The sequence below is a fragment of the Lissotriton vulgaris genome, chromosome 3_1 (assembly GCF_964263255.1).
Source record: "Lissotriton vulgaris chromosome 3_1, aLisVul1.2, whole genome shotgun sequence".
NCBI lineage: Eukaryota > Metazoa > Chordata > Amphibia > Caudata > Salamandridae > Lissotriton > Lissotriton vulgaris.
This window is the reverse complement of record NC_141689.1, coordinates 358,808,002-359,384,717: the sequence shown is the minus strand read 5'-3', so window position 1 is coordinate 359,384,717 and position 576,716 is coordinate 358,808,002.

Below are 576,716 nucleotides of genomic sequence, written 5' to 3'. Positions count from 1 at the left end.
CCAAAAACCACAATCTATTTAGATAAAATCACCTCTGCTAAAGTCCACACCTTCTGTGTCGTAGTGCAGTACCAAAAAAGTTTCTCACAGGTTTCAACTGACAAACATCCCATCCAGACACATAATGGGGCTCTACAACAACTTCCCCTATACAAAAAGATGAAGAGAGGCAGGCATCCATTAACCGCGGACCATGACTGGTTGCGATGGATATTAAACAGGTACCATACAAAAAATTTCCGCAATTGGCTCTAGAAGTCTCTTCTGAAAAACCACTGATTGATATATTTAGCTATTCCCCAATGTCTACTTTGTGAATAAGCATGGGTAAAATCAGGCCCCTAGGAATCCCTTTTAAATTGTGCTTCTTCATGAACGTTGTGGAATAAAAGTAACTGGAGTTGCAGGATTCTGAATGAGGCATGCTGTTATATATAGGGCTCCCAGTTATATGGTATTTATTTTTCTAACATTTCCATCTGTATTCATCCATATTTATTTTTTGGCCATCTTATTGGTATTTATCCATATTTATATGGTGTTTTGAGGATAAACAGAGTCATAAAACTGTATAGTTTCATGTTTATTTAACTGATAAACATGCACTCCTACTTTGATGCCTGCTGCGTTTTAGCAAATTAAGCAGCCAAATAAAGCAAAACATAACACCCACATGTAAATATAGCATTATATACAAATATGTGTTGACTAATGCCTGTATTTAAGGAAATCTCATCCTGTTTTTTAACTTCCCATGCTTTCTATCTGCTCAGCTTTTGGCCTGCAATTTATGAAGGACAGCATGGAAAATCACTCACAAGAAACACAATTTTTTGTATTTTTTCAGCTTTTAAAAATAAATACAGGCCGAAAGTACATTGTTTTCTGTCTCTATTTATCTGTAAAAATGGAAATCTGGGAGGCTTAGTTATATACTACTGTGCCCCATGGTCTGCATACCAGAACATTCACCCAAATGCTGGTAAAAAGGACCATTTTCTTTCTTCCTTGACAAATGTTCCCTTTTATCATATTGCAAATAAACAAAGATCCTAAACAGAGAACAATGGACACACACGTCACTTGTTCTTCCTTCCATCGCCAAATGAACTCAAAAACCACATTTGTATTAGTGTCGGTGGTTTTGGGGGATGAGAAAAACCACAGCAACATACAGAAGGCTTGATAGAAATTCTGCCTTTGCAACATGAATTTTAACGGTCATAGTGAGTGGCCTCAGACCCCAAAGTGTAATTTTTTGCTTGACCTTGGACATGCTTTTTGACCAGTTCTGCAAACCACCACTATCCCTAAAAACCAGAACAAGAACTTTGATGCAATTTTGCACCACTTTAAGGCCCAATCTATCTTGTCTTCCTTCCAGTTAATATACAAACACTCACTCTTTGCCAGGTTAATTCGTGACAAGGATGCAAACTAAAACATTCTGCAATACCACAAAACCTGCTGAACTGAAATGTTGTCTGAACAAAAAAAGGATATACCAGCCACATAAGCAGAATTGTGACAGAACATCCATTTTTTCCTGGGACGGGAATCACTTTCTTTTTAATCAGCTTATCAGCCCTCAGAGTAGAAATAAACGGTTTGATGGCCAAACTGAACAGGAAGGGGGTACAAATATCACCTCTGCCTTAATGTCAGGTAATGTGGCATTGACCAACCTTGCTGAACAATTTGATTACAATAAAGTTAACCATGGTCTGATTATTGGACCAAAATTCATGTGCTGTAAAACCTTGAAAACATAAAAGAGTAGTTCAACCTATCAAAGGCCCTTTTCTGGCCCAAGTTTAATAAACACTGAGATTAACTATCGTCTTTCACATATGATAGCAAATCTCTAACTTTGGCAGAAATTGTGTGCCCTGGTACTCCACATGTTTGTTCTGATTCTATGACTATGGAAACGGCAGTCCTCAATTGAAGGAACAACGTTTTAGCAATATATTTTAAAGTCTACATTAGGAAGACTAATTATGCCAGCTTTTAACATAATTTCTGTCACCTTACTTTTATAGATACACTTTATGAATACCCTGTCAGGGAATTTGGGAGCAATACTTCCCCCATTGAATTTGTAAATACTTTAAGTAAATTAGAACCTAGTGCATTCTAGAAGGTAGCATAGAATTCTACATCAGCTGTCAGAACCAGGGGCTCTCCCCTTTAGAATGCTTTCCATAGCTCTTTCTATGTTTTCAATTAGAAAATCCCTTTCAAGATCTCCTTTATCTTCTTCAGACAAGAACAACTGCAAATGTTGCAAGGAATAATTCACAGTCAAAATGTCTGATTCTTTAGGGCTACATAGGTCTTTATTTAAGCTATGCACACATTTTTTGATACATCCAGTAGTGGTAAGCTTGTTACCCTGTGAGTCCAACATGGCATCTATAATTCTCCCATCAGCTTTCACTTTCAGAAAGAAGAATCAAGAGCAGGTCTCATTTTCACGAATTGACCCCTACTGGGGAGAATCAACCCTTTTGTAAAATCATAGTAAAATGGGAATATTCTCTGCTTGCACAATATTATATCAGCTTGTACATGAAATCCATACACTAAGAGGCTAGAGAATTGTGGTGCTGGATTTGTAAATGGTTTATTCTGCAGCTTCTTTCTCTAGCCACCCTGATTCCTCATATAAGAATAAAGATTGCCAAATCTGGTAATGATACATCAACTTTCCAAAGGTAGCCTTGTTTTTGAGTAAATTAATATTTAGTTTCCAAAGTCCTTTAACTTTAAGAGGTATCTCAGCTGTGGACAGTGCACACCAACTTTAATGAGGTTGTGGTCTGAAAAGAATACTGAAGTGAATGTCGATGAAACTATCTTTTCTGATGGACTAGCAAATATAAAATCCATGTGGAACTTTGTGGTAGAACTGGGTCCAAGTGCATCCTGGATCATTAGGGTAACACTTTGTAAGCATCCTGTTAATGAGAGTGAGCAATGATATCCAACAGTGATTTGGAACTACTGTCAATGTATACTGTAGAACAAGACATCTATCTTTAGCATCCAGTAAATAGTTAAAATCCCCTCCCAAAAAAACATTCCTGTTGCATAAAAGGAGTTGTGGTAGTAAGCTCAAAAAGTTGTTCCTGCATGATAAGAAGGTAGGGCAATGATATTAATGAGGCGAATTTAATGTCCAACCCATATTCCATCCACACATAGCAGTCTCCCTTTAACCACAAGTTGTACCTTTTAAATAGAAACGTCTGAACTGCAAAAACAAATGCCTAATCCTGCATCAGAATTGCAGCCTAACTGGACTGAAGTTCCACATTTGCTGCAATTATCTGTCACTTGAAAGGTCTGAGATAGCACATTAATGTAAACAAATTAAATCAAAGTTGTGTACTTTCAAAAAAGTAAAAACTGCTCAACATTTACCATCATTGCCCAAACACATAACATTAATACTTCATGAGAGAAGCAGCAAGAAACATTCCAATAAAATAGACTGCCATGAGATTACTTCCAGTCCAATTTCCTATTTCTTTACTTGGTTTTTCTCTTTATCACAGGGTGAAAAGCATCTTCCTTTTTTCCCTCCAGAAATGTACCTCTATCATCTTGTGCACACAAGTCTCTAGAGACATTGGTCTCAAAACTAAGTTTCTTCAGTGTGTTCACCCTCTTTCTCCTTCCTTTTAATGAGGTTGAAATGTCCATAGTTGCTTCAACCTCTTCTTCAATGATATTGTCATCTTTGCCCCATTCAATAACCATGCCAGACAGTGTCAGAGAAAGAGGACTGTTTCAGTGCTTTACAGGCATGGTCTATCTCAGTACAAGAGTCTTTTGAGAAAACTGTAGACGCATTTTCCTGATTATCAATGGCATTTGCAGAATCAGATTAACTGTTTATTTTGATTGTTGGCTTAACACCTTCTGTGCCGAGGACGTAATAGTTACGTCCTTGGCACAGCAGCACCACTGCAGAGGACGTAATCATTATGTCCTCAGCACAGCAGTAAGAAATCCCTATGCTGTGAAAAGGAGAGGGATTTCTTTTTTTTTCTTTGAGCCTCGGGAACTGGGAAGAGCTTCCCCAGCTGCCTGAGGTTTTCTTTTGTTTCGCTGTAGTGATGATCGGCACACATGGCGCACCGATGTCATTACACTGAAACCGAAACTGAAATGAGCCGACCAGCTCTTTCAGTTTCATTGCCTGTGTGCTCCTGTTAATTGTTGTATTAAACCAGTGATTGCAAGAGAGAATGGGATCGCATTGAAGTGGGAGAGAGTCAATACTGTGAAGTTTGTGGGTAACATTGTCTCCAAACGAGTATTAGAAATAATGACATGTCTAGACCCAATAACTAATGATGGCATAATTATAGCATTTGAGCAAATCCTATTGGAAATTAAAAATAATTTAATATGATCCATACGTAATGGGCACGATAAGGGCCCTGCTTGGTTTGATGATGATTGTGCCCAATCACTTAAGAACCTCCATACGGCCTTAAAATCAAATTCTGGTTAAGTACTTACGCCAGCTATACAGGAAAGCAAGGCTATCAAGGCTAAAAACTTTAAAAGAGGACTGGTGGGAAAAAATTGCAACGGGCCGCCTTATTAAACAGCTCACAGTCCTTTTGATTGCTGATTAATGCACCTTTTCTGAGAGATGGGCTATCTCAGCCCCCCTGAGCACGTAGGCAAATGGGTGAGGTATCTTTGAAAAGGGGAGAATCTCCCCTTTCCCATGGTACCGTTTCCTAGTGGATCTCTGCTTGGGGATCACTGCAGGAGGGTGATCCCCAAGGAGGGATCCACCTACTAGACACCAGGGAGGGGGGAGCGGCCCCTTGGGCAATAGCATTTGCTACTCCCATTAAATTTAGGAAAAACATCAGTCTTCTGCCTTCCCTGGGAGACAAATGAGGGCAGTAGCCCCCAATCTTCCACCACGGGGGGCAGAAAGGACACTAGACACCAGGGATTTTTTTATGCGCACATTTTGGGGTGGGGTCTTTCCTAAATGGCCATTATAATGCCACCACCCCACCAAAATATTTGAATAGTCTTTCTGCCCCCAGGGGAACAGATGGGTGCTGTAGCCCCCAATTTGCCCCCTGGCGGCATAAAAGCACACTAGATACCAGGGATTTGTTTTAATGCGCCGATTTAGGAAGGGTGAGGGCATTATAATGGTCAATTACGGCAGCTCCCACCCCTCCAAAATATTGGCACACTCACTTGGGTTAGTGTCAAATGCAATAAGTTTTGGGCCATTTTCTGTTGCAGACACTAGGCCTACCCACACAAGTGAGGTACCATTTTTATTGGCAAACTTGGGGGAAAGCTGGGTAAGTGGAAGTTTATGGCTCCCCACAGATTCCAGAACTTTCCATCCCAGAAATATGAGGAAATTTAGTTTTTTTGACAAAGTTCGAGGTTTGCAAGGGATTCTGGGTAACAGCACCTGGTGAGAGCCACACAAGTCACCTCACCCTGGATTCCTCTGGGTGTCTACTTTTAAAAAATGTACAAGTCTGCTAGGTTTCCCTAGGTGCCGGCTGAGCTAGGGACCAAAATCCACAGCTAGGCACATTGCAAACAAAGGGGCAGTTTTCACTGGTAAAATGTGATATGTCCCCATTGTGTTTTGGGATGTTTCCTGTTGCGGGCGCTAAGCCTACCCACACAAGTGAGGTACCATTTTTATCAAGAAACTTGGGGGAATGCTAGGTGGGTGGAAGTTTGTGGCTTCCCACATATTCCAGAACTTTGCATCACAGACATGTGAGGAAAATATGTTTTTTGATAAATTTTGAGGTTTGTAAGGATTTCTAGTTAACAGAACCTAGTGAGAGCCACACAAGTCACCCCATCCTGGATTTCCCTGGGTGTCTAGTTTAAAAAATGTACAGGTTTGCTAGGTTTCTCTAGCTGAGCCAGGGCCCAATATCCACAGCTATGCACATTGCAAAAAAAAATCAGTTTTCACCGGACAAATTTGATGTGTCCCCGTTGTGTTTTGCGTTGTTTCCTGTTGCGGGCACTAAGCTCACCCACACAAGTGAGGTTCCATTTTTATCGGGAGTCTTAAGAAAACACAAAATAGTAGTAGTATTTCTGCCATCCAAAAGTAAGATAACGGGTAAAAAAGAAGTCAATTTAAACACTACCCTTTAATTCACATTCTGATATGGATCCCCACAAATTCAGAGATGCACAACTAAACACCATGTCTTGTTTCAATTTCAGAAATAAATAGTTTTCCTTGAAAGCAATTTTTCATTCTTTATATTTTACCAAATTAATTACTGTATACCCGGTACACAATGAAAAAACATTGTAATGGTGCAACTCAGTTATTGGCTCTGGGTATCTCTGATTCTTGGTGAACCTACATGTGGAAAAAGGGTAGGGCTATGACCTTTTTCAAGATTTGCCCGGCGCTAACCGCCTTTGTACCATTCAAATTACCAAGCAATGAGGCAGGCGCCGGAGACCAGAAGGCAGGAAACAGAAGTTTTATTCCGACGGAGCAGAACACATCAGATCAGACAACAAGGTATTGTCTCGAGGTGCTCTAACAGCCTCTCTGAGGCCTGGCCTCTTATACACTGGTTTATGGCATGTGACCTTTCTTTATTACAATCAGGACATTGTGAAGTAAGGAAAAAGACATCCCCGTAATCCTCGTGTCAATCCCACCCTCATATACTTCCACAATAGAGGTCCTCGACCTGCTGATAAGAGGAGGGGGTCATCACGCAGCTGAGTATTCTGCCGAGTCTCAGAATGTGTGCGCCTGATCATATCCCAGGGGGTGGGGAGGTCTTGATCAATAGAGGGTCCTTTGAAGAAGATCTACTTCATACAATAAGGGGCAGCAAATGGTATCTCCCGGCTTAGGCGATGGCCTCGGACATGTGTGGACAGTCGGACTCGGGGGAAGGGGTCATCAAAGGAGTGGTATTCATGCCGCGTGGACAATCGAGCGCGGAGGAAAGGTTTATCAACAGAGGGGCATTCATGGGAGGAGAGGAGATGCTAGTCAGGCGCAGGCGTGACTCCCAAGGACAGGGTCATGCAGAAGGGTTATGCTCATGAGAGGGAGGGAGGGGGAGCCAGGGTGCGCGGAGGATGCCTGCTGGGTCAGAGGGGCGCGCTGGCGATCGATCGTGAACAGGGAGACCATGATACCTAAAATGGCTGCCGTGCACGCTGTACGTGGGTGACAAGCTGGCGCAGATGATGTTTAGCTCGCAAACTAAAATTCCACAGTCCTCCCTTTTAACATGTCTCGCCAACTTGTCAGTTCGGATTTATCCCCATAAGGCCATGTATTTCTACTTCGTAGAGGGGACTCATGTGCTCAGTTCGGAAGTCCAAAGTCTTTGGGCACATACAGTTAGAAACGAGGCTGTACAAGGAGGGTAGACATTGAATACCCAAGCAACACCCACATAAGATCACAACAGGTATCAGTATGAAGGAAAATAACTTCCAACCCCAGTCCTTCAAAGTGTCCCAGAACCAGCTCCCAAGCGACCATCCTTCTTGTTCTTGATGAACCTCCGAGGAAAGTCTGTGGAGGTGCTCAATTGCCTTATAGACTGAAGGCAAGTTGTCTGGCACGTAGGTGCAGCAGCTAGATCCGATGATGCGGCATGCTCCTCCGCGGTCGGCTAGGACCACGTCTAGGACAAGGCGGTTTTGGAGGGTCACAAGGCGGACCGCCTGAAGCTCTGCCGTGTTGTTGGCGAGGATGCCAGCCGTGATGTTGATCGTTGTTTCCACTGCCTGGGTCAGGTGTCGGATAGCGCGGCTGTTTGCCATTGGCCCCCACAGAGGAACAAGTCCTTTTGCGGCATCCAGGAACTGTGCTCCAGTGGAGTCGGCTTGTTCAATGTCATTTGCACGCCTCTGCCGGTGATGGTTGGCAGGGGCTACATACGTGGGGGGAAGAACGAAGGCAATGTAACAGATACCCTTCCAACCTTTCGGGAGCCAGGTGTATGCTTTGGTGCCACACACAAAGTACATGTTTGGAGAAGCAACAAAGGAAGGGGGGTCGGCTGAGTCCAATGTTCTGATGATTCGGCAGGAACTGCGACCCACCGGCTGTGTTCCCTGGCCTTCGAGACACACAAGACCTGTGGCATTGATAACAGACAGAGCCACAGTCAGAGTGGCGGTGGTTTGTTTTTGCAGATGAGAGAAGGTGGATCTAGCTGGATTGTGGAGTACCTGTACTTCAACACGTTCTTTGGCTGGAATGTCTTTAAGGAAGGTGGCGTCTGTGAGCGCAGGACACAGGGGAGCAGAGGTCTTTCCCGTTTTGTTCAGCCAGAACCCAGAGTAGAAGTGCGACACTGTCTGGCTGGAAGTGGCGTTGTCCTTGTGGCTCTCTTGCATGAGGATCAACCAGGCGAGGCAGGAGCCGTGAACTGAGAAAGGAGAAGGGATGAAGGGGATGGAGTGTCCAGTGGCATGCGGGAGCAACCCGCAGATCCAGCAGTTCGTAGCATTTGCAGCAAGGTTGTGTTGGTGCAACAGTTGCACGAAGGAATTGTTCCAGAATTCCCTGCGCCTTTCTCGCAGCTGAGGCGACAGAGAGATTAGGTGATGCTCTTTCAGGGGTGTTGGTTGTGCAGTAGGTAGCAATGCCTCATGAGCCGGTGTGCTTTCCTCCAGAATCCAGAAGGAGGTCATGAGGAGGAGGCAGAAGAGGAAGACAATAAAGAGGGCGATTGTCTTTGATTTGTGCAAATTGTCAGTCTTTGGGTTTCTATAGTGGGTATTTCCTGTTGCTTCCATCATCTTCTTATCTGGCGCTTCCATCATCTTCTTATCTGGCGCTTCCATCACCTTCAAGGGGCTCGGTAGCGGGCAGAACCACAGACTTCGTTTAGCTCCTCTCCCGGCAACCCTTGGTTGTGCTTAGGTCACCGTTCTGAGATTCAACTTAGTCCGAGGCCTACTTAGCCGAAGCTCCCTCCTTTCGACGCAAGAAATACCCTTCTCTGGATGGCACAGTGGGATCAGAGAATTTTGCAAGTTCGAGTGCCTCAGTATCGGGATAACAGTTCAATGTCGGTCGGTCTTTGTTCAGGAGCTCTTCTTGGGTGTTGACGTTTTCTGTCGTGGCCATGTTTGCAGAGACCTTCCGGCAGTGATGTGCGTGCAGCCAGTGCCTCTTCCCCTCCACTCGAAGCGCCGTCCGTGTGGTAATCAGCACTTGCCAGGGGCCCGTCCACCGGGGTTCCAGACTCTTGGTCCGTTGGAAATTTCGTATTAGAACGAAATCTCCCGGTTGGATGTCGTGGCCGGGGCCCCTGGAAGCATCGGGGATGGCCTGCTGCACCTGTTGATGAATGACAGACAACGTTTTAGTTAACTTGCACAAATAATCAGACAGTAGGACGTCCGGGACGTCATGAATGGAGGTTGGTTTGGGAGCAGTCCAGAGGTTCATCGGTCGCCCGAATACAACCTCGTAGGGGGTCAAATGGTGTTTGGTGGGAGTGGAGCGCATCGATAACAATGCCAGTGGGAGGGCATCCGGCCATTTAAGTCCAGTGGTGGCCACTATTTTTGACAATTTCAGCTTCAGTGTGGCATTATGGCGTTCCACCAGGCCGGCGGATTGGGGGTGGAAGACCGCATGAAACCTTTGCTTCACCCCCATCCCCTTTAAGATTAATTGGATAACCTCAGCTATGAAGTGGGGGCCATTGTCGCTCCATAAAATTCGACAAAGGCGAGGGAAGAATTCTTTCAGTAGTACTTTGGCAGTAGTCATGGCAGTGTTGTCACGGGTTGGATAGGCCTCTACCCATTTGCTGAAGGCACATACGATGACTAGTACATACTTCAAGCTTTGGCATCTCTCTAGTTGGATGTAGTCCATCTGAAGGACCTCAAAGGGGTGATTGGGGGTCCCAAACCCTCCCCGGGGTACCACAGTTCCTTTCCCGGGGTTGTGTTGCAGACAGATAAGGCACTGCTGGACTAGGCGTCTGGCTGAGTCGGGGATTTTATCATTGTGCCAGACTTTGGAAATGAGTTCGATCATGGGTGCAGATCCTATGTGTGCGGGGGAATGAGCCATTGTCAGTATGGGGATCAGGTATGAGTCAGGCAGCAACCATTTGTTTGCATCTTTTGTTCGCCAGCAGCCCTCATCATCCTTCAAACCCACCCCTGCCCATTTAATCAGTTCGTGAGGGGTGCTGGCCGACTGGATGTCTCTGATCATTTCCCTTGTGTCAGTCCATTTCTCTGCTTTTGACCTGGTCACATACATGCGTGTCATCGTCCTATTCTCAGCTGTGGTTCGTGCAGTGATGTCGGCCAGTGCATTCCCTTGTCCGACTAAGTCTGTCACCCTTTTGTGTGCCTGGCATTTGATCACCGCTAATCGTTTGGGGAGGAGAACTGCTTCAATCAGGGCGGAGACTAGATCCCCGTGGAGGATAGGGGTGCCGTGGGACGTCAGGAATCCCCTCTCCCTCCACAGGAGCCCAAAATGGTGAACCACCCCGAAGGCATACTGGCTGTCTGTATATACGTTCGTAGTGGTCCCCGTGGCTATGATGCATGCTCGTGTGAGGCAGATCGTTCTGCTGCCTGGGCAGATCGTTGTGTGATGCAGGCTGTCTCAACTGCATAGGCAACTGAAGTGGTGCCATCTGGGAGTTTGATGCATGAGCCGTCTACCCATAATTCTCCATCGGGGTCAGTGAAAGCAGTATCTCGGAGGTCAACTCTACTCCTAGTTTGTTCGTCCGTGAGGGTCACACAGTCGTGTATGGGAGGAACGTCGGGGTCATTTTCAGGCAGGGGCAACAATGTGGCAGGATTCAAAGTCGTGCATCTCTTTAGTGTGATGTGGGGTGCAAGTAGCGTCAGTTCGTACCCTGTCAGTCGTGCGCTAGTCAGATGTTGAGTCTTGGTTTGGTTCAGAAGGGTGTCGACAGCATGGGGTACTAGCACAGTGAGGGAGTTGGAAAGTACGATTCCCTCGCTCTGACGGATAGAGACAGCAGCGGCAGCTACTGCTCGAAGGCAGGCAGGCAAAGCTCTGGCTACAGGATCAAGAGTGGCGGAGAAGTAGGCGCAAGGGCGCTGCTTAGGACCAATTGATTGAGTCAGGACAGACAATGCACACCCCTCCCTTTCGTGGGTGAAGAGGGAGAAGGGTTTGGAGTAATCCTGGGTTCCTAGGACGGGTGCTGAACAGAGTGCATTTCGTAATTCACAAAAGGATGTTTGACACTCAGGGGTCCAAGGGAGCGGGGAGGGGACATCTTTGGCCAACAGGGCAAGTAGGGGCTTTACAATGAGGCTGAAATTAGGTAACCACTGTCTGCAAAAAGAGGTTAGGCCAACCAAAGAGCGGACTTGCTTTTGTGTTTTTGGGACGGGGGTGTCTAGGATGGTTTGGATTCGGTCGGGCGTGAGTTTCCTCCCTTCTTTGGACAGGAGATGGCCTAGGTATGTCACTTGTGGCTGGCAGAACTGTAATTTCTTTTTGGAAACTTTATGGCCATTCTCTGCAAGAAAGTGTAGGAGTTGGATAGTGGCTGTGATTGCAAGTGGGGTGGTGTCGGCCGCCAAAAGGATATCATCGACATATTGGATCAACACCACTCCATCTGGTAGCTGGAAAGCATCCAGCTGTCTTTTGAGGGCCTGGCTGTAAATGCTGGTACTTTCAGTGTACCCCTGGGGAGCTCTACAAAATCGATACGAGCGGGATTTTAAAGTGAAGCCGAAGAGATAACGGCTGTCTGGATGGATGGGGATAGAGAAAAATGCATTCTTAAGGTCGATAACAGTGAAGGTGGTGGCAGTGGACGGGATGAGGGTCAGAATGGTGGTGATATCGGAGACTACAGGGTATTGCGGTACAACCACTTTGTTAATTTCTCGCAGGTCGATGATGAAGCTGTATGCTTTCTCCTCTCCTTCGCCTTGCTTCTTAACAATAGGTAGGATTGGGCTGTTGCAGACGTTGCTAACCACCTCTTCAACCACTCCTGCATCTACCAGAGACTGAATGATCGCTACCAGTGCCTTCTCGCCCTCTGGGGATATCCGATATTGTGGGAGTTTCGGGAGCATAGCGTCCTGTCTTACAGTTATATGAATAGGGTCAATCATCATTCGTCCCACATCAGAGTCATTTTTGGCCCACAGGTACGGAGGCAGGGTGTCAAGCAAGGACAGGTCAGTGTCAGTTATGGAGCACATGTGTTGTGAGGGGCAGGATCTGGGCATGCCTGGGTTGTCGTACAGGATGACTCGGATTCCATCTGGGGAACACCTAATGGTAGCTCGAAAATGTTTCAGTAAGTCAATGCCCATAATGGCGTCGGGGAGTTGGAGGAGAGCAGAAATGTTGTGTCAGTGGTGTTGTTTTCTAGGTCAAAGGTGATAGGCACGGACAGGGGATTAGTGGAGGGCGTTCCATCGAAACCTATCAACGTAATGTGTGAGCCAGACAAGGGTGCCCTTGGAATCAGTCGTTTTGATAACACACTACGTGTCGCCCCAGTGTCTACCAAAAATGGAGACTCTGTACCCAGGACCTTAGCGGTGACATAAGGACCTTGCTGGTCAACACAGAGCTCGAAAGGATCCCTCCCTTGCCCCTGGCAGTTCTATGCAAAATCAGGGGCATTCTCACCATCGGATAGTTGATATTGGTTCTGTCGGGGGCGGTCAAATGTGTTCGATCTCCCTGATCTGTCATTGTTGGTGTCGTTTGTGTGCCCTCGCCCTTGTCCTCTGTTTCTCTGACCACCTGCCACATCCTTGGGGTCCCTATTTCTATTCATCTCTAGCAGAACCGGACACTCGGATTTCCAGTGGCCGAATCCTTTGCAGAAGGCGCATTGGTCATTGCTAATGTCTCTACGTCCAGTGTATGGTGTTGGGGAGTGATCTTTAGGAGGTAGATTTCTGGGGGTGGTCGATTGGTAGTTCCCTCTTTGGGGTTCCCGTCCTGCCGCTATACCTTGTATCTGGGCTATCATTACCCTTTCTTTTAAATCTTTCTTCTTTTTCTCGGACGCCCTATCATTCTCATTCTTTTGGTGCTCGTAATACTGAGCCATCTGAAGGATAGCTGCGGGTTTGGAGGCCCCCCAACTACTCTCACTCGTCTGCAGTTTTTGGGAGACCTCTTGTGATAGGCCCTTTACATAATTTTGTACGAACAGGTGCTGTCCGGTTGCGGTGGTCATGTCTTGGCCACTGTAGTCGGAGAACACTGTCTCGAATCGGGAGAAGTATTCTGACACATCTTCCTGGGGTTTCTGTCGACAGGCCGTGACTATCGACCAGTCTACCTTTCTTTCTGGGATCAGTGTCTTTAACTTCTGAACTAGTTTGTCTGGGAGTTCCAGTATGTCCTTTACTGGTTTCCTTCCTGGCTCTCGCTGTCTATCTAGTTTACCGAGTTGGTCCCACATATGTCCAAACAGATCCGTGTGGTCAGCCTTCCGGATTTGCTTCCACACGTCAGCTGGCAGGCATAACCCGAAGAACAAGTCAATGTCCGCTAAAGTCATTATCGTCGAACCCAAGGCTGTGCCTAATTCGGTATAGAATGCTGTCGGGTTCTTTCTCAAATCGGGCAGAGTTTGTTTAAAGGTTAGGATATCTTGTCGGTCCCATGGTTGGTAAACCCAATTATACACAACTCTCCCTTTTGCATCTGCGTGATTAATATCGTCGCTTGTTCCCAGGCCACGTGGCGGGATCCAGTAAGGGGCCGCCTCTCTGATGGGCATCATTGTATTGGCTACTTCTACTGAGGTCGTTTCAGGGACTGTAACCTTGGCTTCTGGTTTTTGTTCCGTGAGGTGGCAGAGGACCTCAAGCATCTGCATGAAGAGATCCGTCGCCTCACATTCAGTCCCATCTCCGACATCAATCTTCCTATACAGTGTGGTCAGTTTGGCGGGGCCCTTACTTTGATACCTATCTTCATATGCGTTCAGGGTGTGGTAGCCAAATCGCAAAATGAAATGCCGTCTGTGGCTATCGGCATGCGAGTTATACATGCTCATAGTGTACTCTTCGCTCTCCCTTCGTTCCACTAGTGTCTTTGCTATTTTGTCAATCCCATCCCGTTCATCTTTGCTCAACCTATTTGATCTGGCTGGTGGGTGCTCGCTAGCCTCGGGGGCATCTGTTGGTGCTGCTAATGTGGCTGGTGCGGAGGCCGTGAGGGCTGGTGCACTAGCACTAAGGTCACTTTCGCTCGCACTCGAGGCTTGCAAGCTTTGTTGGCAGGGGGCATATGGAGGGGGCATGTAGATGATTGGGGGACCTAGCAGTAACTCATCGTTCGCCCGTTGTTTGGAGGGCAATTCAGGGTAGAGCGCAGAGGGGGTCCTAACAGGACATTGACCTGTCGACCCTGATTCTTGGTTTTGTGTAGCTTCCTTTCTTTCTTTTATTTCTTCTTCTAGTTGCTTAGCGGCTAGGTGGGCTGCCTTTCGTAATTCTTTCCCTATTTTTGCTTCTTCTCTTTTCTTTCGTTGTTCCGTTTCTTTGCGCCACATGCCTATACTATCGAGCATAGTGGGCGTGGTCTTATTTTTCTGGAGCGCTATTTCCAATGTTTTTATTTTGTTTTCATCAAAGGAACCTATCAGTGGCCACTGACTTTCAGGGTTCTTCTTTGTATATTTATGCCATAGCTTAGTATAAGCTATAGCGACTAGTCCATGCTTAGTGAACATGTCCTTATTAGGGGTGCCTTCCAGTGGAGCCGGATGGTTCATCTCTAATAAGCGGTCCGGGCTGTACAGGCTACCAATCAGTGGGGAGAAGATAGGCATGACGGGTTACAACGGGGACAAAGGTCTGCACTACCTATCTTATCACGGCGGGCAAAGACTAGACAGAATATTTCTATTCTCCGTTGTTTGCCGGCGGTGAATACCTCAAAAGAACCAATACCGAACAATCAGTGTTCGGTCAATCAAACAATCAGTGGGGAGAATAAGTGGGTACGAAAAGTTTGCGTTACCCACTCTTTCTCTACCTGCAAAGAGAGACCTTGTTCTTCCCTGTTTGCAGACATAGAATCTCCAGACATTAATCCACGAACGACAGTTCGGGAAAACAGTGGGGGAGGAAGATAGGCACGACGGATTACAATGGGGACAAAAGTCTGCATTACCTATCCTTCACTGCTTGCAAAGAGAGAGCCTGTTGTTTTCTCCGTTTGCAGACGGTGAATCTCCAGAGGGTTCAACAAAGCGTAATACTAGTATTATCCAAACCAAACAATCATTTCTCAGTTTGTCGTGTCTACACAACCTTACCCGGACCGCATGGACGGTTTCCTGTCTTCTGAATCCAGCGCCCGATCGTCCTCTCTTCTTCGTGATGTTCGTGGCACTCCTGATGGTTCCCAGTCAGGACCGTAGATCACTCGAGAGAGGTCTGTTCAGAACTAGTGAAGGTCGGATGATCGGCTGTCAGACGAGGGTCTATCGGACACGAGCTCTCCCGATCGTTGCAGTCGTTCACTCTGTCGTTGGGACCTCTCCCACTGGATCCACGTGTCGCTGATGGGCCCCACGCTTTGGGACGCCAATTGTGGAAAAAGGGTAGGGCTATGACCTTTTTCAAGATTTGCCCGGCGCTAACCGCCTTTGTACCATTCAAATTACCAAGCAATGAGGCAGGCACCGGAGACCAGAAGGCAGGAAACAGAAGTTTTATTCCAACGGAGCAGAACACATCAGATCAGACAACAAGGTATCGTCTTGAGGTGCTCTAACAGCCTCTCTGAGGCCTGGCCTCTTATACACTGGTTTATGGCATGTGACCTTTCTTTATTACAATCAGAACATTGTGAAGTAAGGAAAAAGACATCCCCATAATCCTCGTGTCAATCCCACCCTCATATACTTCCACAATAGAGGTCCTCGACCTGCTGATAAGAGGAGGGGGTCATCACGCAGCTGAGTATTTTGCCGAGTCTCAGAATGTGTGCGCCTGATCATATCCCAGGGGGTGGGGAGGTCTTGATCAATAGAGGGTCCTTTGAAGAAGATCTACTTCATACAATAAGGGGCAGTAAATGGTATCTCCCGGCTTAGGCGATGGCCTCGGACATGTGTGGACAGTCAGACTCGGGGGAAGGGGTCATCAAAGGAGTGGTATTCATGCCGCGTGGACAATCGAGCGCGGAGGAAAGGTTTATCAACAGAGGGGCATTCATGGGAGGAGAGGAGATGCTGGTCAGGCGCAGGCGTGACTCCCAAGGACAGGGTCATGCAGAAGGGTTATGCTCATGAGAGGGAGGGAGGGGGAGCCAGGGTGCGCGGAGGATGCCTGCTGGGTCAGAGGGGCGCGCTGGCGATCGATCGTGGACAGGGAGACCATGATACCTAAAATGGCTGCCGTGCACGCTGTACGTGGGTGACAAGCTGGCGCAGATGATGTTTAGCTCGCAAACTAAAATTCCACATACAAGCCTCATATAAGCCAGAAGGGTCCCGCAGACATAACGATATACAGCTTTCAAAAATCCACCTTAGGTAGGAGAAGTTATAGGTGAAATTGTAGGCACAAATTGCTGTTTTTTTTCAACTAAATTTCAATATTCTTTTATTTCAACTGTTACTTTCCCTAGGAAAACCTTAAAGGATCTACAAAAATGATCATTTTCTGAATTCAGACAGGTCTACTTTTAAGAAATGTATAGCTTTCCGGGATCCATTATTGGTTTCTCACCAATTTCCACCACTAACTGGAAGGAGGTTGAAAGCACAAAAAATAGGAAAAATAGGCTATTTACCAGTAAAATGCCAAAACTGTGTAGAAAATGTTGGGTTTCTGACAAATGTTTCTCTGTTTCTGAAACTGGGAAAATTCTGATTTCAGCACGAAATACCCTTCATTGGTACCATTTCCAGGGAAAGAAATCCTTCTGCAGCACTTTTTCCCCATTTTTCCCCAAAAAACCGAACTGCCTCAAATAGTAAAAATAGGGTGTGGCACCAGGGGGCGGGGGATGGGGGAAGGCCTAGCAGCAAAAAGGCGAAGTAGAAAATATATTTGAAGTAGCACACAAACTGCCATCCTTAGTGTATTTTAGCTACAGTTCATAATGTGGGTCAAGTTGCATTTTGGATGTTTCATTGGCTGGACCTGTGCTTGAAAATAGGGAGGAGCCTTCAGCATTGATTACTTCATGTGTTTCAGCTGACCATAGCTGGTGTTTTTCAACACTCTCCCTAGTGGCCTTGGAAAGTGTTTGCTATGATTGGACAGGCATATCCAAATCAGATGTGGGAGTCGTGATTGTTTGATCAGGAGCACGTGGTGAAGCTCCCTCACAGGATTCCACACTCTCTCCAGCATCATTAACAAACACTTTCTTGCTTTCTCCCCACAAAGGGAGTTTATTTTTCTGAGGTTCTTGTTCCAGAGTAATATCCACCTTTCTATCAGAGAGTGATAAACCATTTTGAAAATCAAATCGCTCCTCTTCCAAACCAAGTCTGATTAATTCTTCCTCTTTCACCTAAACATCTTACTTTGACCTCCCTCTACTTTGGTAGAAGGGAAAGGTTCCTCCATCTGTCTAGCTTTAATTTTAAAGGCATAGGAAGAGGGGCAGTTTTCGAACTCAAGTTCAGTTGAGCCACAAAGGTTGCACATTTTCTCAGCCATACAGTCCTCTGCTTTATGGTCAGTATTTCTACACTTTGTGCAGAAAGGTGCAGTACAATCTCTAACCAAATGGTCCTCCAAATTACATTTTCTATATGTTTTTGGGTCTCTGTATCTTTTTGCCTGATCCTCATGGAAGACAGTACTTTCGGCTCCTCCTAGTCTAATAGCATTTGGTATATGCCTTAGTGCCTCAGTGGCTGGAGCTCTTTTTAAAGTCACTACGGCTTTAAAATAGGCAGTCTTTACTCCATCAGCATCTTTCACTCTGGTGCATGTTAAACAGTGCACAACTGATTTAGCCAGGTGATTATGTCAGTGCTCTAAGCATATCCATTAAATATGGAGACATTCACCCATCTCTTCTAAGGCTGAGTTAAGGCAATTATGGCAAAAAATGTCAGAGGTGCAGAACCTTTCTATTTTTAAAGCACTTGAAGCACTGTTAAAACAGAGCAAATGTGGTGAAAATCACATGAAGGACTTCACCTGAGGATAACCAAACAGGTACACAGGTGTAGAAATACTGCATAGGTCACCATATCAATGGTTACTAGAATGCAGTGATGCCACAACAGGTAGTTAATTTGATCTGGTCTGAATCCAAGTCCCTTTGGAGCAACCAACTGGCTGAACATCAATCCATCCATCTTGACGTCTTCATTGGCCGAGAACCTCACTGCATTTTGGTGCACTCGAGTAAACTCTGTCCTCATTGAAACCCCTTCTGGAAGGATCTCCTGATCTCATGCTGAGGAGAAAAGCTGCAACTGCTGAAACAGCTGGAATCTCCTCCTTGGGTACCTAGGAGAGCCCAGCCATGTGAAAAGGTGTAGGCCCTGCCAGGTAAGTGCATCAGTTGGACCCAATTTTATGCAAACCAGTTATGAGCCTGCTCCATTGGAAACAGCCCAGCCCAATCTGAAAAAGCCAGTTCCTCCCTGAGCCGGAACACAAGCAACTCAGAACAGGTTTCGCCCTTGATTTGTGTATAGCCGGGTCCAAGCTCAAGTGAAATGCTGTGCAAAATAATAATGGATTGGGATGCAGCCTGAGCAATTACCAGCGGCTGAGAATAATTCAAGCAATCCATCCATCACTTTATCTCATAGTTTAGTGTGTCGCCCTAAGTGGGACGAGTATTCCCAGACCTGGGTCCCAGGTACACTGTGTCACTGGAACCAAGCTGTACATGGCTAAGGGGACCATAGCTAGGGTGAAACTGGTCCTGAGTTGCTTGTGTTCTGGTTCAGGGAAACCTAGCTTGGCAGTTCGGGCTGGATTGGTCAATTGGGGCAGGGTTAAGACTGATTTGCATAAAGCTGGGTCCAAACTAAGGTGATATGGTGTGCAAAATAACAATAGATTGGGATGCGCCCTCGAATAATTACCAGTGGGTGAGATCAATTCAAGCATTCCATCAATCGCTTTATTGCATACTAAGTGGGACAAGCATACCCAGACTTGGATCCCTTGCATACTGTGCCACTGGAATCAAGCTGTACCCAGTTAATGAGCCCATAACTAGGTTGAAACCAGTCCTGGGTTGCTTTTGTTCCGTTTTAGGGAGGACCTGGCTTGGCAGTTCAGGCTTGACTGTTCTGATTGGGGAAGGGTCAAGCCTGATTTGCACATAGCTTGGTCCCACCTGAGGTGACATGGTGACATGGCACAAAGCAGCACACATAGAAATTACAAATCGCCATTTAAGATTATTTATGTGTAGGAAGGGTCACCTTTCCTCACATAAATGGAAACCTTCCTGCACATAAACAATCATTCCCCACAATGTAGGCACTATTTCACTATTGTGCAAGGGTGCCTGCATTGGCACTAGGCAGCTGAAATTAGCACCATGGCAGGGGGAAACGCAAGGCTGTACCCTATTGTTGTAAATACAGTGCAGCCCTGCGTTTCCAAAGTGGTGGAGCATGGCGTTAAGCCAAGAAGGCAAACACACGCTCCGCCATTTCCCTTGTACATATATGCCCCTTGGACTCTGTCTGCTGTGAGTTTTACCTTCCAATAGGTGCCACCCCAGTCCTGGACCCTTGGAAATTAGCCTGAAGGTGTTTTGCCAGCCCAACTGTGGTCCAAGCAGAACTAGCCTAGCGCATTGCATCGCCTAGCAGCCCTGCATCTGAACCGTCGCAATGTGACTCGTCCCCGATACAGGAGCACGCAGCTCTTTGGAACCACCACTGCACAACACATTCTCGATGCAGGACCTTGCATCACAGCCCGCAGTTACTTACAATCGCTGCTGCTCAAAGCATCCATGATGCAGGATCTCACATCGAAGCACACAGCCCAATGTAACCACCGATGCGTGACGCATCCTCCATGAGGGATCTCGCAACGCCATGCAACCAGAATTTAAGGTACTTTGTTCAGTGGGCCTTAGTGGGTTCCCATATCCGACCTGTGCTCTATTACAGTCATCTTGAATTTGTGATTTTGTCCTCGTCCAGTGCGACCTGATAACCACAGTGGCAACTAATTTATTAAATTCTACTCCATTTTTTCGAAATTGCTATGGGATTCTTTCTTGTGTTGTACTTCGCTTTACAAATGTTTGATATGCTGCATACATACTTGCCTCTAAGTTAAGCCTGACTGCTTTTGTGCCAAGCTGCTAGAGGGTTAAGCCCTGGTTAATTTACTGACTGTTTGTGGTTCACCCTAACATGGATTGTGTCTGTTGTTTGAGAAGGGATTACACCTACTTCAACCAACAACCGAATATCTCACATTAAGGTACTGAAACTCCTCATATTAGTGTTCTGCAGGTCAATTTGCGGTTTGCTTGTGTCTTCACCCTGACAGTAATTGTCGTTAGTGTTTGAGAAGGGTTTCACTCCCCCAACCAGTGCTCCATAAGAGACAGTTGGTGGTGACCTTTGACCTGGTGCTTTACTTTTTCCTGCTTAGAAATAAACTCATCTTATCATTTTGCGAAAATAGAATTTTTGCATTGGTGTTTCTTCGGTCATGATGTGATGTGTGGTTTTATAATTATATAGCATATTTTCAATTTACACATTTCTACTTCATATATTTCCACTCTCCTAATTCTCTATTCAAACTTTAGATTAATTCATTCTCCAGGGATATTACAACACAGTTCTAGGATACTCAGCTCCATGTTTCCTTAGGAAATTCCCAGATACCTTTTTTAGAAGCTGTGTATTAATGTAATTAATTTTTGAATTTGTAAATTGCATTGATGTTATATTTTGTTTGTATGGTAGGTTGTATTATACACAGCTCTTTTTACGGATTAAGGCTATAATGAGTTAACATGTCTTAAATTGTTCTTATTGGGGACATCGGGGCAAAAGGAATGTGTCTAGAATGTAAAATGTAGAATCCTTTGAGATAAAGGGGAATACCCAGGAGGAGATGGCAGATTCAATAGTTGACAATTGCTATGGACCCAAAGGCCTGGAATTTTATTATTTCATGCTTTGAAATAAACTCATCCTATCTTTACCATTGTGTCAGAAAATGTCATATTGTGCTTGTTTGAAGAATTAATGAAATAAGGTCCTCATACACCAAAGCTCCATGAGACTAGACCTAAAAGTGGACATTACTATTACAGAACGTATGATTGTGTGGAATTTTTTGTTGTCCTGCTTTTACTAACAGCTAGAACTGGCGAGTAGGGTGATCAGGAAGCAGGAAGCAGTTTTGCAGCAGCAGTGTAGGGGCAAAGGGCCAGAGCAGAGCCTTACAGGGCAGAGGGCTGCATGGTGCTGTTGCTGCTGTCAGGACTGCTGCACCTTCTGCCCTTCTCCAGCCCCTCCTTTAACTAATCTTTCTGATATATATTTTACTCCTAGCTCCGCAAGGACAGTATCATCAGGTCCCCCTGCAGAGCTGTAGATTCAGTAGCAGCTGCCCATAAGTGGGTGTTTTGGGTAGATGGTCTTCTATTTGTAGGCACCCAAAGACAAAGGGCTGCTGTTGTGACAGTGATCGCTACAGAACTTCTAGAGATAATGTCACCCCACCTGTTCCTCTTCATCTCTTACACTTACAGTCTGGGCTAAAATAAAATTAACTTTTGGATTTTCTAAGAGTGGGCCAGGACAAACCCAGGAGCAAGCACAGTCTGAACCGGTAGGGGTGCAACAAAAGGCTGCAGCCAGTACTGCTTCACCACCTAGATTAGCCACCTCACTGTATGTTTAGAGACACACTGATTTCTGGACTTTTCTCCTACAAATATTTGTCATGAGATGAGGTAGACAAATTAAGTTAGTACAGCGAACCAAGAATATGATATACACAGAAAGCCGAGGACTGGAAACAGTAATCATGGTACCAAGGAGTGAGGCCACTGATGGTCCAGTGTGCATGCAGCAACCATTCAGATTGGCTGCATTGAATGCTGCAACTAAACAAGCATCTGCAATGCCGTAGGTCTCACATTTGCATGAGTTTAAGCAATTGGGTTTGTAAATAACAATGCTTTTTGTTTTGATAATTAACACATGACAAAAAGGCATTGTCATTTACATTGCCAATAGCTCAAACTCTTGTAAATGCTGGACCTATTTTATTTCAAAGAAGAGGCCGCCATTATCCTGGGATGCTTGGAAAGTGAAAGTGCGCATGCCGCGAAGAATGTTGCAAGAAAGCATGTCGTGCCTGAAGTAGGAGAAACTCATTAAAGAAAATAGTGTGCACAAGACATTCCCTGCAACAACAGAAGTAAAAGGGCCAGTCCTCGTGGGGGGTTACAAATGAAGACAAGGCGGTACTAAGGAGGGACTAACAAACCTTTTAACGAATCAGAAGCCAGCAGTTACAAAGGACAATGACGCAAGCCAATAAAAAATATGAGCGGAGAGTGGGCGGAGCTTCTAGTCCAAACTTGAATACTGCATGCATCGCAGAGCAGCGCATGGGCTGCCCAGGCTTGAGCTAAAAAGGCATGCGCAGTGCAGACATCAAAATCAAATGTAAAACAGTGAAATACGCTTGTGGGCCGGACTGGCTACCGGGCGTTTAGGCATGCTGCCGAGCTAGGGGCTGATTTCGTTTATGGGGACCTGTGTGTGCTGAATGAAATTCGTTCCGCTTTGTTTATTTCGAAGCACTCGCAGGTCTCCGTCAACGAAATTAGCCCCCACTGAAGTGACATCAGCCCCCAGCTCATCAGCATGCCAAAACGCCCAGTAGCCAGTCCAGAACTGCTTTGTAGGCCGGGCAAAAAGGTGAAAGTCCACATTAAACACTCAATTGTTTAAGGGGCTGACACAGTACAAATAATGACTGATTAGGGTTGATGCTAAAGCCTTCTCCGTTCATGTTCCTTCCAAATGTTGCTGGATATCACCAGACCTAAAAAACAGTGCCGCCAATATTTTTCAGCATGCCCAAAGTTCTCTTCCTAGAAACCATGGGGCATATTTACAGGGACTTCATCACCGCTTTTTTTGGTTAAAAAGCCAAACAAGCAGAGATAAAACCAGCGCCTAATTTACAAGAGGGTGCTAACAAGCATAATCACATGTTAGCACCCTTTTTTCCCAAAGCCTCCCTTTGCATCTCCAATGAGATGCAAAGTGGGCGTTTCTGGGTGTACCCCAGATGGACTACCTTGCAAATATCACTGATGTTTACATTGCGATATTTACAAGGCACCCCATATGATTTTAGCACACATAAGATTTTTGCGAAAATGGCCGTTTTTGCCAAAATCTAACGTCTGCTAAAATACTGATTTAGCTATCCCTAACATAGGGGGTGGATTATGCTGATACGAGCATGTGGGTCGTATCAGCAAGGTTATCGCCCTTTTACAGGAAACATCGCTGGAAAACCAGTAATGGTCCATGCAAAAGGGAGATAACCTCGCTATCTCTGGAATTTTTATTGCCCTGGACTAACGCGTTGTTAATTATGCGCTACCAGGGCGATAAATACCAGAGATAGCTGCGATAATTAAATTATCGCTAAGCACGGCCAGCGATGATTATCGCTGGCCGTTGTTAATATGCCCCTTAGTCAATAGCATTTTGCCTACCGAGAGCTTCGTGATAAATATAACTACTTAATCACTGATAATAAACGGGTATGCTTACTCAAACGTTGTTAAAGTCAACATTACAGTATATAAGAGTCGTAAACAATAAGAAAGATAATAATTCTACCAGATTTAGATTTAGACTTACCAGATGAGATACCAATTTTTAGCCAAAACAAAAAAGCGTAATTTTAATCATCATCATAGAACAAAAGATAAATATCAACTTAGCATGTGTGATTTCTCATGTGTAGCCTATAAAGTGGAGAACTCCGGTGGAGAATATTATGTGAAGCATTCAGTCTGCAGCTAAGAAGAGTGTGGTGAAACAGGTCAGTGGCATCTAGCGACCAGAAAAGTTACTTGCTAGTTAAGTATTATTCTAAAAATATCGTAAAATAGATAACTGTTACTTGTCACAAGGCTTACCATGGTGTCTGAAAACCTATAACGCAACTAAAAAAAGCAAAACTCTTAACTGTAAACAAATTACTTTTTGTGGCAGACACAATTTTTTAAATCATTTGGCATTTATGTTTTTGACTTCCTTGGCTTATTAGTGGTCTTTGGTTGTATGAGCTCAGAAAGTACTGAATCTATTAAACAAGTGTGTAAATAAGTATTGACGGATATGTGTTGCTTGTAAACAAGTACAGCCTACATTCTCAAAGCACTTCCAACTGTGAACAATGCTGCAAAATTTGCATTTTTGCTTTTAGCTATAAAGGTAACGTGTAGACGGCTACATAATCACAAGCAAATATGGGTTCCCGATGGGACAGCGAGGATATTTTCATTGTCTTGGGCTGATTCAAATAGAAATGCTTTGTGAATGAGCAAGAGTTACTCAACAGGGAGGGAATCACCTCCTAAATATAACTTCGACGTTATATGAGGACAATGACAGGATTCCCTACCGCCCTTTATTACACAATCGTGATGAGCAAACTTTACTGAGGCACCTTACTCACCTGAGTAGGTAAACAAACGTCTTACACTCCTGTATGCTCGGTATCGCTTCCCTGGGTTGAGACAACAGCACTTTATTGACTTAGATGCTCCATTGGACTCAGTAAACAGCATGCACGTCTGCACTCAATTAATTGCCCCATTGGGCTAAGCCAGTACCACTGTGTGGCATTTATTGCACCGCAGCCCTGTGTATACATCAATGTCCACCCAGTACCAAGCATGTCTCTATAGCCTTCATTGCAGAGTGGTTTGGGACATACTATTAGTAATATCAGGCTATACCTAAAACAATATTTGGGAAGAATACACTGTGTAATTTAAAGCACATTGTGCTAGGAACATTAGTCAAAGAGGACTTTTACAGAAGGTTCCTTTTATGAATCTCTGGGAAGCTTGTGGCAAATCATAGGTTATAAAGCACTTCCAAACAGTACAATTGGCCAATGCAGGAAAGAAGTTAAATACAGCTCTATTTATTATTTTATTTTATGCATTTGTATATAGCGCAGCCTTTACCCGAAGGTGTCAGATCGCTGTACAATATAACCAGTTACGTTACATGAGAGAAATGTTACAAAAGAGAACGTTACAAAAATAAACAGGAGATTAGAAGGGGTAGGATAAAACCATAGACGGCAAGAACACAATATCAAACACATCAAGCAAGGGTGGGGACTGTACAAGAAAATATTCAAAATTTACAATGATGAACAAACTTCCTAGAGAGGTCTGAGAATGTAGGTATAAGTTCTGAAAGTGCCTTTGGAAGAGAAGAGATTTGAGGTCAGCTTTGAAGATCTGGATAGAGGTGGTAGAACGGAGCAATGGAGGAAGCGAGTTCCAGATTCTCACCGCATTACCTGAGAACGATTGAGCCATCAAACTTTCCCTTTTGAAGAAGAGGGGCTCAAGCAGAAACTTTTCCGCATTCCGAGAAGGTCGCGAGCCTCCAGATATTTTCAGGTAATGAGGGGAGGAAGTGAGCAAGGCTTTGTGGGTGAAGCAAGCAGTTTTGTAAATAGATCTTGCCTCAATGAGAAGCCATCGAAGAGAAGCCATGATCGGAGTGATGTGGTCACTTCCCTTGAACCCTGAAATAAAGCGGGCTGCTGAATAGAGGACGGATTTGATGGGGAGAGGTGAGATTTGGAGATCTCAATCAAAGTTTACTTTCAAGTTTATTAATCATGATCCTGTTAATTAAAACCTTTACATGATCAAAAAGAACGAGCTACAGGTATAAAAATGGATAAAAACACAAGTGCATCAATAAAAACACTTTTAAAGGATGACTGCAAATTCTGTGTGCTATCAAGATCGAACCAATGGTGTAATATCAAAACGAGCACACCAATGCCCAATAGATCCTTTCAAAAGACACAAAATGATGGCCGGAATGCAGAATAAATCAGACGTTCACCCCTGGTTAAGAGATCTGGGTGGAATCCATCATTCTTTTTCTCACCATGCCGCCCAGTTTAGACCCAGCCGCATGCAGATCAGTCTTGACTCTGCACCTCATGGGAACAGATGAAACTGCACTGCCATGCCAGGTTCTCCCTGGACCAGAAAAGAGAATCCTGGGAACAGTTTCGGGGTATCACCCGTCATCAGCCCCTTGAATCCAGTGGCAAAGTGAGTTTGGGACCCCTATCTGGGCATACCCAGCATACTTAGGGTGAGAAGGTAAAAGACACACAAATGATGGATGGAATCCAAAACAAATCAGACATCTACCCTCAGTCAAGAGATCTGGGTTGAATACATTGTTCTTTTGCTCAGCATGCCACCCCAGTTTAGACTAACTCATTTAGAAACAAGCATCCTGGAACCTGTTTCATGGTATCTCCCCACATCAGCCAGGCTAGCTTGAATCATGTGGCACAGTGAGCTAGGGGCTACTTCTGGACATACCAAACAAAAGTTGAAGCAAGGTACAAGGTGGAGTCGCTCCGGATTTAATCCGGACCTGTCAGGCCTGAGTACTGTGCTGAGGGGGCCCCCTTGAGCTCGGGGCCCCCACACTGAGGGGGCTGCAGGGGCTAGGGGAACCTGTGTAATGCCCCTGACCAGACAGGCAGGGCTGGACTGATCCCATGAGGTGCAGGGTCAACACTGATTTGAATATGGATGGGCTTGAACTGGGGTGGTATGGTGAGCAAAATAACAATGGATTTAACGCAGATCTCTATAGTGGGTGTGAGTGGTTGAAAAGTTTCAGCACTCTGTCCATCATCTTGTTGTGCTTGCAATAGATAATTTCAGAATTGACCTAAGTGGTGCTAAACATGTGAGATAAGAGTGGCAGTGCATGCAAGTGCAGACAGCAGATGTAAATGCAAATAGCAGAAGACTAAGCCAGCAAGGTCAGGGAAGAAGCTAGTAAGTTACCTCTACACAGTCTGTCGTCGACATACTGCTGAGCAAATTTGATGTGTTCCCTCTCCTCTCATGAATAAGAGAATCCTTTTGGATCCTGGAAGCTAAAAGGCATAATTTAGCTTCTAGTTTATGGCCAGGGTGTTCATGGAAGAAATTAACTATGCAAACAAGTTACTTCACATAAGGTTTACATTGAGGATCCTCTGCTTTGCATAGTCTTGGATAAGTTTTGATCCAACTCTGCCTGCACCAAGTTAGATGCAGAATCTATTGGATTCATGCTGCTCTAAATTTCCTTAGTCCTGAAGAAGACCCATTGTGATGTGTTGTATGTACACACGTTCCGTTGAGGGTCGAAACGTCAATGATGAGAATAGGTGTTCCACCTCAATGTCTTACATACCTACACCTAAGGAATAAGGATATGTTTGAACAATTTTTCCAGTGATGAACGGGTGCCTAACTGAGTCATTTATTTTGTTTATTGAATCATGTCAAGTATCCTATCTATTGGATTGTTTCTCATGTAATGCACCTTTTGTATGGCACTTATATATAGGTATGTTTATAATAGTACTTTGGCAAATGACTTATGTGTTTCTTCACAATATATGAATGTTAATATACCGTGCATGACAGTTTTTGTGTCAGCTTCATTATTTCAACATAGATAATGCACCATTAATTGGCATTTCCTAGTATATTAGGATACACTTCATTTTCCGGAAGAAATTGCGCATTTCTCTACAGAACCTACTGTTGTTGCATACAATGAAGCTTCCGCTATAGGCAGTACCCGATGAAGAGGCAATGGGCTAGAGTTCTTGCTTCCTGCAGTTTTGGTGGAGGACTGATTGATGAAATAGTCCACTTTAAGAAGATATTTAGCAAAGCATGCCATAATTTGTGAAGTCTTCCCCTTCATGCAGAATAAAATTACTTGGCAACAGGATCAGATGCCGTTAATGTTAAAGATGTTTCTGAAATACATTTTGCGCCACGGTAGTAACACTGAACATATGCAGATTATATACAGAAAGTCTTCATGAGGATATGAACAGAGCCAGAACCCGTATTCCTCTAAGGGTTTGAGCCATGTTGGAATGGCATCTAGGGAGGGAAGGAACCCACATCTGGCTTGGAGGACTTTTATTTTTAGGTGCTTTCTTAAGTGGGCGGCCATGTAACACTGCGCAGTGGGAGCCTTGTATATGTTGATGGTTAGCCATGCATGGTAAATTTTACTTTATGATTGTGCTAGGACAGCTACTTAATGTGTTTGTTTAGTGCTTGTTTGAATGCCTGATATGGTAAACCTTTACCCAAAGTTGTTCCGGCGGCAGGTGTTTGACTATTGCTGCTATTTTTATTGACCAGGTATTTGGATTTGGGGACGTGTTTGATACAATTTCTTGCCATAGTAAGGCTCTTAATAAATTTGGTAGGGCCTGCTTCAGATGGAAGACATATTTGAGGAATGATCCCTCACGTAGCAGTTCTTGATCCTGAAGGTCAAATTCCAGTCGGATTTGTGCCAGAGAGGTACTTTGAGTCAGTCGGAAAATCAGGCGAAAGACTTTGCTGTGTGTGACATTCAGAAAACTTTCAAGCTTGCCAGGAATGATTTGTAGGACATAAATGAGCACTGGCATGTACTTTGTCTTGATCGCAGTTATCAGTGGCTGCTGCCAAGTAGGGCTTTGTAACCTGGCGGCTGGGGTTTGATTGGTTGCGAGTTGTAATGCCGTCCTTGCATTAGGAGTATTTAAATGTTAGTGATGGGACCAGCTGTCCGGCAGCCAAGCACCAAGTATTTATAGTTTCGACTTCTGCCCACTGGGCTTCTTCCGCAGTGCCACAGGTTTCCTTTATTAATTGTTTGCCAAATATAACGACCTTTATTTTCTCAAGATTGATCATCCACTCATTGATCGAGAATTATTGGTGGAGGGAGTTTAAAGGTTTTGCAGGACTATATCAGAGAGATTCAGTACAACGTTATCTTCCGCATATAATAGGGCCGTTATTTAATTGTTGGCCATACTTTGGGGTGTTGGAGTTGGTGGAATCCTAATGAGAGCTAGAATCCACCAGGTATAAATTAAATAAAGTCAGCGCCAACATACAGCCCTGTTTGATTCCTCCACCTATCCGAATTTTGGATGTTGGATTGTTGCTACCCAATGTGTCCATGGCCCAATTTTTAGAGTATAGGAGCTGGATTCATTTTAGCAAGTTTGGCAGGATATTCCATTCTGTCAACTTGCTGCACAGTCAATGTCTGTCGACCAAGTCGAATGCTTTAGGAACATCAACAAAACAGGGATAAACAGCTAGCTTTTTCCTTGTACATTTTTCAGTTCGAATGGACAGGGCTGCCAGATTAGTAGTGCTTGATGTTGGGCAAAAACCTATTTGGTTGTAAGGCATTAATAAGGGGGAGATCTTATAAAGAGGTGTGCAATGCAATGCGGCCTCCATGCGGCTGCACCGCGTTGCGCAACAGGAAGGGAGCAGGAGAGCGCCTTATCTTTAGAGATATGTCTGTCTCCTCCCCTTTCTCTTGTGCCAGCGCTGATTTCAGCTGCCATGCGCCATGCACACACCCTAACGCTGCAGTGCTAGGGTGTGTGCATGAGTGTAGCATAGATTTTGTACAGGAAGGATACCCTTCCTTTACCAAATACCATGGTAGGCACGATGCAAAGCTTTTCCCACTTTGCATATGTGCTGCACAGTGTAGCACGCATGGAAAGTCAGAAAAGCACTGAGAAATTAAAGCATTTCTCCTGTTAGCGCGTCCTTTGAAGGGGCGTTAACTTCTGGCGCAAAACCATGTTTACAAATATTTGGAAATATGGTTTTGTGTCAAAAGGCATGGGTGTTTGCATGAGAACACCCATGTACCACCTATGTAACGCCCCCCTCAGCACAAAGTAATGCAAAGCTGTGTTACTTAAAGGATGCTTTCCAAAGCGCTGGAAAGAAAATAGCACACACATAAACTTGCGCTAGTTAGCGTCACTTTTGTGACGATAAACCAGCGCAAAAGTTTTGAAAATCTCCAACTAAATTTGACTTTGTTGCCCAAGGTTCCAAGTCCTCGAGCAGGATCTCAATCAAAGAATTTATGAGAGATACAAATAGCCCTTTGAGTATTTTGGGATAGACACATTGGTTCAAAACAGGGCCACGTTTAAATACAGCTGTATAATGTATTTTGGGGAAAGAGAGGGTTCTGTCCCCAAGGATGCTGTGAAGAATTCAAGGCACGTGTTGCCATCTAGGCAAAAGACAGAAGGGAATTTGGGGCATTCTGCTTTTAGACAGTTGTTAAACTACATGGTTCATATGTAGTTTAGAGACCCACCCCGTCATGTTAGTAAGAACACTTTACTACCAAATCTTTGGTGGGTTAGGGCCAACACTTGTCATGATCGATACCACTATGTTTCAGAAAAGCTTCATACTATTGGGAGTATGACTATACCTCACAGGTATACTGTACTTTAAAATAGGAGGAATGACAGTTCTCAAAAGGCCGTGTTGTTTATTGGGACAGCACAGTTCGAATCCCTGTCATAACCTTTGTTGAGTCAAATATTTGGTTGGGAGGCCAATCCCACCTTTTCACTTTATAGGTTAACCCACTTCCTATATAGCAACCCAGGACAATGAAGGGAACGTAGGAGAGGGGCAAAAGGAGGTGGGGATGACAAAGAAAGTGAGACAACCCTCTTGTAAGAAGGATTGATAGTATACTTGGACTGAACTCTTAGGACTGCAGGAGGCACTACGATTCACGTACACACCCAAATCATCTGTGAAAACACAGAGGGAGAGGTGGCAGGTATTTCATCAGACTGAAAGGAAAACAGACATACCAAAATGGATACAGATGTAAAGTCTTACCCGGTGACCTCCGGATTCTTACTGTATCGATGCCACAGGCAAAATGGGAAACTTGCCAGGGAACAGAAGGCAGGCAAACACGAGACTGGGTATGCTGAGTATTGCTGGATTTCCAAAACACGACCACAGCAGCATATACAAAGGTACAACAAATACTGGAGAGAACACGGAAGAAAACACCAGAGCACAATCATTGAGGACAAGGTACCTGGAAGGGAATGCAGGAAGGAAAAACAACTAACATGTGGAAATGCAAACAGGTGCAAACTAATGTGAAAGCGAGCCAGGCGTAACAAATGATGTTATCAACGACTCGCACTCTGTTCAGTCTTTATAGGGCTCTACCTATTCTGCCCTGCAAGTACATCAGAATTGTATCTGTTGTAGAGTGACTGGTGCAACGTACAATGCAGAGTGACCCAGAACGTACTGTCCTGCATGACTATAGTCTTGATTGGCCTGTCCTCTATGTCCTCCAGGTGTGAAGCGTCTGGTGCCTTTTCTGCCTTTTCAAATCTCTTTATCTCAGAGATTTGAAATGCTGTGATACCTTTATATGGAATCTTAATATGTTTCACGGCTGTGCCATGCATTAAATTAACAGCACTGATATTTTGTAAGACGCCTGCTTTGCACTTATAGGGAGAGTACAGTGTTTTTCTCTCAATGTCTGCCATACTTGTATTGGGAATATGAATAAATCTCGCAGGTATGCTGTGCTTTAAAAATGACAGCGCTTGCACTTCTCGGGAGGACTGCTATGTTTCTATTAGAGTAGTGTAACTATTCCGGAGAAGGGATGCCATACATGTATTGGGAAGCATCAACACAGCACAGCATGCATATTGTATGGCCAAAAACAAGGGTAGGGTTGCAAAAAGAAATTCAACAGTAACAGTACATCGAACGTGGGTGCTCAGTGTGTCCTCACTGAACCCGTCTATGAGGAGCAGGGGGATAGGCAGACTGAGAGAGAGTTTCAACTGCAGCTGGCCAAATTGAACTTTGAGTTGCCCAAGGAGGAGTCTGCTGCCAAGATGACCTTAGAGGAGAGGAGATTGGCCCTGGAGAAGAGATTGGCAGAGGAAAAAAAGAGTCCTGAATAATCCTATTGCCTCTTGAAGCAAGTCTTAAAGAGCTGAACCTAACAGCTAAACAGCACACATAGTCCACCAACAATGGTGGCAGCGACAACACAAATCCAATGGAGACAGAAAGATCCATATTCCTAAAGACCTGGTGCCTAGTTACATGGTGGGGGATGAGTTTGATAAGTAATTTTCAGTCTATGAGGTAACTATGCATGTGCATAGTGTCCCTGAGAAGGATTGAGGAGCTATCCTACGGAAGCACATCCCCCGGTTGGGAGAGATACCCTACTTACCCTAGCTGCTTCGTCGACAAGACCGTCGTAGAGTTTCACGTCAATGAGAACATCAATGATCTGTCCGCCAATGAGCGACTTTTCTCCATTAATGATATTGTAGATAGATGTTTCAGAGATGAAGCTGTCAACGACACCAGCGACAACAAGGGAACCTTGTACGTCTATGCTGCCTCTGAAGACAGAAATGTTTTCGCTGTGAAGACAACCATCGACAACATGAACTACGGTGCCATCGAAGAGACCAACTGAATTTGCATTAAGACCAGACCAAACATCCCCAAATAAAGAGTCTTCTTTACCGCCAGTTCATCTTCTGGAACTCACAGATATGGAGGAGAATGATGAGGGTTTTTCGACACTGCAAGTAGTCCTTCCCACCTTTGTAGCAAATGTCGAGACATGGATGAGAAGGGTAATCAGGTATCCGGTTATCTCCAAGGAGTTTTTTCATTCAGACGAAAGGGACAAGCTAATTTGAGGTCTTACAAAAACTTCAAGGAAGAATATCCATACAAAGAGACATGCAAAGAACATCAGTTTACAGAGCCTATGGTGCACGTCCCGGTTGCTTTCATTATGGATCTCGGGCATGTGCTGCAAGACTACTACAAGAGATTTCCAGAAAAATAGACACACCTCAGTGTAGAACTCATGCACCTGCACCCCCAGTGCATACATCTCCATGGAAACCTCTTGTATCTCCCCAAAAGAAAAGTCTTGCTATTCAACAAACTATTCCCTCCCAATCGCATCTGCTAGACACTATCACTATTCATGATGATTACATAAATGGAGATGATGACAATAATGGTCCTGAAAAATGGGAGATAGTACAGGATTGATCAGCTGCAAAAGGGGATGAATCGGATGATTATGTTGCACCCACCAGATTCATATCCTCCCACACTCCCTGTGAATAATTCTCCACCTGATGACATTGGGAGCTTCAATGCTCCTCTTGACAGAGCATGTAAATTCTTTGATTTATCATTACCAGTTCTACAAACAGAATGTTTTTATATGACTTTGAAGAAACAGCTAGAAAGTCAGTAAAATCTATCCCAATATTAGATTATATATGAACAGAGTGTCTCAAAGTTATAAAAAAGCCAGCAACTGTGGCAGCAGTGATCCCACAATTAGATAGGAAATACAAAGTGTGCTTAATTGGCAACCCTAAGGCAGAATCTCTGCTTATGCAAGCCTCTCAAAGGCGTTCCAAGAATCCTACCTCACCATGCCAAAGAAAATGTTGGACAATATAGAGGAACTTTGCTCTGCCATGGCAGGCATGACCATAAGAACATCAAATGGCTTAGCAATTTTGGGCCGACATGATCGCCTAATGTGGTCAGACCTGGGGTTATTCATTAATTCCCTACCAGAAGACATACAAAAGAAGGCAAAATCTAAACTCCAAGGGGGAGAGAAAACATCTTCAGAGATGTTGTGCCCTTGACAATGTTCAGAAACATTGCTGAGTCGCAGTACTGAGACGTCATGTCTGGCTTAAAGCAATCTCTTTCAGACAGGAGGTACAAGGACAGATTTTACATATGCCTTTGATGGAGATGCCCTTTTTAGGAAACATGTGGATTAGGCTCTCCAGTCAATTAAAACTGACCGAGAGACGGCAAGAATGTTGTGGGGGCTTCATCAGCGTAGATTTCAGCTATTTTATGGAGGGAGAGGTCTGTATTCTTTCAGATGTAGTTTTCAATCCACCAGGTTGCAGCCGCACACTCAGAGCCAACAAGGATATCAGCAGCAGTCTTCACAACAATATAGACCTACAACAGATGCTGCCTATTCCTGACAGGCTCCCAGATGAAAGTCATTGAGGCTAGAAAGAGGGTACGATGCTTCCGCTGGACAGTGACAGTCCATTGACATTGGTCACCGCTTTGCCTACAGCATCAGAAAAAAGGCAGAAGCCTCTAAAACATTTATAAAAATTAGGGTTCTATCTCAACAGATCGTTGGGTGTAATATACTACCCAGCATGGACAAATTTGGAGTTTTCTTTGAAACCTCAGTGAAAATTACCACCTTTGAACCACGGTCAGTAGTATAGCAGATGTGGGAATCATCATGCCACAACTGCTCACAATATGCCAAACAGTATCACTATTTTGTCAGGGGCAGTAGTCCACTGTGGAGATTAACACTCCAGCTAACCCTAAACTCTAAAAAGATTTACATGTTCATTGACCTTCTAAGCTACCTTAAGATGGTGAGGCAGGCTTTCTGGGCAACTCACCTTTTTCATCTCTCTGCTGAGGTGTCTGATCTTCCTCATTTCCAGAGAAAAGTAAATATTCTTTTAGGTGTTACTTCTCTATCACTAAGGTGCACGCAAAAGGACGAAAAATACTGCTTAATGATAAAATATCCTTGAGAGCAGGAAGAGAGTAATTTGTCTGGGGATTACTAAGTGTCAGGTCCCCAGTTGTTGGGTACTTTGGGCCAGATGTAGGTAATTCCGATTTACCAACTCTTAAATACCGATTCATACCGATTCGGTATTTAAGAGTCTGTAAATTGGAAGTAGGCAGACGTAGGTAATTCTTATTTTAGAATGACCAAATCGGTATGATTCGGTATTTACCGTTTCGGTAAATACCGAATCGGTATTGCCCATTGATTCCTATGGGCCTTGAAGCCCATAGGAATCAATGGGAAATACCGAATCGGTATTTCCCGAATCGGTAAATACCGAATCCTGCCAGGGTGCAGGGGGTGTCACTTTGACACCCTCTAGCACCCCAAGTACAGGCTTGTGTGACATGTGGCACACAGACATGCCCTAAGGGCATGTCTGTGTGTCACATGGCACAGATGTGCATGTACACCTGAATTCGGTATTTTACCACGCAATTGTATTGGGTGGTAAAATACCGAATTCTGAAGGCCTGTAGCACTGTAAACAGTGCAACCTACATCTGGGATTTACCGAATTGGTAAAATTTCCAAATCAGTATTTTACAGAATCAGTAAATTTACCGATTCAGTAAATTTACCGATTCTGTAAAATAGTGGCCCCTACATCTCAAAAACCAATTACCGGTTGCTAACGGCCGAAATCGGCCGTTACCGACCGGTAATTGGCGACCTACATCTGGCCCTTTATGTTGATATTGTTGCAGTGGAAGCTCTTTTTGTTTTTCAGTTACTGGGCCCATACAGTTCTTTTACTAACTTAGTCACTTACTCAGATTCTATACTTTACCCACTGAGGCATTGGCCCATAGGTACGCATGTCTTCATCGTAGTGAGGAGTGAGAAATAAGGGTGTTGAACTGTTGGCCACCCAATGAGCACCAATTATTTGTAATCAACTCACAAATTAGAGATCAGATTCAGGTACACTACTCTCAGAACCATGCTATAGAATAAGAGTATGGCAATTGAAAGACCCACCCTTCTAAAGAAGTTCAATCTAGAATTATACATACCAGAATGGGAACATGGCGACAGGTTAGTCTGCCCTGCGAGCTCCTCTCCACTTCCCGGCACCAATTGAAAAGGATTCCTGGGCTTAGCGGAATATTTGGCATGTTATTCTACTCACGGAAGGTGGCGGTTCATTAAGGGCTGCCTGGTTTTTCCTTCTGTGCCTTTTTGATGACTTGTTTCCCCCGCTTTCTGTCTGGCGGCTCGTTCTTGGCCATGTTTCTTGCTGCTTCAGGCCTTCCTCGGCTGTGATCTGCTGGCGGGGCGGCGTTTGAGCGGTTCCCAATTGCTGGGCTGGTCGGCTTGTGGACTGGCCCTGAATGCGGGACTGGATCCGGCTCGGCTGAGCAGGAGCTCCGCAAGTTGTTACGGCGGAGGGCGGATGTTTCAGGCAGTGTTCGGGATCTGTGTTGACAGGCGCGCAGCTGCAAGGATCTCGCTGCGTGGAACTCCAGGTAGGATCAGTGTATTCAGTGTATACAAAAAGACATCCATTAGTGGCTACGCGAACAAGGATAAGGCAGAGTTTGGATTTAATAAAACGAGGGAGAGTTTTGTACTGGAAAAATCACCCGTTGATTCACAAAACTCACAAGGGCATAGAATAGCTTTCCAACCGTTATTTCCTACCAGTAACTACCAGTTCCCGCAGATTAAATTTAGCGGGTGTCCTAGTTTGCTTCATCCTATGACCCCCAGATGTGCTAAAAATTCAAATAAAGGAAATTGTAATGCGATCTCCCCCTCAAACAAGCCCCCAAAGAGAAAAAGGAAAGTAAAACCAAAGATACCAGCCCTGGAACCTCCCCAATCAGATAAAAGGGGTTCCTCTGACAACTCAACCCCGCTTAAGTCCCCTGAGCCATTGGAGAGCCTGAATTTACAAGTGGTAGCAGAAGAGAAAGCCATAACCTCAGTGCATAGATATAACTTGCGTAGTAAAATGTTCAATCCGTCGGAGTATTTGGACCCATCTTCTACTATCACTACCTTTGTCCCTACTTCAGGGAACCTCCCTATTAAGAAACCAAGCAAGAACTCAAAGGGGATCCAGCAAGTCATCTCGTCAACACGACAATTGAAAGAAACTGCAATACTCAAGATTACGCCATCCTTAAGATCTTATTTTAAAGAACAGCAAAAAACACAATAAATCGCGGCAGCCTCAGTTATCTATATGTAAGGGCAAGGGGAAGACATCCCCAACTTAGACACTAAAGTTATCAGTGGTGAAAATGGACACAATGAAAACTATTCCGGTTCCCGGTGAGGCGGGATACGCTAACATTACAACTGCTAATAGGTTTGAGGTATTAGGTGAAAATGGCTTGGAATCTGTCTCTGGCTCTAACTCCACCTCAGCCTCATTAGTAATACCCTCCGTTTCAATTATTTCTGAACAGCAAAACCTGGCACATATGTCAGATGCCTTATCTTCGGAAAATCGGTGTAAGTTCGCTATCTCAGAGACGAATCTGGCTAAAATACAAGAGTCATGTGAATCTTTAGAAGCCAAAATGTCTGCAATTACCGAAAGAATATGCGTAATGGAAGCCTCAATAGAAGCCTTGAATAAACAAGTTGAGCCCCTCTGTACTGAGACTCAGGCATTAAAAAAGGGAGAAAAGTACTCAGGCATTAAAAAAGGGATAAAAAGACATTCTAGATAAACTGGAGACCCTAGAAAATAATGCCAGACGCTACAACATTAAAATTCTGAATATCCCAGAGAGTTCAGAGGGGGAGGACATCAAAAACAATATCATAAATGTGTTAAAAAGAGTTCATCCCCACTGTGGATCTTAGGGAACTGAAATCAGATATCCAGAGAATTCACAGAGACCCTTTTTCCAAAAATCCAAACAGAAAAAATCCTTGGCGAATTTTGGTTAACTTCATAAATTATGCTCTAAAAGAGCGTGTATTACCGGTTTGTCTTAAAAGCTGGCAGGTTTACGAAAGGGTACTGGGTACTTCGGATAAGGTCAGATCTTTCAAGAATTACGCAGGACAGACAGCGGTAACTGGGGAATTCATGCCGATTCCAAGATCAATGGGCGCTTCAGTACAGCTGAGGGTTCCTGCCCTACTTAGGCTGATGTGGAAAAACAACTAACTTTAGAGACCCTAAGGAGTTAGGGACATTTATTGGTCAAATTAAAGCTCAGGGATAATCTTGCATGGAAGTTTGCTATAAACATTGGTTTGCCGGGTGAGTGGGTAGTCAATATACATCACACCCAAGGTGGTTCAGGAGGGATCCCTGGGGAGGGGGAGTGGGGACACACGAGAAGAAAGTTATGTTGGTTTTTCACTGGGTGGGGAGCAAAATAGGGGGAAAAAAGTACTCATATATATATTTTTTTTTGTTAAGGAAGTTGTTAACCAGAAAGGATTAACCTGTAATCAGGGTGCGCTCTCCTGGACAAGAGATAAGGCGCTTTGGTCTGGCTTAAATGACTGAAGTCACTCCAAGCAGAATTTGTACATGGAATATTAATGGCCACAGAGTAGCGAGTAGACGAAGGAGGATTTTTCAATACCTAAGTCAAGCTGATTTTGATATTATGATTCTACAATAAACTCACCTCACAATCGAGGAATGGGAGGTGGCTGTCGCTGAGCAAAGATGGATTGACTGTTCGCCTCATACCATGCAGCCCTATTGTACTAAAGGTGTGGGTATTATTGTTAAAAAATCAGCCAAAGCAATCTAGGGTTCCGCCAATATAGACAATAAGGGGCTTTGGATTATGACGGACATTAAAATACAAAATGAGACAGTGGTTCTGGTGGGATACTACCATGGACGATGAGTCAACTCTCAGAACGGTATACAACCACTTACTTGAAACTAATTTTCTGATCATTATGGGTGGTGATTTTAATACTTTACTGAACCCCTCTCTTGACAGGTCCTAGGGGGGGAGAATAGTACCTACGAAAATGAGCTCCGTGATTAAAGTTCTTATGGATGACCTGAATCTTGTAGATATTTGGAGAGTAAAAAATAGGACTTTAACTGTCTCACAGAATTTTACCTTTCATAACAAAAAACACAGTCATCATTCTAAAATCGATTACTTTTTGATAGATTCTAGACTGCTAAATAATGTTAGTGCAGTATCTCACATCCCAGAACACTTATCAGATCACTTAGCGGTCCAGATAGACTTAAAACTTTTTAGTCAACCGGAAACAAAAAGATGTATATTCGATAAAACCCTTCTTAAAGATGTTTAAGTAGTTGAACAGTTAAAGATGGACACATTGTTCTTCTTTCAAGTGAACGATCTTTCAGCTCCAATGGAGGTAATATGGGATGCTGTTAAATGTGACATCATTGGCGTGCGTCTCCCTTCCATTTTTTACTGATTGCCTCCTCTGTTTTTCATATGTTTTGATGGGTACATGCTTTGGGCACTGTGCCACTGCTATTCAGTGCTGCAGTGCAAGTACTCCCTATGTTAACCCCTTCGATGCTCATGACGAGCTCAGCTCATCATGCAGCACAGTGCTCCTGTGCTCATGACCAGCTGAGCTCGTCATGACCACACCCGTTTTTATTGCTGTCCAGCACAGCAGGAGAATATCTCAAGCAGGGATGAAGTTAAACTGATGTATTGATTAGTGAATCCATGATTGGGTTATTTGATTTACTTGTCAGACCCTATTACAGTGCACCATATGTGCCCAGGGCTTGTAAATCAAATGCTGCTGGTGGGCTTGCAGCACTGGTTGTGCCACCCACAGAAGCAGTTTGTAAAGTGTGTCTCAGGCCTGCCATTGCAGAGCCTATGTGCAGTCTAGTACTGCCATCTGGACTTGGCCAGTGCACCCACTTGCCAGTCTGTAAACCGTCCCTTTTCTTCATATCAGACACCCCTATGGGTCCAAGGGCAGGGTGCATTGTAAGTATACGGTAGGACATGCCCTGGTGTGTGTAGCGGATCACTGAAAGAATATTGATGACACAAATATAGACTTACCAAAATATCGAGTAAAAAATATAGAATGCAAAAATATCGACTCCCTATCTCCAAACAGGTAAGTACAAAAATATTGAATCAAAAATATTGTTGTAAAAAATATAGTTAGTCAAAATATGGAATTTTTCAAATGTCTTAAAAGTAATTGAAAATTAATGAAATAATAAATATAATTAACTTAAACATACTTAAAAGACGTAAATAACCTTAAAATTAATAAATAATTATTGTAACTTAAAAACTTTTTAAAAATGTTTTAATACATGTATATATGTATATATATATATATATATATATATATACATATTAATAATAAAAAATATGCAATATTTTTACTGTAGGATAGCGAAAGAGTTACATTTACTATTACCACTCCAGTTAGTGCAACAGTAGACTAAACATTGGATAGCGTAGCAGTAAAAATTACTATTCCCACTCCAGTGAGTGCAACAGTAGGGAAAGCGTTGGATAGCAGTAGAGTAAAAATTACTATTCCCACTCCAGAGAGTGCAACAGTAGGGAAAGTGTTGGATAGCGTAGGGGTAAAAATGACTATTCCCACTCCAGTGAGTGCAACAGTAGGGAAAGCGTTGGATAGCGTAGGGGTAAAAATTACTTTTCCCACTCCAGAGAGTGCAACAGTAGGGAAAGCATTGGATAGCATAGGCAGAAAATGTACTATTCCCATTCCAGTGAGTGCAACAGTGGTGAAAGCATGGGATAGCGTAGAGGTAAAAATTACTATTCCCACTCCAGGGAGTGCAACAGTAGGGAAAGTGTTGGATAACATAGAGGTAAAAATTACTATTCCCTCTCCAGTGAGTGTAACAGTAGGGAAAGCATTGGATAGTGTAGGGGTAAAAATTACTATTCCCACTCCAGAGAGTGCAACAGTAGGGAAAGCATTGGATAGCGTATGGGTAAAAATTACTATTCCCACTCCAGAGAATGCAACAGTAGGGAAAGCACTGGATAGCGTAGGCATAAAATTTGCTATTCCCACTCCAGAGAGTGCAACAGTAGGGAAAGTAAATACTTCATATATGAATAAAATTAAATTAAATATTAATACCAATTACAAATTATTTAAAAGTAATTAACAATTTTATATAATATAATAAATAATCAATTCAAAATACAAATAAAAATTAATTATTAAATTATCTATTACTACAAAATATTTCCCAATTAGCAATTAATTAATTAACAATTAAAAAATAATTAAAAATTGCAACAAAATAAAACCAATAAATAAATTAAAATATTTAATTAATTCCAATTAAATTACTTCCCACCCAAGTTCAAGTTCAAGTTTTATTTTATTTGTTTTGGTACTCTACTGAGGACCACAAATTTTGTACGGTAAAATTCAGTTACAAATACTTTTAAAATTTCATGTTAATACAAAGCTAAAAGAGGTTTTAAGAATTTATAAAAATTATAACAAACTAATTCATCTGGGGGAATTTTACATACTGTGATCAAGTCCTTTACGGTAGTGATACAGCAGTTGGTGTATATTGGATCCAGATGTTTTGTCCTAGCTGCCACTACTTTTGGGTTAGGGCATGTGAATAAAAGATGTTCTACATCCTGCTCCCCTCCGTAGCAGAGGTTACATAATGAAGATCCATTTAGGTGCCATCTTGATGTTATGGTGAGCACTGGTAAGATGCCGAGCCGTAACAGGATGATTGTTCACCTAGCGCCATGCGAAAGATTAAAGTCTATGTATTGTTGCACTTGCTTAGGAGCAATTGTTTCCGCAAAGCTTTTATACAGAGTCAATTTGGCGCAGTGTGAAAAGTCAAGATCGTAACTGAGTCTAGGGGTAAAACATTTTTTCAAAGTTTCAGTTGTGATGGAGTCCACGTAAGCAACAGGTTAACATTGATCTCAGCTAGTTTAAATGCAGTGGACATGTTGCTGAAGAATACTTGTTTCGAAGCATCACGGTCAAAGGTCTCGACTTTAAGTAGTGAACGGAGAGTTCCATCTTTTGCATGCAGCGGGTTATATGCCCACCTGATGACGTTTTGCGATGGCTCTTGAATAAGAACTCGTGATTGAGAATTAGAGGCGAAGAGCTTGCACCGGAGTGGATTGTGGGACCTTCAGAATTTTCCTCAGTATCTTCCCTTCTTTTTGGTCCAGGAATGACCACTGTTTTATAGGAATGTATTCCAGTGCAAATGATAAAACTGGAGGTATCTTAGAACTATATACTTTGAGAAGGGATGAAAAATGTCTGTTACCTGAAGCCATGTATAGTCTTTGAAGGGCTCCGCCATGCACCTCGGATTTCCTAGTCAGGTTGTTAACCTGCGAATTGTTTTTTAATGTCTTAGTGAAAATCCTGCCCAAGTAAGTGTATTCCTCAGTCCCTTCTATTATTCCAGCACCGAGTCTCCAACAAAATTTGGTACTTCTTTTTCTTCCTGAAAAGGAAACTATTTTAGTGTTTGTGAGATTTGGAATTAAGAAGTTTTCCTGAGTGTATTTGTTCAAAGTGTCTAAACGTCTTTGCAGACCAAAGGGCGTGAGATCTAACACTACAATATCGTCTGCGTATAAGAGGGCGTGAACATTTTGGGCAGCGATCTTTGGAGGCAGACTTGGCACTTGTTGCAGGTGCTGAGGCAAATCACTAAGGTATAGTGAAAATAAAGGGGCTAGGAGACACCCCTGCTTGAGGCCATTTGCTGTTGGAATTATGTTGGTCAGGCCCTTTTCACACCTCATTTGCACTTGACACCACGTGTGCGAATGTAGTGCAATTATGATTTGCAATAATTGTTCGGGAATTCTTAGCTTCCTCAGTTTTTTCCAGAGAGATGGTCTGTCTACTCGATCAAATGCAGTAGAAAAATCGATGAATGCTGCGTATACCGGTTGGGATTTTCCTACTACGTATTTGTCGAGGATTGTTTGTAATATCGCGATGTTATCAATAACCGAGTGCTTTGGCCTGAAGCCGGCCTGATATAAGGGGATTAGATCCTGAGAAAATGCCCAATTTTTGAGTTGATCCAGCACTTCAGCGGCGAAGATTTTCCCCGTGGCATCTAATAATGCTATTTGGCGATAATTACCAGCCTGATGTCTTGATCCTTTTTTAAAAATCGGTATTATGATACTCCCCTTCCAGGATTTTGGCACTGTTCCTGTTTTAAAGATGAAGTTAAAAAGGGGAGAGAGCAGCTTACTCCAGCCCTTAGGGTCTGCCTGTAGGACCTTGATTGGTATTTGGTCTGGGCCGGAGGCTCCTGTGGATCTCGCCTTTTGGATGCGCATTTCTATAGAGAACGGAGAGGCGGATCCGATCGGAGCGTTGTTTCCTTCGCTATCGCTCCCAGTGTTTTCAGCCTCTTCATTGATCATATTTACTCTGTACAAAGCTGTCAAGTAGATTTCCCATTCTTGAGGTGGAACTGGGATGGAGTGCAGAGCCTTTTTTGTTCCGGTTTCCTTTGCAATTAATGACCAGTACGATCGTTGGTTGCACTGTTTTGCCGCAATTTGTAAGTCGACACAGTTTTTGTCCTGCATTATTCTTTTTAAACGACGCTTTTCACGCTTGAGTTGATTTTTCAGTTTGTTAATTTCTACCTGCCTTGGAATTGAACAGTCCACATATTGAGCTCTAATAAGTTTGTGTAGTCTTTTTGCAGTTGCTGAATTCGAGGTTTTATTTTTGTCTTTATTCATTACTGGTACAGCTTGTTGCAATTTGTTTTGAAAGACTTGCTTTAGATTGTCGATAATGGATTCAAAGTTTGTTATTAGGTCAGCGGAGTATTCTATGGATAGAAGATGGTTTGTGCCAATTAAGGTAGTTATTTTGTCTAACATAGTTGAGTTCCAGTAGATCCGCCTTTGGTTTATTTTTGCCTCTACTGTGCTATGTTTGTACATAATTTGACTAGGTAAGCAGGTGCTTATTTTCCATTGCGTATGTAATAGCAGGATTGCATGGTCACTCTCATCAGTGAAGTAGGTGCGAAGATGTGAGGCGGACTCAAATGACTCCATGCTACAGATCATATAATCTAGGATTGAAGGGGTACTATTTCCCCGTCTTGTGTGGGATGCAGGGATGTCACCTTCCACGTTCCCGTTCAATATAATTCCATTTAGTATTGGAAGTGACGCTAATAGCATTTTCCCCCTTTTGTCAGCCCTGCTTCTGGTCGGGAATGTCGGCACCGGTATTTCTAGAGCTTCGTCTTTATACCAGTTCGCCCAGTTGGAGATTTTGGTGTTTGATATTTTACCGTTGAAATCACCCATGATCAGGTATGGCAGATAAGATTGGGCTTCGATTATTTGCAGAATGGCGTCAAAGGTTTCCTCAAATTGAACATCATTCTTTGGTCCGGGGGGAACGTATACATTGAAGATTAATAGACATTTTTGAGGGTCTGAGGAGTAAGTCTCCAACCTAATCTTTATACACTGGAATTGCTTAGAATTGGTAACAACAATCTCTTGGGCCCAGAGAAACTCATCCCTTAGTAGGATTGCTATCCCTCCCTTAGCGTGACCCCGTTTGGGTTCCTGCGCAGGGGTATCGTAAACAAAATAACCGTCCTGGTTAAAAGTTTTTATTGACCAGGTTTCCTGTAATGCCAATATATCCGGCCGATTTTTTGTGGCTTCTGTCATTTTATCTGTAGTTTTCCCTGCCATGTTCCAAGATGTTATCGAAAGGCCATTGCTAAACGGATTGAGTCGTGTACTTCGCATTTTTCGTACCATTCAGCGACTCAGAAATCCATAGCCATGACTGGAGCGTTTTTGCTGCCTCCTTTGCTTCTGTGTCGTGGCTCCAAACTTCTCTTTCTCCGTTCTTTACTGAAATCCTTAGGTTTTGATTTGAATTTGAGTTTGTTACTGAGTCGGCTCTGCTATAGGTAGTTTTGTTTTGAGTAGGGAGGTTTTCCCTTGGGGGCCCTTTGAACCATTTTTTCGGATTGTTGACAGTGGTTTCCTGTGTTGGGATCAAATCGTAGCCACATTTATGTAAGGTCTCCTGTTCTCTTAGGATGATCCCTGGTAACACAGGTGACCGAAATACTACCACCGCTGTTTTGGTATTTTCTTTATCTGGGAAAATTACTAAATCAATCTCTTTTCTTGTTAGAGTTTGTAACGGAGTAATACGTTGAAGAAGATTGACTATTCTACCTCGATTTAGTGGGGCACTATCTGTGGGAAAGAGCTCTGTTATTTGTAAATGTTTTGACAATGTTTCTTCCCCGTGTGGGGCGTTTTTGTCGTAGTCTTCTGGCCCTTTAAAGCGCTCCCTTGACCCTGAAATTGTTGGATTGAAGTGAAATTCTTCGGCTCTTGGATTTAAAGTGGTGTTTTGTTGAAGAATTTTATTGTCTGCATTTACTGCCATGTTTCGATTTATTCACTTTGTGGGAGTCAGTATTTTCTTACTTTCTTCTTGCTCAAGCTGGGATGCAGGGGGGATTATTGCTTTCTGGAATTTGAGCCTACGCGCTTTCTTCTTTTTGATTCTTCGTTGCGGCTTTCCTCTTTTTTTCCCAGCTCCTTCTTGGTTCTTCTTGATTTTTTGTGTGTCCCTCGCTTGTTCGACGTCGAGAATGATATTAGCCTTCTTTCCTTGATCAGTCACCGAATTGAACGTTGTTAGTTTATTTTTGGTGTTTGTGAAAATAGGATATTGGTTGTGGACTTTATTTGTATCTTCGCTGAAGAGTTTCTTTAGGGAATATATAGTTGGCTCCTGGTGGTTATTCTGAGTTCCCTTGTGTGATGATCCTTTCGTTTGAGTACCGATGTCCCTTTTTCCCTGGTCTTGCAGCGTGTTGATGATATTGTTATTACTTGTTGCCTCTTGAATGGTAACTGGGGTTTCTTGTATTTTTGTGGACTCGATGTGGTCTTTTTTTCTTTTTTCTTCTACTAGGAATTTTAGTATTCCTATTTGGACATCCAGAGTTTAATCTGAATTCTCCAGAATGTGGCCTAAGAGTGAGAGAACAGACTCTAAGATTTCTTGCAAGGTAAGAAGTGACTTAGACACAGGAGTGTTGTAATTGGTTAAGCTGGGAGATTTTATACATGTAAAGGTCTGGTGAGTAATCAAGGTCAACCGAGGATTTTTGTAGTGCACTAGTGAGTATCTCCTCTGGCCTTATTTGTGATTCGAGCTTCTTATCGTCCTCCTTGACAATTGTTTCTAAACGTGAGTTGTTACAATCAGTACTGCGTTGGATGTTTGATGGACTGGGGGTAATTAGGCCAGATAAGTCAGATTCCAGGGGGGATTCCTCTATAATAGGTGGGCTGGTTTTTTGTTCACGGTCATAATCAGGGTGTGTTAGATTTTGTTTGCCTGATTGATCCTGTGAAACTCCTGATGTGTTTTCTCCACCCTCCTTCAACTCAGGTTTTATTCCTTCGTTTTGCAGTTGACTTTCTATTTGCTCATTGGTGGTGAGTGTAGAAAAATAATTAGTTATTGCGGGAGTCCTTGTGATCCGTCCATTTTTCACCGCTTTATTGGAGGACTTCCTAATTGCCTCTTCAGTTCCCATTCGTTTCATAAAAATGGTTTGCGACCTTAATTTCTTGAAAGCCGTTTCCTTAACCTGGGGCGGCAGTTGTTCCGCCTTCCCGGAGGGGTAGTTATTTTGGGCTACCCCGCGTGTTACCTGGCTAGTTGTCGGTTGTGAAGAGGCGCCAAGATCCCTCTAGGCGCAAGGCAAATGGCTGGGTGGACACTCTTCGGGGGCGCGGGGCGCTTTGAGGGGGGTCACTGGGGTGGGGAAAGGCAGCACTGACCGATCAAATCACCACCACCCCCTTCCCCGAAACCCAGGCGCCCCTCTCACCGTCCCGCTGCCAGAGGCCTCCACTCAAGCTGGCCATCTCCTTCCTCTGAGTCCACCAGTTCCCGGGCTCCTCACTGACACCTCTGGCCACCTCAGTGCTGGTGCGCCACTGGCACTTCAGAGCGCCACTCTGATCCTCTCCTCCCACTCCGGTCTGCCTCAGTACGTTCTCCGATCTCCTCCGCTCCGCCGGTCGACGGCAGGCCTTCAGCTGCAGAGACCGATGTTCGCCACTCGGGCCACCGCCATGCTCTGGTCGGCGGTCCGTCTCTCTGGTTCTGCTCTCCGGCGCCCTCTTGCTGCAAAATTCTTGTTGCTGTTCATTGAAACCTTAGATGCCGGTTCTGTAGTTGGCTCGCCGAGGGAAATTGTAGGCTGAATGGAGCTGGATGGAGCTCCTGGTGCTGCCTCAGCGGTGTTGTTTTTGCAGCACTCCGCACAGCGCTCACACCCGCAGGCAGCTCCTCACAGGTAGGGGGCCTGAGGCAGATCAGGTCGGGTCACACTCGACTGCCCTCGGCAAAACAAACAGCATGAGCTGCTGTCCTCTCCTGCCACGGCGCTCCACTCAGGGGATAGTGCAGCCAGACAGGCAGGCAGGCAGGCGGACGAGCAGGCAAGCAGGATACCCGCAGCCGCCGCTGCCGCTACTGGTTTGGTGAAACTTCGCTGCCTTCCACGGCAAGGTCCGCAAAACGGAACGAGACACAGTCACAGTCTAGGCGCGGCTGGTGCGCGACTGGGGTGGCCCTGCAAACTGTGACCCGATGCCAGCGCCGGTGGTACCGAAAGTATAGGAACGGTACGGAAGCAGCAGCACCGGAGCAGCGACGGTGTTTCCCCCGTTGGTGTGACGTGTCTGGCTCGGCGTTCTCGCAGCTCTCTGGTGCTCTCTAGTCTTCCCACCCTATTCCCCTACAAACCCACAACCCCCAATAGAAAATAAATTAATAACATTAACATAATTATAAATTAATCAATTACTTAAAATAAATTACCAATTATATTTTATTTGATTACCAATAATTCAAAATAAATACCAATAAATAAATTAAAAAATTTAATTAATTATAATTAAATTACTTCCCACCCTATTCCCCTATCAACTCCCAACCCGCTACATGAAATACATTAATACAATTAACATAATTATCAATTAATCAATTAATTACAATTAATTACCAATTACATTTTAGTTAATTACCAATGATATTTTAATTATTTGCCAATTAATACTTAATTAGCCATTAATTCAAAATAAATACCAATACGTAAATTAACATATTTAATTATTTATAATTAAATTACTTCCCATCCTATTCGCCTATAAACCCACAACCGGCTACAGAATTATATTACGCAAAAATGAAATACCATAAAATGAATTAATTAAAATAAATGATAAAATAAATATACACTTTTCACACATATATTACCATAAAAAACACTTTAAAAAATTGGATATTATTAAATAATTAATATTAACTTACTTACCTCAAATTCGATATTTTTCTTGTCTATATTCTGTCCATTAAATATTTTTGTCGTCTATATTCTGTCCATTCCATATTTTTGTTGTCTATATTCTGTCCATTCGATATTTTGTCGATTCTATATTTTGAATTCGATATTACTTCTATTCTATTGGATAGCTTTGTAGTCTATATTCTGTCCATTCGATATTGTGTCCATTCTATATTTTTTATTCGATATTAATGTAAATCGATATTAAAACTCGATATTTTGAGTGTATACCGTGTGTAGCATGTCCTAATTGTGAATTACAGCCGTTTTCGTTGTTCACTTTTGCAAGGCTACCTGTTTTTTATGGGCCAGAATGGGCAGTTAGATTATTACATTTTATAATCCTAACTGACTCAGGGAACATGGTAGAAATTCGAATCTACTATGCCTGAATTCAGAATGATAAAATACATATTTTAGTGAAGTTGGTTTTAACATTCTGAGTTTCAAAATACCTCTTTTAGCAAGTCGGTATTTTCTTGTCTAACTATCCAAGCCTGCCTTTGCTAGGTTGTGTATTCCTTGTCTGGAGTTTGAATGACAGGGTTGGGGGAGTCCAGGAGACAGAATGAGTCAGCCCAGTGGTGAATAGGGAGATCTTCATCTGGATGGGACGGAGGAGTTGCACCTGGGACCTGAATAGGGCTGGATCTTCCCACCACAATGCTGGCTCCCCCCCTGGGGTGCGGCTGATGTCTCTGCCCTGCACTGTGAAAGAAGAGAAGGAATCATGTCAACAAAGTGCTCCAGGGCTGTGCTTTCCCTCCACAATGCTGGCTCCACCTCCTGTGGGGTATATCATGCTGCTGCCCTGCACTGTGAAAGGAAAGAAGGAACCATGTCAACAGAGTGCTCCAGTACTGGTTTGGACAGAGAACAAAGAGAAAACTAGTATAAATATTGGGACCCAGACCCAAGAACTTTAGATCACTTCTGGGAACAAGATGCACCTTTTGCCAATGAGAAGAACCAAGGAAGCTGCAGGAATTTGGACTGCCCCTCTGCCATTGTGCTGTTTGCTGGGTTGGCCTGCAGTGGTTTCTTCATTGACTTAGGAAAGGAGAAAGAACTTTCATCATCTTACAGAATATTTCTCCAAGGGCTTGAACTTGTGCTTGCCTCCTGCTGAAGTCTTAGGGACAAAAGATTTCACCACCAGCTCCCCTCTGAATTTCCTTTCTGGGAGTACTATCTGCAGAAGCCTGCATGTCGCTGGGAGCTGTCGCAGCACCAAAGTACAGAGTCGTTGCAAGACTGCCAGGGCGTGTACGCATCGTCGCATCAAGGGCGCCACCTTCTCGCATCGCACCAGGATTGTCGCATCGCATCGAGGCGCCATCTTGTGCATCACAACCGGGCCGCAGGCCGAGAACCTATGCATCACCCCTGCACCGGTAAGGATCACGACGCATCCCTTACTCTGTGCAAGCATTGAGGCGCGACACATCATCTCCCCGGAGCACAGAACCAACGCATGCACTTTGTGAGCCTTTTGTTTGTTTTGGGTTACGTGTCCAGGTACTTTTGTGAGAACTGTGTCGCATTTATCACCAACTTGAAACTAAGTAACTTCTACCATCTTTAAGTCACTCTTAAGTACAGTGTTGTGGATTTTTCATTTGTGGCTTGAGTTCAGTCTATATAAAGAATACTTATTTTTATAAAAACCTGTGTGGTGTCCGTCTGTAGTGTTTTCACTGTATTACTGTGTATATTCACAAATGCTTAACACACTGCCTCTGGGATAAGCCTGTCTGCTCGTGCCAAGCTACCAAGAGGGTGAACAGGGGTGATCTAGGAGTGTAATCCCCTTATCCTGACTTAGAAGCAAGGGTCCCTATTTGGACAAAGGTGTATACCATTGCCAACTAGAGACCCCCAGTTCTAACAGATGCCTATAAGGCATTTATCAGAGGTAGAATCATTAGTATCTCAGCTAAAATTAACAAGGAAGTTAAAGAAAGATTTAGATTATTGGGAGCTGAAATCCTTAGAGCCTAGCCTAATCAAGGAGCCAATAACAATAATGTAGAATTGAGGGAGGAAAGTTCTGAAGTACTAGCGAAGCGGCAAAATATGTCAGACTATCTCGACAGTATCACTAGAAGAAGATGGAAATTTAGTAAACTCGCGAATTATGAATATGGAGAAGGGTGTGGGAAACTCCTGGCTTGGAAATCTCAAATCAATCAAACCAGAAACTTAATTAAGGAGATCTGTAATACAGAAAGATGGGAGGTAATCTCAGATAGGGCCAATATGGAAAAAGCGCTTGAATTATTCTTTCAAGGACTGTATACTGAAATCCTAGTGGTCCCAGACTCCCAAATAAAGAATGATCTGGATAAAGCTTCCTTATAGCCTCTATCTGGAGACCAGGCACAATAGTCAAATAGGAAGCTCACCCTACTTGAAATAAAAAGTACAATAACCAATCTAAAAAGAGGAAGTGCCACAAGTTTAGATGCCATCTCCAACGAGTTGTCCAATGCTCTTAATGAGACACTTGCCCCCGTTAAGGAGAAATTATTTGATAGCATTTTCTCTAACAATTCTCCAATCCCAACTCCTTTTTATTTTATTTTATTTGCAAAGTTTTATATAGCCCTGGCTAGACCCAGAGGTATCAGAGCGCTTTACATGAATATCAGAGAGTTACAGGTTACATAATTACATAGACAAGTATAGAAATAGGAGGGAAATAAAACATTACACAATAATGTGAGTTATTAGTGCCTACACATGTCTTATGGAGGGTGAAAAGGTAGAGGGGGAATGATAAACGGGTAAGGAAAGCAGGTAGGAAAACACAACGGGGAGGCTAGGAAAACAATGTCCGATGTCCGGCTCGGTAGGTGCCGGCCGAGGTGTGAACCAGAGCCAAACTCCTCCATAGCTGCATAGGACAGCTCCACCGGGCATCAGCCAAGGTTGCTTGGGTACCGCAGAAAGTATAGACAGTTAGGGTTTCCGCCCACGGGGCATCGTCAAAGTTCCATCAAGAGCACCGGTCACGGTGTCGCTGGTAAACGCCATCTGCCTAATCCTCCAGCTCACCCCCAGGTCAAGTGAGGGGAGATGGCAGGGACAGTTCCACAGTCCGCAGATCATCCCCATTCCCAACTGCAGTGTTGAGTGTTGGGAATTTAAGCAGGATCCCAGTGGTAGGGGGACCAGGCTAATTTTGGGCCTCATCAGGTGGAGCTCCAGCTTCGAGCTGTTAATTCAACGCCATCTAGATTGCTCCTACCTTGCACAGCCCACTGCTGGGTGCTATCAATGTTTGATGGCCTATGTGGGAGGCACTGATCCCCTCCTTCATTACATCACTCCTGCTGCATTGTGGAGTTTGTTGCCGCTGGGGCTCTTTAATACAGCACTGCAGCCTAACCCTTTTCAATTATACGATCTTCGGCAGCATGTAGGCCGCCATTTTGGGGTCAGGCAGGGCCAGGCATGGATCTGTTTTGCCGCCGTTACAAGCTTGAGGCTGGCTGACCTGTCTCGAAATTGCTCCCGCTGCACCTTGCTCATATCATGTCTATGCAGCGCGTCCCCTCCTCACCGGTTGTACGGTTTGCGCCCTCCCTGGGACCAACACAATGAAGTTCTGTAAAAGTGATTTGTTGATTGGAGAATGCTGCATAAACAGAATCGATAAAGCAACATTTGAGGAAACATAACAAAAGTCCATTACACCAGGATGTATAATAATGCAGCCTAAGGAGAAAGGCAATTTAATGCATAATAAAGTTAGCATTTCTTATTTCTTATTTAGTAAAATAAGCTCATAATTATGTTCAAGCATAACAAAATAAATCAAGCATATCATATATGGAAATATTTGTAACATTGTCAGTGATTATGCCACAAAGGTATTCAACTCAAATTATGGCCTACTATCAAAATTTTAAAAGTACCTACATGTAAACTATTCTTGAAAATTATTAAAATAAAATTGTATTAAGAAATATATGAGCCTAATAATGTCTATCACTTATGCTGAAACTTTTAGTCATATACCACATTGCATAAATCTTTTGCACCACTTTTCATTTTTTTATGGTGTATTACACTGAAGGCAATAGAGATGCTAAGTTTCATCATTAATTTTTCATAACATGTTAGTTAAAATATAAGGTAATCAGTTAATAAACATGTCAAATTCATTGTTTTATTAATCCTCTTATTTCTATATATCTAAGCACACTTTTATGGTGCTGGTACTTCAACCTTTCTCAATTTCAGTGGTGTTTTTCTACACATGTGCAAAATGCACATTAGAATTTTGTGTAAAGAATAATCAACTTTTATGCTGTAACAATATGAAAACCGAGCCAAGTACCCATAGTAAGTTGCACGCACTGAGCAGTAGTGAGAAGTTTATTTTTTCCTTAGTTCAACGGCACTTTCGTCCCTATCCCTGCTATCTCACCTTGGGTCCTGGGCGGCTGACTCCTGTCTATCAGGAGAAGGCACAAAGACTCAACTGTGTGAACACTGTCAAAGCTTGGCTCTTCCCTGGCTGAATTAATAAAAGGCCACCTATTTTCAGTTAGACACTATTCATCTCCAGGGACCCTCAGCCGTGATGTACTGAGAGACTGAAATTCAAAGCCATTCAAGCAGAGAGTAATTTTTACTGTTCGAGGCCCGGCTGAAGAAGAAGGCGATAGGTGCCAGGAGTAGACCTAAATGGAGGCCTTCCGAGTAAACACAGCTGACAAGGAAAAGAAAGAAAGAAAATGGAGCCTCGCCATAGCCTCTCAGTGTGTTATTCTCTGGTCCTTTCGGGCATGCGCAGAATTTATACAAATGTTTTAATCTATCATACGATAAGTGACACTTGGCAGGAGAGAAGCCTTTTACCCAAATCTTATAGGAAGAGTTACATGTCAATGTAACCCTCCACGAAATGCCATGAACTTGATGGTCAGCACCCAAACAATGGCTAACTATGAAAACGTATTAAGAGATAAGAACCTATGGGGGGCTGCCACAATGCTCTCTGTCTCCAGACTTATTCTTATAATATTTTTTAAAGTATTCAGGACATGAGGTCTCCCAGGAATTGAAAGATGTTTGCAGCGAGACCTCAGAAGCGAAACTCCCATCTGGAAATAAACATTTGGTTTTGTGTAGAAGTCATTGCCATGCAAATTACCATAAAGAAACTGGCTGACAGATCAAGTTTATCCATGGCTCTGTGCTAATCAGCCATTGATGATCATGGGTTAACTATGATTTTCACCATGGGTATGACTATGTTAAGCACTTCAAAATAAAGACCATAAAACAGGCTGATATCTGTGGGCAAACAAATGTGTGCACAAGCTAGTTTTTTGTTACTGTGTCAAGGGGAAGCAGTGAAAACTGCACCACAGCTGTTGACAGATGACACAATGAAGTAGCTGTCGGTATTTTGCACCTGCCGGATCCTGGACCGGTTTGACAGCATCACTGCTTCCAAGCTGTAAAAACGACCATGATTGAATAGCGCAAAAAAGCAAATATCCGGACAAGACAGAGATTACCACTCAAGAGACACCAACGCCCTCAGCGTTAAAGGAAAATGAATGTGTAACACACACCAGGGAATTCTCCTCAATCTCGGAGCCATTTAACTCTTCGAGTATACTTAAAGGGCACGTCACTATGACTCATCACTGTTCACTCATTCATTAGAGTGATGAATTAAGCTTGAATTAATGTAATATCTGCGAGTATTCGAGTTCTCCGAAAGTAAGTGAGTAAGAGGTTGTTCTTGGCATTAATTCAAACATTCCTACTGTCTTCCTATAAAGGGATAACTCACCCTGCAGTTCTATTTTGTAGCAAAAAGAACCATTGCATAAAATGCATTCTGATCAGTAGAGAATGTTTTCTTGAACTTTAGCAACATGTTGTCCTGTTGATAATCATAAGCTGAGATTGTTTGATGTAATGCAGATCAAGCTTGCATCAAACAAGAAATAAATATCTAAGCAAACCCAAAAAGTGGTATTTCATGAGTAGGCTTTGCCCTTCCCAAGCTAAAACATTTGCTGTATTGCGTTATTTATTTTAATTGGTTATTAGTTTTCATTTAGAGCCACTGTGTGTCCTTGCAGTCCCTGCCGAGTACAAGCCATGTGCAAGAGTAGTGTTGTTTAGTTCCTATACATTTATATAGGATCTGCGCATTTAGACAACATAGACTGAAGGATTGGTGTCCGGACTGATTCTAGACACTCCTATCGAGTATGTTAGCCAGGGACGTTTTAAGGCATAATCAAAGTGGGCTCTGGCCGATAGCCCCAGCTTTACAGGTGGGCCCTGATAGAGCCAGCTCAGTTCTGGAGAGTCTTGCCTGATGACCTTAAATCGTTTTTAAACATTTTGTTACAAACAGCGTTTTTTTATCTTTTACTTTTTAATGTGTGAGTGTCTAATACAGACATTTTGCAGACAAAATGTTTTTATGTTTCATGCAACATCCATTAAAAAAGTTTCTTTTAGATCAATATAGGACATCCCATATGAGAAATGGGAGGGTGAGACACAGATTATTTGCAGAAATTTTAGTGAGCTGCTGCCTTGGTACAGCACTGAAAACACACATCACTATCCCTGATTATCAGATATACACACATTTAGAATCTGACCAAAAAGGGCTTGAAAGAGCTGAAACTGATTCATAAAATCAAAGCTGTTCCATACAGGGGCCCCCAAAATACATTTGGCCCAGGGCCCCTAAAATCCTTAAAACAGCCTGTTTACCAGCTAGCTCATAGTGCCACTAGAAACCCCTCTTACCATGGAAAGAATAGTTCTTGGCAACTATCGAACATGACAACCCTGATCCCTCAGGATCGTGGAAACAGTGTGCTATTTTTCGCTCAGTCATACGTGCTCACTTTGTCTCAGAGAGATACACAGAATAAATGTCGAGGAAGTTTTTCAATAAGCATTTATTGAACTAGCGTTATTCTAGTGTACAATAGGTGTGCTGCAACACCCATTAGACAGAAACAGATATAAATGATTAAAAGAACTAACAGAGTAAAAGGATAGTAGATTTCTACCATCGTGCTAAAACAATGAATACAGGTAAGTATATAAAATACATGACATTAGTAAATGCGTACTCCTACGATGCAACCCTAACCAGATGTACCTAAGTGTATCTAGCACGTATGTGGGTGTAAAGCCAAGAATCCCTCTAGGATAAAGTCAACCTCTTTGCCTGCATTGAGAGACCCCGTCTTGGTCTCGAGATGGACAGCCCGCAAGGGATGTCAGACCACTGCGAGCTCGAGTGTCTGGTTGCAGGAACCTCAGCATCTCATGTCAGTGTGTCGGCATGGAAGTCCTTTTCTTCTCTGACTATCTCAGCAAGACATGGTGTAAATATACCCAAAGTGGTACCCTCAGGGGATATACCTTGCTGTGTCATATCTGGCTAGGATGACAGAAGGACTGACCCTTATGTATAGTCATCATGCAGGAGATGGTGTCCTGTTGTGATTTCAAGAATCGTCATGCATAATGAATGATGCTAGATATCAGAGAAACAGAGAAAACCCCATGTCATTTCGGCATTACTGTAACTAGGTAAAAGGCCAGTCCCAAGAACCAGTGTGTAGTGTAATAGCAGGGGAAATATAGGTGAAAGGTTGGGTTGCTACCTGAGCCTATATAGGGAAACTGTATGGAACATAACACCCACTCCTCATCCGACAGGGCGACATATGAAAAATACTACATGTACTTCCAGTAGCGGCCTGTGGTGAGAGTGCTGTTGGGCACTGATGTGTGGCGGGGGAGGGGCAGAGTGGGGGGTAGTAAACTATGGATTACGGCCAAATAGAGGTAAGTAAACATATAAATAAATTAAATGAATTTCATTACGCGCGCTGCATCGGATTTGGTGAGCAGTTTGTTCGTACTAGTGCCTGTATCTCAGCCGAGGACCTTGCAACCTAGAGATCATATGTTTTTCTGGCGGAGGTTAATGGTACGGTTTGCTGTAAAAGCATGGTGAGCAGTTTGTTCGTACTAGTGCCTGTATCTCAGCCGAGGACCTTGCAACCTAGAGATCATAAGTTTTCCGGACGGAGGTTAAGAGCACGGTTTGCTGTAAAATCATGGCTTTCATTCGGCTCAGAGTATGAAACCATATAAGGGAAACATTCAATGAAGGCCAAAAAGCCACCTCCCTTATTGTGTGGGTCGGTGGATACAATACTTGCATACAGCAAGTAACCCTGGGGCTTACAGTGACAAGATATGCGATGCCCGGGTGCATCCCACAACAACCTTGATCATTCAGGATCAAGTAACTCCCATTTGAAAGTAACTTGAACACCGGATTAATCACTGCAGCCTGGGATCCTTTAAAGTGACAGAATAAGTTTCCAACAGAACTGTTACAGGCCCGGTGAAGCATAATATCCTCGCATATGAGAGATCCACTCAAAGCATTCTCACAGTTAGTACCGCTTAGAAACACTATGAGGACCTCACTCCTGCATCGAAATCTGTATGGCAATTCCCAAGATTCCATGATGAATTCCCTACCCATCACTTCAAATCTGCCTGCCTGTTGTTGGTCTAGGCAATACTGAAACTGGAAAGTTGTGACCGGTAGTGTTATATGGCCATCGATTAACCATTCTGTGGATGTTGATTCTGCCACAGTAAAAAGTAATTGATCCTGTTTTTCCAATAGGCAGCATTGTATATTTTGCTCCTCTTTGTGCCATCAGTATCTGCTTCTCAGTTAGATTGTATGCCGAGAATAGGGTTGTACTGATGATAAATCGCCAAGGCACATAACCGGCGAGCTATGATTGCAGCGTCCAGCGTAGTAACATAATAGAACGTAGTTGAGATTGTTCGTGTTGTAGTATGGGCAACTCCTGTTCTAGTATATCTATAGCAGAAGATACAATGTTGCCCAGTGAATAAATCCTGGATGGTAACATAGTCATTCCATTATGAACTACAGCTAACACCTTTTCTAGATTAATTATATCTATTTCACAAAGTCTCTCTGCAGCTTCTTGTTGAGAGATCCTCCAGATTTCATTATAGACAGCATATAAGAAACATTTCTGACATGGTTTTCGAGGACCTAGTAAAAAATCCCTTAGATCCACCTCATCTGAAAGTAAGGATAAGTGCTGTTTCACCTGGGACAGTGTCCAGGTTTTTAGCGAATCGAGGCACAACTTCCCAACACTGTATGATGTCACTACCCCCGAAGTTGTCTTTGTACATAAAGTTGGTCCGGCCTATGGATACTAAACCCTTCGATTGTACCCCTAAATCTTGATTGACATCTATTTGTATCTGTGGGCCAAACTAACCATCCCTTCCAACTGGGGTCTGAAGTATTCTACTGCATGATGTCATCTATTGTATCCCCTCCACATGATGTAAAATTGATGTAAGAGGTGTGGGAATCCGAGGTGTGTTCAAATCCTTGTACTTGGCTAGTCCAAGATAGGAAGTCTGTTGCACTGTGCCATTGCTGTGAGATGAGGTACACTCTAGATAGTGCTTCTGTTCCCTGAATTTGCCAATCCTTTGAACCCCAGACTGATTTTATGTATATTGTGTCCTTTCATAAGTCAAAACCCTGTTCAGGCAGTTGGGAAGTAAAGGATGCAGAATAGATCTGTTTGGTGTTAGTCAGCATATTTTTCTTTGCAGGTGTAGGTGCAACCCTATAGTAATATGAGATCGGGTCAGAAGTGTTAAACCCTGAAAAAGAAGAAAACCTTTGTGTAAATGTTTTTGAACTACATTTTGGTGGTGTTGTTCAATGTTCCTATTGGTGATATGTGAGAATATTTCGTGGGATACTCAATTTGTGTAAAAAGTGATGACCATAATGTTGATAACAGTACATAGTGTCATAGTCTGGTGTCTCATCTAACATTTCAGTGCTTGAAAATGCAGTGGATTGTTCTAAATCCGACAAGATATTATTTACAGTTTCAAAATCCCAACAATCGGAAAATGTAATGGAGGTAATGATATCATTTAGAGAAATTTTAAATAAATGTGGAATTTTCAAAAGTTCAGTAGGCAAAATACATCATAATCAACCTTATCCCAAACTATACCATCAGGAATTGGAACAGCTGTAATGTTCACCGAGTACAGGTCTCGTTGTTCACGATAAGATGACGTATGAGGTTTCTGGATCAAGTTCACTTGTGAAATGGCAGAGAATATGGGAGATATTTTCAGTTTATGAGTAAGCAAAACACAGTTACTCGGCCAATCCAGAACAGAAAAAAATAATATTCCAGATATGATCCAAGGAGCCAAGGTGATTCTAAATAAGTCTATTTCAGAAAAATGTAGAAATCACAATTGTGTTGCTTACGGGAAACTGGAGCTGGCATTGTCTCAGGTTCACTGGGCTCAAGAGAGAAGGTATCAAAACCGATGAAGTAGCCAGATGCAGGTCGATCTATCTCTGGTAGCTCAGCAGGTTTTAATGAACCGGCAGGTATCGCTTATTGAGGCATATTGATGTAGACTTTGGTGGTAGACCGAATTGAAATTTGTCTTTCACTTGTATTTTGAAGATCTGTTTCAAGAGGAACGAGTTCCATTTCATTGTTGGAAATTCTATAATTTTGTATCGGTGACAAATGTAATGAGTCTTTCTGTCTGAAATCCTGTATGGTAGCAAGAAGACAGCATCGGTTACACAGGAGCCTACGAGGCTGACTATTCAGTATCGGCCACATAGTGTGGTTTGATCAGATCAATGGAGGCAAATCTCTTTTCTTTTTTCCTGCAAGAGGCGTAAGCTGTACTGTTCTTGTTCCTTCGACAGCCAGGACAGGTACAGGCTTTCTGATGGCCCAAATTCTATCTTGTCCTCGGTTCTTTCCTCTGACCAGATTCCCGACTTTAGGGGTCCAGACAGGTCTTGCCATGACTGATTTGACCAGCCCAGTGGCAGGAGTTTTACTTGCACATTGCTTAGAAGTGCCTGGGATTCATTCAGATCCTGTAAAAAAGCCAAATGTTTATTGATATCAAATGGGTTTAATCTGCCACTGTGCTTTCATAATTGAAATCAGGTACCCAATTCTCATCCCAAGTAGGACCTCATAAGGAGTGACACCCCCCTAGACCACTTATTGGCATGTTATTAAGGACTGGTTGGACCCCGTATAAGTGATTGACCGAACTACCACCCAAACCTAATACTATTGCTGTTAAAGATTACTATAAGTCCTGTTTTTTCCTCTCCACGACCAAATTTCCCCCAATATGGTACGGAGAGGAGTACCGCAATGCTATATTCAAACTTTCCATGGCTTCTGTGTAAGCCCTAGAGCTAAGCACGGGGTCACAGTCAAAATGTAATGTGCCAACTGCGTATGTCCCTATAAAAACTCTCAAATCTAGAGCATGAATCCACTACCACCAAGATGTAATTGTAAGCTCCATCTGAGTGTAAGTGGCCTCAGGGGTCCAAATAGACACATGCGAGTGGTCTGTCTGACATTAGTAAAGGTGTCTGTGCTGGACTTGCCACAATGGAACTGGCAGATGTCGCAATTTAAGACAAATTCTTTGCCCATTTAGTTAACCCAGGCCATCAATAGTGCTGTTTCAATAATGGAACCACCCTGGTAATCCTTGTGTGTGCAGAACCTAGACCCTCATGTGCAGCTAGAATTAAACTGAGTCACATTGGACTAGGATGACGGAAGGAATGACCCTTATGCATAGTTATGCAGGAGATGGAGTCCTGCTGTGTCCTGCTGTGATTCCAAGAATCCTCATGCATAATGAATGAGGCTAGTTTTCAGAGAAAACCCCATGCCATTTCAGCATTACTGTAACAAGGTAAAAGGTCAGTCCCAAGAACCGTTATGCAGTGTAATGGCTGGTGAAATATAGGTGAAAGGTTGGTTTGCTACCTGAGCCTATATTGGGCACCAGTATGAAACATAACAGTAGTTGGAGTGTAAATAGATGCAATAAAGTATCCCCTACTGCCTTGTCCAGTATTCTGCAGCCTTACTTTCCTCAAAGCATGTTTCCCGTACAAAGCCCTTACAAGGAGTTTTCGGGCACAAAGAAGGTGTGTTCTGTTCTCAGTCTAGTTCTGTTAAAATGAGTGTGTAGACTTTGTGATTTGTGGTTCACGGTTCTCTTCAGAACACATAGGCCATAAAAGACAGGATGTGCTGTTGTTTACCTGTATTTCATAGATACAAGCTAGGCCTAACCATTAGCCATGTGTGAAGTTTGCTTTTAATTCTCTCCTGCAGTTGAAATGGTTTGTTTCTGATTTCAAGGGTACAGACAGATATTTGGAAGACTATGTGGTAAAACCCCTGGATGCATTGTGTGTGTGTGTGTGTGTATGTGTGTACGTGTGTGTGTGTGTATATGAACAAAGGTTTTTGCATTTTAAGAATGAAAATTACCAAATTTGTCCCAATGGAATATCTATCTATCCAGGACCGCTTTAGCACAGGCTTTCCTCCATAGATCACTCTCAGTGCAATAGTCAGGCTATAGAAATGTTATAATCGCTACCGTCAGAGGCAGCGTTAGGATGCCGTGACCGGTTTACCTGCACCGGGCGCTGAGTTCAAGGGTGGTGTTTTGAATTAAGCTATGAACTTAAAAGTACCTGCTGCAGAGTTCCTTGAGTTCCTTGAGTGTCCAGCAGTTTTCAGGCAACAATTAAAATGTTAAGATAACTCTGGTGATTAACGTTCCTGCTGGAGAGAGACTGGAGTTTTATCTTGAGGCAGTTGTAAATCATCATAAAGTAGCAAAAGCGTTTATTATGTCTGCTGCAAAGAACGTGTAGCATAGAGATCATAGAACTGGACAGGACAGTGGGTTACTGCTTTTGTCACAAAGCTCCTTTGGCTACTTGCAGTTCATAAGTTACACTCCTAGTATAGCACAGTGACTAATGGTGTGCCATTTAGGAGCATGCAAACTGCATAGTATAGGTTAGAATATTATGCTTATACCCATTCTTTCATTATCCTAATGTTGTTAAAAAGAGTTTGGGTAGAAATGCATTCATATTAGTAAAGCCAACCCTACACTGTGGTATGTTTTATATCCTGAGTTTGTGCTTCTCTAAAGCAAACACTCTTAAAATATACTGCTTACCAGTAAGGCTGTGAACCCTACACCTTGTAATCCTCATTGGTTTATGTAACATTTCCTATAGACTAATTTACACACCTATGATTCCCTGTCTCTGTATGGTGTGTGTGTAAGATGTAAAGTGCTCTGACAACCTTTTCCTTGTATGAGTATCACTATAAAACAAATGAAATTCATGAAAGAGACGGGCTATGGAGAGATGAGGGGCACCGTTACAGGGTGCTAGTGATGAAATCCATGGAGAAGGAGGTCATTGGGGGTTGTCACATTTTATTTTAGCTTTGGGCAACACTGGCACTAAAGCCAGCCCTGACTATGGTAACCAAGTTCAACAAACACGTTGAGAAGCAATTTTGTTGCCTTGGTGATATAATACCCCTTCTGTGCACACATTGAATCTTCTCAGTTGAATAGGATGGCAAGTCATACCAAACGATTTGCCATAGTAAACCTAGCACAGGCTAGTAGCCCTCATCAGAATATTCCAGTGCTGGGCGTTCAAGTAGAAAATTATATTTTTGCAAGTTTGCAAAGTTCTTTGCTTTTCCCAACCATGTAAGAAATCTGTTTTTGTATGGACAGTTGTTAATTGAAATAAATCACATAGGGCATGATTAAAGGAAGCTGCCCAGTACTGGCAAATCCTAATGGGAAATGTATGTTACCAGGCAGTAACACCATGCCAGTACCATGCAATTGTAAGTTGAACACCATAGAATAGGAAATGATCATGTGTAACCATATTTGCTGGTTTTAAAACCACACAGAGTTCCCAAGTATGTGAGGTTTGATGTAAATATATACCACCTGCTCTGAGCAGGTGGTAAATGTATGACATGGCTCTTGTGTGGGGTGAGAATGGATCCAAAGATGTGTGGGCTGAAGGGAAAGGGCAGACAGCAGTACCCCCCATTAGAGCAGAGGAGCTCTGCCCCGTCATCACCCACACATAAAACGATAATAAAACAGGTTAGTATTTAGTATTGTTTTATTTTAAGCTCCCGGGCCTGCCTTCAAGGTAGTGCACTCCCTTATCTCCACATGAGGGTTTGGCTGGCCGTCTTAAGCCAGCCAAACCCTCATACACAGTGAAGCTTTCTCCAGTCCCAGCTGCATTATGGGGCTGGATAAAGCAGGCACAGGCCCAGTTTTCCTGGGAGTGCAACGTCCCAGGGCTCAGGCCAATCCTGGTGCTGCTTTCGTGCAGAGTTGGAAAAGCGCGATGCAGTGGACGGCAGCAGCGATCAAATATATTTTTTTAACGTATAGTTTTTACCCCAGTCCCCCCTCTCCAGCTCCCTTTTCCTGCCCGCCCCACCACTTTTGCAAGGGACAGGCCACTACTGGGGGAAGATAAAGTCTGCCAGGAACAGCAGTGAATGCTTCCCCCCTGCTAAAAAAAAAATCCGAGGGTAAGGATTGGCTGCTGAAGAAGCCCAAGCCTCATGCAATTTTACCAGGAAGAATTATTACCTGGTAAAATCTGGTTCATTGCTCCATTAGTCGGGATACCAAGTGCAGTAACACTTGCCCACTCATGATCATGTGAAGCAGAATTATATGCACCCCATGATGCAAGCCATCTGTTGCATACATTGCAGGGAATATTGATCCCTTTGTGACTCTGAACTTTCAAGGTCATGTCTGCAAGTAATAGGGACCTAGTTTTTCTTTCATAAGGAACTGCATCCAATCTTTGGATTTCCACTTGCACCGAATCATCCCCGCAAGAACCCCAATCATGGGACTAAAATGGCTGATGAATTGAAAATAACTTTAGATGCCTTTAATTAATCGTTGATCACATCTGAAAAATTGAAAGGGCTATGACAGGAAGCTTGTTTGAGAACAATGTGCGGCAAACAACCTTTTAGTGTCATTGCTAAATTCGTCTCCCAAATATATTTATATATAAATCTCTCTTTTTGCCTGGACTCCATTTTAAACCAGTTTGCACATGATGCCTCCACATTCATTGGTGGAGTGCAGAGCATGTCAGTGGTCAGTATTGTTCAGGTTTCAAATGGAGATGAGTGATTAATAGTGAAAGCACGAATTAGGAATAACAATAAGTAATATGGTTCACCATTTCAATTACCATCACTTACAGGGCTAAGCCCCGTACCCACACCGGTCTCTTCTTCTTGAGCCTATGGATCTTAATCATTGTATTATGATTCAAAGAACTATTTTGGCATCACAAACGCATTTATTTCAAATACAATTCCCAGTTCAGTTAACGATGAGAGTTTTGGATAGGTTTTAAAAGATTTATTCTCAGCAAGAGATTAGTAATTGTCTTTTTATTCTTTTTCTTTATACTCATTAGCCAACAAATCTTTAGTAAGTTTACAGAAATCTCATAAAAGTGTTTGCTTAGAATAAAATAGACAATATAATGCATCAAGCGCATTCCATAAAACTCTATTCTAAAGTTCAGACCAGAATTTTAGAGTTAATAGAACCCATGAAGAGTTCAAGTTCAAAGGAAAGGGTAAGATTGGAAGGAGCATAAAGGTCAAAGCCAAATTTTAAGCAGCAGAATTCCCCATAAAGAGTAGTCTATGAAGTTCAGCTGAGTCTCAATAAATTGAGTAAGTGATCATATAGTCACAGTAGGAATCTGTAAAATAAAGCCTCAAATTGAAGTAGGGTGAACAGAAGCAGCTGTAGCCACAACCATCAAAAGGTAGGTTGCCTTCCTCACGGAGACCTGGATGAACGCCTCTTCAGCTCCCGACATCGCCATCGCTATCCCAGAGGGCTACAAGATCGTCCGGAGGGACCGAAACGCCAACCAGATGGGAGGAGGCATCGCCATCATCCACAGGAACACCATCCGCCTCACGACCAGCACCGACAACACCCTGACCAGCGCCGAACACCTGCATTTCCAGATCCACACCAACCCGAACACCACCCTCAGAGGCACCCTGATCTACCGACCCCCTGGACCACGCACGCAATTCAGCGACGACATCGCCGACTTCGTCAGCCCGCATGCCCTCACCTCCGCTGACTACATCCTCCTGGGAGACCTCAACTTCCATCTGGAGAACAACAACGACCACAACACCAGCACCCTGCTCGACAACCTCGCCAACCTGGGACTCAAGCAACTGGTGTCCACCCCCACCCACCTCGCCGGACACACACTCGACGCCGTCTTCTCATCCAGCACAGACATCGACTTCAGCCACGCCACAGAGCTTCAATGGACGGACCACAGCTGCGTCCACTTCACCTTCAAGAGAACATCGACCCACCAACACCAGCAACACACCGCCCGCAGAAGCTGGAACAAGATCACAGCAGACCAGCTCGCCACCTCCCTGAGCCAACACCCTCCTGCCAGCTCAGCGAACCCCAGCCAGGCCGCCGATAACATCACGAAGTGGATCAGCAACTGCGCGGACGAACTCGCCCCGCTGAGGACCCCGCCTAGCAGACCCGGCAGCAAGAAGGCCCCATGGTTCACCGACGAACTCAAGAGCTCCAAGAAGAACTGCCGAGCCCTCGAGAAAGTCTGGAAAAGGGATCCGACACCGGACAACAGGACCTCCTACAAACTTGCCACCCGGAAACACCACCAGCTGATCCGCGCCGCCAAGAGAACAGCATTCAAGGACCGGTTGGACAACAACGCACACAACAGCAAGGAACTCTTCAACATCGTGAAAGAGCTTTCCAACCCCAACGCGGGAAACAACGACATCACCCCATCGCAAGACCTCTGCAACTCCCTGGCTTCATACTTCCACAACAAGATCGCGGACATACACAGCAGTTTCAACAACCAACCAACGCACACCACGACCGACCAGCCAGCCCCCCCCACCACCACCCTCCACGCCTGGACCCCGATCAGCACAGAAGACACCATCCGCACGATGAACTCAATCCACTCCGGATCACCAACCGACCCCTGCCCCCACCACATCTTCAACAAGGCCGACGCTGTCATCGCACCCCACCTGCGAGACATCATCAACACATCCTTCGACACCGCCATCTTCCCCGAGAGCTGGAAACACGCCGAACTCAGCGCTCTACTCAAGAAACCAACAGCGGACCCCACCGACCTCAAGAATTACCGCCCCATCTCGCTTCTCCCGTTTCCAGCCAAAGTCATCGAGAAGACCGTCAACAAGCAGATGGCCGCCTTCCTCGAGACGAACGGATCCCTCGACCCCTCACAGTCCGGCTTCCGAGCCAAACACAGCACCGAGACCGCCCTCATCGCCGCCACCGATGACATCCGAGCCCTGATGGACAATGGAGAAACAGCGGCCCTCATCCTCCTAGACCTCTCCGCGGCATTCGACACGGTCTGCCACCGCACCCTAATACGGCGCCTCAGCAACATCGGAATCCAGGACAAGGCGCTGGAATGGATCATCTCCTTCCTCGACGGAAGAACACAGCGAGTCCGCCTACCACCATACAAGTCAGAGGCCTCCGAAGTCATCTGCGGCGTCCCCCAAGGATCATCCCTGAGCCCCACCCTCTTCAACGTCTACATGAGCCCCCTCGCGGCCATCGTACGCAAACACCACCTCAGCATCATCTCCTACGCCGACGACACCCAGCTGATCCTCTCCCTGACCAACAACCCCGCCGCCGCCAGAGCCAACCTACACGAAGGGATGAAAGAGGTAGCCGAGTGGATGACGACCAGCCGCCTGAAACTGAACTCGGACAAGACGGAGGTCCTCATCCTGGGATCCTCTCCCTCCGCCTGGGACGACTCCTGGTGGCCTCCCGCCCTGGGCACCGCACCCAAACCGACAGACCATGCACGTAACCTGGGCTTCATCCTGGACTCCTCCCTCTCCATGACCAGGCAAGTCAACAGCGTCTCCTCGGCGTGCTTCAACATCCTACGCATGCTACGGAAGATCTTCTGGTGGATCCCCACAGAGACCAGGAAGACCGTCACCCAGGCCCTCGTCACCAGCCGACTGGACTACGGCAACGCCCTCTACGCCGGGACCACCGCCAAGCTCCAGAAGAGACTCCAGCGGATCCAAAACGCCTCAGCCAGACTCATCCTCGACATCCCACGATCCAGCCACATCTCCGGACATCTGAGAGACCTTCACTGGCTCCCCATCAACAAGAGAATCACCTTCCGCCTCCTCACCCACGCACACAAAGCCCTACACGACCAAGGCCCGAGCTACCTCAACAGCCGAGTCAACTTCTACGCTCCCAAACGCCACCTCCGATCAGCCAACCACGCCCTCGCCGCCGTCCCCCGCATCCGAAGAGCAACTACAGGAGGAAGGTCCTTCTCCTACCTGGCCGCCAAGACCTGGAACTCCCTCCCGTCCGACCTGCGCCTGACCCAAGACCACCTCTCCTTCAGGAAGAAGCTGAAGACCTGGCTGTTCGAGCAGTAGCGGCACCCCCCCCCCCCCCAGCGCCTTGAGACCCTACGGGTAGGTAGCGCGCTCTACAAGTGTCACTGATTGATTGATTGATTGATAGGTAAGGAGTGGAGAGAAAGCATTGGGGTAAGAGCATGGAAAAAAAGGCATCAGAAAAAGTCATTGATTCGAAGTAGGAACACACACTAATATAAACGGGCATGAACACATGTTGCAGTCATTGTATCTGGCGGCTTCCTCTCTGCACCAATCAAAAGGCAGCTCTCCTCTGTGACCAGGTTCTCTTCTTTCACATGCAGATCGTAAAGCCTTATCACAAGTTAGTTATGGACTTTCTTACATAGTTAAGTTCTGGAAATTTGAACCTCAGTTCCCATAGGCATCGATCACAGGTTGGCATTCTAAAATAATTGTATCACTGCATACACAATGAACTATGGTAAAGATAAGAAACATTTTCTTACCAAACATACTGTTTAGTAATCCATTTTGTTAAAACGAAAAATAAATATTGTTTTGAATGAGCAACTGTTCTATTCCTGCTTTATGTGAAATAGGGTGAGAATCGGAAGTTTAATCATTTTAAACAATAAGTCACTTAGTAAAATAAATCATTTGATTAAACCAGAATATTGTGCAGTTATGAAGACCATTTCTGAGCACACCACATTAAGACCAGACTTCTAAATTATTTGTGCACAATTCAGCAATATTAGGTTTAGTTCGAGTTAAAGGAAGCTTGCTTCTTAGTAGTTCTATGTCTTATACACAGTTCTATGACTGCCTATTGCAGTTTGCACATTTTAAATGTGTGTCATTTCAGATTTGAATTGTACATTGATCATTTCACATTTTTAACAGCTAATATAAATAATTAGCATTTTAATTAGTCAGTAGTAAGTAGCCCCCTTATATCACTTGAAAGAAGATAAGCTCAGTAGCCGGCCCCTAGTAAAATAGTGTCCATTTGGGCTTGCCAGTCACTAGTAATTACTCAAGACCACATTCCAGTACATATGTTTGCGCACTGCTCCACTCCAGACAAGAACCATCCTGATGCAAATCAGTCTTAGTCCAGATTACCAGTGACTGAGAATGATTCAAGCATTCTACTCATCACTTTTTTGTTTTTTTGATTGAGACATCTTATGTGTGATGGGTATGCCCAGAGGTTGATACTGTGTTCTTTGTGTGACTCACTGATGATACTGGGAAGGCTGAAATTGGGTTGTTTGTGTTCATGTCTGAAGGGGACCTGGCCTAGAAGGTTGGGCTGGACTAACATGCATAGGGCTGGTCTCAGAGTACAGTGGTATAGTTGGCAAAAAAACAATGGGCTGGAATGCAACCCAGAGTAATTACAAATAACTGAGATTAATTAAGGTATTTCATCTATCACTTGTTTGTTCTTATATTGTGACCATAAGTCAAAGGGAAAGACTACCCACACTGCAATATTATAGATCAAGGGTTTCTGCCCTCTTTCAAACTTATATCAAAATACTAGATTTGCAAGCAGCTACACATGTTTATTCGTGAATCACCATAAACCTTTCTTCTTTTTTGACGAGACCTATCAACCGTTTTGCTGCTTCAACTAGGGTGAACAACATTGTTGGACTCTCAGATTCAAGAGGAACCAAACCGAGGCTCAGAGGCCAAACAGCACCAGCTCTTTCCATAGTTCAGGAAGCTCCCTCCTCCTACCCAAAATCAGAGCACTCATATGAGGAAATAACAGGACACTACAGAACTTAGATTGATCTTCTTTTGGTTTGTGGCCAATAACAGGATTAAGTGGGCATTTTCGGGCCTTAGCCATTTAGTGCATGTGGGTCACATGACTGAATGTAGCTGACAATTGAGCTTTGTGTATTCCTCCGAAACAGCCACACACAATAGAGAGCTTAGGTGTGCCTGGCTAGGCCATTATTGGCACGATTGGAGGGAGGAGCTGGGCACTGCCTCACTTACACTTGAATAGTCTGTGTCCTGCCTCTGCACAAAGGGCTGCAAAAGCCCTGTAGTTAGTCTGGAGCCAGTACAGGGGAGGCAGGATGCCTGGTTATTTCAAATGGAAACCACTAGAAGCTGCTCCCCCACTTCAAAGGTACAACTGATATAGCTACTGGACCTCTGGCAGCACCACTTCAGTGCACTATTGGACCTGTGGATACTCTGCCAAAAAAAAGGACTGCTGAGCTGCTGAAGGATTGCCATTCTCCTAGACAGCTGTCCTGTTGGACAACTGCCTTGCTGAGCTGCTGCCTTGCTGTTCTGACCTGCTTCCATTTTGCTAGTGTGAGAAGGACTGGACCTGAATCCTTTGGACCCAGAACACCAGAATGACTCCAAGGGCTTTTTGGCTGGGTTCCTGACTTGAGACACAAGGACAGAAGGCTACAACAACCTCACAGCACCTGGACTCTACCATCAGTAAATCCACCCTGCCAAGTGGTGCCACCCCAGTCCTGGACCCCTGAAAGTGGGCCTCAGATGCTGAGCCAGCCTCTGTGGAACCAGTAAAACGGACTCATCGCCTCTGCTGCGTGGATCAGAACTGCACAAAGTTCCACATTATATTGCAGCCTTTCAACATATTGCATATTGCAACATTTCAACATATTGCATATTGCAGATTCACAATGTTTACTTGGTGAAGGCCTTCCCATCCCTCATCGGCGGCAGCCTCAACAATGACACCGGACTCATTCATGCAGCCTCATAGCTCCACGGACCTGACGTATCACTTTGACTCAGTGGCACATCCTTGACTTCAAATCGCAAGCCTTAGTCGATGGTATCATTGATGATCACACAGCAGGACCTCGCACTGGAGCCTCTCCAGATCTCATAACCAATGCATTTCTACGGCTGCACGACGCATCTTGAACGCAGATCCTGGCAAAGCTTCACAAGCCAGGATTTAAGGTACTCTGTTTAGTGGGCGTAACTGGGTCCCTGTAGCTGGCCTGTGCTCTATCAGGGTAGGCCTGAACTTGTGACTGTGTCCTGGTCCATCACAACCAGATATCCGCAGGTGGCGTTTAACGTTGATTGCCTCTATTTTCACTAAAATCACTCAAACTGGATATCTCTGGTTGTACTAGTTGGATCTTTGTCATTTCGGTCTTTTTTTGTTCATTAAAACTGATTCTATTGTTTCTACTTCTGTTGTGAGATCCTTTTGTGGTGTGTTTTCACTGTGTTAGTTTGAAGTGTTGCACACATACTTTACACGTTGCCACTGAGTTAAGCCTGACTGCTGTGTGTCAATCTATCTCAGTGTTGGGCAGAGGTTAATTTAGGATTTACTGGTGACTTCACCCTGAAACGAATTGTGGTAGCTGCTTGAGTAAGGTTTCACCCCCGTCAACCAGTAACCCAATTTCCTCCAAATAGTTTTCTCACCACTTTGAGCATGACCTTCATGACTGGTCATCTATTTCTCCTGCACTGATGTCTTTGATTTGAGTGAATCTATTATCCTCTAAAACAGACCAAGCCTACTCTCCATTTTGTCTGGTTCCTTATGGAGCATCACTGATGAGGCCATGAGAACCTTTATCCATTTCATCAACACAGACATATCACTTTCACTGGAATACTCACTCTCCTGCACATGTGAGCGAGGGTCCCCATAGGGCAGAACAAAGTCTATCTGCTCGTTGGACTTTTTGACATATCATGGTCGGCTCACGCTCTCTATGCTGTGGAAAACAACGGATCTCTTCCTGGGCCATCCTCGATTTTATGGTTGAATATGCCTTCTATTCTTGCATGGTGATTGATGATAGGCTCCTTTAGGCGTGCACCTGCTTAATCCCATGTGCCAGTGTCATACTCGAATATTGCCTGAAATAATTTGCATGTCCTAAATATCTACTACATAAATGTTCCCCTATTGCAGAGTAAAAGGAAATCTTTATCCAATGTGAAGATATTTTTGTTAACAATATTTAGGACATGCTATTTATGTCAGATGATATGTCTCTATGCAATATTCTAAAATACAAGCCCATTGTTTGTAGTGAAAGACTCCACTGGGCCGCCACTTGAGAGTGCTTGCTTCTCTTTGTCATTTGAATTGCCAGTTTGCTATTTCTGTACTTTTGTTTCAGAGAAGAACAGTAATCATCATTCCTTGTTGGGTCACCACTATCAATGATTTATGCCCTGTACAGATGCTCCCTTGCACTATCCCCTCTCATGGAAGCAGAGCCAGGCTAGAATCAACATACCCAGCATCTTGGCATCTGCTGAGGTTTAGCTGGAAACTCAACTCTGCTACTGTGCAGTTTACTGGTGTCTTCCACCAGAGCTTCTCCAGCCACGTATCACCTTAACGAACGGGAAGCAGCTTAGGTAAACACCAAAGCACAGCAGATCTCAAAGAGGTGAGAGTATCCGCAAATGCAGTTCTTTACATGTAAACATAAGAATCAGTGTGAAAGTTGCAGGAGGGTGGGGGTGTTTGGGAAGTAGAAATAGAGCATTTGTTTTCTTATGATGCAACGTTGCTCTAGGCAGGTGTGAAGAGGTAATTTATCTCTATCTGAAACTTCAAGACGTTTGAGTCTCAGATGCACAGGTAGGGAGACTCTCAAAGTGAAGACAGGAAGGCTTATTGCTAATCCTTACACATTTATCTAGTTTTATAGATAAAGGTGTGGCCAATACCAAGATAAATCATAAAGGGGCAGATTTATGTTAACTGGCGCATCCCGAGGGATGCGCCAGTTAACGTGTGCCACAGTGCGCCACAGCTACGCCACCCATGGTGCGCCGCATTTATAATGCGGCGCACCATGGTGCAAAAACGGCACAGATGCGTGACGCATCTGTGCCGGAAATGTGGAGCATTGCTGGAGTTGCGTCGCAAGCGCGATGCAGCTCCAGCAAGGCTCGGGGGTGCCCCATTCTACTAATGCTGCATCAAGACCTACGCCTGCTTCAAGCAGGCGCAGGATTTTGACGCAGCATTGCCCTGAAAGTGACTGAGTGAAATCTCATAGATTTCACTCAGCCACTTTCAGGAGGCGTTCCTGCGCAGGAACGCCCCCCCCCCCTGCGCAGGAACACCTCCTTATGGCGCAGGGCTTTACAACATGACGCATCTCCTAGATGCGTCACGTTGTAAATAGGGCACATTGTTTGCGCCGCAGTTGCGTCAAATAAAGTGACGCAATTGCGGCGCAAAGAGGCGCAACGGCCTCATAAATCTGCCCCAAAGGGCTTAAAACTGGGATCAAATTTGAAATCTGTGCAGTGCCTACATTGAAGGAGAGATGTGTTTTGCTTAGGGCAGGCCACATATAAGGAGTGTCTTATAGTACTGGATTCACTGTATCTCAGATGAGGATTTGACTTCAATGAGAGCTCTGTGTTGGCCTGAATGGAGTATTCCAGTCTTTATTTTACAGCTGCAAGGATCAAGTTGATTCAGTGAGGTAACTGCTGAGTAGTAGGATCTTTTGTTTTATTAGACATCTGAGGGATACGTTTTTGATGCCTGAATTGCCTTGGGGAAGCAAGTTCTTTCTCAAGCAGAACCTCCAGATTGTGGAATCGATGGACTGTTTCAAGTAGAGCCCCATTGGAGACTGGGCAGCGGGGGAATTAAGGATTGGGCACTTTAAGGAAATAATAAGGATCTCTTTTTTCAATACATAAAGACAGACTTCAAATCAAGTCTTCTTGTTAGGTTAAGACTTTGAGATAGCTTTAGTTCTCCCACCACCAGAATGTTGATTTTCACATATGTTACATACATACAGAGAGGGGCTTTTGGTCAGTGAAATTCAATCTATGGGGTGTTCCTTATCTGAATCTGGCCCCTGTCAAACGTTGGACGAAGGATATTCTTCTCTTAAATGCTATGTGTTTAGAACATGGGATGAGAGCCCTTAATGGAAGAACAAAGGGAGACAAGGAAGGTGTGTGTACATATGATAATGGTCATAACAGAAGTAGGATAGACTACGTTATTTGTAGTCTTAATCTCTGGCAGGGGGTTTGTGACATGGAAGTCAAGGGCAGGATAGAAAGTGATCACAACCCCCTTTGCGTGACCCACACCTGGTGGAAGCCCACACAGTCAAATTTACATGTAAGTGATGGGTTGCTCCCAGACATGGCAAATAATATGCGTAGATTAAAATGGCCTTCTGTGTTGGCGAATGTAGCATCCATGGATTTTATTGGGTCTGAAGTGGATAAAGCAATTGTTTCCATGGAATTAGCTAGCCCCACACGCCCAGGAGCTGGGGCAATTACTGAAATACATAACAACCTTTTCTCCCTCTTAAAACCCCATTTTATGAGAGCATGCAAGGGAAACCGTATAATATCCACCAAACCAGCTGGGTGGTTTAACCAACAGTGTAGGGTAGCCAGATTAACACTGGGTAACGCTATTAGAAGCAGGGATAGGGCAGCAATTATAGCAGCTAGAAAGCAATATAATACTAGCATCTCTTTGGCCAAAAAAGCATGGGATGAGAAGTATTGGGAGGAATTAAAGGAGGCCTCTGGAGCAAAGGATTCCAGGCTCTTTTGGAAGATAGTGAAGTGGGGCAGAGGTGGTATCCCAAAAAAAACAGACAACAACATCGCAGAATCCGCCTGGGTGAACTATTTCAGGCCCCAATATGCTGAGATAAAAGACTGGGTTGGTGGGGATGCAATTTCGGTTGTATTTCCCAAAGATAATTTGTTTACTGCCAAGGAAGTCGAACTTGTAATCAGTTCCGTACAAGGGGGCAGGGCCCCCGGATTAGACGGGATACCTTCAGATGTTTTCAAGAACGATAAAAATAGGTGGGTCCGGTATGTGTTCTTACTAGGGAATGCAATCGCAAAAGGTGCGCTAGTCCCAGAACAGTGGAAGGGAGCTATTATTATAACTGTACACAAAAAAGGAGATCGATCCCTCCCAGCCAATTATAGGCCCATAAGTTTGATTGCCACTATCCAAAAAGTAATTGGAAAGATGGTGGTAAACAAGCTTATGGATTGGGTGGATGAAAATGATTCCCTTTCCCCCTTTCAGGCAGGTTTCCGGAGGGCCACTAGTACCATCGACCAGGTGTTCCGCTTTACCATGCTGCGGTGGGGGACAGTACTTCTTGGCGGGGGCAGCCTGTATGTCGCTTTTGTCGACTTGCGGGCTGCCTTCGACTTAGTCCCAAGGGGCAAGCTCTGGGCAGTTTTAAGTAAGATAGGCATTCCAGCGAAATTGCTTACTTTAATTATGAGGTTGCACGAAAGCAATTTTGCCAAAGTACAGTGGGGGACAAATGGTCAATCCTCCATCGACTTCCCTGTGGAGCGAGGGGTTCGCCAAGGTTGTGCAATGGCACCCTTGCTCTTTACATTATATATCAATGGGATAGTTGGTAGGATGTTGGACGCTAGTGTGGATGCACCTTCGTTAGCGGGCACCAGGGTTCCAATCCTGATGTTCGCTGACGACACGTTAATAATGTCCAAGACCCCAGCCGGGTTACAGCGAGCCCTGAACATTTTTGATGACTTTTGCCAGGAGCATGGCCTGGAAGTAAACATAGGCAAGACTAAGTTGATGGCCTTCTCCCGAAGATGTAAACCTCGCCCTAGGATACACATGAATAATATTGGGCTTGAGGTGGTAGGGGAGTTTAATTACCTGGGGTAACAATTGCAAATAATTATGGTTGGTCACACCACATAGAAAAGGTGATTTTGAAACATCAGCAAATATCGGGGGCCTTGCGTGTGGAGCACAATAGATCTAAAACAAAAGCCATAAAACCTGTCTTCGCTGTATATGATGCTAAGGCAATAGGGTCGGCCCTATATGGGGCGGAACTGTGGGGTTTTGACAAATTCTCTTCCCTACAGATAGCAGAGAACAGGTTTCTTAGGGGAATTACAGGACTGCCCCCAAGTACCCCATTAATCTCTCTTAGTCTTGACTTGGGGAGAAGATCGGTTAGTGACCGAGCCAGATTGCGTCCCATTTTATACTGGAGAAGACTCTGGTCCACCCCTGAAATTAGGCATTACGCGGAAGGTTTCCTGGCAATAATCAAAACTGATACCTTCCATAAAATATCTTGGTTGAAAAACCTAAGGGTAATGCTAGGTGAACTAGGTCTTTCCAATCTCTGGGACAATCCAGGGGGGGTAGTATTCCCAAGTAAAGATACACTTAAAACGTTGTACTGGGAGTGGATAGACGGCAGGCTTTGGAGGGGGGTTAAATCGGACTCAATGGGTGGTCGTTTTCTGGAAAGTAAAATGTGTCCTGTAATAGAACAATATTGGGACAGTATTACTGTCACTATGGACAGGAAGTTGTTCTTTCAATTAAGATCTGGTTCCCTCCCTTTGAGATATTTAACAGGCAGATGGAAGGGTTTGAATTCTATGTGCTGCCCAGTGTGCGGCGCTATCAACGAAAGCGTAGGACACTTCCTATTTGCTTGTAATGCCTAGGCTTCCCCAAGAAGGGTATGGTTAACCCTTGTCTGCAAGAATCTTGGGACATCTAGTGCAGTTGAGGCTCAGAGAATTATCTGTACTACTTCTGAGGAGCCTATTGTCATGGGAACAGCTAAGTACTTGGGCTGGGCTTGGTCCATTAGGCGGAGAGCTCTTTCTCTTAATGCTTCTTGATCAATGTTTTTAGCCTGTATGTATTTTTCCTTTTACAACGATTAAGCTGCACAACTGTTTTTATATGTACTGTAAGAAATGTTTTGACCAAGTGTTATGTTTTTATATGCATGTTGTGCTTTTATGAATATATAACTCGAATAAAGCTTTTCTACAGGAAATAATAAGGATCTCTTTTTTCAATACATAAAGACAGACTTCAAATCAAGTCTTCTTGTTAGGTTAAGACTTTGAGATAGCTTTAGTTCTCCCACCACCAGAATGTTGATTTTCACATATGTTACATACATACAGAGAGGGGCTTTTGGTCAGTGGAAATCACTGGAAAGTTACATTTTCATTCAGATTTTGCTACATACTGAATGGTCACTTTACGCATTGGCTTCTTTCATTTTAAGTGACTGCACAAAGGCTGTTCGCACCCGTCTATACATAGTTCCTTCCTCTTCAATGGCAAAGCTGGTTCCAGGGTCAGACTGTGAACGAAAATCAGCCCAGGAACCAAAATAAAAGTGGACCCCGCTAGTGAATTAGTTAGCTAAACAAGTGACCTATGTTGCCAAATAGGGGCAGTTTTTAACTTGAAAAGCCTTGCAGTATATGTGTTTCGCAAGGTATAGAGGACTGATTTGAGCTTGCTGCAGGCAAGTCAGAAGTAAAAACCGTCCCAGCAGACCATAAAACAAACCGCAAACAGCCACATAAGCGGCTCATGCACTGACCTGTCAGAGCAGCCCACCTGACACTGCCTGATTGCCCTATAAGCCAGTCCGAATCTAGGGGCATATTATCAAGGGGGCTTATCTCCGCTTTTTTGGCTTTAAAAGCCAAGAAAGCGGAGATAAAATTATCTCCCTATTACCTAGCTGTCGCTAACACCAGTTAGCGACAGCTAGTAGGAGATAGTGACCATCTTGGGCCCCACTTTGCATGTCAGTGATATTTATCACTAATGACATGCAAAGTGGGCGTGCCAAGATGTTAGCGACTGAAAACAGTCGCTAACATCGCTATCTCCTATTACCAACTTTTGGAGATATTCGCGCTAAGCGCGAATATCTCCAAAAGCTAACACCTGCCCTGAGCAGTTCTTAGCCATGTTATCCAATGGGAGGTGGATAACCTGGCTAAGAGCATTAGCTCGGAAATGCATGAATATCGCTGACTTTTCAGCGAGTCAGCGATATTCATGCATTGCGGCGATTTTTATATTGCATTTGCGATAAACCTTGGTAATACCAAGGTTTATTTGCGGTAAAAATCGCTGCAGCTCAGCGGTAAATATTTGTCTCTAACCAAGCAATAGCGATAATTATCTTGGTAATATGCCCCCTAGCTTGTTTCAAAGTTGCTCTATTTTATTCTTTTTATATTTTGTTTAAATACCTGCTATTTATTTTGCCTTCCCTTTGGGTGCCTAATTAGATGGTGATGTGTTTTCTGTCACCTTTTCAAAGTTGCTCTAACAAAGTGTTCCAGTAACACTGTAATATTGTAGCTGCCTGCAATTTGAGTGCTTGGTTTCGTGGTGGTGATTTAGTTTTAGCTCCGTAACTCCTTAAACATAATAATAAAAGGCATAGCACAACTAAAACGCTTGTTATTTTAAAACGTTTTTCAATATAAACATTTATATTATATGCATATGGCAGCCACATTATGTATCTGCATATTTTTTATTTTATTATGGGATATATTTTGAACATGAACCATTACAACAGGGAAGGCTAAACCTACCAGCTTTGCCAATGCTTGTTCCTATATTAAGACAGTTATGGACACACTGGTGCCTCCGCGAATTACAAAGAGTGCCCTGCTTCTGGCACACATTTTAATTGGCACTCTTTTGAAGCTTTGTTTGACGTATTTATAACAGGTTACTAGAGCCGTATTTAATCTAAATTCATCCATTTACAAAATGCAAATGAAACCATAGTTCCAAAGGAGTCTTGAGGTGTCAGGCCTGTGTCCATCGAACCTTCCTCCTTCTTGAACAGGATGACTTGAAATTAAGAAGCGCACTAACAACCGAGCTGTTCCTGAAGGCAGTTCAACACAGCACATTCTGACAGGTTTCAAATATTCCGTCAGGCTCCACGTCCGGCTTCTGAGACCTATGAAATGCACATTGATGCCTCTGTGGAAGCACTGCTGACCACTCCCAGCCCTTCCACCCCGACACCCCTGACGTATTCTGTTTTCCAACTTGATAGATCGCCAAAGTGGTATCTAAAGATTTACAAAAACTTCAATATAAATAATTAAATTGTGAAGTTTTTTCACTCACTATCATGGCACTCATTAGTAAATGATTGAATTTATTCCTAGAGCACACTATTGCAATTCGGCTTCATGGCACTAGTGATGAGGGTGCACTGCACCAAAATAAACACAGAGAGATAACCAAGCTAAGAAACAAATGTGCCTTAAGAGCCCTTCTGAAACCAAAAGGATTTTCAATAGTCTGGAAAACAGTGGGATTTTATGCCAGTGTTGGTGCCGAGATACCCAAAGCTGCAGCCACCGGCTTGTTTTAATTCAGGGAGGAGAAGAAGCAAGTGATGCTCAGAACGGGGAACTCTCCCGGGTGGAGGGCATGGAGTGATCACCCAGATAGGGCGTGTCCTAGTGAACACCTTGCCCATCAGCAGAGAGGTTCTCCATGTGTGCTCCTCTATTCGACTGAGATACAACCTGCTGCTGCCCTATGTGGGACTCTCAGGTACTTGACTATGAAAGCTTATCTTGCCAGTCCTATAGACAGGCTGTTGAAGCAATCCATCGTGGAAAGAACATAACATAACAGGTTTAAAGCGCACGTTCGCCCCAGCAACGGGGCATCTTGGCGCTGAAATAACAGATGCATATTGTTACCCAACTCAATGGTACTCATTTTATCGACCTCAAATGGTTGAAACTTGTGACCATGAGGTCGAGCACAGCCCCCTGCAGTGGATGCATTAGTCCACTGAGCCACCAGACCCAGCACCAGGTTTGTGTTGTCTTCAGGAAGGAAGGAGGCACTTTTTTTTCAGCAGTCACAACACCTGGACTCAGCAGCTGCTTCATGCTTCAATCTGCACATTCAGAAAATGTTCCTGATATATGCAATTCCCGGAGATGCCACTTTCCATTGCGGTGTGGAAGGCATCTCCACCTTGGCTAGTCCTAGACGCCTGTCCTGGCCCTCACTTTATTAGGAAACTGCAGCGCATCAATTTATGCATGGTCAGCAAATACTCCTTCACGTGCAGGACAGAGCTGGGGACCTGATTGGGACGTGAATGACTGCACATAACAATCATGAAATATGTCGAAACAATCAAATGATCTAATTAACTTAGTCAATAGACTGCATAGGAGACAGTGAAGACAGTGCACATCCCTGTGGGACTCCAAGCCCTTTCCAAGCATAGTGGATCTCTATATGTTAAAGTTACAAAGGCTTCTATCAGACAGCTATTTATTTCTCTCAAGATGTTTGTGCCACTTGTTAGCACTGTCTGACACTATTGGCAGCGCCTAGATTATTGATTTGCATAGGGATTGAGATAAGTCCCCACCCGCTCTAAAAGGTGCCAGCAATGAGGGCAGTGATGCCAATTCACATATTAGGATCTGCATTTTGCATTTTTGCAGATGCAAAGGTTGATCTCATGAGTATGTGTCCTGCAGGCTTTACAGAAGTTTGGACACGATGTCTATGATCGACAGGACCCTGTGGACGGATTGCAACTCAGGAGCATAGGACAAGCACAGTACAAACAGAAGCTGGTGGTAGGAATAGAGAAGTTTAAGATCTTAGTCTATTTTATCAAACCTCTACCCAGATTAAAACGACCTTTTCAATGCCTAGAAGCAGAAGCAATTTCTGAGGTTTACAAAATTGTTCACTAGGAGACCTCCCAGTGAACCACTTGTGTCAACTCAGTCCACCGTAGGAAAGTATACATCAAATCAGTCCTTCATGAAGCAATAAGTGGGTGCAGTTTTCAGAAAAGTAAATGCAAAGATCACACAATGTACAAATGTTAAGATTTTCATAGCATAAGTACTGCCTCGTCATAATATGAGTTATCCAGTGTTGTTCCCCTACATCCCTTAGAGCAAAATATTGATCCTTCTTGACAATCTCCTTTGTATTAGACTTATTGAAAAAGCAGCTCCTATACAGCGACATTACCATCTGTGAAATCACTAACATTTAAGAGAGTGACCCGTAGGGCCACAGAGTACGTATGTATGCATGTATTTTGTATTTATTCAGCATGAACATAACCGGAAAGGAACTTTACAGGGTCCAAGGTAAAATTATTGGGGGTAGAACCTGGCTTCTAGAACCGAAGGTGAACTGTTCCTGCCTCATTAAGCATTGTTCATTGAAAAGTTGTGTCTTCAGCCCTTTCTAAATTGGAGTAGAGAGGGGAACTTTCTTATTAATATGGGGGTTATGTTCCAGATCCTGAATGCAAAGATGGAGAAGGCCTGTTGTCTTGTTTTTAGGTCTCTCCTACTAGACAGCAAATGGGCTTTCCGTTGCAAGATGTATTGTGAGCTTACAATGGGCTTAGAGCCTGCGCTTTCAATTTGTTGCCTTGTGTGGGCTTTACTTCCCCTACTTGTGTTTGTCCCTTCACTGGAGCATGGACACAATACTTCTGTTCTTTCAATGCTTACTTTTCAGGAGCTACATTTTTTTAAAAAGCACTCCATGGGATTCATGTGTTTTCCGAATCTCTCCTTTGTGTACCCACCTTCCCTGCTTTCTGTGTTGCTCTCTGTCTCCTGTGTGCTTCTCTCTCTCTTCCCTCGTCTGGTTGTGCTTCTCCCCATGGCATTTTTGCCTCTGTTCCTCTCTCCCCAGCTCCATGTGGCACTCTCTCTCTCACACATTTTCTTTTCTTCCCCATCCCATGCACTCCATGCTGCTCTCTCTGTCTCTTTGTTGTTAGTTTCCCTCATGCCCTCCGTGTTAGCTCTCTCCACCCACAGCCTCAGTGTTGCTTCTGTGTCGCTGCCACCACCCGATGCTGCTATCATCACCCTGTGTTGCTTCTGTCCCCCACCGCTTCCGCCCCTATTGATTCCTCATCTACCTTGGGGAAAAAAAACACCTCTGAACATTTTTTCCTTTTTATTTGCCTTTGAATTCAGATCAGCAAAGAAAAAGAAAAAAAAAGGTGGCTGCATCATAGGAATTTTTAATTACTTAGTCAAGCTTCACAGCATCAGGGTTGCAGTACAGCATGGCTAAACATAACATTTACAAAGCCAATAGGCCCCAAAGGTGAGACCTTTTGACTTTGCCAAAATTGGTTACTTTTTTGCGCTTCTTTGTTTCTAGTGTTGAAGTATCATGGCTGTGGGTGAGCAGAAAGTAATCCGAGATGGTGAACTTGTCAGCTAGTTAGGCAGGGGTGCCTATCGTCATGATTTGTAGATGATCTTTCATCTAAAGTTCTGAACATAGTTGGTGAGACATTTAGAAAGATTAAAATGTGGGTTATGAATGGCTGAGCCTTTGGGAATCCAAAAGAGAGTTTCAACCTTTGAGCACTGATCATAAGTACTCTCAGAAAGTTATTTGAGTAATATCCACGGAGAGTCTCCCTAATGGTAAACTGAAAAGTTTGTGAGTGGTGTTTGATGCCATTATGAGGACAGGCATCTGAATAATTGCAATCATATAATAATTCAGCTACCACCTTAAGCTGTTCAGAAGATCATGATCCTTTCCTGAGTACCTACATGAAGCTAAAATTGCAAGAGCAATAATATGTGCTAATCAAGAACGTCAAGCACTAGCATCAGTAATTTGCAAGTACCCCAGAATCTGATATCCTTGGCCATGGCTAGTATTTCACACAAAAAGCCACTTTACCTCAACTTTAGGTAGAATGGACTGGCTGACATTTAACTTTATGGTTAGTTTCAAAGAGTTAACTTTGGACCCTTAAGGGACTTTTGGGCTGGGCCCCAAAGTACTGTAACAACAAGCTGAAGACCCACAATCTCGGAAGAACATTAAAATGAAGCATAAAGATTATCTGACTACACCAAACATACCATATCAGACCGGCTTTCTATAGAATGAAATATCAAGCCCTTCCTTTCTGCACGATTGGAGTAGAGGTACATAGAAATCATATGACATCTTTAAAGGACTGGGTTAAGTCTTGCCCAGAGGACAGGCGTTCCGATAGAAAAAATCTCAGAAGACTCCCTTTAAATTCACAGCAAATAGCATTCCCTTTTGGGCAATGGGGAGGTTGAATTGTTGCATACCAAATCCCTCAAAACATTACTATCAAATTCACCTTTTAATGGGAAAAGAGGTGAGTAAAAAAGATTGAGTTTAAAACACATAATGAATCCCATGTAGTTTCTTCCAGATTAAACATTTAGCCTCACTAGAGAAAAAGATGTGTTAGGGATGAAGGTGAAAAAATGTATTTTTTAAATTTGTTGGTTTACCCATCATCAAAAACACTAAAATAAGAAATAAGTTGTATGCCACAGATATAAAATGGTGAACATTCTCCAAACTTGCAGTCATTAATCAAAGAGCTAAAAATATTATTAATTTGATAATAACACATCTAGTTGCGTACCACCGAAATGCACTTCTATAAAGCATGAGCTTCTTGTAGGTAGAATACAGGTAAAAAAGAATAGTAGTTGAAATTGTTCCTGCAGTCTGAAAGATTAAATTGAATACCTGAAGAAAAGTAATGAATTGCTTGCTGTTGGCACGGAGAAGTCATGTGGATGGTAATGGGCTTGTACCCCTGCCCTGACCACCCGCCTGTATTGTTGTCTGGATCCCTAATGCTGATTCTTCTTGTCGTAGGTGAACATGGATCATTCTTGTGTGCCATAATATAGGCCTGTCTCGTGGATTGTGGTCTCGTTGAACAGGGAGGGTGGGCACCCAAAGCACTGCCCTCATAGTGGATTACTACCTTCAACAGAAGTTAAGCAGCACAAGCTCGATGGTGGCAGCATACCATGTAGTGATCAATAAGAATGAACAGGACCTTTTCATCCTGTGTCACTGGAGTGAGGCCTATGGGTTCTGCTACTGTGCGATTAGCTCGCCTTTTGGCCCACATCAGTTAGATGTGAAGTGCTGTGCAGTGCAGTAGTGGTCTCTCTGCAATGGTTGTATGTGTTCCTAGGAAGTATACAGTACAGGGATAGAGCAGTGCTGTGCAGTGTGTGCATGATGAGTGTGTGTAATCGGTGCATGTGTAGCTGCGAGGAGTGTAGCACATGAAAGATGTAGTGCTATGCAGTGTGTGAATGGTGAGTGCATATACTGGGTGTATGTGTACCTGCAAGGAGTACAGTGCACAAAGAGCGTAATGCTGGGTCGAGTGCCCATGTGTGTGCTGGCTGGAGGTGTGCCTGCAAGTGGCACAATACAGAAAGGCTACAGTACAGAGCTGTGCACAAGGAGTGAATATGTGTGCCTGGGGGGGCACAGTACATGGAGGTAACAGTGCTGGACATTGTGTGTGCTGTATACATACACTTAGTGCAAGTATGCCTGTAATGCTACATTTCATGGAGCACCCTGGGTTGATGAAGAAATGAGGAGGTAGAGAATCCCCCAGACAGATGTGTGTATTGCTGCATTCCTGTGAGCTGGGTAGGACATAGTGGAGAAGGGAAAGAGAGACATTTCAGTTTCTTTCAGTGAGAGATCATAAGAAAGAGGTAAGGACACTTCCAAGGAATGATATGGGGCTGAAAAGGGAATCATGAAGAATGGAGCTGGGGGCCAGAGATCAATATTTTGATGAACATATTACTATGCTCACATCCAGGTGTGAACTCTAGTCACTCCCACGTCCTGTGTTGTGTGACTATCACCTTTAGAGTGTATCCTGTTGTGACATTCGATAGGAAAAGGGAGAGGAGAAGTATGCCCTGCAAAAGAAACAGAACCCCAACACAAAACCTCAAAGACCCAGACCCACATTTGGTGTCTCTAAATGCAGTATAAGAAGGGGAGGTTGAGACCTCAAAAACTGTCACCTGCCAAGCAGCCAGATGGGCTGAGGGTTGAGGGGAAGCTCTGTTAGATTTCTGCCTGAGACCAGGATTGGGTTCCAAGGCCTGCTAGCCTCCCTGCTGAGAGTGGGAAAATCAGAAATACCGGCAATTGAGCCGGAGCACCAGCACCTACCTGCCTGCTTGCCAAGACCCTTGTACCCTGTGAGAAAGAGGAGAGTGTTGCGGGGTGCTAGGTCCAGTGGAGAGCCCTGGCGAGTGGAATTCTGGTATGAGGTTTGAGGATAAGGCTGATGCACTGATCGGGTGGTTGCCCTTGTGCAGGACTGAGTCGGATACCCCAATAAGCCAGGAGAGGACTGCCATAAAAATAGCCAAGGAAAAAGATTGCCTGGTGGTGAGATTAGAAGCCTGTGTGGCACCTTTGTGGAGCCACATGAGTCAGGAGGGGCCACCATGGAAAAGACTGCCATGGAAATCAGAGCCAAAGCTTTGGAAACCATAGTGGTGACCCTGTATCCCAGGAGTGACCAACATGGGAAGGACTGTCGCATGGTAAGGGCTAAAGCCCTGGCATGGCAGTGGTGCAGCAACCCAGTATGCCAGGAGGGGCTGCAAGGAATAACTGCCATGTAGATCATATAGGAACCTGTGCAGTGAGTAGCAGTAACCCATAGGCCACCAGGAGCTGCAACTGACCCAACCCTGTGGACCGAATGAGGATGCTGTGGGAATATTGACACCTCAGAGGGATCAAGATCAGGGATATCAGAAACACCCTTTCTCCTTTCGAAGTTTGAAAACCTACCCCACATGAGGAGCGTGGAAACACATCTGATCGTTGCTGGAGCATTACCATGTAAGCGAAGGCTAGCGCCAGCGTGCTGCCACTAAGGCTGCATGCTGTTCTCTCATCTGAGCATGATCAGAACTGGTGAGAGGGTGAGCGGATGGGGCACTCTCTAAGACGCTGCACACTTCCTCCCTGCTGGAGCGAGTTAGATTTGTTACAGGCCGCCTGGGCCCTGGGGTCTTGCTGCTGCATGCGCTGCTGTGCTGAGACACTTTTGAATGTATTCAAAGAGTCAAAGTGGACTCTTGAGATAAGGTCTGCCACTGAACCTTCTCTGGATGTGACCACTGGTGAATGGGGAATAATCCCAAATCACATTGCGAGGAACGGGTGGGACAGGGACTTGCTAGTGAGGCACTAGAGCCCCGATCTCAGAGAGGAAATATTTTATTGTCTGTAAATGCCATGAACTTCCTTTCAAATAAATAGAATGAGAAATAAAATATTTATTTTGGGGGTAAACCTAAGTATTTGGTTGTACATTGATTAATTGCTGCTGCTGCATGCTTTCTTACTTATGAGCAGTGTTCACTCATTTGTATCCAGTCCTCCACCCGGAGCGAGCCTTAGACCCTGAGACTCGATAGTGGGTCAGACCCTGGGACATCATGATTAAAAGGCCTTAAACCCAGTGGTTGGGCCCAGTAACCCCTGTATGCCCCATGGCCCTTCCGAAAGGGGTTCTAATACTTGCTTTAAAACAACACGAAATAAGCCAGCAAGCAGGTCTGAGGTCTTGCATGTCAAAGATTATTACTTTAGTTTAGCATGTTGGCGGCTGCTATTAAAGTACAGGAACGCAGTTTTAATGTCTCAATGTATGGACCCAAATAGCTCAGTGGTAAAACGAAAAAAATGGATATTTGCTTTTAAACCCCTTGACATCTTATTTGAATGCATTGAGGATTTTGATAAATGCTTAAAATAGGTCCTTTCATTTAAATGTTTCATTGTAGAATAATGGTTGTGTCTCTTCATAAAGCCCTAAAGGGAAGATAGAGGCTTGTAACTAAGTTTTGAGAACCTTTTATTTTGATAGACAATGCATGCACAACTCAGTACCAGAGCACATTTAAAGAAAAATAATTGCAGTTCACCAGTATGAAGTTTTAGTACCTCAGCAACACCTAGGGACCATGAGGAGTGGTAAATAAATGGTAAAAGTGAATTTTGCATCGGACAAGTGTGCTTAGTGGTGATTAAGCGCAAGTAAAAGCTGCCCTTTTTTTATCTTCAACAATGAACCCAGTAGAAAAGATGGGCATTCTGGGTAATCCCCAACTATAAAATATTACACATTTTAATAGGCGATTTCTCCTAGACATGGGTCTAAACCTACTTTAATGAGCAAATACAAATTTCCTAGCTATCATAATGGAAAGTTTCAATTCTGTCAAGGACAGAGAGGCAAGGATTAGGCTTTTTCTCCCTTCACTTTTATTACCAGCAGCCTTTAAACATCAGGGATTTAAACCATGAACTACATTTCCCATAAATACTTAGGAAAGAAAATATACAAAGTTTGTCCAATCAGTAAACAGTGCCGTTATCACAGCAGCCCCAGGGACTCTCTATCCCCCTCTTTTTTCCTGTGAATACGGCCGCCTTATGGAGGTGTGTGGCCAAGCCGCCGACAGAAATGGCTGCAAGGCGTTGAAGTTCCGCCAGCCGACCGACGACACAAGCATCTAACCCCACATCCTGTACAGCTACGATGGCGGTACAGACGTTGATGTTCCCCTGAGGCGGTGCTGCATAGTTTGCGATGCCTCCGGGACTACATGTCGGCGCTGTCGAGGCCGGCACCTGTGGAGCAAACACAGAGAAAATGGCGGCCTGAGCGATTGTTGCACCGGGCCGAAGCTCCTGCAGACATCAGAGCAGCCTCTTTCCTGGATCCGGGCCTTACATTGCCGGGTTCCAGTCTGGTGTGTCTCTGCTCCCCTCCGCTCTGATATCGAGCGCAAATGTTTGGGCCTAGGCGGGGCCTGCCTGGCTCCCGTGTGAGTTAGGCACCGCACTGCCTCCTGGCCTGTGACCCCCCTTGAGATTGGGGAGCTGTGGCGGAATACATAGCGGCTGCACAAGCAGCATAGTGGGGGAAAGAGTTTGCGGCTGCCTGTTGCCTCCGGTCCACCTGTGCAGCCCCCTACACTTTGCGGCCCGGCCTACTGTGTGCTCCACTACCCTGTCGGCACGTGTAAATTGAACCTGATGACCTCCCCCACCAACCTCTGCAGGCGACGCTGCATTGCTCCTAGCGGCCACCCACGTAGTGGGGTACTTTTCCAGCTGGTGACCTCTGACCACCTTGAGTTGCCGGTCCCTGGCCCACAGCTGCACTGCGCCACGAGATCCTGGACCCTTGGTGCCTTTCCCTCGGACCACAGACCGCTGGCCAGATTGGCTTATTCACTATCGCCCTCTAGCCTCTGCACTGCCTCGGGCCTACCGCCATATTCCAGAACAATGCTGGGGGCCCGGTTCTGCAGCGTGGTTGATTGGGATACTGCTGACACTATACTGGCTGCTGTGTGGTACTGTGGGTTCAGTATAGTTGCAGCAGCTCGATGGCGTGCTCTTAGCCTTGACTCCAGTGGCGCTCCCTGCAACATTCTAAGGCATCTCCGGTGAGCCGCATGGATACCATATACTCTCAAGCGGCATGGGTGGCAAGGACCGAAACAAATAACACTCCCGTTTGAGAAACTTGGGGAGCCCGGAAGAAGGCCCCGACATGGCGAAGCGCAGCCCAAGAAAGGATCGTGACACTTCCACCGCCCCCCCTCCAGCAGCGTGGCTTCAGGAGATGAGAGCTGACTTTTGGACACCAGATGGCCGTTTCGACTCCCTTGCCAAAACTCTCGAAGCGATGGGCACCAAGATCCAGGTGCATGATAGGGACGTGGCGAATGCACGGATCTCCAACATAGAAGATGGCAAGAGATTAGACAGAATGGAGCGCATACTGAAAGACATGGCTGTAAAGAATGAGGACCTCGAAGCGTGCAGCCGGCGCAATAATGTTCTTATCCTCGGGGTACCGGAGTCAACCGCCACGGGTCGCCTGGACCTCTTTGTAGAAACCCTACTGTCGGACCTGTTTGAAAGAGACTCTTTCACACCTGGTTTTGTGGTAGAGTGGGCCCACGGCACCGTGGGACAATGACCTGCCCCCTCGTCCTCTTATTGCCCGTATCATGAACTTCCAGGTTTGCGACACAGCCCTTCGCCTGGCAAGAGAGAGAGGAGACTCTATCTGGCAGGATTCTGAAATCGCACTTTATCCAGGCTTCACTGTTATGGTGCAGGAATCCAGGTGCAAGTTTACAGGAGTGAAGGCCATGCTTCGAAATCTTGGTCTCAAATACAGCATGCTATATTCCGCACTGCTCAGGGTGGAGGTTGGGGGCCAGGTACGCATTTTTGACAATCCGACCAAGGTCCAAGAATTCTGTTGCACCTATAAGCGCAACAATGATCAGTCGCACAAAAAAAGAGGTGGCCCATCTCCTCCTCATAGTGGGTCCATTGCAAGTTTGGAACTCTTCTCAGGCTCCGGTGTTAGGTGACATTGATGTTCTACTGCCCTTTATTGTTATTAGTCTGTGTTTATATTATGGGTTTATATTATGGCATGGTTCAATATATAATTCACAGTTGGTCGCCTGACGTGGCATTGCCACCCCCCTTGGCGGATACCCTGGGTTTGATCTGGTTTGTCCTTATGTACCTCTTTGAAGTAGCGCTGCCCCAATGTAAAGCAAATTGGTACTCTGTTTTTTGTTTGCAGGTTGGGGTATACCTTACCTTTATTGCAGTAAGGCTGGGTGGTGCGAGGGTGGTACGGGAATGTTACAATGCCTTCATTATTGATTATCTTCATTGTTGTTTCTTGCTTTGGTCCACTGCATCAAAAATGGAACTCAATCTAGTTAGACTCCTCAAAGCTCACGGATGATGCAGCCGGGTTCGATTAATGGTCCCTCCATTTTGTCTCTGCTGTCCTGGAATGTCTGAGGTCTCAATAACAACCATAAAAGACGGCAGGTGGTGCATTACTTGGTCAGGCATAATATAGACATTGCCTTCCTGCAAGAAACACACTTACCGGTTCCAGACACTGCACACTTTGCTTCGAGCTGGGGTGCCCACAGCAGGTACTTCGCTAATTTTAGTAATTATGAGAGAGGAACAGCAGTTCTCATACACAAGAGGATCCCCTTTAGCTGCCAGTTAGTTGTCAATGATAAGGAGGGCCCGTATACTATTGTCACAGGGCCTATGATGGGTCATAGGGTCACATTGCTTTGTGTCTACACCCCTAACACTGATTCCCCAGAATGTTTCCATACACTGCACGCACAACTCTCCAAATAAGAACCCAGTTTGATTATAATGGTTGAGGATCTCAATCTCCTTCTCAATCCCGATTTGGACAGTAACTCCGCCTCACCAGATACAAAGCCTTGAGCACGGCGTGCTCTGCTTGAACTATGCAACCAGTTTTCAATGATAGACATATGGCACAGGCGCAACACTACTCTTACCAATTTCACACATTATTCAGGACAACACTACACATGGACCAGGATCGATCTCTAGTTCCTCTCCCCTGATGTGTCCTCCTGGTATCAGACGTTGAATACACTACCTAGAACGTATTCCAGAAAATCCCCGGTCCAACTTTGTCTCCATGTCCCGCGGCCTGAGGGGTTTGAGAGGCAGTGGCGCTTTCCTAGTCGCGCCCTCCTAGACAACCTTTTCTGTCATGAGATCAGAGAGGCCATAGAAGACTACTTCACTATTAACACCGGCTCGGTGGACGTCTGAGCTGTACTGTGGGAGGGGTTCAAAGCCTACATCCGTGGTGTATGCATCTCCAAACATGCAGGGGTGCTTAAAGCTCTACACACAACACTGACAAGGCTAGAGGGTGATCTTGTGGCTCTGGACAACGAGTCTCAACATGCCCCCACATCCACCTCGCAGGGAAGGAGGCTTGCCCTCCTTGTAAACTACAGAGACACAGTGGAGCGCGTGGTCCTCTACTCGGGCAAATATCAAACTGCCCATTTTTATGGAGAAGGAGACCGCACAGGCAATACGCAAGCTCAAACTCTCAGGCCACACTACAGCAAAGCATGCATAACCGAGAACCGCACCGCAGACAGTATTCTACTCACGTCTCCCATTGATATCCGGGATGAATTCTGGGCATACTACACAACGTTATATATGCATCTAGGCTGGGGTGTGATCCTACCGCACAAGAGGTGTATCTCTCGGAGATTGCCCTAGTATACCTAGAAAAAGATATGCAGGACTTCCTGGTGAAACCTATCACTGAGAACGAGGTACGTGGAGCTATCAAGGTGCTCCATGGCTCCTCAGCCTCAGGCCTCGACGGATTTACCAGGGAGTTTTAGAAGGCCTTCTCGGACCTCCTGGCATTAAAATTGATTGAAGTATATGCCGAGGCCCTGGAAAAACAGATTATTCCTCTTACATTAAGTGAATCGGTTATCATTCTCCTTCCTAAGGCCGGTATTGACCCCTCCCTCTGTGGTTCCTACAGGCCACTTTCGCAATTAAATGTCGATTATAAAATTCTTGCAGAAATTGTTGCTCATAGCCTTTCGTAATTAATGGAATTCATCATCTCCCCAGCACAATCTGGTTTTGTCCCGCATCGTTCGACCTCCTTAAATTTACATACCTTGTTTGCGGTACTTTATAGAATAAACCCCGAGGTTCCTGCAGTGGCAATTCTTCTTGACACTGAAAAAGCCTTTGATACACTTGAGTGGATCTTCTGTGTATCCATCATTCTTCGCATGGGCATGCCAACAGGCTTTATAGCCTCTATCGGCCTATTATATAGACGACCAACTGCAAGGCTTCGCATAAACAGAACCCTCTGTGACTCCTTCTCGCTAACCCGCGCACACGCTAGGGATGTCCTTTATCGTCCCTTCTGTTCATTCATGCCATTGATCCTATAATATGGTACTTCCAAGAGCGACATCTATACAGTTTAAAACGGGCCCCCTTTTGGTTGCCTTATATGCTGACAATACTATCCTCTATGTCCTGGAGCTGCACCTGAACCTAGACCCGCTCCTCCTGTGGAAAAAGGTAGGGCTATGACCTCTTTCAAGATGTGCCCGGCGTTAACCGCCCTTGTACCATTCAAATTACCAAGCAATGAGGCAGACGCCGGAGACCAGAAGGCAGGAAACAGAAGTTTTATTACGACGGAGCAGAACACATCAGATCGGACAACAAGGTATCGTCTCGAGGTGCTCTAACAGCCTCTCGGAGGCCTGGCCTCTTATACACTGGTTTATGGCATGTGACCTTTCTTTATTACAATCAGAGCATTGTGAACAACAAGGAAAGACACATCCCCGTAATCCTCGTGTCAATCCCACCCCCATATACCTTCACAATAGAGGTCCTCAACCTGCTGATAAGAGGAGGGGGTCATCACGCAGCTGAGTGTTTCGCCAAGTCTTAGGATGTGTGCGCCTGATCATATCCCAGGGGGTGGGGAGGCCCTGATCAACAGTGTGTCCTTTGAAGAGGGGCGGTTCCATACAATGAGGGGCAGTAAACGGTATCTCCCGGCTTAGGCAATGGCCTCGGACCTGTGTGGACAGTCGGACACGGGGTGAGGGGTCATCAAAGGAGTGGTATTCATGCCGCGTGGACAATCCAGTGCGGAGGGAAGGTTTATCAACAGAGGGGCATTCATGGGAGGAGAGGAGGTGCTGGTCAGGCGCTGGCGTGACTCCCAGGGACAGGGCCATGCGGAAGGGTCATGCTCATGAGAGGGAGGGAGGGGGAGCCAGGGTGCGCGGAGGATGCTTGCTGGGTCAGAGGGGCGCGCTGGCAACCGATCGTGGACAGGGAGACCATGATACCTAAAATGGTTGTCGTGCACGTTGTACATAGGTGACAAGCTGGCGCAGATGATGTTCAGTTCGTAAACTAAAATTCCACAGTCCTCCCTTTTAACATGTTTCGCCAACTTGTCAGTTCGGATTTATCCCCATAAGGTCACGTATTTCTACTTCATAGAGGGGACTCATGTGCTCATTTCGGAAGTCCAAAGTCTTTGGGCACACACAGTTAGAAACGAAACTGCACAAGGAGGGTAGACATTGAACACCCAAGCAACACCCACATAATATCACAACAGGTATCAGTATGAAGGAAAACAACTTCCAACCCCATCCCTTCAAATTGTCCCAAAACCAACTTCCAAGCGACCATCCTTCTTGTTCTTGGTGAACCTCTGAGGAAAGTCTGTGGAGGTGTTCAATGGCTTTGTAGACTGAAGGCGAGTTGTCAGGCACGTATGTGCAGCAGCTGGATCCGATGATGCGGCATGCTCCTCCTCGGTCGGCTAGGACCACGTCTAAGACAAGGCGGTTTTGAAGGGTCACAAGACGGACCGCCTGAAGCTCCGCCGTGTTGTTGGCGAGGATGCCAGCCGTGATGTTGATCGTTGTTTCTACTGCCTGGGTCAGGTGTCGGATAGCGCGGCTGTTTGCCATTGGGCCCCACAGAGGAACAAGTCCCTTTGCTGCATCTAGGAACTGTGCTCCGGTGGAGTCGGCTTGTCCAATGTCATCTGCACGCCTCTGCCGGTGATGGTTGGCAGGGGCTACATATGTGGGTGGAAGAACGAAGGCGATGTAACAGGCGCCCTTCCAACCTCTCGGGAGCCAGGTGTAAGCTTTGGTGCCACACACAAAGTACATATTCGGAGAAGCAACAAAGGAAGGGGGGTCAACTGAGTCCAATGTTCTGGTGATTCGGCAGGCACTGTGACCCACCAGCTGCGTTCCATGGCCTTCGAGACACACAAGACCTGTGACATTGATAACAGACAGGGCCACAGTCAGAGTAGCGGTAGTTTGTTTTTGCAGATGAGAGAAGGTGGTCCTGGCGGGATTGTGGAGCACCTGTACTTCGACTCGTTCTTTGGCTGGAATGTCTTTAAGGAAGGTGGCGCCCGTGAGAGCAGGACACAGGGCAGCAGAGGTCTTTTCGGTTTTGTTCAGCCAGAACCCAGAGTAGAAGTGTGACACTGTCTGGCTGGAGGTGGCATTATCCTTGTGGCTCTCTTGCATGAGGATCAACCAGGCGAGGCAGGAGCCGTGAACTGAGAAAGGAGAAGGGATAAAGGGGATGGAGTGTCCAGTGGCATGCGGGAGCAACCCGCAGATCCAGCAGTTCGTAGCATTTGCAGCAAGGTTGTGTTGGTGCAACAGCTGCACGAAGGAATTGTTCCAGAATTCCCTGCGCCTCTCTCGGAGCTGAGGTGACAGAGAGATTAGGTGATGCTCTTTCAGGGGTGTTGGCTGTGCAGTAGGTAGCAATGCCTCATGAGCCGGCGTGCTTTCCTCCAGAATCCAGAAGGAGGTCATGAGGAGGAGGCAGAAGAGGAAGACAATGAAGAGTGCGATTGTCTTTGATTTGTGCAAATTGTCAGTCTTTGGATTTCTATACTGGGTATTTCCTGTTGCTTCTATCATCTTCTTATCTGGCGCTTCCATCATCTTCTTATCTGGCGCTTCCATCACCTTCAAGGGGCTCGGTAGTGGGCAGAACCACAGACTTCGTTTAGCTTCTCTCCCGGTAACACTTGATTGCAGTGGCGTAACGAAACTTGAGGGGGCCCCCCTGCAAAGCACAATGAGGGCCCCCCCCCCAGCGACCCGGCTCACCACCTACCACTTTGCCCCACCGACAAAAATAAGCAGTCACCTAAAGCCGTATAATCAGCACTTTTCTGTGCATACTTCGAACCGCAAATGTAAATAGAAAGGACTTTAATTGTGTTCTAGGGCTGCCTCAATGATAAGATCCATGACTGATAATTAAAGGGAACAAAGACAGAAAAGTCACATTACAAATTAATACATACTTTTTTAGTTATAACCCTATTTAATGCCAAGATGAGGTCTTTCCAGGCTCTTTAAACACATGGCTGGCATTTTTCTTATGGCAACCCTACTTTATATTCCTTTTCATGAAATGCATTCTCACACTACAGCAGTAAATGTACATTTCAAATACAAGGAATAGGCAGAGTGGGGGCCCAGGGGGTACTGGAACAGAAAAAAACCTAAGCCTCTGTAACCAGTTTACAAAGGTATGTAAATATGCAAATGGTCTCTGGCCTCGAGGCAGTTGCCTTCAATAACCCTTGTTTCTGGGCCTAAAAGCTCAGGTCAACTGCACCCACAGCATGCAGCACGCACCATTTAATTTATGAAGTAGGACTGTTATGAGACAACTCACTGGTACCACCAACGCCGGCGAGAGAGTGTAGTGCTGCCTGTTTGTACTACAGCGCTGTTGGGGCCCCTGGAGGCTGGAAAACGGGGGCTGCTGGGGGCATAGCTGCCAAGATTTTAGATTGCTATGTGTGACATTTTCATATCTTCAGTGTAATTATGAGTGATATTTCCACAAATATGAGTGACACTTTTTCACAAGCAAAATCAGGGGATGAAGACGAGGAAAACACAAATAGCAGAAATGACACCCATCTGAGCAATGAGAAACTCTTAACTTAGCTGCTGCACAGCACTTGAAATGGAAGGTCATTAACGAAGTGCCCTTCACGACTAGGCCACCCTAACAGGATGTGTGAGGCCCCAACAAACTATTACCCTGAAGCAAGTGGTCCACGGCCCAGTTGGCACGCCGCTACATGCCCAGCACCGGCGTAGCCAGCGGCCGAGATGAATAGCCTTCATAGCTGCCAAGGTTTCAGATCGCCATGTGTGACATTTTCCAACTTCCAGTGTAATTATGAGTGACATTCAACGACCACGAGTGACATTTCTTGCGAGCAAAATAAAGCAACAAGTGTATGAAAAGAAATATTAGGAATGACACTTGAGCAATGAGAAGCTTTAAAGAGATCTTGAAACTGCCACAAAAACACCTGGAATGGATTGTCACTATTAGACTCTCCTCGAAAAGGCCTCTATACACTTGCACAATCTCTACACATCCTAAATTTTACACCTGCTCCACTGCACCTGCTTGCACTACTATGGATAAATCACAATGCCTGGCCATGCTTGACTCTATACACTTTACCATAGGGCTGACAATTACATCCAAACTCTTCCTTCTCATAGGTAAATACCAAATTACACCTCTCCAAAGAGACATCACTCTAACCAGTTAGATGTCCCTTTTGCCCTGGCTACTTACCCACTGATGGGAAATGTTGGATGCTACACTGCATGTGTCTCAATGCTGCGCAGTGCTTGACTCTTTGGCCCTGCTGGTGTCACACAGGTAGGCAGGTTCCAAGCCTCTTTCTCTGGACTGAGGGGGTGGCTCAGATGGTGCTGCAGTCAATGGTGAGCTGAGTCTGTTAAACTTGTTAGCTATGTCTTTTAATCCCCAGACACAAGCCTGTGCCCCCACTGCCCTCCAAACACAGGTGGAGGGCAGATGAGCTGTTAAACGTGGGCCTGCCCAAGCTGCAGAGATTTCTGCCTGCCTGGGGGCCATGGCTGCTGATCCAGGGGGCCAGTCCAGAGGAACCAAATTTACTGATGATCTGGCAGAGGACTTGACTATTCTCTTCTGCTTTTCAATCTTCTGCTGGTGTTAGGGGCCTACAGATGTGCACGGACAGGCCCAGCTCTGTGACAGCTTCAGTCAGGGGGAGCGAGGCCGCGGCGGATCCAGGCCTTCTCAGCAGCGGTTTTCGCCTCCGAGAGGCGCAAGGATTCCTGCAGACCACTGGACAGGTCCGGCTTTACCGCTGGTGGCGCCCAGTACGGTAATGTTAGTTCGCACCCCGCCCTCCCCCATGACCACCTCCACCATGGGTATCTCTCACTAGCACCCTTTAACAGTGACCAAGTCTCCCTAACTACTCTCTCTCAGATGCACTGAATTAGTTATACAGCGCCACTCATACCAGTAAAGGATGTCAGAGCTTTTAGCATCACACACACATTACACAGAGACAATCAAACATAGGTTTGTAAACCAGCTTATAGGAAATGTTGCATAAGCCAAAGGACTAAAAGTGTAGGAGTCACGTGTCATCCATACTGGTAGGCCGTATAATTTAGGAGTGCTTGGTGTAGAGAAACTAAAACTCTAGAGTCGAAAAAGAAACAGCATAGTTGGGAGTTTTCTTTAATAAAAATAACCCTTTTTGTAACATTAATCTATGTTCTAAAGCATACTTTGCAGTGTGTATGCAGCTCTATGATGAAAGTTATTACCTCATTGTTCTATATTAGGACTTTAAGTTATCAATCGCAAGGAACAAAAGGATGTCGCTTCTAAAAGCTGTAACCTGTTGATCTATTAAAATTATATGCACTCTGTAATGTACATTGTACACGTTTTTTGCAGCAGGCATGTTAACCCTCAGCACTACCTTTACATAAGTCAAAACATCAACTATACAAAACTCCAATCTCCAGTTCTGCCAAGTACCACGCTTTGGGAGTTAGACTAACGCATTTAAGTGTGGTGATCCGCATGGAGAAACTCCAAGGAGATCTTAAAACTTCTAAAAAGCACCAGAAATGGTCTCTCTGTCCACATGGGTCCCGGCCCAACAGGAAGGATGTGTGAGAGCCCAACATGAACAAGTTACACACTGAGGCATCTCAGCTGCCTAAGTGTCCCACAGTCTCAGCTGACTGCACAGCACACAGACTGTGAAGGATGAGGAAGAAGAAGAGAAACAACAGGAGCAGGGAGAGGAGAGAGAGACCGAGGGAGACAATGGGGGTAGGGAGAGTGGTGAGAGGGGAAGAGGTAGACTAAAGGAGGAGAGATATGAGAGAGGGAAAGAGACAGGAAAAAGAAGGGGCGTATGTGAGATTTGAGGAAAGAGAAGGACAAAAGCAGAAATGAAAGGGTAAAAGAGAGGGAGTAACCAGGGGCCTCATTTATGAGGCTGTGCGTCACTTTTACGCCGCCGGTGCGTCACTTTTTGTGACGCACCAGTGGCGTAAAAAATGCGCCTTGTTGCGCTATATTTACAAAGTGACACATCTAGGTAGATGCGTCACTTTGTAAACCCCTGCGCCACATTATACCTGCGCCAGGTATAATGTATGCAAGGGGGGCGTATTGACGCAAGGAAGGGTCGTAAAAGTGACGCAGTGAAATCTATGAGATTTCACTGCGCCACTTTTAGGACACCGTTGCGTCAAAATCTTGCGCCTGCCTCACAGCAGGCGTAAGACTGATGCAGGGCCTTTCACCTGGAGCTTGCCCCATGTGAAAGGACGCATTGCTGGAGTTGCGTCACTTTTGTGACACACTCCAGCAATGCGTCACTTTTGCGCTTACAGATACGTCAGAAATACTGACGTATCTGTAACTCCTTGCGACATGATACGTCGTACATTAAATATGACGCATCAGGAATATCGCAAAGAGTGCGCACTGAGAAGTGACGCATCGCTGCTTTAACGCAGCGATGCGTCATTTCTCATAAATGAGGCCCCAGGAGAGGGTGTGGCAGGTAAGTAGGAATAGAAGAAAAAGGAGGATTTTTGATAGGGAGGAAGAAAAGGAGGATGAAGAGGCTTTGAGAAAGACGAAAGAACTGAGACAGAAAAGAGGTTAGAAGATAGATGGAATAGGGTAACGAGAGGAAGATATCCAAAAAGAAGTAAGAAATGTGAGACAAGAAGGAGGAAATGAGAGGTACTAAAGCAAAGTGACTGGGAGAAAAGAAGAAAGGCAGGAGAGACAAGAGGAAGAAGATCGAAGGTAGGAAGGATCAAGAGAAGGAGATGAAGGAAGAGGGAAAACGAGAAAAAGGGAAAGTGAGAGTGAAGGTAGGAGGAAGGGGTGATAATGAGAAAAGGAGGATGGGAATTAAAAAACTGAAGAGGAAGGAGATAACGGGACAAAGTTAAGGATGGAGAGAGAGATGGTATCAAGAGTTACCTGACTTGTAACTACAATAGAAGGAAGGATACTGTCTTAGTACACTTTCGGACAGCAGCTTAGGGGCCTGGTTTAGAAGTAGGCTGCAATCAAGTATTCATAAATTTCTGGGGAAGTGCGAAGTATACAATACAATCCACTGGTGATATATTTTCACCATAGGTTGTCAGGTTTTCCTCAGACTGCCCCTCTAGCCAGGTGTGATGTCAAGCCCAGCTGCTCTCAGCTTCCTTGTGCTCTGGTCCTGTTTGTGACAACACATAGCAGAATGAAATGCAATAGGGAAGGCTCCCATTTTCATCCTGAGTACACTCTGTATGTGGTTCACGGGGCACAAGTTGTTGTACCTGGGAGCTCTGAAATGCCAGTGCATGGGTCATCTTTGTCTAACAGTTTCAGGGTATCAGCCCTGCAAAGTGCTACGCATCCTTAGTCTAACACTTTTAGGTCGTTTTTTGCATAAGTGCAAGCATTAGAGTTTGCCATGCAAATCGCCTGATGAGTGGTACTTGGCAGGACTGCAACAAACTAGTGCACCAGGTTTCACTGCGCCTGAGACAACAGATTGCTGGATCCCACTAACTCACACCAGTACAGCAGGGTTACCCCATAGGTTGTAGAGGGATAACAACATTGTTATTGGACAGCAGAACTGTCTTCCAGTTTACAGAACTCTTTCAGGCTGACACCTTGCACTTCAAAGCCCTTCCTCGTGCATGCAAGTCTCTTAGGACACGGCATGGTATGTACATGTCCTTGTTTGAGTAGGTTTTTGTAGCGCTGTACAGAAGGGCGCGCTTCTAAGCACCTGCTGGATGTCCGTCAGAGCAGAGTGCAACAAACAAGATGCAGATTCCCTGCTTTTGAGTCCATTCGCAATCGGTTTAGGTGGCTGCATGTCCTGCTGTCTGTCTGTGGGGGCATAGGAGACACTTAAATTCGGGAAGGGGGGATCGTCAGGGGGAGGGCATGGTAATCTCCAAAAGCTAGTACCGCTGAAGTACAAATAACTGACATGTTAAAGGCCATATAAACACGTGAGAAGACAAAAAGCTGCATAGTTTGCAAAACAAATTGTGAAAAAGGGAAAAAAAATATGCAAAATAGTCATAATATACAATTAAGCCTTCTAGCACAGGGAAGGGCACCAATCAATTCACTCTGGGAACAAGGCCGAAAATAACATAAAACAAAGTGAGATTCATAAATTGAATGTCGACTTTTCAAATTAAGAAAAACCCTGACATTATCGTCCACCCACGTTTCCTTGCTACTCCCTTTACGGCTGAAATCCACTAGTTTGCTCTTGGACGCAACAGATCACTGCCAGGCCATTACTACAATCCGTTCTGTGACACAAGCAGCACCCAGCCACCGACTGCAGGCAGCTCTGAAGTCAAAGCACAGAAGGGTGGTTTAGCTAAGCAGGCCTGTTAGACGTAGGAGGCATCTTTGAAAACCCAGATAAGGGATGTTTCACAGGGTTAGATTAAGTGCATTTTCGACAGGAACGTTTGAAAGGCTACCACACAACGGTAAATTTAAAAGGCAGGGGTGACAAATCCAAGGGGGAAACACTCCCATTCAGCAAATCGTACAAAGAAAAATATTTGACTTAAGCAGTTTGGGACTGCATGCGCACTGAGAGCGTCGTAAACAGCGGGGCATCCAGTAAACATGCTAGGCACAATAAACAATGTCTGCAGTGGGTGACGCCTTCCCCTCGATACCAAGAACAATGGCACCAGGAACGTCCCTCCCTGGGCATGCACTGCACAGCTCAGCGTACAAGGGCAGCGTAAAGTACCAGACCAGCACTCACCGTGGGTGGAGGCCCAGGCTGCATGTGTCCTACTCGGTAAAACCTGCCATCTCGGAGACTCACTTCCTTGCATGCTGCATCGGGACACAGCTATCTCTCTCCAGGTGGGTAGAATATTAGTTACAAGAGTTAACTTGGCAGTTTTGTTAGGCCCGGTAATTGCCGGCGGAAAGGAAAGCGGCAGCAGGTGCTATAAAAACAATACAAACTGTATACAGGGAGCTCCCAGCAAGCCAGCACCCAGTGTGGTGGCACTGGTCGCACCGCCCTAGAGCCGGCCCTGGCTGCCACCGGACGAGGTTACTACTCCGATGGGATGAGGGGGTGCTGCTTTAATTACGCCGGAGGGAGATTGGAAGCAGAGGCCGCAGGTGCTTCGGCCCCTTCCAAAGATCTCCTAGCATAGACTGACTCCTCCTTCTTCTGGGCTCACCTCGAGGTGTCCGGAGTTTAATATACTCACATTACATGCGGAAGAGCCTCAGAGGGGCCCGGACGTGCGCACCAAAAATGCCTTTACTTAATGAAGAGGCTGCCTGGCCTTGGGCGGCGTGTGCGGCTGCGCAGCATTTCATTCATGATTCGAAGTCTTAAAGAGTCCTGCTGGCTGGCTCCAATGAGGGGCCCCCTGGAGAGTGAGGCCCCCCCGCACTGCGGGGGCTGCGTGGGCCTGTGTTACGCCCCTGCTTGATTGTGCTTAGATCACCGTTCTGAGATTCAACTTAGTCCGTGGCCTACTTAGCCGAAACTCCCTCCTTTCGACGCAGGAAATACCCTTCTCTGGATGGCACAGTGGGATCAGAGAATTTTGCAAGTTCGAGTGCCTCAGTATCGGGATAACAGTCCAATATCGGTCGGTCTTTGCTCAGGAGCTCTTCTTGGGTGCTGACGTTTTCTGTCGTGGCCAGGTTCGCAGAGACCTTCCGGCAATGATGCGCGTGCAGCCAGTGCCTCTTCCCCTCCACTCGAAGCGCCGTCCGTGTGGTAATCAGCACTTGCCAGGGGCCCGTCCACCGAGGTTCCAGACTCTTGGTCCACTGGAAATTTCGTATTAGGACGAAATCTCCCGGCTGGATGTCGTGGCCGGGGCCCCTGGAAGCGTCGGGGATGGCCTGCTGCACCTGTTGATGAATGACAGACAACGTTTTAGTTAACTTACACAAATAATCAGATAGTAGGACGTCTGGGACGTCATGAATGGAGGTCGGTTTGGGAGCAGTCCAGAGATTCATCGGTCGCCCAAACACGACCTCGTAGGGGGTCAAGTGGTGTTTGGTGGGAGTGGAGCGCATTGATAACAAGGCCAGTGGGAGGGCATCCGGCCAGTTAAGTCCAGTGGTGGCCACTATTTTTGACAATTTTAACTTCAGCGTGGCATTATGGCGTTCCACCAGACCAGCGGATTGGGGGTGGAAGACCGCATGAAACCTTTGCTTCACCCCCAACCCCTTTAGGATTAGTTGGATAACCTCAGCTATGAAGTGGGGGCCATTGTCGCTCCATAAAATTCGACAAAGGCCATAGCGAGGGAAGAATTCTTTCAGTAGTACTTTGGCAGTAGTCATGGCAGTGTTGTCACGGGTTGGATAAGCTTCTACCCATTTGCTGAAGGCACATACAATGACTAGTACGTACTTCAAGCCCTGGCATCTCTCTAGTTGGATGTAGTCCATCTGAAGGACCTCAAAGGGGTGATTGGGGGTCCCAAACCCTCCCCGGGGTACCACAGTTCCTTTCCCGGGGTTGTGTTGCAGACAGATAAGGCATTGCTGAACTAGGCGTCTGGCTGAGTCGGGGATTTTGTCGTTGTGCCAGACTTTGGAAATGAGTTCGATCATGGGTGCAGATCCTATGTGTGCGGGGGAATGTGCCATCGTCAGTATGGGGATCAGATATGAGTCGGGCAGCAACCACTTGTTTGCATCCTTCGTTCGCCAGCAGCCCTCTTCATCCTTCAAACCCACCCTTGCCAACCAACCAACGCACACCATGACCGAACAACCACCCCCCACCACCACCCTCCACGCCTGGACCCCGATCAGCACCGAAGACACCATCCGCACGATGAACTCCATCCACTCCGGATCACCGACCGACCCCTGCCCTCACCACGTCTTCAACAAGGCCGACGCTGTCATCGCACCCCACCTGCGAGACATCATCAACACATCCTTCGACACCACCATCTTCCCTGACAGCTGGAAACACGCCGAACTCAGCGCCCTACTCAAGAAACCAACAGCGGACCCCACCGACCTCAAGAACTACCGCCCCATCCCGCTCCTCCCGTTTCCAGCCAAAGTCATCGAGAAGACCGTCAACAAGCAGATGGCCGCCTTCCTCGAGACGAACGGATCCCTCAACCCCTCACAGTCCGGCTTCCGAGCCAATCACAGCACCGAGACCGCCCTCATCGCCGCCACCGACGACATCCGAGCCCTGATGGACAATGGAGAAACAGCGGCCCTCATCCTCCTAGACCTCTCCGCGGCTTTCGACACGGTCTGCCACCGCACCCTAGTACGGCGCCTCAGCAACATCGGAATCCAGGACAAGGCGCTGGAATGGATCATCTCCTTCCTCGACGGAAGAACACCGAGAGTCCGCCTACCACCGTACAAGTCAGAGGCCTCCGAAGTCATCTGCGGCGTCCCTCAAGGATCATCTCTGAGCCCCACCCTCTTCAACGTCTACATGAGCCCCCTCGCGGCCATCGTACGCAAACACAACCTCAGCATAATCTCCTACGCCGACGACACCCAGCTGATCCTCTCCCTGACCAACGACCCCACCGCCGCCAGAGCCAACCTGCACGAAGGGATGAAAGAGGTAGCCGAGTGGATGACGACCAGCCGCCTAAAACTGAACTCGGACAAGACGGGGGTCCTCATCCTGGGCCCCTCACCCTCCGCCTGGGACGACTCCTGGTGGCCTCCCGCCCTGGGCACCGCACCCAAACCAACAGACCATGCACGCAACCTGGGCTTCATCCTGGACTCCTCCCTTTCCATGACCAGGCAAGTCAACAACGTCTCCTCGGCGTGCTTCAACATCCTACGCATGCTACGGAAGATCTTCTGGTGGATCCCCACCGAGACCAGGAAGACCGTCACCCAGGCCCTCGTCACCAGCCGACTGGACTACGGCAACGCCCTCTACGCCGGTACCACCGCCAAGCTCCAGAAGAGACTCCAGCGGATCCAGAACGCCTCAGCCAGACTCATCCTCGACATCCCACGAACCAGTCACATCTCCGGACATCTGAGAGACCTTCACTGGCTCCCCGTCAGCAAAAGAATCACCTTCCGCCTCCTCACCCACGCACACAAAGCCCTACACGACCAAGGCCCGAGCTACCTCAACAGCCGAGTCAACTTCTACGCTCCCAAACGCCACCTCCGATCAGCCAACCACGCCCTCGCCGCCGTCCCCCGCATCCGAAGAGCGACTACAGGAGGAAGGTCCTTCTCCTACCTGGCTGCCAAGACCTGGAACTCCCTCCCTCCCGACCTGCGCCTGACCCAAGACCACCTCTCCTTCAGGAAGAAGCTGAAGACCTGGCTGTTCGAGCAGTAGCGGCACCCCCCCCCCCCAGCGCCTTGAGACCCTACGGGTATGTAGCGCGCTTTACAAGTATCATTGATTGATTGATTGATTGATTGATTAGTCAGCTCGTGAGGGGTGCTGGCCGACTGTATGTCTCTGATCATTACCCTTGTGTCACTCCATTTTTCTGCTTGTGACCTGGTCACATACATGCGTGTCACCGTCCTATTCTCAGCTGTGGTTCGTGCAGTGATGTCGGCCAATGCATTCCCTTGTCCGACTAAGTCTGTCACCCTTTTGTGTGCCTGACATTTGATCACCGCTAATCGTTTGGGGAGGAGAACTGCTTCAATCAGAGCGGAGACTAAATCTCCGTGGAGGATTGGGGTGCCGTGGGACGTCAGGAATCCCCTCTCCCTCCACAGGAGTCCAAAATGGTGGACCACCCCGAAGGCATACTGGCTGTCTGTGTATATATTCGCGGTGGTCCCCGTGGCTATGATGCATGCTCGTGTGAGGGCTATCAGCTCTGCTGCCTGGGCTGATCGTTGTGTGATGCAGGCTGTCTCAACTACTGTTCGGGCTGTTGTGACTGCATAGGCAGCTGAAGTGGTGCCATCTGGGAGTTTGATGCATGAGCCGTCTACCCATAGCTCTCCATCGGGATCAGTGAAAGCAATATCTCGGAGGTCAACTCTACTCCTAGTTTGTTCGTCCGTGAGGGTCACACAGTCGTGGATGGGAGGAACGTCGGGGTCATTTTCAGGCAGGGGCAACAATGTGGCAGGATTCAAAGTTGTGCATCTCTTTAGTGTGATGTGGGGTGCAAGTAGCGTCAGTTCGTACCCTGTCAGTCGTGCGCTAGTCAGGTGTTGAGTCTTGGTTTGGTTCAGGAGGGTGTCGACAGCATGGGGTACTAGTATGGTCAGAGAGTTTGAAAGTACGATTCCTTCGCTCTGGCGGATAGAGACGGCAGCGGCAGCTACCGCTCGAAGGCAGGCAGGCAAAGCTCTGGCTACAGGATCAAGAGTGGCGGAGAAGTAGGCACAAGGGCGCTGCTTAGGACCAATTGATTGTGTTAGGACAGACAATGCACACCCCTCCCTTTCGTGGGTGAAGAGGGAGAAGGGTTTGGAGTAATCCGGGGTTCCTAGGACAGGCGCTGAACAGAGAGCATCTCGCAATTCCTTAAAGGAGGCTTGACACTCAGTGGTCCAAGGAAGCGGGGAGGGGACATCTTTGGTCAGCAGGGCAAGTAATGGTTTCACAATGAGGCTGTAATTAGGCAACCACTGTCTGCAAAAAGAGGTTAGGCCAACCAAAGAGCGGACCTGCTTTTGTGTTTTTGGGATGGGGGTGTCTAGGATGGTTTGGATTCGGTCGGGTGTAAGTTTCCTCCCTTCTTTGGACAGAAGATGGCCTAGGTAAGTCACTTGTGGCTGGCAGAACTGTAACTTCTTTTTGGAGACTTTATGGCCATTTTCTGCAAGAAAGTGTAGGAGTTGGACGGTGGCTGTTGTTGCAAGCGGGGTGGTGTCGGCCGCCAAAAGGATATCATCGACATATTGGATCAACACCACTCCATCTGGTAGCTGGAAGGCATCCAGCTGTCTTTTGAGGGCCTGGCTGTAAATGCTGGGACTTTCAGTATACCCCTGGGGAGCTCTACAAAATCGGTACGAGCGGGATTTTAAGGTGAAGCCGAAGAGATAACGGCTGTCTGGATGGATGGGGATAGAGAAAAACGCATTCTTAAGGTCGATAACAGTGAAGGTGGTGGCAGTGGACGGGATGAGGGTCAGAATGGTGGTGATATCGGAGACTACAGGGTATTGGGGTACAACCACTTTGTTAATCTCTCGTAAGTCGATGATGAAGCGGTACGCTTTCTCATCTCCTTCACCTTGCTTCTTAACAATAGGTAGGATTGGGCTGTTGCAGACGTTGCTAACCACCTCTTCAACCACTCCTGCATCTACCAGAGACTGAATGATCGCTACCAGTGCCTTCTCACCCTCTGGGGATATCCGATATTGCGGGAGTTTCGGGAGCATAGCGTCCTGTCGTACAGTTATGTGAATAGGATCAATCATCATTCGCCCCACATCAGAGTCATTTTTGGCCCATAGGTACGGAGGCAGGGTGTCAAGCAAGGACATGTCAGCGTCAGTTATGGAGCACATGTGTCGTGGGGTACGGGATCTGGGCATGTCTGGGTTGTCGTACAGGATGACTCGTATTCCATCTGGGGAACACCTAATGGTAGCTCGAAAATGTTTCAGTAAGTCAATGCCCATAATGGCGTCAGGGGAGTTGGAGGAGAGCAGAAATGTCGCGTCAGTGATGTTGTTCTCTAGGTCAAAGGAAATAGGTACGGACAGGGGGTTAGTGGAGGGCGTTCCATCGAAACCTATCGACGTTATTTGTGAGCCAGACAAGGGTGCCCTTGGAATCAGTCGTTTTGATAACACACTACGTGTCGCCCCAGTGTCTACCAAGAATGGAGACTCTGTACCCAGGACCTTAGCGGTGACATAAGGACCTTGCTGGTCAACACAGAGCTCGACTGGATCCCTCCCTTGCCCCTGGCAGTCCTATGCAAAGTCGGGGGCATTTTCACCTTCGGACAGCTGATATTGGTTCTGTCGGGGACGGTCAAATGTGTTCAGTCTCCCTGATCTGTCATTGTTGGTGTCGTTGGTGTGCCCTCGTCCTCTATTTCTCGGACCACCTGCCACATCCCTGGAGTCCCTATTCCTATTCATCTCTAGCATAACCGGACACTGGTATTTCCAATGGCCGAACCCTTTGCAGAAGGCGCATTGGTCATTGCTAATGTCTCTACGTCCAGTGTGGGGTGTGGGAGTGTGATCTTTAGGAGGTAGATCTCTGGGGGTGGCTGATTGGTAGTTCCCCCTTTGATGTTCCCGTCCTACCGTTATACCTTGTATCTGGGCTATCATTACCCTTTCTTTTAAATCTTTCTTCTTTTTCTCGGACGCCCTATCATTCTCATTCTTTTGGTGCTCGTAATACTGAGCCATCTGAAGGATAGCTGCGGGTTTGGAGGCCCCCCAACTACTCTCACTCGTCTGCAGCTTTTGGGAGACCTCTTGTGTTAGGCCTTTTATGTAATTTTGTACAAACAGGTGCTGTCCGGTTGCGGTGGTCATGTCTTGGCCACTGTAGTCGGAGAACACTGTCTCGAACCGGGAGAAGTATTCTGACACATCTTCCTGGGGTTTCTGTCGACAGGCCGTGACTATCGACCAGTCTACCTTTCTTTCTGGGATCAGTGTCTTTAATTTCTGAACTATTTTGTCTGGGAGTTCTAGTATGTCTTTTACTGGTTTCCTTCCAGGTTCTCGTTGTCTATCTAATTTACCGAGTTGGTCCCAGGTATGTCCAAACAGATCCGTGTGGTCAGCCTTCCGGATTTGCTTCCACACGTCAGCTGGCAGGCATAACCCGAAGAACAAGTCAATGTCCGCTAAAGTCATTATCGTCGAACCCAAGGCTGTGCCTAATTCGGTATAGAATGCTGTCGGGTTCTTTCTTAAATCGGGCAGAGTTTGTTTAAAGGTTAGGATATCTTGTCGGTCCCATGGTTGGTAAACCCAATTGTACACAACCCTCCCTTTTGCATCTGCATGATTAATATCATCGCTTGTTCCCTGGCCACGTGGCGGGATCCAGTAAGGGGCCGCCTCTCTGATGGGCATCATAGTATTGGCTACTTCTACTGAGGTCGTTTCAGGGACTGTAACCTTGGCTTCTGGTTTTTGTTCCGTGAGGTGGCGGAGGACCTCAAGCATCTGCGTGAAGAGCTCCGTCGCCTCACATTCAGTCCCATCTCCAACATCAATCTTCCTATACAGCGTTGTTAGTTTAGCGGGGCCCTTACTTTGGTACCTATCTTCATATGCGTTCAGGGTGTGGTAGCTGAATCGCAAAATGAAATGCCGTCTGTGGCTGTCGGCATGTGAATTATATATGCTCATTGTATATTCTTCGCTCTCCCGTCGTTCTACTAATGTCTTTGCTATTTTGTCGATCCCATCCCGCTCATCTTTGCTCAACCTATTTGACCTGGCTGGTGGTTGCTGGCTAGCCTCGGGATTGTCTGACGACGTTGCTAATGCGGCTGGTGCGGAGGCCGTGAAGGCCGGTGCACTAGCGCTAAGGTCGTTCTCGTTTGCATTCAGGGCCTGCGAGTGTTGTTGGCTGGGGGCATACGGAGGGGGCATGTAGATGATTGGGGGACCCAGTAGTAACTCATCGTTCGCCCGCTGTTTGGAGGGCAATTCAGGGTAGAGTGCAGAGGGGGTCCTAACAGGACATTGGCCTGTCGACCCTGATTCTTGGTTTCGCATAGTTTCCTTTCTTTCTTTTATTTCTTCTTCTAGTTGCTTTGCGGCTAGGTGGGCTGCCTTTCGTAATTCTTTCCCTATTTTTACCTCTTCTCTTTTCTTTCGTTGTTCCGTTTCTTTGCGCCACATGCCGATACTATCGAGCATGGTGGGCGTAGTCTTATTTTTCTGTAGCGCTATTTCTAATGATTTTATTTTATGATCGTCAAAGGAACCTATCAGTGGCCACTGACTTTCAGGGTTCTTCTTTGTATATTTATGCCATAACTTAGTATAAGCTATAGCGACTAGTCCATGCTTAGTGAACATGTCCTTATTAGGGGTGCCCTCCAGTGGAGCTGGATGATTCATCTCTAATAAGCGGTCCGGGCTGTACAGGCTACCAACCAGTGGGGAGAAGATAGGCATGACGGATTACAATGGGGACAAAGGTCTGCACTATCTATCTTATCGCGGCGGACAAAGACTAGACAGAATATTTCTATTCTACGTTGTTTGGAGGCCGTGAATACCTCAAAAGAACCAATACCGAACAATCGGTCAATCAAACAATCAGTGGGGAGAATAAGTGGGCACGAAAAGTTATTGTTACCCACTCTTTCTCTACCTGCAAAGAGAGACCTTGTTCTTCCCTGTTTGCAGACAAAGAATCTCCAGACAATAATCCACGAACGACAGTTCGGGAAACAGTGGGGGAGGAAGATAGGCACGACGGATTACAATGGGGACAAAAGTCTGCGTTACCTATCCTTCACTGCTTGCAAAGAGAGAGCCTGTTATTTTCTCCGTTTGCAGACGGTGAATCTCCAGAGGGTTTCAACAAAGCGTAATACTAGTATTATCCAAACAAAAACAATCTTTTCTCAATTCATCGTGTTTACACGACCTTACCCGGACCGCATGGACGGTTTCCTGTCCTCTGGATCCAGCGCCCGATCGTCCTCTCTCCTTCGTGATGCCCGTGGCACTCCTGATGGTTCCCAGTCAGGACCATAGATCACTCGAGAGAGGTCTGTTCAGAACTAGTGAAGGTCGGATGATCGGCTGTCAGACGAGGGTCTATCGGACACGAGCTCTCCCGATCGTTGCAGTCGTTCACTCTGTCGTCGGGACCTCTCCCACTGGATCCACGTGTCGCTGATGGGCCCCACGCTTTGGGACGCCAATTGTGGAAAAAGGTAGGGCTATGACCTCTTTCAAGATGTGCCCGGCGTTAACCGCCCTTGTACCATTCAAATTACCAAGCAATGAGGCAGGCGCCGGAGACCAGAAGGCAGGAAACAGAAGTTTTATTCCGACGGAGCAGAACACATCAGATCGGACAACAAGGTATCGTCTCGAGGTGCTCTAACAGCCTCTCGGAGGCCTGGCCTCTTATACACTGGTTTATGGCATGTGACCTTTCTTTATTACAATCAGAGCATTGTGAACAACAAGGAAAGACACATCCCCGTAATCCTCGTGTCAATCCCACCCCCATATACCTTCACAATAGAGGTCCTCAACCTACTGATAAGAGGAGGGGGTCATCACGCAGCTGAGTGTTTCGCCAAGTCTTAGGATGTGTGCGCCTGATCATATCCCAGGGGGTGGGGAGGCCCTGATCAACAGTGTGTCCTTTGAAGAGGGGCGGTTCCATACAATGAGGGGCAGTAAACGGTATCTCCCGGCTTAGGCAATGGCCTCGGACCTGTGTGGACAGTCGGACACGGGTGAGGGGTTATCAAAGGAGTGGTATTCATGCAGCGTGGACAATCCAGTGCGGAGGGAAGGTTTATCAACAGAGGGGCATTCATGGGAGGAGAGGAGGTGCTGGTCAGGCGCTGGCGTGACTCCCAGGGACAGGGCCATGCGGAAGGGTCATGCTCATGAGAGGGAGGGAGGGGGAGCCAGGGTGCGCGGAGGATGCTTGCTGGGTCAGAGGGGCGCGCTTGCAACCGATCGTGGACAGGGAGACCATGATACCTAAAATGGTTGTCGTGCACGTTGTACATAGGTGACAAGCTGGCGCAGATGATGTTCAGTTCGTAAACTAAAATTCCACACTCTGGGAGATTCTTCGCTTTGGGCAGCACTCTGGATTGGGCATTAATTGGCACAAATGAATTATTTTTCCCTAAACCACTAGCACGTCCCCTTGGGCTTGTGAATTTCCCTTGGAATGGTGCTTGGACTCAATCAAATATCTGGGTATCCATATACACTTAGACCCGGTCTAGATTGTCCGACTTAATTATGGACAAGCAGTAGCAAAGTTGGAGACTCAAGTGGAGAAGTGGCTGTGTCTCCCACTGTCCATTGCAGGCAGAATCGCCATAATTAAGATGATGGTCCTTCCTACATTTCTATATCTTTTTAATATTATCCCCATTCCCCTCAAGCATAGCTTTTTTTCATCACTACGATCCCATCTCATCTGACTGGTCTGGGGTGGCAAACAGCCATGTGTTAGATGGAAGATACTCACTTTACCGTATGATAGGGGTGGTTTTGGGCTACCGGATTTCTGCTTATACCATTTAGTGGCGCAGTGTAGTTTCGCCATTGCTTGGTACCACCCAGATGCCAGGATTCCATTTCTGCACCTGAGGCCAACTTTTTCCTCCCTGAACGGCTTGCTGTCATCTTGCCCAAGGGCGAACCTAGGGATACTGTAGACATTCAGATGGTTTCAACCACTAGCTGGGTATGGAGCAGGCTCTATCGCTACACTGGAACTTTGGTTTTATATTCGTCAGCTGTTCCCCTTCCTAATTGCCCCTGGCTCCCCATTTCAGTGAGAGAAAATTGTGCAACGCACTTTGACTAAGTTTAACATTTTAACGATAGGTGACTTGTACCCAGGCGGCCACATCTTCTCGGCCACTGAGGAAGCTCGCTTTCAAGAGGCCACGTTCATGGAAAAATTCGTTCTCAAATGACTATACTCAGCGCTGCGAGCCACGCTCAATGGCTTTCTGTTAGAACCTGACTCATTCGCTCCACTGTCCCTCATTATTGAGAACGAGAGCGGAGTGCACATTGTATCCAAACTCTACAAACTTTGCATTGCGCAACTCCCTATCATGGATGACAAGCTTTGTACGTAATAGGAGATTGATTTGGGTCATCTGATCACAGACGACCAGTTGGCCTTCTGCTGTAGAGCCACAAAGGACGTCTCATTGAATAGTTGCCATACATTACTACACTACAAGTTTCTGCGAAGAATTTACATGATGCCGGCCAAGATGCATAAAATTGACCCCAGTAGACCGCATACATGCCAGAAATGCGGCAGCCAGCATGCTGATTTTGCCCACCTGACCTGGACTTTCCCCTGTCTACTCCCCTACTGGGAGCTAGTACACTCAACATTAGGGGACATTCTTGGGCATATCCTTGTTCCTATTCCTGAAGTGGCGCTCCTGGGTTACACTGTGAATTTTCCTAAAGCAGTCCAGAAAATTGCATCCTTTAGCCTCCTGTTGGCAAAGCGAGAGATCGCATTACGCTGGGGCAGTAGGGTTTCTCCCACATCACAAGGCTGGTTGAACAGATTAGCCCACTGCAGCACAAATAGCGAGATATACTCCAGCACGTTACCTAGAACAGCACGCCCCAAGGATATCTGGGGCCATATCAGATATACATTGACACCCTTCGCAACTCCACCACTTCTCAGTCCAGTTCGGGTATAGTACCCACAGGTATAGGATAGATCAACTGATTCACACACACATTAGTCATATCAGATATCATCTTGCACAGCAGGATCTACCACTTCCGCTCACACACCACTACAGTATATTTATGCTTCTTTGGGATCGAGGCACCACTTGCTCTGCAGACACCTCCTGCTTCATCGATAGACTTGGAGGGATCCTTCAGGCACATGATTAGCCAATCTCATGCTTTCAATATATATGTTCTATAATCATTGTCTCGAGACCGGGTAGTGCCTACTGTTTTCTTCTATATTAATGTAATGTTTACATGATGACAATGTTTCTGTGTTACAGTGACCAATAACAACTATAAAGGATATGTTGAATCTGATAATCATAAAAATAAAGTTTAAAAATAAAATAAAGAATAGAGCCGCCTTGTAAGACGAACCTCAATCCTGCTTAGCATTGTCCACTTCTATAAAAGAAGGAATAAGTATGAGATTCCCACTTCCCAATGAATTTCAACATTCAGTTTGGCATCAATCATCCAACCAGTTGAGACAATAGGGGAAAACTTGCATTAAACCAGACAAAAGAAATCATCATATACTTGAAACATAGATCACAATTGAATTTGTGCAGTATATACCATAATCAATTGTAGTACCAAAACTTCTGATTGTAACTGGTGGGTTAATAACCAGGCTCCAGTATTGGGTGGGCTAATCCTCGCCTCCGTGTACTTAATAGATTTGAAACTTTCCATTAAAATAGCTAGGACTTTTTTCATTCTATGTCAGGACCCGGAGGCAAGGATTAAGCTAGTTTAAAGCTTTCTCATCACCATGGAAGCCAGATTGGAGATAGGTCTAAAATAAAATGTCTTAAAAGTGGACCAATCCACTGCATTGAGAATATCTTCCATTCTAGTCCCTAAGGAAAAAGCCTTAGATGCCATGACACCTCACAGAGAATGAGCACTGAATTTTGAAGTATCGATTCCTGCATCACCCATCGAACCCATCTGGCATTCGTGGGAGCAGAAACCGCTTTATGAGGCTTAGTAAGTGCGATCAGCAATTGTCTCTCCCCATGAGGATGGATATCCTCTGTAACAGTTTCATTATGCTTTTATGGGTCTAACGACGCACAACTTTGGAACATCAGGAAGTGCTGGGTAAGATACAATTCTTGAATTGCTCTTTGTCCTTCAAGCAATATGGAAAGATTTCCCTTCCGGAGTAAATACTCTACCTGTTAATCCAGAGCTCGAACATTCGAGACCCTTCAACAGGAAATTAAACACAGTACAGTGGCCAACTTTGCTGACAACTATTTCCTCAACAGGTATTTATTTGATGGACATGACTTGAAAAGATTTAGAACATTGTTCACATCCCATAAACTAGAACATCTTGGTTCACGGGAAATCAATAAGCGACTACCCCTCATAAGCTTGCATACCAGGGATTGTCCTCCGACTGGATGCCCATCAATCGGGTTATGGTCCGCTGAACTAGCTGGTCTAAAGGTATTGATGGAGCTATAAGCCAAACCATCAGAGGCTAAGGTCACTAAGAAATTCAGGATATGGACAAATGGCGACCCCAGGGGATCCACCTGATGTTGGGAGACACCAACGCAGTTTCCTTGTCTAGGCAGACTGGTACCGTTTATTCTGTCCAGGCTTTAACAAGCAAGGAGGAAGCGTTCTTGAAATGCCCAGGATTTTTCAACCCTTTCTTTAATCCTTCATGCCATGAGATATAGGGAACCTGCCAGAACCAGGTGGTGAGTGTTGCCCTGGGAATCCCAGAGGAGATCCGGAAACTGGAGTGGAGCGATCAAAGAATCTCAAGAATGTTCCATTAGAGCTGGAAACAATACTTGTGATTTCCAAATTGGGGTAAGAATCCAGCAGATCCGGCTGCTGCCTCCACACCTGCTGCTTCCACACAGACGCATGATCATCGCTAATGGTGGTAAGGCACACCCTGCCTCTGTGATCCAATCTTGGAGAAATGTGTCTATTGCCCCTGCATTTGGATCTGGATCTGGCCTCCAACTGTAATATCTGTCCAGCTGAAAGTCCAGCTGAGAAGCAAACAGATCAATGGAGAATGATGCCCAACTGTCCTGAATCTTTTGAAACACCTGCAGGTGTAACTTCCACCAGCTGACATCCTTCCAATGTCTGGAGTGCCAATCTGCCATTTAATTGGCTTTCCCCGGGAGATGCTCCTCTGACACCGAGGTCGGATGAGTCATACAGAAAGTCCATAGAGTGCAAGATAGATCCGAAAGGGCCTACTACTTTGTCCCGCTGAGGTGGTTGATGTAGCGAACTGCCACCACATTGTCCATTTTGAGAAGAACTGAGCATTGCGCTTTGTCCTTAGTCCAGTATTTGATTGCAAATTTCCCCATCATTAGTTCCATGTAGTTTATATGTAGGTCTCGTTCCTCGGAGGCCCAGTTTCCTCCTGTGACAAATCCTCCACATCAAGCTCTCCAGCCCGAACCACTGGCATCTGATTCTATCACCAGGTCCGGTTGAGAGCCAAAGATCGCCCGACCATTCTAGGCCTCCAAGTGGGATACCCTCCATTGAAACTCCTCTTTTGCCTTCCCTGAAAGCAGGATTGACAGAGAATAAGTCAGGCCCCATTGCAGGTGAGATATCTTTAGACATTGGAGTGCCCGGTAAAGGATGCATCCTGGAAATATGGCCTGGATAGAGGATGAGAGTAATCCCACTATCTGTGCCAGGTGATGCAGTGAAACTTGTCATTTAGACAGTGTCTTCCTGAGTTTGTATTTTATATTGGTCAACTTGCGAAATGGAAGATTGAGGGTAGCCTTCAAAGAGTCCATGAGGAACCCCAGAAATTGCATGCTTTGTGTCGGGATAAGGGAATATTTCCCTTCGATGACAAAAAAGGCCAGCCCCTCTAACAGGTCGATGGTCATCTGTAAATGCGCCCTCAACTGTATGGAGCATTGAGTCATGAGCAGGATATTGTCTAAGTAGACAATTAACATCACATCTCGGGCTCTGAGGTACTACACCACTGGTCTCATTACCTTGGTGAAACACCAAGGAGCATAAGACAGACCCAAGGGAAGGGAGGTGAATTCAAATATTTGCAACATCCATAGGAATTGTAAAAAACGTCTGTGGGAGGAAAAATGGGGATCGATAGGTATACCATCAATCTGAAACTTGCAAAAGATCCCTGAGAAGATGGATACCTTCCATCTTGAAATGGTGGTATGCCAACCACTTGTTGAACTCTCTGAGTTTTATCGCCGGCCTTTGCCCCTGTCTTGCTTCTCCACCAAAAAAAGATTGCTTAGAATGCCCCCGGAGTGCAGGGAACTTGCGCAGATTGCCCCCATTTCCAAGAGGTGGGTAACTTCTGTGTCGACCAATCTAGTCTGCTGCGAAGAGAAAGTCAGAGGAGCCGGCGGGCATGGTTGTGAGGGAACTCCATAGAATTCTATCTGGAACCCCCAGACAGTTTGGAGGACCTGAACATCTGATGACAGGGCCTCCCAGTTTCTGCAAACTGCGCCAAGTGACCCCCAACTTCAAAGCCCTCGGAATTCTGTACTCTCACCTTGTGAGCCGGAGTAATTTCTGCCACACCGACAATAGGGGTAGGACCTTGTCGGGTAGAAGTTGCCAAATCTGGATGCCTCCAGCCATTGTCTCTGACTGGATTCTGTCTTGGCTTGAAGAAAGACACAGTCGGTCAAGTGTCCGCTGCCATGATCAGCAACCTGAAAAACATGAGGTGTATAAATACACTTAATGAATGTTTGGGCCTTGTCTAAAGAACTGAAAATGTTCACAAACCTACTTAGGTCTTTACTAAATGGGTCCCCAAATAGGTTCCCTTGGGTCACAGGCCTCATCTCTCCTGTACCTATTTCCCCTAACGTCGGGTCGCCCTTGATTATGAGCATTCTCTGTCTTTCTGTCGAGATCACGTGATTAGCATTCCCTAAGAAAATGGTGGCCTACTGGACCCAACTGGACAGTGCCTTTGGGAAGATCAAGGATCCTGATGCCTTAGTGTCCTCTACCATATCCAACATTTTGGCAAAAGGGCCTGCTATGTCAAGGAGTTTGTCCTGGCAGGAACACCAGGACCAGTTATGCCTTTTTTGGGGTCACAATTCAATTTCACGAGGAAGGTGGCCATCTTGGTGACTACCTCTGGCATGAGAGCTACCTTGTCTTCTAGATTCGGTCGAGGACACTCAGCACTTAGACAACTCCTCACCTCCTGGTCTAGGGGCTTACGCAGCCTGGCTGCCATGTAAGCAGCCACTATGGAGGCCAGACACCACTCCACAGAACGCGGATGAAGCAACTCATCCATGTCTCTCATATCTGAATCAGGGGGTAACTGCTCCCCAGGCTCATTGGGCAATGGGGAAGGAGATTGCCGCCACAGACTACAGGAATTGCCATCCCCCTCCGAGGTGTTGGGGGCATTGTCCCCATCCCCAGTATCTGAAGGCGTGGGGGAGGAGGGTGAAGTGAACAAAAGCATTGAGGTCAACCCTGACACGTTTGTGTCTTTACCATAAGGGCCCTGGAGGTACATCGCTTATGATGCCACTCTAAATATGAAGTCATTTATGGACCAGCGAAGAAAGAGGGCCATAAAGAGTCCCCGGGACAGATGTGATAACGGCACTGTTTACTAATTGGATTAACTTTGTCTATTTTCTTTCCCAAGTGCTTATGGGAAATGTAGTTTATTGTTTAAATCCCTGATGTTTAAAGGCTGCTGGGAATAAAGGTAAAGAGAGAAAAAGCCTTATCCTCACCTCCAGGTCCTGACAGAACTATTTTAAGCATAATTAGTTTAAGTGGTAAAAGAGTAACAATATGGTGAAAAAATATATCCACTACATACCTGTCATATAATTTACAGATTAAAACATCATATTTTTTCTGGAGTCCTCTGTTTGCTAGTTTTCTAGAAAAACAACCTATTTGTAAAAGACATGGAATTCTTAAGTAGATGGCATCAGGGTCTTCAGAGATTGTGAGCTTGTCAGTCATATACCAATAGGTGCCAGTTGTGAAGGCTTTGTCGATGCAGCAGTTGGTTTTGAACGCTCTTGAAGCCTGGCAAGGGCAGCCACTGAAGTTCCATGGGGCGGTGGGTGATATGATTTTAATTTCATGGGGCTTTAGAGAGGTGTGCTGCTGCTTGTAGGACAGGGTAGGACTAGAACAAAATAGTGTCCGCCATTAGTGAATCAGATAGTTGAGAAAGTGGCCCCCATTTGGAAATCGAAACAGTTTTAATCTTGTAAAGACAGCTATATAGCTGTTTTGTAAGGTTTGGGAGACTTCATGAATTTGAGCTTGCCGCAGGCAATATGTATTTTAATATAGGGAAAATCAACAGTAAGCAAAAAGCTCAGCAGACCATAAAATAGGCCCACAAACAGCAAAAAAAGCACCCCGCACATTGACCTTTCAGACCAACTTGTCGGGCACTGCCTCATTGCTCTATAGGCCAGGCCGACCCTGTACTTGGATACCCTTAATGAAGGGGATGCAGTGTCAAGCCTGGAAGGCCATGGACCAGGGTATCATCATCATCCAGATGTAATAGTGTAAGAAGTTAACCAGTAACTTTTCTTTAGTAGTTTGTTTGTAACACTTACCTACGACTGTTTTTTTTATTATCCGTGAGCTGAACAAATTATTACACATTGGGTTGTGTGAACATAGTAGAGGTAGAAGTAACTAAGGGCCAGATGTAAGACCATTGAAAATTGTGACAGGCAAATTGCAAGTTGCAATTTGCGAGTCGCAATTTCCAAAGTACAACAGTGTCTGAGACACGGTTTGCGATTCCCAATGGGTAGCAAATTGCATGCCTCATGCATATTAATGTCGCAATTTGTGCCCCCATTGTGAATGTCTGGCACTCCCACGGATGGTGGCCTGCTGTGGTCAGCAGACCTCTATGTCTAGGACTTCTGTTAAATATAGCAGTTTTTTTTAAATGCAGCCCGTTTTCTTTCTTAAGGAGGGTGGTAAACTGCAAGTGATTTGCAACGACAATTGTGGTCACAAAACATTCTTACATAGGTGTTGGACTCGCTATTAGGAAGGGACGCCCTTGGAACACCCCTTCCTAATAGCGAGTCGCAACCCTATTTTGTGAGTCGCTATTTAATAAGTGACTCGCAGAATAGAGTTAGTACATGGGCCACAGTGTTTTTGCATGCGCAAACGGGTCTAAAACCCTTTTGCGCACGCAAAAAAACGCTGTACATTTGGCCCAGTCACTTTTAATACACCAGGTCAAACTTGTACACGATTTTGCACCATAAAAGAGCAGCCTGCGTGGGTGCTTTGTTTAGAATCTGGATATACAATTAAATCGCATTCTCATTACATTACAAGTTGTTTAATTGTTGGCATGTCAGGCCTGGAGCAGCCACAACACAATGTTCATTCTTGAGTTGGAAGCATCTCCTGCAAACACCCCACTGCAAATGCTTAAGCAGAGTGCAAGGGCAGAGATAACATTCATAAGCAGGCTGAAAGAGAGTGGATGTGCATCCTGTCCTGGAAGATGTAAAGCTGTGAAAGATAAACAGGAGGTGGTGACTTCTGGGCACAGGCTCCACTCATAGCTACATTCTGAAGTGCTCATGACTCAAAGAAGCTTTCTGACACTGCACTGTAGGTGTAGGGATTCTGGGAAATGTAAACCACTGAACTAATGGCTCTGCTTAGAATCACCTTACCATAGGTGGCTGTTCAAGGTGCTTGTTTTTCCAGTGGGATACCAGCTGCGCTGGGCATTGTGAATCTGAGTAAAAACCTCCCCGCCAGAGAGGTTTTAAATAATCATTGAATAAACTACCTCCTAATAAGTATTACAGTGTCTCAAATCACACAAATTAACAATCACTCTGATGGCTTTCTATGTTTTCCATGAACCTGGATTTTTACAGACGAAGAGTTCTGGTTACTGTCATGTTCCAGTTCTTTTCTTATAAAGGTTGCGCTAGCATCCATCTTTTGGAAAGTTTTGGAAGATGTTTAATTTTTTAAAAGCATCTAATACCCACTGTGAACTGCCAACCAATATATTTATAATGCAAAGAAAAACTGTCATCCTATATTTTGAATTTTTTAATTTTATTATTTTGTTTCCCTTACTCTTATCCTCTCTCCTTGTCACTCTTTTGTTTTTTTAATATACCTTTCTGGCAAGGGCTTGTAGCCAAAAGCCCAAGGAAATCAAATCCTATTACATTTATAACGTTTTTCAAAGCATGTACCAGGCCCGGGGGTGTGAGAGTTTTTTACATAAGTTATGCAAGTTGCAAAAACAAATTTACGCAAATGAACAAATAGTGATAATCGATGTCCAAAAGAAGGAAAATAATTTGTCCAGAGTGTAATGTGCATGATTGGAATCTGCATAGTTTGATTAATAGAACAGATATTTTGCCAAATGCTTGCTGAAAGAGTATGAAATATTCAGGTAGGAACCGAGGTACATAGTTTTTGGGCATTCCCTGACAATGAGGACGAGGTGGTTTTTATGGAAATATTTACAATAGAATGGCGGAGCACGGTGTTAAGCTAAAATTGCTAAAGCTGCACTCCGCCATTCTAAAAATGCAGGGATGTGCCGTATCTACAATGATACGGGACACCCCTGTATTTTTCCTAGCACTGGCGCTAAATTCAGCTGCCTAGCGCCTACGCAGGCCCCCTTTGCACCATGGTGCAAGGGTTCCTGCGTTGTGGGAATGATTGTTTATTTGCAGGAAGGTGTCCCTTCTTACACAATCACTTATGGCGATTTGTTACTCCTGCATAGTGCAGCCAATAGAGAAATTGGAAATTGTCATTGTTTTTATATTTAACAAAACAAAGTATTCGGTGCACCACCTTATGAACAATGTCTTTTAAAACATTTAAAAGACACAACCTGTACAACATAACCAAAAACTATTACAATATGACAGGACTAGCTATACATATATATATTGTTGGAAAAAGTACTTCACAAAAACTTTATTCCATGTAAACATTCAGTGTAAACAATCCAACGTATAACATTGACCCACCAAGACAAAACTTAAAAAATGAAAAGAAACTCAAATATATTAAGAATTCGGATCCAATTTCATGTGAATACCATATGGTTTGAGACACTGTAATACTCCCCATTTGAGAAACTAAATTAATACAGAGTTTAAAGGGGAGTTTAGAGTGCCCCCAAACAGATGAACAATGCTTCAAGGGTAAAGAGGAAAAAGAGCGAGAGGATACGCCTTAGAAAGGAAGAAGCCTATACACCAAAGAACAGTAAAAATAGAGAGCATAGCAAGCAATAGCAGCAGCACAGATGAAGACCCTATGGATATGGCTGCAGAGTAGACAGCTTGATCACCCTGTCTACTCTACAGCCATATCTATATGCTGATTATTCCATTTCATCACAGATATATTGAAGCCATATGTTAGAAGAGCCCCGTGCATGGTGGGTAGTAGTAATTTGCCCCTCATTTGGAGCTCTTGTTATCCCTTAGGGTCTTCATCTGGAATGCCTCATGGGTAGCAAGTTGCAACCCACCTCATTAATACTCATGAGGTAGGTCTATTGCGACCCCATTAGGTACCGCTATTTTGTACAGTAGGAATTTTTGATTAAATTCGAGAATAACTGCTTTAATGGTTCTGGATAAATAATATTAGTTGCTAGGGACAGGAACTCTGCGAGGGTTAGCAAAAAGGCTGTCCCTAAAGATTTTTCTGCCATAGGAGAACATTCTTCAATGCCCCACATATACAGGCAAAAGAAAGTTGATTTTTCATAAACATTGTACCCTTAAATAGCACCATTAGCATTAGGTACATACAAACTTGATAGCAAGAAAAAATGTGCGAAAGAAATAAGATAAAGGAAAATTAAGAAAGATGAAGGGAACAAACAAAGCATAGAAGGAATGACAGAGTTAAAGGAAGGTGAGAAAGAGGAACAGAGGGATGATAGTAGGGGGAGAGGGAGGTTGAAAGAAGGAGAGGTAGGACAAAGTGAAGGAAAGGAGTACAGTAAGAAAGAAAAGAAGAATGAAGGTGCAGAAGGAAGGACAGAAATAATGAGGAGGGGGAGAGAAAGAAAGAAATGAAAAACATTTTAGTGAAGACCAGGATTTTTTCTAAAAACATTCGATGCACTTTTATATTTTGAATATTGATTAAAAGGAGTCAGTGATATATATCATCTATCTCTGACGTTTCCTTTCTTGCTTCATCCTATTAGAGCGGTGCTCTACCTACCTGAGCCGCAGCCAGGTGAGGCGTAGTATCATCCTCCTACCCAATATGTAAGCGGACGGAAGGCTCTCGTATGGGCCTTAGGTGTACATTTATTGACACATATGGTGTAAATTGCTTTTATACCTATCATTGGATGTATCTCATATTTTTCAGACACCAATGTTTGTTTTTGCTTCCTTGTTTTTTGTTTGTCTGACATTACTACTCTATCACCCTGGACATCATCTCTTACCCTGGTCATCATCCAGTACCTAGGAGGACTTATACATAGCTGAGACGTCCAGGTGACATTATTGTAACGCAAATTTTGTTTTTCACTTACTTTTATCAAAGCAGTAGTGATGTTTTGTCCTGAGTAAAGCAGCGGACACATTGCTGGGTCCATATACTGCAGAAACATGTTGACCTACATAATCTAAATAGTAGCTATTTGTTTAATCTACTATGTTCCCGCACTGGTTTTAACTATTGGAAGTCTGAGAGGTACCTAATAAATATCTTTTCCTCTCTACTCTTCAATTTTATATACTCCACTTAGTTCACACAGTCACTTGTTTTGCGCACTGCTTCTCAGTTATCAGAACACGGTCACTTCTTACACACCCTCAAAACACTGGGGCATCCACTTCCAATACAATGAGTGGCTGCAGGTATACTCTCCTTGGTGTGAGGAGTCCCAGAAGATGACAAGGGCGGCACCGGACGATAACTGATGGGCACTTTCACATCTTGGAAGTATCTTGTCGTGCTTGAGTCACATTTTATGATTTATTGCAAGAGTTGCCAGTGAGTTCCATGTCAGACATTGAATAGCAGGTAGATTGCTTAGACCCACAGTTACATTCTGTTTTTCACTATTGTCTTCAAAAATATGATGAACTCCAAAATCAAATTGCAACAAAGAATAGAAGCTGAGTCCAATACTCTTTTCATTAGAGAAGAAAAGAAAAGTTTCTTTCCCTGCTCTGCTCTGCATGGAAACCCTACCTATTTCCCCGAGTCTATCCCAAAGGTGTCAGCATGTGTTGACTTCCTAAGAAGTTCTCTCGTCAAAATGTGTCTGATAGCTTAGAGCTATGGAGCTCGTTTTAGGAAGCTCCTTCTCCTCCGAAAAAAAGCAGAAAATAAGCAGAAGTCTCTGGAAACTGTCCCTGTGCATCATACAAAAAGGCAATGTTCAACCCACAATACGTAATAAGCTAAACCTTTCCATTTGCAGCATTCTTCAGTAGGTTTACACAGAAGCTCTAATTAAATATTTTTTTCTTCAAGTGGCCTTAGTTTTCAGATAGGCCAGACACGAAAGGCGTCCTCCCTTTTTGCCTTCTAGCCATCTTCAAAGACATTCGGACTATCTCCCTAAATCTAAGAATAACAAGGTTGAATTCCTTCACCTGCAGTAGGATGAGAACATATTGTCTTCGAACACAAAAATAAATCATTGAATTATAATTCTTGAGCAAGCCAAGAAGAAACTCAAAATAACTTGCAGTTTGGGCCTACAATTCAGGCAATTTAAACTAGACACGAATTACATTGCACGAGTAATATTTCATCCTGCAAATTATACATACAGGAATTAAAGGGTTCTTTAATACACACAAAGTCCTACTTAAATGTGCACACTACATTTCGATGATAATATAACTTTGAATAATTGCATCTTAATAATCGTGAAACACTGCAAACGATAAAAAGACATGTGAGTGCATTTAAACCACGAGTATAGTGCACCCATACAATTTAGAGTACTGTAAGCGCTCTATCAGTTCCCCCCTCTTATGACTAGTGTCATAACACCAATATTCTACCCTCTCACAGTTTTCTCCTTGTAGAAAAGACCAACCTAAACAGAAGTTGTAGCTTGCCGTCCCTGTCTAAATCTTTCTAACCCTTTAAGGTGCTGATAATGACTGTGCTGCAGTTGTTCCAATAGTCGTTCTCGTTTTTTCAAAGAATTTTCTTTGTGATGTGCTCTTTGCCATTCATAAGCCTAGATGACTCCCAATAGTACTATTATAAAAATGACAGCTATTATGATAGGTTTTAAGATGCATCCCATTATTCCTTGTTCCAGGCTTCCAAACCAGCTTCCACCCTTTCCGAAACCCTTACCAATTTGTTCCCAAAGTCCGCCTGCAGCCAGATCATGCAAATCTTGGTGTATCTTTCAAATGTTACTAATGTACTTCCTTATATCCCATGTATTGTCAGGAATACAAGTACAGCACTGTTGAACTTTTAATAATGTACAGACTCTTCTGGCTTTTGCTAATAACGCATCTAAGGCAAGACGATTTTGAAGAACCATAGCCCTTATAGAAACCATCTCCCCATCTACAAGTAATAAGATTTTAACCGTATTCACAGAGAGCTTATCCACTGCGTTGCCAATTTTCTAAGTTTCACATCATTCAAAATCACACCCAATCTAGGTATCATGTCACCAAACACATCCCCAACAAATTCTTTCACACTTTCATCAAGTTTTCCTCTGTGAGAACTTTTCCCTTCCAAAGGCCATAAATCATCCACATGGAAGATTTTAGGAAATACTACAGCCAATTAACACATACCATACCAATTCTTGGGCAATTTCACATAAGCACTTTTTCCTCACACAGAATTCACATTTGGCACTATGGTTAATTTATCCAAGAGCGCTTTCCTTATTGATCCCTCAATTAAGAAAATGTGTTCACAATCACTCTCACCCACAAATATCTTGTCATAATATGTTGAAGGGTGTCCAATGAATAGTTTCCCTCTTTGCTGGAAATCTAAAGCTATTGGACCAGAACTTCCCTTTGCTTTATGATCTAATTCTTCTTGGGCCCATGGAATAACTTTATGCTTTGGATCTGCTCTAAATAAAGTCAGCCTATGACGATCTTCAATCTGATCTACAAACGTCTTCTCAATTTCAGATAACATACAGGTCAGATTGTGTCTATGGGCATAAGATGTATCTAAAGTAATAGTAGGCACAAAGTACGTTGACATCCTCTCTACTTCCTTAAAGTAATCATATTTATTCATGTACTTAGAACTGGAACTTCTGAGAGTACCACATCATAATTGAAGAAGTAGTACTCAAAATGTGCCTCACTATAAAACATGCTCAACAACACACTACATGTGATGCCATACGTCAAATGATGGTATCGAATACCTTCTTCTACTGATGCTGGCAGTTGCATACACACATAGCAGTCTTTCACTTCCATTGCATCGACATTCTCACACAACAAACGAGCATATGCATTCAACGTGAAATCACCTTTTGACAGATCTACATGTAACATCCGACTAGTTTCCATGATCATATCTCTATCTTTTGCAGATGCACCCTCTTCTACATGTGAAGCAGGTGGGGTAGATGTCGCCTGTTCCCCTTTCTTTTCAGCATCGTGAGACCAAACAAAAGATGTTACAATCACCACTGTTATGACAATAAGCACCACAACAATAAGGGTATCAATTATGCACTTCTGCTTGCTTCCTGAGCTTCCAGACTCCATTGTGAACCACTGTTGGATTTCTTGAGACACAAACAAAATCAATAAAGTCTTTTTCCCTCTTTCTTTGTCTTATCCTGTCATTTACAATTAGTTTTTATTTACCGTTTTCCATTGGTAATGCAATTGTCAGTCCAATAATACTAATCTATTAAAGAGATCTAGTCAGCCCTAGCCCTTAATGCTTCTATTGAAAGTCCCTAATTTACATCTTCTTCCACTGGGGCCTAGGTTATCTACTTTCTAAAGCTAATAATTTCTTCTTTCACAGTTCAAGCTTCATCGTTAATGATATTAGATCTAAGCATAGCAAGAACAAGCTGTATAATTTCTGCACAAATCTCTACCATTTCCTGTGCAGTGAGCTGTCAACCAAAGGTAGGGAAAGCAACCTGGTTAAGGATCAGAAATGGTAAACCACTGAGCCTTGGTGGATCAGGAACTGTCAGAGTCAGAATTCCAAAAGCATCAACTCCAGGGACCAGCAACTGAAAATCAATTGCCAGAGTGCTCTCTCTGTGACTCACTATACCGGTCCCTAGCCTCCCGGATCTCCCAGGTCTCGGCATCTGCAGCCAGGTACGTCCGCTCCGGAGATGCATACTTTTGAGACGGTACTCTCTCTCTTCTGAATTGTCTTTGACCTTCCGGTCTCTCTTCTGCTCCACTTTGATCTGATTTAGACGTTTCAGGAATCAGAGCGAGATTCTTCTCAGGTGCAAGCCTTATATTCAGCCTCTCTTTTCTTGCTGGCCAAATATCTGTTTTGGCACCTGCTCTCCTCTCTTCCTCTCGATCTGATGCTTCTGCACCAGGCTGTTCACTCTGATCAGGTTCAAATTTGACTTCTGCGATCTATTTCAGAGTCTGAACTCAGCTCTGGAGAAGCTTGATCTCTTCTTCCTTGCTAAATTGATTGTCCAGCCTCATCAGGAGTTTGTACTACTTGACTCTTTCCTTCCTCTCCTATTGCATTTTCAGTTGCACTTCTCAGAACAAGGGGAGTCCTTCCTAACACAGGGTCTGGAACTCAACTGGCATGCGAAGCGTGGATCCAGTTTGGCAATCTTCCATACTTCACCGCGGTATTTGTGACCAAAATCCCCTGGTAATATCCTCGCCAGCGAGCATCAAGGCAGTTCTTCCTCACGTGCTCTTGAACAAGCACCCAGTCACCAGGGTTAAGGTCATGCAGCAGGTTTTTGGAGGTGGATGCAGTCGCAACCTCTACCTAGTGGGACACAGAATTAACCACATTAGCCAATCCCCTACAATAATCCAGAACCAAATTGTCTGTGATGTTTATCAATGCGGTCGCTGGCATGGTAGGCAATCCCATAGCTCTTCTCATCTATATCTCATGGGGAGAAAGCCCTGTCCTTCTATCAGGAGTTCTACGTAGACTCATCAATAACAATGGCAAAGCATCTGGCCATTTCAAAGAAGTTGACGAACAAACCTTTGATACCCTCATCTTGATCGTGACATTTATCTGCTCCACAAGACAAGATGCCTCAGGCCTGTAGCTACAGTGCAATCTCTGATCAACTTTCAAAGCTGTACACAACAATTTCATGAGTTCGTTATGGAAGTGTGTGCCTGCAGTCAGTCCGGATGTTTCATGGCGACTGACAGAGGCCTCAGTCCTGTACAGATTCCATAATTGAAGCAAGGTATGTGCAAGGGAATAGATTGAAGATGCAGGGAGGTTGCTCGGGTAAGCCTAGTATATCTGTAAGTAGTAATATTCCCGCATTATGATTCTTTAGATCCTAGCCGAGGACTGCCGCCATATTTATACTTACAAGCCCTGCGCCTATTGAGCAAGGCCGTCAACCAGGAGAAACTGTGTGGGGGTGATGCTAATAAAACACAGGTACATCCCATACTACTTTGTTATGGTGTACTCATATTGTTAACTACTAGGCAGCATGTAAATTGTAGGCCATTCAAAAAAAGCAACAATATATTTATCTGTGTGTTCACAGATTTTAGTCGAGGTGTGTCCCTAATTCGCACAGGCGAGTCAAGCATTCTCTACACACAAGCGGGAATCGAATGCAAAACCCGCCAGGAACTATGTGAACTACAACTTGCAGAGTACCAGAGGAATTTTTGGGGGCTAAAATTAAACATTTACCGGTAATTTCTTGGACGCTTTCTCCAATGACAAATGGCCTGGGCTAGATATAAGGATGGCCTTTTTGACGCCTGTTTTGTCTACTGAATAAAGGGGCAAAAAATGTCAAAAGAGAAATTATGGGCAACCTGTAGGAGCATTTGATATTTACCGCTTAATAAAGAAAGGGAAGGTTATTGACACTATTCTAATTGGGATAAGGAGTGAAACCAGGGAATGGGAGGGCCTCCGTCACTTCCCGTTATACACAATAACTAAAAATGGTTAAAGAATGGTTTAATGAAATCAGTGGCAAAAATGGTAGCCTGATAGCCTCACCTCATTTTACGGTAATGATATAATATACCTCTAAAATGAACTTAATATGGAATATAGGAAACACCCCCATTATGATTATTGAAGGACAAAAGGGTATAAACATGCACTGAGAACATGTGGGTTTCTCTCTTTTTAGATAATGAGTTACAAGGAACGTGGTTAAGCTTATAGGGTTTTTGGCGCCTCAAGGTTGATTCGCACTAATAGTCTATTGTTTGAAGGGTTTAAGTTAATGGTGCTCAAAGGTGTGGGGAACCACTAACCTCCACAAAGCGAAAGCCAAGCTCTCAAAACATAAATTTTTCTCCCAAGCACACGTTTAAATAATAACAAGGTTTCCCTATAAATTTCGAGCATATACAATAATGTCAAAACAAAATATGCACAATTTCTTTTGATTTTCTTTGTATATGCTTTATTGTGTTGTTTTCAGCCACATCCAACACGTGTTTCGTCGCAATCGGGCGTGATACAGCGACTTCCTCAAGGCTAGTTGTCCAAGTGTTACACTTTTCAACGCGGTGATAATTCCGACCCACAAAGGGGTTCTAAGGAGTATCACAATCATTCAGAAATGAACACGGTGGTTTGATGCTCCGGATTTGTTTTGCTGTACTCTGCTTCTAACAAGATAACAAGAATTTGTATGGTGAAAATTTGGATTGGAAAGTGAATGGAACTTCATTTCTGAATAATCGTGATACTCCTTAGAACCCCTTTGTGGATCGGAATTATCACCAAATTGAAAAGTGTAACTCTTGGACAATCTAGCCTTGAGGAAGTCGCGGGATAATGCCCCGATTGCGACGAAACACGTGTTGGCTGTGGCTGAAAACAACACAATAAAGCATGAACAAAGAAAATCAAAAGAAATTGTGCATATTTTGTTTTGACATTATTGTATATGCTCGTCAATAATAGGGAAACCTTGTTATAATTTAAATGTGTGCTTGGGAAAAAAAATGTATTGTCTCTTTTTAGAGCATACTGAAAAGGCTCAGATTTTAAGAACCGGACATCATATAGAGATTATGATTAGCACCCAGTAATCGTGTGACCCGATACTGAGACTTGCCCCTGCCAAAAGGTAACAATGGTGATAATTATGTATTCATATTTAACAAAAAACAATATTTATTTCATGGAGAAAGTGTAGATAATATGATGATCTCTTTATACAGGTATCGATGAGCTAGAGAAGTCATTGGCATTATTTTCTCTGAGCCCCTGTTGGCATTGTTTTCTGGAGACTGCAGTGTGCCCAGAAACAATAGGTACACAAAAATATATATTACTGTGTTACATGCATATACTCTAGAATATGTCATATGTAGGGGCACCCTTTAGCATGTGGAAAGATATGTAATATGAATTCTAAATACACCCCTGCCACCCCTGTTACTTGTTTTATGTATATATAAAAACTAAGACATGGGTGATGTATAGGGTGATCCTTAACACTAACCATATGTATACTAAGATTCTAATAGAATATCAAACCACTTTCAGCTAGGAAGTATGATGATTTGTGTGGCACTTGAATAAATGTGGTTGTATGTGTTGTACCTATCCCTATCACTAGTTGGGTTCTGTTGTGGACGGAGGGTTGTTTTATCAAAAAGAATTATAAGTATGTTATGCAAAATGTTCTGGTAACAGATATTTATTGTAATAGTCATGTTTTTCAGATGTGTACTATGAGTGGGACTTTTATATAAACTTTCCTGAAGAAGGTGTTGGCCATAAATTAGCGCCCACCGAAATGTGTTGATGCTAGTAAAAGAAATCTCCATAAAATCTGTGGTGACAATTGTCCTAAAATTAAGCATTGTCTCAAATTACTTACAGCTGCTACAATTGATCTATGTATGATTTATTGGTTTTCTTCAGAAATAGGAATTAGTCTTTCCTTTTTATGTCCCCATACTTTCTTGTATCTTAATGTGTTTTTATGTGCTTTTTAAACAAAGATTATATTGTGCTGTAGACCACAGGGTCTTAAGACTATTATCTAGCCAGGATTGGAAATGTCAGGTATATGGACTGTGTAATTGCTGATGAGAGCTGGCTTGAGCATTTCAAAAATATCTACGATACAGAGAATGGGGCCTTATCTCCCCCTGACACTGTTATGGTCCGAAACACTATGCCCATCAAGTTTAACACTTCTGAGGTGGAAAGGGCAATAAAAGCCACATGTAAACATAAGGCCCCAGGCCCAGATGGGTCCCTGCAGACTTGTATATCCTGTACCCACAATTTTGGTCTAAAATTTTAACTAATGTTTTTAACGCAATACCCACCACAGGTTTTCCGTCCTCCTGGTCATCCTCCATCATTGTTCCCATTTTTAAGAAGGGGAATAGAGGGGACCCCGCTTGCTATAGGCCGATCTCCCTGCTGGACTCTGCCGTCAAGATTCTGGGCAGAGTCATCTTACAGAGACTGGGAGATTGGCTTGAGGGGTGTGGGGTCCTCTCTAATCTCCAGTATGGTTTTAGAGCTCACAGGGGGACCATGGACCAATGCCTAAATTTGCATTTTATTATTAGTAAATACACAGTGGTGAAGGAGGGACTTTTATATTTGGGTTTCATGGATCTATCTACTGCATTTGATTTAGTTAATCGTTCAAAACTTTGGTTTATTTTGCGGGATATGGGTCTAGATGCCACCTTGGTTAATTTTTTGAGTGATATCCATCAGAACCTGTCGGCTTCCGTCAGGGTAACAAGGGATGGCATGTGTACTTAGCAATTCAGCTCGGGAAGAGGGGTCAGACAAGGCTGTATTCTGGCCCCTCTTCTATTTACTATCTACATCAACGCCCTAGGCAAATCCCTGGACCTGGCCACCCTGGACGTTCCGCTGATGGGCGGATCGGGCATCCCGGTCCTCCTGTACGCGGACGATGCCGTTCTACTTGCACGTAGAGGCATGGGGCTGCAGAGATTGTTAGATCACTTTGGTACTTTTATGGAAGCTCTGGACCTACAAACTTAATACCTCAAAATCCCATGTAATGGTGACCGGAGCACGCAAAAGGAACATGAAGGTTAAAACCTTCACATGTAACGGTTCAGAAATTTCAAAGGTGCCTTTTTTTTGTTACTTGGGAGTTGTATTTGATGAGAGGGGGAACTGGGGTCCCCAGTTGAACCTTAAGAACAACGTGGTTTCAAGATCTACCACAGCTTTCTTGAACTTCTCAAAGAGACTGGGAGCAAGACCCATGGAGGCTATGATTAGGATCTATAAGTCAAAGTGTATGGCAATTGCCTCATATGGGTCCGACATCTGGGGCTATGTGCCAGCACCCGGGATCCAAATCGTAGAAAATAAGTTCATCAGATCACTTTTGTCACTCCCTCAATCATCCCCCACATTTGCCATTCACTATGAAGTGGGCCTGGGGTATGCTTCTGACCATCTGAAAATGGCCCCGCTAATACGTTGGGTCAAAACCTGGTTGAACGAGGAGATTACGTTAAACCACCTGATACTCAAGGACTGTGTGGCCCTAGACAAAGCGGATAGAATACCCTGGCTCTCGTATGTTAGAGCGGCATGCGATAGGCTAGGGCGTCCGGAAATGTATCTATCACCACAGTGCCTAAGGAAGGAGGATGTGGGGTGGATCAAGCATAACTTTCGCAATTTGTTGGAGTCAGAGAGGGAGGAGGTTGAACTTAGGAAACCCACAGTGAGATCAATCTATGGTCTAGCCATCTCCCCAGTCATGGAACCGTACTTGAAGTACGTGACCAAGCCATACCATTGCTTCCTTCTGGTTAGATTCAGGTTTAATCTCATTCACCTCACGCTGGGCATTTATCCCAAATGGGGGACTCAAGAAGACACCCCACCATGTACCTGTGATAGTTTTACCCCACAGGATACGCTCCACCTAGTGATATTCTCTGAGTATTACTCGGTGGCCCGTAAAAATGTTTTAAATCCAATCCTGAGGGAATTAAAATTTGTTCAGGTGGGGCCTACCCTCCTACACCTGCAAATGCTTGATTCCGTCCAGGGCACCTACAGTGTAGCCAGTTTTTTGGTAGCGGCAGCTCACCTAAACAAAAAGAGATTCCCCTAGCTGAATTCATTTGTAGGGTGAAATCGCCCAAACCAAACCTATTTATTTAATAATACTGTGTACTGTGTACTGTGGACGGTCTCAAATGCGGTTGGCTTATGGGCTTATGATACCCATTTTATTCTGTTTTGTATCAAGATTTTATTATCTCACTCTGTAAATATTGAATTGTAAGCATGTGCATAATTACTATAATTTTAACATGTGTAACTATGAATTTTGCACTGTTTTTATGGTTTTTATTAACCAAAATAAAGAAATCTTGAGGTACTATGTATGCATTTTGATAAGTATGTTTTTTACTTATGAATAAATTGGTATCTTTTTTTAGATTTGTATTCTCTTTGATTCATCTCTTTTGATTGCATCCCTTGTGTCCACTACAATCCTGCGGTTGAGAGGTGATTTGTATATGAATGGTGTGACAAGTGTATAATTTCCAAAGGGGTTTCTTTTATGACCTTGGTCTTCTGTGGTACCCCTCCCTTTGGATGGCGGGTCCCTCTCTCTTATTCTGAGATATCAGTACAGTCCTTGTGACTGGAGCGCTTATTTTCTTGTCTAAATTAGTTGGGTTGAGCTATCGCCACCCATGGATCAATTTAGAACATTTGGATTTAGTGAAGATAAACTAAACAGAATTATTAACACCAAAAATAGAAATAAAATTACTATGTTCTCTGGGAAAGGCGAGAACTGGGGTAAATTGGTAAACCTCAAAAAGAAACATATTCGCACGAGGCTCATGCAGACTTTCTAATTGAGTATGTAAAATCAGGGACAATCCCTTTAGGACGACAAGTCCGGAATGAGTCGGGTTTATTCATAGAGAATAGAAAGTTCCTTGAGACCTGGACATTGATCAGTAATAGATGCAGCCGAGACTGGATGCTCCTCATCATTGAAACTGCCCATGAACTAATTGTGATTGAGAAGGAAGCTATTGATAAATTAGAGCTCGAACTCATAAACTGTCCAGCCCTTGACGAAACGAAGAAAAAGCTTGAGGATGTTAACAGGGATGTAGAAGGGTATAGAGACTATCTCTTAAATAAGAAAACTAAGAAACTTAGGGAGGATATGGAGAGGTTTCTCAAGAGAAGGCCTATCCATTCCTGAGTGAGAACTATTACCAACAGAAAAAGGAGATATATTGGGAAAACCCGTCCAACAGACAAATTTATAATAGAGGAGGAAGAAAACAGATTACCTTTTCAGAGAATACAGGGTCGAGCAGCGAGGATGAAAATAAGAGGGAAGAACCCGGGAACAGAAGTATTCTGAGGGACCATGGGCCTTTTTTAGATGCTAACCCAAGGAGATCCCAACAGTACAATGGGTACTCGGGGAGGGGCCAACTGAACAGGGGTCCCCCTCAACATCAGAAATACACATGCACGAGAAGTCAGCGCTACTGGCGACCGACAAGCATCAGTAGTAAATTTGTCCAACAGATCGTTTAGCGATATGGAAATAAGTATACTGAGTAGGGGTTTCAGTTTTGTTCCTTCCACCTCCGTTGATAAATTTCAGTTAGAGAAAGACCTGCGGTCTTTTATTCGTAAGGTGAGATTGAGGAGATTTTTTAAAGACCGTGAATCTAGGGTAAATACCAATGTGTCAGGTCTGAAGCCCAAATCATCATTCACCCCCTCTCTAGCGAGGGTTGGGAGATATATAGCCATATTTGAAAGAGCGGTGGAGAGTGACATTCACAATGTTTTGAGTAAGACTGGCAGACATACCACTCATAATATAAGCAGAGAAGAAAGGCTTGCTTTAAACTCCCTTAAAGCAGACAGCAGCCTAACAATAAAGCCTGCTGATAAAGGAGGTGGTGTGGTGGTTTTTAATACCTCGGATTATGAACATAGGATGCTCAAGATGCTTAATGTAAAGGAACATTATGTGCGCACTAATGCTAATAATTTGCTCTTAGTGTCTAGGGAATGCCTTAACCTTCTCACACAGGCTAAAGAAAACCTTTGGATCTGTGAAGACAAATTTAATTTTCTTAACAATCTAGAACCTAGGACCCCTGCAATATATGGTCTCCTGAAGATCCACAAAAATTACACTGACCCACCATTGAGACCAATAGTCAGTAGTATTGACTCTCTCCTGGAACCCATTAGTAAATATGTGGATCATTTTCTACGTCCCATTGTGTGTGGCCTTAAATCTTATGTAAGGGACTCTGCCCACATTATTTCCCTTATTGAAGGGAGAATGTTCTGTGGGGAGACTCAGTGTCTGGTCACCCTGGACATTAAGTCTCTCTACACGAACATACCACGGGACGATACTGTGACTGTATACCGGGATGTTCTTGAGGGTCATGATCTTGGCGACGTCAATAGCGAATTCATTGTAAGGTGTGTTGAACTGATTCTCAAAAACAACATTTTCCTATTCAAGGATAACTACTACAAACAGCTCAAGGGGACCAGCATGGGGTACTTGTGCCCCCAGTCTGGCATGTTTGTATGTAGGACAATTTGAAGACAGACACATCTACAATGAGGTAGCTCCTTTCTTTGAAAATGTAACTGGCTGGTACCGTTACATTGACACCATTCTGTTCATTTGGGAAGGAGCTACTGAAGATTTAGATGAATTCTTAAATTGGCTGAATCTTGGCGATCCTAATCTGAAATTCACTTCTTGTTACAGTAAAACCAAAGTAGATTGTCTTGGCATTTCTATCAAGGCTGTGAATGGAGCGTTAGAGGTGGAGCTGTATACGAAGCCAATGGCGAAGAACACACTTCTCCATTTTTCAAGCTTCCACCTCAAGTATCAAAGGGATAGCATTCCCTTTAGCCAATTCCTCTGGTAGAGGAGGAATTGCTCTGATTTAAAAGACTGCTACAAACATGCAGAAGAGTTAAAGCACAAGTTTAGAGATAGAGGTTACCCAAAGAAACTCCTGTCATACTCGCTCAAGCGAACAAGATTCTATGACCGTGAAGCTTTGGTCAACAAGCCAGCATGCAAAGAAGAACCACCCAATGAGGTGGTTTTTGTTAGTAAATTCTCTAATATTAGCAACCAAATCAAGAATATAATCAATAGAAATTGGCACATTTTAAACCACAATGAGGAGGTAAAATTAGAGAAACCTCTATATGCATTCAAAAAGAATTAAAATCTGAGAGATCTGTTAGTGCATACGTACCGTGAGAATAATCATGAAACACAAAGAACAATGTCTAATAGCCCTGCAATAGGAAATGTCAGATGTTGGACATGTAACATATGCCCACAATGCATAGAGGCCAAAGAGATCAGCCACAATGGATGTCTTGTTAAATCAAGAACGCTAAATAATTGCAGAAGTAAACATGCCATCTATCTCCTACTGTGCCCATGTGGCAAGGACTATGTGGGGGAGACTGGTAGGGAGGTACGCATTAGATTTCATGAACTTAGACCTACCATCAAGACCAAAAAACTGACCTCACCTCTTGTGCCCCATTTTTTTGGAGTATGCCATGGGGAGAATGATTTCCGGTGGTATATTCTGGAAAAGGTTAAAGTAGGTAAGCGAGGAGGAAATATCCAATCTAACCGAAAGGCACGAGAACAGTGGTATATTTCCCATCTAAACACTGTACGTAATGGGCTAAATTCTAGGGAAGAGTGGGAGCGCCTAATAGGAGCAATATAGAGCAAAAATGTGTAGCTGTCCTGTATTTTAGTGAGCCGGCTAATTGGTAAATTTACTATACAATTAGGCGGAGTAGATTAATACCAGCTCTCTCCGTTTTGCAGATTTCACCATAACAATTTCTTCTGCATTAGGCATCACTAGGCCTTAATGTTTAAGTGGGGTAATCCCTTATTGTTTATATTCATCAATATTCAGTAGCCTTGGAAAAGTTGGGGGGTGGGGATAAAAATTGCACGACATAGAAACATATGTGTCAAATAATATATCCTTCTTGGAAGTTATATATCACTCTCTGGTTTAAAATGTAAACAATATGTTGGCCTACAGTACTTGTTATCTGTTTTGATGAAGGTATTTATCTTGAGCGCATATACGTTAAATTAATGCTCGAGGTGATAAGTGAATTACAAATTATTTAGCAACATACTTTAATATTGCACACATAACTGCGTCCTTTACGCTTTTAAATGTGAATTCCAACGCACATTGAAAATTAATATAATACTTCCTGCTTCTCTAATACACACCCAAGATGGTGGATGCTTTTAGCCGCGGCACCCTGCTTGGAAGTTCGATTGAACCGGAAATTGTAATGTGGTTATGGAAGGCAAAGGGCGTGGGGAGCATACTTAACTCTGCCTGCAGTCGGTCCAGATGTTTCATGCCGACTGACAGAGGCCTCTGTCCCATACGGATTGCATAATTGAAGCAAGGTGTGTGCAAGGGAATAGCGTAAAGACGCAGGGAGATTGATCGTGTAAGCCTAGTATATCTGTAAGTAGTAACATTCCCGCATTATGCTTCTTTAGATCCTAGCCGAGGACTGCCGCCCTATATATATTTACTAGTCCTTCACCTATTGAGCACGGGCGTCAACCGGGAGAAACTGTGTGGGGGTGACGTAAATAAAGCACAGGTACGTCCCATACTACTTTGTTAGGGTGTACTCATATTGTTAACTACTAGGCAGCATGTAAATTGTAGGCCATGCAAAATAAGCAACAATATATTTATCTGTATGTTCACAGATTTTAGTCGAGGAGTGCCCCTAATTCGCACAGGCGAGTCAAGCATTCTCTACACACAAACGGGAATCGAATGCAAACCCCGTCAGGAACTATGTGAACTACAACTTGCAGAGTACCAGAGGAATGTTTGGGGGCTAAAGTTAAACATTTACAGGTAATTTCTTGGACGCTTTCTCCTAAAGACATATGGCCTGGGCTAGATATAGGGATGGCCTTTTTGACGCCTGTTTTGTCTACTGAATAAAGGGGCAAAAAATGTCAAAAGAGAAATTATGGGAAACCTGTAGGAGCATTTGATGTTTACCGCTTAATAAAGAAAGGGAAGGTTATTGACCCTATTCTAATTGGGATAAGGAGTGAAACCAGGGAATGGGAGGGCATCCGTCCCTTCCCGATATACACAATAACTAAAAATGGTTAAATAAATGGATTAATGAAATCATGGGCAAAAATGGTAGCCTGATAGCCTCACCTCATTTTACAGTAATGATATAATATACCTCTAAAATGAATTTAATATGGAATATAGGAAACACCCGCATTATGATTATTGAAGGATAAAAGGGTATAAACATACACTGAGGATATGTGGGTTTTTGTCTCTTTTTAGAGCATATTGAAAAGGTTCAGATTTTAAGAACCGGACATCATATAGAGATTGTGATTAGCACCCAGTAATCGTTTGACCCGATAGTGATACTTGGCCCTGCCAAAAGGTAACAATGGTGATAATTATGTATACATATTTAACAAAAAACTATATTTATTTCGTGGAGAAAGTGTAGATAATATACTGATCCCTTTGTACAGGTATCAATGAGCTAGAGAAGTCATTGGCATTATTTCCTCTGAGCCCCTGTTGGCATTGCTTTCTGGAGACTGCAGTGTGCCAAGAAACAATAGGTACACAAAAATATATATTACTGTGTTTGATGCATATACTCTAGAATATGCCATTTGTAAGGGCACCCTTTAGCATGTGGAAAGATATGTAATATGAATTCTAAATACACTCCTGCCACCCCTGGGACTTGTTTTATGTATATATAAAAACTAAGCCTATGTATACTAAGATACTAATAGAATATCAAATCGCTTTCAGCTAGGAAGTATGCTGATTTGTGTGGCACTTGAATAAATGTCATTGTATGTGTTGTACCATTCCCTATTGGTTTTTTCTCGTGGATGGAGGGTTGTTTTATCGAAAAGAATTATAGGTATGTTATGCAAAATGTTCTAGTAACAGATATTTATTGTAATGTTCATGTTTTTCAGATGTGTACTATGATAGGGACTTTTATATAAACTTTCCTGAAGAAGGTGTTGGCCATAAATTAGCGCCCACCGAAACGCCTCGATGCTATTAAAAGAAAACTCCATAAAATCTGTGGTGACAATTGTCCTAAAATTAAGCATTGTCTCTAATTACTTACAGCTGCTACAATTGATCCGTGTATGATTTATTGGTTTTCTTCAGAAATAGGAATTAGTCTTTCCTTTTTATGTCCCCATACTTTCTTGTATATTAATGTGTTTTTATGCGCTTTTTAAACAAAGATTATATTGTGCTGTAGACCACAGGGTCTGAAGACTATTATCTTGCCAAGAATGGAAATGCCATGTACTATGTATGCATTTTGATATGCATGTTTTTTAATTATAAATAAATTGGTATATTTTTTATATTTGTATTTTTTGATTAATCTCTTTTGATTGCATCTCTTGTGTCCACTACAATCCTGCGGTTGAGAGGTGATTTGTATATGAATGGTTTGATAAGTGTATATTATCCAAAGGGGTCTTCTGTGGTACCCCTCCCTTTGGATGGTGGGTCCCATTCTCTTATTCTGAGACAGCCTGCTCTATCTCATGCAGTTTCCTCCTCTGGAACCTCATCCTGCAGTCGCTTCACCTCATCCCAATTATTGGCTACAGCTAACATCATGCTGAGCTTTCTCTCTTCTGTGCTCTCTCCTACATATTCTACACTGAAAACAACACAATCATGTATAGCACAAAAACAAGCTACTTCGTCAGCATAATTATTGCCTTTTGTAACAAAGTCCTCTCCCTTTCCATGGGCTTAACATTTTACTACTGCAATCTCTTCAGGTTTCTGCAAGGCATCCAATAATTGGCGCACATATTCTCCATTACGGATTGGGGATCCTGAGGACGTTAAAAATCTCCTCTCTGACCACAACTGCCCGAAATCATGAACCACTCCAAACCCATATGGGCTGTCCGTATAGATAGTCACTTGGACTCCATTCGAAATGGTACAAGCACATATCAGAGCAATATTCTCGGCCACCTGATCAGAGTATACTCTTTTCAAACAGGCAGCTTCCACCCCCCCCCCAAGATGATGCACACAGCAAATGCTGTTCTCAAACACCCTTCATTGTCTCTTAAGGATGAACCATCAATAAAAAGGATCAGATCAGATTCAGGCAGAGGTTCATCAACAATGTCAGGTCTGGGTTTGGTAGATAGCTCAGTAACATCTAGACAGTCATGCTCTTCACAATCCTCTCCTTCCTCTTGTGGAAGAGGAAACAATGTGCCAGGATTCAAGATGGTACAGTGTTTCTAAGTGACATTTTCAGAAGCCAATATAACCTGTTCATACTTTGTAAGTCTGTGTATTCATTAAATATTGTGTCTTGGTTCTTGTCATTAACAGCTCTACTGAATGTGGCACGTAAACAATAAGTGGATGACCCATCACTATGCTTTCACATCTCTCAATGCTGACACCTGTTGCAGCAATGGATTTGAGACATCCAGGATCTAATGTATTTTAAAAATAAGCCACTGGTCTACGGGCACCCCCATGTGTCTGTACAAGGATTGCTAATGCACATCCCTCCTTCTCACAGCAGAAAAGCGAAAACGCTTTGTTGTAGTCCGGCATTCCCAGAGCTCGAGCACGACATAGGCTCTCTCTCAGCTCGTGGAAGACAATCATCGTCCCATGGTACCGCATCACTAACGTCCTTTTGAGTCAACCTCAATAGTGGCTTTGCTTGAAATGAAAAGTTTGGGATTCACTGTCGACAATAGCCGAACATTCCCAAAAACATGCGGACTTCCTTCTGTGTTTTCGGAGTTCTCATTTGCAGAATCGTCTCCATGTGATCTGGTGACACTCGTCGTTTTCCCTTCTCAATTCGGTGACCTAGATACTGAACTTCAGTCTGACAAAACTGAAGTTTATTTGGAGACACCTTGAGTCCATTTTCTGCCAGATGTTTCAGCAAAGCCACAGTGTCGATCCTGCAAGCATCCTCAGTCTCTGAAGCAACAAAAAGGTAATCTATATACTGAACCAGAGCTGAGCTCTGGGGCCTCACCAGCCCTTCAAGATTCTTTTTCAAACTCTGACTAAAGATAGAGGGGCTTTCTGTATACCCTTGAGGGATACGAAACCATGTTAACACAAGGTCGTTCATCCTAAATGCAAATAAATATTGGCTATTCTCGTGGGATGGCATGGAGAAAAATGCCAGACATAAATTGATGACTGTAAACCATTCTGCCTCACATAGTATCTGAAACAGTATAACAACTAGATTCTGTACCACAGGACAACATGGGATCACAAGTTCATTAACCCTGCATAAATCCTGCACTATTCTGTACTTGCAACTAGGCTTCTGCAGTCCCATTATAGGTGAGTTGCAGGAACTTCCTGTTATCTCCTTCAGAATGCCTTGTTCAATCATAGACTTGATGACAGGTCTTATTCCAGCCACAGTTTCTGGAGTCTATGTATACTGCGGAGTTTGGGGGAATACAGCATTTGGTTTGACCTGTATCTGAACAGGGTCAACCCCTCGAAAAATCCTATCTCCTCGCCCATGAAATCTCACACTTTCGGAGAAACCGAGTCCCTCAAATCATGTGGTAAGTCCTCTGTCGTAAGAACCACAAACACTTCTGCACACAAGCTCATATTGGCCATTTTTAAATCGGCATCATCATCACCGGTTTCTAGCTCCATACCTCTCGGAGTGCAAGATATGGTACAGTTTAGCTTACACAAAAGGTCTCGTCCCAATAGCCAGACAGGGCTTAAATCGCATACCACATACCATGAATTGATGTCTATCTCGTAACGGTCCTATTCTCACAGGTAACTTGTCTATTAATGAGTTAGTCATTCTCTGATTGGTAACTCCCTCCTCTTGAATCGATTGCTCTGAAAGGGAAAAATCTGGGACTACTTCTGTCCGTACTTTGGAGCGCGCAGCTCCAGTTTCTAACAAAAAGGTAACAGGATGCCCATTCACCTCTGCATCTACAAACAGTCCACTCTGATCTACCTCCAGGGCCGCACCTAAAGTGCATTTCTCTTGCACCTCCCTCTGACACTCCAGAGGATCTTGAGTTTGGTCAAATCAGTCTTGTATTTCAAAATAAGGCATCTGATGATATACCTGATTATTTATTGGTACTCTCAGAGGCTGAGGTATCTGCATGTGTGACTCACAACCTCCTCCATACATGGACCTAGGTCTAGTCACGATGTTCAAACCCTCAGACATCTGTCCATCTCCTTCATATTGCAGTTGATTTGCCGGATTTATTCAACACTTGCGCTTCCAATGCCCGACTTTGTGACAATAATGACAAGCACTGACCTTTTGATTTGCCACCCAATCACCTTCTGTACCTGCATCCATTCCCCTACCTCTTCCCGGTCCAGGTTGGATTACCATATGTTGACCCATTCCCCTGCCACTTCCTCTTCCTCGACCCATCGCTCCCCCTACCCCTTGCATCAGATCAGGCCGTTCGGCATTCTTAAACTGCACAAACATCAATTTGTCTTTCACTTTCTTTTTGTGCCGCCTCTACCTGCTCACTGCAGTATTTTGCATAACGCAGAATCTCATCCACCGACTTATTCTGGCAGCATATCATGGAGTGCAGGATCATTAAACTAATATCAGATTTCAATCCCAGCACAAACTTCAAGACAAACTGTCCCATATTTTTTAGCTCAATAGTGTCCAATCCACTTTGCTGCTTAAAAGCCACAAAAAGTCTCTCCTAATAGTTATGTATCGACTCCTTAGGATCTTGGGTAGCCCGATCGATTTTAAGCCAGTCAACAGTTTGAGGAGCTATTTTAGACTGTAACCATGTAATCCCCTGCTCATATTTCTTCCCTACCTCGGGTGAAGGACCATGAGTCACCGAATCTCTAGCTGGTTCTGCAGCAATCTCACATGCCCCCCACAAATCACCCGGGGCCACTATATCAAACAAAGTATTCAAATCAATCCAGAAGACCTTTGAAATCTTCACAAACCGGTCTATTTATTTGTACCATTGGGCAGATTTTTCCCTCAGCCAAGAAAAATCATTAGTGAACGCCCCATTTTGCACTTCTCTCAGAGGGAAATTTCCTACTTGTCGCGTCCCACCACCTGGAGGCGGAGTATCTCCCATCACCTTCTTGGTACTTTTCTGTCTGGCCCACCTCTCTTCCCATTTGTCTAATTCTCTCCACGGTCGCATCGCTATCACCAATTCTCTAATTTGTGGCTTTAATCCTGTCAATCACCAGACCCCCCTGCAGGCATCCAAAATGGATACAATCATTCTCCCTCTATAGTATCTACTCTCCATCTCTTTAACTGTGCATCCCACTTGGCATCCTGATATGCCTTATGCCTTCATTCCTTTCTTCATTCTTCCCTGTGAAGCTTCTGTCCTCTTCGCCATTGCTGCTCTCATCGATGCATCTAATGCCTCAAATTGTGTTGAGACCAAGTAACCGTTCCTAATACAGTCACAATAACTTACAGTTACATAAAACAAGTAATTGTCCGTCCGCTAAAAGATCGATAGAACACACTTACAAGAACATTCATCCGCTGTGACCCCCGACCTGCCTTGGTCAATCAATCGCCATAGTCCACCCTGGTACCTGAGGCTTAAAACCCGTAACACACTCCTGCATTCACACAAAGTTCCCTGTCACAAGTGAATCGTCAATAGCGCTTCACAACACCCACAGTATTGATCAGAAAATAACAAATACAAAACTATCCCGGGATCTTGGACTTCTCTTGAGTCCGCTAACTAAACTTCCTGATCCCCATGTGTCCAGGCCAGTAAACCGATAAACCCACACTCACTCAACTTGCATTCCAACTTCGCAAGACATTACACAATTAATTCATCACAGCAATCTAACACGCCACACAGTTTCATACTCACGCTACCACTGTTTCCGCCGCACCGTCAACGTCCGCTGACTTCCATCCGTCTTCGCCATCATTTGCTTCGTGCAAAGCCCAAATGTTTTTCTGATCCTACTCCTAATTTCACTTTTCTCCCCTCACTTTAAGAGGCTAAACCATCCTCTGCTACCATTTAATTACGCTAAATTATACTCCTTGGCTTCCCTACTAAATTCAAATCAGATGGTCTTTTTATAGCCGCTAAAAGTGTTTGAGGGGAGCAAAACAATGCAAGGTTATACTTTCAATTGAGTCATGCTTTTAAAGGACCACAGACTCAGAATTTCAGTTTTGTGGATTTATTACAAGGCCAAAAATAATTGAATATAAACACTCCTTAATATCAGAGTATACAGATATATAAAAATCAATACAGAACCGAATCTACGAATATAATTAATTCGGCACAAAAGGCATAATATGATGAACTCCAAAATCAAAATGCAATAAAGAATAGAAGCTGAGTCTAATTCTCTTTTCATTAGAGAAGAAAAAAAAGTATCTTTCCCTGCACTTCTATACATGGAAATCCTACCTATTTCCCTGAGTCTATCCCAAAGGTGTCAGCACGTGTTGACTTCCTAAGAAGTACTCACATCAAAATGGGTCTGATAGCTTGAAGCTATGGAGCTCGTTTTAGGATGCTCTGAGAACAATGGAGCTGTGCACTCCCAAGTTAATATAACATAAATAAAGAAGCTTGATCAGTGTCTTCGTTGCAAAAATATATAAATCTTTTATTTTAAACAATCCATGGATTTGCGCAAAACATCAGCCAACGCATTTCGTTCAAAGGTCAAACTTCGTCATGGCAAGCATAGCAGAAGGAGAATATGGTGAGGATTCATTTAATTATAATTCTTGAGCAATCCAAGGAGAAACAATACTCAAAAAGACTTGCAGTTTGGGCCTACATTTCAGGCAATTTAAACTAGACACAAATTACATTGCACAAATATTATTTCTTCCTGCAAATTATACATAAAGGAATTATCGGTTTCCTTAATACATACAAAGTCCTACTTAAATGGGCACACTACATTTCCATGTCAATATAACTTTGAACAATTGCATCTTACTAATCGTGAAGCACTGCAAAGGATAAAAATAGATGTGAGTGCATTTAAACCATGAGTATAGTGCACCCATACAATTTAGAGTGCTGTAAGCTCTCTATCAGTACTTTGTTGTTTTGTGGAATAAGGTAGGGATGGATATTGTGGCCTGTAGAGCTGCATCTTATGGAGTCAATTCACAAAGGCATTTACGAGTATGGGAACTAGTAATGCAGCAACACTCTTTTAGGTATTCTTACATGCCTTTGTGAATTGGCCCTGAAGCATTCAACTCCCTATTAGTAAAAAAACCAAAGAGGGCACAGTCCTTTCTATTTGCAATAATAGTGTATGAATATGCTCTGAATATTTCCATGTTATGCTGTGTGGCAAAATCACACTTATGTGTAAGAGTACATAAAAGAGTAGTAAAGGAGTACTTCTTTACCTACTCCCAAATACCTGTGTGAATAGGTTTGTTGTGTTTAGTGTATTAATCATCAACTCAATGTTGGTAACAGGTTTACTTGTGATTTTTAGGTTAAAGAATAATGATGACAATTATATATTATATATATATATATGTATTCACTGAACAAAACAAAGGTTACAGGGATGTTATAGTTAGGTTCACATTTCACACCCACAAAACCATAGAAATTCTGCAGTATAGGTACAGTTATCTAAAAAAACTATGTCATGCCCTAATGTAATTATAATTCACGCCCCCGCCATTCACAGTTTTCCCATCAACAATTTTATCAATCATGTCATAGAAGATGTCACGAGTGATGTAATATGTGGGGTAATTAGCAGGGCATGGCGAGGGTGCGAGTGCATGGAGAGGGCATGAGTTATAGTCTTGTCTAAATTCCCTATAGAAATTGCATGGGGAAAACATGTTCTGGAACCCGGCATTTTTGTCAGGCCCTCCTTGACACATTATCCTGCAACTTTCCAGACAGTAGCCGGAGTGGCCACTACTATAGTTTTGAAAATTTTGTGAAGGTTTGTCAAATGAAGCCAAAGTTATTAGCAAAACAAAAAATGCTTTGTCCATGGAAACTAGGTTCTAACTATAACTACCTACTGTCCACCACGCATATATATATATATATAAATATATATATATATATATATATTTATATTGTATCTGCATTACTTTTCGAGTACTAGAGTTAGTCTGGCTTTTCCTGAATACATCTGAATGAGGTTACGGTGAGGAGGAGGCCTGGCATATTATAATAGTGACCTGACATTTATGCGTTTCATTCCACCTGTTCATTGTCCTTGTTGCTTGTTTGCTCCCACCTATTTTACTCACATTGTTATTATTTCTGGTTCTCTTTCACTTTTGACCCGTTGTCTGGGTTGCCCCTTTCCCCTCGCCATAAGAAAAAGAAGAGATATGTGCCACATCATAGCAATGTTTTTCTGTTCTTTTGCCTGTGTTGCTTGTCCCCTATCATCCTTCCATTGTTCGTATTGCTTGTTCCCTTGGCATTTGTAAATAAATAGGAAGCCGACACCAACTACCCAGCTTAGAGGCTGCTCTGCTGCAGACAAGAGCAGCATAACAATGCAACATCCCCAGGAATGAAACAAGCACTGTGCTCCAATACCATACTTTTGTTATTTAGGGTTTAGGCATGAACATTTTTCCCTGTAGGTTTTTGCTTCGAAGTTTGAGAGCATTCAAATGAAAAACAATGAATGTTCGGCCCCTGATGGATATTGCAGTGGACTATGTGAAAATGCATTCTGGTGTATTGATTTGCAAGAAATTACCTTTTGTGAGGTACCCAAAAGTAGCTGGGTTTAGTGCTTTCTAATCCTCACTGTACCTTAGCTATCCACAATGCAGCAGGAGCAGTGGTACTGGGGCTAAATGGTCAACAATAACTCTGAATTCTAAATATATAGCACAATATTTAACCCTTTCCCTGGGGGGGGGGAGTAATTCCCCTGCAGTGCGGAGGCGGGGGTGTGCGCGGCACCCTGGTGCTCATGACGAGACCAGCTAGTCATGAGTCACGGTGGAGCTTGACTCATGACGAGCTGGTCTCGTCAAGAACCCACCCACTGATTAATTTGCCCACACAGGCGAGGAATACATCGTTTGTGGGCATAGCAGAGACATTATGACGAGACCAGCTCATCATGAGCACAGCTCCACCCTGACTCATGACGATCTGGTCTCGTCATGAGCACCAAAGAGGTTAAACAAACCAAAAGTGAGTGAGTGACTAATTTGTGAATGTATCTCTCTTACTCTATGTTATGTCAGGCATGTCTACCTCATCTTCTCCTGTCCAATGTCAGGCATGGCTGGTTCATCTCTTGCTCTCAAATGTCAGCCATGGCTAGCTCACCTCCTGTTATCCAATGTCAGGCATAGCTAGCTCGTGTATTCCTTTTTTCACTTTGTATTCAAACATTGGTAGTCTTGTTTTCGTTATGTGATGGAAAAACTATGGGGCATATTCTCAAGGACGTACCTCTGAGTTAGCGGCACTTTATCGCAGCCAAAGTTGCGATAAATTTATTGTTCCATTCACAAGATAGGGCTAACATCCGATATCACCAGTTTCCCTGCAATGGCAGCCACAAAAACATATCGCCACAGATGACACCGGCAACTATCGCTAATGAGATGCAGAGTAGGCGTTCCTGTGCAAAAAGCTGCAACAACACCACTTCGCAACATTCCCAACAACGAGCCAGGAACGGCAATAAAATCATAAAACAGGCGATAAGATGCGTTAGCAGCAGGAATTTAACACCTGCCCTTACCTGGTGTGAAGTTGGAGGACAACCTGCACCATAAAAGGGAGCCCAGCCCAGAGCCACATCTGAAGAACAACAGATGCTGTGGAGCTACTGATCATGCAGCTTGGAGCCCCAAGAGGGCCACAGCACCCACCGCCACCACCCCCAGGCCTGCCACCCACCCCCCCGGGTACTCCCCCACCCCCACCTCGGACTACCACAGAGGCAGCGCAGACCAAGACAGCGGACCTTCAGAAAACACACCAGCCTCACAGGCTTAACACCAGCAGATGTCATTGCCCACTACAGGCTCAAAAGAACAACCATCCTCCGCATCCTGAACATCATTGCCCACAGGCTGACTGTACCAACACAGCGGACAACCAACATCCCACCTTCGACAATGCTGCCGGCCATGCTGCACTTGTTGGCCTCTGGTACCTTCCAACAAACAAACGCCAGAGTCGGAGGATTCTCACAGCCAGCCCTATCAAAGTTCATCACAACTGTCATGGATGCCATCATCAGCCTGGTACCCCAGCCCCTTCACTTCCCCCACACTGCGCAGGAACAGCTGGAGACCAAGCAAGGCTTCTGTGCCATAGCTGGCTTCCCGCATGTGATGGAGGCAATTAACTGCACACATGTCCTACTTGTGCCCCCTGTCAACACTGCACACAATTACCGCAGCGGAAAGCACACGCATTCCATCAATGTGCAGGCAATAGTGGACCACTGGGGACTCTTCACCCATGTCGTTGCCAACTACCTAGGCAGTGTGCATGATTCCTACATCTTCTGACAGCCCATCATCAACCAGCGCTTCCAGGATGGCACCTATGGCCATGCACTGCTCGTTGGTAAGTACCAAATGAACACACCACACACCTCAACTCATGTCATGCAACTCACAACTCGGGGGATGCACATGGTGCAAACTCACATACAACATGCCAAACAACATGCCCACCTACCAGACACGACCAGCACAACTTACAGTGGTAACCTGAGCTAGCCTTGTACATAAGCCATCAACAGCATGGCACCTTAGCCAAATAATAGCAGATTGTGGGGAGGGCTGGGAACCAGGAGGCAAGTGACTCATGAATGAGAATGTGCACAATGCCAAGTGTGGCATGGATGTGCTGGACAGACTGCAGTATGCAGACCACAGAGATATCCATGGTGACATACACTGCTGTTGTTTGGAGTGTAGTGGACAGTGGACGCAACCATCAGTCACCTCATCCAGTGGGGAAGATGGCAGAAAAGTAGCTTGTTACGTCCCCTCCTGTAAGCGTGAGCGGAGTAGGCTGGCCTGGCGTCCGCCAGGCTAGCGTGGGGGGTGTGAATAAAAAGCACGCAGCTCTGGGTGTGGTTCTATTCTGGAATGGCTAATGAGTCTGACAGGGCAGCGCCTCCCACCCCTCCACGAGGCCGACGCCGTGAGCGATGTTGCCTGTGATCCTGTGCACCTGCTGGACCCCAAGCGGCTGGTCCCCAGACATGTCTTGCTTGCCCCTGCGCACCCATGTCTCACTGCTCACCTGCTGACACTGGTGTATGTCAAAGAGGGCCCACCACGTGCCGGTGCAAGCTCCAAGCCCAAGGCCCGCAACCTTGGCAGCCTCAACAGACCATCACAGCCTCTGTGACACAGGCCCGCAGTACTCCTAACTCTCGTTGACGTACTCCGCCATTGCCTCCAGCCTACACTGCAGTCTAGTAGGTCACATATTTGGAACTGAGTCTTGATTTCTTTATGGCAGAGTTCATATGTTAATGGGACGTTTGATATCAATGTACTCCCTTCGATGTGGTGCCACCAACTCTGTGCATAGCATTCCAGCAACACCTGCCTGTGGTCCCTTGCTGACTACTGCCTCCAGCCTACACTGCAGTCAAGTAGGTCACACATCTGGAACTGAGTCTTGATTTCTTTATGGCAGAGTTCATATCATTGTACGCAAGGAGAGAAGTAAGAGGAAGACGTGGTTCAGTCCGAAGGAAAAAAGGATCATCATTACGCAGGTGATCGAATAATTCCAACAACTGCTCTGGTGTCGCTAACTCTGTGCATCGCAAGCCAACAACACGTGGCTGTGTGCCCTTGCTTACTACTGCCCTTGTTCTACACTGCGATCGAGTAGGTCACACATTTGGAACGGAGCCTTGATTTATTTATGGCAGAGTTTATTTCATTGTACAGGCCTCATCGCAGACTGCATCCCCTTTCAGCTCTGGTGCCACCATCTCTGTGTCCCGAAATTCATGGACACTCCCTGGTTAAACGGTGGTGGCATCTGAGTATATGGCTTGGGGGTTGTATTCATCATCATGTAGCTGATACTGACTTGATGTTAAGAATGAGTCTGTAGCATTCATCTCCTCCATAGTGCCTGTTTCTGCTTGGTTCTGCCCTCTGCATCATGCCCTGAAAGAACACCTTCTACTGTCCCCCAAAACACTCCCCAACATTCACCTTGGACATCAACGAGGACTCGCTCAGCTCGCTTGGCCCTACCTCAGTGCACCACAAGTCACCGTCCTGTGGCGGTGTGCCTGTGCCGGCCGCAGTGCATCTGGGGCCACTAACTCTGTGCAGCTCAAGTCATGGATCCCTGAGGGCTTGCTTGCCCTCACCCCACACCCATCCAGCACAGCCGTCACTGGACATGTGACCCTGGCAATAAAACGGGCCGGGTGCATGGGCCCATAGCCAGTTCCACAAACTATCTAAGGGTGTCTGTGTGGTCATTATGCATGCATGAGGGCCCCGGGCCCTACCATATTACATTGTGCTGTGTACAGCAGACGCAAACATGTCTCATCACACTGGGGTAGACCTGGGACATGTAGCTGTGTCGTACCCCCCTGTAAGTGTAAGCGGAGTGGACTTGCCTATGACAGTCCAGCGTAAGGGTATAGTTCTTCAACCCGGGGCTATGGGCGTGGTTACGTTTTGGCCTTGCCAAGGAAGTAACTAATGCGTGTGTCTCTGTTGTATTGTCAGCGACACCCGTCCCGCAATGGGCAATGTTGCAATGTAACATGCCCCCGGAGTGCGGGCTTGGACGAAGGGGTAAATGAAGGAGAGCAAGCCCGCTCGGGGTCCGGGATCATACACGCCAACTGTTGTGTGTGTCGCTATTACCGCAACATGAGCCAAAGGTCTACACTCAACCACATTGTAATTTCAGCCTGCCTCGAAATCTGTGTCTACCCCCATCCTTACCATTGGCCTACACACACGTGGCCGCTCACCTTCAATGCACAACATCACAGTGTCGTTGTTAGGCTTGTGGACATGCTCAGACAGGCATGACAATGGTGTGCTGTAGGAGTGATCCAACCGAACTGCGCACACTAGTAAATAGGTTTGGGGGAGGGAAGTGCAGCAGTGAGGCTACGTAATACCCATTGATGCCGCTCATTTGCTACACGCAGTACATGTGACACAGGAATCACTATGTCACACATATCACACACCAATGAACCAGTGAGCCTGCCAACACTTCATGCAGAACCAACTATTGCCTAATGTCTCTCTGCACTGTCACAGGTGATCAAGGATATGCACTCTGCCCTGGGTGATGACACCCCTCCGAGCCCCGAACACACAGGCCAAGAGGCAGTACAATGAGGCCCACAAAAGCACCAGAGGCATTGTGGAACACACATTTGGCGTGTTGAAGTCACATTTCAGGTGCCTGGACATCATAGATGGAAGGCTCCTGTCTGGCCCAGACATCGTGTGCAAGATGATTGTTGCATGTTGTGTGTTGCACAACATATGTCTACGCACCAATGCCCCATGGATGCAGTGCCAGATGCACCGGACAATGTAGAGAAAGATGAGGCAGGTGGACCCCACCCCACTGCAGCAGGAATAGCTCGTAGGAACAACATCATTGACAATTTCTTCACATGAGCCCGTCACATTGTGATAGTCCTTAGCAATCATGGGACAGTACAAGATGACCACATGCACAGCATGTGCGAATAAATTCATTCCAACACACATTCCCTGAGTGCATGGTACTCCTCTGTTCAGGCACATCACTCTGACAAGTGTAAGTGGAACTTGTAGGGCTAACAATGTCATAATTTGAAAATAGATGGTGGGTGAGTCACCTCTGTACAGAGAGGCTGTTTAGGGTGTCACGTATTCGAAATGCCATTTCTGTGAGTCACAGGTAGTACGGAATCCCACACATCAGTTCAGCCAGCTTCTTCTGGTGGTCTCACACATGGTGTTGAAACGCCATGTTTTCTTCTGTGAGGTGCTGGGAGCCAAACATGGTGGTGGGTGCTTCCTAATGTGTGGTCTGTGCAGGGGTTGGACTCACCTCGATAGTGCTGGGCTGTCCTGCTATTGAAGTCGGGGTGCAGAGGTTGTCCATGAACTGTTGGAGTTCGTCGTAGTCGTTGTTCTGGGGTCGTCTCCATCCTCACTGACGTGATGTAGGGTTCTGCTCTGCAGGAGGTGTTGATTGTCCCTCTGCAATGTGAATGGGGGATGCAGTTTCACAGTGTATTCCATGTATGTTGGCGCATTGGCGAAGTTTACATACAGACTGTATGACAATGTACATTGTGACTGTTTGTGAGGAGATGCCTATTTGATGCAGGACAGTGGATATTTGTACTACATCACGGATGTGAGGTTGTACTCATACATTGTCATCTCACAGTTTTTTTTCTCTTCTTTTCTGGTGCATTGTCCTGCATGACGCGTGAGAATTGCAGGCCTGTCGCTGGTTATCGCTGTTTTTTTATCTAGGTTTTGGACATCACCGCTTTTTTCAGTTTCACATTTTTAATTTTAATGCAGTCATTTGACACGTTATCGTGAGACTATCGCATGGTACCGCCGTGTTGAGAATTCCATGTTAACGCGGCGGGATTTTCCCACGATAGACTGCGATGTTGAAAGTTGCTCATTTTCTGGTAATTATCATACGTTCTTGAGAATATCCCCCATTAGGTTAAGTGAAGAAATGGCAAGAAACTAACATGAGTGGATCAGCTTCTCATTCCTGACATGGGAAAACTTGAGAATTCTGTTGAATGTTCTCACACACTATCCAAAGTAAATTTACTTGATTGTACAAATATTTGAGTTGTGTCATCTGTGTACTGCTGAGTGTAGGAACAAGTTGATCAACGTAATGTATAATAAAAAATATATTGCCTGACTTCAGTATCAAAGAGTAAGTCAACATAAAACACCTGTTCTATTTAATTTGAAGCTGCAGAGACTACTGACTTTGGTAGCTAATAACACACTGTGATGGCTTGCATCGTGAGCTGTTGTATGCCTTCGATGCACGCAGCTTTGGCTGCAGTGCACAGAGACCCTTTATTGCCGCACACAGAAGAGATACAAAAAAACAGAGGCATCATTGGGTTGGACACATTTACTTTGTCAGACAATATTTTTGTTAGACTATTCAGACATACAACGATTGCCTAAACAGTTCAAGGCTCTGCTTCAGTCCTTGGCTGGACTTTGAAAATGGTTTTAACTACATTAAGCTAATGAGAGATTATTCCGCCACTTGGTAGTTAGGGTGAAAAATCTTCAGCCTCAAATAAGTCTCGCCAGGCTGATAGCAGTAAAAGCAGATGTGCTGTGGGTGACTAATTCTATGGAGGGAGAGCGACAGGTAAGCTTTGTCCACAGATAAAAGGGTGTGAAAGTCAAGTAAAAGGAACAGCCTCCGAACAATACCATACACGAGACGCAATTACTGAGACTACATATCATCCAAGCTTATGCCGATGCACTGCATCACTGGATGGGCAGAATGTGGATGAGTCCAGTTGTGCTGTGAACACCCAGTTTAACAGTTTAAAAAGGGGTGTGTTGCCTTTAGAAATACTGATATGTTATGGGCACGTTGTGCTTGTAGCTCTGCAGACAAACGTTTTTAAAAACAAAAAGTATGTAAACCCGTAACAGAGGCTATGGGGGCAAAATCAATCACAATAAATGAGGGATAAATGGAGAAATGAAAAGAAAATGGGCCAAAAGAATAAAAAGAATGGGCGCCAAGGGTGAAAGAATTGATGGATGGAAAGGTAAAAGAACTTGTGCATAGGTCGGCGAAGAAAGAATGGAAGGAGTGATGAAAGGTGGGATAAAGGGTGAAATAAGGGATGAATGGGTGAATAAGAATGGGTAAGGGGATGGATGGATGTTTGGAAATAATACTGGAAGGATGGAAGTAGGAAGTAGTTTGTAATGATGACATAGTGGATGGATAAAATGATAAAGGAAGGTTGGATTGATGGAAATTTGAAAAGATGGATAGGTGGATGAATGGATGGATGGATGAAAGGCTTAAAGGTTGGAGATATAGATGGATGAAGGAGCAATGAAGGAACCTCTTCTAGGGTGGGTAAAGCTTATTGCTCTACTCCTCCGATGACATTAGCGGTATGGATCGAAGTGGGGGATATTCAAATGTTGGAATTCTGAAGTGAATACAATCAGAGGTTCTCCACTTCTGAGCTGGTTTGAAGGGCACCTCTGTTGACATACATACTGCTGCTGTGCGGTCAGTGTCTGAGGAGGGAAATGGACCTCTCAAGTAGCATGCATTCAGTGAGTGCATCCTGGACGAGGCGTTTTGAGAAGGCTCTGGTACTGGCCTCTCCTTCCAAAAGGATACCTAGTGCACACAGTTTCCTCCGGGCTATTTACTCGTGCATTTGTAGCATCTAGAAAAAAAAACAACAGTCCACGGATGTTTTCTATAAACAAGCAGAACGTATTTTTCTTTATTTTATGATAAAATAAAAATCCTAATCTATTTTTTTCTGGAAGATTTCTTTTCTTCAGCAAACGTGCTGTTGCTGCATAAATGTTACATGGAAGGCAAATGGCTAAAGTGTCTATATTTTCAAAAAGCAAATAAAACAATTATTTGCTTCCAATTCCACCAGTGCAAAGAAAATTTGAACACCAATTTGGTAATTATCTTTACAAAAATAGCGTTGAAAATACGCAGGGAACATTTAGTTCCATATCAACAATATACAGCAGAAGTCAAACATTTACTCCTTACAACACCTTATATGGAAGGTATTTTGAGGATGTGCTGTCTACAAAGCAAACGTCAATTGAGTTGGATGGTAATTGTGATTGACTTAATATTGTGTTGAACCTACCAAGCACAATATCGAAGACTCCATGAAAGCTGCCCACAATACAAACAGGCCAAAAGTAAAGATGACATTTTAACAGACTGTCAGAAGCATCTGTACTGGGACATGGCTTATTAGGTAGGTTTACATCAGCGTCATGTAGTTATGTACACAGATGCCTGTGGAACCTGGAATACTAAAACGTGAACATCCGCCCTTCCGTGAACATTCCAGGAAAGGAGTGATAACATTCTATGGAAAACCTTTTGGACTCATTCCACTTTTTGGTAATCCAAATGCTTCCTTGTTTAAAATGTTGTAGGTAATTTGGAGTGGGAGTTTGGCACATTCTGTCAATAAATACCTGAGCAAACCAGACTTTTATTTGGGAGGATGTGATGCTGCACTGACCCTTCCCCAGATTACAAATTAGGTGGGATTTCATACCAGAGGCTGGAATTACCATTATCGGCAGGAATTCCACCTGTTACAAGGTAGACCCCTCAGAATGGGGAATAACTATACGGACATGTAATTACTGTGTAGAATTCGACACCACATTCCCTATTCCAATAGGTTAAATAGTTGGTAAGTGGGGGAAGTGAATCCAATTATGTGTGCAGGTGCAGGCTAAGCTGCTGGGAGGACAGGGAAGGGACTGGAAAGGATAGTTTTGCAGCACGGAGCGTTACATGCAGGGCTCGAGTCGGGGGTACCACACGGGTGGACGGCGTCGCCCCATCTATTTTACTGGGGGGACGCCGTCCCCCCTGCCAAACAGCTGGACTTCACTCTTTGGCCTCTCTGGGACGAGGAGCTCAGCACCTTTCGTGACGGCACTTACTGTCGTGACATCACTTCCGGTGACAGCGTTCCCCCACTTCTTTTTTTACGACTTGTGCCCTGCTTACATGCTCCCCTACCGATGCTCGCACAGTGCCAAAGAAAAGGGTTGTCAGAGACTTGGACACGAGGATTCGCTGCAGTTGCAGACACAGTCTCATGCAACAAAATTGGGTCCAGTATTCCTGCACCAGTGAAGACCAGGTGAGAGAACGTAGTGCCACTCGTGGTCAGGCGGTACCGTATCCTACTCTGGGATGCCGCTCTGCCCGGCTTGCAATCACTGAAGTATATAAAGAAGTATGCAAAAAACTGCACAAAATATGCTGGATGGACTGCTTGAATGGATCTCAACCAAGGTAATTACTCGGGCCGTACCCCAATCTAGCGTTATTTTGCACATCATGAAACCTCTGTTTGGACCCCAGCCATATGCAATCATTCTTGAACCTGATCCAGTTAGTCTGACTCTGGGATTTCCTGACTTTTGGTATTCCTCGCAGTCATTTCAGTAGCAAAATGAGCTGAAGTTGAAAGCTCCCTGAAAGCAAACACCCAAAACAAAGAAACCAAAAACGGATGGGCTTCCCCACTAAACTACCTTTCAACTCGTTGTAGGTGACACTTCCTTGGAAAAATGAATCAAGAGCGGTCAAGAGATTTGCCTTCACTACAAAGGGACAGACCATCTCCTAACCTCCATATGCAATGATCTGGCTTACCTCAGGAATGCTTTGGAGGAGCCCTGAAATTCACATTCATATCTGGCAGGTTCTCTGCAAACTCCGTCTTCTGTACCCACCCTGTACATGGGAATCAAAATGGATTCTTGGCTGCACAGTCATACACCATATGCAAACTCCACGTACATCTCAGAAGGTAACCACACATCCATTATCAGTGTCCAACATGGACTGAGTGAAGGGCTCATGTGCAAGGAACTGACACAGACATTTAAAAAAACGAGTCTGGACGTAAATTCTCCCTTGCAGGTGACAGGTAAAAAAAATATTTATCTATTGCTGTCATCACTATTAATCTTACATAACCCGGTGAGCACTCAGTAAATAAGCTCAATAAAAGAGGGTGCACATTGTGTGACCCTCATCCCTCAGAGCTCCACTCTGATTTCAATTCCATGTCACAGTGGGCCTTCATCATGCAGATGAGTGTCAAGAAAAATTCATGTTACTTAGTAGCGTAGAGAAACGCTGGGCAGGCTGCATACTCTCCCGAGACATGCAGGGGACTTTTTACATCTCGAAACCAAGTTTCAGGCTATGTCCATGTAAAAAACAATTGAATTAATTTATATGATGCCATGATTATTCTAAATATCGAGCATAGTTCCAATCATTCCAAACCGACATTGTTCTACCCTGCTATATGCAAAGTTGTAAGCTTTTTCACCGTTTTTTTTTTAATGCGGTGTTTTCTAATCAAGTATAATGATTCCTTTACTTTCAGCTGGTGCTTAAAATATCAGTATTTGAATATAATCCAATTATCTCCAGCTCACTGGTGGGTAAAACAGGAATTATTGTCTTCAAAGGCAAATCAGAGCTTTACAAACCTTTTCACGCCCTATTTTTGAACTTCTGCTGGCCACTTCCCCATTCTTTGTTTCTGTCATAGCATTGCACCAGTGCACAAAGAGGATATATCCATTTGTATTGTTTTTTCTTTTCATGTAATAGTGAAGTGAACATCCTGTGATTCTGGGCAAATCACTAAATCTGCCCGTGCCTAACAAAAGTAATGTGTCTAAACGTAACGCAACTGGTGCTATGTAAAGCGCTCTGATACCCGATTCGGGTCAAGTTCTCGCTATATAAAACTACGTAAAATAAAAAAATAAAAAAAAATAAAAAGTGATTATTGAAGCGCCCTCTGAGTGCACCTTGTGTTTGCGCCTGCTTTTAATGCGTTCCTGTGTCTTTTCTAATACCAAAGGGGCAACAAACATATGCACGGCTCTTTTTGTAATGCCTGTCACACAATTTGTAAATATGAAATATGAAATGCGTTTTTCCTTGTGTGTGCATGGGAAGTACCTCTGCCTGTGCCACATTACAGATGCGGACCAGGGGAAAAAAGGGGCCAGTAAGGGAAGCCTCACTGTGCACACATCCTGTGAGGTGCCATTTGGAAGGGGTGGAGTGCCCCATGTATCCCCTCTACAGTTAAAAAAAAATGGGGTGCAGCCAAAGACAACAGCAATCTCTCGAAGGATCCCTGGCCACACTCCAAAGGGAGGGCAGGTTGGCTCTACAAAGACATTGAAAATGTCACAGGGGACATGTATCTCTGATTCCACACCCCACACCAAAAGGCCTCCTGCAGTGGAATAAGGAACAGATATTTGAAATACAAGGTTTCCCTGAAGCTGAGATTTAGTTTGATTCTGATTCCAAATCAATGTTAACATACGACCTTCTGTTTCAGTGCCAGAAAAATATATTTGTACTTATTATTTTTTTTTTCCAGACACCCTTTTCGTACACCACTGTATATCACATGGGTGGTGCCCTGCTGTAAAACAATTTGCGATAAAGTATTGAATACAGTCATAAATTCATTTATGCATTGTGGCATCTGATGCCTACCTTGCTTCTGATGTCATGGTGTCTGGGTAACCTAAGAACCTATACTGGGTGTTGGTATCCCAGGTTATAGAATGTGTTGATTGAAATGTGCAAACAAGCTGTTGGATGTGACAGGCTGGGATCTGGATGGGTTTCTACTTACTGAGAATTAAACTTGTAGTTCTTCTCTACAACCTGCCTCCCTCTGCATGATCCTTTCAGCTGTCTCTAGGATCTTACATTGGTGTAGTCAGCAGCTGCAAGGCAAGAAGAACCCAACAAGCCTCAACTACAGCACTGGGTTATTTGCATCCTACAGGTAATGAGTGGACCACCCCTACCAAAGGTACTGTTTTCTTATTTTTCCCGACTTCAGTTGAGACCCAGTTTTTTTTTACCAAAAGGGGAGGAAGAGCCTCAACTTTGCCATTATTTGGCTCTGACTGACGTGCACCCACCAATTGTATACTCCTGGGATGCTTTGTTTTGAGCACTTGCTTTACTTTTAGCTTTCACACTTAAAACTTTGTGACCCCAGGACTCAGAGCTATTGCCACAGAACTCACCCCTTTGAGTTCCTTTGGGGTTTGGGAGAATTCGACGTGGGCTCATCCTTTGGGTGCGGGAAGTGCTTTCGACTGAGGTGCCTGCGGGAGAGCTATGCACTGCACATTTGCTCCCATTCTTGGATGGATTGAAAGTTTTGGCAAAATGTGTTGTGCGCCTCATACAAGATGACATCCTTGTGTTTGGGAAGGATGATAAAGAGCATGAAGAGCGTCTTAATGTTGTCCTAGGTAGACTTGATGAGGCGAAACTCACTATTAAGCCAGAAAAGTGTAAGTTTGGTACTACTACCATTAACTACCACACTGTCTCCGGTGAGGGAATCACACCCAAGTCCAATATGGTGAATACAATTTCCTGTATGCGTGCCCCTACTTGTAAAGAGGAACTCATGAAATTCTTCGGGATGGGGGAATATTATAATCAGTTGGTTGAAAACGTTGCTGAACTTAGTGCCAATATGAGGACACTCTTAAGAAAAGGCGTTGAGTTCAAAATGGAATGAGGTTTGTAACCAAGAGGTTGTTGCCCTCAAAAAGAAACTTAGTTGTGCTCCCAAGCTTAAAAGCTTTGAACCCTCCAAGACATCGATCATTACGACTGATGTGAGTGTCGAAGGTCTAGGGGCTGTCCTCCAACAAGAAGGTGAAGGGGGAATGAAATCCATCATATTTGTCTCTCGAGGGCCCAGGGACGCTTAGCAGTGTTTTGGGCTATCAAGAAACTGAAAACGTTTCTTTGTAGTACCAACTTTTTGGTCAAAACTGACCATAAACCCCTCTGTGAAATCTCCACCAAGAAGGGCATTGACCTGGTCTCCAGCAGGATAACTACATGGGTTATTGCCCTACAGGAGTATGATTGTAATATTAGATACATTCCTAGTGTTGGAAATGGCATAGCAGATACCCTTTCGAGGCTAGTGGGGAAGGCTGAAGAGAGTGTCTCTGATGAAGTTTGCGAGGAGAGTGATGTTCATGTGTATATTGTTAGGGAGCAAATCATTGCTGAAGATCAGTGGCGTCTTCAGTTATCCTCTGATCCTGTACTTACTGAAGTTCTGTCTCTCATTCTCAAAGGGTGGCACACAAAAAACAGGCATCTGAAGAAGCTTCCAAGTTTTGGGGCTTAAAGGACCAGTTGGCTGTTTTTTTTTGGTTTTTACTTCGTGAAACAAAGTTGGTTCCCCCTCTCAAACTTCGCAAACTCCTTATTGATCTGGCTCACAACTCTCATTCCGGAATGTCAAACACCAAAGAGAGACTTTGCTCCTCCTATTGGTGGCCAGGCATGGATTTACATGTTGAGAGAGTTGTTGGTGTCTGCTACATGTGAAAAGTGTAAAGTGGTGAGACTGCAGCCCATGGTAATCAGGGAACTGCCGGGTGGACCTTAGAAAGAAATGGCCTTAGATATACTTGGGCCCATTCATTCCATTGGTCAACAGGTCTTTGTCCTAGTGCTCATAGATATGTTTTCTAGGTGGCCGGAGATCCACTTTTTAACTGGAATAGAGACTATGAATGTAGAAAGATTCTTGGAGAATCTCATGGCTAAGGAGGTTTATCTTGACACCATCCTCACTGATAATGGGGTCCAACTAGTCTCACATGAAATGGAGAGCTTCTTTAAAGATTGTGGCATCGGGCACAAGAGATGCTCCCTTTACCACCCAGAATCTAATGGAATGCTTGAGAGGTTTAATAGGGTGTTGAAGGAAACTATCTCTTGGGCCAAAAGCTCTGATCTAAATTGGAAGGAGGAGGTTCTGAAAAAGGTAGATGCCTATATAACCTATATAACCTATATACCTATACCTTTTCACATAGTACTACTTGCAAGTCTCATTTTGTTCTTTTCAGGGCAGATCTCCTTGTACTATACTTGAACCCTCTTGGGTGAGAAACTTGGAGGAGTTTGCTACTCTGACTTCATCTAAGAATGTCTATGCTGACTGGCGGAAGAGGAAGGAGGCTAAGAGTTTAGCTAGGAAATCCTACTTTAACTCCAAGAAATCTACAAAGGATACTGTAGTGATGATAGGCAACATGGGTGTCATCAGGCAACCTTGTTCCAAAGTTACGTTTTCTAAACCCATTTGTGTCATTAAGGTGTTCAACAACGCTGTTAGAACCCAAGATCACCAAGTTTTGAATTTGAGCAGGGTTGCACTGTACAATGCGCCTGTTGGTCTTCATGGTTTCTCTGTTAGAGAAAAGGCTGAATTGGCTACTCCAATCATTTCTTCACGCTTGTCCTCTAGAGTTGTCATGAGGTCAGGCTATTTAAAGGACTATGTATCATGAAACCTGCATGTGAAAGTCACTATTTTTTCTCTGTGCTTGCTCTTCCTCTTCTGTCTTTTTTTTTCCTTCCCTTCCCCTTCCAGTTTTTCTCTGTCATTCACTCCTTCTTTCACTGAGTTAACGGGGGAAGAAATGTGGCATCTGAAGACTACCTGCTTCTGATCTCATGGTGTCTTTGTAACCTAAGAACATATAATGGTTTCTGGTATCCCAGGGTATAGAATGTGTTGATTCAAATGTGCAAACGAGCTGTTGGCTGTGACTGGCTGGGACCTAGATGGGTTTCTTCTTACTGAGAATTAAGATTTCACTGAGTCAGTTTTACAATGCTGCTGCGTCAAATCCTTATGCCTGCTTGAAGCAGGCGTAAGGAGTGACGCTCCACGTTGAGTATGGGTGACCCCTGTGCCTTACAGGAGTTGCGTCATGCTTGCGATGAGACTCCAGCAATGCGCCGCCCGTACACCACAAGATGCGTCACGCATCTGCCCTTCCTTGCACCATCGTGCGCCTCATTGTAAATGTGGCGCATCTGTGGTGGCGCAAGGAGGGGATAGCGTGACGCATCTGTTCTGGCGCATTCCTGCTGATTTGCAGAGATGCGCCATAACTTGTAAGTATGCCCCTATATATCTATTGCTGTCATCACTATTAATCTTACATAACCCGGTGAGCACTCAGTAATTAAGCTCAATAAAAGAGTGTGCACATTGTGTGACCCTCATCCCTCAGAACTCCACTCTGATTTCAATTCCATGTCACAGTGGGTCTTCATCATGCAGATGATTGTCAAGAAAAATCATGTTACTTAGTAGCGTAGAGAAACGCTGGGCAGGGTGCATACTCTCCCGAGACATGCAGGGGACTTTTTACATCTCAACACCAAGTTTCAGGCTATGTCCATGTAAAAAACAATTGAATTTATTTATAAGGTGTCATGATTATTCTAAATATCGAGCATAGTTCCAATCATTCCAAACCTACATTGTTCTTCCCTGCTACATGCAAAGTTGTAAGCTTTTTTGCCGTTTTTTTTAAATGCAGTGTTTTCTAATCAAGTATAATGATTCCTTTAGTTTCAGTTGGTGCTTAAAAATATCAGTATTTGAATATAATCTAATTATCTCCAGCTCACTGGTGGTAAAACAGGAATTATGGTCTTCAAAGGCACATTAGAGCTTTACAGATCATTTCACGCCCTCTTTTTGTACTCCTGTTGGCCACTTCCCCATTCTTTGTTTCTGTCATAACATGGCACCAGTGCACAAAGAGGATATATCCATTTGTATTGTTTTTTTCTTTTTATGTAATAGTTAAGTGAACATCCTGTGATTCTGGGCAAATCACTTAATCTACCCGTGCCTAACAAGCAAAGCAAAGAAGTGGATTGTTTCTCTTTGTTTATTATTTTGTCCCTATTCCCCCCTCCCTTGGAAACCTACGTTCCACTGGCTGTAAGTACTAATCAGCTTAGTTGGAGGTGATTTTTTTAAGGGTGGCCAAGATACTTCTTCACATTTCTCAAGTTGAACCACCTGGATTTCAGGTGAGTGAAGGTCTAACAGTAGGCCTGGATAATTTTGAGGCACCTAGGGAGACACAACAGAACAGCAGTCACTGGCGTGAGTGTGGCATCACAGACATTACACTACACCAACCATCTACATAAGTCAACAGGCAGACAGTACAATGTGTAACAAGTGTCAACAAAAAGAGTTCCGTATATGTTCACAGGTGAAATGTCACTGCCACATTTCCACACACAGGTGACTCTACATGTGTCTGTCTGTACCATCTGCACATAGCCCTTCACGACAACAGCAATCACATCAGACAATGTACAAGTTGCACCTCGTCACCCACCTTCAAGTGAAGTAGCGGGTGATGAGCTGTTGACACATGTCAACTCCTTCCTCCTCTTCACTATCCTTATCAATTAACTCAGGTCCCTGAGCAGGCGGGGGCCTTGGGTCCTCACCATCATCCAGGAGCAGGGGAATCCCCTTGTGAATGGCCATGTTGTGGAGCATACAGCATGCCACAACGATCTTGCAGACCTTCCCAGGCGAGTATGACAGTGCACCTCCAGTCCTGTCAAGGCAGCAGAATCTTGACTTGAGCAGGCCAAAAGTCCGCTCAATGACACGACGGGTCCTGCTATGGGCCTCATTGTACCTGATGTCATCCGGGGTCTTGGGATTCCGTAGTGGGCTCAGCAGCCATGGACGGCTGGGATATGCAGTCACCTAGGAATGACAAACACACATCGCAATGTTGCACTGGCAAAGGGCAAGAGGTCACACACACAGCAGGCCATATCACTAGGCATACTCACCCACAATTCAAGCACGCTCGGGAAGCGGATTTGCCATCATCCAGGGCACAATGCTGTTTCTCAGGATGTACGAGTCATGGGCCAAGCCGGGGAATCTGGCACACACATGCGATATGGTCATGTCTGCAAGGCACACCACCTGCACATTGATCGAGTGATAATGTTTTCGATTCCAAAAAATGTGCTCACTCGCCTGTGGTAGCACCAGACCAACATGGGTGCAATCGTTGACACCAACAACATTGGGGATGTGCCCAAGGGGATAGAAGTCTCCCTTCACAACGGCAATTCTGCTCCCCTGGGGAAATGTATGTATCTATCCTTATAGATCATCATGGCTGTAAGAACATTCCTTAGCACCAGGCTCAACATGGGTTGCGACATCCCTGCAGCGCTGGCCACGGTCTCCTGGAAGGAACCAGCTGCAAAAAAATGGAGGGCTGCCATCACTTTGTACGTTGATGTGAAAGCTGTTGGGTAGTGGCTATGAGGCTGCAGGTGGGGCTCCAACAGATCACAAAGGGTCTTCAGGGTCGGTCTGTCGAGGCGGAATTTGCGAATGATCGCAACATCCTCCATGTCCTCCAGCAGTGTCAAGTAAAGTATGAGATTAGGCCTCCTCCTAGTTGAAAATGGACACATGTCAATGACAACCATCATGAGATGGCCACAGCACATCCCTTTAAGGATGTAATGAAAAACAAAGACTGCCATGAGAAATGCGTGACACACCAGGTTACATGGGTGGACATTTGAGACACACAGAGGGCACACCTCTCTATTTACCATACACAAGTGCCGCAAACAACACATAGGTCAATGTGAATGCACACATACTGAACCCCACGTTTCACATGTGCACTCCTTGTAGCATACCCTCCAGCCAATGTGTGTAAAATGAACATGACTGTCTCATACTCATCTGCTGTACCTGTCACACCTCAAGGCATCATGTAAAATTGGCACACATCCACAACACAATGATCACTCTAGGCGGCAAACTGTCAGTTGTGTAGCAGATATAAAAGCACAAGTAAGTAACTACACCATACAGTGAGACAAGCTTTGCTAAGGTCAGCAATGACCCACAACACATTGATTGGTTACACATTGTTGAGTCCACTTCAACACTGTCACACATCATCAACCATCAAATGCATAATTGACATGGTAGGGACCACAGACCAACGTACGTCACACATAGACAACCATGGCACTTGCATCCACCTGTGGATTATATGGAATGAGGCATTGTGTGCAGGATGATGTGCCCTTAACCATGTTGCCGCTGTGTACTGTTGAAGTGTTCACGATGGACATTGCCATTGCATTTGCCCCAAATCGCGGTAGCTACCGCCTGGCCCCAGCAGTGCGACACCAGCACCACCCCTTCACAAGTGCGGTAGACAATGTCATGGAGACATGGGTAGATGGCGGTGGGCATGCTCCGCCACCCACATCGCGGTAGCTACCGCCTGGCCCGGCGGTGTGACACCAGCTCCACCCCCTTCACAAGCGCGGTAGTCATTGGCTTGGAGACATGCCCAAATGGTGGTGGGCATGCTCCCCCACACAAATCACGATAGCTACCGCCTGGCCCCGGCGGTGTGACACCAGCCCCACCCCTTCACAAGTGGGGTAGTCATTGGCATGGAGACATGGGTAGATGGTGGGGACATGCTCCGCCACCCACATCACCGGAGCTACCACCTGGCCCTGGCGGTGTGACACCAGCACCACCCCCTTCACAAGTGTGGTAGACATTAGCATGGAGACATGGGTAGATGGCAGTGGGCATGTTCTGCCACCCAAATCGTGGTAGCTACCGCCTAGCCCCCGCTGTGTTACACCAGCACCACCCCCTTCACAAGTGGGGTAGTCATGGCATGGAGACATGTGTAGATGGCAGTGGGCATGCTGCACCAACCACACCGCGGTAGCTGCCACCTGGCCCCGGTGGTGTGACACCAGCACCACCACCTTCACAAGTGGGGTAGTCATTGGCACGGAGACATGGGTAGATGGCGGTGGGCATGCTCCACCACCCACATCACGGTAGCTACCACCTCATCTCAGCGGTGTGACACCAGCACCACTCCCTTCAGAAGTGGGGTAGTCATTGGCATGGAGACATGGGTAGATGGCAGGGGGCATGCTTCGCCATCCACATCACAGTAGCTACCACCTGGCCCTGGCAGCGTGACACCAGCACCACCCCCTTTACAAGTGTGGTAAACATTGGCATGGAGACATGGGTAGATGGTGGTGGGCATGCCCCGCCACCCACATCAAGGTAGCTACCGCCTGGCACCGGCGGTGTGACACCAGCACCACCCCATTCACAAGTGGGGTAGACATTGGCATGGAAACATGGGTAGATGTCGGTGGGCATGCTCTGCACCCACATCGCGGTAGCCACCGCCTGGTCCCGGTGGTGTGACACCAGCACCACCCCCTTCACAAGTGCAGTAGTCATTGGCATGGAGACATGCCCAAAAGACGGTGGGCATGCTCCACCACCCAAATCACGATAGCTACCGCCTGGCCCCCGGCGGTGTGACACCAGCACCACCCCCTTCACAAGTGCGGTAGTCATTGGCATGGAGACATGGGTAGATGGTGGGGGCATTCTCCGCCACCCACATCGCGGTAGCTACCACCTGGCCCTGGCGGTGTGACACCAGCACCACCCCCTTCACAAGTGTGGTAGACATTGGCATGGAGACATGGGTAGATGGGGGTGGAAATGCTCCACCACCCACATCGCGGTAGTTGCCGCCTGGCCCCGGCAGTGTGACACCAGCACCACCCCCTTCACAAGTGGGGTGGTCATCGGCATGGAGACACGGGTAGATGGCGGTGGGGATGCTCCGCCACCCACATCACGGTAGCAACGGCCTGGCCATGGCGGTGTGTCACCACCTTGGGGCTTTGCCTACAGCCCATGGGAGCGATAATTGAGGTGGCATGATGCAATTTTGAAAATAGCGGAAGGCGTGCTCCGCCACCGCGGAGGCAGTCATTGGATGGGTTTGAAAGATGCACCATCCGGTTAGCACACCCCGGGCCCCTGCGGTGCATCACCGCCATGGAGCATAGCCTACAGCCAGTGGGAGCGATGATTGCGGAGGCACAAGGCAGTTTTGAAAATTGCAGAAGGCATGCTCTGCCACCGCGGAGGCGTTCATTGGATGGGTTTGAAAGATGCACCATCGTTGTAGCGCCCCCCTGGCCCCTGCGGTGCATCACCACAATGGAGCATTGCCTACAGCCAATGGGAGCAATGATTGCGGTGGCATGATGCAGTTTTGAAAATCCCAGAAGGCGTGCTCCACCACCGCGGAGAAGGTCATTGGATGGGTTTGAAAGAGGCAGACCTGGACAACCAATTGTTACAGCTTGGCACCTAAGAAACGACCCCAGGGGGCTATAAATCTGTGGGAGTGAGCCTCACATTTCCACTGCTCACAGAGCCTGCTGCCTGGGACCCTCTCCTGCTGCTGCCTCCAGAGCCTGCTGCCTAGGACCCCTCACCACCCACTTACAGCACAGGTGTTCCATGTCCTCAGGGATGGCAAGGACAGAGAAGATCCGTGGCAGTCCATTCACACGCGAGGAGCTGGAGGTCCCTGTGGACAAGGTGCTGGCACAGTACCCAAAGCTGTATGGTGCCCCCAATGTTGTGGTAAGTCATCGTAAAGGGAGGTGTAGGGCAGGGCGGGATCAGACATGTAGTTGTAATGCTGCAGTATATGCCTGAGGGTGTGGGGTTGTGTCATACACTGACAAACATGCTGTATTCAGGGCGAGGGAGTGTGTGTGTCCCAATGTCACGGTTTACCCTGCCTGCAGTTGTATGTCTGAGTGGAGTGTGTAACATTGTCAGCCTTACAGAGCCACAGGATGTTGGACATGCAGGTGCCAGGACAGTCATTGCTCAGGTGATTGTCTCCGTGTGCCCCTGTTGTCCAACTCAGTGTGAACCCAGAGACTATGCCCAGTGCCCACCCACCAAGACGAGATGACATCACTGCACTTACTGGGTCCTTACTCTTGTTCATTCACACTGAAATAAAGATCAGTCCTGTATAATTGCTCACAACCACACTTGTGTAGATGTCTGTTTTGTGGGTGAGTCCGTGTGCCCCGATGCCACACACATTACATACACATATGTTCACAGGACATGCTCATTGAATGCTGCCCAGTCATGCACACAGTGATTCTACACACAGACACAGGTAGATATGTGATGTATATAGTGGCCAGACATGCATAGGACTGGAGATGTGTGCAAGCCACTGTGGGGGTTCAGTGCAGTCAGTCATCCTGCATGTGTGTGAGATTATCAGGGACCCTGTACACCCTCATAAATGCATGCACTCACATCTGATTGGCCCATGCAGAGTGCCCTTGTGAGGTGTACCCCAGTTTGGGATGGAGGGAGATTACAATTGGTAATGAGTCTATATCTTGCTACTGTACTGATAGATGTTGGTACATGACACTGTGTCACTGATCATTTCCCCTTCTTTTCTCCCATGCCTGCAGCTCAAGGTACACCAGCGTAAGGCCGTGTGGAGGGCCATTGCAGCAAAGGTGCGAGCCCCGGGGGTATCTAATCGATGATGCACCCACTGCCACAAGAGGTGGGAGGACATCAGCTGGCTGGCAATGAACGTGGCAGAGATGACATTGGGGCTGCTACCATGCACTGGGCGTTTGGCACGGCACAATATGACACCACTGATGGGTCGCATATTGGCAGTGATTCATCCTGAGCTGGATGCACATCTGAAGGAGCATCAGCAGCAAGGCAGGGCTGAGTATTTGGGGAGGGTGTCTTTGGCTGGGAGTGGATGCATGTGTACAGGGCCTGTGGGAGCGGTGGCCCATGTGATGTTCATTGGGTGGTGCTGTGCTGTGTCATGTGAGTGGCTGCTGGGATGGGTGCCTGTGTCATGCATTGGCCCACACTGGCCTTACAAGGGTGATCCCACCTACTGTGCTTTCCCATAGCCAGATGTGTTAGGATATACATGGTCATTCAGCATTGGGATAGTGTGGGGAATCTATTAGGGGTGAACAGCAGTGTACATTATCTGAGTGTGACTTCATGTATGCCTACTTTGCATGCACCGTGATCGGTGAGGCACACACATCTGACAACAATGTGCCCCAGAGTACCACATGGTGTTTGGTATGGCCTACTTGCCATTGGGGACTGTCATGTCCTGATAGGTGTGTGTGTTGTCCCCTCCTGTTCCCTCACGGTCTGTCACTGGTAATAAGTGTTGTCCCCACGTCATGTCCCTAGGTGGGGGCAGAGCAAGTTGTGTGTCTGGTACACTTCATCCACGGGCAGGGTGTTGTGCTGTGTGGCCTCAACATAGCTCAGTCAGGGCAGATATTCAGGGTTACAGGCACTGTTGTGGTCTATGTAGTGTGTTGCTGGAATGTGATTGCCGGGTGTGGTGGTCACCATGTTGATTTGGGAATCTCCTGTACTGCATCGATTGCTTTGCTTTGTCCTGATAATGACACTAACACAACCCTGCATCTCACTCTCATGCAGAATCTCCAAGGGACACGGAGAAACAGGAGCCGGAAACCAGTGGTGGCGAGAGTAGCACTATAGCTGCACCGGAGGCCAGTGACACAGAGCCCACCAGTGCATCTTAGGGGGACCGGAGTATGCAGGGGGAATCTGTGCCTGAGACACAAAATACTACATCATCTAATGCCAGCGGTGATGCATCCATGTTGGCAGGCACAGGGAATGGGGACTCTGCATCATCCTTTACCATACAGCGGCCAGTGGACAGCCTCCCATCCACTTCCTCTGATGCTGCCAGTGTCCGTGTCAGTAAGAGGGGATGAGCTAGATTCACACCTGTCACTGCTGTGTCTGTACCTGTCCCCCCTGCTACCCTCAGTGCTGAGTCTGTAGAGCTCCTGTGCCAGCTTTGTGTGGGCAGACAGCCCTGCTCAATGCCTTCAGTGACCATGACAAAATATTAGGCCAGGTGGTTGCCTACATGGAGGGCATACACTCTGATGTGGGTGGGCTACACATAACAGTCCAGGCTTTGTTGTCCACAGTGACGTCCGCCCTTCAACAGGCACATACTCCCATTCCTGCTCCAGTGCCTTTGTCCACCAACCAGCCAGTGGCCATATCGGATGATAGTGACCACGGTTCCCGTGGGTCACAGTCACGATACAGCACAAGAAGCACCCAGCAGATCCAAACAAGCTGTCCCACCCACGGACACCATCCCCACAGAAGAGCAGAGCCAGCCTAGAATGCAAAGACAAGAATCCATCAGGGAAGAGCAAGGCCGAAAAAGCAAGGAAGCAGGCATCAGGCTCCCATGCCTCAAAGGCATCACAAGCGAAGGACTCTCCAGGCCCTAAAACGTCTCGCAGAGCAAGGCGTGCAGTGTCTATGCCCACTGAGGAGGTGTCGTATGGCAAGGGTACACCTAGGAAGGGCTCAGGGCCACATTCCCCCACCATATCAACTCCCATTCCAAGCCCAGTGAAGCGGGTGAAGGAGAGCACTGTAGGGGCTACCCCTGGCAAACAGGCAAAGGAGGGCACTGTAGGGGGGACAGTAAATAAATAAATTTCCTTTCTGTGTACTCAATTAGATATTCCTAAATAACAAGTTATTTATTTCAATGACCATCACTGATTTTGGTAAACCATTCATATATTATAGCCAAACACTCTTCTTAGAAAAAAAATTAAAATCACATTAGTTTCCAATGCTGCTTACAGTACAGAAAGTTGTTCTATCTAGCATTACATTCTTTTGCATATATTGGTCAAACAAATATACATAATTAATTGAGTATACACAATATAAAATCAATACACAATAAAGTCTTTATGTCGACGCGTTTCGGTGTCTCTTTTGTATAAAACACCTTCTTCAGGACAGACCAGTTAAAAACATCAAGTCTTCTTTCTAAAAATAAATAAATACAATTAGTATCAAATATATCTATGTGGTCTCTACATTTTTAGAGGCTATGTTTATCTATAGTAGTGGTCATTACAAATTCTTACATCAAGTGTTTGCGTAATCCTTCCACTCTTCAGATACCGGACCTTCAATTATTTGGGATCGTCTGGTTAAGTGCTCCTTAGTCAAGCCCTCATCTATGTATAGAAGGTAACATAGAATACCAGGAGCATGGTTTAACTATGGTGCTCACTGCATATTGGTTAGAAATCCTTTACTTCTATTAGTAGGTTGGACACTTACTTGATAGATATGGATGTTATTTGTGTCGTCACTTTGGATTATGCTTTCCTATAATCCCCAAGCGTTCTTAATGTGGTAGGTTTATTCTGATGATTAACCTTCGTATATGTGTTTCTCACCCTTCTTTTTCCATTTGAGTGGTGTGGCCCGTATAGCACCTATAATGAGCAAAAAGTCATCTTGTTCAGAGCGCCTACAAATACATGGCGTTCTAGATATGGTCTACCATTCATTTATGCAGTAAAGAGTTTAATCTTACTGCTATGACGGTACAAATGCTAAGATTTATCTAGATCGCTGGTCTTCAGCTCAAGCCATAGTTTATTCCTTTAGCCAAATATTTGCAAGGCCTGCTGATCATTGCCTCTTCACAAGTCCCTTTCTATTCACAGTGTAAACAGACAGCATATCCATTTCTTGCCATCAGGATTTTAATCTAGTAGCTACAGCGGCAAGCCACAATCTATCTTAATCGCTGCTCTTTACCCCATGTCAAAGGTTATACATTTCGCCCAAAGTAGCGAGGCCTGCTGATTATTGCCCCTTCTCGTGTCCCATTCGGTTCATAGTGTAGACCGACAGCATTCCCATTTAACTCCAAGGACATATGATTATGATACATAAATTTGTTACTATCTATCGGGATAAAGTTAAAATAACTTACTCCTAGGATCATACTGTGTCCTTTCCCCAATTTTAATCTAGCTTAGATCGAATTTGAGCCCGCTATCGCTATTACCGTTTCCCTTTCAGAAGTATCCCTTACCTTCGTCCGTGTGCAATTGAGAGTCCCGATCGTCTCAGCAGTCTCCTGTGGTATGAAGATGCTGGTTCGGGCGACTCTCTTTATAATCTCGCGCACGTTTCATGATTGTTTAATTAGCGTCTATTAGTCTCTAGATTGGTTAATTAATAAACATATCCGCCATATTTGTAGTTTAAATCAGTAGTTCTTTATCTTTCTACTAGAAATAGGACTCATACAATAGTCTTGCGGTTTATGTAATACAATCCTTGTAGGAGGTGAATCATTCCGCCATTTTAGTAGTTCCGTCGCAATGCTATACTATTGGCGGGACGGTTCGAAGTCTTGGTGATAATGTTCCTAAAATCTACGCGGCTGAAGGCTCTTGTGTTTTCTGTTCCCTCCCGATTATTCTGGAATATTTTTCTAATGCATGGCTCTAATTGAGACTCCAGATGACCGCCTAGTTTCTAACCATATGTGTGGCCGCTCAATATACTAGTGCCAATTGGGGAATGTCCATCCCCTTTTATCCTTACCAACTTAGTGGGGTTCTATTAATTCAATTTAGAGATAGGGGACTTAACCAGCACCGCAACCTAATGGTTATCGAATTCACAAATGCGTCCGAAACTGACTGCCAAAACTGGCGGCCATACTTGTAGTTTTTCATTCTCGATTTCTACACTCGTTATTTCCTTGAAAGGAGGGGGTAACTGTTACAATATGCTCATTTCTACTATTCCTTCGATCTATATCGGGAACAAATACAATCTCCAAATCATGTTTATGGTTTGTCCATCGATTTCCAATTATACATGTCTTTGATTCACAACAATAACAAATGTCCATCGATCTCGTTCTGTCTGCACAATGTATACATTTAGACACTCATATCATATTGGTATCATAAAGCATCGTTTGGGATATCAAAAAATGTACCATTTAACATTTCAGAAAACCACAACCCATTTTCATTAGCGTGTTTTGATATCTCTTTGTTGACCAAATACATGATCATAATCATTATTGCACATGTAACATTAATCATTACAAATACAATTATTGTTCAGCATTTTCTTTAGCAGATCCAAAGATGTTATCAATACATTATTACATTTTGGATGTTCTCTAAGCCGGGTCAATCATCTAATCATCCTTTCCCGCTCTTCCCTACTGTTCAATCCATGGATGTATGTTCTAAATTTGGACATAAAAAACTGTTTACGTTGTTTACGTTTTTTGTCCATATTACCACCCCAATTTTTTCTAAAATGAACCATTTCGAATCATCCTCTCTATGGTTTTTAGAGATCGAGTGTTCCACTAATGGTGCATTCCTTTTCCGATTTTTCAAAGCAGATCGATGTTCAGTCAGACGCAGGTGTATTTCGCGTCCAGTCTCTCCTATGTACCCCTTTGACAGGGGCATACTAACAAGTATACTATGTTGGATGTTCTGCAGTTGACATATTCATTCAACCAATGGGAGATGCCATTTAGCTCTATTTTGTCTGATTTTAAAATGTTCTTGCAGTGGGTGCATGTACCGCAAGGCACATTCCCTCTAATGGCACCAGCCTCATTAATGCTCCTTTGGTACCCCTGTTTGGGTTCTCTATAGGTTTGCACCAAATGATTTTGATGGTTTTATTGCGCCTATATGCAAAGGTAGGTTTTTGTAATGGTGTAGTACCTGTTTTGTTCAGTATTGACCAATTCCTATTGATCAAGTTCTTTAGTTTATTGCTCATCCCATTAAAGTTTGACACCATCACTATTCCCTGTTCTTGTCCGGGTACCTTTTCTCTCGGCTCAAATAGGCTCTCTCTATTAACATATTTAGCCCTTTTATAGGCTTCCTTTATGAGTCTTTTGGGGTACCACGTTGGGTCAACTTCTGTTTTAAAATCACTGCATGGACCTCGAAAGTTTTCCTATCACTACAATTGCGGTGGATTCTCAAGAACTGACTAAACGGGATCCCATCTTTTTGGCACTTTAGGTGGTAACTAGTGTGGTGGAGTAATGTGTTTCTGTCAGATGGTTTTACAAATAGTTCCACACATAGTTTCCTTTCATTTGCCCTGATCTTGATGTCCAAAAAATCTACAGCCTCCTGACTTTTATTCGCTGTGAATTTTTGATTAAGGTCACCACAGTTTAGCCATGTCAGAAAGGTGTTAAGATCTTCTTCTTCTCCCTCCCAAATGAAGAACACATCGTCTATGAATCTAGACCAGTGCTTGATGTTTTCAAAAAAGGGACTTAAGGTACTTTACTGCCAAACAAAGGGCACAAGTATGAGAGCCACATGCGCTCCTAGCCTGGCGTGCCTGTATGTGGGCAAATTTGAAGAGCGCCACATCTATAATGAAATAAGCCCCTTTTTTTAAAACATCAAGCACTGGTCTAGATTCATAGATGATGTGTTCTTCATTTGGGAGGGAGAAGAAGAAAATCTTACCACCTTTCTGACATGGCTAAACTGTGGTGACCTTAATCTAAAATTCACAGCGAATAAAAGTCAGGAGGCTGTAGATTTTTTGGACATCAAGATCAAGGCAAATGAAGGGAAATTATGAGTGGAACTATTTGTAAAACCATCTGACAGAAATACATTACTCCACCACACTAGTTACCTCCCAAAGTGCCAAAAAGATGGGATCCCGTTTAGTCAGTTCTTGAGAATCCGCCGCAATTGTAGTGGTAGGAAAACTTTCGAGATCCATGCGGTGATTTTAAAACAGAAGTTGACCCAACGTGGATACCCCAAAAGACTCATAAAGGAAGCCTATAAAAGGGCTAAATATTTTAATAGAGAGAGCCTATTTGAGCCGAGAGAAAAGGTACCCGGACAAGAACAGGGAATAGTGATGGTGTCAAACTTTAATGGGATGAGCAATAAACTAAATAATTTAATCAATATGAATTGGTCAATACTGAACAAAATAGGTACTACACCATTAGAAAAACCGACCTTTGCATATAGGCGCAATAAAACCATCCAAAATCACCTGGTGCAAACCTATAGAGAACCCAAACAGGGGTACCAAAGGAGCATTAATGAGGCAGGTGCAATTCGAGGGAATGTGCCTTGCGGTACATGCACCCACTGCAAGAACATTTTAAAATCAGACAAAATAGAGCTAAATGGCATCTCCCATTGGTTGAATGAACATGTCAACTGCAGAACATCCAACATAGTATACTTGTTAGTAAGTCCCTGTCAAAAGGGGTACATAGGAGAGACTGGACGCGAAATGCGCCTGCGTCTGACTGAACATCGATCTGCTTTGAAAAATCGGAAAAGGAATGCACCATTAGTGGAACACTTGATCTCTAAAAACCATAGAGAGGATGAGTTGAAATGGTTCATTTTAGAAAAAATAAAAATTTCCATCAGGGGTGGTAATATGGACAAAAAACGTAAACAACGTGAACAGTTTTTTATGTCCAAATTTAGAACATACACCCTTGGATTGAACAGTAGGGAAGAATGGGAAAGGATGATTAGATGATTGACCCGGCTTAGAGAACATCCAAAAGGTAATAATGTATTGATAACATCTTTGGATCTGCTAATGAAAATGCTGAACAATAATTGTGTTTGTAATGCTTAATGTTACATGTGCAATAATGATTATGATCATGTATTTGGTCAACAAAGAGAGATCAAAACACGCTAATGAAAATGGTTTGTGGTTTTCTGAAATGTTAAAGGGTACATTTTTTTATATCCCAAACGATGCTTTATGATACCAATATGATATGAGTGTATAAATATATACATTGTGCAGACAGAACGAGATCGATGAACATTTGTTATTGTTGTGAATCAAAGACATGTATAATTGTAAATCGATGGACAAACCATAAACATGATTAGGAGATTTATTTGTTCCCGATATAGATCGAAGGAATAGTAGAAATGAGCATATTGTAACAGTTACCCCCTCCTTTCAAGGATATAACGAGTGTAGAAATCGAGAATGAAAAACTACAAGTATGGCGGCCAGTTTTGGCAGTCAGTTACGGACGCATTCATGAATTCGATAACCATTAGGTTGCGGTGCCGGTTTAGTCCCCTAACTCTAAATTGAATTAATACAACCCCACTAAGTTGGTAAGGATAAAAGGGGACGGACATTCCCCAATTGGCACTAGTATATTGAGCGGCCACACATATGGTTAGAAACTAGGCGGCCATCTGGAGTCTCAATTAGAGAAATGCATTAGACAAATATTCCAGAATAATTGGGAGGGAACAGAAAACACAAGAGCCTTCAGCCGCGTAGATTTTAGGGAACATTATCACCAAGACTTCGAACAGTCCCGTCAATAGTATAGCATCGGGACGGAACTACTAAAATGGCGGAATGATTCACCTCCTATGAGGATTGTATTACATAAACCACGAGACTATTGTATGAGTCCTATTTCTAGTAGAAAGATAAAGATCTATCAATCAGTCAATCAATCAGCAATTTTTGTATAGCGCGCTACTCACCCAGTAGGGTCTCAAGGCGCTTTGGGGGGGGTTTGTTACTGCTCAAAAGCCAGGTCTCGAGTTGTTTCCTGAAGGAAAGGTGGTCCTGGGTCAGCCGTAGGTGGATGGGGCGGGAATTCCATGTCTTGGCCGCCAGGTAGGAGAAGGATCTTCCTCCAGCGGTGGCTTTGCGGACGCGTGTTACGGCGGCGAGGGCGAGGCTCGCCGATCATAGCTGGTGGGTGGGCGTGTAGAAAGTGAGGCGGTTGTTGAGGTACTTTGGGCCCATGTCGTGGAGAGCCTTGTGTGCGTGGGCGAGGAGTCTCAATGTTATCCTCTTGTTGACGGGGAGCCAGTGCAGGTCTCTCAGGTGGGTCGAGATGTGGCTGTGGCGAGGGATGTCCAGGATGAGTCGTGCAGAGGTGTTCTGTATGCGCTTTTCTGTAGTTTGGCAGTGGTTCCAGGTAGAGGGTGTTCCCGTAGTCCAGTCGGCTGGTGACGAGAGCCTGGGTGACCGTCTTCCTGGTTTCGGTGGGGATCCATCTGAAGATCTTACGGAGCATGCGCAGGGTGTTGAAGCACGATGACGACACGGCGTTGACTTGTCTGGTCATCGTGAGGGAGGAGTCCAGGATGAAGCTCAGGTTTTGTGCATGGTCCGTTGGCTTGGGGGTGGTGCCCAGGGCAGGGGGCCACCAGGAGACGTCCCAGGTGGAGGGCGATGATCCCAGGATGAGGACTTCCGTCTTGTCTGAGTTCAGTTTCAGGCGGCTGTTCTTCATCCACTCGGCGACGTCTTTCATCCCTTCGTGTAGGCTGGCTCTAGCGGTGGCGGGGTCGTTGGTGAGGGAGAGGATATGCTGGGTGTCGTCGGCGTAGGAGATGATGTTGAGGTTGTGTTGGCGTGCGATGGTTGCGAGGGGGCTCATGTATACGTTGAAGAGGGTGGGGCTGAGTGAGGATCCTTGTGGTACGCCGCCAATGACTTCGGTGGCCTCGGATCTGAACGGGGGAGGCGGACTCTCTGGGTTCTTCCGGCAAGGAACGAGATGATCCACTCCAGGGCCTTCCTTGGATACCGATGTTGCTGAGGCGTTGTGCTAGGGTGCGGTGGCAGACAGTGTTGAACGCCGCAGATAGGACCAGGAGGATGAGGGCCGCTGTTTCACCGTTGTCGAGCAGGGATCTGATGTCGTCGGTGGCTGCGATGAGGGCGGTCTCGGTGCTGTGGTTGGCTCGGAAGCCGGACTGTGAAGGGTCGAGGGATCCGTTTGTTTCGAGGAAGGCGGCGAGCTGTCTGTTGACGGTCTTCTCGATGACTTTGGCAGGAAAAGGGAGGAGCGAGATGGGGCGAAAGTTCTTGAGGTCGGTGGGGTCCGCTGTTGGTTCTTCAGGAGGGCGCTGAGCTCGGCGTGCTTCCAGCTCTCCGGGAAGGTGGCGGTGATGAAGGAGATGTTGATGATGTCCTGGAGTTGGGGTGCGATGATGGTGTCGGCCTTGTTGAAGACGTGGTGGGGGCAGGGTCGGTTGGTGATCCGGAGTGGATGGTGTTCATCGTGCGGGTGGTGTCTTCTGTGCTGACCGGGGTCCAGTTGCAGAGGGTGGTGGTGGGGGGCATTGGTTCGGTGGTTGGGTGCGTGGTCTGTGCCCCGAAGCTGATGTGTATGTTGGCGATATTGCGGTGGAAGAAGGTGGCCAGTGAGTTGCAGAGGTCTTGCGAGGTTGTGATGTCGTTGTTTCGGGCGTTGGGGTTGGAGAACTCTTTGACGATGCTGAAGAGTTCCTTGCTGTTGTGGGTGTTGTTGTCCAGTCGTTCTTTGAATGTTGTCCTTTTGGTGGTGCGGATCAGCTGGTGGTGTTTGCGGGTGGCGCTCTTGAGGGCAGTCATGTTTTCTGTGGTCTGGTCGTGGCGCCAGGCTTTTTTGAGGGTGCGGCAGTTTTTCTTGGATGTTTTGAGTTTGTCGGTGTACAAGGAGGCTTTCTTACTGCTGGGTCTACTGGGAGGGTTCTTCAGTGGAGCGAGGTCGTCGGCACATATGGTGAGCCACTGTGTAAAGGTGCGGGCTGCTTCGTTGGGGTCCGTTGCGCTGGCGGGAGGGTTCAGGCTGAGGGAGGTGGTGAGCTGGCCGGTGGTGACCTTGCTCCAGCTCCTGCGAGGAGCCTGTTGCGGGTGGTGGTGAGTCGTGGTTTTTCTAAAGCTGAAGTGGACGCAGCTGTGATCCGTCCAGTGAAGGCCAGTGGAGTGGCTGAAGGAGATGTGCTTGCTGGAGGAGAAGACGGGATCAAGTGTGTGGCCGGTGTAGTGGGTGGGGGTGTTCACCAGTTGCTTGAGTCCGAGGTTGGCGAGGTTGTCCAGCAGGGTGGTGGTGTTGCGGTCCTTGGTGTTCTCCAGGTGGAAGTTGAGGTCCTCTAGGAGGATGTAGTCAGCGGAGGGGAGGGCATGCGGGCTGATGAAGTCTGCAATGTCTTCGCTGAATTGGGTGCGTGGTCCCGGGGGTCTGTAGATGAGGGTGCCTGTGAGGGTGGTCTTGGGGTTGGTATGTATCTGGAAGTGGAGGAACTACTGAATTAAACTACAAATATGGCAGATATGTTTATTAATTAACCAATCTAGAGACTAATAGACGCTAAATAAACAATCATGAAACGTGCGCGAGAGTATAAAGAGAGTCACCCGAAACAGCGTCTTCATACCACAGGAGTCTGCTGAGACGATTGGGACTCTCAATTGCACACGCACAAAGGTAAGGGATACTTCTGAAAGGGAAATGGTAATAGCGATAGCGGTCTCAGATTTGATCTAAGCTAGATTAAAATTGGGGAAAGGACACAGTATGATCCTAGGAGTAAGTTATTTTAACTTTATCCCGATTGATAGTAACAAATTTATGTGTTATAATCATGTGTCCTTGGAGTTAAATGGGAATGCTGTCGGTCTACACTATGAATCGAATGGGACACGAGACGGGGCAATAATCAGCAGGCCTCTCTACTTTGGGCGAAATGTATAACCTTTGACATGGGGTAAAGAGCAGCGATTAAGATAGATTGTGGCATCTTGCCACTGTAGCTACTAGATTAAAATCCTGACGGCGGGAAATGGATATGCTGTCTGTTTACACTGTGAATAGGATGGGACATGTGAAGAGGCAATGATCAGCAGGCCTTGCAAATATTTGGCTAAAGGAATAAACTATGGCTTGAGCTGAAGACCAGCGATCTAGATAAATCTTAGCATTTGTGTCATCATAGCAGTAAGATAAAACTCTTTACTGCATAAATGAATGGTAGACCATATCTAGAACGCCATGTATTTGTAAGCGCTCTGAACAAGATTACTTTTTGCTCATTATAGGTGCTATACGGGCCACACACCTCAAATGAAAAAAGAAGGGTGAGAAACACATATACGAAGGTTAATCATCAGAATAAACCTACCGCATTAAGAACGCTTGGGGATTATAGGAAAGCATAATCAAAAGTGACGACACAAATAAGATCCATATCTATCAAGTAAGTGCCCTACCTACTAATAGAAGTAATGGATTTCTAACCAATATGCAGTGAGCACCATAGTAAAACCATGCTCCTGTTATTCTATGTTACCTTCTATACATAGATAAGGGCTCGACTAAGGAGCACTTAACCAGACGATCCCAAATAATTGAAGGTCCGGTATCTGAAAAGTGGAAAGATTACACAAACACTCGATGTTAGAATTTGTAATGACCACTACTATAGATAAACATAGCCTCTAAAAATGTAGAGACCACGTAGATATATTTTATACTAAATGTATGTATTTCTTTTTAGAAAGAAGACTTGACATTTTTAACTGTTCTGTCCTGAAGAAGGTGTTTTATACAAAAGAGACACCGAAACGCGTCAACATTAGGACTTTATTGTGTATTGATTTTATATTGTGTATATTCAATTAATTATGTATATTTGTTAGACCAATATATGCACAAGAATGTAATGATAGATAGAACAAATTTCTGTACTGTAAGCAGCATTGGAGACTAATGTGATTTTAATTTATTTTCTAAGAAGAGTGTTTTTAAACAGTATTGTTTTTATAAAATCAAATCACGAATAGTACATATATCTACGTGTGTGGCTATAATATATGAATGGTTTACCAAAATCAGGGATGGTCATTGAAATAAATAACTTGTTATTTAGGAATATCTAATTAAGAACACAGAAAGGAAATTTATTTGTTTACTATTTGTATTACCAGGTCCTTTCTAGGTGTTCTGGGGAACTCTTTCTTTTTTGGAGACTGTAGGGGGGACACCTGGCAAACAGGGGAAGGTGGTTCAGAGGCGTAGCCAGACAAAGCGTTCCGCAGGATCCAGCACGTCACCAGAGGGAGTGCCAGTGTCTGCACCTGATGCAGGACTGTTGGTGTGTGTGCCTGTTGTGTCATCAGCAGTTCCCATTGACCCCAGTACAGGGAAGGCATTTTGAATTCCCAAGTAGTGGAAGGGCACCCCTCAAACCTCTCCCACCCACACAGTGTCACAGGTCCACATGACTCCACCTCCACATGTCCCTACACCACCTGGTCCAAACAGCCCTCCAGCTTGCCAAGCCATTGATAGCCCTACATCACCTGGGTCTCCCCAGTCAAGTGATCCTGCTGTCCCGGACACACAGCCAGACCCAAGTATGCCTGACAGCCACGATTGAGTGATAGTCCCCCTCATACACCTGTCTCTCATACAGGTGTGCTAGTCCTGCCATTGTTTACAACCTGGGTGTGTTGCTGGCCATGGAAGGGTACAGTCAAACACACTCCCTGTGCAGCTACTCATGTCATGATTCTGCAACTTCTCCATGGCCATTGACCTTGTCATTTACTGCTGTTCTGGCCTTGCCTGTGCAGCTTCACATGTCCTGACTCTGCACTTCTCCCTGGCCACTGGCCTTGTCATTCACTGCTGTACTGGCCTTGCATGTGCAGCTTCTCATGTCCTGACTCTGCACTTCTCCCTGGCCACTGGCCTTGTCATTCACTGCTGTTTTGGCCTTGCCTGTGCAGCTTCTCATGTCCTGACTCTGCACCCTGCCATGCCCACTGGCCCTGTTGCTCTGCTGTGTTGGCATATTCCCAGTGCAGCCTCTCATATACATGGGGTTCCACCTGCCATGGACACTGGCCCTGTTTCTCTGCTGTGGTGCAGTCTCCCCTATGAAGCCTCTCATGTACTTGCTGTGGCACCTGCCATGGACACTGACCCTGTTGCTCTGCTGTGTTAGACTCACCCCTGTGCCATGGACATTGGCCCAGTTGCTCTGCTGTGTTGGCCTACTCCCGGTGCAGCCTCTCATGTACTTGCTGTGCCACCTGCCAAGGACACTGGCCCTGTTGCTCTGCTGTGTTGCAGTGTCCCTTGTGCAGCCTCTCATGAACTTGCTGTGCCACCTGCCATGGACACTGGCCTTCCTGTTTGGAGTCTGCCTGTGCAGATTATCTTGCATATGATCAGCATTTTGTGCCTTGCTCTTGTCTACTGTTGTTTTACTGTATCATCCGTGCAATATGTGAATAAAGACAGTTACTCCTGTTGTCTGTTTTAACAGTATCAGGCATGCTACGTAATACACGCGTTTAGAAACCCTGGCTGAGTGCAAGCAATGCCTTGATTCCGATGTATTAGATACAAACTCCACGCTACTCAGATGACCAACAGTGACGCCACGATTGAATATAAAACCCGGCGCCTGCACAGAATTGTCAAGCATCCTCCCCCAAAAAAACGATTTCTCAATGAAGGGCGATACGCGGTGGTGACAATAATCGGACCACTCTACCTGATCGGACCACTCCACTTGAAGGAACCCCTACTTCATGATACCAACTTGGTGTTTGCTAAAAACTTTGTTCAGGCAAAATTATTCTCTTGTCCTGAAGATGATCCCGTTATAACCGAGCTTGGGATCGAAACGTCGACTCCTTTTAGAGTAATTCATACATGTAACTCCACTACATTATTGTTTGTATGAGTAACTCCAGGATACAATGTCAATGTAAATTAATATCAGTGACCTGCAAGCTCACTCTGTTTTCCTGATATTTCCTTTCACTTACTTTTACTTTCTCACTTCCCCCCTCTGTACGGTACAGGACTGTGCCCTACTATAACCCCAATGTTTCCGGTTATATGATGTATTTTGAGATTAAATAATCTATCAGATCATTAAATATTCCTTGCCCGGCTGGTCAAGGAACTCTGAATTATATAGAAGTCCATTGTGGTCTATATACAACATTTGTGTTTTCCCTTATTCTTGTATGCTCAGGACCGCTTGTTGTTTTGATAAATGTCTGTTTTAACAGTGTCCTTGCTGATTAAAGTTATTTTGGTGTGTGCATTTGGTTGCCTGTGCCCCATGCTCTATGTGTCCCTTCAACATTGCCAGGCTCTTTGCCCACATCACATTTTTAAACAGGGGTGACAGGGTCTTCAGGCCATTCAGACACTGATACTAGTGTTATCTGTGATGGCTCTTTTACCTGTCATGCAGTTCTCTTTTTAGTGGTTTTCTATTGTTGGCTACATTGTTCACATGTCAGGTTGGGGTACACTGCCAGCACAGGGTGTGATGCTGTGCACAGGTTTGCATGCAGGCTGGGCAATGTCATGATATATGTGTGCTATTCCTTTATGTGTGCCCAGCTGTGTATGTGTATGGTCATCCTGTGTTGGCCCTTGGTCCTGGTCCCGTGGCCTACATGACATGTGTGCTCTTGGGTAGTCAAGAGGTGTGCAGTGCGAAGGGTGTGACTCTGTAGTGGTTGTGGATGTGTGTGTGCCCCTGGATTGTGTAAGACACACATGTGTCACCCAGGAGTTGTATGCCTGTTGTTTGAATTGTTGTGCCCTGTGGATATGGTTGTATGCACATGTAAATGTAAAATGTAAATGTGGGATTTTTGTAAAGCGCACTGTTACTCTACCCGAGTGTCCTGGCGCTGTAGACCGCTGGGGAAGCCGTCCTGGTTTTCCCTGTGAGATGGTCCCTTTCTGGTGATCTCCAGGGTGAAACCAGGCATCCTCGGCGTCTGTGGGGGGCCGTTGTAGAGATGAGGCAAGCTTAATGCCCAGAGTTACCAAGTGTGTTCCCTGGTTAGAGTAGGCACTGATGCGAGAATTATCGAGTCCGTTGACCCCTGGTCCACGACCCTGCCACATTGGGAATTGAACCCTGGTCCCTGACCGTTCTCTGCTTACAGGTCTGCCGCCTCTAACCAGTGAGCCACACCTCTCCACATGTGTGAGTTGTCTGTTGTGCACTGTGCAGTGTGTTGGTGTGTCCATGCTGTTCTGCCTGACTCCTCCTTGTTGTTTTGGTCACTTATGAGTGTGCAAAGTGTGTGAATTGTACATCAGTGTTGTAGCAGGTACAGCCTTGGAAACACATGTAGAGCTGGGTCCATGGCCGTCGTGACCGGCTGGTGTGGACCGGGTCTCTGCTATCGCGCTCCGCTGTCGAGTTTCCACCGTCTCTTGTTGGGCGATGTCTCCTCTGCAGTGCGTCGGCTTGTATGGGCCATCCTAATTTGTGGAGCGGGGCGGACGTCATTTTGCACAGCGGTGAGTCTCCATTGGCTCCCACTGCTGCGGTGGCGGACGCACTTTGATGGCGGTGCGCATCGCTCCGCGGCAGATGGGAACTGACCTATGTTTTGCAATACTAATATGGCGGACGTGTTTCCCGCTGCTCGCGGGCAGAAAAAGGTGTTTTTCCGCCCCGCCAGCACCGCGGTGGTGCCACCGCCCGACATCCTAATGGACCCCATAGAGTTCCAGGTGTGTTCCTCAACGCAAATTATGAAAGGGCGGTGTCCAAGCTAGAAGATCAGGTTGTACGATGGATGGCTCTCCCATTATCATTGGCATACGGGCTTGCTATCATCAAGATAGTAGTTGTACCAAAATTATTTTTTTAAATAGCTGCGTTCACTGCTGGTCACATTAACAATAGCGGGGAAGAAGCCGAGAGTTGGATGGGATGTTCTTACGCTCCCCTACGCTAATGGCAGGTTTTGTGCCCTAGATTTCAATTATATTATCTTAGTGTACAGGCATCCTTTGCTCATTTCTGGCACAGAGCACATGACTTCATACTGCAAGTCGCGATTGAACATGACAACCCCCATCCAATCCCACTTAAGGCCATGTTGCCGTACATGTGTCGGGATCCCACACACTGAGATAAACACAATATGCACCACGTTGAATGCCTGGCGAGGGCTGTCGAGGCAAGCCAGGAAATTCCCTCTGTATGCTATACTGTTACCTATACTGCATCACCCTCACATATTGGTGAATCAAGAGGACAGGTAGTACATGTTGCTGCAAGGGTCGGGCCTGAAGACTATGGGGGATCTCCATCCTAACAGTTAGTTTCTGGCACTTGAAGACATGGTGCCAGAAATACCCTGCTATTCACCTTTTTGCACTTTCGTCTCGTCGTGGCTATGCGTTCCTACACCCCACATTTCCCTAGCGAGACCCCAGGTCCTTCTTACCTTCTTACTAGCACGACATGTCATCTCATTGCAAAACTTCATACCACAGTACAAACGGATAGTAAGCATGGAGATGGGGGGGGGGCACTCTTGAAATGCAATGTTGGCCTCTCGCAGCCAATGACGGAAGCTGATTGGAAATTCTGTTGTACACAACTAAGCACACTTACTTCAAACTGTAATTTGAGAATAATTATTTTCAAATGTATACATCAAATGTATTACACCCTCCTGAATCTGTTCAAGTATGAGTTAAAAAATACTGCTAACTGTGTGAGATGTGGAGCTAGCGATGCTGATTTTTTGCACTTAGCTTGGTCATATCCATCGGTGCTACATATGAGACACAAGTTGCAAGCACCTTGTCATATATGGTTTCGGGCAGGTGGAGTGTGGACCGGTGGTCTGTCTTGTGGGCATATTGAAAGATTATCAATCATTGGATCAGCAATTTCTGACGGTGAGCTTCCTCTTAGCTAAGAGGAGGATAGCACTGCATTGAGGGAGTAGGACAAACCCTACATTGAAAGCTTGGTTATCCGACATGGTTTATTGTAGTTCTCACAATTGTAGCTATAGGAAGAGGAGTGCTTTGCGCCTCACGGCCTAAAGATTACTGGGCCCCCTACCAGCTTACTTGTTTTCCACCACAGGGGACAGAGGATAATGTCTTCAACGTGAGAAGGATATGACTAAGTAACTTCATATGTAAATGCATGGGATTGATGTTTGTGGCTATGTATTCTTTCTCCTACTTCCATTTAAAGTGATGCGTATGAGTGATGCAGTCCTGGGCAATGTATCTGTGTGTGAGTTCATAGTATATTACGAGTATCAGTTACAAAATGCAAATAAAAAACAAATTATAAAAATGATATTGCTTGAAAAGGTGTTAAACAAGTCAAACAAAAAATGCAGTGAGCTGAAGAAATTGCACACAGTAAAATCATTGCAGCCTTGTAGATTACAAAATGTACATCTCCAGTCAAGTATGACAGAAAGCAGGTGAGACCATCAACAAATTTGTTGAGAGACTGGATACGCTCATCAAACACTATAAGTTGAACAAATTTAAAGATGAGGAAGCTATACGCATCATAATGCTTGACAGGTACTTATCAGATTCATTCAGACGACGAATGCGGAGAGAAAGTCTTAGTCTGGAGTGAGTTTGAATGACTACCAGAGATGAAGCACAAGCTGATCAATAAGCTTCTGATATGGAGACCGGAGGTGCCAGAGTGAGTCAGTCATAATTGAGAGAAATAAGCCAAAGCACAAGACCAAGGGTCACAGAGTGAATTCTCCACAGTAAAAGAAGTTGTGCTTCAGGTGTGGATATTCGTTCCACGCGAAGGTAAATGTCCTGTAATTGAGCAGCTCTGCAAAGGTTGTGGAAAGGAGAACCATTTTGTGACAATGTGTAAGCCGAAGGAAAAAGTAAGTGCATCACGGCGCAAAGACGAAATGGCTGTCTGAACTTTCCAGAAGCGATGTTCGATGCACACCCATAAAGCCCAGCAACCACATCAGCTGAGACAAATCAACATCAAAAAAAGTCGTTGGACAACTAAACCTTCGTCAATATTTCTTCCCTATTAATATCAAGTGAAAGTGAAGAAGATGAGTGTGCCAAGTCAATGTTTGTCTTAGAGAAGCATGCACATGTTGGACTGGCCGCATGTGAGGAAAAACACTAGTCCAAGAGAAAGCAACATGATAAAGCACCAAAGTCATTCAAACATTGTCCTAAGATCACTCTGAAAGTCAATGGTTGTTTTCATTATCAATAGTAGTGCATCAATAAATATTATGCCTGAGGAGAAATAGAATGAACTGTCTCCCAGGCCCCGGCAAATGCCATCAAAAACTAAAGTGTATACGTGGGCTGCGTCAATGCCACTAAAGAGTCACAGTTCCTTTGTGGCAACAATGAAGCATAAGAAAACATAGCAAAGCATATGAAAACAAAACTACACGCACCCATTCATTTACCTTAAGATACAATGCCTGCTTACTCACTGATATCTGTGAACAATAACATGAATGCTAGTCAAATAAATAGTAAGTCAGTTCTCTTCATTGTTTCATGGGTTGAAAAAAACTAATTTTATTAAAGTACAATCAACAAATTAATGAGCTCATCCATCCTATTTCTCAAAGACACATACAAATTGATTTCCACTTACAGGAATCTGTTGAAATTTAACTTGAATCTTTACTCAAACACCATTTCATTGGAAGTTTCACTGGTCCAACTCCATGGGTTTCTTCCATAGTGGTAGTACCAGAAAATGGACAGTGAAAGAGCTGTACGCATCTGCGAGGACATCCTTATAGCAAAGAAGGCAATTGAAAGAGACGGCATCCAAGTCTGCACATTGCCAACAGGATAACACAATTAAATAATGCAAAGGTATTTCATCGCCTGTATCTGAATAAAGGATATCATCAGTTGGAACTAGAGGAGAATTGCAGGTAAATTACAACCTTTCTGTTCTGTTACAAGAGACTAAGTTTTAGTGTGTCATCAGCTGCAGAGCTATGCCAAGATGTAACTTGATGTATCATACAGCCTGTCATTAATGCTTTAAATTACAGTGATGACATATTGGATTTCAGAGCTACACAGAACGAGCATGACAAAGCTCTCACACAAGTGGGCCAGTTGCTCTATGATGCCAGTTTAACTTTGAATGCCAAGAAATGTGACTTCCATAAGACAAAGTTAAAATTATTTGGGCATATCTTTTCTGATAGGGGCATGACACCCAATCCCACTAAAGTACAAGTGCTGTCAACTTACATTTCCATTTTACGTTCATTCCTTGGTATGGCCAGCTATTGCTCTAGATACATACCAAACTTTGCCATTGTCAGTGCAACATTAAGAGACTTGTTGAAAAATAATGTTTTTTTTCTTTGGCCACATGAATGTGAGCAAAGCTTCCGGAAATTAAGACAGCTATGGAGAACACTACTAAAATGGCATATTTTGAGCTAAATCTTCATAATGAGATTGTTGCTGATGCTAACCCTGTCCGGTTGGGCACCGCCCTTGCACAGCACAGCAGATGTATTATGGTGTATGTAAGCCGAAGTTTGTTCCAAGCTGATCGTGCTTATTCACAGCCTTTAGACAGAAAGCTTACCAGCGGTCTGGGCTTGTGAACATTTGTACGTATTTTTTGTATGGGAAGCCCTTCATGCCTGTGACTGATCATCAAGCATTGTCAACTTTCTTTGGAAATCCAAATCTGAGTTTGCCCAGCGTTGCCAGGTTACGCTGCGATGAAGTGGCATGCAGCCATGACGATGTGTCGGTTCCAATGAGGCTGTGGATCTGTGATGCAAGGTCCTCACCATCGTTGAGGATCCTGTCAGCAAGGGCTTGCGATGTGAAGTCTGGCAATACATTTTCGTCATGCAGTCAAGGTGATGTGTTGGTTTCGAGGAGCTGCAAGGCTGTGATGTGAGAACCTGCATCGTCAATGAGGCTCTTGTCATGCAGTTGAGGCAATGCATTAATTCCAAAGATCTGCAAGGCAGGACTACGAAAACCTGCATCATCATTGAGGCTGCAGGCAATGAGTGATTTTTGATAGTAGGGCCTGTATATGTGAATCTGTGCACAGCAGTAGATACAATGCTGCCTGCAAGGTTGATGCAAAGTCTTTCCGCTGGGAGAACACTCGCAGCATAGTCTATGCATTAGTTCTGCTTGAGAATGCGCCATGCAGCAGAGGTGATGTATCGATTCTGCTGGATCCACAGATGGGCTGTCCTAGGCCATTTCCAAGGGCCTAGGACTGGGGTGGCATTGCTTAGTAGGGTAGGACATACAGATGACATAGTTCAGGTGCTGGACTCAAGGTTGTTGGAGCCTTCTGTCCCTGTAGCTCTAATCAGGAGGGCATCCAACGAGCCCTTGGAGTCACTTTGGGGTCCTGGGTTTAACAGATTTAGGTCCATGCCTTCCCACCCATGCAAGAGGACAACAGGCAGCAGGTCAGCACAGCTAGGCAACAGTTCTTCAAGCAAGAAATCCAACAGAGTGACAGTCCTTACAGCAGCACAGCAGTTCTTCTTCTTGGCAGAATAGCCACAGGTCCAGACGTGTACTGAATAGTTGGCGGCTGAGGTCCAATATTTTTACCTAGACCTTCTTTTGAAGTGGAAAAGCTTCTAGGCTTCCCTTTGAAGTCCCCAGACATTCTGTCTTCCCTTTTCTGGGTCCAGACTAACTACAGGGGGTATCCAGTCCTTTGTGTGGAGACAGGACACAGCCTATCCAATTGTATATAGGACTGCGCCCTTCTCAGCCCATTCAGTCCCACCTAGCTCTTTACTATGTCTGGCTGTCTAGGAGGAATACACAAAGCCCAACTGTCAACTACACCCAGGCATGTGAACCAAAATAATAAGCAGGCCATTCACCATTCACGAGGGCAAAACCAACGAGCTGGAGCAGATATATTCCATCCTTAAACCGTGACCTAAGTGTGTAAACCCAGCATAGGAGTCATCATTTGAGACTTCAGTAGTCAAAGTAGGCTCAGATTCCTTAGCATCATCTAGGACCAGCAAGCAAAGAAAGTATAAAGTGAAATACGAAGAGAAACAAGAACACCCAGCTCAAATAGGGTAACTAGTTCACAAGAGGTACAAACTCAGACTGAGGTTTCGCAGAAGGATACAGGCCTTAAAGGCTTCTCTCAGCAATTGGACAAGGGCAAAAATACAATCAACCCAAGTACCATAATGGCCAGCATTTTGGAATATAAGACTTCCTCATAGGGGACCTTAGAACAAAAAGTTACTGGCGAGAGAAGGCACTCCAAATGTGATAACACAACCCATTCACCTCAGGAGTCATCTGGGTTTACAGAGCAGCCAATGATCAGCACCAGAGCTCACATTCAGGTTATAGTTAGACTGCTACTGACTGTATAACAAAGGCATTTGGTTACTGGAAGCAATGATCAGACGGATGCTCTGGCATATAACAAGCACATAGTGTTGAATAAATATTTATACCAAAATATAAGTTACATAATCAAAAGAGATGCTATTTTGTGTATAATCCAAGACATCCCTTCATTGCAGCACTTCAGCCGGACAGAAATTCACACAGTCACATTTCAGCAGTCAGTCTGGAAAACCTTAGAGGAATCCACCATCATAAGTTTGGCAAATAATCAAATTACACTGCAGGTTTTGAAAGCATAAGCAACATTTGAGAAGTGGATTGCAGGAATCATGCAGCCCAAAGAACCTGGTTAACCATTGCTCCTAGCCCCAAGTTGCCTTCCGCAAAGAAATCCGGTTTTGGCATAGTAAGCATCTGGTGTTACTTATGAAACACCAGGCATACAGATAAAAGAGGGGATTCCACCAATTCTGCTGCTAAAAGGGGCAAGAAGTCACCCAGTTTTGTCACTAACTGGGGTGGATGCTAATAATGAGGGGAATTCTAAACCTGTGACTGACCTTATGAACTGGGCATGCCTCCTTGGGGTGCTCTAACCAATGACCAGTAACCTCAATGTACACAGCCCAGACTTTGACAAACCTCAAAATCAGCTCATGTAATATTTAGGGACTACAGAGTAAAATTTAAGACCAGAATGTTCAGTTTTATACAAGTACTTTATGCTTAGTAGTCCTTCAGGAAACCTGGGAATTATCTTCAGTACACATTCCGGCATACAAAGGATTCAGCAAATCAGCAGTAAAAACGCACATGCTGGGCTGCCCAGCTGGCAGCTTAGACATATACATATCAGTAGATATAAACGTGAAATTAACACAGTTGCAAGTTGATCATCCAAACCTGCAGTCTGTGCAGTTGTCAGATTTTCCCCAAGGCAAGGCTAATCCTGAAGCGTTGAGATTTTTCATTACTGCTCAAATGACAACAAAAAAACAATATCAGAGATCCTCTTGTAAGGGGACTTTAACATGAACTTGTTACAGGAAACATCAGAAGATCAGGCCCTGGCCACTCGCAATAAAATTTGGCAAATCTCATTGTTATGCACACAGCCAACTTGGAAAGACAAACAGGGCCTGTCCTTTGTGGAAGATATGGAGCAAATGAGCCTGAAGACACTACTGGGGATATTCTCAAGAACATGTGATAACCATCGCAAAATTAACTTAACGCAACTTTCAACATCGCAGTCTATTGTGGGAAAATTACGCCGTGTATTCACAACAAAGTAGTACAATGCAATAGTCTCCAGATATTGCGTCAAATGACCGCTTTAAAATCAATGCGACCCCGCAACAATGCGAAACATAAATGCAAAAAAAGTTGCGATGAGGCCAATCGCAATACAAAAATCAGTGAAAAATAGTGACAGGTCTGCAATTCACACACGTCAGGTGGGAAAAATGACCATAGTAGAAAAAAAAATGCCAAACAACAGCGAAGCACAATGGTTAAGCCCGAGTAAGTATGGAGGACAACCAGAACCCCACAAGCCCCCCGGAGGACCAGCCTGGGACCTCGGGTTCAGGGAAGGCCAAGGATAAGAAGAGTAGGAAGAAGTGGTTCAGTCCGCCGGAAAACAGGATCCTGATAACGGAGGTGGTAGGACACCATCAACAACTGTTCGTCATCTCCACTGTGTCATTAGCAACCAAAAATGGACTATGGCAGTCCATCGTAGACAAGGTGAATGCAGTGGGAGTGCTGAAGAGGACAATGGAAGAGGTCAAGAGGCGATGGAATGATGTTAAGCGCAAAACCAAGCTGAAACTCACCAACAACGGAGGAGCTACGCAAGAACCAAGATGGCCGCATAGGATCCAGGCTCCGCCGACCTCCGTCTGCTGCTTGACGATCCTGCCAGATATCCTGATTTTACGTCTGGCCCCCATGTGGATGAACTGTTGCTGAATCTGACGGTGCGGTCCTGAGAATTTTATCGCCCAGATTGACGGAGTTGTGTCGTGTTTAAGATCTCGGCCTAACCCAGTTTCTGAGCCGGGGCTTCGAGTACTTGCCCAGCCGGGTTGCAGTTGAATAACATCGGCCGCGGGACTCAGACAGGGTCCGGTCTCTTGCAGTGGAGGTCATCCTGGCCTGTTTTTGGTGGCGAGCGTCTGGTCTGTTTTAGACCGAAGGAGTGGCGATAGGCTTCGTCTGTGGCTGTGGGGGGGAGTTCCAGTCCCCGGCGACCCGGTCGCCACTCCCCGGGTCTGCTGGGCCCGGGGCCCTCGTTTGCAGTGGCGTACTCCTGATCGATGATGCACCCTCCGTTGCCGTCCGCTCCGCTCTTGTCTCTTCTCCTGGAGAGACCCGGCTCTCTGAGGAACCCGCCCATGCTAGGAATCGAGCGAGTGGAGGTGGTTCGGACGAACTGTGTGCCGTCCTTGAAGACCGTAATGGCCGCCATCGGGGCACTTCAATTGCATCTGGAGACCATTGTCCATAAAATGATCGCTGGCGACATCGAAACTGGGCGATCGAGTCTGGGCTCTGTTCCATTGCATGACTTTCAACGAACTGATTCTCCCACGATGCCCGTAGTAAAGGAGGATGGAGACCCCGTGCGCGATAAAGTTTTGACGTCATTGACCTGTTTGCAGAATACTTGCGGAATTTTTCCTCTTGGGGTATCGCTGCATTCACCATCGCAGCCGATTATTGTGGAGCTACCTGGTTCTTCACTCCTTGAGACTACGACTAGCAAAAACCGAAAGTCACTACCGTCCCTTCCCGCCCTTGTGGCTCTTTTACATCCACGGAGGAAAAGATATCTGGGCTGCATGTTGGTGAGGGAGATCTTACCGGTGGCGGACGCTTGCAGAGACTCAATGTCTTCGACTGGTCTCATATTAATCTTAATTGAACTTCCTATGAACTTTGACTCTCCTGAGGCGGAGATGGTGTTACCGAACAGAGTCCGCATGAAAGATCTGAGGGGTCAAGGATGAGACTATTGGTCTGGGTCTGATTTTGGGGATTTAGAGGACAAGGGATTCGCTACTGTAATGCTTGCGGGTGGTTGGGTGGTGTTCAACGTCTCCCCTGTCTGGCTGGGTGATATGGAGGAAATGGTGTCCACAGACATCAGTTTGGAGATGGTGGCAGAAGTTGGGGGACCGAACACTGCTCAACATGAGCGGACACAACAGCACCAGTTGGTGCAAAAGTTGAAGCTAATTTTTTTGTAACCTTTTACAAAAGGGTTACAAAGAAATTAACTTCAACTTGGGCACCTGCTGCTGTAAGCCTACAAGTGCTTCCTGGCGCCTCGTTGCCTACTAGCAACTATTCTCTGACCCTGCTCTGACCCTTGAAGCAGGGTCAGAGAATAGTTACAAGTAAGCAATGAGGCGCCTATCACGAAAATTAAACCTCAACAGGAAGCACTGACAGATATAAAAACAAGCATTTTCAATGCAATAGGTCTCGCATTAGGAAAGTTTGAGCTATTGGTCTTGTAAATGACAATTTTTTTTATTTATGTATATAATATATAAACAACTTTATTTGGATATATAAAAACATATTTTTAAAAGTTTCTTCCAGCACATTAATACAATCTTACAGCTTAAAAGAGATTAAAAGATGAAAAAAGAATAAAAACAGAGTGCAATGTGGCTTTCTTATCAGTGCTTGCTGCAACATGTCAATTTACAGATTAGTACTCCCAGACAATGCCGGTGGGGTTAGGTACACATTATTCTGCACAGTGGTCCAATTTTTCTAAAAGCCTGTAGGCATACTGAACGAATTTGGCCAGTTTTATGTTTAAGACAGTGTTCTCTAAGGACAGAGCAGCAGTAATGGCATGTCTGCAAGTCCGAACTCCCAGCCTGTTCCATTCCGGCCTGAGTAGGCGTCTGCGTTGGGACATGAAGAAGGGGCATATACAAAGCACGTGCAAAAAGGTTTCAATAGCTGACCCGCACCCTCTGCACGTTTGATCAGCCCTTTTTTGACGCCATACAGGGAGATTTTGTAGGAAGCGCCAGTCTCCAAGTCTTAGGGCGATCAGGCATCGCTTTAGATGATAAGAGAATGTTATCAAAAGATAATTTGCCGGATAAAGTCATTTATAGGAGTTGGCTACTGCCCAAGCATGGCTACGTTTCGCAAGGAGAGCTTTGTCCATGATCAGGGATTTCAGTCATAACTTTTTTAATTGTGTTTTTGAAGGCAGTCTGGCTTGGGTTGTCGGCCCAGAGATCCGCAGCAGACGTTTGTTGGATGTAATCATTTAGGAGGCGGCCATCTGTTCCTCCCGGATTGCTCACCCTAATTTCATTCCAGACCAGGAATTCCAAGGTACCAGCTTCTGCCTTCCTTAATTTATGGATCAGATTAAGATATGAGCCAACATTAGAGGATTCATAGTTAGTTAAGCCCAGCTCTAATCTGACCTGTGCTGGCGAGGAGGAACTCGACAGGTGAAGCAGTTTCTTATAGAGTTTGGTTGTCAGTTTGTTTAGAGACTTATTCATTTTTCCCTTGAAGATCTCTATACCATACGAAAGTGTGGGCCCGATCTTTGCTCTAAGCACTTCCAGTAAGGGCAAAACCGTGGGACCTGAGAGTCTCCTCGATAGCTTAGCCAGGGATATCATTAACACTGTTGCCTTGGCTGCAATCACAGTACTCTGTTTGGTGAAACTGCCCCTGGAGTCCAAATGGACCCCTAAGTATTTGTACGATTGGCCGATTGAGATGCTTTCTTTGTTTATTGTCCAGCCTCCACTGCTGTAGCGTTTTTTGCCAAACGGGACAACCATAGTTTTTTTCATGTTTATTTCTAATTGGTTGTTGACCGTGTATTGCATTAAGGCGTCCAGAAGTCTCTGTAGCCCCACTCTGGTGAGACTGAACAGTGCCAAGTCGTCGGCATATAAAAGTTTGCATAATGCCGTGCCTCCTACTTTTGGTGGATGACTAATTACTTCCTCTAGCGTGCTTGATAGGTCCGCAATGAATAGATTGAAGAGAAGAGGAGCCAGCACGCATCCCTGTTTGACACCACGAGAGGTCCAGATTTTCCAAGAGAGATGCCCGCCAGACCCTAGCTTCACTCGTACCGATGTGTTGGAATACAGCTGGATAATGGGATTCAAGATGTTGTCTGGGATTCCCCACTGCTTCAGTTTTTGCCACAGCGCTGCCCTAAGCACCCTGTCAAATGCTGCTTTGAAGTCGACAAAGCAGCAAAAAATCGATCTGGAATTTGTGAGGGCTTTGTCGATGATGGTGGAGGTTGCCAGCAAGTTTGTCATTGTTCCTGATTTGGCAACAAACCCTGTATGATTGAAAGGAATCAGATTTATTTCCTTTGCCCATTGTCTAAGATCCTCCAAGATGAGGCCTGCAAAATGTTTTGCCTCTATGTCCAACAAGGCGATTAATCTATAGTTGTTTGGGTTGCCTCGTGGACCGGCTATATAGATGGGATGGATAATAGCACCTCTCCAAGAATCCGGGATGGTTTGGTGGGTCAGGGTGTAGTTAAAAAGATTTAATAGCACGTTGGACCAGAAAGGGACATCGGACTTGAATAGCCTCTGCGGCAGGCCATTCGGGCCTGGTGCTCCAGCTTGTCTCCCTTTGGTCAGAGCTTTGACTACTCTTTCTTCTGACAGTACCTCGAGTGAGGAAGGCCCCTGCATTTGATCGAGTGGAGGATTCGGTGTTGTACCTGTGCCAGTGTCAGAGACCCGTGTTAATCCAGGGCAGTCAGGATTGTCTTGTGCCTGGAAATGCTCTGTTAGGTACAAGATCCAGTCTGCTTCCTGGATGTTCACTGATCCGAAGGATGTTATATCCCGATCGATACTGTTAATGAGTGACCAAAATGACTTTGAATTTTGTTGTTTGCTTTCCCATACCAGTTTAACCCAGAATCGAGCTTCCTGATCCTTTCTCTCTTGGGTAACTGCCCTCCTAAATGCCTTTTGGGCTTGACGATATGTGTCGAGGAGGCTGCTGTTCTCTGGAGATTTTAAGAACAACCTCAGTGCGTTGTTTCTCGTTCTCTTTAATGTTTTTATCATGGGGAGTGCTGTTGCTCCTACTGGTGGTGTGCGGATTGGACCCTGCCTTGTCGCTGGATATAGGCTGATCAGATATGTACATAGCTGCGACCATGTTACTGTTGGAGAGGCCATTTGGTCAAGAGCACACATGATAAAATCCTTGCTTGTTTTTAGGATGCTGACCGTTTTTATTTATGTGTTGGTTTTGAAAATAGCTAAATTAATAGCTTTGTGATTTACAATGCCAATAGTTATAACTTTCGCAAATGTGACACCTATAGCATTTGTAATGCAACATGTTTTGTATTTACATGACTTAGTTGAATTGATATTACAAATTACAATGGCTTTTAATTTTTTTAAATAATTAATACTTAAATAAAAGTGATTTTAATGTATAATGGCAATAGCTTAAACTTTTGTATATACCTTATGTGAAGATTATGTTCAGTGTATTTTATTGTGGCGAAAATCCAAGAACAGAAGTGAAATATTAACATCTTTTTGTGACATTTGTAATTAAGCTTGAAACATTGAGAGAACCTATTTGAACCAGTTGTTGTTGAATGGTTGTGCAGATTGATGCTTGGGTGGCGCTGAATGGTGCTGTCGTGGTGCTGAGTGGTGCTGTGGTGATGCTGAGTAGTGCTGTGGATTTGCTGAGTGATACTGGGATGGTGCTGAGTGCTGCTGGGGTGGTGCTGAGTGGTGCTGTGGTGGTGCTGAGTGATAATGTGGTGGTGCTGAGTGATGCTGTGGTGGTGCTGAGTGATGCTGTGGTGGCGCTGAGTGGTGCTGTGGTAGTGCTGATTGGTGCTGTAGTGGTGCTGAGTGATGCTGTGGTGGTGCTGAGTGATGCTGTGGTGGTGCTGAGTGGTGCTGTGGTGGTGCTGAGTGATAATGTGGTGGCGCTGAGTGATGCTGTGGTGGCGCTGAGTGATGCTGTGGTGGTGCTGAGTGGTGCTGTGGTGGTGGTGAGTGATGCTGTGGTGGTGCTGAGTGGTGCTGTGGTGGTGCTGAGTGATAATGTGGTGGTGCTGAGTGATGCTGTGGTGGTGCTGAGTGATGCTGTGGTGGTGCTGAGTGGTGCTGTGGTGGTGCTAAGTGGTGCTGTGGTGGTGCTGAGTGATGCTGTGGTGGTGCTGAGTGATAATGTGGTGGTGCTGAGTGATAATGTGGTGGTGCTGAGTGATGCTGGGGTAGCGCTGAGTGATGATGTGGTGATGCAGAGGGCAGAAAGGCACAAAAAGCAGTCCAACAAAGGGCAGAAGGGAAGAAAAACAAGGGAAAAACGAGTCTAACAGAGGGCAGAAGGGCACAAAAAACGAGTCTAACAGAGGACAGAAGGACAGAAAAACAAGGGAAAAACGAGTCTAACAGAGGGCAGAAGGGCACAGAAACAAGGGAATAACAGAGGGCAGAAGGGCACAAAAAAACGAGTCTAACAGAGGGCAGAAGGGCAGAAAAACAAGGGAAAAATGAGTCTAACAGAGGGCAGAAGGGCACAAAAAACGAGTCTAACAGAGGGCAGAAGGGCAGAAAAGCAAGGGAAAAGCGAGTCTAACAGAGGGCAGAAGGGCAGAAAAGCAAGGGAAAAACAAGTCTAACAGAGGGCAGAAGGGCACAAAAAACGAGTCTAACAGGGGGCAGAATGATACCACCTTTTTGTGCAATACCTCTACTCAACTGGAGTACTTTCTACTGTCTAATCAGTAAGTGCTCCCTCGTTGGCTAAATGTATAGGGGCAGATTTCCAATAACTGGCACATCCCCAGGGATGCGCCAGTTATTGTGCGCCGCAGCTCCGCCACCCATGGTGCGCCACATTTACAATGCGGCGCACCATGTGGCAAAAACGGCACAGATGCACAGAAAGCAGTTCAATGCTGGAGATGCATCGCAAGCGCAACGCAGCTCAAGCAAAGCTCTGGGGGCCCTATCTCCCCAATTCTGTGTCAAGCCTTGCGCCTGCTTCAAGCAGGCGCAGGGTTTTGACGCAGCATTGGCCTAAAAGTGACTGAGTGAAATCTTGTAGATTTCCCTCAGCCACTTTTAGGAGGCGTTCCTGCGCAGGAACGCCCTCCCCTGCGCCTGAACGCCTCCTGATGGCGCAGGGCTTTACAACGCGCGCATCTCTCAGATGCGTCACGTTGTTAATACCCAGCACCATGGCGCATCCTTTGTGCTGCCGCTGCATCACAAAAGTGACGCAACTGCGGCGTAAAAGAGGCGCAAGCGGCTTGTAAATTTGCCCCATAGTGCTTTTACTACACTGTAGCTGCGTAAAGGGCCAGAAGATGTGTCTCCAGTGACCATGTGTGCCTGTGCCTGTGTTACAGGCACACATGGTCACCGGAGACACATCTTCTGGCCCTTTACGCAGCTGCAGTGTAGTAAAAGCACAATACATTTACCCAATGAGGGAGCACTTACTGGATTAGCCAGTAGAAAGTACTCCAGGGCAAATCGCAAAAAAATATGAGATTTCGCAGGAAAATTCGCGCATTTTTTCTTGCGATTTCGCAGGGAAATCCACAAATTTGCGGTACGCGAATTCGCAAATTTCACCACCCTTAATAATATGCAGAGCACATCAACACTGGCAACAATGTGGCACAAACCACAACATGTCCACAACAGAACACAGGACACAACTGGTGCCGACTGGCTGTAGACACTGGCCAGTCACATTTAGCATTGCAGGGAAATGTGAGTTGACAATGTACAAGGACAGCACACATCCGTTATGTTGTTGAAATGTCCACTGACCCCCATGAAATAAGCAGCTCCTCCCAAACAGCCACAATGTACACAGTCTGTATGAAAACATGTACAATGCGACAACATACATGTGAACACAAAGTTAAACTGCATCTTCTCTTCACATTGCAGAGGGAGATTCAACACCTCCTGCAGAGCAGCCCAAACCTCTCCTCTCTGATGAGGAAGAGGACCACCACTGCTTCGACTCCAACGCACTCCAGCAGCTAGTGGACAGCCTCCGCACCACACCTCCAGGAGCAGGGCATCCCAGCTGCTACGAGGAGACCCCATCCCTTCACAGACCACACAGCAGGCAGCACCATCCACCACGGCTGCCTCCCAGGACCCTCACGAAGAACACATGGCCTTCCAACGCTGCGTGTTGGGGTGCCAGGAGAATCTGGCTGAACAGGTGCGGGTGGGCTTCGACCGCATGGCAGCCCAACTAGATGCCATACGTGGGTGTCTAAGTCCCATCAGGGTCCACTCATGGTCCCTAACAGACACCCACATTCCGCTCCATGCTCTCCAACGGACCATGGCTGACATCGCTGGAGCCCTAACTCAGAGAAAAGAACAACTGCACAGTCAGAGTGGCTCTAGCGATGTCACACAGGAGTTGGGAAACATGCGGAGGTTAATAGAGACCATGGAGCGGACGCAGGCGGAAAGAGAGGCTGTCACGGCTGCACACGAGCAAGTGCTAGCTGGGTCCCTCAAGGTCCTCAAGACCATTCTCATGGCATTGCTAACACAAGGCCTGGCGCTGATGCATGCTGCTGCTACCACATCACCACCCCCTGAAGTGTCAGAGCCACACAATGCAGGAGAAAGGCCCGCTTCACCCACACGTGAGGCACGTGAAACAGCAGTGGACGGAGTTGTGGATGATTCTGCCTTAGTGGTAAGAAGGACACAGTAGCATTCATCTCCGCCATATGGCCTGTTTCTGCTTGGTTCTGCCCTCTGCATCATCACCTTCCGCTGTCCACAGATACACTCTGTAACACTCACTTTGGACCTCAACATGGACTGCCATATTCTGTTTGATCGCCAAGGACACAGGAATCAGACTGTGGACAGAATACTTCCTCTTCCTTTGGACTTGTCATTGCCCGAAGGACTCTGGCTGGCCCTCCAATGGCCAACAGTGTAATGTGGGGTTTGCATGGCCCTGTCCTGCTCCAGATGCAACTCTCCACTAAATGTGCATTAAACATTCATATTCACACAGATGTGTCGTGTCAATGGTGTTTCAAGTATGGAAGTATGGATGAATGTTGGCTCAGTGATTCCCCATTACGTCCATGTTGCTCATGTTGTGGGACTTGGGTCACAGGTTGACACATTGCCGATTGCGGTCCGGGTGGCACTGATACTACAGCGGAGACACATGCATTAATTACTTCCTCATCCAGCCCAAGACGGAACCAAGCCCAGAGCCCCGGGGTCATTGTTCACACCCTTACGTCGGACTGGCATACACCAGGCCAGCCCACTCCACTTATGCTCACGGGGGGAGAAACACTACATGTCCCAGGTCTTCCACGTAGTGATCTGCTGGTCACAGGTCTAGTTGTCAGCATGCCACAGCCACTCCCTCACAGCTGTTGTATACCCACACCACACCCCTAGTGCACAGCCATCACAGGACATGTGACCCTGCCAATAAAAAGGGCCAGGCGCACGTGCTCAATGCCATTTCCACTCACGTTGTCGTCCGCACCATTATACTCAATCATAAAGGGTCCATGACTTGCCGGGCACAGACTTGATGGCACCGGATACACTGCGGCCAGCACTGGCCCACCGCCATGGAACAGGGACTTTTGGTGCACTGAGGTAGGGGCACCTTAAGTGCTGAGTGGGTGTGCAGCCTGTGATGATGCCCTCTCCTGGCGGTCCGGACTGCTCAGGATTTTTGTGCCCTGCTGGACCACAGTGTAGACCATAGCCAGCAGGCAGCATGGGCCTACCACCACAAGGCGTTGCCTCTTGGATCACAGAGTAAGTGGCACCTCAAGACCTGTGTGGATGTGTAGCCTGCGGCAATGCCTGGTGCACTGGTATGTCCTCTGCCGTGGCGAAATCAAGACCCAGAATCAAATGTGAGACCTGCTGGACCGCATTGCGGGTCTGCATGATGTGGAGGGTGCCATGTCCGTGGGCTTGGGGCTTGCACCGGCACGTGGCGGAAGGTGAGCAGTGAGGCCTGGGTGCGCAGGGGCGGGCATGCACCGCTGGGCGGCGGGAAGTTCTGGGGTGCAGCAGCCCAGGTGTGCAGGGGTGGACATGCACCGCTGGGCGGTGGGAGGGGCTGGGGTGCAACTGCCCGGGTACGCAGGGGCTAACTTTAGGACTCCTAAATGCCTTCTGTGAATACCGATAGTCTTAATGTTAGGATTTGTCTCATTTTAGGAGTAGTAAAGTAAGGACTCCTAACTTTAGGAGTCCTAAATGCCTTCTGTGAATACCGAAACTCTTGAAGTTAGGATTTCTCTCGGTTTAGTAGTAGTAAAGTTAGGATTCCTAACTTTAGGACTCCTATATGACTTCTGTGAATACCGAAATGAGTAAGTGCCTTCTGTGAATACCAAAATGATAGTAAGTTTAGGATTTTGTCTTGTTAGTTCTGTGAATCGGGCCCTATGTCATGTGATCTTATGTACAGATTCTATAATTTCTTTTCTCCTTCTGATGTCATGTTTTAAATTTGCTGAAGTACTGTTTTTATATCAACTATCTCACTTACATTTATCTAAATGAACTTTATGAAAAGATGACTCATGGGAGAATACATTTTGTTTTTCATTATATATTGTACTTTTAATTTACGTTGCTTAATAATGCGTTGGTACAGTTGAATCCTTCAGGAACCCTTCTCTGTTTATTACCCATGAAAGAGCGTGCTGCCAACCTTTTTAGTTATGATTGCCAAAGCATTTCGGTATTAATCAGAATGAGCATGAATTATATACAAATATGTGCACATTTTTTACATCAAGGGTACAAGAGATAACATGCTGCAGCCTCAGGCATCTCGCTGAATCAGATGCCTCAAGCCCATTGAGAAGAGTTGCCACCCCTGGCATCCTGACGACATCACCACGAGCAACCGACCTCTAAGCACAGAGGATCGACCCTGTAATTTCCTGTGGGACCTGGGCCTCTCCAACACGTGGCATCACATAGGGTGACCAGGCGTCCCGGAGGTCCCTGTTTTTCACCAGCTGTCCCGGCATAATTTCAGGGAATGTAGCTCCTGTTTTTTAGAGAGGGTCGACTGAAAACGACAGTGGGTGCTTTTTAATGTTTACAAAGCAGAGAAAGTTATCAGTTGTTTCAAGAGAACTATTTAATTATCAGGCAAGCTACTGGGTTTAAAAAATTGCTCTTTATCAATGTTCTAACTGCCGAATCTGTAATTCTCTGCTGAGGAGCGAAGTCATTCTTGAAGAAAAATTGTAGTCCTTCTTCTATTTCCTTGAAATGTCCCGGTTTTTGGCTTTAAAATTCTGGTCACCCTACGGACCAGCCCTTTTCTTAGGAGACTCAGAAGGGCTGAAAGATGTCAGCATATAAGTGTCAGGGCAAATAAGACAATCAAGCAGGGCAAGCAGTAACTATGTGTAGAATGAGTTATTTGAGTGAAGGGTGAGTGTCTCCGAGCTGTCCAAGCACCCAAAAGACAGAACCTTCATTGTAGCGCTTCTGACCCTTCAAAGATCTGTGTTCTTTTATTCAGTCCAGTCTTGTAAGTAGTGCAGCTGACGTGCAGCTGACGTAAGGTAGCTGTGCCTGGACAGCACATGCGTGCAAGTTTAGAATTCCATGTGTTGCAACTTCATATAAAGCAAATCTCAAAACAAGCTTTAACCCACACCATGAAAATGACCGCTTTATCACAGTCATTGTGGGTTCAGCTTGCTCTGGTCATCTTTTTTCCTGGTAATTTCAGCTTGCACCATGATGCCGTATCTCATGCACTAGCTGTTCCCAGAAGTATGACTTTTGTACAGTGGAAGGCAAAATGTAGTAGTAGTGTGCCCGTTCAGCAAAGGGCATAGAGGGCAACTCTGCAGAAAGGGGAGCATGGGGAATGTTGTTGGATGTGGGTCGCATCATCCCTCTAATGCATTTAGAGTACTGAGGCAGAGTCGGTAAAAAGCGTGCCATGCACGCAGGGGCGTAGGAGACATTACATTTCTGGGGGGGACAGGGACAACCTTGTGGACTTTCCAGCGTCCCTATACAAATCACCCGTTGCATGAGACCGTAGTACGCCCCGTAAACGAATATAATCGGATAGTTTTGAAGAAAAATATTGAGAAAGGCAGGAATATAGTCACAGTATGCTTTATTGTTATTTGCATTCATAAAGTAATTAGACAAATGTGGAAAGATCATGTCTATTTTTTTATAGTTCTACTCATAGTTCACTCAGTTTTGTGATCTGCATGGTACATGTTCTTTGCAGCAGGCACATTAACCCTCAGAGCTACTTTACGATGAGCCAAAACTTTCACTAGACAAAATTTCGAACTCTCACCAGTAGGAACATTAATCACTAGAGTTATCTTGAGATTTTTATTGTTGCCTGAAAACTGCCTGATGCACAAGGTAGTTCATTTGCTGTTAAACTAAAAAATATTTTTAAACTCTATGTCCTTCACCAAAGTCAACGCGAGGTGCGGCTGCAACAGGTCACAAAGCCCTAAAGCCGGTCAAGCTCCCAGCAATGGGGCAGCACAAGCATTTCCAGGAACGGGGTCAGACCTAACCTTATAGCCATTATATGAGGAAAAACATCCATGTAATTGGTGTGGTGGGATACTTCCCCCAGATTGCAGCAAGCAACAATTTACCAGATTTCTTGTAGAAGATTTAAGGGAGTGTTGACTTCTTCCCTGTCAATGTTTTTAAATTTGTGGGATCAAATTTCTAAAATGTGTCAGACCCTTATGGGGCATTCATGAAATATTCCAGTACTTTCAAGGTGCACCAAGGAAGCCTGGCTTTTTTAGGAGTAAATCAGATTCTTTTCAAATGTCTTATGTCAGAATTAACTTCCACTATGCCAAGGTCCTAATTTTTTCATGGGCGAGCCCCATATGCCAATGAGTACATTCAATATGACAGTGGATACTGCAGCAATAGTCTTGGGTACCTCTAAAAATTCCCTCTGTAAGCATAGCATGCATACACTCACACACACACAGTCTCTCACATACTTTCTCACTATATCTCTTGCACTCTTGTACCTTTGTACTCTGTCACACTCGCTCACACACAAACACACACACTGCCACTCCCACTTCAATTACTAAATTTGCTTTTATTGTGTTAGAAAAGCTTGCCATGCTGCTACTGCTTTACCTGGCTTACCCTTTAGGGAAACTCAATGAAAACAGATTCTCTATACATTATTCAAAATACTAATATATTGCCTTGTCAATGTTTGTTACAAGTATGATATGAATGAAAAATGCACTTCCTTAAAATAGCTCTGCAGGGCTTACATTTGGTTTCACTTGTGGATCAAGCAGTTACAGTATTAACATGTAGTATCACAGCATCCAACTGACCTAATGAAATGTTTGACTTCTTCGACAACATTGGATTTCATCCAGTAACACTTAACATTTTTGCTTTTTTGAGACCCAACTTGCAATGTAAAAACAAACCGACATGTCTCGGGATGAAGCATTGTAGTAAATGGAAAGCCAGGAATGGCTACAGCCGTCACACATTTTTCAATCCAGCACCATACCCAAAGCCTCCGCCCTAGTCTCCCTCCTCGTACCATAACCACATTGTCAGTCCACTCTCTGCTCTTGCACCAGTCCCTTTGTTGTAGATGAAATTAATTAGGCATGTAGTACCACGGAAAGAGCAGGTATTCTTAAGGGTGCCTTTGTAGAAATATTTGTAGATTCATGAGAGTTGTAAACTTTTGTATATGTGTAGAGTTAGTGGTGTGCTCATGAAAGTGCTGGTTGATGGTGAATAGTGTGAGTGAATGTAGCATGAGTGGCGAGAGTGTAGGATGAAAAACTTGCCAATGTGAGTGTCAGGTCAGCTGCATGCATGCAATGTGAGAGGAGGGCCCATGTGAGTGTCGGGTGCGAGGAGTGAGTGCAGAGAGAGGAGCAAATGTAAGGTGGTGTGAGTACAGGATGAGTGGTGTGCCTGTGTGTGGTGCAGATTGAGCGGCAAGGGTGAAGGGTGATTTGTGAGAGTGTCTGGTGAGTGCATGTGGAGTGTAGTTAGTGCAGAGTAAGTGGTGTGTTCCGGCAGACTATTGTCCCTGTGTGCACAAAGGATGAACAGGGTGCCTTGATGATTGCAGGCTGAGAGGTTTGTCTGTGTGAGTGCAGGGTGAGAGAAGGATGTGCAGGGTAAGTGGTGTGACTCCAGGGTGAGTGATGTGCGGGTTTGTGTGATATGAGTGCAGGGATAGTGTTGTGCCCATGGGAGCCAAGATGTGTGCCAAGATGTCAGTGAAGATGTGTGTGAAGATGTGAGTGGAGGGGGAGCTGTGTAAGTGACAGGAATGCCTATGTGAGTGCACAGTGAGCGATGTGACAGTGGAAGATTAGGGTGAGAGGAGTGACTGCAGGATAAGTGTTGTGACATATGAGTTTGGGTGCGGGTGAAAGTGCAGTTGGAGAAATGAATGCTTAGTGAGAAATGTGCTTGCTTGAGTGAGACTGCAAATTTAGCAGTGAGACTGACAGGTGATTGAAGTGGCACATGTTTGCAGGATGAGTGGTGTGCTCATGTAAGTGCAGGGTGAAAGGCGTGAGTGGTGTGAGTGCAGCGCAATCACTGTAAGTGCAAGGTGAAAGGTGTGTTCATGTGACTACAGGGTAAGTGGAGGGAGAGCAGAGTGAGTCCATGGTGAGGGACATGAGTGCAGTGTGGTCGCTGTAAGTACAATGTGAGTGGTGTGCTTGTGTGAGCGCAGGGTAAGAGGAGGATGAACGTGCGAGTAGACAGTAACAGTGTGAGTTCAGTGTGATGGCTGTGAGTGCAGGGTGAGCAGTGAAAGTGACAAGTGAGTGGAGTGTCATGTGCATGCAGGGTAAGAGGTATTCTTATGTGGGTGCAGGGTAGGAGGAGGGTGAATGGTGTGAGTGCATGGTGAGCAGTGTGATCGCTGTGAGTGCAGGGTGAGCGTGAAAGTGAAGAGTGTGTGATGAGAATGAGGGGTGAGGTGTCTGAATACAGGATGTATACCCAGAAACCCGTAGCAACTCAGCATTGTATTGACTTGTGGGTTGTATATGCATAGTAGAGAGCCTGCACACAGACTGAAACCTTTTAGTTACATTTGTGCTAGTAGAAGTAGGGCCCACAAAATTATCTTTGGTGTGGTAATTAATTTAAATTACAGTTACAAAGGTGCTACATCTGTGAGAAAAAAACTTTTAGTTTGCAATTGCAAATTTTTCAGGAATACCACAGCAATCAGAGGTTACCAGGCTCCGATTTCACCAATGATAGGCTTTTATCACTGATGTCCTGGGGCTTTACCTTTCTGTTGGGAACTAAGTTAACTACCAAAATAGAAGAAAGAGAAAGGGGGGTTTGGTGTGTGTGTGTGGGTGTGGGTGGATGTGTGTGTGTGTGTGTTGGTGGGTGGGTGTGTGTGTGTGTTTTCAAATATTGTCCATCAAGGGTGTTTACTTAGAGGAAAAATCACTTTATCTCACACAATTCAATACTGTACATAAATGTTAGAGGGCATTAATATGCATGCAAATAGTAAGACATTTTTTCCATAAGCAGAGGGCAGCCAGTACTGACTTGTGCTATTTAAAAGTCACTGGTATGAACGTACTCTTGCAGGAGGGAAAGACTGGTGAGTTGTACTCTGTTCACCCCTCGTGGTTCCCTCTAGACCCTCCCCAATGGATAGTGATATAGAGTGATGTGTTCCAAAGTTATTGCTGCAATGCCTCGCTTTTGCACTGTACCTTGTTTCCGTCTTTTTCAGTCCTCTGCAGGCCAGGTCTGCTGTATGCAAGCGAGGTTGAGAGCCATGCTGCTTTTAGTGGTGTGTCATCCACACAACACAAGGCAGTCCCATTTGGTGATTGTGCACTGACTTGCTGAGACAGACTAGGTTTTTGGTTCGCATACTTGTGCCTCTGAAGGAAGGCTGCCATGGAACTCTGGTAGATGAAGAGGCTCTGCTTCACTGTATCTTATGATGATTGGGGGGTTCTTCAGTGTGAGATATTGCTCAATCCCATGCAGGAACCCAACACTCAAAGTGAAGCACCTTGCATAACAGTGGTGATCAAAATAGGGGTCAAAGCAACCACTGATTGCAGTAAGAAATCTGGGTTTATGGCCAGTTTTCTCAAGGTGTTTTGGTTTATTCTGTTGAGACTGACAAATGTTGTCAGACTTTCTAAACATCAAGCCTCCCTTTTGCATCTTGATACACTTCCACTGTCTGGGAAAACAACTTCACCCACGACTTGTGCACAGAAACATGCTTGGGACGTCCAAATGGAACACCTAGGCCTTCATCACTGCTTTGCATACACGTATACTGTATGTACTACAATAGTTACACACAACGTACACTTGGACGGGATTAGGTGATTAAACAGGGTATAAATCTGTTTGCACACTGGAGAGACAATCTCAACCAGTGACAAAAAACTAATTTTTATTGAGTAAGTGAAAAAATCTATTTACTGAAGAGTGAAGAAAGACCTTTACATGAGAACTTCACTTTTGTTTGTGCCAGCTCCCCTGTGCAGTGTACAGACCATGTACCAAGGTTGGGATACTCCAGACTATGCTTAAAAAGGCTGCCCGGGGCTTGGCATAAAGCAGGATTGAACTCCTAGGGCCCGATGTAGGTAATTCTAATTTACCACTTCTTAAATACCGAATCATACCGATTCGGTATTTAAGAAGGGGTAAATTAGAGGGGGGGAAATGTAGGTAATTCAGAATCGGTAAATACTGAATCGGTAAGATTCGGTATTTACCGATTCTGTAAATACCGAATCGGTATCCCCCATTGATTCCTATGGGCCTTGAAGCCATAGGAATCAATGTGGAATAGATTCAGTAAATTTCGATTGTTGCAAGGGTGCAGGGGGTGTCACTTTGACACCCTCTAGCACCCCAATTCCGGACTTGTGTGCCATGTGTCTGTGTGTCACATTGCACAGGTGTGCATGCACAGATGTGCATGCACACCTGTATTCGGTATTTTACCACCCAATAGGATTGGGTGGTAAAATACTGATTCTTAAAGCCCTGTGGCACTCTGACATGTGCCAGCTACATCTGCATTTACAGAATCGTATTTTACCGAGTCTGTATTTACCGATACGGTAATTTTACCGAATCGGTACCAACAGAATCGGTAAAATACCGATTCTGTAAATGCATGCCCTACATCTGAAAAACGTAATACCGGTCGGAAACGGCCGAATTCTGCCATTTCCGACTGGTATTATGGCACCTACATCGGGCCCCTAATGTTTAAATGATGTCTGCACTCAGAATCACATGTTTAAGCCATCTTGATCAGATATGGAGCGCTATGTATAATGTTGTTTCTTGCTATAGCCTACATTCTCTGACTAATTGCTAAGTCAGAAAGCCTTCTCCCACTATGTTCCCCAACCCTGCATGAAAAATTGACATTAAATTACTCTTGCTTGATTCCTCTCCTTTCTTTCTCCTGAGTGACCCTCTTCTAACCTTGCCTCCTCTGCATACCTTCTATTTCTGAGAATAGCCTCCTCTGTCTCATGCCGTCTGTTTCATCCTTCTTATTGTAATTTAGCAATTGGCTGATACCTCATGTCATCAATTACAACCTCTCCTCCTTAAGACCCTATCCCTGTAATGCAACATTAACTAATCTCTACCAGCCTATCTATCTCACCAACTATTCACCTGAAAGCATAGAGCCTCCTATAATGAGCACACCACCTGGTATTAATATCACAAAATAAATGGAGTAAATGCATGCACTTTTCCATGAGAGCACAGTACTAATCACAATAACTAACAATAACCACTGGACTAAACACAACCTTGTGTTCCAGAGTAGCATTCTACTTGTCGCAAAGCACTCCACACCTTGCCAAGGGGAGTAAGCGCTACATAAATCCAATTACAGCTACTGGTACGTGGGCTTTTATTGGAGGGGGTAAGGGGCGGAATCACAGGATGAAATGATTTTGTGAATACTTAGCCGTCACAAACAATTCTGCTTCTGGGCATGTTGCAGGGGCACCAGTGTATCAAAACCTCACAACACAGCCTGAGAGGGCAGGTTGCAGAACTTTCCAGTCTCTGTTCCCAGCACCTAGCAAAGTGGAGTTGTCAGTCAGAGACTACATACCGTGGAGCACAGAAAAGATTCTTTTCTCAACTGGTAAGGGACCTCAGATCCTGGTTCCAGAGAAAGTCTGGCACATCGGCTAGTGGTTTCTTCCCCATACTTTTAGCAAGTCAGAAGACAAATTCAGCCCTGTGAGCTGTTTCAGACAGTCCCCGTCTTTGGTGTATTCCTTACAGCCATAGCCTTTGCTTCAGTGCCAGCAGGAAGGCAGGCAGGGTTATGCTGGGTGTTTCGTATCAGGGAGGTTTCTTATCTGGGAGGTTTCCTGTCAGAGGGGACCCAAAATTAAGTCTCAAAAGATGAGGAGGCTTCTCCATTCAATTTCCCTCAACTTGCTGTTGGTAACACTGTTAGGGAAGAATGGAGATGGAGGGGGAAAGGGTTTCTTAGCACTACAAAAGGACCTTTGCCTTGTTCATTCCAATCCTTAGAGTCTGGTCCACCTCAGAGGACTTCAGTAATGCATTGGAGAAACCTTTAATTCATAATGATGTTGAGGCTCTCTCCAACCACTACCTTATCTACTTCGCCAGTACAGGACAGTACGGCGAGTTAGGCTGGTTGACACTCACTCTGCGCTAGCCTCCTCCGTGGGTGTTTGAATTTTGCTTTACTGCTTGGTGTGATTTTCCGACACTTATGCATTTTTAAAATTGTATCTTACTTACCTGTTGCCTCCCTTGCTCTTGACCCCGTTCCGCCGCGGCTGTGTGCAGATCTAGCGGAGGGTCATTCAATGAGCAACACGCCCTACACTACTTCCTGCCTGCTACGCTGTTGACGCAGGTCAGAGCGCTAGTTCTTACATCTCTTCAGGCTATATTTAGAGGTGGGCTCTCGCACTTCAGTGATAATAGCGGCGAGTTAGGCTGCTTGACACTCACTCTGCGCTAGCCTCCTCGGTGGATGTATGAATTTTGCTTTACTGCTTGGTGTGATTTTCCGACACTTATGCATTTTTTAAATTGTATCTTCCTTACCTGCTGCCTCCCTTGCTCTTGACCCCGTTCTCCGCGGCTGTGTGCCGATCGAGCGGAGGGTCATTCAATGAGCAACACGCCCTACACTACTTCCTGCCTGCTACGCTGTTGACGCAGGTCAGCGCGCTAGTTCTTACATCGCTTCAGGCTATATTTAGAGGTGGGCTCTTGCACTTCAGTGATAATAGCGGCGAGTTAGGCTGCTTGACACTCACTCTGCGCTAGCCTCCTCCGTGGGTGTATGGATTTTGCTTTACTGCTTGGTGTGATTTTCCGACACTTATGCATTTTTAAAATTGTATCTTACTTACCTGCTGCCTCCCTTGCTCTTGACCCCGTTCCGCCGCGGCTGTGTGCCGATCGAGCGGAGGGTCATTCAATGAGCAACACGCCCTACACTACTTCCTGCCTGCTACGCTGTTGACGCAGATCATGCCGCTAGTTCTTACATCGCTTCAGGCTATATTTAGAGGTGGGCTCTCGCACTTCAGTGATAATAGCGGCGAGTTAGGCTGCTTGACACTCACTCTGCGCTAGCCTCCTCCGTGGGTGTATGAATTTTGCTTTACTGCTTGGTGTGATTTTCCGACACTTATGCATTTTTAAAATTGTATCTTACTTAACTTACCTGCTGCCTCCCTTGCTCTTGACCCCGTTCCGCCGCGGCTGTGTGCCGATCGAGCGGAGGGCCATTCAATGAGCAACACGCCCTACACTACTTCCTGCCTGCTACGCTGTTGACGCAGGTCAGCACGCTAGTTTTTCCCTTCCCTCCCCCTGGGGTATTTAAGATGGCGACTTGGCAGAAGCGCAGCGGACGAGCGCAGCGGGAGCGCCGACTTCGCGCCGACGTTGCGCCAAAGTTAAGCCCATCTGCGCCCGTCCGCGTCCTGCGGCCTTGCACTCTGCCCGGCTATTCACCTATTCCTCTACGGATCTCCTCGCCCTTCAACACTCTGGGCCCCTGCATCCTCGTGCAATCAGTGCCGCCCAAAACTGTGCGATCCTGACCTCCCAGGGCTCCCCGCCAGTCTCTCCCAGCTTGGGCTCCTTGACACCTCAATGTGATCCAGTCTCTACCCTAACAAGCGCTGGTTTCCTCGGTTCACAATCTTTGGCGATAGTTTATCTCAACACTCGTTCTCTGGTGAAACATCAGCTAGAGATATTCCAGCTGCTGGACGGTGATAAGGTGGATATCCTTCTCCTCTCTGAGACATGGCTGACCGAGGACTCTGCCTCGGACGTCCTTGCCGCTATCCCTACAGGCAACTATATTTTACAATCCAATAGGGCTGATGGGAGAGCAGGAGGGGGGGTTGCAGCTATCATTCGCTCCAAATATAAATTCACTATCCTTGAAACTCTCTCCCCTTCCAAAATTGATTGTCTCACCCTCTAATTCTCCTCTCCCAGGTTCTCTTTTATTTGTGTCCTTGTCTATCGTCCTCCTGACCGAATGCCCCTTTTTGCCCAACAGTTCGGTGAACTCGTATCCCGGCTAGTTATCAACTCCGCCAAAATTCTTATTATCGGCGATTTTAATTATTGGCCGGCCGACCCCCGTGAGAGCAATCTCTCTGAGGACTTCACCGACCTTTTACTTGGTCTGAACTGCAGTCAGTCTATCACTGAGGGTACCCATAACAAAGGTCATATTCTTGACCAACTTTGGACGGCCATCCTTGATATTTCCCCCCCCTCAGTCTACCCCTGTTCCTGGTCCGATCACTTCTTTATCTCATTCTCTATCGAGCTCTCTTTGCCTGCTCACTCTAGCCCCATCACTAACTTCACTGCCCGCAATTGGAAGCACGCCAATCTCGAGTAATTCCTTGCCACCTTAGCCTCCACGGCCCGTCGGGACTCGGCCTCATTGTCTGATCAGGCCTCCCAACTCGAGCAGTGGTTGGTATCTGCCAGTGATAAAGTGGCCCCGCTAAAAATCATAAAATCTAAGCGTCCTTATGACGCTCAGCGGTGGTTCACTGATCAATTCAAATGGATAAACTGTCCCTCCGTCAAGCCGAGCGCCGTTGGAGGCGTAATTATGACTCTACATCTAAAACAAAGTATTTCAACCTTCTGAAACAGTATAAAAAATCTATTTTACTGGCTAAAACCTTTTACTTCTCCCAGAAGATCTTGGATTCAGCCTCCAAGTCTAAGGATATATTTTCTATTGTGGAGGAGCTTACTTTGCCAGACCATGTCACTGTTCAACCCCTACCTTCTCAAGCCCTCTGTGACTCTCTGAATTCATATTTTATTGAAAAAATTGTCACTATCAAGAACAATATTCCCTCTCCCTCCTCCCCTACCCCTCCTCCCTTGCCTCCCATTAATCCCTGCCTTCTGGATGTTTTCCCCCCTATCTCCCCGACCGAGTTCATCTCTTTGTTAAATTCAGTGAGCTCGGGCTCTCCTAATGACCGCTGCCCCCCTCAAATCCTTAAAGAAGCTTTCTTAGCCTGTCCCGACCTTCCGCTGTCATTGCTCAACAACTCGCTTGCCACCGGCATAGTCCCAGCCTCTTTCAAACAGGCAGTCGTTGTTCCCATCTTAAAGAAACCCGGCGCACCTCCCTCGGTTCTGAGTAATTTTCGACCTATCTCCCTCTCCTCTATCTGGGGAAAGTCCTGGAGACTTACGTCACCCGATTTATTAGCACATTCATTGAGGGTTCCTCTTTCCTGGATAACCAGCAAGCCGGCTTTCGACCAGCTCATTCCACTGAAGCTGTCATCGTGGCCGTGATGGATGTGCTACGACAAGGTGCCGAGAAGAACATCGCCCAGGCTCTTGTCTTACTGCATCTGTCTGCTGCGTTTGACACGGTCGATCATACCATCTTGATCGACCGTGTCAACAATGCGGGCATTCAGGGCACTGCCCTGGCTTGGATCAGATCCTTTCTGCACCAGCGCTCCCAGGCAGTTCACCTGTCCACTTTCTCTGCTTCTTACTCCCCCCTTTCCTGTGGAGTCCCTCAGGGCTCTGCTCTGTCGCCACTTCTGTTCAACCTTTATATGCATCCCCTCATAGTTTTCCTCCGTCACACCCCAGCTACTATTTTTAATTATGCTGATGACTTACAATTGATTTTTCCTGTTGATTCCTCCCCCTCCTCCTGCACTAACTTTCAATCCACCATGCTTGCCATCTCTGAGTGGATGCACTACAGTCAGCTAAAGCTTAACCCCAACAAGACGGAGCTGGTGCTGATGGGTGGGCCAGCCAACCCTTGGAATTCCAGCTTCTGGCCTCCCATTCTCGGGATCTCGCCCTGCCCTGTCAACTCGGTAAAGAGCCTGGGCGTCATTATGAGTAGTGACCTATCTATGAGGCCTCAAATCAATTCAGTTACATCATCCTGCTTCTTCCATCTACGCAGGATAAGCAAAATCCGTAGGTTTCTCACCACTGAGGTGCTCACCGTTGTCATCATGGCTCTTGTCACCTCCTGTATTGACTACGCCAACTCCCTCTATGTTGGAATACCGGCTATCCACCTACATCGGCTGCAGTTAGTGCAAAACCAGGCGGCCAGACTGGTCTTTCGTCAGCCCAAACACCAACACGTCCCGCCCCTGCTGAGGAAACTGCATTGGCTTCCTGTGGCTTACCGCTGTATGTTCAAACTTTTTAGAAAAGGGGGTGGTGATGAACAGAGTGTCTGAGTTAAACAGACCACTCTTACCCAGTCCAAAGATCAGGGCTTGATCCATCACCGTTATTTATCTCACTGCCCCATCCCAGCTCAGAACCTGGCTATATGCAAATCAGTCTGTCCCTGGCCCAGTGCATCATGGGAACAGGGCAGACTAAACTACCAAGCCAATTCTTCACCAGAAAGGAGACAAGCTACCGGGGACCGGTTTCTGGCATTTCAGCCTTCTTCGGCCCGGCTTGCTTGAATCCTGATGGAGCAGTGAGAAAGGGACTCATGTCTGAGTATACCCTGCCACACCTATAGTGGCCAAAAACGATTTAGAAAAGGGGGTGGTGATGAACAGAGTGTCTGAGTTAAACAGACCACTCTTACCCAGTCCAAAGCTCAGAACCTGGCTATATGCAAATCAGTCTGTCCCTGGCCCAGTGCATCATGGGAACAGGGCTTACTAAACTACCAAGCCAATTCTTCACCAGAAAGGAGACAAGCTACCGGGGACTGGTTTCTGGCATTTCAGCCGTCTTCGGCCCGGCTTGCTTGAATCCTGATGGTGCAGTGAGAAAGGGACTCATGTCTGAGTATACCCTGCCACACCTATAGTGGCCAATAACACGTCCCGCCCCTGCTGAGGAAACTGCATTGGCTTCCTGTGGCTTACCGCTGTATGTTCAAACTTGGCTGTATTGTTTTTAAGGCTCTTGCCGATCAGGCTCCAGCCTTCATCACCTCCAGCCTTCAGCGGTACACCCCCTCGAGAGACCTTCGGTCCCTCTCCCACAACCTTTTGATGGTCCCAAGGTACAAACGTAAAAAGCATGGGGCTCGTGTTTTTCTTTACTCGCTCCCACTCTGTGGAACTCCCTCCCCATTTCTCTCAGACTTTGCCCCAGTTATGTCCACTTTCGCAAACTTCTTAAAACCCACTTCTTCCAGTTAGCCTATTGAGTTTTTCTGCTGCCCTGCTCACCCGCTGTTGTCTTTGAGTGCCATGAAACCATTTTGGTAAACGTGCGCGGTATAAATGTTTTTAACATAACATAACATAACAAAATGGATCCCTGAGAGACCACAGTCTCCTCTAGCATTTAAACTCCACACACATCCTACTTGAGATACATGAGCTACACACTCATAAGTCATCCATGTCCAGGGTCCCAGCATCCCGAGACAATTTTGAGGATTACCTTCACAGGAGGGAACACGCACCTCTAAAAGGGAGATTCCCCCCCCCCCAGAATTCCATCACTTGATTTCCTCCTCCATCTCAGCACATCGTCAGCAAAACGGCATCAGATCCAAATAACCCTCCACTCTGATGTTGTCATGCTGAGTGCCTCACTGCCTTTATTTTTTATTGTCTTCAAGCATCCTCTAGCATACCTGTTGCACCATTGGTTGTCTGGAGGTGCTTCTGAACACAATTCCTGAGTTTCAATTGGAGAACACAGTATGAATCGTCCTAGTAGGTGCTCCTTGCTTACTTCTGAAAATCTACATTTACTATGGATTTGTAATCACTCTGCAGAGTTTGGGGTGCCTGTACATCATCTTCATGAACAATGTGTTTTGTAACAGTCATCAACGAGAGCACAACACAAAAAATCTCTTCACTCTAGAGACACCAAAATGATGGGTCTTATTTTATTAATTGTTAGAAGGCTTAAAACAGAGTAACAATCACATTTGACTGCAACCCTAATGTGAACAGTGCTGTATGTACTAGTAGATAGGAATGTGGAGCACTGCCTTATTGCCCTAAGTAAATTACTGAACTTGTATATCTCATGAAAGCAGCTTCAGGTGTGACCTCCAATCCATTTGTCTGGAGTTCTCTCAACATGTGGTGGATGGCAAAAGGGTAAATCAAAGGGTTCATTTACAACATTTTTTCTACTGTCCAGTCCCAACAGGGTCCTCCTTTTGCCTGTCGACTGGCTAAATACACGTGATCCCTGGCTCAGATTCACATATACAGCTGATAAGGAAAGTATTGACTTCCTAGACCTAACGATCTTCTCAGAGAACAACCAAATTGAGACAAAAACCTTCAGAAAACCGACTGCTAAAAATAGTTTGTTGTCCTACAAAAGCTATCATCCTCAACCGCTAAGAGACAACCTACCTTACAGCCAATTTCTGCGCCTCAAAAGGAACTGCAGTCAAAAAAAGGATTATCAAATACAATCACGAGCTCTTAGTATCAGACTGCAACAAAGACACTACAAAAACAGTACAATATCAAAATGCCAAAAAAGAGCCCAGAACCAACCGAGAGAAAATCTTTTAACATCTTTTGAAAAAACTCAAAATAAGGACCTCGTAACCTGTGTGACCACTTTTGGTCCAGCAACATACCAGGTCAACAAACTGATCAGTAAAAATTGGCATATTGTAAATACCGGCAAATTCAACTGGCCAAAACCTCGCTTTGCGAATAGACGTACAAAAAATCTACGTGACATGCTGGTACATACCCGTCCAAAACAAAGAAATCCAACAAATCAGATCAGAAACATAAATATGGCTCCAGTGACAGGCCACTACCCGTGCGGTTCCTGCACAGCTTGTACATCTACATCCATTTCCAAAACATTACAACTGTCAACAACATTCACATGGACCCAGCGGCAACACAGTAATTGCAACTCTTCCCACGTGATCTACATGGTCACATGTCCATGTGACAAAAAATACATCGGTATGACTTGTAGAAAGGTGAAACTGCGCATAGGTGAGCATAAAAGCAATATTCGCTTAAAAAAGAACACAACCAAACTATGTGCACATTTCATCGAACAAAAACATAGCATTGAGGACCTGAAGTGGACAGTTATAGAAAAAGTTCAAGATAACACACCCAACGTTGAAAAAGTACTGTACCAAAAAGAACAACGCTGGGTGGACCGCCTTAAGACCAATAAATATGGTCTAAATGATGACATTTGTTGGCACCACTTTGCACGCTGATACTTGCTGTATGATAATCCCCATCTGCAATGTGTTTTCACAGGTTGAGTTCGTAATAATTTTCACACAAATAATTCTTTTGGATTAGTGTCTTGACAATAATAAGACCATGAGATGCTTGCAGCATGACCATCCCCAGTGAACAGGTAGAGTCCGTAACAATTCTCGAAAAATATTTTTTCACAAAAAATATTTTTCTCTGTATTAGTGCCTTGATAATTATGAGACCATGATGTAGATAACATATAATTATGTGTTAGGCGTACAGAATGATCTATAACTAGGTATTGAACCTATTGAAGTTGTTCTTTGTTTTTCAAACAAAGGTCCTATTTCTATCTCTGTGACCGGCGCAGCTAAAACGCCATTGTAAGCACGCTCCTGACGTCCAGGAGGCAGAGCCAGCACAAGACGCGGAACACGCTTCCGCTGCGGGTAAGTCGTCCCTCCATCGCCCGCGCCCACCAAAACTTTACAGTACCAGAGTGACTAATACCTTGATTCTCTGATACCGTTATAGCCTGGGACCTCCTGAGGGAACCTTTTTTAACACATTTAAGGTAAGACCTCACTTGGGGTATGACGGACTTTCTTACCATTACGAATGCGGGATGAACATTCACTATTCCCGTTTTTTCCATCAGGTTCACTTACTCAAAGTTCACCTGACTTAGAGGTATGTCATACTCCTTTTAATGGGTAATTTACATGTCGCAATATACGCTAGTCTGTTTAAATGTCGCCACCATTTACTCACCTACATGTTCATATTGTTCTCTTTTCCTGAAAAAAGCCACAATTGAGTTTGCATGATAATGGTACAATGTTTTTCTTTTCATTTTTAACCGCACATTGGTTAAATGCCATTAGTGACCCCACCTTTTTCTTCAAATCTATAGGTGACTACATAGAAGCTCATAAGGGTAAGACTGTAAAAATTATACTTCTACCCTCCTACACCACAAATAGTGTTATGTAGATCTTTGTTTATTGTTGTCTTTGTCCTGACAAATGCTCTTAGACCCACGGGCCAATAGAGCAGAAACATGTCGACGTTCTGTCAATACTATTAATATATGCTATGGATTCCTAATTTTCCAGTGAGCATACCAACTTTTTTAACCTAGCTGTCCAACGATACTAATAAACAGAGTACCTTTATTGGCTGGAAACTATTTTATCCCCCTTTTTTTTGTGCCTTTTTTGTGGGGTTATTCGAAATCTCTCTGGAGACTGCCACGAAAAAACCAGAGAAGGCCTCGGGTGAGGCTGGCAAGATACATTTTGTCAAACCCGATGATTGCTGCCATAACGTTTGTGTGGGGCGGAGAACAAGATATACCGCTTCTCGTTATACACATCGTTCATGAGGGTTTCACAATACTTCTCTTGGTATAAGTGGTTACAAGTGTCCTATCCAATCTTGATAATCTCTACTTAGTTCCGGGGAACAGATAGGACAACCTTTCCTCATCCCTCATTTTGATGAATTCATAACTGAAAGTAATCAAACTTGTTTCAATGAAAACTGTACTACATGTTTATACCTGCTCCACAAAATATTTTCTGGTTTTGTAGAATCTTTTAGCAATGCTCACACATACTTGTGGTCACTTCTGAGCAATTATCAACAACGAAGTGTGACTGAAGTCAGAAAAAGTAACCTTTACAGAGGTCAACAATGAGAGAAATTATCCTGATTCTAGCTCGTATTGTTGCAGAAGTTGTCAAGTCCCCCCCCCCCACACCCCTGGTTTCCAAACTTTGAGACTGTAATGTCAAATTATTGGGGTATTGCCAAAGGTTCATTAGTCAGGGTATGAACTCCAAGCTGCAAATCCCAGAGAGAATGCCCACACGTCCTTAAACTGGATTGTCTATAAGGCACTGAAAATCAACATAAAATGTGACAGCGCTTTGCATGTGGAAGAGCAAGCACTTCAATGGCTGAACACTGATTTTGTGGCTAAGCAATAATGATTTAAACAACAATGGAGGAGTACCCCCTAGATGCAAAGTATACAGTGTGGGGATTTCCTCTGTATCTAAAGCATAAGGCTTAGGTTAGCAATAAGTGTCCCAACCTTGAACCGGACAAAAATGTCTTTTTTGAGAAGACCCCTCACTCACCAACCTAGTTGGTGACATGCTTCATCATCGGGGTCCCACCCCATAAGCCGAATGCCTATGGGGTGTGCTGCGACACCTGGTTACAGTGGAGCGGGTTCTTTGTTTTTTTTATATGTGAGAAAAAATTTGTGAAAGGTGTGTTAAAAAGGGACAAAACTGCTCACTACAAAGACTTTATTCCTGAGTGATTTGTCCCTATTAAAAAGAGCGTGTGGCACCCGTGCCTATTTAGGAAGGCGATGGTGTCTCAAAACGTGTGGTAATTATAAAAATAGCGTAGTGTGCTATGTGTAGTTTTTAAAATTTAGGTCTACATGTTTCAACCATTAAAAAGGATTCTATTGGTTTTCTTCAGGACCGTGTTTTTTGAACGGGGTGGTCCGCACACGCTAAGACGCGTCCAGCCCACGTCCAATATAAAGACCACAAATTGTGGTCTTGTGAAAAAAAGAAGGTGGTGTTTTATCCTGAATCAGGAAAAACCTGTAAAAGAAAAAACATATAAAGGGTTGGGAAGTACCGGGTAAGACAATACAAGGGTACACACTTAGTGAATAGGTGAGCTTGGTGAAAACACCAGGGCTGTAGTGGTAGAAAACTCTGAAGTTCAGGTCGTACCAGTGGTCTGTCTCAGATAAAAGACAGTGGTGCCCAGGCAGTATTTACCGCGTTTGTGACGTGTTGGGCTAGGCTGTTTTATTCATCAACTGGATTGTGCACAAACGATCTTTATCGTATGCTGGTGGTAAATATACTGTGGGGGAGGGAAGGCAGGGGGAGCGATCACATCCATTCAAGCAGCAGACATACAACATGCCGAGGCGTACCTATAGGTGAGCGTCCACTATACGGCAGTGTTTTGAAGGTGCCGCATGCGTTTATATAAATTGTACTATGCAATTAGTACTAGCGTTGCTTACACGTGAAGCGTTAAAGTATTGCTTCATGGGCAGCGGGAGTCCCAAGACGGCAAGTGTCCGTCACCTGGAACCATGAGAAGTAAGAAAATTACCGTTAGGATCGTGCCTCGTGTTCGAGGCGTTTCAGGCAGAGAGGCGCGACAGCGTTGTGCTTAGATTCATAACCCACTTACTTGCGGCTTCTGCTCGTCTTGTTTTAAAAACCTACTTGGTTTCCTCTCACTACTGCCCCGTGGATTCGGCCGGAATGGAGACGCCGTGTAGAAGTAAGCAACTTGCTACTTCCTGGTAGGGCGTGGCAATAGGCAGAAGGGTACCGCGGGCCAATGGGAGAGCGGTTCGTGGGCCGACCAATGGGAGCGCGGTTAGGGGGCGGGTGATGGATGACGCTCTCGGTAGCTTCTGTTTCGACCGGTTGTCAAGGCAGCCGGTTAGCGAGTTAGCGAGTGCAGAGAAAATTGAAATGGCAGAGTTAGAGCTATTTCTGGAACATGGGAGTTTAGGAACATTAGGAGTTTTTTTGGAACGATGCTTAATTATGGAACAGCATTTACTCCATAGCCACGGACCCATAAGGCTACATAAGGAGATTAACAAGGTATTTTCTCCATAGCTACGGACCCGTATGGCTACATGGGGAGATTGACAAGGTATTCTGGGGTGGCAATGATCAGGGGAAAACAGTAGGTACCAAGGACCTAAATCCTGATGTTGTTTTAGTGCCTTAAAATGCAAGTAAAGGAAATATTCAGTGTGTCTCATGAGACAAAGTTTCAGTGTGTCTCGATACAGTGGAGAATTTAACCCATTACAGAGTGCCATGGGATATTGTCATTCAGACCGGTCGTGTGCGTTGCCAGTCTGTAGACCCATCGCTGCTCCTTTTCAAAAAGGCGTTGGTTCAGGTTTATGCCTGGTCTTACTTGCTCAATGATTGTCCATTGAATCTCATCTGGACTGTGTCCAACAGACAGATAATGTTCGGTCAGCCTAGTATTGGATTTTTTGCACCTAATGGTGCTTCTGTGCTCTCCTAGGCGTGTTTTTATTTTTCTGCTGGTCATTCCTACATAGCGTAGGTTGCAGGGGCAAGTTAGTAAATATACCACATTTTCACTATTGCAGTTAGTATGCCCTCTAATCGTCCATACTTTATTAGGCTCCAGTTGTAAGGTTTTAGTATTTTTTGTGAAGGGGCAAACACTGCAATTGCCACATTTGTAGTGACCAGTTACCTTTGGTAATCCCCAGGCATTGAGGACAGATTCATTTTCCATCGTCAATTCTCTTGGTCTTGTGTTGACCACTGCGTCTCTGATGCTTCTAGCTCTTTTGTAGGAAAATAGGGGTTTTTCCCATCTCATGTTTCCGGTGTTTAAAATTCCCCAATGTTTTCCTATTATTTTTGTCACATCGTTAGATATTCTGTTATACGTAGTGACACAGGTTAGAGGGGTTTCTTCCTCTCTTCTGATTGGGTCCTCCAAGAGAATTTCGCGTTGTTGATTGTGCGCTCTTTTTTGACTTTTGTTCAAAATCCTTTCCGGGTACCCTCGATTTTTCAGCTTAATTGTGAGCTCCTGGGCTTGTTGTTTGTAATTGTTCAGATCACTGCAGTTTCTGCGCAGCCGTAAGTATTGTCCGTACGGTAGATTTTCCCGTAGCGGTCTTGGATGAAAACTCTCGAAACGGAGTAAGGTATTTTTTGCAGTTGGCTTGTGGTGCGTCACTGTTGACAACTTTCCATCAGCTTTCGTTATAGTAAGGTCTAGGAAGACCAGGGAGCGATGGTCCTTCACACAGGTGAATTTTCAGGTGATCATCTAGTGTGTTAATCCAGTTGAAGAATGATGTCAGAGTCTCCTCGCTGCCTTTCCAGATTGTTAACACATCGTCTATATATCTTCTCCAGAGTAAGATATTAGAACTGTAGGGGTTGTGCTGGTCGAGAATGAATTTTTCTTCAAAGTTATACACATACAGGCCTGCTACACTAGGAGCAAAAGTACTGCCCATGGAAGTTCCACCCGTTTGGAGAAAGATCTTATCTTCATATTGGAAATAGTTGCGTGTCAGGGCCAGTCTTGCACACTCCAAAATAAATTCCTTAGGAGTTCTGTGTGTCCATTCTTCTTTGTCCAAGGCCTTCTTGAGTACTTCCAAGGTTGCTTCCTGGGGAATGCTCGTATAAAGACTCTCAATATCAAAGCTTACCAAGATGGTGTCATCATCTATGGTAAGTTGATCCAAAAGTCGCAATACACTCTTGGTACCCTGCAGATAGGTGCTGGTTTTCTGCACCATGGTTTTAAAGAAAAAATCACAGAAACATGATAAAGGTTCCAGTAGTGAGCCGATCCCGGAGACGATAGGTCTGCCTGGTGGTGGTGTTGTGTTCTTATGAATCTTTGGAAGAGTATAAAAGTACGGGATCTTACCGTCACTTTTACATAAGAAATCGGCCTCCTGTTTTGAGATGTAGCCTTCTGCTTCTCCGTGTTCTACTAGTGAAACGATTTCGCTACGAAGATCGTTTGTGGGATCCAGGGGTAGTCTACGGTAGTTCCTTTCGTCTCCGAGTAGTCTGAGACACTCTGTCTGGTATGCTAATTTGTCAAGGATGACTATCCCTCCGCCTTTGTCGGCCGGTTTAATGACGATGGTGTCTGAGTTTTTCAAGGTGTCAAGTGCAGTTCTCTCATGTTTTGTAAGGTTGGCGAAAGGTTTCTTTGGGGACACTTTTTCAATGTCGTTAAACACTGCTTGTTCGAAAGTGGATATTTCCACTGGAACTGTGTGGGGTGGTGGCATAAAAGTTGATTTTTTCTTTAGTCCAGTTTCATTGGTATCAGGGCTGTCTTCTGCATTATATTGGACGTGGGCTGGACGCGCCTTAGCGTGTGCGGACCACCCCGTTCAAAAAACACGGTCCTGAAGAAAACCAATAGAATCCTTTTTAATGGTTGAAACATGTAGACCTAAATTTTAAAAACTACACATATTACACTACGCTATTTTTATAATTACCACACGTTTTGAGACACCATCGCCTTCCTAAATAGGCACGGGTGCCACACGCTCTTTTTAATAGGGACAAATCACTCAGGAATAAAGTCTTTGTAGTGAGCAGTTTTGTCCCTTTTTAACACACCTTTCACAAATTTTTTCTCACATATAAAAAAAACAAAGAACCCGCTCCACTGTAACCAGGTGTCGCAGCACACCCCATAGGCATTCGGCTTATGGGGTGGGACCCCGATGATGAAGCATGTCACCAACTAGGTTGGTGAGTGAGGGGTCTTCTCAAAAAAGAAATTTTTGTCCGGTTCAAGGTTGGGACACTTATTGCTAACCTAAGCCTTATGCTTTAGATACAGAGGAAATCCCCACACTGTATACTTTGCATCTAGGGGGTACTCCTCCATTGTTGTTTAAACCTTTACCAGGGGACCAGGAGTTCCCACTACACATAGCCTGTGTAACTTCCCTTACTCTCTCCTTTGATTTTCACATAAGCAATAATGATCACAGTATACAAGTATTCTGGAAAGGTGGCATCCCTACTTGTGAGATGCCTTTTCATTAAACACATTCTCCTACTGTGACAGTAAAAATAAAACACAAAGTAAGGAATTGAGAATAGGCAGAGTGAGGACACAGGGGGTTCTGGAATAAGTTAACGAAACAAAAAAGCCTTCTTAGCCAGTTCCAAATTAATGTAAATGGTCTTTTAAAGACCTGTGAAAAAGGTGTAGCAGAGACAGAGGCAGACACCAGACACTGTCCAGCCGAGCGCACAACAACTCGAGCTGCAGCAGCCCCAGCCTGAGACACACGACGAGGTGGAAAGTTGGGGGGCGGGGGAGGATGTTAATCCCTTTTAGCCCTATGAGGCATGCAGCTGATCACAGGTAACTTGAGGCAGGTCACAAGTCAAGTGCAGGGCCATTATGCACTTTCGCGTGCTAATGGCCCTGCGAATCACAGAAGGGAGAGGGGAAATTCCTTTGTCCCCTCGTCCCCCCCACCCTTGTCCCCCGTGTCCCCCCCACACCAAAATCTGGGGGGATATGTCCCCCGCGTCCCCTACACTTCCTACGCCCATACATGCACGTGTTCTGCTCAAACGGCGCGAGCGCGGACAGGAGATGTGCGTACGTATGCACAAATCCTGTCCTCTGCACAAGTGCACATGTACTCCTTCTGACGAATAACCGACAACAATAGATCTCGCTCTTTTCGGAGGCATAGAGTATCCATAAAAGTCCATAATCATAATACATTATAAAACCTTTTTTTTAAGCGTAGAGTAATAAACACATTACATCATTACAACAGCTCCATCATATAAAAATAACCAATCAAAGTGCATAGTGCTTCATTGGCGGACATCAGGTTTTTAAAAATGATCCTACATAAAAACAGAAGCATTCATGGTTCGCCATCTGTGCAAGATAATACAAAGCTAATCTGCATTGTCGTATGTGACGCTTCTTGATATACGGAATACAAAAATTGTCTAGAAAGTTTCAAATAAAATTCACAGAAAAAGAAAAAGTGGAGCAGGGACTGGGTGGACATGCCATGGCAAGGACAAGCCTTGGTCGCTTGAAGATGACCAAGCGGAAAACATAACAAATCTACAACAGTAGAAACAAAAGCGATCTCTCCCACCTAGCGTGCGTGATAATCAAATAATGTGTAATGTGTAATAATCAAATAATCCTCCAAGGCATGGGAAGGCCCCACACAAATAGGCTGAAACTAAGGATTTACTACCTTCACTAGATAGCCGGAGAGCTTGTGCGCAAATTAATGGCTGATCTCTCACTGTTCAGTGCAGAAAATAAATCCCCCATTCCTTCACTGTTATCTAATACACTTTCTAGAAACAATTTAGAGGGCACAAATACATACATACATATAAGAATCAATCCCCAAGTAAATAATAAAATTAATCAGTGTAGCTAGGCAGAAAACTAAAAGGCCAATTGAAAGAGGCTGGTAGAAGAAAGCCAATGTTTGAAAAGACCACTCCGAAAGCCTGCTCTATATTGTGAGCAGTGTGTCTGTTTGACAGCTGCAACGACAAACCTCACCTACAAACATCCCCTTGATGGACAATATATTTAGGGATTTCATTAACTATGGGACAGGAGAAAGGGGCTGCAAATGTAGACATGGGTTTTATTAAAGTTGTTATTAAGATTACACCGCATTGTTTCAAATATGTGAGACTTGTTCAAGCTTTTTATGTGCCCATCACAGTAATCACATGTGAAGATTTTGGACAAGCACAGAGCTATAAGAAAAACGTGATTGGGATAATTAATAAAAAATTGATACAATGCCACTATTTAAAAACAGAATGCTGAAGGACAGATATCAGTAGATACTAAAAGAAAACGAAAAATGCCTGCTGGTTCTTATAAGTAACAGGGACGAGCTTAGCCTACTACTGTGCAGGGATATCGAGACAGTTATTTGCATCATGCACATTTTTTGAGAATTTCCTGAACCGGGCAAGAACTAGTTTGTGTTCCACGTAAGAAACAGAACAGAAATGTTTACCTTTAAAATACCTTCTTTTGCACCAGGATTATTTCCCTTCAGAAAGGTACGGGATATAATGTGTTTCGTTGTCAATACTTTTTTAGAGAAACCTTTTTCTGTCTCATTGGACACGCTCCATGCTCCATCATAAAGAATTACAACAGCCATGATGCAGCTTAATGTAGTTACTCAGTCATATGTTCCAGGTATTTCTCTTTGGTATTAGAACTCAAGTAGACCACAATCACTATCTTGCAGTAGTTTCTGAGACGTTAGCTGGCATCTCCTGCTGACTGTGCTCTTAACTGTGCTACTTACTGTCTGTTATCAGCACCCTTAAATGAATTCATAGCAGTAATTGTAAAGCACCTCTGTTTCCAGATGTGGTTTTTGTTGAACGTGTGCAATATAATATGGCTCTCATTCAATACGCGTTACACCATGGACCAGGCAATGCACTCACATGTGGTTCTGTGATTCCACCCCCCCTAGCTTTTATACTTTGTTTTGACTGGAGTGACTCAGCTGCATGGTTTCTAAAATTTCGCTATATGTCTCAGTCTAGTCATATGATCAACTTTCAGTCTAGAAACATCAAACATGCCAGCAGACTAGCATTACTAACACATTTATCTAGTTTTACCATTTTCATAGGATGTCTTATCTCCTTAATCACAGATAATTTCCAACTATTGCATCTCTCGGCATATCTGCTGGAATTGGATTAACAATCTCACTCCTACTGGGTGGGTTACAGACAAGAAACACATGTCAGTGTTGGGACAAGAATGTCACCTCTACGCTATACACTTACACATTCCCCTACCTGGAATGCCCAAATGTATATCTGGGGAGTATTACACTAAATGCCCCAGGGCGCAACGGGCGTTTGCGCCTGCTTTGCAAGTCCCCCGGGGCACCTTGGTATTACAGAAGGGGCCGCAGATGCTTGTGCAGCCCCTTCTGTGATATCCATAACGCTGGCGCTAACTGCATGGGGTTTTCTCTCATTTGCATGGAGGCACATGCAAATGAGGGCATCCCTTTGCCTCTGCACCCGCGTCTGTGTTATGGCCTCAGGAGGCACACTGACTGTGTGCCATTGAATAGGTGCTGCACTGTCAGTCCGCCTACTGAGAGCAGCCATATTCAGGGGGTAAAAGAGGTCCCATGGGCCCCCCAGACATCCCCTTGCGGGCAGCTGCAGTAACTGACTGCACCCACCTGCAAGGGGATCTCTAATACCCCTTCAAGTGCAGGCAAGTTGCCAACTACTCTGTGAAATATGTAGCCGCTGTAAAGCAGCCACTCCGTATTTCCCTGAAATGCCCTGCCCTAGAGGATCCACGTTTTCGCAGCTGCACGGGGGGCAGCGCATTCATGGTAATACAGTGCACTTTAATTGTTTGCACCCTGATGCACCTATGTAAAGCTGCGCCTGGCGCAAACAATGAAAATGCAACGTCACCATAATACGGCCCCAGGTATCCTCATATTTTATTTTGGCCTTGTCATCATGGCAATCTAGGTATGTGTGCAGAGGCCTAAGTCTATTCCATACTATAAGAATCGCTAAACTTGCATTTGACCTGGAGGGGGAGTGTAATGCCAAAGGTGATGGTGGCAACATACCTTGGTTAAGATAATTAATAGTGTGACTACACCTTTTTATCTGGGTCACTCGGGTTGAAGCATACTGGTACAACAGTGTAAATATTTGCTACCACTGCTACTATGTGCATGCTCAGACTCTTAGTTCTGATATCCTGATTGTGTGTTAAGTATGTTTGGGTGTATAGCGACAAAGTAACAAAATGTTTTATGAATTAACACCCTAACTGGGATGAACAATAAAAAATAGTATTACTGCAATTGTGACATAAATCCAATAATGTATACTCATAATATATTTAAAACAGTTTAGAAAAATACTTACAAAAATGTAAAAGCATTATACATATGCAGTCATTCGATAGAGAAAATATTAAATTAGTCAATTAATCAGTTCTTATTATGGTAAAAGGGAAGTAAATAACAATGGCAGAGCAGATGTAAAGTGCATGTCTTAAATCTTGACTACCTCCATGACACCGTTCACTCAAGCTTGTCTTGTATGCAGAACTACACCAATGACGTATGTAGACATTGAGTGGAAGCAACCCCAACCTAAGTGACAATTTTCCCGTTCAACACTGTACTCTAAAGTGAGGGATAGATATATCTGGTTGTGCATCATCTAAAATATCCAGAAATGGTTTATGTATCTTTAAATCAGTGCAGTGATTGATGTTGCAAAAGTGACCTAATCTTGGAAAAGAGTTATTTAGGAAGAGAGTGTGTGTACATCAAGTGTAACGCATGCATGGTGTGAGTGAGGCTTGGTAATGGAGGCCAGTGGATTGATTTTGGATACCCATGACTTGGCCTAACACAACATGGTGGGTTAGGACTGAGCTCCAAGACAGTGGAGGTTTATTTCTTGATCTCTTGTAGTGTGAGTCAAAAGTTCCAGACACAGGAATGGTGACAGGTCTACCTTTAGAAATTCTGTGAGCCTTTTGGTTAGCAAGGTACTGGGGGTGGGACTGCAGACTCTGTTGTGAAAGATGAGGAAGTCTTGAGATAAGGACTGCCCTTTTGTCTTTCTTTGATTACTTCTTCATTTGTGCTGATGGCCATGTGTAGAAACCCTCCTCCTATTTTGTGCTTATGCAGTGAGTGTTACAGGTGCGTGACAGGCCCAGTGCTATGTGTGGTGGGAGGCTACACTCTACGAAAAAATGCTATCTGGCAAGGAACCTGGAAAGGACACTTGAAAGAAGAACCACCCACAATCAGTTCTACAGTTTGAGACAGTGAATGCACATCCTCAGGTTATAAGTCATGTATAAAAATGGGACCGAAACTCCCCTCTTTGTTGCAGTTCAAGTTCCTTTTAACACCTGAGAAGAGAGTGCTCAGCAGAGTACTCAATGGACTGTTGTGCAACCCAGGGCTGATCATCCCGACAGCCATTCTCCAAAAAAAGAAGGAATAACACCTGAAATCTGATGTTCATTCTTGAGGAGCAGTGTACCGGTCCTGAAGCACATAGAAGCTTGACTTCCTGCTGAGAGAGGGAGGAGCCTACCTGGCCCTGCAGGGGGAGAGACTGACCAGGAAAGAGTGAAGGTCAGTTTGTCCACTGTGGCTGTGCGGTGGCTAGAAAGAATCAGGTGGCATGAGAATGGTTTGGAAGGAACCTGATGCCGGTGGGCTCCCACAGACTCATTCCCATTCCTGGTGGGAATGAGACACCACAAATGCATGATTGCTAAAGGTTCAATTGAGACTGCAATTGTGTCACCATAGAAAGCACGTCATGGCCACATTTGATGAATACAGTCGGCTCAGAAGGGGACAGCAAGTGCTGGTTGTTTAGGACTGCATGGGACTGTATCTATCTTCTATTCTGTCATGACTGCAACCCTTTTGGACTGCTGATCACCCAACAAGTGGGCTGCACCTTCTACGATGGAGCTGCACCATCAAGACTACCGCAGCTGGAACCTTGAATCATCCCCAAAGGTCCCCCTGAAGGAAAGACTGGACAGATGCGCCACTGAACGCAGCCCATGCCGGGCTCTGATATCCTTTGACAAGGCCCTGCTTGTTCTCTTCAGATTTTTCAAGGGCATTAGAGAGCTGCTCTGGGTGTGTTGGGGCAACAGAAAGGACTTGCAAGAACTTACCCATCCTGAGAAAGGGGTAAGATAATGACTGCATGCATTTTTAAGCAGTGGTACACCAAATTTGCATCTGAGCCTGATTTATGATACTCCTGATTGCCCTTAGAGACCGTGGAACCCAGACCCCAGGGAGATTATCTGGCAGGAAACAGCAGGAGTGGGGTAGGTGTAGCACCTACATGGGGAAGTGCCCAGAGTCCCTGACTTGCATACGTTCCTTGAAATGTGTAGTAATTCGTACAGCTGTGTGACTAATGTACTTTTTTCCTGCATAGAGAAGCACAAAGCTGGAGGTTAACTTTATAGGATGTGTTGACTGTTGAGCTCTGAGCCTGAGAGGCCCGTGGCCGCTCGCTTGCTTGAGAGTCAGATGCAGAAGAGGGGCAGTGGTGTCTCAGCATGTACAGCCATGGTAGGACAGGCCCAGTGTTTTGTATTATTTTAGGACCCTTATGTAAGTTTCCCGATTCATGCCCTTATATAGGTATAAATCACCATATCCTTATATAGGCATAGAAATCATAACCATATTTAGGCTTAGCTCATGCAGTCCAAATACGGCAGGGCTACTTCCACTAGTTCCGAAAACCCACAACGATTTCTTGGAAAACTCAGCTTTAGCAGCTAGTGACTTCCCCTCGCTTGAATATTGATTTTTCCAAGAACTCATGGAGTTTTCAAAGAACTGAGACTCTTTGATGACGTTATTATGTCCAACCATACGTCAAACCTGGCACCTTCAAGGTATAAATATGCCCACACTTGCCCAAGCAAACACACGGGGGTTTGGAGCAGTTTGACTATCTACTTGCCCGACGCAGCCTGCTACAGCAAGTGCCGAAGAAAGCCGACACTCCAGCAGACACACTGAGAGAGATGCTGTCTTTTCTCCTGCTGAGAAATACAGCTCCAATGTTTCCATGCTACCCTTGTGTGTTGTTGGGAAACCGAGTCCCGAGACTGACCTTCTTCATTCTAAACTAAGGTACGGAGTTGATTAGACCCTAAGAGAAATCTTGGACAGAGTCTTGGCAAAATAATACTACATTCATGCTACACCTCACTTACTTCTTCCCTCGTACTAAGCTTAGGTTAGGTACACCGAGGTAAGCGTATTTTAGAAGCACCAGTTGAGTACTTTTAGCCTCTGTTATTTATGTATGTATTTATCTATAGTTTAGGAACCATACAATGTTCTTACAGTATTATTTTATTCTACTATTTAATCTGTATGCATTATATTTTACAACCAGTTTTACGATTGTAGCAGTTCATTTCTTATGTTTGAGGAAGAAGACTGTTCAATAAAACCTTTTTTTGAAAACGCCCGTCTATCCATTTCTCTGCACCTCTGGTGAAACGAAACATGCACGATTGACTGAGTGAAATATCTATCTATTGTTTCCACGACTCTGAAGATACGTTTTATCTTAGGGAAACAAAGTTGTCGTGTTTATGCGGTTGTCAGAAACTAATCCCTTCTTGTGAATTCGAGAAAGTGTCTAGTGACCTCTGAGCAGGCTGGCACTCACAATTAAGTCTAGTATATTCGATAGAGACCTAGTCGACCTCAGTCCTACGTCTAATCTATAGGATGTATTATTCCAATGCACAGAGCCTATTGGGAATATAGGAACTACACTACACCAGGAAACGATGGCAAATGACATCAACTTCCCAGTTGACTCTTGTGACGGCATCTTACTGTCAACCTATGACTAAAATGTGTTTCCTGGCTTCATATCTGAACAGAGGCAGCTGAATACTGCAACCCTGCGGCGAGGAAGACAAAAAACTCTGAAGTGGTTCAATCTTAAACACACATTCTTTGTTAAACAAAACATACAGCTACTCTGATGAGATCAATGAAAGATGCAATCAGACACTTCCATCTCCTATAAAAATGTGATGTGGTTTAATTTCACACCAGTGATACAATAGGGTTGATACAAGAAAAAGAGGTGTGGTGGTAGCATTCAAGCTGATTTCATACTGCAGCTCCAAGCGTGTGGCCTCAAGCCTCAGTATATCCATATGTACACATTCCACAGTAGGTGTTTCACAGTAAGCTGACTCTCCCACACATGTCCTAAACGTTAAGCTCATGTATTAACATGTCTGCCTGCTTTTCTCTTGTGAGAAAATGAGAGGAGGTGGAATAAATTGTTGAATTTCATCCAACGTGTTCGGATGTATTTTTTCTCACCACACTCTGTTATTAGAAGTCACAAGAGGGCATTGCAGTCATAATCATTTCAAATCTTTAGTTGCAACAAGTGTCCAGAACAGAACTGAGTTATGCTGTGTAGAGTATTTTACTGTTTTATTTATTTTATACAGTATCAAACTCTACTTTTAATGACTTTCAATTTCCTGTACTGATATCATTCTCTCTGTTATGAATCCACAAGAGAGCACAATTATGAAATCTGGTTTCTACATTATATTCATTGTATGTACTATGATGACAATAAACTAAACACAATTTTATGTATTTCTTTAAACCGAGAAACACAGACTAAAGCACATACACATGAAAACAGCAGAAAAAAACTTTATTTAACAGCAACATTTAATATACTCACGATTTAAGAAATTTACCTTGCAGTTTAAGGGAGAAAGAATAAACATTGTTTTCGGTGATCTATGTCTGAGGACCCACAGAATTTGGTCACAAGAACTTCAGTAATAAGGCAAATTGATGAAGCACAATGACTGCACCTCGGGGGAAAACTACCACTATGTATGTTAACAACAGGTCAAACAATTATAGACTTAAGTGACAGAGGAGTTAAATGTTGAAACAAGATTGACTAATAAAAAGAATGCCATTGATATAGTGCCTAGAGAGATAGTAATCTAATAAACTCTTAGTTACAATGGGCTAAATATAAAACAAATAAATGTGACAAACATGGACAATGAAGTCGACAACAATTCACTTGGATCAATGGGAATTATAGACTAAGATTGGATCAAAAAGCATCTTTTACCATAGGTGACTAGTATAAAGCAGTACTGCACCATGCTTATTCACTGATTAACTGAGTATGCCTGGAGTATTCACTAACTTGGTCCAGCTGGTCAAAAATCTGACTAAAACACAAATCTTACCTGGCTATGACAAGGATTTGACTATTACGAGAGCTCATCTATTTCAGCTCAGCATCCACTGAACATGAAGTACCTTTGTTTCTAACCCTGGGCAAAGCGCAACGCTACGCTCGCTTAGTTTGCAAACACGAACTGCACGTAGCACAGTGTAAACATGCGTAGCGTAGTGCAGTGGTCATTTTTTGCTTGCTCGCGGTCCTCATCGCCAAGTTGGCGACCGAGAGCAAGCAAAATCACATCCTCGCAAGACTTTTTCCTTGTTCGCGATCAGCAACATCAAGTTGCCGATCGGGAGCATGGAAAATAAACCCCCTGGCGAGACTCTCAATGCGGGGAGGTCAGGTTTCTCATTGCGAGTGGTAGCGAATGCTCTCGACTGCTCGCAATGAGAAACTACCAGTCCGCGTTGAGAAAGCTGCAGCTCGAGTAAAAATCTACTCGAGCAGCAGAAAAGTACAGCTCGCACTGTGCAAGGTGCCGTTTTAAATGATGCACAGTGCCGGATGCTTGTCCACACTGTGCAATCATTGAAAACGTAGCTCACGTAGTGCGAAGTGCACTTTGTGTAGCTACGTGTAGAGCTACTTTGCGAACTACGCCCAACCCTACTTTGTACTATTATAGTAAAATGTGCGTATTGCTGGATTAAGGAACAGCTTTTGGATATAGCAATCAGACGCCAGACGTTTGGTATCCCTGAGAGGTCGCAATTTCAAGTCTATTCTGCAATGACTATAACAGCAGCTCGACATCAAAGAGAGATTCTAGGCCTTCTGGAGCAGTTTGAGTATGGAGATGCTCAGGCCTCTTTGATTCAACAATAAAAACTTTAAGTCTTGTTTAAAGGGCAGTTTCATATATTTTCTGATGTGGGAGAGGCTCTAGCCTTTTGGTTGAAAATTCAAAGCTTTGTTGTAGCAGACGTCCAGAAGGGCAGGGGGAGTGTACTTTAATCTTATTTTTCAATTACACAATTGTTTTGGGAAGTATGGGAAGCTAATGATAGTCCAAGTTCGGCAGATATTATAGGTCTTATGTCGGGGATGAGGAGTGGCAAGGATCCTTCGGTTGCTTGCAGGAGGTCAGGTGAGTGCAAGATGCAAGAATAGGTTGCCAGAGAGGACATGGATGGGTTTAGGGGTAAGATGGGCAATTCCCTTTTTCTTGAGGGTTGGGTGGTGCCTTAGGTTATAGATGGTAAGAGTGGTATGTGCATTGTTGAGATGGGGGGAGCATGAGTCCTAAAAAGGAGCAGAATTGTAGAGAATGTAGAGAATGTTAGCAAGATTATCCAGCAAAGAGGTAGAAGTCAAAATGGAATGATAGTACAGGGAGCAAGTTTTATTATAGAGGTATATGTCTTTTAAGAATTTTTTAATGGCTCACAATGTCAAGGTGATTACATGCAATGCTAATGGTTTGTTAATCAAAAGTAAAAATGGTGCTTTGAATTGGTTGGCTTCGTTTAATGCTAACCTTTTTACCGGAAACACACCTCAAGAACAATAGTTCTCACTTTGCTATTCCTAGCAGATACTCTCATGCGTATTTTGCTTTTGCAGGGGTTGCAATTAGGGGTGCGGCAAATCTACCTCGCTAATTCTATTGATTGGCATGTGAGCAAGGTAATAAGGAAGATAAAGAGGAGATAGATCTGGGTTAAGGTGATGGTTAGGGGTTCCACTTTGAGTTATGTCACCTATTATGACCTAATTATGAATGAGGTCAAGCCACTGATACAACTTTATAATCTCACTATGGCTGCAGAGGGAATCTTAATTTTTGGAAGTGATTTTAACTTCATTCAGGATCTCAAACTGGATAGCTCCAATAGGACGAAAAAGCAGGTAAAACCCAAAACGTCTAAGGTCCTTGCAACCTTTAAAAAGTATTTTGCTTTAGCTGATCCTTGCAGCATCGATCACCCAGTTCTTTCGAATTTACTTACTTCTCGCGCCAATTTACCAGCACTTCACACCTATATATTTTTTATTTTATTAACAAATATTCTCAAGTGGGAAGCCGTAGCTATCTGGGCGAATGCTTTCTCTGATCACTCAATAGTCTTGGTTCACCTTGAACTAGATATCCTGCCAATAGAAAGACCTGTATTGCAATTTGATGAATCCTTATTACAGACCAGATTTGGTTAGACAACACAAGAATCGTTATAAAGGAATTTTTTAGAATATGCATAGTTCTGCCTCTGATTTTGTAGCATGCAGTCCTTCAAAGCAACGTTTCGGAGTCTGCTGATAGGGTATAAATCTAATCTGAATAAGATATGTAAGAGTAGAGTACACCTGTTGCAATCTGCCGTCAACCACTACAAGCGAGTATGCAGCTCCAGAAGGCGGGTCATCTCAGCTTAAAAAGGAGCAGCTAGCTAAGTTGATGCAAGATCAGAGAGATTGTTTTTCGTCAAGGAGATCAGTAACCAGAGAGCATATCAGCGGAAAGTGTACCAAGAAAGTCAGTAAATAGGCAAACTTCTCGCCTGGTCAGCTAGGGCGAAGAAGGGTAAATACCAGATCAGGGAGATCGAGAATCTAGATAAGTGTATATTAACAGCGGAGAATGATGATATTGCTGAGGTTTTTCTGCATTATTATAAGAATTTGTTTGAGAATCCAGATTTAGTTCATATTTCCAGGATAGATCAATATTTTACTTCACTTCATTTGTCTCAAGTGACGAGATGCAAATAGAGATTCTGATGGATAAAATAACGGTATCCGAGGTAGCTATAACACTTAAATATGGCTAATGCAAAAGCTTGCAGGAATTTTGGTATTCCCACCTTGGTATAAAAGATGTTTGCAAAGGAGCTCTTCCCCTTCTTAACTGACCTATTTAACCAGATTAAATATATAAAAATTACAAAGTGTTCCTGATATGCTATATATAGAATCATATTTTATTGGGGGATTCGGATGTCACCGGATTGCGACACAAAACGTGGTGGAGGCATGTATCTTGAGCATTATCACACAGTGGACTGTAACTTGTATTTATGGATTCGTAGTATACACATATTTAATTTGAGGCACATCAATGCTTGAATCAGAGTAGTAAATAAGGCTGTGATTAGAATGAGTGGAAAGCATTCAAGACGAATACACACTATTTGGTTGCAACTTCACAAAGTGAGAACAAGGGTCGTATATATTGGAGGCTAATGCAAAACTCAAAAGTGTGCGAACACTCATTATTGCCAAGTGGACTCTAGTGAATGTCCTGCCATACAGACAATTCTCCTGAGTGCGTATTAAGAAGAGGAGTGTGTATGGAAATCTGAATACTTAAGGAGCTGTTGATGCAGTGAGGAAAAAAGTAAATCTATACAAATATATAATGCACAGGTTTCCGAATTCTAATAAAGCTGATGTGAATGAGGGTCGATGGTGCAAAATGTGGTCACAATATGTATATGTAAACAGACGGACAGTGGAATAAAAACCTCTTTGAGGCGATGGCAATAGAATTCGACGGAATAAGGAATCTGTTAAAGCCTGAATTGAATTCTTGTAAACAGACCACAATCGCGCTTTTGTCACTCAATCATTTATCCATCCTCCGCCCACCCATAATACACTATTTCAGGTTTTCAGAACAATTTATTAACGGAATGTTGTATGCAATGCTTGTGATCAGATTTAGCCTTAAAACATTTGTTGTGCGTTATTATTATATGCTGATCCGTTTACAAAGTAATTTCCTATTTGGTGCAGACCAATAGCCTAGCACGTGTGGTGTGTAGAGCATTCCAAAATATTGGGACCGCGCGTGGAAGCAATGCTCCATTGCACAGGCCATAAATCACCCTCCTGGACAAGAATGACATTCCTGCGGAATGCTTCTGTTTGGGGTTATGGTACTTGTCGGAAAGCGGCTCTGAGGTGAAAGTCAACTGATGAAAGCCAAATGCAGACCTCAATGCTCTGTTCTACGCCACAGCTGTCAAGCACTGCGGTGTGGGGTGAGTGAGCGAGCACATGAGAGCTTTTATGCGCATCCGGAAGCTGAAACGTGCGCGCCTTTAAAATAACTTTTCACTCAGACAGCCATTGCATTTAAGGCATATCATGATATATTGGCAGTTTAGGAAATGTCATAGTGAAAATATGAATGGATTCACTTCTTTGAAATAGGATAAGACATTGATTTCTCAATATTCCATCGTGTCACTTCATTAGGATCAAATTTCTTTAATAGGTGCCTCGTAGAATAAAATCTACGTTGCAAACATAAATCTTTCGGCCGCACAGCTGCCGCGCGCCTCCTACCCTATAAAAACACGCATTCGGCTTTCAGCATGTGGATGTGTGTTAACTCACTTTTAATCGGATAAAATATCTCATTTTACATTTCTGTTGAAACAGCCCACAAAGTGTTCCATGAGGTAATGGGGCTGATGACGTCATGTCCGTTCGTGGACAAGATCTTCTAAAACATTTTCCACTTTATGGCTTGGCTTTCAAACAGAATTAGATTATAAATAAGACTCTGCGGGGCCCCTCGTGCTTAAGTGTCAAAGTAGGCAGACACACATGGAAAGATAATGGACAATCCTCCTCTAGTCAGGCAGACTGCATCTGATTACAGCACAGAGCAGCTTGGTCAGTAAGAATGGGAGGGTGGGAGCTTCCGATTTCCGGTAATCACGCTGGGATATCACTGTATGAGAAGCAGCACAGGAGAGTCCTGAAGGGCCAGTAGAACGGGACAGGAGTGCGGATACTAAGGAATACTTAAAACACAGTATTTAGTAAGAAAACCATGTTTTAAGACTTTCAAAACAGAGATGAATTTGTGTGTGTGTGCGTTGGTCTGAGTATTTAAAAATACCAGGTGAAATCGAACAGACATCGTAGCGCAGGGTCGGATCGGTAAGGCGGGCACTCGGGCAATGGCTGAGGGGCCGGTATCCGATTTCCAGCTGTGGGCTGCTTCTTTGAGCAGCCTGGGACCGATTTGCGTGATGTCTGGGTTGTTCGGATGCCACCAGCTGCCCAGTGGGTGCCTAGAATTTATCGTACTGACTCTTCATTAAATAATGCATTTAATAGGTGGTGTAACACCCCCAATGCCCGCCCGAATCTATGCCCCTGTCTCTAACACGTTTATGGGGGAAACATTGTTTACATCGCATGCGATACATCGCATGCCATTACAACACGGTTGTTACAACGCCAGAGCTGTTACATCACAAACCATTACAACGCAAGTCGTAACAACGACATGCTTTAGGAGGTAGAAGGTGTTGGATTTAAAATCCAACACCTTCCCTACTGTTGCACAGACTGGAGTTGGAATAGTAAATTATACTATTCCAACATCCAGCACCCCTACAGCAAGTCATTGTAACAACTTGCGTGTTTATGGTATCAGATGTAACAACGCAGTTGTTTTAACGACTGCATTGTAATGGCATGCAATGTATTGCATGCGTTGTAACGTGGCCTATTCAGTTTATGGAAAGCATAAAAAGTACTGTGCAAATCCACCCCATAGTAATCCACTTGGCATTTCTTTCCATTTCACTGAACCAAACAGCTGAATTTAGTGCTTGTTTCTGTGAAAAAAACGAATATCTCTGACAGAGGACTAGATTCAGGGCGATGTGACTAGTGCAATGCACCAGATGCAAAGCTTTGGGGTGCTGCACTTTGAAATTAATGTATTTCTGGGTTAAAAACACCCACTGCAGTGTTCCTTGTGTGATCATCACTTTTCAGGCAATAACTAAAAAGCCCAGATAACTCTTGTGATTGATGTACATGCTGAGGAGAGATGACGTTTTATCTAGTCACAGTTTTTACTCACCATAAAGTAGCATAGAAGGTTAATGTGCCTAATGCAAAGTGTCTGTACCATCGAGGATTACATAATTGTATTTCATGTAGAGAGCTCAGTTTCTAGATTTCATGTTGATATCTCAGTGGGTTAATGCTTTTGTCACAAAGATCCATTTATTACTTGAACTTTATAAGTTATAATCCTTCTAATATAGCACAGTGAGCTATGAACTGGCATCAAAGAGCTACAAGCAAACTGGAAAAGATAGGTTAGAAACACGTTTTTTCTCCAGACTTTCACTATCCTAAGGTTGCTAAAAGGGGTTCCTTTGGCTACAAATAAATTCTTATTACTAAAGCCAACCTCAACCACTGTGTAACCTTGATTTTTTGCTGCTCCAGAACAAGCATTCTTCAAATATAATGCCTACCGGTGGCTGACATGTCATTCCTACACCTTGTAGTCCTCAATGTCTTATGTGACATTTCATATACATTCTTACACATGTATGATTCATTGTTTCTGTGTAATATGTGAGTGATGTAAAGTGCTCTGGCATACCTACATTGGTATGAGTGGCGCTATAAAGGAAATATTAATACATGTGAGAGAGGGGTTACTGAGAGATAAGTTGTACTGTTGGAGGGAGGGAGTGAGAGAATCTGTGGAGAAGGAGATCACTGGTAGGCGCCAACAAAGATAGTCGCACCTGGTGCCAACAGCGTTAAAGCTGGCACTGCCCTGACACACAAGGAATATTCTTCCTACGTTTTGTGTTTTCCTCTCCAGAGTCTCCCATGCACTCCATGGCAGTCCCTGGAAAGAATTATCAATGTCTGAAGATCTATTAGTTGGTAGTTGTGTAGTGGATAGGCTGCCTCATGGTTCATGACAGCTGAGCACCGCAGGTCTGCTGTCAGAAACTTATCAGAGCTCCCTCCGATAAGCAATTGGTGTCACCTGCACTTTTGGCTGGATGGGATCTCTGCCGATATGGCAGAGCTTCTGATCTTCCACACTTTCTCCTGAGGTCACCTAGCTGCTCCAGGTTTTGAAAAACAATGCATTTGGGTCTATAAAATCCTTCAAACCCTCCGTTAGACCTACTCAACTGAGGCTTGCACATTTCAAATATGCTCTTCACGGTGCCATTTTTGGCATATTTTGCAAGCACTAATCCCTGATCATCTCGTGATCTTGCACACCACAGAGTCTTTGCTTCTAAGCTTAAAGCAGCTTATTTTCAGTCTCCTATTTCCAGTAACGACAATTGTGCTCATCCTTAAACCAATTTCTGTTTTATCTCTTTCCTCTGTCATTTCTTACCCATGTTTTATCCATAACTTGATTTCTTTCGTTTGGACTCTGAGGAAGATATCTGATTTTTTATTTGCTCAAACCAAACCAACTGCTTCTCTAATCAACCTTATGCTATCTTCTTTGATGTACTCCCTATTTCCTTACCTTTGCTTTTTTCTTGCCATATTTTTCAAGCCTTCTGGTGTTTTTTTTCTGATTCCTATAAATCTACAATTTATCTCTCTCTTCTAAAAAAACGTCACTTAATGCTTTTGATCGTTCTAATTTCTGTCCTTTTTCTGTTCTTCATGTCCATCAAAACCATGCAATGTATTGATTTTTCCCAACTTACTTGCTGTCTTCTCTTTCATCACCTGCTGCCCCCTGACTCCCTTGTACAACCTGGCTCTCCCCATTGTTTTCTTCTAAAACAACTAAATTATATGTTTATAAATGCTTTTTCTGGCATGGTACAATAGGAGTTAAACAAGTTAAATAAAGGAGATGTTAGCCATTCAATGCATGACCCCCATACAAAGTTCACACTTTAAATAGCCAAACATAATAAAGGCTGTTGCAGGTGAGCGCCAGGAAACATAATGCACAGACAAGCTAACAGCAATAAACTGTAGCTCCTGCAATAATTCTCACACTTTATGATATTAAAAGAATGCACCCAGTGGATATATGCACACTCACATGAAAAAATTCTCGAGTGCATAAACTTCACTGTATTAGGATATACTTAATGAAAACCAGGAAACATGTAACGTGAAACTGCAGATTATCCACCACAACATTAGATGATTAAAATGATTTTGAGCGCGGAATTGTATTAGAGTGGTATGGTTTTAGTTCTAAAATGATTAATTTGATATTTTTATTATATAGTTTGCCTAAAGCATCTATTTTTGTGAATGACACTTCTTCATGTTTCCTTTATTACTTCAAGTGTGTACAATAAGGTTGCCGTCCCTCCCCACTTTTTTTATTTAGCCACAGAAACTTTCTTATCTATAATTAGGTACAATTCAGATATAACTAGATTTAAATATGTAGTGGTCAACTCAAATGATATGTTTAATGTGATGATATTCTGCTTTACATATCCACTCCTGTATCATCTTTACCAGCCTTTTATACAGAATTCACATTGTTTTCTGCATTATTAGGCTTAATTTTGATACATCTAAAGAGTTTTCACTAAACCATTATTGTAGGAGGCAACTGTGTTGGCCTTCTTAGTTTACCTGGAGCACAATAAAATAAAATACTAAGGAGTTTGGTTTACGAATTTGATCAACAAAACCATCAAAATTAATTTGACTGAAATTGTGCCCAAATTAGTTAAATTAATATTCAGATAGAATTCTTTATTTTTATCTTGTTTAGGGCTTTTATATTTGGTTAAAGTGATGATAGTCCCTATTTTTCTTTACACATTATACCTCATACCTTTATTCTTCCTTATACACATTAATAATGACCTCATATGTTAGGAAAATAGACTTTATTTGAAGTAAAAAGTGAAATAACTTAGTCCAGATTAAGATTAGGGAAACATGATGGTGGAGTAAATTTCCAATTTTTGTTAAATGGTGTTGACTTTTTGGTGATCACAACAACATCTTCCTTTTTTCCATTGTATGATAATAATCAAAAATGTTTTATTTTACTGTTTAACTGTAAATAATTTGCTTTCCTTTACAATGAAGCCTTCTCAGATATATTTTTGTTTAAAGTAAATGTATGTTATTCAGACCTTTTTATTCTCTGTATCTTTGGAACAGGAGGATTTCCTTATCTCAACCATTTGTTATAAGACATATAATAAAATAAACAAAAGAAGTATTGTTCTGAAGACCTTGAGGGATAAATATTTGGGTTGGGTAGATCGATGCTAAAAAGAAAATTATTCCTCTCGTTTTCTAACTTTCAAACAAAATACAATTTTCTGAATTTCTATTAATAAAAGATATGAATTATTGTTAAAAATGTTCTCTGAGTTCTTTCTTAATTTATTGGACCATTTATTATTCCACTGATTGCAAAGTGTTCTTGATCTGTTACTAGCCAAATTAAAAAAAATTCTAAATGTCACTTTTAAGACATCGTGGTAAGGTGTTTGTTACAATTAAAGACTTGACAGAGCATATGTAATACCTATTTCACTTACTGTGAAAAGTGATCTATTCTAGACTCTGCAAACAGTTTTCTTAATGATAAATTTTGAGTAATTTCTGCATGTAAGCAAATAACTCACCTATTAAGTTCCCGAACATCCTTAAATGCATTAATTTCTCTGTGAAGCAACATTATAATCTAGTTTTGTTTACATATTTTAGTTCTATTACACATTCTTATTAATATTGAATGTCATGACAATACATTTTATTTTATTCATTATATATCATGCTCTTCGTCCTCCCCACTTCCTTTCCCCAGACCCTCTTCTTCGTTCCTGTATCCCTTTCTTCCAAATAGATAACCTCATTTTATTTTGCTCATTAATTCATTTTCAGATTTCATAGATTTCCTGTTATGGTTTAAGTTACATCACAATTTTATTAAAGGCATTTATTTGAGCTTTGTTGTCTTTATATCTCTGTTAATTGTATTTTTCATTGCTAAGTTAATAACGTTTTCAAAGATTAAACAAATGAGTTTTTTTATTGGAAATGAATAGTCTGTTAATCGTTTTATGTACATAACATCTACAGGGACAGACAGGAAACCCAAATCAGCCTTGACAATGAATTTGAAACCAGTCTTACCTTGTTGGCGTCATGGGAGCTTTCATGGGTTAGTCATGGCAGTCTAACCCACATCTGGTAAGCAGACTTGAAGCATCCTTTTTTTTTTGGTCCTCATACATGCCACCAGATGAAGAAACTCTAGATGGGAACCCCTTATGCCTTTCACATTGTCAATCGTGCGGCCGCCCAGGACTCAATGTGCAGCAAACAGGGGTCTCCCAGAGGTAGGCTGTTTCCTTGTCCAACTCCCATACCCTCTGATGGAATAACTCAAACCCAGGGAGGACAGGACCGACAAAACCTCTGGCATAATCATTGGACCGTTACCTCTTCGACCAGGGCACCAATGCGGACCATACGTTATCAGAGCTCTCTTCTCGACAGGCCATATCTAGTTTACTTACTGCCATGATATTTCGTAAACAGCCAGAGAACTTGGGTGGGGCAACCGATTTCCATTCTCTACATATTTCTCTCCTGGCTATAACCACAACATAAAATATAAATTGTGATGAAAAATTATTAACCTTATATCCAGATGGTAAACCAAAAAAGACTAGCCTAGGAGATCATATAACAGTAATCGATAAAACCTTTTCCAGGAAATCCACAATCTCCTTCCAGTACTCAAGAATCTCTTGGCATTCTAGAAACATATGTCTGTCATCAGCTTCCGGGGGTTTACAGCGGGGGCAACAATAATTGGCTAGAGTGACCTTGGATAGTTTAGCCGGTGTCCAGTACACCCGGTAGGCAGTGAACAAGTGATTTCTCCTCAGATTAGCTGGTTTTATTAAACTCTGAGACATGGAGAATGAATCAGTCCAAACCTTATGGGTTTCCTCCGGGTTATCTGATATCACATTACCCCATAGGCTTGCTAATTCACAATTTAACACTCCTGTTACCCCTGTTAATGCCCCATACCAAAACAAAACCTCCTGTTTCCACCCTCCTTGCCTCAGACAGAATCAAGAACCCCCGTGTCCCCTCCCAAGTCCAAAGCCTGCCTTGCCCATCAGGCAGAGAGTTGATAAAACTTAAATCTTGTTAAAGACCCATTCACTAAGAATACTAGCGTGCCCCACTCCATAAGACCAGAGTTGACCCAAAGGTCCCCCCATCTCATCAGCCCTGTGGCTTTTAACGACAGGGACAGTTGGTCCTTAAGACACTCCGGAGTGCCCGGGGAGTCCCAAATTGGGGCGTGAGAATTATAATATGCAATTCCCAGGGCTCTCAGGACAAATTCGATACAAATTAGGAACCAGTGGTGAACAATGTTTAATGGGGTCCAGAGTATGTGTCCAGTCAATTATTAAGCAAAAGAATACTAAGTTCCCCGGGGATGGAGTATGAAGAGTGGTAGGAATATGGAGACCAAAAGTGAGCAGGGAACAAGGTGTTCCCTTAGTGGAACTAAGAGACCTCACACACCCAGGAACCTAGGTGTCATGCTTCATCATTGGTCTCCTGCTCCTCGTCAGACTGGCGCTGCAATGTCTGATGGGCGCCGTAGGGGCTCTTTGTTGGAGATCTTTTGTTCCAGCCAATAGTTTGAGTGCGTGTGAGGGGTCTGGGGAAGGTGTAGTCGTGAGGGAGTGGTGAATATTAAAAGAAGGTGAGTCAATCCACAAGGGACTTTATTCACGTGGCTGACTCCCTAATTTAAAATGGTGGGAGGGGAGAAAGGAACTGCTGAATCTACAGTAAACTAACTCCACCCTCTAAAAAGGTCGACATGTTTCTTGCCTGTCTGGCAATACTTCAGGACCTCGAGTGTTGGGTACTACACAGTGAAAAAATTCAAGTAATTATTAAAATGAAGGATAGAACCTCACTGGGTCAATCAGGGAGCAGGCCAACTGGTCCTGCTCTAGAAGGGAGACCCTAAGAGTAACCCTAAAGGGCCCCGCAGTCTGTTCCCATGGGGCTGTTCGGAAAGGTAAGGTACCTGAATCACGGACAGCCAAGGGTGTAGAACCTACCCCCAACGCGAGGCGCCCCTACCGGTGGTGCGGAACAGCTGGTCAAATGCCCAGTTTCTGAGTGCCGTCTGCAAAATCTTAAGTCAGACCTTTTTACAAAAATTCTTGTCTCCAAATTTGAATAAGAAAAACTCCTGGCCCAGTGGTTGGTCATGCAATAGTGCCTGCAATAAACAGCCCTGTGAGGTAGCGTCCAATTTATTAGCCAATAACCTAACATTTTTAAAATGAAAGGCATGACAATAAATGAGTAGATCAGGAAGAGCCAAACCGCCTATTTTTAGCCCCTCCTTAATTTTTTCTAAGCTATTCTAGGGGATTTACAAGCCCAGATGAAGGAACCAATCTTGCCTTGAAGGGTCATAATCTCTTTTAGGGGAAAGGTCAACGGAATAGCATTATAGAGGGACGTTAATTTGGGGAGTATTCACCTCTTCATAAGATTAACACATCCATATATGTTTAGTGGCAGATTACCCCATCTTGATAGTGTTTTAATGATTTCTTTCGCAACTATCTGCCAACTAGTTTTCGGGATGCCATTTAAGTCTTGAGTCAAATATATTCCCAAGTACCTCATTCTATGTTTAGCGCCCTGAATGGGGGTAGCGTTATTCCACCCCATTCTTTCGTTCTTTTCCTAATTAATTTGATACCCTGAGAGCCTTCCAAATTCCTCGGCTAAATAAAATAGCCTCGGTATAGCTTCCACATGTATGTATGTATGTATGTATAGGCATTTATATAGCGCACTACTTACCCGGAGGGTCCCAAGGCGCTCCGACCACTGCGAAACCCTTCCTGGCTTCCCTGAGAGATGGTCCCTTAATGGGTATCTCCAAGGTGAGACCAGGCATCCCCGGCGGTCTGGTGGGGCCGTTAGTGAAGATGAGGCAAGCTAATGCCCAGAGTTGCCGAGTGTGATCGCTGATCAGAGTGGGCACCGAGGCAAGAGAATTATCGAGTCCGCTGACCCTGGTCCAGAAACCTGCCGCGCCGGGAATCGAGCCCTGGTCCCGGGCCGTCCTCTGCTCTCGGGTCTGCCGCCTCTAACCGGTGAGCCACACTACTTCACATGATTGGACGTGTAAAGGAGAAGGTCATCTGCGTACAACGCTGTCTTAAGCTCAAGGTCTGCTATTTTAAAAGAATGGATTACATGATCAGCCCTAATAGCACAAACAAAAGTTTCAATATAAATGTCAAACAACAGGGGAGACAGGAGACAACCCTGCCTAGTGCCGTGGGAGATATTGAACCAGTCAGACAGACCACCATTAACCAGCACTTTTGCCCGTGGATTCTGGTATAATGACTTAATACCCTCTATAAAGACTAAAGGGAACCCGGCCATAGCGGCCCACAGATATTGCCAATTTACCTGGTCAAAAGCTTTGGCTGCATCTATCGCAATTAAGGCTAACGGCAAGCCTCTGGCCTCAGCAAAATCAATTGCTCCAATCGCCTGGAAGGTTAACTCGTTCAGCTGCCTCCCACGAATAAACCCTCTTTGATCAGAATGGATAATAGATTTTATAATTTTAGCAAGTCGAGTTGCCAAGATCCCCGAATACAGCTTCAGGTCCGAATTTAGAAGAGAGAAAGGCCTATAGGATTCAATTTTTTTTGGGTCTTTATTAGGCTTCGCTATAAGAGTGATCGTGACTTCAAACCATATAGGGGCGATCCTGTGGCCCTGAATCATAAGGTGGTTAAATAATGTAGTGAGGACCGGTATAAAAAACTCAGAGTGATCCATATAGACCTCAATTGGTAACCCATCTGGGCCAGCAGCCTTACCCCGGCTCGTTTTCTTGAGTTGATCCATTACCTCCCCTTCCGTAATCTCACTCTTCAGATACTTCCTATCGGATTCTGATAATTGGGATAGATTTCTCTGAGCCAACCAGATCTGGGCCTCCCCTGGCTCAAAGCTCATATCCTCCCTATATAAGCCTTTCATGAAGCCCCTGGCTTCCTCCCTAATCGCTCCATCTTCCATGATTAAAGTACCCGTCTCCCTCTGTAATAAAACTTTAATATTGTTCCTAGATCTTTCTTCCCTAGATTTCAAAGCCAAGAGGGCTCCACACTTCTCTACATACTCAAAAATTTTTAATTTACTAATGTCCCACCTTTCCTTAATAATCTTTTCATCGCTCGTTTTAAGTGAGAGTTGTAAATCTAAAAGCTCCTTCTCCAACTCCGGGATCCTCCCTCTGTCTGAAATGATTGCCAACTGCAGTTCAGAGCCTTTATCTATTATTGCCTTCAGATCTTCTAACTTTTTTTGTTTAAGGAACTCAACAAACCGCATAAGAAAGCCTTATAACATTCCCACACAATCTGCACAGTGGAGGACCCGATATTCATAAGGAAGAATTCTATGACCCTACTTTTACTCTCTCATCCAAAAGCAAGATCCTTTCTAATATCCAAGGGTCTGGAGCTCAACGAAAAGACAAATTCTACAACAGAATGGTTCAAAATTCCCACCGGCATATGGGAGATGGAGGTGATGTCTGTAAGCATATGCTGGTCAACCAGAAAGTAATCTATTCTCAAATAATGCTTATACTTTTTGCTGTAAAATGAGTACCCTCTGGTAGAACCGTACTTAGATCTCCAGACATCCAACAGGTTGAAATCGTTCATCATAGATCCCAGGGCAGAAATAGATTTAGTAGGAGCATTATATTTCGCCTTAGAGGTCCTGTCCATTACATAATCAAAAACCAAATTAAAATCACCCCCCAGGATCACTGGAGCCGAGGTCTCAAGTAGACCTGCCGCCAACTTCAAAAGAGGGCCTGGGTTGTCCTCATTAGGGCCATAGTATACGGCGTAAGTGAAGCAAATACTATAGATTGAGAGGACTGCCACAAGCCATCTGCCTGTCTGATCCGTGTCGCTCCTTAACAACCTTATCCCCCGATTTGCCCTGATGATTATCGCAACACCCCTGGTTGTACCATTCTGTCTGGAACACACTATTTCCTGTACCCATCTCAGTCTACCAAAAAGTGATTTGCAGGCATTAGATTCAAGGTGAGTTTCTTGTAATAGCATAATATGGGCATCTGAATCTCTTAAAGACTCGCAGACCCTCGATTGTTTTCTCCCTTCACCCATTCCATTCACGTTCCAGGAGAGGGTTTTAATACTTATTGACCTACTCATATCTAAACTGTAACTCCCCACCCAACCATAGCATAAGTGTACTAAATCTTTTTTCTGCGTATGAGGAAATGTTTCCTTTTTCCCCCACAAACCAAGACCCCACCCCCAACCCACCCCTGAGGAACGCCCCCAACATACCTGGTGATGAAACCCGCCTTCAGGGCCCCAGGAGAAGTGCCTGTGACTGAATTAACATCCTCAACATTCATCAACGGGATACTCACATGGCTCCCAATGTGTGTGAGAGTAGTGTATTAGTGAGAGAATAGCGCTTTTAGTGAAAAGATTCTACATTTTTTCCTCTTTTTTATTTTTTATTTTTTTTTAAATACTTACACATCATACCCTCCCCACTTTTTTTTTCCTTTTTCCCATTTTCCCAATACCATCACATACCGCCCAAGTGCCAATAACCTATTCTACCCCCAATATTTCACACCACCCCCTCTACATTCCACCAAATCATGTCATTTCTGTCTCATCGGAACAAGGAGGTCGTCCACATCCTCAGGTTGACATTGTACGTCTTGTTCCTCCTCATGATTTTTAGTAGAGCGGGGAACTTCATTTGCACTTGGGCTCCCAATGATCTTAGCTCCGGCATTCTAGAGCCCATCTCCCACTGCCTCTGGGCTGCTCTCCCCCCTATATCCGATCTGATAAGGTATGGGATTGCCCGATGGTAGAGGACAGACTTAGAAAGACACCGCCCCAAGATTAACTCCTTGATACTAAAAGACTGAAAGTTAACAAGGATCTTCCTAGGTGCTTTCCTGTCTGCGTGTAATTTGAAAGGGTCCCTGTGCACTCTTTGTATTTCTGCCTCCAAGTTAATGTCAGGACGGTCTTTCAGGACCCCCATCCCTTAAAAGCTTACACACAAACTCCTTGATATCGTCTAGCTCCTCTCCCTCAGGTATCTTTAGAATTCTCAAATTATTCCTTCTGGCCTGGGTTTCCAACCTCTCCAGGTCCATAGCCAAAGATCTGTTCTGTTGTTTTAAGATTGCAATATCCTTTGAGTTCACTTGGACCGATTCAGATAGAACTGCAACTTCAACTTCCAAGTTCCCAGTCCGAGTAATGACATTATCTAATTTGGACTCCAATGAGTCAAACCTGTCGTGGATCGCCTTTTGATTACTCTCTGAGATCTCAAATTTGGACATCAGGTCCCCCCTTAAGGACTGAAATAGGGAGCCCAACCTATCCCCGTCTAAACACTCTGACTCTATCCGACCTCCCTGTGCCTGATCCAAATTGGTTTCTGGAGTTAGAGCCATGTCATATGGCGGGGGGATGGCTGGTTTCAACGGGGTCTGGGATCCCTGTGGATCAGAGACTACCAAGGTGCGAGAATTATGGGAAGGAGAGGGAGAGTGGGGAGAGTGGGAAGGAGAAGAGATTGCAGGTTCTGGCTGCTCTGCCTGGGGCTCAAAAGCTGGACCCCACATCTCCACCTCAGCCTCGACCAAATCAGACTGGGCTCCGCTCCCAGCGTCTGGCAGACCCAGTAATGGACCCAGCAAGGGTGCAAAACAGTTCTCCATGGGGAGCATATGGCCCCAGCTCCCAAAGCAGAGGGGACAGTCTCTGACTATACTTTGCTGACAGCCTGTGCCATTATTTTGAAATAAGTTTTAAGGGAAGGAGTATTTTTTGGGGGCAATAATATTGCTTTAGAACCCTTAGCTCTTTTTATACTGCCTTCCTTCTTTCTCCCCTTACAGGGAGTCAGTGGTATAGAGCGCTCCCTTTCAGGGCCGTTTCTACCATTAGGCAAGCCTAGGCGGCTGCCTAGGGCGGCAAAAGGGTGAGGGCGGCAAAAAGCCTCATTTTGCAAGAGGGCAAGGCATGACGCAGGCGGAAGCACCGCTACCTTCCTGACAGACACAGACATGAAGGGTTAATGCAGCAGCCCCACACACCAGGCACACGCATATAGGAAGGAGACTGTCAAAACAAAGGAAGGAGACTGTCAAAAGAGAAACTTCCTCATTTTCAGGGTTGTTTAGACAATTGTCAATGCTTTTAATCATAAGCTCAGAGATATAAAACTTTCATTTTGAAAAAGGACAAATATCAAAACATGTGCACCCAGGAACGCAGAAACAGCGCCTCTTTCACTACTTTAAAAGGGGGACACTGCTGGGGGCACCAGCCCCGGACCCCCCTACATCAATAGCCCACCCAGGGCCGTTGATTACTGTGCATTCTGGGACTTGTGGTCTACGGACACTGGACTGCCTGTTGCAAAATAAACAGAAAACACAGAACCGATGAGTTGTTGAGGCATCTGTTGTTTGTCACACGGAGCGTTCCAGCTCCGCATGGTAGCTCGCCCAGGCCTTCTTTTACGTTGCATCCTGGGATTTGTAGTTCCAATGTTATGATGACATTCACCGGACTAAACATTGTAGAATGCAAAGAAAAATACCTGCACGGGTTGAGCTACTTGCGGACGGAGCTGAGCAACGTCAGAGCTCTGTATAAACAGGGTATTTTGGAGCGGAGGGGGCATGAGGTAGCATAGATGGCTATGTTCAGCTGGAGTAATGGGTCGGTAACTCACGTCTACCAAGTGGTGACCCCGTGAACTGAAGCAACCTATGGGATTTAAAAAAAAACAATCTTTGCCTGTTACATAAAGCAGCATTCTGGGAATTGTAGTTTAAAATGGGTTGGACCTTTTGAAGAACAAGATGAAGTTGTCAATTTAAGGACTACACCAAAACTTCAGATGAAACAGCCAAGGAGGCTGCAGGGCCGTTTCTACCATTAGGCAAGCCTAGGCGGCTGCCTAGGGCGGCAAAAGGGTGAGGGCGGCAAAAAGCCTCATTTGCAAGAGGGCAAGGCATGACGCAGGCGGAAGCACCCCTACCTTCCTGACAGACACAGACATGAAGGGTTAATGCAGCAGCCCCACACACCACGCACACGCACAAAAGAAGGAGACTGTCAAAACAAAGGAAGGAGACTGTCAAAAGAGAAACTTCCTCATTTTCAGGGTTGTTTAGACAATTGTCAATGCTTTTAATCATAAGCTCAGAGATATAAAACTTTCATTTTGAAAAAGGACAAATATCAAAACATGTGCACCCAGGAACGCAGAAACGGCGCCTCTTTCACTACTTTAAAAGGGGGACACTGCTGGGGGCACCAGCCCCGGACCCCCCTACATCAATAGTCCACCCAGGGCCGTTGATTACTGTGCATTCTGGGACTTGTGGTCTACCGACACTGGACTGCCTGTTGCAAAATAAACAGAAAACACAGAACCGATGAGTTGTTGAGGCATCTGTTGTTTGTCACACGGAGCGTTCCAGCTCCGCATGGTAGCTCGCCCAGGCCTTCTTTTACGTTGCATCCTGGGATTTGTAGTTCCAATGTTATGATGACATTCACCGGACTAAACATTGTAGAATGCAAAGAAAAATACCTGCACGGGTTGAGCTACTTGCGGACGGAGCTGAGCAACGTCAGAGCTCTGTATAAACAGGGTATTTTGGAGCGGAGGGGGCATGAGGTAGCATAGATGGCTATGTTCAGCTGGAGTAATGGGTCGGTAACTCACGTCTACCAAGTGGTGACCCCGTGAACTGAAGCAACCTATGGCATTTAAAAAAAAACAATCTTTGCCTGTTACATAAAGCAGCATTCTGGGAATTGTAGTTTAAAATGGGTTGGACCTTTTGAAGAACAAGATGAAGTTGTCAATTTAAGGACTACACCAAAACTTCAGATGAAACAGCCAAGGAGGCTGTGATCACAGAGGCAGCACTCTGGGCTGACAGCCTGCAAGCAGAGAGGCACTTCTCCCTACAAACGCATATGCAAAGCACATAGGTACAGCTCTTTACTTTATGAACCGTTGCAATTTAAGTTGTGTCCAATTGGAAATGTGTATCATGCATTGGACCAGTCGATAGACACTTCGGAAGTAAATTGAGAAAAACCCGGCAGACTAGCAGATGGAATTAGTAGGTATAAATCACCACAGCTCACAAGCGTTCAGAATTGTTCACGGCCTGTTAGCAAAGCAAAGGGCAGGGCTTCAGGGGCACGCAGCGCGTGACACACGGGTACCCAGTGCATGCTTTGGGACTGAACTCTGACACGCACGCCATTAAATAATCTCACCAGGTGTTCAAATCACGTATTTTGTATTCCCACGTGTGCCAAGCTCCCACAAGTCCGTTAAACTCAAACAATTTAACTGAAGAAAACTCTGAGCAGTGAGAAAGGAGACCACCAAAACCCCAGTAAATATATCCAAGCCTTTTTTTCTGTTTCTGTTTTAAGGAGGGCATTACAGTGTTTTACACAAGCACTAGAGATAGATTACAGTGCACAAGGTCAAATTCATTTTTCGAAGGCAGTGGAGAGCTCTGACCGTTAGGAGACATCTCCTCCAATGGCTGAGCAAGTCAAATGAAGGAAGGGGAGAAGGGTGCAGCTCCATCGGGGGCTGCAGAGATGTCTGCCTTAACAGCGCTGTGGGCTGGGCTGGAGACAGGAGAGGGCTGTGGGCTAACTTGTGTTTGACAACAAGCACAATGCAATGTATGTCTCAACGGATGGGATGGTGCAGACAGTGTGCATCAAAGTAACAATTTGACAGCAGTACCCTGCTGTGTGAAGGCCCGTCTCCTCTGCTGTTGTCAACCCACTCTCTCCCCTTTGATGTACAACATTGTTTGTCAGTCACAGATCTTCAGCCAGGCCTTCAGGACAGGTAGCAGGCAGCAGGGGTCTGACGACGTCACTGAACTGCATATTGTTATAATTTCTACCAAAGATGACCCCGGGACAACCGGTACGGACACAGCTAGGTCAGATAGAGGAACATAATTCCCTGGGAAGGTGTTTCATATATTGATCTCACGAGACTATTTGGGAGTGTTTAAGAATGCGGCATAGAAAACTGTCTTTGTAAAGCGAGGGAAGTTTTGTAAGGGTGGTGGTATGCAGAGCGTGGGCTTAGACCATCTAAGAAGGTAGAAGTATGACCAGCTGAGCGCTGGACCATGTTCGAGCCTGGCACGAAGTGAACCAGGAGAGTTGGGAGAATGAGTGAAAGGTGTAGTATGTGGGATGAAATCTTTAATATGGATTTGACAGTTCAGACTAGATAGAGAGGCACTAAAGCAGGCCTCTATTCCCCCACACCTGGATAACAGGGGGAGACAGTGATGGTTGTTAAAGGGAGGGGGCGGCATTTTTCAATTCTCGCCTAGGGCGGCGAAACACCTAGAAGCGGCCCTGCTCCCTTTCTTGCAAATCTGAGACCCCACCTGTATTTAGCTCCTGTTGGGATCTGAGCTGGTATCTACAAAATCGTACAAAATACAATTGGGCCGGTTCAGAAAGGTAAACATATAGATTTATATTTACTCACTTGAAGGGCTACTCCTGCACCTAAATGTGACTCTACTTGTTTGCTTTTCACCATTTTCCAGTCAGATTTACACACTTACATGCAGACTTACATGCCTTCACCTGCTAATTGAGGGGGTGGAGCCTTCTACAAAAAAATTTACAAGTGCAACGTTACTACTTGTAACTTTCACTTGTGATGAGGATGTCCACCATCAGTGTGAAGATCTCCATATCGGAAGGTTTAGGGTACATTTGTAAAGTTTATGATTTTTAAAAACATACTAAAAATATTTAAATATATAATGTATGTGTTAGAAATTGGGTTTCTGGTTGGCTAGTGTATGCACTTAAGCCAGGCAGAACCCACTACTCTGGTCAGGGTAAGGGAGTTACACACCCAAGATAACTCTTGCTCCTCCCTTGGCAGAGCAGTCAGGCTTATTTCAGAGGAGATGTGTAAAGCGTTTGCACAACACACACACACACACACCAGTGAAACAATAAATACACCCAAAAGAGACTCCATACAGGAGTATATAAAATTATCTAATTTATTGTATTTAACACATTGACAACAATCACATAAATCATAAATCACGTTGCCAACAAGGCAATTATTATAACATGACAGTGTAATAAAGTGATTACCTATACATTGCACATGTCATAAAAACACCAGCCCTGCACACACAAGGTGAATCCTGAAATAATGTTTTTTATCCTAACAGTGCAAGTCAAAAATGACATACATTAGAACACATCAGGGCCTAAAATGCATGTTAGGTCATAAATCATAGCTGCTGGGGGACAGGGTTGGAGCATGAGCGAAATGCAGACACCAAGTTAGGTCCGCTGAACAAAACGTCTTATGTTCTTGGTGCGTGGTCTGCCTGGTCTGCGTGGAGTTGTTTTATGGGGTTTCCCATTGTTTGGCATTGGTTCCAATGAAGTTGTCTGGTGAGGCTCCTCAGGGCTTTGCAGTGGTTCTGGTGAGCTGTGTGGTGAAGACTGGTGGGGCATTGCTTCACCCTGCATTGGTTTCAAAGACACTGGCAGCTTTGCAGCAAGTTTTGTGGGGCTTTGCATCGCTTGTTGTCAATTCCAATGAGACTGGCATCTGTGCAGTGGGGCTTTGGGTGGCTTCACATTGCTTCACGTTGCTTCAAGCTGGTTCCAATGGGGCCTACAGCTGGGCTTGCAGAGCCTTTACCCCCACTTCTAAAGGACTAGGACTTGGGAGGCACAACATGGGAAGTTAGGACTCACAGCAGCTAGACTCCAGGTGCAGGATTCAAGTTGTTTGGAGCCTTTTCTGTCCCTGAGGTTCTGATGAAGAGACCAGCCTGCTATCCCTTGGAGTCCCTCTGGTGGTCCGGGGTTCAAGAGGCAGGTCCAGTCCTTGTCACTCAAGCAGCAGGGCAGCAGTGTTACAGGGTAGAAGAGTAGCAGTCCTTCTTGCAGTACAGCTGCAGAGCAGCACAGCAGTCCTTCTAAGTCTTTCACAGGTCCAGAGGTGAACTGAAGAGCTGGGTCTGAGTGTTCTATTTATTTATCTTTGGTGCCAGATTTAAAGTAGAAGTTTCTAGAGTTTACCACCCCTTAAAGTGTTTGGAATTTTCTTCCTCACTGCCCTGGCTTCAGCATGTCTGGGGGCACAAAAAACTAGTGTGAAACCCTTTGTGCGTGTGCTGAGGCATAGGTTTTGTGCAAGTGTGGTAGGTGATAGCTCTGTGCGCCTGTCAAGTCAGAGATGGCCCACCCTGCCAACACCTATTCCTTATTTGTCTCACTCTATGGGAGTAATACACAAGGGCCAGCTGCCAGCTACACCTACTCATGGGACCCAGGATACAGGCTGCTTCCACCAAATGTTTAGTACACGAAAATACCACTTTTCTAAAAGTCACATTTTCAGAATTGTGACTTAAAATGCAACTTTACCATTAAAGAGGATTTTAAATTACAATTCTTTAAAGACCAAACTGGACATCTTTACTTGCTCCAAATTGAAAGTTATCACTTATTAAATGTAATAAAGTAATCCAATGTTATCCTATGAAAGAGGTAGGCCTTGCATCATTGAAAAGTTAATGTAAGAGTTTTTCCCTACCACTACATGTAAAAATTAAAAGTACATATTAAGTATGGGGCGAAAATTCGTTCAGCTCGCGGAATTTGAGGATTTTCCGCAATTTCGCGATCCGCGATCTTGCAAAATCGCGGCAAAATCCGCGAATCCGCGAGCAGGACGAATTTTGTTCAGGAAGCACTTACAGGATTACAGTAGGTGCCCAAGTTGAAGCTAATTTCTTTGTAACCGTTTACAAAAGAGTTACCACGAAATTAATATCAACTTGGGCACCTGCTGTAACTCTGTAAGTGCTTCCTGAGCAGCGCCTCGTTGCCTACTTGCAACTATTCTCTGACCCTGCGCTGACCCTCAAAGCAGGGTCAGAGAATAGTTACAATTAGGCAACGAGGCTCCTGTCACAAAAATTAAACCTCAGCAGGAAGCACTTACAGATATAAATAAAGCAGGTGCCTGAGTTGAAGTTCAAATTCAGTAACGCATTATTAATCAGCCCAAGAATCTAGTGAGCACGGTCGATGCTAGGCAGGTGTCCTTTCTCCCCAAATCTACGTCTACAAATAGCTGTAATCCATGATGGAGGTCTAGGCATCCACAAGTTTCTCGGGCGCAATCCCCCTGTACTTTCAGGGACCAGGAGGCTGCTTTCTCCTCATCTGCTGCGCTGATTGGTCTCTGATCTTTATAAACAAGAGGCATATGAACTCGCACAGAAGCCCGGCCACACACACACTAGGCTATGCAACCTCTTCCCGCCCTTTCCCCCACTGTGATGGACAGCTCACTCGAGGGACCTCGGAGCCTATGGGCGCGGTGGCAAAGTTACACACACACAAGGTCACAGGAGACAACTCTTCTGGGCCTTTACGCAGCTGTAGTGTAGGAAAAGCATGAAACATTGACTCAACGAGGTAGCACTTACTGCTTTCTCCTCATCTGCTGCGCTGATCGGTCTCTGACCTTTATAAACAAGAGGCATGTGAACTTGCACAGAAGCTCAGCCCCACACTAACTAGGCTATGCAACCTCTTCCTGTCCTTTCCCCCACTGTGATGAACAGATCACTCAAGGGACCTCAGCAACTATGGGTGCGGTGGCAAAGTTACAGACACACGGGGTCACTGGAGACAACTCTTCTGGGCCTTTACGCAGCTGTAGTATAGGAAAAGCACAATACATTTACCCAACGAGATAGCACCTATTGCTTTCTCCTCATCTGCTGCTCTGATCGGTCTCTGATGTTTATAAACAAGAGCCATGTGAACTCGCACAGAAGGCCGGCCCCACACACACTAGGCTATGCAACCTCTTCCCGCTCTTTCCCCCATTGTGATGGACAGCTCACTCGAGGGACCTCGGCGCCTATGGGCGCGGTGGTAAAGTTACAGATACACGGGGTCACTGGAGACAACTCGTCTGGGCCTTTACGCAGCTGTAGTGTAGGAAAAGCACGATACATTTACCCAACGAGGTAGCACTTACTGCTTTCTCCTCATCTGCTGCTCTGATCGGTCTCTGACCTTTATAAACAAGAGGCATGTGAACTCGCACAGAAGCCCGGCCCCACACACACTAGGCTATGCAATCTCTTCCTGCCCTTTCCCCCACTGTGATGGACAGCTCACTCCAGGGACCTCGGCGCCTATGGGCGCGGTGGCAAAGTTACAGACACACGGGGTCACTGGAGACAACTCTTCTGGGCCTTTACGCAGCTGTAGTGTAGAAAAAGCACGATACATTTACCCAACGAGGTGGAACTTACCGATTAGCCAGTAGAAAGTACTCCAGTTGAGTATAGTGCTATTGCCAAAAAATCTGCGATTCTGCAAGGATTTCTTTGCGAATTCGCGAACCGTGAATTCGCAAAATTCGCCCATACTTAGTACATATGGAACTGTTTAAATACACTGAACTCTGCCCTTTGGGCTGTGTAGGGCCTAACGTAGGGGTGACTTATATAGATTTAAAAGGAAGGTTTAGGCGTGGAAAAATGTACATTTTGCCAGGTAGAAATTGCCGTTTAAAACTGCACATAGGCTGCAATGGCATGCCTAAGATGTTCAAGTGGCTACTTAAGTGGGTGGTACAACGAGTACTGCAGGCCCGCTAGTCCTTCAACTTACAGGCCCTGGGTACATGTAGTACCACTACACTAGGCACTTAGCAGTAAATTAAATATGACTGTTGGATGTAAGGCAATATTACCATGTTTAAAAGAGAAAACACTTTAGGACTGGTTATTACTGGTAAACTGTGAGGAGTACGAAGGCCAGCAAAAACGAAGAACTCAAAAACTGCAGGACTGAAGGCAAAAAGTTGTGGGAAACCACACCAAGGTTGTCCAGTCCAACATATAATATAAATGTAAAATAACTGAAAAAAAAGATTATTAACCTGGAACTAATAAACTAAATTGGTATAGCTCATTGACTAAACAAATTAAATGTGTATTAAGAAATAAAACAATTTACTTTAATAATTTTAATAATACATATTAATTATTCAGCAATTTTAGTAAGTGTGTTTACCTGTATACTTTGAAGAACTGTTTAAACATTTGATTTATTTTATAATTCACTTAATCATTAATTATGCATAATTTGTATCACTAAAAGATACACATATATATTCACAATTGTAGACACACTCATTTTATATTATTTATTTTATTTTAAAGGTTTTGTATAGCGCCAACAAGACCCTTACGGGTATCAGAGCGCTTCACGAGTGAGGTAGTTAGACAAACAAAGCATAGTACAAAAGAAACATAGAAATTCAAGATAAAGACATATGTTACAGCTGCAAATGTTCCAGGAATCCGAGATAATGTTCACATGAGTTTCGTCATGAGTAAGGATTTTACTTCTTTTTTGAAGGATGCAAATGATGGGTTGTGTCTGGTTTCTGGGGGTAGTGCATGAAAATATATGTAGACATAGTTCTTGGATGTGGTATACAATCAGTATATACACCCACTGAAATTTGCAAGTTGTGGTTAGTAAAAGAATCCATAACTTGCACAACAGCCATGAAAATCATAAATCTAATACCAAATGCAAAGGCAACTAAGATCCTTTTTTAAATGTTAATATGTCAAAAATTACTGAAAAGATTTAGACCAAATGTAAGCACAGTTTCTAATTAAATTTCTATTTTGAAGTTTGGTGGACATCCATTCAGTAGTTTGGGCTGTAGGCATGAGGAACATTTCTTATGGGACCTAAAATGTGAAAAAAATGGGGAAAAATCTTCACTCCAATGCACACCTTCATATGAATTTGAATTGAATTTAAAGTATTTGTATAGCGCGGCGTACACCATGCGGTTTCTTGGCGCTTATAAGTACAGGCATAGATGGAACATATAAAAAGGACCGCTAAGCTGAAATGGGAGAGGCGTTACAAATGAAAGGCTTGAGAAAAAAGGAAGGTTTTAAGTAGCTTACGAAAAGGAAGATACTGGGTGGAGGATCTAAGGTGAATGGGAAGGGAGTTCCAAAACACCGGGGCCAAGGAAGAGAATTTAGCTCCACCCCATTTCTTGCGCTTGAAACGTGGTACCGTGAGTAAGCAAAGGGAAGATGAGCGCAATTCTCTGCAGGGCACGTATGGCTGTACCGCCGAGGAGATGAAGGCAGGAGCGAGACCCAAACGGGCCATGAAAGTCATGCATCCCAGTTTGAATAATGCTCGCTCACGAACCGGGAGCCAATGGAGTTCCTTTAGCAGAGGAGTGACACAGTGAGATCTAGGGAGAGAGTAAACTAGATGGGCCGCCTGGTTTTGTACCAATTGCATTCTCCGTAGACTATAGGCCGGGATGCCGTTATAGAGGGCATTCCCGTAGTCTAAACGGGAGATGACCAGAGCGGATAAGATAAGTTTACGTGCAGAAAAGGAAAAGAAACGGGAAACAGTGCGGATAGTGCGAAGAGTTAGGAAACAAGTGGAGACAACAGACCCGATCTGAGAATGGAGAGTGAGATGGTCATTGAGTTTAATGCCCAGAGTTTTAACAGAGGAAGAAGGAGAGGGAGGGGAACCTAAAGAAGGAGGCCAAAACAAAGAATTCCAGGGGCTGGATGAACCCCCCATCAAGACTAGCTCGGTCTTGTCCGGGTTCAGTTTAAGATGATTGTGATTCATCCAGTCCCTGATGAAAGACATCACCGAGTGAAATTTGGAGACAGAGTGAGAAGAAGAAGAAAGATTAAAGATGAGCTGGAGTTCGTCGGCATAATTATAGACGGTGACCTCCAGCTTCTGGAGAGCAAAAATCAAAGGGGCGATATATAAATTAAACAGAAGAGGGGAAAGAGAAGAACGCTGGGGAACCCCACATGAGATCGGAAGAGGAGTAGAGGAGCAATCGCCCAACTGGACCGCCTGGGTGCGGTCTCTCAAAAAAGAGGAGAGCCTGACAAGGGCTGTTCCCCCGATACCCGCCGCCCTGACACGGGAAAGAAGAATGGAATGATCCACCGTGTCAAAGGCGGCGGATAGGTCTAGGAGGATCAGCGCCTGTGGTTGGTCAGAGTCTACGCCCTCTCTCAGATTATCCAAGACCGACACCACAACAGCCTCAGTGGAGTGTCTAGCCCGAAAGCCGGCTTGGCAGGGGGCTAGCCCCCCATTCTCCTCCACAAATGTGCTGAAAACTGCGGTGACGTGGCGTTCCAGCACCTTGCCCAGAAAAGGTAGCAAAGAAATGGGGCGATAATTAGTTAGGGAGGAGGGGTCAGCCCCTGGCTTCTTCAAGATGGGAACAATAGTAGCTGCTTTCAAAAGAGGGGGGACAACTCCCTGCGCAAGGGAGCAGTTCAGGAAGGAGAGAGGGGGCAGGGTGCATGCAGAGTAGATTTGACGAAGAATGCGGGCAGTGCAGATGTCAACAGGGGAGCCTGACTTGACTTTGGGGAGGATGGCAAGAAAAGAATCTTCAGTAAGGGGCGGAATAGCAAACAGGTGGGCCTCAGGAGGGGGGGACTGGCGTCTGCATAGGACTGGGACGGGAGGGCGATATTGGTTTTGATGGTCTCAATTTTCTCCCAAAAAATAGTTGTTCAAGGAGTCGCACAAGTGTTGGGTCGGGGTAGGTTTCAAAGAGGTTCTATCAGAGAACGCCAGATCGTGGACAATGGAAAAAATTTCCTTAGGCTGGTTCTCTGCGGTCAATATTTTATGTGAAAAGTAGGACGTTTTAGTGGAGAGAATGGCTCTTTTGTATTCCCCTAGGCGAGATAGGAATTGAAGTTTCAGCTTGGGGCAGTAGGCCCTTCTCCACGAACGCTCCGCCTGGCGAACCCCCAGCTTGAGTGATTTTTGCTCCTCAGTAAACCAACAATTGGCCTCCTTGAGTCTTCTGATCGTGATCCGTCGAAGTGGGGCCACCGGGTCGCAGCCACTCGCAAGCCAGGCATTAATAGTCTCTGCTTGGAGAGAGGAAGGGAGATCCTGCAAGTTGGGTGGGGAGGCCAAGAGGGTTGACGATAGGGATGACACTTTCACGCGGATCCAATTTCGAGCCCATAAGTTCTTCTCCAGCTGGGGTTTTTTTACTGAACACAGGCAGAGGGAAAAGGAAATCAAAAAGTGGGCGGACCAGGGACAGGGAGCAATAGACAAAGACATAACTGGACAGTTGAGGGACCAGACCTGGTCAAGGATGTGTCCATGGGTGTGCGTTGGGGCATGAACATGGGAGATGAAGTTAAGCTCACGCAGAGTCTCCGTGAAGTCTTTGGAAGATGGACATTCTTGAGGGTCAGAAGGCCAAAAATTGACGTCCATAAGGACCAGGATTGACGAATTATTGACCGAGATGGTAGATAGTAGGTCCTGAAAATCAGAAAGAAAGGAGGGAGTAAACTGGCGGGGGCGATACACCAACAGACAGGTGAGAGGAGGAGAGAAGGCGGAAGATCGGATAAGTAAATGTTCGGTGGCCGCAATGGGGGAAGAAGGGAGGAGCTGGAATTGATGTTTAGAGCGAAAAATAAGGGCAACGCCACCACCGAGTTTACCTGCCGGCCGGTCAGCCTGGAGGGCACAGTAAGAGGGGAGGAGAGCCGCAAGTAAAGAGGGGAGGGAGGACTGGGTGAACCAAGTCTCCGTAAGAAATAAGAGATCCGGTTTAGTAGTGTCGAGCAGAACGAACAGCTCGTGATGGTGACTAACAGCGGATCTGGTATTCAACAGACAAACAGTTAACAAGGGGGGGAGGGAGAGGACCGCAGGGGAAGGGAGGCAAGGGAGGGCAGTGAAAGAACAGAGGGAGATGTAGTAGGGCGGCTCGAGCTGAGGCCAAGTGAAGCAATGTGGTTCACAGTGAAATCAGGCAGTGGCCAATTCCCCTGAGGATTACAAAGGTCCAGAGAGGAATACCCAAGGATTTGACCATAGTGGGGTGCCCGTAGCCCCGTCCGGCCGCGGACGGGCGCAGACAGGCGCAGACGGGCTTGACTTAGGCGCCACTTCGGCACGCCTTTGTCGCGCCCGCTGCGCTCGTCCGCTGCACTGACACATAGTGGCCATTTAAATAGGGGAGGAGCGCGGGGGTGTGTCCCAGGTCTCGGTCACCTGGACAAGCCCAGGCCAAGATGGCGCCCGCGATCGGCAATTTAAAAAATACATGAGGCAACACTCCAGCTAGCAGTCGCGAACCCTCTGCCACCGGGTCGCCTGCCTGCAATCACCGGTGGAAGGAAGAATGACTCCTAAATAGGGGAGGAGCGCGGGGGGTGTGTCCCAGGTCTTGGTCACCTGGACAAGCCCAGGCCAAGATGGCGCCCGCGATCGGTGGGATCCCGCTGGGACGTTCAGCCCACAACAGACCGCCGAGCCTCAGGAGGGAAAAAAAACAAGTTAGTATCCTGTTAACTTTGAAAATCGGTAAGACACAGGTTTTACAGAGATTTAAAACAAAGCGCGCCTACGCTCGTAGTCAGCAAGGCAATTTTAAAAATACATGAGGCAACACTCCAGCTAGCAGTCGCGAACCCTCTGCCACCGGGTCGCCTGCCTGCAGAGAGCCCACTCCAGACACTGACTGCCCCTTATTAGAGTAAACAATTACTATGTACAATGTACAGTCAACAAGGCACAAGTCAGCAAGTCTCTACTGAGCATTGTCTTTGCCGTGTGCACAACCATTCAAATAGAGCTCACTCCCTTCAAAAACCCAACACCCATTAGGAGGCCAAGCATGTTGTTAATGTTTACAGCCATTAGAAGTAAAGAGGCTATAGAAAGTTAGGGGCCTTATTTCGAGTTTTGTGGTACCACAGTGTACGGTGCAACTCGATGTCCGCTGTGAGACCGCTAAACTTGTTGCGCGACCGCCCGCCAGATCAGGAATGTTTTTCTCGTCTGGTGGACGGTCCTGTGGGGGTCTGAGAGAAGCAGTCTGCCTGGGTTATAAAAGGGCCTAACAGGCAGAACGCTGCTCTCAGAGTGCTGACTGCACCTTCCTGCATGGTGTGGCATCCATGTCACAGCATGAAGGAAGGGGCGTGCAAATCCAGGGGGGCACTGCATGCTCCCCCATGCATGCACCCAGAGGCCCAAATACAGCAGAGGGCCCTGTAAGGGCTCCCTTTGTTGCTATTCTCCCAACCTTTTCATGAGAGGTTCGCCCAATGGCAACTCGGAATACGCTCAGCAGTGCGGGCTTCGGCAGTGGCACAATATTCCTGATATTGAAGGACTGCCAGCCCAGCTGCATCCTTGATCCCGGTGGTCCGGGCGGTCTCATGGCGGAATGATTGCTGGAATCATAATACCGCAGACGTTTCCACAGTGTGGTGGTCATCGGACGGCTACCACGGGTACAGCGGTCCATAATTAGGGCCTTGGTCTAGATGTACCTTAAGTGTAGATGATATCATCAGTGATGTTGTCAGTGATGTCCTCAATAAGGTGATTTGAGATGTCATCAGTGATGCTATCAACAATATCATTGAGTGAGGTAATATGTGAGGTCATAAGCAGTGCATTTTCGAGCACAAGTTATAGTTAGCTCAGTAAACTGCAACTGGTAAATTTCATTTTTTTTGTTTTCAAAAAATACTTTTGACATATTATACTTAGATTTTAGTGAATTACTAGGGTTTTTTTTCATACTAAAGTTAGATATTATTACCATACCTAACAGTAACGTCACGTTAATCAGTTTCTTGGGGTGAATTTCTAAGGTTCTTTTTTATTGCAAAGCAAGATCTTATTATTGCACCTTACTTTCATGTTTTTCAACCTTTTTTTTTTCGCAGTGAATTTCAGTTTTTCATCATTATATTCACCAAACTCCCTCACTGTGCATACCTTTTGCAGTGCGCAGTGTGGTGTTGTCCCCACTGCAGCCCCACTACAGCCCAAAACCAAACATTTATTTTGTTTTGGCCTAGGGGGTCCTTCTGAGACCTCCTCCCCCACAAGGGCCAAGAGGTCGGGGTTTTCCTACCCTGCCCTTTGTACTTTTTCTTTTGTTGGGAGACAAAATATTGTGTCAAGAATATCAAGGACAATAATATTGTGAAGGTAAGTTTCTATAGATAAGCAAAGTTTTACTATATATATCTCCGCAAATATGTACCTTGACAATTTATATATCTTCAAGGTATGTAGATGTGGATACATACCTCTTTGCAATTGCCTTCTCAATATTTTGGTCCTCGATATTTTTGACACTATATTTTGTCCACATGCTAGTTTTGTTTCAGGTAATCTATCAGTCATACCACTGGGGCCAAGTCCTTAAAATGGCAGCCACAAAATTGCTGTTGCTATTGAGGTGAGCCAATCAGACTGCTTGGTCCAGCTGGACCTTCCTGGTTCCTTGGGACTGCAGTGGCCTTTGGGAAAAAAACTGTCTTGGCCAACCAGAATGCTTTGTTTTTTACTTCATGGTACCGTGGACTCCCGTGCAACCAGCTGTGAATATATTACTAACTTTTGAACATTAATTTCTCTAAAACGCGAAAAACAGACCAAGTAACAAAAAGCATGCTTTCTGAGTAAAGATCTAGCTTTCTGCCATAATTGGTGTAAATCTGTTCAGCTGTTTTTTCAAAAATGCTTCTTAAAATTCTTGTCGGAATTTGCATGGGGAACATGAGTTTTGGTACCCGTCCTTTTTTTCTAGGCCACCACTAGAGCACATTAGAATGAATGTGGTACGTAGTTAAAATGCATGAGGGAAGTCGGCCTCAATCAAAAGAATTGGTCACAATGCAATTCAAGGCAGCTTTTATGCTACTTCCAAAGTTCATTAGCTAGTCACTTCTATGGTGGTGTGGCTTTGCACTGCCTAGCCCTAAAGCCAGCCTTGGTTGGTGAGACTTCAAAATTTCCCTTAGCTCATGTGGGACTAACTTTTAATTACAATGACAAACAATGTGAAAAAGGAGTAAAAAATAGAGGTGACAATGCCACTGTTTACATTAAGCTGTTTATCATAGCTCTATTTTAATAACATCTAAGGCCACTAATAATGCAGCATTGTTTTTCAAAAAAGATTTATCATCCACACATTTTGACAGTGTGTTATGTGATCGCATTTTGGGCATAGTTTATATTTAGTATAACTCTGTAAGCCATAAAATGTGTTTAATAAACTAGAATCCAATATCAGCACATTGCGATTACAATAGATTTACCAAAATTATTTACAGACAGTACGATTTATTTACACGGCCTCAGAAAATGTAACTGTTGTATAAAGTTTCAGAAGTGAATTTTTATCAGAGCTATTGCCAGTAAATACAAAAGTATAAACGTGTATGCCTCCCAGAAACATAGTTTTGAGCAAACAGCTTGCAATATTTGGAATTGGTTTTTCTAGGTAACTCAATAACCAACACACAGAGAGTCCTAGCAGGAAAATGTATTCAATGTTATAACAGTTCCTTGATTTCTTTTCTTTGAGAACACATCAACCATAATTGTGACTAGATTTAGAGGCAGCACACAATGGGGTTTAGTTCCTCCACCAAAATGCAACTGAGGGCATGATTACAAGAGTCTGGCAGTCCGAGGACCGCCAGACCGGCGGTGGCGCAAACATCCCCATTATGAGTTGTGTGGTTGGACCACCCTGGCACCGCTGAAGCTGCCAGGTAACCACTGTTCCCTGGCAGTGGCACAGCAGTCTTAAGACCACAATATGCTTGACTGGACAACCGCAGTACCATCAAACATATTACGAGTTTCCTCTCTGCCAAAGTTTTCACAGCGGGTCACCTCTATGAAAACCATGGCAGAGAGGAAACAAAGAGGACCCTACTAGACCCCTGGAGCCTAACACCATGTGGATGCATGCAGAAGGGCACAACATGTGCCCCCCTGTATGCATGCACCCCACTTCCTGCACAGCATGGACTTTACTCGTAATCGGGTTCTGAGTGTTAACTGAGAGATGCACGATATTTCTTTCATGACGTCTGATTTGGAAAGAACTCTTACATGCAATACTCACAGAGACTAATAGACAGGATAATGGTTCTGCATATAATATACTTTGTGGAATATCTCTATGTATAGAAAGTTCCACATAAGGTAAACCTGCAGAGAAATATTCAGCAGCAATTTGTAGTTGTGCCTAGAAAAGCTTGGTGACATATTTGCTTTCTGGGAAAAAGTATGCATACATTTCCCAGCTTGGCTGGTTTTGGTAAGAGAGAATATTATCTGACTGTGACCTTCATTATGCTTGCCTTGTTGTTTAACAATTTATGTGCAAACACCTGTTTGTGTAAGGATCAAAACTATAAGTGGTGTGAAGTCACTATTCTTGATAATTAATGGGAGTGATGAAGTGCACGTCCTGGATCTATTTCAGTAGTTAAACCTGATGAGTATTTTGATGCAGAAAGTATCAACATACCCAACTACTTGTACAAAGCTCAGAATGTGGATATGCATTGCACAAACAAAATTTTAAACCCTGAGGCATTCTAAAACACACTCCAGATCATGCATAATCATGGCTGATAACATGGAAAATCATCTCAAAATACATGTAAAAACTTTGAAACTCACCCAGGTATCTTAGCAAATTTAGTAAGGGCCACGCATTTGAAATGTCACATAAATTTGCCAGTGGAAAAAATACTTTACACTCTGCTTGCTCAAAGTAGACGACTTAGGAATCAAGTCCACTTTTGGTAAAATCTGGTTGGAAATCAAATCCTCATCTTCTCACTAACCAGTCTATCAATATATACCAAACTCTGAATCAGATCTACAAGTCTGAAAGCCAGAAAAGGAAGTGAAACGGGCAATCAAAAGGTTACTCCAGTCCTGTTCCCACCTACATGCTAGTACTTCCTTTTAGCAGGCAAGTCCCGGGGTCAACAGTTATTGCAGCTAGGGTGTGATGGAGCAAGGATTCAAGAAAACAAAACTTGCTCGGACTAATTCCTCATTAATAAGTACTAATCACTAGAAAATAGAAATGAAAAGACGAAATTAGAATGAGCACAAAACTTACATATGGGAAATTGAGCTTTATGCACGCTTAAATAACAAATATTATTTTGCAACACGACCAGATCCCGCTTGAAACCGGAAAAATGCTTCTGAGCATGTGCAAACTAGAACCTAAGTAAATAACCATGTGACTCACTCGTTTGAGAAGGAAAACTCTCACGCATGCGCAAGGATTACTAACCCAGGTCTTAGCTTGTGATTTGGTCTCTGAGAGTAACGCTCATCCTTTAGCCTGTCAGATAGATTAAGGGGCTCGCGGGTATAGACGTACAACTCTTAGCCAGTTTGCCTTACCCATGGAAGAAGAGTTCTACAAACTTGCAAGTGCATATTGAGCTTCTAGAAACACTGATAGCACAGCTCCTGGTGAATTAACAGTGTCTCTGTAGAGGTGCTCTAGTCTTCCTTTTCAGTGTGATCACAAACACAACCATGTGTTCATGTACCTGTGACTGCTGTCCCTTCTGGAAGTTTCCATGACAATTCCAGGGACCATGTGAATCCCCTAACAAAAGATCAGCAGAGAATGCCCACTTTATATTCCACTGGTGCTCATATGAGGTATTAAATAGAGGACTGCTCAAGGGCATGTGCCAATCACTGTAATACCGAAGTGCCTAGGAGAAGTAAACTGAAGTTCAAATGCTAATTGCTGTCGAGGGGCACTTTTATAACACATCACTTGAATGGTATTCTTGACCAACTGTGTCCTGCCTCCTATTCATCACTCTCTGGATATAAAACACCTTGCTTTAGTTACACACAAAATGCCTGTTAAGCATGTTTAATTGAACGTCCCTAGACCATCATTATTTCATCCGACCTCTCAGTGGTATGTGTCTTAATTTTAAATTCAAATTTGATCAAAATCAATATAATATGACTTACCATATAACAAACAGAAAAATGTATGATAAAGATCTGGCTCTTTGTCTATCTCAATTAAGAAATTGTTAAACATGTTAACCATGGGAGTTCTCCAAAAGATCATGTTGGTTGCTTTCATTCCAGGCTTGCAAGCCAATGTAATGCAGCGTTCATGAATGTAATAAATCTTGCCACAGACTGGGAGTGGACTCTCCTAAGTCTATCAACATTAATGTCTACCTTTATTGTTGGATTAATTAAAATCGTTATTGTATGAAAAAGTCCGGACAGAATTCAGGACTATCATAAAAACCGCTACAGAGTGCAAGTGTCTGGAAAAAAAAGTCAAAACTGTCATAAAACATGCATTTAAAAATGGTGGTCAAAGTGCTTGTGCAAAAGAAGCTATTTAATTTCCATCTAGAAAACTTCTCCGCTAGAAGCAACCCTCTCGGCAGGGCACTGCTTGGATGGAATCTTCTCAGACCATCCTAATCTTCTATGGAATAAAGCCCTACCACTCATTTGGTCAGACCATAGAGCAGTACTGTTTAAAATCTGCCTACCCTCCAAAGAAAACACAGTTTTAGCTAAGAAAGCTCTGGCATAAAATTGAGAGAGAGGAACTCTGCAAGACACTACAAGGCTTGCGTAATCCCATGCCAGCAAACCTAGATGAGGCAGTGATAAACAACCACTCCTGGTTCCACCGTGCGGGGCCACATTTAGCCCCCCTAACTACATGGCACTCTATCAGGTGATCGGAACCTTGGTTCAATAAATCCCTGAAAGAGCAGACCTGCAGAAAACTTGAAAGGAAATGGAGATTTTTAACATTGATCAAACTAAATCAGAATATAGACTGGCCATGCAAACTTACAAACAGCTCATTCTCAGAAGCCAAATCTGACTTCATTAAGGAAAGCATTGAAGCATCCATTGGCTGTGCAAAAAAATGGGTTTCTACGGTAAAAAAAAACTATCCAAGCTCCCTGAAAACCAAAGTCGGGGCAACAGCCAGCAATTCTGCAACAAGCTTGCAAACACCTTCCAATTAAAAGTCAACCAAGTCTTCGACTGCTTTACTCCTCAAGCCAATTCATCTGCACTCATGGATAAAGACACAAACACCAATTCATCTCATCAAATTAATACAACCAACCCCCTTATCACCACTCTTATTATGTTTCGGGCAATTTCTCTCAACCATGCCATTGAATTAATCTCCTAAATTAAGTCAGGATCTCCCTCTGCACTTCTAAAATCTTACATCTGGTGCCAGAAATCGTGGGACCCGCCCTTTGTCCTATTTTCAACAATATGATTTCCCCTGAAACCTTTCCTACTGACTGGAAAATGTCTCTATACTACCGCTCCTGAAAAAGCCTAATTGAAACCTAGATGATCCCTCTAACTACAGGCCAATCTCTAGGATACCGTTTCCAACTAAAATCGTAGAAAAATACCTGAATGAAGAACTGTCCACCTTCCTCATCAAAGGCGATATCCTGGATCAGTTGCAATTTGGCTTCAGCACCCACCTCAGTATGGAGCTGGCCCTGATTACAGCCACGGAAGAACTCAGACTGAACCTTGATGAAGGTGGAAGTGCTGTCCTCATACTTTTAGATCTCTCAGGGATCTCTCAGAGGCATTCAATACCGTTAACCATGATGTGCTGGTCAAACGTCTTGCCTCACTGGAAATCAGGGATAAAGCACTCCTACTACTCAGATCATTCCTGTGAAACATGATACAATCCGTAGTGCATGACCCATTTGTCTCCCCAGACTTCACACTCCCTTGGGGAGTGCCTCTGGGCTCGTCGCTGAGCCCCACGCTTTTTAATCTCTACGTCACCTTGCTGGCCAAATTGATAAAAGGTTTTGGATTTATGCTGGAGTCTTATGCGGGTGACACACAAATTAAAGTGTCTATCAACAGCTCGTCCGTAGACACAGCATCCTGATTTAAAATCTGCATAAGTCATGTTGAGAAATGGATGCAGGCAAGTTGTCTTAAGCTCAGCACTTCAAAAACAGAAGTTATGCTTATACCTATTGTTTGGTCAGACAACTGGTGGCCAAGTCACATGGGCCCTCCACCTAGACCAGCCGATAAGGTTAAGAACCTGGGAGTCTTGTTTGATACCAGGTTCTCCCTCGAACCCCAGATCAACCACACTACAGCAACATGCTTCTTCATTCTCAAAATCTTGAAGAAAATACTCCCTTTCATCCCACTGAGCTCATGAAAACATTGGCCATAGCCTTGATTAGTTTAGGACTAGACTATTGCAACGCCCTTCTGACTAGCGCAAGCAAACGCAGTCTACAAAAATTGCAGACTACCCAAAACGCCACTGCCAAAGTTCTGCTCGGGCTCTTTCAATTTGACTCAGCCTCCAAGGCCCTCGCAGAGTTACATTGGCTGCCTTTCGGCAAGAACATCCACTTTAAAACCCTTTTGCATTCAAGGCCATACATGGTAAGGGCCCTCGACAACTATAACAACTCCTTAGACCCTACATTCCAGGCAGGTCATTTAGATCATCCAACAATTGCAACCTCGCCATCCCCAAGATTACAAAAGCAAAATGGGGAGGCAAATGTTTCCCCTACACCACTACCAAACTGTGAACCCCCCCCATCCCCCCCCCACCAGCCTGAAAAATTAACATAACCTGCTAATATTTAGGAAGCGCTTAAAGACCTGGCTACACCAGTAACATCATTTAGGAAAGAACTGTCTCCTGGTGTCTGCAGTGCTTAGATACTTCTGGGTCATGACACGCTTTATAAACTCTTCATTTCATTTCATATGTGAACGCTCAGGTTGTTGTGACTAGGTGTTATTTACTAGCAGTGACCAGCAATTTGTTGCCGAGGAGGACCATTTGGTGGGGAGCAATGTCAGAAAATGTTGACTTTACGACAAGACAGCAGGGCCCAGGCTTGCAGAGTTAAAAAATCATCAATAAACAACACAGTGGTCCAGCACACTTAATTTAGGTCAAAGTTTAACAAAAGTGACTGATATAACTTGAACATTTGTAAATCAAATATCAAAATCAAGAATGGCAATTCAGCAAGGTTGTTCTTTCAAATCTTCCTTTACCAAGTTACCACGGCATGGTGGCATGGCGTCCAATGTTCGTATGATGAATATTGGAAGCCTCGCCACCATGCCGGCTTGTACACTGACAGAATCACCTATTAAATAACGTACTGGGTTGATCTTACCTTTGGAACTGGTTTGATACCAACCGTGGTTGTTTGGCAAAGGAGGGGACCCCATACCATATGTGAAATATCAGATACAATCATACATGATCAGAGTTTAGAAGGAGAAACTACATAAAGCAAAAAAGACAGTCAAGGACCCCAGACATTGTGTTTTGTTCTGCCATGAAGAAGTCCGTGAGGACGAAAAGCGTTGTCTGCAGTCTTTTATCTTGTCTGAAAAAAGAAGTCACCAATGAAGGATTTCAAAGAACAACCTTGCTGAGTTGCCATTCTTGATTTTGATATTTGATTTACAAATGTTCAAGTTATATCAGTCACTTTTGTTTAACTTTGACCTAAATTAAGTGTGCTGGACCACTGTGTTGTTTATGGAATTGAGAGATACTGCGTATCTCTGGATATATACGGGCATTGAATCTCCGGTCCCTAGCACCTTGTGCATTTGGATAGAAATGACTCCAATAAGGATAGGTGCAATCTGTCTTTGCCTCGATCCCCGACCAATTTGTACTGTAAATAAAAAAATCATCAATACAAGTCAGCAAAACAAATGGAAGCGGTCACGCAATAGAGGCACTTTCTCACATGGTGCAGTTACCTTCGCCTTTTGCATTGGTGAGCTTTATTCCATCATCCTTTCATTAAGATTCTAGATGATAAACTGCTGCTTAAGCCTGATCCTGACTAACGTTGGCACCATGGCTCATAGATATCAAGACATTTTTCTGTCTGATTTTGATCCTTCTGCTAATTCCCCTGAGGAAGTACTTTTATATTCTCATGGCATTAAGACTGATACATTAATCAAAGTGGGTTGCTTTTGCCCTGTGAGATGTTCTGATCACCTTTTTGTTACATTTACAGTTACTGGGCAAAGTCTCATGGCTATTTTCCTATCTATCAGTTGCTGTATACCGGTGCTTGGCTTGTTCCTTGCCTGATAACGCTGTTACTGAGATCATCCAGGGTATGTCTACCAAAGGTATGCTTCATTCTCGGCTCAAGTTTAGAATGTTCCCTGGGCTGAAATCTGACGGGTGGACACCTGTACTACATCTCATATCTTTATTCATCATTACAGTCTTCAAAATATTGAACCTTAGGAGTTGTCAATTGATCTAGGTGTTCTCAGTTGTAATTTAAGTTAAACACATTGTCCTTAATAAAGTCGCTGGACATTCAAGCATTTATGACCTCTTATGTGCTCTTTCTGCAGTGAAGGACGGATTATAACTTTGATATTCCTCATTTGCTAATGACTGGGACAAGGGAGAGGCTCATACAGGTCCCAGTTACTAGTGACCTTCATTACTGTTGTATCCCAGCAACCTTGTTGTTGATGTAGCCTAGTGATGGTTGCCAAACTAACTTAGAATGTTATGAAGGGGCTGTGCACTTGAAGAAGACAGTTGATGCAGTTGCAGACATGCCTAGGGATTGCTCCATGTAACTTAATAAATGCATTATTTATTCTCATCTACAAAGTACACATAACTCCTAGTCCTACCCCTCATATTCATTAAAAATCACCTAGCCTTCCTGACTGTCTGCACTCCGGACATCAGCAGGAATTCTCAGGCACTTTTACTTGTTTAGCGCCCAGCTGGCTCAATGGGCTAGCTTTCCAGTATACATCCGAACTGTCTACCTGTCTTGAGATTTGTTCCCCTTACTTAACTAATGACTGCGACAAAGATGAGTAGGAGTAGGAGTAATGATGATTACTGATAAAGAATCAGGACATTAGCTTGCATCTGATCAGACCCAGAAAATACTACAATGTGAAATAATCAGTGAGAGGGAAGAGGAGTGCATGTGGCCCTAAGAAATAGTCATTCAAAGTAATTCAGAGTGTTTTTTTTATTGAGAATTTACAAAACACAGTGTAAAAGCAGTAAGTTCGTTATCCAGAGAATTATAAATACATTATAAATACATTTATCCAGCAGTGTATGAAAAAAGATACAAAAGCTGAAGAGAGGCATTAAAATCCAATTGGTTAAAATATGATTAATTTATTGATTAGCAAGGGACCTTAAAACCGAGAGGGCGTCAGGATAAAACTTGATATTTAGAATATCAAAGATAGATATAACGAAAGAGAAGGCAAAAAGCAGCAGTTATATACATTATCATGCACTCTGACACAGTTTAACCCCACAATCCAGCTTCTACAGCCTAGGAGCCCTCCAGGCGGCCACGGGAGCCCAGACCTTTAGCCCCATGTCTCTTGTTTTTTTACCCTTAAGCTCGTACAGAGCCGCCTCCACATTAAGCATTCCTAAGAATCTGGAAACTCACTGTAGCATTATCCTGAATGAGGGTAACGTCCCCAAACGCACTCAATAAAGAAAATAGTAAGTCTGATGTAATTTGTGTAGTACCAAATAAAGTTTTATTCCAAGTTCTTTTAGGTTATATTTTCATTTTCTTTTCATTGTAATCACATCCAAACGTATTGTATCATTGTACTAGATATATGCCCAATGCATTTCGGGCTCTAGGCCCTTCTTCAGGGGCTCGAAATTCTGTGCAAACAAAGGAAATATCAATCAATATATGCCATTGCAAATCATTGATCCATTATACATTTCATATCAACTGTGATGCTTTGTGACTCACTAATGCCACATGAAAAAACAGTTTGTAAATAAAGTATTCAATGTTCACCAATTCATAAACATAAAACCCTTAGTAATGTCACCATCATTTACAACAATATACAAACACAATAAGAGTGCAACGATAACTGAAAAATATCTAAAGAATGTGAAATGAGTACCTTTGAATAAATCTTTTGTGTGTTTTTCATGAAAACGTGTGTAATATTCAATCACGAGTCTTTATCTAAAAATAACAAGAATGACAGTAAGCTATCAACGATAGACGTACTCTGTCGTTATAAGATGTATTGAAATGAGTTTGGATCGTACCTTAGATAGTATCTTGACGGTCACAGAAAGGTCGTACACATGAATGCGAAACCCGACGGATTCTGCAAGAGAATAGCAACGGTCCTATAAGTAATGTACTAAACTGCTCGATGGCAGTATTTTAAACTAAGTAAATTGCGAGTAGCGTGGCTTACCAAGTGCTAGCGTCCAGCGCCGCCATAGCTTCAACCGAGCGTAACCCGGAAGTGTACGTGATACGTGAACGTCCGGAAGTAAATACGTCCGGTCGTGATAGATAAAGAAGGTAGACTCCTGTTTAGGTGTCAAAATGTACGATAGAAGAAAGACTGTGATAGTAAATTAAAATGGTGTATGAAAATAAAATTAACAATACCCGAATAGGTATAAAGTAACGGAGGCCAAAAGATTGACTCTCACAATCTATATCGGCGTCAGAGTTGAAATGGTGAGATGGTGTAAAACGCAAAAGGTGTGCTAAATACCCTGGCGTACTGGATTCTTAATGTTTAGTATATATTATTGAATGGACAAGTAGGATTATCAAAATCATCATTTCTTTACATAAAAATCATAATTACATTTACATTTCATCAGAAAACGACTCTGCACAAGTCTAGAAAACGGACTCATACATTTGGTACGATATGTCATAAACAATTGATTCCAAAACTTTTGTTGATGTCAAACATGTCACAAAAAACAATTTAAATCACTGCGATCATTGAGTCCCTTCGGCTGAATGGTATTCAATCGGGTCATCCAGGATATCTCCCTTCTTAACAAATGTTGGCTGTTATTTCTCCCCGGTAAAATTGCTGGCTGTTCCAAGATTAGAAATCTTACTTGACTGACTGTGTGATTAAACGCTTTGAAATGTGCTGCCAGAGGAGATTTAGCATTTTTAGTTCGTATGTTACTTTTGTGTTCTGTTAATCTCGTCTTGATTTTTCTTTCCGTTTTGCCAACATATGCTAGGCCACACTGGCACTTAATCATTTATATGACGTTTCGACTGTCACAAGTCGCGTAAACTTTCAATTTTATAGGTGTTCCTTGACTGGGGTGTCGAATCTCTTTTCCTTTTATGATGGCATTACAATTGCCACAGTTGTGGAAAGGTAGCGTTCCTTTATAAGTTTCTGTGGGATCACTTTGGCGTTGATTTAGTAACTCTTTAATGTTTTTAGAACGCTGATATGCAAATCTCGGTGGTAAAGAAAAAATACCATTAAAGTCTTCCTCTAGTGACAGTAACGGCCAATGTTTCAACAAGATCCTTTTAATGTCATAACTCTCTGTGGAATATTTAGAGATGAATACCATTCTTTCTTGAGAAGTACTGCTGTCTTTGGTTTTTAGTAGAGTCTCTCTCGCTACTTTATTAGTTTTTTCCATTGCTTCTTCTAGGATGCCTTGGGGATATCCCCGCTCTCTGAATTTTTCTGTGGTCAATTTCATATTTCTTTGAAATGTTTCTTCGGTTGATGAAATCCGCTTGATACGGAGTAATTCGGAGTACGGTAAATGTTTTTTTAAAGAATGTTGATGGAAACTCTGGAAGTGTAGTAAATTATTCCTGTCGGTTATTTTGGTGTATACACTTGTCTGTAATTTTCCTTGATCATTGCTTATCATTACATCCAGAAATGGTAATTGTTTAGCATCTATCTGATGAGAAATTGTATCCTGTTGTTAATTTGGTTGAGTTGTGATATGGCCTGACGTAGTGACTGTTCCGATCCCTTCCACAAGATGAAAATATCATCAATGTAGCGTTTGTACAAGATGAGATTGTCCGTCCAATTTTTATTCTGTAGTATGTTGTCCTGTTCGAATCTGTACATGAACAAATTTGCGTATGCGGGAGCCGCACAATTTCCCATCGCGGTACCCGAGCATTGAATGAAAAACTCGTTGTTCCAGCTGAAATAGCTGTGGTAAAGCGTGAAATTTAATAATTCCATAAGGAATATCATCAGATTTTGATCCATGTCTGTAAGCATGAGGAAATATTCCACGGCTTCTATTCCTAAATCATGAGGTATGGATGTGTATAAAGATTGGACATCGATAGTACACAACAACATGTCCTTGGTGTATTTTCTCTTATTTTCTTCCAAGATGTTCAGAAAGTTAGTGGTGTCTTTGATATACGTCGACATGGATTGTACTATGGGCTGTAAATGTCTGTCCAAGTATTTGCCCACCGGTTCATGAATCGAATTTACTGTGGAGACAATGGGTCTACATGGAGGGTGTGTCGGATGTTTGTGTACCTTCGGAATCATATACATATACGGTTGTGCAGGATTTTGTTTGATGAGATATTCTTTTTCTTTAGATCCAATGGTACCAAGGCTGATTGCTTTATCAATGATCACTGTGAGAATTTTCAAAAATTACATTGTTGGGTCCTGATGAATTTTCAAATATATGTTTGTGTCCATGATGTGCTCCTGTATTTTAGTGTTGTAATACTCCGTATCCATTATGACAAGGGCACCGCCCTTGTCAGCTTGTTTGATGGTTATGGAAGCGTTGTTTGATACATTTTTCAAAATGTTAAATTCTTTTTTGGATAAATTTGTGGATTTGGGTCTCGGTTTTTTGTATGTATTTTCAATATCTTTCAGAATGACTTTCTCATAAGCGTCTAGTACCTTATAGCTTGTAGGAAGAATGAATTTGCTTTTGTTTCTTAAACCCATTAAGGTATCTTTAGTTGGTTCCTGTGATGGTGGCATGATGTTGGTAAAAAAATGTCTGAGCCGTAGTATTCTCATAAATTTGAATACGCTTACTTGTGTGTCCAAAAGTTTGGATTGGAATGTAGAAACGAATGATGTACCTTTTTGTAGCACCTGTTTTTCTTGTTTTGACATTTGATATTTTGATAAATTGATTACTAGGGTCTTTGACTCCTCGTATTCTTCGCTATCGTATCTTGTGTTCTCCTTTCCTTTTCTTTTTCCCCTCCTGGTTCTTCTGGTCTTGGCTGGCCAGTTTCTAAAAAAGCCTCTGATGGTGTGCTTGTTTGTTTGCTTTGATTTTCTGTTTGAACGCTAGGTTGTTTACTCCCAGATGTACTTGGTTTATACATCCATACCTCATGATTTAGGAATAGAAGCCGTGGAATATTTCCTCATGCTTACAGACATGGATCAAAATCTGATGATATTCCTTATGGAATTATTAAATTTCACGCTTTACCACAGCTATTTCAGCTAAAACAACAAGTTTTTCATTCAATGCTCGGGTACCGCAATGGGAAATTGTGCGGCTCCCGCATACGCAAATTTGTTCATGTACAGATTCGAACAGGACAACATACTACAGAATAAAAATTGGACGGACAATCTCATCTTGTACAAACGCTACATTGATGATATTTTCATCTTGTGGAAGGGATCGGAACAGTCACTACTTCAGGCCATATCACAACTCAACCAAATTAACAACAGGATACAATTTACTCATCAGATAGATGCTAAACAATTACCATTTCTGGATGTAATGATAAGCAATGATCAAGGAAAATTACAGACAAGTGTATACACCAAAATACCCGACAGGAATAATTTACTACACTTCCAGAGTTTCCATCAACATTCTTTAAAAAAACATTTACCGTACTCCGAATTACTCCGTATCAAGCGAATTTCATCAACCGAAGAAACATTTCAAAGAAATATGAAATTGACCACAGAAAAATTCAGAGAGTGGGGATATCCCCAAGGCATCCTACAAGAAGCAATGGAAAAAACTAATAAAGTAGCGAGAGAGACTCTACTAAAAACCAAAGACAGCAGTACTTCTCAAGAAAGAATGGTATTCATCTCTAAATATTCCACAGAGAGTTATGACATTAAAAGGATCTTGTTGAAACATTGGCCGTTACTGTCACTAGAGGAAGACTTTAATGGTATTTTTTCTTTACCACCAAGATTTGCATATCAGCGTTCTAAAAACATTAAAGAGTTACTAAATCAACGCCAAAGTGATCCCACAGAAACTTATAAAGGAACGCTACCTTGCCACAACTGTGGCAATTGTAATGCCATCATAAAAGGAAAAGAGATTCGACACCCCAGTCAAGGAACACCTATAAAATTGAAAGTTAACGCGACTTGTGACAGTCGAAACGTCATATATATGATTAAGTGCCCGTGTGGCCTAGCATATGTTGGCAAAACGGAAAGAAAAATCAAGACGAGATTAACAGAACAGAAAAGTAACATACGAACCAAAAATGCTAAATCTCCTCTGGCAGCACATTTCAAAGCGTTTAATCACACAGTCAGTCAAGTAAGATTTCTAATCTTGGAACAGCCAGCAATTTTACCGGGGAGAAATAACAGCCAACATTTGTTAAGAAGGGAGATATCCTGGATGACCCGATTGAATACCATTCAGCCGAAGGGACTCAATGATCGCAGTGATTTAAATTGTTTTTTGTGACATGTTTGACATCAACAAAAGTTTTGGAATCCATTGTTTATGACATATCGTACCAAATGTATGAGTCCATTTTCTAGACTTGTGCAGAGTCGTTTTCTGATGAAATGTAAATGTAATTATGATTTTTATGTAAAGAAATGATGATTTTGATAATCCTACTTGTCCATTCAATAATATATACTAAACATTAAGAATCCAGTACGCCAGGGTATTTAGCACACCTTTTGCGTTTTACACCATCTCACCATTTCAACTCTGACGCCGATATAGATTGTGGGAGTCAATATTTTGGCCTCCATTACTTTATACCTATTCGGGTATTGTTAATTTTATTTTCATACACCATTTTAATTTACTATCACAGTCTTTCTTCTATCGTACATTTTGACACCTAAACGGGAGTCTACCTTCTTTATCTATCACGACCGGACGTATTTACTTCCGGACGTTCACATATCACGTACACTTCCGGGTTACGCTCGGTTGATGCTATGGCGGCGCTGGACGCTAGAACTTGGTAAGCCACGCTACTCGCGATTTACTTAGTTTAAAATACTGCCATTGAGCAGTTTAGTACATTACTTATAGGACCGTTGCTATTCTCTTGCAGAATCCGACAGGTTTCGCATTCATGTGTACGACCGTTCCGTGACCATCAAGATACTATCTAAGGTACGATCCAAACTCATTTCAATACATCTTATAATGACAGAGTACGTCTATCGTTGATAGCTTACTGTCATTCTTGTTATTTTTAGATAAAGACTCGTGATTGAATATTACACACGTTTTCATGAAAAACACACAAAAGATTTATTCAAAGGTACTCATTTCACATTCTTTAGATATTTTTCAGTTATCGTTGCACTCTTATTGTGTTTGTATATTGTTGTAAATGATGGTGACATTACTAAGGGTTTTATGTTTATGAATTGGTGAACGTTGAATACTTTATTTACAAACTGTTTTTTCATGTGGCATTAGTGAGTCACAAAGCATCACAGTTGATATGAAATGTATAATGGATCAATGATTTGCAATGGCATATATTGATTGATATTTCCTTTGTTTGCACAGAATTTCGAGCCCCTGAAGAAGGGCCTAGAGCCCGAAATGCATTGGGCATATATCTAGTACAATGATACAATACGTTTGGATGTGATTACAATGAAAAGAAAATGAAAATATAACCTAAAAGAACTTGGAATAAAACTTTATTTGGTACTACACAAATTACATCAGACTTACTATTTTCTTTATTGAGTGCGTTTGGGGACGTTACCCTCATTCAGGATAATGCTACAGTGAGTTTATAGGACCCCAATACTCAGTGGGGCACACCAAACAGCACCTACCTACTTGAACGAACATATTACTTTCTTCTTGAACTAGGAGTGCGACCGTTCCAATTTTTCAAATCACTAAGAATCTGGAAAGCCACATTTGAAAAGTTGGAGCCTCCTATCTTTCCAAGCAGCTGAGATTAGGATACAGAGTACAGCTGTAGCTATGAATACCAGAACTTCAGTCTCAGTATTAAGATCAAGTTTACTTTCACATCCTGCAATCATCAGTGTTGGGGATAGATTTATTTTAACATCTAGCAGCCCCTCCCAGAATCCCTCGACCTCATTTTTGATCAATTCAAGTTTCTCACACTGATAGAACATGTGTATGAGATCAGCTGGACCCTTTAAACATCTGGGACATCTATTATCTAACATTTTACCCAAATCAAATAGCTTAGAGGGGGTGTAATATAGGTTAAACAGTGTTTTAAAATGTTGAGCTTTCAGATTAGAGGAGCGTAAGAATCTTGCATCCATTGATATAGCTCTATCGAGGTCCATATCCGGATCCTCCAGTTTAACGGCCCAAGCTGCCTCTGTTTTAACCATGTCGTTCTGAGAATCCTCCATAAATATCCTATAAATTCCTTTGATTCTTCGACCTCCACCTTTAGATAATCCAAAATGTTGCACCTTTTACCTACGGTAATGCAAGTCCTCTTTGGTTTAATTGTATTAACCACTTGGGCATACTTATAGTCTTGACTGCCATGAAGGGAATACCTCTGTTTCAGGTCTTCTAGAGATCTAATCTCATCCCTGGCCATAATATGCCCCAGTGTCAGAATACCCTGTCGCTCCCAGTGTTTCCAGCAACCATCAGTGCACAAGTTAGGAAATAGGCCAGAGTTCCAGAGGGGAGTATGAGGGTTGAATCAGGAGATTCCCAAGAATTTCTGCACTGCCACCCAGACCCCCCAAATGCTTTCCATTATTTTATACCTCGTCTTTTTATAGTACCGTCTCTCTGTTCTCCTAAAAAAAAAACGGTTGCCTCCCTACCTAATATCAACTCGAAGATAGAGGGGATACCATTCTGCCTATTGAAAGTGTTTGATTCACAGGATCGAATAAAATAGCCATCTGCACCAGGAGACCGGACCAATGATAATATCTAAGATTTGGCAACCCGAAGCCTCCTCTTTCCTGTGGCAAGTACATACATTTTAGGGATCTTCTAACCTTTCCATATTGCCACAGGAAATTCATAAATATGGCTTCTATTGCTTTGATAAGTTTTTCCTCTATCAAGAAGGGGATAGCCCAGAATTTGTATAAAATCTTAGGGAACATAGTCATTTTGATGACATTGGCACGCCCTATTATTGAGAGATGCAGTGTATCCATTCTTTTTAGATCTGCCTCTATTGATTTCATTAGGGGGATGAAGTTATCTCTGATAATGTGCTACGGCTGGGCATTAATCGTTACCCCTAAATACACCACTGAGTCGACAAACCTAGAATCTAATTTGGCTATGTTCTTAGAGCACAGCACCTGGGTCTTTCCCTCATTTAAGCGATAACCTGACTGTCTCCCAAATAGCTTTGTGATATTAACCACTTCCCGCAGGGCTACATCGGGTTCTGTAGAGATGATGGCCAAATCATCGGCATATGCCAACATTTTTGTTTCAAATCCCTTAGTAACTACCGGTTTGATTACAGGGTTATCCATTATCTGGTGTATTAAGGGATCTATATATAACGCAAATAAGATGGGTGAACACGGGCACCCCTGCCTCGTCCCCCGTGTGATATAGATCTTCTCAGAGCTTTCACCCATCATTTGGATCTTGGCAACTGAACTCAAATACATTGCCTGAATAGCCTTCCGGAATCTTGGTCTAAACCCCCTTTCCTCAAGCACACCCCACAGAAAGTCCCACCTGATGTGGTTGAAAGCTTTCTCCGCATCGAGGAGGATCATTGCGACCACCCCCCAGCAGCATGGATGTCGAACAGCCTAATAGCCCGTCTAATATGGCCCGTGGTACCCCTACCCGGGATGAATCCATGCTGCCAAGGGGAAACCAGGGTCCCAATGATTCTCCCCAAACGGATTGCTAAAATTTTGGCATATAGTTTGTTATTCGCATTTATCAAGGATATGGGCCTATATGAGCCTGGATTTTCTTTGGGCTTCCCCTTTTTGTGGAACACCACTATATTGGTGCTCATCCATGATTCCGGGATTTCGCCCGTATTTATGATCCCATTAAATAGGTCAAGGAGGAGTGGGGTTGTTTCCTCTGATAACTTTTTATATAGCTCCGGGGGTATGCCATCGGGGCCCGCCGCCTTCCCTGCTGCTAGATCTTGTAAGGCCACAGATAGCTCGTCAAAGGTGATATCTTTTTCAAGGGTTTCTCTGTCGCCCTCGACCAATTTGGTTCCCATTTCCCCTCGCTCTGCCATTGGTCTCTCTGCAGTTAATTCCTCCTGATACAATACTTGATAATACCTTTAAAAACATTCAAGATTTCCATCGGCTCCTCATAGCTCCGGCCCTGCTCTTCGATGCGAGTAATTATATTTTTGGATGCAACCTGTCTAATGCGGAGTGCAAGTGCCCTCCCTGCTTGTTCCCCTGTTTCATAGTGCCTGCCTCTCTGCGCTTGGTATTCCACAGCTGCTTTTTTAGCCAATTGATTCTGTATCTCTGCTCTGTAATTCAGAGTGTTTAAGTGCTTGCTAGGGTCAACATCATAAGCAACAGTAGGTACCATTACACTGAGTAATAATAGCACCTGCTACTTTTAGTGCTGGCAGGTTCCTACCACAACATAGGGGACATCAAATAGTCTTTGTTGGTCTTTGCAATGAATTTGGAGGTTTGGTTGCGTCGTCAATGCACCACCACAGAACGTGCATACTCTTTAGTAGGACTTGCATGCAGAGTCTTTCAGCATTAGGACAGGAAATTCAGACAGAAAAAAGTGTTGGAAACATACGGAACAGTCTACAAAAAAGGCAGTAGTAGTAGTTAAGAGGAACTTTGTACCTTTGGGTACTTGCTGGTCAACCACTCTCAGTGGAGTTTTGGCCGTCTCCGCATTTTGAAGAATTCTTGTTTCTTTTGCTGAGGAAAAGATTTCTAATTGCTGTATATGAAGAAGTTTCTTTTGACTGTTCAGAACTTCTGCTTGGTACAGTAAGTCTTGGGGTTAGTAAGTGTAGTAAAGCTTTGGAATCTTTATAATTTTCTATTGTTGCCTGGACATTGGTTTGAACTACACACGTCTTGTTCATTCTAGAAGTATATTGTCTAAATGGGCAGAATGCCCCCTGGATGTGGCAGGAGCCAATGTGGGTGACATAATTTACTGCAGTTCACCTTAGGCCATTGTCACGTTCAAGTCAGGTACATATCTATCGATTCTTTCCAGAGATATCTCTGTTCTGCTACTGAAGATTTCCCTGAAGCAGATAAATTCCATTCTGCCCCTTTATCCTATAGGGTTTCCCCGTCTCAAGCTATTACAGGTAGAAACAGAAGTTTTAACTAAATTGGGATTGATAGTTTATGCTGCAGGAGTATTGGTCATTATATAATTCAGGGAGATTTCTGGTGAGAACTGACATTACTAAGAAATGTGGAAACTATTTCAAAGTACATTATTAGTAAGTTATTATTAATAATAACCTGCTTTGACTGGGCAGACACTTATTTCTGGTCCCCTGCATGCCAAATAATATTCCTACTAAGCCATTATTCTACAATTTCCAGCACCTGCCATCTCATATGATTAATGCACCACGTGTATCTTATTTCAAACAATGAGGCTGTTAAGTGATGCCTGTACAGGTGGATTAAATAAAAACAAATATACAGATTTTGGCATGTACAGGAAGCAGCAGTGGCCAGAATGGATTTAACTTTCACAACATTTAATTACATTTCATGATCTGGGGCCAGGAGCTGTACAATGGGCATTTTATGATATCCTGTGGCAAAAAGTGAAGCGGGAACTGTTAATGGTGACCTCGACAAACTTTATTTTACAGCCCATGTCACGTTGTCTCTCACATGGAGCTGCAGAGAATATTTTCTGTTTCCTCCCAGCAAGGAAGTAACTCACTGAGAGTCTGCCAGGTCTGTTATGCAAGGTCACGCGAGATTTGATTTGGGAAGTGTCTAGGGATTTGCACTGCTAGAACAGGAGTGATAAAGAACAAGATGTGCAGACGAAGGAATTTAAAAAATATAAGAATATATCAGCCACAAACCGATACTGATCAAAAATAAACAATAATACACCAACGAGGACTAAAATAGGCTTAAGCATAAAAAATATAATTTAGGGATAATTTCCCACAGTAAAAGTTTGTTCTAGATTTCTGTCAAAGTCTACCGTCATAAAAAATGTCTAAGTGCTTATTTAAAGGACCGAGCGAATGTTAAAAATCTGCATTAACCCCATAATTAATAATTTTTCTGTTATCACATAACATTGCTAGTGTTAGGCACTTTTACCACATCAGTGATGCGGTGAAACCACATTCAGAACATTGTCAATATAAAAAGCTGGCGGTAAATCCCTGGTGAAAGATCAGCAAAAGCATGTTGTATCTGTGTCACAATTTATTATTCCTCATTTATCTGACTTCACTGTATAATGAAAGGAAATATCAAAAGTAATCTGAACCCTGCTAGACTGTATTTTCTCCTGAGTTAAGGCATAGGACTAGATGATACTCTCAGAGTAGCAATGGGAGACTTTAATGTCCCAAGAGGTGTGGACTAACCAAGGTTATATAAGAACATACAAATCCGTCCTGTTATAGAGATTTGACTCGATTAAGAGAAGAATTAATTATAGTATGGGTATGTCCAATGACGCCTCAAAATGTTCATATCTTCCTGATGGATTCTTGTGATGCAGGAATTTTGGGAAAAGAAGCTGTCTGGGCGGATGCAAAAGAAGGATGTGAAACCCTCAGATTGGCACATACGTTTCTACCTATTGGTTCTGTTGTGGCAGGGAAAAGACTTTGAAGCACTTAGTAGTACAGGCATGTCTGACTGCCAATGCAGATGTATCTCCTTAGATGCATTCTCTAGCTGGGCAAGGTTCTGCCTAGGTACTATTCCCACACGTAGGCCTCATTCTTAGTTGCAGGTTGGGGTGAGAAGAAGATGGCGGGAAGAACTAGAGAGATACATGTGCACTGCAGCGGAGCTTGAATATCCGATGTTGCCACTGTTTTGGTGCTGTCTCTAGCAGGGGCGTAGTTTGGTCAGTAAATTTGAGGGGGATGTGAGTTTCAAATTTTCCAACAGTCACGCTAGCATATATTTTTGAAATACAATATGCCACAAGCAGGGTGCACGAGAGTGGTCTATGGAGGCAGTGGAAAGGGAGAGGAGTGTGTATTGGTAGGACAAGGGAGACAAAACATAATATTTTGCAGAAACAACTAACATTTCTTATGACTTTCAAGACAGAGAGAGTGAGTGAGTGTGTGTGCTTTTTTGTCTGTGTGTATGGAAAAATTCCTGATGAAAACTGACAGACACCTCACCGTAGTCGAATGAAAGTCCCTGCACCCAGCTATTTATCAGAAAATACATTTATTAGGGTGGTGTAACACCCCAAAAATCCCACTGAAGCTACGGCCCTGGTCTGTAGCCCCTGCAGTCAGATCTGGCTCCTGCTAGGATAATGCCCTAGGCACTGCTGCTGATGAATAAAATGAGTCCTTTTGTGTTCACTGATGGAGCAAGGATTTGCACGTAAAGCGACTTGCTCTCATTCATGAACCTCGCCTAACTCGTAATAATATTAATTCAACCTGTTTGTCATTTATCTCGCCTCTTTCCCCAACACGCGGGTGTCCCTAGGAGGCTTGCCTATGTGTCTTTTCATCTTAACCATGCTTGCGTATTACAGGATGGCCGCTTTGCAGAAATCCAGTCTGCGCATGCGTCGGTCATACCCACGTGATGTGACGCACTCGCAATTTGGAGGGATGTTTTCGCTCATGCGCATTACTGCTAAACATGGCCGCTTGTCTTTAACCATGCTCTCTGCTAGCTCATGCTGCTTCTGCATATCTACAACAAGGGGTGGTGAGGGACAGAGTCTCTGAATTAAGCAGAAAGCTCTCACGCAGTCAAAAGATCAGGGCTAGATCCAACACCGTTTTTTAGCTCACTGCACCATCCCAGTTTCAGAACCTGGCTGTATGCAAATTAGTCTGTTCCTGTCCCAGTGCATGATGGGAACAGGGCAAACCAAATTACAAAAGCCAATTCTTACACTGGGAAGGAAACAAGCTCCCGGGGACCGGTTTCTGGCATTACAGCCGTCTTCGGCCCGGTTTGCTTGAATCCTGATGGTGCAATGAGCAAGGGTCTCACATCTGAGAATACCCTTCCACGCTTAGGGTGGACAAAAATATTTACAACAAGGGGTGGTGAGGGACAGAGTCTCTGAATTAAGCAGAAAGCTCTCACCCAGTCAAAAGATCAGGGCTAGATCCAACACCGTTTTTTAGCTCACTGTACCATCCCAGTTTCAGAACCTGGCTGTATGCAAATTAGTCTGTTCCTGTCCCAGTGCATGATGGGAACAGGGCAAACCAAACTACAAAAGCCAATTCTTACATTGGGAAGGAAACAAGCTCCCGGGGACCGGTTTCTGGCATTACAGCCGTCTTCGGCCCGGTTTGCTTGAATCCTGATGGTGCAATGAGCAAGGGTCTCACATCTGAGAATACCCTTCCACGCTTAGGGTGGACAAAAATATTTACAACAAGGGGTGGTGAGGGACAGAGTCTCTGAATTAAGCAGAAAGCTCTCACCCAGTCAAAAGATCAGGGCTAGATCCAACACCGTTTTTTAGCTCACTGCACCATCCCAGTTTCAGAACCTGGCTGTATGCAAATTAGTCTGTTCCTGTCCCAGTGCATGATGAGAACAGGGCAAACCAAACTACAAAAGCCAATTCTTACACTGGGAAGGAAACAAGCTCCCGGGGACCGGTTTCTGGCATTACAGCCGTCTTCGGCCCGGTTTGCTTGAATCCTGATGGTGCAATGAGCAAGGGTCTCACATCTGAGAATACCCTTCCACGCTTAGGGTGGACAAAAATATTTACAACAAGGGGTGGTGAGGGACAGAGTCTCTGAATTAAGCAGAAAGCTCTCACCCAGTCAAAAGATCAGGGCTAGATCCAACACCATTTTTTAGCTCACTGCACCATCCCAGTTTCAGAACCTGGCTGTATGCAAATTAGTCTGTTCCTGTCCCAGTGCATGATGGGAACAGGGCAAACCAAACTACAAAAGCCAATTTTTACACTGGGAAGGAAACAAGCTCCCGGGGACCGGTTTCTGGCATTACAGCCGTCTTCGGCCCGGTTTGCTTGAATCCTGATGGTGCAATGAGCAAGGGTCTCACATCTGAGAATACCCTTCCACGCTTAGGGTTGACTGGGTAAGAGTGGTCTGTTTAACTCAGACACTCTGTTCATCACCACCCCCTTTTTGTAAATCGCTTCTGCATATCTGTCTTTCCCGCATTAACCCTCAATGCTATAGATATTATAAAGTAAAGGGTGCAGTGAAGCTTTTCATGGTATACAGTGTATTCATTTTTTCTGTGTTTCTAATTTGTTTTCGCTTACTTTTCATGTACCGCGTATCTGGGGGCCTGGGAGTTGGGGAGCCGCGCCATTTTAGAAGCCCGTGTGGACCTGGTCACATGATATGAGGACCGGGCCTTGCATCCGTGGAACTCAGCCAGCTGGCTACCGAAGCTGAGACGCTCCTGGGAACCTGCCTCATGACCCAGAGAGGAGAAGCTGAATTTCACCTGAAATGCAACATTTGTTTCTTTCTACTGTATGCTCTATTGTTTTCTGCCACACATATGCCTGGGAACAGAAAAGTAAGGGGTGGGTAATGTCATTTAAATATTAAATATGGGAACACTGAATTATAGGAGGTGACAATGACCTAACCACCTCTCCTGACCAATCATAAGTTGGGACCTTGTCACTTGCAACATTTGTGGGTGGTCTGGGGGTCCCAGAAAAGTATAACTAGTCTAGTTTAGCTTGAGAAATTGTCCGACTTGTCCGAGTAGCTGACCTGTCACTGACCCTACAAACTCTATAGGTGATTAATACAGAGAGCTGCGGAGCACTCTGTTCGTATTTTCCACAAACTCCAAGGGGTGGAAATAGTCATAAGTGCTGGCGAAGCACTCTACTGGCAAATTCGAAGACCCAATCGGGGTTACTGGCAGATTCCGTGCAGAGAGGGAGTAACGCAGGCGTTGCATCCGAAGCTGCAGGTGTTGGTCGTGCCCTTTGATGAGCCCAGTCCTGACCTAAATCCTGAGGGGTATCCTGTCCTGACTGTCCATGAGCTGTACCTGCTCGCCTACTGGCATCCTGAATCCTTGAGGGTCCTTGTCCTCGTCTTTCTCAAGCTAACCCGTGGCCAGGGTTGGTTCTCATTCCCTTCCTAGGTAAATATTCTGTGTGGATGTCTGTCTAACTTTACCCATACTTTTCCTCTTCTTAATAAAGCACTCTTGCCTGTGATATTTCCCTATCACCTTTGAAAGTGGCTTTCATGCAATGATTTATTAGTGATGTTCCACTTTTTTCCTACCTTTAGGATATTTTAAACTGACTGCTTAAGTTAGCTTGTTCCATTTTTCCCTTCCCTTTAGTATGGTTGCTGTGAACTTAGTAAGAATAGCATAAGGTTTAGGAATTTGTTTAAATATTAATGCACATAGTAGGTCCTTCTCACATTCCCTGCCTTAGTTTAAATTCATACTGATTAGCATGTTCCCTAAAACTCATACCCTGTAGTATTCCTTAGTACTCTATGGTGCTTGCCTTAATCCATAGTTACATTTTGGCTTTGATCCTGAATATTGATGTTCTGATTTGTATCTGCCTTATAATCATGGCATATTCATTCTAAAACTTACTTTATATAAACTTTTGAAAACCCCATCAGGTGTCTGTGGTCATTATACATCACAAAGAGTTATTAAATGTACTGAATGTGAAAGGTATTTTACTCTTTTTAGGAATCTTGTTACCTGTCCACTGCTAGCTCCTGATCCATCAGGAGAAATGTGCCTGTGGTACGTCAGGTACATGTATAGTAAGTGGTGAGAGAATCACCCCCTGAATTACTCATAGTAGCGTGGAAAGATTCACCCGGTTCATGCAAAACACAGTTGTCATATGCACGCCAGGGCCCAGTGCGTGGAAATTGGTAAACTAGTGACCCGGGTGACCTGCGCGCTCTATCAGTAATTTTCTGGTAGCAGTAGTATGGTTAGGACTAGTTAAGATAGGTAGATAAGATAGTTAATAAATAAATCGTGAAAATAAGAATGTGCTGCTAAAATTTCAATGCTGCTATATTGAGTACATTGCTTCGAAATATTGTGCAAAAGTTTTTATATTTTTTGATTGCTTTGCATTACTGCTATATGTGATATTAACAGAATTGTCCGTAAAGAGTTTTATGTTGTCTGAAATCCCCGGGGAATTGTATAGCGGATGGTGAGTAGAATCCATCTCGCACAGAGGTCGCTTGTCAGGAGGAAAAATTAGTGCATGGTTAGGAAGAACCGGAAGCGCTAATTAGGATCTTTTTACCTGTATAAATGATAGCTACGAGTCCTTTTGTAAAACTTCCATTGTGATATCACCTAGTAAGGGTCACAGACGGAAGGAGTAGTAGGGTCTCCGAAGCTTGAATGGTAAGCAAGGTAGTCCGCTGGTGAAAACCTGACTTAGTATATATCCCGGAAAGAAGTGGATAAGTCAGAGGAGTAGCAGGTTCTATATTGCTCGTGTGAGAGGTTAGGCAGAGAAGTCTATCCAAAGTGAATGAAAAGTAGACAGAAGTGGTTTACTTGTAGTGAGAGGAAAACCTTCTTTCTTTTTAGGACACTCCGACACAGCGGCGAACGTTTTATATTGTTAACTAAGATAAGCACTTGCACTTTAAGAAAAATTTAAAGTTTCCGTTACCTTGTAAAGGAGGGAGTCAGTCGGAAGGCTGCCCTGACGTCACTCCGTGCCGCGCTGCTTTTGGTCAAGACAGCGGGTGTGTAGTGAAGCTGAAATTGTAAGGGAGGGGTGAGTGCCGGAGCGTAAGACCTCGTCTCGCGAAAGGCCGCGCACCCATTGGATAGGGATTTTTGTAAACACAGTGCTGATTGGTTATTGAGAAATAGAAGTCGCGTTAGCATTGGAAGCACAAAAAAGTAAACAAAATTAATCAACAGGAGCTCGAGAAGAGTTTGGAGAGGTGTATGTGGTATCCTGAGTTTATACCTAATCCACAGTACTTAGGCTTCTATAAGGAACAGATTTTACGAGGTAGACCGCGCATAATGTATGGAGTTAAGAGAAAATTGTCTCTTGCCGACAAGATTAAGAACTATTTCAAGAAAGACAAGCCCATACGAACTAGAGAGGGTGTGATCATTCCTCCGCCAAATACTCCCGCCTCCTTCATGATGTTTGATAAAGGGTATCATACCTGCGTATGGTTGGAGAATTGGGTAAAATATACGGAAGATGATGGGATTTTAGCATTTCCCCTTGATGGTACATTTAATGGCAGAATCCTGTTTAATTTAAGAACCCGAATGAATGAATTACACCCCAGACCCAGATTAACTCAATACGAAGCATTAGAGGAGTGGGAAATTGAAGCTCTAGAACGAGACAGACCCCGAATGGATAAAGGAGTGAGTAAGTGGTATCCAAAGGTCCAAAAAGAAACTAAAGAGAAAAAGATGAAGCAATGGAGACAGAACATGATGGTTGAGGGATTGTTTCCAATGTTCGGGGTACTCGATCAAGGGAAAGGGAAATGTACGGAGAAAACCCGCCACTTAATGGCTATGGGGGACTCCGAAGATGAACACCTAGAAGATTTATTGATGAAAAATCCACCTCCCTATGTTGCAGAGCCAGACTCTTTGAGTTCCCAAAACCTGTTTTCTAAATATCCTAGATGTCGAAGGGCCAGTGAGACAGATGTAACTGGTACTGAGAGTAAAGCCAGTGATAGTGATGGGTTTTGCAGACCTAGTTCCGCGGTCCCAAATTACCGACCTTTTGGGGAAGACCGACCAAGTTTGGTCATTCCGACTGCCCCAAGTATCTACCCTACATTGGTACCCCAAGTAATACAATTCATCAGGAAGGGTTTTACAAGAGCGAGAAAAGGAAGCCCTGATTAAACAGCAAAATGATTTAATTCAGACCATAGCCCAGATAAATCCCAGTCTGGATTCGCTGACTATCCCAGTAACTATTGGTCCTGCCATACCTCTTTATGGGGATAGATTGACTAGTCCAAGAACTCCTATTATCACCCCAATGGTACCACCCCCAAGAAAAGAGCCGCTTATAGTCGATGATCAAGAAAGTGAATGTGAGTCTGTGATCTCTTTGATGGATCTGCCCATAAGGGAACCTGGAACCAGTGTGCCAAGGGCAAGGAGTCAGGGTAGGGCAAAGGAGGTCCTGATAGAAACCACTTCAGGGGTCAGGAGTGCTACTGTGGTAACTCCAGAAGAATTGGATAGGTGGACCAAAGAGTTAGAAAAGGACACCCCAAGGGACTCACCTCAACCCAAACCTTTAGAAATCTATAGACTAAAGATAGAAATAGAGGAACTTATGGCCGGTAATGTGGGATTGGACAGATTGAACACCCTTAGTGAGGAAGAATTACTGTTTATCAGTAAAAGCCTTACACGGAACACCAGAGTGCTCCATGAGAAATTGATGGACACGGCGGCTGACATGGGAATTGATGTTAGTCGTTCCAAAGTCCTGCAGAAACCTTACCGAGCAGATTTTTCCGATAAAGACTTAGAGAACATGAATGTGTCAGGGAAGCAAACCCAAATAAAAGAATTACTGAAAATCCTACAGAAGTGGGGAGACGTAGAAAAATGGAAAACCCGGTGGGCAAAGAAAAAGGAAGATAGTAGAGCTAAACCCACGGCTTCAGAATACGTACTAAAAGAAGTAGGGCCAGCAGAAAAATTATGTCCCATGAGAGAAGTACCTGGAGGAAAATATGTCCATGTCCCTTGGTCCAGACAAGATATTGTGTCATTTAATAATGACTTCCCAAAATTACGGGAGAAACCAGTTGACTGGTATAGACAGGTCGAACGCTTCATAAAGGTTCAGAAATGTCTTCTGAAAGACCTGGATGGGTTTTTCGACATTGTGGTGCCTGTGGATTTGTGGACCGAATGCAAAATTGAAATTAATTGGCCCAGTGATGAATATGAGAGAGACTCCAAAACCGGAGCTCCCTCACCTGAGGTAATGATCAAGTATGATCAAGTCATACAATACCTGAAGAAAAAGGTGCCCGCAAAGGACACTGATTGGACCCGGATAGATAGAACTACCCAAGAGCGCAATGAAACCGTCCACTCCTTTTATGAAAGATTAGTGCAGGTGTTCAAAACTTACAGTGGAATTGATAATGTGGACATGAAGGACATGACCCATTTCAGTTATCGATTCGTGTTAGGATTAAGACCTGAAATATCCCAGTGGATTCGAGATAATAAAATCAGTTGGCAAGGTAAGCCCATAGATGATGTCCTCAAGTACGCCAAGTACTGTGAGGATGAGATAGAGAATAAGAAGAAAGCCCTAAAAGAAAAAGTCATGTGGGCACAAGTGAAATTGGCTGAACAGCAAGAAAAACAGTTAAGTAAATTGAATAATAATAATGCACAAAGTCCAACTGCTGGGGGAGGAGGGAAGCCCCGGGTAAAGATGAGTCGAGAGGAGGCTATGAAGAAGTTCCCCTGTCATGGGTGCGGTCAGATAGGGCATTGGTGAGACGAGTATCCACATTTGCTTGCTGGTAATGCCCCCGTAAATGGTTTAAATCCATAGGTGCAGAAAGAGGGGATCCGAAAGAACCAACAACAGGTAAAGCAGCCTCCATTGCCTTGCGCTCCTAGACAAAATTATAAGAATCAGGCTCAACAGAATGAGAGGGTCGAAGTATGGGAAGGAGAGAATGAGAGAAGTTCAGCAGCTTCACAGTTCTTGTTAAACGATTCTTTCCTTTTTGATGATCAAGATTGACGGGGCCTGAGGGGGAGGACAAGGAGTGCGTACTTGGCGCCTCCTTACCGGTAGACCAGACTGGACCATACATTGAAGGAAAGGTTGAAGGGAAAGACGTCACCTTTTTGTTGGACACTGGTGCTACCCGTTCCACTGTGAGAACAGTGGATGTTCCTAACCTACCCCTCTCGGGAGAAGCTATCCAAGTAGTAGGTGTTTCAAATCAGATAATCAGTACGCCGGTAACTGAACCTATGGTGATTTCCATAGGAAATTTCAAAGAAATGCACAGATTTGTGGTCTGTGACTCCAGTCCCGTAAACCTGTTAGGACGAGATTTATTGTGCAAAATGAATTGCACCATCTTTTGCACACCAAACGGCGTCGAAATTCAGACCCCAGATGAAGATGGCCTGTACAAATTGATGTTAGTAAGACCCGACACAGCGATTAAGCTCCTGTCCATTAAAGACTTACCTGAGGAACTGCAGCTAAAGGTGGTACCTGAAGTATGGGATTTCACGGGAAGAGATGTAGGTTTAATGGCTAATGTAGCCCCAGTTAAAATAGCAATAAAAACAAATGCTGTTTACCCAAGAACCAGACAGTACAAAATGAGCGCAGAAGTAAAGGCTGGAGTTGCAATTGAAGTAAACAGGTTGCTCGAAGCAAACATCATACAGGAAGTGATGAGCAGTCCCTGTAATTCACCCATAATTGGAATTAAAAAGCCTAGCGGAAAGTACCGGGTAGTGCAGGACCTGCGCAAGGTAAACCAAATTGTCGTACCTTGCTGTCCCATTGTGCCCAACCCGCAGTGATACTGTATCAGATTCCTTGGAATGCAGAATGGTTCACTGTCATTGACTTGTGTCATGCATTCTTTTCCATCCCATTGCATCCAGAAAGCAAGTTCCTTTTTAGTTTTGAATTTGACAGCCATGTCTACGTCTGGAATCGTGTCCCCCGGGGTACACCGAAAGTCCATCGATTTTCAACCAGATCCTGAAAAGATGCCTAGAATCTTTAGTACTGCCCAGGGAGTCTGTTTTGGTGCAGTACATAGACGACCTTTTGGTGGCGTCTAGAAGCCAAACGGACTGTGTCACTAATACCATTGCCTTGTTGAATCACCTGGGAAAAGGAGGACATAAAGTATCTCCAGACAAGTTACAGTTCTGCAAGAACTCAGTAAAATATCTGGGGCACCAGATAGAAAAGGGAATTCGGAAGTCACAACAGAAAGGATCAGAATAATTCAAGCTATGGAACTACCCAGAACCCAGAAAGAAGTAAGAATGTTCCTAGGAGTGGTAGGGTACTGCAGACAGTGGATTGTGGGATTTGCAGTGCTAGCCAAGCCCTTGATAAAAATGACCAAGAAAGGAGTGGAGGACCCAGTAAGTTGGGACGATGAAAGCATGACAGCTTGGGTAAAATTGCTAAATTGTCTGTGCTCAGCCCCTGCATTAGGAATGCCTGATTATTCCAAGAACTTCGAACTGTTCTGTGACACTAGAGACAATTGTGCGCTCTCAGTCCTAACACAGGAACATGGGCTGAATAGGCGTCCCGTGGCCTATTTCTCGGCCACATTGGATCCAGTGGCTGCTGGATTACCCGGGTGCCTGAAAGCAGTAGCTGCTACTTGCGCTAGTCTAGAACAAAGTGAAAATATTGTCATGGGACATCCTGTCACTGTATATGTTCCACACTCAGTCGTGATCTTACTGACACGAACCAAGACTCAGTATCTCACCCCTAGTCGGCTGACTAAGTACGAGAGAATTCTTATAGGTGCCGAAAATGTAATCATTTCCCGGTGTAATGTACTGAACCCTGCAACCCTGTTGCCCATTCCCCTGGATATAGAAGCAGAAGATGAAGTTGAGCATAACTGCATAGACTTAACTGAATTTAGCACCAAGCCACGTCCTGATATCAGAGAAACGGCCTTACTTGATGAGGATCTTATGATGTTTGTGGATGGCTCATGTTTAAGACATGAGGATGGAGGTCTGAGTGCTGCCTATGCTGTAGTCACGTTGGAAACTACCCTGGAGGCTTCTTACCTGTGCGACATAAAATCTGCACAAGTAGCAGAACTAATCGCATTGACAAGAGCCTGTAAGCAAGGGAAAAACAAGAGGGTAACTGTTTATACTGACAGCCAGTACTGTTATGGGGTTGTTCATGACTTCGGCCAACTATGGTTACAAAGAGAATTTATGACTTCCTCAGGTACCCCTATCAGAAATGGAAAGGTGGTACAGAACTTACTGGAAGCAATTCAATTGCCCAAAGAATTGGCTGTGGTCAAGTGTGCGGCTCACAGATCTGGAAATGATGATGTGACAGCCGGAAACAGGTACGCTGACCAAATCGCCCAATACTGCGCCCGATACAAAATGTCCCTCCAAATAAAATTGTGGGGAGGTGGAAGCAGCTGCCAACTTATGGTGTTTGAGAGTGTGGCTACATGGGAGGAATTGAGAGAATTGCAACAGGCAACCGACAGGGAAGAAAAGGACAGATGGGAAAAGGATGAATGTAGAATAAGGGACGAGGATGGTGTTGTGGTTAACCAAATTGGTGTGCCAGTATTACCAGACTGTCTGATAGCCCCAATTGCCCGGATCATACATGAGGACACACATATTGGGAGGGATGCCATGTGTCGTATGTTTGAAAAGGTATTTTATAACTCAAAATTCAGGAACACAGCAGAGAACCTTTGCCAGAGGTGTTTTGTGTGGCAGCAGTTCAACGCAGGAAAGAGGACAGTAGTGGAACAAAGTACAATTGGAAAGGCAGAAGGCCCCTTTGTCAGGATGCAGGCGGACTTTATCCAGCTGCCCATGTGCAAAGGATACAGACACGTCCTGGTCATAGTTTGCCTGTTTTCTAGATGGGTGGAGGCCTACCCAGCAAAGAAAAATGGTGCTATAACTGTAGCCAAATTATTACTTAAAAAGCTGATACCTAGATTTGGAATTCCAGAGACGATTGAAACGGACAGAGGTGGGCATTTTTCTAACGAAATCCTAAAAGAACTCTGTACAGCATTTAAAATGGAGCAAAGGCTGCACTGTGCATATCATCCAGAGGCTTCTGGAATAGTCGAACAAATAAATGGCACTATAAAATCCAGGCTGGCGAAAATGTTTGACTCAACTAAAATGAACTGGATAGAAGCTTTGCCCCTTGTGCTGATGAGTTTGAGAAGTGTTCCGAACCGAAAAACAGGCCTGAGCCCCCATGAAGTACTAATGGGAAGAGTGATGCGACAGGCATGGGTGCCTGGACACAAACTGCTAAGTATTTCTGATGATATGGTGCTAGAATACTGCAAGCAGCTGGGTGACTGTTAGACCTAGGGTATCCTAGACTACATAGGGTAGCCTGGCACAGTAGGGGGGACAGCTAAACTCCAAGGCGCTGGTTAAGTGCTTACAGGATCCACTCACAGTAACCCAATGACTGATCACTAAAAATAAAAGACGCTACACCAATTTAGAAAAATACCAGTACCTTTTATAAAATCTCTCTTTGTTCTTTTCTTAGATAAAAGCAGTACACATTTAGTTCAGCAAAGTTTTCATATAAGTTTCACAATCTTCACTACTTTTCTCAGTTCAGCAAGGCTTAATCACAGGTACATTTCATTTGATGTAAATTACTATTAATTTCACAGAATACTTCTTCAAATAGCTTTACAGAAGGGAAAATTCACTCTACAGGTTCAATGTGCTACTTTACATAACCCTGGCATGTACATTACCCCTCTGCTCTCAGCTTCCAGATCAGCTCAACAGGCTTCTACCCCCAGCAGCGTTCCTCACAGATTATGCAACCAGCTAGATGGCTAAAAGAAGACAAGGTAAATTAATAAGGCTTCCCTTTGTCTATCCTCTGGCTACACCTGACTTGTGGAAGAACTGCCTCCAAGTGAATAACTGTCTGGAAGGGTTTTTAAAGGTGAGCCCTATCCGCTTCTGACACCCTGGGGCCCAACCTGCAACACTCCTATGCTAGGCACATGAACTTAATGCTTCGTTTTCCCTTTACACTGCTTTCCCCCCGTTATTTAGCTGGGTGATAGCAGTTCAAATGTACTGGGAGGATTAATAGCCAAGTTCCTCGTGTTCTAATTCCTGGCGGTTCATCAGTTAATCAACTAGTTCTCCTAATACTGCCGCTTCAGTGTTCTTGGCCAACCGGCGCTGCCGCCTCCCGCTTTCCCTCGTTTTTCCCTGCTTACTTCAGTCACTGCGAGTCACCCGGCTGGAGTCGCTCGGTCTGACACCAGTCTCCGGCGCCGTGGGTAAGAGCTCCGCAGGAGTTGTCGTCAGGCGGGGATGGAAGAGCGTGAAGAGGCTCGGTTCGTCGCTGTCACACCGGCGAGTCCGACGGCGCTCTCGCTGCTCCGCTGACGAGTCTGACGGCGCTCTCTCAGACTCGGGCTCCGCCTCTTCCGTCCAGCTGGGTGGGCTTCAGGCGCGCCTCCTGTGACGCCGCCGGCTTCCTCCCGGCTCCGGACTCCGCCTCTCCTCCAACGACGCCTTCTTCCGTCAATACACGGAACAGCTGGGCACTTCCCTCGCGTCTGGGTCAGGCTTGGTGTCGGCGCCTCATACAGGTAGGAGCCTCAGCCGATTTCACCGCCTGTTTCCACAGTGAGCGAGCCGGTCGCGGATGTTGTGAAAGGGACTGTCCTTACTCCTCAGCCAGTCAGCATAGCTCCAGTCCGACGTCCACCTGATCTGCCCACAACCTTCAGGGCAGGTGTGCAGGACACACGAGGGTCGTTTTCTAGCCGTTGGCAAGGGTCTCCTCACAACACGACCCGGGGATTTAAGAACTGGTCACAAATGTCTCTGGTCACGCTTTATCAACGCCGTGACAGTGGGGTTTGGTCAGCCTGAAAGGGGGCACTTCCCAATAACGCGACAGCCGGCCCACAGGTCGATCTGGTCACCACTGGTGCGCAATCCTCCTCCACAAGTCGCCTCTCTCCTCACTGGTCACTCCTGAGACTGCACAAAATGGCTGCTGGTCACTAGCCTTTTATAGAGTGGCCTGAGACCTCTGGAAGCCACTAGATGGTTCTGGAACCTTCCTCATATTAGTCTATGGGTCTGTCCTCCTGGAATGTCCGTTATGGCAGTTGGTGGACACCATTTTAGGTTCTTGAGTGTCCCTAGATTTTCCAGGAGCTTAACTAGGCCTCACAGAGTATGAGGGGAAAATGGCGTCATAGTCAAGGAACACCTAGCCCCCTGACAGCACTGAAAAATCCTGGTGGATATAAAAATAAAAATAGAAACACTGGGAGGCTAAGGGGGACAAAAATAAATAATGATGGTTAGAACACCCCCAGATGCAGACAGGTCTAACAGTGACCAAGTGCGTTCTATCTCTCACCAGATTGGAGAGACTGCTGTCGAATGGCCTACAACTCCAGCACATAAACTGAGACCAGGTGATTGGGTGGTGTTAAAGAAACACACCCGGAAGAGTTGCCTTGGACCAAAGTGGGAAAGCCAAGACAAGTGATCCTTGTCACCACAACTGCTGTAAAGTGTGCTGGCGTACCGAAGTGGATCCATGCCAGTCACACGAAGCGGGTAACTGGAGAAAGCGCGACTGAAGCTGAAGGTAGCATAGCTGAGGAGACTCCAGAAGAGGGTCCAGATCTCGCTGACATCGAACTACCGAGCACAAGTCAGAAGTCGAATGGTTCCCTGCCGACGACCAGGTTCTTGATCCAATACGAACCAGAAAATATTCTTACCTAGATAGTGAGTGGGATAGTGAAGGTGAGACAGAATTAGAGGACGAAGGTCAGGTCATCGAGACTCACATCAAACCTGATCAGGAAATAGGCCAAGTAGGGACAGACCAAGTCATCGACACTCCTCCTGAAACTCCAGAAACTGTAAAGGGACAGATAGTGATTAAAGCTGAAGTTCATGCGGAAGAAAATCAAGGGGTCGAAGTGCATGAACAAGAACAGATAGAAATAGACGAACGTGTTCAGGAAGTGGACTTAAACGTACCTGAAATTAGAGATCAAATCCAAATTAGACCTGAACAAGGCCAGCTTAGAAACCAGGCAGAAAGACCTGGAACTAGTCAGACAGGAAGGGAAATAGACACTGCCGAAACAAAAGTGCCACAACGAAGTGAAAACAAGAGAGTACACGAGGAAGGCCAAGTATCCTCGACCACTAAAAGCCTCAAAAAGAAGAATGAACCCCGATACATAAAAAGACTGAGACTAAGAATAAAGACAGTTGAAGAAAAACTGGAAGACAGAAAAAGGGCTGCCAGTGAAAGAAAAGAAGCCCGAGTCCAGTCCAACCGACGAAGCTCACGTGCAAAGAGACAAAACAAGCTGTATCGGAGTCCTGAATGGACTTACTTGGTGTTGGAAGAAATTGACGATCCTGAGACCAGTGGCAAAAGCGACGAAGAGTCCATTGCTGATCGGAGTTCTGACGAAGACCCTCCTTGAAATAAACATAAGCGAATCTCTGGTGAAAAGAAACAAAGAGGGGTTGAAAAGCCACCTCTAAGCCACAATGTCTGATTCAAGTGTAAATGGAAGATCCAAATTTAGCTGTTGTAAAACCTGCTGTAAAATATGCTTATGTAGTATAGCAATGTTAATAGTGATATGGATAGGATTAACAGTTTTTGTGCCTTTTATGATAAGTAAGGATCCTAACTTGTATCCCACTAACCCAGAGACTCTAGACACGGAAGCTGTACAGACTGAAGAAACACCACGAAGTGTAGAAAGACGTGACAATGCTGCTGTGCTGAGAAAAACACGACCTGACTTAGAAGCATCAGATGAGGGTGGACTACATTTCCACAAAATGAAGAATAGAACGCAGCTTAATGTTTTCGCTAATCTTTTAGTGCACTATGTAGAAGCAATGGAAATAGAAGACTGCTATGTCTGTATGAAGCTACCTACTTCAGTAGCTGAAAGTGTGACTTATCACCATTTACCCCTGACCTACGGAATTTCCTGTAGTATATTAGCAAGCTTATTCTATAGAGGCACTTTACAGTATTACTACTCAAACACTGACGTAATCTTTTCAGAACTCCCTGTTAGAGGAAACCTGAACATTGTACATATTAGAAGTGAGGTGACCCGTTATATGGGAGAATATTTCCTGACTATAGGTGACATAGATTTAAATGAAGCTAGAAAAGCTAATCTCACCTGTTCTTTACAGGAGCAGGAAAAGATGTTTTTAAAAATGGCAGAGAGAAGAAGGGAAAAATTTCAGAAAAAGGCAAATTATGAGAAAGGTAGAACCCCTAGATGGGCAGAAAATATGGAAAGCACCTCAGATGGCGAAGCTACTCCTGCATTGTTGCTGGATTTTGAACGGAAAGGGAAATTCTGTCTTCATAGGGAAAAGACTAGTTATTATAACGATGTATTCATCGGTTCCAGTGAATGCGAACATAATAACAAGGTAATTGGAGGTTGGGGTTTCAAAAATGGGTCAGAACCTGTGTTTCCCGGAATTTATTATATATGTGGAAACAAGGCTTATTTTAAATTACCGGATCACTGGTATGGGAGCTGCTACTTTGGCATTGTTTTCCCGAAAATGTACCATGTGAACGACGCTACTGGAAGCAATGAAGAAACTAATGGCTTAGCGTGTAGTAAACGTGAAAGTGTAGGAGAAATAATAGGTGATATTTTTAGTGCACTGATACCTGGAATGGGGGTAGTTCTGAACACTCACCGAATCTGCAAATTGTCTACAGTAGTGGATCGGTTATCAACTGACACTGCTGCTGGATTCCTGCTGGTCAATACTGAAATGGTTGCGATCAGATCAATGGTTTTACAGAATCGCCTTGCTCTTGACACCTTATTGGCAAAAGAGGGCGGAGTCTGCAGGATGCTGAAGGCGCAACATTGTTGCACCTACATACCTGACAAAAGTGTCGAAATTAAGAAATATGTAAGGAACATAACTAATTTGGAAAAAGAACTCAAACCATTGGAGGTTGATAGTGCCTGGAAGAGACTGACTGATGGTCTCTCCTCTGTAGGTAGTTGGTTCTCTAACTTAGGTAAAAGTCTTTTGTGGAAAATACTGATGCCAATAGCTGGAATAGGTGTGGTTGTACTGATCATATTTATCTGTTGTAAATGTCAAAAATGCAAGAAGAAATATACGGTGAATAAAAGAGGAGTGAAGCGTAATGTTGATGAGCTAGAATTGGAAGAATTGAAAAATGAAATTTGCAAAAGAGCTAAAAGCTTTCATCCCAATAAGGATGCGGAAAAAAGGCTCAACAACAAGTTTGTGGAGATTGAAATGGATGATATGAAAGCATAAAAGTTGGCATCTGTTTCCATTTATGGTGATGATAGTAAATATCATCAAAGAGGGGATTGATGGAGCAAGGATTCGCACGTAAAGCGACTTGCTCTCATTCATGAACCTTCCCTAACTCGTAATAATATTAATTCAACCTGCTTGTCATTTATCTAGCCTCTTTCCCCAACACGCGGGTGTCCCTAGGAGGCTTGCCTATGTGTCTTTTCATCTTAACCATGCTTGCGTATTACAGGATGGCCGCTTCGCAGAAATCCAGTCTGCGCATGCGTCGGTCATACCCACGTGATGTGACGCACTCGCAATTTGGAGGGATGTTTTCGCTCATGCGCATTACTGCTAAACATGGCCGCTTGTCTTTAACCATGCTCTCTGCTAGCTCATGCTGCTTCTGCATATCTGTCTTTCCCGCATTAACCCTCAATGCTATAGATATTATAAAGTAAAGGGTGCAGTGAAGCTTTTCATGGTATACAGTGTATTCATTTTTTCTGTGTTTCTAATTTGTTTTCGCTTACTTTTCATGTACCGCGTATCTGGGGGCCTGGGAGTTGGGGAGCCGCGCCATTTTAGAAGCCCGTGTGGACCTGGTCACATGATATGAGGACCGGGCCTTGCATCCGTGGAACTCAGCCAGCTGGCTACCGAAGCTGAGACGCTCCTGGGAACCTGCCTCATGACCCAGAGAGGAGAAGCTGAATTTCACCTGAAATGCAACATTTGTTTCTTTCTACTGTATGCTCTATTGTTTTCTTCCACACATATGCCTGGGAACAGAAAAGTAAGGGGTGGGTAATGTCATTTAAATATTAAATATGGGAACATTGAATTATAGGAGGTGACAATGACCTAACCACCTCTCCTGACCAATCATAAGTTGGGACCTTGTCACTTGCAACATTTGTGGGTGGTCTGGGGGTCCCAGAAAAGTATAACTAGTCTAGTTTAGCTTAGAGAAATTGTCCGACTTGTCCGAGTAGCTGACCTGTCACTGACCCTACGAACTCTATAGGTGATTAATACAGAGAGCTGCGGAGCACTCTGTTCGTATTTTCCACAAACTCCAAGGGGTGGAAATAGTCATAAGGGCTGGCGAAGCACTTTACTGGGAAATTCGAAGACCCAATCGGGGTTACTGGCGGATTCCGTGCAGAGAGGGAGTAACGCAGGCGTTGCATCCGAAGCTGCAGGTGTTGGTCGTGCCCTTTGATGAGCCCAGTCCTGACCTAAATCCTGAGGGGTATCCTGTCCTGACTGTCCATGAGCTGTACCTGCTCGCCTACTGGCATCCTGAATCCTTGAGGGTCCTTGTCCTCGTCTTTCTCAAGCTGACCCGTGGCCAGGGTTGGTTCTCATTCCCTTCCTAGGTAAATATTCTGTGTGGATGTCTGTCTAACTTTACCCATACTTTTCCTCTTCTTAATAAAGCACTCTTGCCTGTGATATTTCCCTATCACCTTTGAAAGTGGCTTTCATGCAATGATTTATTAGTGATGTTCCACTTTTTCCCTACCTTTAGGATATTATTAAACTGACTGCTTATGTTAGCTTGTTCCATTTTTCCCTTCCCTTTAGTATGGTTGCTGTGAACTTAGTAAGAATAGCATAAGGTTTAGGAATTTGTTTAAATATTAATGCACATAGTAGGTCCTTCTCACGTTCCCTGCCTTAGTTTAAATTCATACTGATTAGCATGTTCCCTAAAACTCATACCCTGTAGTATTCCTTAGTACTCTATGGTGCTCGCCTTAATCCATAGTTACATTTTGGCTTTGATCCTGATTATTGATGTTCTGATTTGTATCTGCCTTATAATCATGGCATATTCATTCTAAAACTTACTTTATATAAACTTTTGAAAACCCCATCAGGTGTCTGTGATCATTATACATCACAAAGAGTTATTAAATGTACTGAATGTGAAAGGTATTTTACTCTTTTTAGGAATCTTGTTACCTGTCCACTGCTAGCTCCTGATCCATCAGGAGAAATGTGCCTGTGGTAAGTCAGGTACATGTATAGTAAGTGGTGAGAGAATCACCCCCTGAATTACTCATAGTAGCGTGGAAAGATTCACCCGGTTCATGCAAAACACAGTTGTCATATGCACGCCAGGGCCCAGTGCGTGGAAATTGGTAAACTAGTGACCCGGGTGACCTGCGCGCTCTATCAGGCCGGCACTGCTTAGTTCTTCTGAATCCCCCACAGATTAGCTGTGACACACTGGTGAGGGGTTGTTGGTTTGTGCCAGCCGGGGTGAGAGGAAGAAGGAGGTTAATGGGGTGTTAGAAACCTACGGCATGTTATTGGCCAGTTTTCAACTCACAGTGCCTGTTCTCTGTGAGCTCCTGCCCACTTCCGCACAGTGCAATGAGGAAAGGTGGGGCAATTTCAAAGGCTGCAAAGAGCCAGTGACATTTTCACGTTTATTGCTTTTAATTTTCTTACATAATGGCTGCATGCAGCAACATAAACAGCAGCACATTAAGTATTTGACCCATGAGGGTCTTGTATTTATGTAGATGTCTTGCAGGGCATTTCCTATTTAGAGCTGAACTACAATGGCGATGCCTTAGAAGAGGGCAGCATAGGCTGCACTTTGAAATACAGCTGAAGCTTTCTTCAGCGGACATTCTATACGTTGCACCAGGCGCGCAACGGCCATTGGGCTAAAAGGGCTTTAGCTCCTAGACGCCTGTAACGGGGAAAGCCTGGGCCGAGCAGTGTTCGGAAAGTGAATGCCATAACAAACATTTTATCTTCTTCAAATGAGACACATTCATATTCTCCGGCTGCCGCTGAATGTCTTCCCAGGCCCCAGTGGGGGTCTCTGGTGAATCACAATATCGTGAACCACAAATCCCATGGTGGGAGCTCTCTTTGTACAGGGCAATGGGTTTTATTTTTCACTGAAGTTGTCAGGAGCAGTTTGTGCAGCTAGGAGCGGTGAGGCGCGGTGGACTCAACAGACGACAACAAGGGAAAATTAAATAAATAATTATTTTTCCCTCCTCGTCATCTATTGAGTCCCCCTACCTTCCCGATCATTTTTACCTGCACGAGCCGCTCCTGGAAAGGTGAAACAATGTTGGGCCATTAGCACAGGGATGAAAGCAGGGGCGGATTGTCACTGCAGGCATTCGGGCAAGGGCTGAAGGGCTGGTGTCTCAGTGCCCTCTGTGGGCCATTTTTTCCTCCTTTCCCAGTCCACAGAGAGCACTGACAGGGAGAGGAAAGCAGCTTCGCTGGGCGGCAGTTCAGCGATGAGCAGCTGTGGCCTCTCCAGACCCCCTGCCAAGCAATCACGCTGATGGTGGGCTGGGGAGGGGTGATTCTGTGCCAGAATCAGCCTCCCTGGGGGCCAGGTGTTGCTCAGGCCTTTGAGCCGTTTTCACCTATGCCCCCCTGGGGCCCGCGCATCCCTGAAACAGTGTTTGCATTAACACCTCGCCCACAGCCCTTGTCATTTAGGGCATAGTGGCGAGGAAGGATGGGTCTCACCGTGGGGGCCAGTTGCTGTTGGGAACTCACACAAACTTAACTTCCCCCCACTCCCATGGATGGCCCAACAGCTGTGTTTTTTGCTTAATACCCTCTCCTGCCATGCCATTGCCCTGAGGCAGTGAAGGACTGGGGAGGCCTGAGTAATTTACAAATACCTTGGGGCCACTCTGTTTTTCAGGTGCTCCTGCGCTGGAGGGCTGGGGATTAATATTTTAAGAGAAAGAGGCTTCGCTGGTTTTAAGGTGCTCCTGCCCTGGAGGGCTGGGGAATAATTTTGTAATAGAACGGGGCCTTGCTCCTTTTCAGTGTTCCTGCGCTGGAGGGCTGAGAATAATTTGTAAAGAGAAAGGGGCTTTGCTGTTTTTCAGGTGCTCCTGCGATGGAGGGCTGGGGAATCAATTTGTAATAGAAAGGGGCTTCGATGTTTTTCAGGTGCTCACCTTGTAGGACATTGTCACCTTGGCCCTGTTTCCTTCCCAAGAACAATATCCTCCCATTTACATTCCTTGTGTGTTTCATGAAAGAGCAAGCCCGTGAATGTGGGCCACGCCTGCAAATATCGGCCACGCCCCGCAAATGTGGGCCACACCCCACCAATGTGGCACACGCCCGCGAAGGTGGGCCACGCCCTGCGAATGTGGGCCACGCCCCACAAATGTGGGCCACTTATTTCGTCAGTGGCCGGGCCTAATTGTGATCCCAATCCGACCCTGGGTGAAAGATTTTGCATTTGAAAGATGATCTCTGCCCTGTTGCCAATGTGACTGATGCCCTAAGCACTTTCAAGCAAAGAAGCAGAAAAAACAAAGTGTCTTGAATTATAATTGCATTCATATAGTGCTTGCTGCCCATGCTTGGGTTAGTATGTGCTATTTAAAGGCTTTTTACGTATTCATTGGCCAGTCTGGACGTTTCTACCAACCGCATCCTGCATTCAGAGTTGTTGCGATTTTTGTTGTTAAAATTCAAAGTATTACCTAAAAAATAAGAACATACAAAGTGAAACTGGCATAACACGTGTAAGGCAGTACTTATTTTGTTATGGTGGCTACTGGTGGATGGCACCATCAGTTATTAGTGAGGACAGGGACTCTTAGAAGATAGCCCCATGGGTGACAGACTCAGGCCTCTCTATAAAGTGTTCCTGGCTACCTGTGCTATACCCACAGGAAAGTTAGCTAAGGCCCATTGCACTGATGTTGCTTGTGACTGTAAGGAGTTGCTGGCATCCGGGTGGTAACATCATCATGCAGTGATTTTAACAGTCCATATGCACATAGGGGTGCAGTGCAGCGTGTCACTGTACTCCTCTGTCTCATGCTAGCTCTCAGCAGCAACCGCTCCATTAGGGCGGAGAAGCGCCATCCCCCCTCCCCGCCACCACGTCAAATAACACAATAATAAAATGGGCTTTAAACCTGTTTTATTGTAGTTTTATTTTAATCTCCCTGATCCCACCCACAGGACACTCACTAGTCTTGGGGGTGGGTCCGGTGGGTTGACACTGCTGGTGGGGGAGTGGTAGTGCACTGCCTTCACTGAGCATGAGGGTTTGGCCAGCCGTCCCAGGCCAGCCAAACCCTCATGTAAAGTGAAGCTCATTGCTGGGGCTAGAGAGAGCACGCACAGGCATCCAGTCTCCCTGGGAGTTCATTTGCCAGCGCTCAGGCCAATCCTGAAACTGCATTCATGCAGCATCAGGACTGGCTGCAGTGCACTCTGGAAGCCTGTGCCCAGAAGAAGGGAGAGCGTGATGCGGCGGGAAGCGACAGCGGCATTCAAGGTAAGTTATTTTTATTTTTTATTCTTTTACTTTTTGTACCCCCAAACTCATCCTCGCTTCACCTCCCTCCTCAGACCCTCCCTGGCACATTGGCAGGCGACGGACCGTTACTGCTTGCTCTGTAGTTCAGTTTTGATAGTGTGCAGGGAGAGCAGACTTGAAAACTGGAAAATTCCACAAAGATTGAATTAGGACTACAATTTTGCTTTGGTTGACAGGTGTAGTATGAATTAACTGACAGTGCTCACCAACACAGACACACGGCAATAAGGGGAATTAAATGCAACTTATAAAATAATTCCTCTGTGGCAACCAAATAGTTTTTTGCTACCGGCTGCAAAGTCTGAGCACATAAAAACTTGCCTCCCGCCGTGTTCAGTTGACCCTCTGTGAAAACAGGGAAATATGCTAACTTTAATTCAATTTGCCTGGACCGGTGGTGGCAAACCTAGTCGCAAGGAACATGTACACCACAGCAAGGACCAACATCTGGTGCACTTTCCCTTGTGTCTTGACAGAGGCTGCTGTGTGCTTACCTCTGTCAGTTCCCCAGTCAATTTTGAAATGGAGTTTTACATGGAACATCAAATGTATACTCTTCAGATATTTTGGGCAGTATGCTCCTTTACTATAATCATGTATAAAAGAAGTATTGACAATTCATTTGTTTGGACTTTTGTAACATGATATTGGCAGCTGGCCTGTTACAAGCAATATGTACTGGGTACATGGGGAATCAAGAGAGACAGGATATGGTGTTGCCAAACACATAGAAGAGTCAGAAAAGGGAGAGAATGTGTGAACGCTTCCTTCTATTGAAAACAGGTAGAACTCCAACAATGTGCAAATGTATTTCTCTTCCTCACAGAACAAGGACAGATCGGACACTAGAAATACAGGCTTCCTTTCCTTATAGAACAGGTGCAACTGAAGTGGCATAACAGGTATGGCCTGGGCACCAGAAGTATAAGATTCCCTACAAAGTGGATCCTTGAAGTGCAAGCTTTTTTTCTTCACAGAACAGGCACGTATTGACAGTAACAACATATACATCCTATGCTCACCGGAGTTTGCAGCAGTGCAATGTCATCTTTAAGCATGGGCGAATTTTGCGAATCTCGCGTTCGCGAATTTTGCGGATTTGCGAACTTGCAATCCGCAAAATCCGCGAATTCTCGCGAATTTGCGGATTTTTTTTTTTTTGTGTTCGCGCGGGTTTCTGCCAGTTCGCGAGGGTTTTGTACAATTTCACAAACGCGAACTTACCTGTCGGGTCGCAAGTTTTGTGAACTTGTTGTTTCTACGTGTCCAGCCTGTTTGGGACACTCTTCTTCATCACTGCCACTCTCTGTCACCACTGCCACTCTCTGACTACTCATGCCACCCTCTGGCTCACCCCTGCCACCCTCTGTTTCATCACAGCACCCTCTGGTTGTCCAGTGTACATTATTGTGGCAAAGCAAAGCACACCTTCCCTGCCTCAAGTGACCTGAATTAATTTGGGGCTGATTAATGTGTCACAGAATATTTTTTTAGCTGGCACCTGCTTCCTTAGTGCTTCCTGATTAGTGATCTTTTGCACTTGCTAAGTGCTTTCATTGTTGCAAAATTAGTTACAACACCTGCCCTGCCCCAACTGACAATAATGAATTAGGGGCTGATTGATGTGTCACTGGATTTGAACTTCCAGCCTGGCTCCTGCTTGTCTCCCTTAGCTGTAATTCAGGACCTTTGTGGCATATGTGTAACTATTCTGAGGGTCAGAGCAGGGTCACATAATAGTTGCAAGTAGGCAACTGAACTCTGGAGGGGCCCCTCAGGAAGCACTACAGGAAATGGCTACTAATGATGAGCTTGAACTTTTGAACCTGGTAAGTAGTTTCAGTTTTGCTAAGATCGTATTTCTGCAATTTAGCGCTTATTCGCGGGGTGCGAAGTTGAACTGGGAAGCCGCGAACTCACGCGAACAGTGCGAGCAAGCCATAAAATCCGCTGCTCGCGGATTTGCGGATTTTGCGGGAAATTCGCGAATCTCGCGGATTGCGAATTTACCGAAAATCCGCAAAATCCGCGAGCGGAACGGATTTTCCGCCCATACTTAGTCATCTTCCATTTATAACAGACACTGCTGACGTTCAAACTGCGATCGCTCCTGTGCACAATTCAGGATGGATATTATATTCATACATCTAAAGCGATGCTAAATCCACTGAGATGGTTACATGGGTTAATGAGCCAGTGAATAAAAGTGTGAGCGCTGCTGCCACTCTCACTTACTCAAAATTGTCACAGTGTTCCATTCCTGTTTTTACTTAAGATACTATAGAGATGGACTTGTTCCAACACATAAATAAAGTGGTTCACACTTGCATTGGGCTAATGAGAAGCCTCAGAAAAATCTTCAAGTGGATCCCAATTGCGTCTCGGAATCCCCTTATTCAGGGCCTTATAATCAGTCGCCTTGATTATGGAAACGCACTATTGGCTGATGTGAACGGAGGCTCTTTAACTAAACTGCAGACCCTGCAAAACTCCGTAGCGAGGTTGCCTCTAGACCTCCCACCCCGCACCCCATCAGCCCCGTGCCTTAGGACTCTCCACTGGCTCCCTGTAAGAAAACACATCAAATTTAAAATATGCTGTTTGGTGCATAAGTCTATAAATGGACAGGGACCCAAGTACCTCCAGAGAAAGCTCCAGGATTATTGTCCAGGAAGGACTCTACGTTCATCAAACAAACACCTTCTAAAAGTTCCAAAGGTTAGGACAGTCAGAAATGGGGATAGAAGCTTTTCCAAAATAGGCCCCACCACCTGGAACACACTACCACTGTATATCTGAACTGACCCTAACCACAAAATGTTCCGCAAAAATCTTAAAATCTGGCTCTTTTAGATTCGACAAAAGCCCCCTGTCTCTCTACCCTTAGTCCCCGCAAGCGCTCTGAGACCGAAAGGTGATATATGTGCTATATAAAAATAAATACATAAACATAAACATGCTTTATATCCTGAAACTCCTGCCACATGACTGCATTTACTACCTCTCCTACGAATGTCATATTCTGGAACCATGCTGGGGCTACTGAGTCTTGCTCTCAGTACCTGCAGGTCCTAATGCTTCCAATACCTGCAACTCCTTCTCCTGTCTCTGGATGAAACTATTGCTTCTATTATATAATGTCAGGTCTTGCTGCAGACAACCTGAATACTGCGGTCATACCAGGCCCGCTGCTGCTTCTGCGCATCATGTACAATGCTGCCATCCACTGCCCATTCAAATGCCAGTCCTCTTCCTCTCAGCTACCTGCACTTTACTGGAGCAGACAAACACCAGAGTGAGTGGATGGAGGTGTAAACTTCAAAATCTGTGAGAGCAGCTTAAAGTCCAGGGTACCGGAGGAGGGATTTCCTGCAGCAGCTTCAGTGCACGCGCGATGATCCTTGATGGGTGATTTGAGGGCACCACAAATGAAGGGGAGGGTTCCAGTCATGATGCCATCAGTATATAATGGCTGTAAGCACCTCATTACAATTCTAGCTTTACCTCTCAATGTCCTGCTATAGAGCACCAGACATCTGGTCAGTTGAGGAACATGAGCTGAGCACTGGTTGAGGCTGCAGGGGTTGTGCATGTGCAAGTTACAGTAGCCCAGTTAGAGGGGTGCAGCTTACACATGCATAAGCCTATATCTAGGTCTTCATCTGGCTACTCTTATGTTTCTCAGTCTAATCCTGCAGAAGTGTATTGTGCTGCAGGTGCACCCCATAACAAGAATAAACCTCATTTTGCACAACTTCCGCTCCTTTGCAAATATGTCTGTACGTCCAATGATGACTTTATGATGCAGCATGTGCACATTCACATCTCAGCGTCTTTAGCCAAAAACCTCCTTCATTCAGAGGGAAAGACATTGTGACTGAGGACATGTGCACATTTTGGTGCTTTCAATGCAGAAAAAGCAGAGCTATGAAAACGCATATAGCACAGGGAACAGTGAAATATAGAAAATATTTAATGGTTGTCTGTAAAATATGGAAAGATTATCTTTTTGATAGCGCACAAACAACTCTGCATAGCTTAACATTGTCCAGGTTACTAGGATTATGCAGCATTGAAGACCAAAATATGCTCAAGGTTTTCTAAATTATGCAACAAAAATTGAAAATGATGTGGCATATTCTCTGGCAGTATTATTCCCATCAATGTGAGCTAGAAACAAAATTTGTAGGGAAATATACAAATTATTATTATTTAGTGTTCACCCAATGAGAGTACAATATTAAAGCACAAGGGCAGACCCCGAACTCCTTATGGCACTGCCCCGCATGAAGGAAGAGTGCAATGCCAGAGTGTATTTCCCTTTGTGAGGAGTCTAGGACTCCCCTGCAAACATAGGCCATGGGTACCCCTGCACCAACACTAACAGTTTTGCCAGGGATCATGCTGCGAGTATTTGCGCAGGGGCATCCTGCAGTCAGACCATAGTGAGACTGGCTGCAGGATGGTTCTATGAAAACACCCATCATTACCAGGGCCTTGATAGTTTAACTGGAGGGGTGGGTGAGGCTTAGCTAACTACAGATACAGAGCAGGTTACGAGCCACTGCTCTGTGGGTGCCTACTGTGCCTTCTTCTGCACATTCACTGACCTGACTGTTAAAATGTGTGCATGCACAGGATACTGCTCTGTTTTTGCCAAAGGGACTCAGCTTTACTGTCTGCCTAGGATAGCAGGCTGAGTGTACTGAAGCACCAAACATGGCTCATGCACTCCTTTAATTAGGTGATATTAGATCTAAGCCTCTGTATAATTGCATTTAAACCCTGAAAATCAGTTTCAATCAGATCAAGCAATCTGTATTTAGCACACCCACTGTGCCTGCCTATGCCACTATGGGCCATATGTAGGTATCCAAATACCGGTCGGAAACGGCCGAAAATACCGATTTTCTGCCGTTTCCGACCGGTATTTGGATATTGAGATGTAAGGGCATGTTAAATTACAGAATCGGTAATTTTACCGAATTTGTAATTTTTCCGATTCGGTAAAATACTGAATTGGTAAAATTACAGATTCTGTAATTCAACATGTAGGTAGCACTGTATTCAGTGCTACAAGGATTTAAGAATTCGTTATTTACCACCAACTTGAAGTTGGTGGTAAATAATGAAAACCCTTCAAAAAGCATTTTTTTTGCTTTAAAAAAACGTGCCATGTTGCAGATATACATGCCCTAAGGGCATGTATGTCAGCAACATGTGCACCCATGCGCAATTTAGGGGTGCAACAGGGTGTAAAAGTGACACCCTGTCCCCCTTGCAAATTCGGTCATTTTACCGAATAGGTATTTACCGATTCGGTAATTGGCATATGGACCTCAAGGCCCATAGGAATCAATGGCAATTACTGAATCGGTAAATACCGATTCGGTAATTACTGAATCATTCCGATACGGTAATTTCAAAAGTGAAATTACCTACATCCCATTTACCTACTCTTAAATACTGAATCGGTATGATTCGGTATTTAAGAGTAGGTAAATTGAGATTACCTACATCTGGCCCTATATCTCTGTCCTAATGTATGCATAGACTAGACTTAATAACACTGAATATATCTGTTCGTAGCAGTGAAGAATGCTGGTTGAGATCACCTTCAATTCTGTGACCATATACCCAATCCAAACCCCACTCAACCATCACACATGCCATTGATAACTTGTCACACTTAGCATGAGTGTTAACATTTAGAATCTGCTATTTGAATCATACATTGAGTTCCCAACCCTCTCTTCATTTCCCCCCATGAAACTCTTATAACATAAGTCTATACTTAAAGCATTCTTTAAATTCTTTCATCTTTGACTGATAGCTGAACTTTCTTCTGTTGGGATTCTCTCTGTGATCATTTAGGGGGACAATAGAAACAATAATTATCAACTAACTGGTATTTTTTAATTCATTTATTTGTATCTCATGCATTCAAGCCTGCTATCCCAGTATAAAAAACTGTCTCTAATTTGCTTATTTCAGTTGTATTGTGGCGTCTTTAGTCACCTTTACTAATGAATTTACATAGCTGATCAAATGTAATAAGGTATTGGTTGGAATGTGCAGTCAGATTGCCTGAAACTGGAGCCACCTACCAAGGTGGAAGATATGTCACTGAGCATCATTATTGCAATAATTTAAGCAATGAAAACGAGAAGTAGCTTTTTGTTAATATGAGCTTTTTTCTAAAGCAAACAGTAATCAGCACAAAGTAGAGTTTTATGGTAATGTGTATATTTTATGTATAAAGTGAATTACAGTAGAGAAAGAATCTGTCAAGATATTATTATGTATTCATAGGTATACCACCTTTAATTTGATTTACATGAAACTGAATCGAACATGTTTTAGCAAATAATTGAGGTCTGCTGTGTTTAATGATGCACCATTGATTCTACATTTATTTTACATGTCTGTAACCATGCTATCTCTTCCATATAAAGATGCAAGACTTTATGGATTTAAGATGTTTGTGGAAAAAGTGATGGTGTGTAATATGAGGAATAAAATACACTCTGCCAAACATAAAAAGGATATTGCAACTCACCTTGGAGTTCCATGACTTTAACTCAGCCTTGAGGCTCATTCCTGTATATAGTCACAGAACTCTTCTGTGACTAGCATTATCTTAATAATGTACAGCAGGGAGTAGTTTAGATATCCCTCTCTGTAGACCCATGCTGCTGCAGGCAAGCCACTCTAGCTTGGTATATGTTGCTCTGGAGTGCATGAATAAGATTGTTCATATTTTTTTTTTAAACCTTAGCATTGCATTGTTAAAAGAAATTGCAGGATCCTTGTTATTCATAACATGCTCAAATTACTTGATAACTTATTTGCTAAAAGTCATAAGTGTTGGTCTCATCTTTGTTTTTAGGTTGGCCGAAAACCTAAAGACTGAAAACTAGGGTAATATATGAAAAACCTGCTTCATTCTCAATAGTTGTCATACTTTACATTATTACTTATCTGGATTTATTAATGTCTTAGGTGTATTCTTTTCAATCCCTTAAAGAACTAACAGTAAGATATGTTGCAATGGGACGTATTACCCCACAGACAATTCTTACTAGTTGGGGGCTCATAGCTAGGACATTATAAAGAATAAGGGGTTTATTTATGAGCTTTGTGATGCAGTGCCGTGCAGCATGTCACCTTGCTAGGCTGCACTGCGTGACAGGGAAATGGCAGAATGCTCCGTATTTTACGGAATACGGCACATTCCTGTCCTTTCCCAAGCACTGGTGCACAATGGGCTGCCTATTGTCATTACAGGCCCCCTTGGACAATGGCGCAAGGGTTCCTGCGTTGCATGCAGAATGATTTTTGTGCAGGAAGAAACACATTCCTGCACAAAAGCAACCCTGGGAGGCATATTCCTCTTTCTATGTGTGTTGCAAATTGCATTGTAAATCTAGAGATGCATCAAAATCCATTGGAGTCACATGGGAACACCCAAGCAACACACATGTAATGCCTCCTAGGACAGAGTAATGCAAATTGCTGTTATGTTACTCCAGATTTTGACCCCACTCAGAGCCAAGCAAAGTGGCATTGCATGGCATAAAAAAATCTGACTTTGAGGTTTACGTCACACATGTCCCACATGTCCCACATTGCATGGTGCAAACGTGACGGAACTTTGTCATAAATATGCCCCTTAATTTCAGAATGGTGTGGAGTGCAAACTTTCTCTCACAACAGGGGAGGTTGGGGGATATAAAATGATTGCAACCAAAAAATAAGTATTTTCTCAGGAACACTTCCAAAAATTGTCACATTGAGCTGAAGAGATGAAAGGACACTTTTGAGTTAGAGATAATATCAGATTTTTGACAGTCTTGGAAGGGACAGGAGGAGGTCCCATGACTGTTGGGAATCTATTTTCTATCAGCTTCCTCAAGGGCTCTGTTTTAGCAGGCTTAAGTTATAAAACATTTTAGCCAGTCATACTCGAAAAGAATTCAGGTTTGCCTTCTTGTCAAGTCAGTTATAAGACACTATGATTATAAAGGTTAGTTTGAGTTATCATCAGCATACATTACCAAGCGTGTTCCATATTTTGTAAAGCATGGACCAGAGGTAACGTCTAGATTTTAATAGCAGAGGCACCATTGCCTACCCCTGAAGGACCACACAATTTGATTATAAGGCTTTTGACAAGTTAGGTTGATGAATGGTTTGGTGATGGTTAGTCATTTAATAGCAGAATCATCTCGGCTTAAACATTTGACTTTCTGTCGGGGGAGAGATTGGTAGTGGGTTTTTTTGAGTCCCTCAACTCAAACAAAGAGTTGGTATTGTTGGGAGAGAGGCAGATTTGAAACCCAAATTAATTCTCACACTTTGCATTCATATCTTGATTCGAGAAGTAGAGTTTAGTTTTCCTGTGCTTTGGCCTTTGGCTTGAAATGCCTCCATCATATAGCTGCTCAGGATACACAGACATTTCTGAGACACCTCTGACTATACTCGTCAAGTACTTAGATTGACGTGCCAAAGATTGACTGTGCATAGTATAAGAGAAAATGCAGACTCTTGGGATAGCGCATAGAAGTCTAACATGAGGTTAATGCAACAATAGCTAGCAAACATTCAAAATAAGCAAGGCAGTTGCCTAATCAATGGACCAGAGTTTAGCTCACGATCGGTTGAAACATCCTATGCCAAACCCATACATTTTGAGCTACATTTATACTCTTTTTTTCTAAATCCAGTAATCAAAACCTGAAGGTAGGCACTAATGAGCAGGTGCCAGAGTCTTCTCTTAGGAAGAATGCGAGAAGACATTGATGGGAAAAAGATACAAATATTGATAGCAGAGAAATCTTGCTTCAATGTGGCAACTTCAGAACAAGTCTATTCTTGCTAGAGTGGATCAACTAAAATTGTTCAATGTGGAACATGGAATAACAAAAATGGTAACTCAATTAAAAATCATCCTGCTATTCGATAATGCTAAGGCTTTAGTGGACTTCAAGCAGATGTAAAAGCATTTGCAGTGCAATAGGTCTTGCATTTACCAGAATTTGAGCTATTGGCACTGTAAATGACAATGCCTTTTATTTATGTGTTTTTTTTAAACAGATAAATAAAAAGCATTGTCATTTACAATGCCAATAGCTTGAACTTGAACAAATGTGAGACCTATTGCATTGAAAATACGTTCGGAGAGTGTGCGTCCTGCCTTTTCCTGCCGGCAAGCACAGGCAGGATAGAGGTCTTTGAGAAAATAGTGCTCGGAGGCTGTAATTAAAGCCTACCGGGCAACAACACATGTAACAGGGAGTGTCCTCATGGGAGTTACAAAATGGGAGACGTTGGTACTAAGGAGGGAAAGGAGGGACTACTAAGCCTATTGACTAATGAAAAGCCACAGTTTACAATGGTACATCCATACCTTAATACAGCATGCCTTGCAGAGCATTGCATGCTCTGCCTAGGCCTGATCTAAAAATGGCATCCAAATGGATTAATAAAGTGTAACAACACTTTAAGGCTCATGTCTGAATTTGCATTTTCATAGCATGTAAAGAATCATTACGGCATATAGGTAAATTAATTCCCCGTCTCAATGGTTATCCATGTAAGGTCCTAGAAAAGGCTATGACGAGCGAAACATATTGGTTGAATTTAAACCATGAGAAAAGAAAGAAAACTGCTAAAGTACTTTTTGTTCTGTTTTGCCATGTAACGCTCTTTCACAACCAACCAAAAAGTGATGACTCATAGATGACCACTGCCTGCTGCCTCTCTTGCTTTGTTTTTCTAACGCGCAGCAGTTCAACAGGGTGACTTGTGCACATACCTTGGACTCTCTCAAAATGAACTTTCTCATCAAACTGCACAGTGGGAAATTCTACTCGCCTCTTGGCACTATCCTTCTTGCTACTTAATACCTGTCTTAACTCAAGAAACATTGGAATTCATGCTTTGGGATAGCAAGTAACTCCAAACAAGTTACGCATTTTAACTGAAACTGAAAGAAGCATTGGCAAAGCCAGTGGTTCAAGACTTGGCAAGCTGAAGTAATTTATTAGAAGCAAATGCCCAAAAATGCCACCACTTAAACATGGCATCCACATGCCTGCAATATAAAGTATGCCATGTGACAGACATGGGTGCAGATGCAAAGAATTTGACAAGAGGCACACTGTCTGTGTGCCACATAGCGGTAGTGCCCAATCAATGTGTTGTCCGAATGCACACCTTGGAACAGGAGAAAGGGACTTCCAAGAGTCACCTCAGGGATGCCCCTGCAGGCAAGTAAAGACACTCTCTGGCCCTTTTTCAAATACAGTGAAAAGTGGGCCTTAGGTTTCAAATTGCCATTCTGTCTTTCACTATTGTGTAACCTCCAGGGTAGGCACAAGTTCACAGCTGCCATGGGGACAGCGCATTTACTGTTTTAGTAAAAATAGCAACTTCCTGTCGTCAAATGTTTTCGAACTTTAAATTCCAGACCTCTGATTTCCTGAGCTCTTGCAGCTACTGTGAGGTGAACATTCATTTTTACTCCACCCCCCAATCATTCAATACCAGTCTGAAAACTCTCATTTACTAATTAGGCTAGTTCATAGGCTTTGGTGGTTGGTTCCGAAATTGTTTTGGTGGCCTAATTGCTAATCATTTTGTGCAGGTTGAGATGCAAAGCACAGGGTGTGTTGGAGCTGGTGTTATGTCTGTGTCTTGTCAGTCCCAAGGAGTGATCTGTTTGTTACCTTAACTGGGTGTCCAGTACTACCAAGTCTTAGAAGTCCAGTTAGGGGCAGAGCCTGGCTGCGATGAAGATGGCTGGTATCTGCTGAGGCTCCTGATAGCCTCAGCAGTGCCCGTGGAAACTAGTGTGGCCCCTGGGCAGCCCCAACAGCAGACATTGGCTGGCATCATACTAGAAGAAGAAACAGAACACATTGGGCCTCCACTCCTGTGGCTCACAGAGCCCCGGTGCTTCTTTTTTCCTGGCGAAAATGCATGCAGGAGAGAAGGGCTTGGGCTGCGGCCTTAAGTCTTCAACCGCTGAAGATAAAGCTCTAGGGACCAAGATGGTGGCACATCTTGGGCCCTAAAGCTGTAAATTCAGGGTCCCGCCTCGCAACATCTCTTCATTTCGCCGGACCACTGGGATGAGTGCCAGAGCACCCTGTTGATCTTCTGCCAGCGATGGACCCAGTCAATCGCTGTGGTACCAGTACAACATGTTCTGCTGACGGAGGCCTAGGTTGCAGCACTTTCCAACCTAAGGCCTTCCGGGAGCCCTCTGAAATGCTTAAGAGGCCCCCCTAAAGGCCCGCAACAGCCCAGCCCATAATCTTGGCCTCCGCATACCGGGGTTCAAACATGACACCTGTGCAGGGCATGTTCTTCTCTGCCTAATCTCCTCCATTTGCTCCTAGGAGGTCCCCCACTAGATCTCTGGGATACTGTCCATAGAACTGCCTCCCCAATACTGTGTGGAATGATCTTTTGGGGGGCTGACCGCTGACCTCTAACAGCCACTCTTTGACATTTATGCCTGAGGGGACTGTGTCTGGGGACTTGGACCTCTGACCAGCGGCCCACCTACTTTGAACCCCTTTGGCTTGACTTGGTCATTGGTCTGTCCTTGTGTGCAGCTGAATGGATCATTCCTCCAATACCCCTCTGGGTGCAGCCATGTAAGCTACCCATTGATCCCTGCTTCAGGGGCCTACATCTACTGGTGCCCTCACCCTCCTGGGTGACATTCCCCCTTTGCCGGTCTAAGCATAATTGGAGAAGATGTTGCACTGTTCATGGATGTCCAAGGGCAAAGTTACCTGCCAGTTACTGTCCTCTGAAACGATGGGTGGGAAATACGCCATGACTACATGGTTATAACAACTACAATGGACTCCGTAAGAGAAGATACAAGGTCAACATCCACTGAACGCAAAATTATTACTAGGACAGATCTGACGACGTTTAAAACTCAGTTAGAGATAATGGAACAGATACATGCTGCCCTAGATGTCTGTTGACACTGGAAAAGGAGCCGAATATTGGGCAAGATTTGTGGCATCTATGCTGGTAGCTTGTGGATGTGGGGAATCACAGCTGCTGCGCCAATGTACGCTTCCTGGGGATGCCAGAGGGTCTAGAGGTGGAGAACATAGAAAGCTTTCTGGTATTTCCTCCTCCTATGGGGTTTCAGAGGCTCATAGCCCACCAGCGGCGAAACGCAAAAATGGCCCATTCATGTATAAGAACGTAAAGGTATAAATCGCTACTGGTTTCTCCCAGGACACACTTGGGAGGAAAAAATTCCTGGCACTGCAACCACAACTTCAGAAGTTGCATATGAAGGGTTTTTAGTGACTCAGGAGGGAAAAAGGCGCTCTGCTGTGTCTACGGTTGTGTGAAAATGGTAGTGAGTGTACGGTGCCACAAGGCAAAGGGAAACATCTCTAAACCCCTAAAAGTGTGTAAGGAAACCTTACACAGAGTCAATAATACAAAAGGCTCGGGCACACATGAACGAGGTTGACAGTATTGTTTGTATCTTTCCGAGCCCTGAGGAAGTCGCGGGATAACTCCCATTGGCGACGAAACAAGTGTTGGCTGGTTTTCATGTTTTGCTTTGAATAAACAACAAGAATACACTGAAGATTGAACTTTGAGACTTCTGTTTTTGGAACCTCTTACAAACTTTTATTTGATTGACACCTCGTTTACGTGTGTTCGAGACTTTTTTGCTAACAACTTCGGAAGTTAGTTAATAGATATGGCCTTTTGGAGCCAGCTACAATGCTGACTATGATCAACAGTACTCACTTGGAATTGACGGAGATGGAAGAACTTAAACAATTTCTGGACTATCTGGATACTGTAAGATGGACATGTCAGGCTCTACAAATCTTTTATGTTGATGTTGATATTTTGTTTGTTTTTAATTTTGAACTGACTCCAGGGGAAATATTAATTTTTACCCCTCTGCTATCTAACACTTTCCTTATTGTTGCACTAACTGGATTGGGAATAGTAATTTTTACCCCTCCACTAACCAACACTTTCCCTATTGTTGTACCAATTGGAGTGGGAATAGTAATTTTTACCCCATGCTATACAACACTTTCCCTACTGTTGCACTCACTGGAGTAGGAATAGTATTTTTTACCCCTCTGCTATCCAACACTTTCCCTACTGTTACACTCACTGGAGTGGGAATAGTAATTTTTACTCCTCCACTATCCAACACTTTCCCTACTGTTGCAATCACTAGAGTGGGAATAGTAATTTTTACTCCTCCGCTATCCAACACTTTCCCTACTGTTGCACTCACTGGAGTGGGAATAGTAATTTTCACCTCTCCGCTATCCAATACTTTCCCTACTGTTGCACTCTTTGTAGTGCGAATAGTATTTTTTTGTTTATGTTTGATTAAATTGTTAATACATAGAGATACCACCAAATACAGGTAATAGACTCAAAAATTATATTAAACAATGCCTAGGCTGATATCAGATGGAGAAAGATAAAAGCATTTTGTAAAATGTTATCGATGAGGGGAATGAAGGAAGGAAGAGGTGGGGGAGACAGAAGAAGGGATAAGGGGGGAGGAGAGGGAATATTAACACTGCAATATAAGGAGGTAAGGAATTTGGTATAAAAGCAATATACTGTATATAAAGCAATACATAATGTTCAGCATGTAAGATTATATCACAGTAAGAACCCCTCCGCTATCTAGTACTTTCCCTACTGTTGCAATCACTGGAGTGAAAATAGTATTTTTTACCCTTCTGCAATCTACAACTTTACCTACTGTTGCACTCACTGGGGTGGGAACAGTAATTCTTACCCCTTCACTATCCAGCACTTTCCCTACTGTTGCAATGACTGGAGTGGGGATTGCAATTTTTACCTCTCACTGTGTAACACTTTCCCTACTGTTGCACTCACTGGAGTGTGAATAGTAATTTTTCCCCTCCGCTATTAAACACTTTCCCTACTGTTGCACTCACTGGAGTGGGAATAGTAATTTTTACCCCTCCGCTATCCAACACCTTCCCTACTGTTGCACTCTTTGGAGTGGGAATAGTAATTTTTACCCCTCCGCTTTCCAACACTTTCCCTACTGTTGCACTCATTGCAGTTGGAATAGTAAATGTAATTATTTTGATATCCTACATTTTCTCTACTATTGTATTTATTGTATAGCGAAATGTACGTTTTCCTTTTATTTCAATAGTTTAATGCTTTAATTAATCATAGAATGTTTTATTTATTTGAAATTATTGATAAGTGTATATATTTTATTTTTATATAATTCATAAGTTTAAAAATTAAATAAAGATAATAGTTAATAATTAAAAAAAATATATGTATATGTACAAATTATTATGTTTGCGTGTTCATATTTTTTTAATTGAGTTTCATTTTTATATTTAGTTATTGTACATTAAATTTAATTTATTTTGTTAAAGATAATATTACTATTTTATTTATATTTTTTATCGATATTTTTACATTTTTTTTAACTTTTATGTTTTTGATTCAATATTTTTTTACTTACCTGTTTAAGTGTAGGGAGTCAATATTTTTACAATCTATATATTTTTTTCTCGATATTTTTACCATCAATGTTTTTAGCATTGATATTCTATCAGTGAACCCTCCTCAGGCTTTCAGACCCGCATACTTCTGTCCCTGTGCTGGTGTCTCTTGCAGATTTTTTCTCAGTTTTCTCTGTGCACAGGATCAACTGGGGTAAGAGAGAGGCTCTTTCCATCACAAACCACTTGCCCAAACAGCCTGATGGAGCCTTTGGGTTCATGTGATAGACAGAAATACCTGGGGGTGTTGGTGACTAGCAAATATGGTCATGAACAATTTACAGCCATTGATGTTTAAGCCAGACACTGATTTTAGCAAACTGGAGTCCCTCCACTCCCTTTGGGGAAGGGTGCAAGTTGTAAAAATGGTCATGATTCCCCGTTTCAAATTTGTACTCAGTATACTTCCACTTCCCTTTACCAAAAGCCTGCTGCGCTCACTCAACAATTGCATAAAATCTTTCATCTGGGCCGGCCTAGGCGGAAGATGTGTTTAAAACCAGGAAAGCTTCACCCAGACACAAGAGTGGTAGCCTCATATTGCCAAACATGTATATGTAATACTTGGCACAACACCTATGGCAGCTATTGTACTTTTTAAAGGAAGGAGAAGACTAGTCAGAGGGGTTGGCCATAGAGAGGTTGCTTGCCATGGCCCAACTGGACTTGGGCACCCTCTATGGATCTGGATTTCTGGAGATTGAGACCTGCCCCCCTCCACCAAGGAAAATTCGGACAATAAGGAAATATGTGTATGGATTGCTATGGGTCCTGGCAGCCCTTCACTCCGGAGCACCCATATGGTCTAACAGCACCATACTGCTAGGGCGACATCCGATTAAATGGCAGACTTGGATTTAGGTGGGCATAATCATAATAGATGACTTATATAAAGAGGGTCCTTTCAGGTCCTTTGCGTAGAATTTACCTTTCCCGAATCACAAATGTGGAAATGTAGACAGTTCCAATGCTGTTTGAGGGGCACACTGGGACTCGAACCGACCCCGCTGCAAGAATCCCCAACCCACAAATACATACTGGTTTAGTGTATAGCTAAAGGGTCAGTTACCAATCTGTACCGAATACTGATTGACTACTCATATTCCAACACCACACGGAATGACACTAAAGTCTACTGACAGGATGGGTGGGTTCATAATTTGAGTCAGAGGACTGGAAAGAGGTCATGGACTCCTACGACCACTCCCTGAGGGAAGCCAGGCTGAAGTTCACTACTTTAAAATATTACATAGTTGGTATTGGACCCCATACAAACGAAAGCGAGCTAGACTCGCCCCGGATGACAGGTTTTGGAGATGTGTGCAAAAGGATGGAGATCTGTATCATATCTTATGGCTCTGCCCACATCTTGACACTTAGTGGACGGACAATTGGCACACACTACCCAATACCAGTCTATTCTCCTTGATCGAATCAACGCATCTAGTCAAATGTGGACAATGCAACACAATCATGGAAAAGGTGGATGTCCGCATCTCTGACTGTAGCGAAGGTCGCTATTTTATGCCACTGATGCTCCTCGAGGGTGCCCTCACACTTGAAATGGACATCAGAAAAATATGAGAAAACTATTTATAAATTACAAGATCAACTCCTAAAGTTTGAGCACATGTGGTGACAATGTATCCACCTAATAGACCCCTAAACTGATGGGGGGATTGGACAAGTGGAGCTCAGGGGCATGGGGGGTGGGGGGCTGAGGTGCTAGTGTGGCCCAGATTAGACGACTCAAGGTTAGCTTTCTCACTTGGATTTTGTGAGTCTTCTGTTTATGCTTACGGGTCAGTTTTATGTTTCAGCAGTTTTGACACTCTGGACTATGTTCATATATTGCTGGTTTAGTTTTAGTCTTCTTAATGGCTGTAAAAATCAACAAAAAGAAGAAGTCTAGTTATGAGTAATACAGGCATGTACGTCAATTCACCAAAAAGCCATGGGTAGTGAAGTGACGTTGCACCCCATTTGATCATTACATTCACTCACACACAAATGCTTACACATACACGCACAGTCAGACATACATAAACTCTCTCTCACATAAAAACACTCTCACCTGCACGAATGCACATAACATACATTTAAAAGCATTACCTCTGCAGCTAATGAGGGTCATTTTCCAGCTAATTGTACTCCATTCTTTTTATGCTGATAGTGACTAATATAAATTCTTATTCACTATTAATATAATACAAACAATGACAAAAATCAAGAACATTTGAGTTCCAACCTTTCTCCATGAGGACGTGCTGCCCCTATATTCCTGGCATTGATTTTGATACCTCTGAGGCCAGGGTTTGCAAATGCAGTGCCAGGGGTCGCAAGTGGGAAGCCAGGGTCGCATCTGTGACCCTTAAATGACACCCATGAATATAGGCCTCCATACCAGGATAACCTTTTCTATTTCATATTGGATGCCCTGCACACCTCATGGAAAGAGCTATGATGTGTTCCCCGTGGCCTGTGGAAACCAGGTCACCTGACTTCTTTAGACATTTCATTCTCTTGAGGGTCCTGGAAGGAGTTGATTCTAAATGACACCGACTGTAGTAGCGATGCATTCACCTCCACACCCTTCAATCAGCTTAACAATTTGTCTGCTTGAGAAAAATACAACCTCCTCCATCAATTTAAATGTGAGATCGCGGAGTGCAACCAAAAACAACAAAGCTGTTGTGTACAGTTTAGGAAATCATGGACCGTGTTACTTAACTGTTTCTGAAACGTCGCCAAGGACTAACCAAGGACCGAGTGTGCCGTTTGCTTGAGACTGTGCATTTAGCTTGCATGTTGGGGCAGGCCCCATGGTTCAATGGATGTGCCCCGCCCAGTGTGCTCAGGACCACAGCTCAGAATCAACCAAAGTGCTTCACTGTAGCATAAATAACCAAGTGGCCTGAATCATTCACTAATCATTCACTAATTGGCAGTTCAATTGTTCCGTGGTAACTGTAGGCTATTTAGAGTACAAAAAAGCATAAGACATTTAGATAGGCGCGCCTGGGACATGTTTAATTTTAGTAATAAATCCCAGTATCATACCTCTCTCATATCACAAACACAAGTGACCTTTTATGTAAAAAATGGAAAGAAGTTGTGGATGTGTTACTCATCACAGACCTTACCACGTTTGGAAAACCCGCCCTAATAGACAGGACTCTTTTGGTTATTCCCCAAAAAATGGAGAATAGAAAAAAAATAGTAAACACAGGTAGACAATTATACATATGCATATATGATTGTGTGTGTGTATAACAAACATGTGTTTTATGTGCCCCTCGTGTGGGGGAAGAATTTATAACTGAATTACCAAAAGTTTAAAATAAAAAAGATGAACAGATGTGCAGGTGATGCCTACAGAATGACATTTACATACGTATATCTCATGTATATGGTTAATTTGGTATTTACATACGTGTAGCTCATGTATATGGTTAATTTGGTTTCTTATTCCTCCTCACATGAGGGGTCTGCCCTTCCAACCTTTGTTTCGTACACCAATAAGACAATCGGCTAAGGACCTGGGGAGTATTTTATAACGAGAATTGATCAGGGGAAAAGGGTCGAATGAGCTTGGATCTTGTGGGTTTTAAGCAGTTCACTGATATTGACTTATAGAAAGAAAGTAAAATTCTAGCCCCATTTAAGATACTACTAAATAGCCTGGATCAGGGAGCTTTTAGTTCTACTGAAAAGGTATTATACCATTCGAATGGAAAGCCTTCCTCTCCAGAAGACTTACAATTAGATAACTTGTTTAATACATTATTTGTGAAGTAGTGTGGCTCACTGGTTAGATGCGGCAGACCCGAGAGCAGAGGACGGCCCGGGACCAGGGTTCGATTCCCGACGCGGCAGGTTTCTGGACAAGGGTCAGCGGACTCGATAATTCTCTCGCCTCGGTGCCCACTCTGATCAGCGATCACACTCGGCAACTCTGGGCATTAGCTTGCCTCATCTTCACTAACGGCCCCACCAGACCGCCGGGGATGCCTGGTCTCACCCTGGAGATACCCACTAAGGGACCATCTCTCAGGGAAGCCAGGAAGGGTTTCGCAGCGGTCGAAGCGCGGAGATACTCCTCCGGGAGTCGATCCTAGCGCTATATAAACCTTAAATTAAATTAATCTCTGAAAATGGCTGAACTATACTAACAACATCTTTGCCAGAAACTCTGGACATTTTCACTAGGATGTGCAAAATTCATATAATTTGCTTTCATGTAATTACGCAACATTTCAGGTAAATTATGTGTCATTCACAAAATGCGAATCTGTCATTAAGCACTACATTTGAGCATGAATTTTTGATACAAGGACCCATTTTATGGTAAAAGAAAAATCACAAAAAACACAAGTTGCACGAGAAACAGCTTTACAGTTAAAGACACATAATTATGTGACGTGGCGTAATGGTGCCATTTAAATTTCACCTGAGCCTAACTCTCAGTTGGGCGAAGTATTATTGTATGACCTCTCTAGATATGTTATTAGCATGATACCTGCTTTTATAGTGGTGAGGAAAGGTCTTGCCCACTCTTCTGATCTGTAATCTGGCTACAAATCTTTGGGTTTCTGGCTGAACTCATTTTCTTTTCCTCTACTTTAATACCTTTTTGATATTGTCCTTAGCTTTCTTCCGCTTTTCATGACAAAAGTAGATATCATCTGCATTGAATGATGACTTTGCCTTACTCCTCTAATTTAAAACAGCTTTAAATGATTTTCTCTCAATTTATGTTAATGACTGCAGTATGAGCTTCAGTCATACCTTGTGTTTTGGCTTTTCTCTCAATTAGGATTGATTTTTCGGGCAAGCAAATGCTTTTCCTCGGTTTTTTTTATGTTGGTTTATAAAGTTTAGAATATGTATTCTTTGATTGCTGGATTTACAGAGCTGCTTCTTACTTGCCCTTATTTGGGGGCCGATTCCGATCCTGGAAAAACGCTGTACAAATAGTGATATGGAGTGTTTTCCACGTACAACTCGTACTTGTAAGGATTCCCCTACAACCTAGGAAGCACGATCCGTACAAATAGACGCACTCCATGAAAATTGTAAAAAAGACCATACAACTTGTATATGCAAACGATTCCGATTCGGATTGCTCTCTACGCGACGTTCCCATGTATTCCCGGCAGCAGTTTACAACCCGTCAAGTACGATTCGTACAAATGGCACTCCGTACGGCTCATTTTTTACAGGAAACAAAAAGTGCCAGGAAAAACAGTACAAGGCAGACCCCCCCATGTACGTGTCGTATACCCCATGAATACAGGGCTACGGTGCGTATGTACGGTGCATACAGATGACACGGAAAGTGGGGTACGGTGCATACATATGCGATGAAGGGGTACGCACCATACACACGCCTCGCATGTGGGGGGACCCCTGTACGCCTCAAACCCCTATACGACCCGTACCCCGGTATGAGTCGTACCACCAGAACGAGTCATACCAGGGTACGAGGCGTATAGGGGTTCGCTTTGTTGCCCGGTACGAGTTATTCCCCGTATACAGGCCATTTTCCATACAAATCGTATGCTGACATCCCGGTACGAATCGTACTTGATGGGTTGGACAGCCTTTTTACAAATTGTATGGTCTTTTTTACAAGTCCGTGTAGTACAGCTTTTCCCGATCCGATTTGTAAGGATCGGGCCGATCTGTATGTATTTTTCCCGTATCGTACTACACAGGTTGGAAGGGACTTGTACAATTTGTATGGAAAAAAATACGGATCCGATTTGTATGGAGAATAAAAATCCAGGATCATAATCGGCCCCTAAGTGATCTTCTCAGTGGCGGCTCCTCCATAGGGGAGATGGGGCGTCGCCCCACTGCTTTCTCGCAGAGTGTGAAGACAGAAATATAAAATGGCGAAAACTGCCATTTTATGTTTCTGCTTCTCGCACTGCGAGAAAGCAGACGTGCCTGGAGTGCCTGGTTGGGGGTAGGCGGGTGGGCAGTCCTGCTCGAGTGCAGGGGGGGGGAGTGGCTTGTCTCATTGTATTGGGTACTGACTGTTTAGTCGGTCCCAGGGCAGATCAAAGCAGTCATGTGCACTCCCCCTTTTTAGGTCTCGCCTACGCAGTGCGCATGCGCTGCTAGGAAAGAGACCTTTAGCCATCGATTCGCCTTTTCAGCCAAAAACGTGCACGTTTTGCATTGCCTTCATTGGCAACGCAGAACGTTTGGCAATTCACTTGCAGGAGCGAGCTTTGAAACCATATGATTCCTGCCAGTTTCCGCAACGGAAACAGGTTCAGGGCCCCTCCTCTCTCCCCTCCCCCTGCTGCCTTCTCTTCTCCTCATCAGCGCGAGGCGCGTACTCTTGTTGCACTTCCCATCAAACACTCCTTACGAGTGCATCTGCTTGCTGTCTCTCTTCCGTGCCGTGCTTGTTTTTGCTTGTTGTAGTAGGTGTTTGCCCCGAGACCTAAAATGATAAGTTATGCGCTCAGTTTATCTCCTCCATCCCCTACCCCCTTCCTAAAAGTAAACTGTCACCTGCTCCTTTGCCTAATCCCCTTTGAAGTTTTGTCTGGGTGCTCGTACCGGACTCATCAAACAGAGTCGGTGACCTTTGCCTGTGTAATAGCGCAGCAAGTGGCACGCTCTGCCCTGCGGCGCATGAAATCCACCGGGTCCAGCCCGTGGGCGGAGTGGGTGACCAGCTACCCTGTCCCAACTGGAAAGGATGGAAGCCTATCTGAGAGACGAATCCTGCTACACCCTCTGGGCACGCTGGGTAAGTGCGAGCTACTGTCGCATGAAGGGCAAAGACACACGAGCTAAACTTCTGGGCATCCGGAAATCTCGTCTCCAAGAGTCTGCTGAGTGGTGGCATGGCCGACTAAACACCGTTCAGGTGCACTTCACCTTCAAAGAGCGCTGGTGTGGGGTTAAGACAAGTTTATTTAATGACCAGCTGAAAATACCGGACTTGAGCACATCTACTAATAGAACACATCTATTAAAAGCTGTGCATGCGAATGTTGGCAGGATCAGGGGCTCAGCAGCCCCTGCCTTGGGGATGGGTGGGGTGCACTCCTTCAGGGGCCCTACCCAAGCAGGGGGGCCTGCTCAGTCCAAGGTCAATGAATAGCTGTGAGAAGTGGGACACTCTGGGACCCTCATCACAATCTGCAGGAACTGATTACTTTAAGCCTCTGGCCATGGTACAGTTTCCGCAACAATTTAAACTGATCTGAAGATTTTCAACAGATATCTAATGCTGTTCTTCAGTCATGGGGTGGTGGGGCCACATGGATTGATCCTTTACTTTATACAGAGTGACCTGGAGTCCTAGTGAGAACATATCCATTTCCCACTCTCCTCTGGCCCACGTTTGTCATTATCGGTCGTTGGAATAAAGATCTGTCGGAGAGCTTTTGGGCGACCACGACGATGCGGGTGTCAGTGTGGAGCCTGTGCTTAGTCAGAAATGTCTTGCGGACTGGACACCGGCAAGATGATTCCAAGGCCCCCCACTGTCTAAATGAATAGTTAGTACACATTTCGGTTAAAAGTAATTTTCGTTTTTTGTACAGCAACTGGCAAACTGTATGCATGGACCTTTAAATTTGCCATTTAACACGTAGATTACTGCATTTTTATTAATCTAATGCCGCGGCTTTCAGACTTTTCGTGGTATGTTCTGCCCGCCTGTTACAAAGGCAAGGAGTAAGACTTCTCTGTTTTAACATCCAACCAAGTGGCAAGTTCATAAACTCCTGATTTCCTGTAGCCTTATAATTTTATGGCCTATGTATTTCGTGTCCTAAAATGAGTGAGTACTAAACGTCTTGTGAATTCACTCTCCAGCCGGGAGGGAAACAAAAGGTTTTCATTTGCACCAAATCAGAATAGTTGTATAAATACTGCTCAAGTCTAGTTAATGCAATAGCATCACAGAAAATATTTTCACCTGACAGCACACCACAATATCTTTCTAGAAGAGACATGTAATACTTTTATGATGTGACTATTTATGACTTTGCATGTCTTGTCAAGAAGAGCAAATGAAGCGATGACTGAAAGTACTTTAGTGAATACTTCCAATTTGTGAATGCAATAAAGCGTCTGGTTGCTTTGAGATGCAATCAAATTGTTTTTAAGGCCAGCTTTCATCTTAAAGGATGGTGTGATCAGAATTCTTGTTCCTTATTTATTGGATAATTACTTCTGCTTCAATGTACCTAGTACCTTTGATGTGTAACATAGCTAAGGCTGGTTCTGTGGGGATAAGCTGGCGTCTTGTTCCAAAGGTGTGCATTATTTGGGAATTGTGTTGCTGAGCTCTGTTTTACTCCTGGGCGATTTCACAAAGTTAAATACTAATGAGAATACAGTTGTAAAATGTCACAGCAGTAGGAATCTGCATACGAAATTACCATCGAAGCAATGTTCCAGAGTTAAAAACTAGGTTTGGAAATCTACCCGCACCATGAGTTCCTCACAGGATTCTTTGGGGGTAGCTGCTGGGAAGTGTCTAATTAAAAACGTAAATTGTTCTAATCTTTGTAGCTTTCGTTGTGAGCTGAAATCACTGGTGCCCTTCCCTTTCCTTTTGTTTGCTAAACATAAATGATAATAAGTGTTTAACTGACCCTGAAATATTGATACTCAATTTGCTGCTGTTGGCATTTACTCCACAGTGACTGGGGGTTCTGTTTGAAACCTCATCAGGTTGTACTGCGACCAGAACTAGTAAAATGACATCGAACAGAGAAACCCCAGAATTGGGTCCCACGTGACCAATGGGTACCTTACTTTGAGCCGCAATACGCGAAGGGTGACGTTTTAAATCCTTCCCCGGAGATTCCATTCTTGCCATTTACGGAGGATCCATTCACTCTGAAAGATGTGGAACGTGCCCTAGACCTAGTGATCCCTGGCAGAGCGCCAGGTATCGATGGTATACCCGCTGATCTATTTTTGCAGGGCAGGGACTCTTGGGGCCCATATATACTCCTTTTGTCAAATATGATTGCTAAGGGTGCACCCATACCGAAATCATGGCTCGGGGCTGAAATTATTCCCGTCTTTAAAAAGGGGGACAAATCCTTGCCTGGAAATTATTGGCCGATCAGCTTGATTGACACCTCACAAAAAATCTTTGGCAGGCTGATCCTAGAAAAAATACTGGCATGGGAATGGGACCATAATATCTTGTCCAATTTACAAGCAGGTTTTAGAACATCTATTAGCACTGTCGATCAGGTATTACATTTTACAATGCTGTACTGGAAGACTATGACATTGGGCCGCGGCAGTCTGTACACCGCCTTTGTAGACTTGAGAGCGGCCTTCAACCTGGTTCCCTGCTCAACTTTGTGGAACGTCCTTAAAGACATGGGTTTACCAGGGCCTTTACTCTTACGGGTTAAAAAACTCCATTACCTAAATTACGCCCAGATTAGATGGGGTAGTCACGGCAATGTTACAACTCAGTTCCCTGTTGAATCTGGAGTCCGGCAGGGCTGTGTATTGGCCCCAACTTTATTTTCCCTTTACATTAATTATGTTGCTAGAATACTAGTTAATTCCAATGTTGATGCCCCAATTCTTGCAGGAGCCAAAATCCCTATTTTAATGTTCGCCGACGATTGCCTCCCCCAAGTGGGTTGCAAAAGGCCCTGAAGCTCTTTGATGAATTTTGCACCACACGGGGTTTAGAAGTTAATGTACTAAAATCTAAGTTTATGACTTTTAATGCTCCAAAAAGTTTTAAAGGTTCAATTACCATGAATGACTGCCCCTTGGAGAGGGTCCAGGCCTTCAGTTACCTAGGTGTGTGCATCCAGAATGATCTATGCTGGAAGCATCAGATTGAGCTGACCACCCTGAAACATCGTCAGCTCACTGGTGCTCTGTGCCTGGAACACTTGAGGTCCCTCACTAAACCGATAGCCCCTGTCCTAGCGGTCTATAAGGGTAAAGTGGTTAGTTCAGCTTTATACGGAGTTGAAATGTGGGGGCATGAGAACCTCAGGGAAATGACGGTGTCTGAAAACTCATTTTTACGGAACTTAATTAACTTACCTCAGAGCACCCCCCTGACTCCCCTCTTTTATGACTTAGGGCTGTATCCAATAGCTATCATTGCATCCTTACGCCCAGTTTTATACTGGAGGCGGATCTGGACCACGTCAGAACTGGCCACTTACTCTCGGGGTCTGCTGGATAAAATTACTAGTGGTAACTCCCATAAAATTAAATGGCTGGTGCATATACGGGGCATGCTATGTGAATTAGGCCTCAAAGAACTATGGGAGGATCCACTGAACTCAAATTTTCCTCCAAAGAAGGTACTCAAGGACCTCTACTGGAAGTCCTTGGCTACCAAGCTTTTTAAGAAAACAGACCCTTGTTCCCTGACCGGCATGTTTCTGATTATCAAAGAGAACCCGAACTTGGAAGACTTCTGGGACACTATCACGAATCCCCTGGATCGCAAACTCTACTTTCAATTGAGAGTTGGGAGCTTGCCTGTTAGGGCTTTTACTAGCAGATGGTCTACAGGTGACAAGCCTTCGTGTCCCGGATGCCCGGTGCTTTCTGAAACTATCAATCAATCAATCAATCAAAGACATTTATAGAGCGCTCTACTTACCCGGAGGGTCTCAAGGCGCTAGGGGGGGGGTGCTGCTACTGCTCGAACAGCCAGGTCTTGAGCTTCTTCCTGAAGGAGAGATGGTCTTGGGTCAGGCGCAGGTTGGTCGGGAGAGAGTTCCAGGTCTTGGCGGCCAGGTAGGAGAAGGACCTTCCTCCTGTTGTCGTTCTTCGGATGCGGGGGAAGGCGGCGAGGGCGTGACTGGCTGATCGGAGGTGGCGTTTGGGAGCGTAGAAGTTGATGCGGTTGTTGAGGTAGCTCGGGCCTTGATCGTGTAGGGCTTTGTGTGCGTGGGTGAGGAGACGGAAGGTGATTCTTTTGTTGACGGGGAGCCAGTGCAGGTCTCTCAGATGTCCGAAGATGTGGCTGTGTCGTGGGATGTCGAGGATGAGTCTGGCTGAGGTGTTCTGGATCCGCTGGAGTCTCTTCTGGAGCTGGGCGGTGGTTCCGGCGTAGAGGGCGTTGCCGTAGTCCAGTCGGCTGGTGACGAGGGCCTGGGTGACTGTCTTCCTGGTCTCGGTGGGGATCCACCGGAAGATCTTCTGTAGCATGCGCAGGATGTTGAAGCACGACGAGGAGACGGCGTTGACTTGTCTTGTCTGGTCATGGAGAGGGAGGAGTCCAGGATGAAGCCCAGGTTGCGTGCGTGGTCTGTCGGTTTGGGTGCGGTGCCCAGGGGGGGGCCACCAGGAGTCGTCCCAGGCGGAGGGCGAGGAGCCCAGGATGAGGAATTCCGTCTTGTCTGAGTTCAGTTTCAGGCGGCTGGTCGTCATCCACTCGGCTACGTCTTTCATCCCTTCGTGAAGGTTGGCTCTGGCGGCGGCGGGGTCGTTGGTCAGGGAGAGGATCAGCTGGGTGTCGTCGGCGTAGGAGATGATGTTGAGGTTGTGTTGGCGTGTGATGGCCGCGAGGGGGCTCATGTAGACGTTGAAGAGGGTGGGGCTCAGCGAGGATCCTTGAGGGACGCCGCAGATGACTTTGGTGGCCTCTGACATGTACGGTGGTAGCCGGACTCTCTGTGTTCTTCCGTCGAGGAAGGAGATGATCCATTCCAGTGTCTTCTCCTGGATCCCGGCGTTGCTGAGGCGCTGCACTAGGGTGCGGTGGCAGACAGTGTCGAATGCCGCGGAGAGGTCTAGGAGGATGAGGGCCGCTGTTTCTCCGTTGTCCATCAGGGCTCGGATGTCATCGGTGGCAGCGATGAGGGCGGTCTCGGTGCTGTGGTTGGCTCGGAAGCCAGATTGTGAGGAGTCGAGGGATCCATTCGTCTCGAGGAAGGCGGCCAGCTGTTTGTTGACGGTCTTCTCGATGACTTTGGCTGGAAACGGGAGGAGCGAGATGGGGCGGTAATTCTTGAGTTCGGTGGGGTCCGCTGTTGGTTTCTTTAGTAGAGCGCTGAGTTTGGCCTGCTTCCAGCTTTCCGGGAAGGTGGCGGTGTCAAAGGAGGTGTTGATGATGTCCCGCAGGTGGGGTGCGATGACCGCTTCGGCCTTGTTGAAGATGTGGTGAGGGCAGGGGTCGGTCGGAGATCCGGAGTGGATGGAGTTCATCCTGCGGACGGTGTCTTCGGTGCTGATCGGAGTCCAGGCGTGGAGGGTGGTGGTGGGGGGCGTTGGTGCGGTCGTGGCGTGCGTCGGTTGAGTGCTGAAGCTGTTGTGTATGTCCGCGATCTTGTTGTGGAAGTAGGAGGCGAGGGAGTTGCAGAGGTCTTGCGATGGGGTGATGTCGTTGTTTCCAGCGTTGGGGTTGGAGAGCAGGCGTGGGCGGAAAATCCGTTCCGCTCGCGGATTTTGCGGATTTTCGGGAAATCCGCAATCCGCGAGATTTGCGAATTTCCCGCAAAATCCGCAAATCCGCGAGCAGCGGATTTTGCTCGCACTGCTCGCACTGTTAGCGTGAGTTCGCGCCCCGCGAATAAGTGCGAAATTGCAGAAATACGATCTTGGCAAAACTGAAAGTAACTACTTACCAGGTTCAAAAGTTCAGGCACATCATTAGTAGCCATTTCCTGTAGTGCTTCCTGAGGGGCCCCTCCAGAGTTCAGTTGCCAGTTGAAACTATTATGTGACCCTGCTCTGAACCTCAGAATAGTTACACATATGCCACAAAGGTCCTGAATTACAGCTAAGGGAGACAAGCAGGAGCCAGGCTGGAAGTTAAAATCCATTAATCAGCCCCTAATTCATTATTGTCAGTTGGGGCAGGGCAGGTGTTGTAACTAATTTTGCAACAATGAAAGCACTTAGCAAGTGCAAAAGATCACTAATCAGGGCGCACTAAGGAAGCAGGTGCCAGCTAAAAAAATATTCTGTGACACATTAATCAGCCCCAAATTAATTCAGGTCACTTGAGGCAGGGAAGGTGTGCTTTGCTTTGCCGAAAATAATGTACACTGGACAACCAGAGGGTGTAGTGATGAAACAGAGGGTGGCATGGGTGGGCCAGAGGGTGGCATGAGTAGTCAGAGAGTGGCAGTGGTGACAGAGAGTGGCAGTGATGAAGAAGAGTGTCCCAAACAGGCTGGACACGTAGAAACAACAAGTTCGCAAAACTTGCGACCCGACAGGTAAGTTCGCAAATTGCGAAATTCTAAAAACCCTCGCGAACTGGCAGAAACACGGGCGAACACAAAAAAAAAAAAATCCGCAAATTCGCGGGAATTCGCGGATTTTGCGGATTGCGAATCCGCAAATCCGCAAAATTCGCGGATTGCCAATCCGCAAAATCCGCCCATGCTTATTGGAGAGCTCTTTCACAATGTTGAAGAGTTCCTTGCAGTTGTGTGCGTTGTTGTCCAGCCGGTCCTTGAATGCAGTTTTCTTGGTGGCGCGGATCAGTTGGTGGTGCTTCCGGGTGGCAAGCTTGAGGGTGGTCATGTTGTCCGGTGTTGGTTCCCTTCTCCAGACTTTCTCGAGGGCTCGGCAGTTCTTCTTGGAGCTCTTGAGTTCGTCGGTGAACCATGGGGCCTTCTTGCTGCCGGGTCTGCTGGGCGGGGTCCTCAGTGGGGAGAGTTCGTCCGCACAGTTGCTGATCCACTTCGTGAGGTTGTCGGCGGCCTGGCTGGGGTTCGCTGAGCTGGCGGGAGGGTGCTGGCTCAGGGAAGCGGTGAGCTGGTCGGCTGTGATCTTGTTCCAGCTTCTTCGGGCAACCTGTTGCTGGTGGTGGTGGATCGTCGTTCTTCTGAAGGTGAAGTGGACGCAGCTGTGGTCCGTCCAGTGGAGTCCTGTGGCGTGGCTGAAGGCGATGTCTTTGCTGAATGAGAAGACGGCGTCGAGTGTGTGTCCGGCGAGGTGGGTGGGGGTGGACACCAGCTGCTTGAGTCCGAGGTTGGCGAGGTTGTCGAGCAGGGTGATGGTGTTGCGGTAGTTGTTGTTCTCCAGGTGGAAGTTGATATCCCCCTTGCAGGATGTAGTCAGCGGAGGGGAGGGCATTCGGGCTGATGAAGTCGGCGATGTCCTCGCTGAATTGTGTGCATGGTCCCGGGGGTCGGTAGATCAGGGTGCCTCTGAGGGTGGTCTTCGGGTCGGTGTGGATCTGGAAGTGTAGGTGTTCGGCGGTAGTCAGGGTGTCGTCGGTGTTGGTCGTGATGCGGATGGTGTCCCTGTGGACGATGGCGATGCCTCCTCCCATCTGGTCGGTGGTGCGGGGTCCCTCCGGGTGATCTTGTAGCCCTCTGGGATGGCGATGGCGATGTCGGGCGCTGAGGAGTCGTTCATCCAGGTTTCCGTGAGGAAGGCAACGTCAGGAGCTGTGGTGTCGAGGAGGTTCCAGAGTTCGATGGCGTGTCTGTGGACGGAGCGGGTGTTGAGCATGATGCACTTGAGGTGGTTGCAGCTGGTGTTCGGCTTGGCGGGTGCTGGTGCGAGGCAGGTCCGGATGCAGGAGAACTTGCAGGCGTGGCAGCTGAAGGGTCCGTGGGTGCGTCTCGGGGTTGCTCGGTATCATCCCGGGACTCGGCCGGTGTTGAGTGCGTTGAGGGTGGCGGCGCTGTACGTCCGGCGGGTGGGCTGGTGTCTGCGGGGTCCAGGGGTCCTGGCACTGGGCGCGGTCCAGGCACGGACGGGCGCAGACGGGCTTACCTTTGGTGCACCTTCGGCGCTCAATCGGTGCTCCCGCTGCGCGCGTCCGCTGCGGGGTCGCTCCGGGGGCGTCATAAGAGGGGAGCCGGGAGGGAGGGTCTGCGGGGAGGCGGGGAGCGCGGGAAACAATAGGCGGCAGGGGGGGCGGGGTCTCGTGGGAATCGGCAGGAAGCCTGGGGGCTCGGCGGCAGCCCTCTGACGGCTGGGGCGTCGCTGGGCGGCTCTGAGGCGGCTGGGGCATCGCTGGGCGGCCCTGTGGTGGCTGGGGCGTCGCTGGATGGTCCTGTGGTGGCTGAGGCGTCGCTGGATGGTCCTGTGGCGGCTGGGGCGTCGCTGAGTGCGAGGCTCAGGCAGGTAAGGAGGAGCAGGCGGGAGGTGTGGGTGCGACCAGGCCGAGGGCACAGTGGTCACTCCAGGGCAGCGGAGTGGGTCCCCTTAAGAGGGGAGCCGGGAGGGAGGGTCTGCGGGGAGGCGGGGAGCGCGGGAACCAATCGGCAGCCGGGGGGCGGGGTCTCGTGGGAACCGGCGGGAAGCCTGGGGGCTCGGCGGTGGCCCTGTGGCGGCTGGGGCGTTGCTGGGCGGCCCTGAGGTGGGTGGGGCGTCGCTGGGCGGCCCTGTGGCGGCTGGGGCGTCGCTGGATGGTCCTGTGGCGGCTGGGGCGTCGCTGGGCGGCCCTGTGGCGGCTGGGGCGTCGCTGGATGGTCCTGTGGCGACTGGGGCGTCGCTGAGTGCGAGGCTCAGGCAGGTAAGGAGGAGCAGGCGGGAGGTGTGGGTGCGACCAGGCCGAGGGCACAGTGGTCACTATCGGACACTTGTTGTTCGAATGTCCAGCTTACGTGGCCCCCCGCCGGTTCTGGCTGCGCCCAATGTACAGGTTACTAGGCACCAATAGTGGACTGGTTGCTCTAAGAATTATTTGTACCTGCACTAATATAACTGTATATGTAGCCACAGCAAAATGTCTGGGGTGGGCATGGCTGATTACAACTAAATTGCTTGCAAACTAATTTTGTTCATGGATGCAGATTTGCTATATTCATTCCTTGTGCAGCATGTCCAGTTTTAAGAGTCTTTTATCTGTTTCTATATTTATAAAATAATTTTTAACTGTATTTATCTATTTTAAAATCAAACTTATATGTACTGTATGCATTTATGACAATTCGTTGAATAAAGCTTGCTTGACTGACTAACTGACATCGAACACAAGTCTGGAGCAAAACATATAGTGATTTCAAAAGTGTCACTTCCGTAGTGAGAAATTGTATTAGAAGCACTTCTTTACCTTGGAAATGCAAATACAATCTTGTTGTAAAAGCTTCATTTCGACAGGTCATGTCATAAAAGGTCTAAAAACAGCATTTTATATTCAAAAGTAGGCAGTTCGTACAGCAGTTTGTTATATATATACAGTGTGATCAAGGGCAACTTTGTCCAAAACGCGTAGCTGTTGTTTGCGGTAAATTAAACATCATTGCTGTACCTTGTGGTCCGTCTCCTTCATCGCCGGCGTGGCGTGCTTGTTTGCCTGCTGCTGCTGGAAGTCGAGAGGAGCTGCTTGTGCATATATATATATATATATATATATAAGCCACTTCACACCTTACGGTAGAAGAATAAAGGACACAGTAGGGGTTTCAAAGGCTGCTTTATTTGGAGATTTAGGCAGACCGGTTTCAGCACATAGCTTTCTTCAGTGCCAGCAGTCCAAATACACCGTTTCTCCCACTTCGAGTCTTAAAATACAGCCCCTCCTTCCCAGTGGAATGAGGCTCACGTGCACCGGGTTCTTCTTAACGTTGCACCAATCACGAGGACTACCAGTCCCACAATGCAACGTGCGAATGTCCAGTGCATGTGGGAAAAACCGTGGCGATTTCGTATTTTCATACTTACTTACTTAATTAATCTTTATTTCGATCACAAGATCATAAAAGATGTACATTCAATCTTATACAAAATTTAAAAAGCATATTAAACAACATTAGTGATCAAGATAAAAACTGGAGTTTAAAAATGTAGCACAATTTTGGGACTGTCTTAAGACTTCAGGTTATCTAACACATCATTTTTACACGGCGACATCGAGCATACCACATAGAGGTTAAAAATTTAGATAGAGCAAATACTAAAGTGGGGGATAGGTCTGTCTTTAGGACTCTATATGAGGGTAGAGAAGTTCTGAATCCCAAGGTCCTGAGCAAGGGGACTAGCCAATATTTCCTACTCCTTTCGTACCCCCTGCAAAAGAAGACAACATGAACGTCATTCTCCTTTGAATGTCCACAAGCCGGGCAAATTTCTGAAGAGGAACGAGTAGACCAGGATGCTGTGAACGATGCTAGGGGAAGGGTTCCATATCTCCATTGGAGAAATAATTTCCTGGTTAGTTGTGGAGAAATGGCATCTAGGACACTTTCGAGATGGTGAGAATCTTTAGTTTGAATGAACTTGTTGGACAGCGACCCCTCCCGTGCACCGTCCATGGTTCTAAGGAGCATATGATCGTAATAAGCTCTCGTCAGTGAGGGGCGGAGCTAGCCGGCGTCGATGGCGGACGCGTGAGCCTTCGGCTCCTCGCATAGCCCCAGAATAATCCTGCTAAACTATTCTTAACTGTGCCGAACAAGCCATGGCGGGCTCTTGAACATCTGCTGGCACCCCCAGCTGCCTTTGAGGAACTTTTGGGCCGACTACGGGCGAGCCTTCCCGACAATTCGGGGGTGTTGTTCCCAGCGGCACGGCAGTGAAGAACTAGGCCGACAGCAGCGCACTATCCTGGAGAGGAGGCCGGGCGACGTCATCGGACGTGCGGCCTCAGCACTGGCAGTGGTCGGGCTGAGCGCGGGCTGCCTCGCAGTTGGGTTTCGTCACTGATCGAGTCGTCCTCTGATTACTAGTCGGCGATAACCCCATGATAGAAGGGCCTGGAGGCTCGGCGGAGAGGAGAAGCAAACAACACCGGAGCCCTGCGTCACGAGGTGGGGTGGCCACCGGCTCGGTGCAATAACCTGTCCGATCCCCCGCAACAACGTACTGCTCTACCGACCTCTCCTATCCAAGTAGGGGCGAGGTTGACTGGGATTGGAATCGTGGAACTGGCTAACTCCTGGGCTGGGAGGTTTCGAGACTTGCAGAAGTGAACGGAAGGGTTCCGCTCGACACTGCAGACGCCATCTTGGGCGCATCGGACACTCGAAAACTGGCAGCAGTACTTCGACTGCCTGCAAAGATCCCGAAACTGCATGATCGGTCTGCTCCCCTGTTCTGCATTGTCACACGTTGGAGACTGCGATGGGGAAGAACGACGCAACCCAGGGGAAGATCTCCTTTGAACGGCGTCGGCCGAAAGGGTCGGAGGTGGCGGCGCCGGACACATCGCCGAAGGGGGCTGCGGCGTCGGCCCCGGCAACCACGGAGCTCCGGGACATGTTGGCGGCAATGGAGAAGGGCATTCCGGATAGCATTGCCTCGGTGGGCACCAAGATAGACGCTCTGTCCTACCGCATGGATCGAATGGCGGAGCGCGTGGACAAGCATGCGGAGCGCCTAGACATGGCGGAGCGCCGACTCACTGAAGCTGAGGAGGCCCAAACGGAGTGGGACAAAGAAAGAAAGCAGTTTGATAGACTCCTGACGGTTATCAGGGACAAGACAGAGGACTTGGAGGCGCGATCACGCAGATCCAATCTCCGTATCACAGGAGTGGCGGAAACCACGCAAGCGGGGAAAATGGAGTTGTACGTGGAGAAACTGCTGAAATTGCTACTGGGTGAAGAGGTCTTTTCCCCCATGTTCATTGTGGAACGCGCGCATCGCACGTTGGGCCCACAGCCTAAGCCTGGCGCACCTCCTCGCCCCATTATTGCCAAACTGCTTAACTATCGCGACAGAGACACTGCTTTGCGAGTGGCGAGGGAGAAAGGCAAACTACAACATGAGGGCATGGATATCTCCCTCTATCCGGACTTTACAGCCAGGGTGCAGGAAGAAAGGCGACAGTTTGCGCCATATAAGAAACAACTCCGAACGCTGGGCCTGGACTATGCGATGATGTATCCCGCCAAGCTTCGAATCAATACCGGTGGGAGGTCGTATTATTTCACGGACCCTAAGGAACTTCATAAGTCCCTGAAGACTTGGACGCTGGAGCGGAAGGAGGCCCGGCGTGGCCAAGATGACGAAACCGGCTCGACATCGAACCTGGAAGACCAGGACTAGGGGCAGCTGTAGTGTGGCTAGACACTCTTTACTGAAGGTAGCCCATGGACCCTGGCAACACGGGGACTACAAGTTTGAAGTTTGAAGAGGCGCGGGGGGCCTACGTTCGCCTCGCTGGGGCTTATTGATCGGGGGTCCGGACATTGATTGAACACCGGCCTCGTGCTCTGATGGTAAGGTGTTGGAAGTAATGGGGGAGAGTACCCTGGACAAACGAGGCAGGGTTGGGGGGCCAGTCTGGGTGGGAGAGAGCTATAACTCTTGATATCCGAAGGGCACTGAAATACAAGTGGGGCTGGAAGGGAGCGCTGTTCAGACATTCCTTCTGAACAGTTCGTGGTGTACTATATTGGCGCGCTCTGCCCCGGTGCCTTTGGTTGTCTCACTTTTCGAGGGGTTAGTGTTGGACTATTAGACACTACACCTGTTGAGGGTACATGGGGGGGTCTTAGGGGCCTGTCTGACCAGGTTGGGGGAGGTCGGCTGTGGGTGGGTTGGTGCTCTAGGGGCGGGAACTGGGGTTTGGTCTGTTGGGGAGAGTTGTTGCTTGGGGTTGTTTGTGGGGTTTGACAATGCGGAGTGTGAACTGCAGTGTAGTGCTGTACTTGTACAGAAGCGCCGGCTGGCGGCTTTGAGATTAAGTGAACTGCTGTGTCCGGATTTGCTCATCCTCGATGATTATACACAAGTGAACCCTGGTAATGGCTAATGTTACGCCGAATTTGCATACAAGTGCCCCGAATAAGCTGAACCTGATGACATGGAATGTGCGGGGCCTGAACGATTTCCGTAAAGTAAGGAAGGTCCTTAGCTATCTCAGTAGACATCATGTAGACATTGCCTTGTTGCAGGAAACGCACTTGCCACTCTCCAGCAGAATGCTAAAATCCAGGGGGCTGGCTGGGAACATAGTTGCCGCGGGATTCACGACACATGCCCGTGGGGTGTTAATTTGGGCCAATCCCTCGTCACAGCTGCGGCTCATCCCTGTACACTCTGACCCGGAAGGCAGGTATGTCCTGGCGGGATGTGTGGGTAGGGGTCTGGACCTGTTGGTAGTGAATGTTTATGGCCCTAATTATGACCACCCTGAACTCTACACGACACTGTCAGCTCTTGCCAGAACACATGCACAGCCTTGGATGTTGTGGGGCGGAGACTTTAACTTTGTGTTCGACCCATCTATGGACCGTTCTGCGGGCACTATTCGGCGCCCTGTGGCCTCGGCCTCATATATGGCGGCTGAAATGATCAAATCTGACTTGGTAGATGTTTGGAGGGAGAGACATCCAACGAAGGGTGGTTTTACACATTACTCGGCATTCCACGATGTCCATACTAGGATAGACTACTGGTTGGCGCCCCCCCTGGTACTTGGTAACATTAGCGCATGCGAGGTCCTTCCACGCACACTCTCGGACCACTCCCCTATTCTTTTACACCTCGTAACAGCCAGAAAGGGGATCCCGGCCTTCACATGGAGGTTCCCGCCTTTTGCGTTGCTGGATGAGGCATTCAGGGGGGAGCTCGCTGAAGACATAGAACAATACTTTGCGACAAACATAGGCACAGTGGACGACTTCTTTACGGTCTGGGAGGCCTTTAAGGTCTACATCAGGGGGGTGGCAATGTCAAAGCATTCGAGTGTGTTACGCGCCATTAGACGGGATCTCACTACTCTGGAGAATAGGATAGCGGAGCTGGAGGCTAGGCGACTGCAGTCAGGCGGCGACGCGGAAGGGCCGGCGATCACCCAACTTTTGTCCGAGTTTCAGGCGCTGGCAGACAGGGAGGTCCTCTATATGGGCAAATATGCCACAGCTAGACAGTACGGGGAGGGGGAAAGGCCCGGCGCGCTGCTAGCACGCATGGTCCGCAGCACTAGACGCCCACTGGTCGTTGAGGAGCTGAGGACTCCGGAGGGAGACACAGTAACGGATGAGGATCAGATACTAGAGACCTTCAGGAGATACTACGCAGATTTATACCAGTCCAAGACGCAGGGAGTGGAGAGCGAGATGGAAGACTACTTGGATCACATTGCCATGCCGTTCCTCAAGAACTCGGATAGAGAATTCTTGATGGCCCCCTTCCACCAGGACGAAATATTAGAGGCGCTAGCGAGTATGCGATCGGGAAGTGCGCCGGGCTCGGATGGCCTCACGGTTAGTTTTTACAAAGCCTTTAAGGACTTGCTGCTGCCACACTTGGTCGCTCTATTTGATGCCATCTGTGAGAATGGCGAAATGCCGACTACTATGCGCGAAGCACTGCTCATTACCATACCTAAACCTGGAAAACCGCCTGATCTTTGCGGCTCGTACAGACCATTCAGCCTGCTCAATGTCGATGCCAAGATTTATGCTAAGATCATTGCCACTCGACTGGCCTTACTGGTGCCTGGACTGGTCGCTCCGGAGCAATCCGGATTTGTCCCGTGCAGGAACCTGACTTACAACATACGCACCGTGCTAGGTGCAATGCAGCATGTCAGGCAGGAGAATAGCGCGCTGGCAATCTTCCTCAACATGGAAAAGGCGTTCGACTCGGTTGAGTGGCCTTTCATGGTACGTGTGCTGCGGAAACTGGGTCTAGGTGAGCCGTTCCTGCAGCAGATTGGGGCGTTGTACCATCGACCCTCTGCCAGGCTGCGACTGGGAGATAGGGTGACGGAGCCGATATACATTGGGAGGGGCACGCGACAGGGCTGCCCCCTGTCGCAGTTGCTTTATGCACTGGTGGCGGAGCCTCTGGCGTGTGCCATACGAGAGTACCACAGCCTGGAGGGTATTAGCTTCCCCACCTATAAAATAGGGATATCGACTTATGCAGACGATACGTTACTGTACGTTAGAGACCTAGAGGTCAACCTGGCCGCGGTGCTACGCGAGGTGTTTCGCTTCGGCTCATTGTCTGGCCTGAAAGTGAACTGGGATAAGTCGATCGCATTCCCGCTCACCCCGGTGACACGACCGTTCGCTATGGAGTACCCATTGCAGTGGTCCTCCGACTCGGTTCGCTACCTGGGTATTCGGCTTCATACGGATCCTGAGATCCTCATCCGGGACAATTACGGGGTGGCTTATAGCAAACTAGTTGATGACGTGGATAATTGGATCAGGCTCCCGCTCTCCCTTTCGGGCAGGATCGCATTAATGAAAATGGTGGTACTTCCCCGTTTCCTGTTTCTATTCCTGAATTTGCCTGTGGTATTATCGAAGGTCTTCTTTCGGCAACTTACCAAAGTAATGGTGCGGCTGGCTTGGGGTGGCAAGCAGCCTAGGGTCCGATGGACGACTCTGACTCTCCCCTGCGAGATGGGGGGACTGGGAGCACCGGACCTAGAACGCTATTATAGGGTCGCACAGGCATCGCATCTACACTCGTGGGTACATGGTGATGCTCGGACCCCGCACCTCATATTGGAGCGGTTGTTTGCGGACCCGCTTCCTCTGCCCGCCACTGTTTGCCTGCCCACGGACCGCGCGGTTGGTCAGATGGACTCGCTGAAAGCGACCAACCATGCCTGGAACTGCTTAGTGAGTTCTCGTAGCTGTGCATTACTATACTCCCCACTGCTACCTGTGGAGTGGGCCCTCTGGCTTGATCCCCTGGGGGAAAAAGGAGTGATTAAAGCCTTGCGGTCTCTTGGCGTAGTAAGAATGGAAGACCTGTTCGCGGATGGCAAACTTAAAACCTGGGACCAGTTGACTGCCACTGAGGCAGGCCACACCCTGCTACAGAAATTCCAATATCACAGGCTCCGATCGGCGTTCCGTGAAATACTGGGCTCAGACCTGGAGGAACCGGAGGAGATCCCGGAACTGACCTATGTACTTAAATCCACCTCACCGGCGAAGCTCATTTCGCAGCTTAACAAGCTGGGTGTGACGCAGCAGCGCCAGCAGCCGTCTAAGGCCAGAGAAGCCTGGCAGGCTGACTTTCAATCCCCCATAGACGACGGGATGTGGCGATACTGCTGCTCCAGCACGCGTAAGATCTCCTTGAACGGCAGGCACCGTCTGGTGCATTTCAAATATCTACAGTGGGTGTACTATACTCCTGAACGTCTTCACCGCTATGGCCTCCGTCCCACAGCTGAATGCGAGCGCTGCCGGACAATGGTGGCAGACTTTTTCCACTTGGCATGGTTATGTCCTGGAGTGCACGCATTCTGGGGGGACGTATTTGCAGAACTTGATCAGATTCTGGGGGAACCCCTGCCCCGCACTCCTGCCCTCGCGCTTATCGGTTACTCTAAGCCTCTAGCCCCAGGTCTGCGTCACCTGGTGGACATGGCTCTGCTGTTGGCAAGAAGAGTGGTTGCGGCTTGCTGGATGCGAGGGCCCCTTCCCACAAAAACTAGATGGATGAGGGATCTACAGTATTGCTGCACTCAGACAGAACTGTATAGCGACCTGCTCCCGCCCAGAAGTAGGCCCAAGAATTTCTGGGATCTTTACAAAGAGCACTTACAGAAAGGTGAGGAGGACAGATCTGACACCTCCGAGGCGGTGGAACTGCAAGATAGACTGGAGGAGTTAGGCCCTGACAATGTTCACTGTGATACGAGAGAGGGTAGGGGTGGGAATGCTCCGAGTTAAGTGGGGACGGCTGCGTAGAACCCAGGGTTGAGATGGTGGGAGGCTGCTGAGGGAGGACTGTCTACTACGGGGGGATGGGCACTGGACACAGAGTAGGCACACACGGGGACATGTTAGTTGGGACAGGGAAGGCAGACACACAGACACACTCTAGAGGGTGGGGTGGGAGTTTGGCGGGAACTGTTTCTCTTGATCTCGCCTCGATGTTAGATCAATTAATCGCGATTGCAGAAGTTGATTGCCAGTTGACACACCGCACCTGCACGTAGTTTGCGATATAACCACCTAAAAGACACAGTTATACTATTAATGCATTACCTCGCCGCCGGGCCTCAGGGATGCCGGCTAAAAGGCTGTGTACGAACTAACAATTTGCTACCTACGTGTTTTTGGTACTATATGCGGATGTACACCATGCTTGTATGATACGTGTGATGATGTCAATGGCTTTGCTAACAATAAAGATCTTTTGTTTATAAAAAATTTAAAAAAAATAAGCTCTCGTCAGTGCCTTTTTTGGGGTCCTTGCGCACATATTTAGTGGGTCTGTCCATAGTTCATAGAGTCCAATTGCCTCCAGCGTTCTCCTGATGTAAATCAGCCATGGCATTGTTTTGGCATTGGGTAGCTCTAGAAATTCCTGCAGCTCAGCTCTGTAATTTAAGAGGTCTGGACTACTCCATACACGCCGCCAGACTGTCAGGGGCTTTAGGCCCAGCTCCTCTGTCATGGGACGAATGTCCAAGTCCAGTCTGAGCGGGAGTAATGGTGTACTCTGTGGGAGAGCAACAATCTGTCTCAAGAATTGTTTTCAGTTGTTAATAATTTGGACGATGGAATGTGCCCCCACAGCTCACCCCCATATGTGACACCACCCCGGGCTTGAACTTTATAGATGTGAATTATGGGGCTAAGTGGACGGAAGGGGGATTTGTTCACCAGTCTCATAGTGCCTCCCGCCAACTGTGCCAGTTTGATGTTCACTTTCGACTGGTGGGATGACCACGTTAGGTGTTCATTAAGAGTGATCCCCAGGTATTCTATTGTGTACACCCGTTCCAGTTGGACTTCTCCCAACCTTGGTGGGGAGCGATTATGCGGCTTCGGGTTAAGGATCATATATTTAGTCTTTTGAGGGTTGATTTCAAGTCCTCGATCTAAACAGAACTGTAGGAACCCGTCCAAGACACGTTGAATGCCCATAGGGGATTTGGACAGCAGCAGGGTGTCATCTGCAAACATGATTGCAGGCACCCTGCTGCCAGTCAGCTTTGGGGCATCGGTGTTGGGAATCCTGGATAGGTGGTCCACTATCCCGTTCACAAAGAGGCAAAACAGGGTCGGTGCAAGCACACAACCCTGTCGTACCCCTCTGCGAACGGGAAACCTTTCGGTTAAGTTGCCTCCTCTGCCACACCTAACGCGGGCATAGTTGTTGTGGTGCAAGCTCATCAGGATACCCAAAATATCTCCAGGGACATTCAACTCCTCCAAGACTTTCCACAACTTCAGTCTTGGTACCAAATCAAAGGCGGCACGCAAGTCTACAAAGACTGTATATAGGGTGCCGCCCTCGATTATAGCTGTCCTCCAGTATAGCAGGTTCAATCTAAAAATATGGTCTGTTGTGGACACTCCCTGTCTGAATCCAGCCTGATAGGGAGTCAGAATGCCCATCTCGCCTACCCAGTCCATTAGTCGATTCAGAACCAGTCTCCCAAAGAGCTTCTGGGATATATCAATTAGACTAATTGGCCGGTAGTTGGCTGGGAGCAGAGGGGATCCCTTTTTGTAAATTGGGACTACCTCTGCACCCAGCCAAGTATCCGGAACCTCCATACCCCCCAGGATGGCGTTGAATATCAATGTGAGGTATGGGGCCCATATCCCTGGTTCTTGCTTGAATAAGTCCCCAGGTACCCCATCAAGACCGGGGGCTTTTCCAGCGGAAAGCCCAGCTATGGCCGCCCTCACCTCTTTTTCTGTGAAACGGTCGCTACATGTGCATAGGCCTGGCGTACTGTTTGAGATGCTGGGGGACCTTTCTTCTGCTGAGTACAGTGCCTTGAAATGGCTCTGCCTTAAGCTGGGAGCGATGTTAGGCTCGATAGCTGAGGGTAAATCCTCTGTGCCGTTTGAGACCAGGCACCAGAATTTACGCGAGTCTCGAGTGGTTAGTGACCTCGAGAGATTTTCCCAGTATTCCTGGTCCCATTCGGCCCTTGCATCTACTAAGAGCTTCCTGTAAGATCTTCTCCTGGCTTGGATTTCCTCCCTATTGGTGCCACACTTGATGGCAAGTAGCAGTTTGGTCTTAGATTCCCCGCAAGTAGCATTGTACCAGGTCGTCTTGGCTGGGGGTCCTGATCTTTTTCCCGACTTTGAGAATTGATCTATCTCTAGGGTATTAATTAGCTCAGCATGTGTGTGAGCGAGCTTATCTTTATTAGCTGGCCCTTCCGACTCTTTCCCTATTGTTATTGTTATTGTTATTTTTGATTTGTAGCGCGCTCAATCACCTACAGGCCTCTAAGCGCTCGGGAATCGATGGTAGACAACAACTTTGACAGTACAGAGGGCATCCACTAGCCTACGTGGCTCACAGGGCTCTCCTGAACAACAGCGTTTTCAGCCCCTTTCTGAAACGTAGGAGGTTTCCTTCCTTTCGTAGTGGCTCAGGTAGTGTGTTCCATAAATGCGGAACCAGCACCGAAAAGGCTCTACCGCCCTTGGTGGCAAGTTTGTACCGAGGGCAGACTAATAGCTGAGAGTCTGAGGACCTAAGAGCTCTCTTTGGGCTATACATTGCCAGGCGATCTTTGATGTAAGCAGGTGCCATGCCGTAGATGGCTTTATGGGCGATGCACAGATTTTTAAATTCCACTCGCTCCTTAATAGGGAGCCAGTGGAGGCTTTGTAGCAGGGGGGAAGCTTTAGTGTGTCTTGGCTGTCTGAAGATAAGACGAGCGGCATCATTCATCACCACCTGTAGCCTATTTATCAAGGTTTTTGGTAGGCCAAGGTAGAGGGCATTTCCATAATCTATGCGTGAAATCACAGTAGCTGCGACGATGGAACGTAGCATAGATTGGGAAATGATAGGCACTAATTTCCGTAGCTGTCGGATGATATTAGTACAGCTGCCCACCACTGAAGAGATTTGGCTGACCATAGAGAGGTCACAATCCAGTTTGATCCCCAGGCTCTTCACGTTCAAACTGGGTTTTGGGGCTGGACCTAACTCTGCGGGCCAGTAGAGGTCACACCATGGTGAGGTGGTAGATGAAATAACCAAGACCTCAGTCTTATCTGGATTGATTTTTAGGAGGTTTCCTGTCATCCACTGGACCGTGTGTCTCAAGATATTCTGAGTGTGGAGTTGGGCGTTGTTTGTATTGTCAACACTCAGCAGCAGCTGCGTGTCGTCTGCGTAGTTATATACTGTGCAGCCCATACTCGCCAGGGAGGCAATCAGAGGCTGCAGATATAGGTTAAACAGCAGTGGGGATAGGGCCGAGCCCTGAGGTACCCCACATTCTATTTCTCCCACTGCGGAGATTTCTTCTCCGAGTTGTATTCTTTGTGTCCTTCCTGACAGAAAGGACTGCAACCACTCGAAAGCCCGGCCTTTGATGCCAAAGTCACTCAGCCTTTCCAGTAGCAGCGCATGACTGACGGTATCGAACGCCGCTGAAAGGTCTAATAAAATCAGGGCGCTCGGTTTTTTACCGTCAGCCAAGCCTCTCAATTCATCCAGCACCGAGAGCATCACCAACTCGGTGCTGTGGTGTGCTCGGAACCCTGCTTGTCGTTCGTGAAGCAGGGAGTGGGACTCCAAGTACATGGACAAAGATTTTAATACATGTTGCTCCAGTACTTTAGAGAGGAATGGTAGCTGAGAGATCGGCCTATAGTTTTTTAGTATTGCGGGGTCTGCGCCAGGTTTTTTCAACAGCGGTCTTACCCGCGCTTCCTTAAGTGCTGCTGGTAGTTGTCCTAATTCCAGAGATCTATTTAGGAGATGGATGACTTGCTCCTCCAATAGTGGACGGGCTGCCTGAAAAACTTTAGGTGGACAAGGATCCGCTGGAGATCCAGATTTGATTCTGGCCATCAACTGCTGCAGGCTCAAGATGTCAATCTCTGGAAACAGTGTGATAGCACAGTCAGTTTGATTTTGGGGGATTATAGGTGTAGCCATTCCATTAAGCGGCCCATTTTTTATGTCCTGGATGATGGTTCTTACTTTCTCCAAGAAATAATCCTGAAAGCAATTGCAGTTTATGGGAGACTGAACGCTGTCTGGTTTTTTGGTCAACTCCGACAGGATCTTAAAAGTCTCTTTCTGCACGTTGACTGCCTTACTTAGACGGGATTCGTAGTACTCGGGTTTGGCAAGGATGATGTGTTTTTTGTATGCGTTCAAGGAGGCACGGTAGAGGTTCCTGGCTGAGTCCAGTTTAGTTTTCCTCCAGCTTCTTTCTAGGGCTCTAAGTTTCTTTTTATGGTCCCTCAGTGCTGGCGTGAACCAAGGGGCATCCTTACCCGGGCCTTTTAGCGCCTTCATTTTTATTGGCGCTATCTGATCAATAGCTAGTGTCAGGGAACGCGTTAAATCCGCGTATTGCTGATCTAGACTATGATCTAAGTTCGGGGGGCGATCTCTGGGCAGGAATACCTCGGTCAGGGTCCTCAAATTGACCTCTGCCCATTTGCGGGTTTTCCTAGCCTCCAATGTTGGTTTAATTATTTGGCCCTTAATACGTAGCTCACAGGAAATTAGGTAGTGATCAGACCAGATACATGGGGCAACTTCTTTCAGCGTTAGTGAGGGGTCTGTAGTCCATACCAGGTCAAGGGTATGACCTTTGGTGTGCGTGGGGACATTCACGATCTGTTTAAAGTTTAGCGCTGACATCAAAGTGTCCAAATGGCGCATAGGAGCGTCCCAGTGAGGTTTATCCCAGTGCAAGTTGAAGTCTCCTGTGACTAAGATTTTCGAGTAGCGAGTACAAAGGTCAGATATGATGGGGGCGAATAAGTCCTGGAAGGTTGGGGTTGCGTTGGGAGGGCGATAGACCGCTAACACCACCCAGCATGAGCTGTTTACTGTGACTTTCACCCCAAGCAGATCAGCCAGGTCGACTGTCTCTGATAGTAGGATTTCTACTGACAGCATCTTTTTGAAAATCACAGCTACCCCTCCTCCCCGTGTGTTTCCTGGGCGGTTTTGCCATAAAGCATCATAGCCGCTGGGGAAAGCGGCCAGGATGTCTGGCATTGAGCTCTCACTCATCCAGGTCTCTGTTAAGGTCAGTATATCAGTGTTGTAGTTTTGCAACAGGTTATAGACCTCGACGTGGTGGCAGCGGAGTGATCTGGTATTTAGACATGCTATTTTCAGGGTGGAGAATGCATCTTGATGTATAATGTTCAATGGTTTGTAGATAGCATGTGTTCTTAGTATCTTCAGGGTGTTGTTATCAAGGCAAGCCTCACCCTTATCCAGATTACGTAGGTCTTCCGAGGTGTAGGAGTGCATTAGTCCAGAGGTCCCTGCCCCCGAGCCCGTCCGTGCGCGGACGGGCGTAGACGGGCTGGACTCTGGCGCGACTCCGGCGACGCTCCTTATCTGGAAAGCCTTCTCCAAGTGCGGAATGATCCTTGCATATAGTTTGGGTAATCTGTCTCCCCTATTGACTAATTTCTCTCTTCTGACTTTCCTCCGGTTATTTTCTAATAGGAGCCCCGGCTTGTCATTATCCGTGCCAAGCGTAGTGGGTTCGTTCCCTGGTGAGATGTAGGAAAGTTCCAGGGCATTATGGTCACTATCCCTTCTTTCGATGATTTTAAAATCGACTACTTGTGGCCACATGGATAGTTTAACGAGAATATAATCTATTCTCGATTCTCGGCGGTTTTATTATAAGTACAGGTGCTAGGTATGTCTGATTTACAACGACCATTGCAGGCCCTTAATCCTTGGTTTAGGGTGAGGGCAGTAATCTGCAAGGCCAGGGGGGTCCAAGCTCTCGGGGGGGTGCCACCGTCACAGGTACGCGCCAGCGAAGGTCTTCCTCAAGAGAGGGGCCATCTCGTAGACCTGAAAGTGGTTCATACTGTGAATTTAGGTCGCCTCCCACCAGGCATGGAAGTTCCCAGGGAATACCGTCAAGGAACACAGAGAGTTGCTCTATGGTGCTGGATTCCTTGGACATTTGTACTGGCCTGGAATATATGTTTACAACCACCAATTTCGATGAATTTGGCCGCTCCAATAAGACGGCCAAAATATCATCTGAATCTGTTTCCAGGTAGTTAGCCTGGCAGCCTAAATCTGTTGCTATCCATGTCGTGAGTCCTCCCGATGGCCTTCCCCTTCCCCCCCACTTAGCAGGTTTAGAGAAGGCTGCAAAACCCTGAAGCGAGATTTCCTCACGTGCCCAGGTCTCCTGGAAAAGTAGAATATTTTTAGAATTGATAAAGGAGGCCCAGTCAGGAGAGTCAATCTTGCTGGCTAGTCCCGCAACGTTCCACGAAACCAGGTTTAAGGGACATAGTTTGGTAGAGGATAAGCCCGTAGTGATGTTATTGTTAGATTCCCTGATCTCCGGAGTAACCACCTGTATTGAGGGTGATCTTAGATTAGCATGGGTCACATTTGGAGCCTCTGGAGAGGACTCCGGAGCTAGATTTAATTCCAAAGGGTTTTGTGTCCCTGTGGGCAGAGTGGATAGTGAGAGTGGGCTGTTCCCCGTCCCTTCTAAAGCTGTCCCTTCACACCCTCCATTGTCCATGCGTCAGTCCACCATTTCCAGACTGCTGTATCTGTTGTAGACAGGGAAATGGGCTGGATAATGCATTCTATGGGGCCCTTGAATACCTCTTGTAAATCCTCCCCCGCGGCCCCTCCTCCTTGTGATGTTTTCCCAGCCTTCATCCTCCTCAAGCTGCATGAAATGATCAGTGGGTCTTCCCCTGTAATTGAGAGGACCGCTTCTCTCCCTTCGACCACTTCGCCAGTCATCCAGTAAGTCTTGGTGGTGCCCCCATCTTTGATCCTCCAAGTTATATGGACTAGATGGATAAAAGAATGAGAGAGGGAGAGGTTGGATATTGCTGGCTTGGTCATCAGAGTCCCAGGCACAGATGTAGGCAGCAGTGCCCGGTTCTCTGAAGGTGACCAAAACGCAGTCTCCCCTTGCTGATTTTCTGGAGTATCCCACCCATGTAACCCGCCTAACCATAGAGATATAGCTGGTTGTTCCTCTCGGGAGTGGTCTGTATGTGGATAACCAGCTGATAACTTTGTTCCTGAGTGATGACATTGTTTCTGTTGTTGTGGGTTTTAATTCCGGGACACCTGCCAAAACTAGCGTGTAAGGGGCAGCCTCTGGTGGAAGATTGACAGGTTTAGGTTTACGGTTGTAGTTGGGTTTCTCTCCTGTGAATGTTTGATCACCCTTGGGTTTGGACTGAGTAAAAGCAGTGTCTTTGGGTGTTAGGGTAGTAGTCGGTAAAGCGGTTTGTGTTTGTAGCATTAGTGGTGGTGCTTTGTTGGGATTTGGGTTGGGCGGGGGTAGAGGAGTTTTAACCAAAGTGGGCGCTGGATTTTGTGCATCAATGGAGGGTAGGTTATTCTTTGCAACTGTGGATACGTTACCCTTTTTGGGCTTTGGATCAGGACCCCCTTTTGCTCTTTTAGCTGCATTAAGGTCAAGTTTCTTTGACTCAGCTAGTTGCACAGTGGATTTTTCAATATTAACTAGCCTGGCCTCAATCTTGATCAGTCGGGCTTCAAGGGGGCTCAAAAGTGATCTTAAAAGTACACCAATATCCTCCAGTGTGATATCGTCACTGGAGTTATCAGCTGGGGTAGCGGTTGTGGCATTTGCTGGTGCCTTTATAGTACGGGTTGTGGGGGTAGTTGTTATGCCCTGCTTTTCTGGGTTAGGAACAGTAGTGCCTCCCTTTGCCCCTTTTCCCCTAGAAGGTTTGGATTTTGGGGATTTTGTCTTGTTTGGTTCTTTGATGGGGCCCCCCCTCTTTTTTTGTATGGCACCTCTCCTGGTCCCCCTTTCTCTATCGAGGCTAGGCTCTTGGGCATTGACTACCATAATTTTCGGATCAGTAGGTAAGGGTAGAATTACAGGTGATGTATGTGGCAGTTGGGTGTTTGGGAGGGCCATTATACTCAAGTCATCAAAATCACTTGGGACCTCGATTGTTGAATCCGGGTCGGTGATATTTGGGTTAGGTGGTTGGGGTGTTACCTGGTTGATCTTTTCTTTTGTTATCAGTTCGGTCCTCCCCTCCGGTGTTCTAGCTTGAGCCATTGGCCCAATTGAAGACCTTCTAACCCAGTCTATTTCTTGGGAAATTCTTCTTTCCAGGACCTCAATTTCTTCAATTAGCAGAGATCCGGCTTTAACAAAATAGTTGTCAATGGGGCCCTTTGCAGCTCCTGCCGCAGCTAATGTAGATTTGCTTCTGGTTTCTCTGGTGCACATTGTTCCGTGTGGACAGAGAAACAGGTATGAGAATTAAAGAGAGGGGGCCCGGGCCGGGCTCTCACGTACTCGAACGGCCTCAAACGGCCCGCTCTTTGCCCGGTCTTCGCCCTGTGCTCCGTCCCGCGCGCGTCCCGCGTCGCGGTAGTGGTTGGACCCGTAAAGTACGAGGAGGTTGGGGGCATGGCCGCCGGGGGAAGAGGCACCAGCTGTGTGAAGCTGAGGATGCTGGTCCTCGCAGACCCACCGGTAGGCTCCACTCGCTGAACTCTCGCCTGAGGGCTCGACCTGGGCCGTCCTCTACTGGGAGCGCGTGTGCTCTCTCCGCCGACTGCGGAGCCGCTCACACCAGGGAGGAATGGCCTCAGGGAGCAGCTGAGCGGCACCCGCGAAGCGGGTGTCGCGAAAGGTAGCAGAAGAACTGGACGGGCAGGCAACAGAAGTCTTTAGCAACCCACGTAGCAAAGGTGAATTCCTGAATGAGGCACCCCCTCAGCCGGTGTTCCCAAGCGCTGATATTGCTGGAGGCTGGGGGCGTGGCCACCGGGGGAAGAGGCACCAGCTGTGTGAAGCTGAGGATGCTGGTCCTCGCAGTCCCCCGGTAGGCTCCACTCGCTGAACTCTCGCCTGAGGGCTCGACCTGGGCCGTCCTCTACTGGGAGAGCATGTGCTCTCCGCCGACTGCGGAGCCGCTCACACCAGGGAGGAATGGCCTCAGGGAGCAGCTGAGCGGCACCCGCGAAGCGGGTTTCGCGAAAGGTAGCAGAAGATATGGAAGGCAGGCAACAGAAGTCTTTAGCAACCCACGTAGCAAAGGTGAATTCCTGAATGAGGCACCCACTCAGCCGGTGTTCCCAAGCGCTGATATTGCTGGAGGCTGGGGGCGTGGCCGCCGGGGGAAGAGGCACCAGCTGTGTGAAGCTGGGGATGCTGGTCCTCGCAGTCCCCCGGTAGGCTCCACTCGCTGAACTCTCGCCTGAGGGCTCTACCTGGGCCATCCTCTACTGGGAGCGCGTGTGCTCTCCGCCGACTGCGGAGCCGCTCACACCAGGGAGGAGTGGCCTTAGGGAGCAGCTGAGCAGCACCCGCGAAGCGGGTGTCGCGAAAGGTAGCGGAAGAACTGGACGGGCAGGCAACAGAAGTCTTTAGCAACCCACGTAGCAAAGGTGAATTCCTGAATGAGGCACCCACTCAGCCGGTGTTCCCAAGCGCTGATATTGCTGGAGGCTGGGGGCGTGGCCGCCGGGGGAAGAGGCACCAGCTGTGTGAAGCTGAGGATGCTGGTCCTCGCAGTCCCCCGGTAGGCTCCACTTGCTGAACTCTCGCCTGAGGGCTCGACCTGGGCCGTCCTCTACTGGGAGCGCGTGTGCTCTCCGCCGACTGCGGAGCCGCTCACACCAGGGAGGAATGGCCTCAGGGAGCAGCTGAGCGGCACCCGCGAAGCGGGTGTCGCGAAAGGTAGCCGAAGAACTGGACGGGCAGGCAACAGAAGTCTTTAGCAACCCACGTAGCAAAGGTGAATTCCTGAATGAGGCACCCACTCAGCCGGTGTTCCCAAGCGCTGATATTGCTGGAGGCTGGGGGCGTGGCCGCCGGGGGAAGAGGCACCAGCTGTGTGAAGCTGAGGATGCTGGTCCTCGCAGTCCCCCGGTAGGCTCCACTCTCTGAACTCTCGCCTGAGGGCTCGACCTGGGCCATCCTCTACTGGGAGCGCGTGTGCTCTCCGCCGACTGCGGAGCCGCTCACACCAGGGAGGAATGTCCTCAGGGAGCAGCTGAGCAGCACCCGCGAAGCGGGTGTCGCGAAAGGTAGCAGAAGAACTGGACGGGCAGGCAACAGAAGTCTTTAGCAACCCACGTAGCAAAGGTGAATTCCTGAATGAGGCACCCACTCAGCCGGTGTTCCCAAGCGCTGATATTGCTGGAGGCTGGGGGCGTGGCCACCGGGGGAAGAGGCACCAGCTGTGTGAAGCTGAGGATGCTGGTCCTCGCAGTCCCCCGGTAGGCTCCACTTGCTGAACTCTCGCCTGAGGGCTCGACCTGGGCCGTCCTCTACTGGGAGCGTGTGTGCTCTCCGCCGACTGCGGAGCCGCTCACACCAGGGAGGAATGGCCTCAGGGAGCAGCTGAGCGGCACCCGCGAAGCGGGTGTCACGAAAGGTAGCCGAAGATCTGGACGGGCAGGCAACAGAAGTCTTTAGCAACCCACGTAGCAAAGGTGAATTCCTGAATGAGGCACCCACTCAGCCGGTGTTCCCAAGCGCTGATATTGTTGGAGGCTGGGGGCGTGGCCGCCGGGGGAAGAGGCACCAGCTGTGTGAAGCTGAGGATGCTGGTCCTCGCAGTCCCCCGGTAGGCTCCACTCGCTGAACTCTCGCCTGAGGGCTCGACCTGGGCCGTCCTCTACTGGGAGCGCGTGTGCTCTCCGCCGACTGCGGAGCCGCTCACACCAGGGAGGAATGGCCTCAGGGAGCAGCTGAGCGGCACTCGCGAAGCGGGTGTCGCGAAAGGTAGCAGAAGAACTGGACGGGCAGGCAACAGAAGTCTTTAGCAACCCACGTAGCAAAGGTGAATTCCTGAATGAGGCACCTGCACATGTGTCGTGTCATTTGAAAGCACGGCTGCAGGCGCCTTTTTCCAGCAACAAACACACCTGGAAGTCGAGAGGAGCTGCTTGTGCATATATATATATATATAAGCCACTTCCCACCTTACGGTAGAAGAATAAAGGACACCGTAGGGGTTTCACAGGCTGCTTTATTTGGAGATTTAGGCAGACCGGTTTCAGCACATAGCTTTCTTCAGTGCCAGCAGTCCAAATACACTGTTTCTCCCACTTCGAGTCTTAAAATACAGCCCCTCCTTCCCAGTGGAATGAGGCTCACCTGCACTGGGCTCTTCTTAACGTTGCACAATCACGAGGACTACCAGTCCCACAATGCAACGTGCGAATGTCCAGTGCATGTGGGAAAAACTGTGGCAAGTTCGTATTTTCAGTAGCCTTGTGTCCCCTTCTTTCAACCATCGACCCCACAGGCACCAAGTTCAAAGGCGCAAATCCAGTGACAGCGTCTTGTCAAGCAGTCTTGACCCGCTGTACCACAGCAGCTTCTCGGTGCTTTGCAGGTTACGGTGGCGTGTCACAGATGTCTGATTCCTCGGCTGACTTCAAAAGATTTCCCATGTCTCTGTAACCACACAATGAAAGGGTCCTTTGTGCGCACCACGGGCAGCGCGCCAAACATACAGCAAACCACTTCACACCTTACGGTAGAAGAACAAAAGACACAGTAGGGGCTTCACAGGCTGCTTTATTTGGAGATTTAGGCAGACCGGTTTCAGCACATAGCTGTCTTCAGTGCCAGCAGTCCAAATACACCATTTCTCCCACTTCGAGTCTTAAAATACAGCCCCTCCTTCCCAGTGGAATGAGGCTCACCTGCACTGGGTTCTTCTTATCGTTGCACCAATCATGAGGACTACCAGTCCCACAATGCAACGTGCGAATGTCCAGTGCATGTGGGAAAAACCGTGGCGAGTTTGTATTTTCACTAGCCTTGTGTCCCCTTCTTCCAACCATCGACCCCACAGGCACCCAGTTGGAAGGCGCAAATCCAGTGATAGCGTCTCATCAAGCAGTCTTGACCAGCGGTACTACAGCAGCTTCTCGGTGCTTTGCAGGTTACGGTGGAGGGTCACAGATATATATATATATATCACTGCTCCTGGTACACCAAACAGTGAGGCACTCAGCAGGCGTGTGCTGTCACACGTCGGTGTTCCGCGTAATACAAAAGCTAAAAAATCTCCCCAGTCCATAGGAAAAGAAGGCAGCACTTGCGGGAATCTGTGCAAAGCAGTGTTTTATTAATTCACAAACAGATGCGTTTCGGGTAACTCCCTTCTTCGGTGTAAAAGCATAACGCGCTGCGCAGCGCCATTTTAATTCTTAACATCATGAAAACAAAAAGGGAACTCTAGCCGTCCGGTGAAGTAGCGTGCGCCATATTGGAAGTATTTCCAACTGATTTCAACCAAAAGTCACGTTTATACAATAATGCATTTCATAAAATCAAATCAAATCCTCCAATTCATAATGGTGTTATACTAACAGGTATAAATACAATTCAATCGTGACATTATCAATCTTGCCGTGGATCGGCACTGGCAACCTATACAGGTTGCCTGCACACCCTTATTGTTCTTATATATATATATATATATATATATATATATATATATATATATATATATATATATATATATATATATATATATATTACCTACTGGCGGTCGCCAGTAGGTATATATAGTTAGGATTTTTTCTCCATGGGACTTTGGAAAATTCTATGTCTAATAACTTTGGCGTTTGTGGACGGAATCGGCTGAAATTTTCTGGAAAATGGCACATTTTGTTTCTGAGCAGCCCCTTAAAATTTGGGGGGGTTTCGTCAAGGGGGGGCCGAGAAAAAAGGGGGGTCCCAAAACGCGTTTTTCCCATTAATTTTTCCATAGGGCGTTTGGCCTCACTTTTAGCTCGAACGGCTGAATGGATTTGCACGAAACTTGGCAAAATTGTAGGGACTGTTAGCCCGATGTGCCTTTGCTGGGTATCAATATATGTGTTCCAGTGGATTTTGAGAAATTAACGTTTTAAAAAACAGATATATCTGTGACAGCGTCCCGGATAGCGCTCCGGTTCGCAAACTTTTCGCGTAACCGAACTTTGCGAAGCGAAGCTGATTGGCTCTCCGGTGTCTGTCAACATTCTAAACAGTCCGGAGCGGCCGCCATCTTGTCTCTCGGTAGGATCGAGAGACAAGAAGAGGAGAAAAACGAAGGGGGAATTTAATGAAAGAGGACAAGGTAAACCCTTCTTGACCCCCTAGGAATGATGTTGGGGTTATTAAAGGGTCCCGTGGGGCAAATAAAATAAATTCAATTTTTTTGCGGTAGAAGCGCTTTCCGGTTTGCGAGCCGGGTAGCGAACCGGGACGCGAAACGGGAATTCGCCATTTTGTGTTTCGTTTTAATTAAATTACAAGATGGAGGAAAAACAATGTGAGAAATGGGTATAAGGGGGTACGGGAGACGTATCCTGACCCCCTATGTTTTCTGAGGGTGGCTGAGGATGCTCATATATGTTGATACTTGTCTTCCAGCGGCTGCGCGTGAGCGTTTTTTTTTTTTTTTTGCTGCGTGACGTCTGTTAACGTTCAATTCGAAGGACATCAGGAAGTGTTGACCGCCATTTTGACACTGCGAGTAAATATATTGTTAAAAATAATTGTTATAAATTAATCCGTATTGATAAACATTGTCTGCGCCATCTTGCTTTTTTTCCAATGGCACACTTTTGTCGTGCACGGCAGCCATTTTAGATGCCTTGACCAGACCCACTCTCTGCACGCCGCCGATCGTGACGTCTGTTAACGTTCGATTCGAAGGAAATCAGGAAGTGTTGACCGCCATTTTGACACTGCGAGTAAATATATTGTTAAAAGTAATTGTTATAAATTAATCCGTATTGATAAACATTGTCTGCGCCATCTTGCTTTTTCTCCAATGCCACACTTTTGTCGTGCACGGCAGCCATTTTAGATGCCTTGACCAGACCCACTCTCTGCACGCCGCCGATCCTCAGCATGGCTCCCCACCCTCGCAAGCATCTCCCCCACGCACTGGTCACCCCCGCTCTCTCTCTTATGCATGGGCCATAAACCTCCCCCCATCTGCGCTACTCTTCCCTGAGAATCACACCCTGTGCCCGCCCGACACCTCCCTTTCACCCTATTCACTACCACACCCTCTGACACTCCTCTTCCTTTGTGTCTGATTGTCCAGGCCGGTCCCAGGCTATCACCTAGCCCTGCAGATGTAGTTTATGGCCTCAACTGTAAAGAATCACCCCTCTTCAAAGGAGTTAAAGTAGATCAAGGCCCCCACCTGATGAGATCCGTCACACCACACTCGTTCCTACTATCTGATAACGATCCTGTATTGTGATAGGGGAGGGGATTCTCACTGTGAGGGTGTGTGGGACTGAGCCTGAAGCGGAAGATTCCAGGGATGCCTTTTTGTACATCAAAGTCTTCACAATTATGTGTCACATTAAAAATATATAGCACTCCAACAAAGTAATAGGATTATAACACTTTAATAACTTATAAATAAATACAAAGCACCAAAAACAGTAAACACGTTAAAAAAAAATTTAAACAAAGCAACAATGGTCAGCAGCGGTCTGTTGTGCGAATAGTCCGAAGGCAGCACAACACGCTGAGATCTGGACGGCACCCAGGTGATGTCCTTTACTTGCCGCACTAGTCTTGGCATCCTACAATGCTGCGCCGAAAAACGGCGTGGGGTGCCCCGGGGGGGGGGGGGGGGGGGGGAAACGGCGTGAACGGGCCTCCCCAGGTGGAGGCTCGTCTGCTGTAGTGGGGCGCCCCTTTAGCGTTTCACTTGCCATTCAGCGGTTTTCCGCCCGCTTTTGCTGCACTGTGCCTCGTCAGTAGCGGTCTTTTGTGCGAATAGTCCGAAGGCAGCACAACGCGCTGAGATCTGGACGGCACCCAGGTGATGTCCTTTACTTGCCGCACTGGTCTTGGCATCCTACAATGCTGTGCCGAAAAACGGCGTGGGGCGCCCCAGGGGGGGGGGGGAGGTGGCGTGAACGGGCCTCCCCAGGTGGAGGCTCGTCTGCTGTAGTGGGGCGCCCCTTTACCGTTTCAGTTGCCATTCAGCGGTTTTCCGCCCGCTTTTGCTGCACTGTGCCTCATCCGCCATTCAGCTGTTTACCGCCCGCTCTTGCGGCTACAGCGTCTCGCTCACCATCTAGTTGAATAGCGCCCACTCTTGCGGTGCAGCGATAGGCGGCTGCCACAGGACTCTTAAAATGGCGGCCGGCTCTTCGGATTTGGGCCTGGTCCACTAAAATGGCCCTGGGACACCTTGGAACTCTGACACTTGTCTGCTAGGGCTTGGGCCCCATTCTCGAAAGAGTCCCCTCAGCCTTGAAGATTCTGCAAAAGTCTTTGGGGCCCCCGACTCCCGCAGGCTTCCGGTGGGGAGCGGCTGCCATGATTGCTTGCGGAATGGCCACGACGGAGCTACGAGATGGTGTTGCTCTCATGCTGACGCCAGCTTCAGTCTGAAACATCCAGAAACACTGTAGACTATCAATTCGATGACTTCCGGTGGAGCCTCAACGTGACCCGGTAGGGAAGAACTTGCCCTCCCCTCTTTTGACTGATGGTTCTTGTTGCCTGTCCCCTCTGTTGTCATCTAACGGAACCTTTTTGGATTGCTGAGTGAGAAAAAAAAAGGTGGGGCTTTCATCGTTTGGGAAAAAAAAGCGTTTCAATCCAATGAAAAGTGTTATTTTTAGGTCATATGATCAAGCATTTCATCATTAGGAAACCAAAAGTAAAATGAACCAATGAAAAGTTTTATAAACAAGTCACATGACCTGTTATGCGGCTTTGGGCTATAAAAAGCCTACAAAATCCGTTGGCCTGTGAGGCGGCGTCAGTAGCGGACCGATGTGCGAATAGGCCGAAGGCAGCACAACGCGGCGAGATCCGGATGGCACCGAGGTGGTGTCCAGCAATTTGCCGCACTGGTGTGGCTATCCTACAATGCTGCGCCGAAAGACGGCGTGGGGTGCCCGGGGGGGGGGGGGGATGCGAACTGGCCTGTCCCCCCTCCCTAGGTGGAGGCACCTCATGTGCAGTGCGGCGCCCTTTGCCGTTTCACTCGCCGTTCAGCAGAGTTGCGGCCGCACTTGCTGCTACAGTATGCCGAAGACAGCACAACGCGTCGAGATCCGGATGGCACCGAGGTGGTGTCCAGCAAGTTGCCGCACTGGTGTGGCTATCCTACAATGCTGCGCCGAAAGACGGCGTGGGGTGCCCGGGGGGAGGGGGGAGGCGGCTTAAACGGGCCTCTCCCGCCTCCCCAGGTGGAGGCACCTCATGTGCAGTGCGGCGCCCCTTATCGTTTCACTCGCCGTCCAGCAGAGTTGCGCCCGCACTTGCTGCTACAGTAGGCCGAAGGCAGCACAACGCGCCGAGATCCGGATGGCACCAAGGTGGTGTCCAGCAAGTTTCACTGGTGTGGCCATCCTACAATGCTGTGCCGAAAGACGGCGTGGGGTGCCCGGGGGGGGGAGGCGGCGCAAACGGGCCTCTCCCGCCTCCCCAGGTGGAGGCACCTCATCTGCACTGGGGCGCCTCTTAGCGTTTCACTCGCCTTCCAGCTGAGTTCCGCCCGCTCTTGCGGCACAGTGCCTCACCCTCCATCCAGCTGAGTACCGCCCGCTCTTGCAGTACAGCGTCTCGCCCGCCATCCAGCTGAGTTCCGCCCGCTCTTGCGGTACAGTGACTCACCCGCCATCTAGCTGAATTGCGGCTACTCTTGCGGTGCAGCGATAGCCGGCTGCAACAGGACTCTCAAAATGGTGGCCAGCTCTTTGGATTTGGGCCTGGTCCACTAAAATGGCCCTGGGACACCTTGGAACTCGGACGCTTGCCTGCTAGGGCATGGGCCCCATTCACGAAAGCGTACCCTCTTTTGACTGATTGTTCTTGTTGCCTATCTCTTCTGTTGTCATTTAACAGAACCTTTTTGGACTGCCAAAAGGGGTTCTGGTCCGACCGCTGGTTGGTGGAGACATTTTGACTATATCCTGTACCTGTCCGGCCTCGCCCAAAATGGCGCCGGTATAAATGGGACCCGTAACTCCTTGTTGTGTACTGGTTGCCCAACCTTGATATCACGAGATACGTATGCAGTTTTGAAGCACATGGCGGGCGGGGACTAGTACTGGTTGAACATTTGGACATCCCTATTGTTATTAAGTTCTGATGTGTTATTGATTACTGTACTATTGAAAGTTCGAATTAACGTCACCCATGGTACTTGCCCGCAAATGTATATCTAGATAATTTTATTCTAACTGGCCCTGTCGTACTTTAATTATAAAATGTACGTCCACCGATTCCGCAACTGTTAGACACCTTACTTCTTGCAACCTAATGGCCCGCCCGTTACGTTCTTCTACAGTGTAAATGTCCCCTCATCATATACGATTCCAGTTTGCTCCGTGGCCGGCCCACGTGGTTATAGGCCCGTATTTGTATACTGACATTTTCACAATAAAGGTTTTTTAAACAAAACATGGTAGTAGTACCTTTTTTGGTTAAGTTTTGAATAATAGCCACTGTTTTCGAATCAGTAAAAGGCAAGTGAAATAAAGCAGCCCGATTACATGACGGTTAAAAGGTATAATACGAAGGAACGCAGTAAAGATAAATGATCAAGGGCTGTTGTGTTTTCCACTCCTGCAACATAAAGTGATCGATAAGAATCCGATATTCATGCCTATCAGCGACTAAGACAGCAGGCCGAGCCTGTTTTGCTCAACGGCTCCCTCATGGGACGAAGAAACGCCCTTTTTCTCGAAAAAAGGAATATTTTACTTGCAGGACAGTTGTAAATTTCCCGGGAAAATACATTAGCCTGGAACATTGTTAGTTATAAACTGTAAATGCATCTGGGTCCTTTGCTTTACAAGTCAGAGTGAGAAAAAAAAAGGTGGGGCTTTCATTATTTGGGGAAAAAAATGTTTGAAAGCAATGAAAAGCGTTATTTTTAGGTCATATGACCAAGCCTTTCATCATTAGAATAACAAAAGTAAAATGAACCAATGAAAAGTTTTATTAACAAGTCACATGACCTGTTATGCTTACGTTACGCGCTGCGCGCCGCGCTCTGGATCGTTTCCGGGAAGCTGCGCCTTGCGCACCGGAGCACTTCCGGGTGCGCTAACGCGGCGCGTCATATGACGCATTACGCGACAACGCAGGTCCAGAATATAGTCAAAATGTCTCCACCAACCAGCGGTCGGAACACAACCCCTTTCAGCAGTCCAAAAAGTTCTGTTAAATGACAAGAGAAGGGACAGGCAACAAGAACCATCAGTCAAAGAGGGGAGGGCAAGTTCTTCTCTACCGGGTCACGTTGGGGCTCCACCGGAACTGATCGAATTTGTAGTCTACAGTGTTTCTGGATGTTTCAGACTGAAGCTGGCATCAACATGAGAGCACCACCATCTCGTGGCTACGTTGTGGCCATTCCGCGAGCAATCATGGCAGTCGCTCCCCACCGGAAGTCTACGGGAGTCGGGGGTCCCGGTGACTGTTGTAGAATCTTCAAGGCTGAGGGGACTCTTTTGGGAATGGGGCCCATGCCCTAGCAGTCAAGCGTCCGAGTTCCACGGTTGCCCAGAGCCATCTTTGCAGGCCAGGCCTAAGTCTGTGGAGCCGACCGCCATTTCGTGAGCTCCGTAGCAGCCACCTGTCACTGTACCGCAAGATTGGGTGCAATTCCGTTGGATGGCGGGTGAGACGTTGTAATAGCAAGAGCAGGCGCAATTCAGCTGGCCGAGCGAGACACTGTGTCGCAAGAGCGGGCGCAAGTCAGCTGGTCGAGTGAAGCGCTGGGGTGTAGCTGAGAAACCTCCACCTGGGGAGGTGGGGAAGGCTCGTTCGCGCCGCCTCTCCCTTCTACTGCACCCCACGCTGTCTCCTGGCGCAGGTATATGTGATGGTCGGACCAGGGCACCGCAGGACGTGTCTTCAGGTCAAACGGATTGTGGGACAAGGTGTGGAGCAGGCGCAATTATCTCGGGGGCCTCCGTCAAGTGGTTCAGGGAGGCACCGCATCACATTGTTTTCCAATGCAGTCAGGTCCACAAACAGCCCCCATTTACTTTGAGAATAGTGAAGCTGTAGCAGGTGCAAATAAGCTTCAGACAGTGTTACAAGCGTTGCTTGGAACCCTTAACTATGGCACCCAACATCCAGGACTTATGCCATTTGTGCAAGGCAGTGACATCGAAGCATCTCAGGGACCAAGCAACATACCATATCCAGAGTCCTTCCCACAACCTCTGCCTTGTTTCTTACCTAGTTATTGTTCTTTCACTCCCACTCCAGGCTTTTAGTCTGTGGATGGAAAACCTTGAACCTACACTCACCTATGAAAATCCTACTACTGATGGTTTATTTTGAGCCCAAAATACAAAGGCTTGTTTGGATCGATGTTGCAGCAGGCTGCCATGTAAATAGTTATTTAATAAAACGTTTTAGCCTGTTACTTTGCTGGTGTGTTGTATATATTTATAATATTTGCATAGTGTTTGTCGTTATTTTGGGTGGGGTGGGCGGCGGAGCCGAGCTGTCTTGCAGCCATCATGGTGTCGAGCTCAGTTCCTCTCACTAGTTTCGTATTTGTCATGAGGGGTTGTTCATAATGTTTCTATTTTAGCGAGGTCAAAAAGAGATCCCATTAGTGGCCTACTGATTTTGCTTGATTCCTTTTGTTTTTTTAACGATTTTTCACTATCTGCAAAGACTAAACAGAGTATTGCGACTCTGTGCTTGTTTGTAAATAGAGAATGAACCAAAGAGAACCAATTCCAAAACAATAAATGCTAGGATAACAATCAATCAAATGGAGAGGGAAGCAGGCACGACGGATTACAACGGGGGCAAAGGCCTGTGTTACCTACCCTTCACTATCTGCAAAGAGAGAATACTCCTAAAAGAAAAGAGGAGGGGGGCGAGGGGAGGGGGGTGCAGCGTTCAAAGCACATCAGCGTGCATAAATATGAAAATGTTTTTACCTACCACGTACTTGACATTTTACAGCTTTTGATATTTGCTATTAAAAAAACATTGAAATTCACTGAAAAAACCATAGGTTATAGACCATATATAGTTAGGAATTAGCATTTACAAAACCTTGAAAATTCACTGAAAAAACCATATGTAATAGACCATATATAGTTAGGGATTAGCATTTACAAAACCTTAATTTACTCGCACAAAACCATTGAAATTCGCATATATAGTTAGTTGCACTAACTATATATCGCGCACCCGCAATCCACTGCTGATGATGTCACATATTACATCATTCATGACATGGTCAGTGACATCACTGATGACATCACTGATGACATCTCAAATGACATCACTGATGACATCACTGATGACAACACCCAGTGACTGTATGTTTCTGTAAAGTTAAAATATGTCTTACATATTGAAGAATGAGTGGATGTATAAGTGTCTGGATGAAGGATTTAGTAGGTGCATGACTGACTGTATGAGTGAGTGATTAAATGTGTCTCACTGAGTGCATGGGTTAGTGACTAAACTGTCTTAATTTGTGCATCATTATGTCTGTTGTTCTTTAAACTGCTGCATGTGTTGATCAGTAGCTATATGAGTAACTATATGGGTTATTGATTGGTTGCCCAAGTATTTGTATGGGATACTGAGTGTGTGTGTGGGTGGCTGGGAGGTGTGTGACTCTGTGCATAGTTGTGTGAGCAGTTGATTCACTAGATGTATGGGTTCAAAAGTGCATGTGGAAACAGCTGTATGGGCGGTTGACTGTCTGCATGAGTGTATTGGTGAGTGAATGGATTTCTCAGTGCTACATGTCAAAGTAAGTACATATGTAAAACACAGTACATGTGAGAGTTGACATATATAAATAACTGTGCATAAGAGCCAGTGAATGTGTGAGTGGCTGTATGGATCATTGTGAACTTGTATCAGGGATTGTATAAGAGAGTAAATATGTGTTAGTATATGTTTGAATACGTAAGGTGTGTATAACTGTATAGTTGAGAAAATGGAGGTGTGATTGATTCTTTGCATGACTGACTAGGCGTGTGAGTAACTCCATGGATAAGTGACAGTCTGTGAGTGTCTGTTTATACTGAATGTATCTAAGGTTATATTAGAGTCTGAAGATGTTCATTGTATTATCACATAAATGATATCATCAGTGATGTGATCAGTAATGTCAAATGAGATGTCATCAGTGATGTCATCAGTGAAATCATTTGAGATGTCATCAGTGATGTCATCAGTGATGTCATTTGAGATGACATCAGTGATGTCATCAGTGATGTCACTGACCATGTCATGAATGATGTAATATGTGACATCATCAGCAGTGGATTGCGGGTGCGCGACATATAGTTAGTGCAACTAACTATATATGCGAATTTCAATGGTTTTGTGCGAGTAAATTAAGGTTTTGTAAATGCTAATCCCTAACTATATATGGTCTATAACCTATGGTTTTTTCAGTGAATATATATATATATATATATATATGTATTTCATTCAGCCTGTGACATACGTGATAAAACTCTTTTCATTTGACAATGTCAAATTGTATAGTTAATACTAAGAAGATGACTGTATTCTCGTATAAATTATCCCAAGTACAATCCAAAAATATGATCTAACTGCTGATCAAAATTCATATCCTCATCCCAGATTCAATCAGAGAAAAGAAAGAAGAAAAAAGGAGAAAATAAAACACACAAAATATTTCATAATGTTCTTAAGCCTTCTTGAGGACTGTCTCCCTAGATGCCTAAGTGCACTGCCAATTCTTCCCCGCTGCTAAGGCCCCTATGGGCCTTGGTCTGTAGGTCCACGATGTAACAGGACTCCAACCTACGTAGTTTCTGTAATCTATCACCTCCCCTGGGACATTCAGGTACACAATCTAAGCAAAAGTACTGCAACTGATTTCTATCGCTTTTATGTTTGATGGAGAAGTGTCGAGCCACCGGATAAGTGAAATTCTTATTCGTGATGGCCCGCATGTGCCCCAAGATTCTCCGTTTTATGCAGTTAATCGCGCTCCCTATGTACTTTAAACCGCACGGACATTGCAAGCAGTAAACTGCAAATGTCGTCGGGCAAGACATGAACTTATTGATTTTTCTTCATTCCTTTAGTCCTTTAACATCAAAGGATAAAGTTTGTTTACTAAAGGAGCACGCTTTACATCTTCCACAAGGGAAGAATCCTTTTGCTTCCTGCAACGATCCTTTTCCCTTGGTAATGGGTTCTAGATAATTATGTAAAAAGCTGTCTCTTAAGGATCAAGCTTTCCTGAAAGTTATCATTGGGGCCGCTGGCACATCGACTCCGATGATATTGTCAGTTTTCAAAATGTGCCAGTGTTTTTTCATTGTCATCCTTAGCCAATTGGCATCTTGGGAGAAAGTAGTTATCATACGAAACCTCCCATCATCTCCCCTCTGCTCTTTCTTTTTAAAGAGGTCCTTTCTTGGTAATTGTTCTACCTTATGCAGTGTAGTTGTAAGTAGTTCTGCATTATAACCTCTTGCTAGAAATCAGTTGTAACTCTCTCTAGCAGCCAGGTCAAAATCACACCTCATGGAGAAATTACGTTTTAACCTAAGAAATTCCCCGTATGGGATACTGTTGATCAGGTTGCGGGGATGGCTACTGGACGCATGCAGCATACTATTGCCTGCTGTCAGTTTCCTGAATAGGGAGGTATCGAGCCACCGGATAAGTGAAATTCTTATTCGTGATGGCCCGCATGTGCCCCAAGATTCTCCGTTTTATGCAGTTAATCGCGCTACCTATGTACTTAAAACCGCACGGACATTGCAAGCAGTAAACTGCAAATGTCGTCGGGCAAGACATGAACTTATTGATTTTTCTTCATTCCTTTAGTCCTTTAACATCAAAGGATAAAGTTTGTTTTCTAAAGGAGCACGCTTTACATCTTCCAAAAGGGAAGAATCCTTTTGCTTCCTGCAACGATCCTTTTCCCTTGGTAATGGGTTTGATGGAGAAGTGTCGAGCCACCGGATAAGTGAAATTCTTATTCGTGATGGCCCGCATGTGCCCCAAGATTCTCTGTTTTATGCAGTTAATCACGCTCCCTATGTACTTTAAACCGCACAGACATTGCAAGCAGTAAACTGCAAATGCCGTCGGGCAAGACATGAACTTATTGATTTTTCTTCATTCCTTTAGTCCTTTAACATCAAAGGATAAAGTTTGTTTACTAAAGGAGCACGCTTTACATCTTCCACAAGGGAAGAATCCTTTTGCTTCCTGCAACGATCCTTTTCCCTTGGTAATGGGTTCTAGATAATTATGTAAAAAACTGTCTCTTAAGGATCAAGCTTTCCTGAAAGTTATCATTGGGGCCGCTGGCACATCGACTCCGATGATATTGTCAGTTTTCAAAATGTGCCAGTGTTTTTTCATTGTCATCCTTAGCCAATTGGCATCTTGGGAGAAAGTAGTTATCATACGAAACCTCCCATCATCTCCCCTCTGCTCTTTCTTTTTAAAGAGGTCCTTTCTTGGTAATTGTTCTACCTTATGCAGTGTAGTTGTAAGTAGTTCTGCATTATAACCTCTTGCTAGAAATCAGTTGTAACTCTCTCTAGCAGCCAGGTCAAAATCACACCTCATGGAGAAATTACGTTTTAACCTAAGAAATTCCCCGTATGGGATACTGTTGATCAGGTTGCGGGGATGGCTACTGGACGCATGCAGCATACTATTGCCTGCTGTCAGTTTCCTGAATAGGGAGGTATTGATCTTACCCTCTTGTATTTCTACTTTCAGGTCCAGGTAGTTAGCTGCCACCAAACTAACCTGGCCAGTGAATTTCAAATTGTTGTTGCTACTATTTAGGTGTTTGATATAGTCCTCTCCCTCACTCACAGTGCCATTCCACACCACAAATAAATCGTCAAAATACCTATACCACGATATGATTTTTATCAGACCATGCATCATTCTCAGGGGCCCAGGCTACCTGCTCCTCCCACCAGCCTACAAATAAATTTGCATAGCTGGGGGCGAAGCAGGAGCCCATGGCTTTGCCCGAGACCTGTCTAAATAGATCTGTGAGTGAGGGAGAGGACTCCATGAGGTGAGATTTTGACCAGGCTGCTAGAGAGAGTTGCAACAGATTTCTAGCAAGAGGTTATAATGCAGAACTTCTTACAACTACTCTGCCGATCCACGGCAAGATTGATAATGTCACGATTGAATTGTATTTATACCTGTTAGTATAACACCATTATGAATTGGAACATTTGATTTGATTTTATTAAATACATTATGGTAGAAACGTGACTTTTGGTTGAAATCAGTTGGAAATACTTTCAATATGGCACACGCTATTTTGCCGGATGCCTAGAGTCCCCTTTTTGTTTTCATGATGTTAAGAATCAAAATGGTGCCGCGCAGCGCATTATGCTTTAACACAGAAGAAGGGAGTTACCTGAAACGCGTCTGTTTGTGAATTAATAAAACACCGCTTTGCACAGATTCCCGCAAGTGCTGCCTTCTTTTCCTATGGACTGGGGAGATTTTGGAGCTTATATATATATATATATATAAACAGAACAATCTTCCAGTAAACCACACTCCTGCTGTGGAAACGAAGACACGGACCCAATGGTTTGCAGTCAAGGAGATCTTTAATAAAAACCTCGCTGGTTACGCGTTTCGAGCAACTAGTGCCCTTGGTCACACACCGCGCACCAGGTCAGCTACAAATTTAAACATTTTTTTACCAGTGATGCTCCACCCATTAGCGTGAGTCACAAGGTGTAGACATAGAAAAAACACGTATTCACTTGTAAACTACGTGCACATATATATATATATATTACCTACTGGTGGTCGCCAGTAGGTAGTTATAGTTAGGATTTTTTTCAATGTTAAATCTCAAAATTCTATTTGGAATAACTTTTGCTTCAGTTGACGAATCTGCCTGAAAATTTCCTCAAAATGGCCTCGCGGCGCCCCGGTCCTTCCCTGAAAGTTTGGGGGGGATTCGTCAAGCGGGGGCCGAGATAAAAGGGGGGTCCCAAAACGCGTTTTCCCAATGTTAATTTCCATAGGGCGGTCGATTTCACTTTTAGCCCGAACGGCTGAATGGATTTTCACCAAATTTGGCAAAATTGTAGGGACTGGTAGCCCGATGTGCCTTTGCTATGTCTCGAGATATGTGCTCCTGTAGATTTTGAGTAATTTAGGTTCAAAAAAATATATATATCTATAGGCGCGCCCCGGTACGCGCCCCGGGGAGCGCTCCGGGCGCGCCACGTGAGGTGCGCATGGAAAACTGATTGGTTCTCGGGTGTCTGTAAACATTCGAAACAGTCCGGAGCGGCCGCCATCTTGTGTCTCGGTAAAATCGAGACACAAAAGGTGGCTAAAACAAAGGGGGAAAAGACCATAAGGCATCAGGGATAGACCCCCTCTGACCCCCTAGGTTTGATGTGGGGGCAATAAAAGGGACCAGCGGGGCATTTAAAATATATATTTTTTCGTTTTGCGTGGGGGGAGCGCTCGGTGCGCTCCCCGGTGCGCGTACTGGGGAGCGCACTATGAGGAAAAAAGAATGACAGAGTTTTTAAAAAAGAAAGCCTTTTTTTAGAAATTGGAGGTAGTTCTAAAAAGAACTTTTTTTTTTCTTCTTTTTGTTGTTTTATATTTTTTTGTGTTTTTTGAACATTTTGTACTTTTTTTGTCTTTTCAAAACAGTTTTATATTTTTTTGTATTTTTTTAGGGGGAGAAACAAAATAAAGGGAATTGAAACTGGCTCAACTGGAGCAAAAAAACAAAAAAAACAAAAAATTTGTTATTTTTGGGGCACTTGTGGTTGTCACCTGAAAGGACGATGAGCTTTACGCTCTGTTCACCATAGGCGATAAGCTTGCCACATGCAGTACAAGTGATTTTAAATTCAGAAAATCTTGGCTGAATACAAGGCATCATCTCTGATGTTTCTGGTCCTGATGAAGAGGGTTTGTTTCTTTGGGAGGTGGTCCTTGAAGAATGGGGAAGGTTACTGGCCAGTTCCCTGAGCTCTGCACGAGAATAGTTGTTAGGGTGCTTTCTGGTCATATGACGAATCATGGTATAGTTACCAAATGAATATTTTTTGTTTGGGTTGCCCCTTGAAAGTTCTTCATTGCAGATTAGGCAAGTTACCTTGGCCGCATTGACTTTTTTCTTGCCCTCTGGGATTGAAAAAAACTCCCATACAATGTGTGGCTTGGGCTTGTATGGGGTATTTTCTTCAGGAAGCCATCTTCTCCTCCCCTCCTCCTCTTCCTCTTCCTCCTCCTCCTCTTCTTGACCACCAATATAATCTGGAGCTGGTCCTGTTGGTGGTGGTGGTGGTGGTGGTGGGGCAGATGCACCAGCTGCTGCTGCTACTGAAGCCATTATTAAGATCAAAAAGGTACAGAGATGTACAAACAGGTCTTCCTCAGTCAAAGTCAGAATAAGGAAAAAAGGTGGGGTCTTTCATCATTTGGGGAAAAAAAACTGTCCTGAACCAATGAGAAGTGTTATTTTCAGGTCACAAGACCAGAGGCTTCATCATTATGAAACCAAAACTGTTATGAACCAATGAAAAGTGTTATTTTCAGGTCACATGACCGACGCGCTTACGCTACGCGCCCCGGGTCGCGTAGCGTAAGCGCGTCGGATGTTTACGTTGCGCGATCGTATTCGCTCGAGTACTTCCGGGTGCGCTTACGCCGTGCGTATCACGCGGACGCGGCTACGCGATACGTCACGATCATGTTTTCGTTCGCGATATTGGCGCTCACGGGACGCTCCCCGGAGCGCGCCCCGGGGCGCTTTATAGAAGTGCGCTCTCCGGGGCGCTCCCCTGGGCGCTCTCCGGGGCGCTCCCCGGGGCGCGCTCCGGGAGCGCTCCAAAAATAAAACAAAAAAAAAAAAAGGGATAATTGTAGGGACAGGTAGCCCTATTCTGAAGTGGTTTTTAAAAAAATTAACTTTTGAAAAATATGTATTGTGCTACATTGGGCTTAATATATGTTAGAGCCAAAATGTAGCCCAAATGTAGCCCAATGCAGCCCAATGTAGCCCAAAGATGGTCACCAGAGACAAAAAAATATATATCCCAAATATCAGCCAGATGTAGCCAAACTGTAGCCCAATGACAGAATGTACCAGAGTGTTCTAAACAACTAGAGCGCTAACAGTCTTACTTATAAAGTGAGATTTATAGTTAGGAATTAGTATTAAAAAAACCTATAAAATTCACTGAAAAAACCATAGGTTTCACACCAGTTAAATTTAGGAATTAGCATTTACAAAACCTTTGAAATTCACTGAAAAAACCATAGGTTTCACAACAGTTATAGTTAGGAATTAGCATTTAAAAAACCTATTAAATTCACAAAAAAAACCATAGGTTTCACATCAGTTATAGTTAGCTGGAAATTTTACTGTCATAAAACCATTGAAATTCCACATTATAGTTAGTTGGACTCACTATAACTTGTGCGTGTAATGCACTGCTGATGACGTCACATATTACATCACTCATGACATGGTCAGTGACATCACTCATGACATCACTGATGACATCATCCTTGTGACAGAGTGACAGACCTCCTTTCACTGTAATGTAACCCATGAAAAACATATTGAAAAATATAAATTAAAACATTTTAAAAAATGGAGATACCCATACCAGTTACAACAACCAATTCAATAATTCCACCATCTATATACACATTTACACATTCATCAACAGTTCCATATAGTCACTCATACATATACTCACTCATCATATGTAGTGATACACCTATTCATCCTGTTACACACCGACAGTCATCAAAAAGTTACTCACACATATACTCACAAATGCAAATAAACTAATAAACATCCATTTATTTGCATATACAAGTATACACACACTACAACCTTACTTCTAAGGAAACTTACACATACTTACTGTCTTAAACAATCACTTATAGAAACACATACTTATTAAAACAAGAACTCTTTCAATCTCTCACTCTCACATATACTCACTTATTTAAAAGTTACTTGCTAATATATGTATTCACTAAAATACACTTAATAAGGCAGTTAACCAATGAATTCTTTTTAAAAAAACATCCATTTACACACTTATTTAACCATTTATTCTTCCATCGTCCTTTACAAATACATATATAAAAAAGAATTTATTTTTCAGAAAGACACACATTCACTGGATGGTGTCATCAGTGATGTCATGAGTGATGTCACTGACCATGTCATGAGTGATGTAATATGTGACGTCATCAGCAGTGCATTACACGCGCAAGTTATAGTGAGTCCAACTAACTATAACGTGGAATTTCAATGGTTTTATGACAGTAAAATTTCCAGCTAACTATAACTGATGTGAAACCTATGTTTTTTTTAGTGAATATATATATATATATATATATATATATATATATATATATATATATATATATATATATATATATATATATTAGTCGATCCTAGTATGCAACTGCAACCAGGGTACAAAATGCAATGCAATTTGGCAGGGCAGCAATAAGACAATTAATACACATAGAGCAATAAAAACGTACATTGAACATGTACGTTTCAGTACCAACAAAGTCTCCACACCTACTCTCCCATTCACCCAAATGCTCATCACATGATGGGGCAGATACAGCTGCACTCCTCCACCTTCGATCGTGATGATGCATGGACACGCTTCAGACTCAAGACTCCTCTGAAAACAAAACTAAGACTAGAACCCTGAAAAACACTCCCTCCACACAGCACCTTGCCTCCCTGTCCCGGCATCGAGAACGGGCTGCCCTTGGCAGAGGGAAAACAATCCAATGGCAGTTCTTCTGGACATATCCTAAGGGCACCAATACTGGTTCCAAGACGCACTCCCATGCTGTGGCCTAGTCTCTATCCCAAAACGCTATTTTACCTGTGCTATCTTGTTTCATCACTAAAGGACTCTGGTCCCTTCCCTCTGGGTGGCCCTCCCCGTAGTGCCTCATTTAGCAACCCCTCCCTCCTCCCCCCACCCGATTTGAGGAACTGCCCAATCGCTGATAACCAGCCCTACCCAGTTCTTATCTGAATAATTCCCTCTCCTAGATGGCCTCACCACTCGGCTCCCCCTCCCAACACTGCAACTAAATCCACTACCTAAGTTAGTGCCCCCTGCCCTCCCCAGCTCCACCACTCCCCCTGGCGTGTTTTCATCTCCTTTTAACCCTAATCTGAGTGAATGCGTCTGCCCATGACTACCCGTTGCGTCACCCCCAGACAAAGTCCTTATCCGAGAATACTAAACAATTTGCCCAGGACCACCGAATGCTAATACACAGAAACCCGCACCATATTCCAAGTGGCACAAAGTCGTCAGTTTTACCCACAAGGCCCGTCGCCTCCCCCCGGGACCCGGATATTGCCTACTATTGCCTTCTTTAATAACATTGCGCTACCAATTCCCCCTTTTGTAACCTGCAACCTCCCAAGTGAGCCTCCAGCCATCCGAGGTACTGTCTCCGTTCACAAACGTTGGCCCTGCCCCCAATCTTCCTGCACCCCTTCACACGCCGTGCGACTTTCACACATTACCCACTTATCCAGCTTTGTGCCCAAACTCCCTTTGGAGTTTGGACCCACTGCCCCACTGGCAGTGTGTGGGCATGCCAGTGGGAAATAATGTACTGCATTGCTTAACACATATAAGGTCCCAAAAGCGATACCTATTGGCTATGCCAATGCTTGTTCTCTATGTAGGCTGCATGATGCAGCCTACATAGAGAAAATGGCATGGCTGGGATGCTCTCCGCTGCGCCTCAATAATCACACTGCTGCCATTGCAGCATTGTTATTGGTTTAGGGTAGGGGAGGGAGGCTGCCTGCTGGTTGCTTCCTGTTCCTATTGGATTCAGAACACGCGGGACCCTGCTGCCCATTACACCGGCCAGGAGCAGACTCGGATGCCGTGCAGTACCGGCAGTAAGGTACGTAACTTTTTATTTGTATTCCCCGCCTAGCCCCCCCTCTCCCCCGAGCAAGCCGGCCGCGGCTGGTGTGAGTGCAGTAAATAAATGTATCATCATGACTGAGGCAAGGCCAGAAACGTCAAAGAATTTTTATTTCAATCATTAACCTAACAATATCTTTCCTGGCTGCGCAGATTAAAGATGTAAGTTGAACTAAAAGTACTGCTTGAACACTGGGCCGTCAGCTGCATAAAACAGTCAGATGACAAATTCTGTAAAATGTGTGTAACTCTTTCTAATGCAGTAGCCGTGCGGGTGTTTCCTGTGTAGGTCTCTCTAGGAGCACTGGTTTGTGATGGAATGCAGACGGTGTGTTAGTCTGCATGGATATCACCTTCAGGATGTTTCTACAAGATAGCGCCAACATGTGCTTTATGGTAACTTAGGAGCGCACTGTGGCAGTGCTCCCAGTTATAAAGAGGGTTAGGATTGCCGTTACACTTCATGGAATGCTATCTTTTGGATGAAAACGGAGGATTGCTGGATGCCGGTTGTCTTTGACAGAATATCTGTGGTTGAGGGGTGGGCACAGGGTACCAGTGTCCTGGGCACTTTGGCTATTAAACTTGTTTCCTTCCTGACTTCGACTTGGGTATGTCACTTCATAACCGAGGTACAAAAATCCACTGGTCGTGGTCCCACTGATCCGGCAGACGGACGGCTTTAGTGATGTGCAGTAAACGAGCTGTGGATTATACATTTCGGTAGTGCCCTTTTAGGCGTCCATTCTTCCAAGCTCAGCAAGTGCAGGACTCTTAAACTGGGTAACAGTCACTCATTATATTCACAGTGCTTAGAACCGGCAGAACTGAGGTGTGATACGTTATATAAAGCCATTTGTTAATGTTTGAAACAGGCCACTGAAGCCAGTAAACTTACAGAATTCCAGAACAGGGGTCTACTTGTGCCTAGAAGCCCTAAGGAGTGGGTGCACCCAGACACAAGCGCCTTTGAGGTGCTGGTGCCCTCACACTCCTGGATACAAGACCGCTGCTCGCTTAATGTCTTTACACTAATTCTAATATGGGTAGGTCTGCGAGATACCAACTTTTCAGAAATGTTGTGGGGCGTTTTAAAATGACAAGTTTGTTTTTTTCTGCAAGTGAGACATCGCCAATAGCTGTCCGTCCATGACATCGCAGAGGCATGAGCCAGGGAAGCCTGGCACTAGGCTTTGCCAATCTGGTTGCCCTCTGACCCAGGGTCGCTGTCTCAGATTTGCTTGAAAATGCACCATTTGCCCTCTCTTTGTTAAAAATGTTCGGGCGGGGTGAACCCCTCCAGAACACCCCTTATGACCGTCAGGCTCGCTCGCTACACGTCACTCATCCTGAACTTTTATGCCCTACCACTTTCAAATGGCACCAGCTGCCACTGGATCTTCCTTATTTCTGTGTTGCACTGCTTGAGCTATTGCCCTCTTTGGTAGTAAGGTATCATTGTAACTACTTTTTTGTGCTTATCCCTGATAGTGTGGTGTTGGAGGCCATAAGTATATATTGTTTGTCTGTTCTCTGGGTCATATTTATTGAATATGTCTCTCTTTGCATGGACTTATTGATAATTTTTTGGTCGAGCCCACTATTTATATTCATAGTGAGAATTTCTGTTTCTGTTGGGTGAGGTCTGTCTACCTTTATATGAGAATAATTCCTGCCTTGGGTTGATTTGTAGATGTATTTAGACTTTTATAGTTCTTGTTGGGTATGCCGGGTAGACTGGGAGACCCTCTGTAGCACAGATCAATCCTGGCTTTGCTCTCACAAAAAATCTGCTTCCTCCTCAGGTCAGCAACACACTAGACTTCTCTTCCTTCACAATCTCTCCTCCTGCAGGGCCAAGCAAACTCCTTCCCTTTCTCAGCAGGCAGTTGGGCTTCTAAGCACTAGTCAGACCCTCACATCCTCCAGTAGAAAGTTCAGAGTTCAAGTGATTTTCCCCCGTTGCTGGGTGACGCCAGTCCTGATCACAAAGCGATTCTGCGTAGCACTCCCTTCCTTGGTCATTAAGAGTTTGGAAGGAAGTGTGGTGGGTTTGGATCCTACTTTCATACACATCGTCGAGACGGGGTATGGATCCACTGTGTCATAGTTCAGAATGGTTTGGGGTGTTTCTTGTTCCTTCTCCAGCTGTTCTCCAGCTCTTTGTGTAAAGTGTTGCTTCCCACTACAGCTTCATTGCTGTCTCCAAACTGGAGCACCCACAACAAGGCCACAATGAAGTGCGAGTTTTCGGCATCTGGCTGTCATCAGCCTCTCTGAATGCGTAACTGGGATGACTCCTGGTGGCCTACCCCACTAGGAACCCCATTAACACCGACCAACCACGAACGACTCCTCCCTCGCCATGTATAAACAGGTCAACGCAGTTTCCGCCTCCTGCTACAACACACTCCGCATGCTCCATAGCATCTACAAATGGATCCCGACAGAAACAAGAAGAACGGTGACACAGGCCCTCGTCAGCAGCACTCTACACAGGCATCCCAGCAAAAGGCCTACGACACCTCCAACGCATTTAAAACGCCTCCGCCCGGCTGATCCTCGACGTACCCCACCGCAGCCACATCTCCCACCACCTGAGAAACCTTCACTGGCTCCCCGTGGACAAGAGGATCACTTTCAAGCTTCTTAACCATGCTCACAAGGCACTCCATGACACCGGACCAGCCTACCTGAACAATAGACTGAGCTTCTACACCCCCACCCGTCATCTACGCTCCGCAAACCTCGCCCTCGCCGTCGTTCCCCGCATCCAACGAAAGATCTCCGGCGGCAGATCCTTTTCATTCCTCGCTGCCAACTCCTGGAACACCCTCCCTACCAACCTGCGACAGACCCAAGACCTACTCACCTTCAGAAGACTCCTCAAGTCCTGGGTCTTCGATCAGTAACAGCAGCAACACCCCCCCCCTTCAGTGCCTTTAAACCCTCACGGGCACGTAGAGCGCTTTATAAATTTTATGATTGAATGATTGATAGACATAAGAGGAGACTGACCTTGAAATATCTTCACCTTGCACAGCAGAAAACTGCAGTACCACCCTTAACCCTTGCTAACAAAGTCTTCACAGACTTTCTAAAAGTAGCCCTGTCTCAATCATCCTCCCTTCCATACCAGATCTCCACCCTTCAGCTGCAGGAATGCAGGCAATGCACTTCCACTGTCTGAGAAAGCCATCCTAATCCTCCATTTTATACTATGGTAAACCAGTGACTTCCAAAATGGACCCCACTGGTTTAAATACTCTGACTCATCTTATCACAGACACACACAAACACACACACACACACACACATTCTCACAGAGCCCTACTACTGCACATGTGCTACACACATACTGCACATGCACATGTGCTTGACATACACACATGATAACAGCACAAAGTTCCGAATATTCACATAACAGTGGAAGTTTACACTATAGCAGCCGGTAGGCCACACTCGTACTAACACAGATAGAAAGGTAAGGTCAACTACATGAGATCACAAAAAACGGTGTGCAGCCCCCACTGCCTTATGTGCTACATCTAAGGCAGGGACAGTAATTCTCTATCCAGTCTGAGAATATACTTTGTGCCCCTTTCCAGCCCCAGGACAGGCCCTGGACCTCATATTGTCAGGGACAGTCTTAGGCGTCTTCTCACTTTATATTAGGGAGACAGTAGGACCATATATAAAAGTGAAGATGGCAGATACACATGTAATTGTGTACTTAGGGCAGGGATACTCAATTGTGTACCATGCATGGAATAATACTGTCCCAGCACCAGGACACCTAATCTTGGGTAGCAGTGCTCTTTATAAAAGTATGCTCAATTGAATAATCAATCAGTCATGCATTCACCATTTCTCTCTAGCCCTTTCTGTAGATATTAGCTCAAATGAAAGGCCCCTAATCAGGAATTGCCATTCGATAGTTGAAAATCAAAGAAACTGATGGGATACTGAAAAAGATGAGTGCTTGGAAGGTTACACCCACCAGACAAATGACAAGTATAACATGCACTGGGAAAAATATGCGGGAAGGATAAGCATTGGAAAGGGATTGTTCTGACTGGCACAGTGAATGAGGGGTCTGAAAGAACATGAGGGCTTTTGAACCAGAAACAGAATTCAGAAAACCTATGTCCTGTCCTCTGCAACTTGCACATCAACCACATGTACCCACAGAGATTCCTGTACCTCCAACTAATGTTTTTCTTCCATTTGCACATTTAGTGGGAATTGTGCTGAAGTGGAACCCTAAATGATGGTGGTGGGAGATGAAAAAATGGAGTAGCTTTCACAGACCTTATACATTGGTACTATGAGAGTTCCAGATGTTCATGACCTATTATAGGAATGAAGTTCATCTTCGCCATTGGGAAAAGGTTTATGAATTGAGATGTGAGAGTAACCCTGTGGGTAGCATAGGACTCATAGCAACCACCTCAGCCCCCAGACACAACTGAGGTTGAGGGAAAATCAAGAAGAAGCTTGCCTCTAAGCAGAAATTGCAGGCCTCAGATGAAAGGAACATGCATCAAATGCCTCATTCCTAACCACTTCCAAAGGCTATGGCATAACTATGGAAACCTTTAGGGAATCAGATGAAATATAACTGAAAATTGTAGCTCCTTCTCCAAAGTCCCATAAACAAGCCAACAGCCCATATGGCCGGGATGCCCGTCACCCCCTCCCGACACAATCTCCAAGGATGGGAAGTCGGACGCAGTTCTGAACTTTTGGAAGGCGGGAGGGAGTCACCCTCCCGGCCGTATTTATTAAAATATGAAACAAAATTTAAAACATTAAATAAAAGTTTCATAATCATGTACAATTTTCATTTATTACATTTCGATGAAGACATGTTCTTTGGCTAACCTTAACAAATCTCTAATACAAAGGTTTCCTAGCCGAGTCTAACATCCTGCAAATGCATACATTCTAAATTAAAATTGTACATCCTAGCATTAAGGGCCAACGGCAAGGTCTTAACCGGTGTCAGATCCCCACTACCAAAAACTCTCGCCCTCGCGGCGTGAGTGGCGGCCGCGCAGAGGACTGTACCCTCCTTGCCAACTCTAATTTCCCTTGTCTTGTCGGGGGCCCCCCTTTCCGCTCGACGCCATCTTAAAGGTCGTCCGAGCACCCATGTGAGGTATCTGTAGGAAGGACAGCGTGGACTCACCACCCACCCCCACACTCTCTATCACATCCGCCGTCGCGGATATCCGGGCCCCGGGAAATTCGTAGGAGGGGCATATAGCCGCCTCCTCCCCTGGAAGGGGCCTATGGCCGTCTCCCCTTCGGCGACCCATCCTTAGTGGGTGCCGCCTCCCAGTGGGAGGGGCCAATGGCCGCCTCCCCCCGGGCGCTCCCATCCATAGTGGGTGGCACCCCCCTCTAGGGACCTTGAAATTACTGCTCACCGATCATGATCTTACCGCCCGACCAAAAAATAAATACGACATTTGTTCACCTACTAAGGGAGAAAATATCAGCCTGTCTAATTGTATCCAGCTGTTTACTCCTAAAAGAAAAAACATTATCCTACAGACAGAAGTCACATCCTCATTCTAGACATTCATTTTTCTTCTATACGGAGGGAAAAAAGGGGTTATCAGAGCAAAACTTTATTGCAAAACCAAACATTGCCATAAGGGGCTGGTGGGTGGGTCAAAATTGCTCCATGTTCCGTCGAGGGCTCACGAGCAACGAGTGGGTGCAGCCTTCCAAGCACAGGAACAAGAGGACGCTTCTTCGGATTCCCGCTCTATTTATTCTTCTTCCGGAGGGCGTGTACCCTCCCCCGGTACGCCTACTGGGCGTGGCCATCGGTGTAGGTGTCTAGGACAACCCATCTTGGGCGGGAAAAGGCGCGCTATGGCTACGCCGCTTCGGGCATATCAGCCGAGACACGCCTCCCGCCCAAAATGGTTTCCCGGGAGGATCGGGGCACCCAACCATACGTTCGGGGGGACCGAGTGGTCGCCCCTTTCCATATGGCCGGGATGCCCGTCACCCCCTCCCAACACAATCCCCAAGGATGGGAAGTCGGACGCAGTTCTGAACTTTTGGAAGGAGGGAGGGAGTCACCCTCCCGGCCGTATTTATTAAAATATGAAACAAAATTTAAAACATTAAATAAAAGTTTCATAATCATGTACAATTTTCATTTATTACATTTCGATGAAGACATGTTCTTTGGCTAACCTTAACAAATCTCTAATACAAAGGTTTCCTAGCCGAGTCTAACATCCTGCAAATGCATACATTCTAAATTAAAATTGTACATCCTAGCATTAAGGGCCAACGGCAAGGTCTTAACCGGTGTCAGATCCCTACTACCAAAAACTCTCGCCCTCGCGGTGTGAGTGGCGGCCGCGCAGAGGACTGTACCCTCCTTGCCAACTCTAATTTCCCTTGTCTCGTCGGGGGCCCCCCTTTCCGCTCGACGCCATCTTAAAGGTCGTCCGAGCACCCGTGTGAGGTATCTGTAGGAAGGACAGCGTGGACTCCCCCCCACCCCCACACTCTCTATCACATCCGCCATCGCGGATATCCGGGCCCCGGGAAATTCGTAGGAGGGGCATATAGCCGCCTCCTCCCCTGGAAGGGGCCTATGGCCGTCTCCCCTTAGGCGACCCATCCTTAGTGGGTGCCGCCTCCCAGTGGGAGGGGCCAATGGCCGCCTCCCCCCGGGCGCTCCCATCCATAGTGGGTGGCACCCCCCTCTAGGGACCTTGAAATTACTGCTCACCGATCATGATCTTACCGCCACAGGCCGGATAGTTGACCGGCTATCCGGCCCCCCCCAAACTCCTCCTAAAGGTCATGCTTCCTCAAACCCCTTAGCCATGCTATGAAGTCTCCTATGAGTAAAACATTCCCCTCCCGGGACAGGTGAACCCCATCATTCAGATACATGTGATCACCCCGAATACACCCATGAGGAATGCTATGCAACTGCGCAGAGCGAAACAATCTACCAATTTTGTTGTTAACCTTCTTCACCGAATGGTTCAGTGCTGACACTGAAAGGCCCCCCGCCATACCTTTCTGGGAATCATGTGGGACCAGGCAATCGTGCACCCCGGGATTCTTTTTGCCAACCAGCTAACGGCAGACAAAACTTGCTCGAGTAATACTCGTCTACCCAGTGTCACCAAGTCATTGCCCCCCAGGTGTACTATGACTACAGATGGCGGTGACCTCTGCCGCCCTAACAGACCCTCAACAAAAGATTCGAATTGGTCAATACAGAGGCCGCCCCTTCCATGGAAGGCCACTCTGTACCCGTATTCCCCAGCTGCGCGAGTCGCGTCACCTGTTTTGAATACGTCCCCGGCCCGCCTCACGTATGAGTGGCCCACGACCCAAACCACTCTCTCCTCAGAAGGTGATCCATGACCGCTGGTCCCCTGGTACTGGGTCGACTGCAAATTCCGCCCCGCATGACATGCTCGCGAAACTGTAAATCAAACAGAAGACAAGAAGCGTGAGTGCATGTAACTTGACTTCACAACATGTGCAATCGCACATACCTTTTAAAACAATTCGAGGACCATCGTCCTAACTGTTTCACTTCTTCCGCACTCTGACCCCTGGCTGTAGCCTCAGTAGCAGCCCCTATCCTAAAGGAGTGGGTCCCGAAATCGCATAGGTCCATGCCCGCCGCAGCGATTGTCAGTGCTAGCACCCTCTGGAACTGAAACCTCGTCAGTGGGGTGGCATCGATGTGCCTCAGCAAACTCCCCCCCCATGTATCCGCCCTCAGTGCAAAGTATTCCTCTATACACATTATCGGGCACGTGGGGGACCCTCGCATGCGCTGGACAACAACACTGCTCCCCATAGCTCCCTGGTCAGTTTTGGACCTAGCTATCGTGACTACCATCAAATCACCCCTAATTAGGATGTGATCCCTGCACAAGCCTCCCTCCACATCTTTCTTATTCCTTGTGACCAGTTCGCTCACCCGCATAGCCCCATGGAACGCTAATGCGAAAGCTGCCCAGAACAGGACTGCTTCGAATTGGGAGGAGCATGTCGTGACTAGTTTTGCCATGAGTAGGGACAACCTTTCTAAGCCAATCGGGCGCCTCTCGTCTTGCTTGCGACCCTCAAGGAGCTGCCAGCCGCGAAGGGCTTTTTTCGCCAAAAAGGAACCTGTTGGGTCTTTGATGCCATGCACCTGCGCCATGAATGAGATGGCCGCCCTGTGTCTATTGGCCGTTGCCGCTGATCGGCCTTCTCTGTGCAGTGCTACCAGGAACCCCAGGAAGGACTCCTCCTGACCCCAGTTCTGACTCTCTGTCGGACCCAAAAATGCACAATAGGAACGAAACGCTCCTTCGTATGCCTTCCTCGTCCTGCGGGCTAAGCTTGCTGCCACGAGGTCTTGTAATCTGGGGCACCGATTAGCCAGAGTGCTTCGGGGAACGGTGCCGCCACTAGGTCCGCTGTAGGTAGATAACCCCTGAACGCCTGCATATGTGAACGAGAGAGTGCATCAGCCGCATGATTCAGTACACCCGGCACATGTTTCGCCCTGAACTGTACATTCAGTCTCATGCAAAGTAGCACAATTTCCTTCAGCAATCTCAAGATCCATTTGCAGCGTGCTGCCTGATTGTTAATGCATTCTACAACAGTCATATTATCAGACCAAAATACCACTGAGCGGTCTCGGAACTCGTCCGGCCATGCCATCAGAGCAACAAAAATTGGGAATAGCTCAAGGAACCCTATGTTACCTGTGAGACCGCTGGTGTGCCACCACGTCGGCCATGTTTGCGCCGACCATCGATTACCAAAGATGGCGCCAAATCCCACGCTCCCCGCCGAGTCGGTCCACAAACCCAGCTCGTCCGAAGACGCTGGCGGCTTGTTCCACACTACTCGACCGTTGAAGTCCGCCAGGAATGCCAACCAAATGCGCATGCCCTGGCGAACCTCTGCAGGCAGTATCGTGCAGTGATGCCCTTCTTTGAGACCAACCATAGCTTGTGCAATAGAGCGTGAAAAGGGGCGGGCCATTGGTATCACTCTCAAGGCAAAGTTAAGCTGACCCACTGCTTGCTGTAACTGGTGCAGGGTCACTTTCGCCCTACCAAGGCAAAGTTCCAAGGAAGCCCTAAATTTCGATACCTTTCCCACTGGCAAACGGAAACATCCCTCCACAGAATCGAGCTCAATTCCCAGAAACTCCAGTGAAGTAGATGGTCCAACCGTCTTACCTGGTGCCAATGGCACTCCAACCTCCTTCATGAGGATGCAAAAGTCCTGTAGCGCCTGCGCACATTTCGTGTCGCCGGCAGCTCCCAAGAACAGAAAGTCATCTAGGTAATGCATAACATGCCTATGCCCTGTGGCCTCGGTGAATGCCCACTCTAAAAAACAGCTGAATTTTTCAAAATAGGCACAAGAAATGGAGCAACCCATCGGCATGCATTTATCCATGTAATAACGTCCTTGGAACGCAAAACCTAGCAGACACTGATCCTGTGGGTGTACCGGGAGCAACCGGAACGCCGATTCGATATCTGATTTCGCCATCAGCGCCCCGGGGCCCAGGCGATTTAACATGGTGACGGCATCATCGAACGATGCGTACCGCACCGAACAGACTTCCGGGTCAATAGCATCATTTACTGAGAAACCCCTTGGAGCAGACAGATTATGGATCAGCCTAAATTCCCCCGGGTCCTTTTTGGGGACCACCCCTAATGGGGAACAGATGAAATTCGCCACTGGCGGGCGCTGAAAAGGCCCAGCCACTCGGCCTAGGTTCACCTCTTTAGCGATTTTTCTCTCCACCACACCTGGATTATGCTGTGCCGAAAGCTGGTTTTTACAAAAAGGTTCCCCACGAAAATCCCCCGCCGGGATGTGGAAGCCATATAAGAATCCCTTCCTCAACACCCCAGCAGAGACATAATCAGGGTATTTGTTTAACCAAGGAGTCATAGCCATGAGATCAACGGGAGTAGGCAATTGTACACAACGATCCCCCTCAGTCTTGCTTGGACCCTCCTTTACCTCCCGACCCGCTATTTTTCGATCTGCATGAACTCTCCGGGTGAGAGGAATTCCCACAACCCGCACACGCGTGTTTGAACTTACATGCCCCTTGCGGTCTGTTACAGTTGCCTCTATTGAAGCCCCAACAGACCCCCCGCTTTCCACCATTCCCGCCGGTTTTTGGCTGGTGATCGCCACCGGTGCCTGCTCGAAAGGGCACCGCGGGCTGCTGGCGGGAAACCCCCGACCCATTCCCACCTGGCGAGGAAGTCCTTGCCGCGCCAGGCAGGAGCTGCTTATGCCAAGAAATCGAGTCGAGGCAATCCCATGTCAGAGAGGAATCATACTCTTTCGCTTTACGGAATTTCATGTCGTAACCTTTCCATTCATTCCCCTCATATGTTTCATAAAAATCCATTACACGTGCCTGATAACAAGACAGTTCGGGCAATACCTCGGGCTTACGTTCGCCAATAATCGCAGTAAACATTGCAAAGGCCTTCGCCCAATTCGTTATCGTCTCCTCCACCCTGAACTCCGCCATCTTGGCGCGCCAGACGCTCGGGTGCCACAAATCTTTCTGTGTTTTAGCATACTCCATCTCGCGATGGTCAGTCAACAACGAAAACATATTGACATACTTGTCTGCCCATATCAATTCTTTCGTGGCCAACGGGATATGTTGGACCACCCTCTCCCGTCTTGAGGGTAATGAGCCCTCCCCCGCCACTGGCAAAGCGAGCTTACCCGGTTCGGTCGTTGTTCCCGCCGTTTTCTCAAGACTAGCTGCCGGTCCATCCGGGGTCACCTGTGGGGAAACAAGAGGGAGATTCGCCTTCGCGGCATCTCGTGACTGCCGCAACTGCTGGATTAGTAGTTTGGCCTCTTCGGCCGTGTCTCCGGGCGCCGTAGCACCCCCTGCCTTTTTGTTGAGCCATGCGGCCAACTGGGTGGCCAATTCAGGAGGCATATCCTCATCGTTAGCGGGCGTAATCACAACCGGAATCGGTTGACCCGCGTCTGGGGTTGGTACCGGGTCATCGGCTGGTACGGCAGGGAGAACTGGGGGCACCTCAGGGACCGGAACCTCCCCTGCCCCCACCCTCCTCTTAACCCGCTTCCCTCTACCCTCAGGGATGACTCCCGGCAATGCCGGGCCTATTACCTTCTTCGGGTTACCAGGCTTGTTCATTGCGGCCAGTTGTTTCTTGACATCCGCCAAATCGCGACCAAGCGCTGGGACTTTTCCGAAGCTTCGTTCCATTCTCGTCATTCTGGTCACCAACATGCGAAGCATCTGGTCAGTCTCGGAACCCTTTCCTGCCTTCTTGCCAGACATGGTTTCGCTTATCAACTGTTAGTCGATCAACACGGTCCTGGATCCTTCGCTGTAAAGTCTCTGAAAGAGAAACACAAGAATTACAAGTTCTCAAAATTGCTCCTTGTTCCGTCAAGGGCTCACGAGCAACGAGTGGGTGCAGCCTTCCAAGCACAGGAACAAGAGGACGCTTCTTCGGATTCCCGCTCTATTTATTCTTCTTCGGGAGGGCGTGTACCCTCCCCCGGTACGCCTACTGGGCGTGGCCATCGGTGTAGGTGTCTAGGACAACCCCTCTTGGGTGGGAAAAGGCGCGCCCCGGCTACGCCGCTTCGGGCATACCAGCCGAGACACGCCTCCCGCCCAAAATGGTTTCCCAGGAGGATCGGGGCACCCAACCATACGTTCGGGGGGACCGAGTGGTCGCCCCTTTCCATACTCTTCTTCAGTGCCAGCAAATAGCTCTGAGAATCCCCAAGAGGAATTGGGTAGAATAGGTGTCATATGTGCCAGTCTGAAAGGTAACCAACTTCATCTGAACTTTCTTCAGGGACACTTCCATGTTCTTATCAAGGTGATCAGCAAGCAAAGCCTCCAGAGAGGCAATATGAGTGTTTACCTAAAGTGGACAGTCATCTCCTAAGTCTCCGAGAACTCTCCCAGCAAATTCGGAAGAGTTTCGAATAGAGTACAATCAGAACCAATCAGCTTCTCCTGGGCAGAATGGCTACTAAGAATTAAACCATAAATAATGGGCACAAGCAGGAACACGGAAAGTAGGGAGACTTGGTTCTGCTGAACACATCTCCTTCCTGAAGCAGGGTTTGAAGACAAACAAAACAGAGAACTCTTACAATCCCCAATAGAGAATTATATATGTGAATGCCACTAGTGTGCAATGAGGTTTCTCCCACTCCCCAAATCTGGGCCTCTGAGGGGCTATTATTTAAGTTTTGCTTCTTTCAAGTTTCAGGTGCCCACCCATCATGGTCAGAAGGGGCAAATTGTGAGGGGTAGCAAATGGAACTGAAAATGCCTCATGAAGCAAATGGTGTCACCATAATTTTGAACCGGAAACAGGAGAGAAAGTACGGCTTTCTTAGACAAAGCTTGTGAAACAAAATGCATTTAGCTGCATGTTACGCTTCGTGCATTTTACCTTCATCTTATTTTGTGTACTCCAGCTGCAATGCTTCAGAGATTGAGATGCAGAGATGGTGAGGCTTGGCTGTGTGCTTGAAAACCTGCACCATGGGTAAAGCAATGGCACACAGAGACAAACCAAGCACCACTGCGTAGTTTCGCCAGAGCCAGAAGAGTCATGCAGCCATGCACCAAAATGAAACCAAAATGAAACAGCTGAATGTATATGTCTATCTCCCCATCTTGTGCCTTCATTCAGTCCCCAAGAGCAGGCCAACACATCTTCATTTTACAGACTAAAATAAGACTAACTATGCAACCTTTCGGTTGAAGATGCAGACCCACAATATCACTTGCAGCTATGCAGAAAGCAGGAAACCAAATTATGTGGCAGGGTTGACAACATTATGTGGCAAGAAAAAGCACATTATGCAGCATAATGTAAGAAACTTGGTTGTTGGTTGACTGGGGTGTACGTCCTGGTGAAGCAGCAACTACAATTCTAGTCAGGTTAAGGCATAAGGAATCCTCAAATTAACCTGTGATCCCCTCCTTAATAGCTTGGCACAGAGCAGTCAGGCTTAACTTAGAGGCAATGTATAATAAAGTATTTTTGCTTCAAACAGTACAATAGTGAAAACACACCACAAATGGAGCCCATAATAGATTTAGAAAAATAGAGTGAATTTTAATAAATAAACCAAGACCGAATTTCGTAGCGCACCCTGCATCGCATTTTGCGATGCAGGGCACGGAACAAAATTTGTTTTATTAATTTAATTGTTTACTTACCTGCAATCATCCATATTCCGGTGTTTATCACCCCCACCCTGCCCCTCCCCTGCCCCGCCTGTCTGCCCCACTGGAACTCCCTCCACGGGCCGCGGCTGTCGAGAAGTGTAGTGAAGTGGTGGTATCTGAGGTCCTTCTTTTGTAATCGGTTGTGCCTTTGAGTGGGTAAAAGCTTCTAGAGGCATGCATTTGAAGTGCACAGATGCCCTGCCTTTCCTGCACTGGCTTAAGAGAAAACAACAAGGGGTATGCAATCCTTTGCATGGAGACAGGACACAGCCTATTCAGGTGTAAGTGAGTCTGGGCCCAGCTCCAACCTCCCATCCTGCCAGTGATGACCCACTCAATCACACCTAACCTCCCATTGCATGTATCTGCCTAGGTGGAATACATAAATTCCAACTGCCAACTACACCCAGTCATTTGACCAGAGACAGGCTGCAGGCACCAAATTGCTAAGGCAAGAAAACGTCAACTTTCTAAAAGTGGTATTTTAGCAATTTTATTTCAAAATTGCGTTCATCATCAGTTAGGAATTTAAATTAGGATACATCAAACTTTAACCAATGATATCTTCTCATTTGGAAAGTACACTTATAAAATGTAATACATTTATTCCAATGTTATCCTAAGGGAGATAAAGGCCATGCAGTAGTGAAAAAATGATTTAAAGGTTTTTCACTACCTGGACATGTAAAACTTAAAAGTACCTGTCCTGCTTTTTAAATGCATTATTGCTTTTTAATGCATTGCACACTGCCCTCTGGGCTGTCCAGGGCCTACCGTAGGGATGACGTATATGTATTAATAAGTAAGGTTTGGGCATGGCAAATGTTTTTTTTTGCCAGGTGGAAATGACAACTTTAACTGTATACACAGCCCCTGCAATGTCAGGCCTGAGGCATGTTTAAAGGGCTACGTAAGTGGGTGGCACAAGTAGTGTTGCACGCCCACTAGTAGAACTTCATTTTTAGGCAATCTATAACTTCAGCCTAATGGTGTAGGGTCCTGGTGTGTGGACAGAGAACTCTAAATTACCAATGTGATATACCATCCCACAGTAATTGATTATAATTTGAAGCATGCTCAACCTTCTAGGGACACACCATCTTAAGATCCCTGGCTTACTACACCTAAATCAAAATAATGAAAAGAAGGAGCGTGTAAAGTCAAACAAGACAAAATATGTGTTTATACGCTTTCACAAATGGTAATGGGAGAAATTTACTCCAATGAAAAAAGTCCTTCATTCAGGCTGTAATTGTTCAGTTCATTTTCTTTCATTTTCTTTATTCTTAAGACCTGGGTATTGAGGATTCAAGAAGCTCATGCAACAGTAGGGTGTACATCAAGGATCATACATGTTCTATCTAATTGTCTTTGAGGTGAGCGTATTAGTTATGAACATTATAAACATGGAATATTCAAATTGTATATTTTTATAGAATGTTTCATTTGGGGAATTATAAACCTAATTTAGAAGAGTTTTGCTTAGTTCAAATAGGAATGTCAACTCTGCTGATAATTGAAGGAGTATCCCAATATGATTTGTTGAGTTGTGAAATATTGTCAGGTTTCTCCGTTACCTGGGGATAAGAGACTAACACCGCGAAACCCATGATAAGTGTTGTTTTTCATAATTGTGATTCTATTTTTTTAGAGTGTTCAATGGGCAGATAGGTGCTATGATGTGTATCTAGCCATTCCAATAATTGAATTAGATAGACTTATATTTTGAGATTTTTTTGCTTCTTCTGCATATTACTTGACATATTGTTTTCCTTATTTACAGCCCTGATGATGTCCCAAGTGGGGACGAAATGCGTAGGCTGTCAAACCTTGTTGTATCTGTAAATGATCTTGATGGGAAGCTGACTGACATCGCAAAATTAAGAATAAAGAAAATGAACTGAACAATTACAGCCTGAATGACTTTTTTCATTGGAGTCAATTTCTCCCATTACCATTTGTGAAAGCGTATAAACACATATTTTGTTTTGTTTGACTTTAAACGCTCCTTCTTTTCATTATTTTCATTTACAGGCACTCAACACATTTAGTGCATGGTACTAGGGACTTATAAGTACATTTCATATGCCATTTGGGTATGAGCCAATATTATCATGTTTAAAGGAGAGACCACATTCACTTTAGCAGTGGTTAGCACTATGAAAGTGCTAAAGCAGGCAAAAATAAGTTGAAAAAATGGAGGAGGAAGAAAAATGTTATATTGTAATTGCATTTATATAGCGCTTACTTCCCCAGACGAGGTGCCAAAGTGCTTTTTCTGTGTGTACCACGCTACTTTGGAACCCATAAAGGATTAGTGGTGAATTAGTATAGTAAAAATATGAAAGTAATTTGAGTGGTGGATATGTTAGTCAGTTATTTATATTGAGAAGGATAGTGGAGGGATAGAGAAGGGAAAAAGGTTTGCATTTATATAGCGCTTGCTACCCCTGAAGTGGTGTTGAAGTGCTTTTTTGGCAAGTAGCGCACTACTCCGGAACCCATAGTGTTAGTGGGGAATTAGTATAGTGAAATATGAAAGTTATTTGAGCTGTGACCATGTTAGTCAGTTATTTGGATTGAGAATGATAGTGAAGGGGTAGAAGATGTAAAAAGGTTTGCATTTATATATCTCTTGCTGCCCCTGATGAGGCATTGAAGTGCTTCTTTTAGCGAGTAGCACGCTATTCTGGAACCCATAAAGGATTAATGGGGAATTAGTATAGGAAAATATGAAATTCATTTGAGTGGTGGACATGCTAGTCTGTTATTTGGATTGAAAAGGATAGTGGAGGGATAGAAGGGAATGATTTAGAGTTTTTTTGTTTTTGTTTTGGAGCTCATAGCAGTAGGAAGAGGCTTGTGATGAATAAAAGGGAAGTGGAGGTGGATGAGTAAAATGGGGGACGAATCAGAGGGGGGTTTAGAAAGGCTTGTTTTGGGAAATCGGAATAGTAAAAAGCGGTATGAGAAATTGCAAGGAGGAGTGGAGTATAGAAGAGTCTCAAAAGGGTTATTTTGGTAGTTATAGTAGTGGTATGTGGTGCAAGATGGATAAGACAGGAGAGGTAATGGACATATTGATAGAAGTATAGGGTGAGAAAAAGAGTAGTAGAAAGAGGTTTGGGATGAGTCATAGAGGGGAGTGCATTGGATATGCTGAATTAGAAGAAAATAAATAAATAAGTAAATGTAAGAAATATATACAACAATAAGTACATGGAAGGTATGTAGATGCATAGAGGAAGCTAGTATATGTAGGTTAAAGATGCATTAAATAGACTCTGGCCTACAAGTGTTGCACTTTAAATAAGTTTATATTTATTAGCATTTACAAAACCTTAGAAATTCACTGAAAAAAACAGAGGTTTCAGGAACGTTATAGTTAGAAATTGACATTCAAAAAACCTTGGAAATTCACAAAAAAAACATAGGTTTCAGGGACATTACTGTTAGTTAGACATTTCACTCAAATAAAACCAGCGAAATTCGGCTGTTATAGTTAGTAGAGCTAACTATAACTCGCGCCCTCGCAATGCACTGCTGATGACATCACATATTACATCACTCACGACATGCTCAGTGACATCACTGATGACATCACTGATGACTTCTCAAATGACAGCACTGATGATGTCACTGATGACATCATCCACGTGACCATCTGATGCACATCCTCACACCTTAATAAAACCTTTCATATACCACTCTAAAATGCAGAATACCAACATCGAAACCATAGACACACCATAGACACACCAATAGCATTTAGTATATACCCGCTCAGTGATTCATACGTCTACACACACATCCACCCACTCGGCCAAATTTGGTGTAATTCCGTTCAGCAGTTCAGGCTGTAGCCGTGTTTAAAGTTTCTTATGGAAATTAACATGGAGAAACCACGTTTTTGGACCCCCCTTTTTTCAAACCCCTCCTTGGTGATTCTCCCCGAAACTTTAAAGACAAGGGGTGACCTTAGTGAACAATCAGTTTTGAAAATTTCGTGAAGATTCGTCAAACTGCGCCAAAGTTATTGGCAAATCAAAAACGCTTTTCCCATGGAAACTAGGTTTTAACGATAACTACCTACTGGGATCATGTCTTGGAATCATGCTAGGAAAAACAACAAGCAGGTATTTCAAAAGCAAAGTGAAAACAGGACTTTAAGTCTGTGTTTCCCTGTTTAAAACTCATGCTTAACATAGAAACCCATTGGAGGGTAATAATTATGCAAACTACAAATACCAAAATCCTTGGGGGAAAGAGCACACCGGACGCTGGAGCACAGCAGAGGCTCATTAACTGAACAGAGCAGGAAGTGGTAACTGTGGTGCTTTGAATGTTGAAATCTCACATGCCTTTGAGAAAGTAGAAATGTTCTCTGAAACGTGTCAGGCAAGAGACAAGCAGTGAACTGGAAAAAAGCCTCGGACTAAAATGCTTGCTTTACTCTGAATAAATGTTGGTGTACCAACTTACCTGTGTGGAGTGTGGGCTCATTTGCAAGGCAACTATGGATTTATTCACGGCAGGTCCAGCCGTGGGGTTGACGCACCACCCTGAAAAAGAGAAAGAAATTTACCAATCCAGGCACAGTATTACAGCTTTGAATTGGTAAAATACCCACAAAGCCAACCTGAAATGAGTAAAAGCAACCCCTGACACAGTGTTTTGCTCTAACTAGAGCTCTTCAGAGAGGTATAGCCTTGTCCAGACACAGGGGAGCACCCAGTATAAGTCAAAGAAATACCCTTGCAGGTATAGAGTGACGAATAAATTATGCAAAAAAGAAGCAAAGAACTCAAATTTTCAAAACAAATTCTTTGTTGATATCAGCTCCTATGTTGCAAGTTTGGGGGTGATTCATCAAGGGGGGGCTGAGAAAAATGGGGGGGTCAATTTTTCCATGTTAATTTCCATAGGAAACTTTAGACAAGGCTACAGGTCAAACGGGTGAATGCAATTACCCCAAATGTGGCAGGGGAAGGGTCTTGGTCTAGAAAGCATGCTCTTGTTTATTTGGTGTAAATCCGTTCAGTAGTGTTTGAGAAGGATCACTGACATAATATAGAATGACAAAATATAGACTTACCAAAATATAGTCACCAAAATATAGAATGCCAAAATATCGAATTCCTATCTACAAACAGGTAAGTACAAAAATATCGAATCCAAAATATAGCCTGTAAAAAATATAGTCAGTCAAAATATCGAATTTTTTTAAATGTCTTAAAAGTAATTTAAAATTAATGAAATAATAAATATAATTAACTAAAACATACTTAAAAATACTCAAATAACCTTAAAATTAAGATATAATTAATTTAAGTTATTAATAAAAAATGTACAATATTTTACTGTAGGATAGCAGGAGGGTAACATTTAATATTACCACTCCAGTGAGTGCAACAGTAGGGAAAGCGTTGGATAGCGTAGGGGTAAAAAATACTATTCCCACTCCAGTGAGTGCAACAGTAGGGAAAGCATTGGATAGCGTAGGGGTAGAAAATACTATTCCCACTCCAGAGAGTGCAACAGTAGGGAAAGCGTTGGATAGCGGAGGGGTAAAAATTACTATTCCCACTCAAGAGAGTGCAACAGTAGGGAAAGCGTTGGATAGAGTAGGGGTAAAAAATACTATTCCCACTCCAGTGAGTGCAACAGTAGGGAAAGCGTTGGATAGCGTAAGGGTAAAAATTACTATTCCCACTCCAGTGAGTGCAACAGTAGGGAAAGCGTTGGATAGCGGGAGGGTAAAAAATACTATTCCCACTCCAGTGAGTGCAACAGTAGGGAAAGCGTTGGATAGCGTAGGGGTAAAAAATACTATTCCCACTCCAGAAAGTGCAACAGTAGGGAATGCGTTGGATAGCGTAGGGGTAAAAATTAATATTCCCACTCCAGAGAGGGCAACAGTAGGTAAAGCGTTGGATAGCGTAGGGGTAAAAAATACTATTCCCACTCCAGTGAGTTCAACAGTAGGGAAAGCGTTGGATAGCATAGGGGTAAAAATTACTATTCCCACTCCAGAGAGTGCAACAGTAGGGAAAGCGTTGGATAGCGTAGGGGTAAAAAGTACTATTCCCACTCCAGAGGGTGCAACAGTAGGGAAAGCGTTGGATAGCGTAGGGGTAAAAATTACTTTTCCCACTCCAGAGAGTGCAACAGTAGGGAAAGCGTTGGATATTCGAAGGGTAAAAATTACTATTTCCACTCCAGAGAGTACAACAGTAGGGAAAGCATTGGATAGCGTAGGGGTAAAAATTACTATTCCCACTCCAGAGAGTGCAACAGTAGGGAAAGTGTTGGATAGCATAGGGGTAAAAAATACTATTCCCACTCCAGAGAGTGCAGCAGTAGGGAAAGCGTTGGATAGCGGGAGTGTGAAAATTACTATTCCCATTCCAGATAGTGCAACAGTAGGGAAAGTTTTGGATAGCGTAGGGGTAAAAAATACTATTCCCACTCCAGAGAGTGCAACAGTAGGGAAAGCATTGGATAGCGGGAGGGTGAAAATTACATTCCCACTCCAGTGAGTTTAACAGTAGGGAAAGTAATGATTTAAAATATTATTAAAAATAAATTAAATATCAATCCCAATAAAACATTAATTGAAATGAATAACCAATTTAATATTATGTAATAATTAATTAGAAATACAACTACATATTAGTTATTAAAAATTAATAACCTATTCATAATTATTTAACAACTAATTCATTTTCAATAACAAAAACTAATTAAGAATACAAATTAATACCAATCAAAAATTAACAGTAAATTAATTATCAATACACAAAAAGTATTTTTAACATGTAATTAATTATAATTACATTACTTCCCACCCTATTCCCCTATAAACCCACATCCCACTACAGAAAATACAATAATACAATTATCATAATTATCAAATATTTAATTAATACAACATAATTACCAATTAGTAAAAATTAATTGCCAATTAATAGAAATTAATTACCAATTAAAAATGAATTAACAATAAATTTAAAATCAATACCAATGACTGAAAAGAATTATTTACTTAATTACAATTAAATTACTTCCCACCCTATTCCCCTATAAACCCACAACCCGCTACAGAAAATAAATTTAGAAAATTAACATAATTAACAATTAATCAATTAATACAAATTAATTGGCAATTAATAAAAATTAATTACCAATTAAAAAATAACAATAAATTCAAAATGAATACCAATAAATAAATAAAAATATTTAATTAATTACAATTAAATTACTTCCCACCCTATTCCCCTATAAACCCACAACCTGCTACAGAACAAAAAAGCAACATTTAATTAAAAATTAATAATAATTGCTAAAAATTAATATTTAATTTAATATAAGTAAATTACTTCCCACCCTATTCCCCTATAAACCCACAACCCGCTACAGTATTAAATTACGCAAAAATTAAATAACATAAAATTCATTACTTAAAATACATTAAACATACATTACAAACATGAATATACACTTTTCACACATATACTAACATACAAAACACTTTAAAAAAATCGATATTATTAAACAATCGATATATTTAATGCCTATATTGTATACTTCGATATTTTGACTTCTATATTTTGAAAATCGATATTACTTACCTTAAATTCGATATTTTTAACCACTATATTGTGTCCATTCGATATTTTGTCCATTCTATATTTTTACTTCGATATTATGTCCATTCTATATTTTGGAATCAATATCATGACTGTTTACCGTTTGAGAAATATCGAAATTTACAGATAACGATATTTGGGAATTCTGCCATCTGATTGGCCGAGGCATTACGAGCTTGCTGCTGATTGGCTGCTAGCGGTGCAAGCGGTTAAAACTAGGAAGTGTTGGCCACCATTTTGTGATTCCGTTAAAGCGAGTAAGGGGAAAAAGGGCAGAAAAAAGTGGGAAAGAGGAGGGTAGGAGAGCTGTGAGGTCTGTAGGGTGGTTAGGGTGTGCTGTAGAGGAAGTGTGAAGCAAAGTATTCACCCCTACCCCCTGTGCTGTGGGCGCTGTAGCATACTGGCCGAAGTGAAGTAGTTACTCCAACCAGTGTGAAAGTCCTGTTTTGTCCACTGTGCGATGGTGCTGAGGTGAAGTGCCGGTACACACCGGGATGAAAGCTTGCGTGTAAACCGTGAGCTGACTGCTGTAAACTGATGTGCTCTGGCCGCTGTAGCATACTGGCTGAAGCGAAGTATTTACCGCTACCGGTGTGAAAATACTGTTTTGCCCACTGTGAGATGGTGCCGAGGTGAGGGGCCGGTGAGCTGGGCGATGAAAGCGTGTGCCTAAACTGTGAGCTGAGTGCTCTGTAGCATCCTGGCAGAAGCAAAGTATTTACTTTTACTGCTGTGAAAGTGCTGTTTTACCTAGAGTGAGATGGTGTTGAGGTGAGGTATCAGTAAAGTTGGGAATGAAGCGTGTGCTTAAACTGTGAGCTAAGTGCTGTAAACTGATGTGCTGTGGCAGCTGTAGCATACTGGCCGAAGTGAAGTAGTTACTCCTATCGGTGTGAAAGTGCTGTTTTGCCTACTGTGAGATAGTGGTGAGGTGAGGTGCCGGTACACTTGGGGATGAAAGCGTATGCCTAAACTGTGAGCTCAGTGGTCTGTAGCATACTGGCCGAAGCGAAGTATTTACCCCTACCAGTGTGAAAGTGCTGTTTTGTCTAGAGTGAGATGGTGCAGAGGTGAGGTACCGTTAAACTCAGGGATGAAACTGTGCGCCTAAACTGTGAGCTGAGTGCTGTAAATTGATGTGCTCTGGGCGGTGTAGCATACTGGCTGTTGTAGCATATGTGTGCAGGTGGTGTTAGTATGCATTTAGAGTATAGCGGGAGTGGGAAGCAAAGTACTCACTGGTACTGGTCTGAAGAGTCGCGGATGAAACTGTGAGTGTAAGTCGTGAGTTTATTGTTGTAAAGTGATGTGCTGTGGGTACTGTAGGATACTGGCTGCTGTAGCATACCTATGTAAGTAGTGTCAGTGTGCATTTATACTATACAGGGAGTGGGAAGCAAGCTTGTCACCCCTACTGGTCTGTAGACTCGAATGAAGTGCTTTAGAAAGCAGGAATCAAGAAATACTCATGAGGAATATAATGTAGAATGTTGCAATGCCACAGAATAAAAATGGTGAAATGAGGTGTGTCTAAGAAAGTGAGTGTGTGTAATAGGCATGGAGTTTGGAAATTATATAGAAAGTGTCTTTATTTAAGAGCCATAATTGGACCCACTGGTGCAAGAGCTAGGGCATCCAGCTGATGCAAAGTTGAAGCACTTCTGTTGTATTCAAATATAATCACCTGCATCAGTGAATTGTATATTACATGTTACAGTTGCATGTGACATAAACAATAGCTATTACACTTGAATGACTCTACATTCTATAAGGAAAATAAAGGTAGGACATGATTACCACATGTATCCTTTAAGAAAAAAAATAAATAAAAAAGAAATTGCAAAATGTAATCAACAAACTTTTTAGGTACCTTGGCAGTGCTTTTTTGTAACACAAAATTATCAACAGTAGAATAGTCAGCAATCTGTTGTACAGTAGATTCAATGCGGTGCGTGTCAGAATTGGTACTAGTTCTACCCACATTGGAACAATGAGGATGAATACAAACATTGCGCTTCTGAGAAGCACATTCGGTACCTTTGTAGTCAAACTATACATTATTGTCTTCAGATGTTTCAAAAAAACAAGGGGCAGTAATGAAGATAGAGTTCAAATGTTTGAGTATGCTTAGAAAGCTATTATATGAAAATAGTAGGATTGAAGTGTATTATAAAAAATTTTAAGTAAAAAGTAAAAAAAAAATGGAAAAAAAATCCATTCAAGAATAACGTGAGTTTCTTAAAAGTCTTGGAGATTCCAGTGCAGAAGTTCTTCAGCGGCTTGAGATGCATTATGTTCCAAGAGCCTAATGTTGCCATCATCTGAGAAAAGCAAAGTGATCCAATTCATATCCTCGAAGGGACAGTAATGTTCCTCGAATGTTGGAGCGGCAATTTGAATTGGCAGGCAATCTGCGATATTGTGGAAGGTCGCACGTTGCAGGAGATCTTTCGTGGCTGCGCTGAAATCCCATTCCACTGCGATTCTTTTTTGCATTGCGTTCGACATTGCTCCACTGCCAGAACAATCCTGTTCATGGTTTTCAAGATAAGGCATTACCTGCTGGATATCGGGAGCGATTGTTCGGATGTTGGCAAGGCATACATCCATTCCCCAGTCAAATGGGCAAATTTTGCAATTAAACGATGGTTGTATGCATATTGCATACGTGTAGCTAAATGTTATGTTGAAGCTAGCTCCGATAATAGATAGAGGCAGGTAGCCAAAAAGTTTTTCAGTTTTTTTTTACAGTATTGATATAGCTTGGAGTAGAGGCGTATTCTATCGGAAGTAGTTGTTACCACAGAGAGCATAGCCATTTCTAGAAGTAGAATTAGTAGTAGGATGGCCGCAAAGAGAGCGAGAATTGTGGGTACTGTTCCTATTATTCCAGAGATGATCGAATGAATATGGTCTGTTGTTAAAAGAAGAACACTTTGAAAGCGTGTTAGAAGGTTGTAGGAGAGCGTGTTAAAAAAGTGTGCCAGACCTTGAGTGTGACATGTGTTGTAAATTGTATAACAATTCACAAAGTGTAATGGGCGGTTCGTATTAAAAAGGGAGTGTATTTTACTTGAAGTTTGTGGTATCTGCAGTTGATAAATTACTTTTGCAGAAGTGAGGGAGACTACTGTTCTGAAAAAAAGCACTTTTAGTTTGGTTTGTTTCTTGAAATATGTTTTTAAACTAAGAATTGAAGGCCAAGTTGAAGTTTGGGAGTTAGTTTGTGTGAATGGGAATAGACATTGCCACAGGGAGTTACTCTGTTTGAAACAGTAAGGACATGCAGTGTGCCAGCTCACATTCCGTAGCAGTGCATGTTATTGAGAACCAGATAGAAAGGTGTGTGAATGTTAGTCGGATTATGGGTGTTGGTGTGCTTTTAAGAAAGGACGCTAGGTTGGGGGCTGTAAGCTGAGAAGCACTGAGTAGTTGGACATTCTTGGATAGTAATGAATGACTTTCATTGTGGTCGCACTTTGCACCTGTGAGAAAAACGTCTGTATGCTCTTTAAGACAGTGATATGTAAATGGGAGAAACCACTGCTCGTAAATAAACGTGCTCCCTTATATAATCACATACAACATGAAAAACAACATGTGCAACTAGAAGACTCAATGACACTACATACTGTTGGAAACCTGGATAGCCATGTACACAAACTAAACATGGCATGGCACCTCTGCCTCACAATGCAGAATGCGGGGAGAGATGGAAGCAAAGTATGCACTAAGGTGGTAAGTAATTATCAATTATAAAAGTATATAATGTAAAGTCTTGAGGGGATGTGCCGGACACAGTTTAGTATGCACAGCACAGACATGTACATGTCAACATACACTGATGGTCTATTGAGTGAAGTGGATAGTGGATGCGACTAGATAGTACAGTCAGTAGAGTAGATTACGGAATAGTAGCGCGTATGTGCCTCCCCCCTAAATGTTTAGAGTAGTGGGCTGGCTCGGTGTACGCAAGGCTAGCGTAGGGGTTTGAAGAAGAGGCACGTTTCTCTAGGTGTGGTTCTCTTCCGGATTGGCGAACGTGTCTGCCAGGTCTGCACAGCTTACAACGCCACGAGGCTGACGCCGTGAGCGAAGGTGGCTGCGTGAATGATGCTTTCAGCGTGCTGGTATCTAGAAAGTGTAATGGACGCTGTGACGAATATATGCTCCACAGTTCACCTTTTAACACCGCCGTATGTGAAAGAGGGCCAACCGCGTGCCGGTGGAAGGTCCTGGGCCGAGGTCTGCGAGCTCAGAAAGCTCCTGAGATTAACGCTGGCCACCGCAACACAGGCACACAGCGTCCAGTCTGAGGCTCAGCACTGTGAAGAGCTCGGTATACTACTAACACAGTAGTCCGACAGGTACCAACAGTGGAACAGTGTTTTTGATACCAAAGTGGGCAATGTTAGAACTGTATCTGAGAGTGGAGCTAAAGGTACTCCCTTCGACAAGTGCAACCAACTCTACATCTCAACAGTGGAACATTGTCTTGATCCCACAATGGGCGATGTCCGATATTACCTGGTGCTTGCTTTTCACAGAGTTCCCTCCGTTGAGGTGCATCAGATTCCGTAGTTAACTGTTGCATATGATTATTGGGCTTGGTTGACAGCAGTCGCTGGACTACACCGTGATTCAGCAGGCCCAAACAGTGAAACGGGTTCTTAATTCTATGATTGAGGATGTCAGAAGTTAAAGTTTGTGATGATTTCTGTATACCCTCTCCGATGAGGTGCAAGCAACTCTAGGCCCCAACAGTGGAACGGTGTCTTGATCCCACAATGGACGAAGTTAGAACTGTGTCTGAGAGTGGAGATGGAGGTACTCCCTTCGACCAGATGCAACCAACTCTCGGTCCCAACAGTGGAACAGTGTCTTGACCCCACAATGGACGATGTTAGAACTGTATCTGAGAGTGGAGATGGAGGTAGTCCCTTCGACCAAGTGCAACCAGCTGTAGGTTCCAACAGTGGAATGGTGTCTTGATCCCACAATGGATGATGTTAGAAAAGCATCTGAGAGTGGAGATGAAGGTAGTCCGTTCGACCAGCTGCAACCAACTCTAGGTCCCAACAGTAGAACTGTGTCTTGATCCCACAATTGATGATGTCCCATATTACCTGATGCTTGCTTTTCTCAGATGTTCGTGTGTTGAGGTTCATCAAACTCTGTGCTTCCATAGCTAACTGCTGCACATGATTTTTCGGCTTGGTTGAAAGTAGTCGATGGAGTATACTGTGGTACAGCAGGTGCGAACAGTGAAATGGGGGCTTGATTGTATGATTGAGGATTTCATAAGTTAAAGTTTCTGATGATTTCTGTGTACCCTCAGGTGCAACCAACTCCGTGCTTTTGAATCAAACTGTATGTGGCTGTGAGGTGTTAATGACCACTGCATCTGTTCTAGACTGTGGATCGCTGGGTTTACAATTTAGATTGAGTGGTGATTGATTAATTACAGAATCCAGTATTTAAGTAATTAGAACGTCTATTAAAACATACGCAATATTGTTTTATTAGAACATTGGAATGTTGGAAGCTACATTGAAAACAATGGAGTAGCTCCATTCTTATAATGTCTTGTATAAGCCTGGAGCTGCAACATTACAAAGTTTTTTGTTCACAGATCTGGCTGTGAACAAATGCTTCAGGGAGCCTGAAGGGATTACAATCCCTTTGCGCTCTCTTAAGGCTTTGCTTTATTTGTTAGAACATTCTATCCTCTAGTGGCAGAATGTTCAAATAACCTTATAGCCCTTTGTGTAGCTGGGCTATAGTGGCTATTAAAGTCACTCTCCAATGTTAAAGGCCCTCGCCTTCGGCTTGGGCCTTTAATGCTGGAGAGGGCTTTTAATAGCCGGTATAGCCTGCTACGGCGGACTATAAGGCTATAGTACACTTGGTTGAAGAAGTTTTTTAGATGAGTTATAGGTTTAGTACAATGACAAAATTCACCCTGCAAGTCGAAAGGAACAGTGAATAGTGTAGACTGTGGACAGATGAAATCCTAATTTGAATTGTTTTGATTTATTTATTGTAGAGTTTTAAATAATTTATGTTGTTGTATTTTGTAAAGAGGTAGTGAGAAAAAGTATTGATGGTTGTGTGTGAGTACTGCCTTCAATTAACAATGCAGACAGTAGTGTTCACAATTCAGATTGAGTCGCTATTGTAGATAAGAGAATAGATTTCTGTAGTTTGCTCTGTCTGCACCACTTATACGCATCAATGCAGGCTCCGCACACGTTTTGTTTGCTTCGTGTATTGCAAACTGTAGAACTCAAGTAAATGCCACGAAGCTGTGGGCCCTTGCTGAACGCTCTCTCTGGCCTGTACTGCAAAATTCAGTATTCACATTTGCAATTGAGTCTGTATTTGTTGATGATGCAGTCTTGTAGGAAAAAAAAGTGCTCCAGTGTGCTCTGTCTGTACCATTCATACGCATCATTGTGGGCTTTGCACACATATTTTTGCTCTGCATATTGCAAACTGTAGAGCTCAAGTCAATGCAATGTGGCTGTGGGCCCTTGCTGACTTCTCTCTGTGGCCGACACTGCAGACAGCAGTGTTCACATTTGAGATTGAGTTGTTATTGTAGATGAGGTAGTCCAGTAGGAAAAGACATTGCTCCAGTACGTACTGTCTGCACCACTCATATGCATCATTGCAGGCTCTGCACACTTTTTTTGTGTTGGATATTGGAAACTGTTGAGTTCAAGTCAATGCCATGTGGCTGTGGGGCCTTGCTGACTGCTGTATCTCTGGCCCACACTGCAGATAGCAGTGTTTATAATTGAGATCAAGTTGCTATTGTCGATGAGGTAGTTCTGTAGGAAAAGACATTGCTGCAGTGCGTACTGTCTGTGCCACTCATAAGCTTAATTACAGGCTCTGCACATGTTTTTTTTTGCTTTGCGTATTGCAAACTGTAGAACTCAAGACAGTGCCACGTGGCTGTGGGCCCTTGCTGAACGCTCTTTCAGGTCTATACTGCAGACTTCAGTGTTCACATTTGACATTGAGTCGGTATTGTAGATGATGTTGTCCTGTAGGAAAAGACATTGCTCCAGTGTGCTATGTGTGCACCACTCATATGCATCATTGCAGGCTCTGCACACGTTTTGTGCTTCGCGTATTGCAAAAATTGTAGAGCTCAAGTCAATGCCACGTGGCTGTGGGCCCTTGCTGATTGCTCACTCTGGCCTACACTGCAGACGGCAGTGTTCACAATTGAAATCGAGTTGCTATTGTAGATGAGGTATTCCTGTAGGAAAAGACATTGCTCTAGTGCAGGAGTCTCCAACCGGTCCTGGAGGGCCGGATCCATGCCAGATTTTTGGGATATCCCCATTGAGATACATGTAGTAATTTTAAAAATCTGGCATGGATCCGGCCCTCCAGGACCGGTTTGGAGACCCCTGCTCTAGTGCGTACTGTTTGCACCATGCATATGTATCATTGCAGGCTCCGTGCACGCTTTTTTTTTGCTTCGCTTACGACACACTGGGCAGTACAAGTCACCTTATGTAGGTGTGGGTCATTGCAGACCGCTCTCTGAGGCCAACACTGCAGACAGCAGTGTTCACAATTCAGATTGAGTTGCTATTGCAGATGATGCAGTGTTGATGGTAACAGATATAGCTCAGAGTACGGCCTGTCTACAACACGCATTATTGATGGCTGTGCACATGCTGAATGCTTTTGATGTGGCTATGTGAGTGCACTAGGACTGATGGAGTATTTATGAAATAATCTTTTTGTGTATTATTTCAGATCTATTTATTGAGTGGTTCTTTTACAATAGAATTATTTCTGTATTATTTCACATCTACTGTCCCTACCTTACTGCAGCACACATTTTTGATTCTTTTAATATTGAATCTCTGTGTGTGATGCAATAATTACTGTTGTAGTTGATGCTAGCAGCAACTATTCCCTGAGGGCTGGTTTACACTCAGCCCACACGCATCCAGCACAGACGTCACTGGATATGTGACCTTGCTAATAAAAAGGAGTTGAGCGCACGTGCCCGTACCCACTTCCACTATCTACCTGTGTCCGTGTTTTCATTATCTATGCATGATCCTGTCTCTGGGCCGTACTATATTATGTTGTGCTGTGGACATTGTATGCAACCATGTTACCTCTGGTATTGGAGAAAATGTTGGTGATGTAACTTTTAGGTGTATGGCTATCACAGGTGGAAGGCTACTTTACAGAGCATGAATATTGTTGAAAATGATGGTTGCAAGAAATACCCAACCACCATTAATGTCCTTGAAAGGCTGGAGACCAAAGTGGTCTCATTCTTTCCCAGGGCAAACGTATCAAATTGGCGGGAGGTATCTTCCGAAAGGTCTTACTCCGTCAAGGCTTATTTCAAGCTGTCGGCCCAGTATCGTCGTGGCACAGTGACCTCCCTCTGGACCTGGAGTACAGGGCCTAATCATCGGACCCGGGGAAAAAAAAAAAAAAACCTGGATGCCCAGATGGTTTTTCATCTCCACTTAAGTAGAAAATTCCAGAAGGCGAGGCTTCGTCAACTGCCAGTTCTTGCCATGTCCACTTTAGATATTTCATAAAGCGATGTCAGCCACTCTGCATGAGTCGGAGGGTTGGTATTGACCCAGTTTTTACATATTTGCCGTCTTGCTAAGAGGATAGCATAGAACTGAAAAATTCTTTCTGCCCCCACTATGTTGTTGCTCAGTCCAAATATAACTAGTGACAGGCAAAGAGGGATCGGAGTTTTAAGGGTTGACTCTAGAGAAGTCTTGACTTCCTCCCAAAATATACTAATGTTAGGGCATTCCGAGAACATGTGGACATCGGAAGCTGCCGGAGGAAGGCATTTATTGCAGCACTTCCATGGTTGGAACTTAGAGAGTCTTTGGGGAGAGAGATTGGCTCAATGCACAGTAAATAGATGGTTACGCCTCAATCAGGCAGACTTGATGACTTTGTACAGGAGGCTGAAAGATCTGGTCCTTAAGTCCTCCATCTGAACTTCACCATCACCTCCCCACAGTACCCTCGGGAGATCGAAATCTCCGTCAGCTTCCTCCATGATGGACCAATACCAAAAAGCCACCTCTTTGGGGCCCCTTGATCTATCTACCCAATGTTTTTCTAGAGAGCTATACCCCCAAGTTTTACATTTTTCTTTAACTGTTCTCGGAACCAACTGGCCAATTGCATGTATTTAAACAAGGATAAAGCTGAACCGATGATGGTTGCATGTTGTATGTAGTGTAAGATATGTGTACATTGCAAAAAGTTTAGAACAAAGCTCTTTACGCAGAAGAGGTGTGTTTCATGAAATGCAGTACAGATATTGACTACAATGGGTGGCATTTTTGAACTGTTACAATGGGAAATGTTATGAACTAATGAAATGTTTTTTTTTTATGGTCACATGGCAATAGCGCAGCTAGTGCACAATAAGATCACACCCAATGTGATTTTGAGAAAATATATTTACTATAATATAAGTTAATTACAGTTAGAAATATATAACTGTTTAAAATATTTTTAATTATCGCTTGCTCTCATATACACTTTAAAAGGTATTTAGATATAGTTTTGAGACAAAAATAAATGAGGGAATGGCATATGCGGCGTGATATCGTACGTCTATGATGTAACACAGGGCATGGCAACGTACATTTGTCGCATTTGGAACGCGCAGCGGGTGCCACCTCATATGCACATAATGTAACGTGCCGCTTGGTAGTCCGTACCGGTCGTATCTCACAGTAGCAGCTTGGACGACCTCATACGCACATGTTGTTACGTGTGACGCTGTGTCACAAACACGCCAGATATGAAATGTGCATCATTTAAATGTGGTGGAGAGAATTTGCGTGATGATCAAGATTGTTAGACTACCAGTACGGCACTGTAGTTTTGGCTAAAAAAATAAACAATAATATACATATTGTTTTGGGAAGTTATAAAACATTACATAATTTTTAAAGTTAAAAACAGGATAATAGAGTTGCAAAATACTTTTTAAAACTATTAGAAAAAATATAGGTTTTATAAACATCAAAATATGAAATTACCATTTAAAAAACCTTTGAAATTCATTGAAACATAGGTTTTACATACGTTATAGTTAGGAATTAGCATTTAAAAAACCTTGTAAATTCACTGAAAAAAACATAGGTTTCATGGACTTTATAGTTAGTTGGAAATTTGACTCGTATAAAACCAGAGAATTTTGCCAGTTATAGTTAGTTGAGCTAACTATAACTTGCGTGCCCGTAATGCACTGCTGATGACACCTATTACATCACTCATGACATGGTCAGTGACATCACTTATGACATCACTGATGACATCTCAAATGACATCACTGATGACATCATCCAAGTGATAATCTGATTCACATACTGATGCCCTAATATAAACTATGATACACACACTCAATACAGACTACTATTTATGAAACCATACACACAAGATTGCCGGAATCTACATAGCACCTACTATTTCAAAGGTCTAAACACACACATAAAGTATCTTACACATACAGTCACTCATCAATACACTACTATATTATGTACTGATACACCTATACATATAGTCGCACTCTACCACTCATCCATAGCGTTAGTCACACACCTAGTCAGTCATGCAAAGAATGAATTACATACTCATTTACTCATGTATAAAGTTATATACACCAACTGAGTTATTTATACACACACCACATTACTTATTAATTCAGATACTAAGACATACTTATTGTCTTATACAATCACTGATACAAGCAGACAGTGATGTATATACCCACTCTTCAAATAGCTTACTCTCATGTATACTCATTTATATACTCCAACATTGACATATACTGCCTTAAAAAATATGTAGTTACTCACACATATAACACTGGGACATTACTTCACTCACCAACACATCCATAGACACACTAAGTCATTAATACATCCCTTTACAGATGCACATTTAAATCTATAGAACTAGTGAATCAACCACTTAGACAACTATGCACAGGTCACACACCCTCACAGACACTTAGGCACTCATACAGATACCCAGACAAAAAATCAATAACCCATATAGAGACCTATATAGCTACTCACCAACCTATGCAGCCGCTTACACACCAACTGAAAGACTAATACAGACTTTCACACAGTTTAGTCACTAACCCATGCATTCAGTAAGACATGTTCAATCACTCACTACAGTCAGTCACGCACCTACTAAATAATCCCTTCAGGCACTTGTAAACCCACTCATTCATTAATACACCTTGGCTTACATATATATGCAAAATATTTAAACTTAACAGAAATACACATTTATTGGATGATGTCATCAGTGATGTCATTTGAGATGTCATCAATGATGTCATCAGTGATGTCACTGACCATGTCATGAGTGATGCAATATGTGACATTATCAACAGTGCATTGCGGGCACGTGAGTTACAGTTAGCTCAACTAACTATAACTGGCAAATTTCTCTGGTTTTATATGAGTCAAATGTCCAACTAACTATATTGTCCCTGAAACCTATGGTTTTTTCAGTGAAAAAAAAATTATATATATATAGAGCAATAGTGAAGCAATTGTAGATGAATAGTTATGATAAAAAGATTTACTGATTTATGCAGTCACTTATATACATGTTAAAACACAATAATCTAACTATCAGTAAATCATGATTGTGTACATTTGTTAAGCAGCACTAATAAATATACCTATTTATAATAATTTTGTTTAACATGGGTATTTTACACGTTTATGCAAAGCAATACATATATTTAGGTACATATCTATAGTATAAATAAATACATATATACTGAGCGATATACTCTATATTTATATCTGTTTGTGTATGATGGTTATGTGGGGAAGAGCTAATTCTTGAGTAGTTTTCTGAAGATAAGGTGGTTATCTGCGGATCTTATTTTGGGGGGTAAAGAGTTCCATAGTTTGTCCGCTTGAACACAGAAAGATGTGCCACCCATTGTTTTTTCGCGGATCTTGGGATTCTGAGGCGAGATGCTACTCTAGAGCAGAGGTTCCTTTGTTGAATGTGTTTGGTGATTTTATTCCTGATAAAGAGTGGTCCCATTCTATTTATTGTTTTGTGTGCGATACAAAGCAGCTTAAACGTAGATCTTTTGGTAACCGGAAACCAATGCACGGCTTTTAAGGCAGGGGAGATGTGGTCTTGTGAAGGAGCGGCCCCTGACCTGGCCTATTACCAACAGTTGTTCTGTGTTAGTAAGAATGGCCACAATGAGAGGAAAGGGTTCAGATGTCAATATCATAGTGAAATTAAACAGTCTGTGAATTCAAAAATGGAAGGTCTGCTAACGGTAGACGCTGAGGTTGGAGCCTTGAGACACCACCACTGAAGTGGGATGCTGACATTCACTGTGGACCTAGGCCGTTCTTTTTATATTGTTAAGTATTAATGGAATATTGGGGGAAAGACCAACCTAAGGCTAACAGGTCTAACACTAAAACAGTGCTATCTATATCAGTGCTAGTTTGTCATTCAAACAACTATTTATATTGACATGGAAAGTCTCACTCATTAGTATCTGTTTAACACCTTAATAAAGCAACAAGCAATTAAAAGGTGACCAGGGGCACCACATGCAACACTTTTTGTTCAGTTACTTTCGATCCGTTTCTCCTGGAAGCATTGTTTTTGGGTGACATCTGTAAATCATGCGCCGGATGATGGATTATGTATCAACTGTTACATATCCATTACTATGTGGAAAACAGGCATGATTGCATAATTCCATTGTCCCTAGTTATGATTCAGGATCATTTACAATGAGGGTGGATGTTCACCAGTTCTCAGAATCTGTTCAACTTAATTATGCAATGAAACATGACAATCACACATTGCAGGGTAGAGCGCATCTGTATTGTACTGTGCGCCAGGTGTCCGACTTGTTATTATTCTGAGAACCTGAAAACATCTAGGCCTATTAAAATCTGCCTCTCTTCCCATGCTTTTCCATGTCCATTTCTGCGTAGCCTTTGATTTTATATGTTCTTGTGATTATTAGCTAAACTTTTATATTATTAAGGAGACTGCTACATACTAGGAATACGTTTAGAAAAAAAATATGTTGCAAAATGGTACAATTTTATTCTAATCTAAACAACTGATTATGAAAAAAGTAGGATAAGTGTGTGGAAAAAGCTCAGAATTCCAAACACACTTCCGGTGACATGAAGGTTTTTTTTGTGTAAGACTCTGGCCTATGGGCCATCTCTGACCGGGTTCTTGTTCCCTGAAAATGACTTTCTTAGGAGTAACCTTGCTAATTAGTACTCTGTCTGGTCCCATCGACTTTGCCAGTTCTTGGCATCAAAGTCAAAGGACTGGAAGGTTCCAATCTTATAGCCATTTTCAATCTTTTTTTCCGCAGTTACTGGATATGCCAGATTCTCCTTCATTGAACATACAAGGGGCACATTGACTTGGTCTTTCTCCATCTACTTCCTTGTCTCAATGTACACCACAAGGTGTAATCTTTACTTCCTAGAGTATACAGAATTGTTGAAAGTCTTGCAAGCAGTCAAATTTAAATGTCGTATCTCCTGGAGTATTTATGATATAATATTTTTGTGTATTATTTCAGATCTATTTATTGTGTGTCAGTATACCACAAGTTGTGGTTCTTTTATGATAAAATTATTTCTGTATTATTTCACATCTACTGTCCCTTACTTACTGCAGCACACATTTTTGATTCTTTTAATATTGAATCTCTATGTGTGATGCAATGATTACTGTTGTAGTTGATGCTAGCAGCAACTATTCCCTGAGGGCTGGTTTACACTCAGCCCATACGCATCTAGCACAGACGTCACTGGATATGTGACCTTGGTAATAAAAAGGAGTCGAGCACACGTGCCCATACCCACTTCCACTATCTATCTGTGTCCATGTTTCATTATCTATGCATGATACTGTCTCTGGGCCGTACTATATTACGTTATACTGTGGACAGTGTATGCAACCATGTTACCTCTGGTATTGGAGAACATTTGGGTAATGTAACTTTTAGGTGTATGGCTATCACAGGTGGAAGGCTACTTTACAGAGCATTAATATTGTTGAAAATGATGGTTGCATGCTGTGTATATTCACCCTTGCCTCTTTAAAGTAACATATACGAATAACAATACCACCTATGAAGAACGTTTTAGTGACAACTGTAGAGAAGAATCAATGGAACTCTCACGTACATCTTCTGCATGAAAAGAAGAAAAAAAGGGGGGAAGAAAGAAAGAACAAGAAAAAAAAATACCAATACTGTTTTCCTGTGTCATTTGTAATTTCCTAATGTTTACTGTGTCTCTCTTCAAGACAGACTCTCATTAATATTTTCTTTTTCTTCTTTTGTTTTTCCTTTCCAGATGTCAATTCCTTCAATTTTCTACCATCCATTTGTATAATAATGTTTGCACTATTTTCTTTCCTTGAGATTTTTTCCCAGAGCTGTCTCGCTGGTTATAGGTCTTCTCGTTTTTGTCACCTCAGCACCCTCCATCCATGTTTGAGTTTATGGTATGTTTCGTTGTCCCTTTTCTCTTTTCTTGATTCTTTCCTCCTTTCTCTTTCTTTCTAGCCTTAACATCTTTCCTTTTTATCTCAGTCTCTTTCTTTGTTTCATTTTCTTTTCTATTTCTATGAATGTTTTGCTAATGCTACTTTTAATTATTGCAGGTTTTTCACTATATACATATTTGCTGTCAATTGTTCTTTTTTATGGATTTTTCTCTTTTTTTTATATTTTTGAGTAAATGACGTTACGTGAAATTTCTTGGAATGTCAAAGGTTTGGGTACACCTATTAAAAGAAAAAGAGTTCTCGATCTTCTAGCTAATTTAAAGGCAGATATTGTTTTCTTACAAGAGTCTCAATTGTTTCTTCAGAAGTTTTGAAACTTAAGTATCAATGGGTAGGAACTGTTTTTCCTCTCCTGGTACAAGTAAAAAGAACTGAACAGTAATTCTCCCTTTTATCTGTAGATTCTGATGACGAGGGCCGTTGGTTAATTGTTCACCTTACAGTTAATTATATTCCTATTTCGTTGTTTAATGTATATGCACCCACTAAACATGACTACAATTTTTGGCCTCATGTATCCACTCTTTTGATGTCCATTTCTACACCTTATGCTATTTTTGGTGTGGTCACTTTTACTTTCTGATGGCAGTTGCTGAAATAGGAGGCTGCCCACTACAAGTCCAGACCTTGACATCTGTCTTCCTAAATCTGGTTAACAGGATGGTACGGGAGATAATGTCAAAGGCTGCTGATAGATCAAAAAGAATGAAAGCAGTGCAATCTCCAGTGTGCAGGATCCACCTCCGTTCATCCATCTCAATGACCACAACTGAATCTGTGCTATGTCCAACTATAAACCCTGATTGTACAGGATCCAGTACCAGATCCAGTACAGATTGAGAACATAGGAAATATTTACATCATGTTTCAAGCATTTTCACTGGAACTTGCAACAATGAGATGGGATGGAAGTTTGCAAGAGTAGGAAGGCCAAGAGGGATTCTTCAAAATGGGATTGGCTGTTGCCAACTTCCGCCTATGAGGTTTTACTGTTGCCTTCATAGATTTATTCCACAGTCTGGCGAGGGTGGGGTAAAATCTATCAGCAGCCAAATGCAGTGTCCTAATAGAGTAAGGCTCCAATGGATAGCCTGAATTAACATTGAAAAGGAGCTGGTGCGAATTGAGATGAGATAAAACCGAGTCCATTTCCATCAGCAGTGTTATGGCGAAGGGTGAATTCTACAATTCAGCCCTTTATGCAAAGTGAGGCAGGGTGAGGAAGGATGACAGGTGGAACAATGAGGCAGCAAGAAACTGAAGGACTGGGCAATTTAAGACCCAGCGGTGCCAGGGGACAACACCTGAAACCTTCGTGGGTAACCTGCTCCGGCGTACGAATGACAGAGACACGGGACACTTCCTTCGGCGTCAAAGATTCGAGTTTTATTACTGCAGGGAACACAGAAGTCACAGCAAGTACAACACGTGCAACTTGGGGAGACTGCTTCAAATTGCTGCAAGTGGGTCGCTCCTTTTATACATGTTTCTTCCATAGGTTTACACGGTACACAAAGGTTTACAACTTGGTTCCCATAATTATCCCCGAGAGGGGTCGCTTTGGTCACTTTGATACATTCAGAGTCCGAAACATAAGTGCGGAAACATTTGGCGGTTCCCAACTGTAAAAACCCATCTTCCCACCATTAGTACATTCCAATCGACAGTAAAACAGATCGAAGAAGGAACAGGGACAGGTGCAGAGGAAGATGGAAACAGTGGGGAGATCGGAAAGGGTGTAAAAGAGGAGGTATCGAGAAACACGAGCTACAGGCATCAAAGGGACGTGCCTAATGAGATGCACGGCTAAGACAATAAACCGGCACGGCAAGAGGAGCCTCGAGCGGGGCCATCTGCCTTACAGTATCATCCCCCTCATCATAAAGACACTTTCAAAGGACATGTGTCTTCCGCAGATATCTCGGGAATCCCAGGGTCGCGAAGCGGACAACGTCCGTTCGCTGGCTACTTGAGGGCAAGAAACAAAATGGATGCCGTATCTAAGATGGAACCTGTGGGTACAGATAGAAAAACCCACGAAACAGACGAACGGTTTAGGTTAATACAACGAAACTGCGTACACCCACTAAACTCGTCATTTGCGGTTCATAGATACCGGACTCGACCATATTCGTGCGAGTCGAAAACACCACTTACAATTGTCACGGAACCTCAGACGCTCCTTTTGCCCTCACGTAGGCAAGCACTAGTCGGAATCATACTCAATATTCATCAGACCATCTAGATGTTATTGTAACATAGCTCTGTCCAACCGAGCTCCTTTGGTAACAGGTGGTTGCCTTATACACGCCGTAGCACAAAGGCCACATAAGGCAGGACCACACTGTACACAAAGGCAACACGTGAACAGGAACACCACAACAACTCCGATAATCATCAGAATCTTCCAACCCCAAGTCGACATCAGGCCCCAAAACCACCCAAGTAGCGTCCAATCCCCTACGTCCACGTGTATGGACTCAGAGATCTTATGCAACTTTGAGATGGCTTGATAAACAGTCGGAGCATTATCTGGAATGAAAATACAGCAGCTCGAATGGATCACCTTACATACCCCACCTCGATCTGCTAAGATCACGTCTAAAACCATACGGTTTTGTAACGTCGTAAGTCTATCCGCCTGAAGTTCTGTGGTGATATTACCAAGGGCACTGGCAGTAATATTAGCTGTCGATTCCACCACTCGAGTCAGTTGTCTCAGGTTCCTACTATTAGCCATAGGCCGCCAAAACGGGAGGAAACCCTTGAAAAAGTCTCCTGCCTCTTGACCGGCAGTGTCCTCTTCGCTAATTACGCCTCTCACAACTCTAATCTTGTGATAATCTGCATCTACAGTGAACGTCGGAGGCAACAAATTTGCAATGAAACATGAGCCCACAAAGTCGGAGGGCAACCATGCATACGCACGATCATGGCAGATAAAGTATGTACCCTTGGCAGCCAGAAACACAGGGGACGAGACCATCGGCAGAATGTAATTCTCGGTGCAAGCACTCTCTCCAAGTCGAGCCTTAGATCTTCGGCCACGACCCATTAGACAAAAATTACCAATGTGGGGTACGACCCATATGGGAGGCGAGCTTCTAAGCTGTTTTTCACTCGTGAGCACACTATACTCAACCTTACTTAGGACCCTATAGGCTTGTACCTCTTCCTCTGGGATGAGCGACGGCTCATAGATATCTCTATCCAAATCTTCTATCGCTATCGACAAAGGCTTATGATACGAGCCAGGGCCAAAGTAGGGAGATCGTGGCTCTCGACTGGGGTAGGAATCTAGTGCGCTTCGAAACATTGTTTGAAATGCTCGAGCTGAACCCTGAGAACTATACGGTAAAACCAGATATGGAATTCCCTTATCCGTGGTATGGGGCATCAGCCCACACACCCAACAATTAGTAGTGTTAACCACTAACTGATGCTGGTGAAGAAGCTGAATAAAGGAATTATTGCGGAATTCTGCACGTCTAGCCTGCTCGTGTTCAGGTAAGATATGGAAAGAATGAGGGGATGCAGTGGAGGTAAGTTTAGGGTCAGAAGTAGGAGTAGGTATGGCAGAAGGTAAGAAGTACGACATCGTGTAATACACCCCACCCACCAATAGTGCAGAAACAGTCAAAAGCAATACGAATAGTTGAAACATAAAACATTTGGTACGACTAAGTTGTTGTAGCTTGAACCTTTGCGCCTGAGCTTCTTCCAAGTCCATCAGCTTTGAAAGCGCCATCCCCTATGACCGTCCGCAACATTTCTTGACGCACTTCGTTCTGTGTAGCAGTAGTCAATCCCTAGGAGTTCCCAGGAACCGACGGTCTTTAACCTAGCGTCAAGACCTGCTAACCAGAAGGAAGTACACGCGCGGCCCTACGGCCTTTATTTACAATGTATATGCAAAATGTCTCTCAGCTGTGGAAGCAAAAATACATGTGGAACGAAACTTAATATATACAGAAATAATTACAATGATACGGGTGTTCAGACTGATCGTGGAAAACGGGATAATGCAATTGTCAAGGGACAAAACGAAATCTCTTTATTTGTCCTTAGTGCTGGATCGCAAAAAATATCGAGTTTTCCCCGGACGTGTCTGTTCGTCAAACAAAGGATCCGTTGAGGGAACAGAGTTCTGTTGATCAGTCGAATGTTCTGGTCTTGAGTCTTTTGATGACAATTGTTCAACAGTGTCTTTCTGCTGCACTGAGCATTCTCCGACAGGTTGTGCGTCGCTAAAAGGTACAAACGCCGGCAATCCTTCGGATTCAGCTGAAGCAATGCCCCTCCTCACCCACGAGTCTGCCGGTAACGGTATAGGAACTTTCTTCGTATGGGTGGCATGCACCCAATTTTTCTGGCCCTCTAGACGAACGGCAGTTCTCGTGGCAAGGAGGACCTGGTAGGGTCCAGTGAACCTGGGCTCCAAATTCTTCTTACGGGCAAAGTTACGCGTCACCACCCAGTCTCCGGGCTGGAGCTGGTGGCCTGGACCCTCCGTCTGCGTCGGCAATGCTTCGTAAACCTGTTGGTGAATTAACCTCAGTTTAGCAGTCAGATCATGAAGATAGTCAATCAACATTGGGTACTCAAGACTAGAGAACACACCCGGTCTAGGGACCCCCCAAACATTCGCAGGACGACCGAACACTATTTCATAGGGGCTGAGCCCTACTCGGGAGTGTACGGTTGCCCTTGTTGACAGTAAAGCTAAGGGTAAAGCGTCAGGCCACGAAAGACCAGTCGTAGCCTGAATCTTCGCCAGCTTTAGCTTAAGGGTGCCGTTATACCCTTCAACCAAACCAGCTGACTGGGGGTGATTGGCGCTATGGAATTTTTGATTAATTCCAAGGCCTTTGCACACACTCTTCATCACACTCCCCACAAACTCACTTCCGTTATCAGACCATACAATTCGAGGCATTCCGTACCGAGGAAAGTATTCCTTCAGTATGATTTTCGCAGTTGACAAAGCAGTGTTGTCTTTGAGAGGATAGGCTTCAATCCATCGGGAGAATGCGCAAACCACAACTAAAACGTATTTCAGGTTATTGCATCGCTCCATATGGATGAAGTCTAATTGAATTACCTCAAAAGGACATGAAGGGGAAGCAAAACTACCAGGAGGTGTTGGGGTTCCCTTACCAGGATTGTATAACATACATACCATACAATTCTTAACCAGGCGTTCAGCACATTTCATGATACCATCATTCTTCCACACAGGGGACAGCAACTTACAGATACCTTTCACGCTAATATGTGCTAACCCATGTGCCATTGTCACAACAGCCAGCACATACGCATCTGGCAACATCCATCTCTTATGTTCCGACAAATCGATCCAACAACCATTCGCATCCAACTTTCCCGTACTTTCTTTCCACTTCGCCTTTTCAGTCTCGGTGGCCTCATTCTGTATCGCTTTCACACTCTCAATAGTATCCTCACACATACTCGTCTCGGTAGGCCACCTAACCGAACTCGTCACATACATTCGGGTGCTAAGGTTTCGGGCAGTCTCCTTAGCAGTCTCATCCGCAAATGCATTACCACGACCGACATCATCCGTCACCTTACGATGCGCACTAAATTTAACAATCGCTACCTGCTTAGGCAGCGTAAGTGCATCCAAAAGATCATTCACAAGCTGACCATGCTGAATTTTCGTACCATGTGACGTCATAAAACCTCTCTCTCTCCACAACCGTCCAAAGCTATGGGCGACGCCAAATGCATATTGGCTGTCGGTAAACTCATTCACACGTTTCCCTTTCGCTAACACACACGCTCTAGTGAGAGCAATCAGTTCTGCAGCCTGGGCAGAGTTCTGGTTCAATCTCGCAGCTTCCACAACAGTATTCAAAGTTACAACAGCATATGCAGTAGTCACATCACCATTCGGCAATTTAAAACATGAACCATCCACATACAAAGTTCCATCTGGATTTTCCAAAGGAGTGTTTTTAAGGTCCACGCGACCTTTTGTTTCTTCTTCAGTCCTCAAATAGCAGTCATGCTCTGCTATTTCATCTGACTCTGTGCTAATTGGTAACAAGGTTGCCGGGTTCAGGACATTGCAACGTTTTATCTGGATATGACTTGCCAGCGGCGTTAGCTCGTATCCAGACAACCTCGCACTCGTCAAGTGCTGAGTTTTCGTACGATTCAAAAGGGTATCGACTGCATGCGGAACCATCACCGTAAGCATATTATCCATGACCAATCCTGCTGATTGTCGGATGGACACCGCAGCTGCCGCTGTTGCTCTCAAACAACTCGGCAATGCTCTAGCTACCGGGTCCAAGGTCGAGGAAAAATATGCACATGGACGTTGCTTACCACCAAAAGGTTGCGTTAAAACACTCAAAGCACAACCTTCCCTCTCATGAACATATAATGTGAACGGCTTACTGTAGTCAGGGGTACCTAACACAGGAGCCGAACACAATGAATCACGCAATTCAGAAAAACTCTTCTGACATTCTTCCGTTCATGGTAAAGGAGTTGAAACATCCTTGCACGTAAGAGCCACCAATGGTTTCGCTAACAATGAAAAATTCGGGATCCACTGTCTGCAGTACGACGTGATACCTAGAAAGGCACGCACATCTCTCTGGGTTGCTGGCACAGTCATTCGCGCAATTGCTGCAATTCTCTCTGGGGTCAACCGCCTTCCCTCCTTTGACAATAAGTGACCTAGATAGGTTACTTCTTGGCAACAATATTGAAGTTTAGAAGGTGACACCTTGTGATGTAAGTCACAGAGATGTTACAGCAACGACACCGTAGCAATTTTGCAAATGTCCTGAGTATCTGCAGCTACCAATAAGTCATCGACATATTGGATCAGGGCCGCACCAACCGGGAACGTAAACGCATCCAGTTGACCCTTCAAGGCTTGACTGTAAATCGATGGACTCTCACAGTAGCCCTGAGGAGCACGTTTAAACCGGAAGCTGCGACCACCAAGAGAGAAACCGAAAAGGTCTCTGCTTTCTTCGGCAATCGGAATGATGAAGAACGCATTTTTCAGATCGATCACTGAGAACCAGGACGCAGATGCTGGAATCAGAGTCAGTAGCGCCGTGATGTCAGGCACAACGGGAAACTGAGGAATCACAATTTTATTTACCTCCCGTAAATCAATAACAAAACGATAAACAGGCGGCTTCGAAGGATCAGTACGTTTTAGAATGGGCAGTACAGGGCTGTTGCACACGTTTCCCCGAGTTTCTTCAATAACATCTTTCTCGATCAGATCATATATGATCGCTAACAATGCACGTTCACCATCAAGAGAGATACAATACTGGGGAATACGTGGCAATCGCACATTAGATTTCAGCTGAACAACGTAAGGGGAGATGTCAAGCAGGCCCACATCATTGGGACCTGTTGCCCACAAAGTTGTAGGAAGAGAACTCAATTCCGGTGGAAGCTTATCGAGAGACAAGTACATAGGAGAGACAACCCTCTCACCTAACGTAAGCTTTACACCCGCAGGAGAACAATACAAAGTTGCATACAAACGTTTTAGCAAATCCAGGCCCAAAAGATTTTCACCACAACCAGTAGTCAAAATCAATGGAGCTTGTAGCTCACGAGGCCCAATTGTAAGGGGCAAGGGGCGCGAAACTGGATTGCTGACGGGGGTGCCAGAGAATCCAACAGAAACATTTGTTAAGCCAGACAAAGGTGCGCCAGGGAGTTTCGAATGCATTATGGAACTTTTCGCTGCACCAGTGTCCAACAGAAAAGGCTCAACGACGCCCGATGTAGCAACTGCGACGTAAGGCCCTCTCTGATCAACCGGAACTGATACCACTCCCTCTCCTTGTCTATGGCTGTCCTAGTAATTACTGTCGTCAGTTCCCTGATCAACGTAATAATCGTCTACATTGTACTGCGCAGATCGTCCTTGCGATGATCCACGTTGATCAAAACAGTTATTGGAATTCGATGAGTTGTCTGAACGATCATTTTGAGCACCACGACCTCTACCACGTGATGTCTGCTGAGAACCACCACGACCTCCCCTAGAGGAGTTACCACTATTTCGATCATTTAGAACAGGACAATTGAATTTTAAGTGACCCTCCTGTCTACAATAGGCACACTGATTGTATCCTAACGAAGATCTTTGGGAGGAGGAGTCATTTCGAGATTGCGATCTATTCGATTGTGGCTGCGATCGATTCCGCTGCTGTGAATCACTCTGGTTCGAATGCGGAGGTTAAGCCTGCTGTAACAACACTTTTGTTTTAAGTTCTTTCGTCTTTTTATCAGCGCGGTCGTTCTCCTCTTTTTCTCTGTTCTCATAATACTGTGCCATAGCCAATATTTGAGCCGAGGTAGAGACGGCCCACGCACTCTCAGAGTTTTTTAATTTATTGCTCAGGTCGGGCAACAAATTAGAGACAAATTTGTCCACGAACAACCGTTGACCACCCTCAGTGCCCATATCCTGCCCACTATGATCAATGAATGCCTCCTCAAATCTCGTAAAGAAGTCAGAGACACTCTCGTCCTTCTTCTGTCTACAAGCTGACAATTTGTCCCAATTCACCCTCATAGCTGGCATAAGAGTTTTCATTAGCGTAATTATTCTCTGAGGGAGAGCAGCAATCAGCTGTTCGTGTTTAGCACCACCAGTTTGCAACCCATCCGCCGCTATAATGGCAGCCCAATCACCACCTAATTCGTTTGCATGATTTTCCTGACGAATCTTAGCCCATACCGGTTGCGGTACGACATTGCCAAACAGCATATCAATATCGGCAAGATTCATTATCGTAGCGTCTACGAGCTGCGACAATTCTTTATAATATCCGGCAGGATTTTTGCGAGGGTCAGGCAAAGATTGCTTCACCTGTAAAACTTCCGACCGTTTCCATGGGAGATGTATCCATACTCTCTGGAAATGTGGCAGAATGATAGGAACAGCATTAGCATCGCCTGGCATCCACACTGGTGGAACTTCCCGCATGGGAAACTGACCAGACGCATCTAACTGTCTCTCAACATCCTCAACAAACAAGGCTTGAGGTATAGGAGTGGGACGGAAAGATAACAACCGCTCAACAGCACGTCGAACGTTGGTATCCACTATCAGTCCGTTCGAGAACTGAAGCTGTAGATCGTACAAAGCGGTCAACACATCGTCAGGTGCATCGGCCGATATCTGATCGCGCAAAACCTTGCACATTTCCTCGAAAACGTATCTCTGTGTCGGAATATTAAACTGACAGAACGTGTCAAGTACAGCACGTGGAGGATTTCTCAGAGGATATGTCATCCAACCCATCGCCATATTATACAGCGCGGCACGCTCCCTATTACCGGGAAGCTGGCTACGCCTTTGAGGACCGTCCGAACCAGCGGACCCAAGAACAGGTCCGAGAGAATTAAAGAAGCTAGCCACAACTGGAGGTGTGCGACTTCGAATAGATGGAGAAGTATAGCACAAAGGACTAACGAGAGAAGAGGTAGAAACAGAAGAGGCAACAGGAGTAAGTAGAGCAGGAGCAGCAGCGGGAGCAGGAGTATGTGGAAGTGGAGGAGCAGTAGGAATAGCAGTAGGCAAAGGAGCAGGAACAGTCGGAAGAACGGGTGCAGGTTGAGGAACAGGTTGAGGAGCAGGTTGAGGAGCAGGTACAGGGGGAACCACAGGAGCCGCGGTACCCTGTACATACGGAGGTGGCGACTTCATAAGATAAGACATTAAAGGATCCTCAACTGATTCTTCCTTCTTATCCGACTCCGTAGGCAAAGCAGGATAGCATTTATCTATGGACATACGCTGTAGCCTATCAAACACTTCCTTTTCCTTATCCTCCTTATCACGCTGAAACTGCTCTGCTTTCTTTACAATGGTAGCAACACCATCTCTCTGATTACGTTTAGTCTGCCTGATCTCTCTCTGTCGGGCTTCTTTACGCCACAACCGAAAAGCATCAAACATGGCCGGCCTTGACTTTTTCTTAAACAATTTAGCCTCAAGATTATCTAAAATCGGGGTCTCAAAGCTACCATGAGGTGGCCAACTAAGGACACCATCTTTTTTGGTGTAACGAATCCAATATTCATTAAAAGTAACAGGACCTAGTCCGTGCTTACTGTAGAGCTCATAAGTGGGAGTTCCAACCGGAGGTATCGGACAAGAGTCCTCCAGTCGGGAATCCGTACCACAACGTCTGAAACAACTAAACAAAGTACAGCGACCAGGCATCTTGCACACTAGCCGTGTTTCACAAACTTCAAGGGTTACGGGATTTACCAAGTCCCAGCGAAGAGCAAAAACCCTCGGTTTTTGGCGGCTGCAGTCGTCAAATAACACAACAAAGTACCAAGAACCACAAATGCAATGGAACCATGCAACAACTAAGTAACCACAACCAAGAACTCTGGGAGCGACCCACAAATACTTAACTCAAAGATCGATGGCGTCACCAGGAAGGCCCGTCAATCGTCTCGCTATACCAAGGTCTACGCCAGGCGCCAAAACAGGTCTACAGTCAGGGCAGTAGTCCGTCGCAGCCGTCCGGAGGCGGGAATCTTCGCGGGAAAAGTCTTCGGGCCACTTGTTTCGACAACAGGATCGATGAAGCGGAGTGCACCTTCCCTCGGAGATTTCACACGAAGTTCCTCACGATCGTCGGGCTTGGACCGGCACCACTGATGCAGCCCTACGTTGGGCGCCAACTGAAGGACTGGGCAATTTAAGACCCAGCGGTGCCAGGGGACAACACCTGAAACCTTCGTGGGTAACCTGCTCCGGCGTACGAATGACAGAGACACGTGACACTTCCTTCGGCGTCAAAGATTCGAGTTTTATTACTGCAGGGAACACAGAAGTCACAGCAAGTACAACACGTGCAACTTGGGGAGACTGCTTCAAATTGCTGCAAGTGGGTCGCTCCTTTTATACATGTTTCTTCCATAGGTTTACACGGTACACAAAGGTTTACAACTTGGTTCCCATAATTATCCCCGAGAGGGGTCGCTTTGGTCACTTTGATACATTCAGAGTCCGAAACATAAGTGCGGAAACATTTGGCGGTTCCCAACTGTAAAAACCCATCTTCCCACCATTAGTACATTCCAATCGACAGTAAAACAGATCGAAGAAGGAACAGGGACAGGTGCAGAGGAAGATGGAAACAGTGGGGAGATCGGAAAGGGTGTAAAAGAGGAGGTATCGAGAAACACGAGCTACAGGCATCAAAGGGACGTGCCTAATGAGATGCACGGCTAAGACAATAAACCGGCACGGCAAGAGGAGCCTCGAGCGGGGCCATCTGCCTTACAGTATCATCCCCCTCATCATAAAGACACTTTCAAAGGACATGTGTCTTCCGCAGATATCTCGGGAATCCCAGGGTCGCGAAGCGGACAACGTCCGTTCGCTGGCTACTTGAGGGCAAGAAACAAAATGGATGCCGTATCTAAGATGGAACCCGTGGGTACAGATAGAAAAACCCACGAAACAGACGAACGGTTTAGGTTAATACAACGAAACTGCGTACACCCACTAAACTCGTCATTTGCGGTTCATAGATACCGGACTCGACCATATTCGTGCGAGTCGAAAACACCACTTACAATTGTCACGGAACCTCAGACGCTCCTTTTGCCCTCACGTAGGCAAGCACTAGTCGGAATCATACTCAATATTCATCAGACCATCTAGATGTTATTGTAACATAGCTCTGTCCAACCGAGCTCCTTTGGTAACAGGTGGTTGCCTTATACACGCCGTAGCACAAAGGCCACATAAGGCAGGACCACACTGTACACAAAGGCAACACGTGAACAGGAACACCACAACAACTCCGATAATCATCAGAATCTTCCAACCCCAAGTCGACATCAGGCCCCAAAACCACCCAAGTAGCGTCCAATCCCCTACGTCCACGTGTATGGACTCAGAGATCTTATGCAACTTTGAGATGGCTTGATAAACAGTCGGAGCATTATCTGGAATGAAAATACAGCAGCTCGAATGGATCACCTTACATACCCCACCTCGATCTGCTAAGATCACGTCTAAAACCATACGGTTTTGTAACGTCGTAAGTCTATCCGCCTGAAGTTCTGTGGTGATATTACCAAGGGCACTGGCAGTAATATTAGCTGTCGATTCCACCACTCGAGTCAGTTGTCTCAGGTTCCTACTATTAGCCATAGGCCGCCAAAACGGGAGGAAACCCTTGAAAAAGTCTCCTGCCTCTTGACCGGCAGTGTCCTCTTCGCTAATTACGCCTCTCACAACTCTAATCTTGTGATAATCTGCATCTACAGTGAACGTCGGAGGCAACAAATTTGCAATGAAACATGAGCCCACAAAGTCGGAGGGCAACCATGCATACGCACGATCATGGCAGATAAAGTATGTACCCTTGGCAGCCAGAAACACAGGGGACGAGACCATCGGCAGAATGTAATTCTCGGTGCAAGCACTCTCTCCAAGTCGAGCCTTAGATCTTCGGCCACGACCCATTAGACAAAAATTACCAATGTGGGGTACGACCCATATGGGAGGCGAGCTTCTAAGCTGTTTTTCACTCGTGAGCACACTATACTCAACCTTACTTAGGACCCTATAGGCTTGTACCTCTTCCTCTGGGATGAGCGACGGCTCATAGATATCTCTATCCAAATCTTCTATCGCTATCGACAAAGGCTTATGATACGAGCCAGGGCCAAAGTAGGGAGATCGTGGCTCTCGACTGGGGTAGGAATCTAGTGCGCTTCGAAACATTGTTTGAAATGCTCGAGCTGAACCCTGAGAACTATACGGTAAAACCAGATATGGAATTCCCTTATCCGTGGTATGGGGCATCAGCCCACACACCCAACAATTAGTAGTGTTAACCACAAACTGATGCTGGTGAAGAAGCTGAATAAAGGAATTATTGCGGAATTCTGCACGTCTAGCCTGCTCGTGTTCAGGTAAGATATGGAAAGAATGAGGGGATGCAGTGGAGGTAAGTTTAGGGTCAGAAGTAGGAGTAGGTATGGCAGAAGGTAAGAAGTACGACATCGTGTAATACACCCCACCCACCAATAGTGCAGAAACAGTCAAAAGCAATACGAATAGTTGAAACATAAAACATTTGGTACGACTAAGTTGTTGTAGCTTGAACCTTTGCGCCTGAGCTTCTTCCAAGTCCATCATCTTTGAAAGCGCCATCCCCTATGACCGTCCGCAACGTTTCTTGACGCACTTCGTTCTGTGTAGCAGTAGTCAATCCCTAGGAGTTCCCAGGAACCGACGGTCTTTAACCTAGCGTCAAGACCTGCTAACCAGAAGGAAGTACACGCGCGGCCCTACGGCCTTTATTTACAATGTATATGCAAAATGTCTCTCAGCTGTGGAAGCAAAAATACATGTGGAACGAAACTTAATATATACAGAAATAATTACAATGATACGGGTGTTCAGACTGATCGTGGAAAACGGGATAATGCAATTGTCAAGGGACAAAACGAAATCTCTTTATTTGTCCTTAGTGCTGGATCGCAAAAAATATCGAGTTTTCCCCGGACGTGTCTGTTCGTCAAACAAAGGATCCGTTGAGGGAACAGAGTTCTGTTGATCAGTCGAATGTTCTGGTCTTGAGTCTTTTGATGACAATTGTTCAACAGTGTCTTTCTGCTGCACTGAGCATTCTCCGACAGGTTGTGCGTCGCTAAAAGGTACAAACGCCGGCAATCCTTCGGATTCAGCTGAAGCAATGCCCCTCCTCACCCACGAGTCTGCCGGTAACGGTATAGGAACTTTCTTCGTATGGGTGGCATGCACCCAATTTTTCCGGCCCTCTAGACGAACGGCAGTTCTCGTGGCAAGGAGGACCTGGTAGGGTCCAGTGAACCTGGGCTCCAAATTCTTCTTACGGGCAAAGTTACGCGTCACCACCCAGTCTCCGGGCTGGAGCTGGTGGCCTGGACCCTCCGTCTGCGTCGGCAATGCTTCGTAAACCTGTTGGTGAATTAACCTCAGTTTAGCAGTCAGATCATGAAGATAGTCAATCAACATTGGGTACTCAAGACTAGAGAACACACCCGGTCTAGGGACCCCCCAAACATTCGCAGGACGACCGAACACTATTTCATAGGGGCTGAGCCCTACTCGGGAGTGTACGGTTGCCCTTGTTGACAGTAAAGCTAAGGGTAAAGCGTCAGGCCACGAAAGACCAGTCGTAGCCTGAATCTTCGCCAGCTTTAGCTTAAGGGTGCCGTTATACCCTTCAACCAAACCAGCTGACTGGGGGTGATTGGCGCTATGGAATTTTTGATTAATTCCAAGGCCTTTGCACACACTCTTCATCACACTCCCCACAAACTCACTTCCGTTATCAGACCATACAATTCGAGGCATTCCGTACCGAGGAAAGTATTCCTTCAGTATGATTTTCGCAGTTGACAAAGCAGTGTTGTCTTTGAGAGGATAGGCTTCATTCCATCGGGAGAATGCGCAAACCACAACTAAAACGTATTTCAGGTTATTGCATCGCTCCATATGGATGAAGTCTAATTGAATTACCTCAAAAGGACATGAAGGGGGAGCAAAACTACCAGGAGGTGTTGGGGTTCCCTTACCAGGATTGTATAACATACATACCATACAATTCTTAACCAGGCGTTCAGCACATTTCATGATACCATCATTCTTCCACACAGGGGACAGCAACTTACAGATACCTTTCACGCTAATATGTGCTAACCCATGTGCCATTGTCACAACAGCCAGCACATACGCATCTGGCAACATCCATCTCTTATGTTCCGACAAATCGATCCAACAACCATTCGCATCCAACTTTCCCGTACTTTCTTTCCACTTCGCCTTTTCAGTCTCGGTGGCCTCATTCTGTATCGCTTTCACACTCTCAATAGTATCCTCACACATACTCGTCTCGGTAGGCCACCTAACCGAACTCGTCACATACATTCGGGTGATAAGGTTTCGGGCAGTCTCCTTAGCAGTCTCATCCGCAAATGCATTACCACGACCGACATCATCCGTCACCTTACGATGCGCACTAAATTTAACAATCGCTACCTGCTTAGGCAGCGTAAGTGCATCCAAAAGATCATTCACAAGCTGACCATGCTGAATTTTCGTACCATGTGACGTCATAAAACCTCTCTCTCTCCACAACCGTCCAAAGCTATGGGCGACGCCAAATGCATATTGGCTGTCGGTAAACACATTCACACGTTTCCCTTTCGCTAACACACACGCTCTAGTGAGAGCAATCAGTTCTGCAGCCTGGGCAGAGTTCTGGTTCAATCTCGCAGCTTCCACAACAGTATTCAAAGTTACAACAGCATATGCAGTAGTCACATCACCATTCGGCAATTTAAAACATGAACCATCCACATACAAAGTTCCATCTGGATTTTCCAAAGGAGTGTTTTTAAGGTCCACGCGACCTTTTGTTTCTTCTTCAGTCCTCAAATAGCAGTCATGCTCTGCTATTTCATCTGACTCTGTGCTAATTGGTAACAAGGTTGCCGGGTTCAGGACATTGCAACGTTTTATCTGGATATGACTTGCCAGCGGCGTTAGCTCGTATCCAGACAACCTCGCACTCGTCAAGTGCTGAGTTTTCGTACGATTCAAAAGGGTATCGACTGCATGCGGAACCATCACCGTAAGCATATTATCCATGACCAATCCTGCTGATTGTCGGATGGACACCGCAGCTGCCGCTGTTGCTCTCAAACAACTCGGCAATGCTCTAGCTACCGGGTCCAAGGTCGAGGAAAAATATGCACATGGACGTTGCTTACCACCAAAAGGTTGCGTTAAAACACTCAAAGCACAACCTTCCCTCTCATGAACATATAATGTGAACGGCTTACTGTAGTCAGGGGTACCTAACACAGGAGCCGAACACAATGAATCACGCAATTCAGAAAAACTCTTCTGACATTCTTCCGTTCATGGTAAAGGAGTTGAAACATCCTTGCACGTAAGAGCCACCAATGGTTTCGCTAACAATGAAAAATTCGGGATCCACTGTCTGCAGTACGACGTGATACCTAGAAAGGCACGCACATCTCTCTGGGTTGCTGGCACAGTCATTCGCGCAATTGCTGCAATTCTCTCTGGGGTCAACCGCCTTCCCTCCTTTGACAATAAGTGACCTAGATAGGTTACTTCTTGGCAACAATATTGAAGTTTAGAAGGTGACACCTTGTGATGTAAGTCACAGAGATGTTGCAGCAACGACACCGTAGCAATTTTGCAAATGTCCTGAGTATCTGCAGCTACCAATAAGTCATCGACATATTGGATCAGGGCCGCACCAACCGGGAACGTAAACGCATCCAGTTGACCCTTCAAGGCTTGACTGTAAATCGATGGACTCTCACAGTAGCCCTGAGGAGCACGTTTAAACCGGAAGCTGCGACCACCAAGAGAGAAACCGAAAAGGTCTCTGCTTTCTTCGGCAATCGGAATGCTGAAGAACGCATTCTTCAGATCGATCACTGAGAACCAGGACGCAGATGCTGGAATCAGAGTCAGTAGCGCCGTGATGTCAGGCACAACGGGAAACTGAGGAATCACAATTTTATTTACCTCCCGTAAATCAATAACAAAACGATAAACAGGCGGCTTCGAAGGATCAGTACGTTTTAGAATGGGCAGTACAGGGCTGTTGCACACGTTTCCCCGAGTTTCTTCAATAACATCTTTCTCGATCAGATCATATATGATCGCTAACAATGCACGTTCACCATCAAGAAAGATACGATACTGGGGAATACGTGGCAATCGCACGTTAGATTTCAGCTGAACAACGTAAGGGGAGATGTCAAGCAGGCCCACATCATTGGGACCTGTTGCCCACAAAGTTGTAGGAAGAGAACTCAATTCCGGTGGAAGCTTATCGAGAGACAAGTACATAGGAGAGACAACCCTCTCACCTAACGTAAGCTTTACACCCGCAGGAGAACAATACAAAGTTGCATACAAACGTTTTAGCAAATCCAGGCCCAAAAGATTTTCACCACAACCAGTAGTCAAAATCAATGGAGCTTGTAGCTCACGAGGCCCAATTGTAAGGGGCAAGGGGCGCGAAACTGGATTGCTAACGGGGGTGCCAGAGAATCCAACAGAAACATTTGTTAAGCCAGACAAAGGTGCGCCAGGGAGTTTCGAATGCATTATGGAACTTTTCGCTGCACCAGTGTCCAACAGAAAAGGCTCAACGACGCCCGATGTAGCAACTGTGACGTAAGGCCCTCTCTGATCAACCGGAACTGATACCACTCCCTCTCCTTGTCTATGGCTGTCCTAGTAATTACTATCGTCAGTTCCCTGATCAACGTAATAATCGTCTACATTGTACTGCGCAGATCGTCCTTGCGATGATCCACGTTGATCAAAACAGTTATTGGAATTCGATGAGTTGTCTGAACGATCATTTTGAGCACCACGACCTCTACCACGTGATGTCTGCTGAGAACCACCACGACCTCCCCTAGAGGAGTTACCACTATTTCGATCATTTAGAACAGGACAATTGAATTTTAAGTGACCCTCCTGTCTACAATAGGCACACTGATTGTATCCTAACGAAGATCTTTAGGAGGAGGAGTCATTTCGAGATTGCGATCTATTCGATTGTGGCTGCGATCGATTCCGCTGCTGTGAATCACTCTGGTTCGAATGCGGAGGTTAAGCCTGCTGTAACAACACTTTTGTTTTAAGTTCTTTCGTCTTTTTATCAGCGCGGTCGTTCTCCTCTTTTTCTCTGTTCTCATAATACTGTGCCATAGCCAATATTTGAGCCGAGGTAGAGACGGCCCACGCACTCTCAGAGTTTTTTAATTTATTGCTCAGGTCGGGCAACAAATTAGAGACAAATTTGTCCACGAACAACCGTTGACCACCCTCAGTGCCCATATCCTGCCCACTATGATCAATGAATGCCTCCTCAAATCTCGTAAAGAAGTCAGAGACACTCTCGTCCTTCTTCTGTCTACAAGCTGACAATTTGTCCCAATTCACCCTCATAGCTGGCATAAGAGTTTTCATTAGCGTAATTATTCTCTGAGGGAGAGCAGCAATCAGCTGTTCGTGTTTAGCACCACCAGTTTGCAACCCATCCGCCGCTATAATGGCAGCCCAATCACCACCTAATTCGTTTGCATGATTTTCCTGACGAATCTTAGCCCATACCGGTTGCGGTACGACATTGCCAAACAGCATATCAATATCGGCAAGATTCATTATCGTAGCGTCTACGAGCTGCGACAATTCTTTATAATATCCGGCAGGATTTTTGCGAGGGTCAGGCAAAGATTGCTTCACCTGTAAAACTTCCGACCGTTTCCATGGGAGATGTATCCATACTCTCTGGAAATGTGGCAGAATGATAGGAACAGCATTAGCATCGCCTGGCATCCACACTGGTGGAACTTCCCGCATGGGAAACTGACCAGACGCATCTAACTGTCTCTCAACATCCTCAACAAACAAGGCTTGAGGTATAGGAGTGGGACGGAAAGATAACAACCGCTCAACAGCACGTCGAACGTTGGTATCCACTATCAGTCCGTTCGAGAACTGAAGCTGTAGATCGTACAAAGCGGTCAACACATCGTCAGGTGCATCGGCCGATATCTGATCGCGCAAAACCTTGCACATTTCCTCGAAAACGTATCTCTGTGTCGGAATATTAAACTGACAGAACGTGTCAAGTACAGCACGTGGAGGATTTCTCAGAGGATATGTCATCCAACCCATCGCCATATTATACAGCGCGGCACGCTCCCTATTACCGGGAAGCTGGCTACGCCTTTGAGGACCGTCCGAACCAGCGGACCCAAGAACAGGTCCGAGAGAATTAAAGAAGCTAGCCGCAACTGGAGGTGTGCGACTTCGAATAGATGGAGAAGTATAGCACAAAGGACTAACGAGAGAAGAGGTAGAAACAGAAGAGGCAACAGGAGTAAGTAGAGCAGGAGCAGCAGCGGGAGCAGGAGTATGTGGAAGTGGAGGAGCAGTAGGAATAGCAGTAGGCAAAGGAGCAGGAACAGTCGGAAGAACGGGTGCAGGTTGAGGAACAGGTTGAGGAGCAGGTTGAGGAGCAGGTACAGGGGGAACCACAGGAGCCGCGGTACCCTGTACATACGGAGGTGGCGACTTCATAAGATAAGACATTAAAGGATCCTCAACTGATTCTTCCTTCTTATCCGACTCCGTAGGCAAAGCAGGATAGCATTTATCTATGGACATACGCTGTAGCCTATCAAACACTTCCTTTTCCTTATCCTCCTTATCACGCTGAAACTGCTCTGCTTTCTTTACAATGGTAGCAACACCATCTCTCTGATTAGGTTTAGTCTGCCTGATCTCTCTCTGTCGGGCTTCTTTACGCCACAACCGAAAAGCATCAAACATGGCCGGCCTTGACTTTTTCTTAAACAATTTAGCCTCAAGATTATCTAAAATCGGGGTCTCAAAGCTACCATGAGGTGGCCAACTAAGGACACCATCTTTTTTGGTGTAACGAATCCAATATTCATTAAAAGTAACAGGACCTAGTCCGTGCTTACTGTAGAGCTCATAAGTGGGAGTTCCAACCGGAGGTATCGGACAAGAGTCCTCCAGTCGGGAATCCGTACCACAACGTCTGAAACAACTAAACAAAGTACAGCGACCAGGCATCTTGCACACTAGCCGTGTTTCACAAACTTCAAGGGTTACGGGATTTACCAAGTCCCAGCGAAGAGCAAAAACCCTCGGTTTTTGGCGGCTGCAGTCGTCAAATAACACAACAAAGTACCAAGAACCACAAATGCAATGGAACCATGCAACAACTAAGTAACCACAACCAAGAACTCTGGGAGCGACCCACAAATACTTAACTCAAAGATCGATGGCGTCACCAGGAAGGCCCGTCAATCGTCTCGCTATACCAAGGTCTACGCCAGGCGCCAAAACAGGTCTACAGTCAGGGCAGCAGTCCGTCGCAGCCGTCCGGAGGCGGGAATCTTCGCGGGAAAAGTATTCGGGCCACTTGTTTCGACAACAGGATCGATGAAGCGGAGTGCACCTTCCCTCGGAGATTTCACACGAAGTTCCTCACGATCGTCGGGCTTGGACCGGCACCACTGATGCAGCCCTACGTTGGGCGCCAACTGAAGGACTGGGCAATTTAAGACCCAGCGGTGCCAGGGGACAACACCTGAAACCTTCGTGGGTAACCTGCTCCGGCGTACGAATGACAGAGACACGGGACACTTCCTTCGGCGTCAAAGATTCGAGTTTTATTACTGCAGGGAACACAGAAGTCACAGCAAGTACAACACGTGCAACTTGGGGAGACTGCTTCAAATTGCTGCAAGTGGGTCGCTCCTTTTATACATGTTTCTTCCATAGGTTTACACGGTACACAAAGGTTTACAACTTGGTTCCCATAATTATCCCCGAGAGGGGTCGCTTTGGTCACTTTGATACATTCAGAGTCCGAAACATAAGTGCGGAAACATTTGGCGGTAAAAACCCATCTTCCCACCATTAGTACATTCCAATCGACAGTAAAACAATCGAAGAAGGAACAGGGACAGGTGCAGAGGAAGATGGAAACAGTGGGGAGATCGGAAAGGGTGTAAAAGAGGAGGTATCGAGAAACACGAGCTACAGGCATCAAAGGGACGTGCCTAATGAGATGCACGGCTAAGACAATAAACCGGCACGGCAAGAGGAGCCTCGAGCGGGGCCATCTGCCTTACAGTATCATCCCCCTCATCATAAAGACACTTTCAAAGGATATGTGTCTTCCGCAGATATCACGGGAATCCCAGGGTCGCGAAGCGGACAACGTCCGTTCGCTGGCTACTTGAGGGCAAGAAACAAAATGGATGCCGTATCTAAGATGGAACCCGTGGGTACAGATAGAAAAACCCACGAAACAGACGAACGGTTTAGGTTAATACAACGAAACTGCGTACACCCACTAAACTCGTCATTTGCGGTTCATAGATACCGGACTCGACCATATTCGTGCGAGTCGAAAACACCACTTACAATTGTCACGGAACCTCAAAACTGTCCCAGTACAATTGAAGAGTGTCCTCCTGCCCACTGCCTCACTGATCCATAATTGTGGCTGGGAAGGAACTATTGTTCTTTTCCTTTGTATTGTGTTTTATCATATATTTTCAAGCATTGGAAGGAAAACACTCTTGAGTGTCCAATGTGCATAAAAGAGTGTTGTGCATGTACAATGGTGGCCTGTTGTCCATTCATGCGCATTTGGGTGTTTTTGGACGGTTTCTAATATAATACACGTTTGGCATGTGTTCAGGACACTCACATTTTGCTTTATATCTCCAAAACAGCTTAATGGAATTTACTCAAACCAAGACAAGGTTTTAAATTACCAAAATACAACACGCCGTAAAAATCTAGCGACCATCCATTTGTTGATTTCCCTCCTTTTGAAACAATATAAAAACAACCACCACCGGCCCCAGGCCCACCCAGGGGGATTATTAATTAAAAGTGGGGACTCGGACCATATTTTTGTTACAGGTCTGCAGATTCGCAGTCCCTTCAAAAAATAAAATACAGTTTTTGGCCCCTTTGGGACATCCCACCTAGGCCTGGGGTAGCAGGATATCCCTAAATTTTCTTCTTTTTTTCAGAACACCAGTAATGAATCCCTGAGCCCTTAAATGCAGTGCAATGTGGAGGCATGAGTTATAGTAGGGAAACAACCTTTTACAATGCAACTTTTACATTGCACTACCATTACAATGCAGTCATTACATCGCAACATCCTTTATATCGCATGCCATTACAACGCAACCATTACATCGCATGTCACTAGAACGCATACCATTACAACGCATGTCATTACAACGTTGTCATTACAACGCATACAATACAACGCATACCATTACAAAGCATAGTACCCTTACACTATCCAAATCTTACCCTACTGTTGCACCCCCTGAAGTTAGAATAGTACATTTTACACCTACACTATCCAACACTTACCATACTACTCCACCCCCTGGAGTTAGAATAGCAATTTTTACCCCTGTACTATCCAACACTTACTCTACTGTTGCACCCCCTGGAGTTAGAATAGTAATTTGTACCCCTATACTATCCAATACTTACCATAAATGCAATGTAATGGTATGCATTGTGATGGTATGCGTTGTAAAGGTAGTATGCAATGTAATGGAATGCGTTGTAAAGGTAGTTTCTTAAAAAGGCGCTGTTGTGTCATGTGATGTAATGGAATGCATTGTAAAGGATGGTATGATGTGAAAAATGCGTTGTAAAAGTATGCGGTGTAACGTCATACAACCGTTATAGTAAGCTCAGCTAACTATAACTGCTGAATTTCACTGGTTTTGAATCAGTAAAACCTGAGCCTAACTATGATTAACTCTGGGCAATCCTACGCATTCCATTAAAAACCGGAGTCAGGCAAAAAATCTGCTCCTCCACATAGCGGAGTCAGCTTCTAAATTGCACCCACAAATGCTTTGATAAAGCAACTTTACATGTTAAAAAGCCTATAACCAATTCACAAAAGTGAACTTTGAAGTTGAAAAATATTAGGCAATGAGAGAGGTGATGATTTTGGAGTCCCTCATAACCTAGGAAGAGGACCAAACAGATACCTTGAACACAAAGAGCATATCATGCTGAACGATTCAGTGGTGGTCCCATCCTCTTAGGAACACCCCAAGCACAGTTATAATAGGCAAAAATACAATCCCAACCAAAGGCCCTGCAAAGCATTATGGGATGAGATTAGCAGTGGGCAGTGAATATTATAGTATCCAATATCAAAATAATTCTACAAAGAGCTGCAGTTCAACTCGTTGTTACTAGGTGTCCCTCACGAGTCAAATGCAAAAGCATTGAATCAAGCTACAGTTCCACTAGTTGTCACTAGATGTCCCTCACGAGTCAATTGCAAAAGCATTGAAACCCTTTCATGTAGCTGCAGTTCAGCTCTTTGTAGAATTTATAGTATTAGCTCTCAGCTCAGAGTTTCAATGCTTTTGCATTTGACTCGTGAGGGACATCTAGTAACGACTAGTGGAACTGCAGCTTGATGTAATAATTTCAATGCTTTTTCATTTAACTTGTAAGGGACATCTAGTAACGACTAGTGGAACTACAGTTTGATTCAATGCTTTTGCATAGGGGTCAGGCCCTAGGGGATATAAAATAGGAAAGGAAGTGGAGCCATAAAGCCCCCCTTCTTAAAAAATATAATTTTTAAAACAGACTGGCATCGCACCGGAGGCCCCGCTCCCTCCCTGCAGCACTCTGCAAATGCGCCCCCTGGCACGTTGCACAATGGGGGGCATTTGCACAGTGGTGAAGGGAGGGGGCAGGGTCTATTGTGAAATGTGTGCAAACATGCCCTGTGGTGTGTTTTAAGTTGGGGAATTAATTCCTCTTTAATTCTGAGGGTCCCTGGGGGCCAACTAGCCCACCAGGTACTGCCATTAAGACCCACAGAGCTGCGTTGTAGAGTGGTGTAAAATGGGGCGTGGCCTCTGAACCCCTCTCTACAACACAGCTCCCTGGTGCACACTGAAGGTACCACTCTCAGAATCACATACTCTCACTTATAGCCATTTATATACTCCAACACAGATATTTACTGCCTTTCCCATATGTAGTTACTCACACATGTACCAATGAGTTATACATTCACTCACTAACACACCCATACACACACTCACCCACCCATACAGACCATCACAGATGCACTCTTAAAACCATGCACCCTGTGAATCAGCCACTCACACATGTATTCAGAGAGTTACACATACCCCACCCACACAAACACTCAGGCACCCATACAGATACTCAGACAACTAATCAATAACCCATATAGACACTCATATAGCTATTCGCAAACCCATGCAGCTGCTTACACACCAACAGACAGATAGATACAGACATTCATACAGTTTAGTCACTAACCCATGCATTCAGTAAGATACGTTTAATCACTCACTTATAGTCAGTCACAAACCTACAAAATCATCCATTCAGACACTTATACACCCACTCATTCTTCAATACACCTTTCCTATATATATGAAACATATTGAAACTTTACAGAAACACACAGTCACTGGATGATGTCATAAGTGATGTCATCAGTAATATCACTGACCATGTCATGAGTGATGTAAAATGTGATGTCATCATCAGTGCATTGCGGGGGCACGAGTTATAGTTACCTGAACTAACTATATAATGGGGGAATTTCTTTGGTTTTGTACGAGTAAAATGTCCAACTAACTATAATGCCACTGAAACCTATGTTTTTTTCAGTGAATTTCTAAGGTTTTTTAAATGTTAATTTCTAACAAAATGTTCAGTGAATATATAAACACGTCTTAGAAGTGTGTTAGTCCAATAAAGAATATTCGACTCGTCCCTGTTAGTGCTGCGTACTTTCTGTACTGACTTGGTCTGCAAGGGACAATATATATATATATATATATATTGTAGACTTGTTTTCCGTCAGCACCCCTTCACTCGCGACCGGGTGCTGCTCATGGCGGCATTGGCAAAAATAAAATAATGCACTAAGAAAACCTGGGTCCACGCTTGTCTTTTCAAGTTCTGGGATTTGAAGCAGCAAGGCGAGTTTGGAGCTATATATATATATATATATAAAAAGTCTCATCGCCGAAACGCGTCTTGTCCGTGCTGGTTTGCCAAATAAAGGATTGTTGGCTTTATACCCCCCTGTGAGTGCTGTTTCTGATTCACAGTAAAATGTGAAAGGATTGTGGCAGCGAGAATATATATATATATATATAAATATATATATATATATATATATATATATATATATATATATATACGCCAAAACAACTCAAACCAACGTCCCCCAACATCACCGTACAGCGGGGGACACCGCTGGAGGAAGGAACGAGAGCCGACCCAAACTTCGCAGGTGAAAATAGTATTTATTCCATTTTGAAGCGACCTGCCAGCATAACGTTTTGTAGTGTAGTTTCTATTTTCCCAATCGGCTCTGCGCATTGGAATAACATAAACAGCAGTGTAAACGTAGGACTTAGGCCATCTAGGTCTCTACTGACTATGTTAAACTTAATTTAGGTTTGCGCCAGCTAGCTCAGAGGTCACTGGAAACTTTCTTAAATGAATAGGGAGGGACAAGCTCCCCTGGCTCAGACAAGAAGGGATTCAGTTTCCGACAACCGCATAAACATGACAATTTTGCTCCCTCAAAATAAGAGTGTATCTCTAGAGTTGTGTGAAAACAATAGACAGCTATTTCACTCAGTCAGCAGTGCATACTTAGTTTCACCAGAGTGCAGAGAAATAGAGAGACGGGCATTTTCAATAAAAAGGTGTTATTTATTGAGCAGTCTTCTTTCTCATGCAAGAGAAATGAATTGCCACAATTGCAATACTTAAAGTAAAGTAAAGTGCGTACAGTAAAAGTAGTATTATTAAATAATACTGTGAAAGCATTGATATGGTTTCTTAGCCATATGATACTTTAAAATGGATAAAATATATACATACATTAATACATTGACTAACGTACTCAACTGGTGCTTCTAACTAAGCCTACCCCGGTGTACCTGACCTAAGCCTAATACGTGGAAAGGGATGAGTAAGTAGCAGTTTAAGTTAAGTTGGTTAAGATTATTTTGGCAAGAATCTGCATCAAGAATTCTCTTAAGGGTTTAGTCAGCTCCGTACCTTGGTAATAGAATGTGGGAGGTCTGGTATCTCTTTCCTCAGGACTCGATATCCCAGCAACCTGCAAGGGTAGGCTGGAAACACCGGAGCTGGATTTTCTCGGCTGGAGAAAAAGACAGCGTCTCTCTCAGTGCGTCAAACAGGAGGGAGCGGCTTCCGTGGGCTCTCGCATCAGCTGGGCTCTCGGGCAAGTAGATGGCCGTTCTGCTCCAAACCACCGTGTGTTTGCTTAAGGCAACTGTTGGTATTTTATACCTGGAAGGTGCTGGGTTTGAAGTAAGGTTGGACATAAGACGTCACTAAGAACTAACAGTTCTTTCTGGACTTCAGGAGTTCTTGTCCAGATCAAAACAAAAGCAGGGGGGATTTCCCGGGCTGCTGGAGGCTTGGTTTGTTTAAAGAACGCGTTGTGCTTTCTAGGAGTCGATGGGAGTAGCCGTGCTGTGCTTTGGACTGCATGGGCTATTACTGAATATGGATCTGATTCTTATGCCTTTATTAGGATATTATTGATTATAACCTCACAAGGGCATAAATCGGGAATATAGAGTTAGGGTCCTAGATATGAACACAACACCCACTCCGCGGATTGATGTCCATCATTACTAAAAAACTAAGCAATAGTAAACATTCAATGATGCATGTGTGTTTTCCGACCCACCCCAAAATACATATTTCGCATTTGAAATGGTATATGGTAAATACAAAAAAATGAGTGTTGGTACTGTACGCTTTTCAAGCAGTGTTATCATTCAGATAAATGCATATATATATCAGCTGAATGAATTGTGAAAATTACACATGAAATGGCTCTAAATACAGAAAAGAAAGTTGAGACCATTTCATCACATATTTATACAAATTGCTATGTATTTGCTAGAGGCTGAGGTAAAATATTGTCTCTAGTATCCTAAAATAGAAGCTCTGTTCTCTAAGAATAGTTCTACTTTAAGCATAGTACCATGTGCCAAAATAAAAGGTAAATATTTTGAAAAATGGGAAAAAATACTTTCGCTTTCAGGGGAAAATAGTTCCAAATATTTTTTGTAGCATTGTTTATCAAAAACTGAAGGCCGAATTCAGAGTTCTGGGAACGCTGTGTGCTCATTGTTTTTATTAAGAGTTCTTCTCGTTGATTGGAGAGAACATTATTTCAGACAGACCTGCAAAAAACTGGTCTACCACATCAGGTGAAAGTTCGGCTAAGTTCCAAAATACTGCAACTGAGCAGTTCTCTGCCTGATTGCTATCATCGATGGTTGGATCAGCAATGCTCACAGAAGGCTGTACCTGTTCGGTGCTGCTTTGCTCTCGTACCTCACCACCACCTACTCATAGTGGTGAAGTCTCAACAAATGCCGTCATCAGAATCGGTAGCCGCTGGGGACAACACGATGCATGAGTCGTTACAGGACCTAGCAAAGTATCGATTTCCATTGGTACTGCTGATTGTAGTGTAAGACAAACGTCCAACAGGCATTCTTCTCCGCATAGCAGACATCGAAGCACAGGTATGATGCAATCTTGCCAGATCAGTCTGAATGAAAGAAACCAGGTTGTACTTAGATCTCTTAGCCGGGCCAATCCGAGGACCGATGTGATACGGTCTCGGTATCGTATTGCTAGGATCGTTTCTTCCATCGTTGCTAGAGTCTTGTCTGTGGATTGGCTTGCCATATCGGAGCAGAAGGAGCAAAAATAAAACTCCTGCCATGAGTCCCAAGATTAAGGGTAGCCCGCCGACGACAGAATGGCCAAAATTCGGGAAGATGCCCAGAACTGTTTCAAAGGGTACTAACAGTCCCGAAAAAATGTCTTAAATACATGTGCGATGCCACTGGTATTAGACATGTTTAAGATTTGGCTTAACACTTCTACGTAATGTATGGGGCAATTTGTTGATAAAAGGGTATGTATCTCTGCTGCTGTCCTTGCAACTTGCAGATCATATGTTGCTTTTGATGACGTTAAATGCACGCTTGTTTGTAAGAGAATAGACTTTATTCTGCTTAAAGTATCAATTTGAATAGAAGAGATATTCAACCGAGGCCATAACGCAGCCCCCATATCTGGATTGCTGTGTGGATACAATACTTGCTTACAGCAAACGGCCCTGGAAGTTACAGATGTTAGATAGGCTTTTCCTGGCAGCATGCCACAACAGCTGTGGTCACTTATTAAAATGTAACTATTGTTAGGAAATGGTCTAAAAAATGGCTCTATCTGTTTTGCAGGCTTGCCATGCAGGTGACATGAAAGGTTGTTTGAAGGCTCCATGCAAATTAATACCTTGACACAGAAGTGTACCGCTTAGTGATTTTTTACAATTTTTACCACTAAGAAATACCTCCTTGTTTCCTTCACTATAACATCTGTGTGTATAAGGTAAATCCCAGGTTGATTTGCTGTATTCTTAACCCAACCATTCATACTGGCCTGCTGGTATATTCTCTTGGCAGTATTTAAAATGGAAAGTTGTAATCGGTCTATGTATTATCCATTCAATGACAGGTCTCTCTGACATTGTCAATGGTAATCTCTCGAGTTTTTCAATGCTCAGAATCGTATAGTCTGCGTCTTTTTGTGCCAAACTGATTTGTTTATCAGTAAGGTTAAAGATACCGAATAATGACGTTGTGTTGATTAAATGCCATGGTACGAAGCCTGACTGCAGATTTTGCAACGTCCAGCCAAGCTGTACAATAGAACGTAATTGAGACTGACCATGTTGTAACATTAGTAAGTCCTGCTCTATTATATCAAAAGCAGATGATACAATGCTGTCCAGTGAATATATTCTGGAAGACAGAGTTGTTAATCCATTGTCCACAACAGAAAGTGATTTTTCCAAATTTATAGGATCAATTTCTCGTATTTTTTCTGCTGTTTCAATTTGCATTACTTTCCATGCTTCGTTGTATGCAGCGTATATACCGGCCGCTATGAAATGTTTTTGACACTGTTTGCGTGGTCCCATTATGAAATCACTAAGTCAGCACCATCTTTAAGTAAAGTCAAGTGTTGCTTAATTTCAGCCAGTGTGGATTTCTGTAGCCACTCAAGGCATAGTTTCCCTACACTGTATGTTGTAACTATCCCTGGATGTTGTCTCAGGGAGTATCTAGGGTCCGGTCTGTTCATTTTGAACCCCTGTGTTTTGTTCAGGAATCTATCTTGACAGTTATTCGTGTCCGTTGGCCAGATCAATCACTTTTTCCAATCAGTATGTGTTCTGCTTTGGTGTAAAATATGAGATACGTCTATCTCCACATCAGTAGTGCTGTTACTATCAGGTATGGGTTTCAGAATAGACGGTTTATTTAAGTCTTTCATCTTAGCTAGGCCAAGACAAGTAGTTTGTTGAATTGTGTCATTCAAGAATATCATTTGTTCTGGGATCATGCAGGCCCTAAACAGTGCTTCTAGGCCTTGTACTTGCCAATCTTTGGAAACCCTAGATTGTTTTTGTTTCAATGGTGGTTTTCCAAAATTCAAAACCAAATGTAGACATTTTGTCATAAACTTTTTCTGAATAAATCAATTTAGTATTTGTCAACATTGTTTTCATTCCTGTTCTATTTAACATTTTAAAATAAAACGTTCCTGGATCACTGTTATTAAACCCTGAGAAGTATTGGAAGTTGGACAGTGTTCCCACTGGTTATAAGATAAAACATTTCTAGGCTGAGCAGTTTTATGCAAATAGTGATCACCATAATGGTTGTAGCAGAATAGCTGTTCATAATTGGATGAACCCTGTAAATAGTCATGTTCTGTAAATTTGGCTGACATTACTAAATCTGACATCATATTATTAATGTTTTCAAAGTCCCAGTCATCAGAGAAGGTACTAGGTGTCACAAAGTCACTTAATGAAATCGTGAGCTGGTGGGGATACTTCAAGAGCTCGACCGGGCCAAAAATGTCATAATCAGTTCTGTCCCATGCTACCTCACCGGGTATTGGATTGGCTGTGATGTTCACTGATGACAGTTCTCTTTTCTCGACGTGATGGCTTTAGGACCAAGTTGATGTTCTGACTTGCTGTGTTCATCGTACTATATTTCCCCTCAATGAATTTTCCCAAACATAGAACCATGATGAGCCAAAGCAGGAGGAAAGGTATACCTAACACAATCCAAAATTCAATCCATGGTGAAATTAGATATGTTTCTTTTAGTTGGTGAAAAAGTTCAATTACTTTGTTTTTAAAAATTTTTGTTGGAGGCGTTTCTTCATGCTCGCTCGGATCTTCAGAGAAATCGTCAAAATTGATTAAGTAGCCTGATGCAGTACTGTCAATTGTTGGAATTGCTTCCGGATTTTCATTTGCTTTTGCATTTTTATTTGTTTGATTTGCATAGTCCGAGGCTACATCGTTGTAGACAGGTGTTTCTTGACGAACTGTAGTTATTTGGGTTTCAAGAGGCACTAATTCCATGGCATTATTGCATAGTCTTTGCTTATTCACTGCAGGTTTATCAAATGTGATTAGTCACTCAGTATGAGCCTCTTGGATTGTAGCAAATTTCGGTATTCTGCTATTTCTTGGGAGTCCACTTGGCCTACTACTTATTATCGGCCACATGATTGTGGTTTTACCAGGTCAATGGATACAATTCGGTTCTCCTTTTTACCAGCAAGTGGCGATAGTACAACTGATCTTGTTCTGTTGATAGCTAAGACAGGTACTGCTTTTCTGTAAGAAGGGCCAAATTCCTTCTTTACTGCGTTCTTTTCTCTGACCAGATCCCCAATCTTTGGAATCCAGACAGGTCTTGCTGGGACATGTGGTTTTTCTTCAGTGGCTGTCGACTGTTGTTTCAACTTTATGTTACTCAGGTTTTTTCTTGTTTCATTTAAATCCTGTAAAACAGCCAAACGATCTTTGATATTAAAGGTTTTTTCTTCTACCACTGAAGTGTGACTATCAAGGTCCTGAATATGCATTCTAGTTCCGAACAATAGTTCGTATAGAGTGAGACCTTTTAGAGAGTTTCTTGGCAGATTGTTAAGACTACGTTGGACACTTGTTAAATGTTTAACCTACCCATCACCCGAACCTAATACCCTCGCCGTTATAGATTGCTTATGTCCCATTTTTTTCTTTCCACAACCGCATTTCCCTCAGGATGGAAGGGAGAAGTGTACCGCAATGCGATGCCCATACTGTTCATGGCCTCTTTGTGAGCTCGAGAGCTAAACGCAGGACCTTGATCAGAATGTAGCATGCCAATTGCGTATGTGCCGATAAAGACTCGCAAATCTTTTATAACAGTTCTGGCGTCAGCTGAGTGCTGGGGCCACATCCAAATGAATCTCGTGCAGGAATCCACTGCGACCATGATATATTTATAGTTGCCATCCCTTTGTAAGGGACTACAGTGGTCCAGGTAAACACATGCTAATGGTTTATCTGAGATTAGAAGGGGTGTCTGTGCTGGTCTTTTTACTGTTGATACTTTTATTCTTTGGCATATTTCGCATTCTAGAACATAGTTCTTAGTTTGCTTCCTAATACCCGGCCACCAATATCTCTGTTTTAATAATGATGTTGTGGCGTAAATACCAGCATGTGCAGATGCTAACCCTTCGTGTGCCGCTGAAATTATTCCTAATATGTGTTCCATGTTTGGAATTGCTCTATCCCCCACTCCAGGGATTCAAGCAAATAGAACATTGTTCGCATCAGTTATGTATGAGTACTTTACTGGAAAGCCTTTCAGGAGTGTTTTTCTGTCATCTTTTACTGACGCACTGACAGCTTGTAGTATGTCGCTGTCTATTTTTGGTTTTGACCGGGTGATTGCAGCTACGGAAGCCGTTTGCACAGCTGCCTTCATGGCTTCATCAGCCAATGAATTCCCTGCAACGTGAACGCCATCACGTTGATGACTCAGTGTATGTATCACGTGAGTCTTTTGTAGTTCTTTCTGTAAAAGAACTATTTGTTCCCAAAGCATTTTATGCTTGATTGTGCCACCTTTTGCAACTTTGAAGCCATTTTGAACCCAGTTATGCAAGTATTCATTATAAGACTGAATGCAGTAATATGAATCGCACACTATTAGTGTGGGGAATTTGCGATCAGTATTTTCAAGCGCCATCTTAAATGCTAGTAATTCAGATCGCTGAGCTGTACAATCTCCTAGAGATTGAGTTTTAGTGACCATTGGTCTAATTTTCCCTTCATGCCATCGACCTTTAACAATCACGCATGCAGCACTATATGCTTGTTTACCCCAACTGCGGGTTGTGCTGATCCGTCTGTATATATTATACAACCGTAATGTTCTAGAGGCAGGATTTCAGCTGGCAGACGACATTCATATTCATATTGGAGAAATTCTTGTGTTTTTAAATTAGGATCAAATTCATATACTACGTCTGTTGCAGCAAGAGAATTAACCCATTGTATCCATCTCGGATGGAATGCTTTAGCATTTGGAATGCTTGCTTTTGTTACTGCTTCTAAGGCATGTACTGGTGTAACGATTATTATTCGTGTACCTTGTGCAAGGGCTCTTTCTTTTGCTACAGCAGTTTGAACCGCAGTTAGATTTTTTTCTGTAGAGCTGAATTTCATTTCAGCTTGAGTATACAAATGTGATTTGTAAACTATAGGTACCGTTTCTCCCTCATTAGAGGTCAGGTATGTGAATCCGTATCTTCCTGGGATGACTCGGATCACAAGATTGCGTATATTTTCGCGAGTTTGTAATTTTGTTTTAGCTAACATGTCTGTTTGCAATGATCTCAAAATCTCTGTGTGTTTCTGAGTCCAATTGGTTTGTTTGAAATCTGGTCTTATTAATTCATAGAGAGGTTTAACCCTCTCAGCATAATTTAGAATGTATGTTCTTCCGAAATTCAGGAAACCTAGTAGTGATTGTAAATTCTTCAGCGTTTTTGGTGCTTGGAGTACAGCACATTTCTCTAAGAAATTGTCTGCCAGGCTTTTGCCTTCACTTGATAATTCATATCCTAAAAATAGGACAGTAAGATGGGCAATTCGTGACTTTTTAAAGATGAATTTGTAACCCTCAGAAGTGAAACCAAGTATTATGGTGTTCACCCTTTTCAAGTGAGTCTCCAGGTCATCATCTGTGAGATAGATGTCATCGACAGATAATAATGCTTCATCATCATATATTTGTAGTAACTCTGTTACCCTTGTTGAGAATAATCCTGGGCTATTCTTGAATCCCTGCGGGTGTCGGCAAAATTGTTTTTGCGATCCAAATATTGAGAAAGCGGTCAAATACCTGCTTTCAGGTGCAATGTTTTGACAGAAGAATCCATTAGAGATGTCTAATGTCGTTTTATATTTTTTGCGCACAATGTTATTCATTAGTGCTGCACTATGTGAGTTTTGTACTGCAAATGTTTTACAACAGGAGTTGGTGTCTGTAGTCCAAAACTAGACGATATGAATCGTCTGGCTTGGAGACAGGAAACAAAGGATTGTTCATTTGAGAGGTGCATGTTTCGATCACCCCTTGGTATTCAAGTTGATCTAAGTTCTCCCTGACTTGTTTTTTAGCTTCTTGCTTAACTGGATACTGCCTTTGTGCAGTGGGCTGAATTTTTAACTGGATCTTGTGGTGAGGTGAGTCCTCCTCCCATCCTACATGATTTTTGTATAAAGCTGGAGCTTGGGCTACTGCCCATTTTCTTGCCAATGTGTACTTTTTATGAATCGGGATGTGATTCGAGAAGGCAGGCATAATCATTTCTTCGCCATGAGGGCACTCCCTGACAAACTCTGGTGGCCAGTCTTTCTCAGCTAACAGGATGTCATAGCCATTTGAAAGTTTTTCCCAAAAGAGACCTTTTATTTTCCTAGTTTTATCTCCCTCTATACGTAATGTTATTTCATATAGTTTATGGGGCACACTAACTCGTGTGTCTGCAGTTTCCACCTGAATGTACTCACTCGTGTCCACTGTCTCCAGAAGATTCATCAGGATCTTGCGAGCTATGCTCACTTCTGCTGCGCTGTTTAGCATTGTCTGTGCCCACTCTACGTTTTTCAGCTGTGTCCTCAGAATTCTCGGCATGTTTGATCTTAATACTTGCTACCTTCTTTCTGAGAAATTGTATTTTTTTACTTTGATGAGCAGGTTCCTTGTCTTTGGACTTGACGTGCTCTTCTCTGTGTTCTGACCATCCTCTTCTTTCCGATTTCTGTGAGGAAGATCGAGAAAGATTGAGTGAGAAGGATCGAGAGGGACGTGTATCAACATCTTGATATCTGTCTGGTTTTCTTATTTTATCCCTATCTCTAAGATTATATCTTTTTTCAGAGGGCTCCCTTTGGGGAGACTTGTCTTCTCGGCCTGGAGATCTCTCTCTACGCTGAGGAGACCTTCCTCTAGACTGGAAATATTTTTCCCTGGGAATGGCTTGTTTATTACCTTCCCAACTCTTTTTTGGAGTTTTTAAATCATTTTTAATAAATGTTTTTCAGGATTTTCAGTTATTTGGTGTTTTACCGGTTTCCCACCCAAACTATCTCTTTCTAGCTCTTCATAGGAGTTTTCTATGATTCTGGCGAGTTCAAATGGTTGTTCTGCTATATCCGTTTCCTTCAATTTCTGGTGGATCGCCACAGATTCTGCTTCACCTTTTATGTTGGCTAATAATATAGCCGAGACCAGCTTGAAGTCTTTCAGTAATTTCATACCTAGAGTTAAAGCAGGTTCTGGACCATATTCATTTTGAATCTGTCTTAGTACATCTGGTATTACCGCCATAGACGGGACACCATTTTTTTTCGTGTAGATGGAAGCAAAGACTGTGCCCCAAGTGTCACAGTCCTCCACATGTGGTGCGATCCCCATCGGGAGGCAGATAGTCATAAATCTGTGTTTCTCAGTAGGAGTAGTATCTGGAAATACTGCCTCTATTTGAGTAATTTTTTGTTCTAACCAGAAGGGTTTTTGTTCCCGTTTTATGGGTACCTTACCAAGACATGATTGTATGTTCTGTGGTGTGATTTTGATTATGTTCCCCCGGTGAGGGGTCTGCCGTGGAATATTAATTGTCGGTTGGACTATTGAGGTCCGCATGACATATTGGACTAATTGTCTTTGTATTTTAATTAAGAGTTTAAGCTGAGCTAAAAGTTCAGGAACTGACATTTTATCAATGTCTGGATGTGGTGTGTAGCTGGCTAGAACCGGCCATGTTGCTCCTGGTCTACCTAGTGGACCGAGCCTGGTGATGTGATTATTATGTTTTAGGGCACCACTAAACCAGAGCAGGTGCTCTTGGTATTTTAGTGGGATTTCAACCTCCTTGAAAGAAGTGTATTCATCCGGAGGTTCCTCTATTTTGTAATAGTCGAAGTCTTTTGTCACAGCATGTGCTGCTGGAAAATGTATCCATGAATAGAATACCTCTGTCTGCCGATATTCATGTGCCTCTATCACGAATATGACTGTGCCACCTCGTGCTGTCAGTCCATTTTCTATAAGTTTAAGAGTTATAGTTCTTATATTGACCGGAATGATTATTGCATCCGGGTCAGTTTCTTGGAGACTTGTGTCTTCCTCTAAGAGTCGAGCTGCTATTCTTGCTCGCTTCCTCTCTTCGTCACTTTCTGCCATTTAACTGACTGAAAGTTTTCTGTTGCAGATCGAGTTTCAAGGAAACAAAGATTAGGTGCACAATATTTTGGAACACTGTATCCTTCAACGTTGATCAAACCAAAAACGAATACATAGGATTCTCATCCTACTAAGTTCCGGCGGATATTAACCTTTCACCCACTCCAGACGTCTATTGGAGTTTTTACGGGGAAAGGGTTCTGTGTGAAAAAGCACGACTGAGTTACTCTAGTGTCTTGCGTTAGATTATCGCCTTACCAAACGTTGGGTGCCATGTAGTGTAGTTTCTATTTTCCAAATAGGCTCTGCGCATTGGAATAACATAAACAGCAGTGTAGACGTAGTACTTAGGTCATCTAGGTCTCTACTGACTATGTTAAACTTAATTTAGGTTTGCGCCAGCTAGCTCAGAGGTCACTGGAAACTTTCTTGAATGAATAGGGAGGGACAAGCTCCCCTGGCTCAGACAAGAAGGGATTCAGTTTCAGACAACCGCATAATCATGACAACTTTGCTCCCTCAGAATAAGAGTGTATCTCTAGAGTCGTGTGAAAACAATAGACAGCTATTTCACTCAGTCAGCAGTGCATACTTAGTTTCACCAGAGTGCAGAGAAATAGAGAGACGGGCGTTTTCAATAAAAAGGTGTTATTTATTGAGCAGTCTTTTTTCTCATGCAAGAGAAATGAATTGCCACAATTGCAATACTTAAAGTAAAGTAAAGTGCGTACAGTAAAAGTAGTATTATTAAATAATACTGTAAAAGCATTGATATGGTTTCTTAGCCATATGATACTTTGAAATGGATAAAATATATACATACATAAATACATTGACTAACATACTCAACTGGTGCTTCTATCTAAGCCTACCCCGGTGTACATGACCTAAGCCTAATATGTTGGAAGGGATGAGTAAGTAGCAGTTTAAGTTAAGTTGGTTAAGATTATTTTGCCAAGAATCTACATCAAGAATTCTGTTACGGGTTTAGTCAGCTCCGTAACTTGGTAATAGATTGTGGGAGGTCTGGTATCTCTTTCCTCAGGACTCGATATCCCAGCAACCCGAAAGGGTAGGCTGGAAACACCAGAGCTGGATTTTTTCGGCTGGAGAAAAAGACAGCGACTCTCTCAGTGCGTCAAACAGGAGGGGGCGGCTTCCGTGGGCTCTCGCATCAGCTGGGCTCTCAGGCAAGTAGATGGCCGCTCTGCTCCAAACCACCTTGTGTTTGCTTAAGGCAACTGTTGGTATTTTATACCTGGAAGGTGCCGGGTGTGACGTAAGGTTGGACATAAGACGTCACTAAGAACTAACAGTTCTTTCTGGACTTCAGGAGTTCTTGTTCAGATCAAAACAAAAGCAGGGGGGATTTCCTGGGCTGCTGGAGGCTTGGTTTGTTTAAAGAATGTGTTGTGCTTTCTAGGAGTCGATGGGAGTAGCTGTGCTGTGCTTTGGACTGCATGGGCCACTACTGAATATGGATCTGATTTTTTTGCCTTTATCAGGATATTATTGATTATAACCTCACAAGGGCATAAATCGGGAATATAGAGTTAGGGTCCTAGATATGAACACAACAGTTTCGGCCTGCCCAGAGGCCTTGATCAGATGACGTTATTGAACGAGCAGTCCATTTTTAAAGTGCACAGTGCAAATAAGAGCAGTTACATGATTGGTTAACCATATAAGGCAGCTGTCGAAATAGATGACTCACTACCGGCAGAATTTCAACTTCAATGTTGCAACACATAAAATGTAATAATTCATGGCATTAAATACATGACAATAAATACACATTGATTAACCACTTCATACCCATGTACAAAGAGTGTAAAATATCAATAAATAAATTCATGACATCAGTGGTATACTGAGGTATTGAATAAATTGATCAAGCAGCAGGGCACAGCTCTAATGCAATAAAACCCAAGTGGGTGAAATCAATAACAACCGTCAGTAAATCCATAAATATTAATATTCACAAGCTAATCACACTGCCTTAGTGAAACCCATGTAACAAACGCTCAAAAAAATATATATGTGAAACCAGTGCATAAAAAAATTATAAAAATTCAAAATCCTTATTAACAAAAGGTTTGTTTTAAAAAAAAACATATTCCATGTATGAACAAGGGGTAACCAACCCTACTAACAAGGTGCAACCAGTGGAGGCTAGCGCCCATAGACCAACCACGGTCAGGATATTTAAATTGACAGTGGAAATAGTTCGAAACTCATTATTTATTTAATATTCTAAGGTGCAGCTAACATATAAGGAGGAGGGGAAAAACTATAAACAAGTATAGAAATCCTCACTCGCATTGAGTCCCAGTGGAGACTTACAGTCGAATTCCACTATATATCTTGTTTCCAATGATCTTAAGATGGCCTCCCGATTCCCTCCCTTTCTCAATGGGGGGACAGCATCTATGACAAAATATTTCAACAGCTGACTATTGTTGCCGTGATAGTCCTTAAAATGGCCGGCGACCGGGTAAGCAGAGTCATTGGTGTTAATGGCCCTAATGTGCTGGAGTATACGCTTGTGGACCTGGAACTTGGTGCTACCAACGTATCGCAGGCCACACGGACACTCCAGCACATAAACCGCGAACTCGGTTCTGCACGTCAGCTGTTTGTGGATAGTGTGGGGGTGTCAGAGAAAGGAATAACATATTCTGTATGACTCACCCCGTGTTTGCAAGCCTTACATGATGAGCATTTACTGAAACCCTTACTGCCCTGTAACCATGTAACGTTGGTAATTATTTCAGGACTAGATTTAACTAGAGCATCACTCATAGAGCGTGCTTTCCTGAAAGCAATATCCGGCTTCTTAGACATCAACTTGCCAATGACGGGATCATGGCGGACTGAACTCCAATTTTTGTTGATAATTTGATGGAGGGCTTGGTGCTGTCTATTATACGTCAAAATTATTCTAACTGGTTGCTTGGTTTCCGTGCGTATAACTGGACAAGATTTTTTACGCAGCAAGGCCTCCTGCCTAAGAACAGCGTTAGCTTTCCCAATGGCCTTGTCTATCACTGTCTCAGAATAACCTCTAGCTAAAAAGCGCTCTCTGCATGCCTGCTGGGCCTGTTTACAATGGGACTCGGTGCTGCAAATACATCTGATACGGAGCATCTCCCCATAGGGGATACTGCGTATCAGATGCGCGGGATGATGGCTAGTGGCGTGCAGCACCTTGTTCCCAGCTGTAGTCTTCCTATAAAGGACTGTCTCCAAATGATTGTTGTTCACCGCCACCTCCACATCCAAAAAACAAACCCGATCTTGTCTAATGTTTGATGTGAACTGTAAATTAAATGCATTATTGTTGATAGCATCAATGAAATCAATAGCCTGTTGTCTGGAACCGCACCTAATAAAAAAAATATCATCAATGTAGCAGAACCAATATACCACATGTTCAACACAAATATCGTGGAAGACGCCATGGAGGACCTGCTGCTCCCGGTAGCCCATATGCAAACAAGCATAACTGGGAGAGAAGCAGGCCCTCATGGCCACTCCCCTGATTTGTTGAAAACACTGATTGTTGAACGTAAAAAAATTATTGTTAAGGCAAAATGAAATCATGGCAATCAACATTACATTAAACATTACATTAAAAATATTTGTACCGCGCACATACACCAACGGTTTCTTGGCGCTCTTGACAAATGGCAGAGATCATGGAGAGGGAGTTACTCGAATGCTGACTGGAAATGGAGGGTTTTCAACTGTCTACGGAAGGAGTCATAGCTGGGACACAGGCGGAGAGTGAGAGGCAAAGAGTTCCAGGTGGAGGGAGCTAAAACAGAGAAACTCGAGCCACCGTGTTTTTTCCGTTTGTATTTGGGGACCACAAGGAGATTGAGAGAAGAGGAACGAAGAGCTCTGGGGGGGTGTAGCGAACCAGGCGTGATGATATAAAGGCGGGAGCCGCCTCGGTAAGTGCCTTGAAAACAGTACAAGCCATTTTGAACAGACTCCGAGAGGAAACAGGAAGCCAGTGAAGACTGCGGAGGAGGGGGGTGACATGATGATACTTGGGTTGGTGAAAGATCAGGCGAGCAGCCTAGTTTTGCACCAATTGCAGCCGGTGAAGGTGGCATGCAGGGGTCCCCACATACAACAGGTTGGCGTAGTCAAGCCTAGAGGTGATGAGGGCGATGACCACTAAAATCAGGGCGTCTCTTGTGAGGAACCTACTAATTTTGCGGATCCTCCTGAGTTGGAAAAAACACGATGAAGTCACTGAGTTTATTTGTGGCCTTATCGAGAGATCTTCAGAAATCATCACCCCTAGACTCTTGACTGTACTGACCGGAGTGGGAGCCGTCCCTAGGGAAGGTGGCCAGAAGGTGTCATTCCAAGGGTTAGCGGGACCGCCCGTGAGTACCAGCTCAGTCTTAGTGGGGTTTAGTTTTAGTTGACTGTGGCACATCCAATTTGAAATGGTCAACATAGTAGACTGAAAATGAAAACTGGAAGAAGGTTGGGAATCGATGGGAAAGATTAACTGAAGATCATCTGCATAATTGAAAATTGTGACCGGGGAGTTCCTGAGGAGAGCTAAAAGGGGTTGTAAGTACAAATTAAACAAAAGAGGGGAAAGTGCCGAGCCCTGGGGGACCCCGCAAGTTAAGGATGTGTAAGGTGCAGAGAAAGTGGACAGGTGGACAGCTTGAGTTCGCTGGTCAAGAAAGGAACTTAGCCAGTCAAGGGCCACTCCCTGAATGCCAGCATTGTGGACACGGTCGATCAGAATAGCATGATCGACCGTGTCGAAAGCTGCAGAAAGGTCCACAAGGACAAGGGCCTGAAAGGTGTTTTTATCGGCGCCAGTCCTGAGGGCATCCATGACTGCTACTATAACCGCTTCGGTTGAGTGGAGGGGTCGGAATCCAGCTTGTTGGACGTCCAGGAAGGAGGATTTCTCTATAAAAGAGGTCAAGCAGCGGGTTACATACGTCTCCAAAATCTTTCCTAAATAGGGAAGAAGGGATATGGGGCGGTAATTACTTAAGATGGTAGGGTCCGCATTAGGTTTTTTCAAGATAGGTAGGACGGCTGCTTGTTTGAAGGAGCAAGGGACCTCTCCAGTGGCCAAAGAGTGGTTGAGCAAGGCCAGAGGAGGGTCCGGACAGGCCAGAAAGGCCTCCCTCAGGATCAAAGGAGGGCAGCAGTCATTAGGTGAACCTGAGCTGACTTTGAGAAGCAATGAGGAAAATTCTTTTAAGGAAATAGGTGGAAATTCTGTCAAAAGGCTAGTATTCCGGGGGGGGGAAAGAGAAAGGGACAGGAGGGATGGGGATATTGTTTTTTATGGTTATAATTTTTTCAGAGAAATAAGAATTTAAAGAGTCACAAAGGATTTAAGTTGGCTGAGGTTGGGGGGTAACCCTGTCTGGCAGGGAGAGCTCATTTACGATAGAGAAGATCTCTTTAGTCTTGTTATTAGAGGCTGTTATCTTATGAGAGAAATAGGCAGTTTTGGCTGACAGGATCGATCGTTTGTAGGATTGTAGGGTGTCAACATAGACACGTTTAAGCAGGGGGTCATATTTGCGCCTCCAACGACGTTTCGCTTGCCGAAGGGCCAGTTTGTCGGTTTTGAGTTGGTCGGAGAACCAGCGTTGGGCGTCGTGGGGGCGCTTGGCTTTGATTGTTTTAAAAGGAGCCACTTTATCGCTATAACATTTTGTTCTGTTCATACATTTGAATTTGTCTGGTGCCAAGATAGAATTTTATGGCTCTCAACCCGTCGATGTGCTGAATGCTGGTGTACAAAGCTGAGACATCTAGTGTTACCAACCAGCATTGAGAGTCCCACACTACATTGTCCAATTTCCTAAGAAAATCAGCAGAATCTTGTACATAAGATGGTAAACTTTTAACAAAATTCCACCTCTGGCAGAGATGATAGGTCTGCCAGGAGAGGTTTGAATGTTTTTATGGACGTTAGGGATTAAATAAAAAACTGGCATAACCGGATGATCTTGTTTAAGTAATTTGAATTCATCCAGGCTCAACAAGCCTCCGTTCCTCCATCTCATCAGGAGCGTATAGAATTCTGCCTGAACAGTTTTCACCGAAGCCACATCACTGAGTCTATAGCATAAACCATCCTTCAATTGGAGGTTTGCTTCTTCCAAGTAGAGAGACCGAGGCCCAGAACGACATTGCCCCCCTTGTCGGATTAGCGGACAATGATGGTATTATCCGCTTGCAATTTCTTGACCAAATTATTGTAACTGTTGTTCTGAGCCCAATATTTTCGTTTCTCTTTTAACGTTGTGGTGTATAGTTTTTTAATCCCAGATATCGTAAGTTCATGAAAAATATCGATGTTATCATGTATCATCAACGGTGTAAAGGTAGATTTGGACTTGAAACTAGTATGACTCGGTGAGTCCAGAACCAGCTGTTCTTGAGATGGTCCCGAGCTCAAACCTTCATTCCGCAAAGAAGTCAAATCCTGTAACAGCTCCAAGTCATTCTCTACCAAACCAGAAGGAAAATCATGTACCACAGTACCAATCTTCTTAGTTTGAAATTTGTTGCACAAAAAATATTTTTTAAGTTTCAACTTACGCGTGTATTTGTACAAGTCCACTCGATTCTTGGCGTAGTTGAAATTGGAAGCTGGACTGTAAGTTAATCCTAATGAAAGAATGGCCAGGTCAGATTGAGTTAGGGCAACCGGAGTGAGGTTGATGATAGAGGAGTTGTCCGCAGTGAGATGGCCAGTATTTTGTATTATAGCTGATTGCTTTGATTCCATCTCTTTTTGGGATAATACTTCTTCTTGGGTTTGTCTTGCGCGGGCTGTTTTGTGGTGTTGTTGCTGCTTTTTGTTGTTTCTTTTACTGCGGGTAGATTGGGTTTCCTGGGTCGTAAGGTATCTCGCCTGTCTTGCCGCAGGCAGTCCACCTCCTGCGCCATCGAGAACTGGGTAAACCCCAATCGCGGATCATTCCTTGCAGCTTCTGTGTCCGACCCACTATCGGGCACTGAACTAACATCAGATGCTGGCCTTGCCACCTGGCTGCCTGAAGCGGAAGAGGAGCTCAAGATCGCTTTAGAGGTTTTAATTGCATCATATTTTTTTGCGAATGTGAATATTCGGCCTTGCTGGTAATCAACCTTGTCGCGTTGGAATTTAAATGCTTTGTGCTTCATGATTATGTCCTCTTCCTTACGGAGCCTGACAGTCATATCATCCCTGAATTTAGCAGATTCTGTTTCAACTCCTAGTTCCAATTTACTGATCTCAGTATTCAATTCATCAATCTCACGCTGCAACAGACTGCGGTCGCTTTCTGCATATTTCACTAGTATGGCAACTAATTTTCGTGAAGAGTCTAAATTGCATTCGGCCCACTCATTAAGCATATTGGGTCCGGTTGTTCGTAACTTGGGGCCAGCATTATCCTTAATCCCCGGGGGGTTCACCCTACCTCCAAGTTTCTACTGAGGGACCGGTACTCCCACCATTTTGATTCTTCGCGTTTCATTAGTTTCTCCAGCTTTTTATAATTGTCACAGAGGTTGCTGCCTCCCGGTTGCACCATATCAGTTTGGGTAGCTACCGTTGACTCCCCAGCGGGGGAGTCATTGAAGAGGTCAAGTGCCGCCTCCTCCTTGCTCCTCAATGCGTCTGCTGACATGGCGCTAGAATAGTATACACAATGTTCGCTCCCCCAGGAAAACGAACAGCAGCCCAATGGTCCCGGTCATCGTCTCGTCGTCTAAATTTGGTGTAATTCTGTTCAGCAATTCGAGCTGTAGCCGTGTCTAAAGTTTGCTATAGGAAATGCATTTTTTTACCTCTTTTTTAAAATTTCTCAGGAACTACAGAACACATTTACACCATTTACCAAAAGGGCTCTTTCTGAACGAAAGGCTACCTTTTTGCCAAATTTGGTGTAATTCGGTTCAGCAGTTCGGGCTGTAGCCGTGTCTAAAATTTTCAATGGGTATTAACATGGAGAAAACTCGTTTTGGGACCCCCCTTTTTTCTCGGCCCCCCCTTACAGAATCACCTCAATATTTTCAACATAGGAGCGGACTGGAGCGTCCCACTAGTTTTGTAAATTTTGCAAAGATTTGTCAGCTGGCGCGAAAGTTATTAGGAATAGAAAAATGCTTTTCTTATGGAAACAAGGCCCGAACTATAACTACCGCCAGTAGGATATATATATATATATATATATATATATATACATTAGTTCCACAACACATCAAGATTATGATGAAGAACGGACACCCAGAGCTGCAGTTGTACAGGAGTTTATTTGGCAGATGAAAAAAGTTCCACGACGCGTTTCGCCATTACGGCTTGGTCACGCTCGTCTCGTGGCGATGGTTGCCATTATTTAAACACCACACCCTAGTGCATATGATAACATCACGTAAACTTTGTGGCGGCCATCTTGTAACATATAAAATACTTTCCAAGTTATGCATTGACTTATGTTATAATTCGCGCTGCGGTTAGTATGCCTATGTTACATATCAGTTGGGTCACAAAACATAAAACTATCAAATTCAAGTAATAATCTGCCACAATATCAAATTAAGCAAAATATTTTAAAATATTCACATTGCGGTGTCAAGTATTCGGCATTGTTGTGTTACCACAATTTACGAAATCATCGCTGTGCTACATTCACTGTGAAAATGAGCAGAGCTAAACTAACGCTCACTTCCCGTGTATCATAAACTGCCCCATGATTGGTGGCTATGTGTTTACGTCATTGTTTGTTTGCGTTTCACATTGCTAGCGCGATCATAACAATATTATGGCAGAATGATATACTGGTTGTACCCAAAACATATCTGTGGTATATAGAAACATAATTAAACGAGAAAACACCATGTGGTTCAAGATTGCACTCAGTTTAACTCATCAATAGTCGTCATATTGCTATAGAAACATGCCACGTATTATAGCTGCGGCAATGTTGCAATCTGGATTATATATACAATGTAAATAAATTTTCATTGAAACAGTAATGCCCCAGTGGGCAAAACAGACTCCCATTGTCTTTTGACCATAGCGCCCCAGTGGGCAAAGGATCTCAGTCATTAAGTCATTAATTTTCATGAGGTTTACATTATGCCCCATTGAGCATACAACATAAAGTCTGAGTTCATTCATCGATCCAATACATTTTTGTGCGAAGGGATTTCTATAGCTTGACCACATGTTAAGTTTGTATCAATTAAGTCTGGATGCAAATCATTGGATTCAGATTTCCGTGTTGTGCCGCCACCACGTGATATGTGAAATTCTGAAAATAAAATAAGTTACATTAAAATCAAGAAGACAGCGGATATCAGTTCATAACAATTTCTAATCATATAGATGGATTGCCAATTCTTCAGTCACATTTAGGCCTTTCGGTGTCAGACATTCAAAATCCACAATGTATTTGGACTCAAGTTTTCTGAGGGACAGTTCTAAATTGCCTCCTCTTATTCCCAAGTCAACACTGTCTATGACAACCAGCTGCACCATTTGTTCGTTTTGCATATGCATATCTGAAAAATGCCTGACAACCGGATATTGTTTATTGTTTTTGTGTATGGCTCGTAGGTGTTCCAGTACCCTTTTTTTTGCAGTGTGCTTGGTACTGCCTACATACCATTTGTTGCAGGGGCAGATTAGGATATATATGCTGTATGGGGTGTTGCATGTCAATCGTTTGCGGATTGTGAACACTCTCTTGCTGTTAGGGACAGTTAATGTTTTACAGTCTTTGCTGAACTTGCATGCTTTACATTTGCGACAGCACTTGAAGCCCACATCACTCTTGTTCGAATTGGTCTTAGAGGTCACATAGTTATGGCTAAGTTCATCTCTTAGTGATTTACCTTTCCGGAATGTAATTTGTGGGTTGTCAATAAGATATTTTCTCAAATGTGTATCGGTGTGAAGGACATGCCAATGTTTTTGGAAAATCTTTCGGACATTATGTGCTTGTTCAGGAAAAGTAGTAATGAACCTGACTTTGTCTGGTTCCTCTGTCTTATTGCGAGGATTCAGTAATTCCTCTCTGTTTTTCAAAACTACTCGATCTTTTGCAGTATTGATTGTTTTCTGACTGTATCCTCTACTGCGGAATCTTTCACACATGATACGTTCTTCGTCCTGGTAGGCAACTTCGTTACTACAATTGCGTTTTGCTCGTAGTAATTCTCCGTAGGGTATGCTGCCTATCAAACTACGAGGGTGACAGCTGTTCGCATTCAGAATGCTGTTCCCAGCTGTTTTTTTCCTGTATAGTTTGGTATTGATTTGGTTGTTCGTAACTCCCACTATTACATCCAGAAATTCCACTTCATTCTTGCTGAAGTGTCCAGTGAGTTTCAAATTTAAATGATTGAGATTCAGTTTGTCAATAAAAGATTGTATTGATGTAACATCTCCACACCAAATAAAGAAAATATCATCTATGTATCTCAGCCACAGGGCAACCTGATCGAATTCTGCCATCTCCCTGACGACCTGCTCCTCCCACCAGCCCATGAAAAGATTTGCATAGCTGGGGGCGAAGCAGGTCCCCATGGCTGTGCCCTGTGACTGTCGATACAAGATGTCATCAAAATAAAAAAATTGTTCTTGAGACAAAACTCAATCATATCCACCAGCATTTGTGAGTGTTGTACAAATAAGACAGATCTAGTTCTCAAAAAATGTTTCACTGCTTGTATGCCATGATGGTGTACTATACTCGTGTAGAGACTACTAACATCGAGTGTAGCTAACACATATTCTTCCTCCCAATGGATGCCATTTATGACTGTGAGGAAATGAGTGGTATCCTTAATGTACGAAGGGAGAGACATAACATATGGTCTAAGAAAATAGTCCATGTATTTAGACGTATGTTCCAATAATGAACCAATTGAGGATACTATTGGGCGCCCCGGGGGGTTTTTAGGGTCCTTGTGCAGTTTCGGAAGCAAGTATAGCACCGGTGTTCTGGGTTGAGCACAATATAAGAATTGATATTCTTCTTGCTCCACTAACCCCTTATCCTTCCATTCACGTAATAGGTTCCTGAACCTTATGTTGGATCCCAGTAATTCATCTCTGTTGACTTTACAGTAGCAGGTCTCATCATTTAATTGTCGATAACCCTCCTCCAAGTACTTGATCTTATCTAATACCACCACATTGCCACCCTTGTCACTTTCTCTGATGACAATTGTGTTATCCTTTTTGAGATTTTCAATAGCTTCAATTTGGTCAGAGGATACGTTTTTCTTAGATTGTGCAATTTTCTGATATCTTATTTTAGTTAGATCTTTAACTACTCCCCTTTCAAAGACATCTATAGCATCACATTGAACATTGGGTAGGAAGACTGATTTTGGCTTAAAGGTGGATCCTGGATTGAGTCCTACATTTGTCCCCAATAACTCCATATCTATATTGGAAATGTTCGCGGGGTCAGAGTCTAATATATGCATAAGTACAGCGTCATTCGTGTCAAGATTACGAATGTTAGTAGAGGTACTTACAATTTCATTTGTCTTAGGTTTCGTCGCATACCATTTTTTCAGTTTCAATTTCCTGGAAAATAGGAATACATCAATCCGAGTGTCAGCAAAGTTCATGTTGTTCGATGGTCAAAAAGATAATCCTAGGGCCAGAGTGCTCTCTTCCTCTTTCGAAAGTGGTCTTTGAGAGAGGTTGACAACCGTCATATTCATTTCTGGTTTTTGCTCCTTGTTGCCATTCCCATGGGAGCTTTGTTGCCGTTGGTGCCGCCTCTTTTTGGCTTGTTTGTTGCGGCGATTCCGCCTCTGTGCCCTCGACCTCGACCTCTTGCTGGACTCCCAGCCTGGTATGTGTTGGTTCGATTCTTGCTGATCATTTGGAACTGTAATAAAAAATTGGGGTTTTTTGACGAACCGTTGGTTGCATCTTGATTGGTTTCCACTGTGGAGGCATCCGATATATTACCATCTGATATGTCACTCTCTGTGACTTCGTGGATAGCACTGGTATTATTTGTTGTTACTATGGCAGCTCCTGTTTTCTTATCAAATAGATGGTCATATTTCTTTTGGAAGGTGAGAGTCCGGCAAGCTTGATAATCTCTGTAATCTCTAATAAATTTTCTCTGTTTTTGGCTGTGATCTCTTCTTCCAGTTTCTCCATCCTGATGGTTAGTTTTTTGAGAAACTCCTCCAATGCTTCTTTAGACATCAGTTGGCTGATTTCCTCCGTTAACTGCTTCATTTCAATCAGCAGTTTTGCTCTGTCTTTGAGGGCATATTTTACTAAGATCCGCATCATCGTGATGGAACATGCTGCTGAGTTATCAGTCCATTCTTGGAGCATATCTACATCAGGATCTTCGTGCGTTGGAACAGTAAAAATGCGTAATCCTCTAGGTACTCTTTTGACTTCAATGTACCTTTGAAGTGACTCTGCTTCCCACCATTTACCCAATTCTTTTTTGTACAGTCTCTCTAATGCCGTTAGTTTGGTCTGCAAGTTCATTTCTGGTCCCAAGTCAGATGGTGCAGCGGTCTCATTGGCCGTGGTGTTGGGGTCTGTGAAGAACAGTTTATCCGCGGTTTTCTTGCGACGAGCATCTAGCTCACCCGCCATGTTGTCTTAATAAATTCTTGTTGCAGCTCTGTGCGCACTTGATAACCTTTCTTGTATATTTCCGTGGGGTTGTAGTGCGCTCCCTGCCTCTGGACTCAATATGCGCAGTCTTGTATTCAAATTGTGAGGGTTTTGTGTCAGTAATCCGGAACACTCCGCACTTCACCGCTCCCGCTGAGGCACGGTTGTCCTTTTCCCGACAAACCCGACTCCTCGGATTGTAATGCGCAATATCGGAATTGTTGCAAACACCGATTAGCAAAGTTCAAAAGAGTTCATCAAATTTAAGTTGGTATTCAACTTGTCGGGGTTTACGATTTAGTTTCCCCGGTCGGCGTATTTAGATGTCCAGTGGGTCAGCTTACTCCTCTCAATTTGAATTCTTCCCACCACGGCTGGTTAGGAGAAAAGCTGGCGTGGGCGGTCCTGTTGCAGCCACCAGCTGGCTGTGTATATTCGTTCCGCAACACATCAAGATTATGATGAAGAACGGACACCCAGAGCTGCAGTTGTACAGGCGTTTATTTGGCAGATGAAAAAAGTTCCACGACGCGTTTCGCCATTACGGCTTGGTCACGCTCGTCTTGTGGCGATGGTTGCCATTATTTAAACACCACACCCTAGTGCATATGATAACATCACGTAAACTTTGTGGCGGCCATCTTGTAACATATAAAATACTTTCCAAGTTATGCATTGACTTATGTTATAATTCGCGCTGCGGTTAGTATGCCTGTGTTAGATATCAGTTGGGTCACAAAACATAAAACTATCAAATTCAAGTAATAATCTGCCACAATATCAAATTAAGCAAAATATTTCAAAATATTCACATTGCGGTGTCAAGTATTCGGCATTGTTGTGTTACCACAATTTACGAAATCATCGCTGTGCTACATTCACTGTGAAAATGAGCAGAGCTAAACTAACGCTCACTTCCCGTGTATCATAAACTGCCCCATGATTGGTGGCTATGTGTTTACGTCATTGTTTGTTTGCGTTTCACATTGCTAGCGCGATCATATCAATATTATGGCAGAATGATATACTGGTTGTACCCAAAACATATCTGTGGTATATAGAAACATGATTAAACGAGAAAACACCATGTGGTTCAAGATTGCACTCAGTTTAACTCATCAATAGTCGTCATATTGCTATAGAAACATGCCACGTATTATAGCTGCGGCAATGTTGCAATCTGGATTATATATACAATGTAAATCAATTGTCATTGAAACAGTGATCAAAAGACAATGGGAGTCTGCTTTGCCCACTGGGGCATTACTGTTTCAATGACAATTGATTTACATTGTATATATAATCCAGATAGCAACATTGCCGCAGCTATAATACGTGGCATGTTTCTATATGGACCGTATATATATATGTGTATATATATATATATATATATATATATATATATATATATATATATATATATATATATATATATATATATATATATATATATTCCATATATAGTTAGAAGCGCTAACTATATATCGCGCACCCGCAATCCACTGCTGATGATGTCACATATTACATCATTCATGACATGGTCAGTGACATCACTGATGACATCACTGATGACATCTCAAATGACATCACTGATGACAACTCAAATGATTGTATGTGTCTGTAAAGTTTAAATATGTTTCACATATTGAAGAATGAGTGGATGTATAAGTGTCTGGATGAAGAATTTAGTAGGTGCATGACTGACTGTATGAGTGAGTGATTAAATGTGTCTCACTGAGTGCATGGGTTAGTGACTAAACTGTCTTAATTTGTGCATCAGTATGTTTGTTGTTGTGTAAGCTGCTGCATGTGTTGATCAGTAGCTATAAGAGTGGCCATATGGGTTATTGATTGGTTGCCCAAGTATTTGAATGGGAGGCTGAGTGTGTGTGTGGGTGGCTGGGAGGTGCGTGACTCTGTGCATAGATGTGTAAGCAGTTGATTCACTCGGAGTATGAGTTCAAGAGTGCATATGGAAACAGCTATATGGGCGGTTGACTATGCATGGGTGTGTTGGTGAGTGAATGGATTTCTCATTGCTACATGTGCAAGTAAGTACGTATGTAAAACACAATACATGTGAGAGTTGAGATATATAAATAACTGAACATAAGAGCCAGTGAATGTGTGAGTGGCTGTATCGATCACTGTGAGCTTGTATCAGGGATTATATAAGAGAATAAATATGTGTTATTATATGTTTGAATAAGTAAGATGTGTATAACTTTATAGTTGAGGAAATGGAAGTGTGATTGATTCTTTGCATGACTGACTAGGTGTGTGAGTAACTCCATGGATGAGTGACAGTCTGTGAGTGTCTGTTTATACTGAGTGTATGTAAGGTTATATTAGAGTCTGAAGAGGTTCATTGTATTATCACATAAGTGATGTGATCAGTGATGACAAATGAGATGTCATCAGTGATGTCATTTGAGTTATCATCAGTGATGTCATCAGTGATGTCATTTGAGATGTCATCAGTGATGTCATTTGAGTTGTCATCAGTGATGTCATTTGAGATGTCATCAGTGATGTCATCAGTGATGTCACTGACCATGTCATGAATGATGTAATATGTGACATCATCAGCAGTGGATTGCGGGTGCGCGATATATAGTTAGCGCTTCTAACTATATATGGAATTTCAATGGTTTTATGCGAGTAAAATAAGGTTTTGTAAATGCTAATTCCTAACTATATATGGACTATAACCAATGGTTTTTTCATTGAATTTTCAAGGTTTTCTAAATGCAAATTTCTAACTATATATCCACTATAACCTATGGTTTTTTCTGTGAATTTCATTGGTTTTTTAATAGCAAATATGAAAAGCTTTAAAATGTCAAGTACGTGATAGATAAAAACATTTTCGTATTTATGCACGCTGATGTGCTTTGAACGCTGCACCCCCCCTCCCTCCCCTCTTTTGTCTTAGTAGTACTCTCTCTTTGCAGATACTGAAGGGTAGTTAACGCAGGCCTTTACCCCCGTTGTAATCCGTCGTGCCTGCTTGTCTCTCCATTTGATTGATTGTTATCCAAGCATTTACTGTTTTACAATTGATTCTCTTTGGTTCATTCTCTATTTACAAACAAGCACAAAGTCGCAATACTCTGTTTAGTCTTTGCAGATAGTGAAAAATCGTGTAAAAAAATAAAAGTAATCGAGCAAAATCAGTAGGCCACTAATTGGATCTCTTTTTGACCTCGCTAAAATAGAAATATTAGGAACAACCCTTCATGAGAAATACGAAAATAGTGAGATGAACTGAGCTCCACACCATGAGGGCTGCAAGACAGCTCGGCTCCATCACCCATCCCGCACAAAATAACGACAAACCCTATGCAAATATTGAAAATATACACAACACACCAGCAAAGAAACAGGGTAAAACATTTTATTAAATAACTATTTACAAAACGTTGGTTTATAAGATGATGTCAGTAGTGGACCGATGTGTGAATAGATCGAAAACAGCACAAGGCTCCAAGATCCGGATGGCAAGCTCCTGGATGTTGGGTGCCATAGTTTAGAGTTCTGAATTTCAGCCTTTTTCAATGCCTGTGCTTTGTTGAATCAAAATGGCGGCTTGACACAAAGCTGACTCAAGCGTTGCTACTGATGCTATGCAGACCAAAACTGGTTTTCAGTTTGTACATTTTTCTAGATTTTTCAATCCAAGTTTGGTTGACTTTGTAGAACGATGGCTTCAGATTTTCAACATACGGTGTGGTGGCGCTGACTGGGAGGGGGCGCTTCGCTCCTGCCCCCTCCCCAAGTAAGATTTTCATACGTGAAAGTACGTTAATGGTTTTGGTCCCTGAGATGCTTCGATGTCACTACCATTCTCAAATAGCATAAGTTCTGGATGTTGGGTGCCATAGTTAAGAGTTCTGAGCAGTGCTTGTAACACTGTCTGAAGCTTATTTCCACCTACTGCAGCTTCACTATTCTCAAAGTAAGTGAGTGTCGTTTGTGGACCTGACTGCATTAGAAAACAATGTGATATGTTACCTTCCTAAACAGCTTGACGGAGGCCCCTGAGGGGCGGTGTGATGGACATGGACTCGGAGAAGACGCTTGGCTCCGACACCCTCCCCAAGTCTTATAGCACTGGTGTAGCCTGAGATCGCCCCCGACATAGGCGGCCGGCTCCCGGGGTCCGGCGGAACTTTTTGCCTTTTGATGACTCTTCAATTCTGGACTTAGTCCCACAATCCGTTTGACCTGAAGACAAGCTGTAGTGGGGCGCCCCTTTATCGTTTTAGTTGCCATTCCGCCCGCTTTTGCTACACTGTGCCTCTTCCGCCATTCAGCTGTTTACCGCCCGCTCTTGCGACTACAGCGTCTCGCTCACCATGTAGTTTAGATGCGCCCGCTCTTGCGGTGCAGCGATAGGCAGCTGCCACAGGACTCTCAAAATGGCGGCCGGCTCTTCGGTTTTGGGCCTGGTCCACTAAAATGGCCCTGGGACACCTTGGAACTCGGACGCTTGTCTGCTAGGGCTTGGGTCCCATTCTCGAAAAGCGTCCCCTCAGCCGTGAAGATTCTACAAAAGTCTTGGGGGCCTCCGACTCCCGCAGGCTTCTGGTGGGGAGCGGCTGCCATGATTGCTCGTGGAATGGCCACGACGGAGCTACGAGATGGTAGTGGTCTCATGCTGACGCCAGCTTTAGTCTGAAACATCCAGAAACACTATAGACTACCAATTCGATCAGTTCCGGTAGCGCCCCAACATGACCCGGAAGAGAAGAACTTGCCCTCCCCTCTTTGACTGATGGTTCTTGTTGCCTGTCCCCTCTGTTGTCATTTAACAGAACTTTTTGGACTGCTGAAAGGGGTTGTGTTCTGAACGCTGGTTGGTGGAGACATTTAGACTATATTCTTGACCTACGTTGTCGCGTAATGCGTTTTATGACACGCCGCGTTAGCGCACCCGGAAGTGATCCGAGGCGCGGCGCGCAGCGCGTAACGTAAGCATAACAGGTCACGTGACTTGTTAATAAAACTTTTCATTGGTTCATTTTACTTTTGTTAATTTAATGATGAAAAGCTTGGTCATATGACCTAAAAATTACGCTTTTTATTATTTTCGAACAATATTTTTTTTTCAAACATATGTTATAATATTCCAGGCTAATGTACTTTCCCGGAAAATTTACAACTGTCTTGCAAGTAAAATATATTCCTTTTTCGAGAAAAAGGGCGTTTCTTCCTTCCATGACGGAGCCGTTGAGTAAAAGAGATTCGGCCTGCTGTCTTAGTCGCCGATACGCCTGATTATCAGATTCTTATCGATCACTTTATGTTGCAGACATGAAAAACACAACTGCCCTTGACCATTTATCTTTACTGCGTTCCTACATATTATACCCTTTATCCGTCATGTAATTGGACTGCTTTATTTCACTTGCCTTTTACTGATTCGAAAACAGTCACTAAAAGTAAAAAATATACAAATGTAAATACTACTACCGTGTTTTGTTTTAAAAACCTTTATTGCGAAAATGTCAGTATACAAATACGGGCCTATAACCACGTGGGCCGGCCACGGAGCAAACTGAAATCGTATATGATGAGGAGACATTTACACTGTAGAAGAACGTAACGAGCGGGCCATTAGGTGACAAGAACAAAGGTCTCTAACAGTTGCGGAATCGGTGGACGTACATTTTGTAATTAAAATACGACAGGGCCACTTACAATTAAATTTTCTAGATATACATTTGCGGGCAAGGGGTTACGAGTCCCATTTATACCGGCGCCATTTTGGGCGAGGCCGGGCAGGTCCAAGATATAGTCAAAATGTCTCCACCAACCATCGGCCAGACCAGAACCCCTTTCGGCCCTTTATGCTACAAGATGGTGTCTTCCATTCAGAAAATATTGGTGGCAGCATTTTGAAAGGAAACAGAAACAGCCGTTCTCCTAGTGAGTTTCACATAGTTACATTTAGAAAGAATGTTGAAGAGTAGTATGTGGAAAATCTGAAGCCATTTTTCTACAAACTCTCAATCAGACTTGGATGGAAAAAAAAAACCTGAAGAATGTACAAACTGAAAACCAATTTTAGTCTGTATAGCACCAACAGTAACGCTTGAGTCAGCTTTGTGTCAAGCCGCCATTTTCATTCAATCAATAGCGTCCCCCTGCACACATTCAGGGACCTGGTCGTGTCTTCAGATGAAACGCATTGTAGGAAAAGAAGCAGAAAGGAAAAGGAAAAATGTTCCGCCGGACCTAGTGAAGCTGCAGCAGGTGCAAATAAGCTTCAGACAGTCTTACAAGCACTGCTCAGAACTCTCAACTGAGGCACTCAACATCCAGGACTTGCCATTCGGATCTTGGCGCCTTGTGCTGGTTCCGACCTATTCACACATCGGTCCACTACTGACATCACCTCATAAGCCAACGGGGCACCCCACGCCGTCTTTCGGCGCAGCATTGTAGGATGGCCACACCAGTGCGGCAATTTGCTGGACACCACCTCGGTGCCATCCGGATCTCGGCGCGTTCGAGTCACTGTACCGCAACAGTGACCGCAATTCAGCTGGACACGCCGTCTTTCGGCGCAGCATTGTAGGATGGCCACACCAGTGCGGCAATTTGCTGGACACCACCTCGGTGCCATCCGGATCTCGGCGCGTTCGAGTCACTGTACCGCAACAGTGACCGCAACTCAGCTGGACACGCCGTCTTTCGGCGCAGCATTGTAGGATAGCCATACCAGTGCGGCAATTTGCTGGACACCACCTCGGTGCCATCCGGATCTCGACGTGTTGTGCTGCCTTCGGCCTATTCGCACATCGGTCCGCTACTGACAGTGACCGCAAGTCAGCTGGACACGCCGTCTTTCGGCGCAGCATTGTAGGATGGCCACACCAGTGCGGCAATTTGCTGGACACCACCTCGGTGCCATCCGGATCGCGACGCGTTGTGCTGCCTTCGGCCTATTCGCACATCGGTCCGCTACTGACGCCGCCTCACGTGCCAACGGATTTTCTACGCTTTTTGTAGCCCTATGCCGCAGAACAGGTCATGTGACTTGTTTATAAAACTTTTCATTGGTTCATTTTACTTTTGGTTTCCTAAAGATGGAAGGCTTGGTCATATGACCTAAAAATAACACTTTTCATTGGTTTAGAACATTTTTTTTCCCAAACGATGAAAGCCCCACCTTGTTTCTGGATCATTCAGACTGAAGCTGGCGTCAGCATGAGAGCACCACCATCTCGTGGCTCCGTCGTGGTCATTCCGCGAGCAATCATGGCAGCGGCTCCCCACCGGAAGCCTGCGGGAGTCGGGGGCCCCCAAGACTTTTATACAATCTTCACGGCTGAGGGGACGCTTTTCGAGAATGGAGCCCAAGCCCTAGCAGGCAAGCGTCCGAGTTCCAAGGTGTCCCAGGGCCATTTCAGTGGACCAGGCCCAAAACCGAAGAGCCGTCCGCCATTTTGACAGCCATGTGGCAGCCGCCTATCGCTGCACTGCAAGAGTGGGAGCAACTCCACAACATGGTGAGCGAGACGCTGTGGCCGCAAGAGCGAGCGCAACTCAGCTAGATGGCCGCCACCTGGGGAAGCCCGTTCACGCCGCCTCCCCCCCCCCCCCCGGGCCGCCGCACGCCAATTTTCGGAGCAGCATTGTAGGATACCAAAACCAGTGCGGCAGTTTACTGGACATCACCTGGGTGCCTGTCGTACATGTTGTGTCAGCCATGTGACACTGGACACAGACCGCTACTGACGAGGCCTCCCCCCGCATCACCCGGGACGCCCCACGCTGTTTTTCTGTGCTGCATTGTAGGATCCCTAAACCAGTGCGGCACCCAGGCGACATCACCTGGGTGCCGTCCAGAACTCTGCACGTTGTGCTGCCTTGGGACTATTCGCACAACAGACCGCTACTGACGAGGCCTCCCCCCGCCCCACCCGGGACGCCCCACGCCAATTTTCGGAGCAGCATTGTAGGATCCCTAAACCAGTGCGGCACCCAGGCGACATCACCTGGGTGCCGTCCAGAACTCTGCACGTTGTGCTGCCTTGGGACTATTCGCACAAAAGACAGCTTCTAACCATTGTTGCTTTTTGTGTTAATAAATGTTTAAATGTTTTTAGTTTTTGTTCTGTTCTTCATCGTTAAAAGTTAATAAAGTTTTATAACCTTAATTTGTTGGAGTGTTATCTATTTTTTGAAAAACGGGTGAATGGGGCCTTGAATCGGGTTATTGTCATGTGTGGGCTTTGGAAGTGTGCTGCTGCAGGTTCGGACATTTCAAACTCAAATGCACGTTCTTTTTCTTACCTTTCCGAAGCATGGAGCGCAATAGCAGGCAGAGAAAGGGTGATGCACGTGTTGAACACTACCTGACCTGGCAAGTTGCTGGCAGTGCCCCCCCGCCCGCTCCTGAAAGAGGGCACACACACACCGCCGCCCCGAGTACTTCACAAATCTTTAAAAGACCATGCGCTTGTTCATGAGGCTTAAATGGTTTATCACCTCTTCTAGAACCCCTGCATCGACCCTCTGACGTTTCATGGAAAAATTACCATGTAACACAATACCAAGCCCTGTCGGCTGAAACCCCCAAGGAATCGTGGGGCATATTATCAAGGGGGTTTATCTCCGCTTTTTTGGCTTTAAAAGCCATGAAAGCGGAGATAAAATTATCTCCCTATTACCAAGCTGTCGCTAACACCAGTTAGTGACAGCTAAAAGGAGATAGCGACCATCTTGGGCCCCGCTTTGCATGTCAGTGATATTTATCACTAATGACATGCAAAGTGGCGTGCCAAGATGTTAGCGACTGGAAACAGTCCCTAACATCGCTACCTTCTATTACCAACTTTTGGAGATATTCGCGCTAAGCGCGAATATCTCCAAAATCTAACACCTGCCCTGAGCAGTTCTTAGCCATGTTATCCAATGGGAGGTGGATAACATGGCTAAGAGCATTAGGTCAATAATACATGAATATCGCTGACTTTTCTGCGATAATAGCAAGGTTTATCTGCGATAAAAATCGCCGATGTGCGGCGATAATTTTTGTCTCTAAACAAGTTAGAGACAAAAATTATCGCTAGTTGTTCGTAATATGCCCCCGGGTTTTTGCTTGCAGAAATCGGGAGGCGGGAGACTAGCACTGAAATCAGTAGTCACACGCCTGAATCAGGAGGATTGGCATGTCTGAATTCTCTACAGCTGGGGCCATAAACTACATCCGCAGGGTTAGGTGATAGCCTGGGACCAGCCTGGCATCTAAAATGGCTGCCGTGCACGACAAAATTGTGGCATTCGAAAAAAAGGCAAGATGGCGCAGCCGCTGGAAGAGATGTATCAACATATATCAGCCTCCTCAGCCACCCTCAGGAAACATAGGGGATTAGGATACGTCTCCCGCACCCACTTATACCTAGTAATTTAATTAACGAAGCTCAAAATGGCGAATTCCCGTTTCGCTACCAGTTTGCGGCCCAGTTCGCGGCCCGTGAAGTGCTTCTACCGTGAAAAATCATTTTTTTTTTATTTTCCCCACGGGACCCTTTAATAACCCCAACAACATTCCTAGGGGGTGAAGAGGGGGATACCTTGCCCCCTTTCATTAAATTCCCCCTTAGTTTTTCACCTTTTCTTCTCTCTCGATCCTACCGAGAGACAAGATGGCGGCCGCTCCGGACTGTCACGCAGCAAAAAAAAAAAAAGCTCACGCACAGCCGCTGGAAGAGATGTATCAACATATATCAGCCTCCTCAGCCACCCTCAGGAAACATAGGGGATTAGGATACGTCTCCCGCACCCACTTATACCTAGTAATTTAATTAACGAAGCTCAAAATGGCGAATTCCCGTTTCGCTACCAGTTTGCGGCCCAGTTCGCGGCCCGTGAAGCGCTTCTACCGTGAAAAATCATTTTTTATTTTTATTTTCCCCACGGGACCCTTTAATAACCCCAACAGCATTCCTAGGGGGTGAAGAGGGGGATACCTTGCCCCCTTTCATTAAATTCCCCCTTACTTTTTCACCTTTTCTTCTCTCTCGATCCTACCGAGAGACAAGATGGCGGCCGCACCGGACTGTTTAGAATGTTGACAGACACCGGAGAGCCAATCAGCTTTCTGCGCGCAAAGTTCCGATAAGCGAAAAGTAAGCGGACCGGATCGCTGCCCAGAGCGCTGTTACAGATATATATCTTGGTTTGAACGTTAATTTCTCAAAAACTACTGGAGCACATATATTGAGACCTAGCAAAGGCACATCGGGCTAACAGTCCCTACAATTTTGCCAAGTTTCGTGCAAATCCATTCAGCCGTTCGAGCTAAAAGTGAGTCCAACCGCCCTATGGAAAACTCAATGCAAAAAACGCGTTTTGGGACCCCCCTTTTTTCTCGGCCCCCCCTTGACGAAACCCCCCCAAATTTTCAGGGGCTGCTCAGAATCAAAATGTTCCATTTTCCTGAAAATTTCAGCCGATTCCGTCCACAAACGCCAAAGTTATTAGACATAGAATTTTCAAAAGTCCCATAGAGAAAAAATTCTAACTATATATACCTACTGGCGATAGCCAGTAGGTAATATATATATATATATACGGTCCAAGTTCGATGGTCACTGCATCTCCAGCAGCCGGCTATGCATAGGTTACAGTCAAAGTGTGAAATCCCGCATTCTATAGAATGCATAGGTAATGTATAGAATGCCTGAAAATGCCTGAAAATCGAATGTCAAAGTATGAAATAATTGATATTTTATACATTGCCTAGGCATGGTAGACTTTGCCGGATTGTGTGCCGCCAAAGTATATAATATGCCTAATCCCGCCATTTTATTCCCGCCCGGAAATGTGTGAGATCCGGCATTCTATAGAATGGCAGGTAATGTATAGAACGCCTGAAAATCGAACGTTAAAGTATGAAATGATTGATATTTTATACATTGCCTAGGCACTCTATACTTTACAGGATTGTCTTCCGGCAAAGTATATAATACACCTAATCCGACCTTTCTTAGTGTAACAAGAACTTCAATCTCAGTTCTGCTTTCATTGTTTTCCGGTAAGAATATCCTGTGCTTTATTTCGTAGTTTTGTTCTTTCAGTTTCAAATGCGTATGAATTATTGAAGGCTTCTCATCTTGTGTCCTTTTAACACTTTGCGTAAATGGTACTGGTCATTCTGTATAATGCCTAGGAATTGTATAGAATGCCTAGGAAAAGTATGTAGCATTTTCACAAAAAACGCATAATTCATAGTTTGCCGAAAACCATCAGGCATTCTATACATTACCTAGCCATTCTATACAATACCGGGATTTCACACTTTGACTGTAACATATATAATATCTACTGATGGTCGTCTAGTAAGTAGTTATAGTTAGGACATAGTTTCCATAGAAAAGCGTTTTTTTATTGATGATAACTTTAACTAGTTTGCTACTCACGTCAGCTGTAGTCTCAGAAGTTTCAAGTTGATTTGTATAGTGGGGGCTGAGAAAAGTGGGATCCCAGGCTGCATTTTCCTCTTACAATTTCCCATAGGTATTTTTAACATGATGACAGCCTTAACCGCCGGATGGAATGCACCAAATTTGCCAGAAAGGCAACTCTTGGGCCAGAAGACAATCCATTGGAAAATGGCGAGAATTCAAGTGCTCGATCCACTAGTCAAACCACTGCAGTTTCGACTGCAGTTTCTTCACAGTGCATGTGAAAAGTGGGAGAAACACGTGACCACAAGCCTCTCGTGAACGAGCCCAGCCAGCCCATTTCCCCACAGGCTTCCCCATTGCATCACCACATCAAAGCCAGCCATCTGTTGTTTCCCCAGCGTGGTGCCGCCAGCAGCTTCACTTCAGGCGTCCACTCCCCCCGCCCCCTACTTCACACTTCTCACGGTCACCAGGCTGTGTTTCGCATTCCCCCCCCCTCCTCCCCACTATCATTCTGCTATGCAGATTGTTTCTTTTCTCTTAATTCTAAGAATAATAAGCGCAAACTCGACCAACGTAATTGGAGTGCTTTACTTGTCCTAAAATGGCGTGTTGTCTGTCCCTCGAGCTTGCCGTTTTTTTCCTCCGGGTATCCTCCCTTGTTATAGTAGTGTAGCCACGTGTCTCTTCTTTAAGCAACTTCCGGGCCAGATCACATACATTTGGCACTGGTGCAAAAAATAGCGCACATGCTTGTTTGCACCCCTTAGCTGCTTATGTTATATAAATTGGAGCAAACGCACTCTGCAGTCCATATTACATAAAGGCTCCTCCTCGCCTTTCGCCGTTCTGGGTTCTCCATCCCCAACGTAACCTCACCCCTCCTCTTTTCGCCGTTCCATCTTTGCTCTGCCTCCATTTGCCCTTTCTCTGCCCTCTGCCTCTCCTTCCCCTCCAGTCCACTCCACCTCAGTCTCTCCTTGCACGTATCCTAAGCCCACCTCCTCTGTTTTTTTCCTAAAACCCCAGCGTGCGCTCGGCCTCATGCCAGCATTTCTCCTCCCCTAATTATTCACTGCACGGCCGGCCAGCACATCAAAGGCTGCTGCTCTCCGTGCATCTCGTCACCCGTCCTCCCTTGTAATTATTTACTTCACTTTAGTTTAACAGTGCTTCTTCCTCATCTCTGGTACACACAGTTGAGTTTCATTGGCCTTTTTTTCCTCTTAAACATTAGTATAGCGAGAACAATCCCAGTGATTTTCAAAATGTGGGCACTTAATGTTTTGTTCTTGTCAAAATCCCAATGTGTTTTTAGCTTTTACTGATCTAACAGTTGCTTGTTTTAGCTATAAAGCCAATAAAATGGGCTATCGTGGTAATAATTCCTGTTCTTTACATTATGCCACGGTTTTGGATTTGAGGTTTTCTACAGTGTGGTCCGTCGCATCTAGATGCCAGAACACTTAGTTTACACAGTTGTTTAATAAAAAAGTATAAGCAAAGTATAAAATCAGAGCCACACCAGTTATATTTACATTAAATTAATATTCTAGAACCCAGTTTATTGAACTTGGTGTATACCTTCATGTTTTAGTGAAGGAGGAAAGTGTTTTTTAAAGGTCTCGTGCTTTTCTTTCAATAGTTAATTAGTTTTTGTTTGATCTTGGGTTATATAATCAAGAACATTTCAGGAGTTAGATTATCCCTTTCAATGAAGGCAGCACACGCAACGCCACTCAGACACGCAACGCCACTCAGACACGCAACGCCACTCAGACACGCAACCCCACTCACACACGCAACGCAACTCATCCACGCAACCCCACTCATCCACGCAACGCCACTCATCAACGCAACGCCACTCACACATGCAACGCCATTCACCCACGCAACACCACTCACACATGCAACGCCACTCACACATGCAACGCCACTCACACATGCAACACCACTCACACATGCAACGCCACTCACACATGCAACACCACTCATCCACGCAACACCACTCATCCACGCAACACCACTCAATCAAAGCAACGCAACTCACTCACGCAACGCCACTCACACACGCAACGCCACTCATCCACGCAATGCCACTCATCCACGCAATGCAACTCATCCACGCAACCCCACTCATCCACGCAACGCCACTCATCAACGCAACGCCACTCACACATGCAACGCCACTCACCCACGCAACACCACTCACACATGCAACGCCACTCACACATGCAACGCCACTCACACATGCAACACCACTCACACATGCAACGCCACTCACACATGCAACACCACTCATCCACGCAACACCACTCGCACACGCAACGCCACTCACACATGCAATGCCACTCACACATGCAACGCCATTCACACATGCAACGCCACTCACACATGCAACGCCACTCACACATGCAACGTCACTCACACATGCAACGCCACTCACACATGCAATGCCACTCACACATGCAACGCCACTCACCCACGCAACCTCACTCACCCACGCAACGCCACTCACTCACGCAAATACACTCACACCCACTTAGTGCCACTTTTACCCACACAGCACCACTTTCAGACACACAACGCCACTCACACCCACGCAAGCCCACTCTCACACACGCAACGCCACACTCACACACGCAACGCAACTCACACACGCAACGCAACTCACACACGCAACGCCACTCACCCATGCAATGCCACTCAACCACGCAACGCCACTCACCCACGCAACGCCACTCACCCACGCAACAACAATCACACATGCAACGACACTCACCCACGCAACGCCACTCACTCAAAGGCACTCACACCCACGCAGTGCCACTTTCACCCACACTGTGCAGTGCACAATAGGTCTCGCAGTAGGAAAGTTGGAGCTATTGGTTTTGTAAATGACAAAGCCCTTTATGTTTTTAAAATGAAAACAAAAATAAAAGGCATTGCTATTTGAAATTGTAATAGCTCCAACTTTCCTACTGCGAGACCTATTGGCAACGCCAGTGCTTGTTGTAATTTGGTGTATACTTGGTAAGTAGTTTTCATGATTTTTAAAGAAGTCCAAATTTGTAATTTAGGGATGAAACTCCTCAGCGAATCCTCCCGACCTCGTGCAGAGATCTGATTGGCTCCCAAAACTTCAACCAGGATCTGTTGGCAAGCAAGAAGGAGGGGTGCATGGGGCCTAGTCTTAGGACTCTCCATAGACCCAGGGACCACCCCCTCCTTTGGGCTTTCTTCAAATATGGGGGGCCCATCCTTGGGCTTTATATGCCCTAGGGACCATCTTCTCCTCGTGGCAAAATACAACTTTAAAAACTGGGAGGTGAATCACGCGGCCCCCTCCTGGAGTCCTCCACCTCCCCACGAGCTGCCCATTGCATACTAAAGAAGGGAGACAGCGCAGCTCCCCCTCTGGAACCATTAATGACCTGGGGACCCCCATTCCTAGGACCAGCTCCTACTATCGCCCGAGGTGCCCACCCTCGGGAGATAGCTGTTTGCTTTTGTTTCGCTGGAGCTGTGAAAGCTCCTGCCTAATGAGTGCAATTACTAACTCCACTCCCAGCAGCGAGAGCTGTCAAACTGCTCCTGCTTGCTGGGGGAAAAACTTTCATCCATTTCCCTGCTCACTGTCTTGCGGGCAGAAAACAGATGAAAGAATGCTCCTACACTTAGAAAGCTGCATATTTAGCAGCTCCCTGCACACAAGAGCAATGCGGCTCCCGCAGGAGGCAGAGAGCCTCCTGGGGCCTTGGGGGCATTGAGTCTACCACCACAGTTCTCTTCAAAGCACACCGGGTACCCTGGGTGGAGCCATGGCGTACAGGTAGATGTGGTCGGGGAATATTCTCCCCAGGGCTGAAATCGGGCCCAGGGAGGAGGTAAGGGTAGCTCCTCTCCTCCATTAGGTTTTGGTGTGCAGTTCTGGCCCTGGTGCTCATTTCACAGAAATTAAACCTCAACAGTAGGCACTTACAAATGCATAGCGGGTGCCCCAGTTGAAGCTCCACTTTTGTAAAAGACAAATGATCCGAGCCTCCTGGGCTTGATGAAGGCAAAGCAAATGTGTTTTTCGGATAAATCCACATTGAAAGACGATCTGAAATGCTTTGTGGAGGTGAATGAATTGTTGATCTTTTGGAGCGCAATCTGTAGTGACTGTGAGAAATTGATTCTTTCTTGTCCTTACCTGATGAGAGCAGAGTCCATGGTTCTTCCTTTAAATGACTATGAGTATACAAATGTGCAAAATCACCTGAAGCAACACCCATTTGGCCCTGTCCCTTTCACCCTAGTAGAATGCTATGATCTACCAGCCTTTTGCCAGGATTATGGCCAGCTTACCAAACGGTCCCCCATGCATTTTCCCAGCGATTTTGGTGATGCGTTCTTGATGCTGAAGAATATAAGGCCATCTCTACTAAAGAAAGAAACACTTACCTCACATAGTTTCGAGAAAGGACCCTTGTTTGGTGGAGATTTACCTCTTTGTAGTCTTGTTGCCTTTTCAATACAAGGATTCATGTTATCACATATTTCTGAATGAAGATGCATGAGAAACAATCACATTCCGAAAACACACACAAGGTCACTGGAGACATTTCCTTGTGGTCCATTATGCAGCTGTAGTGTAGAACATGAGGTACATATTTACTCGACAGGGTACCACTCACTAATTAACCAGTAGAAGGTACTCCAGTTGGTTAGACATTTTGTGCAAAACTATGTTCTATTATTGGAGAAAGGAGAAGATGAGGTTCCATTTTGGTACAGTCACTCACACAGCTAATGATACACCCATACAGACATTAAGACACCCACTCTTCCACCCTCACATCTGCTTACCGACCCATACAGCGAATTACACACATACTCATACACCCACAAAACCCCTAACACACCCAATCACTGACCCATACAGCCACTCACATACCCATTCAGACCCATAGAGCCACTCACACCTCTACTCACCAACCTATACAGCCACTCACACACCCACTCTCAAAGGTTGCAATGTTACTGGGATTTTATATTTAGGCTTTGATTTCACTCGTCCAAAACCAGTGAACATAAGCTGTTATAGTTACCTGAGCTAACTATAACTCATGTCCCCACAATGCACTGCTTATGACATCACATTTGACATGACTATTGAAATGGTCAGTGACATCACTGATGACATCGCAATCTGCTCTATGTGCTCTATGTGCTATATAGTGCAAAATCTTTAACAATTCGTATCAGTGAGTCCCTACATTGCATTTATTTAGTTTTGATGTCATATTAAAGATAAAATGGGTTGTATTGTTATATATTATGTCCGATTTTCATTGTGTGTTACGTCTTAATTATTTACTGAATTTGTGTTTTCTAATGCTTTACATGCCTGTATCTGAAGTTAAGCCTGCCTGCTCACAGCCAAGCTGCCAAGGAGCATTAGAATACATTCTTGAGACCTATTCTGAGCCCTGGACTGTGTTAGTGGCCTTATTGCCAGTTGTAGATGCATATTTATGACTACTAATAATCCACTTTCCAACTATATATATATATATATATTCACTGAAAAAACCATAGGTTATAGACCATATATAGTTAGGGATTAGCATTTAAAAAACCTTATTTTATTTGCACAAAACCATTGAAATTCCATATATAGTTAGTTGCACTAACTATATATCGCGGACCCGCAATCCACTTCTAATGATGTCACATATTACATCATTCATGACATGGTCAGTGACATCACTGATGACATCACTGATGACATCTCAAATGACATCACTGATGACATCACTGATGACATCTCAAATGACATCACTGATGACATCACTGACATCTCATTTGACATTACTGATTACATCACTGATGATATCATTTATGTGATAATACATCTTCAGACTCTAATATAGCCTTTGATACACTCAGTGTAAACAGGCACTCACAGACTGTCACACATCCATGGAGTTACTCACACACCTATTCAGTCATGCAAAGAATCAATCACATCTCCATTTCCTTAACTATACAGTTATACACACCTTACTTATTCAAACATATACTAACACATATTTACTCTCTTATACAATCCTTGATACAAGTTCACAATGATTCATATAGCCACTCTCACATTCACTGACTCTTATGTTCAGTTATTTATATATGTCAACTCTCACATGGAGTGTGTTTTACATATGTACTTACTTTGACATATAGAACTGAGATATCCATTCACTCACCAATATACTCATGCACACAGTCAACTGTCCATACAGCTGTTTCTACATGCACTTTTGAACCCATACACCTAGGGAATCAACCGCTCACACATCTATGCACAGAGTTATACACCTCCCAGCCACCCACACACACACTCAGTCTCCCATACAAATACTTGGGCAACCATTCAATAAGCCATATAGTTACTGATATAGCTACTGATTTAAACATGCAGCAGTTTACAGAAGAATATAAATATTGATTGCCAAATTAAGACACTTTAATCACTAACCCATGCACTCAGTGAGACACATTTAATCATTCTCTCATACAGTCAGTCATGCACCTACTAAATCCTTCATCCAGACACTTATACATCCACTCATTCTTCAATATGTAAGACATATTTTAACTTTACAGAAACATAGAGTCACTGGGTGTTGTCATCAGTGATGTCATCAGTGATGTCATTTGAGATGTCATCAGTGATGTCATCAGTGATGTCACTGACCATGTCATGAATGATGTAATATGTGACATCATTAGCAGTGGATTGCGGGTCCGCGATATATAGTTAGTGCAACTAACTATATATGGAATTTCAATGGTTTTGTGCAAATAAAATAAGGTTTTTTAAATGCTAATCCCTAACTATATATGGTCTATAACCTATGGTTTTTTCAGTGAATTTTCAAGGTTTTGTAAATGCAAATTCCTAACTATATATGGTCTATAACCTATGGTTTTTTTCTGTGAATTTCATTGGTTTTTTAAAAGCTAATATCTATAGCTGTAAAATATATTCTTTATTAAGTGACGTATCACGTAGCCCGTGAGACGCCTCATGATGCATCGCATAACCGTGACGTATCGTCTCTGCAGCGCAAACCAAACCCAAAACGTAAGAGCGCCAGAACACGCTTAAAGATATATATATATTTTTTTAACCTTAATTAGACAAAATCCACACGTGCACATATCACAAACGTTCAAAAAACACAATATGTCGAACTCCCGTTACGCTGCCGGTTAGCTGCCCGGTTAACGTACCAGGAAGCACCTTTACCGCGAAAAATCGCAATTTTTTTTTTTCACCCCCCAGGGAACTTTAATAGCCCCCTCATCAATCCTAGGGGTTCAGGAGGGGTCTGCCTTACCCCTTTCATTCATTTACACCTTTTTTTTTTCCACCTCTTGTCTCTCGATCCCACAGAGAGACAAGATGGCGGCCGCTCCAGACTGTTTACAATGATAACAGCCAATCAGCTTCTCCTCAGACTCCCGTTACACTGCCGATTAGCTTCCCGGTAGCTGCCCGGTTAGCTGCCCAGTTCGCGTACCAAGACGCGTCTCTACGGCGAAAAAATCGGATTTTTTTGTTTGTTTTTTTTTTGGCCCCACGTGGCTTTATAATATCCCCCTCATCAATCCTAGGGGGTCAGAAGGGGTCTACCTTGCCCTCTTTCCTTCATTTCCCCCTTTGTTTTGACCTCCTCTTGTCTCTCGATCCTACCGAGAGACAAGATGGCGGCCGCTCCGGACTGTTTACAATATTGACAGCCAATCAGCTACTCCTCAGACTCCCGTTACACTGCCGGTTAGCTTCCCGGTTAGCTGCCCGGTTAGCTGCCCGGTTCGCGTACCAAGACGCGTCTCTACGGCGAAAAAATCTGATTTTTTTTTTTTTTTTGTGTTACACTGCCGGTTAGCTTCCCGGTTAGCTGCCCGGTTAGCTGCCCGGTTAGCTGCCCGGTTCGCGTACCAAGACGCGTCTCTACGGCGAAAAAATCGGATTTTTTTTTTTTTTTTTGGGTTACACTGCCGGTTAGCTTCCCGGTTAGCTGCCCGGTTAGCTGCCCGGTTCGCGAACCAAGACGCGTCTCTACGGCGAAAAAATCGGAATTTATTATTTTTTTTTTTTGGGTTACACTGACGGTTAGCTTCCCGGTTAGCTGCCCGGTTAGCTGCCCGATTCGCGAACCAAGACGCGTCTCTACGGCGAAAAAATCGGATTTTTTTTTTTTTTTTTTGGGCCCGGCGTGGCTCTATAATATCCCCCTCATCAATCCTAGGGGGTCAGAAGGGGTCTACCTTGCCCCCTTTCCTTCATTTCCCCCTTTGTTTTGGCCTCCTCTTGTCTCTCGATCCTACCGAGAGACAAGATGGCGGCCGCTCCGGACTGTTTAGAATGTTGACAGACACCGGAGAGCCAATCAGCTTCGCTTCGCAAAGTTCCGATACGCGAAAAGTTCGCGAACCGGAGCGCTGCCCGGAGCGCTGTTACAGATATATATCTTGTTTTAAACGTTAATTACTCAAAATCCACTGAAGCACATATATTGAGACCTAGCAAAGGCACATCGGGCTAACAGTCCCTACAATTTTGCCAAGTTTCGTGCAAATCCATTCAGCCGTTCGAGCTAAAAGTGAGTCCAACCGCCCTATGGAAAACTCAATGCAAAAAACGCGTTTTGGGACCCCCCTTTTTTCTCAGCCCCCCCTTGACGAAACCCCACCAAATTTTCAGGGGCTGCTCAGAAACAAAATGTGCCATTTTCCTGAAAATTTCAGCCGATTCCGTCCACAAACGCCAAAGTTATTAGGCATAGAATTTTCAAAAGTTCCATAGAGAAAAAATCCTAACTATATATACCTACTGGCTATCGCCAGTAGGTAATATATATATATATATATATATTCACTGAAAAAACATAGGTTTTAGGGAAAGTTATAGTTAGTTGGACATTTCACTCGTACAAAACCAAAGAAATTCCCCCGTTATAGTTAGTTCACTGAGATGACATCATCCAGTGACTGTGTGTTTCTGTAAAGTTCAAATATGTTTGATATATATAGGTAGGCTTTCCTATTTTCATTTTCTATTTTTGGTGAATTCTGGTGGTGGTTTTCCAGTGATTTCCATACCTTAAACAACACAGTGCTTTTCAGTGGTTACTTATTTCCGCGCAAAAAAATGAACAGAAACAGTGTTTTACCGGTGTTTGTGGAACGCTTCTTTTTTAGTATTGCTTTTTCCGTTTTCTTCAGAAATGGTTTACTGCTCTACATTTCAGAAGTTAATACAGTCATGACATACTTTCCATTGTCCTTTGATTCTGCAGCTCAGATTTAACAAGCATTTGCAATGCAATAAGTCTCGCATTTATGCGAGTTTAAGCTATTGGCATTGTAAATTACAATGCATTTTATTTATGTTTTAAAAACAAAAACAAAAGTAAAAGGCATTCTTATTTGTAATGTCAACAGCTCAAACTTGCGTAAATGCGCGGCCGATTGCATTGCAAATGCTTGTTTTAAATATAAACTTGAATTGGTCACTCAGCGTATGTCAATAAATATGATATGATATGATATGAAGGAGATTTATAATGCGCAAGACAATAACCCGAAGGTATCAAGGCGCCTAACAATATGATCAGAAATTGAGACAGAAGACCCTACAAATAGGCTTGCCGAACGAGAAGAGTTTTTAGGGCAGTGCGGAAGTTCTGTAAAGACGGAAGGGATCTCAGGTCGAGGGGAAGGTCATTCCACCATTTAGGGGCTAGAGTGGAAAAGGCCCTGCCACCCCATCTAGCTCTTCGTACGCGGGGGGCTGTCAGAAGCAATTTCCCGGAGGAACGCAAGTTCCTTCGAGGGATGTAGTGGGAAATGATGGACCCAATTCCCGTGTCGCTATTTTTGGCGATGGCTCTGTAGGTCATGCATAGGACTTTGAACCGGATTCGATGTTCTACCGGAAGCCAATGCAGTGTTTTCCTGGCCGCGGTGGCCGAGGAGCGTCTGGGAATATCCAGAACAAATCTGGCTATGGCGTTTTGGACTACCTGTAAGCGCTGCAGGTGGCTCCTGTTAAGCCCAGCATACAGTGCATTACAGTAGTCCAAACGAGAACCAATGAGTGCGACAGCTATTTGTTTTCTAGCCTGCAAGGAAAGATATTTCCTGATCCTTCGTAAGGTGTGAATCAAACCCCAGCAGGTGGAGACGGTTCTACTCACCTGGCTGCCCAAGTCAAGGGCAGGGTCTATCAACACCCCGAGATTCTTGGCAGATGTTGTAGGGGAAGGGCATGTTCCTAGTGAGTCAGGCCACCAATTGGCTGACCAGATGTTTTCTTTCCCCCCAAACACCATCACCTCAGTCTTCTCCCCATTCAGTCTAAGGGAGTTCTGAATCATCCAGTGACCAACCGCCTCCATACAAGATCTAAACTTGGAGGCGATTAGTACATCTGAATGGGGGAGAGAGACAAGGATTTGGGTGTCGTCTGCGTAAGAAACTACCTCCATCCCGAAAGATCTTATTAATTTGGCTAGTGGGATCACGTAGATGTTGAAAAGGGTCGGGCTAAGTGCCGACCCTTGAGGGACCCCACACAGCACTGGTCGGGATAGAGATAGGAACTCCCCCAGCTTGACTCTTTGTTCCCTCTCCGTGAGGAAAGAGGTCAAAAGATCTAGAGCTGTGTCCTTCACCCCCACCTCCCTCAGTCGAGATGAAAGTACTGAGGGGGAGAGGGTATCGAAAGCCGCAGATAGATCTAGCAGGACCAGGAGAGAGGTCTGGCCCCCATCTACTGTCGTGCGGATCTTATCGAGCACGATGGTGAGGGCTGACTCGGTGCTAAATTCTCTCCTAAATCCATGCTGGGAGGAGTCTAGGCATCCCGAGCTTTCCACAAAGACAGCGAGATGCTTGTTGAGATGTGCCTCAAGCATCTTCGCTGGCGCAGGAAGCAGTGAGATAGGCCGGAAGTTTTTTAGGACCCCCGGATCCAGGGAGGTCTTTTTTAACAGGGGTTTTACTACCGCCTTCTTCCATTCTATAGGGAAAATACCGTCTCTAATGGCTAGGTTCATTACCTCTAGCAACGGTGGCAGGAGGGTCTCCCTACACTGCTTGATGACTTTCAGTGGGCAGGAATCCAGGGGAGAACCAGACTTGGTCTTATTTAGCAGTAACTCCAGATCTTGCAAGGCCAGCGGGGGGAAAGAGTCCAGGGTGCATGGTGGGGAGATGTCTGTAGTAATCGTGCTCATCTCAACCCCTGAGGTGGGCGCACTGATACAAGCTCTTTGTTCCTCGAGGGCCAGGTGAATTTCCTGAATTTTGGTGTGGAAGAAGGAGGCAATCTTATCACATAGGTCCTGCGAAGGAATGACAGGATCAGGGACTTGCAGTTTGACTAAAGAGTCCACAGTTTTAAAAAGCTCCTTCGGCGAGGAAAGCGAGGTGGTCATGGTAACAAAGTATTCTTGTTTAGCCTGCACAATCTCAGCTTTATATTTTTTAACAAGGAGTTTATGAGCTTCCTTGTTCTTGAGGTCCCAACTAGCATGCCAAAGCCTCTCCTTTCTCCTCACTTCTTGCCTAAGAAGTCTGAGGGAATCAGAGAACCAGGGGGCAGATGGTCTCTTTCTGGCTCGGCGGCGAGACTGTACTGGGGCCAATTTATTCAATGCATCAGTGGTAAACTGTTCAAAATGGGCGACTGCAGTCTGTACGTTGTCTAAGCCAGTGATAGAAAGGCTTGCAGCCCAGGGCACGAAGGAATCGCTATTGATATTCCTGAAGTTTCTGGCAGTCTCCATTATGTGATTCCCTTTTTTGCAGTCCACCCTATGGCGTTCCAAAAGAAAAGGAACCGCCAGATGGTCAGACCAAGATAGATGAATCGGATCCTTAATAGTCAGACGGGGGTCATTGGAGAAGATACCATCCAGTGTATGTCCTGCACGATGGGTGGCTCCGGAAACACGCTGCGTGAGCCCACATGATTCCAGAGCCTCAGTGAGACATGAGGTATCAGAAAGGTCATGCCGTTCTAAGTGATAGTTAAAGTCACCCAGAATAGAAAAGTTATCTCGGCCGAAATAGGGTTCAAGGGACTGGAGAAGGTTGTGCGTGAAATGGGTTCTCGAACCTGGAGGTCGATAGACTAAGATTCCATTAAAAAAGGGACATTGCGCTTCCTTTATTGTAAAATAGAGTGCTTGAAAACTATCCGGAAAATCGGGTATAGGTACGATAGGTAGATAATTTTTTTAAATGCTTGATGAAATTGCAGTGTGGCCAAAGGGGCCTATGCAAGTAAAAAAAAAGGGCTCTCTTCGCTTTGCGAGCCCTAAAAATGGGGTTAAGAAAAAGACTTCCTCTAGCAAAAAAAAAAATAAGTATTTGGGGCTTTGTTTTTGCGCTTCTTTTGTTCGACAGTGATGGTAGCTTTTGCTTTTTTGACTGCTCTCCAACAGGATTGTGTAGCAAGTGCTGAAATGCCATAAGGTACTGTTAGGTGCACCATGCCAATAGGTCTCGCCTTTGGGACCTTATTAGTATTTAGTTATGCAGCACAATATCCTTGGTGCAACAACATTAACTGTTGCGTGGCTAAACACTTATAAAGCCCCAAAGGCCAGACCTATTGGCTATGCCAATGCTGGTTTTTAAACCCATGTTCTTGTTGCTTGCCCAGTCGTTTTCTGGCTGCCGATGTACGCTGGTGTTATACATGGAGATGTTACTTTTGAGTCAAACTCAAATGTGATGTAACATAACATACGTATAAATTCCCGCTGCCTACCTCATTTGCTCCCAACACTAATAACACATTAATTTGTGAATCTCCGAAAGAAAAAAAACGAGATAATTTATAATTGTACACAAATAAAACTACTTGAATGTTAATTAAACAACAGCACATTGTAATTTACGTGGTGCTTGGTTGTGTAATTAGCCATTTGTTTAAAGCGGAAATGTAATCACATCGGCCCAACTCAACAGTGCTCATTTTATCGACTTCAGAAAGATGGAGGGTGGAATCTGCCTTGTGGTGGTTGCTGCTCTGGCCTGCAGGCTAACTCTGGAACCCGTGTGGGAGCGTTTAACTGAGCTTTCTTTCTTGCCTGTGTGGCAGTTTGCATTCCTATCAATAAAAATTACAATCCCTTAAAATGTTAGTTACATTTAAACACTTACACTTAGAGTTGCAGGAGCACTGTTCGTTTGATTCCAAAGTTGGTAGAAAATGTAATTTCCTTTCATTAACAAGTCTGCCCCACAAATCGGGGCTTTTTTTCCCCGGAGTTTTGTATAGCGTGAACTTGACCAGGTATCAGGTATCAAAGCGCTTTACATAGCACCAGTTGCTTTACATGAGGACACATTCATCATTTTGTTAGGCATAGGAAGATTAAGTGATTTTTGCACAAAATCACAGGATTTTCAGTTTAGAGCAAAATGTGGATACCACAAAGTATGGTCAAGGCTTCTGCCATGACCCTGCTCTAGTATGCTACTGCCGGCAACCTATCACAGATACTCAAATGTTCTCACTGCCAACACATTAGCTGCATAAATTGGGAATTTTGCTGAAACCTAAAGATATTGCAGGTGTTAACTTCTTTTTGCTCTGGTTGTTCTGTGTAGTTGTTTTGGAGGCAGACTGACCATTGCACTTCAGAAATCTAATATCCAAAGCTCCTCTCTGTGAAGAAGGAATTCTCAACATTGGAGCACAGAGTATCTTGATTCCACACGAACCAGGCGTGGACTTCAACCCCTAGGGAGGCGAAAATGCAGGCAGGGATTGGCTGAAACTATGAAAGGAAATTAACGATAAACAACTGTTTAGTTTTTCCAGTTCAACAAAATGTCAAAGAAAAAGGCCATGCCTGGAGGTTTGGACCAAAAGAGAAGATAAGCGGCCTTGACTAAGTACATATTCACAGAAGTGCAATTCTAGCGGACACGGAGCCCTGAGGTACTTCTGGAACTGAACCATGGAAAAGGAACATGTACTGAACACACATCTTTTCTGACAAAACATTGTTCTATGAATGCACGTACAAGCTGCCACCACCTCTCCATCCCCCTCAAAAGGCAATGATGTGCTAAAATGTGCTACACTATGGCCCAAAAAAAAGGCATAACACTAAAAAGTTTTTTCCTATGTCGGGAGCTGCTTTGAAAAAGGTCAATAATGTAATAGAAATGTTCTGGTGTATCATTAGGCGGCAGAAAAAGCACAGCAACCATGGACAAGAAAGATATTATAGCAATGTGATAGCTTCAACAGTAGTTAATGGAGTTGAAAATGTTCAAGAAGTAAAATAGAAATGACACGCAATAAAAGAAAGAGCTTACACAGACTAGGACTAGGAAAAAGTGACATAAATTACAAGCAAACAACGATGCTCAGTGCTTGTTAAATTCAAAGCAGTCCTCGACGTGACATCACTCTCAAATCTCCTCAAAGCGGTCACATCTGTTAATAAGCACTATGGTTTTCAGGTCTGATATAAATTTGCCCTCACAAAAACATATTCTGGGTCTGCTTTGATACCTTGGTGCTCTCCGTGAATCCCAACACTGCTGCAGTTTAGCCTAAAGGGGGGGGGGTGCGTGAAAGGGAGTGAAGGTCGGGTAGGTTAGCAGTGCCACACATCCAAAGGGGCGCGCTTTTGTTCCTGCCTCTGAATGTTATGGCAAATACTTCTCCTTAATAGCCCCCTGCCTGGAAGTGTTAAATCTGCCAAATGCAGACAATTAGAAGCTGACTCACCAGCGAAATGCAGGCAGGGCGATGACTGATGCAAGGCTCCGAGCTTAAGGGGAAGTGTTTGCATTTATTTTGGCTTGCAAATGTGCAAATGTTTCTTCGTGTTTTGTATAAATGCAATAGGGGGGGGGGGGCTTAAGTCCACTGGTCTGGAAATTGCTGAATATTTCGACAGATAATCCTTCCAACATGCAGTGAGTGCTGAGCCTGCCTGGCAGAAGGCAACTCTCGCCTCACACCAGGGGGCCCCCTGTAGCCCCTGCAGTGCCTGTGGGGGGGGAACAGTCTTGCCTATGGTGGAGGGGGCCCTCACACACATCCAGTGACAGTATAATCTGGCTAGATAGGAAAAGGTAATTCTGCCATCTTGCTGTAGCCTATGCGTGGAAAACGACAGGAAACAAAAACACAACAAAGTTACACAATTTTAATTTATTATTGCAACATAGTTGAGACCAGAAGAGAAGGTGACCCTGCGACTCTTCTCCCTGAGCATATGAGGGGAGAGAAAAACAGAGAGTGAACTGGCGGGGAAAACAGGGGAAGAGAAATGAAAAAGGGCAATAAGGAAACACCAACAGAGCACAGAAAAGGAGAGAGGTAATAGTGTCTGGTGTGCATGTAAGCGGAAGAGGGACTGGATAGCAAAGTGAGAGAGGGAGAGAGCGCGTGTCAGGAGAGAGAGGTCATAAAGCTGCAGGCGAGGAAAAAGATGAGCCGGAGAGATGAGTCAGAGACCAGATATGACAAACCCGGGAGTGGTGCAAAAAACTTAAGTGTGCCACCTCTTCCCCGGTCCCCACCCCTGTCGCCCACTCGTTTGTTAACAACATCAAAGCCCTGTTAAGTAAATGGTCTTTTTAAAGACTGTGAAGTACTCGGGTGCGGCTGGCTGCAGTAAGACAGCAGAGTACAACAGCTCCTCTCCCCCCAAATGAGCAAGGCAGGGGGCCTGATGTTGCTCTGGCCCATGGGCCATTGACACCACAGCTCCCCATGTGCGGACTGGCCCAGAAGCACTGTTTTCCCCTGACACCTCCGCGCCAAGTACCACAGTTTATAATGCTTTGGCTCCCTCAAGTTGCCAAGTGCTGCAACAACGATGAAAATCAGTGACACTCGGTTTAAACCGGGTCAGCTGATTTTCATCCGGTAGGGTACTGTCGTGTAGAGTTGGTTTAAACCGAATTCTGGACAGCCTATATATAGGGAAAGGCGTATTGAAGAATGAGTGGGTGTATAAGTGTCTGAATGGATGATTTAGTAGGTGCTTGACAGACTTTATGAGTGAGTGATTAAATGTATCTTACTTAAGCATGGGCGAATTTTGCGAATCTCGCGTTCGCGAATTTTGCGGATTTGCGAACTCGAAATCCGCAAAATCCGCAAATTCTCGCGGATTTGCGGATTTTTTTTTTGTGTGTTCGCGCGGGTTTCTGCCAGTTCGCGAGGGTTTTGTACAATTTCGCAAACGCGAACTTACCTGTCGGGTCGCAAGTTTTGCGAACTTGTTGTTTCTACGTGTCCAGCCTGTTTGGGACACTCTTCTTCATCACTGCCACCCTCTGTCACCACTGCCACTCTCTGACTACTCATGCCACCCTCTGGCCCACCCATGCCACCCTCTGTTTCATCACAGCACCCTCTGGTTGTCCAGTGTACATTATTGTGGCAAAGCAAAGCACACCTTCCCTGCCTCAAGTGACCTGAATTAATTTGGGACTGATTAATGTGTCACAGAATATTTTTTTAGCTGGCACCTGCTTCCTTAGTGCTTCCTGATTAGTGATCTTTTGCACTTGCTAAGTGCTTTCATTGTTGCAAAATTAGTTACAACACCTGCCCTGCCCCAACTGACAATAATGAATTAGGGGCTGATTAATGTGTCACTGGATTTGAACTTCCAGCCTGGCTCCTGCTTGTCTCCCTTAGCTGTAATTCAGGACCTTTGTGGCATATGTGTAACTATTCTGAGGGTCAGAGCAGGGTCACATAATAGTTGCAAGTAGGCAACTGAACTCTGGAGGGGCCCCTCAGGAAGCACTACAGGAAATGGCTACTAATGATGAGCTTGAACTTTTGAACCTGGTAAGTAGTTTCAGTTTTGCTAAGATCGTATTTCTGCAATTTAGCGCTTATTCGCGGGGCGTGAAGTTGAACTGGGAAGCCGCGAACTCACGCGAACAGTGCGAGCAAGCCATAAAATCCACTGCTCGCGGATTTGCGGATTTTGCGGGAAATTCGCGAATCTCGCGGATTGCAAATTTACCGAAAATCCGCAAAATCCGCGAGCGGAATGGATTTTCCGCCCATACTTAATCTTACTAAATGCATGGGTTAATGACTAAACTGTGTGAATGTGTGTATCCGTCTGTCTGTTGGTGTGTAAGCAGCTGCATGGGTTTGTGAATAGCTACATGAGTGTCTATATGGGTTATTGATTGGTTGTCTTAGTATCTGTATGGATGCCTGAGTGTGTGTGTGCTTGGGGTGTGTGTGACTGTGCATAGATGTGTGAGTGGGTGATTCACAGGGTGCATGGTGTCAAGAGTGCATCTGTGATGGACTGTATGTGTGGGTGAGTGTGTGTATGGGTGTGTTGGTGAGTGAATGCATATCTCATTGGTACATGTGTGAGTAACTACATATGTGAACGGCAGTATATATGTGTGGTGGAGTGTATAAATGGCTATAAGTGAGAGTGCATGATTGTGAGAGTGGCTATATGGATGGGTGTGTGCTTGTATCAGTGATTGTATAAGAGCATAAGCATGTGCTAGTATTTGTATGAGTAATTTAGCTGGTGTGTGTATAACTGTATAGGTGAGTAAATGGCATTGTGATTAATTATTTGCATGACTGACTAGATGTTTGAGTACCTGTATGGGTGAATGGTGGTGTGTGAGTATCTATATAGGTGTATGAGTGCATATGATAGTCCTGTACTGAGTGAGCATAAGTATGAGTGACTGTACGGGTGATTGAGTGGATGTGTTTGTAAACCTAAGAATCAGAGAGAGGGTATGTAGTTATTGGTGTTGGAGTGTCTATGGCTTTGAGAATGTCAGTCTGTAATTTAGAGTGGGTGTATCAAAGGTTATATTAGGGTGTAAGAAGATGCATCAAATTATCACATGGATGATGTCATCAGTGATATCATCAGTGATGTCATTTGAGATGTCATGAGTGATGTCACTGACCATGTCATGAGTGATGTAATATATGATGTCATCAGCAGTGCATTGCAGGGGCGCGAGTTATAGTTAGCTGAACTAACTATAACAGGGGAATTGCTCTGGTTTTGTACGAGTGAAATGTCCAACTAACTATAACTTTCCCTAAAACCTATGGTTTATTCAGTGAATTTCTAAGGTTTTTTAAATGCTAATTTCTAACTATAACGTGCCTGAAACCTATGGTTTTATAACCCCTTCCCTGCACATGACGGATCCACACCGTCATGAGCCACGGGCGGCGTGTGCTCATGACTGCATGGTTTTGTCATGCGGTGGCCACTCCACCCACGCGGCACTGATTCCCTGCCTGTGCGGGCAAATTAGTGAGTGGGAGGGTCCATGACTCATGACGGCGTGGTTCCGTCACGAGCATGGTGGCGCCGTGCTCACCCCATCCCCCTAGCCCCGGGGCAGAATTACTGCCACGGCCAAGGGGTTAAGTGAATTTCAAAGGTTTTTTAAATGCTAGTTTCTAACTATGCCTACTGAGGTAGGACATGTGAAGAAAGAAGAAAAAATGCACAGAACAAAAGAAATGCAGAAAGAAGCAACAGAAGTCCACAAAGGAAAAGAAAACTGCAGGTAGAAGCAAGACATGTGCAGAAAGAACCAACAGAGGAGCAGAAAGAGGCCTTGTTGCAAAATCATCCTATGCCCAGAACTTTTTCAGATTGGTGGTAACTGACTATGACTAACCAGGCCTAGAGCCAGTGCTATGTTAAAAGACACTTAGAATACTGTGAAAACACCTACATACACTAGGGAACACTATGCTTTGGGATTAACCCTGTGATTAGCCTGACCTTCTCTGAAGACCCTAGTATATAATAGGGCAGGGGGATTAAAACTACCTCTAAGTCAGAGGTGCAGAAATATACTACTTTAGCTAGTAATCGCGTTTGCAGAGTGGTGGAGAAAGGGTCCTGGGCGTCCAAACAAAGCTCAGAAATTCCACTGCGTAGGACTTACAGGAGGTACCAGGAGGGATTCTTGGCCCCCAAACTCCCTCAGGACTTAATTGGACATCATCCCTCATCCTGCAGTCTGCATCGAGGCAGATTTGCAGAGTGGTAGAGAAAGGGAGCCATGGCCTCTGGAGACGTCTTAGCAATCCCACTGTGTGGGACTTACTGAAGGTAACAAGAGGGGTAGGACATCCTTGGGGGGGCAACTTCCCAAACTAATACCTCCAGTCAGTCCCAGACAGAGGCACTGGTAAGTACTCCTACCAGGCCACGCCCACTTTGCCCACCACTCTACAAACGCGCTCCCTGGCACGCTCTTGGATGGGGATTGAAGACCCCTTCACTGCTGGGGGTCCTTTAGGGGCCAACTAGCCTACCTAGCCCACTAGGTACATCCAGTAAGCGCCACAGGGCTCCGTTGCAGAGAGGTGTAATAAGGGGCATGGCCTGGACCACCTCTCTGCAACACAGCCCTTTGGTGCCTACTGGAGGTGCCTGGTGGGCTAGTTTGCCCCCAGGGACCCCCAGTATTGAAGGGGAATTAATTTCCCAACTTAAAACACGCCACAGGGTGCATTTGCAGTGTTGATAGTAGGGCATGTCTTTTTAAAAATATATATTTTTAAGAAAGGGGGCTGTGTGGCCTCCCCCTTCTTTTCCTATTTTATGGGCCCTGGGGACCCCATCCCGAGGGCCTTACCCCTATTATTTTTTTTAATGGAAGGGGGATGTGTAACCCCCTCCAAAGGCCATATTCGGCCCTGGGGACCCCATCCCTCGGTGCATGGCCAGTGTTTTTTTTCTTTATATATTTGGAGGGGGGCTGCGTGGCCTCCCTCCTCAGGCCATTTAAGGCCCCGGTGACCCCGTCCCCCGGGGCCGGCCTTCATTTATTTTTGAATTCTTTATTTTATTTTTGCGGAGGGGTGCTGCGTGGCCCCCCTCCTGGGTCACTTCTAGCCCCGGGGTTTACCATCCTTCAGGACCACCAGTTTAAGACATTATGGATTAAGAGTTTGCCCTCTGTTGACAGTTTAGTTCTTAAACTGGAATCTCCCCCAGTCATTTTTCCCTTGCGCTCTTTTCTACAGACCCCCTTGCTATATGCCTACTTTCCCCCAGGCTCTGGGTGAAATTATTTCTCATTTGGCTATCAATCACGCTCGACTTCTTAATATTAGTGATTTTAATTATTGGCCTCAAGACGAACTGGAGAGTGCCAGCTCTACCGAGTTGACAGATCTTCTGTCCGGATTGAATTGCACTCAATATGTGCATGAACACACTCATACAAAGGGACACACATTAGATCAGGTCTGGACAGCCAATCTGATGATTCCGACCCCTTTGATCTCCCCGTGTACTTGGTTGGATCATCACTTCATTTTCTTTACTCTCCCTGACGTCCACCCCACTAAAACCCAACTGACTAAACATTGAAAGTCTAGAAATTGGAGAAGTGCCAATATCGACCATCTCTATTCTCATCTCACCGCTAAGGTTCTGTCTGTCTCAGAGTCGACTCACACACAGGCTGTACACCTCAAGTTATGGCTAGAGACCGCTTCTGATCGTGTTGCCCCTCTTAAGCCTACTAAAACTCTCTGAACTTATGACGCACAGCAGTGGTTCTCTACCAATCTTAAGCTTAAGAAGCTGGCACTGAGGCAAGCAGAACACAGATGGAGACTTCACTATCATGTAGCCATAAGAACATCTACACCAACCTGTTGAAAGAATGCAAAAACTTCTATTCTTCAAACCAAAACAGAATATTTTTCTAATAAAGTCTTAAATTCAGGCTAGTAAATATAAAGAAATCTTTTCAATAGTTAATGAGCTTTCTACACCTGACAGAATTGTAATGAAACCAATCCCCTCACAACTCCTTTGTGACTCTCTCAACTCATATTTTATAGAGAATCTCGCTGCCATTAATGCCAGCATTCAGACCTCTGCTACTCCCGTAAATGCCCTCAATATCTGTGGATTGTTGTCTCTGCTGACTCTGATTCCCACTATTTCTTTGGAGACCTTTTTGGGTTTACTTAAAAGAGTTGGCTCTGGGTCCTCGACTGATTGTTGTCCTCCTCACATTCTCCAGGAAGTCTTTTCCAAATGCCCAGACCCCCCAGTCTCTCTTCTTAACAAGTCACTTGAGCCAGGCATAGTTCCTGACCTTTTTTAAAGTGTGGGAATCATTCCCATTCTGTAAAAGTCAGGTGCGGACCCTTCTATTCTTGGCAATTACAGCCCAATCTCATTACTATCTTACCTTGGTAAGGTTCTAGAGGCACACATCTCAACCCGACTAAGTACTTTTGTTGAACATTCCATGTCTTGGACTCCCACCAGGCTGGTTTTCGACCTTCCCACCCCACAGAATCAGTCATATTGACAGTTATGGACGACCTCAGAGGGGCATAGGTAGAGGGCTTACCCAGGCCCAGGTTCTCCTGGATTTGTCAGCAGCTTTTGACACGGTCGATCATAACAACCTGATTGACCATGTCAGCAATTCTGGGATCCAGGGCCTGGACCTTAAATGTCTCACCTCTTTTCTTAGTAACCGGGTTCAATCGTTACGTCTCGCTAACTACTCCTCAAAGAATATGGAACTGCCCAGTAGAGTGCCCCAGGGCTCCTCCCTCTCCCCGCTACTTTTTAATCTGTACCTCCTTCCTTTAATCTCTTCTCTTCGGGAAAGGAGAGTCGTGACATACAACTATGCTGATGACCTTTAACTAGTCTTTGACATTAATCTCCATCCATCTTCTGTGTCTCATTTTCAAGACACTCTGACTTTCATAAGTGAGTGGATGAACAGAAATCAACTGAAGCTCAACCCCGATAAAACTGAGCTGATCCTCACTGGTGGACTTGCGAATCCATGGAACTCCAACTTTTGGCCATCTACCTTAGGCAACCTACCCCTCCCTGCTAGTTCAGCCAAGAGTTTGGGCATAGTAGTAAGCAATGATCTATCAACGAAAGCCCAGATCAGTTCAGTGGTTTCTGCTGGGCTCTTTCCACTACGCAGAATGAAGAAGATCAGTAGCATTCTGTCTCGGGAAGCTCTGACCTTTGATGCCTCCAGCTAGTCCAGAATCAGGCTGCCAGACTGATCTTCCACCAACCTAAATAGCATTGTGTCTGGCCCCTGATGAAAAGCCTTCATTGGCTCCCTGTGGCTATGCGTGGCATTTTCAAGGTAGGATGCACGACCTTTTAAGCTCTTTACGGCAATAGTCCGGCTTTCATCTCGTCCAAGATCCTACGTTATGCCCCCACTCGTAACTTAGATCTTCCCATCTGAATCTGCTAGTCACCCCCACTTTTAAATGCAAGAAACAAGGTAGTTCTCGATTTGCAGTTTTAGCTCCTCAGTTCTGGAACTCGCTCCCGATGGAGCTGAGGTCGGCCACCTCTTATGCACCTTTCAGAAAACAGCTGAAGACATGGCTGTTCGTCCAGGCATATGATAACTAGGTGTTTCCCCTCTGGTGTTGTTCACGTCTCCTCCAGCGACAAGAAGCCGTTTTTTTGAATGAGCGCTTGATAAGTACCATATAACATAACATCCCCTGGGGCTGGACCTCTGCGTTGGGGACCGTGGAGGGAGCCCCAATGCACTCACAGTCCAGCCGGCTCCCAGCGTCTTGCAGGAGATGGCATTGCTTTTCCATAAGGGGAGCTGCTAACATGCAGCTCCCCTTATGGAAAAGCAATTCTGCGTTGCTTCATTGAAGCAAGAGCAGGTTTCCCTGCTCTCGCTTCAATGAAGCAAAGCAGAGTTTGCAATGACAGGGCTGGAGACACTCGGCCCCCGCCCTGTCATTGCAAACAGCAGTGTCCCGGGGCGGGCACCCCGGGACACTGCAGGAGCCGGCCCTGGGGGGTAGCGGTCCCTACGGCTATCACGGGCTCCAGGAGTGGGGCGTGCAGCCCCCTTTCCAATGTGTGCATAGCCCCGGGGAGGTATGGTCCCCGTGGCATGTGGAGGGCCTTGAGCCCCCAACACAGGTTATTATTATTTTTTTAAATCAAGCACCGGGGGTGGTGGTCCCCGAGGCTGCGGGGTGGCCATGTGCTCCTGCAAATATTTTGAAAAAAGCCCCAAGTGTGGCGGTCCCCAGGGCTTGGGGGGCCTCGGAGGTCCCCCATACACTACAAATAACAAGCCCCAGGGGGTGGCAGTCCCCCGGGTATGCAGGGGGGCGTTAGCCCCCACAAATATTTAGTGAAAGCCCCGGGGGTTGCGGTCCCCAGGGCTGTGGGGGCTTGCCAGGGCCCCTGCAATTTCGATTTTGCATGTCCCTGGGACTTGGCCCACCGGGTGCTAAATAATTAAGAAGAGCGGGAGACCATGCTTCGTTTTTTAAAATTATGGCCAAAATTTGCACTGGATGCACGAATCTGGATGATTTTTTAAAAACAAAAAATGCTTATGGGACCCCCTGAGCAGGCCTAGGGGAACAAGGTGTTTCTACCCTGCCCCCTTTTTTTGTTTTACGCCTTTATTTCCCTGTTTTCTTGTGCCTCGGTTACCGAGGCACATAATGGTTGCCAACACTTCCTGGTTTGGAGTGTTGAAAGCCAATTAGCATAAAGCTCGTGATCGGGAGGGTGCGCGGATCCTCCGTGCCTCTAAATATCAAAACTTTTATTTTTGCTTTTCTCAGCATCTACTGAACGGATGTACACCATTAAAAAAAAGGATGCTTTCTGAAGCAAGCACTACCTTTTTGCCAAATTTGGTGTAATTCCGTTCAGCAGTTCCAGCTGTGGCCGTGTCTAAAGTTTCCTATGGTAAATGCATTTTTCAACCTCTTTTTTTTTTATTTCTCAGGAACTACTGAACAGATTTACACCATTTAACAAAAGGACTTCTTTCTGAAACAAGGGCTACCTTTTTGCCAAATTTGGTGTAATTCCGTTCAGCAGTTCGGGCTGTAGCCGTGTAAAGATTCCTATGGGAATTAACTTGGAGAAAACACGTTTTGGGACCCCCTTTTTTCTCAGCCCCCACTTGCCAAATCACCCTGAAACTTTCAAGATAGGAGCTGACCGGAGCGCCCCACAAGTTTAGAGGAAGATTCGTCAACTGACGCCAAAGTTATTGGGAAAAGAAAAAATGCCTTTTGAATAGAAACAAGGTCCTAACTATAACTACCTACTGGCGACTGCCACTAGGTAATATGTATGTATGTATGTATATATATATCTATATATATGTATATATATATACATATATATATGTGTCTATGTGTATATATGCATATACACATGTATATATATATATATATACACACACACACAAACACACACATTTATATACGGAGAGAGGGAAAGAGACACATATAGATATGTGTGTGTGTTTAGGCATAGGATGTTACACTGCTTCATATGGTATTTGTTTTGTAAGGGAAAATGTTAAATGGCCAAGCAGCTGCACAATGCTGTTCAGGTTCAAATGTTGTGGTAATGGTCAGAATGGAAAATGAATCTTTAATGGAGGTTTGTTTTAATGAGTAAGAAAACTAAACAATTACTTTAAAATTTGCTTGGATAACAGTGTTTACATTCCAACATCTTATACAGCTCCAGTAAGTTTTGGTTACTGAGTAATTAAACTGAAAACATACAGCCCCATAACCACGTTAACATTGAACAACTGTGGTGCCTGTGGCAGAATGGTAAGTGCATTTAAAGTGTATTTATACTAAATGAACATGCACAATAATAAATCTTCTAGAAAATCAACAAAAAGATGAACATGTTTGTAATACCACTGCAGCTAGAGGTTATTTGCAATGAAAGATGTTTCTGACATATGACGCCTGTCAGTTAATATTCTTTGACATTTCTAGGACTAAATGCAGATAATGTAGATTAAAAATCTCCCACCCCACCAATTATATAGAGTGCAATCCATCCTGATTACCTATTTGCCAGCTATTAATGAGCTGGAATCCAGGAAAGCCCCTGTACATATAACAGAAAAGTGGTCAAATACCAAGGACACAGGAGCACTATCATACCTTTATTGTAAGCAGTTCCATAATCTGCAATGGAGATTCAAATATCAACCTTAATGGGCCATTCATTTATTTTTTCCAAAGTGAGTACTGGGTGAGAGCAGTTTATTCCACACACAGCTGGTATCAAGATGTGAGGCTGGAAGCTCCACATACCATCATGTTGAGGTCATGCATGAGGAAGAAGTACATTGAGATCGCCAGCGTACTACTTTTCCCAGTGGGACACAACGTTGCCAGTCATCTATGTTCATTAGATATAACTTCCCTAATGTTGCTTGGCATCCTTACTACAGAATTTGTAATACAATGTTGTTGCAGCCAGACCTCACTACAGGGAGAATCAATACCTCTAGTTCCCTAAGGATAGCATAACAGGCATTTTGCTCTCAATTAAGTATCCTGAAATTGTGTGTGCTTTGAAAACAGACTTTGAACTATTTGTGCACTTGTTTGAAATCAAAAGACTGCATGGGGCTATAGGGGCTTTCTTTACACTCATAAAAAGTAAAAAGGGTAGACAGACAGACAGATAGCCCCTTGTGCTTGGCTGCGAATCTGCGCCTGTGCGGCCGTTTTGAAGAGTGGGCGGTGTCATGGCGGCCCCCAGCCGTCATCAGCACACGACCACTATGATGCATGACGGACGGGGGCCGTCATCAGCATGCAACGGGTTAAATTAAATGAATGAAAATACATATTTAGTCTCCACTGTGAAGTTTTAGTTTGGACCTAGTTACCATTTTTGGTTTGCTAATAACTTTGGCACTGCTTGACGAAGCGTCCTGAGACTTTCTGAAAAGATGTTCATCCTTTTCAGCTCCTTCCTTGAGAGTTTCATGGTGATCTGTCAAGCGGGAGCCGAAGAAACGTGGGGGTCCCAAAAGACAATTGTCCCATGCAATTTCCATAGAGATTTTTGAACAGTGCTACAGCCCAGACAGCTCAATAGAATGACACTAAATTTTGCAGGAAGTTAGATCGCGATCCAGAAAGTGTGCTTTTTAGGTCTTGCCTAGACAGTGGATGCACTGTCTCCTGGAGTAATTTTGCTCTCTATCATTGGGCTTGAATCCCATCCATTAGTTACTATTGATTGGCTTCATTCCCACTCTCATTTGCTTGCTTATTATTTGTCAAATGCCATAGGCTTCCCTACTTTTTATGTGTTTGTACCTTCTCTGGTGCATGGAAGCAATAGTGGTGTCCTTCCACTGCCTTTATTAGGCACTACTTTTTTCTTTCTGTTGAAGCACTCTTTCAGACTGTGTATTGTTCAGCTGGCTCCCTTGTGTACTTCCACCCCTTCTGTGCCCCTCCCTCTTCAGTGTTGATTGCCTTCTCTTTGTTAGTGTACTGTTGTTGTTTTCCCCACCCACTCACTAACTCTTCCTCTTTCCATTGTTCCCCGCACCCATACTTCTGTTGTTGCCCGTTGCTGTTATGTAGGTGAGAGAACTGCATATGGGCCTGTAAGACACTCATGTACACTGCATGACCATGGCCTTTGCAAACTATCCCTTCAATAGTAAATTGCCTGCTTGGGGTGCTTTCTTGTTCCTAATTTATCTACACCCCAAAATGCAGATTGCCAAACCAATGCAACATAAGTTAAGCATGAGGAGGATTATGTCATTGTTATGTCATTACAAATTATAAATACTTTGTGCCCATGAGCAACTTGCACTTCATATTGGCACATCCCTTGTTGTGCTAGGCAAAAACGCTGATCATTGTGACGCTGAGCATTTTGTTTTCATAACTTCTAGTATGGATTGAAAAATTCCAGTATGCGGTGCATTGTGGGGTTCAAATTGAGGCTTGACATGAGATGTCAGGCATCACCTCAGGCCCTTTTGGCAGCTGTGCACTCTCTGTATGCAACATGCGTTGGGTCTTACTGCCATATCTGTGTCCCTATCTACTCCCATCGCCTTCTCACCCACAGAAGGGAGCCATTTTCTGTCAAACACTCAGCTCATGGAAGTGTGGAGGATGAGAGGTTAAACAACAATATATGTCAGTATCTTTTATTTCGCTCATTCTAGAGTCTTGTTGACTCAAAAAACTTCTTGAGGGGGCGTGGCCAAGATGGCGGGCTGAGAGGTCGCACTTGCCGAGAGCTCCCGGACCCCTGAATTCCTGCACCGCTTGTAACCTCTGATTCCCCCCCGGATCACGCGGCGACTGAGCCTGGTGCCCACGGTGGAGGTGTGGAGCGACTGCTGAGCCCGGTTTGCGCCGTCGGGGGTGAGATTCTGACCGGTGAAGCCCGGGTCGGAGCCCGCTGAATGGCCCGTGTGTGAGCCGGAAGCCGCGAGTCTCCCGACCCTCGGAGCATGTCGGAACGCCCAGCCACCTGTGTGTGAAGCCCGCAGCGGTGCATGAACTGTTGGAGTGGGAGTCAGCAGCGGCTTCGCGAACGGCTCGGAGTTGTCCGACGGCGGCTGTACGGAGCGGAGCAGAGCGGAGGTGAAGAGCGGAGGCGGAGTCGACATCGTCTCACTACGCCAGCCCGTGGATTGAAGAGGCCCGCTGGGAGAGGCCGCTCCGGCCAGTTGTCTGAGCGGAGCAGAGGAACGGGGCTCTCGGGGCAGATCTCCCCCTGAGGCTACGGACCCCGGCGACCATCGCACCGTGACTTTGCCCACTGGCCGGATTTTTGGATCCCGGATCAGAAACGGAGAGGAGTTCTCCATCTTGGGCGTTGGCCCCTCGACATTACAGAGCGGCCATTTTGTGGTCTCCGGCCGGGCAGCTCGGCCTTCCTGGTGCTCTTTGTGTGGCGCTGCCCCCGACTGGCATATAGCTGCTTTCTTTGCTGGACAGTAAGCTTCAGCGTCCTCTACTCAGCTGCAATGTCGAACGCTGGAGGACAGCGACGGGGCGAACGAACCTTGCCGGACATGCTGGGACGCGGCGCCCTACGCAGCGGAGGAACCCAACCCGCCACGACCTCCCCGGCCTCGACCAGGGGAGCAGATAGTGGAGAACCCCCGGTGACGAGATCCTTTCTCGAATCGCTCTTTAGCTCCCTTCGGGAGGACTTTCAAACGCTCAAGCGTGAGGTGGCCGGGGAGGTCCGCGAAGTAAGGAGAGAGATGGACTCCCTGGGGGAACGTGTGAACACAGTGGAGGAAGTGGGTCACTCCAGGGACGAAGAGACCACCCATTTGCAGCAGGAGGTCCTGCGACTGCGGGAGCAACAGATTGAGCTACAAGCCCACGCCGAGGACCTTGAAAATCGGTCCAGGCGGAACAACATACGGGTCCGCGGTGTGCCGTCCGGTGAGGAGGGTGGAGACGTGACTGCATATCTGGTGGCCCTCTTTCGTGCGATCCTGGGAGAGTCGGAGGACTTTCGGATCGGCATAGACCGAGCACATCGGGTGGGTCGCCCCCGCAGAGCTACGGCGCCCGCCCCGGACATTCTGGCCTTCCTCCCGGACTTTCCCTTGAAGGAGCGGATCCTCCGAGAAGCACGAGGGCAGCAATCTTTCCGATTCCGGGACCACCCTGTGACCCTGTTTCAGGACTTATCTACAGTCACGCTACAGAAGAGGAAATCATTCAAGATCGCCACTGACTTCCTCCGGGAGCGAGGGACACAGTACTCTTGGGGGCATCCCTTCCGTCTGATATTTCGATGGAACGGGGTTTTACATCAGCTTCGGTCCCTCCAGGATGTCTGCACGGTGTTGGGCCTCACAGCATCGGATACAGATACCCCGGCTCCGCGGCGGAGGCGAAGCACTCGTGACGGATGGCAGCAAGCTGGAGGAGGGGCCTCTCCTCCGTCGGAGCGTCCAGGCTCGCCCATGATCAGGGCGGACATGGCGGCCGCCATCCAGGAGGCCTCCAGAGTGGCGGCGAACGGCGAAGTGGCCCTGACGGCCTGAACTCACTCCGGGGGGAGTCTACTCTAGCTTATTCCTATTGCAGGTGCGGGGATCCGGGGGGTGGGCTGGGAGGAATGGCGAGTGCTGGAGGAGGTGGCTGGACGTCCACTAGACTGATTTACCACGGCCTTGCCCGTTACGGGCCGGACTGGGACAATGTCTTTTTTGAAAAGTTTGAGTAGCAGGGAATGGGGTTGGGACAGGCGGGCAGATGTTTTGATTCTGGGGCCTAGAGGGGGGGCCAGTTGCGGGGGGTGGTGTAGATTTGGTTGTGTGGGGACGAGGGGGGTTTTTCTAGTTGTGGGGGGTTGGGGTTTGGGGACTGTACTGTGCCAGTGGACGGTTCAAAGTTGCTCTGTTTTGAGGCTTCGAGTGGTGCCTTCTGTGTTTGCCTGCGGGGCTTTGCCTCTTGACATGTGCTCCATTGATCCCCCTCCTTGATGGCTCTTAAGGTGCTTACTCTCAATGTGAAAGGGCTGAATAATCCGGTTAAGAGGCGGGCAGTGTTATCCTTGTTGGAAAACTCACAAGCGGATATCTGCCTGTTGCAGGAGACCCATTTGCTGGCTAAGGACTGCTCGAGGATGCGTACCCCTAAGTTCCCCACGCAGCTGTTCTCCTCTAGCGCCTCCAAGACGGCAGGGGTGGCAATCTTGTTTTCTAGGGGGTTCAGGGGAGAGGTCGTGTGCAAGGTAGCAGAACAGAAAGGGAGACTCCTAGTGTACAGGATCAAGATGGGGGGGTTAGCACTGACTGTTGGCACCATCTACTGCCCCAATGATCATCAGGACCAATTCTTACACAGGGCTCTGGAGGACGTAGCATCCACCTCTGATAGGCACATAGTGTTGGGGGGTGATTTGAACCTGGTTTTCGACGCGGCGATGGACAGGTCTGTGCAGCGGCGCCACCAGTTGGGTGAGCTTTCGGGCTCGATTCGAACTCGACTTGAGGAGCTGGATCTGCATGACATGTGGCGCCACCTCCACCCCACCACCCGCGCATACTCTTACTTGTCACATGCCCATAGATCTTATGCGCGACTAGATCATCTCCTTGTGTCGGGCCCAATGCTTCCTTTGGCTTCGAGTGTGGACATGGGGGTCCTCTCTCTTTCTGACCACGCTCCGGTGGAGGGCGCTTTCACTCTGCCCCCGGTGGTTCGGCCGAGAGGGGTCTGGCGGCTCCGGGACACGCTTTTGCACAGGCGGTCGGTGGTGGATCAGATCCGGGCGGCCATTTTGGATTTTCAGACCATGAATGATACTGGGGATACTTCTCGTGCGACACAGTGGGCAGCCCTGAAGGCGGTGCTCCGAGGCAAGTTTATAGCGATTTCCTCGGCCGAGAATAGGGACCGACAGCTCAAGAGAGATGAGCTCACCCAGCAGGTGAGGGAGCTGGAGCAGGTTCATCATAGGACAGGGGCCCCCAGGGTGTGGAGGCAGCTGAAGGCGGCACGGAAACTCCTGGCGGCCCTTGACACGGACCGGGCGGAGTATGCGATGCTTCGCCTGAAACACAAATATTACACAGGGGGCGATCGGTGTGGGCGGCTCCTGGCTAACAAGCTTAGGGTGCAACACCAGCAGCACCGAGTGAAGGAACTGGTGGACCCGACCGGTGGTAGGGTCACGGCTGATGAGCAAATAGCGGACGTCTTTCGCAGCTTTTATGCTGACCTCTACACCGGGGAGGCCCCTTCGGCCCGGGCTGAGATGGCCTATCTGGACTCGGTCCCGCTCCCGTCGTTGTCTCAGGATCAGGCTCAGTATCTGGAGCGTGACATCCGTATCGAGGAGGTGATCACGGCGATATCCCGGCTTAAATTGGGCAAGGCCCCGGGTCCGGATGGCTTTATCCCGCTGTTCTATAAAACCTTCTGTCAGGAACTGGCGCCTCTACTGACCCGCCTTTTCAACTCCTTCGCAGGGCCGGGAGCCATCCCCTCCGAATTTCTCCAGGCCACGGTTTCCGTGATTCCGAAGCCGGGTAAGGACAGGTCCGCCTGTGGGTCCTACCGTCCCATTTCGCTGCTGAACACAGATCTGAAAGTGTTCACCAGTATATTAGCTGCACGCCTGGCGTTGCACCTCCCGGGCATGGTTGACTCGGACCAAGCGGGCTTCGTGCCCGGTAGGCAAACAGTAGATAACACAAAGAGGGTGACACACATCCTCGAGAAGGCTTCCAGGAACCCTGGGGAGAGGATGCTCCTGTCCATAGATGCGGAGAAGGCTTTCGACAGGGTGCACTGGCCCTACTTAGAGAAGGTCCTGAGCAAATTCGGGATTGGGGAGAAGTTCCGTCATCTGATCTTCAATTGTTACCGGTTCCCTTCTGCGGTAGTCCGGGTGAACGGCGGTAGCTCTCGACCCTTCCCCATTGAGCGGGGTACGAGACAGGGGTGCCCACTCTCCCCTTTGCTCTTTGCCCTGTACATGGAGCCTTTTGCTCAAAGGGTTAAGATGGGTGAATTCCATCATGCGATCAGCCTGTACGCGGATGATGTCATTCTGACGCTGGATGACCCGCGGAGATCGCTGCCGGCCTGTGTAGAGGAACTGAACTTATTCGCCGACGTGGCGGGCTTCAAGGTGAACCTGGGGAAGTCGGCCGCCCTTGACATTTCGCTTACGAACGCCACTAGAGAGGAACTACAGAGGCTTTACCCTCTGAGCTGGTCCAGGAACCGGATCCCGTACTTGGGGATCCTATTGGCGCCCTCCCTCCCGGAGATGGTCACGGCCAATTACGCGGCTCTGGGCGCGAAAATCAGGGAGGAATTGGGCCGGTGGGATAAGGGCACGCTGTCGTTACTGGGTAGGGTGGCCGCGGTGAAGATGACCCTCCTGCCTCAGGTGCTTTACCTCTTCAGAGCGTTGCCGCTCCAGCCCCCGCGGGGTGGCTTGCAGAGACACAGACTGCCATTGCGCGGTTCGTATGGCAAGGCCGCAGGCCGAGGATCAAGAGAAGCATCGCTATGCTGTCACCGGAATCCGGGGGGCTGGGGATACCGGACTTGCGGAAATATTTCCAGGCCGCGCAGCTCCGCTATCTAGTGGAATGGAGCCGGTGGGAGTCTGATAAGCACTGGCTGTTCCAGGATCAGGCAGTGGTGGGTAGGACGCTGCAGGAAGTGCCATTCTTGAAGCGGGCCCATCGACCCCCCAATCTCTACGCGTCTCTGGTAACGCGGGTCCCGCTCCGGACGTGGGACTCAGTGGCTGCCAGGTGCGAGCTTACCACCTTCCCCTCTCCCTTTACGCCGCTCATTGGCAACCCGGACTTCGGCCCCGGGATGGAGCAGGGCGCTTATGAGCGCTGGCGGGTGGCCCGCTGCTGCACTCTGTATCACTTGTACTGCCCTGAGGGAGTTGTCCCCTTCCAGGACCTGAGGAGGGATTATGGCCTCCCGGAAACGGAGCGCATGCGATACATGCAGCGCGCCGCTGGGCATTACAACCCCAAGTGCGCGACGCGGCACACCGGGAAATCACGGCGTATGAGCGTTGGCTAATTACTCGCACGTCGGACGCTAAACTGATCTCAGACCTGTATAAAATGCGGCAGCCCCCCTCCTTTCATATTCACAACCCCGGTCGGGAACGTTGGGAGCGAGAGCTCGGGCGCGTGCTGAGCCATAAAGAATGGGAACACATCTCCTTCTGCGCACGTCACTCGGCCTATCACACGGGTCTTACGGAGACCTTCACTCAAATCTCGACCTACTGGTACCGTACTCCGGAGAAACTGCACGAGATGGACAGGACAATACCAGGGACGTGCTGGCGCAACTGTGGCAATACTGGTACACTAACACACATACTATGGGAATGTCCCCTGCTGGCTCCTTACTGGGAAGAGGTCTTGGGCGAGGTGGACAAATGCTTTGGGATAGAATTGCCTAGATTCCCGGCCTATGTTCTGCTAGGGTTGCCGAATGGGCTGATGTATCCCCTTAGATCTAAGAGAGGTAGACAGATCGCGATTGCGCTGGGGTCAGCGGTGCAGAATATTCTCATACACTGGCGCACTACCACACTTCCCTCTGTAGTTGGTTGGCTGCACAGATTATGGCATGTCCTTGGAATGGAGAAGATGTCCTTAGTAGCCTTGGGGGATACTGATACCTTTGAGGAACTGTGGGAGCCCTTTCACAGCCTGTTATGTTCCGAGTTTCGGGAGATCACCTGCCCTAGATACCTTAGGTTGTTGAGGCTGACGCCGCCACCGGACCCGCCTGCTTGATTGGGTGGGGTCGGTACTGTATAGCGGGGATTTTCGGAGAGTTGCATGTAGCGGAGACTGTAGATATTGGCACAGTACAGGGGGTGGGTTGGGGTTAGGTAGTTGGGGGTTCTGTTTGGTTAGGTAGGTTTTTGGAGCGGGGTTGCTTCTCCTCCCTTCACCCCTCCTTTTTTCCCTTCCCCTCTTCCCCTCCCCCCCCTTTTTTTCCTTTCCTTTTCTCTTTCGTTCTCTCTTGGTCCCCCCCCCCTGATTTTCTTTCCTCCCCCCATCCCGTCCCTCCCTCCCTTTCTCCCCCCCCGCCCTCGTTGTTTGTATGTGACCACAGGTGCGAAAGCTATGCTCCCGAGTCGGATGGAGCCTCTTGCAAAATTGTAACTGCATTGCTGTACTTGCTGTATAATGCGCATTGATGTGCGGTTCCTGTGGTTTACTTGTTCCTTGCCCCTTTGTGTCCTACCCCACCCTGCTTCAATAAAATACTTTAAACCTAAAAAACTTCTTGACAGCTGTCTCAACACGTCTCATTTTATTGCCATCTGAAAGATGACAGGCTAATGTAGTCAAGCGAGATTCAAAGCTAGAGCATTGGGCACAGAATTCCAGAGCAGGTGCATGAACCAGCGGCTGTCTAGTTAGCTGAAATAAGTTGCAGCCCTCGTCCCGCTTCTTTTGAATGAGGAATAGGGGAGCAGCAGGAGTAATGATAATCTGAGGTGCTGTTTGTAGGCCCTAAAGCGCATCTAGTGCATAGAGAACAGGCAAGATCCTCCTCCACCCCATTTAACAGTATAGCTCTGGATCTGTAATGTGTTATATCTTAACTTTAGATACAGAATTCTTGCTAGGAACAGTTGTGTATGGTCAAGGAAGGCCTCACAATTCGGACTTGGCTTAATAGAAAGGAATTCACTTGTTAACCTTCCTAATCTTTGGTCAGAGTGGAGTGCATTTAATGTACTTTGCCAATAAATACTCTTTAGATTGCCTTTACAACTTGGTGTTAGATTATGTGGTTTAGTCCGGTATGATTCAATACCTAACTCAATCAGCCATTTCCGGACAAATCTTAACCACGGAAAGGTAAAACATGTATCAATATCCAATAATGTGCGTGCATCTTCTCTATATGCTAATAGTTCTGGCGTAGTCCATAGTCATATCCAATAGAGCAGTGGACGTAGGGTTGCGAGATGACCTATTTGCTTCAAATTTAGATTGTGGAACATTGGGACAAGTGGTGTTGATTGGGGAAATCCTAATAATCTCCTTGCAAACTTGTTTTTCCCAGCTGTTAGATGTCGGATGTTGCTTGTGCCCCATAACTCTGATCCATACAATGCTGCAGCCTGGACCTTACATTTTTATATCTCGAGTGCTGGTGTCACAGCTTTGCTTGTAGTTGAGCTGGACTTCTTAAGGATTGCCCCTGATCCTTGGGCCGAGTGGTTTATTTGCTGGTTCCAGGCTAGTTTTGTGTCTGGTAATATGCCCAAATAAGTCAAATTAGTGGCATATTCTATTTTCTCATTACTGAGCACTAGATTCTTTTTAAGGGTCTTTTGTGGGTTTATGGCCATGTACTTAGTTTTATTTGCTTTATTGCTAAGCCCCTTTCTGTACAGTATCTATTAAACCCGTTAATTGTACTCAATTCATTGACTTCTGAAGGATGAAAGTCACATTCTGTCTACAACTTGAAGGTTACACATAGATTCAATGGATGCACTGCTCTTGAGGTATTTTACTAAAAGAGGGTGCATGAGGGGCTGAGCATCAAAATTTGGTGTGTCTCATTTACTTGAGTGACAGCTCTGATTTTCATTGGCTCTATCCCAACTATTTGGGGCACTTCCTAAAGTAGGGTGGAGAGGGTGAGAATGCCTCATTCCATTTTCTTCTCCACCTCCCACCTGGCCCCCTTCCCTGTTTCTTCTTACCCTCATCTCTGTTTCTTCCCATCCCAACAGACAGAAGGAAAAAACACTATGAAGTGACCAGTGGTGGCTACATCAGAGCACTTATTTTTATCATCCTGGTCTCCATCCCAACCCGCCCTCCTGTTCTCCACCTCCTCCAGTTCTCATATTCTGCACCCCTACCTAAACTGCCATTCTCCGCCCAACCAGCCCTCCCGTTCTCCACCCTAACCCACCATCCTGTTTGTCACTTCACCAGCACTCACTTTTTCCACCCCCACCTACCGTCTTGCTCTGTGCCCCACCAGCGATCCCAATCAATGTCCCTGCATGCCCCCCCTTTCTCCGTCCCGCCTGGCCTGCCGTTCTCCACCCCAATCAGCTCTACCATTCTCCACCACACCCACTCTCAAATTCTCTGCCCCATCCGCCCTCCCGTTCTCCATCCGCACACTCCTCCCCTATCTTCTACCCTATTCGATTGCCAAAGGCAATAGCTTGACCAGAGGCAAAACCTATTGGCTTGGCCAATGCTTATTGTGGTTTTCTGTAAATCCGTTCAGTTGTATTCAAGACATAAAGGGTCAAAATATTTGTATATCTGGGCAGTTGAGTTTTCAGGACTCTGGCAAGAGCCCTGCATTCACACAACTTTAAATAAGAGAGTGATCTGATTAGCCGATAGGGACTCTCTTCCCGTAAACTGTCTTGCTCCTGTAGGAGCAACAAGCTCCTGCGAGTCCCCCTGGAGCTTGTGCTCTGACTTTTGGGTCACAACATCAAGAGAAATGTTGCAGCCACCATTTCAAGATACGGGGACTCAGTCTCCTTATCCTGAAGCAGGATAGTGTTCACCATGACCCCCTGGAACTTGTGGGAGGGATCCTAAAGGAATTGCCCGGGTGCCAAATTTTAAATGCTGTACGTGGTAGGGGGTTGGCTATCTGCGGGGAGTAGGTCGCATGGTAGGCCCTGCAACTAACCCTATACTGTGCAGAGGCGAAGGCCATGCCCTAGGGTTTGGTGCTACATATGCTAATAAAATATTACTTTACGTTTAAATAAACCTTAGAAATTCACAAAAAAATTCACATTGACTTTGCAGTTAGGTGAAAATGTCATTTTAAACATAATGTTTTAAACAATAAAATATACTGACATTCACCAATTATACTTATTTCAAGTAACTATAACTCAGCCCTCGCCATGCACTGCTTATAACCTCACATATTACAACACTCATGACATGTTCTATGACACCATTGATAACATCATTAATGGCAACTGAAATGATGTAATTAATGTGCATGGTGAGGGCGTGAGTAATAGTTACTTGAAATAACTATAACTGGTGAATTGTAGTGATTTGTTTTTAGTTTAAGATGAGCAACTTAAACTACCATTTTCATCTAACTATAAAGTAAATCTCTCTGCATAGTGATCCCAGTTCATAAGTTTGGGCTCTGCAGTTAAGAGCTGGGGGGCCTGGTGGGGAGGGGATTTCGACAGATGATGACAAGGGAAAATTAATTATTTATTTAATTTTCCCTTGTCATTATCCTTCGAAATACCCCCCCTCCCAACGCTCTTACCTGCACGGGCCGCGGCTGGCTCTGCCATGGCTGACCCTATAGAGGTGTTAAATTGTCTATAAATATTTTGAGTAATACTGGGACCATCTGTTCACCACTCATGTATTGAAGCAATCTTAGTTATACTGCCACACAGAAAAGGAATCGTTATATTAGTAAATAGCTTTAGAAAACTTCACATATTTTATAATATAGGGAACTTCGATTGGAATCCAGGACTGAAGAGGAGGCTTAAATAGGGTGACCAACCGTCCGTAAATTTCACGGACCGTCCGTAAATTGGACCTCACGTCCGTTGTCCGTGAGGATCTTTTTTACGGACGCCTTTTTTCCGTAATTTTGGCCTTGCAGGGAACAGAGCTGTTCCCTGTGAGAGGTCTCAGCTCCCTGATGGGGCGCCTCGCACCTTTGCTCCAGCACAAGAGCAGCCCTACCCCGCCCATTGTCATTCTGTGTGGGGCTGATAGCCACATACAGAATGACAATGAGGCCGTTTGGGCTGCTAACATCTCCTGCCACTCTATCCTGCTGAGTTCAAAGCTGTCCACACGATCTCAAAGTCTACCAACGCCGAAATGTGTTTTCTTTTCCATAAGCATAGATGGTGTTTGATACAAATCTGTTGCAATAATGTTAATTTTAATGACACATTAAGTGATAAGGTGACGCCTACATTCGAAAAAGTGTTTCTGTGTAAACTATCAAGAGACCTTTTGCAAATCTAAAATAAAAAAATGCAGCGTAGTTAATAGCCAACAACAACAAAAAAAGAAAGTTAAGCAGAGAGTGGGGCTGATGGCCCATTTGAAGCATTTAGAAACAAACAAACAATGGCATTTGCTCTTCTGAAAGGACAGTGAGTGGGCTTGAAGGCTCTCCTGCCCCTCTCACACTCTCGGAACTCGGCCTGCTTTTGAAAATGAGAAATCTGTGGCTTTAAAAATGCATTTAAACCGTTAAGTAAATGAAACCCACAAGTTCTCAATTTGTAAAAAAAAAATGAGTGCCAGTGCTCTCTTCAGGAGGCGTCTGCAGCTTACACCCCACATTGCCCCTGCCATGCTGCCAGTGATAATACAATGCATTTACTAACCATCACTCTCATACAACTGTGAGAATTTGGATATTTTAGGCCCCCAAAGTTATAAGAATGGCTTGAATTGCAGGTAATAGCCGTTTTTAATGAATATTGGATTAATAATTAAGTGTTAACCCCATCCCACCGCACCTCTTTCTTTAGGAACTACAGCAAGGGGTGAAGTCTTGATGGGCCTCTTCTGCCTGCAACTCTGCCGACAAAGGCTCAGCTCATAATTAATGTGAAAAGGTGGGTGAGTAAGTGAAGGAATTGGTAAATGGCTGGATGGATTAGTGAAAGGATGAATGAATGAGTGAAAGGGAGAATGGATGGATAATAAGAGGATGGATGGATGAGTGAGTGGAAGGATGGATGGGGTATATAAATGGATGTATGGGTGGAAGGGTAGATGGATGGTTAAAAAGGTGGATGGATCAGTGAAAGGCCGGATGGATGATGGGCGAGTGGATGGTTGAGAGAAATGATGGATGGATTGATGAATTGATAAGTGAAAGGATGGATGGATGAGTGAAGGGTGGTTATAAGGATGGATGAGTGAATGAAAAGGAGGGTAGATGGACAAAAGGATGGATAGATGATGAAAAAGGAGGCTGGATGAGAGAAAGGATGGATGGATGGATGAGTGAAAGGATGGATGAGTGATGGGGTCAATGGATGGATTCATGAGTGAATAAATACATGGATGAGTGTGTGGATGGGTGAAGGGTGAATGGAAGGATGGGTGGCTAAGTGAAAGGGGAATGAGAGAGAATGGATAGATGGATGAGTAAATGCATTGGTGAATGTTTGGCCTGAATGGATGGGTGAATGGGTGCATGGATGAGTGAAAAGAAGAATGTAAAGATGGATGAGTGAAAGAATGCACACATGAGTGAAAGGGAGGGTGAAGAGGTTGAAGAAAGGATGGATGAGTGAAAGGTTTAATGAGTGGTTCGGATGAGTGACTGGGTGGATGGATGAGAAAGTGAAAGGATGGCTGGATGGGTGAAAGAGTAAATGGTTGGATGGATGAGTGAATGGATGGATGTGTAGAAAGAGTGGACAGAGGAGTGAAAGGATGGCTTGGGTGAAAGGGTAAATGGCTGGATGGATGGATGAGTAAATGGATGGAGGGGTGGAAGAGTGGAGTGGAAGGATGGATGAGTGAAAGAGTGGAAGGATGAGTGAAAGGATGGATTCGGTGAAAGGGTGGATGGATGGATGAGTGAAAGCATGGATGAAGGGACGAATGAGTGAAATGATGGATGGAAGGATAGATGATGGATAGGTTTGAAAATGGTTGAAAAGGTTTGATTTGGATGGGCACACAGACAGAAGGACAGAATAAAGACTGAATGATGAATGAAAGACTTAATAGATGACAGAATGTACATTTGAAATGGTGGATATCAGGGGTTTGATGGAAGGGTGTGGCTCAATGATTAGAGCGGCAGACCCTGATGCAGAGGTCTAGCCTGGGACCAGGGTTCAATTCTCCTCCTCAGCGGGTCTTGGGCTCAAATTTCCACGGACCTGATAATTCTCACCTCGGTGCCTATTCCAATCATGGAGTCCCACTCTGCAACTCTGGGCAATAGCTTGCTTAATCTCCACAACGGCCCCCACAACGCTAAGGATGCCAGGCCTCCACCCTGGGGGTGCCCACGAGTGGACGCCTCACAGGGAAAGCCAGGATGGGTTCCACAGCGGTATTCATACAAGCGCCTTGAGACCCTTGCGGGTGAGTAGTGCGCTATACAAGTATCAATTTACATTTACATTTACAAGGATGAATGGCTAAATCCCTGGACAAGAGATCTCTTCTAGGGAGGGTTGTGGTGACTTATTTAGCTTTCTTGGTGGCAAAAGAGCTTTATTTCAAAGTGGGAGGTATTTACATTTTCTGGCTACTCCCTTTCCCATGTGTTCCTATTCTGTATTTGCTGTGTGCTTATGTGTGGGATCTATACATCATGCATATGACATTTTGAGTCACACTCAACTGGTACCTGAATGTTACTCTCATAATTGTAAATGTTTGCATGTTTTGTTTTAGGTGCGAAGTTGTAGGTGGTGTGAAGTTTTAGAGAGAGCCTCATAGTGCCATGAGCTGTGCTTGACATGTATATTGTGTTTGTAGCAATGGGCAAGGCGTCAAAAATAAACTATGTGATAATGTATCGACAGCGCATTCTTTAAGAAAGCTGCAGGGAAAAGCACTTTTGTGACTGCCGTCAGCTAGTGCAACTCTCTGCAAAGCCCCCATAAGCAAAGTCAGATGCCATGTTTTAAGTTCCTCTTGCTTAAACACCCGTAATGCGTTTCCTTTAGTGGGTTCTTCACAGCAATCCTCCCTTTAGTTCACCTATGCATGCCGCTTTACATCTCACAATGGCAAGCAGATATGAGATGCTAGTAACAAAGTCTATCCGAGCAGATCTTCCTGACCGCTTCTCTCACCTAACATGCCTGCGTAGTACCAGGAGTTGTAAGCAAAATATCAGACTGGACAACCCAGTGCAGTAACCATATAAATATATTATTATCATATGAAATACCACAAGACCTGCACAGTTGCTCAAAGCTGCGCACATACCAAAAAACCTGGAAGTGCACTATTGTCTCAACTTGATATCATCTTTTTTTGACTTGTACTTAAGTGGTTGTCTATTTACACACTTTTATACTATCGTGTAACTACCTCTGTCTGTAAAGCTTGCCTTTTGTCCCAAAGTTTTGTCCTGAATTTTGACCCTTTGTCCTGAATTTTGTGTCCTGAATTTTGACCCCTGTCCTGAATTTTTACACTCACTGTCCTGAATTTGCACTCATGCCAGTTAGTCACCCTAGGCTTAAAATAAACTGAAAATAGCCAAGGAGGTGGGATTCGCTCTGATTCTGACTGCATGATCTCTTAAAAACGAGAGGGAAACAATTTTCGTTCCGCAAGGATGGTATTGACACTGTGACGTATCTCTGGACGTATAATGACTCAGCATGTTCCCACACTAACGCAGTTCTAAAATGTGGAAGACACTGTTCTGATCTTCCCATCCATAAAATAGGGTTAATGAGTATTAAAGCATGATAACAAGTCTGCAGTTGGAAAATGGCGCATTAAATGAGTTCAGTTATTCATTAACCGACCCTTTCAGCGCGAAAACTCCAGTGATCTTTTCAGTTAGGATATGACACAGTATGGGCATAATAATTCATTCCCTCGCAGACGTGAGGAGCTGGGGGTGAATTACGTCAGGGCTTGTGGGGCTGGGCGCTGTTCCCCAGAGCCGTGACACTTGATGAGGGCGGGGCCTCTTGTGCACAGATCATGGCTGCCCTACTTCAGGAAACACTCCATGAACACCCACCACGAATATTTCTGTCACTTAAACATTCATTCTGCTCCTGTCTCTTTAACTTCAAACCAACGTCATTGGTTAGGCATGTGATTTTCAGTAAATTCAATATAGTTCGCAAAATACATAGCTATTATACGAATGCGTTTATTCATTGTTTCTTCTCATCTGGTGCTCATCTGGTGGACCTGAAAGGCATGCTTTCATTCTGCTGTAGGCTGCTCGAGCGAGCAGGTTTTTTTCAACGTGTAACACATTCGAAATTCGCATAGTTTTGTATTAGAACCACGTCGGCCAAACGTGTCTTAAGCTGGCTCATCAGTGATAAAGAGTGGATACCTATGATTGTTTGTGAACATAAAAAAGGGACTGTGGAGAAGGCTTACACTTTCTTCCTACCAGTTTTTCAGAGGTGAATCAGCCAGACCTTAGTGTGGCTGTTGGGAAATAGGAGCTCTGCCAATGTTGCCCTACTTAAGAGGGTATTTTCAAAGACCAGAAAGAACGGATTAAGTCGCTACAAGTTACTGTGTTGTTTTTAGTAGACAACACCTTCACTCACAGGTACACATTTTGCACATTCCTTCGGCACCCTAAACGGCCAGGGCTGAGTGAGTGAAGATTAGGCTTGTGTGTGTGCTCGGTGTTAGAGGGTTTTGAACACAGTCCTCAGCTAAGACCTCATTTCACAGACCTTACGTTCCTTGGTGAGAAGCTCCAGTTAAAGCTAAGTACATATACATTTTTTTGAATTACAATACAATGAGTTAGAGTGCTTGTAATACCATGGGAATGATCATGTTTAGACTAATCACTGAGTTCTTGGCAGTTTCCATTATGAAAGACATTGAAAGAGTTGTAGCTCCCCAGTTGGCACCCACAAACCTGTATATGTAAATTGTGAGTCTTCCCTTTTGGTAGACTTTGTCAGATAGTGCAGCTGTCTTGCTGAAAAAGACCTATTATTAGCTTACCAAGGAGTTGCAGTGGCGTAAACTCATCTTTGCTTACAATTAGTTTGCTTTATTGCCTCTCTCATTTACTAGCTTCTTATTCGATGATTTGCCTGGCCGTCATGTGTTTGTCCCTCCCATGAAGCATTTTCTCATTACTTGTGCCTTTCCAGCACTTATGCAACTACTTGTTTTTGCTTGGGCACTCCATTAGAGTGTGTGTATTTTCATGCTCTGTGTTGGTCTCTCTCGCATCCGTGTGCTTCCCTCACTCCAGATGTTGCTTGCTCTCTGTCACCCGTGTGCTCCTATCCCAGTCCCCTGCACTCCATGTTGCTTTAGCTCGGTTGTCGATTCTCCTTCATCCCCAGCATTGTTCTCCCTTGTGTGCTGCTCTTTCCCTCCCCTTCTACTCGCCATTGCATCCTGCTCCCAACTGCTCCTCAATTGCTCCAACCCTTAACTCCTAGTTTTTTATTGTGTTTTTTTTAAATATATTCATAAAAAATGTTCCTCACTACTTTTTATTATTCTTTACTGATTCGTTTCAGATTAGTAATTAAAGAAAAAGAGGCTTGTGTATAATTTTGGAAGTATTAATACATGGTGGCACACAGGCACTTGCATAAGGATGCATGAACGAACATACACTACTACACATTTTTTAGAATTAATCAGTGGAGACACAAGGGAGTCCAAGTCTGCACAGTTATGACTCCTGCTGATGGTCAAACTCACCCAATCCCGTTTGAGCTTGTCTGATTCTGATTTGGACAAGTAGATGTTCTAGAATAGAGAAACGTTCTTCTTTTTTTTCATTGTAACTATTGAAAAATATTCAGCTTCTTCACTGCAGATGCCAAATCATTACCATTAAAGGATGTAAGAAAGAGTAGCCATTTCTGTGCATTAAAAACAGACAGTGTAAAGTTAGAAGAAATAGTGAGGCTGTTAACAGACAATGTGGAGTTCAGTTATAGTTAGGATAAAACCCTCAAGTGATGGACACCAGAGGCCACGAGGCAGCGATTCAATCCAGAGTGGAGACTAGAGGAACGATATGCTTCAGCAGCGTTTACAGTTTGGTAGCATAGCAGGCCACTATTAATGCCCCCAAAAGTAGGCCACTATTCCCAAGGAAAATATCACTTTCCCTGGAGGGATGTAGAGAAAGAGGGAGCACTGTAAAACCCATTCAGATGGAGTCCTGTGTGGCGGCTCATCCCAGTGCCTAACCTGTGATTTGTGAGCTACATTCCAGTTTCTTTAGCCTCTCACCCATATGCCTGATAATGTAGCATACCTAGAGTTTTTAATAACATCATGCCTGTTAGAATTTAGCAAGATGAACAAAGCAAATGAGAGTCGGGGAAGGGTCTCAAGCTTCTCCGATATCAGGTAGTGCATCACATCATAGGAGGAAGGTAGAGCAGGTCACCCAACTCATTGCCTACAACTTTTTCCAGAAAAACATATCTATATATTGGGAGGCCCTAGCTAAAGGACTCCTATACAGGTACAGAGGTGCGCTAACGGGCTCATTCAGTACATTTAGCAAATGTTGGCAAAAAACATAAAGTGAGGATCAGACGACATCAAAAATAAGGATACTTAAGTAGTACCTAGTTACGAGGTCAAAGATCAGTAAATGATATCAGTAAATAATAGGAGAATATTACCCAAGTGAACTGCATATAAATTACAATAGCACACTGTAATGATGCTCTTTAGGCCAAATATTAATAGTTGCTTTATTAAGAGAAGAATAATTAAATACAGTAGAGCGCCAGGGAACAGCTGCTATCCATCTCCGCTACTGAACAACTGACTCCCAATTCTAAAATGCAAGCACCACATTCTACCTAGCATCATAGCATTCTAACTAACTCAGCACGAGTCTTAAAGGTGTATAAAGTAAAAGGCAACACAACACACACATTTCATGGTCCTGATTTTGTGTCCTTGGAAGCAGCTGTATCATCATCAGTGGAATGCGTCTGTGGGAATAATGACTTGCCTCTGTTTCTTGGCAACTCTTCAACAATCTGATGCAGTCCTTTCTTGTTCAAACTCATGCGAGGTGGTGTGTCAGAGGAGGGACCCTAGCCCAATCTAGTTCTAGGCATCTCTCCTGTCTCCAGGTTGTTGACTTGCCATTCAAGAGGGCCAGTGAGAGAGACTGAGAACTTCTTTATCTCATCTGATTCTAGATATTCGTTTGTCTTCCCATCCATCCTTACGATCAACACTGCAGGATCCAACAAGCCATCCTAATCCCATATCCTAGAGCGAAGAGCATCCCAATATTCATAAAACTAGAATGATCATCTGATATACATGGTGACCATTTCACAGAAAAGGTCAATTCTGTTTTCTGGTTCCTACCCTAACGACTCTTAGAAGGTATTGGCTGCTATGGCTCGAGATAAGGTATTTAGCTGCGACTGGTGTTCCTGATATTAAATTTGAGAACATTTAAAGATGCAATCGCCGCCCGCTAATATGGGAAAGTCCTACAATTTTTGCTCATAAATATACCCCGTGCATTTTATTGAATGTCTTTGAGTTCTGGCTAATGCCTTAAAATGAGGGCTAATCATCTGTTATAGAGAGTACAAATTAACTGTATCCACTCTATAGAATTGATAGCCACTTTAGAGATACATGTGCCTTAAAACAACTTTGGCGGAGATCTTAGTTGGGAACAGCGTTAACACGCCCTTGATTGGCCAGCATAAAAGAAAGGGGCCTGCCTCCGCGTAGCGGACGCGAATTGCGGACGCGCCGGACCTGCGCCGGAGTCGCGCCAGAGTCAGGCCCGTCCACGCCCATCCACACCAGGACTGGCCTAGGGGCTATGGATCCTGCTCCGGCCTCAGCTACCCCGGCCCACCATGTTACTACTACCATCTACACTGATGAGGAGCTAAAACGGCTCAATTACTTTCCCGCTGTACAGTGCACTACATGCACATTGCCCATTCATGATTTCAAATTTACCCATTGTGGTTTCTCTATGGGCCGGATGTCGATGTGCAACCAAATGAAACCACTACATAAACGTGGAAAACGTGGTAAACCTAGGGGTAGAACTAGGGGTGTTACTTCTCCCTCCTCTTGTACAAAATGACAATTCTGGTGCATAAATAGTAGATCGCTTCCTAAACATAAGAATAACATCCACGATTTCATACTTGATGAGAAACCTGATGCTGTGTTCCTTACAGAAACCTGGCTTCATGAGAGCTCGGGCCTGATATTGCCATAGCGACTCCTGATGGCTATAAAATGGTCAGAAAGGACAGAGGCACTGGTAAAGGAGGTGGCATCGCGATCATTTTTAAATCAAATTATGTTTGTACTTTCAATGCTTTCCCCATGCCTGGATGTGAGGCTGGATATTTTAAACTTGCTACATGCTCCCAGTTCACTCTATCAGGTCTCCTGATTTACCTCCCTCCTGGAAATATGAATGATGTCTTTCGCTGACATCATTGCTCCCCTATCCCTGAAGGCGGCCAATTTCACTATTCTTGGCGACCTGAATCTTCATCTGAAAGATAATCAATGCAATGCGAGTAAACTGTTTTTATCCGAATTAGAAGCTTTAAATATTCTGTTATGCAACTCCGGACCAACACACTCCGCTGGACACTTATTAGACCCCATTCTTTCTAACCTTTGATTTGAATGTTCTTATCCGGCCCGCCCCCTGGAATGGTCAGATCACTATGGTGTACATTTTGCTCTCTGACTAAAACCCCGACTAGAGACAATGGCAGTAAGGACGTGTTTATACGCCGGTGGAACAAACTTGATATAATCAACTTTAATACTCGCTTGATGGACACACTTCCTAACACTGATACGTCTATAACTGTGTTAAATACTGCAGTATCCAAATGGCTGAGTTCTGCCATTGATGACGTGCTCCCTCTAACATCAAAGAATTTCACATCCCATCGACCTCCTGCACCCTGGTTTTCTGAAGACCTAAAGGGCATGAGATCCCATTGTAAGGTCTTGGAAAGAAAATGGAGATGCTCCTACTCCGCAACTCGCAAAGTGGCCTATAAGGAAGCCCTTAGAGACTATCATCACCAATGTAAAATGGCCAGAGCCGCCTATGTTTCCAACACAGTCACTAATGCCCAAAACTGTCCACGCACCCTATTTTCTGTTGTGAAAAAATTAACAGGAGAAGATGTGGTACCAGCCCCCCCTGCCTTAGACGAGACCCAATGCAACTCTATTGCAAAAATTTTTATATCCAAAGTAGAGCGTATCTACGATTCTTTAAATACCTCTACATCCTATGACACACCTTTGATTGAGCCAGTTCTGACTCTTGGTCATTCACCCTCTGTAATGGCTAAACTTACAAATTGGTCACTGTTCGAAGATGCTTCCTTTTCTTCCTGCCTGAATAGCATCAAATCTGGCTCCCCTCGGGATCCGATACCGGCCAAAATTTTAAAACTGCTTGAACCTGGCCCTCGTCGTGTGTTAATGCATCTCCTTAACGCCTCTCTAGCAGAGTCACATGTCCCACAGGAGTGGAAGCATGCAATGATCATCCCCTTACTAAAAAAGGCTGGTGCCGGTGTTACCAACTTGTCGAATTTCAGACCTATTTCATTGCTGCCCATCCTTTCAAAAATTTTGGAAAGGCATATCAACACACAATTAACCAATCTTGTGGAGAGCTCGGGATTTCTGCATCCATCCCAGTCTGGTTTTAGAGCGCACCATTCGACCGAAACTACACTCTCAGGAGTTACCGAGAGTCTGCGACTCATTCTTCTCGATCTGAGCACGGCATTCGACACTGTGTCTCATTCTATTCTTCATGCAACTCTTCGGTCCCTGGGTGTAGAGGGTGCTGCTCTAGCCTGGAAAGCCTCCTTTTTAAGAGACCGCACTTTCCAGGTTTTCTCTGCATCTGCCTCCTCCATAATTTGTCCATCGGATCATGGCGTTCCCCAAGGGTCGATACTCAGCCCCTTATTATTTAATATCTATATAAGACCTTTGGCTACTATTGTGGACAAAGCCGGCCTTAGTCTGTATTCTTACGCCGTCGATACACAAATCATTTTTTCCCTTTCCAATGAAAAAAGTAATGACACCTCTGCTTTGAAGGAAGGTTTGATTTGTGTCTCCAAGTGGATGGAGAGTAACTGCCTGAAACTTAACGGCGATAAGACCAAGGTTGTGATACTAGGCAGAGACAAGGACCTCTGGGGCCCCAACTATTGGCCCAAGGACATGGGACCTACCCCGCAGCCTACACCTGTAGTACGCAATCTCGGGTTTCTCATTGATGAGAACCTTACAATGAAACAGCAGGCTGTGAAAGTGGCCTCTATTTGTTTCGCCACCTTGAGATGGCTTCAAAAAATCCTGTGGATGCTGCCCCCTTCGACTCAAAGAACGGTTGTCCAGGCGTTGGTTGTTTCCCGCCTAGACTACGGCAACGTTCTATATCTTGGAGCCGATCTGACAACCATAAAAAAACTATAGGTTGTTCAGAACGCTGCCGCTAGGCTGCTCCGCAACGTCCCCAGGAGAACATCTGCCTCTCTAGCACTCCGCGACCTTCACTGGCTCAAAATTCCAAACAGAATTAAATTTAAAGCCCTCTGTCATGTTTTTAAAATTAAGCAAGGCTCAGCTCCCAAATACCTTCAGGGCCTGATCCAGGCCTATAAGCCTAACCGAACTCTGAGGTCATCAGGGAATGGTGATCTTTGCGTTTCCAGATTTAGGCTTGCCAAAATGGGAGGCCGCTCCTTTGCCCACTTGGGCCCCAAATTTTGGAATACTCTTCCCGTGACCCTAAAGACTGAAACAAATCTTTTTCGCTTCCGCAAGGGACTTAAAACTTGGCTCTTTCAACAGTAATTTGTAGCCTCTCCTTAGTAAAATCAGCATACAAATTGTTCTTCTTCAGTCTATCCCTGAGCGCCGGGAAACCCACTGCGGGTGGCTGTGCGCATTATAAGTTTAGATAAATAAAAATAAAATAAATAATTAATAGTTCTCCGGAAAATGGCCTGAAAATTATGAAATTCCCTCTCTAAGTATGTGTGGGGAAAAAAGGATTTCAGCAGCTGTTTCAATGCTGTTGGGGAAAACTTGAAATGGTGTAGTAATAACGTGCTGCAGGATTACTGCATTTTATGGACTTGCAATTTTTAGGTACTTTCCAATAGAAGATGGAAGAGTTTATCTGGGAAGTTATTTTCCCTTGAAGACTTATAGCTGATGGCCGTGCTTACTCTCATTTGAGTATCACAGTGCCATCCACTACGGAGGAGATTCTTTTGTCACTGATTCACAAAGTTTTTCCCTAGAGTTTTTAATATTTTTTATCTGGAGGTACAGGCCTTAGATGTTATTGATAGGGTCAATACTGCAGGTGAGTGAAAAGGGTCTTGCAAGTTTGATAGCCTCAGGACTGGGCTGTCTTTTTATTCCTCTGGGTATGTCACCGGTGGGCGGGAGCACTTGGAGATCTGTTTTGATAGTCAAGGGCAGCTTCTGCTGAGTGTCACTTTCACCTGCTCCAAGTAGTTAGGTGCAGCTGCCATGGTTAGGCTTCAAGACAGAGAGGGAAACAGAGGGGGGGAGGGGGAGAAGTCAGAGAGAGAGTGGCTAGAGAGGGAGAAGTGAGAGAGAAGGATAGATGCAAAGAGAGTTTGAGGAGAAGATACAAGTAGTGGGGCTGGTTTGAGCTTCTCTGTCAGGGCTGATTTTGGTTTTCGAATGCAGAACAGGTTAAACTTTTCTAGTTTTGTGAAGTGTAAAGTTGGAAAAATTTAAATAAAAGGCAGAGAAAAGTGGGCTCTGTGAGACTGGAACTGCTATTACTTAATCCCTCAAGAACACCCCTGCACTGCCGCTTGACACGCACATCATCTTTGGAAGATGAACCATAAAGGACGAGATCTTTGGTGGTGAGCAACAGACATTGCAAGAAAGCAGAGCAACAACTAATTCTCTGTTTGCTTGCTGACACCCAGAGCTAAGGGCACCTATGAGTGACAGCAGAGAAACTCCTTCTCCTGTACAGTAATGTGGCCGATTTTCTGCAACCATAAAGTCCAAACGTTTTGGATGGGAGAAGCAGGTGAAGGGAAGTGGATGCCGGTGACATTAATCCATGCCTTAGGCAATGATGGAGAAAATAAGGAAACTGTGCCTGCTCTAACATATGGCAGAGGTTACTACATTTTGCGGATACAGTTTACATTTCTTAAACCATAAGTGGTGTCTGTACTAAGCAGGGCAGCAGAAAGACTCAGAGGGGCATATCAACAACCAGTAGCGATAATTATCGCTAAACTAGCTTAGAGCGTTTGTCAATATCGTCGTGTATCGCTGGTTGACATAGCTGTGTCAGTGGCGTATAAGCAACGCTTAGTGCACAGGCGATGTAATTACCAGCGATGCACGGCGAGAATCGGCATTAGCGTGTGAAACCTGGCGAAGATTTCATAGCGCTACTGAAATGCTTGCTGATAGGGGAGTGTGGACCTAACCAGGCAATTCACCTCCCATTGTCAGTATAGCTAAGTCGATTTGAAAGGAGACGTTAATTTACAGCGATAACGGCGGCTAGCGCGTTTTTCTATTTTGCTTCGCAGATCTGCTGCAGGGTTGTAAATATCTCAAAACCGTGGACGCGAGCAGGGGCGGCCTTAGGCATGTGCAAGCTTTGCACCTGCACAGGGCCACCAAACCCCAGGGGCCACCACGCCAATATATATCCTTAATATAATAATCCTCTGAGGATGGATACATATTTGCGTTGCGGCCCCTGGAAGGGATTTGGAGGCCTCCGGCTCTGTTCCACTTCCAAACACCCTGACCCACCCCCCTCTTCACTGGCCTCCGCCCTCCGCCCCACACGGACTCCCTCTTCCGGGGCCCCCTACCTACGCTTCCTGCCCAGGGCAGCCATAAGCCTAGAGCCGCCCCTGACGCGAGTATTAACATGGAGTTGTGGGTTTTTGCCCACTTTGCATGTCATTAGCGATGTTCATCTGATGTTCATATGTTCACTCTGGCTATATGTTTGTTGATAATATGCCCCAGAGAATCGGAGCGCAATTACAGGGGATACTTACTAAGGTTTTGCCCCTGGCGCATGGAGATGCAATGCAAGTGCAAAGCAATGCAACGAATTGCACAATGTACTTGCTGTTATAAAGTCATGCAGATGCAGTCTTAAGTTGTGCAGTACTACACAAGTACCCACACAGCCTGGTGTAAATGCCCCCACCCCCTACTTTCTTTAGCAAAACTTACCATGAAGAGCCAAAGAGACGTCTAGACACGAAGGCAGCTATCAAAGGAGAGCAGGGAGGAAGTGAAGCACTACAGAGAAGCTGAAATGTAAGTGTCTGGATGTGTTTTCTAACTGGCAGCAGATTTTTAACATCTGCCAGGAAAGCAGTTAAAGTGGTGCAGGGCTATCGGAGTCATCTTTCTTCGGTATAACAGAGAAGAGTTTGGCCGCGGCAGATGGGTTATGCCTTAGTCTCTCTTGTTCAGAAATGGTCCTCAGATTCCAACGAGTAATGTTTGGCTTTTGAGGATATACTATACATTTAGGTACTGTCAACATCTTAAAAAAATACAATATATACGTTTGTTCGAAATGCATTGAAATGGATAGCCAGATTATTATAACTGAGAATTTAAACTGCAGTTTATAGAATATTGTCAGTAATTTGCTCATCCTGATTAATTTACCAATTTACAATTTGCCCCAAAAAGCAAAGCAAGTATTTTAATCAAAATAAAAATTTAAGAAAAAAATGAATTTGCACAAAAATATTATGATAACTGAATTTGTTCAATTTGGCATAGCTGACAAGAATGCGCAGTGAATTAAACTCCTTCTACTGTCAACTCTGTCATGTTGAAGTCAATGCAGGTGTGTATCCCAGCTTTTGCACCTCTCCTTCTCACCCTTTATAACTCAAATACTTGAACATTATTAAATTGGGCAAAAGCAATGTCAGTTCTTTAGAGTTCTTAGAAAAGTAACGGCTGGGTGAATCCCATAAAATTATTTACTTGAAAGGAGTTTTGGGAGAATTTCAAGAGGTCTTTTCAAGGGTTGTGTTGCTACTTTCCTGCCAAACTATGGGTGATATTTACAAGGTAGTGGTGACTCTCTCCGCCTCTTCTGAAACGCAAGGCTGCACCATGTTGACAAGAATGTTGCGGAGCCTTGAGTTTCCCCCTGCAATGACGCTAAGTTTCGCAACTTAGCGCCAATGCAGGCACCCTTGCACCATGGTGCACAGGTGTCTGCGTGCAGGGGAGGATTGGAAGGTGCCCCATCCTGCACATAAACAATCCTAAAATGCCATTCTGTCACTTTCATGTGTGCTTCTTAATGCAGCACACTTGAAAGTGACAAAATAGCATTTTTAAAAGATTGTTTATGAACAAGAAGGCACACATGGACAAAGTAAAAACAAGGAGAAAACATGCATTTCTCCTCGCTTCGCCAACTTAAAACCAGGATTTACCTGGTCTTAATTTTAGTGCTGCCTCTTATGTACCCCGCCCTTGTACATAGGGGGCAGTGTCAAAATGAAAGGGTGCTGCAGTGGAACGCCCACCGCAACACCCACTGACCACCCCTTTCACGCTAACGACAGCGTGAAAGGGGCCCTTAATTACAAGGCAGCGTTAAACCACGTTGAGTGGCTTAACGCTGCCTTGTAAGTAAGGCACAGCCCCTATCACCATCACAATGTAGGTAATATTGATTTTTTTGCTGCAATAGGGGCTTGTACATATGCCCCTTTGTGTTCCAGTTTTGGAAGTAGTTTGCTCTGTTTGCCCAAATGCACGTCTCACCAAGCATCCCTGAGATAAGGAGCCGATGAAGACCTGTGACATACAAGTACTACTCCTCTGCATCCCACATCCTTCAGTAACTCTCTTAGCCCTCCATTGCAAGTTTTCTGGATTCAGCTCTGACGGAAATGCCGACAAAATTGGGAATTACCCTGGCAATCACATGTATAAATGCTGATCCTACTAATAAATCCCCATGAGCAAGGACACCCTCATTTTCCGGGTCAGAATCCTGCAGTGTTCCTACCTCCCGGAAATAAGGCACCAGTAGTCCCAGATGCAGGAATACTGCATCAGTGTGTGTCACCCAGTCAAAATTGATCCTTAAGCAGCAAATTACTCACAAATTCCACAAACTACAGCTTTGCTTTCTTTTTACTGTCAATCACATGCTATTTTCAGCAAAAAAATCTAAGCAGACTAAAATAATGTAGCAAAATCATGTCATTTACTATGGTTGCACATTTCTTCTGTTCCTAGTACGGGTTCAGAGGCAGGGGCATTTCCCATGTGTTTTCTGGTGATATCAGTGCTGCTGAATGTAGTGTGCGAGCCCTAGGACTGGCTAACAAATCATATATCTGGAGCAGCTGCAGTTGTGATATTTTATTGTTACAACGCCAAACATTTTTGCCCAAAGTGCAGTTTGTACTGCTCACAAATGACACATTTATAAGTTGTTTGAAGTTTGTTGCATTTTAAGGGACCACACATTTTTTTTAAAACATACGACTTGGTAGTCATTCTTCGGTCAGACCAGATTTAAGATATTTTTATTTTGTCGTTCATATTATCTATTTACACATTTTAAGTTAGTTGACTTGTACCATGTTCAATATCTGCTTTCTTTTCGTTTTTCTGCAAGTGTTTTTTAGAGGAGTGTATTGTAAAGCCATTGTCATCTAAACCAATTTGGGGGCCTCGAGCAAGACTTGCTTTGGGGCCCCAATAGAGAACAAACGTAAGTTTTAATCCCAAATTCTTGCTATTTTCAAGCCTGCATGATCCCAAACAATTCTGTATTACAAGTTAAACTTTAACACGATCACTCAAAATACGTTGTGCCGTAAACCCCAAAAATCCATAAAATAGCTCTGGGTAGATAAACAGAGTAGACGTAGGCAGGCACATCGCTGGGAAATGTCTGCTTTTTGAGGGGGGTATTGGTTAAAGCAGGGAATCCTAGCATTGATTGAGGGGAATATTATTCGCTTGGACACATTAGGCATTTAACTTTTATTACTTGGTGCTCTACAAAACGTAAAATATTTGCTTCAATACTAAGTGTTGGGGGATGTCTTAAGTGCCTTTTTGTAAGATTTTGAACTTTTATTTCCTGCAAGCCTATTAAAGACAGAAAATATGTGGCTCATCTCATGCTTAAATCAGCTTTCTTAGATTATTCAATTGTATCAAATAAATGAGTTAAACCACAATACAATTGCTTATAGTAGGATGGTAAGACAGGTAAGTGAAGCACACGCTACAGCAGAGTGTGTACCGGTTTTGTGACGCGCACATCACTCTCACAAATTACTTTGGTCTAATTGGAACATTAGATTAAAGGGGCCATTTATTGCTGCAAACACTATCTTTAATCACCGAATAGCAATTAAAATGAAGAAGACATCTACTAGTCTCAACAATGGACTCCAACAATGACTGAAAGAAGACAATCGTCCTAACCCTTCTATTTTGTTGCTAGCCCCGTTTTTTTTAAAGATTAACTTTATGATCAGAACTGTGTATGGAATAGAAAACACCTTGAAATCCACTGAAGAAAGCTATGTCACACCCACAACGTCTCAAAGAATTATTTGCACGGGTATAATGTATTTAGAGACAGTTATGAACTGGTAACTCTGGTTATCAATAGTATGGCATTAAAATGGAAATCTGAGTTTCTAGAGTCTGTGCTGGTGTGAAATAACAAAGAAGGTAGATGGATTCAGACAGAAGAAGTTCCAATGTAGGGAGCTTTTGTCATTCACTCAGAGAGAAGCAGAGCTAGCTGGATGTGGGGCTTTCAGCATGCGGCCACTTGATGTCGATAATGATGAAAATGATAGATCAACGAAGGCTGATGATTGTGGTGTCACATCACAAAGTGCAGAAAAACTGGATCTATGGGGAGATGTTCATATCGGCATCAGAATTGGGAAAGGGGAGAGAGGCAGAGGTGCATAAGATCCTGCTGGGAGAACGGATACAGAGCAGGTTACACCCTCTAGATCAGGGGTCCCCAAACCGGTCCTGGAGGGCCGGATCCATGCCAGAGTTTTAAAATAACTACATGTATCTCAATGGGGATATCCAAAAAGTCTGGCATGGATCCGGCCCTCCAGGACCGGTTTGGAGACCCCTGCTCTAGATCCACTGCCCTGATATTCCTATTAATATATAACAACCATTGAACAGGCAACACGAGGAGTAGGAAGTTTACTAGGTGCAACTATCCAGTGATGTCCACTCCAGGACCCACTCAGGATGAAACCAATGAAAAACAAGCATTAGCAATGCCAATCGGTTTCGCCTTTAGGAGTTTAGATGTGTTTAGCCAGAGTAATTGGCTTTGCCAATGTGTTTATGCTATATTGTAGAGCAACGTGGCTGTTCTGCAGTATGTTGAAAAGTTATAATAAAAAAATGTGATCTGTATTTTTGTTATGCTATATATATCCAAGAAGACATTATGTACAACAGAACGAACCTATTAAAAAATAATTAACATTAAAAATGTCTTCTAGTTTTTTGTTCTTGCATTGCTGGCAACATCTTCCTGTCTGTTCTAATGTTGTTTGTTTTAGCTTTTTTGTTATGGGGGGGGAGGGGGCAAACAACAGGAGGGTGGAGATTAGGAAATAGTACTTGAATTTTAACACAAGCAGCGGACGGACACTGAGGGGGATAGTCACAAGGACTCAACTCCAAATTATCCCCACCGTAACACAACAACTGTGCAGCTAGATTTAACAGGTAATCAATTGGGGTAGGGAGAAAGAGATAAGATCCTTTCAAACTCCTGTTAAATTGCTTTTTATCAATGGGGAAAGGATCACTTGTCCTGCGAAAAACTTAGGTCTGCAGGTTGGCAACTGGGTGTCTCCCAATAAAATGACCCTCATACACATGTGTTTTTTGATTCATTTGCGTTAGTGGTATATGAGGTGTCCCGGCTGTTGTCACACGTGCGTGCGTAATCATAGGGTCAGTTCATTTGTGTGCACCCTCCACCAGGAGGTTTACCTTAAGTTTTAAGGCAGTAGTGATCGTGGAAATGGGGTGATCAAGGTAGTGATAAGTGATTAGATAAAAAAATCTGGGCTCTCAGAACAAGGAGTTTATTAAGTCTGGATTCCAGCTTTTGTTAAAAGAAAGCTCGTGCTGCTACAGAATCTGTTTATGAATTCAAGCGCACTCAATGGTCATTTAAAATGGTTGACATGTTTCAGCTGTGGTAGACTATTGGTCAAATAGCTTTCTTCAGGACCAGGGGGTGAAAATTGTGAATTAAGTGATAGAATAGGTAAATTATAACCTGATTCTTGAAGTGATGAGAGGTCTCATTGTACCTGTAAAAGAAAGCACACAACAAAAGGACAAAGGGGGAGACAGAAAAATGGGGGGGTTTGGGTGATGGGGGAAATAAATAAAGTACAAATTTGTACATATTCAAAATCGTGTGATCTTGAATTAAGTAACTGTAAAATGGCAATGCTTTGCACAGAATCACTCTCATGTCAGGCGTCAACTCACCCATTCTCATATCAAAAAACGGCGTGAGGTGGCTGTGCTATACTGTATTGTGGTGCTCTTAGATCTTGCCGGTCAATGGTGTATGTAAATTGCTCTCATACGGTGATATGACATGCTAGTAGCTCAAAGTTTAGGTGCTTCTGATGTGACGTTTGTCAAGGGTTTATTGGTGCCGTTTGTGCTGGCGACATCTATATCACGAGGTGTTTTGCGTGATATTCTGAATTAGTAGTCAGGGGTGGGTGTGGATGGCTATACTAAATATCGGGTTGAGCCTACCTCTTAGTTTTAAGCTATTCGCTTCATCAGGAGGTGGAGGTTGTGAACTGGACGGTAGCGCTAGGAGGAGGGAAATGATTGTTAGTATTGAAAGATTATACTTGCGCTTTGCGTCTGGCAGGGAGTCGGTACTTCAGTCTTGTACCTTTTGCAATCGTGTCCTCGCTCGCAGCATGTGCTGTCTCTGCCTCCGTCCACCCGGAAATGGTGGCGGTCGGCGAGGCGGATGTTTTTAAGGGCAGTGATGTGGAAATGGAGGAAAGACTCGGTGTTACGATAATACTTTTGTTTCCTAAAAGTATTTTCTATGTGGATTTTTGTAACTTATAAATTGTTCTAAATGGGGGATGTTAGTTTTATTAATTCGTGGGGAAATTTGTGGATCTATTGGCGGCTCGTAATGTGGCTGCCTGGATGGACTGTTTATTTTTTTATTTTTTCAGATATCACTAAGTGATAATGTGTAGCTTGTGGCTGGTTGGTAGACCGGATTTGAGAGAGGGTTTTTGACCATTGTTAATGAACGTGAGTAACACTAAGAGCAAGTCGTAGGATGAACTTATTTAATTAAGAGCGAGCCAGGGGATAGAGTCATTCAGTCCTTGGGTGTCAGTTCTAAGTCTGTGCACCCAGCGTTCATTTTCGAACAATATTTTTGTGGCATTTCTGTCTATGGTGTCGAGGGTTTCTAGAATGACCCATTGCAGATCTTTGACTGTATGTCCCAGTTCTTTAAAATGTGTGGACATTTTTGTTGTTGTCCTCTTGCAGTTCACATTGCTGCGATGTTCATACATCCGTTGTTTGGCCTTTCGACAAGTCATACCTATATACTTCATCTGGCACGGACATGTTATCATGTATATCACATGACTCGTATTGCAGTTAGTATGTCTTTTGAGTTTCCAAAGTAGGTCTGGTAGCAACTGTAGATCTTTAGTAGGTTTTGTCGTTTCACAGGCTAAGCAGGTGCCACAGGGATAATGTCCTGTTATGGGGGTAGTGTTCCATAAGCCTGGTTGTTCTTTTCTCTTTTTCGGTGGTGGTCTGGTGTGTACTAATAGATCTTTGAGATTCCTGCTTCTTTTATTTGCAAAGCGAGGTTTTGGCCAGTCAAGGTTGTTCGATGTAATTATTTTCCAATTTCTGTTAATTATCTTTTTCACCTTGTTTGTGACGGGGCTGTAGGCTGTGACACATGTAGTTCTGTTATCTGGTGTTTTTGGATGTGTTTCCAGTAATGCGTCTCTTGGTTGGTTCTGTGCACGTTTCTTGCAAGAGAGGATTATTTTCTTAGGGTATTCGCGAACTGACAGTTTCTCACAAAGATCATTAGCTTGGTCCTTGTAGTCACTCTTGTTACTGCAGTTTCTTCTGAGGCGAAGAAATTGGCTGTAAGGGAGATTTTCCCTTAGGGGTCGTGGGTGGAAGCTTTTGAAAGAGAGTAAGCTATTTTTCGCTGTGGGCTTAAAAAAAGTTTTGGTATGGAGGGAGTTGTTTTTCGAAAAGATGGTTATGTCCAGGAAGTCTAATGTTTTATTGTTGGCAGTGTACGTGAATTGTAGACAATCATCCTGTTCATTTAACCATCGGTGGAAATGTTTGAGAGTCTGTTCATCCCCTTTCCAGATCAGTATGATGTCGTCTATATACCTTTTCCAAAAGGTAATATTTTCCAGGAAAGGGTTAGTTGCATTTTGGATGAACCTGTTCTCGAAGTGGCTCACGTACAATCCGGCCACGCTGGGGGCGAAGGTGCTGCCCATCGAAGTCCCATGACGTTGGACAAAGAGAGTGTCTTTGTACATAAAGAAATTCTCCATTAAGGCCAGTCTGCAGCATTCTAGCACAAAGTGTCTCGGGGTTTTATGAGGCCACTCTATGCTAAAAAGAAATTCTTCTAGAATGTTCAGAGTTTTTCTACCACAGCTGAAACATGTCGACCATTTTAAATGACCATTGAGTGCGCTTGAATTCATAAACAGATTCTGTAGCAGCACGAACTTTCTTTTAACAAAAGCTGGAATCCAGACTTAATAAACTCCTTGTTCTGAGAGCCCAGACTTTTTTATCTAATCACTTATCACCACCTTGATCACCCCATTTCCACGATCACTACTGCCTTAAAACTTAAGGTAAACCTCCTGGTGGAGGGTGCACACAAATGAACTGACCCTATGATTACGCACGCACGTGTGACAACAGCGGGGACACCTCATATACCGCTAACGCAAACGAATCAAAAAACACACGTGTATGAGGGTCATTTTATTGGGAGACACCCAGTTGCCAACCTGCAGACCTAAGTTTTTCGCAGGACAAGTGATCCTTTCCCCATTGATAAAAAGAGCTAGATTTAACACCCTATTCTCAAGCTGGTGCAAACTGCAGACATTGCCAGTATTCCCGCGATAACTGCCTCAAAAGTTATCTCCACTGTGGACACCACCAACTAACCCTAATGAGATGCAGAGTAGGCGTTCCCGTGCAAAAACACACGAAAAAACCGACACCACTTTCACAACCAACTGCAGATCCGCAATGCTAAACAGAAACAGACGATAAGCTGCTGTAGCAGCAGGGAATTAACACATACTCACTGGTGTAAAGCAGGACGACTACCTGTAGCATGAAAGGGAGCCCAGCCAAGAGCCACACCAGAATACCCACAGATGCCATGGAGACAATGATCACTTTAATGGGTGGATACCCATGAGGGCCACAACACCCACCGCAACCACCCCAGGCCTGCCACCATCCCCAGGCGCCTCCCAGCACTCCCTCCCCAGACATACAAATACCCTGCACGACACAAGAGCCACAACAAACGCATGATGACGCACAGTGCCAAAATAAATACACACGTGTGGCCAGAAGAACGAGAAACAGTCGCACAGCAGTGAAGTAACAACCAAAAACTTTATTGAAACACAACACAAAACAGCAATGCAAAAAACTCCTGTTGGGTCCTCCAGGGACAATCTCGATGACACAGCTTGGAAGAGAAAGCACAAAATCAGGACATGTGCCATGTGCACGTCAAAGGAGCGAGACACAAAGAAACAGAGAAGGAAAATGAGGCAAAGAGAGGAAAGGAAAGGAAGGGAGAGAGAGTGAAGGGAGAGAGAGAGAGAGAGAGAGAGAGAGAGAGAGAGAGAGAAAGAGGGATGGGAGATAGAGTGAGAGAGAGAGAGAGAGGGAAGGGAGATAGAGTGAGAGAGAGGGAAGGGATATAGAGTGAGAAAGAGAGAGGGAAGGGAGATAGAGTGAGAGGGAGAGATGGAAGGGAGATAGAGTGAGAGAGAGAGAGGGGAGGGAAAGGAGAGAGAGAGAGAGAGAGAGAGAGAAGGCAGAGAGAGCGAAACAACCGCCCCACTGCTCACCTGCTGCCACCAGTGTGTCCATCAATAGGCACACTGCATGACCGTGCAAGCTCCAGGCCCCGGTCATGCCACCATGGCATGGTCCACATCATGCGGTCCTGCCCCGTGGCACAGCAGGTCCCACACATGACGCAGAGTCTGAGTCATAAATGGCAGAGACCACATCAGTTCACACATCATCATCGCAGGCTGCACACCCGCTCAGCAATTATGTGCGCCACCAACCCTGTGCAATGCCAGTCAGCGCCACTTGGTGGTAGGCCAGTGTCGGCCGCAAGGCCTCGGGTGCCACCAATCCTGTGTGCAACAAGTCATAGCCCCTTTATGATTGAGCACCGTGGAGCGTCTGTCATCCAGTCACCACTGGCAGAGGGAAATTTGACGTTGTTGGCCCCTTATATTAGCGGGGTCACATGGCCTGTGATGCCTGTGCTGGATTGGTGTGGTGTGTGTGCAGACTTGCCTTCAGGGAGTGGCCGTGACATGCTGACAACTAGACCGGTGACTTGCACACCACCAACGAGTACACCTGCGACAGGTAGCTATGTGTGCCCCCCCTCGGAGCGTCAGCAGGGCGGTCTGGCCTGGCGTAAGCCGGACCAGCACAGGGCTTGCAACAATGACTCGGGGTCTCTGGGTGTGGTTCAGTCCATGTCCAGACAAGGAAGTGACTAATGTGTGTGTCCCTGTTGTAGTTTCCACGGCATCCGGGACATAATAGGCAATGTAGCACACAGTGACAACATCCCACTAGATGAGCATCATTGACGTAAGGGAAATCACTGTCCCCACTTCTATCCACACATTCATGCAGAAATGATGAAAGACATGACACAGCAGTGTGTTACTGGATGTTTATTTCACATCCAGTGAAGTGTTGCAGCTGGAGCGGTACAGAGCCATGCCAAGCACCCCTTACAAAATAGGCCCGTGGGGATGACAGGTACTGCAGAGGAGGAAGAGAACAGTCCGCAGTCTAGTCGCTGTGTCATTGGTCAGCAAACAGGATATGGCAGTCCATGTCTTGGTCCAAGGTGAGTGCCGCGAAGTGTATCAGGGGTCAGTGGGAGGTCATGAGGCCATGTTAAACACCAAGCAGAAACAGGCCAGGTGGCGGAGATGAATGCTATTGCCTCCTTCTGGCAACAATCCCATCCATGCCCTCATCCCCGAAAAATGGCTCTGCCCCACTTGTGGGTGTTGCAGTACCATCTGTGGCACTGTGTGCACTGAAACATCAGGGGCTGGAGGTGGATTGTCGGCCACACTGTGTGGCAGTGGCACATCAGGTGCCGGAGTGGATACACATGCCGCACCATGAGGCACTGACACACCAGGTGTCGGAGATGTGGACAGTGTGGGGGGCAGCAGCATTCATGAACGCTACGCCTTGTGGCAGCAATGCCATGATGAGGTTCTGCAGGGAATGGTAGATCCCAGCTACATTTTGCTGATGTGCGACATTGGCTGCAATCCTTTCCGCATCCATCCGCACCATGTCCTCCATAAGCCTCCGCATGTGTGCCAGCTAGCGGCTGGAATCGCTGAGCCAGTCGGAGCAGACAGGTGTTCTACTCTCCGCGTCATGACTCCAGCGATGTCAATCAGGGCTCCTTGGAGACCATGGATAGCGTTCATTTTGGCAGCTAGGATGCTGAACCCCACCCGCACCTGCTCAGCCGTCTCCCTCAGGCCCTCCAGCAGCCGGCGTTGGAAGGCCATGGTTTGTTCCTGGGGGGTCTTGGGAGAGTGCCAGGGCTGTGGGGGCTTCTTGCTGGGTGCTTTGGGTAGTGGATGGGGTCTCTTCAATGTAGCTGGGCTGCCCTAATCCTGGAGGTGATTTGCGGATGAGGACCATGATGTTTTGGAGAGTTTGGGTGTCGATGCTGGTGGTGTCCTCCTCGTCATCAGTGAAGAGTGGCTGGGACTGCCCTGCAGGGGGTGTTGACAGCGCCCCTGCAATGTGAAGGTGATATGGTGTATTAGAATGGGTCCACATGTATGTAGCCGCATGGTACATGTTGACGTTCAGACAGCATGGCATTGTACATGGTGACAGTGTGTGGATCAGGGCCATGACCCATCATCATTGTGGGTGTGCACTGTGGTCTGCTTGATTGTGCATGTGTGCCATTGTGGCCCTCTCCACCCTTGCCCCCAGTACCTCTTGGTCACTCACCTTGTTGCAGTTGTGTTGTGTCCTGTTGAGCATTGTCCGGTCGCACGACTCCGGCCACAGTCTCCACACTGATGACTGTCAACACCAGCTCCTCCATGTCATCCAGCACGAGCTTTGGTGCTGGGCCCCCACCTCCAGTCTGCATTGCTGCCGTCTGGTTGGCTGCGAGTTTCTCCTTGGTCTTTCTCTTGATGTCAATCCATCACCTCTTGGCCTCGTCCATTGACCTCCTATGCTCTCCGACGGCATTCACCTTGTTAACAATGTTCTGCCATATCCCATTTTTTGTTCCCAATGACACGTTGGAGGTGACGAACAGATGTTGATGGTGTTACATCACCTCCATGACTAGGATCCTGTTTTCCTGCAGACTGAACTTTGTCTTCCTCTTCTTCTTGTCCTTGCCATTCCCCGTCCCCGAGGACCCAGGCTGGTCGTCCGGATTACTTGTGGGGTTGCGCTCGTCCTCTGCGCCTGCCCAAGCTGCCTCCATGGTGCTTGGGTGTTCCTACTTTTATTTGGATTTTTCCCGCCTGCCATGAGTGTATTGCAGGCCTGGTGTTGCTTATCGCTGATTTCTTCATCGCACTTAGGCCCATCGCATGTTTTTCCGTGTTAGGGTTTGTGTTTTATCGTCGTCGAGGTGGTTGTATTTCGGACATTGGCCGTGGTTTTGGCAGACTATCGCATGCTACCACCTTTTGAATTCCACTTTGACTCAAGGTTATTTTCCCGCGATCAGCTGTGATGTGTAAAGGTACGTTAGCTTTTTTTGGGGATGTTTAGCACACGTTCTTGTGAATGTGCACCTTAATCTCCCTCTGCCTACCAATAAATGAATGTGTCCTTGTGTAACATAACTAGTGCTTATGTAAATCGCTCCAATACCTTCGGGTCAAGTTTGCGCTATATATAACCTCAACAAACAAAAAAGAATGGCAGCAAATTCATTTTAGGTGAGAAACAAATAATCTAAAGTTGACATTTGGGACAGAGGGAATGCAGGACATGGACATAAAATGTCCATGTCCGTGTTGAGTGCGTATGGGTGTACTTTCCTGAACAGTGAGGACAGCATGTATAACTACAGGCATACCATAGCAAAAAGAGCATAAGCTTTTCTTGTCATTTAAATGCACATTACAAGACACCTTCCATATTTTATACCGGTTTTCAGTCTTTGTAAAATGACATTTTACTCCAAAGAGTGGATAGATAAGAATAGATGAATGTGTTCCTTGAAAAACACACAGGCAACACTACAGTTTCTAAAACCAACTCTTCAACATCGACTTAGTAAAAATAGCGTCGGGGCCTCATTAGTGGGATCAACCTACTATACTAACGACAAATATAATGCTATACCAGAGCCGTTTTAAAGAGTAAAGTAGCAGTGTTTCGTAAAGCAGAGGCCCAGTTTGGACAAGAATGAAAACACTGTAAATATGAAACTAAACTTAAATAATTCGGGTTATTCCTTGACTCTGCACGTGATAGTGACATAATGGAATAGTCATTTTCGCACTCAAATACATCCAATTGCTGAATAAAGTAGAGAAGGTACACAACGTACTAACAAACCCTAGCTGTGTGTGTTTAAAGCAAAAGGAGGGGCGTGGTGACGTGAAAGGCTTGTGAAAGATTTTGCCCCGGGAGCAAGGAACGGGGATTAAGAGCAGAAGCAGTCAGGTAGAATTTCGTGTTAACGGATATGTACATGCATGATATATATTGACGCAAAGCCGCAATTGCCTGACTGGGTACAGTGGGTTTGCAAGGGAAGCAGCAGGCAGAGAGTGGTAAGCGCATGGATGAAAGTCCGAGCTAAAGCTGATTTACAAAACGAGTAAGGAGACGGGCGTTTAACGCGCTGCGGTTAGGCTTTGGAAAAGTGGAAGCGCTATCAAAAGGAAAGAAGAGAACGGTAACAATTGCGTGCATGTGAGAGAGCGCAAACTGACTTAAATGTATAAGTACATCACACTTACACGTAGTAAGCACAAGTCATGAAGAGAAATGCCATGAGTGCTAATAGTACCTACAACTATATTCTGAAATGTGTAGTTAACTTAGAAATTTAAGTAGAAGTGGAACTAATGCAGAAATGTGTGAAATCATGTGATTTTATTAGACGTGATAATTCCTGAATCCATGTCGTGTAGCTGCTAAAATGTAAGATGGCATGCGGGTAAACGTAGAACGTGGTAGGCCTCAGGGCCAGAGATGTGTTTCCTTTCACGACATGGATTGCACTAATGCTTTAGCAATAAGAATTGATGGGCCATGATTTATAGATGTGTTTACTAGATAACAGAACAAGAGTATTAACATGCTATTAACTAATGTAGGATTTGAATGTTATAATCATTATGAGAAATGCAGTAGGCCTGAAAATGTTATAGTCTTTGATTTACACGTATTAGTCTGGGCCGAGAAATGTTGCAGACCTTTTTGGAAGTCTATGAGAATTGGGATCTTGGCCGCAGATGTCTGTCTGCAAGAGAAAGGGGGGATCCAATTATAAAGACATGAATAGAGGGTTGTTCAAGAGAAGGCCCAGACATGGAGGAGGGTTCCGGAATGTTTTAAGGGGTATCAGCGGGCCGGAGAAGAGTCTGAGAACCAAGGTCAACTCTTACGCACGAGGCCCAACACAAAGCAGCATGGAAAAAGCCAGAAAATACACCACGTGAGGGGCGTCTCACGAGGGGCGTCCCAAATGTTGTTGACTGTTTTGTATTAGGGACAGCACCCCTGGGTGGAGTTAGAGCAGATGCCTGAGGACCCTCTAGAGAGCGGATGGGTAGGCAGAGAGGGGTCATGACTGGAGAATTGTAGGTTTTCACCAAGAGACTAAGAGTGGGTGACTTCCCTAGGGGGTCATTCACCGCTGACACCTTTTGATAGGTTGGGACTTTGTTAAGTAGGGATACCATCTAGAGCAGGGTAGGGACAGCCTAACCTGTGGTTTTCCTCCAACTTAAATGTCGGAGAGATCTCAATACGTGTCTATGTTGATAGCTTTATTATTCTTAGAACTTGTATTAGTAGTCTTCTTTGCTCGTCTGAGGGTTTTCAGAGAGCACATGTATGTAATTGGGCCCGTGTATCTTGTGAATCTCATTCTGAGATGCCTGTACCTGCAGCTTATCCTGACTATATAATAAATCTTTGAAAGCTAGAAGTTGTCTGTGATCTTTCGGAGCGGAGTCCTTTATTGGGTGAACTAACTTGGTAAGAGATGCACTTTCTTCCCTCAATGACAGGCAATAAAGGTTCAGTCGACCAGATCGGGGTTTAGATCAATAGTGATAAGGTATCGATCAAAATCTCGCCCCCGCAGTTGGTAGCTATAGAGGATGGTTGCCTTCTTGAGGAAGGTGATCTAGGCCAGGTTAGATTACCCCAAGGCCCCTAGAGATCGATGATCGGAAGAACCGCCTGCCGAAGAAGGTCCGGATGACGTAAGCCAGAAAAGCAGCAGTATCGGTCGAGAGTGAGTATAAAGGGTCATGCGTGCTAGATTGCGGTGTTTTTGTGTTGTATCTATGTTGTAATGTCTGGCGGAGTTGAATGCCTGTAGAGAGATTGTGGAACAGGTTGTGAGCGCGCGCAACCGGTGGAAATCTTAAGTTCAAGGAGAGCTTAAGTGGTTCGGGTGTATCGGACACCCAGAGTAATTGTCAATTAGTGTGAAGGGGGTCATGAGGTACCATTGATCACCCGAAAGACCGAGATAGGGGGAACGTAAGAGTGAGTGCGTGAGTAACGGACGCTGGTCGGAGGTTACTGTGTGTTTAAAGAACCTATCAGAGAGACGATAGACATTTCGTCAGTTGTATTGACAATTACAGATAGACTGTGGACGTACAGTCGAGGGAAGTGACCGCTTGGTCGGAAGTAGTCATTTCTTTTCAGTGTATGAATGGGACGCATGCATGACCGGGAGAAGAGCTGAGAAAGGAGGGGTGCTGCTGCGAAGCGGAGACGAGTGACGTCAGAAAGTGCCGCGCTGGGATTGGCCGGCCGAAGAAAGACCGCGCTGCGATAGGCCAACTAGTAAAGACGTCAGAAAGTGCCGCGCTGGGATTGGCCGGCCGGAGAAAGACCGCGCTGCGATAGGCCAAGCTAGCAAAGCCGCGCTAGGATTGGTGGATTGTCATCAGGAAGCAAACAGAGTATTGAGGCTGGAAATTGTGCGTACAATTATGAAGTGTTTTAAATGGTTGAGAGCGGTGTTTAAAAAAGAGAGGCGGGGATCGTATGAAGGGGAAGAAGCCCCGCCGGAGGGTACGCCGGCTCGTTACATGGCGGTAAATGTTGGGCTGCATACGATCTTATGGATATCAGAGTGGAGTAAGATCACAGAAGGAAATGAGGAACTGACATTCCCGAAGTACGGGACGTTTAGATTAGAAGTACTACACCGACTAAAAGCAGTTATGACCGCAACGAGACCCTTGCCTAGACCAACCCAGTTTGAAGCCCTTAATGCATGGATTAGGGCAGCGCACGAAAAGAACCTGAACAGACGACAGGAAAGGGTGAAACGATCGGTAAGGGCAGTGCAGGATGCCAAGTGGGATGCGGATGCCAAAAGATGGAGGGTGCATAACATGGAAGTAAATAAATTGTATCCAGTGTTAGAGATGCCCGGGAACAAGAGCCCCCTAGAAGAAGATGATGAGAGTGAAACAGAGGACAGCCTGATAAATAGATTATTGACAGACAGGCCACCCCCGTATAACAGAGCAGGGGGAGATGTCGAGCATAGCGAAAAGGAGGGGGGCAATGCAGGAGAGCATGGGCCACTTCCCAGTTCCGATTGGGATCCCGTTGCAAAGAAAGAACTGTCCCAGCCTAGTCAGGTGCAGCAGGTAGTCGGGAGGTTTGTGGTACAAAGGGCGCCGGAAACGGAGTGTGCCACATCCTACGCATTGCCAGATGCACTACAGGTACCTGTTACCATAGGTCCTATAGTATCGATATATGACCCAGAGAGAGCTAGAGGGGAGGAACGGGTACGGAGGGACAGAGAAAGAACAGAAATGGCAAGAAGGAACGATACGATCAATTCCCCAAGTCAGATGCCGATACCAAGAGAGTGGAGCACCCCGGTGCACACAGCAGAGGATCAAGGAGGGAATCCTGGGGGCCATAGATGGCCAGTGGATATGAGGGGATCTGGACGAAAATCCTTTCAGGAGCTAAATGAGTACATGAAGAAGTGGGATGAGGCAGTCGAGGCTCACAGGAACATCATAGCTGCGGAAGCTGAAAGGGAAAGCCAGGATAGCGGAGCCCGGACTCACTGCGGGGCTGGGGAGAGCAGCCCGGAGTGGGACGGGAGGGAGAAGGGCAGTAGGGGAGGCACCCACTGGGCCCGGAGTGGAGGTAGATCAGACCTAGAAAACGGGGGTCCCGAGAGTGGAGGGGTGTCCCGCCCGATACTCAGTGAAGGGGAAAGGAGAACGCAAGAGTACAGAAACAGCTTTAAGTGTACCCACTGTGTGCCCGGCACCAGAGAACAGAATGGGAGTTGTGAGAGGCCGCGCCACAGTCCCTGTGATGATGGACATGAGCGTAGTCCAGGGAATATGGGCAACCAAGAAGGATCATATCAGATACTGAGTGATACTAGACAGAGAGAGACTGGCGACCGGAGGGAGAATAGCAGAGAGTCCTACTGTGAAAAGAGAGAAGAAAGAGAGAATGAGCAGAGCAAGATTGGGGGTAACAGGCCCGTGTTCCATCACCTTCCAAGATCGGATGGCCGAGCATGGGACCTGGAAAGATGGGAGCAAGGGAGGGCACTCATTAACTCTCCCGAGCCCAAACGTAGGGCTCGAAGTTGGGATGGTAGAGAAACCAGTGAGCCCCCTTCGAAAGAGATACTACGAGCTGAGATGAAAGCCAAGAGGCTCGATGTCGCCAGCTTAAGGTCAGACCTGGATGACATGGTAGATGGTACCCTGCCTTTGGAAAGAATGGAAATGTATGAGCAAGATGAAATACTGTTCATGGCAAAGGACATCACTCGAAAAGCGAGAACAATTCATGAGAAGTTAGTCGAACTAGCAGGCAAATATATGGTGGACCTGTCAAAGACCAAAGCATTACAGGGGAACCACAGGCTACATTATTCAGATCGAGACCTGGATGAGAGGAGAACAATAGGATTGAAAACACACATAAGGGAATTGATCACTGGAATCAGGGCATGGAGGGCACTAGATAAATGGGAAGAGAGGTGGTCCAAGAAGGGGACCGTCAGGAGAACCACGCTTGGTATGACGCCAGGAAGACTGCAGGGAATAGAGGCATACCCTTTGCGTGAAGTCGCAAATGGGAACTATGTGCACGTCCCTTGGAGTAGGGGAGACTTAGCTGCTTTTACCACCTCCTTCCCCAAATTGCGGGAAAACCCAGTGGAGTGGTACAAGCAAGTTGAGAGATTTGTAAAAATATCAAAGGTCCTATGGATAGATCTGAACACGCTGTTTGACATTGTAGTGCCAGGAGATTTGTGGACGGCATGCAAGGTTAGCGCTGAGTGGCCCACAACGGAGCCGGAGAGAGATGCTAAGACTAATGGGCCGTCCGAGATTGTGATGGCAAAATTCGAGAGAGTGATGACTTGGCTGAAAGAGAAAGTGCCAATGCAAGACATAGATTGGGTCAAAATAGACCGAACCAGACAGGAACCCAAAGAGACAGTTCACGAATATTATGAGAGATTGTTGAAAGCGTTTAAACAGTATAGCGGTCTGGATGTAATGGATCCAAAGGACATAGGGCAATTTGTGTCCAAATTCGTCCTGGGTTTGAGACCAGATATTAGTTTAATGATTCAGCAACACTTGATTTGCTGGCAAAATAAACCCCTAGATGAAATACTGAGGTATGCCAGGTACTGCTGTGATGAGATAGACTCCAAGGCAAAGAAACTAAAGGAGAAACTGATGGTGGTACAGATGCAGGCAGCCGGGAAGGGGGGACCGCAGCAACAGCAACAAGGAACCGGTACTGGAGGCAAGAAACAGTATAGCCAGAATAAGGGTAGTGAGGAGAACTCCACCTTTAAACCTAGAATAGACATAGCTGCCTTGAAGAAAACGACTAGGTGCCACCAGTGTAACGAGGTGGGGCATTGGAAACGCGAGTGTCCCTATAACGTTGAAATAGGAGAACAAGAGCTAGAGGAGGAAGAGGTCCAGAGTGCGCCTACAAGAGGGGTAACGCCATACCAGGGAAAGGTGCTCAAAGGGGGGGGTCCTCCTCCCCGAGCCCAGTTCCCACAGCCACCCAGAGTAGGGACTATGGGCAAGACATATAGACAGATGCCCCTGTTTGTAGGTGGAGAGGAATGCTATTACGTAGATCCACTAACTGGACAGAGAGTGGAGAGAGAGGACTGCACCCTCGGGGCAGCCTTGGAGGTAGATCAGAGGGGACCCTACGTTGAGGCAGAAGTAGCAGGGAGCCCCACGACATTCCTAGTGGACACAGGAGCCACTCGATCCACGATCAGATCAGCTGCAGTTCCAGACCTACCCATGTCTGGAGAGACCATACAAGTGGTGGGGGTCGCAAACAGAAGAATAACCAGCCAATTGACAGAACCAGTCCAGGTGAAAATAGGGAAGTACAGCGATGAGCATCAATTTGTGGTTTGCGATTCTAGTCCGGTATGTCTGCTAGGAAGAGATCTTTTGTGCAAGTTAAATTGCACTATATACTGCACCCCGCAAGGAGTGGAAGTATTGACCAATGACGACGATGCTGACTTCAAAGTCGCAAATTCCAGAATCTGTGTGGAACTGTACCCCACTTTGACAGTAGACGAGCTCCCCTGGGACTTGAGAGAGACAGTGGCACCAGAAGTATGGGACTTCACTGGGGAAGAGATTGGATTGGTCAAAGGGGTGGACCCAGTGAAAATTGTGGTAAAACCACATGCTGAGTTTCCAAGAACACCCCAATACAAATTAACTCCAGAAACGATTGCAGGTATAAAGCCCGTGATCGAGTCCATGATTAAGCAGGGAATACTGAAGGAAATCGTGGGTAGTCCATGTAACTCCCCGATTATGGGTTGCAGAAACCAAATGGGAAATTCCGGATAGTGCAGGACCTCCGAAAGATTAATAATATTGTTGTTTCGTGTTGTCCAGTGGTACCGAATCCATCAGTGATACTGTTTCAGATACCATTCCAAGCTGAGTGGTTCACTGTGATTGATCTTTGTCAGGCTTTCTTTTCGATCCCTCTGGACGAAGAAAGCCATTTTCTTTTCGCATTTAAGCTGGAAGGTCGTGTCCTAACATGGTGTCGTATTCCTCAGGGGTATACAGAGAGCCCATCGATCTTTAACCAGCTTTTGAAGAAAAATCTTGAGAGTCTAGTGCTGCCCCAGAAGTCAGTTCTGGTCCAGTACATAGACGACCTCCTTGTGGCGTCAGAAACAGAAGAAGCTTGCAGGGAGGACTCCATTGCCTTGTTAAATCACCTAGCTGCAAATGGGCACAAGGTGTCCCCGGGAAAGTTACAGTACTGCCTGACAGAAGTGCAGTACTTGGGACACAGAATTGAGAAAGGCAAACGAAAAGTATCACCAGACAGGATAGAGGCGATCATGAAAATGAATGCGCCTAAAACACAGAGAGAAGTCAGGATGTTCCTAGGGATGGTGGGTTATTGCCGACAGTGGATTGCGAACTTTTCACTGAAAGCAAAACCCTTGCAAAAACTGACGCACAAGGAGGTGAGTGATCCGGTACCATGGGACAAAGACTGTTTGATGGCATTCTTACAGCTGCGAGAGGACCTGTGTCGTGCTCCGGCATTGGGAATGCCTGATTACGATAAACCATTTTTGCTCTACTGTTGTGAGAAAGAGGGTTGCGCGTTGTCTGTGTTAGTCCAAATCCATGGGAATGCCCGTAGACCAGTTGCTTACTTCTCGGCTACTTTAGACCCAGTAGCCGCAGCGTTGCCCGGATGTCTCAAATCCGTTGCTGCAACGGGTGTCAGCATTGAGAGATGTGAAAATATTGTTATGGGGCACCCGTTAGAGGTATACGTGCCCCATTCTGTTGAACTGTTGATGACCAGGACCAAAACACAGCATCTGACCAATAGCAGGCTCACGCGCTATGAGCAAGTTATTCTTGCTGCAGAGAACGTGACCCTCAGGAGATGCTCTGTTTTGAACCCTGCCACCTTGATGCCACTTCCAAATGACATAGACGATGATGAATGTACAGACCATGACTGCCTCGATGTGACTGAACTATGCACCAAACCAAGACCCGACATCGTAGATGAGCCACTGACTGATCCAGACGAAATTTTCTTTGTCGATGGCTCATGTGTAAGAGACGAAGTTGGGCAGTTGAGAGCAGCTTACGCTGTTTGTACAATTACTGGAGTTGTGGAAGCGGGATGCCTGGAAGGAGTACACTCCGCTCAGGTAGCCGAGAATATCGCCCTGACGCGTGCTTGCTTGGCAAGCAACCAAATTCGAGTCACCATATACACCGACAGCCAATATGGTTACGGGGTAGTTCATGATTACGGGCAGTTGTGGTCTCAAAGAGGGTTCATGACCTCTTCAGGCTCTCCCATTCGCAATGGAGAGTTTGTGCGCTTGTTGTTAGAAGCGTTGCAATGCCCAGCAGGTATCGCAGTTGTGAAATGCACCGCACATACCAGAAACATGGACTTCGTGTCACAAGGCAATAGATATGCCGACGAAGTCGCACGGTTTTGTGCAGAACAAGGGTACTCTTTCACAGAGGTGGAAGTGGGTGGAGTAAATGTAAGAACTGAATTAGCTATGATACTGGAGACTGTCGACTCTTGGGATGAATTGAAGTGCATGCAAGAAAATGCCCCTGATTTTGAAAAGGAAACATGGGAAAAGGCAGGATGTGTGGTGGGTGAGGCTCATTTCTGGGTCTCAGCAGATGGCAGAGCAGTGTTACCAAATGAGATGGTGAGCCCAATGGCTAGACAAATACATGGTCCTGTACACCTAGGGAGGGACGCTATGTTGAGAGTCTTTAGACAGACGTGGTACAATCCTAAGTTCAGAATAGCGGCAGAAGCAGTGTGCCAGCGTTGTGTGACCTGTCAGCAGTTGAATGTAGGGAAAAAGACACCAGTTGCACTGAGCCACATAGGGAGGTCGGGGGGCCCATTCAATCGCATGCAATTGGATTTCATCGAATTGCCGAGGTGCAACCGCCTCCGTTATGTCCTGGTGGTTGTTTGCGTATTCTCCAGATGGGTTGAGGCATACCCTACACGTAGGTGCGACACCCTCACAGTGGCTAAGTTACTGCTTAGGGAGCTCATTCCGCGCTTCGGGGTGCCGGCCTCTTTGGAATCAGATAGGGGAACGCATTTCAACAGCTCGCTTGTGAAAATGATTTGTGCGGCTCTGAACATAGATCAGAAATTGCATTGCAGCTATCGACCAGAAGCCTCAGGAATTGTGGAACAGATCAATAGCACCATTAAGGCCAGACTTGCAAAAGTGTGTGCATCAACGTCTCTGAGTTGGCCTGACGCTCTGCCATTGGTCCTTATGAGCCTCCGTAGTACCCCAGATAGAAGAACGGGGCTGTCACCTCATGAGGTGTTGATGGGGAGAGCAATGAGGTTGCCGTCTGTACCAACTACTGCACTGTTAAACATCACAGATGATATGATCCTGGATTATTGCAAGGGGCTGTCTGACGCCATTCATTCTGTGTCCCTTCAGGTGCAGGCTGCCGAAGTTCCATCGTGCCAGGACCTGTGCCACGACCTGTGCCCTGGAGACTGGGTGCTTGTGCGCAAGCACGTGAGGAGTAGCTGCCTGGATGTTCGTTGGCGTGGGCCCTGCCAGATCATCCTGATCACGAACACTGCTGTGAAGGTGGGAGGCCTGCCCAATTGGATCCACGCGTCACATACGCGGAGGGTTCCAGCACCTCTGGAAGAAACAGCTCCTCTCTCGGATAGACGTCCAGCTGAGGACCGAGAAGCCATAGAGGGGGCTAGCCAAGCTGTAGAGGTGCCAACAGAAGAAGGGTACGAGTCTGACCAAGCTGAATACGGTCAGCACAACAGCGAAACGGACGACGCTACTGAAGGAGAAAGTAGCTGGGAGTACGAGTCAGACCCTGATCGGTCTGACAGAGAAAGTGAACAGACCAGAAGGAGAAGGAGTAGAAGGGTACGTGGAGAAGCTAGTTGGCCGCAAAGAAGGAGCTCTAGCCTGAGGTCAACTCCAGAGATAACCCTTCCTCCGATATCAGAGGATTCAGACCCGGAAGAAGGTGCTCAGGGCGCTGAAGCACCGGCCTTGAGAAGGTCAAGAAGAGCGCGTGTGCCTAACCGCAGATACTCCACCCCTGAGTGGACATATCTGGCGACAAATGTCTTTGGAACAGAAAACAGGGAGGATACGAGCGGTGGTGGTGTCCAGCTCTGAGCCCATCATCACAGTGGAGATACGACTGTTAGTACCCGGAATAGAACAAGAAGGGTCACTGACATTCATGCTCCCCAGACCTCCCCGCCTCAGTAAGATAAAGCACATGTTTTTCACAGAATTGCAATTCCCCGATTTTGGTACCAAGATAACAGCCCATGAAGAGCACAATCTTCGTTTGGAAATATTGAACTATGCTGTCGAAGCTGCAGGCACAAACCTGATTGTGGATGCTTAGAGACTTTGTAAATATGCAAGAAGAAAAAGAAGATTACCTAGCGCCCAGGAAGCAGAGAATCTTAGCGACCTTCCCTTGAGCTGACGGAGAAGGGCTAGGGTTGTCTGTATTGAACTATTAAAGGACCTTTTGCGAAGAAGGTTGTCAGCTTCCAGTTGTGTGGTTCTAAGGACAAAAGGAGTAAAAGAGACTGTAAAGGAACGAGAAGAAAGGAACTTTGTGCTGAGATACGAGAGAGCCATATTGTCTGACGAAATGGAAGCCGGCACCTCGAACCGCAGAGCTAAATGTATAATAGGCACACTAATAGTAGGAGTGATAATATTAATAGTTTTAGTTGTCACAGTTTCTTATGTAGAGGGACATGAGGAAGAGGCAAAGGTAACCGATGTGAAAGCTGTAGAAACGCCTACACCCACTGTTGCTGGTGAAAAGGGGGAAAACACTCAAGAGAAAGCGTTATTAGCTGCAGAAGCTCGCAGGTTACACGTAGATGAGTCCCAAGGCGACTTTAGGTCAAATGCTTACGCTAAACTTCTATATGAATACGTGGATGCCATGGAGGTAAAAGACTGCTACGTCTGCATGCAGTTGCCGGCGTCTGTAGATGAAGGCATTAGATATCATCACCTCCCGCTGACATATGGCATTACATGTAGCTTATTGCTTAGTATATTCTATGGGAGAGATAGTTTTGAATACTACTTCTCCAATTATGACTCAGTGTTGCCAGAAGTCCCAAATTATAAGCAGATGAACAAATGGGACTACTGGAAGAGTGAAGACAGATTGGCCAAGTTCTTCATTCCTTGGATTACTTTAGATACTTCACATGCCCGTAGAAATAACCTGACATGCAAGGTGTCAGAAGTCGAGATAAGGTTCATAGGGCAGGTGGATGATCGATACAGGAGACAAAAGATTTTGAAAAAATCTGGACAATGGAAAACAGATTGGACCGAGGAAGAGAAGGCACATAAAAGAAAGGGTAGTAGTGGTCCAATAGCTTTAGATAGAACGCAGAGAGGAAAGTTATGTCTTCACCGAGCCAAAACGTATTATGAAAATGTATACGTGGGAGAAGTCAGCTGTGAACATGCTTTCAACTTAGAGTATTACACCAAAGATTTCCTGAAGGGAATGCAAGTGATTCCAAATGTATATTTTGTTTGTGGAAGGAATGCCTATGTGAGACTACCCGATAACTGGTATGGATCATGTTACCTGGCAATTATCTTCCCCAAAATATATCATGCCCAAGATTTAGAGATCATCGAGGGCAAGACATCAGCGAGAGGAAGGAGAGATATAGGAGACGCAGAAATGGTCGGAGATTAATTTGGAGCTGTGTTCCCTATGTTGGGATTAATCCTTAATGATGTCAAAATTAGACGACTGGCAACAGTCGTAGACAGGTTGTCTGCCAGCACTGCTCAGTCCTTAATGTTGGTAGAAGGAGAGATGCAATCGATAAGGGCTATGGTTCTTCAGAACCGTCTTGCCTTAGACGTCCTATTAGCAAAAGAGGGCGGAGTCTGTAAGGCTTTGAAGGTCCAGGAATGTTGTACCTACATTCCAGACAATTCCAAACCCCTTGAGAGAGTTATTAGGAGCATAACTGATATTCACAAGGAGATCGAGGACCTGAGTAGAGAAAATGTCTGGGAAAAGGTGGGCCACGGGATGAGTGAAGCTGGAGGTTGGCTCACCTCATTAGGCAAAAGCTTTGTGTGGTATATCCTGAAACCTATCATCATCATATTGATCTGTGGGATCGTGTTGTGGGGATTGGTGAGGGTATTCAAATGGTACAGAGCCAGGAAAATTGAAAAGGCTCGGGAGGAACAGCTGCAGAGATTGGCTGCCATACAAGATAATCAGTACAGGAGTCTGAGGGCTCTGGAAACGCAGAAACGAGGTATGCTAGCAATCACTGCAGTTTAAATGTTAGTGATGACCCCGAGAGGTCATCAAAGGGGGGAACTGAGAGAGCGCAAACTGACTTAAATGTATAAGTACATCACACTTACACGTAGTAAGCACAAGTCATGAAGAGAAATGCCATGAGTGCTAATAGTACCTACAACTATATTCTGAAATGTGTAGTTAACTTAGAAATTTAAGTAGAAGTGGAACTAATGCAGAAATGTGTGAAATCATGTGATTTTATTAGACGTGATAATTCCTGAATCCATGTCGTGTAGCTGCTAAAATGTAAGATGGCATGCGGGTAAACGTAGAACGTGGTAGGCCTCAGGGCCAGAGATGTGTTTCCTTTCACGACATGGATTGCACTAATGCTTTAGCAATAAGAATTGATGGGCCATGATTTATAGATGTGTTTACTAGATAACAGAACAAGAGTATTAACATGCTATTAACTAATGTAGGATTTGAATGTTATAATCATTATGAGAAATGCAGTAGGCCTGAAAATGTTATAGTCTTTGATTTACACGTATTAGTCTGGGCCGAGAAATGTTGCAGACCTTTTTGGAAGTCTATGAGAATTGGGATCTTGGCCGCAGATGTCTGTCTGCAAGAGAAAGGGGGGATCCAATTATAAAGACATGAATAGAGGGTTGTTCAAGAGAAGGCCCAGACATGGAGGAGGGTTCCGGAATGTTTTAAGGGGTATCAGCGGGCCGGAGAAGAGTCTGAGAACCAAGGTCAACTCTTACGCACGAGGCCCAACACAAAGCAGCATGGAAAAAGCCAGAAAATACACCACGTGAGGGGCGTCTCACGAGGGGCGTCCCAAATGTTGTTGACTGTTTTGTATTAGGGACAGCACCCCTGGGTGGAGTTAGAGCAGATGCCTGAGGACCCTCTAGAGAGCGGATGGGTAGGCAGAGAGGGGTCATGACTGGAGAATTGTAGGTTTTCACCAAGAGACTAAGAGTGGGTGACTTCCCTAGGGGGTCATTCACCGCTGACACCTTTTGATAGGTTGGGACTTTGTTAAGTAGGGATACCATCTAGAGCAGGGTAGGGACAGCCTAACCTGTGGTTTTCCTCCAACTTAAATGTCGGAGAGATCTCAATACGTGTCTATGTTGATAGCTTTATTATTCTTAGAACTTGTATTAGTAGTCTTCTTTGCTCGTCTGAGGGTTTTCAGAGAGCACATGTATGTAATTGGGCCCGTGTATCTTGTGAATCTCATTCTGAGATGCCTGTACCTGCAGCTTATCCTGACTATATAATAAATCTTTGAAAGCTAGAAGTTGTCTGTGATCTTTCGGAGCGGAGTCCTTTATTGGGTGAACTAACTTGGTAAGAGATGCACTTTCTTCCCTCAATGACAGGCAATAAAGGTTCAGTCGACCAGATCGGGGTTTAGATCAATAGTGATAAGGTATCGATCAAAATCTCGCCCCCGCACATGTGTGTATAAGGTATATCGCGTCCGCTTTTCTAACAACTCGGAAGACCTGGGTGCAAACCCGTTTTACACATATCATTTTACCAGGTGTTGTGAGGGGGAGGAGTAGCTTTCCGCCGGAGGACAACCAAAATAAACCTGTGGTGAAATCGCTAGGAGCCACTCGAAGGAGGGACAGATGCAGTAATAGACCAATAAGAAGCACGCATTTCTCAATGCTGCAGCCAACAACCAATGGCGATGGATGGGTTTGCCTAAGCCCCACAGTGAGATACAAGAGGTCAGCGCTGATGCTTGACCTAAAAAGATCACCAAGTGAAATGAGAATGGCTTTTATTCCCACACAAGCACCTTAAGGTAAGGCTCATGATGCAAATGAGGAAAATGAAGAATGCTTTCGAGCAAGTTCTTCGAGTGACACAGTTTGGCAATAATTCTATTCAGTTCAGATAAGAGTTTTAATTTTTGGGAATAATCTTGACAGGTTCTTCTACGCTAGGAAATGAGTTAAGAGAGAGAGAGCGATATTTACCAAATAATACGCTCATGATTGGCTATTGCAACATGTATTTATTCATTTGGTTCACTCAACAAAATAATTTGTTTTTAGGCGCTTGGTATACTTAAAATAATCATACTGAATTGTATGTCCAATCATAGCACTTTCTAGGTCAAAAGCAGATCAACTCAAAAAATGTCATTCCCTTACAGAGTGACATCTGGTAAATTTACTTAGGATCCAATAACAGACACATAGATGTGACCTGATCCTCTGCCCTATATTTTAAAACGTGCCCCAAATGTAGTGGTAGAAACTAGAGTCAGTCTGGCTACACCCGTTCATCCCATCTACAGAAGCCCACAACGTGAATTAACTGCATGAATTTTATTATAGTTTTGCATATACTGGTGCCATTGATAACTGGAAATACTGATGAGACGGGCTAACTGTGTGTAAATACTATTTTAAATCTCCTGTGCTTTTTCAATGAATCTGATATTTGTGGCTGTGTCATAGATCTGAGGTGGGCAGTAGAGAAGCTTGTCTATTTCATGTGCGTGGCTTGGAAGATTAGACCATATAAGTGAGATCCACGTTTGGAAAGATGGTACATATCAGGCTAGCAGGCTGAGGACTGTAAGGGATATTGCTTGCAAAATAGCAGCTAACAGTTTCAATGGTGTTTCAGGAGTGGTGAAAGATATTGTTCAGAAAAATCTTTGGAATCTGTGCATTTGGATTATTAAGAAGAAATTATGGTTCATCTACAGCATTGTTGGTACCATCATGATGGTGGCCTCACTTATAGTTTTGATGGCAATGGACGTTGGGATACGGTGTATAAAGAACTAAGATGGCTACACTCTGGTGTCACTGTTTATTAGCCTTCATCTGCAACTGGAATGCACTTAAAGTTTAACAGAATGCTATGATTTTAGACTGGTAAGGTTTCAAACATATGCATTTGCAATGAGACATCACCTTGCAATATGATATCTACATGCCTTGGTATTTGCTTAATGATGGGGTGCTCTCATTTGCTGAACATGATGACACGTTGGTGAGCTCGTTCCCTATGCTGAACTTTTAACCATTTTCCAAACTTCAGATTCACTTCAGTAAATAAGATACTGTAATAGCTTTGAGAAATTCTGGAGCCATTTAATAGTTAATTACTGCCAGTGTTCTTCATTCAAACACATTGAAGTATTACATTCATACTGGTACGTTACAGCTTATGAGGTACTTCCTGTGATGCAATAAAAAATGTTTGTAACGTTTCCTACATTTATTAAATGCTTGTTGGTGCTGGATTTACAGAAGGTAACTTTTTCATCAGGACTAAACTGGCCCTTGTGTCCGACCCACAGTCCATTGCTGTAGCCCTGAACTTGTGACTTTTATCCAGTCTTGTACGGCCAGATAACCGTGAGTGGCACTGTTAGACCTGGCATCCTGGGTGTGGCTTCCGGTAACTTTTTGCATTCGGACCTCCTGTTTTTGCTGACTTTCTTTTTGCTTTCCTTAAGATTCTCTGCACTTCACCACTGCTTACCAGTGCTAAAGGCTTGTGCTCTTTCCCTAAAATGTAGTAACATCAGCTTATCCATGATTCACATATTTAATGTACTTATAAATTCCTAGTAAAGTGCACTGCATGTACCCAGGGCCTGTAAATAAAATTCTTCTTGTGGGCCTGCAGCACTGATTTTGCCACCCACTTACATAGCCCTTTAAACATGTCTCAGGTCTGCTGCTGCGCAGCTTGTGCGTGTAATTCTATACTGCTATGTCTACATGGTAAATTAAAGCTCTTGCTTGGACCAAGCCTTACCTTTTAGTACCTATAAATCACCCCTAAGGTAGGCCCTGGGCAGTCCAGAGAGCAGGGTGCAATGTATTTAAAATGCAGTACATATTCTTTTAAGTGTTTAATGTCCTGGTAGTGAAACACTCTAAAAATGCGTTTTTGACTAATGTAAGGCCTCTATCTCCCATTGGCTAAAATTATACAGTTATGTCAGGGTGTGAGAAGTCAATGACATTTCAATCCCTTTACGTAACTGCTGGGATCATCTTCAGGACAAGAGAATAGATGACTGAGGCGATTGACTCTGACTGATTTAGATGAGGAGCCCGGGGCAAGGAAGCCTGGTCCTGGAATTAAAACCTGTCAAGGGTGGCCAATAGAGGGAATTGCTGGGGGCCATTAGGAGACATTGAATCCTCGAATTTTGTGGATGCGCAAGGGGGATAGCTTCAATTGCCTGCTGTGTGACACAATTTCCAGGTATGGGAAGGATAGGGTCTGACGAGGGTAGTCGTTACTGGTGCCGCTAGAGGGATGAAGTATTCCAGTCCAAGACCGACAATTGTGGAGAATGCAGCACATGGGAGGCCTTTTAGAAAGAGGGTGTTTTCTTGCCCTAGCCATTTGGTGCCTACAGCCTGTCTCTGACATATATCTGCGGTGGGTGACAGCCGAGCTTTGTGTATCCCACCAAGACAGCCACACACAATGGGAGCTTAGGTGTGACCTGATTGGCTATCCTGACAGGATGAGACGGAGGAGCTGAGCACAGCCTCACTTACACCTGAATAGGCTGTGTCCTGTCAATACACAAAGGGCTGCATATCCCCTGTAATAAGTCTGGAGCCAGGGCAGGAAGGGTGAGCCCCAGTGCACTTCAAAGGCATCTCTTTGAAGTCTTCCCACTTCAAAGGCACCACCTGATATAAGAACCGGACCTCAGACACCACCACGTCAGTGCAATCCAATCTGTGGATACTCTTGAGAGAAAGAAGCATTGCTATGTTGTTGAAAGGACTGCAAATTTTCTGTACTGCCACTCAGCTGGACTCCTGCTTTGTTGTGCTGCCCTGATGCCCTGCTGCCCAGCTGCCCACTTGCCTGTGGGGAAAGGACTTGACCTGTATCTCTTGAACCCAGAGTGATTCCAAGGGCTAGTTAGCAGCCCACATGATCTGAAGACTTGGGGACAGAACAGGCTTCCAACAACCATGCATCTGCCTGGACTCTGCCATCTGTAAGTCCACCCTACCAAGGGGTGCCAACCCAGTCGTGAACCTGTGAAAGTGGGCCCAGGTGTTAGCTCTAGTGGAACCAATTTATCTTCTGCCGAATCAAGGCATCACTGCAGTTGTGTGGATCAGAACAGACCAATCACTGCAGCTGCATGAATCGGGACCAACTCATCGGAGCTACTGCTTGGATCCATACTAACACATCGTTGCTGCTGCACAAATCAGAACCAATGTGTTGCCGCTGCTGCATGGATCAGAACCAAGTCATCACCGCTGCTGTTTGGATGGAAACTGATGCATCGCTGCTACTGCGTGGATCGGACCCGATGCATCGCTCCAACTGCTTATCCCTTGTATCGGGTCCCCGCAACTCTGCGCAACTAGAATTTGAGGTACTTTGTTCAGCTGGGCTAACCTGGGCTCTGTAGCCGGCCTGCGCTCAATCGTGGTCGGCCTGAACTTGTGACTTTGTTCCGGTACGGTGAGAACAGATAATCTTTGTTGGTGCTTTGTGTTTTTTTGACACTATTGTAACTTAAATCTTTAAAATTCAATTTCTCAAGTTTCCCTGATTAGATTTTTATCATTTTGGTCTTGTATTATTTATTATAATACAGTTTAATTTTCTGACCTAATGTTGTATTTTCACAGTTTCTACCATTTGAAGTGTTGCACAAATACTTTACACATTGCATTCAAGTTGACAAGTTAAGCCTGACTACTGTGTGCCAAGCTACCAGAGTGTGAGCACAGGTTAATTTGGCAATTGCCTTTGCTTTACCCTGACTAGGATTGTGGTTACTGCTTGACCACGGCTCACACCCCAGTCAACCAGGGGATCAGTGGTGAGGATAGGACTTGAGTTTGTAGTTCCATACACGTAAGTTCGTGTACACCAACATTCTAAATCAAATTGGAGAATATTTTCCTGATTGAGCTTTTTGATTTTTCCAAATTTATCCTCTCTCTTACTGGCTTTTGTGTCTGTGACCTCACCTGCAAGGATGGAGTTTGAGTTGGCCAAGCTGGAGAGGTAAGCCGTGCTCCAGCTCAAGGAGATTTGTCAGGAGAGAGGGCAGTCTCCTAAGAGGAGCACTAAAAAGGCAGATCCCCAAAGGACTTGAGGGCATGGGTAGACGTTCCCCAGACCCCAACATATGATGAGGAGGAAAAGGTGGATGGTGAGGAGTGAATGGAGCAAGGACAACAGGAAGATATTGGAATGCAGTCTGCAATGGAGGGGAGTAGTCTGCTCCCAAGATTAGAAATACTCCTTGGGCTGGGAGCAATGGGTCTTCCAGAGGACAGGAGGAGAGAAAGCTCAAGTTGGACCTGGCCAAATAAAAATTGAAAAAGGAAAAGGTTGAGAGAGCCTTAGAGGAAAAGACAACAGGAAATGAAGGATGGCTCACGAGTAAAAATCTCAAAGAACTGGACATCACAGCTAAGAAAGTGGAGTCCAGTGGTAATGGTGATAGTAATTCTTCAGTGACCTCTGGAGACAAGAGGGCCCACATTTAAAGGTTTGGTGCCTGACATTGTTGTGAGAGACAATATTTATAAGTGCTTGAGGCCTATGAAATTGCATTATTGATACACAGATTCCCCAAGGAGGATGGGGTGCTAGTCTGTGGAGGCATATCTCTATAGATGGGAGGGACACCCTATTTGCCCTGGAGAAGGAGAACTGGTTGAGGTATTCCCCCACAAATGAGGCACTTATCAGGAAATAGGGTTTTACCCCAGAAAGGTTTAGGCAGAAGTTCAGGGACAGTCAGAGGCTGGCCCAACAGACCTGGGTGCATTGTTTTGATTTTTTTGTGGATGGTTGGGTGAAGGGAAGTAACGTAAAAGTAAAAGATTATCAGTGGCTATACAACTTGATGGCAAAGGAGCTCATGTTCAGAAGCAGATCTGCGGCAACACTTGATTGATAGTTTGCTTGCTCAACCAGGAAGCTTGCTAAAGGATGTGGACTGCTTGGTCAGCACCAGGGTCCACAAGAAGGTATCATGAGGGGATCAGAACAAGGGTGGGCTGGGTCCCCATCAGAAGAAAGGAGACATGAAAACAAAAACAAGGTGTTCTCTAAAGTGCAATCAAATAAGGAGCAAGAGAGGGGAAAGAACCAGGTAGCCCTCCAATCACATATTTCACACAATAACAAAACCTGGTTATAAAGAACACACTATACTCTTTGAAAAATCTGTCAGACAGGTATTATAAGGTATGGCTCTACTTAATTATCTAGTCATGCCCACCAATAAGTGTTCCTCAGTGTTAAAAAGTAATCAACCATCCACCCACAACTGTTTTCACACCCACCATAGAAAAATTATGAGAAAAGTCAGAAAATGCATCACGTAAGCACCATTCATAGAGCTACTGATTGGTACTAACCAGTTTCCTCGTTGTGTCATCATTGGCACTTTCTTGACAGAAACAAATGTGTGACCTAACTCTTAGACTCATGTTAAAAGGTGAAAAAAATAACGTGTAAATGATGGTGTCATCTATCAACCGTTTAAGCCACGTAATGTGTACCGAAGTGAATTGATCTCGTATTTCAAATTGAGTTGTGAACAACTATCCAACACATTCTTTAATTTAAACGTGTCCACACTCGATTAAAAGAAACAGCATGTTTTAGACCATCTTAACTTGAATGGCCGACATGTGTCATTGCCTAAAGGATTTTTGGCAATTTCATCAGGGCACGGGGACGCATCTCCACCTCAATGATTCAATGGATCAGGTGGTTGACAGGTGGGCTCCTATCAGTAACTCACCAAGAGGGGACTCTAAGGATTGGCCACACCCACGGATCTCAATGTAGCAGAAGGAAAATATACTGCCAGACCAGTAGTATGCGTTCCGATCCTCCAGGCAAGCAGGGGTTACTGGACCCAACCAAAATGGTTGGCCCTTTTTTCTCCTGATCTCACCGGCCCACCCTACTATGGATCCCGCTCACTTGGGTCAAGTGCCTCCTTCTGCACCAGACTCTCAATTGGTAACATAACGTGAGCATTCAAGGTTCCCCCTGAGGGAAGTGTAGAAACAGATTAGTGAACACAACACATAACTCAACGTGCATGTAGCGCGCACAATAAATCAATCTACAGTCAAATACTTTTTTTGTACAAAAGAAGTATTTTAATCCTAATTCTACATATGTCAATTTAAATTACATTCAATATGCAATAACACAGTCCCCTTTGGGGTAGCCTCTGTAGTAGTCATCAGACCACCCCCGGGTTACTAAGTTCCCATGTAATTGGTGTGTTGTTATATCGCACTCACAAGTGGTAAAATCCAGGGAATGTAAACTACTGGACCATGTTCCTGGGGCTTCCCCCTCTTGGGCACCATCAATAGGGTGTAGTGACTTAGAGTCAAGTAGGATTGCAAAAACTAAAGGGGATTTATCCCCCAGGGCCTTTTAGGCCCAGTTCCCTGCTTCCCTTCTCTAGCGGTATGAAACCTGGCAGTGGTACAATGTGGTCCTGGCCTGAATCAGCAAAGTTGAGCAGCATGAGTTTACTCGTGTGGCTCCTGGCAGGCAGTGGCTCTCTTTCTCTTGAGCTGTGCTTACCAGCATCCTGACGATCGGAGTTGCTCTGGCTGCTGCCCAGCTGGGAAGTCTTATTCTTCCTTCCTTAGGGGTTGGGGCACTCTCCTTGTTCCGACAGGTCTCTTACTGCGTCTAATCAGTCATCAGCGTTTCAAGTGGCCCTTACGGCATACAGGATTACTCCGATAAACATCAGGATCTAGTCACTCTGGCCTCAGGTTGTTTTTTCCATGACTCATCCTGGCACACAAAGTCACTGCAATGTCCTGCACCTGGGCGCCAGCCCAATCAATGTAATACAGTTACTTGACACAGGGAGGCCACTCCTGACATAGAGGAGTCAACACTTCAGCAATGCTGCACATGGGCAATGGCCCTATCGATGTGGCAGCAGCACTTTCCTTCGTGGCCACTGGCCCTTCCTGGCATAAGGGATCACTAAATTTCACAGCACATTGGTGACGACCCGATCGGCGCGGCACAGTTCTTGATGCATGGCGGCCCCTCCTGGCATACAAGGTTGCCTTAGTTCACTAATCAGCACACAGGCAATGGTTCAGTCAGTGCAGCACTGCCCCAAACACCTTGCTGAGGAGTTCCACACTTCTGGGCTTCTCTCTGGATCTCCATACCTCCAACTCGCTCCTCTCCCTCACAGGCACACCAGTCTTGGCAAGCAGGGAGGTACTGGTGCTTCAGATTCATGGGCAGATGATCTTGGTCCCCCTGGGTTATGTCCCCTCATTCAGCAGGGAGACTAGAAGGCTAGGGGTCTAGCCTGGTCAAAGGAAGAAGTCTTCCAGACCTTCCTCTCCATGTGCAACCCAGCCGGCTGTTGGGCAGATGACACAGTATGGGGTCTCGGACTCCCCTTGTTATAGTTCTTTTCAAGACACCAAATGTGATTTAGGGTCTGGCACCTTCGAAGTTTTATGTTGGCGTTCTGCTTCTTTGATATGGGCATCTCTTCTTCTCATCTGTACCTCTGAACAATGTCTGTCACAACAGGTATGACTCCGAAGTGATTAAACCACAACAATATTCAAGGGAGTGACCAGAGTTCACACCTGGATGTTAATCACTGTGATCTGTGCATCAAAGGTTAATCCTGGGCCCAGATTCCTCTGCTCCTCATGTTTTTAACAGGAAGGCATGGGCTTCCCAATTGGAACCCAGGTGCCTCCTTGGAATGTACCTGTGCAGGCATCTCACCACTCGCCATACATTCACAGCACACTCCACTGTTTAGAATTGTTGTGCCAATGTCCTATGCTACCACCAGCATTTCCACACACAGCACACACACTCTGTCAACACTCTGTCCAATACTGCAGTGTCTCTGCACTGCACCAGAGTGTCACTTAAAACACCCTCTGCCAACGCACACAAATTTACCATGTGCGCGCTGTTTCACACTGCACTGTCTCTGTAGTGTATTTCCTGTGTACTCAGATGCACTCAGCACGTTTTCACTGTGCACGCCCTTCTACATCACACTGATGTAGGCCATGGGGGAGTTCAACACACAGCAGCGGAACTTTTAGAACGGTGCGTGAGCCAGTAGGCGTTACTCTGCGTACACAGGGTAAGCAGACCAGGTCACTACCTCTAATCATCACACGGTATGCTGCCACCTTTCAGGTTTTGTGTGCACCAGTTATGTCTAAATGTCATTTTCTGTTCTTATCGAGGTATTTAATTAAAACGTGAAATGTGAGTTTGCGAAGAGAGTCCTTAGTGATTTATTTTAATAACTTGATTAAGCACCACCTGGATCCTGGAGGCAGGCTTCAGGTGCCATACAAAGCATAAACCCATTGTATAAATAAAAGCACAAGTTCTGGCCTAGATTTACCAATTGTTCAAGCAGCACTGTGCAGCATCAGAATTAGCTGTGCTTTGTGAAGTGGAAAACACAAGCAGAGAAATATATACTAAGGTTGGCCGCTGTTAGGGTCTCCTCTGCCAGTGCACAGACAGACTGCCTTGTGTCACGCACAGCCTCTCCCTATGGCATAGGGGCAAATGTGCACTGTTCAACGAAAGATTTATTCTGGGAGCAAACCATTCCTGTACAAATTCCTTTACATGCACAACAGAAAAAGGATCAGACACACTGAATGTGTGCTGAATGAAGTTCACAGCAGCATACATACAATGCATTGATTTGTTTTGCAAGAAACTAACACATTTTCCCTTGTTTGTGTCTGCTTCAAGTAAGCATTAGTTTTTGATGCAAAACCTGTCTGGCTATCTTAGTAGATCAGGTTTTGCATCAAATGGGTGTGTACTCTGAGCCGCTGCTCGGTGAAAAGGAAAGCAAATCAGTTTTGGTGCTGTGAAAAGGTCACTATTCCAGCATGAAATAACTTTTGCGGTGGTCAGTAGATAGCATATTTAGCTTCACTTCACTTTAGGTCAAATTGCATCATTAGCAGCCTTAGAAACTTTGGCCAACAGTGCTATATCAGGAAAAATGGATTATGTAACCTTTTGTCGAATGTTATCTGTATACTTAATTATATCTATGACATGGACGCGAGGCCTAGAGAGAACTGTTTACCCAAAGGTTTCTAATACAGGATCTACTTGGCATCAATTAATGATCAATGTTGTTGCCTGCACACAAAATGAGTCCATAATAGTATTTTAATTTTTAAACACTCTCCACAAAATACAACATATTGTCTTTAGTTTTTTCTCCAAGGGTCCTCAATTGGGACAATATGCATATGATTTCCTCAGGACTTGAAGCAATATTTACATTTTTAAAATCCACAATCATAAAAAATGTTGTCTTTTAATTCCCACCACAGGTAAAAAAAACACAACCACAAGGATCAAATTAGTACCCTTCACCGCACTTTACATTTGATCAATCAGCTTTTTTTTTACATAGACACGAGGGCCATTGTTTAAAGTCATCAATATTGTACAAATTTAGGATAACATAAGTGAAGGCTCTGCCTCATAATCTAGACCTGGAGAGATTTGGTACCTGAAGATGTCAGTTAGTGTAGCAAACTGGTATAAACTTCATCTAAGGTTTTTTGGGCAATACACAGAATTATTTTGCTCACTGGATGCCAGTGAAAGAGTTTACATGACCTTTGCTGGAACGGGTTTTTTAAATCTAAATCGTCTGGTATAATCACCATACAAACTTCACCACTGGTGGTATGGACCTTTTTTCGTCGCCAAAGAGTGAGTTCTAGGAGCAATCATTGACATGCATTTCCATAAATAGTGAAGACCAACGGAGCTCTGCAAGAAACGACAAAGAGAATTGAAATGAGTTTAAATGGTTTAATTCCCAAACTTTCGTGAGATTAAAGTAATTGAAAATCAGATCATTAATTCTTAAGTATTATTGTTTCAACTTTAAATTGTCAAAAAGATTATATTTTAGCATGAAATAAAACTTTACAGTAACAAATATTACCTAAAGAATACAGAATATCCAGAAAACGTGTTCTTTTTTAAGTTCAGAAAATTTTTATTGAAAGAATATGAGATAAGCTTACAAAGTAAGACAAAGAAAATAACAAGTTCAAGTTTTTTATTTTATGATTTGGAACTCCTGAGAGGTCCACATAAAAAGTGCAACAGTAAAACAGTACAAATATATAAAATCATTCAGGGCCATATGTAGGTAAATTGCGAATACCGAATCCTTAATACCGAATTATACCGAATCGGTATTAAGAATGAGGTAAACGTGATGTAGGTAAAAATTCGTTAAACATTACCGATTCGTTGCAAATCGGTATTAAATACCGATTGTGAACAGATCGGTAATAAAAATACATACCGAAAGGCTATTACCGAATCGGTGTTACCGAATCCACACCCGAAATCGGTAATACCGAATCAGTAATTTAAAAAATAGCGTTTTGGTGAATCAGCCAATCCTGATACACCCAATTACTTCCCAAACAGGAAGTTGCCACACCCAGCCAGGTGCACAGGGCCTGGAGCTCACTGTGAGGCAGGCAGGCAGGCAGGCAGGAGAGCTGAGGAGCCAGCAGCAACACAGCCACAATAAAGGAAGAAAAAGCACTGAACAAGCATTGAAATGGCAAGCCAGGACAGGGAGAAGGAGGGAGGTGAAAGAAAAAGAAAACTCAAGTTCAGCGACAAGGAGCTTGAGATCCTGATCCAGGATGTCACCCAAGAGTACCACAAGCTGTTTGGAGCCCAGTCCCACCAAGTGCCAGAGGCACAGAAGAGGCAAATATGGAGTGGCATTCGGGACAAGATCAATGCCATAGGTGTGACCCTGCGCACCATAGAGGACATCAGAAAGAGGTGGTACGACCTCAGAAAAACAGCAAAACTGAGGATGGCAGAGAGACATAGGCTGGCAGGGAAAACTGGAGGAGGAAAAAAATCGAGCCCCAGTACCAACACCACTGGAACAGATGGTGGAGTCCACCATCCAGCGGGAGAGTGTGAGTGGCATTTGAGACGCAGACAGCTCTGCCAGAGCAGCTAGAAAACAAGGTAAGAAGCATGCCCAGCATGCTGCCCTACCCCCTCCCCAACCCCAACCCCCATAGTGGTAAAAGTGCTCCCACTCCACACCATGTCTTACTGGTTACCTGCAATGCATTCTGGGTGATGTAGTCAGTGTGAACTCATGATCAGGACTGTCAGGGCAGCTAACACAATAGCATAGTAAAATAATTGGATAGGTCAGGACAACCACTGTGCACTGTTGGCATGTACTTTAATGCAATGGCATTGCAGACAGAGGATTGAGTATATTTACATTTGTGTCATTTCAGGCGAGTCATCTCGCAGTGCAGCTGAGGGCAGCAGAGGCAGGTCAGCCAGGCCAGAGGGGAGTGAACAGGATGAAGACAGCATGCCTGCAGGGAACACCAGCTCTGCGCCATCGCAGCCAGCCAATCCTCCACCACAGCCATCACCACAGCGCCAGGGAGGGCCGCAATTCCCTCTCACTCAGTCATCACTGCGACGTTTTCCAACACCACCACCACCACCACAGTCAGGCAGGAGGCATGCCGTGATCACCCTCCAGCAGATGGAGGAGTCGGAGGAGGAGGGCAGACAGCGCGAACAAAGTCCTATCGTAGATAGATCCAACAGGGAGCGGGCTGGTTCTGCATCCGAGGGCGCCCACATCTCATCAAGACGCCGCAGGGCAAGGCCGGACAGTCCAGTGGCATCTGAGCAGGGTGACAGTGTGTTTGCTGGACTGGAAGGCAACATGCTGAAGGTCCAGCGCCTGCAATGGAGGGAGATGAAGTCATTACACAGGGAGGTGGCAAACATTAACAGACATATGCACAAGATGGAGAAGGGCATCAGTGCCATGGGGGAGCATTTGTCTGCAGGGATGGAGAGGGTAGCTACCTCGGTGGACAACCTCTGCAGCCAGCTGGAGCAGGACCGTGTTGGCATGCGCCGGGAGAGACTGAGACTCCAGGACTATACCAAGTCGGTGAACCGGCTGGCCACTACGACATCACTGATGTGTCGCCGGTCCATCGCCATGCAGGAGGAGATGGCGCATTGCAGCAGGGATGTGGCCAGGGGGATGGTGTCCATGACCTCAGTGCTAGAGCTCATGCAGAATGCCAAGGCCTCCAATATGGAAGGGGGGGGACAGTGAGGAGGCTACCAGCCGTGGTAGCATTACACCATCACCTACCGAGTGCAGGAGGCGTAGTGGACGAAACGTCCCAGCACAAGAACGGTCCAACTCACAAGACAGTGTCGATGGGGAACGTGCACGTGCAGCACGGGGACGCAAGAAGTGAAGGACAATGGCTGTCCACATGCATGTGATGGGTGATGTAACCCATGTCCAATTGGACAATGCTCACAATGCTGGAGGTGTGCCACATGAACACCTCTACATGTAATTTGAAATGCCTCAGTGTCGTTACTCACTCAGAAATAGTTTGATGTTGGAAGATCTTCTGGTGGATCCCCACTGAGACCAGGAAGACCGTCACCCAGGCCCTCGTCACCAGCCGACTGGACTACGGCAACGCCCTCTACGCCGGTACCACCGCCAAGCTCCAGAAGAGACTCCAGCGGATCCAGAACGCCTCAGCCAGACTCATCCTCGACATCCCACGAACCAGCCACATCTCCGGACATCTGAGAGACCTTCACTGGCTCCCCGTCAACAAAAGAATCACCTTCCGCCTCCTCACCCACGCACACAAAGCCCTACACGACCAAGGCCCGACCTACCTCAACAGCCGAGTCAACTTCTACGCTCCCAAACGCCACCTCCGATCAGCCACCCACACCCTCGCCGCCGTCCCCCGCATCCGAAGAGCGACTACAGGAGGAAGGTCCTTCTCCTACCTGGCCGCCAAGACCTGGAACTCCCTCCCTCCCGACCTGCGCCTGACCCAAGACCACCTCTCCTTCAGGAAGAAGCTGAAGACCTGGCTGTTCGAGCAGTAGCGCCCCCCCCCCCAGCGCCTTGAGACCCTACGGGTATGTAGCGCGCTTTATAAGTGTCACTGATTGATTGATTGATTGATTGATGTAATCTCTGCCTGTCTCTGTCTCCCATCATGTTCAATAGCAGCACCAGCCGCGCTGGGCTCTGGCTGAGGGTTGTCCTCGTCCTCATCCTCTGACTCAGTTAGTTCCACTGCTGTTCCTTTTTTAGTGGCCAGATTGTGTAGCATTGCACACGTAGCAATTATCTTGCAACATTTGATGGGGCTGTACAGACGCGCACCTCCTGTTTTGTGGAGGCAACGGAATCTGCTTTTGAGCAAACCAAAAGTGCGCTCCACCACGTTGCGTGTGCTCCTATGTGCCACATTGTATCTCCTCTCCCTTCGGGTGGTTGGGTTCAGATATGGTGTGAGTAGATACGGCCGGAGGGCATATGCGCTGTCACCTATGAACAGAAGTAAGTGGCATTGATTGGTGTGACCAACAGCTAGTGCCAGGGTGTACATCAGGGTGTGTGACATTTACTTACCTAGTATGTATCCGTCGGCAAATTCACCAGCAAGCAGACGTGTATGGATGCCACTGTTCCTGAAGATGTAAGCATCGTGGCTACTCCCGGGATATTTTGCCACGATGTCTGTTATAATGTGTTTGGCATTGCAGATCACCTGCACATTGAGTGAGTAGGTGGATTTGCGGTTTCTGTAAATGTATTCACTTGCTGCAGGTGGGCAGATGGGAATATGGGTCCCATCGATACAGCCGATCCTGTGGGGGAAATGGGCAATTTGATAGAACTCCAGCTTGGTTCTCTGCAGCTCCGCCTGTGTACTGGGGAAGGAAATGTAATGTTCCATTCTGTCCATCATGGCGTCCGGGAAGGTGTTGAAGAAACGGGATAGACAGCTCTGTGACACTCCACCCACTGCTGCTATCACACCCTGGAAACTTCCTGATGCAAGGAGGTGCAGGCAGCAGAGTACCTGGATATGGGTGGGGATAGCGTGGGCCCTTGGCGTCTGATGCTCCAGATAGGGTCTTAGGTCCCGTATTAGCTCCAGGATGGTGTCTGGGTGCAATCTGTATCTCTCATGTATTTCTGGGTCTGTCAATTGGAACAAAGTGATGCGTAATCTGTACACCCGCTCCTCACGTCTCCAGATCCTCATTCCTGCTGCTCTCAGGCGTAGCCGCCTTGCAATGAGATAGAGGCCTGCCATTGTGCTCACACTGATGCATTTTGTGTCTGTTTATATAGACTGCTCCTGATTACCACATGCTCCTGAAACGTGCTAAATACCGAATCGTTATTACCGATTTTGGGCAAAATCGGTATTACCGAGGTTTGCTACATAGCATTTTTGGGGTTTTTACCGAATCGTTTATACCGATTCGGTATTCATTGTTTCGGTAATTTCAAGTTGGTAACTTATGTTTAATACCGATTCGTTATTATCGAATCTATTCGGTAATACGTACATCTCACATGGCTAAATATTTGTCGGTAACACCGAAAATGACCCATTTTCGGTGTTACCGATCGGTATTTGGCCACCTACATATGGCCTTCAGTTGTTACAAAGTAAAAATGACCGACCTGATTAATATAAATTCAAAAAGCATTAAAAAAAGTTAAATATTCTAGAACAAAACATTTCATTAGGGGGGCTTAGGATCGTTTCAGAAAATGCATTGGCAGATAGAATACCTAATTTCAAACAAATTGGGCTTACCCACTTACGCCGCAAATTTGACAAAGCTGGGCAAATAAACAGAACATGGGAGAGGTCTTGGATCGAATGGTTACACAAAGTACATTTGTTGGAAGAACCATACCATTTGGATAGGAGATTATTCAAAGGTAACATGTCTTGTCTTAGCAAGTACCAAAAACGCTGAATGCCATGTGGAAGATTCCAAGATACATAGTATTGCATGGATTTAAAAACATAGGAATTAATCATCGGCAGACTGCTTTTCTTTGATACAATAGAATCTCTATCCAACATAAAGCTTAACCTCCACGTTGCTGATTTTAATAATGCCTTTAATTGATAAGAAGAAAGTGAAAACAAAGAGGATTCTTCCAATCGCAACTAAGAGACCGCCTTTCTAAAGTTTTTTACGATTGGAGAAAGTTCTTTTAAAGGACCCAGTAATTCCTTTTGAATGAGATGTCTTAACGTGGAGGGTTCGCATTTAGCTAGATAGAAGACCCATCTGACTATCCCAGCTAGTCCTTGGACCCAGCTACTTCTTATGCCAAACTCAAGCCTAAGAGAGGCCACAGAACAGGCGGAATTAACGGAGGATAGTTGTCGCAAGAGTCTACCTTCAATAATGTGGAAGAAACCCCAGTTGCTCACATCAATGAGTTCAGTACCGTACAGTAATGAGGCAGGGATTTTTGCTCGGAAAGCTGCTAACAAGTAGGGAAAATTACGTTTTCCTGTGGCTTTGTAGAGAGCGTTTAGACCCTTGCCCTGCGTCAGAGCCTTGCGCATATTATTCTCAATATGGGCCTTGTCACTCATATTACCACAAATTATTTTCCCCAAAAATACGTATGAATTTACGATTTCTAACTTATGGCCACCTAATGACCATACGAAACTCCCATGAGCAGGTTTTTTCTTCCCCGACATGCACATAACTTTACTTTTAGAGATGTTTATCTGTAGAAAGTGCGACTCTGCGAAAACATGTAATGCCTGTAGACGCTTGTTCAACCCTTTCGGTGTCAAATCTAACAACAATATGTCATCGGCATACATTAAACACACAATAGCTTTATCCCCCAATACAGGAGCAATTCCACTGCTCAAAGATAGAACTTGAGGGAGATCATGAACGTAAAGGGAGAACAATAAAGGAGCCAACAAACAGCCCTGTTTGAGACCATTGGCCGAGGGAATGGATTCTGACAAGCCTCTTTCTCCTCCCAACAATATTCTGCACCAGGTGTCCATATGGAGATCCCAAATGAAATCTAACAGTAAAGGTGGGATGCCTAAAGACAATAGTTTCCTCCACAACAGTTGGCGATCACCTTAATCAAATGCTGTGTAAAAATCTATGAAGGCAGCATATACTTTTCCACCCCGGACTCTGATGTATTTGTCCATAATCACTTGTAAAGCTGTTAGATTATCCATAGTTCCATGTCCTTTACGGAAACCAGTTTGTTCAAAGGGGAGAATATTGTTCTGATCTACCCATTCAGATAACAGTTACAAAAGGCATTTGGCAAAGACCTTGCCAACGGCATCCAGAAGGGCAATCTGGCGATAATTTTGAGGCGAAAGTCGATCGCCCTTCTTGAAAAGGGGAACCAAAATACTCCCCTTCCAAGATGGGAGAACAGCCCAATTCAAAAAGCAGCGAGCAAATACAGGAAATAGAATTTTACTCCATTTTGTGCTACTCTGCTTTAAGACAGAGATAGGCAACTCATCTGGACCCATGGCCCCTGATGTACGCATTTCACGGATGGCCAACTCAATGGACTTTTCCGATGGGGGTTCCTCATGAGCCAAATGCACCACGTTGTAACTTCCCCGAAGTGAGTGTTCCCCATTGCTTGCATGTAGATTTTTAATATGCTCAACCCAGATTCGTTCCTCAATAGGAATTGGGGAGGGGCTCGACCTTGCACCACAACCCTTACCAATTAAAGACCAAAATGTTCTTACTCGGCCATGAAAAACTGCCTCTCTCAATTGCATCCAGATTTGGTCTTCCCTCTCCTTACACAGTCTAAGCTTTAGCCTTTTCCTTCTCCTTTTTAATAAGGTTATCCTGCAAGATCTTTTGGGTAGGATTTTCAAATATTGGTTAACCCTGGGCGGAGTTCGCGGAGTGGGGCTTCGCGGAGCTACGCGAAGTGGGCGAGAAACTACGCCCACCTCCGCACTCCGCGTAGCCCCACTCCGCAAAACCACTGGCCGGCAGCCCCGCAACCCGCCTCCCTCCCGCCCTCCCTAAATACTTTAAAATAAAAGAACGCAATAATTTTAAAAGCACTTACCTTGCCGCCGCTGGCCGCCGCGTTCCCCGGGGCTCGTTCTCTTCCGTCTTCCGTATTTTGCAGTAATGCGCATGCGCGGGCGGCCGCGCATGCGCATTTTCTCGTGAAAATGCGCATGCGCGGCCGTCCGCGCATGCGCATTACTGCAAAATACGGAAGACGGAAGAGAACGAGCCCCGGGGAACGCGGCGGCCAGCGGCGGCAAGGTAAGTGCTTTTAAAATTATTGCGTTCTTTTATTTTAATGTATTTAGGGAGGGCGGGAGGGAGGCGGGTGGCGGCCAGCTACGCTCCGTCTGCGGAGCGTGCGTAGTGCCGCCTGGCTCCGCCAGCTCCGCAAAATGCGGAGTAGGCGGAACTACGCACACTCCGCAGACGGAGCGTAGCTGGCCGCCCACGGTTAATATTGGTCCCTTACCAATTTATTTATATCTTTATTTAATAAACTAATGGAACTGGGAGGAGGGGCTGGAAGCCTGATTCTTTTGGGGTGTCTTGCTGCAGAGGTCACATTCAGCAGTAAATCTAAAAAACTATCAATTTCAGTACCATCCCAATTCGGCAAATCAGCTATTGTAGCATCAAGGATACTGTCCAACCCACTAAGCGTCTTTTTATCCCAATAGCATCTCCCCGATGAACCACCAAAGCTTACCAAATCCCTGTTTAGCGACGAACGGTCAGACATAGGAGGACAAATCTTTAGTGAAATAGCCAAAGAAGAATGGTCGCTTAAAGGCGTTTGAGATCACAAGATCATTTAGGAACATATAGGCGGAATTATCCACCAATACATAATCCAAAATAGATTCTCCCTGATATGATTCGTGTGCGTATTTCGCCGGCGAATCGGAAGAAAGTCTTCCATTCGCCACGATTCCATCCATCTCAAATAACTCTTCCAGAAGTATTTTCCCTCTTTTGTTGGTTTTAATGTTCGCAGGGAACACGGCTTGAGGGATGTGCAGAGATTCTTCCCTATATTTATTCCTAAATAGGGACAAGCTTAAGTTGGAAATTTTGCAATTAAAATCTCCTACCAGGATTATATATGAAGACGGCATTTCCTCTCTGGCTTTCTTAACGCAGGAAAAAACTTTCTTTAGGATAGGATTAAAACATACATCGGGAGGAATATACATATTAATCAAAACAATCGGGCTGGAAAATTCCATATTGCCCAGGCTGAATAATGTTACAGCCTGAAATAAATTGCAAGGATCCAGAAAATGAGAAAAGGACCATTTGATCCGGTTTAAGAGACAACAAGCAATGCCCCCTCTTGCGTGTCCTCTAGGAGAAGGAAAAGCTTTACCCTCCAAGATAATGTAATCACTACCCACAACAAGATTCTCGGTGCTCCATGTCTCTTGTAGACAAATCACAGCAGCGTCAGAGGACAAGAGGAACGCAGTTTTTTCAGAATTATTCTTTAGTCCTGCAGCGTTCCAAGACAGAATTTTAAAATTGCTGCTAAACATCAGGATGCATTTCCTGACTAACTGTGTGTTTCCTCGTAAGAACACCGGGAAGCCAATTCCAACGGGAGCTCTCATCATCATTCTTACTTCGTGTTGTTGGAGGAAGGGAAGTAATTTCAGATACGCAGCGTATATTTTTGGAGAAGAAAATTTTTAGGTCATTGTAGACATCAAATCGTTCTTTCCTACCCAGGGCTGATGGAAAAAGTGTGGCAGAAAAGCGTGCCCCCTTAGGGGATTTAGATGGTCTATCCGACAGAAAATTCCCCCAAAATGGTGTAACATCAATACCCCTACTCTGAAAGATCTCGGAATGCTGGAGGATTAAATTAACAATGAGTTTAGAATGGAACTTTGCCCTCGTTAAGAAGCCTCCCTCTGTTTTCAATATATAAATTAGATCTATGTCCGATGATTGGATTAATTCCAATTTTCCGGACTCCTGAAAACATTTAAGAAGGGCGGTTCTATTCAAGATACATTCTGCTTCAAACAGCGGAAAGAAATTGAGTACAAATGTATTTATATTTTCATCTTTTCTAGGATCAGTAGAGTTATTTGTATCCTCTACGCCTACCGTCATGCCAGAAAAGGATTTGGCCAAAGGGTTAAGGACAGACAAACTTGTGACCGGGGGATTATTAAACAATACCCCCAGATGTCTCGACTTCCATTCCCCCTTTTCAGCTTGTAATCCCCCCTTTATGCCATTACAAACAACAGAAGCTGACTTGGATACTGGTAAAGAAGAGTCTAATATAGATGGTATAGACATTGAGACCAGAGGGGGAAGTAGGGAGGGAACGTTAGCTACTTTTATATCCCTAGGCGTATTTGTAGGGCAGATTGAAGGCTCCGCATGGACCTCTTCTCTAGACGATGTTTCTTGTTGGGATTCAAAAAGGAATTTCCTCCGCCTGTTTTTTTCAATCCTGCGGATTAACTTCCTTTTATTTCTTCCCTTCTTATTTAATTTCCCAAATTTTCCTTTTTTTTGCTCTAGCAGCTACTTCCAGGACCGCCTTATCTTCCTTACCACTCTGTTGATTGAAAATCGCAAAGCACTCTTTCACTGGTCTCACATTCATATCTGGGGACAGTACAACTATAGGACTATCAAACTCCACCACACAATTAGAAGTAAAATTAGTTATGGGGGAGGTCATCTTTTCCGCAGCTATAGAAACTGGGTGAACATCGGTAACAGCATCTATACACTCAGATAGAATTTTATCATTCAACCCTTCCCCCTCCGTAGAGCTTATTACTGTATTGGGGGGAGAAACCTTCTCTACACGATTGTCCAACAGTACTTTTAGGATTTTCGTTACCGTTTCTAAGACACAATCCGACCCCCCGACAAACTTTTCAAGTAAAGACAGTATGGAAGAAAGTAGGCGTTCCAATGAAATCAGAGACTCAGAAACTGGTTTAACAGAGTTAGCAAGGATCAAGACATCTGGGTCTGTTATGTTAAGATCGGGGCTCAGTGATACACTATTGAGATTAGATTTATTGGAGGGCGTGCTGCTATACAATTGGAGTCCAGAAGGGACAAAAGCCGCCAGGGTTTTTACCAAATTTGAATTTCTACAGGACTCGTCAGCTACATACCGCTCACAAAGCTCCATATCTATTTCGAAGGATATTGATTTATTACTGACCTCTCTTTCAGGGGAAGGAGAGCTTAAGGAGGATTTATGGATAGACCCTCGTGAGCAATCTTTTGCAGGATGCTCAATGGAATTGGGGAGTGAATTATGGATTAACACCATCTCACTTTTAGAATTATTCTCTCGGACGTAATTGAGATTTGAGGAAAGAGAATCGCTCACTGCTGCGACCTTATTCCGACTAATAACCTCTTCTTTTTTATTTTCCCCCAGTAATTTCTCAGGGTAAAGAACATCCTTTGGAGCGAATAAGGCTGGTATACCTTTACTAATGTCTACCTTATCTTTGGGTTTGGGTGACGCTATTGAAGTTTTATTCGAACCCCGTTCCCAGAGACTAAACAATTGGCAATTTCCCTTTAACTGTGTAGTAGGACCGTCCTTATTTCTAAGTGGGTTGGATTTAGTTTTAGAGCATGCTCTACCCACCAGAACTCTCCCAGACCTTAACTTTTTTGGCGGTCATCCTGATACGATAACCTAAATGCTATAAAATACAATGCAGCCCAAATGCAATTATTTACAAATCCTATACAATGGTAGGGAACTGGGAATGATTCGGGTTAGTGGATGAGCCCAGCTCCAGCCTTCTTCAGCCTCTGAGGGCCTCAGAGGGCCCGCCCTTTGTCCGGGCTTAGTCCGGCGTCCCGCACACGCGTCCCGCTGTGCGTGAGAGGGCGGTACTAAATAGGAGGAGTAAGGGCGGGAAGAGTCACCAGGTGCGCTGTGTTGGTCGAGCGCAAGGCACCCTGGTATTCGCAGTCCCGACCACTGAAGGCAATCCTTGGAAGACAATGTCCAAGCAACAATCAAACCCCCTCTGCAGGGCTCCGATGCACTCTGCACCACGAGGAGGAAAAGTCCGAATACGTGACCAACAGTAGCAGCTGCGAGCGGCTCCCGCGAAGCGGGGGCCACGAGCTGTAAGTAGGCGCTGGAACAGGGAGGAGCAGGGGCGGGAAGAGTCACCAGGTGCGCTGTGTTGCTCGAGCGCAAGGCACCCTGGTACTCGCAGTCCCGACCACTGAAGGCAATCCGTGGAAGACAATGTCCAAGCCACAATCAAACCCCCTCTGCAGGGCTCCGATGCACTCCGCACCATGAGGAGGAAAAGTCCGAATACGTGACCAACAGTAGCAGCTGCGAGTGGCACAGAAAATAACAAGCAAAAGTATAAATCAAGATAATTAAAGATATTAATATAAGCTACAAAAAGAAACATCAAAAATTGAGAATAAATATAAGCAAAATTGGCAACTGGTATGATATAAGGTAATAAAAGATATACTAAATATATATTGTAATTACAAGAAAAGTGAAAATAATATTAATATGTTTAACAAAATACAGGAATTCATGGAGGTTTAGGAACTTCTTGTTGTAACGGGGACAAAGGCAGAGAACTCTGAGCACTTAAATCAAAAAATAGTGTAACTGGACTCCACAATTCTTTTCGCTTGGCAGCTAAAGCCAAGGGGTAGACAAAAGTCGTATCTAACCTGTGATTATAGCAAACCGCATACCACCAAGCCTGATAAGATATTTTGGTAAAATCCTTCAAATTTTTTGTTATTTGCTGGAAAGCTACTGCCAACAATAAGTCAATTATTCTAACCCTGAAAGTGCAATGATCCCAGATGGGGGAAACACTCCCTAAGAAAATGTGAGATAAAGAGAAGGAGTGATTAGAGGAAAAAATCTTGTTAATTTGAAACCAAACTTGCCGCCAAAAATTATGAACATGGGGACAATTGAAAAGCATGTGGAAAAGATCTGCACATGGTAAGGAGCAGGACCAACACTTATCAGAAGCATCTGGGTATTGTTTACTAAGAACTAGTGGTGAAAATAATAAACGATTATAAATAAAAAATAGTGTTTGAGTAGTATTAGCAGCTCTGGAAGATCTACGAATCTTAAGCCATAATTCGTCCCATAGCTCAATAGGCCAAGAGACTTCTAGGTCTTTTTCCCAGGTTTCTTCAGTTGTGGTTTTCGTGCGAGATGAAGACTGAGTTTGAAGAAAAGCGTAGATATTTGAAGCTTTAGGTTTTTTAAGAAGTAAAGAACTCAGTGAAGACATATCGGAGGATACGTGGTTTGATGGAGAAGGTGCAGCAAGGGAAGCATCGTAGGCAAGTTGTAATGCGTGTGACAATAATGAATATTTAACTCAAAAAGCGGGAGGTAGATTGAAAGAAGTAGCAGCTAATGCAAATGGGATGATCTGATTTTGGTGAAACAATTGATGCACCCAGATAAGGCCACGTGATCTCCAGGATTTCCAAAAAATCGGCTTATTGTTAATTAATATAGATGTATTATGCCAAATAGGTTGATCAAAAAAGGATGAAACGGGAAAGGAAGGAAGGATTTTGGAGGTATACTTAACAATAGGAGTAGATAAAGATTGAGGTTTACGAGAAAACATAAGATATTCTTTGAAAGAAAAGGGGGATATAAAAGACTTTTCTAAGGCCAACCAGAGAGGAGAGGATGATGCGGAATCCGTAATCCAGTTCGACACTTGATTCAATAAAAAGCATTTATGATATAAGGCAAAATTCGGAAAGCTTACCCCACCCTCTCTTTTAGAACGCATTAATTTGGACAAAGACATACAAGACTTTTTATGTCCCCACAAAAAGGAAGATAAAATAGAGTTAATTTCCTTGAAACATTTCAAAGGGATAGAAAACGGTATGTTAGATATTGTAAATAGCACAATGGGAGAGAGCATCATCTTGATTGTATCTAATCTCCCCCACCACGATAGATATAGAGGATGCCATTTGCTACTGAGAGTAGTCAATTTTTGTAAACAGTCATCCATACACTTAGTAACTGTGCCCGAAAGAGAAGAAGTAAAATGGAGACCCAAATATTTAATAGAGTTAGGGCTCCAAGTAAAGCCCGAAGCAGAGAAATCGTCCTTGAGAGTGAGTTTGGTAAGTGGCAAAATTTCACACTTATCCTTATTTAATTTATAGCCAGATACTTGTGCAAATGAGTTAACTTCATCCAAAAAAGCAGGAGGGATGCATCTGGTTGGGAGAGAAATAATAATACATCGTCAGCGTATGCTGCCATCTTAATATCAGAGTTGTGGAAATTAAAACCATGTATATTAGCATTCTGACGAATTCTCAAAAGGAAAGGTTCTAAAGCAAGATTAAATAAAAAAAGGTGAAAGTGGGCATCCCTGTCTAACCCCTCTATTAAGAGAAAAGTAAGAAGATAAGGTACCGTTTGCCGAAATTGCTGCTCTAGGGCGGGAATAAAGGAACTAAATCAGGGTGGAAATCTTTGGACCAAAACCAAACCACTTCAGAGTACTAAACAGATATGGCCATTCAACTCGATCAAAAGCTTTCTCTGCATCTAGGGCTATAGCTGCAAGGGGATGAGAGCTATGCGAGGTCTTAGAGAGAATGTCAAAAAACAATCTAGTATTTTCCGTCAGCAGTCTACCTTTAACGAAACCAGATTGTTCTTTCCCTAAAAGCTCGGGTAAAAAAGATTCTAAATGCAATGCTAAAGCCTTTGAAAAAATTTTATAGTCGATATTTACTAAAGAAATAGGGCGATAGTTTTTACAATGTTGTGGATCTTTACCTGGTTTTGGGATAATGCAAATAAGGGCATCAGAGAAAGAGACAGAAGCGGAACCAGTTTGAAGGAAAGTGGAAAGAAGAGTATGTAATTTGTGAATAAGTAGTTTTGTGAAACAGGAGAAGAATTCAACAGTGAAACCGTCAGAACCTGGAGCTTTACCATGTTTGAGAGAGTTCAGAGCTTGAAGGAGATCTTTCTGCATAAGGTCTGATTCTAAAGAGGAAAGATCCGAAAGAGTGTCGAAAGGAGAGGAAATTGTGGACAAAAATTGGGAAATGTCTTGTTCAGAAGAAAATGATTCAGACGAATACAATGTTTCATAAAAATGCAAAAACTCCTGTAGGATATCTTCACTTTTGTGTTTTAGTGACCCATCACAACTATAGATAGATTCAATACTGACCTTGTTCTGCTTTACCTTTAGATAGTTGGCCAGCAATTTCCCAGCCTTATTCTGTCCACCATAAAACTTGACGCTAGATTTTAAGAGGAAATTGGAGGCATTGTACGTGGAATCTTTATTAAATTGAATTTTGGTGGGGATAAGATCATTTAAGCAATCCTTTGATTTGGAAGTGTAATATAAGCGCTCTAATTTTTTAATTTTAGAAAGGAGGTCATTGGTGGCTTGTTGGGCTTTCTTCCATTTGCGAGAAACATAGTGAATGATGAAATCTCTAGCTGATGCTTTGAAAGCGTCCCAAACTACAGGGAATGGAACTTCATCCATGTGATTGAACAAAAAATATTCATGAAAAAAGGATGTGAAAGAAGAAACAAACTGTGCATCGAGAAGGAGAGCATTATTGAAACACCATTTTTTATTAGAAGTAGGTTTTTGTAATACATCTAAAACAATGGAGACTGGGGCATGATCATAAATTAAGATGGAGCCAATGTCAGAAGAAATAAGGGATTGGGTAAGTTGATGAGAGATAAAAAAATAATCCAAGCGTGATTGAGTTTGATGAGGGGGTGAAAAGAAGGAGTATTCTCGCAAAGTGGGATTGCAGAGTCTCCATGCGTCAGTAAGTTTGTATTGTGTAATGATTTTTGTAAAAGATTTTTGTGACTTATGAGGAATGTATGCACTAACTGAGTGTCTATCCAAAAATGGGTCAAAAACTTCATTGCAGTCACCCACAAGGATGAAATTATCAACGTAGTATTGAGTTATAAGCGGTGCGAGGGAGGTCGAAAAAGTGGCGTCGCCACTCGTAGGAGCATAAACATTTAAAATAGAAATAGGGACGTTATCTAGAGTGAGATTCACTAGCACCAATCTACCTGAAGTGTCTGCAGAATGCGTTACTACTTTAATTGGAAGAGATTTTCAAAACAAAATCAAGACTCCATTACGCCCACCATCACCTGGGGAAAAATAAACTTCGCCCACCCAACCCCTCTTCAATTTAGCAGATTCATCAGCCGACAAATGTGATTCCTGTATACAAGCTATATCTGTGTTCAGCTTGGCCAGGTGGGATAATACTCTCTGTCTTTTGATTGGTGAATGTAAACCTCTAACATTCCAAGATAATATTTTCAAAGGCATAACAATTTTAGAAAAGCATATCAAAAAACCAGTTGAGGGACAATTCCAATAAGAATGACATGTGAAATCAATAAAAATACAAGCAATATCAAACCAGCTGCACAAAAAGTAAGAGATCTGAACTAGATATGAGAAACAAGAAGGAAAGGAAGCAAAGCAAAAATGCAACCTCTGTAAGAGAAAGGAAGATTGCAGGGTATAAAAAGGAAATGTGAAGACCAATGAGAGAAGAGAATATGCAAAAGGAGAAAGAAAAGAAAAAGAAGAAAGAGAGCATGAAGAGAATAGAGAATAATGAAGAAAGAAAACTTAGAAACAGTCCAAGACATACGAAAGGGTGGAGGGATGGAAGGCCACACAGAATAATGACGTGTCCAGGACCCACAAGGGAAGGCGGAGGGAAGGGCATAACGAACATACTGTGACATAGGTATGAGAAGACACGCTACTGAAACCTGTGAAGGAAGAAAAAATGATTAGATATATTGCAAACAATGACAACGCATAGTAACTGCTGCAAACGTTTCAAGAAATAGCAAATGGAATAAAAACCAAAAGAGAAAACATGTGAATACTGCAACCAAAAACAGAGTTAAAGCAAACTAGCTGGAACTAAATGATGAAGTGGTCTCCATTGAGTTAATGTGATGAGAGTATAGGAAGCTCTTCAACTTAATTGGATCCTCATATGTGGTAGTTTTATTATTGAATGTCACTTTAAACAAGCAAGGGTGAAAAAGACCATATCTTGCACCCAACGAGCGTAATTGCGGCCGCAATGCTAAAAACTCTTTGCGTCGATCAGCCGTCGATTTGGCGTAATCCTGAGAAAAGAACAGAGAATTTCCTGACCAAATTATACGATTCATAACCCTAGCTGCTGATAGAGTCTTTAAGAGGTCAGTATATTCCAGAAAGTACAAGATCAATCCTCTCGGTTTGTGTGGCGGCGAAGAAGAAGTTTGACGTATTGGTGGGCCTAATCTGTGAGCTCTCTTAAGGAGCGTTGGAAGAAAGGATTTAAAGAAGGTTGGCGGATCCGAGCCTTCTGTCCCTTCAGGAAGACCATAAATTCTAAGGTTATTCCGCCTATTTCTGTTTTCCAACTGCTCAACTTGTTTGTGAAGTACGGAGACCTGTGAACAAAGAGAGTCTACTTTGGAAGTAGATGAAGATAAAGAGCCAAAGTTCTGCTCTAACGTGTTGACTCGTAGATCCATTTCTGACCATTTGTCAGAGAGCATCTGAAGTGTGGATTTGGTTTCTTCCATGAACGGACGTAGAGCTCTAATCTCCTCCAGTATTAGATCCATTGTGACAGAAGCAGTCTGTTTAGGTGGAGAGGGAGGATCTTTTTTCAATCTTTTTGTAGAAGCTTTGGGAACAGTAGAAACTGAGGCAATCTGTGAAGGCAATGTACCTTTGGACGATGAAGCAACTGAATCCTCCATCGATAAACAATTATAGCATGAGCTGAGATGAATCAAACATTTCCGAGGAGAAGGTGTAGATATCTGTAAAGTTCTAGATGTCCTGCCCATAGACTTGAGAAAAACAATCCAAAGACATAGAACAGCAATGTGCAGGAGAAGAAATGTCGTATTTAGAGCAAAAATAATGTGAACTCAACACTAGGTCAAACTGCTCTATCACTGTAAGCATAGCGATATTAAAACAATAATAACAACAACAAAAAAATACTGTAAAGAATTAGCACAACATTATGAAAATGTAGTAGAGAGTAATAAATGCGACCGATATATTTAATGTGAGTAACTTAATAAGTAAACATACATTAAGCTAAAAGTCTTTACAGCAATGAAGTAAAACAGTATAGGAATTCATATATATATCAGCACATAGAAATAGGGTTGCAGGAATGCCCATTCGAAACCTGTTAATACAAGTACATGAAAGTAAAGTCCAAAATCCCTTTCCTATATGACATCTATTATGAAACATCCATAGTCCGTGAATCAGGGACAATGAATAGAACATTACTCCTTTTGAGGAAACTCAGCACACAATGAAAATAATCTCCTATCTGTAATTAAATGAGTAAGTCACTGTCACTTTAGAAAGACACAGCGCTAATGTTGTGAAAAAGGATGAAATAAAAGTCAAACGTTACTTCATGCCTTAGCTGTCAAATCCGAACTTCACTGCTCTAGTTTCTTGTCACTAATTCTTCTATGGCCGAGATACCCGCCACCCCCTCTCAACACAATCCCCAAGAATTGGGAAACCGGAAACAGTTCTTGAACTTTTGGAAGGCGGGAAGGGAGTCACCCTTCCCGGCCGTATTTATTAAAAATATGAAACAAAAGAAAACATTAAAATAACAGTTTCATATAATGTACAATTTCATTTCCACATTACGATGTTGGCTAACCTTAACAGATCTCTAATACAAAGGTTCTCCTAGCCGAACTAACATCCTACAAAACATTTGACTTGAAATTGTACATCCTAACGTTAAGGGCCAACGGCAAGGTCGTAACCGGTGTCAGATCCCTAAACCAGAAATACCCCCCTCACTTGTGAGAGGAGCGACCGCACAGAGGCGTACCTCAAGTGCATCTACCAATTTCCCTTTGTACTTGACGGGGGCCCCAATAACCTCGACGCCATTTAACGGTCGTTCGAGGACTCGTGTGAGGTGTCTAAAAGGTAGCGTAAACCCCCTCCCGCACCCCACACAACTTACCAATCTGCCGTCGCAGATGTCCTGGCCCCGGGAAATTCCCCAGGAGGGGCCGTAGCCCCTCCTATCCAGGAAGGGGCCTTGACCACCTTTCCTTTCCTTCCGGCGGCCTCTCCTTAGACAGGACCGCCTCCCCGTTGAGGGGCCGATTGGCCACCTCCCCCGCGCGCTCCCATCCGTAATGGGTGACGCCCCCTCATAGGGATCTTCCAATTACTGCTCACCGATCATGACCTTACCGCCCGACCAAAATAAATACGACAGTTCTACCTAAGTTACTAAGATTTACAAAGCAAAACAACATTTATTATCAGGCGTAAATACTGATCAATCCTTGTTCAAAATTACTTTATTTGCAAAACATACTGAAAATAACCAATCTTTATTGCATCGTTAAGAAATTTCACGACAATCATCACAACCTGTAAGAAAACAGATAAAACCAAAGATACTATATCAACTGTATTTACAACGAATCGCTGTCCTCAGGGGCTGGTGGGTGGGTCAAAATTGCTCTTCGTTCCGTCTCGAGCTCACGTGCAGCGGGGAGGTGCAGCTTCAGAGCACAGGAACAAGAGGATGCTTTCTTGGCTTCCGCTCCTTTTATCCGTCTTCAGGGTGGGCGTGAACCCGCCCCCGCCTGCCTCCGAGGGCGTGGCCGGCCGCGTTGGTGTCTAGGCCAGCCCACTCTAGGGCGGGAAAAAGGCGCGCCCCGGCTACGCCGCTTCGGGCATACCAGCCGAGACTCGCCTCCCGCCCAAGATGGCTTCCCGGGGGGATCGTGGTACTCCACCATACGTTCGGGGGGACCGATTGGTCGCCCCTTTCCATATGGCCGAGATACCCGCTACCCCCTCTCAACACAATCCCCAAGAATTGGGAAACCGGAAACAGTTCTTGAACTTTTGGAAGGCGGGAAGGGAGTCACCCTTCCCGGCCGTATTTATTAAAAATATGAAACAAAAGAAAACATTAAAATAACAGTTTCATATAATGTACAATTTCATTTCCACATTACGATGTTGGCTAACCTTAACAGATCTCTAATACAAAGGTTCTCCTAGCCGAACTAACATCCTACAAAACATTTCACTTGAAATTGTACATCCTAACGTTAAGGGCCAACGGCAAGGTCGTAACCGGTGTCAGATCCCTAAACCAGAAATACCCCCCTCACTTGTGAGAGGAGCGACCGCACAGAGGCGTACCTCAAGTGCATCTACCAATTTCCCTTTGTACTTGACGGGGGCCCCAATAAACTCGACGCCATTTAACGGTCGTTCGAGGACTCGTGTGAGGTGTCTAAAAGGTAGCGTAAACCCCCTCCCGCACCCCACACAACTTACCCATCTGCCGTCGCAGATGTCCTGGCCCCGGGAAATTCCCCAGGAGGGGCCGTAGCCCCTCCTATCCAGGAAGGGGCCTTGACCACCTTTCCTTTCCTTCCGGCGGCCTCTCCTTAGACAGGACCGCCTCCCCGTTGAGGGGCCAATTGGCCACCTCCCCCGCGCGCTCCCATCCGTAATGGGTGACGCCCCCTCATAGGGATCTTCCAATTACTGCTCACCGATCATGACCTTACCGCCACAGGCCGGATAGTTGACCGGCTATCCGGACCCCCCACAAAACACTCCTACCTAAAGGTCATGCTGTAAACTCCTTAACCATGCTATGAAGTCTCCTATGAGTAATTCGTTCCCCACCCGGGACAAATGAACCCCGTCCCCCAAATACATACTGTCCCCTTTAATACAACCATGCGAAACAGAATGCAGTGTACTTGAACGAAACAATCTACTCATTTTATTATTAATTTTCCTTACTGAATGATTCAGCGCAGAAACAGAAATAGCCCCCCGCCACACTTTCCGTGGGATCATATGGGACCATGCAATTGTGCACCCTGGAACTCTTCTCGCCAACCAACTTACCGTGGAAAGCATCGCCTCAAGAAGAAGTCGTCTACCAGTGGTCACCAAATCATTGCCCCCAAGATGTACTATGACTACAGACGGCGGTGACCTTGTCCGCCCTAACAAACCCTCGAAAAATGATCGAAACTGGTCAATACAGAGCCCGCCCTTTCCGTAGAAGGACACACTGTACCCGTATTCCCCAGCCACGTGAATCATGTCACCTGCTTTGAATACGTCCGCGGCACGCCTCACGTATGAGTGGCCCACGACCCACACCTCCTTTTTCACAGCCGGCAATGTCTGACCGCTGGCCCCCCGGTGTCGGGTCGACTGGACAGTCCGCCCCGCCTCGTAGGCTTGCGCAACTGAAAACCAAACAAAAACAAGAAGCGTGAGTACATCATTACAGCTTCACAACATGTGCAACCGCACATACCTCTTATAACAGTTCGAGGACCAACGCCCCACACGTTTTACTTGTTCAACGTTCAGACCCCTGGCTGTAGCTTCCGTAGCAGCCCCTATACGAAAGGAATGGGTCCCAAAGTCGCCGGGGTTCAAGCCCGCGGCCGAAATCGACATCGCAAGCACCCGCTGAAACTGAAACCTCGTCAGTGGGGTGGCGTCAGCGTGTCTTAACAAGGTCCCCCCCATGCTGCCACCCTCTGTGCTAAATATTCCTCTACGCACCCCACAGGGCACATGGCAGACCCGGGGATCCTCTGGATGATTACGCAGTCCCCGATTGCATCCTGATCGGATTTGGACCTGACAAACGAGACCGTCATTGTCTCCTCCCTGACCTGAATGTGTTCCCGGCACAGTCCCCCCATCGTATCCTGCTTGTTCCTTGCCACTAATTCGCTTACCCGCATAGCCCCATGGAATGCTAATGCAAATGCGGCTCGGAACAACACTGCTTCGTACTGGGATGAACATGTTACCGGTAGCACGGATAATAACAGGGCCAACCTATCCAGACCTATCGGGTGCCTATCGTCTACTCTGCGACCCTCAAGGCGTTACCACCCACGTAGCGCTTTTTGCACAACGAAAGACGCTGTCGGGTCCTGGATCCCATGAGCCCTTGCCATGAAGGAAATGGTGGCCCGATGCGTCTGGGCCGTAGCTACTGACTTGCCTGCGTGACGTAAAGGGAGCAGGAATCTCACTACACACTCTTCCAGACCCCAAAGCTCCCTCCCGGCAGTACCCAAAAAGGCCCAATAGGAACGGAACGCCCCTTCATATGCCTTCCTCGTCCTGGGTGCTAAACTCTCTCCCACGAGGTCTTGTAGTTCGGGGCACCGAGAGACCAGAGAGCTTCGGGAAAGGGTGCCGCCACCGGGTCCGCTGTGGGCAGAAAACCCCAGAAGGCCTGCATACGGAAACGAGAGAGCGCATCAGCCGCTTGGTTCATCACCACCGGCACGTGTCGCGCCCTAAACAGTACATTCAGTTGCATGCACAACAACACAATTTCTTTGAGCAGTCTCAGAATCAATTTGCAACGTGCTGCCTGACTATTGATACACTCAACCACGGTCATGTTATCCGACCAGAACACCACAGAGTGATCCCTAAACCCTTCTGGCCATGTTTTCAAGGCCACCAGAATAGGGAACAGTTCGAGAAAAGCAATGTTACTCGTCAACCCGCACTCATGCCACCATGACGGCCATTTTTGAGCCGACCATTGTGTACCCAATATGGCGCCAAAACCCACACTCCCCGCCGAGTCTGTCCATAGCCCCAGCTCCTCGGAAGACACTGCTGGTTTATTCCAGACAATTCTACCATTGAAATCCGCCAGGAATGCAATCCAAATGCGCATGTCCTGGCGAACCTCTGCCGAGAGTCTCGTACGATGATGTCCTTCCTTCAAGCCGACCATGGACTGTGCAATCGAGCGGGAAAAGGGGCGTGCCATCGGCATTACTCTTAGGGCAAAATTCAACTGACCAACCACCTGTTGCAATTGATGCAAGTTCACTTTCGTTGCACGAATACATGTCTCAAGGGATAACCTGAATTTTAACACTTTTTCTTTAGGTAAACGAAAACAACCTTCCACCGAGTCGAGCTCGATCCCCAGAAACTCGATCAAGGTCGAGGGACCCACCGTCTTACCTGGCGCCAATGGCACACCGAATTGATTCATTAGGACACAAAATTCATGTAAGGCCTGTCCACACTCAGAATCCCCGGCTGCCCCCAGAAACAGAAAGTCATCGAGATAGTGCATAACATGTTGAAAACCTGTCTTCCTCGTGAATACCCACTGCAGAAAGCAACTGAATTTCTCGAAATAGGCACATGAAATCGAGCATCCCATTGGCATACATTTATCCATGTAATAGCGACCCTGAAACTGAAAACCAAGGAGACGCTGATCGTCTGGGTGTACCGGGAGCAACCGGAACGCTGACTCGATGTCCGATTTGGCCATCAGCGTCCCGGGCCCCAGGCGATTCAACATGGCAACGGCCTCATCGAAAGATGCGTACCGCACCGAACATACTTCCGGGTCTATCGCGTCATTCACGGAAAGACCATGTGGGGCTGACAAATTGTGTATCAGCCGAAACTCACCCGGGTCCTTCTTGGGAACCACCCCTAGAGGAGAACACACGAAATTAGCAACTGGTGGCAAATCGAATGGACCGGCGACACGACCTCGAGTCACCTCTTTCCCAATCTTTACCTGCCCCACTGCCGTGTGCTGTAAGACCGACATTTGATTCTTACAGTCCGGTACCCCCTGAAAATCCCCCACTGGGATGCGGAAACCATATGAAAACCCGTTCCGTAACACCCCAGCGGAGGCATGATCTGGGTATTCGCTGAGCCAAGGAATCATCGCCATGGTATCAATCGGGGTCGGTAAAGGCGCCCCTCGGACTATATTAGACCTGTTTGGCGCCTCCCTTACCACCGTTATCACCCGTTTTGGCTCTGCACATGGACTCAGGATGGGATGGCTGCCCGCACCCCCCACACTCATGTCTGAATTTGCATGACCCCTGGGGCCTGGTACATTTGCCCCTGTTAAAATTCCAACAGATCCCCCTTTTACCTGTGTTGCCATTCGGCTTCGTGTGGAACTCGTTACCTGTACCCGTCCGAAAGGGAGTCCCTGAGTTTTGGCGGGAGGATTCCCCCCCGTTACTCCCTACTAATGGCACCTTCAACATCCCTGTACTCTCCATTTTTTGCCAAAACACAGAGTCGTAACAATCCCAAGACAACAACGGGTTGTGTTCCTTAGCTTTTCTAAACAGATTATCATAGCAGAACCACTGATTGCCCCCATATGCCACAGAATACTCCATAATACGTGACTGATAAATGGGTAACTCGGTCAACAACTCAGGTCTGCGCTCCCCCATGATGGAAGTAAAAATTCCCCACGCTCTGCCCCAAGTACCAATGGTCTCGTCCACCTTAAAGGCGGCCATTTTTGCGCGCCAAACACTCGGATGCATGAGCTCCTTTTGACTCTTTACATGCTCGATCTCGTAATGGTCGGTAAGCAATGAAAACATGTTTACATATTTATCCGCCCA